The sequence below is a fragment of the Paralichthys olivaceus genome, chromosome 17 (genome assembly GCF_024713975.1).
Source record: "Paralichthys olivaceus isolate ysfri-2021 chromosome 17, ASM2471397v2, whole genome shotgun sequence".
Lineage (NCBI taxonomy): Eukaryota > Metazoa > Chordata > Actinopteri > Pleuronectiformes > Paralichthyidae > Paralichthys > Paralichthys olivaceus.
The window spans coordinates 7758043-8259062 of record NC_091109.1 but is presented as its reverse complement, the minus strand read 5'-3'; the positions used below and the strand labels follow the sequence as shown (position 1 = coordinate 8259062).

Here is a 501020-nt window from a genome sequence, read left to right as displayed (position 1 = left end):
AAAGTTGACATGAATGTGTAATGAAGGTCACATTAAAATACTTCCTCCTTGTTTCTAAAATGAATGGGCACCAACACTCTCCTGGAAAATTATGCATTATTGCAAGGACTGCATGAGTCGACATAGACTTGTACAAGTAAATAAATACACATTTCTCATTATTTTCATTTGTGTGAACTCAGACTAAAGACATGAAGGGAAGAGACAAAAAGACTCAATTGTACATATATATATATATACATATATTTACCACAATACTACTGTATATAATGCTGTATATTGTTGTAGGTGGTCTACACCAGACAGAAAATAAAAAAACGATATATGAAAGCAAGTGTGGGTTTCTTTGAAATCAACAGTATGTGGAACAAACTCCGCAGTCCCACATTTCTCTCATTTCTGCGGACAAGCACAACAATAAGAAAGCTGAGGAAAAAGGCATAAGTAGTTGTTTTCGTTATGGATATGTTTACATAAGAATGCACCATATAAAAGGGCTCTATTGCTCAAAGCGTATGGAGCTTTTTAAGCATCATTTTATGCAGATTTCAATGATGAACTGTGCTCATGCCCATGAACAGCATGTATTTGTATACAATATTTAATTTCAAAGACAAAATCAAGGGACAGAGAGGGTGGGGGGGCTTATTTCAACTCTAAATGACAGAGCAATTAAAATAGAGGGGGACTACTTCCAGACCAATCTGGTAAGAGGAGTTTTTGTAAATCTGTTTTTACATTCAACAAGCCCTACAGCAAGACATTCATTTATACCACTGAGATTAATGCTTATCTAATTGTAACTTATTTAAAAACCATTTTCTTTTCAACTGGGTACCAATCAGTTTTTTTCTGAATTTCACATACTGCGGCGTATGAGACTGGCAAATGCTGCATCAGTGGTGACTGCTGCTGTGTGCTGTGTTTTTCTTTTATGTTAGTTTTTGTCAAACGCTTCACACACCTTTCTCAGACAAATATTGTGTGGGTGTGTACAGTGAGCAAATTGGGAATCTCTCTGACACAATTACAGGGAAATTATTCAGGTCATTTTGCCAATAAAAAAAAAACTGAAAACAATCACCATTAGTTTTGTGTTGTACCAGGACACTGAAACAATATTGTGTTGTAAACTAAAGCAGTCATTTAAATTAGCTTCATGATATTTACATCCATTATATGGTATTGAATTTTTGATTGTTATTGGATCCTCAAAGTCATTTGTGAAACCCTATTTGAAATAATGTTCCTCGACAGTAAATCCTATTTTTTACTTGACACTTGAAAATTGTTCTACAGACACCATGAAAGTTATTGTCGGGGGTTGATCGTTTGTTTGCTATTGTAATTAATCATCAAATTAGAACGATGGAAAATAAAACTCTTTTATTTCTCAGATCACTGTGTTTGCCTTTAGGGCTAAAGACATTTTCAAACGACCAATGAAGAAATTCCATTAACTTTTATCTTAGGCTAAACAAATGTATTTTGTTTATCACCCACATTCCTGCACCGAATAATCCAGAATATCATCTTCTTTATATATAACTGCCTTTAATGCACACACATAATACAGACACCACCATATAACATCTGTCATAACATTGTAAGACCATTACTTGAATTAGTTTTTCTTAAAAATAGTATTTTTTTGTATATACTTTCTTCTCTTTTCTAACAGTGATCTTTTCTAGCGCTATGCAAAGTACATTAGCTCCATGTCCTGTAAATGTCAATAACCCCTCTGATTACTGTGAATGTATGATCGCGGTAAGTTCAGTGGAAAAAAACACTTAGTAAACACACCAGCGAAAGTACACATAAGGAGTACAGTACATACTCCCCAGGCCTAATGCTTTAGGTCATTGTCACAAAAAATCTACTCCACACACGGTCCCTTGTAAGCGTCTCTGTCTAGAGAAAGCTAAGAAAAATGCCTGGTTCTCATCTCGCTCCCTAGGCCCCACTGACATTGACAGCATGCTCTTTGTAATAAAAGGACTGTTGTTTAATGTGCCATAACTGGATGGAACAGCAGATGTTGCATTTCTGAAACGATAAACAACAATTCAATCCTGGGGGGAAAAGGTATCATAGAGGTTTCTGAAATAAAGTGGATCTTCTGATGTAGAAATTGCAATTTAATACCTTAGAAGTATGATATAGCAGAAATGTAAATGGACTTAGTGCAGGCTTAGATTGTCTTACAGTCTGCCTGTCCCATTGCACATGCATCTATTAAATACAAGGTGCTGCATCCAAGTCACATGCTTAGAAATGTGGCTACAGTATAACATAGCACGTACATATAAAAGTAACACAATGCAATAGCCTCTGTTTATTCTCCTGTCATCTATCAGTGTAAACCTTCACACTGCTCTCTTCATTTCACTGTGTAGCACACAATATGCCTACTTTGCAGTGAACATGAGAAAAAAAAATCATTTATAGCTGGTGACAAAAAAAAAAATCCATGACATTTTTTTGACTGTTGTCAAAAAGAATTGAACACAACAAACCCTTGTTCACTTCTTGCTGCATTCACAGGCATAGCTAGAAGGGCTTGGGGAAGACCGCTCGCTGCTAGGGGCTGGTGGGCACAGACAAGCTAGAAAGTGAATTTTGCATACTGTACGGATCATCGCCCAGTTCAGCCCAGTCACATTGAATCTGCCATCAACCAATTGTGCTTCATGAAACCGTCAACCCTCATTTACGTCTGCCTGTTTTCTTCCCCGCGCTGCTGTAAACAAGGCCCCGGCTTTGAGCTGTCGTCCTCTGTCCCTGTGCGCGCTGCTTGCCAGGGGAGTGCAGACAACCACGTCTTCACAGAGCTACTTGGAGCTACCATTTCTCGGAAAGCACCCGTGCGCGCAAGGCAAAGGATTCAAGGGCAAGAGTCTTTCTGGAAATGACAAGGGTCTTAAGAGCTTTACACAGACACAACTGCATATGCCTTGTGTCTTCCTTAAAATGTATGACATCATGTTATTCTGTTACTCTGCAATTTTGATCCTAATCATGGCAATGTGAACCATTGTAAACATATTGATACCCAGATTAAATAATTTCTTAATATAAATATGCTGTATGTGTAAATATGCTTTGTGTCTTCATGGGCTGTGATGAAATAATGACAGACAAGATAAAGATGGGACTGAATTAGGTAGACGTTGATTTTTTATCTTTTAACATAATTAAAAATGTCCATATCAATAAAATGTCACATGAACGTGAACAAAGAATCTTTATGTAGATAATGAGAGAGAAGGTTATCGCTTTGTTTCGGAGGCATGAAAAAAAAGTGAAACCATGTGAATTTATCGAGCCGCCTTACATATGCACAGTAATTCTGACCCACCAAACGGTTTCTTATTAAACAACAACAGCGTCAGTTGGTGTAGACAGAAAACATAATTAGTATTCAAGCTTAATTAATCTACGCTGGCCCCCTTTAAGTGAATTACTCAATTATGTATGCATGTGTGCTCCTTTGATGCTAACAGATTATGTATGTTACTGGGGAAAAACCTTGAAAAATGACTTTGAAAACTTTCCACCATAAAATGTCACTACAAGCTCCTGCACCAGCTCAGAAATGTCTGTGAAGACCATGAATGCTGAATAATTATGAAGAAAAAAACTAAACTGCCAAACTTCTACAAATTCTCATTAGTGCCAAACCACCATGCCAAATATGTTAGGGCCTGTAAAGTAAACCATTGCAATCCACCCTCCAAAAATCCAGTGCACAAGGCAAAATAAATCAGCCAAATATGTACTTTCTGTGTGCCCTAATGCGTGGAATGGAAATCCAACACAGGTCGGATCAAGGTCTTTCCTGGGATCATGGGAACTCTTTGGGATTTTCAAGAGCCTTTTTGTTTTTACCCTTGAGAACCAGGCTGTGGCCTCTGCACCCCTCAATCCCCCATTGAGAACCCAGAGGCAGCGCTGAGGAATGCTAAATGTCAATGGTCAGACTGCACCAGCACCTTCAGAGAGAGCGAGATGGAGGTGTAGCCTGTATGGCCTGATCTCTTTGTGTTCGGCTATATGCTGCTTAGGGGGGCCAGGAGTGAAATTGTACTCACGCTGCCAAAGGTGTCCATGTCCATAAACTGCAAAAGATCATCGCCGGGCGACTGCGATCTCCAATCAACGGCAAGGACTGAAGAACATAATGCACGAAAATATGATGAGAAATCTGGCAAACCAAGAAAAATGTCAGAATATAAATGCCACATTTAGACAAAATGTATATTAAGTAATTTTGAAAATGCATATAAATTGAAGTTTTGTTTGAGTTATTGAAGCTAAAATTTGCAGAAGAGGTCTAAAGCTTATTGCGCAGCGCAAAATCCCTCATTCCAAGCAGTGTTACATTATCTCTCTCCTGCTTGTGTGTTTAAAAGTGTTATCTCTGTAATGCATCTCTGAGAATAGGACAATAAACACTGTTTATTATCACTGACAAATTATTTGCCCTGATTATTCAAATAGCTTATTCATTTATATCTGATACAATAGCGTTTGGTTTTTTATCATCTTTTCCTATGGTAATTCACATGGCTTGCACAAGTTTCTGCTGAAATAGCAAAACAAACCCCAGGCAAAATGTGAAAGATTATCCCATACCATGCGAGCTAGGATGAAATGCTATACTTTTTCACACTGAACACTGCTCCACTGGGTGTGATTGAAAAACATGTAAAGCTATTGAATCTGTGGTTTGTCTATGTGAGGGAAAATGAGTGTTGTAACAAGTGGGCCAATGTTTTTGTAATTGTTTCAAATTACACCCGGTGTAATAACTCAGTGAAAGTAGAGCCAGTGTGCGGTCCGTACACATTAACTAGGCAAAGACCACAGGATATCCATGCACCTTATCGTGGCCCACGAAAAAACAAAAAAAAAAAAACGACTTGATTGTGTCAGTGAGGGGAATAAAACTCTGTGGCTATAGTTCCAGCTGTGTCTATTTGTGTCCAATGGCACTTATCAGCAACTGCACAACGGAAGGATAATATGTTTAGATAAAGAGGTGCTCTGCTGCATTTCCTCTACATTTGTTTTTTATTGATTTAAAGACACCCCAGCATTGCTGTTTTTAATTTGCTGAACTGTTTGTGTGAACTACTAATATGGGTGTGTGTGCGTGTCTGTATAAATGTTTTATACAGGCTGTAAAATTGTGATGTTGTGAGAAAAATACATCCATTAGTTGTTAAAACTGCAAGTCTCCTGCCAAATACTGGCTCCCTATCCAATGAGAGTGCCAACCCTATTGTTAACCACAGAAATTACTGATTCACTTTTCTACTTTGGGTTCAAGCTCTCTGTCAAAAGCCATATGTGAATATATTAGAGTAAGTGCAAGAAACCCCCTGAAGTCCTCTCAGTGTAAAGTACTCACAGGAGTTAGCAAATGTCCAAAAAGCTAGCCATGTTAGACTTCAGTGCTATATCAAATCATCTCATGTGCTTATTGGACAATACCACCATTCGAACAAGCACTACCAGCTCCTGCCAACAAATTATACATATACAGAGGTTTTTAATCCATATGCCACAACACTATTCCCTTGTTTAATCACAATAAGACAGGGATAAATCCAGGGGTGGGGCCAGGGGCATGCTGGAATCTGATTGGCCCTTAAGTGCCTCTGTCTTGTGAGTAGTCTTTTGAAAAATTGTCACTTACTAAAATACTAACAATAAATTAGAAAATCTCTTTAAACAAATTATCTAATCTTCTAATCTTTTTTTGAATTACACAGTGTATAACCAGGCAATTTCCAAAGGAATGACCTGCTAAATCAGAAATTTGCATGGATGTTGGACATATAATTGGCCCCTCGGTGTAAATTTTGGCCCCCGGTTTAGACAAATCCCATGAACCAAACACTGGCATATACTGCTTATACTACACAATAGTAATACCCAAAGTGAGTATGTACATTAACATCTGCTATGACCCGCTACTACATCCGACATGCGACCCATTTTTACCCCATCTCCCTCTCCTGCCCTGAGAGTGACCATCTCCTCTGTCATCTACTCAGCTAAACTCAATCAACTCCTAATCCACTATGACAGTGCAGTCTGTGTTGCACTAGAAAGGCACCTCCCCTTTTCAATGGCATGCGACCTGAAATCTTCGTTTGACATTCTTTTTTCCCCCATGAACACAGATAAGGATGTAATTCAATAGTCACTGAGGGACAGGGTACCATGCACCAAAGAATATTTTATTTGCTCGTGGACAGAGGCCTTTTCTTAGTGCTTAACAACAACCATGTCTCCCTCAAGACATAGAGTTAGCACAGCTGACAGTCGGGGTTGAAAAAGGGCAGTTTTTCTTCATCGCTGGCCAATGGAGACATTTTACATGCATATTTACTCTAAATGTACTCTTTGCACTTTAAACTCCACTCGCAAAAGCATATACATCTGCAGTGTATTGAGAAGTCCACAACAGCACATTGTTCGATTGTCTAGTGTATTTGAGTGAATTCATGCAAGTTTGGGCTACATGGGTTTTGTAAAAACTGCTCTGTCTTGGGTAAATTTCCATCAGGTAATACCATTGTAAGTACTTTTTCAACTAAAATATGTTATTTGATCCGAACGGATTATTCAGCAAATCTAATTCAAATAACTGCCACATTATAGGAGTAAACGTATTGTTATTGTTTAGGATTAAGAGGTATGTTACCTTGTGCAGCCCGAATTCTTCCTCTCCATGGTTAGCTACACTGCAGTCGTCAAGGTGATGATGACGCAGGCCCTGAAAACACACACACACACACATAATCTCAGGTAACCTACTCATGTTCACTTTCACTCACTGAAACAATAGGTTAAACAGAGAGTCTGGATTAGATTCTATTGGATGTATACAGTTCATTAATTAGATCTCACTAGAGACAGTTTACACTAATTGCATGTGCTGTGTATTATTAATTAAATTAAACTACATATGAATAGAAGTAGGAACTGTATATTATTTACCACCATAACATCTGAATCATACCAAGGCCAAAGCTTCCCATGGCTGTCAGGGTGTAACTTTAGTGAAACTGAGTTCTGTCAAGGTAAAGTTTCATCTTTGGGGCATTATTTACTATATGGCCTTATTGTTTGTGTTTTAAATGATGTTTTATTATTAATATTGAGCGTGGCATACAGTCAAGAACAGAGAAATTAGTGGTTAAACAGGCTGCTTTGTCACTTTTCAGTGCCAATAACAATAAAACTCCCTCAAACTAAAAGCTCATAGTGCTTTGTAAAAATCCATTATGTAGCATATGACAATTCCTACAAAAGTTCCCCTATGCATTATTTAGAGGGAACTCCAGACAAACGTGTTTCTAAGCCAAAGACAACCCAGAGAGCTTTAACGGCTGCTGTGAAGAATAGGTACACAGCGCCCTACGGACACGTTTGCTCACGTTTGGAATAAGGCATATTACCACTAATGTCCCCCTCAGAACAGATCATGAACTACAGCTAATGATTCCCTCGGAACCAACAGTCACACTGTGCTTTACTTATGACTGCAAAGCCATCAGGCCATTGGTGGCCTTTTCAACTGAGGAAGAGAGATTGCTCATACGTATCCGCAATGAACAGTCCTCATTTGTTTTGTCAATACGGAGCGGTGAATGTTGTGTGTTATCTAAAGTATATCTTGGCTGCGAGTGGACTCTCCTCAGTTCATCCATGTTGCAATCTCACCATGATTATCCCGCAATACTGCAAACAATCAGAAGTTAACTATGCACAATAATACACCATTAATACTCATTTTAATCAATGCAGCTCAAGCAAACCGGATTTTTGCAGCACCTACGTTAGAAACCACTGGGATCCTTTATGCTCATTAGGCTGGTTAAATTTGATCCAAATAAGATGCCCACTGATGTGGACCTCCTATTTCTTGTCTAAGCTGTCGTTGATCATTTATGCGATTAAATTTAGACCTAAATCTCCATCTTATCCAATTAATTCTCTGTGCAGGCATGAGAGTGGCTAATGATGTTATCTTACCTAATTAACCTGTATAGGGATTCAACTCCAGGACAGGGGATTGTTCATCCCTCATCCGAGCGTTCATTATTATCATTACAATCATTATCATAAAGGGGCTAACTTATGATGTTGGCCATTCCACCACCATTAATCTAGATTGAGTCCTCTTTTTTTCTTCTTTTAGGGGAGGGGAATCCTTGGGGTCATTTTTAATTATCACTAAAAGGATGGGAATCCTAGCAAAGCCCAATAAGTTCAGTTGTGGTCACAGCAATCACCGGAATCCCTTGAGAGCACATTACACGGATGTGATTTGACTGCTTATGACTGAGGGGACATTTCTGATTTTGCCGTATTCGAGGCCTTGCATTCAGTGACTGCTGTGAAACTATTCTTTCGGTGTTCTGTCAGCTTTCCCATTGAGTGATGGCTTCAACCTATTAACACAGCAGACTTGCAGCAGATCAATAGCCCTCATTGGGCCATGTGTCATTAGTTAATCGGATATTGATGAGGGTATTGACACGCACCTAATTAATCTCAGGCCCAGTGCCGGCTTTCATATGTATCCTTAATTATGCACTTCATCTTAGTTCCTACACATCAGCAGGCTGCCACTTCCTGTTTGACAGTGAGTAAAAGTTAGCTGTCTTGTCTCACTCTTTTTTATCCCTTTTCTTAGCTCTTTGTTTTCCAGCAGCAGCAGCGCAGCAAACATGCATGTTAAGCACCTTAAAGGCTCATTTATGCTCATCTATACTGAGACTTCAGTCCATACTCTATCCATATTTGTGCATGTCTTCAGATAGCTTACAGTTAAGGACAAGACAGACAAAATGGAGCAGTACCACTGGAAATAGTTGGGGGGCAGTGTTGCCAAAAGCTCAAGTAAGATGACCACAGGAGACAAAGATTACGATTCAACACTGGTGGAACATTTTAAGTAGAGACTTTACAAGTTGGTAAGTTGGACCCCCCCACTGTTTACAACGTGGCTGACTACATCATCACAACCTCCTCAACTGGCGCCATGTTTGTTGTTGTCAGGAACTCTTGATGCTGATGTTGGCGCCGCCCTCTGGGGGATGCATTGCTTAACATCCAAGCCAACAATGCGCAGAAGTATAGGCGGTAATCGTGACATCGTTCGAAACCGACATATCTGTTTTTGTACATAAAAGCCGCATAAATGAGCATTAATACACCTTATGTTAAATGTGTCCGTCCATAGAAATCTGCCGATAAAGAAAACCAGTAGCACAAAACATTAGATGTAGATTAGAGTAGTTAGAAAATCAGGCACAAACAATAAGATTACATACTTACATTTATTACCCAATATCAAAACAGACAACTCTCTATATATATTTATGTGTATTTCAATGTAAATGCATAAGTACACAATGTATATTATCTAGATCTATATTGAAATAAAAATGACAAAGATGTTTACTATGCGGCATTGGCCAAAGAGTCTCGCTAACTGTATGTGTAGGTGGCTACATCTAAATCTGCATACATGTAACCCCATGTCTAAGCATGAGCTTTGAGGTATTAAACTCATATCTGTCTCGTTTGCACATGCATGTGCGAGTGTGTGAGCGTGTGTGTGTGTGTGTGTGTGTTGACGTGCACAGGCTGATCAATAAGGCTGTGCATAAGCACATGAGTGCACAGATGAGAGAGCACCTGAAGGTGACCCTGACTACTGGCATCACCACAGGGCTCCAATAAGCTGCTCCTCAACCGCTGCTCTGCAAACCACAAATCTCTAACTTTTAGCCTTCTGCTGTTGGTTTGATTATTGTTTATAGATACAGCCGAGAATTAAAGTATGGCCCGCAGGCAGCATAATTATTTACAGCTGAAAACTCATATCATTACCAGCATGCTCCTAATTGCCAGAAGTAATATCAATGTTAGTTGATTAAGTGTATTTTTTTTCCGTCTTCAGTCTCCGTAATGTGCAGAGATTGTTTTCCCTCAGCATATGGGGTGACGGTTTATCTCAATACAGCTGTTCATCTGGCTTGACTTCTGTTTTTTTTTTTTTTCACTGTTAATTCCAAAACAGTGTTGTAGCATCTTCAGAAGGTTGCGATCAATTGCTCTCTTTTTTGTAGTTTGCTCACAAGGTCAAAGAAAACATAATTACCCTTCACTGCTCAAAAATAATTCATCTCTGTAAAGATTTTCCCTAAATAGATACAGATGTGACTTACAGGAGCAACAGTGGACCTTTTGACTTGAGATGATGTCAGAGCTACAGCGAGAGGCCAGTGTGCTGTAAAGCTATCTTTAATTCAAAATTATGATTAATTAAAACAAATGTTTATTTGGCCTGGACCTCCCTCCCTCCGTTATGAACACGTCAAAATATTTCATTCCGTATTTAAGGCAACAAGAAAGATGAGGCTATAAATAACGCTGCCTGTGAAGGGAAAATACATAAACCTTGAAGGCTGCTTTATTATTCACATATAGATTACTCAAACATGAACGTAGCACAGCAGCACAAGAAAGCTCTTTCTTAGAACTGTGAAATCTCCCATGGCAGAGTTCAGTGTTTTTTAATTTCAATTTTCAAAAGGGCAAAGGTCAAACTGTGCTTACAATGAAAAGTAATCAGATTTATATTAATATTCTTCATCTGTACATTTTTTTTTTTTGCTTTCTGAGACCACAATCAGCAGTTTACACATCATTAAAACTTTAAATGTGTTGTGTCTGTTTATACCAGCAACATCCTGAAATGAGAAACAGAGTGTTATTTACAGAGACTTGGAATCTTTTTTAGTTTCGGAAAATTGAGTTATTCCTTCTCATACTGCCTCATAAGATTAGGAGCAATTTTTTTTTTTATTATATACGAAACCTCAACTTTACTTCAATGATATTTGAGAACAAATTCTTTGAAAGTGAGCTCGCCTTGCATGATACAGCATAAGTAATACAGTACATAGAGGGAAGTCAAAGACGACAATACTTCTAAGTTTTTTATAACATTTCCTTTGAATGCATTCATGTCTGATGTGGCCCCGAAAGGCCGAGTCTATAAGGCGGTTAACAATGGCAGGGATCCATCTCATGCTTCTAGAGTTAAAATTGTGCAGAGGAGTGGAATAATTGTTTAAAGGGCAATGCAAATAGTGATTAAAAGTTGGCCTAGGGTCATCATTAGGGCATGATCTCAGAGAAATGGAGAGCAAAGGGGGGACTGTTTCAGAAACATCTTGCTGACCAACAAGGGTATCTTGCATGATACTTAGTCGCTATGACAAAGATGTATAATGCGACTTTTGACAGGCAGTGAATCTGCCCCGTTGATGAGCACACTGTGAGTTCACGCACAAAAACACTTGAGGGAATTAGACGAGCGCCGAAATGAAACTTTGTGCTACAAATAAATGGTTTCCTTTCTTTGTCATTCGTTCGGAGATGCGATGATGTCAATGAGCAGCAGAGGTCTTAAGCTCTCTTTAAAGGTCAAGAGGCCACAGGCGTTGGTGTGCCCGTGCCAGAAAAGCATATGATAGGAAATACAGTCTGAGTTGTATCTGGCTGGAGACATACGTTGATGACTCAAGATAATGAAGAGAAATATGTAAAACTGGGTGATACTGTTGAGGATATTGATTATTGGCAGATCTGGTTAATATGATATCTATAGGTAGTTATTATCTTATTTGGACCGCCAAAATAAAACTGAAGGAATAAAGACCTAATATGGATTTAACATATTAAGACGATTACAAGCATTTACCTTATGGAAAATCTGTACAATCTATAAAGCCATTTACAATTGTAAGTAGCCAGTTTACTTAATTCAATACGTTTGTGCTTTAACTTGACAATGTATTTCTAACTGTCACTTGTTGTAAAGCTAGTGTAGGCACCCCCAACTACATAAGAGTTGAATTCACTAAAGGGTGGTGTTATGACAATATAATATTGTTGCCGTGGCCCTAAAAACAGAATTTGGAGCGACCTGTTAATTCTTGCACATCAGAGTAAATGTAGTCATTGCCATAATAAACCTTGGAAGTTGTTAATAACTTCTCATTTTACACTTCTATACAAACAAGCTTGTGCCAAAGGACCAGATCTATCCAGAACTGTTCTTTCACTCTATCCTTTCAATCTGACCATTTCTGAATATATTTTTAACTAATCATTAACCTGTTTTTGCTTGCCAAAATAATGGTGTGCTTTTGCCAATGCACAGCCACTTGTAAACTAACTTCACTCCTCTTGTTCCTCTCAAAGTCCAAACTGTCAACCAAGCTGCAAACATTGTGATTAAAATTTGCTTTATGTCAATACATCTCGCCCTTGCACTTCACGTCACTCCATCCCTTCATTTTCTGGCTACAAAACATTTGACACTGCCAACAGCAAAGAACATGTCTTTACATCAATTATTGATAGGCTTATTTAGTTTACTTTTTTGAAAAACTCTTGTTCATTGCAGCAGGGGTGGAGCATCAGCAGCAGTGGTAAGATTTACAACTATTGTAAATTCTACTATTTTGTTCAACAAGATATTAAGTTTCAGCTCATGTAGAATAAAGGAAAAACAATCACAGAACAGCTTTATGAGCTCAAAATGTTCATTTGTTGGTGGCTCGTAAGGTTGTGAGCCAGTTTAAATAGAATACCAGGAACTAGTTTGTCTGTGTTAAACTCCTGCTGCAACAGCAGCTGCTCACCTGAAACGAGTCGACCCTGAGCTCCCAGGTCACTAAGCTAAGCCACGCATCTGTCTGAATATCTGTGAGAATGTTTGAAATGTAAATGCCTTCAGTGACCAACTGCACTCAGCTTGTCTTCAATGGACATGCATCACTGACCCTTAGGGCATTAGCAAGCTCATTGGACTATTCATAGACTGTGTCCTCTGCCTCCTGCCTTTCAAGTTTTTTAAAGGGTATAATGTTCACTCTGTGAGTTTAACCTGGATCTCTTTTTAACTTTTAATGATCTATTTCCTACAGTTAATGATTCAACACAAAGTTTACTACTGTGTGTGTGCACTGACATATTAATGCACAGGCGAAGCAAGGACACTTCTGGATGGAAAAGTTCAATGACGGAACACTATTTCTTACTGCTTGTCCCATTCTTGAACCCATTTGACTTTTTTGTATTCGCATTTGTGTCATGTAATTTAATTTTCAATAAGCACTACCACTGTATACAGGGCCAGCGTAGTGGGAGGAAAGGTGCGACTGACTATCCAAGGCCTCAAGGGAAGAGGCCCCGTGCATAGCCTGAAACAAAACCTGTTTATTTGCATTTTTCTTATTTCTTAGTAATTTATTATACTCCAAATAAAAATAACTGAATGAGTGAACTATGATGCTGATATTTAAGAAATCTGAGGCTCTTCCAACCCTTACAAAAGATGTCAAATGGTTTAATCTGATCAGCTACGCTAATCAAGTCACGTGACTCCTGATGTTGGAGCAGGAAGCTGCATCACCTGTTGTTAAGTCCAAATCCAGCTACAGGAACAGAAAACTGAGGGCAAACAGGTTTTGCTGAATTAATTTTAAAAGAAAGATGAACTGAACTAAAGCACAAAGTACTGAAAAGGAAAAGTAATTTAATAACTGCTCTGTAGTCATCTATTTATTTTGTTGGATGGTCAGCGAGGTTGGTGTTAAAAGTTAACTCTGATTCATCTTTTGTGACGCTATCTTATTTGAATCAAACCAGGTAATTCTCTGTAAATCCTGCTGACATGTTTTTTAATCCATTTACACAAAAATCATGATACATGATATGGCTGTTTAGTATCACGATACTAACCAAATTCCACAAGGACACGTTTTTTTAGCTCACACCTGTAACTCATACTTTTAGGGCCTTGTGAAGCCTGCTAATCCTCAGACTTTGTTTGTTTGCAGTGAGATGAATAGCATTAACCGTTCTGTGGAATTTGTTTAACTAGAGATGGAAAGTACATAAAAGGCAGGAGTCAATGGGGTTGATGCATGTTTGTCAGAGTAGCTCAGGATTGCTAATTCTTGAATTGCTTATGTCTTAGTCCACATTTCAGCTGCAAATCCTTCTGTTTAAATCTTTATCCAAGTCATTAAATAATTCATAAATATATAAAACACATTGTAGTGCCCCGTATTCCACTTTCATTTATCATTAACACGTTTTTTAAGATTAGGAAACATGAGGTGAATTCAAAGACAGGTTATTCAAGTGTCTCAGAGCACAAATAATGAAAAACTTGGGTTACAGACAGAGGATGTTGCACCTTTTAAGCCTGATGAGACAAATTATGATTTGTGAATATGGGCTATATAAATAAAATTGAATTGATTGATTGATAATTATTAGTTGAAATTAATTGACTCCTGTTTACCTATAGGTCATATCAACATAATAGCAACTCTCTGGATGTCAATAAAACCCACTTACAATGAAAGCATGGAGCTCCTTTGCAGCATTATCATTGCAGTGTTACTTCAGACTGATGACTGACTCTCCTTTGAGCACGTTCCCCTTTGTGTTTTTTTTTTGTCACATCTACCTCTCATTTCTCTATAGGACAAAAAAAATTGCAGCCAAAGTGGATGTCGTCAAAGCCGAGGGCAATCACAGCTCCATTTTCACATGAGCGAGTGTTAGATGTGAGTCTGCGTGGGGCAAGTCTGAGAGCTCAATATCTCCAGCACATGAAGTTATAAAGAAGACAGAAGCAAAGCATCCTCTGTTGAATAAAAGTCATACATCGCTCGCAGGCACCAAAACACGAAAGAAGTTGAGTCGTGAACGTATTATCAAACAAGATTGGAGAGTGGCAAATTGGTAATTAGCCCCTACGTTGCAAATGAGCATTACAGTCTTGCTTATGACTTTCCTCTCTGGTCCCCAAAGCCTCTTCTATTAATTTAGCTCTGAGCGGCCATCTATAAACAGGCTAAATAAGCTGTTAGCCTAAACGACGAGTGCAAATGAAGGGCTGGCTAAATATGCTGAAGGTAAGAGAGATAGCGAAACATCCAGCACTCAAATTACAGCAAGTAGACAGGGGGAGATGCTGGAATTATACACATTTTGTTATTGATTCCATGAAATGAAAAATGTATTTCAAATGAAATTTAGCTGTTTCAAATTCACTAATTCCTATTTTAGAAATTTTTGCTTTATTTATCCTGAAGGAAATTCTTGAGCCAGCTTGCTGCAAGATTACAGTATCACAATATATCATAGAGTACGGTGAATAAAACAATGGAGTAATAATAAAGTGTACAACATTTTAATGAAAATAAGAAACCAAAACATAAAGTGTACTATAAGTGAAGATATAAATTGTGCACAGATTAAATGCAGAACCAGTAACTAATAGAAATAACAATATAAACGAGGAAAATAAAGTTAAACTAATGCTAAACTTAAGTGGCCGTAAGTACTAATTATAGTAGAAGTAAGAATATGGAATACTGCACATGATATTGGTAAGTGAGTGAATCCTTACATGTATTTTCTAAATGTTTGATGAAAATCCCTTGTGTGCAACCAATGCAAAATAACTTATGTTCATTGCATGAAATATGATGAAATGTTAAAATATCCAACAGCATAAAACATGATCATTATGCAAATTATATGTTGAATGAAGTTGTTTATGATAGAGAGACAATAAACTTTTCTCTCCACATGTACCAGCCTGACTGAGCGGCTGCCATCGTTTGTCACAGATCATGTTCTGTTTCTCAACTTTAATGGAACTGCTCTGAACTCTTGAAAATCCTGCCTCCCTTTCTAGTCAGGTCAGTTCCCTGCTCCAGAATCCATTCAGCCCTCTGGTTGTCTTGCATAAGAACAAGCTCGGCCCATTACTGCAAAATGAAAAGGAAGCAAGGCAGAAAAACCTCCAAATTAATTTACAGTAGCACACACCTCACAGGTAACTGACTCGAGTTTGATGTAATTACTCCTGAAACCATAAATGGCTGTAATTGAGAAAAAGCCTACAGCATACAAGGATAACAAATGGCAAGATAATGGAAGCAGTGAACGTCTGAGGTGCTCAGATTGATGTGAGCGGGAGAAATATCTGGCTTCTTGCAATTCTTGCAAATACACCTCACCAACACTGGCAGCACTGCTGCCCTGCGCTTGCCCTCCTCTTCAGTATGCCGCTTATATTCAGATGAGCCAGCCATTAGCTCTAAGTGGTCTTTACCGCCAAATTTTGCCATTTCATAAATGAGTCAATTTTCGGCATTAGACATTAGCCTGTGGCGAGGGTCAAAAGGTCAGCTGTGGTAAATATGAGGTGCAAACCTGCAATTAAGGGGATTAATATGGGCTTGTTCTAAAGCTCTTAAACCGAGCATGTTTTACTGGCTATTCAGGATGAGTGACATGTCAGCTTACAAAATGTTTGGAATGTTTCACTGTGACTGAGTTATGCACTCCTCTGACCCCAGCTATGGATGTCACGTTTTAAAGCCATCTCTCTCCCCTTCTCTCCCTCTCTTTCTGCCATTCTGCCCACATTGTGTCCTAAATGGCCACTGCATGGTTTAATGCAATAGACAAAATGGCATTAAGCTTTTTCCTCTATGCCAGAGTGGGAAGAAAGGCTTGTCAGCAAAATAGACTGGAAACAGAGAGAGAGAGAGAGAAAGAAAAAAAGGGAGAGAGAGCACTCTCGCATCCCTGCCCTTCCACTCCATCAAGTATGCACCGGGGCAGACAGACATATGGGTGACGCTACATTCTTTAAAGAGAGGAAGCATGTTCCTGATGACCCCTCCCACTCCCGTCCCCTCTCTCTTGCCCCGTCACTCACAAATTGCCCAATCCGAATGTCAGCCCTTCTCTTTATCAAACAAGCCCATTGTCTGCCAATTCATGGGCACTGACGAGAAGCCGCTCGCAAACATTGGAGCATCTCGTCTGCGTACTAGTGTGTGTGTGTGTGTGTGTGTGTGTTTAGATATGCTGCCTAGCTGTTATTAGTAGTCAGCTTTGTTAAAATGGGGGCACACAATCAGACACACAGCCAAAAAATCAATACAGCTTTGCCCGTGCCTGACCCACATACAGGGAGGCCAGTCGAGGCGGTTACATTATTTTGAAAGCAAGTGTGCGTTTGGAGAAGGGTGGGCATGTGCATGTCTGTGTGCATGTGTGAATGTATGGACATGCATGTGAGCGATCATGTGCATATGGAAATGTGTGTGTGTGTTTGTTGGAAATGAACATAAACACATTCATTCAAGTGTGTGTGTGGTGAGTGGTTTTGTTTTACCATACTCGTGAGGGTTTAACAGCTTTGTGGGAACCAATATTCTGGATGCCATGAGTTTAAATGGGCTGTTTGTGGGTTAAGACTTGGTTTTAGGGTTATGAGAACTATAAGTTTTAGGCAGAGGTTGAGGTTATGCATTTAGTTGTGGAGGTTAAGGTTGGGGTAAGGGGCCAGGGAAGGAATTCTGTCAATGACGGGTCCCCATACTGATAGGTGTACAAGCATGTTTGTGTGTGTGTGTCTGTGTGTGTGTTGGGCCTGAGTGGGTGTTGAGTTCACACAAGCCCTTCCTGCTGCCTGACTTCACTGTCACTGATTGTAAGCGACGCAGAGCTAATAAAAGAGCAAAGCTGACTGTCAGCAGCGATTAGGCTGCCTACAAAGACAAGACAAAGAGAGGGGAGAGCACAGCGGCATTAGCTCTGGTCATTAAACAACTTGAGTCAAGGAGATTTTCAGACTAACCTGGTTTATTAAAGGGGAGGAGGAGGGCAGCTGCACGGACAGTTTGCTGTGAGTTTGACAGTGGTGATGACTTCGGTCGGAGATTCTATGATAGATTTTTGGGATTGATTTCTCAGCTAAGTAGATCCAATGTGCAGTACATAGAGTCGAGGGGTCGGAATCAGTATTGCAAAGGGAACACTTTCAAGCTTTCACCTTTAGGACGTCACATTCTCCTTGCAAAGAGATGAGAGGCGGCTTAGAGCATGTTGGACATGAACCCCTGCAGAAATGATCAGCAGGCCCCATTTTTTACTTGCCTGACCTCCACTCTGTTCCAAATTGTGTTTATTAAGTTTATTAAGGCAAATTCACTAATAGAATTTAACAAAATTAGTTGGAGCAAATATTTTGCTATATATACAAAGCCTTTAAAGATTCACATTCCTTTGTTCGCTTTATTTCAAAATCACAACTGTGCAATTTTATGTTAAAGAAAAAAGTTGGAACCTTTAATGATTTTAAATAATGTTTGCATTTATCTTTTTTATTACTATTAATATTACCATTTTATTATTTATTAACTGCGTCCTATCACACTGGTGCAGGATGTATAAAATATAGGATCTATATATCTTTTGGAATCCTTGTAGAGGTTTTTCATATATTAATCTCATTAATCTATATTAAATTCAGTCAGTGTGACGACCCGTCCAGACTAAACTCTCACTTCCTGTTGTTTTTCCCCCACTCCAGCTTCACTTCCTCAAACTGTTGCGTTTTGTGCCACTGCACTCCCCATACCTGCACCTCATCACCAGTCACTCACTCAGTATACATGCACCTGCTCACACAATCGTCTCTGCACGTTATGTTGATTTGAGGTTCGTGTTTAGCCTCATTCCTGCATGTGAGTCTGTGTTCTTGGTCCCGTCGTCACAATCAGGTAGACTTGCTTGATTTCAACTGATCAGATGCTCACAGTCTGTAACAGCTTCTTTGGAGCTCATTGTCACGGTGTAGCCATTTTCTGACAGTAAAGTACAGATGAGTCAGCATGACTCATGATTCAGTTTCTGTATAATTAAACTCCGTCTCTTTCACCTGTGGCACGTTTTAATCGTGGTTGCATTGGACAGTCTGCGACAAAACTGAAACGATAAACACAAACATTCAAACACGAGAAATCACAGAGTCGGTTCTGGATTTCTTCCAGTGGCTGACTACCTTAGCAGGTACCTGCAGCTCTCCTGACAGACGGAGGGAATTAGTCAATGGCTCTCTTCGCCTTTCAGCAATGTTCGCTCTATGGCTGGCTGGTTCACTGGCTCACTGGCTGGCAGCAAGGTACCTCCCCGTCTCTGGCTTTTTTGAAATCCCCCTTCACTTTAACATCATGCGTAATAATATTATCCATAGATATATCAAACCTGATCTCCTTGTTTAAGCTTAAGTATGCACAGTTTGTGTGCAAATGTGAACAAGAAAGTAGTGATGAGAGAACAGCTTTAGTCCAAACCGCACCAGACAGGCTCTCTGTTTTTTGAGTCCAAACTCAACACAAGCCTGACACAGTAAATGTAACCTGTCAAAGCTAATTTAATAGGTTCCTCTTGGACTGATCCTTGCATCAAGTTTCATAGAAAACCAATGTTTTTTGTTTAATCCTGCTGAAAATCAAAAAAAACAAACAGACAGGGGCAAAAACATTCAACAGCAGAAAAGGGATGCAATTGCAATTGTGACTCTTGCAAAAGCCTTACCTTTCTTGCTTTGGTTGAAGGAAAAGCAGGAGGAATGGACAGATGGAGGGAGGCAGGGAAGGATGGACTGAAGTAATTAAAGAAAGAGGTGACCTGAAAGCCCAGACAGGACGCAGTAAAAGCTGCAGTCAGGACAGCATGCGGGAGGTCTTAGGGCAACTTGTAAGTGACATGTAAACGGATATCTTGCTTTAGAGCTTCTTGTAAACTTTTCCTCAGAAAATACATCACGACCCTGATAAATTTAAAATGTGTTACCGGGGACACAGGTTGACTTATGCATCACTTTGTTATTTTGATATGCACCCTCTCAAATTCACAATACCTAAAAACTACTCGTATTCAAGGAAGAATCAGAATAGCTCCAATATGTAAATTTTCTGTACAATCCAAACGCAGTGAGAGATGAACTGTTACAGATTTCCTTTTTTTGCCCCTGAGGCAATTTAGCCCAAATAAAATGAAAGGAATGAGCACTCTTAAAGTTTTGATTCTGTCATTTATACATTCACATATAAATCTAAAATTTCTCTTTCACTTTGATTAAAAATGAAGTGGCAACAAAAAAAGTCGTGCATCAGAACATTCTGAAATCCTTTTGTTGCATGTTCGAAAAGTCAAGGGAGGGTTGATTAATTTTTCAGAAATCCTGCATATCAAGTTGTTTTTGGATCTTTTCTTCTTCTCCTTTTCCTCACATATGTGTTTTTTGTCATCGTCTCTATTTCTGTCTATTTAGAGATGTATTTTTGCTTCCGTCGACACATACGCATGAGAAGTTGGGCGTCCACATGCAGGCATGCACACATGCACACACACAAGTTACTGTATCACAGAAACAAAAGCCTGTATCAAATGCACATGCCTGAGATGCAGGCACACTCACAAAAATACACTTGCACTGGTATAAAAACATACGCAGGGTGAGTCATATACACACACACACACACAAACCCAAAGCTTGTTTTTCCAGCTTGTGTTAGAAATGACTGCCAAGAAGCAGGGGTATCCCACAAGCCCTGTAGCCAAGAGACCAAGGCTGATAACCAGATTGAAACTTTCTGTGTGTGTGTGTGTGTAAGTGAAAGGAAGAGGGCTTTTTTATTTTCATTTTGTTTTATTTATTTTTTGCGAATGTGAATGAAAGTGAGAATCCCACGTGTATCTGTGTTCAGGTGCACACAGTTTAACGTGTTCTGTTTGTTTCCCACATCTGGTTGTGCACTAAATGTATGTATTTGTGCTCAAAACGCAGCGAGTGCTCTGCTTGTTTTCATAAGCATGTGGGTTTGGCATTAATATACTGTAGACTCGGGTCGTCTTTCCTCCCTGGATCCCTCCAACTAACCAGCCTTTGAAGGCCTGGTCTTATTGCTCCCCTTTCCCTCCGCAGGTCGCCCTTGCTGCTAAGAGGCTGGCGGCCTGCCCCCTGAAGCCGGCCTCCCTGGGGGTCTCTTGCAACTGCACCCCAGGAAGTGTTTTGGACGGCTCTGTAACAATTATTCTGTTACCCATCTGTATGCTTTTGCTGGTGCAAATTGATGTTTGCAGAAATGTGGCAGTTGTTGGATGTAGCTGAATGTGCAATATTTTATGTAGACTTTCATCAGCAGCTTTAATGAAATATGGAATTTATTACAGATGGTGAGGTGGGAATGTAGCAACGATCACTCATTGCTATGAATCAGAAATTAGAAACGTTTTCAGGATTTATTTTATTGTCTGAGTACACTACATCACTGCCACATCTCAGAAACACAACACACACACACAACATAAGTCTGCCATTCCTGCTACAGTAAACAGTGCCTCCCAGGCAAAAGACAGACCGGGAGGGCAGAGAAGTTTTTCCACTGTTCACTTCTACTTTGTAAAAGTTGTCTCATAAGAAACATAAGAAAATGTAAAACAACCAGATTCATGTTCCGAGATACCAAGTTACTGAGTTTCACACACAATGGAAAGATGTAAATGAATAAAAAATAAAGTAAGAATATATCATTACAATACAGAACACTGAAAAGTGGGAGGCAAACTAACAAAACTAAAATCTGAAGATTCAGCAAATCATCATGTAAGTTCGGGGAAGATGATTCCACAGGGTTGGAGCTAAAACAGCAAAGGTGCAGTAAAACTTTGTTGAGCAGGGGATAAATAATGAAGATCAGAAATTTAACTTGGGGCAAAGTTGTTTAGTGCCTTGTTTGTAATCAACAGGAGCTTGTAGCGTATTCTTAATTTAATAGGATGCCAGTGGAGGGACGCAAGACAAGAGACCCACTGCCAGTTCTAGTTGATGTCCCTGTTTGTCAGATAACATTGAAACCACTTCGATTCTCCTTTTTTGAAACTAACCAAGGAAAATGGCATGACTTTAGGAAACAGTCAAAGTATTACTCACATTTATCCACATGCAAAATAATGTCATTGTCACTCTATGTGAGAAAAGCATAAATGAAAATTGATTTGAGGATTTTAATGCACTTCAGGAGTTGATCTAAGATGATTTATTTGATGGATTATAATTTTAAAAATTCCAAATTCAATTCAAAAATCAATAGAGCCATGTAGGACGCTAGATGCTAAGATGTGAGTTCAGTTAAGATATCTCAATTTGAGGTCCACTGCATATCTAACTCTCACCACTGAGTCTTATCAATATCTTATCTAAATTGCTTTTTATTATGTTTAAGATTAAGGCAGCAAATAAACCAATGACAATAGAGGCCCAGTGTCTTGGCCTTTCTATTGTAGGGGAAACCCTGAGGGACAGTTTGAAAGACACTGATACGCATTCAACTATCACTTTCTGTCACATTCACTGATGTTATGCAGTTACTCTATGCAGGTACAATAAAGACCCACCTTCAGAATAAGTCCAAAACTCAAAAGTGCATCTCTTGCTCTTTCACCTCAGTATTTAAACTTTAAAGCTTCCTCTAAAACTCAACTTTAAAAACCTAATGACCCATTTTGTATCTGCAGCCCAGCGCTGATGAGAACTTGGGCAATACTCTGAGTATACAAACTGTCACAATCCAGAAACACAAGCGAGCACAAGTACTCAAATGCCTACATCAAAATACATATTCTCAATATTAGAGCTCAGAAAAACATTATCAACAACACTTTTTTTAACTGCTCCACATGCTCAACAAATCAATACAATTATCTTTTGTTCTTGAGACGTCTTTTCTTTCCCAATAAAAATCGAAATGTATTTTTATATTCTGAACGCACAGCTGCAAAAATGTTCAATGACAACACAGCATCTGGGGAATGAGGTAAGTCTTTGTCCCGGCAAACAAATATGCGCATGCTATTTTCTGCTCCGCCAAGATCAGATATTTGGGGCAAGGTGTTCGCAGTTTCCTCGTGGGTCTCTCCTGGGAGTTGCGTTTGGTGCTTCGTCTTCGGTCTGAGATAAATCAAAAACCTTTTGACTTTCCCTCCAAGGAGAGAGTGCGAGCGGGGAGGAACTGTGAGCTACGCTGAGGAGAATGCACGATGCCTCCAACGTAGAGAAAAGGGGAGAAGAGGGGAAAACATAAATAAAGCGATTTCTTCTCATTATTATGCTGTTCGGCTTTCTATTTGTTGCAATGAGGAACCTGCATGTCACTTAAACTGGGACTGATTTGACACAGCAGCCCTCCTCAAAGTGGAATATTGTTGCATGTTTTTGTTATTACTCAATGTGACTTTATTGTGACATTCCATAATGTCTGTTTGCCTGGTGAAATAATCAGCAATTTCAGCGCAGTTTATTTTTTCTATATCAAGTCAGTTGCAGACTTAAAAATACCTGTTTTTATCCACATTATTAACTGCGCTCCTGTCAGGTTGCCAGAAATGTTTCCTGCATTGATACTGAAAGGGGATGGGGTAACAGGGAAGTGCTTCTTACATCTTTGCTATCTTGTCTTTTGTTCGATTTACCTTGAATGCCCATTAATCTAAGTGACATGCCATTAACTTGGCTGTGTTACGAAAAAGAATCAACTTCCTTTTCTCCGTCGTTCTTGATGGTGGTGCCACATCACTCTAATGGTCCCTTTTGTGAGTGAGGAAAGATATAAGTGAGGTTTGAGTACGCTGACAAGACGCCGGAGATGCAGGATAGTCAGACTTGGGTTTGCAACCCGGGGACCAAAGATTAACAATATGCGTTTGTCAAATATTGCCCAGCTGTATTTTCCAAACATTCCTTTTGTTTTACTGTGATTAAAAGAAATGGACACAACACTGCATCAGTAAATGTTACGAAGAACTTACGATCAGTCTCATAAAACCAGTGTCCATTTACAGAGATTTCAAAATAATCTGCTTTATCAGTGCGTAATCTGTGTGTGTCTGTGTGTGTGTGTGTCTGTGTGTGTGTGTGTGTGTGTGTGTGTGCACGCTTGTGCGTAGGTGTGGTGTGGAGGGTGAGAGGGGTGCAAGGCAGAGTCAAAAAAAGGTGTGGTGTTGTTAACCAGCTTGTTTCCACCTGCCAGAATCACAGATGGGTAGCGTTAGGCCATACCTGTTTTGTATTCTGACACTGAGAGTGAAATCAATGAAAAGACTGACAGTTGACCTTTAAATGAACAGTGGTGCATCTTTCCCACGGTGGAGGATGTACTTATATAGTCTCACAAACACACACATAAAACTTAAGCAAACTTGTCTCCACCTTTGATTTTATTTGCTCTCTCTCTCTCTCTCCCTCGCTCTCTCTCCCTCTCTCTGGGTTCCTCTAATTCCTCAGTAGGTATTGTAATATCAGACTAATCCTTTTTTTGGCTTTGGGTGAGCTGTAATTCATATTTTTCTGTACTATTAAGATCGTGTTTAGGTGCATTGTCCCCAGTTGTGTTGCAGTGCACCAGTACCACACGATACGGACATTGTGATAAGAAATCCAGAGCAGTGAGTCACCATTAGTTCAATGCTGAACTCAAAGTAATATCATTCTAATCTGTGTTGGATATTGCACATTGTTAAAATGCTATAAAAATGTGTGATGTGCAGTCAAATATGGGTTTGAACTTGGAAAAAAGTCAATATAATAGGTCTAGTTGTTTTTGATGAAGGCAAATAAACAAAAATTTTGCATTTATTTATTTTTCTGTTCATTTTTCTATCTAGACGACCATACAATGCAGATCCATGATTGTGGATGAAGACATCTCTCAACCGTGTGAAAGGTAAAAGACCGGCCATCTATTTTCTCCATTTCATAAAGACTGGGAAGAGAGAGAGCCAAGCAACCCCACCTCCATCATCTTCATCAAGATGTCCTTCACCACATGTTGAGAGGAGAGAAATCCTTTAAATTTGCTCAAGTGGAGGTGTACGTTCAACTTAAGGCAGGGCAAAAACAGCATTAAAAAAGCTCAATGTTCCCCTGTAATCCAATCGCATCACACCAGTCCCTAAATCTTTGTCAACAAAATGCAATTGTTTTAATGTGTTTATTGAAACTTGGGCAAGGTTTTATTTAATCATGCCGTGCTCTAACAGCACTGGTGGTAGATGAGAAAAACACACAATCTTTCATCACACCATCATCATTGCGAAATCCAATTTGTTGCTGTTGCTCTCACCCTGGTGCACGCCACACGTGTGATTGCTACGTGGTGCGGCTTAGAACATGGAGTGAACTCAATGTGTGTTCCGTGTATCTTTACTCCACTGTTTTGTTGCATTATGTGTCATGGCAGTTTCATTTTTCTGGTGATCATCAGAGTAATTGTGTTTGTTGGGGAAGGTAGGTTGCTGCTAAGTGTACGTGCATGGCTGTATGTCGGTGTGGAAACTAAATATGTTCTACTAACCTTCATGAAACCCCTTTCAAACAGTACAAATTCCTCCCACACATCCAGACTTGTTCAACTAATACTAATGAAATGAGAAATCTCTCTCTGACTTACTGTCTTGCAACTCAAGGGGTTTATCCCATTTGAATAAATAAATATTACAGAAATCTTTATCCCTCCATCATCTTAACAACGGACGTCAAACTTTGCGATGAATTAAATATGACCAAGCTGGATTTACGGTTCATATCCAGCTCCCAATGGTTTAGAGTTCAAAAATCATGAATCTGAAAATCATGGATGCTTAACAGTGCTGGGGGGGGGGCAGACTCAACAAAAGCAACACACGATATGCCAATTCTGTTGTGTTGCTCACAGGCAATTACAGTCTACCAGGTGATTGTGCCAGTAAACTATTCCTATCTAATCAAATTATGTTTAACATTTGTTGGAGGGGTGGCGCTCTGTATTAACAAGCTGCCACTGATGCTTATTAGTTGAGCCCGTCGGACATTTGATCTCAAACTGATATGAAGAAATGAGAGACTGTTGTCCAGGTCACCTCTGAACGTGGTCTGAGCGATCAGATCAAGATGAATCCTTCAAGCCTCATAGGTTCAGGCCAGGTATTATCAGGGCCTTAGCGTATTTGTTTTTTGTGTGCCCATGTGACATGGACAAGGACTGCTTAGTGAAGAGGTGGTGTAAACACATGATAATGCAGAAACAAACAAACAAATGCAAATCTTTATATTTGAAAACGAAACTTTTCTACACATGTACAAACTCTCATTTTCACAAACACAAATAATTTACAGGTTTACAAAGATGATGATTTACAACAACAAACTTTGGAATTGTATGTGAAAATCACTTTCGAGGCTCTGGGCACTGTTTTAGGCCATGGTCCCAAAACCTACATCATCACAGGCCCAGTATGGGTCCACAAGTCTAAAACCACTTTGTCTCTGTGTCCACACTGAACACGGAGCCACAGCAAAGCAAAGCATTGATATTTTACAGTTTTGTAGTGTGTGTTTGCACGTGTGTGAATACATTTTGATTGGGAAACAGTATTAGGTCAAGTGTGTAAGTTTGCTCAACTGCAAAAATACTGCATGCGCACTCTTGTATGTGTTTTAGTGTTTGGTGTGTGTGTGTGTGTGTGTGTGTGTGTGTGTGTGTGTGACATTAAGGTGCTTCAGATGTTCTGGAAGCTCAGCCCCTCTGGCTTCAGCCAGCTGGAGTTCTCCAAATTAGCCCGGCACTTCATTATGCATCTCCTCCGTCTCCTCCACCTCCCTGCTCTTCCTCGCCCCTACCCGACATCTATCCTTATCCTAACCTCGTTCCACTGAGCTCTCACCCCCCTGTCCTCTCTAATTGACACCCCCCCATTTCTCATTCGATTAATCCAGCACCCCGCATTTAATCGGTGAACTCCCCAAGTCACCCCTTGTCTATGATCTTTCCAAAAATGATTCCTTCTAAGCAAAGTTTAAACTCCAATTCAACTAAAAGCTTGAAAATGATGATGACAATATAGTCTACAAAACTTTAACATTTCCTATCCAGCCCCACAACGGTTGCGATTAACCACCTGCTTTCCCCTCTCTTCACCCTACTCCTCCCCTCTTGTCCTGCCGTCCCCCCCCCCCCATCCATCTCTCTCCCCGTCCCTCCTTCCTCTTCCACACCTCCCTCTCCTCTCTTTACTCCCCTTCGCTTTAGATATTTAGCTCCAGGTGAAACAGTGAGCCAACCCTTATGTTGCCTCTGTCTGTGAAGCTTTTGTCCTCCTCCTCATAATTGCACTGAGGCTCGATGCAGAGAGAGAGAGAGAGAGTGTGTGTGTGTGTGTGTGTGTGTGTGTGTGTGTGTGTGTGTGTGTGTGTGTGTACTGTACATGCATGTGTTAGACAGAAAGACAAGAATGAGGGGGTTTGGGGGTTGTTGGGGGTGTGCTGGCTTGTTTGTGTGTGTGTTCTTGGACTTCTATCTTTGTGTGTGAGTTATAGACCATATATATAATGAGGACATGTTGTGATCAGTCCTCACAACTTAGGTTAGGGTTAGAGTAAAGGGCTATGGAATGCATTATGTTAATTGTGTGTGTGTGTTGCTTTTCATCTGTTGCCTACAGTGCAAGCTACAACCCCACTCATTTCCCAGAACACACACACACACACACACGCACACACACTCACACACGTGCACTCATAGCCCTCCAGTGGCGTTCTTGGCAGGTGTGTTTAGTTTATGTTAGCATTAGCAGCGTTAGCTTAGCCGCCGTGCCCCCCCCCCCCCAGTGAGTCTCAATGGAAGCCAGGGATTTCTGGTGGTTTCAGGGCTGAGGGGAGGGCCTCGGTCGTGCATGCACACACACACACACAGACATATTCAGGGGCCTGAGGGAGGGCCAGTAACTGAGCCACCAGCCAAGGGAGCTGGACCAATTACATTGTTAGGATAAATGTAGCGCCGGCTATGCATGGATTGTGGTACTTAACAGCTGGCGCGAAAAAGAAAAACCCTCCCTTCCTCCCTTCCCGTGCCTTCTGCCGTTCGCCTGGGCATTTTTTAAATGGAGGGGAATTTAAAAACAGATTTATGGGTCAGTTAAATATAGTAGGCATAACTGATTCCCTTACCAACCGCCCCTCCTCCATAACCCCCTCCATCCATCCCTCCCTTGTTTCACCGCCACCCTTCCATCCCCCAGTTTTTGTCTCCTTTTTCCCTCCCTTTGGTCTTTTATAAAATGATATATCTCTTAAAAAGAACAGAACAGTTGTCCCAGTGGAACGCTCAAACACAAATTGACAATCCTGGCCTTGTGGTTTAATAGGCACCCTGTATCGGTGTCTTCAGCACTCCCCTCCTCTTTCTTTCTATCTTCGTCTCCCTCCCACCTCCCTCTCTCCCTCTCTCTTATTCTCCTGACCAACAAGGACTTATTAAATGAAGCCTTAACTAAATTTGAGTTAATGAATTATTCTAACACCTACAATGTGATTATTGTAATTAATGGGCCACCGACGTACTTACCTTCTCGCCAGGTTTTCCTAAATGAACATCTTGCACGGGTCTAATGTCTTTCTTTTTGACACAGATTTAAAGCTTCCTGCATGCCTTTCCCCCCTCCTTAACTAGCATTAACATCCCCCCAATGCATTGTGGGATAGAAATCTGGGTCTTATATTCATTTTTTTAATACACATGAGTATTTTTTAATATATTTTCATTTTTAATAAAATCGGAAGCACTTAAATTTGTGTTCAAGGGATTACCGTGATCTCAGTGAGAACATTTTTATGTCAGTGCTACTTTCTGTAAGCGAGTGTGACCTCACAAAATGTGTTTTCCTTTTTGTCAGCAGGCTTAAGTCCATGTGAATCAGGGAATGTTTGCATGTGGATGACAAGCATCGTTTGACAATTTGGCAACATTTTAGGGGCAAAGAGAATCCCTCCTCAGAAGCATCACTGTTTTGTTTATGTCTTTTTTTGTTGCATTTCCTTTAAAAAAATCTTCTCGGGGATGGGGGGGGCGTTTCACTAAAAATGTGTTTACCTCACTATGCTGAGACTTGTAAATGCAATGCTTAGCAGGTTTTCAGCAGTGTGCATGGAGGTGCGAATCTCCCTCCTCACCACACGCTAGCCTCCAGCACCAACACACAGACATGCACAAATACTTTTTTTTTCACACACACACACACACACATTGGCGGGTGCTGCCTTCTGCTAATCCACAGCACCAGCACAATCCACTTTCAGGGCTTTGCTGCTGCAACCCCGCCAAACAGGCCACAAGTTTGGTTCCTTCTCCAAGACACACAGTTCCAGGCCATGTTTGAGATTCTGTTTCAGCAGCAAACACACAGACCAACAATGTTCAAAGTTCCAGTAGTATAAAAAGCAGATAATGTAGACAAAAAAAAACCTTCCTGGTGTCACTGCTAGTTCACAAACTCGGCCAAGCCTTTCATCCCAAAGCCAATGTGTATGGGGCAAACATTCAGCTGTGTGCTTTGATTTTCTAACCACTTAAGAAGATTCGGTCATGCTTAATCCAGTTTCTCAGCCGAATTTCCCTCCGAGCTCCTAGTTATGGTTGAATCAAGTGTGTACTTGAGCTGTTGCTGTTGCTACTGTTGTTATAGACCCTGCATTGAGTGTTGTAACCTTCTAGTCAACCTATCCAACCTGGTCTTCTTCTAAGATTATTTACTCACACAGATACCGAGTGAGACCTGTATGGTCATGATATTTACATCATTGGATATGTAACAACACAAACCCATAGTTTTTATTTATTATTTATCTGTCTGCATTTGTTTGTTTGTTATTTAGAGGGATTACGCAAAAATTACTGGACAGATTGACACAAAACCTGGTGGGAGGATGAAGTATGGGTCAGGGAAGAACCTATTCAATTTTTGTTCGACATTAGATGCAGCTTGATTGAATTTAAGGGGACTGTTGGGCCTTGACAGAGATATTCGTTCTACTGAGTGCCATTCTAGTTTCTAGGTTTTTCTAGCCATGTGTTTATTATTGTAACCATGATGACGGTAAGGTCCTCTTACCTTCAGGAAGTACTCACTTTAACCCAAATGCCGATCCGCAACAATAAAAAACTTTTCATGCATTTGTATTTACAGGTTGTTTTCCTGTGTTCTAGGAACATGTTGAAGTTAAATCTAATAATTAGAATTTCAAGACATGCAAATGACTTTGCTTATTTATTTTTGTTATATATTTTATGTAACATCACACCAGTAAAGTTTCAAAAAAGCCTTTTATTGTATTTCTTTAGCTGAAGAAAGATTTACAAAATTTTGTTTGCATGGCCCTTGTCACTGTTTGAACGCTAATACATTACGACCAACGTTAGAGGGTTGTTCCATATTTTACATTGAAGCTCAGTGCATTTTCTATTTTTTGTCTTTCATATATCAGATCTGCAAAACCAGCCGTACACGCTGCATCTCCCATCTCCCAGGTATGCTCATTGTGTAGAGATGTGAGGGGTACAGAGTTGACCTATGCGGACCCTCAGCTGGTCTGTGTGCTGTGCGCCTGCAGCAAGAAGGCAGCCCGGCACTGATGAGAATCCCTATAATTGGCCCAACCTGCACACAGGGCCTCAAGGTCCAGCACTCCACATCACCAATGAGAGTGTGGAGCCAACAGATAGAAAAAGTATATAAGCAGAGAGAGAGAGGGAGAGCTGACCTGACTGAAGATGCAGCCACATATTCTGACTCTATCTGTGGAAAGATGAGGTTTGGCTCCACCACATTCTGACTGGAAATAGAGCATCTCTAAAATAGAATAATATTTTTGCAGAAGTCAGGTAGCCACCAAACATGATCCTCCATGATAACTCTCAAGTCAAAGATTTTTCTCTCTTCATTTTCATGTGTTGTTTTCTCTATACCTACACTGTATTCCTTTTTCTTAGCATATTTCTCCTTTCCGTTTCGATCCATGCTCCATCCCCTCATTTTCACCGTCTGTGCTTGTGTGCGTATGCTGGTGTGCATGGTGTAACGCTGCACGTGGGCCTGCTATCTCCTAGCCACACTTCTGGGGCTGGCAGTGGGACAGAACAACCGGAGGGCCCTAACTTTCCCCAGCTCCCCCAACCCCACTCCCTCCCTTCTCCCTCGCTCCCTGTCTGTTGGCCATCCAAGAATATGCCAGTCAGGTCCCGGGCAATCTGCATGCTGCCCTCCTGCCATCCTCCACCTCCTCTCTCATCCACTTTTTACTCCTCTGCTCTGTGTGCATCCATTCCCAGTATTTCTTTTCTATCTTTCCTCACCTTATCTTTGCATCTTTCTGTCCAATGTTTTCTCTCCCTGCTCTTGTCCTCACTGGTCTTTGGCAGACACTGTAAACCCGCTACATGCAGTGGTGTTTGTTCATAGCTCAGTGCAGTATGTGTGGTGACGCCCTCTGGACACGCTGGCACACTGGCAGACAGCTTGATTTGGATCCGCTGTAGCAGAGAGAAGCAGGACTAGCATTAGAAAGCATATAAATGTAAATATACACATCAGAGCGATATCAAAAGGGTTTTATATGTTTATCTTTGATGAATTGGGTGCAAACCAAATGTGATTATGTTCAATGAGATCCAATAATTTTGTGATTCGTGTTCTTCCATCTTGTGAGGGCCCACTCACTTGTCTCTTGAGTGCACAGGTTGAGTTGTGCCTTTTAGAACCATTTCATTTGTCCCTATGATTGTAATGAAATGTTATTATCAATAATTAAAAGTTATTAATTTTCTCTTTCTTATATTTGTCCCGATGTGGCATTGCTTCCTTCCTCTAGCAGCCATAACTTAATGTGTTATTTAATATAAAAATATGTACTTACATTTTACAGAGCAGTAAATAAACTAAGAAGCTATTTAGTGTTAGTTTTATATCCCTTCATTTGTACGATGTATGCTGTTTCTTTGCAAACTCCAGTGTTGTTGACTCTGGATCCTATCTTTCTGATCCAAATCTGATCCGTGATCAGTAACACTACCTCTGCTCTACCAACACTTATCTTACCAGCATCCGTCTCTATGGGAAACAGCACAAAAAAAATTCACGTTTGATGGAGAAAAAATATGTCACACAAGCCATTGTTGCAAGATTGAGAAGAAGAATTAAGAATTAGAATTTGCCACCGTCAGTGGGTGGGTTGAAAGAGTGGACAGACCAATGTCCTGCTGCTATTGAACGTTATTGACTGGCTGTGTAACCACACTGTATGAGGATTGATGTGACTTCACTGTGGGGCCACATCTGCATGGTAACAAATGAGAGGAAACACAACAGCTATACTGTAGCAAGACCTCCGTCGAAACAGGACTGATTAATGCAGACTCCTCCAGGGGTGAGGATGGAGGGACGGATGGATTGATGCTAAAGAGGAGAACCTGGCAGCTGGCTCCCAATGCTACGGGGAGAGTGACGAGAGGGAGGGAGGGAGAGAAGGAGAGAGAACGTCCGGGGGCAGGCATGCAGGAATGAATACACATAAACTACGCACACGTGGGGAGGATTTTGACTCTTTAATCTTGCCCTGTGTTGCTTTGATAAGGAGAGAAATCCCCCCCCCTTGCCACGAAGATAGAGCTGTTCTCCTTTTGTCTTAAAGTTACGGGCATATTTATGCATGAGCTGTTTATTTGTGTCAGGCTTACAAATTAATTTCTCAGTCCTACAAAAAAAATAAAGTGTTTTCCTAAGTTGAATGTGACTTTGCAGAGTTTTTGAGAGACATATCTCCGCAGTGATTGTACTGCATCCGCCGATAATAAATTGCCTCGTCAAGTATTTATTCAAACCCACAAGCGCACGAGTCACATTCCTTTTTGTCTTTCAATGAAGTTTCTCAAGAGCAAGTGCATTCTGAACCTGCAGTAGGTCACTGGATGTCAAGTGCACTGCAGCTCTCACCCGTCCTTGCTCTTAATTTTACTCCAAAATTAAGTGCGACAACTCTGACGAAGTGACTGCTCACATGAAGGAAAATACTCACCGCTTGATATTAATCTCAACAGTCTACATGTCCCTTTACATACAAGTCTGCTCCACTAACCACCCACTTACCACAACACGTGAGCATCAAAGTGTTTCTACTGTTGACCCATCAACATGAGGCAACAGTTCTTTTTGGCAGGCTTTCATTTGAACCCATTATTCAAAATTTCTCCCTCTCATAACTCAAACACACACACACAAATATTTTGTAGATGTCGGAGGTGTAGAGCTCTGTTTTGAACCCGCTTCCAGGCTTTGATGTCGTTGACCTTTTGGTTGAGCTCGTCACAGGCCGACGCAGAACCAGACTGTCAAGTTGCCATTGCTTTCTGCCACATTCCGCAGTGACTGCAACCAGGAAACCATTTTCAAAAAAATGATTTCTGTGTCACTGGTGTTGACGCCGTAGAACAGTCAGAAGTTGTGCACTGATTTAATTCAAAGATTTTATTGTAAATATACTCAGGTACAATGAAAGTGAAAGAGGCTTCTTTCCACATATGTGCATATAAAGATATATATAAGTGTGAAAATATGTAGAAATAAAGCATTGAAAACAACAATTATAGCAGCAGCAGCAAATAACAATGTATATATGATAGAATAAGCACAAGCATTTTGTATACAGGCCATAAACCAAATTCTGGGTGGTCTATTCTAACCACATTGACATAGTTTTGTTGTGCTGCGGAAACAATACCTTTAAACAAACCTTTATAAAGCTACTAATATTTTTTGCTGTGCAGTTATACACACATTTGATATAATTTGTATGCAAACATAGCCTATTGTAAGACTGTAAGTAAGTAGGTATGCTTATGTGTGTGAAGGGTACAATCATACATCTGTTCATGAGTGTGTCTGCTGGCAATTTTTGTTTCCCTCCTTATTCTAGACAGTTACTCATGCACCTAATTTATGGCACACCTGCAGTGTGCGTGTGTGTGTGTGTGCGTGTGTGTCCAACTGTGTGGTAACTCTCAGACTCACAGTGTTGATGAAGGAATGCTGCTCCCTCTGACTCACCTGATGATTTGTCTCTTACCTTGTGATCAGTACAGCGGGCAAATCCCACACAATAGGAAGGCGATGAGTAACGTTGTTGTTCTAGTCCGAGCTTTAGATGAAAAAAATGTTCCCTGAATAAACCTGGGCGAAGCACATGAAGTTTTCAGATATTAGCTACTGTTTATTGGCAGAAGTTTGACTGAAAATGAAACAAAACAGTATGTTGCATGTTAACCTCCTAAAATGTGGGATAAAACAAATGAGCCTGTCTCGCAGTTTTGACGAGTTACACCCATGTGAGGTGAACAGTGGCTCAAACATACAAACATGTCAGACAGCACTCCCACTCATACTAACCTATACATGTAGCGCATCACAGTCCCGAGGAAGAACCCGGCTCCTCGTGAGACGTGCCACAGAACGACGTTAGATACACACTCAGCCAGTATAATCACATAATCAATGACTAAAGAGTTCAGTCCGCTGCCCTTTGTGAAGACAGGCGCTGACAGACAGGCAATGGGAAGGAGCTGGGTGGGTGGTATTTAAAGTTCACATGTGTAAAAGCTTTGAGCGCAGCCTTGGATGGATGGACGCGCTCATTTACATTTCTGCTTCTTTACGCTCATGTCTGTCTTCTGAAGTGTGGTCTGCAGAAGATCACTGCAGCGTGCTGCCATCTCTCTCTCTCTCTCTTTCTCTCACACACACTTGCATTCCCTCTCTCTCTCTCTCTCTTTGTTTCTGTCTTGCAGCCTCTCTCTCTCCCTCAACTGTCAGATGTGTAAATACAAGCCATGCTTCCAGTAAAGCCTCTAGGCTAGCGAGAGTACAGCCTAATTATGTGCAGTATTATTTAGAGGACGCAGTTGTTAGAACGGTTACTGTTACTTGGCTGAGATAAGGAAGACAGATCTCCACAGGGACCACAATATCTAAGTGCATATATGTTAACTTCACAGGAGTGACATTCTCATTTTGAGTCTCCACCTATCAGTCTAAATCAACCTTTCAAGTTCAGATCAGACATCAAGGGCTTTAACCAGATTTTACAGCCAAAATGTGCCCTATTACAGATAATAGAATAAATAAGTACACATAATAAATTACGGAGAACTCTTTAAGGTAAAATTCTCTATGAAGCTGTGAAAAAAGAACCATAATGTTTTATTTATAGTATGTGGCCCAAAGTCAAAACTAACAAACATGTCTCATCAGTGCCAGTTTCACTACTTGTAGCCAGTGAGCGAGAGAGGTAGTTTAGACTATAGACTATATGGCAATAGGTGTTCACTGTAATTATTCAACCTCAGCTATGTCAATGTGTAAAGTTGGCATTATGGAACACCCATAAAATTCCTTTGGGGGTAATAAAAATGCCTGATACCTTGAGTCATGATTTACTCCAGCCAGACTGTTGACTGTTGTTCTGAGTTAAGATGTGGAGGGTAATTTAATGGAAAACTAGCTATGCGGGTAAAACCCTAACCCTAGATAGATACTGAAATATCACAATGACATAAGTGCTCAGATGTTTTGCTTAGTTTGCTTTGTGGAAGCACCGCAGTAATTACAGCCTTGAGACTTCGTGGGAGTGATGCAACAAGCGTGGCACACCTGGATTCTGGGGGTTTTCAGCCATTCTTCCCCACAGATCCTCTCAAGCTCTATCAGTGGACGGCCATTTTCAGGTCTCTCCAGAGATGTTCAACTAGACTGAACTCTTAACCTCTGAGATTACTATAGGTTTTTTTTTTTTTGCCCACTCCAAACAGGCTCTCATGTGTCTTTTCATTGAGGAGGAGGCTGCTCTGATGTCATGATTGGTTTTGGGCTGCGGTGCTGACTGTCCTCCTGCAAGGTAGTCCCATCTCCAAACAGGATCTCTGTGGCAACCTCTGTCACAGGCCACTGTGCTCTCAGTAACCTTCAATGCAGCGGAAACATTTTTTGTAGCCTTCCCCAGATCTGTGCCTCAACACAATCCTATCCTTGAGCCACGCAGGAAGTTCTTTTGACCTCCCAGCTTGGTTTTTAATCTGATTTGCAGCAGTGATGCCATCCATAGTCAAATGTTTTCCTTTTTAAATCATGTTCAATCACTTGAATTTCCACAGGTGGACTCTGTGGATGGATGCAAAAGGTCTGAAAAAGTTAGAGATATTTTTTCTTTTTTTCTAAAGGAAAGCTTTTCAAAAATTTAGTTTTTACTTGGTCATGATTGTGTATTAAAACTAAATTGATAAACAGATTGTTTTTAAAAAGCTGCAAAATGTGATAGATATATATATATACACACATATTTTGGTATTATATCACATTTGTCACACATATATATATATATATATATATATATATTTAGTATGTTGCAAAATGTCAGTTTTAGGTTACAAAATGTTATGAAATAATTCTAAACGTGAATGTTCAGAAGAAAAATCTACATTACGTAGATGTTTTTGTTTGCTGTAGTGACTGCTCGCCGTCTGCTGTCTGTGGAAATTAAACCATATGTTTGTGATAAGTAACAACACATGGCAGGAGTGTGGGATCCTGGGAAAGAACGGAGGAGAGATGAGGCCCATACATCCTGGGTCGGGAAGGAAACAGGAAAAAAAAATAGAGACGACAAAGCAGATCCCATCTTTATTAGCAGGACTCGGACAGCAGGGTTATTCATCCTTTTGGGCTCAGGTCATGGCATAGTAAAGGAATACATATTACACAGATTTCACTTTGCAGCATTGTTTAACCCATCTGTCTCATGAGGAGACGAGAACATTAAAAGTACCTGAAAGGGATCAGCGTTAAAAATGGCCGTCGGGTAGTGACAGTCAGGAGCAGCGGCGGTTGCGTTGCTGCTACTCCAGGCCCCTGCAGCCATGTGACAGTGATTTGGTCTAGTTCAAATAACAGCTGTTTGTGATTCCAGGGGAAATTAAGAGCAAGATTCCTCTTGAGATGACAGCCGCTCACTACTGCAGTTATCTAACCAAGGTGTCCTCGCATCTCAGGCTCGATCATCTTGTGGAAACAAACAAAACTTCATCTTAGTGGTTTCTGATGAGTGAGGCTGTTGACGTGACTTTATCTCTCCGACTCTTCTTTGTCTCCGGTGATCAAAACACAAACTGTGTCCTTTCAGGTTGCATGAGAATCACCTGTTGTCGTGCATGTGTGCATGTGGACTTCCTTATGTGCATGAAGCCATCCTCCTGCCTGCTTTGGAGCTGTACTGAAATGATTAGTGGGCCGTTTTTCATGATGCCTTCCTGCTTTCTGGGCACGTGAATACTTGCACGGGACTTACACCACGCTCTTCTCCATCCCCCAGCCTTACCCTCCAGCTATCCCTGCCCCGTCCCATAAAAATGATGCAGTAGAACTGAATTAAAGAGGCCAGCATCATCTATAAATGTAGCAGTATTATGCCCCCTTATAAATTCCTTTAAATTACAAAATATGTTTAATCCGATTCTGCTGTTTTGTGTCACATTTAACTCCTCTGAGAGTATTTTTATAGCACGAGGCTTTGTGATGCTTCACCACTGAAATGTATTCATGAACTTCTTAACACCATTATCAGTGAGGATATTGATTAAACATACACATCTTAGGTGAATGTCATATCTTACGGATGTTAACACCAGCAATTAAAGTAAAATCTATCCTGAAACAAATGTTGGCAATATATTTAACGATAGTTCAGTTTGGTGAACTTTGAAACTCATAGCACAACTGTAATAAAATCCTGGCTCTGACTATTTGATGGATTAGCATGTCATGTTGAGGCTTGATTCAATCAAAAATACATCATCTATGGTAATCGTCGATTAACATGAGAGGAAAATCCTTCATCTTCAGTACTAACCACTAACAAAAGCATGAATTCCATGGTGTTTGTCTTTAAAGACTTTTAAGCACACCATGTTCAAGAGGATTAAAAACCTGAATAAATGGCAACCCTTAATTCATTAAATTTGCTTCAAATTGCCATAGTGTAGGAAAACATTGGTAATTGTAAATTGGACCTGTATTAACCTTCAAGTCCTCTTACCACTCCAGCGTTCTCGGGAAACTCAGAATTCCAGCCAAGCCATGAAACACTAGCGCGATCTCAGCCTCCTTCTTCTCCCTCCGCACGTCTTTACCAGGTCGTATTGTTGCTGTTCTGTGTTAAGTGCTTGTACCAGCTGACGAATGGGTGTGTTTAATTAAAGTTATATGGCCACCATAAATGGAGTTGCCATTATGGATAAGGAACCTTTATGGGAACTTCAGCAGCTTCTTTGAAGTATGAACCACATCGTGGCTACAAATAATAAAAGTCGTGGAGTAAAATGCACTGAAATGATATTTCCTTTTTTACATAAAACACCTGGGTTTGATGTCAAACTTTATTGTCCTTGTTGAAGTATTAATTGGTTATTTTAAAAAGATTATATTGGCCAAGTTAAAGAGTTTTATAAACTGAAAGGCACATTGGCAGCATATGTGTCCTGATGTATGGGAATGGGACATGGTGCAACACACCGCTAAATGGAAACACAGCCTGAAACACTTTGGGCTAAGTCATCTGAGCTTGAGGGAAGATGCTATAAAAGCCAAACTTTGTGTCTGTCTACGTTTAACTATTTGTTTGAGGCCTGTGTGAACTCAGATTTTGTAACCTATTTACGAAATGTGAAAAGTTTCTCTTTATGCAGATGATGCTGTTGTGTTCAATCAACATTTAAGGTTTTTTTTGTTGCGATGTGCATGAATTGCATGGAAATATAACAATTAGACACTCACGGTCGGTTGCTGATTGGGTCTTTTCAGTCATGTCAAAGCCTTCGCTGATTCATCAGGCTCCTATCTCATGACCCCCCCCCCCCCTCCTGAAAAAAACAACTGGCATTAGCCTTGGCTACAGTGTAGAACTCAACATGGAGAATCAATAACGAGCGTTGCTGACCCTGTTGTTTTTGCTAACAGCTGTTGTGCAGTCAAATTCTGCATTTTAAAGTAATGCAACTGCTTTCATGCATAGGAGTTGAGCTATTATTTGAGCAATCTGTGCCTACCTGTTTACGCTGGCATGCTTATGTGTGATTTGCATTTTTATGCATTTTAGTATATGGACGGTAATTTGTTCGCCATTTCCAATCAAAAATGTAGAAGTATATGGATGTAGCCTTCAGAGAAAGTGTGGGAAAACAACATCTCTGCTAGCCATCCAGTGAACTGTGATTCTTGCAGCCTGCGCTCAAAGCTAAAGGCTTTGTTGTCAAGTTATAACCACAAAAATAACTTCTCGCACCAGACTGCACATTGGCCACCAGTACTCCCACAAATATGCACTCATTCATCAAATCAATGCATTCCCCTCCCATTCACAGAGATCTCCTCCAGCAGAGAACAGCACAGCCCGGCGCAGCAGCAAGCTAGACATGTCTGTTGGAGACTTCACAATGGTTCAGCAAGCAAACATACTTCCCTTAAGGCCCTTGGGACAAACACAGCATCAAGCAGAGGGACTCAAGGAGTGGTTGCTGCTGTTTTTTTTTTTTTGTTGCTTTTTTGTCTGTATGTGTATGTCTGTGGGTGTGTGTGTTATTCACTGTGTATTGTGCGTTACTACACTGTTGCATCTGTATGTTTCCCTATCAACAGATAGCACAATTTCCTCTGCAAGATTCCTCATCACTGTTATTAGCTTTGTGCAAAATAAAGAAAATATTTTTGTGGGATTCATTTATTTTCCATGTTTTGTCGACCTTGCGAATGTCACTTATGTAATGCACTACAGCCAAAACACAGGGGAAGCGCGAGGAGCACGCGCTACTTGTTTTGGAGAAAAGGCATCACCACAGGGTTGGCTGAATGACGAGATTTTACCCTCAGGCGGTCTTGCATGTATTAATGTGACTGTAGTGAAAAATGAAAAAGATGAAATAGAACAGATGAGATTCTTTTTTTTCTTTCTTTTTTACATTTTTGGAATTATTTTACTTTTTTATAGCCTTTGCTGATCTGTCTTCACTTAAACTACCAACTCCCGTGGGCATCAATTATCTTTTCCTGTTGATAACTAATCATTAATTATGTCATACAGTGTAGCCACAGCCTGTGGAAGGGAAGTCAGGCAGACTTCACTTTGGGCACAGTGATAGTCAGACATATTTTGCAATCAAAACTAAGTTCATTTAATGGGAAATCCTTTTGGCAGACCAACAATGTTTTTGGTCCTGAATCTAAAAGTGCGTTTGACACAAGCATCTATGGGTTGGCATGAATCTCTACGCAGTGGGGTGACATGTGGGGGGTCCACCCAGGTTGCCACTCCTCTACGCTGGATGTGTCAGGGAAAGCAGGAGGTGGGAGACATTCTTTAACATTCTGCAGAATGGCACCTTCCAAAGCAGATCCCCTGTCTGCCCGTTCCCAAAGCCCCAGATAAGAAGCTCATCCGTCATCTACTGGAGCCGCATTAAATTTTAACTCTGGTTACCAAGTGTGGCCATTCAAACTTTTATCTCAAACCTTCTTTATCTTCTTTTCATTAAGTTCTCAAGCACTAATAGCCCTGCGAGTCTCCGCCGGGGTAAGGATGATGTTCTGAATAATGAAAGCTCATTATTTCTCCACAGAATGCTTGTTAATTCAAATGATGATATTAAAACTATAGTAGCCCTCAGCAGTCGAGTGATTTCTAGCATACTTTATCATGTATCAATATATACTCTGTTTGTCAAAACTGCCCCGAGCCTGGGCTGACATTCTCCTCCCGTGGAGTGGAGTGCTTCAGCAGGGCCTGCAATACTCTAAGGTGACAACTGGCAGAGTTTGTGCCTTTAGGAAAGTGGGGAAGGGAGGAGGGATTAAGGCGGTGATGGAGAGAGGGATGAAACTCAAAGAGCCGTCATTGTGCTCCCATGTCTATTCAACGTTTTTCCATCATGCACACAAGAACCCCCCCCCCCCCCCGGACACACACTCACATCTGTCATCCTCATTTCTCTTGCAGACATTTGCATTTCATACTGTACATACACACATGCACATGAGCACCCATGGCCATTAACCTTATCTGTAAGATAACATAAGCCCAAGAATTTAGTATAATGGTTCAGAATTGATTTTGATAATATTCCGTTTTCTGTCCTTGTTTCATATTTTTTTATAATCCCCCCTTCTCATGCACAGTATCCAAATCCTGTAGGTTATTTGTTGATCTGTTTAACTGTTAGAACAGATTTCCAGGTCATGAAAATAGGATGTTGGATAGGTTATAGGGACTCGGCGTTGGATCATGTGATGTGTCACATGCTTAGATGCTGCACTTTAGAGTTCTCTAAACAAATCTCACAGTCACAAGTGTGAGTTTGACCTTTAGCCTTTAAAAAGAGCAAATTTGCTTTGCTCCACTTTCCCCAACTTTGTTTACCACACTTAAATTAGCCTGACACTTTGAAAATAGCCCGCTGTTTTCTGTGCAGGCGGCCTGTGTTTTTTTTTAAGGCCACCTAGAACAAAATACTCTAGGTGATAAAAGGAGGAAGGGAAAAAAATGAATGAGTCAAGTTTTGAAATCCCACCGAGGATCTCTCTGCACTAAATATATTTTGCTTATTTCATTACCTGAAGTGCAACATTTATGTTTTGGCATCTCATAAAAAATAATGGTTCTTTGCTTGAAATGCATATCTAGGGGGTGAACGTGATGACAATATGTTTCAAAAGAGTTTGGAGGGCATATTTATTCTGGATTCCTTGAGAGAACAAACCCAGTGGAAAACGAGAGGAGAGCGAAATGTTCAGAAAGGCCTTGGGTGTCATAGATGACACACTTTGATAAGTGCGCTGCTGGACATGCCTTGTTAACATTGGGTTCGCAAGCAAAATAACAAATCAACACGCTGCATGTGTGTACAGATACATTGCATTAAGCATGTGTGTGCAACCTTATCTGTGTGCATGTTCCTTTGAGACTGATGGGTGGCCATATGAGAGGGACAATTATTAGTCAAGAAACCACGCAACAAAACGTAACACAACATCAAGCCACACAGGCCTGACCGGTTAGTTCACCCCTCTGTAGCCTTCAATCCGGCCCCAGGCAAACCCAACACAACTATCTGTAAGCTTCAGCTGCAGGCGTCAGGTTTCAAAAGGGAGAGCCTCCGGCACAATGTCACTAAGCCACGGGCCCTGAATGGTATACACATCTGCACGACACACATACCCACATATTCATGTAAATGTGTGCATACATGTAGCCAACATCTCCTGGCAACATGGAGCAAAGTGATAGGTGAGTGAATGACTAAGGGGAAATTATTTTTGAAATAACTAGTGTGGTAGGATGGGAGGCGTGGGGGGGTTCCTACTGGTTTTATATGAGGGGATAAGCTTTTCTTGCATTTTATGACAGAGCTGTGGAGCACAGGATATACCCAGTAAGACTGAAGAAAAGGAGAGTAGTGGGGGCCACATATGAGAATAAAAATAAGTGAAAGAAGTTTGCATTTTGAGAGTAAAATTTAAATTCTAAGAGTTTTTAAAAAAAATTTAGAGTTTTTTTCCATTTGGAGATTAAAGTTAAAATGTCAATCATAAACTTGAAATACTATTTTGTGAATAAAGTTGAAATTTCGAGAATAAATCCAACTTGTCTGGTCCATCAAATCCAGTTGGTTAAGTGACAAACAATTCATATTTTTTTCATCCCATCCAAACATTTTGACTTTATTCTCAAGATTTTGAATTTATTGAAAAAAAATCTACTTGATGAACAAAATCTGACTTTCTTCTTAACATTTTGACTTTTTTCACCACATTTCAACTTTACTCTTGAAATACAAAGGGAAAGAAATTATTCCTCTCATTTTTTACTTACAGTCCTAATACTCTTAAGTACTAAATGGACAATATATGGAGTCAAAGCAATTTCCTGTTTGACCAGAGCTGTTACCAAGTAACTTTAATATTTTTGTCCCTAAAGTACAACATGATCTTATTCAATGAACCTGCCACATAATTTTAATTCATTCACATTTAAATTAATTCTGTCTGGTTGCCTCATACATGGTGCTGATAATCTATCTATTTCATATCTATATCGAAGACGACAGTTTTCTTGCATCTTCCTCTTTCCATTGTTTTATCTTTGCTTTATACCCCTCTACCTTTAAAGTAGCATCATGCAGTACTGAGAGAGTGGCAGGCAGCCAAGGAAAATGGACCTGGGGGGTAGATGGCATTATTCGGGAATTAGACACACTCGTGCTCAGACTAGAACACTGGCCGTCACTATTGCTTCAGTGGCCCCTTGGTTAGTCCACAGTGTGGCTGTTGTATGTGAGAGCTGTTGCCATTTGCCAGTTGTGTTTCTTGAGATTAGCAGGGGTCTGGCTCATCTGCCTGATACACACATACACCTGGACAGAATGGACTGACTTTAGAGCTATTTAGCAAGGAACTATTAGTACAATTTGCCTCGTTCTATTCTAATACAATGATTTAGACAAAGATCCCAAAAAGTTTGTGATAAAAAGTGTGAGATACCTTTCCAATTCGCTGGTTATTAAAATGCAAAAGAAGCAAATCCCTTAACATACCTTGCCTCGTCGAATGTTTTGTCTGCAAACATACACGTAATACTTCTGAGTAGCTCAGGTGTCAAAACAAATCTTGCACGCTGGAAGTAATTTGACCATATTCAACTTTTTGCGCTGACATATCCTGATGACTCTTAATTGGCCTGAAAATATTGTAAGAACACAGCTGAGATACAGATAAGGGAGAGATGTAATGGACGTTGTTTATTTGTGAACATTTCTGCTCTGTTTTCTTTATGCAGGATCACACTATTACACATAGTATATGGTGTAATATACTCCTTTTAAACTGCTGTTAGTCATGTTTAATTTATATTTCAATTGGCTTGTAATCTGGTTTAAAACCTACTGCAGATCCCCCCATCTCCTCCCTCTCTTTCCTCCGTGCAGTATACAGTACGAGGCAAACAGAGTGGAAACTGTTGTCCTACCTGATAATGGATTTGGTGGCCCCCCTGCAGGCATGCAGCATTGGCAGATACTGAATACCACTGTGAGATCAATGGGAGAACAGGAGGACAGGAAAGTAAGGAGTCGGAAAGGGAGGGAGAGAAAGAAGACGAAGAAGGGATGGGGTGGATAAAAACAGAAATCCCGAAGCCCCTCGTATTTGCGAGCAGGGTAGGGTAAAGCCGTCGTCGTAATCTGTTGTCAAGACACAAGGCCGCTGTAATGTCTTCCATCAGCAAGTGGATTATGTGCAGGGGAATTGTAATTTACACCAGCTTCACTTTTATGTGTCGCTCGGCTTAAAAGTTAATAGCATTTAGCTCAACAATGGCCCAGCCACATCAAACCCGGTCTGCAGCGTAGCAATCTACAAGTGAGGTGCCATTGAAGTGCAGTTGTACTGAATCCTGAACAATGGGGTGTTCCCACTGAGCTAATTAGCTGACGCCTGCCTATCTCCACACCACACATGTCCATTGTTGCTGTCGCTGCACGAATCTCTGTCCCACTGATCAGAACAGGCTATTGTCTGTTCAGGTTGTCTTCAATAATCCTATGTAACGCCTGCATGTTTTGTCTTTAGGTTGCTCGATCTAAGTCCTGACGTGACATGACCAGACATGCCTTTATAGACGATGCTTGATTTTCGTCTAAATTCCTCTGTTTTTGCCTTTTGTCTTGAAGGAATTATAAACCTTAAGAGGTAAAGCCTCATGTTCACAACTTCAAGTTATTGAAAATAACCTTCAAGGAAAATGCAGATATGTGATTTAAAATAAGTCTCCTTCGTATCTTAAAGCCACGCTCCCAAGATTATCTTAAAGCCACATTAGAAAACCCTGTTTAGAACAAAGCAATATATACATAAAAAGTGTTTTTATTTAACCCAGACAACATGTCAGCCTCTTTAAAAGATTAAAAAAAAATTGGGGGGCAAGTCTGTTATTTTGATCCATGACACCCAACACTTCATGTCAGACTATTGCCTGGGAAAATAAGTTATGAGATCATTAAAACACAGTATTTTCCAGCTCAGGGTTGACCCCTTACGAGTCACATTCCAAAAACTCATGCCGAGCTCCAGTGTAGCACACCATGGAGAGAAGGAGTCAAAAGGGAGAGAAAGTCAAGCCCGCCTCAGATATTTTCCCAAGCCGTGTTGCCCTTGGGGGAGACAGGTGTGATGTTGCGAAGTATCTTCTGTTCTCTGTGCGAGCAGGTGAGGTGTAGGGAATTAGGAATGGGATGGGTGGGAGGGGGTTGTTGGGTTGAGATATACAGATAATCAGGTAACCTGAGTAATGCGTTTGAGGAGAGTGCGGAAACCTTTGTGTTCTTTCCCTGTGAATCCTTATAAACCCTTATTGCGGCCTGTGGGTTTATTGCCAGGAACACTTCATATTGTGCAGCTAGAGAAACCCACAAACATGCAGTCCAGGTGTCTATCAATGGTGTGTCTAGGGTGTTTTAAACAGGATGCTCCTACTACAGGAACACGCACTATTGTATCTTGAAAAAGCAATTATAGAGAAAATTCTTAAGATATCACTATATATGATACAAAATGCACATAGATAAAGATGGACATCTAACCAAGAGTGAGGCCACCTGGTGGCTAGCTGCTGTATATATCATAAACCTTACCTCCTCCATGTTAGCAGATGGGACATGGATCGAACTAAAAAGACAAAGTACGTGTCAAATACATTATTCTCAGAGATGGGTTCTTTCATTTTAGGTTTTTCTTCTCACACTGGTGTTTCTTTAAATGCTTAATTTTCCCAGTAAGTTTAGTTTTAATTTGTTTTTTGAAAAACGGGATGATTGACAGGTGAGACTGCATCTCTCAATTCTAGAAATTTGTTTTTATAAAAAACTTTATGTATAAATGTATTTACCCAACTCCAATTTAGAAGGATATTATGTTTGCATTTCATTTACAAATTCAGAATTTCACTCAATGAAACAAGTGATTTAATTTTAGTAGTTAAGTGTTGTAACACACACACTTGTCTTTCTCTGGTTGTGAGGACACCCTAGTTGATCCTCAACTTAACCATCGCAATGACACCTTGATGCTTAACCTTATTCTCACCATAACCTTACGATCAGGTCTTAACTCTCAAAAAGCCCATGAAGTTGCGAGATCAGGCCAAAACGTCCTCATGACGATGGTTTTGAACCTACATGTCCTCACAACCATAGAAAGACATGTACCACCCATGCACACAGACAAACACACACACTCTTATGCTTCTATCTTTGTGAGAACACTTAATGACACAATGCATTCCTTTAACCTTATGAAGCAGCTGGATTTCTCGAAACTGAGAATTCATCTTGCCAAGCTCCAAGCTGTTCACTAGATGCCAAACCACAGAGGTTCTTGATTGTGAGAAAAGCAAGCAGCGACTGGTTATTAACAAAAATGGCAGCTGATGAAGAGGTTAACATACACGCTGCTATAATAAGCATCAGTTATATCTGAACTGGAGCGGATTTCTTCATTGAAAATGAAGTAAAGAGTGGCACTTTTTTTAGCTACTTTCCAACAAGACCTTCCAGGATGGTTCTGAGCATTAAACCATCCAGCACATGATGTTGGCCTTCACTTGCCCCTCACCCTATCTAAATGCCTACCCCCAACCCACATCCTAAACTTAAATCTAAAACCCGTTAACCAGTCGACCAAAAACACACCAGCACCCACTTACCTCTGACTTTTGACTGCAATTGGAATGAAAAGATTAAGCATTCACGACCGGGTCAAATGGTTGTTATAGGCTCCGGCTCCAATCAGCATGGATATAAACGAAACACAAAGTGAAAGCGTTAATGTGGCTAAACAGCATGTGATACCAACTACCTCAGTTTTCTGTTCAGTAGGTCAGTCCTCTTTTTTAATGGGTTTAACTTCATTTAAAACATCTGCATATTCCTGCGGACTTTGATTTGAAAGAAGCATAACCTGAACCTTAAAACAAGGCTTGACCTGAACGTTGTAACAACCAAAAAGTCCTTGCTTTCCAAAAATATGCTGACTCCATAACGTCTGTAACTCAAACTGGTCCTCAGAAAGATATAAGTACAACAGAGTGCACACACACACACACACACACACACACACACACATTCCGTGCCTGATATACTGTAAAGGTATATGAGGCAAATAAGTGTGGTCTTGAATAAGTAAAACTCCATTTCAGCAGTCTGCTCTATTATTAATACCGAGCAGGCTGATCTTTGATTAAGCTACTCAAGTGTTCTTCCTGTGTGGGATTTTGATTAAGACTGGGCTGTGTCTTGGAGGAGGAGAAAATGGCGACTCTTCCCTTTCTATCCTACTTGCTCTGTCTTTATGTCCGTCTTCCTTTGTCTGTGCTCGTCTCTGTGCATTAGCAATTCTCGTTTCCGAGAGATCACAAGCCATCCCGCTGCAGCGCTACATGAAGGAAGCCGATCGCATCCTCTGTATGTTGTGTAATGCACAACCATTTGTCCTCTGTCAAATAATCATCTGCGAGTTCTCTACCTGTTTTCAGCAGCAACACCACATAGAGCCTCTTCAGCATACCCATGAAATCAACTCTTTAAAATTCTCATTTGATTTTGAACATTTTGTATGTGCCGTCGCACTCATGGTCAGGCCCTGTCATCGTTTAGTTTGACTGCTTTTGTTTCAGAAATATTTCTCTTTGGTATGCAATTTAATTTTGAAGTGACAGGTTAATGGACACTGTTACATAAGCAAACTGGTGTGGCCTGTTTCACGTCTGTCATATGCAGACAGAAATGACCAGTGATGAGCTTGCTGCATGCCTTCCCTGAACTAAACTCACCTGTTTTGTCTCTATGATGTTTTGCTTCAAAGTCGAACCATGTTCACGTAACGATGCAACAGCAAACAATGCTTGACAGTTGTTTGACTGGACAACTGAAAATTGAAGACAAACATTTCTGTTTGCAATGAAAGGGCTGATGAAACTGTTGATCGTGTTCAAGATAAGTGTAACTCAAACAACATATATTTTGCCTGAGGCGGAACGGTACGTTACATCTACGTCTTATCAGTGATTATTTAGTGGGAAAGTTAAACCTCAAACATTGTGCTAGTTTACTTTGTGTCATGTTATATGCTTTTATCACAGTTGCAGGAGTGTGACGAGAAACCTGTTGGAATCTTTATTTTGCACAATTATGGATTGCGAGGAACTTACAGAATGATGCTCATCCTTTATATAATTCGCAACTAATCATGAGCAACGTTACAATAAAAGCCACTTCTATAAAAAGAGCTTATATGTTTGGTAAATCTGCCCTGGATCATTAAAAATAGAAACAGTTTTTATCGGAGCACGCAGCCTGAGGAGTAGCAGCACGCCCATCTTTAGATGATGCTACAGAGAAAGTGGAATACATACTGTGGCTTTGTATGTGCATTTCATATTTGTGCTTAGAAATCGAGCGTAACATTTCCCCTACGAGCACAGTTTTTCCTCTTCAGCTGGTTTGCCAAGGTCTCCTGATGTTCATCGTCACATCTGTCATTAATATGAACGGCATGTTTGTCACATTGAGCCACCAGATCAATCCCCTCTCATGCATTACATGTGCTACACACACATGTACACACACATGACATGGAGGCACAACTGGGGAGCGATGTCAGTTGGCTTCCAAAGTCTTTATTCTTTTCCTCAAGGTGTTTTGAACAACATCTCAGTGTGCTTCTGCAGCTCTCCGCTTCTATCCTCCTCATGCAAAGCTTCCCTCTCCACTTGGGGCTACTTCTGTTCCATTATGTATGGTGGTGGGATTAAAACTGTAGACGCGATGGCTTCCCCCCTTTTCGGTGTCACGTGCAGGAACCAGGCGGCAAATGGCGTGCGAGAGTGGCACACAACAGGGCACCCCGCTTGGCCACCCACACATCTAGAGGAGTGGGGAGTATGTGTGAGGAACACGGTATCAAACGGGGAACATCTGTGGCCACTGGGCTGTGGAGACCGGGGACAATGTTAGCCCCAGGGCAGCCGCAGAGCCCTGGCCCATGCCGCAAAGGCTAGACACAGGCTAGAGAGCCAACCGTACACACACACACCCATGAGCACACACACACACACATCCCATTTCAGAAGGAAACAAACCAGTCTGGTGCAAAGTAAATTCTGCAAAACACAGAAAAGGCCTTTAACATTTTCTTTCTTAATAATCTGCTGTTAAAGGAAAGATAATAATGAAGCTCTCTTTTTCAGAGCTAATCTTTGTGCAGAGTGAAGCTAAAATATATAACTTTAACAGATGATCACTCTTCAAGACTGTAGTTCAGGTCAGGTTTCTGCTGGTGTCATGTGGATTATTCACTCAGACGCTGGAGAATTAGGAAATACACACAGAACTCAAGGTTCAGGGTCAAAGGGAGAGTACGGTACAAATTTAAGAACAGGCATCAGCCACTCTTCACATCTTCTCCCTGTGCCTATACTCTCTGAGCAATAAATCCCTTGATTATTATTTTAAACAGCGATCTAAGTCTATTTATGGTTTCCTCTCCCACCCTGACACCACCGAGCAGTGAGATGCGCCGCCGCGCTACAGTAAATGCAGAGAGGTAAGTGATTCTCTATAAGATCCCCGCAGAGACACATCAACGCTGTTTATCCCTACAAGCAGAGACGATAACACACACATACACACACAAACGCCATGACACACAAACAGTCATATACCATTTGAATAACATATTCCGCAGCTGCTGCCGCTCTGTGACCTCCCATGTGGTTTTTGTGTGTGTTGACATGTGTGAAAAGTGTGGGCACGGAAACAGACACAGATGCACACGGACACGGACGCACACCCGCACATACATAACAGCTTATGCGCTGTTATGTCACCTTGTAGAAAAAAGCCCGCTCCACCTTGTCATGTTGTGATATCCCATGTCTGCAGTCAAATGCCCATTGACATGAAATGATGTGTGAGCAGTGTGTGTGTATGTGTGTGCCCAGGTGCATAGACCTCCCATTAGGGATCTGTGGACGGGTGGTGCTCCATCTTACTCTACCAGGTCCCCAGTGTGTATATGCACATGCACACACACACCTGCGTTGCACTCACAGGCGCTGGAGTTGTGCCATGAGTGACAGTGCGGTAAAGCTGTTTTTTTGTTATATGGAAATGTTAAAAACGTTCAATAGTTTGAGGGGGGGGGGTTCGATTGTCACCTTCAACAGTACATGTCTGATTCTTCAGAATTCACATTCAATGGTTAACAAAGGTTATTTAGAAATATTTCAAAAATCCAGATGCATGAAGGTGATCATCTCCAAGTCTATCATTCCATGGGAAATCCAGGATATGCAGAGTGTAAAATGATTATCTCTGAAAAATGTCAACTGAAGACATTTGTGCTATCAATCATTTTTGCGAGAGTAGATGTCAAGCTTTATCAGATGGTGAAGCTTTCCTGTGGAATCCACCGCTCCCTGAGATATCCCATTCCCCCGTCTGATTAACTTCACCTCCGTCTTCTCCTTTTTCTCACATTTAAACGAGCGACTCCTCTCATCACTCAGTTATTATTAGAAATACACCAGCAGTTTGACACAGTGATTCGTTTGAAGTGGAGACAACAACACCGTCATTTATTTGAGCATCCTGTTTGAGTTTTAGATTTCACGCCATCCTTTAATTACACGGACAAAATCAAACACAAGTAATCAGAGGTGCACAAACACGTTTTTTTCCATCCACACACACACACACACACACACACACACACCCTTTTCACACACAACAGAGTCATTCAGAGGGTTTCTGACAACGGATTTCTTCTTGTATCGACCTGCACCCAGATAAGACTAATCAGCAAGATAACTGTGGGAAGGAAACCTCAATGACAGATATGATGAGGCTTTCATTATGGGTAAAGAAAACATTATGTCCTTCAGGAGAGGTTAACCATCATATTCTACGTTGACTTAGGATATTTTGTCAGAATTAGCTTTTAATTTATGGATATAGGAATTTGCCAGAAAATGCCTTTCAACGTTCACATGAGTGACATGTTTGTTATTGTTTCATTGGAACCCACATCTCATTTTGTGTATTCCAGTCTATTGAATGGTAGTCTTGTCATTGTTGAATGCTCTCGGAGTTCAACCATAGCTCACCTGCCACCCTAATTGTAGTATAAAGCCGGGAGTAAAAAATATAGTAAAAAAAAAAAACTATATAAAGATGCACAGTTTTTACTATGTAGAAAAGCCATATAAATATGATTATAAAATCAAAATCATCCTTTGTGGATGGTCCCAGGAAGAGGGCACTTTGCCTCGAAAAGACATGTGGAAAAAGTTTTTAAAATCTGTTATAAGGTACATGATGGAATTAATGAAAGGTTGGTCTACCTATAATTTATCCAGTCACTCACATCAGAGAGGGAAACACGGAGCCCCGGAGGAAAAGCTCGCTGCTCTAAAGTAAATAACACAGTGTGAACGAGAAGTGCCATTTCATTTAACCAAGGCCTGCAACTGATTGACGTTTGACCAATGCCATGTCTCTTGCCTTCTCCCCACATTAATCCCACTTCCTTGAACAAAATGCAATTTTGATCTGTTGATTTATGCTGTCATACAGTGTGCAGCACCAATAGTTCATGGATTTGAAAAATAACAACAACAAAATGTCATTTTGCCTTTCTTTCTCTTGACATCTTATAATATGTGCCTCACCTGGAGAGTGACAGAGCGTGATGGATTGACTTACGTCCGCACACACATACAAACACGCAAACACACAGAGAGGGAGAACTTCGGCAGGGACAGGGAGAGAGGGCAGAGGGTGTAAATGGAAAGAGAAAGAGGAAGAATGGAGGAGGGGAAATGGAGGGATGGAAAGACGAGAGAGGTTTGAGTGAGAGGGGTTTGATATTTCTGTGGCCATACACTTGTAAGCTCAAGCAGTTTCTTCCCTCCGAGGGACAGGGTCCGTTAAGTAGCTCTCCAGTGCCTACAGTTTAGAAAAGGACCCAGGCAATACTGGACTAATTTAATCAAAGGTTACAGGCCCAGGATAGAAACACAATATTATGGCGATTGTACAGGAGGAGGAAGGTGGGGGGTGTCATTTCACCAGGCGAGGCTTAGGCCTGCTACTTTATCTCAACAGTGTAATGGCAAAGTACCTCAACAGTGTCCAACAGCTGGCACTAACACACATTTCCATTTTAGCTGGGGGGGCAGCTAAAGAGGCTGATATCTTATGACTGGCTGACTGACTGACTGCCATGGCTGTAAGAAAGAAGACTGAAAGATTGTTTCTCTTTTCAAACTGTGTAGAAGCTTCTCTTAGAAGTTTTGGAATTTAAATATTATTTCATTTCACTGTGGCCAGAAATGTTGAAAGCACTTTCACATAAGTCATTGCTTTCCGGCACCATTACCTCTTTGAGGAACTCTGTTTGGTTCTGAGATCTCCACTTCTGGAAACCAACCATGAACCCAACCGGCCAATGTTGGTGTTGTAACATTGTGGGGAATGGTTTCCTGTTATGGTAAATCCCCCAATCATCCATTGTTTGAATCCAGTTTGAGTATTGTTGCTGATAACGTCCATCACTATACGCCACAGTTTACTTAGCTCAGAGCATTAAGGAAATGAGGTTGACAACTTAAATACATCCCCAAATCACTCAGTATTTACACCCATTATATTGGAGAGAGTTTGGTATGAATTTTATTTGAACTGGAAAAGCAGTATGAAGTTTTCGGTGGATCTGCAGTTATATATTATTTACTTTTGGATTTCAGAGTAGGTCTCCAGCAGTTGTATGAATACTGGCAGCATTCAGACAGATTGTTATCTGTTTAGCTCACTGGCTGTGTCACTGTATAATAAACCGCCGTAAGTGTCAGCTCTCTTCACCCTTTAGGGACAAATGGAACAACACACTGTAACCAATACACAATGCACGATAGATACTGACAACAGGGGTGAACGAAATGATAGTTGATCATAAGTTACTTATCTATGGATCATGCATTTAAATACGATATCTACGGATTGAGAGTAACAATTTAACCAAAGCTCTGTTTACATTACATCCTAGGAGATAACAACAACATGTTGTGTTCCATTTACGTTCTCAGGGACAGCTGTCCTTGGTTCACTGGAGTTACCGGAGTCCTGTGTTACAGTCAGTGCTGCATCGCAGGCGGAATTGATAGGTTGGGCTATTACGAGATTATACGCCTGATGCACGCTCCGTCCCAGCACACACAACAAGCCATAAATACCTCTCGATTAAAACACAAAATGATGTGCTCCTAATCATTCTGCATGCAGGGAAATATAACTGAATGGTAAACAAATGAGGTATATTTAGACTGTGTTTCATCATTTTAGCCATGCACCGTGCGGCTTGGCTGCAGCCGGGAGAGACGAGGGTAGTGAAAGAGATTATCGTTTGTGTGTGTGTCTGTGTGCTGAAGAGAGTCCACACAAGATAGACAATAAATGGTACTTTCCATTTATGGATGTGAATGACGTCGATGCACTGTAGAAATATTACAACTCACTAATGAATAGTTGGCTGAGATGTGAACAACCAGTGCCGTGGCCTTGCCTTGACGGTGATATGGGTTTGAGTGGAGGTGGGGTGATGGAAGGTGGGGGGGTGTCGGTGTCAGGGCTTGAGCCTATCAAAAAGAAATCAGCTCGCCAGCTCTCTGGGTGCAGAAAGGCGCATCTCGTCGGCTTTCATGGCCCAAGATTGCTTTCACCTGCATTCCCCGAGGCGACGTGCAAAACACAGGCCTCAGCCGGCCTGCCAGTCACACACTCATGCACGGACACACACACATACATGCAGACACACACACGTGCACGTTCTCTCTATCTTTCATGCCTGACTACAATAGAATCATATTAACTCACTCCATGCATTCCCAAACATACAGCATTACGTGGGAACGTTGGCTGGTGCAGAAAATCACAATTATAAGCGCATACATTTAGAGCGCCTTTGTTCTGTTCCTGCTTGCACTTGTGATCGAGTGTGCTCGAGTGTTTTTCAGTGTAGCCGTGCTTGCTTGTGTCAATGTGCAGGAGCATGCATGGGCATTAGAGTGTGTGTGTGTGTTGCGTGAGTGAACGTGTCTGATAGCTAGGCTGAAATAGTCTGAAAGCTGTATTCAGTTGATTTTCCAGGAGGTGGAAAAATTATGTCAAAAAGGCAAATCTGTATTTACCGGCAGACAGGTATCCTTGACTCGACAGCTATACAGTCATTATCTGCCTGTCATGTGTCGCCCGGGGCCACCCTGCCTTCTCCCAAAGCCCTCGTTCCCATGCATCAGACACAGCCCTATTAGCTTACCTGTTTCCAATTCAAAGGCCATCGCCAACCAAAAAGACGCCAGAAGGACAAAACAAGGTGTCATATTTATGAATGTGTCAGCACGGGCTCTCCTGAAAACCCAGCGCGCACCTTGAGCGATGAGCCTGACAACTCAACAGGGGCCTTTTCCAGTCAAGAGAAATGATACCTACAAAAACCACTGGCGGGATGAAACCGGAATCTGTGCGGCAGCGGTAGCAACACGGGGGGAAAAAAGCACTCGTAAATCGCCTCGGTATTATTCAGCCCCAATTAGGAGAAACTCAACCTATTACGTCGAAGGAGAGTGAATATCAAATGCTGGATAATGACAGGGTGAGGTTTAAAAGTTGAACAGAAGACGAGAGGTGGTGTTGGGGGGAAGGGGGTGATGGTGATGATTACCTCAGCAGTGACTGCTCAGGTGTGTTTTCAGGTGTATGTGTGTGTTGAGAAGATGACATGCTCAACTCTTGAGTGTATCCAGGTGCAGGCCCTGTTCTCCACTCCTGCATCTGCATTGTCAGTGAATGGTTGGGTAATTGCTTTCAATTAACTTATCCGATTGCAGATAAAAGCCCCATGTTCTGCCAAGGAGTCATAATTAGACAATGTTATAGTGCGCCGCTTTAGCGGGTGATAGGTTCCCATTACCTGCTAATCCAAAAGTGCAACTCTACCAATACCGGCATATTGATGGGGGTGGAACACAAGTGTTGGCTGGTATTTTGAGTTTATAAAGGGAGTTTGTGGTTCACAGTAGACACAAATACTAAAATATTAACCAGACTGAATAGTCTGAATAAGACACTGCCATTTTCTGATTATCGTAAGCTGAATAATGTAATACTTGCAATAAGCAATAATCTAATCAAAACAAATCCAATATTCAGACCTTAGTCGCATTATGTAGACATTTTAATCACAGTATAACGTCCTGTTGGAGTTTTCAGCATCATCATATAGCAGTTCCAAATCGGCTGTTGTGTGACGACAAATTAGTCTCAACAACACATATTTTGAGGCTTACAGTGTAGATTCCATCTTCCGTTTGTCTTGTACAGTTTACGGTCTGAATGGATAGTTTCTCCGCACAAAACACAAATATTTTTGTAGCTGTTTAAGGATGCATTTTGATCATTGTGTTCCACACAGACTGTTAACCTGCCGGAAACCGAATGTGATTGGTCAAAGTAGACACAGAAACCAGAAATCTTGTTTGTCGTTCACAGATTCTTCATATTCACATACAGAATCTATTTATAGAGATGACCAACTGCTTGACGATGCATGATCTGGGTTCAAGTGTAAACAAGTCGAAGGACGTAATGTTGACATGAGTCATAAACAGACTATGCCCTGTAACCTGAGTATGAATGGAATATTCTGTTGGGAACTCATGTAAACATCATAGTAAAAATAATGTTTTATTCAGAATCACATTAATAGTCCATGGTTCATCCACATCAATACAAAAACTATGTGAAGCTTCTATGTGAAAATATGGATTTATGGTTACATTAAAGTAAACATAGATCACCTGACGATGGAAGGGACACATATTAAACAAAGGGAATAAATAAAATATAATTTGCATCAATACTGTGCATCTTAAACCTACCATTCAACTGCAGACATTTGTAGATGATATGACTCGCATTGACTGTAGGTGTGACTGGTGACCTGTGTGTACCATACCTCTACCCAATGTCAACTGGGATTTGCTCCAGTCCTCCCCAGATAGATAAGGGCTGTATATGGACAAATGGATGGATGGATAAAAGTAGTAAATGATTGTATACATAAGAAATGACACAACTAACGACCATTTCCATCTTCCTTTTTTTTAAGTTTGCAGGGGACCATCTCACTTAGAGACTATTTCTTTAACATTTCGCTAATATATAAGTCTGCAAGAAGTCACCAACTATCGTATCATTTCTGTCTTAAGAAAGGGTTAGACACCTCTTAAGCCTGTTACCTGCGGCCATGTATATTTGGCTTGAAGAATTCTTTATCAAAACTATTGATGAGTAGGCCAACAACATTAATCTTTATATTTTTGCCTCCTGTGCTAAGGTTCTGTGCTCCGTCTGCCATCCTGAGAGCCAAAAGCATTACAGCCGGATCAATACAAACTAGCAGCTAAGAATTTATATCATCAGCAGCGCCATTGATCTTTATCAGCAGTTAAAAGTTTCTGGGGCAAAAAATAGCACACAGCTATTTCTCGTTGCTTCTTCCATTTCTTTGAGTGAGGGATGCACATACATTTAGTGACCATGCAGAGGAGAAACTCTCGACACCACAGTGTTTTATTTAGAAACAAGATAGTATTTCATCTGCCTACATGTTGCTTTGGGTAAAAGAAGAACTTTACTTATGCTAAAAGACGTGAAGGTAATCTTCTTGTCTGAGTAGCAGCAGCATGAACATTCTGCTTATTCTGGTTGGACTATTATTCTGTACTGTCATCCTACATTAGACAGCCCAAAATACTAAAGACAATACATATATGACTAGATCAACGGAAGATACCTAAACTGTAACATTATCCAAAGTTCTTCACAGATACTGTCAAAATATCGGAATCTAGGAATCTATGTAAATTCCACTTTTTGCACTGTTTTTGCCAAAAAAAGCAATTCAAACTCAAATAGCGGGACTTTTAAAATGGTAATTGTAAGCAGATGCAGCTATGAATATTCACATTTCATTGTTTGATATCTGTGCTGCTGTGAGCTTTTGCTGTTTTAGGAAACAGTACAAAAAGTCTCTTACACATCACAAGACACAGCCTGGTTTTCTCTTTCTGGTGATCTACGTAACAAAAGACCACCGGCCCATGAGTACACGCGTTCACGTTTGTTCATAATCACACTAAATGTCTAGCACAGGTTTTCACTGCATATGTCCAAATGTACTTTTCACTGCACTTCTGTTCTTTATTGGCATGAAATTAAACACACTGGCTCACTCTCTCTCCCTCTTTATGTCTCCCTCTCTCAGTCGTGGGAGAATGACAGGTGTCCCCATCCAGTACGGTGGCCTCTCTGGAAGACAAAGCAGCTGGTTAGGACCTCAGGCAGTGCGTGTGTGTGTGTGTGAGAGAGAGAGAGAAATAGACAAAGACACAGAGAGACAGAGAGAGAGAGAGAGAGAGAGAGAGAGAGAGAGTTGACGCCTGCCACTCAGCTCTAGTAAGTCATGACTTTGTGACAGTGACAATAGCAGTACAGAAATCTGGGGGTGAGGATGGGGGTGGTCTGTTGATGGAAGATCCATTTATCCATCAGCGTATGGATCAGTGATCGGGTTGGATGGATATGGGTCTATGACAGGGGCTGGCTTCGATCAGAGGCCCAATGTGATTTGACTTCATTTTCCTTGGATTTGACTTCTTTATGCACTATACATCCTTTTATAATATTAAAACAATTTAATTTGATCATCCATCCATTTATAAAGATGATAGTCATTAATAATATACCTACTTTCTTGTGTACTAAGCTTGTAAAAGTGGAGTACCATTCGGATTTAAACACAAGGGAACACATATTGCGTAATTTTGTGCAACTTAGAACACATCCTCCGTCTGTGTTTGTTTGTTGTTTATTTTCATTGATTTCTCTGAGAATTATTCATGGTCCTTGATGGAAAATGAAAAGACATGTTTAGGGGAGCGATATTCATGTGTGTGCAATTTGGCGCTGATCCAAATAACAATCTGGATGTAGTGAATTTGAATGTGATTTCATAAGGGGACTGTTGTCACCAATTTAATTTTATCATGTATGTGTATGCATTAAAGGGGCAAAGGTTCCCTACAGTGTTGTTGCTCATTAAAAACCAAAGGGCATTTCCGCTATTTATTCCACTACTAACACAACAGATATACGAATGATAACAATATAATTCACTGTGACAAAGAACATTTAAATGAAAGAATTAGTGGAAAGATCTCCTCACACTGCATAACAGTGAAGTTGATTCTATACTTCTTAATGCTGTGACTTCTTTATTGATTCCCCCATAAAATCTTTCACATTAAGTAATTAGGACTGTTTAGTAATATATTTAATACTAACATGTATTCATTAATTTTATGTCTTTGTTCAAGCTCCATGACATCTTGAATTAAATGCATGTGTAATGTTTTGGTTTATGCCGCAATCGATATTCATAACGGTGGTAATCACACCGCATCAGCGCCGTGCAGACTTTCTGCTGAGATTTCCTGACATTGTTGAACTCTAAAGGTTGAGTTATGGAGGACGCTGCATACAGTGATATATGATGACTCAAACAAAACGCCTCTGAAGTTTGCAGATTCGTGCCTCCTGGTGAGTTTCCTGTGTGAGTAACTCCTCTGTCACCAGTGATGAAGGTTTGTGCTTTGGGCCGAGTCCTTTAGAACAAACAAATGTCAGTATCTACCTCACAGCTTCTCCGTCCATGTACTCATTGTCATTCTGCTGCTTTTATTCTCTTAACCTTATAGATAGACAGACAGACAGACAGACAGATAGATAGAAAGATAGATAGATAGATAGATAGATAGATAGACAGACAGATAGATAGATAGATAGATAGATAGATAGATAGATAGATAGATAGATAGATAGATAGATATCTGACACCACAGGGAGAAGAGAGACACTAGCCTGTCACTCTGACAGCTGAGATCTCCCCACAATCCCACTCAAGGAGCAGATGCAGACTTTCCCAGGCCCTGTTTCAATATAGGCAGATACACACACACACACACACACACACACACACACACACACACACACACACACACACACACACACACACACACACACACACACACACACACACACACCTGCCTCAGTGGGGATGGTGCTCAAGTGTTCTGGAACAGAGAACATCACACGCTCGCTGCTGTCATGGTACAGTCCCAACTGCAATTCCTCCCCAGACTTGTCAACCTGCCAGTCGGCTATACTGGCCCATCGACTACCTCCTGCTACCAGTGGTGGTGAGAGAGTAACGAACATCACAGGTTCCTGACCGCTCAACAACATTTCATACTTTGCATAACTAATGCAGCGCACAGTGTCATTAAAGCTGGAGTATGATGTTTGATTTGGTTATGATACCATGAAACTGTTGTGACACGATTTAGATGAAAACAGGGTCACCAATGGAAACAGCAAGTGCAGTTTAAGGCCTTGATTGAATTATTGTAAAAATTGTTTTGAATAGACATTTCCCCCTCCCTTTTTCAAGAAATCTCCATCCACACAACCTTGGTTTCATGTCCAGCACTTTGGAAGGTGTTTGTTACAATCTCTGTTTCAGACGCTTAAAACTTGTTTGTTGGGACCCAATGCAGAGGGAAATGTTTGTTTCGCAAAATAGCCACATTATTGTGGACAGGACATAAAATAAATGGGAGATTGTCAACCACATCCAAAAAAGTTCCAGTCAACGATTCACTTACTTAGGTTCTGAGCAATACATGAAGGCAATACACAGCAGTACAGTCTGAAGTCGATCAGTTGAGCTGTTGTCAAGATAATTAAAGTAAAAGGACAGACTGACTGACAGAGACAGACAGACTGACAGAGACAGACGGACAGACATCCCTCCATTCATAGTTAGATTGTTCATGGCCCCACGGGCTCAGAGTTCAGAGTTCCAGAGTCAATGGTTTGTGCTTATTTGAATGCAAATGTTCTGGTTAATATTCAACACTTACTCGCAACCTTAATGAAAATGCATAATTATTATGTGCTAGAAGTGTTGTGTGTAAAAGAAAATGTCATACTTCTCTTACCAAATAGTTTTCACCTAAATGCCAATAGCTTGAGATGAGATTAAGATTTTATAACATTATGCACAAAATTTACTGATAAGGAAAATGAAAGGCATATTGTGAGATGTAGATGCAACATGACGAACATAAATGAGACAACAATAATATTTAACAGTTGTTTTTCATGTATCATCTGCAACAAAGGAGAGAAGAAGAAAAAACTGCATCAGGGCAAATTTCCCAAAAGGGTTACAGAGAACAATATGCACTACAGCTTTATGGTGATGGGGGATTAGTGAATGTGGATGAAATCAATATGTTTAGTGCCGTTGTTTTTTGGGGGGAAACAAAAACACAAAAGAAAATCTATATTATTGGTCACAACTGTAGGTGATTCTGCCAAGCAAGAGAGCATGTGCAACATTTCCTGCACACACTCACTGCATTTTTTTTTTCAACTTAAAATCCTAATTTTTCTGTCATAATTTGGTCCAATTCTCCACAAATTGAACAAATACAAACTCAAAATTCAGCTTTTCAGAGGAATCAAGAGCTTATAACAGCTGTTGAAAAAATCATTTTAATTGAGTGTTTGTGTATGCATGTGACCGTGTTAGTGTGTGACTGTGTGTTTCCGTGGCCGTGTTGTATGCAGAGCTTGGCACCTGTTAACAGTGCCAAATAATGTGCTCTGTTGAAATTTTAATCACCTGCAAGTGCAAAACAAGAGCAATGCAATCAGGACCTAATTAGCACAGCAATTAACACCTCTCTCTCTCTCTCTCTCTCTCTCCCTCTCACTCACTCTTTATGTGTGCCAGGGCTCACACATTCAGCTCGTGTGATTGCAGGTTCTCTTTTCATTAGCATTTATGCTTTGATTGAATATGTTTTATTTATCAGCAAACATTTATTTGTTGTTGTTGTGGTGCCACTGCTCGCTCCCCAGGTCCTTGCTGCCTGGTGTTTTTTTAAATGAACTATTTGAGATTAATTCTTTATTATTTTTCAAACACTTGATACATGCTGGGTATTTTCAACTGTTTATTTTATATCTTTTATTTGTTGGACCATGTGCAGAATCAGTAAAACAAATGATTTATTAATAGTTTGTCATTTTCCACAAGTACAGGTATGAAATTACAACACAAAACAAGAGGAAAAACTTCACATCTGTTCTTGTATTTATTCAACAACACAGTCAAAATGTAGAGTAAGGGTAAACAGTGTATGTGAGGGACCAAAACAGTAATTTTGATTAAATAATATTTATAATAATAATAATTTTAAGATCGGTTTTCATTTGCCCCAAAATGTCAAAACAATATAAACCAAGAATTTAACAATTAGATCCATCTATCTGTCTGTCTGTCTTTAAGTCCTTCTGTCTTGCTCCCTGTCTAATCTCAAATCCCCCCATGATAGGGCAGTACATGGTTCAGCCCAGTCAGCTGGCTCCAGTATTTCAGTGTGCTCAGCCCTTAGCCACACCTTTTGCTGAACCAGGAAGAAACCTCCACATGTGATCACAGGTACTCAGACACAAACACCAAAGTTTAACATGTTAACACAAATAAAACTAGCAAAGAAATAAAGTGTAGTGTTAATTATTTGACTGTATATCACATGAACTTGTGAGACAAACTGAGTAAATGATTGAAAACAAACATGTGGGCAGCAAACTAGTGGTGAGGTGAGTCTGGTTTAGAGGCCTTCACTGAGGACGCAGTTTGAATCTGTTGTTAAAACAAAGTTAACTTCATGGAAATAAGATCAATCCTGCTCGAACAGTTGTTCAGTGTCGATGTTGATAATTAATTGTCTGGCATTCTGCTTTGTGTTTCGACCCTTTATCTGTTTTATATCTCATTTTCTCTGTGCTCGCATACAGATTATATTAATACAGTCAAATTAACCATAAAGCTGTTCTCAGTTTCATGTTGTTTTGTGTTGACAGACAATGGAACAATATGAAAGAAAGTGACTGAAATGTAGCAAATTAAGAGCCAACTTTAAAGTGTATATTTTTCTGGCTGTTTGGCCTTTATTTATTCAGACAGAGAGTAGCAGCAAAGGAAATGTCTCAAGATTTGTTCCCAGGTGCCGGGTCTGAAAAGCTGTTTATCTGAAACTCTGCCTGTACATGTGTCCCTAAAAATGTAAAAGAATCTGTCCACATTAATTAATTTTGAAAGAGTGACAGTCAATGGGGAAGCAGCAACACTCGGCCGGTCGACCAATGCTGTAACTGTATAGTCTGTCGCTCATTTAGCGACACACAGTTTTACAAAGCTAACTCTGCTGCTCCGGTCCACCCTAACATATTCTGTGCATGCTCGCCTGCCTCAGAAACCCAACCCATCTCTTGTTGACTGACTTGTTGGTGCTGTACCCACCAGACTACCCATGCAAACATTTTAGAAGGTATAATTAGATTTTGATCGGTGTGTGTGACAATTGATCAGCGACCCAGGAAAACAATTGATTCCTCTAATTTGACACCCTCATAGTTTTTCTGAAAAAAAAATGCATATTCAGCAATAATCTTGATGTGCACCCATAAGCGAACCTTTTTTCATTAAGATTTATGAATGAGGCACGTCAAAGCACATGTGCTACGCTTGTGTTTAGATTAGGTCATCTATGTAGTGTAAATAAAAAATAAAATGAGAACGTCATACCAAGCAGACATTGAAAGAAGTGCAGAAATGTGCAGTTTGTTGAATTTGTGTCTTACACTTGTGGTTTCAGTGATGGCCAAGTGGACAAGGTCAGTGATGACTATTGATCAGGCCGCTGCTCAGCCAGCCGGCCCCGTCTCTCATGTTGGGAATGGGGATAGATTTGTGTGTCACTGTCTGTCTGACTGTTGGCCTCCCGGGGAGCGGACGTGTGTGTGTTTTTTCATTTGTGCGCCGCTGTTTGCTTGTGTGTATGCAGTACACACTGGCCTCATTGGGTGATCCATTACAGCCTGTCCAGGAAACCAATAAGCTTCACTTCAGCTTGAGAAATATTAACTTTTCCCTGGATGGCAAGCTAATTATGGCTGTGGAGGCGAGCTCGCACCTACCTCGTCCAAGATGCACAGTGTCAGTCCTGTGAAATCAAGTCACAGTGACAACAAGTGATCGATACCTCAGCATATAAAGATGAAGGAGATTCTGTCTGGTGTCACTGGCTTTTTGTGGATTTGTTAAGTAGAACAAGACAAACTAGAATGGCACTTAGTAGAGCACATACTGTACCTCCACCAAGGCCCTGGCATAGTTCCCTAAATCTGCCAGATTTTAATTATTTTATTAAGATACATGAATTATTCCCCTGGGAATTCCATGAAAATGTCAGAAATAATCCGCCCCTTTTACCAGATTTGCACTGAAATGTTTCTTTTTTGTCCTGACCCATGTCCCAACCTTCCACTAAAGCTCCTCTCAGACATGCACAGAACTTCAGATATCCTCCTTTTATTATCTTATGGGGCTTTATGTGCAATTCTTTATATTAAAAGGCAAAGTCCAGAGGAAGCCCAGACCTCATTTTCCAAAGTTAAAGTGTGAAAGTTTCATGGAATCCAGCCACCGACCAAACAAGTGTGAAGTGGCGAGAACATAAGCAGATATAAATATCCGAGGCTGTATATCCGACTTTCTTTGGTCCTTGCAACATGTTTCAGATTTCACTGCCTTTATTGAGTTTGGATAATATGCAGAGAATGACAAAACTTAACATGGATTCCCTTCATTCATAGTCAATGCCACTTTCCCTTTCATGAACAGACGAGGAAACATGGGGAACAATTTCCCCAACAACTTTTTTCATTCATCTTTTGAGTGATGTCTTCATATCAATGGCATGTAGAGATTTTCAGACCCAGACAATGGTGAGGAAAAACGTCTGCCGCTCCATTCAGACAGTAAGTCTACTTGCTACAGCTCTCGCTCAATGTAAGAGACTGTGTTAGCGCTCCATTTGTCCACGCAGATGTCAAATGACGGCTGCGTCTTTGGTGGTATTTCCGGTGTGGGGTATTTCGGGTAATTGAATGTGCCAGGGCGCCATAGATCTAATTTGATTTGAACAGATACAGTTTTAGTAAGCAGCAGTGACATCACTTCCTTCTCAGATTGCATACTTTGGTAACTGTATCATCAGCCTTCTTTTGGGACATCAACAGATGACTTATTGTAGTGGGACTGTGTGCTTTAATCATAACTTCTGTTAATGTGCACTCCAGTATAGTGTTGACACAGGACAGAGACAGTAGTCATGAATGTTAGACATATAAAATTGAGGCCTCTTCTTCAGGGGGACATGGACACGCACACAAATGTGAAAACACGATTAAAAGCAAATAACCACAGGATGAGACGGAGTGCACTTTTGGTTCGAAAAAAAATCACATGTTAGAGCTTGAGAAAGGGGCCAACACACAAAGTACAAGAGCCAGTGAGATGTTTACTTCACCAATAGTCATCTGATCTGATGCCATTATGCAAGAGCCACACTTATTTTTAAAAAAGTAAGGGGGGGGTACAGAAAGACAGAGGCTTGCGTATGCCACCAAACTCCCTTGGGGCATCTGTGTTTTTCTGGTGTTCCAGTGCGATGCAGAGATCAGGCTGTGTGCACGACCATGACTCCTCAACACTGCCGCCCCTCCTCGGCAGCAGTTCAAGACCAGAGGTTGGGAAGCTCCCTGCGTCTTTTGACATGATTTTCTCAATTTTCTGCTCAGCTGTGGTGGGGTTGGGAAGTATGAAAGCAAGCTCTGTGCGTTTTCAAAGGTTTGGTCCATGGCTGAATCCCCCTCATCAATGGTCCTATGTAGAGTGACAACTGCAGCCCCTGACTCTCACGGACGGAGGATGCACTAGACAAAATGGCAGCAACGTTTGAACCAAGAGTCTGTCCTTCAGGCTACACCCAAACTAATACGTTGTCATTTAAAAACTTTTTTTTAGCTCCTCGTTCATAGTAACACATTTCAATATCATGTGACCATTCTCGTACACTGAGCATGTGCGTGCTAGTGTAAACAGGAAGCAGTAAGAGCAGGGATTTCTTTTCTTGGACTGACGACGACGTGCAACTGTTACTGACAGCTGTCACTGATAAGAATCAGGAAGCGAATGCCGGCATCATCATTTCTAAAAGTCTATTTTTGCCACTGACTGGACAACATGAAATTTTTTCCAAAATGCAAAGCCAAATCATCTTTAATGCCTCCTACATGTTTACAAATACTTTTTTCTCAAGCTGATTTCTGTCATTTTAGATCATTCTTATCATACTGGCGTGTGTTAAATTTTCTTAAAAATTTGGTTTGAATTTATTTGATGCTAAAAATAGAGTGAGACGTCATGATTGACTGCAAAGACTGAAAAATCTATGGTTATGCCCGTCCACTCAACAACTCCCTAAAATGGGACCAGCAGTTTACAAACTTCACTATTTCAGGTCAAATAACTAAAATGTTTTAATTTTTAATAAAGTAGTGTGGATGAAGCCTCCGTGTCTGCACTGCAAATTTTGCATGATGAAGTAAAAGTAATGTGTTTAAGTCCTACCTTTAATATTTGTACATCATATTTTAACATACAGTATTTAAGTCTTTTTAAGGCCTTACGTTCAGATTATTGAATTTTAGATATCTCTCAGACTAAAGAAACCCTTTCAGTCGTGGAAGTGACCTAACTCATCTGATAACAACCCTGTTTTTCTGGGTGTGTTGTGCCAGGTTTAATGTGCAGATCATATCCAGCACTGTGCACAGTTTTCAAATTGAAAAGCAAAAATGATCTTTCTATTTTGGCGTGACTGATGCTTTGCTGCCTTGAAGGTAAATTCCAACCTTAGATACTATAACATTCATGAATGAACAACATTCACCATCAAGTTTTTTTTTTAAACTCCTTTGATTTACCTCTTAATGTGAAACTCTACCACAGTTTGTGATTTCCAATCAAACAACCAAATGCAGAGTATACGTCAAACTTGAAAGATTTCTTATAAGATTTCAAATATGCTGAATAAAGGCCTTGATATCTGCACACTACTACATTCAAGCCCATATACTCCATCTAAAACCAAGACCTCCAGTATTTTTATAACCATTTAAAGGTCAATAGCCCTCATATCTTTAGTCAAGTACCAGGAGTAGACTGCTGAGTGTGGAAGGCTCATGCTAATGGGTTTTGGTGCTTGAGTTTCATTACTACACACCAGCTGTAATGCTACATTTACATGCTATTATTCTGACTTTCTATCCCCTCTCATTATTCTTACTCAGTTTATAATAACACTGAGTGGAAATGATGCAAAAAAATAGATAATTACAAGAGCGTTGTGCACAACCTTATTACAGCCTAAACTCTCTTAACTGAAATCAAAACAGTTTTAATCTTCTCAATGACAAATTCATTCATCCGACTTGCTTTCAGATTTAGAGCAAAGACACAGGGGACCTCTTTTAGTTGTTAATTTGGAGCATATTTGCACCGGGGAAATCATACTTCTTTATCTCTGCCTCACCAGAGACCTCAGTGCTCGTGTTAGTGAGTTTACCAACAGCTCGGTACAACGAGGCCTTCAAAGCCAGTCGCCTTATTTAGGAGGAAAATACAAAAAAAGAACTGATTGATGTGGAGCAGAGCAGATTATTTCATCATCATACACATATTTGTCCATTTGTGCGTTGGATGAGATGGCTGTAGTATTCTGGTGCACAAGAAACATCTGCAATTTGCACATCAAAGTGTGCATCAAGTGTTCTTTTAGTGGAAAAAGTTTAAATGCAAATGTTTCTTATTTTTAATTGCTCTTTCTTTTTCTTTTCCTGCTTCCCTTTTCTTTCACCCCCTACAGGCTTGAGTTTGGACAAAGATTTTGAAATGTTCAGGCCTAGAGTGGCCACACTGCTCGTTTCAAACCACAGGTTACTCGTTGAATATGTCACAAACATAAATATTTGCAAAACGTCTTGTGCTGTTTTGAAGTAAACGCACTAATTTTCTAGCATTTCCATTGACTTAATTAGGCTTAGGCTTTTACTGTGACATGTTTGCAGGACTGTAACATGCACGGCTTCATACCGTTGTGTCTTGGCATTTAGTTGAGTACATATGCCCACAATTCTATTATTTATGGCTATTTTTAAAGGCAATCCCTATGTTAAACATATTGCTGGCAGTAGCAGCGAGACACAGCAGATCAGTGAAGCAGCCGTCAGACACGGACATAACACAAACCCAACGCAGCTAACATTAACCGCATCGGCTCAAGTTCGGACAGAAAAAGCCCGAGCTGCAGTCTATTCTCCATCTATCCTACATCTAACCTCTCTTTCCTTATCAAAATAGTCAAGTCGACCAGCTTCTCTCACATTAATTCATGAACTCAACATGCAGCTTCTTTCCTGACCAACTGATTTCATATACTCTTTCACTATTTACCTTGACCTAAGCCAATGAAATGCTGGATCAGCTATTATGAAAGCTTGTTGAATTTGGAGTATTGCCCAGAGACAAATTTATCCTATATGGGGAGGAGGGGGATTTCTGCCAATGGAACTTGCGTGCGATCATCTTGGGTGCCTGAACATGCAATTTGCATTACCGCACTCATCATTAGCATATTCTTGATTTTCAAACATATACAGATCTGTTGGAAAATTAACACAAATGTGACTTTTACTCCTTAATATGAGCTGAAAATTAAACTTGTGTTTTCTTCTTTCAGTTTGCAAAGCAATATGGAGGAAAGGAATGTGTCAAGTTTATTTAGATGCCTCCCCCCTCCCATCTCCATCTCTCCCTCTCACCATTGGAGGTGTGTAATTAGGAGTGAGAGCATGGGGACGGCGGATTTGGGGGGAGGTAAGAGGCCCTATAATCTTTTGCTGAGAAAGCACCTTGTCCTCTCCCCTGTTTATAACATCATCAAAGTTGTGCCTCTGGGGGCCCCCAGCTTCGTTAATAATTTAGGTGTTCGTTGGCCTGGCTGACTGAGGCAGGAAGCCCTTACTTATTGAGTTTGTAAACCATGTGATGATTTACGAGAACATCTTTGCGTTTGTCACGCTCATTAAATGAAATACTCTGTTTCCTTTTCTTTCTCTGTGGCCTGTTTAATCAAAAACATGGAGGTAAACACCGCCTCGCTCCGTCATGTACAGTTGTGCTTTGCAGGATAACCAGGCAGGGAGATACACAGGGAGGAGGTGCAGACGGGTATAGAACAAAGGGTTGGAAAGTTCAAAATTGAATGGGCAAAATGACACGGCTACATCAAAACTTTAGAGATACATGAAATATGCTCTGAAATTTGATTTTGTTCCCACATTGCCACAGTCATTTATTGTTTCATCTCTATAAACAGGTTCAGCGTGTGAATATATTGAATCTTCAGGTGACGGGACAAGACTTTTGGGACGGAATCTCTCTGATGTCTGTTTCTAATTTGACCAATCACGTTCAAGCAGGCTTTGGTTTCCCAGTGTGCGAGGAGAGCAAAAAGAGACAGAACACATTGACACTAATGCATCAGCTAGCAGCTTTTTGATTTATCTGCATTCATAAGATAGCTGTCAATAGAGATCGTCTGGATCTGAAACACCTACAAAACTTGGTCTGTGAACAGCGAATGGAGTCTTGGCCCAGATATCGGTCTACATCGAAAGCCTCAAAATACTGTCCGTTCCCCAAGAGGCTAATGCATCATCAAATGATAGCCAAAAGGCTTTTTATTATATTCAACTTTGTCTTATTATAAATTATAAATTCTTTGTCCCGTATCTTAGTTTACCTTACCATTTAATAAATGGGGTGGGCCACCCTGGCTTAAGCAACTGCCAATCCATCTAAAATAATTTAATTAATCTGCTGAGGTATAATTTGCTTTCACTCTGATGAAAAAAAGATTCTTCTGGATATTTGGCATTTAAAAAATGGCAAATTCAAATGAACACAATATAAAAATCTCTCAGTATCTTTTGTACCTATACATGTGTTAAGTGAAATTTTGAGAGAGTTACAGTGTCAGTGCTGGGTGGTGGTAAATTATGGTTTACTTGGCTGCGAGCTTGGACATGGTGCGGAGGGTGAGTGCTTCGTGCTCAAATGGCCGTCAAAGTGGATGGTCTGACCTTCATACAGCACCTCACTCTCCAATTTAGCTTATGGAATTGATTATGATATGACACAGCAGAGCCAGGGGACAGTGCACAGCAAGGGGCCAAAGAAATGGAATATTTCTTCAACCAACGATTTATGGCTTTTAGAAAGTTGCTCACTGCATGTGGAGTGGATGATTGAACTGTGTGTGTGTGTGTGTGTGTGTGTGTGTGTGTGTGTGTGTGTGTGTGTGTGTGTGTGTGTGTGTGTGTGTGTGTGTGTGTGTGTGTGTGTGGTTAAGGTGAGGTCAGATGAATGTGATGGAGAAAAAAGGAGGATAAAGGGGTTTCCAAAGCTGCTGTCATACATGCACTGCAGTCTGTGTATTTTCCTAAAATAGTTTCTAATAGATGCACTTGCTCGTCCATGACCTCTGTAACCCATATATGTCTGTGACCTGAGGATAAACTAAAGTGTGGATGCAGCCACTGAGTGCATTAGCACAATTCATCCTCTTTTCCCACCTTTGGAAATGTTGTATAAACATATAAAATTTGCAACAGCTAATATTTGTGGGAAATGTAACTATGACCAGATAACATTTCAGATTCAGTTTCATAGTATCCACTTTAAGTGATTGCAACATTATTAAACTTTCTTATGGTTATGTTTAGGCATTGTCATGGGTTATACAGATTAAGATATGAGGTTGTGGTCTTGTTTTGTTCAGAAACTGTAAAGAGCGACTTCACACGCAAGGTGTTTATTTGGATTTGGAGCGTTTGTTGCCTAAACCAAACCGCAGACGGGATTCTGGCTGCAATCACTCGTCTCTGATGTGACAGTTGTGCACTTCCACCCAAAACGCCTCCCGCTGACTGTTGCTTTTAAGTTTAGTGCTTCATTCCTTCAAGAAGAAAACTTTCTGTTGATAGAATCCTGTCAGTGGTTATATTACATTGCCACGACAGTTTATTGTATATGTAGGTAATTTCTAGGAGACAGAGTTGTATGTACAGAAACTATTCAGTCATGTAAATGTTGTGAGATGACAAAGATAAAATGAATCATAGCGCGAGCCGTTGCTCAAAGCCCACGAATAGGATGCTGGCAAATATTTAGCGACCTTTGTTTGAGTTTGAATTATGTTTTGAATCTCCCTGAAGGCAAGGCAGCGGAGGGGGATTTGTTTGTTTTACTGGCTCGTCCGTTGTTTTAGAGTTAGTTTGGCCAAATTAACACCATTACGTCTCTTCTTTAAACACAGATTACGCTGTTTAAACCACCTATAGCATGTTTGCTTGGGAAGCGACCATCTATCTGGCCAATTACTCTGATTCTACTCCAGGAAATGTAAAGAGTAAACACACCACCCTCTCCTCCTCCTCCTCCAGCTGCCACGTTTATAAATCCACAGGCTTCTGTCGCAATTTAGAGGCCCACAAAGTTCACTTTTTTTTTCTTCTTTCTCCTGCTCTCTCTTCTTCTGGGAGGATTTAGATGGTGTCACTCTAATGGGTTTTACAGTTTTTAAAGAGATTATACTTTGGGATTACTACCTGAGCGGGAGGGGGCTCGGAAAAGTTCAGCAATGCTTTTGATGTCCGGAGTGTAAACACAACCTAAGGCTACCTCGCAAGGAGGCGGCCCTGTTTTGTTATTCAGAGCCATTGCCCTTAATTGTGGTGGTCAGGACAAAAGGGGTGTGGGGGGGAAAGGTAACATTTTTCTATAAAGCGACAGGGGAGGGGCGCGGCAAACAGTAAAGAGGATGTTTTTGCATAAATGTTAAGGAACAGTGATTCCACACTGAGGTCAATTAAGCACATCACAGGTCTTAGTTAAACTTGTGTTCATTTTAAAATATCCTGGGGACATTTTGTCTTAAAAGGTATAGGAGTCTATTGTCGACGAAAAAAACGACTAATGCAGACAGTTGGTATAGTGTTTAAATCATCCAAAACAAGCTATCGCTGGGACTCATTACTTGTTCAATGCTCTGCTTCTCTGGAATATTTAAACCTACGGCTCCACTGAGCCCAAGTGCAGAGATGGGGTTCTCAGTTGGTGTTATGGACATGCAAATAGGCCTTAATGTGTCCACAAGGCCCTCTAAAGGCAAATACCTCCACACTCACTCACGGAAAAGATGAGCTTCCTTCTGGTGCAGGCGGCACTGAGCTCTGCTCCACTTCAGAACCGCGTTAAGAATGAAAGTTAATGTCTGTTAACTTCGTTTTGGGTAGCATTTAATATTTATTGATTCATTCTGTTGCATTTGCATAGGATGGGTAGTAAAACACCCCAGAAAAAGTACCTTAGACACAGAGATGCCGTTTAACATGGGTACCAACACCTGACTGAAGGTTGTTTAAGCGGTCATTTCGTGTAATAAATGCCGTCTACTCTTGCACAAACTATGACACAAGATATTAAGCAATCTCCTAAATCTTGGGGCTGACATCCACTCGTCCCTCTTGTCAGAAATAAATGTGCTATTGAAAACATGTCACACCGCAGACGGAGCGAAGGTAGATACAGATGGAAGATGTGGAGAAGAGCGCAAGACGGAAGGGAGACAAGAAAAACGGCATGTCGTGACAGTTATAGTCCCCATTACCTGTGATTCTGAGTCACTATTCTGCCCTGTCACAAAAAAGCAAAGGCAAATCAATATTGTCATTCACAACTCCAGATTAAACTCCCCTCGCTTTTACTGCCTCCATGTTCTTTTGTGGGCCATTCAATGTGCCGTAACAGTGACAAACACATCTCAATCGATTGTTGGTGAGATCAGCGAATTAACAAGTGGAAATTTTTTTTTCGTCCTCCCTTTGTCTTTCTTTTTTTTCTCCTCCAAAATGGGCAAGGAGTGAAGCAATGGAGCAAAACACATAAAAAGACAGCAGTCATCAACAAACACAATAAAACCCTGATCTAGAAACTACTTTCCGAGGCGAGGGAGTATTGCTGTGCAAATGTTTTTGCAATTTAGAGTCAGTTGCCACAAACCACTAAATGCCCTTAAATAGTACTGTGCAGTTAAGGTTTTCAACAGAAAAGTAGTTCCAGTGCTTTATGTGGGGCCAGACGTGGGAGTCGTTAGAAAAAAAAAAGGATGTGGGGTAAAAAGCAAACACAAAGTAAGTATTGAAAATATCCTCCTAGATTCATGCCAGACATTCATATGTATTGACAATGTGGTTTTAATAGACCCTCATTGTTCCTCACGGCATCTGCGGAGATGTAAACAAAAGTCAGCGGTGTCTCTTTGCCACATGGACGATCCACATGTGTTTCCATAACAGATCAAGTGCACTGGCATCCCCGAGTTCTTTCCTAAATCCCCGGTAATGCCGATATGAAGACGCAGCTCGCAGACGGGATGGAGAGGCACACTTGGCACGCACATGATTTGGTCCAGAATGAGTTTTGGCGGGGGGCAGGTGTCTGATCAGGTTGCAGCTTTAAAGCTGTCAACTAAAAAAAAACAAAAAATGGCAAAATAGAGGATGGGGATTGGAGGACGGCTCAGGCCGGTACAGGAGACTTTGAAGGAAAGTCTCCACAGTTAACTGGGGCTACAGTCTTACACTTTTTTAGATGTTGCTCATAGCCTGGCTTTCATGTGTGAGAATGTGTGGTGGGACAGGCTCAACAAAAAAAAAAAAATGAGGAAGGAGGGTGCTTTTTGGGCGTGAGAGGTGCAGGTCGGGGTCACAGGTTCACATTCTCAGTGGATCAGTATCATTACGTGCTCAAGTGCTGCAGTAATGCTCGGGTCCCACCTGCCTTTGTCAGGTAGTGAGGAAAAAAGACAGAAACGCAGAGAGGCCCCTCCCACACAAATCCTCAGTCTTATCACTAACTCAGGGGCTCTATTTTCATCAGCGGCGCTCTACAATCTTAGTGCAGTTTGTGCATGCCCGCTCAGAGCACGTCAACGGCTCAGCGTGCTTTTGATTCATTGTATTTCGGTCACATTTTCCAAATCCAAGTTAGATGTGTTGTATATGTCCTCACTGTGCTCACACAATGCATAACTATTATATTGATTAATATATTCAACTTTTGTTGTTTTGTTATTAATGTAAATGATAATGCAGTAGTAATTGATATTGTTTTATTGCCCAGCCTTAAATTTTCTACAGTGGTTAATGTTTTGACACAAGAGGTCAGAACCAGGCAAAACTAGGAGTAAAAACTATGAGTAAAGACGGAGGTGATGCTAAATGACTAAAAGTCAAAGATGTTACTGTTATTTTTTTTTAATTAAAAGTTTTTCATTTCAATAATTTGATAGTGATTTGATCAGAGGTTACTCAACATGTCTGATGCCCTCATTTAGTTAATGTATGTATGATTTTGGCAAATAAGAAACAAAAGATCAATCTGTAAAGACTTTGGCAGAGCCGTGTGTACTTGTGTGCTTATTCACATAAGCATATGTTTGTATGTGTTTGCATAAGTGAACGTGTACAGTAAGTGAATGTATGCATGTATGTATGTACATGGATGCGTGTTTATACGTGTGCATGTCAGTCTGATGCACAGTAAGACTCTCTGAGCTCGTTTAGCCGTTAATTTCTCCTCCTCCAGTGAGAGGAGCAGGGGTCGCACATCAAAGCAGCCGCTGATGACTGAACGACAAAGGTCTGAGTCTTAAGAGCCTGCCCGAGCCTGCTCCCCTGGATTTACACACTTAGCAGGGGATAAACAAAAAGCACTGGAATTTATTTCTCGGACACACAATCAGACCCACACACACATTTATACACACACAGGGCATTTTTCAATATCTCTCTTGATTTCTCAGAGAATGATTAATGGATGTTGGTGAAAATAATCTGGCAAATTTTGGGGACTGATGAGTGTGCAATGTGTGCAAATGAATGTAGTTTAATTAGGGGACTGTTGGCAGATGGACGTGCTCACTGACTGCCATTCCAGTTATCTTCGTCTTTTTCTATCCCATGTTTGTATATGTGTGTTTCAGAAACAGGAATGGGTAATGTTTTATAAAGACTAGGCTTTAAACAGCAGCAGATGTGATTACACTGAGAACATGCAGCAGTTGCAGTGGAGTAAGAAACATTATCGTGACCAGAATTGAGGAATTATCGCTCTGCTGTAAATCTGCTTTCAGACAGGCACTGAACTCTGCTGTCCCTCTGTATTTTACGGAAGAGGTTCATGTATGAAACAGTCTCTGCAAACCTTCTCTGCCTGGCTCCCTAGTACGTCACTCCATGAAAGGCAAACTGAGTTAACGCCGTAGCCAATTGTCAGGGTTTTACCCGCAGGTCATGTCTGAAAACGGCTGATGAGTGCCACTTTTGACATTAACGACTGTAACTAATTACGTTTTTATATTAGGCAATGCAGTTGGACTAACTGGATTTTAGATAGATTTGTTATTTTGTCCAACAATGGCAAACGAGTTTAACCATCATCTGACTTTATAGTGACACAAATGACACAATTAGTCAATCAGTGTTTGCACCCACAATGGTGCTGTCTGAGTATTGCAAGCTTTTCATTTTCCCTCCTAGTGTTGAAGGACTAAATATTGAGTTGTGTTGTGTTGTTGTGCCAGTGTGAGGTATCCGAGAATAGTGGCCTAGATCTGATCTTCTGAGGAACCTAAATGTTAGAGTCTCAGACGTTACTTACTTAGCAAATAAACTAACTCATACAGTCGTGATTGTGGGAATAATAATGGATACAATTCAACATATGTCCCACACGGTCACAGACTCGTCAACATGAAATAAATGGGTGCTATGTGTGCATTAATGAGAGAAAGTAACTGTAGCTAAATACTATTTTTCAGGAACTGGTGCTGACAGAGGGATACTACACCATCATATGTGCAGGAGACGACTAACATCACCCAAAGAACGACAGTCACAGGATCAAGTTAAGTTTCTCACTCATACACACTGGCAACATACTCGTACCAATTTCAGTGCAAAGTAAAAATGACAGGGAATTGGACAGATTAACACACGTGCACAAACACGCGCACGCACACACACACACACACACACACACACACACACACACACACACACACACACACACACACACACACACACACACACACACAAGGTGCAACCTCTTTGCAGTGGTGTCAAAGTAGCCAGGTATTTATGCGCCTGCTTGGCTTATCAGATTTCAGTAGCTGCCCTAAGGGAACGCAAAAAGATAGATAGCCATCCAGGCATGACCTCACACACACACACACACACACACACACACACACACACACACACACACACACACAAAGATATAGTAGACAAATGACAATTCGGGCATGACATCAGGCACCATCAGAGATTACCCAGTCACAAAAGCCATAATTTAACAAAAGCTTCTGGTTTGAAGCGCTGAGTTTTAAAGCTGCTGACTTATTTTGTGTGTGTGTGGGGGGGTTGTGTGTTTGTGTGTGTGTGCGCGTGTGCATGTTGTTTAATGCAAGTGTGTTTTACATTTTAAATTGTAAAGTTTCTGTGTGTATCTGTAAACACTATAGATATATTGTATAAATGGCTCTCCGGTCTCCGTGGCTTTTGTCCTGTTGTTATCAGCGATCTTTAAAATCTCCAAACCAAACCAAGCTTGAGAAAAATAGACCTTTGCATCAGATTGATCGTTTTAATGTGTCCACACATTGTTCACAGTTATGACCCGGATGAAAAGTCGGTCAGATGAGGGGTTGATAGCGTCTTTATGTCAGCGTGTGTTGTTGGGTGGTTAGAATCTAAATTACAGGCGGTTATTTTTTCACACACCACTACGCTTCATGTCTCCTTTTTCTTTCTTTCTTTCTGAGGAGGTGAACTCTGTGCTGCCTCCTCGCATATTTTTTCCCACGCTTTCTGGGTTTCCCGGGTCCCTGCCACGCTTTTAAGAACAAATGTATGTAAATCGCAATAATTTAGCAGGGTGCATGGCAGTTATTCATGCTGCTGTTCTTCTTGTTGTTGTCGCAGAGCCAGGTGAGCCCAGCTTCACCTGGCTGATAGCATCTGATGTCACATCAGCTCTGTCTCCAGGCCCCGAGGCCCCACTACCGTTTATTTAACTGTAATCATTTTAAGGCATCTTCTCTTGACGATCACTAGAAGATAGATGGAAGGAGATTGAGGGAGAGGGAGGGAAAATAGAGCAAAAGAGAATGCCAGAGTGAGAGAGAGAGATGAGGCACACCTCCAAGTTGCAAATTCTCTCCTCTTCCTGTCCTCATGTGAGGGTAAATCCACACTAAAGCATTTCAGTCTTAGAAAAACATCACTGTTGCTACATTTACGTCCAGCGTCCACTACTCCAGAATTTTTCAAGCCCGTAAAATGGTGATTATTGGAAACAATAGTCTGTTTTATTTTTGAAAAGTGCAAAAATGGTTGCATGTAAAAACCAAGCCTGCGTATATGATATGACATGAGTGCACAGAACAGTATCCACAAGGGGAAAGGCATACTCCCCACAACCGCAGGTCAGCTGCTCAATGCTGCCTGACAGTTTTGAAACTTTTGGAGGCGGGGACAGTGGCTGATGCTCCCTCCCTTGATTGGTCACTTTAAACACTCCATTCCTCAGCGTATCTCTAATCCTCGCTGGTCAGCCTTATGTGCTGGCACATTTTTTCGTGCATGAATGAGACTGATTAAACGCCATAGGGGTGGCATTTTAGTCTGAGTGGGCGGAAACAGACGCCCATGCTCTCTTCCTGATTGGTCTTATCAGTTAGAACATATTCCTTTCCTGATGCGTCACATGACCCTTTTTCCAGGGTTAAATTATTACAAATGTAGAATTCAACATTAACAAGCTTTTCAGACATTGTCATCTTTGTTACACCACACACATGCCTAGTGTACATGAATGGTCATGGAATATTCATTTTCAGGCATATTAGTATGGACAGGACACGGAGCAAAAAAACTGTTTTCGTTTTAAAACATTTTCTTTCAATTTTTCCTTTTGATATATTTTCATTTTCTTAAGAAACTCCAATATTTCCCTTTTACCAGAAAGTTGTTCATACACATAACACACTGGGATAATAATATGATGACGGGCTCTGTGGGGGTGAAAGGTCAAATAATGTGGATGACAGGTTGGACTTTGAAGTTTCGCAGCAGGTAGTCCTCCACCTTCTACTCCTTCTCCTCCCATCCTTCCTCAGGCCCCCCCGTCTTTCTTTTTCTGACAGTCAACCTTTTTTACTTCTCTCCCTTTCTATCCCTTCCTGTCTGAATATCTGCTCATCCTCCTCGAGGACGTGTGTCGCTTTACTCTGACAGGTGAAAATGAGGCTCAGATATGTCCCACTTCAAAGCTTTTATTTATTTTTCAAATGAAACATCATTGTTCTTGCACCTCTGGCAACACGTAACATGTCGTTTTTTTTTTTTTTTTGCATTGCCAGTTTCTGTTTTTTGTTTTATTTGAACCCTATCCATCCATGACAGGGTTTGCTGAGCACATATGCTCCGCTGCAGCGCCACACGTTTCGACATTTCATTCACAAACTGCCGTCTTGTCAAGGTTTGCCGATGTAAGCATGTACCACACCCCGTCAGATTTTAGCAGCTGAAAACAACACTGTTTTGGGAGAGTTACAACTTAAGTGAGAAACGGATTGTTTAGTGAAAACACTGGAAGAACTTCTTTGCCTAAGGGCTGAATTTGAAGTGTGTGTGTATGGCCCCCCCACAGTCAGTCCAAGGCGCTCAGTAGCATGAACATGCACAAAGTCATTGCACATATTAATACATATGCACAAATGCCTAAATGCAAACATACAACAACATATTCCGAGACATCTGTCATATGCTTGAATGTACTGTACTTGCACAAATTTACACACTCTCTCAAAGTCTTAAACTCACAAACAGTTTTGTCAGATCTGCTCCTTTGCAGCAAATCTACAAAGTTCTCAGAGTGCCAGGGCTGCACCGCACAGTGTCATCCAAAGAGCCGAGATTTGTACCTGTTACTGCCTCTCTTTGATTAGAAGCTGTGATGCTACACACTCTAGTCGTTCCCTGTGTGTGTGTGTGTGAGAGAGAGAGAGGAAAAGGAGAGCTTTGCACAGAAGGGCCCTGAATAGAAAAGGGAAGGTTGAGAGACGAGTGCAGACACAGCGAGTCGGAGAAACAAGACAGAGAAAGGGGGTAAAAAAGAATGATAGACCAGTGAACAGGGTTTAAACTCAAATTTGCACTTTGTAATGGCACTGTAACAAAATGAAGTCAATGAAGGCATTTATTCCCGGCCTCATATAACCAACGTCTCCGTCACAGAAGACAAAGAATCACATGACTGGTGATAATTTCTCTCATTAGTGAGAGTTTTTGCGGTGAGAGATCTTTTACTTTAATCCTCCATTTAGTAACAGATGTAATTGACCTTCTGGGGAATTTTCGCAGTGGTCGTTTTGGGTTCAACACTGGAGGTAGACATGCATCTGCCACCAGGACGCTTTTGTGCTTAACGCTTGGGCTGAAAAAGTGTCATGGAGATGTGGTGTCCGTTTTTTACCTCCTCGAAGGTTTTTATGTTGTCACCCCTGTATGTTTGCTGGTTGGTTGGGTTGTATGTTTGTTTGTGACCAAGATTACCAGAAGACAACCAAAGGGATTTCCACAAAACCTGGTGGAACGATGCAGCATAGATCAGGGAAGAACCCATTCAATTTAGGTGCGGTTGAAATTTTCCCAGGGAATGGATCTTGATGAAATGGGAAGAGTTATAAAATTTGGTGCAGCATGATTTAATTAAAGGTGGAGGTTGGACAGCCTTTGTGGGGGGGGTGTGCTCTATTAAGTTACATCCTAGTTTATAGGTTTGTGTTGATAAAGAAGTCTTCTCAGTCAGAGCCACCAACAAGTGGAAAAGTTCATTTTAAATACAAATACTAAGTCAGGGCAAGAGCAAACTAAACTTGTGATCATAGTTATTCCACTTTATCTAATGTGATTTACTTTGCTTTGTATTTTATTGCATTCAATGTGTTAATCATGCTATTTACTATCAAGTTATTTGCTTGTTTTTATCAAGTGTATTATTTTAATTCTTGTACTGTTAGTGTCTATGGTATATTTAATAGACATGAATTATCCATCGATTTTTTTAAATTATATATATATATATATATTATATTTATTTATTTTTTCTATTTCAGGTTGCGCTGTAAGAACCACCTATAGGGACCACAGTGCAAATTACCTTATACAGCTAACTCTGACTTATTTACAGTATTGTGTTGATTAATGAGCACTGTCCTTATCAAATAAATTGACAAATTGTAATTTATGATAAATCAAAGATCAAGATGCCCAGATGAATTGTATAAATAGATATATATCTTTGAATTTTCATAGAAATGATGAATCACCATCACAGTAAAAAAACAAAATAAAAAAAAATCTCATTCCTCAACATTCCAACTTGTTTGACCCCACACTGAGGTGGATGCATCTTTCTCACGTTCATTTGTTTCAAGTTGCCCTCACATCGGACCCACTAATGGGTCCTATCTCTCTCTCTCTCTCTCCCCCTTCTCTTTCACCCTCTCTCCCTCCTCAAGCTGTGCTCCCACTAATGGACAGATGGCATCCCATTGTTTACTGAGCCAAGGTACAATGCCTTATCGGCCATAGCAGCGGAAACTGGGCTAGCATTTCTGCTTGACCCAGCTTAAATCTGCCACCAAAAAAAGGAGGAGGGGAAGGAGGGCAGGAAGAAAAAAAGGAGGAAGGGTAGAGAAGAGAGTTGCAATATGATTTCTGGCCCTCTGTTTTCACCTCTTTGACCCTGGATAGTGTGTGCATTTCTCTGTGTGTGTATGTGTGTGCGCGTGCATGTGTACGTGGTGTGCGCACGCGTACGTGTGTGTTGTAATGGTCAAACCATCCCCCCTCTATTCCCCTCCTCACCTCCCAGTAATCGAGTGAGCTGTGACAGCTCCCATCATATATACTCACACAAATAAAGACACACACACACACACACACACTAAGCCTTGAGGCGAGAGGTGATTTCTTGGCGATGGGATGCAATCAACTCAGAGCCAATCAGTAATGAGAGTTAATCAGTTGATCGATCAGAGGGGAGGGGCTCCGCAGCCACGGTCCTTGCCTCCCTGTGACTTCATTGTGCTAGTGTGACGGAGCAGGTAGAAGGAGTTGTGTATTGACATAATAATAATAAACATATCACAAAATTCTTGTATTTATTTGTCACTGCTCATTGAAAGCAAATGTTTTGTACTCCATACACTCTTAGGAATAAGAGTTCTTTGTTTTTTAAATAATTTCAGTCAAGGGTTCTTGGTAAGACTAAGGGTTTCATCAAGAACCTTTTTTATTCAAAGAACCCTTTTAGGAAGAACTGTTTCTTCAAGCATTATTAAAAGCATGTTCAACCTGAGAGGGTTCAAAGTCAAACTAAAAATCTCTACGGGGACGAACCCTGGTTCGAGCCAGCACTTTTTTTCTAGGAGTGTGATGTAAATCCTCATATTGTCCTTGCATGCTCAGGGTATTCATAACAGCAATTGCAAGAAAGAAAAGTTGTAAATAACCAATCTTTTTATTTAGCTGAGATTATTGTAAAAAATAAGAATTTTTAAGGCAAAATTCTTAAGTATTGCCTCAACTTCATGAAGTCAGATCAGATAGATCCTCCGTCCCCACAAAAGAGCAGTTTGTACATCACTAGCACTGAGGGCCACAGTTTTAGCCCCTCACACCCCCCAGTGTCTCTCCTCCTTTTAACCCCTGAGGGCCCAAGACCTGAGGAACTTTTAATTATCCACAGCCCCAGCTCGGCTCTTTTTTTTCTACTGGCCACTGAATGGTCAACAGGCTTTTTACTACTCACTGAGGCATCAGCGCCTGAATAATAATAGAAAACAATGTTGGCATGTAGGGAGAGGTGTGTGAGGGGAGCCTATGGGCTCAGGGAAAGAGATAGACAGAAAGAGAGAGATTGGGGTATCATTAGATAAGCCTGTCAGTTAATTAGCCCTGCTTCAGGAGGAGGGGACCCCCACGCCCCCCCTTGATGCCAAGAATGGCCATCCGGCATTATCCGGGGTCGCCTACTTTTTTATGGTCCTTTGCAGACTCCTCTGACGAGGTTGTTAAGCAGCATGGAGGGCATATGGTGCCAGGATGGACACACGCTGTCGTCAGTCCGTTGCACATTAACAGGAGGGAAAAAGAAAAGGTTTTTACATTGTTGCAGTGGTGGAGCCACATAGAAGCCATTTAGGTCCCCTTCAGTGATGGAGGCGTGTCGGCCATTCATCAGGTTAGTCGTTTGGGATGTCCTGTGAGCTGATGACAGTCTGTTCCGACCAGCGTCTGGATTTACGCTGGCCAGAGGTGCAAATCTTAAGACACAACAAATTACAAAACATAATGGCATTAACTAACGGAAAGGTGCTAACGAAACCTGGTATTTACATGGCTAATAGCTGATTGGTTGGACACACTGCATGTGTTTTATGATTTGTCGTTGTGTTTTGTGTATTATTGTTTTGAATTACACTTCAGGTTCACCGTAGAATTTCCAATATAGGAAACATTTTCCAAAGACAACTGCCAAAAACTGTGCTGGGGGAGATATTTGAAATGTTTTAGGGTTTATTTGGAAAAGATTTTCTCTACACCCCAAACAAATATTTTCCTACTTTTTCCAATGGTATCAAGACATCCAAAGTTTCAGTTTTATTTGGCAAGTTTTTTCTGATCTTCCCTGAGTGTTGGCTGAAACAATGGTTCTAACTGATCTGGCAATATTGTTTCTGGAAAGGGATGTTTCAAATTTCATTTTTGGACGCTGTAAGTCTCTAAAGGAAAATACCATTCATCTTCAATGTATTAAAGCAATAAGTCAAGGGGATCTCACAAACCTGCCAAATCAAAAACAATCCCCATGTCATCTGTATGGTACGACAGTATTAGGGCCACTTAAGGGAAAAAAGAGCAGAGATTTAGAGAATAAAGATGTAATTTTACAACAAAAAAAAGAATAATTTTACAAGAATAATGTAATTTTACAAATATAAAGTTAAATATTATGAGCAAAAAAGTTTTACAAAACTTTAGTATTCAATTTAAGAAGAATAAAAATACCAGAAAAAAGTCAAAATGTTACAAGACTAAATTCATTATTTGATTAGAATTCGGGGGGGTATCAGTCTGCATGAAAATGTGGAAAGTGGAGAATCTTGTTAAGTATAGGTTTCACAAATATTTAAGGAGTGGTACAACAGGTTTTCTTTCATTAAAATATGTTTTCTTTATTTTCCTGATAATACAACTTCATTCTAGAAGTTGATATATATCATATTTTCACCTCTCCCATAGAGGACTGGTTAGAGCCGTGCATAATGATGTATCAGATTAATGCATAGTAAGAACATTCGTTTATATGATTGTTTGCAACCACTTCACAATAGTCCACTTTGTTCCAGTAAACAAAAAGAATTTGTGTTTTGCCTGCAGCACATTCAGGGGGACACACAACCTATGCAAAAGCACACCACTTTCTCTCTCTCTCTCTCTTTCTTTCTTTCCCTCTCTCTCTATAGGCCAACAACCCCTATTACTTCTCTTTCTTTCTTTCCATCATCTTTCTCTACCCTTTCTATCACCCCTGTGCTTTTGCCCCTCTTTCACCTCTCTCTCTGTGAGCTTTACAGGTTTTGCCCCTGACCACCACCTTCTCCCTTCTTCACTCTCCTCCATTCTTCCCCGAACTCCTCTCTCCTCTCTCCTTTTTTTCTAATCACCTCTTCATCCCTCCTCCTCTTCCTCCCATCCTCCCCTCTTTCTCTCGCAGTAGTTGCTGGGCAGGCCGAGCCCCGGGGCAAGAGAAGCAGCGCCCAGATCTGTTCTGTGTCGTGTGACTAGTTATTTTTATCTCAAGTCACTCTCTAAGCCCAAACAGCTCACTCTCCATCCCTGTCTTGCCTCGCTCTCACTCGTTCTTAATTTTATTTCATTTTTATTTCAAAGTGTGTGTGTGCTTGTGCATGCGTGTGTATGTGTGTTAAGATTAACCAATTTACTCTTTTTATAAACACAAACCTGCTCTATACTATAGACGATCTAAATTTTGAAGTATCTTTTGTGTCTGTTCTTTTTTTAAACTACAAGTATAAAAACTATATCAGCAATGTCAGTCCAACTCACACATGATAACATCAGAGTTTGCCTTTTTAGAAAAACAGCTCAGAGACTTGTGCTGGAGCATTTTGGGTGGGAACAAAAAAAATGTTGTCGGGAAGGAGGACACACAAACTCACAAAAGCACACACACCCAGTGCATGTGTTCAGGAGGAAGCCCATTGTGCAGAGAGGAGATCGATGGAGGGGTCAGGTCATGGCAGGAGAGGTAAAGCAGAAACAAGCAGGAGATTGTTTTCTGCATCTCATCCTCCTCCGCTGTCTAGAGACCCCATTGGTCAGTGTTTTGCACCAGGGTACAACCTTTATCATCAGGGACCACACACTGTTCACTTCTTTCTGTGGAAAAGTATTGTAAGAATATAAAACCACATTTAAAAACCTTGGTGATGCCTTAACATAGAATATACTATACTGTGAATATACTAAGGACAGTACCATCGTAACAAATCTATTGCCTTATGTATGTTATATTTTATTGGATATATTGGAAAGAACCATTATTATTGCTTAAAAGGCTGCTGTTATAAAAACTACATATAACTTCTTCAATCGTGTCCTTGACCGATCTTAATTTTAAAATTGCACTTGCCTTTACCCTACAGTGGATGATAATAATTTGAAAAATAATCAATGGTAATCGTCTATCCCTTTAAGATCTGTTGAGTAGATAAAGTATACTTAGTTATTGATTAATCACATCGCTAAATGCCATATAATGATATTGATTACATTCTTATCCATAAAAATAAGCGACACTTCTTCAATACCAAATATGGGTGAGTAATAATAGGATTGAAACACAGACAACTGTAGTATCTTCTCTCTACCAAAACTGTGAATTCTTGCTGTTATGAGCAATCAGCTGTTATTTTCGGAGGCTGGCCCCTAACTAATAAGTGTGGGAAAGGAGCATGTGCTTCTCCACAGCAGTCCTCTAGCCTTTACCCACATTGATCTGCTTTGTCCACCTCGCATCGCCTCCTGCCCTTTCCTGGGCACTACATAGGGTTTGCATTGTGCTTAATAAAGTTTACAGTGGCCCTAGGACGTTTGACTTCCCTGGGTACCAAGAGTCCCACATTTGGGGGGTTTAATCAGCTGGGACAAAAGGCCTCAACTGCCACTTCTCTGCAGCCAGGCTTGAGCGCCACTCAGCAGGAATATGGCCAAAAACGGCTAGTGAGATCATAGCAAGCCATGAAATGCAATTATCAGCTAAAAACCTTGCTGCATGGTGAATTTCTGTATTAAAATTGGAGGAGATTCTGTCTGGAGGGCCCATCATTGACATAGCTAATGAATTAGATCTGACCAAACTAAAAGTTCTTGTGACCTTTAGGCCCTGAGGTGCTCTGTGTCTCATCTTTGTTTTTGGCTCCGGGGGTTGACAGGCTGCAGAAATGCTAACAGAGCTCCAGTTTGTAGGAGGCAGAGATATAACAAAGGGTTCAAATGCTAACAAGAACATAACATCACTAAATAAGCCACCAAGCGGTTGTTTCATTGCCGGTCTCAATATAGGACAGCGGAAGAAAGGGCAGTGAGGTGTGGAGCTTTGACAGTGATGGATGGGATGGGGGTTTATGGTTGGCAGATTGTTTCAAGACCAACCTGTGGCTCATATACCAACATTTTCTAAAGAAAGAAAAGTCTTTGGTTATCAGCCTTCCCTTTACACACAGACATCCTCAGTTTATTTCATCACATCTGTCATATTGCTATTTATCTGAATATGGAAATGTTTGAGGGAGATTTGGGTTGTGTGATAAGAAAGGACTGCTTGAACTGAATCACTGTAAAATGTAACAGTGATTAAGTTTACAGTATTTGCTGTCTAATTCACCAATCGCTGTTTGTGAACTCTTCAAGATTTGAGAGGCTCGCAGACACATCTCCTCCTCCAACTAAGTTTCGACAACTAAAGCCAATCGAAGCGCAGGGGGGTATGAACTTACATTGACTACAAGATTACAGATCACAGTCATGTAGTGTGAACTGCACAGCAACTTGGCATTTTAGAGCCCAGTGAGCTCCTCCAGATATAAAGTATAGATCACTAAGCCACTGATAGGCAGTTTATTTCTGTTTTATGACCAAACAAAGATAATATATGTGGCATTTTCTTTTGCAAGAAATTATCCATTGTAATGCTCAACTCCTGAAGAGCAAATGCTGTTTGCACCGTAGCTGCATCATGGGCTGAGCTGTGCTTGTTCTACAGCAACACAAATAAGCCAGAGCATTTCTTCCCCTATAGCAGAATGATGCTGTTGGTCTGCCTCAGTGAGATGACACAGTTATTGACTCCAGAATTTCCTTCAGAAACTATTGACTGTTTTCATTCTCTCTCAAGATGATTTGTAATGAAAACTCTGGTGAAGTATTCTTACATCTGAAGAGATAGTTTGATTTCTATAAAGATATTTTGCTCATGTCAGAGCCGGCACATGGGCAGCTCTTGACTGATGGCATGGCTCTCTTTCCCTCGAGCTGCTGGGTCCCCTGGCAGTCCCATTACCCCCCACCCCCTCCACACAGCTCCCTCAGGGTGTCACCACCAGAGTGTGTGTGCATGGATGTGTGTGTGTCCTGTATCACCACTGTGCAGGTAGCTAACTGTGACAGCTCACTCCACAGGTAAGTCAGGTGGGAGAAAGGAGGACTCCCTTGGGAAGATCCCAGTCGACCGGACCCCAAGGGACAGAGAATGAGGTTAAAAGATAAACTAGAAGAGGGAGGTGGAGAGGTCAACCAGCTAGGGAGGGTTCCCCTGTGACTTGCCCGTAACCATTCACACTTCCCTGCCCAGGCTCTGTCGTCACCGACAAACGAATGTGTGTGTGGATGTTAATGCCTCAGCTACAGTCTCTTATCTCTTAACTACTATATCTCATAGGACAATACAATCCCACAACTGCCATAGCAATTTAAATTGCCAGAATCACAACTGTATAATTGATTACAACGTTTTTTTTGTAAACAATATTTTCACTTTCTACACTATCTGCACATGGCACCATATGGAGTGGTTATAGGTCAGGAACTAAGGTCAAAGGCTTTATTACCGTGTGCAGAAATAACAAATTATCAATGCAAGTTAATTCTTACTTCCATATGTCTCTACCTCAAAAGATATCTAAATATAATAATATGGAAATAGACCATATTTAAGATGTATAAAAAAAAAATGCAGTATCATATCCACCCATCAAATATATCATACACATATATCCATACATACTGGATACATATTGTGATCTTACCACAGCTAACACAAAAAAAACAAAAATTGTAGGGAGACGGTAGTTGTGGCAAATAAAAAATGCGCTTCATGCCTATTTACCACCCGGACCGCTACACCTTTGATTTGTGCCATGCTACAGATGCTACAGGAACTACTTGCAATGACACTGAATTAAATCACGAGTTGCATTAAAACATCCAAAAGTTATATTTTCCCAAAGACAGAGGGATGTACAATGTATAAATATAAAGAGCACAGTGTATAGGCATAGAGATACTCAATTGGTCAGTGTAGGACACAGGATTCTTCATGACTTAGGGGCTTTTACCTAAAAATCAGTCATTTCATCCAAATCGTACTTCCTATTAACAGATATATACACTATTATTACACTCAGAGACATTCATGAAGTAAGACATTTCTTCCCTGATAGCCGACAGGTGGGGATTTGATAGCCGTACTCAAACTGCGGAGCATTATAGCAGGTGTTTGCAGGATTCTTAATAGCTCCCATGTGTCTGAACATGCCTTGGCCTATGCTGACAGTAAGTGTGCATTCAAAGGACGCGTCAAGGTGGATTTGCACACGTGTTCTTCAAAACTTTTTTATCTCTCCACACAAGAACTATTGTATTGTCTTTTTCCTCTAGCCAACCACACAGTTTGAGTCAGAGTTTGCTCGGTCATGGAAACATTCCGACTCATGTGTCATGAGATGCAAAGGCCTCCCCAAACTTGTGCCGCGTTACCAACGAACCCGTTTAAAAAAAACTCTCTGATGAGGCAACACAAACAAGCTTCTCTGCCTCTTGACTCTTCTTGTCAGAGCTGCCCTTTATCACCCTCTCTAGTTTTATGAAGGGAGGCCTATCTTTGGACTATCATTTGACATCATGTACACATTCCTCCTACCAGATGCTCCCTTGTGATATGCTGTGTGTGTTCCCCCCCTTGCTATGTGACTCAATGGGCTGCTTTCTTCCTCTGGAGCCTCCCCCCCTCCATCCACACAAACATATAGACCATGTCAGCCAAGTCCATTCAACTGATGGAGACTGCTGGCTGCGGGGGAAAAAGCCACCACATGATAGCGGGTCCGGCCCCTCACAGAAAACCACCTTTTCTATCTGAGTGGGGAAACAGACAATGCTTTGTAGACCGTATAGAGGGAGTCTACCCCTTCTATTAAAGGCACTGACGCCCAGCTGCTTAAGCACGTCGCCCAAACTATGGACCATTGTTACATGCATGCCTGCTTTAGTCACATCCCTTCCTCTATTGGCCCCCAGTGATGATCAATGGCCGAGCCCTGCCGGAGTGGCTGAAGGTCTGTGGCACCCCACAGGTCTCAGTACTGGGCCCACTCATCTTGTGACTGATCGCCTGTCACTCTCGACCCTCTCCACACCCGTGGCCAGGATGAGGCATTCGTCTTCGACTCCTCAATTAAACCCAAACAGCAGATCACAGACTCCTTTTTACGGCTTTCTAGCGTTATTTTGATATCTGACATGAGGTATATCGTTTGTACCGGCTGACTTTGCAGGAGATACTGTAGGTGCACCAGTCCTGTCTCATCCTGTCTCCATTTTACGACAGCCCTTTAAAAGCTAATGTCTGTGATCTCATCTGTTTGGTGCAATTAAATTCTTCTTTTAGTGGTATTGCGAGGAGGCCTCAGCGAACGCGTCCATCAGATCAGGGGCTTCATATAGGAGACATGCTCAGTTAGACGGGTTGGTCATAAAGGTTATATTAATGGTTTATGTACCCCCACTGCAGCATTGTTAATGGCAAATGGCATTTACTGTGTGCTGCAGAGGAAGGCCATTCAATCCACTGTATGGTTTATCTATCATGTCAAGCGCTCAATAAAAAGCCTTCACTAATATCAAAGGAGACTCAACACAAAGGCTCTACCCCTGGGCTAGGTTTAAACCTTCTCTTCTGTTTTATGTAACAAAATGAGTAGTTTATATTTTCAATTTTCAGAATCTCCTTCTGTTTTCTCATATGGGATCATTCGGACATTATCCAGAGTTTTTACTCTTGGGGGGGGGGGGGGGTTAGGAAGGAAAGACTTCGGAGCCTCTCATTCGAACATTTATCTTGTCACATAAACCTCCCTCGGATAATGTCAGGAGATTATATGGAGTTTAGTGCATGTATGAAAACAGCTAAAACAAGTCTCCCCACCCAACACACACAGAAACACATGCACCATAGCAGCACTTCATTGCTCTTACAGTGAAGCAATCCCCACTATGCAGGGCTGAATGCTGGAGAGGATAACGATAATGATGATGGAGGTTATCGTGGAGTAATTACTGTGCATGGAGGATTCCACGCAGTGCAGAATGAGTAAAACACCCAAGCGAGAGAGAGAGAGAGATCCAAGAGATTGAAAGAGGGAACGAGGAAGGGAACGCTGAACAGGGGGAGGCTGGGGAGGAGGGGTGGGGGGTTGCTTGTATCTCTAAATGTGTCACTTGATTGAAGCGCGCAAGGTTCCGAGCTAATTACATCCAGAACCGCAGCCCGGGAACAGATGCCATACTTGTGCATCAATAAATGCTTATAAGTAACTTATTTAGGGCTGCCTGCCATGCAAGGAAATGGCATGACTTAAAGCACAAACGCCCGAGGGGCTATTCCACAGCTCTTTGTCTTGTCATCCTGCATCTTTTAAATCTATTCACCGCTTCAAAACAACACAGACAGACAGCAGGGCAGGCAGGGGAGAAAGAGAAGAGAAGAGGAAGGGGGGGAAAAGAAGATACAAATATTCACACTTTGCAGTCAGTATCATGTTTGTCATTTGGGTTGTCTTGCCATCAAAGAAACGCTGTCTTCTCTTAGATTTGTGAGTGGTAAAAGAGTGGTGAGAGCGCCGCGTTTGAGGCCAAGCTCCCGTTTGATGAAATGCAGCTGTTCTTTAAAGTTTTAAGATAAATATGTTTTGACTCGAGCGCAGAGAGATACATTAGCTTGACAAGTCACTGCTATGTTTTATTTAGCTGTTAACTGTATCAGGCCTACGTGCCTGAAAGTTGTCAAAAAATTACAGGTACCTTTCTGCGTTGTGATTTTTGTTTGGTGCGAGCACAATACACGGTTTTTTTTGGGTGTTGTTTTTTCTGGTTGGAGCATATGTTGACGTGCCATTATTTGTACTGACTGCTGTGAGTGACAGACACAAACAGACAGCCTGACAATCCCACAGCGTTGCACACGTAGAACAGAATGTAATCAAAGCCAGACCTTAGCTTTCCGCAAAGATAACAGGCAATTAGTGTTGCCACGGCCATAGAGCTTCTCTATTCACTGCATGTGTTTGATTGACACAACTAATTTCAACATCATTTTTTGAATTGTTTGAAATTTAGCCTTAGAACATCATTCGGGTTATTAGTGCAGCTCTGAATGTAGCTCAGTGTTGTCTCTAGAATTTATCACAGCCCTGTCAGCTGTTTTACGTCCGCTCTCTTGTTCCTAAACATTTTTGGGCCGACACTTTATGCGAATCAGTTTGAAAACAAAACGTACGTGCAGTCTCATCATTTTTTTTGTGCATGAGTGCACACCCATGCTCATAAATGTGTGTGCCTATGTTGAGAGAAAGTATGCTGGTGATCTACAGCCCGTTCACAAAGCTATTTAAAGCGGCAAAGCTGGAAAATCAACTGTGTGTAGCATTAAGGGCCCCTGCACATTCCCCAGGATTAGCATACAGACAGAAAGAGCTTCTTCTCTCATTACCTTCTCTGCTATACATGATGTAAGAGGGCGAAAGTCCTTGGGAAGTCTGGTTGGTTTCGATCAGCCTGCGTGACTGACCAGTGCTGGAAACGTCTCGGTGCTTGACACAAAAATATGCTAATGCAGGAGAGCACAGAGCGTTTCCCCTCAACTATTTGTTCTGTCTTTGTGAATGCAAGAGGCGGTTTTTGCAATTGATGATTGTCCCACAGAATAATTCGACAGGTTTGCATTTTTCATGAGATTAATTTGTGGCTTTCTAATGTGCGTTTTGTAACCTCACACTGCATATAATCTGTGCCATATTACCATATCTGAAATATGTATGATATTTAAAAAGAATATGCCATATGTTAGACGCAGGCTCTGCACCATAGGTTTAATCAATGTGGAAGTGGAGTGGAAGTGGCCCACTCTGTTTTGTAATGATTTTTGTCATGAGCTTGGAAATTATTTTTGAATGGTATTCTCAGAGACGACTGTCCGTTCATGATAGGCAGTTTCACCCAGGGACAGATCCAGGGGTGGGGCCAGGGGGCCACTGGCGCCAGCTGAAATCTGATTGGCCCCTGAAGTGCCTCTGTCCTGTCGTTTTATTAAAATTTTTTAAACAATATAGTCAGTTACTAACAATACTCACAATAAATATGACAATCAAAAAAAGTATACAGCTTTTTTGAAGAACACAATATGTGTGATCAAGGAACAGATCCGCCAGTGGTTTTAACCTCTATGCATACTGTTTGCAATCAATAGGTGTAATTGCGAACTGCCATCTCCTGTGTGGACAAACCAGGAAGAAGAAGAGCATTTAAAGAGAGGAGGAGGAGGTGGTGGTGTTGGTGGTAGAAGCTCCTAAACATGGATAACTTTCCATGACATCACTCCCCTGGTATTAAGAGTGTTCACGCATCGTCCTTCTTATTCTCTCCTCTCTCTTGCCACCCAAAATGAAAGACAATATTACTGTAGCACGGAGACCAGACTCATGTTGCTGTTTAAATGGGTTCCAAGTGGCCCGCTGCCAGAACCTCTGCTTTGCATTTCCTCCCAGGGCTAATTTATCACATCCTTTTTCTCACTCAGTCTCCTCCAGGGGTGCGAGTTCTCTTGGGTTAGGCCGTTGCGTCCAGTGGGACACATCGCTGCAGTGTAGGCAGATTTCTTGAAATATGGATTGCTAGAAATGCTCCGATCAAACCTCTACATGGCCACAGAAAGGATTTAGAGAAGACGCTGGACTCTCATAGTTAAATCTGCAATATTTGGTTATGGGTCCTGATTTTTTTGTCGAATTAACTCCAAACATGTGTACGCAGGTTCTCTCCAGTGGTAAATAATAAATACAGGATGTAGTCTGGAGCTATAGCATCTGTATTTTCATTAACACTCTATTAAGTTGATCTATGAAATGTAACAACGGTGTACGCAGACGTTTAAACTGTCAGACTTGAGGCATCATTAGTACCAAAGCAGCTGGAACATACTTTCTCACAGTGTCGTATGAGTCTTTTAAAACCAAGCACAGTATGGGATGAATATGGAAAAAAGAAAAAACTGTAATCCAAGGTGTCTGATTTCACCTCCAGGGCAGGAGGTGGGGGGGCCAGCAGGTACTATATTTTAATGCCTTTAAGAATTACCGCTCACTATTTGTCGACTTGTTTGGGCATCGAACAAACACTCGTGGAATATATACCTCCAGAACCCCACCTCTCTCCTGCACCCACAGCTGCAACCGCCACCCCCGATCGTTTTGATCTAATTTCCTTTTTTTTTCTTCCTCCCTTCTTCCTTTACCTTTCCTGCTGAAATTGATTTCTGCTTGTTTGGTTTGGCAGTAATAAGATCAACAGTAGGATCATGTTTCAATGGCATACTACCTTGAACCCCAGGCAAATGATTTGTCCAAACTTAATAATGGAAATACTTAGGATGTACTGGGAGATGTAAACAGTAGTTGTAATAAAACAGCGCCGGGAGGTAAGGAGCTCCTTTAAGTTGCAAAGCCTTTCCACTTACTGTATGTTCGGCCGCACACACCTCAGGCTCTCCCCAAACGCAGCAAATAAAAATATATCCCCCCCCTGTTCAGCCTGTCGAAAAGTCACCCAATAAAAGCCTTTTAATTGGAGTGCGTTGACACGTCTGGCCCACGTTTGACCACCGGTGACAAAGCCGTCAGCAGAGGAGGCTAATGCATCACTACACAGACACTTGGTTTGGGCCAGTTACATATACATAAAGGTATTGGGTAATTCTGTTTCTCTACCACTAAGAGGAATGACCACAAAAAAGAGAATTTTCCAATTTGCTTTTGCTGATAACTAGAACATATGTTCTTCTGATCACAATCACACAGAAATGAAATAGTCTTTATTAACAGCACCGATTATAAATTATTGCTATGCAAACTTTGTTTTTTTGTAACTTCAGTGATACTCTTCCATCTTGTCTCAGCTGGCCAACAAGTCTCCATTTCAGTTCTCGGATTATATTTAGCTTTTGAAAAGATAGGCCTCTGTCAGTTTCTAATTAAACCTTTCAGGAGTTTTGTTTACAGGCCATCTCCTCACACCTTGTATGCATTGGCCCACTTACATTCCTCAAAGTGAATTAGATTAGTTTCACTCCACGGAGGATGGCAGAGTTCCTCCCTGTCTTCTGCCCTGACCTGAAAATGTATCCATTCAGGAAATGCTTCACATCCTCTCTCCCTCCTTTCCCACAGGTTTCTGCTCCATTTTGCAAAAATTGATACCTCGATAAATCCTCCTATGTTTAAAACCGCATGACCAGGTGACTCATTCTAATTATAGTCGGACTGAAATCGACAGTGATCCTGTGGGCCAGCGCTCAGTCACTAGAGTCACTAATGCGTAGCTGAGCGACTAAAACATGGATAAACACTGAATCTTGAAGTAAATCCTCAAATTGGTGCTTCTACCTTAAGCTGTGCAATGTAAGCAAATGGGATAGAGGAGGGTTCAGAGCCCAGAATTCTGACAGTCCCAAAATCAATAGATCCATGTTTCCCACATGGAGTCCTTGTGAACTTTTTCCCTTAGGGGGCTTTCACACCTGATTTAGCTGATCCCAGTTTTTGGACTTTTCAGTTAAAGTCCGAATCAAAATGAAATATGAAAGTCGGCTCAGACCAATGGACCAAAGTTTTGTATAACCAAAGGAGTTGTCAGTCCGGATCAAACTGAAGCATGGTTCAGATCATTTGCAGTTTAAACACTTTTTTCTGGGGTAGTTCTATCAAACCAAATTGCAGGATGTTGAGACCTTGAGAACCTTGGTTTGTACCACAGTCTGTTCTCTCAGGTGGGAAAAAGCCCTTAAATCCACAAATGCACTTTTAAAGACCTGAGCATATGTGTGTGACATAGACCTACAACAAATACATACATAAATCTATGCTCAAAAGTCAAACCGTCCCTCCGTCAAATAAGTAGAGACCATTAAACCTCTGGATAAAAGTCCAAATCCACTCCTTATGATGATTCCTTTATTTTCTGGGTTCTTGCCATGAGTGAATTGGTAAATTTAACACCAGTGATAACACAGGAGAGATAAAAAAGCAGCCAAGAACATCAGGTGGCTTTGTTGGTGGCATTACTGCTGTGATGGTGATTGTGAGCCTGACACGTTTATAATTAAAGCAATTTGTACTTGCAATTTAAGCAGTTTCCTGCCTTTTTTTACGATTGTCATGGACGCTGCATGTTCTTGCCACAGTAATTCTTTGACCTCTGTGGTATAGAACCAATAAAACAAGGCTTAGTCAGTGATTAGTCATAGCAAGGAAAATATTCATCATTCAACTACAGAGTGGCTGCTGTTTCTCCTCTAACTCAGGTAAACATGATAGAAAGAATTAACCCTGTCATGTAAACCTGTCATCCACCAAGCTGGTTTTTTTTGCCCTTGGTCGGGAATAGAAATGGAACCTCAGAAAGTTGCTGGAAATAAACAGCAGGACTTGTGTCAGCATGGGGGCGGACTCGTAAAACACCTGTTTGCAGTATGTGGGCCTGAAAGCTGGAGCTGTTAATAGCCGGCCATAAATCGCTCACTCCATTGTTCTGTCACCAGGTTGCAGGCCTGCATTTCTCTGTGGGATTCATGAGGTAAAACTTTGTTGAAAAGTATAAAACGCCCCACCGCCACCCCTCCTGTTCTCTGACATCTACCATTTTAAAAGCCCGCCTTCTCTTTGAGACCATAAAACACACTTCAGAGCAGCTGACCCCTACACACAAACACGCAAATCACCTTCACCTGAGTTTCGACGTCAGACTATTTGTTTCTGGCCTCATAATCTATATTAGAAAGTTTAGAAACTGAAAACATTCATGTCTTCTTTTGTGGCACAGAATTTGACAATGTAGATAGGTGACAGCAATTTTGGTGGAATGCTGATATTGGGATTAATGTTTGCACAGAAAAACGAGCGGATGCATCAGGATTTCGGCAACATCCACACAAATACGTCTTCATTAGAAAACAGCGTTTTTAGACTAAACTGTCTGTTCACTTCGACCACTTTGGCTCCATATCAGTTTTAAATCCTCGTCCTTACTAACCTGAAAACGCATATCACCTGACCTCTTGCATACGCTAGCCATGCATGTGCCAGTATGCACAGGATTTACTTGAATTATAGCTTGTCTCCTACGCACGAAAGTAGTTGTATCTTTGTAAAATGCAGAATTTAACTGCGAAAACGTGACATAAAAGACTCAATCAGCAAGTGAGTGTGTGTCAAAGTTATTGGTGACAAATATCTCAGTTTCTCCACGCAGTGGATGGGCCTATCCTTGGTAGAGTTGATGCTTTTTAAAATGAAAACGTAGTCGTGTTGAAATAACTTTAGCTGTTATTGACCTGTGAGGGTAAAGCCAGCTGTGGAGGGGTCTTTTACCTAACAAGACTTTTGACAACAAACACAGGCTGTTTGGGTAGAAAGCATTGACGGTGTGTGAGGAGCACATATCACCTGGACGGCCTGAGTAAAACTACCCCCGCACTCCTTTTTATTTTTCAAATAGACCTGTGGATGTCTATGGCGTCTCTCACTGATGCACCACAAACAAAGGGAGAAGGGAGAGAAACTGCGAGGAGGGGCTGGGGGAAAAAAGAGCAGTTGCTCCCGGACAAGCCCGGACGAGACAGGAAGGGAGACCTCTGGCCTTCCACCGCTCGTCCCTCAGAGTCTCCTCAGACGAGGGGGATCGGCCCACGCTAACTAGCTGCACAAAGGCAACGGGAGGAGCAGAGGGAGGAGAGTTGAACACCTGAGATCAGATCTGTTGATCACTTGCCTGGAGTAAAAGGTCGTCCTTGCATTCATTCATTCTCCTCTTCAAAGAGCTGTTCCAAGAAAAAAAAAACTTCAAGGGGTTACAGAAAAAAAGAGAAAGTGATGCATTGTGTCTCTCATTTTTGGCATGATCATTTTTTAATACCGCGATGTAGCTTATAAACTCGAAACATCAAAAATAGTTGATAGGTTGTTATTTCATGGCTGATTTTCATTTTTAAACAGACCCCAGTTCATTAAAATGTTAATTTTATGAATTATGAAGCAGATTTTTGAAGGGCTGAGAGTGAGGACTGTGAGTACACCATGTTAAATGAAGAATGCTAAGTATGGAGTACTGAGTGCTTTCCATCTTAAAAGACAGACGGAGTAAAACCGGAAAAAAAAGACGAGGGCCACACCAGCTTTTCCACATTCTCTGTCTAGTTAATGTTGGGAGGCTCTAATAAAAAGCCACCATGTGCCAATTGAGCGCCTACAATTAGCAGATTAGAGTGATAAAGAGGTTGCATGGCTGCAAGGCACGGGGCCGCCTCCCCGGGCCCTCAGGGCTCCGCGATGGGCAGGAGCAGGAGGAGGAGGAGGGTGGGTGTGGGCTGAACCGCTGATGAAGGGCCCAGATAATCTCTTCCTCCCTCCTCCTTCTCCCCCGTCTCTCTTTCCCCTTCTCCCACCACCCTCCCTTCTCCCCCACCCCACCCAATCCCTCACACTCCGTGCCCCGGAGCACCTTTTGCAAATACCTGCTCAATATTCCAGTTGGGGGTGCAACAGTGGCGGTGGTGGTGGTGGGACATGTGGTGTGTCTGCAGACGGGAGATACAACACACACAAAAAGCCGCTTGAAACAAAAAGCAGAACATCTGCTAAAGCGATTGCGGGGTAAATATGTTTGACAATTATTGTTTACAGTGACAGTGGTAACAGTTTCAACACCCAAATCAAAACCCCGCCATTTCTCTATTTGCAAGTGAAACAGATGGGCCTACAGCGATCCATTAGCAACCTGTCAAAAGCTTCGTTCCCAACTTACTTTTATGCCTTTGCTTCTTCTGCAGTGTGACAGAGGAGAGGCAGTATTTGGGCATAATGATTGTTATCTACTCGCCCAACATAAATCAGATACCGTGTACATTTTTTCTTTCTTTCTTTACTTTCTGCTGCCAGTTTCTGTTCAATGAGAGCCGCTTGAATCCACATTTGTTTCTCCCTCTTCACATATTATTATATTATTCATTGCGATGCATCCGACGTAGCACTTGGAAAAAAAAAGAGAAAAAAAAACAACCTGCGAAAGGGATAACGACTTTTCTACTGGTTGTTGTTTTTGTTTGTTTGCCTCCGCAATGAAATCTAATACATTTGGGGGCATTTGTTATGTGTGTGAGTGAGATTATTCAACAGTACAAATTATTAACAAGTTGCCTCCTTCATCACGCTCTCCGCGCTCTCACACGGCTGCGAGAGATCATCGCAGGCTGTTATGAGCTGCGTGCTTTGAATACGACGGTAATCAGATCAATTTTGAAAAGAGGGAAGTGTGGCAGGAGGCCTTTTCCTGCATTTATTTGATTGTTTTACATGCACCGTTTAGCCCACTCTGTATGTGACTGTCACTGTCTGCCCACTACGAGAGTACTACTCGGAGGCGTTATCTACCGTTAACCCTGTCACAGTTTCCCCCTTTTCACTGTACAGCTCTAAATACGCTCAATCAAATAATGTGTTAGGAATAATTAACCTCAGAGCACCCACTGGTTCTAATTGGCACCTATTAGAGGGCTGTATGATTCCTTGATAAACACTGAGAAGAGAGAGCAAGTGGCAGCAGTGGTGGGCCCAGGTTTGATTGGTAAGCAAAGTGCGGGAGCGATGCATACCGGGGGTAACCAACATTTAATTATCAATGAGGTTTTCGCAACACTTTAGAGAGGCCCCGGGCATCGTTTCCTTCAGTAGTAGTAATGGGCTCTTTTTAATGGAACTTGTGTTAAACATGGTGCTGCCACTGCAAAGCTTTGGCGTTCAGCCCTTAGTTGTGGCTGCTTTAATTTAGGTGACTACTGAAAGAAGACGGAGCTCATTTGGGGTACACACTTTGAAAGTGTGCGCCACGGCCATGGAAGGAGATAAAGAGGATGCACATACTGAATTCTCACATAGGCCGCATTTACATTTTCTCATTTGCATCTGCTTTGCAACTTCTTCCAGGACTTGGGTTCGGGAAATAATTCATTTATTCAAGTTGCATCTAAGATGTTGCAAAAGGTCTGTGAGGGAACTTGTATGAGAGATAATTACATATTCGTGTTTGCATGCAAAGTACTTTAATTTTTTTTTAACTTTTTCCAAATTATTAACTTTAAATGGCTTCACCCTATAGCTGTGCCCTATATTCAGAAGCTGCATTTGAAGAGGGATTGCGTCACAGTGGCGCAACCAGGCTGTCCCATTTCGAAGGCTCCTCCAAGTGTGGCCAACAAATGCGTCCTTTCGTACACAAGCAACAAAAGCTCCATTGGGTGGATCCTTATCGGGCCAACCTATCTCCTATCTGTCATTGCGATTCGGTGATGAACCATTTTTCAAAGAGATAATGGTGCAGGCAAGCGATGAGACATCCAATACTTATACTTTCAAATGTAGCTAAGGGTACACATTTTAAAAACCAAGGGACATTAAACATTACGGCAGTCATGTCCTACTGCCGTTCTGTTGCTCCAGAAAAAAATCCATAGGCTTGCTTTTCTTTATAATATGTATCTTACATATTACACAACAATTGTTAAGTTGTTATGATCAGATTTTGTAGCTCAGATCAAATTTACATCCTCTGTGACAATGTATTTATTTATCTAAAGATGCCCTGGTTAGCTTGAAGGAAAAGAGACACAATCAGGAACTTTATCGTAGGTTGGGACACCAGTTATTTAAACCAGAAAAGAAGGTTATTTAAGAAGGTTACACTGTGATTCTGATTTTAGAGACAGGTGTTGTGGTGTTTATCCTTCATCCTTCATCTGTTAAGCCCAAGATGTCATCCTCTTCTTCCAGTAAAACATGCACTAGAACCAACACTGGGCCATGGTGGGGGGGGTTAGGTGGCTTGAGGCAGAGCCGAGACCAAGTCTGACCCAGTTTCCAGGGGTTCCTAATAGCAAGCGTCTGGGAGTCGCAGGGTAACCCTCCATCATCACCAACTCCTGTAATGCGGCCTAGCATGTGCCAATCAAGCCGAACGCGATGACGAAGTCTGTCATGACATGGCCATCGTCCTCTCTCCACTTTTGCTGCCTGGACATCTCAAACGGAAGAAAACATCCCAGTGATTATGGCATTTCAGTGTCAACTGGCATGTTGAGTTTGGCCAGAACCTCGAGACTGACGATGGGGGAGACAACATGTTTGTGAGCGTTGCAGAGTTTGCTGAGAAAGGTCGGGGTCTGTGACACAAACGCGTTCAGTGATAGTAAATAAAAGTTGTTCAGGGAAGCCAACTATCAGACTACATTTATGTCCACATGCTTTTTCAGAGATGGTGAAAAACACCAACTTCAACTACATGTAGATTTAAATATTGGCAGAAAATGTGTTTCTTATGAAGGGGGCCCTCGTGAAAGTTCACACTCATTTTCCTCCATTTTGAAAATGGTCTTTTTCCATTTTCCAGCTGTCAGGAGGGAATCCTTTTTCTGGACACTTGCACTGGGAAAGAGAGAGAGGAAGAGAGAGGGAGATAGAGATACTAAGTAAGGGAGAGGAAGAGAGAGAGAGCAGCACATCTGACAATCCACTGGCATGAAAGTGAGCCCCTCAAGCTAACAAATTCAGAGAGAAAATTACAGTTTTGCGCATTTGTGTCAATATGCATGTCAAAAGGTAATTGGGAAATTGTTCTGCAACGTCAAGTCCTGTTGGCAATGTTTAGCCTGTGGTAAGATCAAAACCATTTCTTCACAGGCTCGCAGAGGCCAGACCAAGCTCTCGAGCTCTCTCAACCACACAGGTCTCCGCTTTAAGCTAATAATGTGGCTGTTTATCATAAAGTGAATATGTTATTATCAACTGGCCACAGAAACTACTGAGAATGACAGAAAAAACTGTCTGGACCTTCTGCCCTGTCACGAACGATTACAGTTTTTATACAAGTATATCATTTTTATTTTCATACAAGGGCAACTAACAGGTTGAAACGATCAATCAGAGCAAAATAATAGTTTTCTTTCATAGACGTTCATGTGGTCACCCATAGCATAAATCCATTAACATCATTTGAAGGGTATTATTAAGGCTTTTACGCATTTTAACTTGTGTATTGTACAAACCGTGACCAAATTTTTTAAACCCTAACCTCAGGCAAAGTAGATTTACCTCGTCTTTTTTGCCCAAAACAGTGGAACAAAACATAACCAAATATATATATCATGCCAATTTCTAAACATAAGAAATAATATTACAAAAAAAAAGAAATAACACAAATACAGCCTATAATTTGAAATTGAATGTTATCCTAACATTGTGTCCATTTTCGAAAAGCCGATTTGTTCTAAGTGAATAAGTGAAACAGAGGGTCTGCCTTGAGGTGTTGTTTATACTATACCATAAAGAGTTCCATTAGTTTTGGTGTCAGCAAAGACTTCTCCTCGAACAATAGTCTAAATGCTGTTTCGCAGGGTTTTCCACTCTGTTATCTGTAAAATTTGAGGCTAAACAATGAAATCTTTAGCATGACGGAGAGGAGAAATATACAGAGCGCTCGCTGAGGAAATACAACTCAGCAAAGTGAGGGAGATCAATGCATTCAATCTATTAAATGTTAAAAGTAATATCCTTTGTTTTTCAAGTGAAGGCCTTCACTGTTTACATGCTTTACAGCGCCTATATATATTTTTATTTGTATAGGGCTCACATGATTTGAGGCCCATTTCAGTCCTGACACCACTCCCCTCTTCAGACATGTAAAAATGATACAAAGAGCATGCGGCCTCCGTAACCTCCTGATGGCTCCATGTGGAGGATCAGACATGTGATCTCAGGAGTGCTGGCTCATGATCTTTTGGTCACATGTCACGGAGCCCTCTCTTTTCTCTCCCTCTCACTGTCAACTGTTACAAACTTTTGTCAATAATGTGAGAGGTGAAAATAAAATAAAAACTCAAAATGCAGTGAGAAAATAAATAAATATGTATTATTATATTGATCCTTAACTTATTTCTGTGAATATGATGATGATTCACTTTATTTTTTATTTAAGAATGATGATGGAAAATTAGTTTTGACACATTTGATTTTAAAAAAAGAAGCAGTTGCAAAAAAAAGCAAACAAAACATTTCTAAAATATAAATTGTGGCATTTGAGGAAGTTTCAGCTCTCAGAATGAATAAACTGCAGTCAAAGCACAAGTGTTTTCTCTCTCTCTCTCTGTCCCTGGCTGACCTGGAGGCAGAAGTAAACCCAAATGGACAGAATGGGCTCTCTCACCTGGCATTAGAGTTTTAGGTCCATTAAAATGCTTCAGGGGTAAAAGGTCAATATTGTCTGTCCCATTTCTTTGGAAATAAATTTCAGCTATAGTCTCCATTTGGGAAATAAAACCGACAGTTTTTGGGGGGGGGGGCAAAAAAAAAGAAAACATATTCAGGCTGCATATTCTTTATTTCAGATTAAGAGAACTGCGCAAAGTTCTTCCAGTGAAAATAAGCTTTATTATTGTTTTATTTGTTTAACTTACACAACTACTTTATTATGTTATAGCCGAAAGTTATTTTCCTCCTTTTGTTTTGAAAGGCTTCATGTGATATATATTGCGTCAGGTGTGCGTAAAACTACTGTTTCTGTTTTATTGTGCTTTTATATTATTATTATTATCATCGTTGTTCTTCTTATTATTGGAGATGTATTGTTTGACTTAATGATGAATAAATAAATATCCAACAACAGAATGTGCAGCGACGGAAAGAAGAGTAGAAAAAAGGGGAATAGAGAGGGATGGAGGAAGAGAGAGAAAGGTTGGGAGGGGGGGGTACCAGTCGAAATAGGCTCACGCCAGTGAGTTGATTAGGTTCGGGATAGAGAGAGAGAGAGAGGGAGAGAAGCTGCTGCTGCGGCTTTCTTTGCGCGCAGAGTCTAAGTCCTTTATCATGGGGAGGCACCGGCGTGGCCCCGAGCTATTGCTGGCCTGAAGCGAAGTACCAGGGAGAAGGGAGAGGGAGAAAAAGGGAGAGGGGAGGTCTATCATCAAACTTCATAATAACGCTTGGGGTTTACCACAGCTGCGCAGTGACCCTTTTATTTTCCTGTGATGGAACAGATAGCTCGCTATGAAATAGTGTGAAATTATCATGTCTATTAATTCAGGCAGACACATCCACGGCTCTGTCACCCCCCACCTCCTCTTCCTCTGTCTTACTCCATCCCTCATCCGTGGAAATATGTGATTTCTATAGCAAATTTCTCCATTTTACTGCGAGTGATTTTTCATTGTTGATGCACGGAAAATAAGGCGAGAGGTTGACATGGGGCGTTAAAGCACCGTGTGTGTTTGTGTGTATGAATGAGTGTGTGCAGGACATAACACTGCAGGCCTGTATGTGTGCGCCTTCATTCACTTTACGCGCTAGCATGAGAAACCGTGCGTCTTTGTAAATTCATTCTAAGAAAGCAGATCTTTTTATTCCCTTATTGAATCACTTTTAACTGGATTTAGGTCAGACTGCACAGTGGGTGTTTGTCCACCTGCTTTTATGTGCACCAACATTTCAACACCTAACCTTAAAATTCACAATATATCCCATAAGTCTGGAATGTATTCTTAACCAAATGAAATTTCCAAAAAGACTTAGGCCTGTATGTTTCATTATTTATATTATATTATTTTTACATTGGTTTTATGACCAGAATTTGTGTCATTAGTATCGCAGTATTATTATGTAATGTTAATTACTGAATAACAATTGCTTACATTTAAAAAGGCCCTCAGCCTTTTGGGCTCCCAAAACTGCTCTAATGCTTAAGCAACATCTGTGAAGCTCTGTAGACGATGTCCTTTTCCATTTGCGTTTTGTCATTTTTCAAAAGAAATTAACACATATTGCAGCCATTTCTCCCAGAACTCGTATCAGCCATGTCAGCTTTCTGCTCGGATGATCAGGCTGATTTTCCCTTCTTGACTGAATAATACTTGATGTTTGGAATCTGTGAAAAGAAAAGGCGCATGACCAAAAGTCACCAAATAAAAGAAAAAAGTCTGTTTCTTTTGCAGTAGTTGCTCGTGTGGAGATTTTCCCAGTAATGTGCCGCACAAATGATAAATAAGACGGTGCATCCAAATGGGATGACATGACAGAAACAACAACATGAGGGGGAAATAAATAAAAAGCGGGTTTTTTTAGGGATGTGGCTGTGTGCGTAAAGAGCGTGGGGGTCTGGTTTGATAAAAGGTCTGGGGGTTTGATACAGAGAGGGAGCTGATTGAAATGGCGTGTGCCTGGCTGAAGGGAGCCAGTGAGGGACAAAGCCCCTGCGAAGCCACGGCCACTCGAGCAATTATTCCTCCACGCTGCATTTGGATTAGTGCAATGGAAAGAAGCATATGTTTGGCCCGGGGCGACACACTCCCTCCCCCTGGCTGACTGCATGCAGAGGATGCAGGGTAGAGGCACAGAGAAAAGAGGCAGAGAGAGAGAATGACTAAAACTAGAATATAAACTGCATTAACCGAGTGGAGAAACATTAACACAATTTTAATCCGCTCTTTTTTCTCATATATTTGGGGAAACACAAGGCTGTGAAATCGTCAGACCTCAGAAACTGGAAGACAACAATATTATATATTTGTATGCAAAGTTATATAATGTAACTGTATACGCATGTCCTGTAAATTATACCCCAATAGTTCCCTTCATCATATCCAAACATGAATAAAACCACATCTACAAGATCAATCTCAAATGTGAATCAACTTGTAATAGGGCATCAAATACTGTGATCGCATGAAAGGGCTGGAAAATAAAACATCTATCCATATATAGGCCTCTATATTGTGTTTATGTGTGTGCGCGCCTGCAGATGTGCGTAAAGACGTGCGCATGGTCCTCCATGCAGATGGGAACTAAAGCCAAATCAAAACCTCTCGTTTTTTTGTGAATGAACCATATTGCGGTGGACTTATCGAGCACCACTTGTCTATCAGGAGAGCTTTTGTTTATTCAAAGTGACTTAATGTGTTCTAATCGATTAGCTAATGTCTCAAGTAATCAAGGACGATTTGGTGGGAGTCGTTGACCTCTCATGGCTTTTGCGCCCCGGCTCTATAAGTGGGCAAAGGGGGGTCAGCGCCAGGCGAGAATGCAAAGCCCCCCAAATGACGGCTGATGTCAAGAGTTGAGGACAATTAGCCATTTTTTGCGCCTCGTTGGGAGCTTTAGAGTCAAGTAATTGGATTGAGCCAATAGCCATATCGAATTTAATGGAAACCCATGCGGCCTGTCCGAGTCAATTATTATAGAGTTTAAAATAAGTTCAAAAAATGTGAAAGTGGCTCAAATTGACAGCAAAGATCTGTTGATTGAAGCGACCATCTGGTTTTTATCATTTAAGAGATATCTTCTCCCAGTTCTTCAAGAGCATCAACATGTTTAGTCCATCAGAACCTCTATCGAGACATGTCTCCTCCTTTAATAAGCAGAAAAGTTTCCAGCACTGTGTGGACACTGATCCTCTGCAAAGATTTTTTTTTTTTTGTGGAAGTGCAGCTCATCTTTAAACAAACACTCCAATCTCCATCCCATCCCTCTGTTTAAATGTCAGGGCTGGGCTTAAATCAAATTCCGATCATGCCAATATAACATTTGTCAGTACAGAGCAGAAAGAGAGAATCTGTGCCTCGTGGTTGCCCTATATCTTCTGCAGGCGAGCAGCTCCAAAGCATTGCCTCCAAGCGCTACAGTGCAGACTGTTGTAGTGGTGGTGCTACAGGGTAATTAGGCCGTGGCAGACACTCCTTCCACCGAGGAGCACTGATCTCAGCAGCATCAGCTAAACACTTTCTGACCACAAACATGGCTGCTAGCGCGTAAAAGTGGGATGGGGGGGGGGCACATTCGTAAAGAGGACTGATGAGCGCAGCAGTGACGTGCAGCTGGTTGCGGATGAGAAAAAAAAAAGTTGCGTTGCATGACCGACAGACAGTGTTGAGTAGAATGCGACCAGCGTGAACAATAAATAAATATGTTTGTGGGTACTGGCACGCGAACACCCATTTATCCTTTGAATGGATCCAGCAGGAACACACAGCATTTATTTAAATCGGGTTATTCGATGGTGCAGCTTTTGAGTTGGACCGACACACACACACAGACAGCTCTGTCTACCAGCAGACAAACATGGCATCGAATAAGCAGTATCATTAAAAAATAATAAAGTAGAAATAAAGATGTATCTCCACATAAACACACTTCATCCGTCACAATCATCACTTCCTTGCTTTTGACGCTTAATCACACATAAGCCTCATTTCAACCTCTCCAGGCCTGTATCTTTTATTTTCCACAACATTTGACAACAACAGGCCACACACTTGAAATAATTATTAGAAATTATAATACAGGGAAGCAACTGTAATTGCTTGAGTTGGAGACAAACAGGATTGAATTAACCAAATTCAGCTGACTGGCTCTTCTTATTTCAGACTTTTGTTCCAAATTACTTTTGCTGTGAGGCATCACGAGAAACCAGCTCTACCTGCTCCACATCACATTTTTCGTCATATATAGGAATGCTAATTATTTACCAGTATCGGTGTAAACAATAAAACAATCGCAAGACAAGGGGATTTGTAGTTTCTTTAACACTCCAGTGCCGTTACGCATGCAGAAAGACACAATTACAGGCCTTTTTACGCATCCGCCTCATCTCATACTGATAATACGCACAAATATGGCATAAACCATTGTTGCAGATAGCACTATTTCTAATGCGTAAAAACCTGTTTCCATTCAACCAAAGAAGAAGCTCTGATACATTTATTAAATAACATTAGCATTAATGACACTGCACGTGAGGGGCTTCCCTTCTCGCTAATACCAATGAATGCTGCTTTAATACGATTGTTTTCCCCTTTAAAGTGACTATTTATGCTTTTCTCTCCCCCCAACCTCCACCACCAACACGCATCCACCACAGCAGGAGCAGCCGGGGTATAGTCGTCTCTCTCTCTCTCTCCCCCTTTTCTTTATGAGTGAGCTATTGTGCCCGAGGACAGGATCCCACACACACAATCTGAGGCCCGAGCCAACAAAAACAGGGGCCCTGACAGACAATGCTGCGCTTCACCTGCTCCAGCACCGTGCATCGCAATTATGCCAAGGACATGTACAGTTAGGTTTCATTCACCCTGCTGCAAAACAAGCGCCTCAGAATTAAAACCAGGGGAGAGGAGAGAAGATGTGGGGGTGGGGGGAGGAATTGTGCAGATAACAAATATGGGTGAGGGAGATGAGGGAGGAGGGGTCGTCCAGCTCCATATCTCCCCAGTGTTACAGTATTTTTAAGCTGCATGGTTACCAGACAGTGAAATGGGAAAAAGAAAAACACCAACACACAAGATTCATCTCTGCACATCACTCGCCTGATTCATGCTCCAGACGACATTGATTCCGAGCTATATAGGTGCCACGCCATCGATACACAATCAAACTCAAATGTTATGCAACCAACGCTCGAGTCTCTGCAGCTCATGAAATAAAAAAGAAAAAAAACAGGAGAGACCAGCATCAGATTTTTTTTTTTTTGCCATTACAGCCACATTTATCGACTCACTCAGCCAAACACAGCGAAATTAAATCGCAGTTAGAGGAGGAGATTAGTTATGAAAGTATTATGATTATATCACCAAAACATATCTCCAGCACACTGATTGTTCATTGATTACACCGAGAGGCGAAACAACACAGCCTGACAAATATTTGATGCGCATCTTTGAATAAGACTCCAGCACAGAATAAACCGGTGGTGCCAAATATAGCCCTGCAACATCCAAACATTGCGCACCAGGCCTATATACATCTCAGAGGGTTTTAGCTGGAGGGGTGGTGCTGCACACTTCAAACGCGAATATATCCATTGTTGTGAGCCACTTGGCCTGCATGAGATCCTGTGCTCTGAACTAGGGAGTTTAAAGTAAGATTTTTTTTTTATTATACTTGAGGGAAACAATGAGTTCAGCTGCTTATTGCAAGGAGCAATTGTCAGGGGAGACTTAAGCTCAATTACTGTAGCCGTTCAGAATGGGGAGAAAAAAATTGCAAAGACCAAAAAAAGGAAGAAGAAAAAAAACACCCAGGCTATCAAGCAAGTGAATAAAAAATTTAGAGATATGAATAAAAATCGAGATGAAGCGTATCAAATATTTATTTTTTTCAGGGCAACAAAGGACTATAATACATTGACAGGCATGGGAACTATTGCCAGCACATGTCTATACAATACAGCTAAAACCGCCTCCAATTTTTGGACATTATCGGACATAACAGGATATCAGGTGGTCCCCAAAAAAAATTTTTTTTGAGTGTCTTCCAACAATTTTTTTATCTAAAAAGAGAGACAATATTCCATTTATTGCTTTTATGGTGCTTCAAGGAGAGAACAAGGGGTGAAACGTATTCTGATTGGCACAACACATAAAAGCTTGTATAAAAACGAAAATAGAAACACACACACACAGTCCACACACACACACACACTCACACACGAGAAAAGAAAACAGTTCTCCTCAGGGTCTCACTTATGCTCTGTCTCAAATTAAAAAACTGCAAAAAATAAGGATGATATATAGAGAGAGAAATGGAAGTTTATTTCTATTAAATTTGTTCACTTGCTTCAATGTCGCCTCAACATGCTACAAGAGGGCTGAATTGAAATATCCCAGAGAAATAAAATGAAAAAAAAATTCCCCCAAAACTTCTTGTTTTCTAAAAACCATAAAATCACATGAAGAACTAACCGAATATTCAAAAACCCACTAAAACAGGAGGCACCAGATAAATAAAAAAAAGAAGTTTAAACAGACGCACCATATTTACAATTCCCATTAAATTACACATAAATAAATATATACATACATGAACACTGATTCCCTTATATAACCGCGAATCGTGTTGAAATTCAAAAAAGTTCAAGTTGGTCGCTTGGAGAGAGTTAGAGAGAAGAGTGTGTGAGTCTACAACTGAAGTCATGACAGGGAGCTCTGTGGAATTTCTCGTGGTTTTTCAAGTTTATTATTCACAATACTGATAAGAATTCATCCTCTTTTAGCTTCGGTGTGTTTTTTTTTTCTCGTCACAATCGTAAAATGGAGATAGAGAGGGGTCGCTGGATTTCAGTCCATTCGCTGCAGCTCATAAAAAAAGGTGGAGGTGGAGGGAGTACATAAAAAGTCCTCTGGCTGAGGCTATGGGCCTACACCTTTTTTTCCTCCCTTTGCCCCGGAGCTCATCCTCTGCAGCCTCCTTTTTTTCTTTTCTTTTCCTTTCTTTTCTTGTTTTTTTAAATATCATTTCATGTGGTTCAGGTGTTGGAAGAAGAAGAAAATACTTGCGTCATTTCCTCGGTGGATCCAAAGTTGGGATGTAAAAACAAACAAAAAAAAACATGTAAAACCACGCAAGATCAGGAAGTGGCACAATTAACTTTTATCAATAGTATTTATAAGGTATTTATAATATTTATATTGGATGGGTGGGGGCCAGGCCGAGGCCGAGGCGGAGGGGTGAGGGCCGGTGTGGAATCAGGGGCCCTGGGGGTTTTGGCCCTCAAGTGGAGGCGGGATGCATGGAAACATCACTTTCTGTGTTTCTCGTCTTTGTCTCCGCCTTTAGTGCCGTTATCGTGACTGTTTGGGTTGTTGTTGAGGTACATTTTGTCCATGGCTTTGATAGCCTCGGTCAGATAGTTCTGTAGGGCCGTGATGGCCGCGCACAGCGCCGGGGTCCCAAAACCGTGCGAGATTAGACTGAAGTGGGTCAAGCAGCTCTGGATTCCCGGTTCGAGGATGGGCTGCGGCCGTGAGTTCCCCAGCGGCGAGCGGTCCTGGGACAGCAGGTCCGTGAACTCTTTGCAGACTTGCCTGTAACAGAGGGAGAGAGGGAGAGTGTCAGGCCTGTGAGCAAAACGCCCCTGGAACCACAACTCCAATGCACCCCAAACGTGTCCTGCAGAAGTGGCACGCAATTTACGCGCCACCCCATGATATCGCTTCACGCAAATCCCTGCTTGGCCTTTAATGTCCCGGTAAAAAAATGATAAAACATGAAAGGACACGCTGCGAACTGCACAGAATCTCAGTCGTGTCTGCAGGTGTTGTGCCTGGCTTCAAATCCTTAATGTACCTTCTTTCTTTTATTAAAATCAAATGAAAAGTGACAAGCAGCCCCCCCCCCCCCCCCCCCCCAAAAAAAAAAACAATTTAATAATATAATGAAATTATTGTTCTTATTCTACTTTGATTCTACAAACTAAAAATTGGAGAAAAATAAAAATGCCCTCAGCTCAGTGGCAGGAAATTTTACTTTGAATGTATATATATATATATATATATATATATATAGATATGTGTATCAATTCAGGGTAATGTATTATGGAGGCAAGCTAAATATTTGTTATAGTATAAAAATAAATATTATCAAAACAGCCAGAAAAAAGCCCATTAATTTATTCGTTCAAAGACATTTCTTTTCATGGAACTTATATTACTTAAATGTTTTCCCCTGTGAGTTCATGTAAAATAGATTCATGAGCTGGGCTGTTTCATGGGTATCCTAATAACGCTCTGTAATAAGCGGTTATAGCTGACAGCTGTTTGATTGTGGCGGCCCGTCATCAATATTAAACGCAGGCCTCTGTGCTTATCTGTGTCCTGCGTAAAGGACTTTCCCATGTTTCAAGTAAATGCGTGAAGGGGAAAAAAACATGTCCAATGGCAGCGCTGGATGAGGACCAGCGATCTGTCAGTGTCACTGAAATCACAGGGCAAACAACAACGCTGCGGTGCGCGTGGACGAGGGGGAGAGAAACCCCATTTGACGCGCGTGCACGCAGCGGGGCACATTCAAGTGCACTAATGTGTTTTGTAAATTTTCATTATCGTCATTAATTGATCATATTGTATCAATGAAATAAAAATACATTTGTAAAAAAGAACGTAATGGAATCCGTAATTAAGAGAGATGTCAAGTGTAGTGTGTGTGTGTGTGTGTAAGGTTCATAATCAAATTAATTGACAGGAGACACCATGTAGCATCAGAAAGTATGAACACATAAACTGTGTGTGTGTGCGTGTGTGTGTCTAAAACAAAGTATATTAATTAATATTAAGCTGATAAATAATTATGATCAACGTGCACATAGATAAATATAATAATGATTAAAATGTGTCATTTATATCAATATATAAATAAATGTCAAAAACAAACACATAAAGAGGGAAAAAACGTTTCAAAGAAACTTTTTTAAATAAAATAAATAAATAATCTGCAATATAATTAATGCTGCTCCACATTTAGACGAAGAGCTGTGTGTGTGTGTGTGCGCGCGCGCGCGCGTGCGTGTGTGTTTGCAAACTGTCAAGTAAACAAGACACACACACTGGGCATGCACAGACTTTTTTTGGGGGGGGGGGGGTGCATTTCGGTGTAACACAGAGTGAAATGTGATAATAGCACTTACTTCGTGGCCAATAGCATGTTTTTTCTTTGGACTTGTTCGTTTGGGTCGGAATGCTGACGGTTTACATATTCAGCTACTGCCTTGGATGGAAACTCGGTCTCGCATACATAACCAAAATCCCTGGCAAGATGCACCGCCTCGCCTGAGAAAGGGAAAAGGAAGAAGGGAAAAAAATTACATTGAATGTTTGTGCTTATTGAATATGGTCACATCAAATCCAGGGGCCAGTTCACACTCTTCGCACTAACACTTGATTAATCTGATGTGAGCAGAGCGTCCACTTGTGTTCACACGTGCAGACAGCGGGGTTGTGGCACCTGTGCCTCCATAACAACATTAATGATGATGAGAACAATAATAGCCCATAATAATAATACTAATACTAATAATAAAGCAGCCCCTGCGAGCTGTCAATACGCATCAAGCCCCCTCCTCCATACCGTGAGAACGCTTTAATGTGGAGGAGACACAATAAGTGGATATGAAATATAGACACAGGCATCATGCTTAACACCATGTCATTGATTACCAATGCCTTGCGCATTATTGGAAGTCCAGCAGATCACAGGGACATGCAATTTTAAAGGGCTATGTCTAAATCTCACTTTTCCTCCTGCACATACTTCAGCTATGAGAATCACTGCAGGTTTCAGTCTGAGCTCGGTGAATTTTTTTTTTCTTCTCCCCCCAAAGTCTTTGGTTTTAATTTCCTGAAGCAGTTGAGTTTGACTGCGGGGCTTCCTGTCCATAAGCCCCGTGCTCCGGAAGAACGCATGCGCCAATTAGCATCAAAAGCTCAAGTCCAGTAAACTCGTTTTCCATAAAATGGAGGGGACCATAAACAATGACAGCTTTCCAGAAAACACAGTGGATCTTCACTAAATGACCGACTGCCTTCAATACCCCCACCCCCACCACCCCCCTCCCCACCCTCACTCTCTCTATCTGCCACCAGCCGCTTATTACTCATAATCATACATTTCTCCAGGCTCATTACAAATACAGCACCAAATTTCTACGGCGCACAATGAATATTGCATCCGGGCCCTCGTCTGTAATAATGATTAACAGGGACCAATGAACCGTCTCGGGCTCTCACCTTTTGCAAACCCACAGCGCACCAAATACCACCGCACTGAATAATAAGGTTCAACTCTGCAAGCGAAATGGATTTATCCACACGCGTAAAAAGGCATCTCTTTACGCGCAACCAGAACGGACTCATTTATTCTTTAATAGGCCCCAAAACATATAGCTCCCAATAGGTCAGAGCCACTCCATTTGCATGCAACAAAAAATCTTCAGTGAAAAACCCAAAAGCGTGGAGGGGAGGGAAGCAGAAGCTATTAACGGAAGAATTAAGTCACCATTAAAAAACATCAGCCCCTGCGCGCAACTGCCGCCGTGGCCGGGGCTGTATTAATGTTTGAAACAATGCAGGGTTAATAAATCAATCGACTTCTTCATCCGTGAGGTGAAACAGCTCAGCGGTGCCCAATAAACAAGCAGCACTCAATAATTAACTGGACTTCAACACAAACTCATCCAGCGTGTAAACTAGGCCAGCCGTGGACCTGCAAGTGCGCTCCTGCAAGCGAGGGCCAAACGCTGCAGAGCCACAAGAATTACCAGCACCGTTCCCCCTCTCTCTCTCTCTCTCTCTCTCTTCTTGTCTCCCACTCTCTCTGTCCATACACACACTCTCTCTCTCACACAGACACACACACACACACATCCTTCATGGTTTATTACTTGCGAGGCAAAGTCGGTCCACATTACACGGATGAGCGCATATGCTGATTTAAAACACAGAGAAAGAACGAGAGGGAGAGAGGGAGCGAGAGAAAAAATCCCAGTTTGCAAGCACCTGGTATCGCGGGAGCAGCGAGAGTGGGAACGTGATTTACGGCAACACTCGACTTACCCTCGACTAGTGACGTCAGCAAGGTGACGTTGGCTGCCTTGCGTCTGCCCGCAGGTAGATTCAAGCCGATTTTATCCAGCTTCTCCCTTAAGGATCTTCCTCCGTTCTTAGACTTGGCCCTGTGACAGTGGAACAAAGCGGAAATTCATTGTAGTGGATGACTCTCTCTGAGTGGGCATTCATTTTGAGGATGGATATTTTCTTCTTTTTGCAAAGATGCATGCTGCTCTCCAAATAAATGGCTATATGCATGTTTGAAATGGCCTATATAAGATTGCAGTCTTGCATTTGTGAGCAGGCAAAATTGTGCACAAGCAAAAAGTCACTTTGGCATTGCCAGATGATGTCTAATGAGTACACTTTAATGCATTATGTGCATCATATGATACACACAGCTCTTTTTATTCACTAATTAAGAGTGACTGCATGGGCTAAGTTTAGCTGCATGGCATTATATACTCTCCTCCACATCCCTGATATACAAACTATAACTATATAACACTATAAAAGAGCCTTTTTTCAGCAGCAGACAAATACTGTACAAAATGAATAAATAAAACGCTACTTAATAGGCAGGGCTGCGTGTCTGCAGCACTTCACTCGACAGTTCACTAGAGACCAATGTTTTCATGCGTAATGCCTTCACTGGGCCTATAGAGCTGAGGTTGAAACAGACTAGGCCTACATTAATTTAGAGAGGGAGGGAGAGAGAGCGAGAGAGAGAGAGAGAGAGCATGGGGAAGTTAATAGGGAATTTAACAGACCCCTCCTGCTTTAAATGCAGGAGCTAGGTGTCATGGTTGGTCGATTTTAATTATTCTTGGTACAGAGGAGAGAGAGGCAGATGCATGCTCACAGAAAGAATGGATTGGCGTATAGAGTGAGAGAGCTCGAACGCACGCGCACGCACGCACACGCACGTACACACAGGCACAGGTAGAATTTTTTTTTTTTTTTTTGCAGCCCCCCACTTCACACTCACCTCCTCAGCACCCCGCCCAGCAGGGAGGCGTTGAGGCACTCGGGTGGCGAGAGGCGCCTCTGCACCTCGGCCACCGTGACCTTGTACTTCGACGTGGAGCTGAGCAGGGAGAGGCGGCCCGGTACCGAGCAGAACACCTCGTTTGGGTTCACCACGCCACCGAAGAGGCCGTCCTTGTTTACGGGGATGGAGGAGACGTTGTTGTGCTTGGATAAAGACACTGGACCTATGGAGAGCCAGGGGGAGAGTGAAAGAAAGGGAGGGGGGGGGGGGGGGGGGGGGGGGGGGGGGGGGGGGGGGGGGGGGGGGTAGTAAGAAAGGACAGGGATGGAGGGGGGAGAGAAAGAGAGAGAGCGTGCTCAGTGAATTTCATGCAATGCAGAACCTTAACTACATGAGATGGGGGGATTTAGGCCCTGGATTTTAGAGTTTAGCACAACATGTCTACACTTTCAGCAACAACATGTAATAATATTAATAATAATGAGAATAATAATAATAATCGGATGATATCATTTTGCCTAGAATCTTCACTAGTTGCCCCAATTGTCGTTCAACTAAACAAATGTCCAATTTTTCCACTCATGTTCTTGAACATTAAAAAAATACAGGCCAATGTTTTGCGCACAAATCTCAATCGTAAGGCCCCCAAGGCCTGTGCGCTCCCCCCAAACACCATATTTTAGAACATATAGGACAAGATGGAGAATATTATTAATATTATCATCAGAAGTATTAGCGTGCGTCACACCATGTCTTGACTCAACCGAGAGATCTGGCAAAACTGTGCCAATTCTGACACAGATCTTCGGTATCCAGCACAACACCAGGCATCGGCCCGTGTGTGATTTCATACACTGGGCATGGTTGGGTGGGTGGGTGGGTGTGGTGGTGGTGGTGGGGGCTCAGCACACTACTGGGCTTTCCACCGTTTTTTGGTGTTGCAGTAACAAAGGGGGGCCGACCGTGCGCCTTTTTGGATAGATCACTTGTGACATTAATGGCTCAGGGGAGCCTAATAGAGACAATAGGAGCTAAACGAACTCTTGAGATTACTAATATAAGAAGCCAATTATCACGTCGATGCGCAGATAGGCAGACTCCAAAAAGAATGAAGAATGGGGAGGGGGGGGGGGGGCTGACGGAAATAAAGACCAAAAAAAGAAAGAAAATTCAGCTCCATGTTTGATCTGGTGAGCTCTAATTTGACCTGACAATGCGCTTTTAAACTTGACCATGGAAACAGGCCTCCTCCTGGTACTGTACCATTAATATTTTGACAGCAAATAAGTAGAAATGAAGCAATATAATCCAGGAGGCTTTACCAGAGAGCTGTAAGTATGAAAATTACATTTGGAGACGTAGAAAACCATGTCAGAGGACGAATTTTTGAATTTCCTCTAAATGACAGCATAAGGCTCCATCCAGCGGCACCAACTTCCATTTTAGATTTGACCATGCAGTGATTTCCAGCTCTATATTGGCCTCCAAGTGCCAGGATCGTCTATATAGCTCCGTGCGTCTTTGACCATCAACACCACGGGCCCCCACAAAGCCCACCAGCTCTATACTCATCTCCACGCCTGCTCTGAAACGCTGACAGTAAATTCCATCAGCGAGAGGTGGTGGAAAGACGAAGAAGAAAAAAAATAGGTGCAGCCAGTTTGATGCACTTGGAAACCATGTAATGAAAAATAGGCTACTGCATATTAGGATCAGTCAGGCGTTACCGCATTGCATTGAGTCCTCTCAGGCAGAAATGGTGCATGGTGCGCGCGTGTGTGTGTGTGTATATGTGTGTGTATGCGCGCGCCCAGCCTACAACATGCATGCTATCTCGGAGGAAAGCGCTTACCTTTTTTAATTACAGTCTGGTCGGGGATGTGAATTCCTTGATCCTCAACAGGCTGCGACACAAATGCAAAAGAAGATGGACAATTTTAGCACAAAAGGAAAGAGGGCAATAAAAATCTGTGTGCATGCACGAACAAAAGCCACGGACACGATCAGCCAACATGGAGGCTCTGGAGGCCCATTCCTGTTATTATTGTCCAGGAGTGTTTTCTCTGGCTTTCTCTTTTTTTATTTTTCCACTGATGGACGCGTTTCCAACAGATCACAAACTGCAGACTTAAATAACGACGCCGTGTCGCCCCATAATCCTGACCTAATTTTGCCCTCATATTGGCTCCACTCACAGGGAAACTTCTAATCTAGATTGGATAGTAATTACGGCGGCGCAGCCTATTAAAGGCCTATGAACTAATTAGAGGATTATCAGTGTTTGTTTCTGATTAAAAAATCTGGAGGAATGATCCCAATAAGGATGAGAATTATTATTATTATTATTGACTGTGTTATCGTGCATCTTTTTGGTAATCGACCTAAACTCAATTCTGGTTGAGTGGTGCAGGCAGGACGGCCATCTCAGTATTACTGAAAACTGAGAAATGAAATCAAGTCAGAAGACACGAAGAAGCCCTTGTTAAAACACAGGCGTACAGTGTGTGTTGTTGTTTTTTTTATCCATTAAATTTAATTTGAGTGATTATACTGAACAGCACAACATTGGATCTGGCTATCACAGCATTTTAAAAATAATTGTTTTAAAAATATGATTACAGAGCTCTGAATATTTTTTTGTCATGCTGATTTTTCAGGCATTAAAAAATGGCCGCATTAAGAGATGCAATGAGCTCGAACCTGACTAATTAATACAAATAATTGAATGTATTTCTGTGAAGCAAGTAATAACAATAATAACTGTTTTATAAACGTTTTATAATCATTGTTAATATGAATCCCGATAACACATCAAATGTAGGCTGTTTCTGGGAATAGTAATAAGAATAAAAAGAGAATAACATCACCACCATTACTCGTATTAATTATAACAATATTGATCAAAAATTATAGTTGTGCTCAACTGTTCCGAATATTAACACCAACACCACGTTTAATTTTTAAGTCACCAGAAATTAGAGCCACCCAGCAAGGAAACGCTGTCTCACCTGTACGTCTTCTAAAGAGTGAGGTATTCCATGCATAGGGATAGAGTCCGACAGTCCCGTGTCGATGCCGTGGCCGGACGGCAGCAGCACTTCCCTGCGGTAGTCCCGGCACAGCTGGTGCGGCAGGCCGCGGTGCTGGTGCAGCAGGCCACTCTCCTGGGCCTGCCGCTGGCCCGGCCAGCCCGGGTGCTGCGGCTGCGGCTGGGCGTGCAGCGAGTTGAGGGAGTAAGGGTCGTTGACGTGCGAGTAAGGGTCCTGAGACTGCGGGTAGATGGGCTGGTAGGGCGGGGGGAAGTACGGGGGCTGGAAGTCCGAGTTCGGCGTGTGGGAGAGCGGCGGCGCGCTCGTGTAGGGACTCTGGCCCACGCCGCCCAGCTGAGGTAGCCTGGCTGTCCCATTGCTGGTGCCGTCGTGACGATCCTGGCAGAGAAGCACACGGAGAGGAAGGTGTATTTAAACGTGAACACATTGAAAACACAGAAAAGACTCATCGTAAACGTGCGTGTTTGTCCTCTTTGTTTTTACTGCATGTTCTGCGGGCTTGTTTCAGGACATTATCAAATATGGTCCGAGTTGGTGACAGTAATTAAACCAATTAACACATTTATCTCCAATTTTAAACAAAAACACATAACATGTCCACACAACCGCTAAAAGTTCACATAGTGGGTTTTTTCTGTGGATACAATGATTTGATAATACCTTTCAAAAAAGTTAAATGAAACAGAAATTCCGGAGATGAAATGCCTTCAAACAGATTTGCATTATTTCTCTTATTATTTTCAAATAAGTCCTACGGGTTTAACGCGTGCAAGCTTTGCAAAACATGAATCACCTGGAGGGGTAAAAAATATATGAATATTATTATTGTGCAACAAAAAATCTGATAGACTAGGCAAACAATACCCCCAAGTATGTGACGCGGAGAGACTCCAGCAACTTACCATCGCGGAAAAACTGTGCACCAACATCTGAAAGGATTTTAGTGCGAGTCAAGCAAAGAATAATGGGTTGAAAAAGACACTATTTGGAGTCGGGGCGAGCAAAGTGGAAAAACCAGCAAACCACGAAGAAAAATATCGATATTTTTGCCCCCGAAAAAGACTTCTTCTTCTTTCCTGCAAGACCACAATGGCCCCGGCGATCAGATATGTGCCACAGTAGCAGGACGATAATCCATCAGAAAGAAATGGTTAGATCCCCGCTGCCCTTCATTTGGAGCTATAAAAAAATGCTGGTATTCGGTGGCGTCTTTGTGGATTTTTAAGGTCGAAAAGTTTCTCTCGGTGAAAAAAAGAAACACCCCTCTTCTCCGCGTTGCTCTCCTGGTTTCTATCACACTGCTGCCGTCCACTCGCTTGCGCTCATATTAGCGAAAAGAGCCGCTTCTTCGTCTCCCCTTCTCGGACTCCTAATGGAACGCGCTCATGGCTATTAATATCACAGGAATACTTAATAATGATAACAACAACAGGGGAAAAGACCGTGTTGAGAATGGCTGAGGCGCAGGACGCAACTCGAGGCAGGAGTCTGAGCTTAAATGACGTCCATTGAAAGGAGGAATCAGTATATCTAATCAGAGATGGGGAGGGAGAGAGAGAAAGAGGGAGTGAGTGAGTGAGAGAGAGAGTGTGGAGGGAGTGAAGAGAGAGCGAGACAAAAAAGAGGGATATTCACTCTCGTCTGGCGAATCAGAGAGTGAGGAAGGAGGAGGAGGAAGAGGAGGGGGGCATTTTTAAAAAGGGGGTCCCAGGGCCAAAGCGCAAAAAAGTGAAATAAAGACAAGGGAATGAAGGGAGGTGGACGGCCAGCCAGGGGAAGGAGAAGGCAGGGGAAGGGAACAATTGTGCACCTCTGAACTGGGTGAAAATCCCGCAGACTCATGTACGGGCACAGCAGCCGGCTCGTTTCTACCGCTCATCCCTTTGTTTTCCACCTCAGACTCCGACAGCAAGCTGTCCTCCACGGGTCTCCTCTCTCCTCTGCCGAGTTAATCCACCGGTTTTCTTCGACTCCAAAAACTCAAAGAGGCTAAACTTTTTTACTTCGACCCGGACAGCCGGAGAAGAAAAAAATAAATTCCTAAAAGTCTGTCTGTCTTTAGGGCCGCTCGGATCCGATGTTTGAACCAACTTTTACGCACGACTGTAACAGCTCCAACTGCGCTTCCGGCTCAAATCACACATTCTAAAAATTACCAAACACCGGCTGCCGACCGGTTTCTATTGCAAATTGTTCTATATTTTTCTTTTGCGTTGACACAACGGGGAAAACACATTTGCATGCAAACTGACACAATCGCTGAGGCGCCGAGCTTTTTGTTTTCCTGCTCCCTCGGCCGTCTCTATACCTCCCAGGACTGAGTCGCGGCCGAAAACACGTCCGACTGGCTTCTCCACTTCCCAAACAAGTCCCCGATATTACTGCACAACTTTGCGCCCACAACAACAGCCTCTTAGTGTATGCACTCCACACACACACACACACACACACATGCACAGAAAGCTGCACGCAAAAAACCCAAGCAGCTCAAATTGCACGGATATTAAAAGTGAAGGGTAAATGCCCGTGCAATTTACGCACTAAATAAAGCAGACCGTGTTAGCGCTTAGTGCTGTCATTGAAATAAAAGAACAATATATATTTGTTTTAATTAAATACATGACAAGTAATGATTCCACGTGTCATTTAATATTTGGAAATATTTCTAATATCTATTTAAATAGAAAAAAATAATGCCACGAATTTATTCATGCAACTAAAATATTTGACAAATGTATTATTATTAATAATAATATTTTCAGACCACATACAAACAGGCTACACAAAAATAAAATCTTATCAAATTAATAAAATACATTGATTATTCCTCCTGAACACAATTATAGAAGTATCACATATTTGGACTAAAAACATAAAGACAGATCCATGAAATAATTAATCTTCGTAAAGCAAAGTTTAAAAAATAAATACTGTACATCAATGGACACAATTTTAAAAAATTTAAAAAAGCAGCCCCTTACCTCGCAATCTTCATATTTAATGTTATCAGTTAATTTCCAAAGCATTTTCATGGGTTGTAGAGGTGGCTGGTATTTTGAGTGTGTGGGTATATCGCCTTATATCGCCCTTGTTTTCAGTCAGTGAATTGTGCTTCCCCCGCTCAGAAAAAAACTACTTTTTATTGAAGCTGTGTGTTGCTCGCTGTCTGTCTTGCGCTCTGAGGTCTCCCTCTAATGGTGGAAGTACATGGGGCTGGAGCAGCTCTGTAATAATGCTGGCACAGGGCCTCATTAGCATATCAACAGCCGTTTGATTTTTCTCCCCCCCCCCCTCGTCTGCTCACACAACACCAATGGACACCGCACAGGTAAAAACCGAAGGAGCACATGCACTACTTGACATCATTTCTATACCGTTCATCGTGGTGTATGTCAGTGTTTGTTAAGGGGAGGGGTGCAGGGTATTGTCATGCAGGGGGACCTGCATGCACATGGGACGGTTTTCTGATCATTTTGCATGTCTTTCCAGGGGAATAGAAAATCACACAAGACAGTAGAAATTATATTTTAAGAGCATTTGTTTTTTAATATTTTTTTTAAAGGAGCCAATATCTGTCCTGTGAACTTTTGGCAACTGACTCGTTCCTTTTACGCACAACCCAGCGTCTTATTGATTAGTTCTCTTGATGTGAAAACACTGTACCTAAATGCAAATACTCCCCCTGCCACACACCAACCTGTACTTTTCTTTTCTTTTTCTTAAACTCCCAAACTGTTATTTTAATCCCATTGAGAGTGGAGACCTTGAGTGGCCATTCTTTCAATGTTATGTTAAAAAGGGGTGAACCATGCAATTCGGAGCGGCTCTACAGGTCCATTGACTACATGTAAGGGCGCATGGGTTTGGAGATAAGGTGGGGGGGACGTAAATAATTAACACAACAACATGGCCTTCTTTCACTTCAAATACCGGTTAGGTTAGAGGGGGGGACCTGTCTCTGCCACTGTCGCCGGCCGAGCCTTCACCTCAGCGGGTCGTGGGTCAGGAGACAGGTCGCCACATCTTTAAGGCGTTGGCCCCCGGATTACCATTTGTAGTAACACCCTATTTTTACGCGCAGTTGTCATTAATGATAATGGAGCGATGATACTGACAATGACAGCCATGCACGCTTCTAGAAACTGTGTCTGTGGTGGTCGTAGTGTTTTTAAAGGAGTGAAACTCGAGTGTTTTCAGCAAAAGTCGTCTCCTAACCCTACACCCCCCCACCACACACACACACACACACACACACACACACACACACACACACACACACACACACACACACACACACACCTCAGAAAGCAAGGCCAGGTTTGCAATTACGCACAGGCAACTTAATAAAGAATAAGACTTGATCCAAAGTTTGCGTAAGGATACGAGACATATAACAGCTGCATGCAAACGCTCATTTATGAAAAGTTACAGTGCACGTCGAGGTCTCAACGCAGTGTTTTGAATACGGTTTGAGTTTCAGTGAACGCTGCACAAACTGAGCCACTTCATGTCGTTTTTAACCATTTCTAGTTGATTTTAAAAACACACCCTTTACATTACAACCTGTCTGAAATACGCACGAAGACTTTACAAGCTACAACAACATGCGATCAACATCCACGGCAAAGCGAGGAGATGGATCATTTTTGGAGTTGGAAAAAACAACAAATATTTCAACATCAAACATATAAGCGTCTAGTCGCTGTACCAGCTCTCTTTACTAAAAAATCCACGGTGCCTCATCCTACAGCTACTCGACACTTTGACAGTTTTCTTGGATTTTTCTCAGGCGTGTCTTTGTCTTAAAGTAAGCAGCACATACCTGCCATTCCCCCATCTTGCCCATAATTGACATTCTTTGTCTTCTGCTGCCTTTTTCTCCTGGGTTTGTTTTTCTCCTCTTCTTTTTAGTCGATCCGCTGCTGTGTCTGTCTCATTGAGCCTTCGGTTCCAAACGTTTACACCCACTGTGTTCTCACCTGGACCGGATCGTCTCACCTGGCCATAAAAACGGTGTGAGGCCACCTGGTGACGCATGCGCACTGCGCCGGGTGTGGACGAGAATGGAGAAAACTATACCTGAGGAAGGAAAAAAAGTGAAATGGCCTATTTGTCTGTGTGTGTGCAAGTTGGGTTTGTTATTTAATTTGTACTAGACACGTGGTATTAGTGTTATCAAGCCAATGATAATAATATTACAATCCCCAAAAAATATGTTTTAAATATATGAGATTAATCCCACCGCTATGAATAAATGTTTCGATGGAATGTTTCAATTTCCACTTGTCCATATAAAAACCTGACAATCTATTTGCATGAAGTGAATTTAAGTCTGAGAAAAATGTTGTTTATGGAAAGTTTAAATGTGGGTTGCGCACATGAGAAGGCAGGGAACGTGTTCAGTTTCCAGTAAAAACAATATAATGAAATACCAAGAATGAAGATGAGTTTTTAGACAATATGGCTGCAAATTTAAGAGGATAAAATAAGGCTAAATATTGTCAATTATAAGCATATAAACATTATCCTACGGGTCTGTCTTCAACTAGTAGAGTAAAAAATGCCAGATCTCTTAAAGTTCTTTAAGTAAATTTGCCTATCCATCATTTTTTTTTCTTTTACCGTTTTGTCTTCGAATGAAAACATGAATTCTCGCCGCAAATGAAACTGTGTCAAGTTAAAAAACTTGAAGGTTAACTGCCAACATCATTACTTCTGCACAGAGAGCTCCCCTGCTTTTGTGAGGGTCATTATTTATTTATCCACTGTTTATTTCTAATACATACTTATGTAGACCCCTCGGGCCAAAAGCGAATGAGCTTTCCCTCCCTCTCTCTCTCACACACACGCACGCGCGCACGCACGCACACATACATAGAGCAACATATGCGCTCACATAGGTGATAATAGTCCAAGCTTTAGTCCAAAACCCATTTTTTTTCAGAGAAAACACACACGCACACACATGCAGTCTGCGGAGCCCGTCTCCAGCAGACAGCTGCACGGATGCTTCTCCACTTCAGACACTGACATGAAACACATTTCATGCATGATCAGAGAATGCTGGAGAAACTTCTCACAGGGAAAAAAAAAACTTTCTTTTTTTATTTTCCCCAATAAACCATTTATAGTTCATATTTTTCCCCAAATATATAATTCCACACATGCATCTATAGATTTTCTCTTCTGGTGTTAATGTTTAAAACAAAGCCTTCATGTCTGACTTCAAAAGGCGCACACATTTTAACTGCACAATAACTGAACGATACCTGCAGCTATATAGACCCAGACCTCTTTACCAGGCCTGGACAAAAGCAGAGGAGAGAGGGAGGTGGGAGGAGGATCAGAAATATTGTTTGGGGGGCTCTGCGCACTTTGGGGAGGAGTGGAGGTTTAACGCAGAGCTGTCGGAGAGTGGGGTTACTGTCTGACAAGAGCGAGGGTCCCTTTTGAATATCCAGCCGTGTTTGTCTAGGGCTTGGTTTCAACCACTTCCACCATGGCACGGGGCCTCCGGCAACGTTCAGCTTACTAAAACTGCGAGGCTCTGTTTAATAGTCAGTTGCACCTCAGGCACCTTGTACAGCCATTCATATTTAAATTAATGACACTGATGGGTGTATTATTATTATTATTATGATGTGTGGTGCGTTATTTCGTGCGTAATTAGCGCGTCATTTGAGGTGCCAAAAATGTTCAGAAACATCCCAGAAGGCTTTTCCCCCACCCCTTAATAGTTTCTGATCCTTCCCATATACTTTTAAAATAATGATCAGTGGTTGCACTAAATCCTTGACCCCAACTTTTACAGAAGTTGGACTTGGAATATCATCTGTAAGAAAAGACACACTGTTGGATTTGCAGATTTTTTGGCTGATGACACCAACAATCCTGTCTCAGCCAGTCCAGGTACAAAAGCCCCGTGTAGCCTCGTGCAACATGAGATTGGTGACAGCTGAGTGAGGTTTCAGGCCCCCCTGTTGTATGAAACGCTGGCCCTCGATGAGAAAAAGTTGTATTCTAGCGCCATCTTTCTGCAGGAGGAGCGCAGGGACACGCAATGTGGCAGGTAGCTGGAAACCGTGAGCACGTGTGCACAGTGAGTGAAAGTGCCGAAGTGAATCAAATGGGACATTTTCAAAATAAGAGAAATGAAAATATATTTGGAGAAATTCACCGAGGGGGAACAATCAAGTTCGTTTAGACCTTAGGGACGTCGTGGGGGGGGGGAGTTGTCCCAAAACACAATAAAACCTAATGTAATCCTGTGGCGCCATCTTGTGTTCGGGAAAAAGGACGCCAGCCTCCTTTGAGTGACTGAGGCCTCAACAGATTAACCCTATGGACAAGGTTCAGTCTCACACACTCCAGAAGATTAAGACGCTGGCCTGTGTGTGTGTGTGTGTGTGTGTGTGTGTGTGTGTGTGTGTGTGTGTGTGTGTGTGTGTGTGTGTGTGATTTAGCAGAAGAAGAAGAGATACTTTATTGATCCTTCAAGGGGGAAATTCTTTTTACACTAATTTTTATACATGCAGTTAGTAGTAGTAGTAGTTATTTTTATAGAAACCCTGTTTGAGAAAAACCAAACATTATTATTATTATTATTATTAACCTACTATCATCTTTATCTTTTAATTTTTAGTGGCAGTAGTAGAAGTGTTGTTGTAGAAACCATGGTGGAAACCTCTTTACAGTCTATGGTGGAAACCCAGCCTCTGAGCAACCGGCGCCTACATTTCCCACCATGCATCCCGCTGCATGGAACGTGTGCACCAATGATTAGTGCTCGACAGGGAACAGGCTGCAGCCGGTGGTCGTGACAGAGGAGAAGCAGAAGAACCCAAGGTTGTATGTGTTTATATGAACATTTATATTCCTGTTTGCTTATTGTTGAACATTCAGATCTCTGACCTCCGTATGTTCCTGCAGACTGTGGATCGGCTGTGTTGATGTCATGTGTTTGTGTAGCTAGTTGAAGCTAAGCTCGGTAGATTAGTCAGTTATTTTCTTATCTAACGAAGCCAGACATGCTCGCCCATGAGGCCACAGTTTAACGATTTAGTGAACACGCTCCTGTTGTGTGTGCGTGTGTGTGTGTGTGTGAACATGCGCTATAATGCTTCCATGTCTCCTGTTGGTTCAGCTCGTCCTCTCCAGCAGCTCCGGGTCGCAGCTCTCACTCGCTCCTGAAGAGTTTTCCTCTTGTGTAAGTCAACAACAGCAGGAAGTCACCTTGACCTGCAGTGTTAGTGTGCACTGTCTGAAGTGTGTGTGTGTGTGTGTGTGTCCTGACAGGTGTCCAACATGTCTGTGGACTGGGTCGGGTACGGGTACGCAGCGCTGATCGCATCAGGCGGAGTCATCGGTTACGTGAAAGCAGGTAGGCTGGGAACTAGTGTTTAGGATGTATTTGTCACGTGTAGGTTTGCCCGGGGTCAACAGTGCAATGGAAGGTGTTGGATGAGGAGAAACAGTTCAGCTCAGCAGTGAAGGAATTAAATTTAAATTAAAAAGTTCTTCAAACACTAGACAGACATCCTGATGTATGTCCTGAAACGGTATTTGCACAGTTTAAGCTGCTGAATCTTCAGTGAAACTCACCATGTTTGTCTCTCTTCATCAGTATTGAATGTACCCAGGGATTGTGTATTATTTGAACACCAGAACTCACACAAATCTAACTCGGTTCCAGTCACAATAACATTTATCCCCTGAGAAGACCTCAGTGTCCATGTTCATTAAATGTCTATACATATGCCTGGTGCGGGTGTTGACCTGAGGCCTGTTGTCTGTTCCAGGCAGCGTCCCCTCTTTGGCTGCAGGTGCTCTCTTCGGGAGCCTTGCAGGTTTTGGTGCCTACCAGATCTCCAATGACCCCAATAATGTTTGGGTGTCCCTTGGTTGGTACAATATTTTTTTCCTGTGTGTGTGTTGCATGTGGGCTAATAAGATTTACCTTTACTGTTTCTGTGTCGTCTGCATGCTTCCTGTATTTGTCAGCATTTACCAATATTTCACACCACATTCCAGCCACCTCAGGAGCTCTGACTGGCGTAATGGGGAAGAGGTTCTATGGATCCAGGAAGTTCATGCCAGCGGGCTTGATGGCTGCAGCAAGGTATCATTAATACGGTTATATGGATTTTGCATGCAGATCATACTGTGAAGTAGTAATGATCAATGCTGAGGACAGGGTGTGGTGTTTTGCTCTGTGGAAGCAATTCTGTATTTTCAATGTTCGGGTAATCTGCATAAAAGTTGTGTAACGGGTAGAAAATATATAACGTTTTTGCATTCTTAAAAATGAACCAAACACTGTGTCCCCCCGCCTACAGAAATCAGAAATTAAAATCATCTCACATCTGTATCAGCTAATATGAAGCCTAGTCAGCCAGAAGTATTTCTTTTATTGCAAAAGCCTAGGAAACCACCTCTGAAACTCATTGACAGCTGCAGGAGTGCAGGTGCTCTGAGAATTCACAGATACTTTTCCAAGAACACAACTCAACCACCAAAATGAGAGAACCAGGAGGCCATCACCCAGTTGATTTGAGCGACTGTGCATATAGCATGTGTATTAAATCACAGGCTTAGGGTTTGGTCGTGGGTCAAATGTTAGTGGCTCCTGATGGGTCCTGATGAGGAGATGGTAACGGGTCGGGTACGGAGCTTTGCAGGTGAGAGATGGCATAAATGGAGCAACGCAAGACTCTGGCACTTTGCTGTTAATCCCATATAGAAACTTGCTCAGAATGTGACATCTCCTTTAAAAACAACTAACATTTTCCCTTTTTTTGTGGTTGTACATATTCCATCACTCTGATATGACCTCTGTTATCTTCTTCCAGTCTAATGATGGTGGGGAAGCTTGGCATGGCATTGCTCCAGAAACCCCAGGAGTCCTGATGGAGTGTAGATTGTGACGTGTATCTCATCGTCTCCTTCAGGACCAATGTGTCTTTCGCTGTTTATCATGTTCATGTTTGAAATATAGTAATTTGTTTATATAAAAGAAATGTCTGTCGTGTCCTTTATTTTAAAAAAAAGTAAGAATGCTATGAACTTTCAAATATTTATTGTATAAAATGCTTACAAAATGGTCTGTTTATGCATTGCATAACACAAAGGTGTTTGAAGTCACTTCACAATATTTTAAATTGATGTTGGCCTTTTAGCCGTTACACTGAGAATCTATCGGCTACATTGGTGGATTAAAGCAGAGAGAATGCAGCATGTTGATAAAAGGCTGTTAACATTTTGTCCATGGGTAGTGAAACAATACTTGACAATTAAAAACTAGTTAAAAAAGCTATGCAACTTTTAAATCCTACTCAGAACATCCAACTGCTAACAGTAGAATTGGCTCACACTGAATCCTCCAAGGAAACAGAGGGATTGTCTTGCAGACAGTATCAGTCTTGGCTCATGGCAACCTTCATCTCCACAATATACAGACTGTGAGTATAAGTTAAGTTGATCTTGCATGATGGAAAATGTCTCATGATGGAAAAAAAGTATGTGGGATCTGTCATGCACACCTAGATGTGTTTTTTTTAGAGGAGCATAAAATTGTCATATTTTCTCCAGATTTGATCTTAAAAAAGGTCAAAACTCTGCTCATTTTCAGATTCACAGCCAAAGTTGTGTACCGTGGCACCACCGCCCAACAAGCAGAAATCGTTGCGTCTTTCTCCCCAGAACTACCGATTTCCGCCATACTTGGATGTCCAGTCCATTCTCCCGTGGACGGGCTGTACTGCAGGGGCTCTGGTCAGGAGATTCCCAGAGGTTTTCCCCAGAGCTGAGTAGGTGCTCCCCTTCACCTGTGGCCCGTCCGTCCTCTTCTTCCAGCCCTCGTAATCTGTAAGGAACATGCCACTTAATCAGTTTATACAACCTCTACTGCACGTACATTTTTATTAAGAGCGTCTCTATATTTAATGCAGTAGAAAAGAATAAAGGACAATTTTTGGGAATGGGAATTTGGCTTGTAGTGTATTTATTAAACCATTAGTTTATATCATATGTATATTATTTCTGTGGCAACAAGAAAATGACAATACCTTCATTGGTTTCACTCAAAAATGAGTTGGATGTGGGCTTGGGCTTTGCAGCTATAGCTTTGTCTTTTTTATTATCAGGAGAAGAAGAGACTGAAAGAGTGAAGAAAGAGCCGCAGGTTGTACCAGTGAGAGAAAAAAATAAGTGAGGAAGGGGAAACTGAATGCAGGAAACAAGGCATAATGGCCAAGCGCGGGCCGATAATGCAGCAAGTAAAAATGAGGAACGTAAGGGGGAAAAAGTCATGGATTGATCAAGAATGATCATGCTGGTTTGACATAGATGAAATGCGTCCTTACTTGTGTGCTGCCCAGCCAAAGGAGCAAGTTGGATTCTCTGCCCCACTGAGCCCACCTCTTTCTTTTGGAATGAAGGGATGTAACCGCTTGAGAGGTTGTACTTGGTGCTAACAAAGTTCCCTGTACAAGAGAAGAGAGACATAGTTAGTTTTTTTGTGTGTATTTTGTTGTTAAACCTATCAGGTACCCACCCAGCATGGACTTTAGGCTAACTTCCTTTGGGGCTATTGGCTACAGTCTTGCAATGAATTGGCCTGATAGGCAAATATTTTGGGGCTTCCGGTGTAGATATGAGGGCCAAGTCTCCGCCCTCCATTCACGTACACCATTAGCAGTGCATTCGACTGTGGACAGTGATTCTTTTTGTGGGTGTTTTAGTTCCAGATGACATTTTGGCCATCTCTGTTAGCAGCTGTCTGCATATGAATGCAGACAAATTAAAAAGCATATAGCACATAAGCACAGACTGTTTACCTTTGGGCAACCAAAGCCTGCTCAGTTGGATTGGTCAAACTAGAAATGGCACCAAAATCTTGTCCCTCACCTACAGATTCTGCATATTCACATGCAGACTATGTAGAGATAATATAACAAGTTAACAAGTTAACAATAACTACATTGAAGCTACAAAAATAAACATTCAAATTAAGAAAGCTAACATCTAGTAAATGCTCTTGTAAACTGTGTGTGAAGTATTGCTGCATATGCAAAAAGAAAAAAAACAAAAAAGACCAAAACAGATGAATAAGGTCGAGTGATTGAAGTCATTCAACTTCTGGAGTGACACCATCGATCTGCTTCACCAGCACTCACAGATGTTTATCAGTATAATTAGTCGAGAGCCCCATTGTTCCCACATGAGGCTGTTGTGGTTGTAGTGCAATTTACCATCTATTTAGCAACAGGAGTTCTTAGTTCCCAGGTTAAATTGTGTATTTATACCCTCGTCTCCTGCAGAGCTTTTAGCTGCTGGCTCTCTTTCTCATGTTAAGTCACTGGCTGAATACCTGAGGCTTGCTTATATCAGAGGCCATGCTGATTGTTAGTTTATCTAATTTTAATCTCGCTCCATTGAGCTCAACAGCGATGTTCCAGAAGTAAAACAAACATTCATTTTCTGTAGAGTATAGAATGTGATTATAAGCTGCAATATTTTAACCATCCAGCATAGATTTACAAGATTATGAAACAATGTTATATGCTCCTGTAGAAGCCACAACTCCGTATGGTATCAACTGTGTTGTGAGAAGTACTCCACTACCCATAATCCTCAGGTGTAACAGTGACATCTCTGATAGGTGGAGCTCACCGTAACTATATAAATGTTTACCACATCAGGTGGTTCAGCGTTACATTACGTTAAGCACAGGGAAACCATGATTTCCCTTTCTAACATGGTACAGTCTTTTTTAGAGATGAGAAAAAGATGGAAAGGGATCATTAGCATGGTTTATTTGTGCCTGAATACCCTTCACCCTCTCCTTCCAAACATGAAGGAGAACCTGTGGTAGCCTTCAGTTGTCATAAAAACTCAAAAGGTGTTTGTCTAGTTTGGTCTACTGTAAAAAAACATGGTGGCCTCCCTAGAGAGGACCTGCTCCCGATGTAATTAAAAAGCATCAAGAGGATTATTTTATATTCAATTTCTGCCAATAGATCCCTTTCACTAATCTTACACACTGGACCTTTTAAAACTCTTTTCAGAAGGATTTTCTGGAACGTCAATGGAAAAGATTAATTGGAAATGTACTTCTGTAACCAGAACCATTCTAAATGTGGCCACTGTGGCGCTCTACTCTAACTAGAGCTACACAGTTTGTACACTAAAGAGCTTTAGCGTGGCTAGCACCTTACAATCAACAGATATCTAACTTTATACGATTGCTTACAACGAGAAAATACAGCAAATAGTTCTCATGAAGTCATTTGCTTCAAGTACCTTTGGACAAATCAATTTTCTCCAGTATTCTTTCTTTAACAACCGTTTTCTCTTGTGGGCTATCCACAGACTTAGAGGAACTGTCTTCTGTTCTCACAGCGAAAAAAGGAGAGTTGGAGGGGAAGACATGCAATCAGAGAAAAAGAAGAAAATGAGATGAGAAAACAGAAATATCATGAACATGCTGGTGTGTGTGTTTAAATGCTGGGGAGGTGGGTCAAATGAGCAGGGGGTGCGAGGGCCGTTTAAACACTTGATCTTATACGGACAGTCTTAATCTCATGAATAAGCAATGGGGAAGGAGAGACGAAGCCAAAGAAAGAGACGGAGGAGAGGGAAGGAGGGAGCACAGCGGGGAGTCATATTGTGTGTCTGTCTGTCTACATGACAAATGATTTTTAGAGGGCTCCCATCTCTAAATTCGCAGACACTTAGGCTCACCCCTGACACGGCTTTGTCCGTGGCCCCGTAACTACTGATCAGGAGACATTAGCGGCGTCATTAGCATTTACGGCTTTAGTGTCACAGAGGATAGTCTCATATCGTGTAGCAGTGGATGACAGTGACAGTTGCCAGGTTTCCACTGCATGACGAAATGAGACGAGTCACAGCGTCATTTGTTTATGTTGCAGAAGACTTAACTTGATGTCATTAATGTAATATAGGAAACTTCAGAAACATTAATTTCTGTTATTATCACAAATTTGTTTATAGAAATATCCTGGAACACAGGTCATTATCTTCCTCTCTATATTATATGAGCTCTATAAGCTACTGAAGGGGTTTTAATTGATGTGATTCTTTTTAAATCAACGCTTCCTACTTCTACAAACTCTATCCACTTACCTGCATTGGTTCTGGTGACAGATAATCCTCCTCCAATGGGAGCCAGTGGTTTGCTCACAGTGTTAGAGGAGTTCTCCCACAGATCCCGAAGCGTCATGGCGCTCATCTCCCTGTCGCCCGCGGAAGTCGTCTGATTTTTGCCGATCAAACCTTAAAGCAGTTTAGAGGGCAACTTCAGTGAAAGAAAAATCTGAGTCCCAATGGAAACAGTACTTTTTTAATGCCTGTAATCCAAATACCAGAATTTTTTTTCTTTTACAAATGTATAGAATAATAATCTATATTGTATTTATGTATTATTATTGCATATAATATTTCTATTTTGATCTTATTGATTAATTAAATTGTTTATTCTTAATAGGTTTCCTATCTTATGGTGTACATGTCTTTTCTTATGACAAAGAAACCCAAAGAAAGTTACACAGTTGTTTGTATTACACCAAGTTATGTTGACCTCATTGCTGGGATTAGGCTGACTGACTGGCTGTTAACCGTGCTGTTTTACCAGGCAAGTAGCGTGACTGGCTGAGGTAGTGCTGCCGTGCAGCTGATCCTGGAAGACTGTAGTCCACCTGGCCAACCTTCACATTGTTGGGCAGCTTAGTAACTGTGCTGAAGGAATACAGAGGTTTCTGCTCCTTGGGCCTGAAAACAGAAACCAGACAGAATGTAATGCGTCACATTAAGAGCACTTTCAGTTGTTTGGTCCGGATCCTCTGACTTTTCAATGCTTAAATTTGTCAAATTGCCAATCCAGTTCTATGCAGACATTGCAGCACTTACTGTGAGTGGTGCTCCTTAGCGCTCCTCTCCTCTTCTGCGTTTCCCAGGCTCGGTTTCTTGGAATTGGAGGCTGTGTTTTCTAACTGGTCGGATTCCTCCCAGCTGTCCAAGGTCTTGGCCACCGTCTGTCCCCAGCGGCGACGACTGCTCTTCAGCGCACCCACCACACCACCCCCAGCACTGTTCTCACTGCCCAGCGATGCTTTCTGCAGAAGGGAGAGATAGTATCCACACAAACTGTCATGTTTGGACCAGATGCCCTGCAGACTGTTCTGTAACTACAGAACCCTGAGTTCTTTCATTTCAGAACAGAATGCTGCAAATAACATTCGTAACATCACAAAAATCACATCAATTAAAACCCCTTCAGTAGTTTATGGAGCTCCCATAATATAATCACACAGAAACACTCACTGGATGACTAACACCTCCTGGTTTACTCTCGGGTTGAGGCAGAGGGATCTGCTGAAGAGGTTGATGATGATGATGATGATGATGATGATGATGATGCTGATGCTGCTGCTGCTGTTGCTGCTGCTGTTGCTGATGATGATGATGATGATGATGATGATTTTTAAATGAAGATGTGGAGCCTTTGGACTCGGAGGAAGACTGCTGGTGATCAGTCTTGATCTCGGAGGGCTGCTTCTGGGCTGGTGGCCTGGCTTGGACTTTTTTGACCTCCTGGCTTTGAGGACGAGGCCCCAACACTTGGCCTACCTGGAAGTACGGGTAACGCAGGGCCTAGCAGAGAAAGATAGAAATACTTTGCTGTTCTGTTCAATAGCAAATAAACCCTTCAACTACTGGGACTTATTTAAAACCTGAACAAATAAACAACATATATAAAACCCATAGAGCAACCTGCATGCTCAGGCCTGCAGGGAGGTTTAATGCAGGCGCTTCCCAGTTGGGTCCAGTGGTTTCACTGGAAGTTTTACTTGGGCGGCCACTAAAGGTAGATAATTAATCCCATCAACACCTTATTTCACTCTTTTCAAACATACAGACTTTTGACCACATAACTGTCTTGGTTGCATGAGTGGCAATAATCCACTGTGGAAAATTGGTAAATATAGAGTCTTTACATGACTCTTGAGTATTGTGTAATTAGTCTCAAAATTCATAACAACCAGTCATGTGCATGTGATACGAATGCACAGAACCAGATCTGCGAGGGGAAAATAATCTTTATCGGGGTTTTTGATGAGATTACACCAGGGATCTTTGTAAGCAGAAACTGGAAAAGTGTTGTCACTCCCACTGGAAAGGTGTTTCCTATGAGTAATTCAGTTGTCTCCCTGGACTGTAAATCATTTTTAACAATGTCATCAAATGATGTGCATGTGACATGGAGCACACACGCTGGGGCTCAACATTTTGCAGTAGCACAGAATGTGGCTCCAGACCTACATGAAATGACTGAAGTTATGATGCTGATGTTAGAACTAATGATAATCTTCAGTGAATGGAATTCTTCACTTCACTGGAAAAGAAATTCCAAAGCATTCTTCATAATGCACAAGTTAAATAATAAATGATATTACAATGCTACACGTTATTTTTATTAGCTTGACATTCACAGTTACATGTTAAAGTGCCTAAAATATTGAATACCTTTTCTCCCAATAAATGGCACCTACACCGGACAAATGAAACCATGACTCTTGTGTCAGGACTGTGAGGCTCAGTCTTGCCTACCTGCACGGCAGTGGGTCTTTTTTTGGGGTCCCACTGCAGCAAGTCCCTCATCAGGGCGATGGCCTCATTGCTGGCATTCGGTATCAGGGTCTTTAGGTGGGTGGGCACACACTGGGGGAAGCGGAAGTTCATCGCAGAAGCTAGTTGGTAGCCCTCTGACCAATCCATCTATTGGAGAAAAATGGATGGTTACACATGACAAGATTCATTAGTAAGACTTAAATAGAGATTTTGTTTCACTAGTATTAATATTTGTGTGCATCAGCATGAGGTTTAATGTTTAATATTTCTAAGAATACATCCCAACAGTCACCTTATGAAGCCACCTTTAAATTCTCTAGATCCAAACTTTTATTTGGAGCTACACCAAATTACACAAACTCATAGATATATTTAAAGATATCCACCATCTTGTCCTATGCTCTAAAATGATAACTCCCCGAAACTTGCCTGATTTATTTTCATCAAGATCCATGAATAACATTAGAAATCAATGAAAATGTGGAAAAATGCCCCTGATCTGGATCCAGACCAAAATATACTAAGGTCTCTCCTGACCCATACCGCATTTTTCCACCAGGTTTTTGCATTCTCACTTCTCTCCATTCAGCTTCCTCTCACCTTTTTGACGGTGCCCAGGACTTGGCAGATCTTAAAGATTTCATCCACTTCACTGTTCCCGGGGAAAAGAGGTCTGAGTGTGTAGAGTTCTGCCATGATGCAGCCCACAGCCCACAGGTCAATAGGAGAGCTGTAGGTAGATGACCTGAGCAGGACCTCTGGAGCACGATACCTTCACAGAGAAAATACAAAACTTAATAGTGCTGAAATAAACAAACCATAAACAAATATTTAGGATGCAAATATAAGACCCTGTATATTTGAGTCTAAGTGTCCATCCCAAGCACACAGCGTGTGAATGCACTCAAATGTGTCCTTCATTCAGATGACGTTCTGAGGTGCTTTGAACGCAAATGCACCCTGGACCACATATGAACGGCCCCCTACTCAGCTGACGTCCTCTGACCCGCTACAGTTTCACAATGAGTCCAACTTATTCCTACGTTAATTGCTCTAACAAACTGTTCTGAATGTATGAACTTTTTTTTTTCCCTGATGGCTACTGATGTCTGGAAACTCCTCTCACCATCTGGTTGATACGTAGTCTGTGTAGGGAGGTTTGGAGCGGATCTCTCTGGCCAGTCCAAAATCTGCTATTTTGACCAGTTCTGGACCCATGCACAGCAGATTCTCCGGCTTCATGTCTCGATGGAAGAAGCCTGAACAACAGTTAACAACATGATTTTAGCCAACTGAAATTAATTACACATATACTCTGTAGAAGCATTTTATACTACACAACAGATTTTTGTACTTCAGTTTTTTGTATTTACAGTAACCAGGGCCAGATTGTTTCTCCTTAACCTTGACCCAGTGATTTTAGTTGTCAAACCTTAAATTTACAATACTTAAGATGTCATTGCATATGAATGTGAATCGTACATATGGCTGCAACATCATTTCTACCATCATTCTTAAAATTAAAAATGAAATGTCTCTCGATTGATCAAGTTGGCTAAACCTCGAGAAGTTACAATGTTTGATGTCACAAACAAATAAGTTTTGGCCCAGGTTCATACAGAATATATCCAAAGTCATGCATTAACCTACATTACCGCTTAGACACAATAAAACAATATGCAATATTATTAGGAGTCTGTCTGAGGATTCCTACACAGTATTAGGGACATATTGAAATAAATAAAATACATTTCAGAGATATTATGCATATATTATACATACATTGACTTTATTCTGGTAATGATTTTTTTTGCGCCCCTTTAATTGTCCCTAATACTCGTCGTAGAGGGTCACATTGACTTCTAACAATAACAAAACACAGCATCCCAACTACAAGTCAAGCTAAGAGTGAGAGAGTAAAGCCTCTTACCATGCTTATGCACAAATACCAGCCCAGAGAGCACTTGAAACATGATGTTCCTAATTTCATTCTCTGAGAACATCTTATTCTCTCTAGTTGCAGACCAAAGAAATAGAAGAGGAGAGGAAAGACAGATACATGAAAGAAAAGAAGTTAAAAAGGGAGGAAAAGCGCATGCATTTAAACCGGATGTGTGGAATCATGGGTTATGTGTGACACTTGCCAGATTTTCAAAACTTACTACCCAACAAATGAGTTTTCCACACATCCGTTAGTTAGAGAAATGAAGATCAGAGAGTCAGGATGAATGAGGCAGTTATGGAGGGTTCACAAACTCCAAGATTCTGATCAGCTAATCGCCAATTTGATGAGGCAGGCTGAAATATTCATAATTTATAGGGTCCTTGTTACTTTGACACTGTAGAACTCTTCATTGAATCTTGCAGTATATGCAGCCACTCCCATGCACATGCGAGGCAAGAGGAGAACACATACACCTACCATGTTTGTGAATAAATGACAGGCCTTGTAATATCTGAAAGCTTATGTTTCTTATCACTGACTCTGGGAACAATCTTTTTCTGGAAACATAAAATGGATATTATTCCAATTAACCCTCTAATGTAAGCACCATTGAATAAACATCACTCTGTTTGTTGTTGAAGAACTGGTCAAATGTGCTGAAAAACAAATCACAAAAAACACTTCATCTATCTAGCTGTAAAACCAGAACATACACAAACACACTTGGGTACATCCAAACATTAGAGCCCCTTGGTGGATAGAAATCAGCTCTTTGCCTATTTGAAAACGTGTATTTTACACAAAAAACATTGCACAGAAGAAGCACATTACATTTTACATTAAATCATATTTTTTTTACCTCAATTACATTTCTTTGTCATAAGGGTTTGATAATGTCATCTTGTAAAAACATATATACAGTATATATTTTTATATCTAGGTATAGATATAAATAAATATCAGCAATATATCAATATTGAATTTTTTCTTCCCCAAATAAATCAGCATTGAACCTCCAAAATAGATCTTGCCAATTTATATATTGTTCTACTTATAGATATACTGTAGGTGTGTGTATATATCGGTACATACTGTATGTCAATATCGTATAAATCACCATCAGCCCCCCACAATATAATAATTAATAAATTATATAATAATCGGACAGGCTGTTCCAAGTATATGAACATAAAGGGAGATGTCTTGCTTCTTACCTGTCCTTCATAAGCTGGTAGAGGTTTTCCTTCATGTACTCAAAGACAAAGTAGAGGTGATCGTTCTCTCTGATGACCTCCTTCAGTTTCACTACATTTGCATGGTTCAGCTTCTTCAGTGACTGCCATGACACACCATTGGAGAAGGAGAAGGAAAATATAAAGGATACATTTCACAGATTTGCTCTGCAACAGAGTTTTCGGCTAAATCGGAAATTAGCTGAGAGTCAGAACACTGTCTCGTGGTTCTGAGTTAAAAATATAACGTGCAACATGAATTAAATCTCATTGTTCACAAAATAGGCTTTTTAGACAAATGAATACACTTGAATGGATAAAATGAATGAACTGGCTCACTTGATTACATTGCCACTGTAATCATTATCAGTATCAACTAAATGAACATCCCCGTCATTCAAACATTACATCGTCGGACAGCAAGCTATCCAACGAGCAACTTCGTTTTCTTCTAATATTCTTTACAGCTTTCTAAACATTCCTGCGTTTGTTCTGAAAGTCTGAACTATCTTAACAAAAAAAATTATCCACACTGCAAACAATATATACCATGATGGTTAATTTGATCCTGAACAAAACCTCTATTGGTTGGACTAAATTTAGATTTATTCTGGAAAAAGCAAGGCAGGTGTGAAAGCCCCTTCAGTATCACTGCCCTTACCTTCACTTCTCTTAGGTTCATGCATTCCTCCCATGAATAAAACTTCCTCTTCATCCTATGAAAGACAAAACATAGATTGATGTATGTGTATATAAATATCAACATACATACACATGCATATGTGAGGAGTAAGAGATGATGTCAGAATTGCAGGCCGCATAAATTAATAACATATGGTAGTGTTACTGTCTTTGCAAAATTCTTTTGTATGGCTGCATTAATAATTCAGCTCTTTTGACACGTCTCTGACTTCAGCTCATTTCACGGGCAAACCTCTCACACCTCTGTATTTCAACATGAAATGAATTGATGTTTTTAGCCTAAGGGGCTTCACCGATTCATTTTTGACCCATTGACTCAAAGCACACAACCACTGGAATGTGGAGCATCTTTTATGATAGCTCCCATCCCTCTGGAATTATGTAAGAGGTGCAGAACTTACAGATATCTTTTTTCTACTCTCTGAGCACCTTCCTTCTACAATGTCAGCAACCTGACACACCCCCTTCTACTTTCACTCCCTTTCACCGTCACCACAAGTATTGTCTTGCATGGTAACCGAACGATCGACGTGTGGACACATCTCCCAGGTTTCTCATCTATTATTGAACCCTGGTGCCACGCTGCTGACACAAAGCCATGAAAGCCGTTTTGTTTGCCTTGGTGATGGCAGGAAACCATAAGCTTGCTTCTTGATTTAATTTTGTCCTCTTTGTGAAGCACTTTGCAACGGCAGATCATTTCTTTTAAAGACTCATTTTTGCTCCTGAGTGAAAGTTGTGGTTTCAAACTTTTCTTTCTGAGCACAGAATGACAAACCCTTAATAAACAGTAAAACAATTATGATGTAGATCAATTATGTGTTAAATCTCCTCTCTGATCGATATATTGATATATTAATTGGTTATATACTGAACATTTGTTACATTGTTATTGAAGAAAACTATATCCTGATGATTAGTGATATTGTTTTATCGCCCAGCCCTATTTTACCATATAAAAATAACCACCCCCACTTAAGCTATTTAGCTACTTTAGCCTGACCAATAATATTTTATCAACATATTGTCAGACTCTAACAAGGACAGACAACATTTATATCGAGTAAGAATTGAAATGGTCATCATCCTCACCTCTTGATAGCCACCAGTTCTCCTGACTCGTTGCTTCTCCCCATCAGCACACTGCCATAGGTGCCATCACCCAGCTGCCTCAGGGTGGTGTAGCGATTCATCATCTCTACAACAAATTTGTTTCAACAGCTTTTTAACTTTCCCATAATGCATGAATCAAGTTATGGAAACACACCACTGGCCCATTCATCAAGTCTTTTTTGTTCTATGAATTCAGCTGTAGAAATCCACCAGCCTCTTCTCAAGAGGTGCGACTTCTGTTTTGAGTGGTTCACATCCCAGGAACAGTGCTCACCTTTTCTTCACGTTCACAACTCATCTTCCAGAAACTGATCCATGGTTGGAAAATCCTGGTGTGGCTCAGTCAACACTGTGCCTTTGCAAGTCTTTGGTGGAAAAGGAAGAAACAGATATCGTCAGGAACAAACACAATACTTTTCATTAAAGAAAAAAAGGTTGTTTTACACCAGAAAATCCATCCCAAACTCTTTTTTAGTGCTCTGAGGACAAATTCAAAGCTAGGAGCATTTCTTGTTGTTTTGCTTTGTGAGGAGAAGCAGGTGTGTGTCATACTAGTATGAGGCACCAACATGACGACCCAAAGGAGATGACATAGGCAGCCCTGGGCAGATTAGGCCAACAGGGATGCAAATAGGATGTTACATCACTGTCACTACTTACCGGCATGCACTACCTTCCCCAAGCACTCTGCCCGGCAAGAGGATTTGACTGTTAGCTTGATTAATCGGCCAAATAAATCTTCCTCAGGACTTTTAAAAACATTCTATGGAAGCAAAAAACAAGCAAATGAGCCGACCGATATCCTCAAAGCAACAAGTTGCAAAAACTTAAATGGTAATGACAAAGCTGCACTGCTGCCCAATGTTCTGTTTAACTCTGCACCATGCTAGCCCGAAAATCCTGTTGCAGGGAAGATTGAAAAGTGATGAGTTGTCCAACACATGTTAGTTTCTGAAACAGAAGGCCCACAAAAAGAATGTCATAATATCCTAGCTAACCCTAACCCTGATGCTACTCAATGCTCATAGCTCATGCAAAATGTGTGTGTCACAATTTATAATATATATATATATATGCATTTAAAGAGTCCTCTGGGTATCAAAGGACATTGTCTGACGACCAGAGGCAACAATTGAGAGGCCGGGACCAATAAATTGATAGAAAACTTTTCCCTTATCTATAAATCCACTTTGAGTTTCTATGGAGAATAGCAGTTAAAAGGTGGAGCAGCGTATATCCACTGAGGAGATGTAGGAGAAAAGTGGGTATTTGTGAAAAATAAAAGGTCAATGGATTAAAAGATTAAATTAATTGGTTTCAAATAATAATGCATCATATGTCAAAAATAAGTATAATGATTTTGAAGATTAGGGTGTAGGGATTAGAGTTCCATCTGTTAGCTGTTTTCATGTAATTTAAGTAAGTGCAACCACTCGGCTGTGTTTTGGTTAAAGAAATCTAATTGCAGGTGGATCAGGGGCAGCGAAACAAAATAAGATCAATGTTCATTTCGTTTCAAAGAAGGAAGAGGCCAAGAGCTCCCATTAAAAGAGAATGTCCAAACTGAATGTAGCTCTTTGACTCTTGATGATGAACAAATCAGTTCAACAAACATGATGTGAATGTTTGAAATTCTTCAAATAAGAAATAATTTCTCAAAACAACACAATGCCCTGCTTGAAGTCTCACTGAGACAATGAGCGAGAAGACAGAAGTAGAGAGGCCGGCACGCTGCTGCTCAGCACTTAGCTTTCACATATGGCAATCTGTTGTGGAGGGATTTAAAGGGAATTAAGATGTATCCAGGCCACATGACATTAAGAAGCTACTCAAGGTCAATCATATTGAGAACAAGCGTAGACACTAACCTGTCACCAGGAAACTGTTCACTGTGATCTGAAACGCGATTATTCAAGCCCATCCGAAATGAGAAATTTCAGTTTCAAACATGTTACTTTTCTTAATAGAACTTTTATATATTTGGTTGTATTTAAGTATTTTTTTTAATAGTAATTAATAACAGCGTTTATGGTTAATATGTCCTCAATTTTGTCTGCTCCTCCCCCACAATTCACTGGCATCGCCCTTGAGGTATTAACATGTTTTCACTCACAAGTAACAAAACATATCGACGTCATCAATTAATTCATTATTACTCAATAAAGTTGTATATATTTAGTTGTATTTCCATTATCTATTTATTCAAACTCGTTAATAATAATGTTTATGGTAAACTGTAAAATCTCAAGCCTCAATTTTATATCTTACTCATAATGGTTTAATAACGGCATCTAAGGAATCATTGACAAATTATTTTATTAATAGTATTGGCCATTATATCTGAAATTAGTTTACTCCCTAATATCGATATGGATACCGGCCCCCAAAACATCCATATCTTTCAGACTCTCAGTGATTAGACCACTCGATAAAATAAATGTAGACTTTGCTTGTGGCAGAGTTAATCATAAAACTATAACTTTGTAGTTACGGATATTGTTTATATTGGATACAAAGCAATGTAAAGAAAACGTATTGACGGTTTAGTTCCTCTAGGCAACCAACAACAACAAGTATCCTCTCACAGGTTGTTTCCCTCCAGTCAGAACTGTTGTCCCATGGGTATTAGGGTTGGGGGCTAAGGGTGTTAGTGGAGGTTCAGGTACCTGGAAACATGTCGTCCAGGGGAACACAGCTTGACACACCACCTTCTCCTTCTCAGTTTTAAACTCACCATTTCAGGGTGCAGTTCCTCGGCTGATGCCTGCGTCCTCTGAAAGCACCGAGTGTCTTCAGGTCAAATACACACTGTTTAATCCCCACTCGCTGCGTGCGTGAGCGTGTGTGTGCGTGTGTCCGCTCCCTATGGAAACGTACACACAAACACGGGACGCTTCTTTAAGCTGCTAGGAGACCAACCGCGCGTGCGTGCGTACGGAGGCAAGGCTTTCTGGGACTTGTTGTCTTTGAGGGGTCGGTGATCGGTGGACTAAACTACGGAACTATAAAACTATAAATATAGTATATTTGTTAACCCTGTGACTCCGAAAATACTACCGATCAAATTGAGAAAACACAAACTCTGTCTATTAACCTTACGATAGAAGGTATATAAGTTTTTCATATACCACAAGTACTTGTACTATTCTATACTAAACATGCACATTAGTGTCCACTTGCATATTTCTTTCTATATAACATATATCAATCATACTATACCATGTGTATTTGTTTTATTGTGTAATTCCCATAGATGTACCATTGTTATATTCTATTAATATTGAATTCTACACTATATATATATATACCATATATTTCAGTATCTCCTTATACTAATATGGGCCTACAAATACAATATTCCTCCTCATGCAATCATCCTGTGTTTAATATATCTTATCTGTATTTGCATGTTTCACACCCACAGTAACAGAACTCAACAGTTTATTTTTCTAACTGAAAGATGTTGAATTGTATCATGTCTGAAAGTCTAAAACATAAAAGATCTATTTTTGGCTAATGTTTGGGAAAACTGAAATATAGTGGAGGAGCTTGATCCGCAATACAGTGGTAGTTAAAGTGCTGCGCCAGGAGATGGCGCTGCGGTGTTGTGGTTGTCCATCTCAGCCAATGAACAGACACGTTGTGATGTAGACTCACTGAATTTTGTTCAGCAGGTAAAGATCTTTATCTCTCTGAGTCTTTAGTCTTTAATATATATGTAAATAAATATAGGTTTAATTAAAGATAAGTTATTTAAACTCACCTTTGTGTGGCTCATCCTCTTCATTAATGCTCCCACCCATGGGGACAGGGGAATGTGCTCGTGTGCACAATCAAACGTCGACAAGCAGCACCGAGATAAGATTTATGTTTTCATAAAAAATATTTTTTAGAAACTATTTTCTGTTTTCTAGAGGAAGAGTCTTTGAGGATTGGTTGTTTAGTTCTGCTCATGCACGTCCTCTTAATCGTCCCACGCCAGTTAAAGAGCAACTCACCTTTTACCTGAGGGATTACTCAGACCTGTCTGTTTTGTGTTAGTGTGTCGGTGTGAACCCATGGAGGGTCTTCGCTCACACACACACGAGACAGGTTAAGACAAAAAGCAGGAGAAGGGGGGATAACAAGGGGGATTTTGCCATAAGAGGATTATCACGGTCGTTAACCACTCGCTGGTCCTGTCAACGTATGCCTGGTTTGCCGGTTGGAGCTTTACGCAGCGCAACAGCATGCTATAGCCTGACTAGAAACCGGGCGAGGAGAGGACCCCACCTGGATGTAAAACTATTTTGAATTAACATTGTAACGTTCCAAGATGCCCTCTGTGATTGTTTTTTATCTACTGGGAGCGCGTCCTTGCCGGAGAGCGGTTTCCTGAGGAGGGTACTGCTGACAGGCCGGTTCTGACATGAAGACGAGACCAGCCGGGATCGGCGATGTCAATGCCGACTGGATGGGTTCACTTCCCTCCAAGCTCAGTGCCATGCCCCTGAAACACCTCGCCGTGCCAGGTGAGCCTGGAGCGCGTAAAGATGTGCCCTTCTCTCCATCACTGTATGAATAAGGACAACATAAGAGAAGTGTTTGTGTGTTTAAGCTGGACCTTATGGATTGAGGACATTTTGCTTGTCCTCACCTTTTCAAAGGCCTGGGTAGGCATTTAGTTTGGATGGTTAAGGTTATAGGAGTAAGATGTGAACTGTGGTTAGTTTCAAATGAGGGTTATGCATGAATTAGTCATGGTTAAGGGGTTAGGGATAAGGTGTTGGTTGCTTGAGGTTAGGGTGTTTGTGTGTTATTCACAGTTTTTCCTTTGCATCATTACTTCAGTCTTTTTATTTTCTTGCATGTCTGTCCCATATGTTCTGTCACAGTTTTCCTTCCCAGTGCCCCCTTTCCTTCTCAGCATCTTGTTCTTTTCTTTTCCTATTGTATTTCCTTTACCATCCTCACATGTTTTCTAAATAGGATCCCATGATTCTTTCACCTTCTGGGTGGATGTGCATGCTCCCGTGGGCCCAGATCAGAAGGCTTACGTCAAATACTTGGCCACCATGTTCAGCGTCCTGGCCAAGAAAGTCATGGTGAAGTGGTCCATGACACAGGTACCGCTCACAAACCAGCAGGTTGCAGAAGATTTGTGAACTGACCTATTTGGGGCATATTTTAAATGTTGTGCATGTGTTTTACAGTCCAGCAGATGTGTTGTGTTGTCAGTTGTGCGCCTAACATGTGATGTGATGTGTATTCCTATAGAATCTGACTTTCAAGGAGCAACTGGACGCTGGAATTCGCTACTTTGATCTCAGGGTCTCCTCCAAACCAGGTGAGCCAGGAAACGAGATTTACTTCATCCACGGCCTCTTTGGACACAAGGTGAGCAGAGCACACGTTTGCTGACGTTGTCCCTGTTCAAGCGTCTCTCTTCTCTTTTATAAACTTTGATTTTGACTACATATCTGAATTGATCAAAATTACATTTCAATATAGCTTAAATAGGTGTTTTCTATTTTCTAATCAATGTTTTTGCTCCTGTTATACTCTTTGTTTGCAGCTGATTGTGTGGGATGGTGTTGGCCTTGACCAGGGATCGAATGTTGTTTATTTACTTTCAAACGTCCCTCCTCTGAAATTGGTCATACCGACATGTGCCTGACCCACACACTGTTTTGTTTCTACAATTATCAAGCCACTTCAGTTGATGCTTCATTACATCCGCCAATGTCCATGGTTTGTTGGTTGGTCTGTATGTTTGTAAGCAAGAACACACAAAAAGTACAAAGCAGATATCCACAAAACGTGGTGGAAGGATGTGGAATGGGTCAGGGAAAACCCAAGTTTTGATGCTGATACAAAGCAGAGATGGATCCGGTATTTATTTTTTCCTTGATATTGTGAAGTTGGGTATTTTTCAACCTTATCTCCATTTTCCCAGGGAATGATTCATGGAACTTGGTAGGGAAATAATGAGACATATTTAGGGAATGTGTGAGTGTTTTGTTGAATTTCTAAGAGCTGTCTGAGTACCCTTCTAGTTTTATAATGCAGTGGTCCTTTGCATTCCAGTATATAACATATGGTGCATTTTTTAAAAGCATACAGGGCTCTGAAATTGCCAGTAAACCAAAATTGTATTAAGCAGTCACATTTTTAAATGAGTAATTCTGAGCACACAAAGGATCCTCAACATCTTCTGTTCTCCCCAAAGGTCAGCGACGGTCTGCTGGAAATCAACTCCTTCTTAAGCAGACACAGGAAAGAGGTGGGAAGAACTTTTCAAATGTATGTATTTTTAAATGAAAAAAAACACAGATTTAAATATAATCATGACCAGTGTGAGTTTTGGAAGATTGACTGATTGAAGGTAAGGTTTGATGGGTTTTAGGTCGTGTTCCTGGACTTCAACCACTACTACGCGATGGGCGCAGAGCATCACGTGTACCTCATCAACATGCTCCGGGAAGTGTTTGGCAGCAAGCTTTGTAACAACTGTGTGGTGGAAAGTGTTACTCTGGATTACCTGTGGGAGAAAAAACATCAGGTGAGATCTGGGTTCATCAATGAAAGTGGTTACAACATTTCACTGTTTTGGAATTTGGAGAAATCACAATAAGCACATCATATAAAATGATGCTTTTAACCCTTGTGCTGCCTTTAACTCTCCTGGGCAGGAATTAGTAGCGAGCGTCATCCTATTAACACACATTCTTCCATCCATCGCACCTTCTCTCACCTCACTTCATCGTATTCAGCATTTCTTCAAGTCATTCCTCTATTGTTTTTTCCCTCTCTTTTCTTCCTCCACTTCTCACTCCTTCTCTCACGCCCCCGCTTAATATCCTTCCTGTGGGTGCTTGTGGTTACTGCTTTAGATGCAGATAGTGTCACGTTACACCTGCATTGTCGCATTCGTGTGTTTCCTGCAGATCGCCCGCTATCAGTTAAATCTGATCCTATGACCCTAATCTGTGATTGACTTAGTTGGCAAAGAAGAGAGAGTTGAAGAGGGCAGCCTTCACTTCCTGCTCTGTGTGTGACTGTTCTGACACGGGTGTCACGACCCGAATCTAGAGCCATGACAAAATATTAGGGAAAACACAGGATGAAGGAAGATAGTACATTGTTTATTTAGGAATAAAGTAAATAATTAACTTCAGAAAAGAGCCAAGTCAGTGGTTAGATTGTGCATGGCTGTGGTTTGTAGAATGAGATTGTTGTTGAATACATGAACACAGAATAATCCATTTCTCATTCTGTCAAGGCCAGGTGGCCAAGGGATTGTAACATGGATCAAATAGTTTTTCTTCTCACAGCAAGAAGGTTTGAATCCCAGCTGGACCGGGGCCTTTCTGTGTGGAGTTTATTTGTTCTCCCAGTGTCAGTGTGGGTTCAGTGTCAGTGTATTATTCAAAGACTTGGGTTAAGATCGATCGTTGATTCAAAACTGACTGTAGGTCTGAATTTGAGAGTGAATGGTCGTTTTTGACCTGTGATGCGCCGGCAACCTGCCTGTTCTCCTCATGACCCTCAAGGGATAATGGATGGATAGACATTATGCATTAGTGTGAAGGTGTGTGAGATCACTGAAAATAGAGGGTTATAGATTATCTTACAGTGAGATTGGATTCAAGGTTACAAACAGACACATAAGGGCTCCAGTGTGTGAAGATGCAATGAATAAGGGAATTAGAAACATTTTCATGACCTACATGCATCAGAAACTCAAGTCCTGCCTGTGCTGTCGTTAAGGGTCTTTCATTTTCTGCTCTCCTCAGGTAATAGTGTTCTACCATCATCCCTCTGGTCAGGGCAACCCCATCATGTGGCCCGGCAACAAGATCCCTGCTCCGTGGGCCAACACCACTGAACCCAACAAGCTCATACAGGTCAGAAAACTATAGCCAGATGTGCTAAATTCATAAAAAAAAAAATGTATATTAAAGCTGGCACATATCTGCAGTAAGGCCAAGGAGTTTTTCTGTCAAGATCCATTATTTATTACCTGTGAATTAAGTGAAAACTTAAAAAACATCCCATGTCACAATGGAACCACCCACTGATCTGGATCTGTGTATTAATTTTAATCATATACAATTATATACATTAAAGTCATGTTTAGATGAGATTTCTTCCATTTTACATTCTCATATCTGCAGTTCCTGCAAAGGACACTGAAGGAGAGAGCCAAACAGGGCTCCTTCCACGTGTCGCAGGCCATCCTCACGCCCAGGCCCAACACTGTGGCCAAGGGCCTGGTCTGGGGGCTGCGTAACTACCTGGTGGAGAGGTCAGTCACCTTAAGTCTGGTTTTATTTATTGGAAAATGTGACAGAGAGAGGAATGGTGGAAAATGTCACATGTGTTGAACTAGAAAAATGAGCATTGTTGGTTCTGATACATCAGTTTTACACATGTAATTATAAGCAGTGTTGATCTGGCTCTGCTGACCAAATCTGAAGTAAAAAAAACCTGGGTCTCATCCTGGACTCCTGGATTTTGCAAACCACATCAGCAGTGTGACAAAAATTCGCTTTTTTTAATCATTTAAACCACATTGCAAGAGGGAGACCATACTTTTACTCGAGGATTTATTTATTTTAAATTCACGCTATTAAACATGTTATTATTTTTATTACAAACCCTAACCTCACCTTATTACTGTTGGAAACTCCACTTTTTCTCCTTCATTTATTCACTGTCATCTATGGCCAGGAGGGGTCAGTATAGCAAATGCTGCAAATGCCTGCAAGGAATGAGAGGTTTGCCAGTTGTGTGCATGTCCTTGAAAAAAAGGTGGAACTTATTGATTTTGAAAAACACAATGTAAACAAAAACTTTCCAGGATTCTACTTCTTAGAACATATGTCAAGTAGTGTTGCAGTGACACCAGTGTGGGTGTGTGTTTGATATTAATATTTTGATATTGTAAAAATCCTATCCAAGCACATGTGTTTAGATTGTTTGTTACAATATTGTGTCTCCTTACTGTTTTATCCGATGGGAATAATCTATAGTCATCAAACCATAGGGGCTCAAACCATAGGCTAACCCATTTCATCTCTCAGAAGAGAAATCTTATTTCCTAGATAAGGTCTGAGTTATTTGCGCAAAAATTTCCACTCATCAAGACGTTGGAAATCCTGACTTGAGTCCATACCGACCATATCCACCGGTGGTGCTGGGTATATATGAAAGTCCTGACTGGACGCTGTGGCGAGACAGGAGGTGGCCTAATTTTGCCCTTCTGAGGAAATGGGATTGTTTATCGCTGCTGTGTAAACATTCTGACTTCCTGGTTTTGTTCTGCTGGCAGCTCAAACATAGCAGAGAATTCACAGGGTGTTGGAAGTGATACAGTTTCAGTCGTGGCATGTGTGTGTCTGTGCCTGTTTGTGTGTTTGTGTGTTTGTGTGTGTGTCTGTGTGTGCCAGGAACCAAAAACAGAAAGTGTCTCAGAGGCTTGATTTGGGAACAATAGTGGCACAGACGTCTCCCTCTGACAGACACAAACGTCGCTCTCTTTCCCCCACGTTGTAAGCCGTCAAAATATTTCAAAATCCTATCAACAGCTTAATCTGATGGTGGATTTCTGCTTTTACTCAGTTCCTCTAATGTAGAGCAATATACCTGAGAAACCAACAACTACAGAAACCTCTAAAATTCAAAATCAATCAAATCCACCAATAATCAACTCTCAAATCTAATCTCCATCCATCTCTCATTTTCCGTGGCTCTAGAAACCTGCCGACCATCATCTCATGGGTGGAGGCTCAGAGGCCGGGGAAGGACGGCGTTAACATCATCACCTCAGACTTTGTGGAGCTCACGGACTTTGCCAACATTGTCATCAAACTCAATAACCTGCTGTTGTCCGAGCAGCAGCGCAAAGCAAGATGACACATGTTTGAAGAGCGGGACGAGTGTGTGCCGCTGACCCAAAGTGTGTGTGAGTGCTGGAACACTGGGAGCAAGATTCTGTGAAGTTAGTTTTAATAATGATGTGTTTTCCTCCATCACTGATTCAAATGAGGATTTTTATCATCAGCTGACACGTTAAAGCAACGCTGTGTAACTTTTACTGAGCAACAGCGCCCTCTGCAGCCACTCATGGTGATGAATTCTGTCGGGGCTCCGTCATTCTCTCGAGCTCTAACTGAACTGAAACATAACTGAACAGCGGATGTTTCCCATGATCCCCGGCTTCCTGAACCAGAAGAGCTACTGTTCTGAACTACAGTGTGGCACTAGACTTGAACTAGACCTGATTCTGGGCAGTTTAAGCCACGATTACATATTGAAATACCAAAAGTAAATATTGTAGACGTCAGTGTCTTAGGAATTTGTACATTACATCCAAGTTTTTCATGTCTATGAGAGTGACGTGATCGTGATGCAATCTGTTTACCTTGTATTCCAAACACACCAATAAGGTGTTTTTCAAAAACTAAAATGACCACAAGACAAAATTAGAAGTTAACATTTTTCCTTTTTTTTGTTTCCTTGTTTAGTAAAGTGAATCCACTGTGGTTTGTTGATATAGTTTAACTAGAGATACAAACGCTGGCATCTTTTTATACGTTCCACAGAATTAAATAAATTACAGGATTACAGTGGGAAAGCCAAATATGTGTGGAACCAGTGCCACAATCCTCATAAAACATATGCAGCCATATGCACACAGCAATAAATGTTAATGTTTATAGTGTTTTTGCTATTTGCGGACATGGAGACACAGAAAAAGTCAGGATATGGCCGCGTCCAGCATATGTCAATGTGCAGCAGGCTCCATAAAACATTCATGCATCATATAGAAAGAGCTCTTTAAACAATAGGGAATGCAGACTGAATTGTTTTCTATCTCTCTTGGTGTGTGTTACTCTGTTTAGTGTGCGTTCATTATGGGCTCGGTGATTACTATGTGTGACATAGATAGGAGTGCTGTGGCAGTCAACCTTCATTCCTGTGGTCAGAGTCAACGGAAAGACGGAGAGGACAGAAAGAAGACAGCAGAAGATGAAAGTAACTCACAGACGTATGCCTTCATTCAGCCGAGATGAAAGGAAGAAAAATGACAGATCTCTGACGACTAGAAAGTGAGAGGGAAAGAATCCCCTCGAGTATCGATCAGTCGGAGGATGCAGAGAGGGTTCCTTCAGCAGTGGTATCATCTAACAGAGACATCTTTTTAATTTGCCTTCCATTATTTATCTCCCCGAGTAATTTCAGTTTGAGTGAATTAACTTGTTCTGTCAAGGCCATGTTGTTTGCACAGATGAGTGTGATCACCAAGCAAATCCAGTGCACACACACACACACACACACACACATCTAAATAGTGCACTAATTACACATACCATGGCAGGCAAGTGAGAAGCAGAGGAGTATGCAGCCCTCTCTCTCTCTCTCTCTCTCTCTCTCTCTCTCGCTCTCGCTCTCGCTCTTGCTCTCTATTCCTGAAGTAATAAAAATAAGTGAAATAAATGGTTCTAAAGTGGTTTCTGTTATTTTATGTACTTCAGGTATGTTCAAGTGTTAACTTTTCCTGTAAGTCAAGTTTTAATTAGTTAATTGATGATATAGAAACAGGGTGAAACATCTTGATTGACTGCTGAGACCGACTGGCGATTGGTTGAGCACGAGTATCGGCTTGACCTCGATACCGCTGCTCCATCGATCCACCGATCGCTACTGTGCAGATTCTGGATCTGAGTGATGTCATCGGCTCAAGATGGCAACGTTCGTATTCAGGATAGTTTGGCTTAATTTCTGGATAGAGCGAGGAAATGGAGACAACCAGGGGTCAGTCAGAGTCTTGCTCTCAGTTTGGATCAAAACCTCTTTGAAAAACAAATTCCCTTTACCCCTGTGGTCCGAGTCTAAGAAAAAACATTTTTATTAAGTGTAGATTGATGGGCAAAACAATGGCACTTTACTCATTCACATCAAATCCATAACACAATGGAGTGTGAAGAGTGTGAAGGCTTTCTGAAGCAACTGTACATCCACACAAGTGATGTCAGTGAGCGGAGCGAACCAGGCCATTAACATAAATCACACACAGATTAATTAGTGCTCTCATTTAGACCATGATGACTAAAGTATTGAAACAGCTGTAAAAACAAATGGTAATGCACAGTATCTTATGACTTGTATCTCAAACAGAGGGAAGAAACAGAAAGACCTCACTTCCTCCTAAGCCGCAAACAATGTCAATTTCATCCAATTATCTGTAATGGAGATGTTGTTAAAAACAAGCAGTTTGAATAGTTCCACCCACACAAATGCTCAAACCCTTCCACCAATGACGTAATAAAGGCTATAATTCAATAATAATTTGTTTTCAATAATTCAATTTGTACTGAAGCAAATTGATGTTAGGTGGTACAGCAACTGTTTCATGCACTGGAAAAATAGAATGGGATGTAGGCATCTAATTAATGGCTATTAAAAACCTGTTCACATCCTAATTTGGCTGAGTCTCCTAACGACGGGTAGAATCCTTTTCCAAACAGCTCCAGACTCGCTGCTCGGCCTCCTGGGATCACATGGGAGCTGGGGAATTGACTCGGGAATGCTGTCGAACCCATGGGCGATTGGGATGATGTCACTGGGAAAGCTCACCAGCTCTCACGTCAGCCAGCAAATAGCTTCTGGAAACACTTGACAAGAAAGAAATCAAAAGGAACTGAAAGAGTTTTATCCTGATAACATGAAGCTGTTTCCAATTTAAGACTTTGGGCTTCTGTCAACATTGAGTTAACGCCTAAAATGGGCAAAGAGCTGAGAAGTCAGTGAACAGAAGCAAATTTTAGAAGTTTCTACAGATGAGGACCTGTTGGACACACAGCTCAGCTCCATAGACTGTATGTAAAGACATAGCGCATTTCCACTTTCTCCAACCATCCTCACCAAACAGACTTTATGATGACATCAAGTCTCCCGATTTCCTTTTTTACTCCTGTCATAATGACTACAGCCACCAGAGGGTTCTGTCACTTGCACATAAGTGTTTTTTTTTGCGGAATCGGCTGAAAAGATTGATTCATAATCATAGACTGTATATAAAGATGGATGATTGTTCGCCACTTCCCCTCACTTTCCAGGAACAAAGCCAAAATAGTGCAGATATGAACGTCACCATCAGTTTTCTGTGTGGTTGGCGATTGGGGGATGGAGCTGGGGTAACGAAGTCCAGCTGATACGCACACTTGATAAATTACAATTCTGTCTCTGCTGTAAATTATTATATTTCAACTCGTTTTTATTACCAAATAACTAAAAAACAACTTCCCGGAAAAATGAAGGAGGCAGAGTGAGGAGGCTGGATTTATGACTTAAACTATTGTTACATGGACCAAATAAAAAAGTCAAAGGCAAATAAAAAAATTCTGTCATCAGAGTTTTTTGTATTTCTGAATTGCATTTTTTGTATTACTATATTTTCTTGGATCAATTTGTCTCACGGGCTGAATATGACTTGGGTATAGTTGTCCGTCATGTATGTTTCATGAAACCATTGAGAGTACATGAACCTCTGCTAAATGAAATGACCTACTACTGATACAGGCCTACTGGCAAACCTGCATGACCGTACATGAAGCAGAGATTTTACAGATAGTGCACATAACTTAAAAGGACCGCCTGCCTGCATATCCCCCTGCAGATTATGTGTGTGTGTGTGTGTAAAATACAAATGTTTTGTCAGGGAGGAAAAAAAACATTCTGCTGGTTAAACTAGGTTCATTTAATTTTATATTTCAACATTCTGATTCTCATCATCTATATAACTGCTATTTTGAGGAAAGCTAGTGAACCAGGCTTATGAACTCTAAGTCCTCCTGATAAATGTGCATTCTTGTCAGAGGAGTGGTTACGTTGGGTCTGTCTTGAGGTACGTTCTTGGATTCGATCATATATTTAACTGCCCCTGTTTCATTATGAAGGCTTTTGCACAGTGAAATTAAAAGCCACGTTAGTTTCTTTGCTGAAGAATATGAGCTCCCTCAAATGGATTCTCACTACAAACCCAATACTATTGTTATAAAGCATAGTCTTTGCCAATAGAAGATAAGGGGATTGACCATGTTTGCTATAAGATACTAATGTTTGTTTCAAGTGAGCATGTAAAGTGGATTTTGTTGAGACCATATACAGTCTATGGTTGTGACAGGAACTGGTTCTTCCCCAAAATATACGTGTCCCTGTCATGTTACTTTTGTCTGTTCTAATATTCTCACAGATGATTCTTTTCAATTGCTCTTTGGTAAGAACGAAGAAAATATTGACTTAAGCTCCTCATCCCATTGATGTCCAGTCCTTCAGTTGTTTAATGTCTATGTGATGCACTCATTGTCAGCAAGTGGTTGTGGTCACTGATATTGAGAATTAAATGTTGCTCAGGCTAGGCAGTAAACAGTGTTGCCTGGTTGCCTTGTGGTCATACTTGCTAATGCCAAGTTGACTCACTGGCGAGTGAGACTCATTACACAGTCTTTCACCAGAAGACCTCACCCACTACCTTGTTTTTCTATTTGACAGTGGCGGATCTAGGATTTTTTGAAATTGGAAGCCATATAGGGGCCACAATTTACACAGAGGGGGCCAGTTATGTGTCAACATCCATGCAGACTTCCTGATTCAGTGAGATGCACATTTAAGTAATTCCTTGCTTCCTGTTAGCTCTACAGCTTTGAGCAAAGCTGCACAGTATTGACCAAATTTAGAAAAATTCTTCCTTGTCGTGTAAAAAAAAAGCTCAGAAAACAACAAATTGTCACATGTATTAGCTAAAGAAACAGGAGGGGCACTTCTTTTATAATTCAGAAACTGGAGTTTTTAAAAATCTTTACTGTGAAAAGCATGAAAATCTCTATTTCAGTGACTTAAAACATTGTTTGCATGTAAAAGTTCATTTTATTGTGAAATATCTGCTTCAGTGTAGACAGGGTAAAGGTGACTGTACCAAAATGTAAGTATTAAGACTGGACTGTGTTGTGTGAAAAGCCGACTAGTCTGCATTCCTGTTGTAATATCATTAGCAAAACATGCGTCTTATCATGGTTTCTTATCATTGCTGCCAAGTAGTTCTGAAAGAATGCTCTCTCTCCCTCTCTCTCCCTTTCCTTCCCTCTCTCTCTTTCTTTCTTTCTCTCTCTTTCTTTGTCCCTCTTTCTTTTCTCCCCCCTTGTCTCCACCTCTGAAGGCTTCTCCCTTTGAAGCAATCAAAATGAGAGGTCAAGTGTAGGTGGTCTGTTAACACCTGCACCTTATTCTTTGTGTGTGTGTGTGTGTGTGTGTGTAAGAGAGAGAGAGAGAGAGAGAGAGGGAGAGAGAGGGAGACTCCCTCCCTCCCCTTGTTCCCTCTCCTGCTCAACTTTCCAGCTGTTGTTGCATTCCTCTACACGTCGCAATTGGCAGAGGCCGCTGGCTTTTTCACGTTTGTGTGTGCTATGTTTGAAGTGTGTGTTCATGTCAGTGTTGTCAGGGAGCTGCAGTCTTTCCCTATCGGCATCCAGAGGTGGCTCATTGGGAATGTGTGAGACCGTGATCACCAAAGGGGAGAAGTGAGGGAATATTTGTCTCTGGAGTTTTTGTCAGGCGACACAATCCTGGATCTGGGAGCTGCTGCGTAACCATGACAGAAGTTGCCAGTCCTGCTTCAATAATGGTGAGCTCATTTTCCACTGTGTATGACTCTCATTGGGCTAATGAGGTTAAATTTGATTTGCAGATTTTGTCCATAGAAATTTAAACACAGGAGATTTTTTTCTGATATTGGAATCACATTAATATTTTTTTTCAATATTGCCCTTGATTTCAATTGTTTGTGAATATAAATGGTTTACAGGATATTTTGTATTGGTGTGTGAATAAGAGAAATCCTTACTCCATATGCAAAAGCAATATTTGACAGATCAGCCACTCAGGCACAAGTTTAGGCTTATGATATAAACACAGTATCACAGATGAAGAATATGCATGATGTGTAATTGCATGTGGAGCAGAGTACCTGAGGTCTATCTGTGTATCTAAGGTATGGCTCTAGATGTAGTATCATTAGGCTAATTCCTCAGCTATGTTTAAAAAAAGTGTACAAATTCAGAATGTGGCTTTATAAAAGCAGCGCTCCATCAGAATACTCAGCAAATGTTGAACCTGTCAAGTTGGCGCTGACCATGATGAGGAAATCAGTTTGACATGACTTTTCCATCATGAGGAGTCAGGACATTATTAACTCCAGGCCTGATAAACATCTGGTATGTGGTATGTGTGCAAATATGCATGTACATATAAATCAATACAGATGCTCAAGCACTAAAATATACCTTTCAACCATGCAGCTATGATTGTATATTTCTATCCTTTTTATCCTCCATTTCACAAAAGCACATTATTTCCACAGCGAAACTTAAAACTAAACCAAATTAATTTGATAGTAGTAACATATTTTTTTATTCTAGATAAAATTTTGATGTATGAAAGTAAATTCTTGGTTTACTGTCATTTTTGTGGAAAAGGATCACACTTCCCTTCATTCCTGGATTCTTAACTCTCGGATTTCATTCATTTGTTTTGTGCACTAGTCTTCCTGTACACGCTCTGTTTGTCTCTTCTTATCTCACATTCCACCTTTCTGCCATAATCTTTCCTTTTCTATCTATCATTTCATTTCACCATGTCGGCCATGTGACTAATATGGGTTATGTGTCCCTCCACATGTGGACGTTTTCAAAGACACACACTCTCAGTACAACTTTGATTTAGATTTCCTCCTACTCTGAGTCATTTTCAAGAACAATGGACTTTGAGTCCTGTGAGAATCTTGCCTTTTGGTAAATGAAAGAAATGTGTCAGAGAGTTTGAATTGGTTTTAACAATGCTGATACGTATTTGTGTTTAGCAGGAGTTGAAGGTCGGGTTGTGTCAAGGTCAGTTCGCTGAGCTTACACCAAACATATACGCACACACATTGTATGTTTGGTGTCAAGAAAATAAGTATTCTGACCCTTTCACTTTTTTACATTCTGTTGTGCTTGTTTCAACTCATTGTATGCCCACATCCGTGCATGCATCACCCCATGACCGAGCTAAAGCTGTAATTTTAGACATTTTTTACAAATGTCTTTAACAGAAACTACAATTACCACCTCTGCCAACCATCGAGTTATGGCATGGAACAAGAAATGTATTTTTGCAGAACAAAAATAATGTCAGGGCAGCAAGGTGTTCTAGTGGTTAACATTTTTGCATCGGAGCAAGGTTCAAATCCCGGCCTGGCTTCATGTTCTCCCTGCGTGTGCGTCGGTTTTCTCCAACCACAACCCATAGACACTGGGTTAAAGTTAATTGAAGACTCTGGATTGTCCGTAGGTGTGAATGTGAGCGTGAATGGTTGTTTATCTCTGTATGTTGGCCCTTCATCTAGTGGTCGGGACCTCAGAGTGCGTCAAAGGTTCACCTTCCAACAGGACGCTGACCCTAAATACACAGCCATGACAACAGGAGCAGTTGAATGGCAGCTCTTTGAATGTCCTTGAGTTGCTGAGTCCGAGAGATGACTTGAAACCAATTAAACACCTCTGGTGAATTGCTCGAACTCCACTGATGGACAGCTCAAGAACATCTGCAAAGAAAATAATCTACAAATCCAGATGTGCAAAGCTTGTTGTCATACCCAGAAAGATTTGAGGCTGTAATTTCTGCAGACAGTGCTTCAACGACGTCCTGAGTAAAGGATCTGAGTACCTGTATCAAGTGATATTTCAGATGAACACATTTTCACTTTGCACTTATGGGGTATTGACCGTAGATTGACGAGGGGGAAATAATCTATTTAAACCATTTTAACATAAGGCAACATAAAATGTGAAAAAGTGAACGGGTCTGAATACTTACTATAATTAAATGCAAAAGTTTTTTATGGTATAAGGGACTGAGAAGTACAGTGTTATTATAGTCTGTGTGTTTGAAGGGCTTGTTATCTGTGTCGTGTGTGTCTGAATGACTCAGGCTCATATTAAACTAATTAAAGTCCTGTTGAAGCTGATTTAGCCCCGTGAGTTGTTCCATACAAGGTCGCCTGAGACGACTCCATATTAACCAGCATCTGTGATACAATACTGGCTTTGTCAGGTGGGAGGAGGAGAGGGTGACACTGGAATGTGAGGGGAGGGGATGTTGGTGAGGAACAGAGAGATGGAGAGAGGGGGAGATAAAAACAGAAAGAGAAGCCAGACAAAGAAACAAGCAAAACAGATTAAACAAAGGCAATACTCAAAAAAATATATGAGACTGGGAGTGAAAGAAGAAGCGGAGGACTGTTTTGGCTTTGTATCAAAAAAAATAAAGTGAGGAAGACAGAAGGAAGGAGGAGATCCTGTAATAACCAGGTGATGCCATCCACTCGTATTTTAAAGAGCAGCTGAAAACGTGTGGAAATAAAGGCATGCATGATTATACCACATGTATAACACCCAAGCATGTGCATAAGAACTACACAATACAGAGATATAATGCAGGCACATTATTTTCACTGTTACTATGCATAAACCTGATTTAGTGTCTGTAACTCATGTAGTGCTTTGTTTTCTTTGTAAATAATGTCTCTCGTCTATAATACCAGATACAGTTTATATGTTTAACTCCAATGTTTTTGCTAAGCCATCACACAAACCTGTTTTTTCACCAAAAAGACTTAATAATTGTTACATACCAGCGACTCCTGCTTTCCTCGTTTGCTCCTGTTATGGTGACTACAGACACTAGAGGGCTCCAGGAGTTGGAACCAAGGTAGCAAGGTCATGCTCGAACCAATCTCAGCTGTCACTCATTACATTTCACTTTGTTTTTACAGCTTTAAATAATTACCTAAGATGACAGAAACCATCTTTGAGAAAAATCTATTTAACATGTGCTTTGACTTTTTGGTTTGGTTCGAGTCCCATCCAGTAACATTGAGGAGGCAAGGCTTATGGCCGCCAGCCATTGGGTGGTGATCAAAACACTTTGGCTTCACATTTTAAGAGTAGTCGTTCCATCTTTATTTACCATCTATGATCACTAGTTTACATTACATCTCCTGATTTCCTCTTTTGCTCCTGTCACTGGCTTTGTCATTTGAACCTTAATGTCCTTTTATGGCATATTTTCCGGATCATGGCCATCATTTGAAGAGGCGCCTGCTTCAAAAGACCCTCCAGCCTCAGGCCACTGTGAGCCCCTTTAATAAGGCAGCCAGATGCAGTGAAGAAGCAGATGGCCAACATCAGATATCTGCCTTAAAAGTAGGGAAAAAGCAATTCTGATGACTTGCCTGTTGCATAATCTTCTGTGCTTTCTGCTTTTGAAATCGTTGATGTTTGTCCCCTTGTCTTGATCGCTCACAACGCCAAAATATTCAAAAGGCATTTTCATGCACAGACCAAAGATGCCAAAGTTCCTATTTTAAATCGCCCATACTGAAGATATTACTACAGCTACAGCAAAATAGCCATGGATGGATAAAAATAGACAATAGACTCTATCATGACAACTATGTGCTCATCATTCCAAATCAGTGACATTAACAATGGTGGTTGAAATGGCACTAAGATGTGGTCATGGGAGTGCAAACAGACAGCAGAAATAATGCCAAAGGAAAACAAAACAGGAGGAAAAGACAAAACAGATGGAGAGGAAATACAGAAGAAGTAGAGGTAGTAGACAGAGGGATATAGGCAGGGGATGAAGAAGTGGTAGCACAGGATTGCAGGGTCTTTCCCTTCTCGTTTCATGGATTCTCTCTCTGTCTTTCATCACTTTCCCCTTTTTTTTTCATTAGTTCATGTATCTCTCTGTCTCCAGATACAGGGTAAACTCAGCATTTTTGGGGGCGACTCAGCTGTTCCGCAGATGGGATCAAAGAGAGTTTGTGGCTGCAGATTTTCAAAAACATTTTGTATTTTCAAAGTTACTTCAGTCAGTCTTTCATTATTAAAAGTTCAGATGTACACCAGATTTAGGATTACAGGCATTCAAAGTATGAGGTCAGGGTTTAGGATTTTTCCATAAATGGAAAAACATACCGTTAAATATTGTTAAATGATTCACTTCAGTTAGTCTTTTTAATCTGTTGGGTTTTCTTCAGGCTGCCACATATCGTTTTTTATTGATTACATGTTTTGAAGCATGCTTATTTCTCCCAGATTGCATTGTGACAGAAAAATCTGTGGCACAAGAGCGTGAGAGAGTTTTAAACATCAAGTTAGAAGTTGAAGTAGAAATGTTTTCTGTGATGTTTTCATGTGGTCATTTTTACTTAGTTATTCGATGCTATAAAAATTAGGTAACATGTCATGATTGACGGCTGACACTGACTCCGGTTTGTTTGAGTGGACATATCTGCGGGACCATGATACTATTGCCATGATAGTATTGCCATCTTTGGCAAAAAATCATTTGATATTCACTTTGATATTTTAGTTTGGTCAGAACATGGAGAAGGCAGTGTTTACATAAAAGACACCAGTAGTGGGGAGCAGTCCTGTGTCCATCTAAGACAGTCCATCGTTAAGACTGAAACACAACATGTTGAACCATGTAAAACCCAAAACAATGAGCTGAAAGAAGCTAACAGGGTGTGTAGATCTCCAGGAACCAGCAGAGTTGACAGATAGCAGTCTGTGGGTTTACTCTTCTATTGTTATGTTAATCTTTTTTGTTATTTATTAGAGCAGCTTTAAATGACAGCAAAGGTCTACCAAAAGTACACCACATTATTTGTGTTTATAGCAGTTTTACTCTTTATGCCCACATTTACTCTAACCATCAAGTAGTTCAAAGGCCCTGATAGCATCAGATTTGTTTTTTGGATCTGAGAACCTGAGGAAAACTCGAGGATGCCGGAGCCAGCATCTGAAAATCGAGGAGGGGATGGGTTGACATACTTCACTGCTCTACTTTAACTAGAGCATGCAACAGGGCCAGGGAGACGTGTCCTGACCTGCCCAGACTGGAGCTCATCAAAGAAAGAAAGAGAACGACAGAGACACAAAGTTTGGGAACAATAGAGTAAGGAGAGGAGACAAGGGGGAGAGTCGAGGAGCCTGTCCGGAAAAGGACGTTCAGGAAGGAAAGAATTGGGAGGAGAGAAAGAGGAGGAAAGAGCTTTGTCACAGTTTTTCACAACAGTCTTCCTTGAACTTTGAGATTTGACTTTGTCCCCGATTTCTCATCTGGACTTCGTAACACTTGTCAAGCTTATGTTGCCATCATACGAAGTGTGTTTGCTTTGTCTACACCAAAGATGGGAAAAGAAAAAACTCAGTGGAATGTCGGGCCTCATATCTTCATGTGATAACAAAAAGAGCTGATGTGTGACCGTATTTGTGGATGTTTGTGAGTCAGCTTTTGTATGTGTGGGTATAAGAGCTACAAGGGTGGTGTGTGTGTGTGTGTGTGTGTGTGTATGTGTGTGAAGGCAATAAGGGTGTCAAGCCAGCAAAAGGAAGTGGACTCAGAAAGGAAGCTAGCACTGAATTAGAGGAAGTGCAACGGAGGCTGACTTTAATATGCACTTCCTCTGCTGGTGATTGGAGGAAAGAAAGGGAAGGAGGGGAGAGTGAGCGAGGATGGGGGCAAGGAGATAGAGAAAATTAAGAATACGAAAAAAACTGTCGAAGTAATAGAGGAGTAATTAAGCATCAGGAAGGAAAAGCAAATAAAAAACAAAAGGCGAATGGTAAGAAAGTGGTGGTGAGGAAAGAAAGGAAGAGATGACAGACAGTGCTAAAACAGATGTGGTGTGGGTGGTTTCCTATGAGCAGCAATCATCTGTGCTATGATGAGAAGCTTTTTACTCCAGCTGATACAAATAGAAACCTGACAGACTGTTTCTGTCTTCTTTGGACTCTATGGGCACGGCAGGTCTTGACATTGGATCTGAGTGTGTTTACAACTTACAGACACATTTTCTGAAGGCATTTTCACTTCGTTCTTTTTTATTTCTTTTAATGGTTTATCATTCTATTCCTTTTATGCATGTCTAATCTTGCCCAAGTTGAATATTCCCTGTTGACAAGCCTGTTTGAAAATAATATTGGATCTGCTCTCTAATTACTTGGTTCTTTCCTGATCCGTATTACATCCTAGCAAGTTTGTGGAAATCTCTTCACTTATGTTTGCATGATCTTACTTACAAACAAACAAACATACCAAACAAATGGACAGGGGTAATAACATATCTTCTTTGGCTGTGAAAATGCAGAGATAAAACAAAATTCATCTACTAACAGGTGAAATTTGTTGTTGATCTAGAATCTAGATAATGATCCCGATGTCTTATTTCAAAACTTCTAAATGCAATATGGTGATAAAGTGCCCAAATGGCCTTCGAGGAGGTGTGTGCTCGCAGAGTGACCATCTAATTCTTGCTGCCACAAGGTGGCGCTAAACATCTCGTGGGGGGGGCATTAAAATGTATATCCTCTGGGGAGCAGGAAAAACTCACTTAAATTAAATAGCGGTATAGTATGTAGTTGAAGATAACCTACAGATACATGTGCGTGTGACCAACAAGTCATGGGTACTGTGTTTTCGTGGAGCATTTATTCCCAATACAAGCCGGCATTCGTGTGTGTTTGTAATTTTACTCTCCAGTGGTTTTCTTCCCCTGGAAGACTTTCACACAGGGAGTTACTCTCATGTGGGAACTGAACATGCCACTCATAGTTTTTTGTGTGTGTTTATAAGTAAGTGTAGCTATATATGGGTATAAACATCTGTGCAGAAGTGTACAACTTATTCTTTACTTTGCTTTCACATCAATAATATTTGTGTCCTTACATGAGTGTCTAAACTTTCAACATGAAAACTTTACATGATTTGCTTTTTGCTGCAGGACTCTGAGAGGATGTTCCAACCAGAGTCAGATCAGATGTCTCCAGTTGAATCCAAGGTAAGACATTACACACACACACACACACACACACACACACTCACACAAATGCATTAGTTATGTCATTAATTCACAAATAATGGAATATTAGATACAAGGTTTCTGAATAAACCAAATTCACATTTCCTCTCTCACTTGTTCTTGCAGTCTCCAAACCTGGACCTGATCGACACAGGGAAGGGGCTGAAGGTCCAGACAGCGACGCCTCATCTAGTTAGCTTGGGCAGCGGGAGGCTGAGTGTGGCCATTACGCTGCTGCCGCTGAAAGAAGGTAAACAAACTCCTCGTGGTAGGATTACACTCTCACCTGCCAGATCCTCCTCCTTATCCCTCCCTTTTTGTTTTCTTTCCCTGTCTGTCCTTCTCTGCTTTCCCCTTTTTGGTTCACTGTCTCTCCCCACACATAGCTTCATTTCCATGGTTTCTGGAGACGTGTGCTGGGAGTGGCACACTAAGGGAAAGTGTTATTCTATCCTAAGTCATAATAAAGCCACACAGGAGGACTGAAACCCATACTTACGTACAAATTACTGCATAAACATCCCTGGTTATTTCTGTTTATTTTTAATGGGGAAAGAAAATTACCCCACTCTTGAGCTACTGCACACAGTTAACAATAAAAATGATGAAAACAACCCAAACAGTTGTAAATGACTCACATTGCACGGTTTCATGGCAGTGATTCGTACATCGAGTGAAATCCCCTACTTCCAATCAACGGAAGACCGACATCCAGTGTATTATGTTTCATCATTATGTTTTCAGGTTGTCCATCCACCCCATTTTTAAACACAATATCTCAAGAACACCTTGAGGGAATTTCTTCAAATTTTATATGAATGTTCTGTTGGATCTGAGGATGATCTGATTTGATTTTGGTGGTCAGAGGTCAAAGGTCAAGGTCACTCATGGCAAACTCAGCATTGTGACATTTAAATGTTTTACTTCTTTATTGTTTGTTGTATAAGCCTCGCAACAAACGTTCTCCCTTCTTGATGTGACCTTCCATTTCACTGAGGAATGCCAACAATGTGAACGAGCCGTTTGAGGACAACTGGGGGTCTATTTTCCTCCACAATGTGTCCACTGAAGAAGAAGAATAACCAGTTCTAATTCACAGTGCCACTAAATTAAAGGCTTTCAGACATTGGTTTAGTTTTTTCATTGCAATGATGCTGTCCATGAGTATTTGGTTCAGATGGTGTCTAGTGCACCATCAAGCCTGGTTTTATCTGTATAGTATACATCCTATATTTTTACTCAAATGATGATCACATGTATTTATTGATGTTCCAGGGGTGACTCGCATCGGTCGGGATGATGCTCCAATTCCTCAGGATATCACCATCCAGGGGGCGGGCATCGAGGCGGAGCACTGCCTCATCTTCAATGAAGGTTTGTCTCATTTCACTTTCTTTCAATTGAATTTGTAATACTGGTCGGCCTCGGACTCAAAATTCTTCTCATATCACACTGACTAGATTCGCTTAACCTAGCTTACATTTTTACATCGCTAAGTGTGGAAGGGCCATTGACTCCTAGGCAACTCTTACAAGTCTGTGCAATCTTATCTTATCTCATGTTAGTGATTAATTGCACTCTTAATTCAGTTGATATTTCTCTGTGGTACATTGTGTTTCAGATTAAAAAAGTTTTAATGAGTATGGTTTTGTGCAAGTGTACTATGATATAATTAAAAATTGATTGTGTGATCTTACACCTGCCCTTCAAATTTTGAAAGTGTGTTTAATGCTGAGCCTCTCCTCATATCCAATACCACAGGAGGGGTGGTCACCCTGGACCCCTGTGGTCACCTCTGCAGTTTGGATGGAGTCCAGATCACTGCACCTACGCCACTGACACAGGGTGAGAGCTTCTGTGTACAAGCTTTGAAATATTGCCACCTACTGGTAAATAATAGTAAAGAGGTGGACTGAAGTTGATTTGATTGCATCAGAAGTGTGCATCTGTGTGTGTGTGTGTGTGTGTGTGTGTGTGTGTGTGTGTGTGTGTGTGTGTGTGTGAGTGTGAGACAGAGTGGGGTTGGTTTGTGGTTTGGGTAACGTGCATTCCCTAAAGCCATGTATGTGCACAGTTGACATTACACTGACATTCTGCAACAACAAGTATATTTGTGCATGTGTGCGTGCGTGCACATAAATATATGGGCCCATGTGTGTGTTTCTTCCAAACCTATGTGTATGTGTGTTGCAGTGCATGTACGTGCACCACTGGTTTGGTTTAAATTTGGTCATGATTTAGAACAGTGCGCTGCTACAATGAGTCACAGCTTCCAGAAACTGCAGAGGATGCACTCTTCAACTGTACATTAGACTGCAGAAAACAACAGAGAGAGAGAGAGAGAGAGAGAGAGAGGGAGAGAGAGAGACAAGCCTCCCATATTTTCTTCTCCTATCTTTCTGCAGCCCTGCCCACATGCCTGTGTCTGATTATTCTCTGCCTGTATCTTGATTAGTTAATCAGTCTGTCCTCTCTCCTCTTCTCTCTTCCCCCAACGTCCCAGGATTTTTGCAGCTGCAGACCTCATTCACTTTCAGTGTTTTGCCGTCTGTTAAACTTTCCGCTCTGCTTCCCTTCATCTCACTTTCCCTTTTGTATTTAACAGACACATTTTTTGCATTACACCAACTTTTTGCTTCCCTGTGTGTCCATCCTTTCCTCTTTTCACTGTGCTCTGTGTGCCCTGCCCTGTTTGGAGTTAAATATTGACAGGCCTATTTATCCTCCCACCGTGCCTGGCCGATTCAAATATTGACATCATCTCGGTGTGTCCACACACAGAAGGCCGGGGTATTGTGAAGTAGCAGGAGTGGGGAGGGGATGGATTGAAATAGAAAGGATGAACAAAGGGAAGCAAGGGGTTAAAAAAGAGTCAAAAGGGCATGGTTTGGAAAATCATGCAGCAAGTGAGAGAGAGAGTGAAAGAGAGAGAGAGAGGGTGCACTCTAGGTTGAGTTACTCCAACCACACAAACACACACACACATTTACACAGAGTCTGGAGATGATTAGCTATGTTTAGGAAGTGATCTACTCTGTACTTGGGACTTGACCTGGAATCACATCAGCTTCACTCCTAACTCACTGGATCAGCTTGAGATCCCGACCTCACAGCAGGAACATTCCAGATTCGAATCCCAGTTAAGGTCACTCTGTGTATGTGTGGGTTTTCTCCAGTTACTCCGACTTTCTCCCACAGTCCTAAGACATGTAGATTGGAGCTTAGTTTGATTGGAGTGTGAACGTCTCTGTATGTTGGCCATGCAATACGCTTGTGACCTGTCCAGCGTGCACCCTGCCTTTCACCCAATGAGTGAGGATTAGTTCCCTCTCCCCCTGCAACCCTCAAAGCAATAGCAGCGTAGATATTGAATGGAGATAATGAACAGTCCAGTAGCCTTTATATCTACACAGTTTTTCCAATGGGGATACAGTTTTCCCAAGGAAGCAGACCTTTTAATATCTTTCTGTCAATATGTTAAACTCTGGAGTAAAAAAGAAGACTGTATACTTAGGATGTAAATACTTCAGGTAGGTTAATCTTAAATATTATAGATATTATTACTACATGATCAAATCACATATGAGAGAGGGTGCAATCATTCAACACTTAAAAATGCTTCATTTTGCTTCTATAATTCTCTGTTATTCCAAGAATATGGGGGGCCCGGGCCCGGACCCTAATCTCCCCCTGGTTAAATCTGCCCCTTGTACAAGCACATGTGTTCATACAACATGATAAACACAGAAAAGATGGCAATTAAAACCACTGTGGGCCAATAACTGCACTGACAAACAAGCAGTGCAACTAATACAGGCCTCATTAATTCTGCTTTTTTATTTCTGTGCACATGTCAGAGTTTTAGGAGCCTATAAAACTAAATCTCCCTGCAATCACACCAGTCTGGAGTGAATGCAAATCTAGCTGCTGAATAAAATGCAACTACTCTTAACAGCCACTCCGCCCCCCCCTCAGTCTCCACACACACATACACCGTCACACTGTCTGGGTTCATGTCTTGGTTGCAAATCACAAATTGTCTAAATGAAACACGAGTAGGACAGACCCCTGACTTGGGGCTATATAGGGGGCAAAGTTTTCCCAACAAAACCTTTGTTCTCTCAGTGGTGTCTCTTCCTTTCCTCCACTTTACCCAGTCAATTTGTCTGACCCTAAAATCTCAATCAACCCCTCATCTGTTGTTTTATCTAAGAGGCTGTTTTTGATCTTTGTTGTGGTACTCAGCAGATCTCAGCTCAGGCTTTTAACCAAAGTGAACAGGTTTGGACACATCACCCTGGTTTTCTCCTCTTTACTCTTTATTTTAAGGATCTTTTAATTTCTTACAGGGCACGTACTAGTCTGACTCCTCAGTATCTTGTGGATCTTTTATTTATCCTCACACAACCCTGCTTGCACCTTGAGATCCTCTGGCAAGGGCCTTTTAACTGTTCCAGATTCTTGGCCAAAGACTAAGGGGGACAGAGCTTTTGAAATAAGAGCCATGGGGCTCGGGATCACCCTGCCAGAGGAAATACAGCAGGCTGTGTGAGTAGCTTCCTTTGAATCAAAGCTTAAAATATACTTTTAACATAAACCATTCCATGATGTTATCTAGCTCCGGGCAAGGAGGTTATGTTTTCGTTCCTGTTTGTTTGTTTGTCACTAGGACTACGCAAAAAATATACCCAACTTATTTCCATGACATTTTGTGGAGAACAGGAAAATTACTCCAAGGAGAACCCGTGGATAAGCATTCACTTTCCTCAGCATTGCGTTTTTCAACATTTACGTTTAATTTCTCGGAAAATAAGTTAGGGGACTGATATTTATGAATGTGTGCAATATTGGGCAGTTCCAAATGAAAAATCTGGATCTAGTGCATTTAAATGTGGGACTGTTGGGCCTTGGCGGAGGTATGCCTGCATGTGTTCTAGTTTTTCCTCTTTTTATGGGTGGTCATACATAGACCTCTTTTATTCTTTAACGACTGTGGGGTTTTTTTTTTATTCTTGTGGCTTTTTTTAATTTGTGAAGCACTTTTTTCTTAGTTTTGAGAAGTGCTCTACAAATAAAGATATCACTGTGAATACAGAATTGAACAACAAGTTGTTTCCACAGTCAGACTGGTGTGAGGTTACACTGGTCCAAGGTACTTCACACAGAGAGAAAGAAAATAGGTAAGAAGACAAAGAGACGCTGAGGGGGCGTCAGACGAATACCTCACTGTCGAATGGGCTTTGAACCCCAACTACACATGGGGGTGCAGGAATATTACGCTACTGCTTTAAATGCAGTTTTCAACACTTACAATCGTGTTTTTCACTCCTTCACTAGTTTTATTTCTTGTTTAAGGAATGCACTATTATTACATCACAATTGCAGTTAAAGCTTTGTTCTCTTGAAAAACCCGAAGCCTCCTCCACCCCCTTCCCTTCCCAGATGTTGGTACAGTCCTAGAGTCTGGCTGGTGGATAGTAAATCTGTGAACTTTCCTCCTCACAGAGTCAACAGAGGCAGACATCATCACACACGCTCACACACACACACACACACACAGAGAGAGAGAGAGAGGTGAACAGCTTCATAATTCATTTATTCTTCCAGTAGTTTATCCACAGTGAAAAGGGAGAAGTTTGGCTTTTCTGTCGCGAGACGTGCGCACTGAATGGGAATCAAAAGGTGTGTAATGGATTTCTTTCGTTTCTCATGTTCATTCATTCACTTTCTAATTGAGGCATTTAGACTTCACTGTGTATTTGTACTTGTACCCTGCAGTGTTTGTAAATGAAATAGTTTGTTGTGATGGTTTGCGACGCTGCACGACTGAAGTCTGAAGTTGTACTTAATCAACTATTTAGCTTTATTTGTCATCATCGGTCACAACTCGCCTCTAGGCCCTTTGTTTGTGTGTGCAAAGGTGAAACTGTGTCTGATGGGTTTGTGTTCAGACTGTCCTTCACTGATTCGGATCGTGGCTGATGAGCCTTGACTACAGCAAATTGAAAAAGGTTCAATTTACTGCATTTATTGCTATTTGTGAGTAATTTCAAATGAAAAATGTATGTAAAAATATTTTCTATAAGCCAGATATAACCAAACATGTAACATGCGGTCAGAATCAATATTTTTCAGTGAGTTACCTTTCTTTTCCAATTTCTGATCAGTGTTTTCAAACTGTCCTCACAAATATACTTAGTTCAAGTCATTGTTTTAACACAATTGCATACTTTAATTTGAAAGAGGTTCATTAATTTGTGTGTTAGCGTATGAAGAATTTGTCACCTCTGTCATGGATGTGGCAGTTTCACTCCTGTCTGTTAGTTTGTTGATTGATTGGTTTGTTTGTCAGCAAGATTACATGAAAACTACATGACAGATTACCACACAACTCACTGGAAGGATCCATTATGGGTCAGGGAAGAACCCGTTTAATTGTGTGGTCACTTTCCTCAACATTGCAGGTTGGGTGTTTTTTTTCATGTTTGTTGATTCCTGTGTGTGTAAATCGGTGCTGATTCAAATCTGGATCTGGTGACTTTAAATGTCGTTTCATAAGGGGACTTTTGGGCCTTGGCAGAGGTATGCACTCAACTGAGTACCACTGTAAGTCTAATTTTCAGTATATCGTCTTTCCTTTTAAAAAAAAGCCAATTAGATTTACTTCTATGGAAGCTGCCAGAACTACAGTAAATTGCAAGTTCCATCTGTCACTATAGATCAGTGGCAATATGATTCTATAAAGCTGAGATCACTGAACCGATCATTTTTTAACTCAGTGATTTATTTTGCCTTATGCTTCACATGGCATGTTTCTTCAGCAGGAGTTAAGTTGTGAATCAGTGCAGCCGCTAAATCCAATCCAGCTCAAGCCAGTGTATGAATCCAAACTCGTTCCATCACATCCTGCTCTGTTGTGGTTCATCGCCTGCACCTTTTAATGGAAATAAGCTAGTTGCATAAGCCTTGGGGTAAAATAAATTAGCCGGCAGGATCACAGGGTGGTGTGAGTGCATGTGAGAGAGAGAACTTGCCTGAGGGCATGAAGAGAGTGTCCGTGGTCAGGATACCTGACACCTGAAAACAAAACCAGCTTCATTGTTCTGGGCGTATTGTTTTCATAAGTCTTTCTTCTGCCTGCCTCAAGCGTATTTTTTCCCTTTACGCTGTAAAGATAAATGAAAGATAGATCCTTTTGTTATCCGTTTGTGTTTACTTTCTGATAAATCAGAGGTTGCTGAAAGTTTATCCCTGTCGGTTGTGAAGTAGGGTGGGTCTTTGCGGATAAAGATTTGAAATGGAGCAGACAAAAGATGGCTTCTGAGCTAGCGCTCGGCCAGATATGCCTGTGAATGAGAGAGAGAGTGTGTGCAAGTGTGAATCAGTGACTGAAATAATCTTTAACTCCCTTGAGAAAGATCAGTCTGGTGTTTGTGATGATACTGCTAGACCCGTGTGCCCCAGAGAGGGTTAATTTGTGGTTTTGAGGCCAAGTCACACTCCCACTGGGACCTGTGTGTGTCTGCATCTTTGCATGCCTGAGTAAATTCCTTTTCAGCTAAGTACCATGCATGTCCCGTTTTTACGATCATCGCAACATTATGAGGACAGACAGTTTTTCAAACAATGCATACATTTTGATTTTAAAAAAGTGTGGGGGTGCAATTTCACAGGCTGAACTTTGAAAGTTTTAATTGTTATCACTTTTGACATCAAAACTGATCAATTAGCAGGTAACAGGATCCTTGTCTTTGGTTTATTTTTCATTCTAACCCAATGATCTCAATTTGCCAGTTCCTCCACTTATGTTAACCAAACAGAGAAACAGTTTTGAGTTTCCCCCTCCCATAACATTGCGGCAAGAGTTTAGTTTGTTCGGATCTACGTAGGAACAGAAATTGACTCCAGACGTGATACAGCTCCTACATCTGTGTCCTCAAAGACTCTGAGGTCTGACTTTGTAGATCCCAAACTCTCAATTATCCTATAAATGTATATACAGACTAATTTCAAGTTTTATTGTTATTGAAGAAGGTCTGTGCCTGTGTACTTGTTGGGGGGTGCTGGCAACTCATGCTTCCAAACTCAATTAGCTTGTAAATAAGAAAACACGGGGACAAGATTAAACACGTTTTGTTGTGGATGTGATACGTCTTTGTGTGCGGAGGGGAGCGTGTTTGTCCTGAATAACTTGCACAAAAAAGGGATTTCGGACGTCAGACTTAAATTTGATCTGTGTGGAAGCAGTTATGATTGTGCTGTTTGTTCCCTTGTTATTGTATAAGATGAACTTAAGGGAGTAAATCCTAAGACTAGGTTAGAACAGGTCGCCATATATCTGCTGAAAAGGCCTTCAATAGAGCGCGTGCCTCCGCCAAGGCCCCAACACGCTCAATCAAGCCGCACCACATTGCACACACTCAGATATCAGTCAACTCACTCATGGTGAATCCTGCGATGGTCTCCTGCTGTGCTCTCACAGCGGCTCCTCCACAGTTTCTGTGGACTTCAGACTTCAGATAGTCTGCAGAAACTCCAGAGCCTCTCACACGGACGTTTGTGCTCACACATGCACCTGATCTGAAGAATCTCCAGAGATCAGTACATGTCTCAAAGCAGCTCTAGTCAGCTGGAAATGCACTCAGTAGTTTTTGCCTAATCCTGCTGACTAGCAAACAAACAAGCAAGCGGACAATGGCTTAGCCCTAACCTTCTTGGTGGAGGTAATAATAACTCAAGCGTGTGTCCAAAAAAGAGAGAGGAAGTATAATGGATAAATTATATATTTGTTGTTTTCTCTTTCACATAGACACACATACAGCTGGTATTTGTTTATGCGGAGGGTGGGAAGGAGGAGAGCATTAGTTATTTGTTGGCTAAGGAAGAAGGAGGGGTGAAGGGTTGTGAACAAATGAGGGGCTGACACACTTTGCACATGGTGAGGCCATTGAAGATAGGAAATTAGATTTTTACAAGAGCTGGTTAAGTGTGTGTGTGTGTGTGCGCGCAGATGCCTGTGAGTTTGCTGCTTTGCAAAATACTGAGAGCTACTGCAAGTCATTAGGCACAAACTGAGACACATTCCCTGTGACACATGGTTGTATGAAGACATACACTCACATTACTCACGTCTGGTGATGAGAAAAAACATATTATTAGGTTAGGCTTGGTGTGTGTGCATGCGTGTGTGCATGTATGTGTTTGTTTATCTTTCTTTTCCTCGGAGAGATAGACATCTTTTTGATCTCCCGGCCGTGATGCCACTTCCTAACATTATCTGCCCAAACCTGCACGGCTGTGTTAACATGAGTATATTTGAAGAGGTTGAGAGTCCAGCTGTGTAGACTAAACATTTCTTACACTGTGTGTGTGTGTGTGTGTGTGTGTGTGTGTGTGTGTGTGTGTGTGTGTGTGTGTGTGTGTGTGTGTGTGTGTGTGTGTGTGTGTGTGTGTGTGTGTGTGTGTGTGTGTGTGTGTGTGTGTGTGTGTGTGTGTGTGTGTGTGTGTTAGCTCCACCTCAGCGCTGCACTCAGGTCTCCCCCTGTGCTGGGAAATTGCAGCTTTGAAGGCAAAAAAGAAAATCTGCACTCGAGGTGCTCTGAGGCAGTGTCGAGACAGGTATGACCTCTTGGAGCTAAACTATAATCTCACATTATGCAGCTTTTGAGTGGAGGTGTCCATGGAACTGTACGTTAAATTGGAGAACGAGGAAGAAAAGGAAAAGTAGAGATCAGAATGAGGGAAGTGGGAAGGAAAGAAAAAACGGATCCTGACATTTTTCCATTCTGTCTTTTTCCATTCACCCCTTTGCCATCCCCCCTCCTGCCTCAGTGGTTTTGTCTAGCTTCAGGTCCAAGGAATCTGATGTAACTGTAATGGAGCTATTAAGGAGACTTTGTGTTGTTTTAGCCTTTTACTCACATGCTAACATTGTGGGGGTTTACTGTAATGCTTGTGTGAATGGATGGAGGTCGGGGGAAGAAAGAGAGCAAAGATGATGCATTTATCTTTTTATATACAGGCTTGTGGTTTTCTATCTTTTATTTATTCAGTGACACATTTCTGTCGTAGCATCTCTCAACTTTAACTTAAGACTGTGTGTGTGTGATTGTGTCAGCACTGCCGTCTCTCTCCTTTCCCCTCTGAAGTATTTGGACAGCTGTGGCCGACTGTGTGTATTACAGAGGTTGTGACCCTGACATCTTGTTTAATACCTGGCCCTCTCAGTCTAATTGATGGCCAGGATAAACACTGTGGTCTGGAATTGCCGACCGTGTGCGAGGATGTGCAAGTGTCTGCGAAAAAATATTCCAGGCTCATACTAATTCTAAAGCTCTGACTCTTCATACAGTGTTCGGAACTGTTTTTAGACGTTCATTTTGGAAAAATGTCCAGCCCCTATGTCTAAACTCTGCCGGTCTCTTCTTGTAGCGTCTTCTCCAGTTGCTCCCTTCTATTTCCCCCTCCATCTTCTGCTTTGGCATTTCCATCTCTCCCTCGTGAAGAATAATCCAATCACACGACGCCGCCTGAGCAATTTCTGAAGAATTTTACCAGTTAAAGTTGTGTCTTTTGAGTCATTTTTAGACATGAACTCCAGCAAATGTGCAGACAATTGGATCCGCATATTCTCCGGCGTTATAGGTTTACATATGAAGAACGTGCTCGTCAGGCATGTTCTCAACCGGAAAATGTGCGGAACATTTACTGTCGTATCAGTCGAGCGTGCAGGAGGCAGGACACGATTTTTACAGCACATTGTCACGTCTGTCAGCCCTTATTTCCAAGTGGACATCTCCACTCAAATGTCAGTGTTGACATGTGCGGACTTCAGAGCAAATCTGAAAGCAGCTCTATCCACTTAAATGCCACAACTTGATTGTGCTTTCTGGGTTTTTACTCTTCCTCATCCTTTACTCAAGTAATATATATTCATTGTATCTTACCCATGTGTTTGTGTGTATTTTCTCTCCAGGTTATTCCCTGTGTCTGGGTAAATCCTACTTCTTCCGCTTCAACCATCCTGAGGAGGCAAGCAGAATGAAGAGCATGCTTCCACAGAAGAGTCCTGTGTCCGCTTTGGCCTACAACACAGGTACACACACACACACACACACACACACACACACACACACACACACACACACACACACACACACACACACACACACACACACAGAGTGGGCCTGGTAAAAACCCTTCCCTGACCCCTGAACTGCACTTAATCCCTGTCCTTTTTTACTTTGTTCCACCCCTCTGCCTTTGTTCTGCCACATCACCATCTTTTTTCCTCCACCTCCTCGGTTATCATCGTCACGCAGCTGCTTTTCACCTTTTATCCACCTTTAGAGCTTCCTGCAAAAAAGTTGCAGGAAGACACGACCCAGGCAGGTGTGTAAGATCAGTGTGTGTTAGCAGGAGGACAGATAGGGCGGGGGCAGCTAATTCTTTCAGCGCTCTCATATGTCTCTCCTAAACACGCTCGCACTGTCACACACATGCTAAAACTTAAATTCGAAAAAAAGGTGGAATGTTTTCGTCATCTGGTGCCCCTCCATCGCCGTGGTGCTTCAGCTGGACTCTGTTGTCTCCTTAGTGATTGATCGGCCTGTGTGGAAGGTGTGTGCGCCATAATCCCTGGAATCCTTTCTCCTTACACTCCGAGACACAAGGAATGCAATCCTGTCTCCCTCAGCCTTACCTCGCCGACTTACATCGCTCTCTCACACACACACATCTGTGTTATTACTGGCTGCCAACATCTATAATATACCCTTGAGATTGCCAGGACTCCCCCTCTCACATGTGCACCGAAAGTGAAGACTCACACAGAAGTAAGAGTGGCCAGGCATAGATGAGAATGGTCACAATAGAGAGTTGATGCACACCAGACCACCAGTATAAATCTGCCCATGTATGGACACAAATACCCTGAGAGTGTGTGCGTGTGCAGATCTTATGATGTCTTTGATTTTCTGCCCCATTTCTCTCCACATGGCCAATGACGTGCACTTACTTTCCCTTGTACAATACCACTCAACTAAGCGGTAGTAGCTGTTGAATACTCTACACTGTTTTCTGTACGATCTTGGCATATGGACATGCAGCATGCTCATTTATGCGTTTCTCTCAGGCGGAGCCGCAGCTTTTGTGTGTGGGTGTGTGAAGCAGTTAAACACTGGGTGGTCTGAGCTTAAACATTGTAATAGCTCCTTTTTTTCCACATAACGCCACACATGATAAAAAAAAAACTACATGGGTTTCTTACACATTGCTTTCCACTAGTGTTTCTACCTACAGTACCTTTTTGATGAGAATGTTTAGAGATCAGGCTTTTAGGAATTCTCTTAAACAAAATTGACTGAGAGCTATCTATTTAAATGAACTCCAGCTGATTTTGGAGATATTTCAAAGTGAAAATATAAATATATCATATTTCTGTCTGATATTTTTGGGTTAAATTTAGCAGAGAGGAAGTAAAAACGGGCTTGGTTGAGGTTTGGAAAATAGACCCTTCCACTACTGAAAACAGCTTTAAATAAAAGGCTGTAGAAAGGGCGGGGGGCCTCTTGAGGGTATTCCAGAATATTTTGCGGTCTTTTTCATTTCCCCAAAACCTATAGTGAGGAACTGAACTCCCGTTAGAGTTGAACTGTTTGTCTTGGATCAGATGGTTTTGTGCGAGTGTGTGTTTGCAGGCAGTGTGTGTTTGTGTTGATTCCTTTTCTGGGGGATCTCCTGCCATTTGTGAATTGTTTGGGTTTGTTCTGCCAAGGGCCCAGTTTATGAATAACTGCAGCTTCAGGTACATGCACACTTTCTTTTTCTCTTCTTCCTGCCACCCTTTATCGATCTTAACCCCTCGTTTTTTTTACCTCTGCCAAGGAGGTTATGTTTTCACCCCTGTCCATTTGTTTGTTTGTTTGAAAGCTAGATTACACAAAAACTACTTGATGGGTTACCACAAAACTTGGTAGATGGATATGAGTCACAAAAGAAACCATACAATTTTGATGTTGATCTGGATCTTGGGGCTAACTTTCTTTAACATTGCCTGTTATGGTTTTTTTACATGAATCTCGATAAAACAAATCGAGCATATGAAGGGGACTGATATTTAAGAGTGTATGGAATTAATGCAATACAACATCTATTTCTTTATACATCTTTATGGCTTATCCCTGCCAAACAGATGCTTTTGTTTTGTACCTGCCTTGTCATTTAATTTTACACACAATTGTTTCCTCATCCTATTTCTCCATGATTGTTCACCTGTATTTGTGTATCTTCACATTACTATGTTATCCATTTATTTTCTTGTCCATTCTGCCTCTGCCCTCCCTCCAGACTACCTGAAGTTTAGCAGTGACTATAGCTATGCGGTGGTCGGCGGCACCAGCAGTGCAAGGGGCATGCGGTCGGCCTCCGAGCTCCGGGACTTGATGGACACCCTGCAGCGCAAGAAGACTGCCCTGGAAAACAGCCTGAGAGCCAATGGGAACGCAAACCCCTCCTACTTCAGTGTGACACAGGTCAGCTCTATTTATTCAGGTTTATTAGTGGCACTCTGTTTAAGAGGTTTTCCAGTCTTTGCAGTTGACCTAGATGTTTGTCTTAACCAGGCTTCACCCATTATCCCTGGACTCATTCACTTCAATCTACTGAAGCTTCACCATTACATTCTGTGTATTAATGTGCATTACACATTACAATAAGGTGGCATTTTTTCAATATTTCTATTCCCTTTTCCTTTTCTCAGTCCCCCCCAACAACACCCATCACAAGTCCTGCCACATCCTCGTCAGCCTGTCAGGAACAGACAAGGCGATTCTATGGCTCAGATCGTCCACCCATGTCTTTGAAATCTGCTCCCCCTCTTTCCCCTGGACGTCGATCTGACCCTTCTTCCTATCTGGCCTCCCGCACCTCCCGCAACCAGGAGATCTTCAGTGTCGGTGACGGCCGCCGACTGCATAGCCAGAGCTCCTCTTCTTTACTGTCCGCGTGGAACGGTGGAGGCTCTTCAAGTTCGGTTGCTGGTATGGATGGCTCCCTCGTCTCTCTTCCTCCCTCCTCCTCATCGCGCACTCCATCGACAGGAGGCGCAGTCAGCATGCCCTCAAGCCCCCGCCTCGGACGTCGCAGCTGTGGGAACCAGGAGCCATCGCCCAGCAGTCGACCCAGGAAATACTCCGCGGGCTCGCTGAATGGGATGTTGGGAGGAGGGTATAGCCGCTCCCTGCCACGCCTCTGCCCCTCGTCATCTCCTCATGACAACGGAAGATTGCTGACCTTGTCAACGCTTCCTCCACGACGATCGGATATAGCTGGGAGTCACAGGTTTAGTAGAGACCATTACAGCAACATCAGCCAGGATGCGAACCACTATGGTGGTTCCAGCAGGAATCAAATTCCAACCACAAATCAGGGAGAAGGTGTTGTCTCTATCTCCCTCTCCTCCACCAAGAACTTGCCTTCTACCACCCCCTCCATCTTGACCACAACAGCCCCACCTGATGTGACCATCCCATCCAGAGCAGGGGGCTCCTCATCCCCTCGTGTGGCCAAAAAGCTCAGTCTTACTTCCTCTAGCTCAGTCGGCACCATGAGCTCCACAACCCCCAGCTCTCCAGACACAGAACAATTTGCCAGCCATGGAGTCGCCCAAGGAATGGAACAGACTTTTGCAGAAAAGGAGAGGCGAGGGGTCAGTCATGAACTCAATGGTGCCCTGGGGCTTGGTCATGGAGAGAGGAGGTCTTCGTTTGGAAAGGCGGGGCTGGAGCCTCGGATGGGGTTCGGCGATAGAAGGCCGTCATTTGGAAAGGCAGGAGTGCCTCCACAGGGGGGGTTCAGGGAAAGAAGGGGTAGTATCAGCTCACTAAGTGGGAAGGAGGAACTGACTGACTACCACCAGCGCCAAAAAGAGGAGAGACTACGTGAGCAGGAGGTGGAGAGACTGGTGAGTTGTTTGCAGATGTATAAAGAACACCATGGTTACTTCATTTCTTCCAGTATCTGTAAATTCACACTGTGGAAACATATTTTAATTTGATAGTTACAGTTAAGATTACTGAAGGTGGAAAGAAAAGGAATGCGTTTAGGAATGCCTCCCTCCATCACTGACCTTCTTGTCCTCTCAAACACACTCTCCCAGGGAGCTTAACACACAACTACACACACACACACACACACACACACACGCACACACGCACACAGTGAGGTTCACCACTTGCACAGATGCCTCTGGCAGTTAACCGTTTCATACAGAACTATTCTTAACCCCAGGGCTTGGATTGTGTGTGTCTGTGTGTCTGTGCGTGTGCGTGTAATGTGTGTTTATATCAGTCATCTGGAAAACCGCCCAGTGTGGTTCGGTCCACCGAAGAGCCACAGAGCACATCAGTCACTTCTCGGTCAGAGAAACGAACGTAGATTAGAGAGCAGAGTTATCGTGTAGCAGGTGGAAAAACATACAGATGCTCAACATTCTGTATAATGACAAGTGGATTCAAAATCCTTTCTCTCTTTGCGCTCAGAAAGAGAAGAACATAGATGAGTAAACTGGTTTCTTCTCTAACTGTGAGAAGTAGTTTTCTGGATGCCGTACAAACTGAACTGCTTTACAAACATCACTGTGGCTTTTGGCTAACCTCCACATGTTGTAGTTATGATATAAAGATGGAATGTCCTGCTCTGATCAGAAAGCCATTTTTGAACTTTTTAAGATGGAATATTTTATTTTTACCCCCGCAGTGCTGCGTTCCATTTGGTTTAGTCCTGTTATTTTTACTAGATGATATAAAAGACTGCAACCTCCTCTGTATGTAAATATGCATTGATTTGCATTTCTTTAATTAACTGTCAAAATGATTGTTACCTGAATGTTTGGAATAGCAGGTTCTAAGTAACTGATCACATCAGCTGGAATGTTAAAAGGAAGTCAGCAGCAGCATCAATGTCTAGTTCTCAAGCGGTGTCTGCCCTCTAGTGGTAGTACAGGAAACCTGCAAGGTATCACAAACTAGGTAGCTGATCACATTCCTAATTGTGCCATTTACAATGTGCAGCTTAGATGAATTTGGTGAGTTTTGGTGTGATATCAGTTCTGGCATTTCACCATCCAACATCTAAGGTTGCATTTTGTTCCCAGACATCAACAGCAGCTTGTGTTGATTGTGTTAATAGTTTTGAAACATGTGGTTGTTATTACCATGGGATCTGACAAGTAATGAAGAGAAACAAAGGATTGGGAGGAAGAATGATCAAGAGATAGAGTGAGATTGAAATAATACGATGGAATATAATGGCCACATTGAAGGAAAAAGAATCTGAGAGTTTGAGAATAATGTCATTATTTTTCAGAGTTGGTAATTTAATTTTAAAAAGTCACAAGATTGCAAGAATAAAGAAAAAAATGGAAATAGGAAATATGCAGCAAGAAGAACAAATGCTCTGTGAAGTTTCTTTCCTTCTGGATCTAAAATCTTGAAACAATCTCATTGTTTCTTGAGAGACTACGACACCCCTTTGAATATCATGCAGGTCTCTTACAGTCGAGCACCACCAAACATAATAGACATAATCCTCTGTGTAGTTCGTTCTTTGGAACAGACAGTTTCTTGCTCAATCTCTTCAAAGTCCTGATATTTGTAATAATGTGGTGCTGATGTGACAAAAGACATTTTTCATTGAAACAAGATGTTCTGCATTACTCAATTTAACGCTGAACTTCTGACCCCCCCAAAATGATTCCCAGTCTGACTTTGTGTTATATTACTAGAAATGACACATCAGGATTGAACATTTTACAGCCGGCATTTTCTCTTTGTGTCCACTGTGTGTCGGGCCAAAGAGCGAGCTCATGCTGCGTTTCCCAGCATGTTCCCCTCGTCTGTCTCCCCTCACATTTAGTTCTTCCATCCTTTTTTTATAGTGGTCACTCTCCCTGTTGTCGCTCTCCCGCTCCCATCTGTCCCTCAGTTGACAGCTGATTACTATAAGGGCTCCACAGAGGCTTGTGGCCATTAGAATAGAGCAAGGTGACAAACTGACACTAGCTTGTTTTTGTCTCAGCTCCTGGTTCATATTACACAGTACACTGTAAATGTCTGCTTGCGTGCATTAACACATAATGTACAACTGTAAAGTACATTGTCAAGCAATTTTATGTTGCAATTCATTATTTATATTATAGATTTCAGTTATTTTTTGCATTTAATTTCTAATATATCATGTTTAATAATAAATTTCATGCATGTGTATCGCGATGATACTTTTCCCTAGGACATATCTCTCCAGCCTTTCTAAACCAGCCGGTTACTGTTTCAAGATTTCACCTGGTTCCGATTTTTTTAAAGTACAATTCCCTGGAAAGTGTCTCGTTTCCTCGGAGGCAGCACACAGACACATTCCTATGTCTGGAGTCATGGCTTGTTCTCGCATACCCTTCCGATCATAGTTGACAGCTGTCCACTGCCCCATTAGCTCAAATACACACCCCGCCATCCCACGTTACATGTCTCCTGCCTCCATCTTTCCCTCTCTAATATTACTCACTCACACAGGCTCCTCGTGTAACTCCCTCCAGAGAAGCTACTGCTGAACCCTTAAGAGGATTTTTCCTCTCCCTGCAGCCTCTATAGATTCATTCGGGCTGGCTGAAGCGAGGGAGAAGAGAGAAGAACATAGACTTTGTAGTTGGGAAATGATTTACTAAGGTTGTGTGTGCAATGATATACAAGAATTGATAATGAGTATATTTTCAACAAAACAACAACAAACAAGACAGAGTGATTTCTGCGATGCTTCCGCAGGTAAACTGAGCACAGAATGCATGTTTATGAGGAAATGAAAATGGGCAAAATGTAGTGTTAACTGCTTTTAATAGAAAGGTTTGCGTACAGTTAGAAGTTGTTGCACTGTTTGACATCTGTTTGACATATCTCACCATGTAATATATTATAATTATTATTATTTGTGTGTTTTTATAATTTGGTGCTCACATGCAGCACCACTCCAGAGCTTTCTAAAAATATCTTTTTAATTATACTACATTTGCATACAATGTAACTAACGCTCGTGTTTATATGTGTGTGTTTGTCTCAGGAGCGACAGCGGCTAGAGACCATCTTGTCTCTCTGTTCGGAGCTGGGCCAGGCTGAGAGGGACTGCGGCGGCTCGACCTCAAGTCCCACCTCAGCTGTGGCAGATCTCCAAAAGATCAACCAGGAGCTCCAAAAGCTCCAACTGAACGATGACGACGACGATGACGCACCGTCTGTGTTTTCGGACTTCTCGGCTGTTATTGACACCCCGGGGAGCGGACGCGTGACCTCCCCTGGGTCAGAGAACGGTTTCTACGATGACGAGCTGCAGTGGCGAAGAAGCGGCCACCGAGACAATAGGGCAGAATCGCCCACAGTCAGTTTGCGAAGCTTTGCCCCCACACCTTCTCCACGTACACAGAGGACCAATGAGGTATAAGAAATAGGACATGTATTTGATTGTTTATTAGAATGCAGATGTCTGCTTTGTGTTTCAACAACATATACGGAAATCAATTGTTTTTGAGCTTTAGAGTCTCGTCTTCCCAAGTTGACATCTTTGTCAGCATCTTCAACGTGCATGGTACCTCTTTTTCTTCCAGATAAATTTTGATTTATTTATTTTACAGTCAGCTTCATGTGCCCACTCGTTCACTGTGAATTCTCCAGACTTGATCATGCTGTATTTCACCAGAGTTTTAACTCAGGGGCTTTAAGGAAAAACTCTGCAGCAAATGACTCGGACGTTTGCGTTTTCACATAAAACTCCTCTGGATAATTTCAGGAGATTATCTGGATCAGAGAGCAGCTGAAGTGATGGATGTAATTTGATACCACTGGAGATTATAACATGCCTATCCTATTCATTACAACAAATTACAAGTGAAGAGAAGAGTACTAGAACACTGGCAAGAGAGAGACACAAGGCTCGACAAGATGTTGAATAGAAGTGAAACTTTTTTGTTAGTATTTCTAGTTGTTTTGTGTCATTCTGTGGGGAAGCTGTAATGTGTTAATGGCACAGTTGCATTCAGTGCAAGACTGCGAGGGTTGCTCCTTTGACTTTGGTCAGCTTCTTAAAAGATTAATCAGGATTAATTGTGGGAAGTGTCGACGCACCGTGTTCTTTCTGAAAGACGAGGATCACTCCTCTTAATACGCGGCAAGTCTTGACACACATACTTCACATACGCAGATGTGAGATATTTACAGAGCGTTTATTAGATTAGAGCTGGTCGTGTGTGAGAACTTATAATGGAGAGCATGTATTGATGTGTATGAATACTGCCGGTGCTCCTTTTCCACTTTATGCCACTGATTTGTTACATTTGTGGAGTCATTGATTATTGTTACAGCTACCTATGAATGCATAAGACCTGTAACTCTGCTGATGATGTTTCCAGGCTCTGGAGGAAGCAGCTCGCCGCAGCAGACAGGACGTGAGACCTTCAGAGGAGGAAGTGAGGCAAGTGAAGGAGGAGAGGATCCAGGTTCTGAACAACATGGAGGAGCTGGAGAAAAAGATCAAGGAGCTGGACAACCAAATGGAGGAGTCTGCCCGAGAGGTAGAGCGAGGAGACAGCTGATGATATCTGTTGAAATAATTCATTTTGTTTGAAATGTATTCCTGAAGTCCTGGTTTTAAAGAGAAACATTTTCTCATGGTTTAGATCAGATTATGGTTTTTAGTCACAGATTGAAATATTTTTCTGATCAACAAAAAAATTGTTGAATATAACTTTAGTGTCGATTTATTAAAGACCTGAGAGAAAAACCTGAGAGGGAACTTTGCAGGATATACCAGGGGTTCAGTTTTTAAATAAGATTTTAATTCAAAATATTTAAAAATCACTTGACAGTTGGTAGCGCAATGTGAACAATGGAAATTTGTTGTTGTGACTTCTTGACTATGGTGGACCTTCATATTTAAATTAGTAGTTTCAGCTTAAGCTGTGTGCGTGCCAGTCAGTGTTCTCTCACACAGAGGACTTGTTTTTCACTCTAGTCTATAACTGTCACTCAGGCTTTGTTGCGTGCAAGAGCAGGTGCACCCACACCACTGCAACAGACTGAATCAATTAAAAGTAATACTGTATTTTACACTAAAATGCCAACTTTGAAATTAATCAACAGTACACATGCGTTCTGAATCTTGGGGGTCAATCTGAAGCTCACATTTTGAAGTGGGGCCATTACAGGTTTTAATAACATTAAGAATACACCAGGTCTTCATAACTCAGCTCTGGTGTTTGTATTTGTCTAAGGTGGAGGTTGAACGAGCGCTGGTGGAGGCTGAGCAGGAGTCAGAGGTGGCTGCTCTCCAGCAGGAAAAAGACGCTCTGGAAGCTCTTCACAACAAGATGGCTGACCTGGAGACCAAGTCCCAACAGGAAAAAGAAAAGGTACGCAGTGTACGCTATGTTGTTAAACAATGCAAGTAAGTAGGTACTTCTAAGAGACTCATAATGGACCACACAGAGACCAAGAGCCTGTTGAGAGGACACATGTAGAGAGGTTTAATCCACAGACTGATGCGTTTACTGATAAACACGTTTTTTAAAATTACTTTTGGGACAGACTGGTAACGAATAACGGGCAGAGGGCAAAACGTAAAAAAGTGTGTTTACAACCATAGACTGTATATAAAATGGAAGACGTGAAAGCTCCCCAACATTTAAGCCAAATCATCTCGATTGCCCCCTGGTGGCTGGCTACAGTATGGGTCATAAATCCCACCTCCCCTATGTTGGTTGATGGGAGATGGGTCAGACAAACATTTCTCAAAGGTGGATGGTTTCTGTCCTTTTAGGTAATTCTTATCACACTGGTGTACTTACATTTTCCTGTAACATTGGTGTGTGTATCACCTCAATAATGCAGCTCCAAGCCTTAGTATCCACCAAGATGGCACCTATATCAAAGATATATTGGCTTAATTTTTGTACAACAGGAGAAAGTGGAGTCACATCGTCCATCTCTATATATAATTTGTAGTTTAAATCAGCAGCCTGCATTTTGCTTCCCAAGGTGTGTGTATGTGTGTTTGATAGTGAAATTAATTAAATGTGCTACTCAGACTCTCAAACATTTTGGGGTCATGTGAATGACTGATAGGCGTTAATCCTTCTCATGCTCTCTCTGGTCCAAATATAAATCTGTTAATACTGCCCAGGGTATAGCGGTCACCAACGCTCCCATCTTAAACACACTGCTGTGAGGGACATACACACGTGTATGTGTCTGTCTTCATTTAATCTGGCTTTTCAGACCCCTCACTTTTTAAAAACTTGTAGTGTCTTAGGTTTCATTTCAAAAGGATAATATTGCAATTTTGATCACAAAAGTAGATGAACATCCTAACAAAAACATTTTCATGTAAATTAAGGGTCAGAAGAGAAAGAGATCCCAGTGTTCGATGTTAAGAAAAAATATTCTAAAAACCATGTCAGGTCATGAGTAATTGAGTAACCAATAATGGTAATTGGGTTGTAAGTGATGGTGTTTGTGCGTGTTTGCATAAATCAAAGATAGTACTTCTGAAATTTGCATCACAGCTTCAGCTTTATTTGCCAAATAGAATGCAACAATTCAGACAAGAAACACAAAGGATACATACATTTACTTTGTAGCATCACATTATATCCACAAAAGAGTGTCAATGGTCCTTCAACATACTTTTGAAGATGTTCCATATTTGGGAAACAGTTTCAGCCCAAACCTGAGAGAAAACTAACCGAGCCAGACAGGCATTTTGTTTTTTGTGTCCGAACCCAGCACTGCCCCTGATACACATGGTTATTGCTTGTTTTCCCTGGTCACGGATGTGTACGGTGGAAAAAATCTGTCCAGCCAACATGATCGACACAAACCTGAATATGTAAATAAGATGTAAATGATTTTGTTGAACCCGGCCTGGCCCAGGTGTCCACACTCCTGTGTGTATGTACGTGTCTGAACATGCTCTGGTTTGGCACTGTGAGCTTCTCCTCGGTTGGATTGAGTCTGACCCTGACTGTGAATATTCCATGCACCCCACATTACATAGAGGCACATAAAGTCTATGGTGTAACCTCATTGTGATGCTGAGTGAGTCAGAGGGAAAGAGATTTAACAGTTAAATGCTAAACTTGTGTTGAAGAGTAGTGAAGGTGAGTGCTTGTACAGGTTTTGGGTGTGTGCGTGTATGTGTGGTATTTATTGAATCAATCATTCATGTGTTAGTTAACCCTCTGCTGAAACATCCCATATTTCCCCTCCTTTCTCACCCATCAGTCATTTTCGTTAAACAATTAAAGGAAAAACTGCAGGAAACAGAACTAATGAAACTTTACATACCATCATCCCTCCTTCCTTTTTACTCCCCTCTCCATTTTAGCAGATCTTACTTCTCCAGCTTTCCCTCCCTCCCCTCCCTCTAGGCTAATATCGCTGACCCAGTGGCTGTAGTAATTAACTGTGGCTCCCCAGTCTAACTAACGCTGCCATCCTCTCTTTGTCCTGTGTGTGTGTGCGCGCGTGTTTGTGTGTCTTTGTAATTATGTGTACACGGCACATGTGTCCTTGTGTGGGCATGTGCGTGCCTTCATATGTGTGTTCACGTGTGTATGCGAAGGCGTGTGAGTTGCTGCAGGCAGAGAGAGGCAGAGTAGAGAGGTTGGCTCAGATTGTGTGTGAGCAGCGCTCCCAGCTGGACAGCTGCCCTGAGGCCACCAAGGAGCCCCTGCAGGAGCAGCTAGCCAGGGTCAGTACGCACTCAACACCTCACTCATGCATGCACAGGAAGATACAGCAGCGTCCAAAAATCTTTGACCACTTTCCCTTATTCAGAGAATGTGGAAAGTGAATCTCAGGCTTAATCTGTATGACTAAACAGTTTTAATCCCAGTCCATACAAACACGGCTGAAATCACCGGGCATGTCTGTGCCGGTGTAAACAGGAACATTTGGTTCTTAGTTGTAGATTGTTTAAATAGTAGCTCGTCTCAGTAAGCAGTTGTTTCATTATAAAATCTAGAATTTAACAACACAACATCTGTTAGCAAAGACAACATGGTCAGCAGCACTAAGTGTTGTGTTCTACACTGGTAGCCGAGGCTGATGCCGGTTGTTATCTTCCGGAAAGGGGTCATGTGATAGGAGCATAAGCAACGGCTACGTCTTGACCGAAAAGAGCCAATTAGCAAGTGGCTGTGAGTGTCTGCGTCACCTTTCCAAACATCTCCATTTCTGCCCGTCAGGACTAAAAACGTAGCCCCAGAGTTTTCTGTGGATGACAGACATATCAATAGCAGAGTTGATGCGTTTTCAAAACAAAGACCCATGGATCCATGAAACTATTTGTTGGCACGCTTACAAGCAAGAAGCAGCTGTGCTTTCACCCACTGGCAGCAGAAAACCAGAAACACCTGTAAAACACTGGTTATGCTTTGTAGTTGTCTGCATGACTGTTGAAATAAAACATTAGGTATCTGGTTTGTTTTGTCAGTGTATTAGCAAATGAGGAGGTGCTTGTTGGTACATGATTCCTTCTCTATTTCTGTTTTTCTCAAAGCAGTTGGAAAAAACGTTTTCAGGTAAAATAAAAACACACGACAAAGACTCGTGTATGACTATATTGCAGAATTATAATAATCACAACTTCTAAGCTGTCAATTTTCTAATAAAAAAAGAGTTTTCAGGGTTTTTTGTGTGCGTTTATTGAACATTTGCATAATCCTGTATACATGCATTCCTTTATCATGCCTGTTTGCCAATTCATTATTCTTGTGTGTCTGTGTGTGTGTGTGTTCAGGACTGTGAGGTGCTTGAGGCAGAGACCAAGCGTTTCGAGGACCTGGAGTTTCAGCAGCTTGAGAGAGAGAGCAGGCAGGACGAGGAGAAGGAAACACACACACAGCAACTTCTGCGAGAGATCGCAGATTACCAGCGCAGCTCAGTCACCCGCAAGGTGACAGCTGCCTCTTTGCAATTGACCCAACAACAATGTTATATTGTGATTTAAAATCGATATAGAAAACTCTTAACTTGGTATTTCAATGTATGTGGAAATCTATTTGAATGTAATGCAGCCTTTTTGAAATGTTTGTGAAGTAACAAACCATTGAACTGCACAATTTGGCTAGAAACATGTAACAAGCTTATTTTCCTTTTCAACTTCAGGAGCGACTGTTGACTCTGAAGAAGCAGGCCGCACAAATTACCCAGCAGGCTCAGCGGGAGAAGGAGAGCTTTTTGAAGGAGAGGAGCAACCTTGAATCAATGCTGCAAAGGGTACAAGGAAATCCATGTTTCCATGTGTATGCATGGGACTTTTCTTTGCTTCTGTGTATGATAAAAATATTCATAAAACCAACAACAGGTTTATTTGTTTTAATTCATTATTTTTATGTTTTGCATCCCCTTTGTTTCTGTTTCTTCTAGGAAAAAGAAAAACTTTCCACACTGGAAGGAAAACATGCCGACCTCACTGGAAGCAGGAGTTTCACACTAAGAGAGGTAGCTTTACTTCACAGCTGTCACAAAAGAAAATGAGAACGATGCCTCCTTTTGAACTATTTATAAAAAGGCAAGGGAGCCTCCTCTACTTTAATGGCTGAGTGTTTTCCTCTGTGCTTGCGAGGGTCCAGCCTCTATGGGTGATATGTGTGTCAGTCTTTTAATGACTGTTGCTGTGATGGCACCTCAGTTAGTTCCCCTCCAACAAACCTATAGACACGTTTCCATGGACACCGATGTTCTGATATTAACCCGATAGGCATAAGGTCAATAGCCTGAATATTACTGTCCATGGAAACATAGTCAGTGAGAGGGTGCAGTCAACAACTACACCCCTCCATCCCTCCTTTCCTCTTTTTCCTCTAGAATCCTCTGCAGCTTTTGTGTTGTTCTACTAATTTATCCCTCTACCCCCTGTTTCCTTCTTTGTCAGGATTGTCTGTTTAAACCCATGTCTTCCTTTCTTTGGGATGTTCCTGATCCCAAGCAAACTCCTTTCACATTGGATATCTGCCTTTAGAGTCTGCTGCCACACTTGCTAATTTATGTTAGTTAAATGTTGATTAAGAAACCTACTATGTGTATTTGATAGGAAATTGAAGTTGACACTTAATAATTCTATGCACATACTCACATATTAACCCTGAGGTAACCTTGTAAGAATGAGAATTGTCTTGTGTATTCCTTTCAATCATTGTTATCAGTGTAGCTTGTCTCTAATTGTCAATTGCCTGTTTTTTGCCTTGAAACTAAAAGTCTGCATCATTCTAACGACTACTTTGCCATAACATATTAATATGGCTATGCTATGCCTCACCCCTTCTCTCCTCCATTTCTCTATTGATGCTTTCCAGGGCTATGTCACAGTCAGTGAAATCAATGAGCTTTACTCACAACTTAGAGGAGACCCTAAACCCGCCCCCGCTCTGGCCAATGCCTCTCCTGACTCCGAGGCAAAGCCCTCTCCTGGCGAGGACACCCCCAAACCACTGGAGGATGAGGTGTGTGTAGCAGTGCAAAGGGCTTGCGTGTGTTGTTAGTTACACAGACGCAGATGATAAAAACGTGTGAAAGAATTCTTTTTCCTAATTTCCCTCCTCCTCCTTTGATGTTTTTCACTTTTCCTCTCTTTCCAAAGCTCTATTACTCTTCCTCACCTGCCGACTGTCACTCCTCTTCCTCCTCCTCCTCCTGCTCCCATCGAAATCCCCGCCCCTTCCCCAAAACCCCCTCTGTGCATTGGCCAGAGAACATGGTGTCTTATCGAGACCCCTCCCCTCTCCCTGACTCTCCCCCACCTCCTCTTCCTGTCAAAAAACAGCACCACCGCCTCAGCAAGGTAAAGTCCACTGTAGATATGGATAATTATTAATGTAGTTGTAGTGCACGATGGACATTTTTCACTGCAGCCATTTTTATATGAAATTGTAGGCAAACACAAAAACTAAATAAAAGTGCTGCTAAACAACTGCATTAACCTTTCTGTTGGTGTATAAGGTGCAGAGGCTAACTAGACCCCCAAATACAATCAAGCCGCACCAATTCCCCACCAATAGATGCATCGGTCCCCTTAATGCATCTTTTTTCATTGAGGTCCATCAACATTTTATGGATTTTTCTTGGCTCATGTTCCGTCCTTCCACCAGGTTTTGTGTAATTCTGCTCAAGAGCAAACAAACCAGCAGATAAGGGTAAAAATGTAACCCCCTTGGTTCAGATAGTAGCAGTTAAGTGAAAACGGTTGAGTAAGGTAATGCACCAAAGGTCAGTGTTGTGTGTTTTTGTCTGCCACATTGTCTTATCATCACCAAACTAAGAAACTTTACTAAAAGTGGGACCATGTTTAACTACCTAAAATGAACCAGGATCATAAAGATCATTGATTTTAATTGAGAAATTAATTTATAAAGATATAAATTAACAGTGTACATCTCTTCCCTCTGTTTTATTTTTTGTGTGTGTGTGTTTGACCAATCAGCATTTCCGTTTGCTGGAGGAGAGAAAGAGGTCTGAGAGAGATGGGTCCCATCTGAGCGACACACTACCCAGGAAGAAGGTCACTCCCAACATGAGCCGCCAGTTCACATGTGCAACACTCGGACGCAGCCTCCCCACGAAGGTACACACGCATATCATCATATTGTTATCCCCATATTATATGAAGTTCTACTGTCTATTGATTAACTAAAGGAGTAAGTAAAAAAAAACGTTTTGTCTCTTCTTGGTTCTTCATAGTCCCATCAGCCCCTGGTACAGAGCACAAGTTGTGGCAGCATTCTTCCAAGATTTCTCTCGCTGTCCAGCAAAGAAACTGATTCCCGGTGTTTGCATAAAGGTGCATGCTTTTACACACACACACACACACACACACACACACACACACACACACACACACACATCCACGAACACACTTGCTTGGAAACCTAAAATAGGTATAAAGAGAGAGCAGACAAGTGTTCATCTGTCAGTTGTTTCTCCACCTCTAGCGTAAACTCTGGGCTGTGACATGGAAATAAGCCTTATATGGTCACAATAACCCGGGTTTTGAGTGTGGGTGTGCACATCTTTGCGTTTTGTTTATCTATCAGTGAAGATCATGGAGGAATGCGAGTGACGGAGGGCCGTCCCGTCAAGTGTTACAGACCATTACACCAAGTGGACAATTTTCTTCCCGCTGCTTTTGAGTATGAACAATTAGACTTGTTGTGTCGACTCTTAGAGGTGTTTTATATGCATTTATTATTCATTGTTGCAAATAAGATTCTTTCAAGTCGTTTCACGTAAGCCTCCGACCGCAAAAGACAACAGCAATCTTTAAAAAAGCTTTTAACTCACCAGTATCATTATTTTCTTTCTGTTTGGACATTTGCTGACTTGTGGTTTTGAAACTAGATATTGCTGCTGTAAGGTTAGTTCAATGTGTAAATGGCCTTTAAAGAAAATGTATTTACTTATGTGCAGAATAACCCTCAACCACTTTTAATCTTTCATAGATAACTGTTCAGTTGCTATTTTTATGCCTGACACTGGGATCTGTATTTGGCCACTCAGTCCCTTTGGTCCCTAGATGTGGCTCATCAGTTGGGTGGGTCTGCTGCATGGAGCTGATAGTATCAGGATTTGTGTGTGTGTTTGTTTCTGTTTCCTGTACCCAAAGGCTGAGTTTGTCTCCCTTCAAAGTATCGTCTCTGTAATTTTGCTGTCATTCCTCGCTCTCGTCCTGAGGATGTCTCATTTTTCTCCCACACGTCTTTGGACTGTTGAAATTCAATTCAGGAGTCTTTTGTACGTTGTTAGTTCGACTATCTGGACACAGGAAGAGTTGCATTTTTCACTGAATGTTTAAAAGCGCGTTTCAACGTGGCGGGACATTGTGAGCCAAACTCGAACTTGCCGGAGCAAAGCATTGTGCCAGAGGATGTGACACAAATAGGTACAACATAGATGTGCAGGAGAACATTAGAATACCATTGATTGCTACTAAATGTGTTTTCTCTCTGTGTGTGTGTTTGTGTGTGTGTGTGTGTGTTTCCAGGTCAGCCTGGCTCTCGAGCCGCTTCCCAGACCAACGTCTACCTCGATGCCTTTGGGTACCGTGACAACCAGGCCTTTGACACGATGAGCGTGGATAGTACGGACTCCATTGAAACCAGCATCTCTGCTTGCTCTCCTGACAATGTCTCCAGGTGAATTCACACATGTTTTACTTTTGATACTAATAGAAGTTAAAGGAACAATTAAGCCTGTCTGTGCTGCTGAACGTTAAATCATCACTTTCCCAGACGGATAAGTGCTCTGAGAAAACTGACAGACCAAGAAACAACCACAAAAAAGGATGGAATAAAACAAGAGACAGACAGAAAACACAAAAATGTCCCATTGTGTTTTTAATACGAAACACTGATTCTAAGAAGTCGGAAACAAAGAACAGGAAAGAAAAAGTGAGTTAATGTAAAAAGTGTGTGGAGAGGTTTCCCGCCTTTCATGGTCCCTCGTAGGATTTGTAGAATTGTGTGTGTTATGAGTTAAGGGGAACTCTTGATTAGGGCTCTTGGGGGTCAGGTTACAGAGGAGAGAAAACATCGAAGTGTGTGTGTGTTCAGTCAAACCCCCTCAGGATCAGACGAACTGAGCGAACCAGTTTAAATATGGAGGTACATTTTGGGGGTCCGGTCCGTCTGGACTAAAACCATGTGTGCATGCTTTTTCCCCCTCTCACTTTTTTACAGTGGTTGCATCTGTCTTTTGTCACCCCTTCTCTTGTTGCTCCCAATGGTATGGTCTTGTTTCCCCAAACCACTTGCAGATTGATCTCCGTGCATTGTAAGTTTTCCTCTGCACGGCTCCAGTTTGAGTTGGGTTGCCCCATCTTACCCTGATTTCAGGATGCGTGTTGGTGAAACCTGGATTAATACTGGAGAAAAAAAATAGTTCAGGATAGTAAAGAAGTGGATTTTGTTTTGTCATCTCATCGGTGATGTACCATTTTGTGGAGATGCAAGTGCTGGAGCAAGATCATGTTGTTTTTAAGTAATCCAAATACTTGAAGGAATATATTTGCGCTGTGTTAGTCTACAATGACTATGAGTGTTATTCCCTCTCATCGACTGAGGTAAGAGAAAGGCAGGAACTGCAGGAAGAGGAAAGGATGGAGTTGAATGTGTAACAACAAGAAAACAGGATATGTCTAAATGAAAGAAAGTAAAACTAAAAAGTCTAGTAAGTCTATTATAAGATGAGCAATTTCAGTTTTAGAGTTGCAGATTTGCACAGATATGAATTTTATTTTTTACAGAATTAACAATGCAGAAAAGTTGTGCATTTATGTTTATATTGTATTTATATATTTTTTGTTGTATAGTTCCTCCCTCTCTCTGTCTGCCTAATTTAAAACATTTTTTGGGGATAATGTCAAATGTCTACCAATTATCTTAACTATGCTGTAATATCCTCAAATTTTCCTTTCTGCCATGGATAAGAATTAGTGTGTTTGCATGTCAGAGGAAGAGAGAGAACGATCGAGTGAGGAAGAGGAAAAATAAAGTACTGTTTCTGATCAAATGAATATGCACAGATCTCATTCCTGTGATAATTCATGTGTTGGTGACCTGAAGCTAGAGTGGACGTGATCGTCAATACTCCTTAGGTTCATTCAGCTCACACACAAGCATAACCAATGAATAAACCAGAGAATTCTCAGCAGACAGCAGAATTTGGGCGGGAACAGACATTGTATATGTTGTATGTATACACAGTAATGCAGTATTTTATAGAAGTTTATACACTCACATCCAGGGACTTTTTATTCATGCACAGAAACTCAAAACATTCTCAACCTCATCATATTCACTGCTGGTGCAGCAGGTTTAAATACCATTATGTGATGAAATTGAAGGTTCAACATCAAAAGATGGTTTGGTGTTTTTATTTCATTCAATAACTTGAAGTTTAAAATGAATGTGTGTTGTGTTTGTGTGCCGCAGTGCCAGCACGTCAAATGTGGCCAAGCTAGAGGAGATGGAGCGTCTGCTGAGAGAGGCTCAGGCGGAGAAGAACCGTCTTCTAGAGCACAAGGTCACTTAAGAGATTCATCAATCTTGATTTCAAATCTTTAACCTAAACACCAAGAGACACAACTTAAACTGGCACAACTGCTGAGCCGGCATCATGTGATTGAATTATTTCTTCAGGAGCAAGAGATGGAAATGCGAAAGCAGGCGCTGGATGAGGAAAAGAAAAGAAGGGAGGAATTGGAGAAGAGGCTACAGGAGGAGACGAGCAGACGGCAAAAACTCATCGACCGCGAGGTGAAACTGCGAGAGAAACAAAGGGCACAGGTGAGAAAGCTTCATCCATTAACTTTTGCCTTTTACCACTGACTGCTTAATGTTGTATACATCTCCATGGTTCATAATTAAACACAATAGAAACTAGAAACAAATCATTGTCATGACTTGAAACGATTCCCTCTCCTTTTCATTCATTCTTCCGTCCAGTCCCGTCCATTAACACGCTACTTGCCAGTGAGAAAGGACGACTTTGACCTGCGGGCTCACATCGAGTCGGCGGGCCACAGTGCAGACACGTGCTTCCACCTGTCCATCTCCGAAAAGACCTGTCGCGGTTACTTGGTCAAGATGGGAGGCAAAATCAAGACGTGGAAGAAACGCTGGTTTGTCTTCGACCGCAACCGACGCACACTCTCCTATTACGCAGGTAGGACAGAAGATGTACACACACATACTGCATTTTCCTATATTTTCACAACTGAATATTAAATTTCATATCCATCTCCTGCAGATAAACATGAAGTCAAGCTGAAAGGAGTCATCTACTTTCAAGCTATTGAGGAAGTGTATTATGATCACTTGAAGAATGCACATAAGGTACCCTGTTATGAAAAATATGATTTTATCTATTTTATAATATTCTTCTGTCTCCTTCCTGTCTTTCTTCATTTTCTACTTTTCCCTATGTGCCCACTTTTCTCTCATCCTCGTGTTCTTCTACTTTCAGAGTCCAAACCCCTCCCTGACCTTCAGTATTAAGACTCATGACCGGGTCTACTACATGGTCGCTCCCTCTCCGGAGGCGATGAGGATCTGGATGGATGTAATCGTCACAGGTGCTGAGGGATACACCCAGTTTATGGTTTAGTGAAGGAGTTATGGCGGCAGGATTCGCTGACATGTTACTGCTCTTTGTGGCTCCAAAGATTACATTTTGTATTTCTTTTTTTATCCTTCGACTTTTTTTAAGCGTCTGGATGGATATTGTTGGCATCTCTGCTGAAGAAGGGAAACCGTTTCTGTTGAGACAGCTGCCTTGAGTTTTCTAACTTTCAATATAGGCAGGGGTTTACAATTATATGTGGACCATTCATGTGAAATAGAATAGGCAGATGTATGGTAATAATTTTGACATAGGCAATCAGGTTCAGGCCAAAATGTGCTTTGGATCACTGCAGTGCCTTGCAGTGGGCTCAGGAGTATTTCAAGGATTTGCACACGCAGGTGACATTAGTATATATATATATTTTTTTTAATTAAGGTGCTGACTGTAACCCTTTTTTCAGCCAGCTAATTTGAGCTTTATTACGTCCATATCAACATCTTGTTACTAACATCTACAGGGAACATACATAAAAGTTGTGTCTAGAAATGCTAAGTGCCAAACAACCTTCAATAATTTTAATGAAACATGGAATAATTTTAAAAGGATTTATCAAATGTTGGATCATTTCAAGTGTGTTGTAATCATTTATTCCTTTTCATGTTTACACAATAAATAATGCATATAAAGTTAGCAAATGTAGCTGAGCAAATATATTTTCTATTTCAACTTTCTTATCTTGATTTTATTACATGCATCATATATATAAAGAAGAGAGTTCTTTCTGTGCATACTCAATGTAAATATCTGTTTTCTATAAGGTTCCTATGACACTCTAAGGTGGTATTCTCATATATATTCAGTGACACTAATAATCCATGTCACAGCACATTTACATTGGGGTGTACTTATACACTTAAAATAGTGATCAATCATGTAAGATGTATTATTTTTCTGGGTTTACAAGGGTGTCACCGTGGGCTCAGAAATGAAGATAAAACCACTGAGTTAAATCAGAAAGATTAATATTTTCTTTTAATAAGCCTCAGAGCTGTGATATTTGTACATATTGTTTTGAAATAGTTATCACGGTTTATGTGGCATTATCAACTTAAGACTCTTGTTTGTGCCTTTTTGTCTATATTTTTAAGATCTAAGTTAATCTAAACACTAAATGCTGAACTGTCTGTGGTGAGAAAATGTGCAAATGAAATAGAAATATGTTCCTGTGTGGTTTACTGAGAAAAAGAACTTGTCTTATAATTTGCCTGGCAGACAAAATCTATGGTACACAAGCTCAATTAATAGACATTGAGTCATAAAAACAGGCAGATAATTGTGCTGCTTTGGTCCTTCAGCTTTCAACACATTGCTTGGATTGCCGTCAATGTGATGTTTAAACTGATGATTCCGCATTGATTACTGAAACTACTTTTATCATACTGGACAATATATCTAATACTGTCCTCTGACTAGTATGTTCATGATATTGCCTCATGACATTTCTTATTGTTTTGTTTTATTGACCAAAGTACATGTCCATGAAGTGCAATATAGACAATACATACACAAAGTATCCCCTGTCCCTTTCTTAAGTTGCAGTTTTACTCTAAAGATGTTTAATTCATTTTTCCCCTGATCAATTTACCGATACCCTGTGACAGTACGTAAGCAGCCTTAAAAAATGCTAAATTCATAAAGGAAATACTTTTTTCACCTTATATTAATGTTGCTCCTACTATACTGTATTTATACCAATGCATGTATCTTTTGTATTTCCATATGAACAATAAAATACAATTTACTTTTCTTATTGTCCATTTTGTAATAAATCTGAGGCTGGGCTTTATTGGGAGGGGGAGGGGCTTAAATAGAGGCAAAGGTGTTTCAGACAATTTTACCCTTTCAAGTAATAACCCACATTAAAATGATGAACTGGAATATGGGCATGATGCATCTTTTCTAACTTGGATCCTTTCAGATGTTCATGCACTTTCATGTCCATGGGCAAAACACAAGTGCTCATATTAGGTGGAGGGTTGCAATCCACAAGTGGCAAGCCAGTAGTCATGGAGCTGGAGACACACAGCTATATTTTAGAGATAAAGGAAAGGTTAAACTGGAAGCAGAATAACTAAACCTAAAGAAGACTGTCAGTGGTCACTAACTATGTAATCCCAGGAGGATGAAACATAGATCTGACCATTCTGTCTTAACCAATCAATCAAATTTGATTAGTTTAGCCCATATTCATCAATCACGACAAGGCTCATTGGTTCATTGCACCTGTGAGACCTGACAAACCTACTTGTTGCAAAAGAAATAACATCTTTACAAGTTGAACTAAAGCCTGATACTAGAATGTCAACAGTGTAGTCAAGAAGCATCATGTGGTCTGCAACATATACATTTAAGACCAGCAGATGTTGAACACAGTGTGACTGTGCTTGTTGAAGTACCAAAGTTAATGTTTTCCATCGGATAGTTGAGGCCATGGCAGGAAGAGCTGAGATGGACTGTGTCAAATTACTTACAGAGTTCAGTCACAAAGGTCAGGTGGAGTCATGTGAATATATTTAGTGACACCTTCAAACCAGAAGTGTGCACAACAGCAAATCAGACCGCTGATGACGTCGGCCCAACCACATCACAGCTTTGCTCTTTTAGTAAATCAAAGATGTAATTTTATATACTGCACCCAATGATCATTTACTATGTCATCTTCCCTCTGGTAATGTTTCTGGGTGGACTCAGATAAGATAAGATATGATATGCATACCAGTATATGTATATAGGCAGGTAAAGTATACAATATGAAGTAGTCTAATACCCTTGCACAGTACATTTCCCAATGGGGCCATAAGCCATTCAGCAGTCCACAAACATTGCAGAACAATTTATTCCAAAAACAGACAGATGTTAAGGCCATCATCAGTTAAGAGGTAGATTCAAAAGCCTGAATAGAGTCATTGATATTAAGATCAGTTGGCCGAGGCTTCAGTTTGCTTTACTGGCTGATTTACCCTGGATCAGTTCAGTTCACCGAGCCTTGGCTATAAATAGACTGAGTGAGAGTTCTTGGGCAGACCACTGTGTGTGCGTGCATGTGTGTGAGTGTGTGTGAGAACTGTTCTGAGCCAAGAACCTCCTACAGATTGAGGACACTTGGGGAAAGTGAGGACATTTTGGCTGGGCATGTGCCACAAAGAGCACAGCCAATAGGGCCCGTGGTTATTTAAAAAATACTGATTGATTCAACAGTGAAAACTGGATAAGTAAGTTAATAATCCCATCACAAAAAGTAAGTTTTGAGCAATAAAGGTTAAGGTTAGGCTTTTAGTTTACCCCATCAAAGGGCTGTTTGAGGGTTAAGACTTACTTTTAGGGTTAGGATTAGAATAAGATTTTTGTTAGATCAGAGTTAAACATTGCACTTTTGAATTAAAATTAAAATTAAGAAACAGAAAAAAACAGAAAACGCCTCCATACTGCTCCTGTAGTGCCATCTGAGTGTCCATAAGCCCTGACATTCAAATTCAACTCAAAACAGTGTCATTTACACCATGTTTTTAGCCTAAATGTCCTGTTATCCTCCCCCAAGTTATTGCTATTATCTCTTTAATGAGTGCTACACAGGCAGATGGGGACCATTAAAAATACAGATTAATTCCTTAAAGGTTCAGTGTGTAGAATTTAGTGAAATCTAGTGGTGAAGTTGCATGTTGCAGCTGAATACCCCTCACCTCACCCTCCCCTTCCAAACATGAGAGAGAATCTGTGGTAACCTTCAGTTGTCCTAAAAAAACAAAAACATGGTGGCCTCCATAAAGAGAACTGGCTCCTGATGTAAATATAAAGTATATAAATGTAAAGGGCTCATTCTAGGGTAAAGAAAACAACAATCTGTAAAATTTAGACGAAACACACTCATGAAAACATCATCAGGATTATTTTATATTCAATAGTTCCCTTTCACCTAAATCTTACACACTGGACCTTTAAAACCAGAATCGATTTAATTAATAATCGCATCACAACTAGTGGAATAAAGATGAAGGTTAGGTATTTAGTTGTGACGGTTATACGGTCCAACTACCAGTTTATCGAAGGGTTGTTTGGGGGTAAGGTTAAATTGGGCAAAGGGTTTAGGCCACATGCCAAAGAGTGTGTGTCTTTAAGAATTCACTTGAAATGTGATCGCTGCGGGAAGTGTGTGTGTGTGTGTGTGTGTGACCTCACACACACACACACACACACACACACACACACACACACACACACACACACACACACCCCAACCCCCCACCCCCTCCTGTGCTGTCGCTTCAGTAATCGAGTGTCGAGCTTCACGATCCGCGCCTCTGCAGCCACCATGCACGGTCCCTGTTGTCACGCTGTGGGATTCTCGGTAAACATCGGGGAACGCACACGGAGCTGCAGCGGGAGGACAACCGCACACCCCGCAACTTGTTAGCGTGTGTGTGCGTGCGTGCGTGCGTGCGTGTGTCAGGAGGCGGGCTGTGTTTTCGACATGGATGTGTCTTCTTCTACTCAACACACACGACTCCGTTCTGCGCGTGACCCTGGGAACCACATAGCGCAGAGAGTGACGCGCTAATCATCTGGATGAAAGGCGAAAGGTACGTTGGTTTCCTCCACCTGCGCTGTTTTCATGTGTGAGGGCTGCTCCACACTAACACCACCAGGCCAGTGTTTGCTCCTCCTGCTGCTGTCCAGGCAATGCGGCGTGAATTGGCTTCGTGTGCGCGTGTTTGTTTGTGTGTGCATATACGTGCGCGCGCTTTGCTACATGGCTTTGAACCGTTTGAAGATAACGTGTCGTTCGGTGGAAATGGGATTCTAACCTGCGTCTTGTTTTTTCGTGACGCTACTGATATGCTTTCGTTTCCAACGGCCCACCCCGTTTTACGCAAGCGCATTGATCGTACGTGCCAGTCGTCATAGGAACATGAGTGAGGGGAAAACAACCTTTCAGGAAGTAACCTGTGTCATTCCTCTGCAAGGGGAATAGACGCTACCCTACCAGAGAAACTGATGCCAGGTCTGTTTTTGAGGCAGGCCCAGGCGTACCAGGCTTAATGGATGTGCTCATAACAAACTAGAAGAACACTTAGTATAGTACAAACCGTCCTTGGAAAAATGAGTCAACCTCTGTAACTATGTGGCCTTGGTAGCAGTGTACTGTTTGTGTGTACCTTAAACAGTCTGTGCTTTGGAAGCATGACAGAAGGCAGAGAAGAAGAATTGTTTTCATAGTTTCTGCAAGTGTCCCTTTAAGAACAATAAAAGTATTTCTGCCTTGCAGCATGATGCTATTTTAAAGTACTGGTACTCACTGACCACTATTGCATTATGTGCAGGCAAAAGGAGAGGGCTCTGTGGGAATGGCTCCAGTTCCCTGGTGGCTTTTTCTTGGTTACAGCGATTTCAGTGAGGCCCTCAAGCATTTCTTTGGTATAACACAGGAACAAAGGCAGGTAGAAAATCAAAGAGGCTAGAGCTCTAGGGAGTGAGGTGTGTGTGTGTTTTGTGTGCCTGACCTGGAAGATACTCAGTTCTATTGCTGGGGAGACCCACTGTAAATATGTCTTTTAGGTTAACAGACTTGGCCTCTTACCAAGGGCTGAGAGTCAAATTAACCAAAATGCAAATAGCTCAATGAACCACGCACCATAGTTCGGTGGTCTGGACTCAGAGTGGCTGCAGTGCATGGACCTCTGTCACTGACGTACATTCACTGGCTGCATGCCAGGTTGAAGAGTTGCTAATTTTGGATCTTGTTGACTTGCTTTTGATCCAAATATAGATTTTTAGGTTTAACAATGGCTTTAAGCCATAGAGCCGGGTTTTCCTGCACACCACAACAATTCAAGGCCTAGATTTTGTAGTAAGTTGCGTATGAGTAGGAACGAGCTAGATTTTGTTGAAACATTGCGTGCTGATAAGCATTTATAGCATGAACCCACTCTCATGTTCCACCACAGTGTTGACCCCTTAAAGTAAACTTGAAATACCAGTCCCACATAAATCCCCTAAAATAGACAAAATTGAGTTTAATAGCATTCATTACAATCCACTTTACATGTACATTAAATAGTTTTATGATATAAATATTATTTGGGGAGGAGATATGCACACAGGATTATTTGAAAATAGAGTCCTGTAATTTCACATGAAAGAGCACTACTCTTAACAACCCCAGTTCCAGGTATGTCCTCCATACAGAGACATACTGTATATGTGACACCGATAAACTAATGTGGATGCTGTGATTAATCTGAGTAAAGGTTGTGATTGGGCAGAACATAACAAACACTTGATAAACAACAAAACATTTCACAAGTAGAGGTCAAAAGTTATGTGCTTACACAATGCATTTTCTATATCGTATTATGGGATAATCATTGATATTGTTCTATTGCCCAGCCTCACTGACCTGAAAACTTACTTCACTATCTAGGTCAGCTTACTTTGGCCAAAGTCTACTCTCTAACATTTACCCTCTTGTGTCCTTCGTCCCACAGTGGGGTTGGATGGCCATGGACCCATTCAGCCAGCTTATCCTCACCATCTCAGTGACCAGTTTCCTCACTTTCCAGTGGCTCTTCCACAAAGTCAGCCCCTGGGTGTCCATACGAATCAGCCCTGGCTTCCTCAGCCTCAGTGACAAGCAGAAGGTGGAATGGAACTCGAGGTGAACTGAATGAACCGATTTTGATGAGTTATAATACACACATGCTATGTAAGGTAGGGAGTGTGCACTCAGCACGGTTGTTAGCCAGAAGGGATTTGTTTCAGCTGGGTCCGAAGATAAGCACTGGTCAACCCACATATCTCCTGTGACACAAGTTTCTGACTCACAGGTAGGATGCAATGTGTGTTTTGCTCTACATGGCACTGCTTCAAGGTTATAGCAGTGTGCTGGAAACCCAGTGCAATGATGTTTTTTCCTCAAACTGTCAAAACAACTTGCTCAAACAAGTCCTTCCTCACTTTCGATAATGTGAAGCATGGGCTGCAAGCACAGCAACTCTTCCTGGAATGAAAGTCTGCAGTAATCCTACACACAAAAATGGCTTGTTAGGCTGTATTTGTAATGTATGTTATTTATTCAAGATTTGCTTCATGAGAGTAATTGTCACAATGAGCATTGCTACCCATAGTGAGACATTGATTTGATTGTAATGGAAAAGAACTGTTAGACTGTCTCCCTGCTTGACTGGGACAATGTGCCATTCTGTCTAACCCTTCAGCAGTGTTTTATCTATTAGTCTAATTGGTCTGAATCTGTCTGCAGCCCTGACTGGGGATCAGTTGATTCACTGTGCTAAAAGCTCAGTGCCAAACCTTAAGACAAGGCACCTTTCATGAATAAAGATAAAAAATAAAGAAAAATCCTTTTGAGAAGCTTATTTAACATAAAATCTGACATTTCCCTCAGTTGTATGTTTTGGTGTTTCCATTATAGGACAGTTTCAACGTTTCACGCACTGTTGGTGGGAATCTTCTGTCTCTACATCTTGTTCTTCGATGATGCCGTCAACGAAGACCCAGTCTGGTGAGAGTTTTAGGCTGGTACAAATCTGTCAGAAATGAGAAACCGACCTGTGTTACTTGAGAAGTTATATCCCCATTGTTTCAAATATTACAAATAACTTTGAGTGTACCTCTTCCACCATCATCGTTGGAGTCTGCTTATTTGTTGTGCCATAATAGAAAGCTTGACAGCCATGGATGAGAGGTGGGACTTGGGGTGAAATTAGCTGATTTTTTCTTCTTTTTTTTTTTTTTTCACAACCGATCGTAATAGCCAAACATGAAACATGAAATGACCATGGCCAGAACATACTGAAAAAATGTCATCAAACAAACCCAGTCATACCAAATGTGTATTTTCAATAGGGGAGATCCTACACTGGTGAAGACTAATGTTGCCATCACAACAGGCTACCTCATATCTGGTAAGAGAAACATACTGTTTAATATTTGTAAAATATCAAAGGACGTGCACACAGTTTTGTAACCATAAATTGGATCCTTTGATAAGAACATTGAGTTTTAGCCACAGACTATTCTGAATAAAGTTTACAGTATCCTTTTTATCAGTTGTATGTACTCAAAATGTTTTGATCGCACCCATGACATGTCATCTCTCTGTCCTCTCTACTTCTGTTTTGCAGATCTGCTGCTAATAAATTACTATTGGAAGGCGATAGGCGACAAGTTTTTTGTAGTTCACCATCTGGCAGCGTTGTATGCTTACTACTATGTACTGGTGAGTGCCCTATTGTCCAATAGCAGAACGTGCAGGCAAGATGGGAAGGAGACAACCAAGGGTGAACAGCTGCGTCCTGCTGAGTTGGGTGTGAATTTAGTCGTTGGTCAGTGAGTGTCCATGATTGTCCACATGCAGCCATTCAGCTCATATAGGTTATCAATATGCACCAGTTAAGCATAGTGAGTATATGTGAAAAGAATGCACCCCAAACTGTACAAACATCAGAGAAGGAAATTGTATGTATGGACTAAGTCCAGAGTTTTGTGTGTGCAGCAGTGGCTAGAGTTTTGAAGTTATTTAGATGTTTTTATGTTTGTTGCTACTTCAGTGGTTCTGATTTGTTTTAGATTGTCTCAGAATGACCAATTGAACACAGTTTATACAGTGTCATGAGGTGTGTTGCATTAACATTAATATTCATAGGTGACGTGTTAGGCTACATCCGCACTAGTACGTATTCATTTGAAAATGCATCAACACCACTCGATTTCAGAATCGATCACAAAATAGCCTTCACCAAGTTGTTAGGCTCCTATCACATGACCACCTTCTGGAGGAAATGATCGATATCAGCCACATCAACTTGGATAATCAATTCAAAGCCTTGCTGACCCAGTTATCTTTGCTAACTGCTGCTGTGGACTTAAATTCTGCGTCTAAGAATGATACAACTGCTCACATGCATAGAAGACGAGATATTATTGGAGCAATTCTGGTTTACATTGGCAGGTACATGCCCATTTTACATGAATGGTCATTTGATATGCGTTTTGATACCCTCTCAAATGAAAATGTAGAAGTATGGATGTAGCCTTTGTTTGACATATTTCCTTGAGGTCCAGAAGTTTGAATTGTAAAGCCCCTGTTACCAAAAAACACAATGGCTGTTTTAATGTCATTCTGTGAGGTTTTTTTGTGACGTCAGTTGTGGGTATGGTTATTAGCCTGATCGTATTTCCTGCGCTGCTAGCATGCAGTTGGCTCCTATCTTGATGTTGAGAGTGCCGAGGGTACTCAGCAGTGCTGTTCACTCTTGGTTCAGTCTGAAACCCTCTAGGTCTCCAGGATCTGTCGCATAATATACTAAAGACATGAATGACTATGGTATTTTTTGCATGGAATGCTCAATAGTGGTACTGGCTGATGACCCCCCTCCCTTCCCCCCCTCACCTTGCCCTTCCGGTTTCTGTGCTCTCTGTATGTTTTTACTGATCCCCTTCAGTGTTGTTATGAGTCAAGCTGAGCTTTTCGGAGCTTAGCTCAGCTGAATCCTGAGCCGTAACCACTGTGTGCATGGCGGCAGCTTCAAACACAGACATGGTTCCTTTCTCTTTGCTGTGCATGCCAAACAAACAGTATTTTACTCTCTCAATAACATACCTGCCTATCTCCAGTACCTTCAGCCTGTCTTGTTTTTGTGCCAGAAGTCTGCCTCCTCTTTCTCTTCCTTCACACACCTCTCGATCCTCCACAATGAGGGAATACTGACAATACCGCTCCGATAATGGAATCCATTTGACCCCAGGTGGTTGAGTCTATCACCAAATAGCCAAGTCCTTTTTCTAATACTATGCTGGATGTATTCTGTCAGGTGTACTGAGTGGAATTACTGTTGTTGATTGCTCTTAAAACTCAGTCTTTTCCTTTATAGCCATTTGACTTGAAAACTTGCAGGGAATTCCGTCAGTTTCCAAACAATAAATGCTCTGTATAGGAAAACTCAAAAGGACATATAGCGTGCGTTGCTCTGCTTCTGAGTCCCTATATTTAAACTGTCCTTGGATTAAAAATAAACAACTAGATGCTTTACATTGCTTAGTTCTATACTTGTAGTTTTATGTTGCCAGTGCCAAGTTAAGGACAGCACTAAGGACGACTTGTGTCAATGCAGAAAGGCAGATTTACATTTTACCCTATTTAATATTCAAGCCCTTGGCTGGATTAACAGATTTCTTCTTAAATCTTCGTTTAAATCTTCGTTGCACTATTACTGAGGATTATTACTTCTACACACTTCTACATCTAAATTGAAACAGTGTCACATTGTCTTCACAGTGTTCTGATTGATTACTGACTGTAATCAATTCAGTTGGAGAAACAGAGCAAGCACTTGTGTCTAAAAACCATTAGGTCAATGAGATGAAGTAGGCCATACTGTTACTGGACACTCATGACTGTTTCCTCAGACTAGATCTGATGCTCATTTGGGATAACAGAATGAATGCTCCACCTCATTACTTTAGGCACTATTATATTTACAGCAAAATCTTCATAAAACTGCCTACCCCTTGATGTCATTTTTCATTTGATTTAGTTATGTAATCAAAGTTGTCATATTTTGTCTCATTAGTAGATGTGTTGAGTGTGTTTATGTGGAAGTGTACATGTCAAATACACAAAAACCCGGACCTATTCTATACAGCCTAATTAAGGCAATAAAATTAACTTGGATTTGGGAAACCTGTATTTATTATTATTTATCTTGGTATGATTTGGTTACTTAGTCTGCCCCTAATCTTGTGAGAGTGTTCAATGACTTTTAATGATCTGATAGCAGCATAATCAGACTTTTGTATAAGTCACAAACCGCTTAACCAAAAAGCAGAAAACATATGCTGTTCAAATATCAGATGCATGCATTCTTCTCAATGTTGTTAGTCTCGCTTCTTAGTTGCTTCCAACTGTGGCGGCATCTGTTTTTTTTCATTTCAATTTTTTTCTTCTTCTAATGTTTTTGTCCAGTCTGTCTGTCTCTGTCTCTTCTGCTGACTTTAACACAAATAGCCCCTCTTTAAACCCCACATGCAAAAACTACCAACAAACACTTTGAGGTGTGTCATCCCTGTTCATGCAAAAACTACCAAAAAGGGTTGTGTATCATTTAGAGACCCCAGAGCTGGATCTGGATCTAGATGGGGACTTCTATTCCTGTCTTGTCTGCTGTTATTGCTGTTGTGTTGCACTGAGCAGATATGATGCCCAGTCACAGTATGGACTTACCAGTTCCTAGAGGTACTAGCATTCTCATGCTAGTTGGAATGTTCAAATCACATGGTAGAAACACTGAAATGCAGATGCACCCTGTTTGTGTCACGTAGTAAGTATATGTCAATGGCCAGTTTTTGTTTCAGCCCTGACGGTAAGTCTTCTTTTACATGCTTTATAAATCAGGCCACAAGACAAGTAACCTTCAATCCATTTCCATGGATATTTTTTGTCCAATTGAATACTGTAATTTTTGATCCGAATCAAGAGTTTGATTTGTTTTGTATTGTCTGGAATGAGACACTAAATAACACCAAATAGCAGCTCTTGCTAAGTCAGAAATGCTCCCACTTCCAGTGTCAGTGAGCTTATCTCACATATCATTCTTGATATTACTAGTTTCATCAGGAATTGTCTCAAGCAGTCATAACTCAGCTCTGAGCTTGGATGCAAGGTGGATAAAAACTCACTGAAGATGATTACATACAAGATGGAGTGGAGTTCAGGACACGATCTCTTAAACAGTGACATGTTTGGCAGTGAAAACATTTTACTTTTTTTCTCTGCATGGCTTTTAATCGCTCCTCCAACCAGTGCCTGGCTGAATGAATGAATGAATGTATGTATGATTGTACAGTATGTGTATCAAAACCTGTGCTTTTGATATTTGCTCAAAACCGTTTTTTTTATTGTTGAGATATTATTCAGGGGAATTGTCTCTTGAAAGGTTATATATATACTGAGACAAGTGAAATCAATGAAAGTTATTGCCTAGATTGATATGAATTTGTACATTGCCAATTCTTTGTGCCCCTCCTGTAGGGCAGAATGAGTTCCTGCTCTCAATAAATAAAGAGAATTAATCAATCGGAAGTGAAACTGTAGATGACAGTCTAATTTTGGCCTGCAAATTCTGAAGGAATGATAATGTGCCTTGACAGAGGAGAGTCTTTTGTTAGATGTGTCAAATAGGTCTAAGTTTGGGGGGAACTTCATCTAATTTTAGAGTTTCCCCCTTCCTCGCAATTATTTCTCACATTGTTTTCTACTGCATGATAGAATACAAAATCTGATTAGTGAGGAGCAGATTGTACAGCAGCTTTATGCCTGCTGGTCCAAATGACTTAGTTGTCTGGTTTTTGTCCCTTTCATGTTTTGTGGTTTTCCTGTTCTTGCCTTGTTCTTTCAGGGCGAAGGAATGTTGCCTTATTTTGCTAACTTCCGTCTGCTCGCTGAGTTTTCTACACCATGTGTGAACCAGCGGTATGTATCTTCTTTGTGTTATTTAATTCAGGCTTTTTACTTTCTGGAGATGTGTCAGAACAGTTGTTTCGATTGTTAGGGATTGTAATAATATGTACAACTGGTCGCATGTCCTATTTTGGAACCATTTATCTTGATGAAGCTGAGGTCCTAACTGACATACATAAACTTTCATGCACTGTCAAGTTTCAAGTTATTCATGACTGAAAGTTTTTGATATTGTAATTTTTTTACTGCTAGATACTATATTATTCAATTTGTGTTGTGTTTCAGCTGGTTCTTTGAGGTACTAGGTTACCCCAAGTCCTCCCGGCCCAACATGGCAAATGGCGTTGCCATGGCAGTAGTCTTTTTCGCAGTCCGGATCGCTGTCATGCCAGTCTACTACAGTCGCATGTATGCAGTCTATGGCACCGAGGCCTTCTACCTTGTGCCGTGGGGTGGCCGCGTAGCTTGGATCTGCTCCAGCATCTGCTTGGATGTCATGAACATTATGTGGATGCATAAGATCGCCCGTGGCTGCTACAAGGTGTGGCGCTCGGCTCACCGGAGCAAAGCCGGCACGCCTCAGGAGAATGGGAAGACGGATTAAGGGAACAGGAAAGTCCGTGGCCACGATATGGACAAAAATGACGTCACTCTCAGTGCACTGGTGAGCAACAGGTCGGACCCTCATGTCGAGCTGCTTCAGCAGTAGCACATCTGGGATTTGTGACATTAAAAGGCTGAATGTAATGAGGGAAACTGAGATTCCTTTTGGAAAGTGGGTACAGTCACTGAGTTGTACCGATGGACCAATTAACTGGCCGTCCTTAAGCCATGAAATGACGTCTTAGCAATACTCTGCGTGCATGGCCACTTTTTCTCTTGAACAATTTTACGACTCCACAAAAGAGGGTGTGCGGGGACAGCGGACTGTTAGCCCAAACCACAAATTGTCAAAAAGTTTACCGTTCTTTACATATTTAATGCTCAACAAATTAATTTGAGTTTTTGTCAACAAAGAGGCAAACATTTGAGGGAACCGCAAAATAAATGTATTGGTCAGTGCCATGCAATCATTGGGAGAGGCCTCTTGAGGGAGAAGAGTCTAGCATCTCTTACCCGCCCCCCCCTTTCTTTTAGATGCAGGTACTTGATTGAGATGCATAATGGGTAATCAGAAGAAGTATGAATACATCACCTGGTCACTCATTTGTTTTCATTCACTTAAAAGTTTCATTTAAAAAAAAACAGCCTTTAAGAAATGTATGGCGACGTTGTGAGTGTCTTGGTGGCATTTGCATTCGAACAGTTAATTTAAATTATATAGGGGTGAAGGGCATCAGTGCCACATATGTAGTCGAACAGGACACTGATGTGTTCAGGGTACATCAGTGCAGAAGTGCTAAAAGGGAAACTGAATGTCAATACTGTGTTTTGTTTTTGTTTTTTTTTACTCTTGATATTGCAATGCAAGGACCGTAACCGTTATGACATAGAGGCCACAGTTACCATCCGATTTGTAAATACACATGAATCAATGTGACATGCCACATTAACACCAATATCTTGTCAACACTCTTCTCTGGAAGTCTGCTTTTTTAAATTTATTTCACGTTGTGCATTGTATGTGAAGGGGTGAAACTGACCTTTAGTGCGGATGTGGAATCTGTGTCATAGACAAACCTAATGTTCCATGAAGAGTTATGAGCTGTGTCTCAATTCAGGGGCTGCATTGGAGGACCGGTTTCGTCATGGTGGCAAGATTAGGCCGTTTAATTTCAAAGACCCCTTCAAACATGGACGACAAATGAGTCCTTTCATCCCCAAGAAACAACTTCAATGGGTGGAACTATCCCAATCTATCCCAGAATTCATTGTGTTTTACTGTTTTTCAAAGAGGTAATGCCTCCGGCATGTAATGAGACATCTGATGCTTAAGTATCACACTTCAAGTCAAACGAACAGCTAATGATGCGCATGTTAAAAAAAATCAAGGGGCATTCAAACTTTCTCGCTGTATCCAACTTCAGCTCTGTTGCTAAGTAACAGCAATAAGGGTGGGATGAGCTGGTGACACCGATCATGGAAATCCTCTATAGACAGGACCGTCTCATTGGGGTTCAGCCTTAGCGGTCTACCCAGCCTACCAAGACCACCTCCTCTATTGTCCGGGTAGACTGCGTCCTCTGAAGGAGGCGACCCGTGAATTGGGACACAGCTTTGGTTGGAGGTTTATATAATATTCACACTTCCTCTTAATTATTTCTTTATAGGCACAAACTGTTAATTTGACCCCTGGGCCACAATTGTCAACAAGCTGCATGCTGCTATGTGTTTTACAATTGAGGAGTAAGTTGTTTTCAGTGTCAAAAATCTGTGTTTCATACAGTTTAAAAGTTTGTGTCAGAAAATGTTTAATAATCAGAAAGAGCATTGTATTAATACCAGCCTCTGCCTCCTGTTATATATGATTTACAAGCTGGACACAAGGATGGTGTTTTAAGTTTTTTTTAAGTGTTTTCAGTGGGTCTAAGTTCTACTTGTTTTGTGACGCATCATTCTACTGACCACCATACAACACTGAACACACGGAACAACTCAGCTCAAAGGTATTAAAGGTATGTGTATCATCTGTTTAGAAATTAAAAGTTGCGATTCATCGGTGATCCATGATAACTACTTGAATTTTGAATTGTAAATGTGTCTTTTTATGAGCTGTACATCAAAAGCTGTCAAATGTGAAAGCGAAACAGGGATTGCTAATATGCCTTGCTTTGTGTTGAGAACTTTTATTTTGTGGCCTTTTTTTGTTGCAAATTATTGTTGCACGGTGAATATTTTGTTACACGACTCCTCACAACACTGTGATTTACTTGTGTTTTTTTCCCATGTCCAATGTGATTGTTAAGCCTTTTGTAATAGAGCAGTTTCAGATGTAAAAACCAAGAGGCTTCACGAGGCTGGTTGTTTTGACGCTTTTGCTTTTGTTACGGATTTTAAAATTGACAAACCAACAAAACAAACAAAAGACTTTACATTGATGTGCCAGTGCTTGATCCTTTTACAATTCCATGGTTAAAAAAATCTTTTGGTGTCGTCGTAGGATGATGCCGGTTTTGTTTTCCATGCAGCGGTGCCAACTCGCAACCACGAGTCAGTGGTTCTGATTAGTTCTGTTCACCATGCATGCTGTGGCTGGTCACAGCAGCAATGTTTAGGCTCGTTTTCGTTTGCCATCATAAGACATTTCAGTTGGCTCCATTAAACCAGTGTGTTTTTTGGATCAGGGTGGATTTATGTATGTATGTAAGGCATATGTCATCTACATCACAAGAGAATATCACTTATCTCACATCTTAAAGAGCATTGAGAATGTGGCGTCTTAATACGTCAGTGGGATTCCATAGAAAATCTTGCAAGGGTTTCAGGACGGCAGCAGACGGCCACTTCTGGTGGAAGTGTGCGGCTCTGAACAGGGTCATGCATGGTCAATGTCTTCATGCATTCTCTATTACTGCATGTAGTATTGCATGGGTATGCACTGTAAAACAAGCATATACACTTGTGACACTAATTCTGTTCTTTTTTTCTTAGTACATGTACATAATGTTTACTTAAGCTTTATTCTTGTACTGTGTCACACAATGTAATCCACAAATGACAATGATGATGGTGTGGGGGAAAAAATTTAAAAATTTCAGTCCAATATCCAGCACAGAGGTAAATCGTTAAGGGAATACTTGAATATAAATCAGCACAGTTTATAAGAACCTGGGCAGTGCAAATAAACCTGTATACTATGAGCATCTTGCAACATACGCGTACCATTGTCTTTAGTTTATTAATCTTAAGAGAACAAAACAAAGCAGACAATAATTATGGAAACAGAGCGTGGCGCCTTTGTCTGCTCTGAATGTACAGGAGAGATGTAGGTGGAGAGTTTGGTGACGTTCCATGAATGTGTTGGAGATGAGAAAATATTTGTCACTTGCAATTTTTTTTTCACTTATCCATTACAATAAATACCAAATTAACCCTCGGCCAAGAAAATAATGTTGTTTTTTAGTACTGAATCAATGAACCATTAATGTGTTGCATGGATTTCATTCTACTGCCAAGAACGTGACAGTCATTATTACTTGGTGGGACATCTGAGCATATAAGTTATTGTTGCCTTTGTTTATGTGACATTTTCTTTCAGGAAAAGCAACCTACAGAAACTGCCAATAAAGACTTAAAGTAAACTTTGCCATGTGGAATTTTATTGCTGAATTTTTCCTGGCAGCTATTACGGCAATTATTGAAGCATTTCCTTAATCGTATGTCATGGAAATTTAATTTATTTTGCCAAGGCACCTCGCAGTGTGCATATTTCTTTGCAAAATGTATGCATAATTTATTCTTTATTTGACAAAATGCTCCTTCAAATATTTCCAGAAAAGCCCAAACAGTCTTTCTCCTTTTATCAAATTACAAAACACAATGCACATCACTTCTGCCCCATGCTGGTAGAAGCAAGTTAAAATCTTGTCATACAATACAACATAAATCTTTATCTGCTCTAATATATGTCTTAATATTTTTGCCATACCAAGTGTATGGTAATGACTCACATGAGCCACAAGAGGGCGGTGTTGTCCTGTGTTTCTTTCCTTGTGCTATATTGTCATTATCAATAAAAGGGTGAACTAACTTATGTATTTACTCAATTTGAATTACTGCTGTCTTTTTGTCTGACCTACCATCGGACATACAAGTTAATGTGTCAGCCTGATACATCTGCTAAACCTCACACGTGACTTTATTGGACTAAAAGGGTAGATTCTGAATTTAAGCGTATTCTCTCAGCTACAGTAGAAGGGCATTGAACAAAGCAGTCACCTGGTTGGAGCCATGGTAATTAATCTATCAGCCTATCTGTTTTCTCTGTTTACCTGAAAATTACCATTCAAAGGGTAGAAAACAGAAAGACAAACATTCAAAAGAAGATTTAATCTTTTTTAACTTAATTCGGGGGGGGGGGGGGGCAGGAATGTCGAGTCCCACTGTTTCAAGAAGAGATGAGAGTATCTTCATAAACATGGTTACAAGATATAAACAAGATGGGCATGTAGCAGCGCAGAATGGATTTCAGAAAGGATTACAGACAATCAGATCAGAGATAAACACGCAAAACTAAGAGTCTGTCACATCTGTGTTTTACCCATTTGTTTTTGGGAAACGCTCCAACACACAATTCTTTGGTTGTAGCTGACTGGTGGGCATAGTTACATAGGTGAAAACCCACAGAGTATATATATATATATATATATGTATATATATATGCCTGGGACCCCCTGCTGGTCGGTTGGTTGCTGGGGAGGCCTCTTGGATGGGAGGTGGGGCACTTGTATAACTCCTGACGATACAGCGTTTCCTCAGTTCCAGTTTTTACTAAGTGATTTCAGAATCCGAATCAGAAGTACTTTATATTATATATTTATTTATTCGTCTTAGTGCCTTATTAAGCCCTAACACTGTACATGGTTGTGTCCAATGAGCAGCCGCTGCAGCTTTTCATGCCCAAAACATAAATCTTCAAATTCACATAAATGCTGAAAGTCTATGATCTCTCCTGAGTTTTCAGCGTTTTGCTGAGAGAGTATTTATTACATGTCTTAGACCTTCACTGGGGGATTGAGGTGAAGAGGTGGATGTTTCGTGACTTAAATGTGTGAACAGGTAGTTTCAGGTTGAAGGACATTTTTGTCTTCATAACCCCTGTGATCTTTCTGTTGACATCCTCCTTTAAAGACACACCACACATAAACATACATCACAAACCTCATGAGCAAGTATTCAAAGCATTGGTGAAATGTGACCATTCAAGTAGGCTGCTATATACTCACATGAACTTTACATGTGAATCTTACTTTCTGCTCCACTATATGTATTACCTCTGCCAAAGAAAGTTATGTTTCCATGAAAGTGGTGTGATAGAAATGAGAGTCTATATGGTGCTCAAAATGTTATTGGAATACTGTAAACATCCAATAGTGATTAAATGAGGACGAGGAGGGGGTTAGAGAACTGAGAATGAACGAGACCTAGAGAGAGTTTTCCTGATTCTTTAGTGACGAGACAATTTTCATATTATGATATCAAATGGAAACATCACCATCTTATAGAGTAGATTGAACTGATTGGTGCTTTGCAGAAGGAAACGACCAAACCTGTCAAAGAGTGTAAGTAAGGGGATGGACTCAGCTATTATGTGCCATAATAGCTGAGTCCATCCCCCCATGATGTCAAATTCATGCCGCACAATCTATGACACGGTTGAGATGTCACAGAGCCCTCCGTTAGCTGCGAGGTTGTGAAGGTTTTGTATGGAAGCGAAATTTCAGCGACTCCATTTTCACAAGAGTGGGGCATCCGATGACGAAGCTGACATGTGTTTTCAAAACACAGTATGTAAATTTTATTGTCAGTGATAAATTGCTGTACATTTAACTCCATTGGTCTTGGACTGGATCTTTACCCTTTGATCCCCCCTCTCAACTGCGAGACTGCACACCTAGTGTAGATACACACTGACACGTAGACAGTTTCAAGCAGATCTCCATGTCTCCATGTCCTGAGATAAGACAGGTTGTTTCTGCATTTTCCCTCAGAATGATACAAAGCTCATGCAAGTTCTCTATCATATTTATTTACATGTATTTATTATTTATTAAATAGACTAACCTAAATTTTAAAAAGTTGTCATTGGACATGACACACAACTTTAACTCAGCACTTAACTTTGCTGAAAAAAGTATTGAAAAAGTATTAATATGGCAGAACAAAATAACAGAACACATAAGAATGGGAGAAATTGTGTAACTAGTTGTTGGAAATGGAAGAAACTTGAGATATATGTCCTCTGTGTTTTTTAGTAACTGGGTAGTTTGTATCTGTGTCAGTGTTTAAAGAACAAGTGAGTTTCAATTACTAAAAAAAAAATAAGGTTACCACTGCAGAAGGAGAGGAGGGTTTGATAAGAAGATGGGTCACCTGCTCTACTGCTCTGCAGATCGGTCTGGCCATCTCAGATCAGGTTCATCATCAGCTGGTTAATCTGGGAAACACGCACATGGATGTCATAAAAGGATTAAGATGATATAATTCCAAGAATCTCCAGTTTATTTATAAGGCATATTTCATAAGACAACCATTGACTCATTGAGCTTCAAGATAAGAAGCAACACAACAAACACATGACATGACCAGGAAAATATAAAATGTCAGGACGTTGTATTGTCAAAATATGAACAAAACTATTAACTGCACATGAGCACACACAACAAACATGGGATAATAGGTCACAGTTCACAGTTTCTGACTTTCTTGCTTCACAAATTCTCAAGATAAATAAGATGCACGTGTACAGTGCAGTATGTGATAGTGACGGATATGCTATCCAGCGAGGTGAAGCCATAAAACAGCAGATAAAACAGATTACTTAAGATCATACCAACTTCTCAAGGGAATAACACAGAAATTGTTTGATAGTCTCAACAACAGGAGGATTTCTCCTCCTTTAGAAATAAAGTAGTGAGTTATTTATTTACGGGGCCTGGCTGATGAAACATCACCCTCAGAAAAGAGAAATATTGCCCAGAATGCATTGTTTTCAGGAGTACAGTACCATTTTAATGGCAAACAGTATGTTACTGTTAATGTCACAATTTGGATGTTTGTTTTTTTCATCAAGTGTGTGTGCATGCTTTATATATTATATGTATGTGTTCTTGTACTTATATCTTTGTGAGGATCACAAAGAACTTGTGGACCTTATGGACATTTTGACAATTGACGATGTTGTGGATACTGTTGGAGTTAGGTATTTAGGCGTTTAAGAGACTAGGGCATGCATTGTGTGTGTGTGTGTGTGTGTGTGTTTGAGCGCGCAGCACTGAACTCAACAAACTGAATCAAAATATAAGGAAAAACAAGTTGGTGGCTAATAAACTTGTATTGCACGTTATGCAATGCGTTTTCGCAGAATCCAAAGGTGCAGTAACAGGTGAGCACTTCAACTGCATCTGCAACTTATGTAAGGTCAAAATGGGCAAAATCTCATTTTGCAAGGGATGAAAACTGGATGAAAGAGAAGGAGTCCCTTCTTTTTCATCCAGTTTTCATCCCTTGCAAAATGAGATTTTGACTCTCCTTCTCTTTCATCCAGCAGGTGAGGAGTGACGGGTCAGTATGAGGCTGTTCGAGGTACAGCTCTCCACGGGAACGCGTTTCGCTGAATTGATCACTGCCATATTTCATTGGAATCTCCCCCTGGGGACAGCGTGGAGATAAGATAATCCGCCCTTTGCCAATTTCCCAACAAAGACAGCAGCTTTAAAGGGAGTGGTCTGTGCGCCTGTCGGACAGCAGTGTTTCCAGACACCTCCAAGACAACTCCAAGAGTCCTTCGTCTTTTTGTGCGCAAACATGGCCCCAGACTTTTCCAAGAACTCAGAGGAGAAGCCGGAGCCTCTCAAGGCAGAAGTAAAAGGTAAGTCGAGTTTTTTTATTTGTACTATAACGAAAAGGACTAACAGATGCACATATTTCTATTACAACACTGAAGGTTTGTTTGTTTCTTTTCGAATAGGAAGCATCCCCGATTGGTTACAAGGCACCCTGCTGCGTAATGGCCCCGGAATCTTTAGTGTGGGGGAAACCAGCTACGAGCACTGGTTCGATGGGATGGCCATCATGCACAGCTTCGCCTTTAAAGATGGTTGGTGTTGCAATTTCTTTTTTCTGTTATATTAAATAATGGAAAATCACATCAGAAACCTTGAAAGCTGTGTCTGCTTCACAGTTAATGAGCCGTGATTTTGATGTATTTTAGTGTGGAGAGAAGCCAGTTAATGCAAAAATAAGCTAAAAAGCACAAAAACAATCCTAACAATATGTTTTCTTACAGGTGAAATGACCCACAGAAGCAGATTCCTCAGAGGTGACACTTACAAAGCAAACATGGCTGCAAACAGGATAGTTGTGTCTGAAATGGGGACTATGGCCTATCCAGACCCCAGCAAGAACTTCATCTTCAAGTAAGAACACTCTCTCATTCATATCATAATCTTTATCATCTTGGTCAGATTTCATTTTCACAAACTAATATTTTTTAAGGTGTGGTGGAGCAAGCACTCACGCATTTTACTCAAGGGAAAGTACCTCAGAAACTTTTCTACTTGAGTAAAAATAATTATCAGTAATTAAGTGCTTTTCAATATATATTTAAACAGCTTAAAGTAAATGCACTTGTACTTGTACTAATGCAATGATATACTACATCATTAACTGTGCCTATTGTATATTTATTTTTAATACAAAAACATTACAGACAAGGTCGAATGTTACTTCCCCACAGTGATTGGATCAGTGGACCAGTTCCTCTCGCTTACTTTTAAAAAAGAGTGTGAATATGTAATGCAGTTCTTTGCAGAGTAAAAAATACTGATAATAGATGAAATATGTACCTGAAAATAAATCTACTTAAGTACAGTACAGATACACAAACATGTATTTAATTACAGTACTCTGTTGCATTGCCCCACTACTAGGATATACTATGTATGAGGATCGTCAGTGTCTGGTGTTGGAGAAGCCACCTGCTGTTAGCCTCCCTGTTGTGGAGCTATTTATTTATTTGTCATTGAAATGCAATTAACTCACACATTTCTGAAAGGCCCCACTGTAAAGAAATGAGGTCTTTTGTGTTGGATTCTCCCTGAATGTGGCACATTTCCTCCTTTACCTTTCAGGGCTATCACCTTCCTCAACCACACGGTGCCCGACTTCACGGACAATGGTGCAAGCAATTTCATCAAATATGGAAACGACTACTATGCCACCTCTGAAACAAACTACATTCTTAAGATCGATCCTGTGACCCTGGAGACTAAGGAAAAGGTTAAAAAAAATTGAAAAAGACCACTGTTATTGCACAATGGAGTAAAGAGCTGGTTTCAGAGCTCCTGTGTTTCTGATTCTCACAGGTGGACTACATGAAGTACCTGCCTGTAAACCTGGCTTCATCCCATCCACACTACGACAAGGAGGGCAACGCCTACAACATTGGAACTTCAATAGCGGAAAAGGGCAAGACGAAATACACTCTGTTCAAAGTCCCTGCAGTTTCAGAGAAAGGTATATAAACTTCATAACCCGCTCTACTTTGTCCTGTTCCATCTGTGCTCTCTCTTCCTATCAGCTGCACTTTGCAGAAGTAAAAAATGAAGTTTCTACTGTAAATGGTTCCTTTTTTTGAATTTGCTTGAAAAGCGAGGACTTTGGAAGATTCCTAGATGGAAATTTCTGCTCTCTATAAAGTGATGATATCAGTTTCTACATCAAAAGATATCAATCATGTCATAAACATTGTTATGATAGTTAGAACAACCCCTGTAACCCCATAGTGTGTCACATGTTTATTTACACTCAAGAACAACTGAGCGACTTTCATGAAACTTGGTAGAAGGACGCGTTGTGCATCAGGACAGAACCCATTCAGTTTCAGTGTGGATCAACATCAGGGGGTCGACGCAGGAATTTGTTTTCACTTTGTTTAAAATTGCATGTTTTCCAAACAAATATCTATGAGTTTGTGAAATTTGGTGCTTGATAGATGCATTCCATTAATTAATTTAGTTTCTTTGGTTTTTCAGACAAAGACAAGAATGCCCCTGCACTGAAGAACGTGGAAGTGGTCTGCACAGTCCCCTGCCGCTCCCTGCTTACACCGAGTTACTACCACAGCTTCGGCATGACGGAAAATTACTTCATCTTCATCGAGCAGCCATTCAAACTGGACATCCTCAAGATGGCCACGGCGTACATGAGGGGAGTCAGCTGGGCAAGCTGTCTGAAGTTCTGCCCTGAGGAAAATGTAAGGGAGCGTCGCTATCTGTTGTGTTTATTGCTAAATATGCATCATTCTTTATGGTCATACTGCTCAGTAGGGAAGCAGCTCTAGCTACCAGTGTTATGGACAAAAATAAAACCTTGGCAACATATAATTTCTTTCCAAATGATTGTTTCGTCCTCAGACTCTGATCCACCTGATAGACAGAAAGACCCGCAAAGTAGTTGAGACGAAGTACTACACTGGAGCAATGGTCGTCTACCATCACGTGAATGCTTTCGAGGATAACGGCCATGTTGTCTTTGATGTCATTGCCTACGATGATACCAGCCTTTATGACATGTTCTACCTGAGCAAGCTGAAGGAAAACGCTGGGTCACATGACGAGACCTATTCCAAACCAAGCTACAGGAGATTTGCACTTCCCATCCATTCAAACAAGGTGGGATTATAGTAATAAAAAATAAATAATAACAATAATACAGAAATTTTGCGATGATACATTTTATTTATCAACTGTTTTTTTTTTGCAGAGCATTGCAGTTGGAGAGAACATGGTGCAACTCAAATACACAACAGCCAGAGCTGTGAAGGAGAAAGAGGGCAAACTGATGTGCCAGCCAGAGGTGTTCTGTGAAGGTAAATCCAACGCCTCTCATACAGACACTTAAAGCTGTTTCTCTAACATTGTGTATATGTGACACTAATTGACTTTTCCCTAAGAATACGAAAACTCCATTTTATCTTCATCAGGTTTTGAATTACCCAGAATCAACTATGACATCAACGGACAGAGACAACGTTTTGTCTACGGCAACTGTGTGGAGGAATCTGCTCTGGCAAAAGAGGTAATGTCCCCAATCTTATCTATGAGACAATTCCAGCAATGTCTGTTGATAGAATAGACAGAGCGTCTATTTAAGTCCCAAGGAAATGCAGTGTCCAGTTTGGTGTGATTTGGACTCACGATACATTTGATATTATTAAACTTGGATAAACAGGTAACCAGCACTCTGTCGTAGCGGCGGCTGAGACTCATCAACACAAGTGAACGTCACGTTAACATTAACGTCGTTAATCTCTACCACAGCATATTCACTGTCCATTTCTGTCGAGCTTTACCGAACTTTGAATAAACAGACGAACAGCTCTTTGTGCAGCAGCGGTGGCACAGCTTCAGGGTCCTGTGGTCTGAGTCCTACAGCCAGTCTTTACTCGCCACAGATCACTTTCAGAGAGAAAGCTGCAACCAGCATCACAACAGGCCAAGTAAACAGACTGTTCCAAGTAGGCAGACATAAAACAGGCACTGCACAAATTGTTTTTAATGTGGCTATCGTAGAGCATGCCTGGTGGGAACATCCGTCTCGTGTGTTATTTGCCAAGAGAGACCAAAGTTAAAGACTCTTGAAGATCAGAGACTTAAGATTCAAGTCCTTTGTAAACAAAATGTTCTGGGCGGCATTGTTTTAGATTTAGGAAGCAAATTGCAGAACTGGGAATTAGCAGCTGGTACAACAGAAGATGGGAAACACTTTGTTCAATTGTGAATTACCTATTGTGCAATCAAAGACCAAACCCCTTCATGGCTGTGGCTGTTATACCCACATCCTTTCCATTGATCGTGATTTGACACAAATGCACCAGAAACAATGGAAAGAAGCGATAAACTTCAAAGGAAGAATTGTTTGGAAGAGAGACTCCCTCGTGTCTCAAGGTTTACTCACAGTCCACAGACGTAAGAGGAAGCTATGAAAGGAAACACACAGTTCAGACAATAAGATTCCTGCTCATTCCCACTTGACACGTGTATTGCGTAGATGGAATTGCCACCAGCGAGCACCAGGTTATAGCATAGAGATGAACTGGCATCCCTCTGACAAAAGAGATATCTGAGTCAGTGAAGTACTGAAATCATAAATCCACACAGAGACAGATTTAGTCTTAACATACATATACAACATCTACATAACACTTTTCATATGTTTTGCCCCTTATTTTGTACTGATGCCTTAAATTAACCAAACATATGGCACAAATATTTTATTATATATTATAAAATACAGATTAAATTCAGCAAAGATGGTTTTGCATAACAGTTTCTCTCTAGCTCTCACTGATGAAAAATGACCGGAATGATTAGTGCGTCCGTCACTAAAGTCTACCCACTAAATACCTGGAAAAGAGTTGATGCCAGTTCCTCAGTGTGCACAGCCAACTGACATAACTAACAATTTTATTGCACTTTTCTAAGAACAGAACTCGTAGTGGGGACAAAGTACCTCACGATCACGATGCTTATCGCAATAATATGACGGATAAGCTATTAATGTTCAGCTCAGAAAGAGAAGATTACTTTGGCCCACCTCAACCAGCCGATGAATCACACACACACACATACTTATGAAAGTGTGTCTTAATTTTTTTTTCCTCCTCCTAATCTGTTCATTTACTGCAGATCGCCAAGCTTGACACAGAAACCAAGAAAATGGTTTATTGGAAGGAAGAGAACTGCTGGCCATCAGAACCCGTGTTCATCCCCAAACCAGCCGGAGAGACAGAGGATGATGGTGAGAATGTGCGACATGTACATGTGTTACACATGCTTATACAAAGCATCAGCTGGAGTACAAATTGATTGGAACAATGGCCTAAAAACATAAGTCAATTTGATAACCTGTCCAATGTGACCCACTTTTCTTTCCATTTGCAGGTGTGGTCTTAACATCAGTTATCAACTCCAACCCAGGCCAGTCTGATTTCATCCTGATTCTAGACGGCAGGACATTCAAGGAAGTCGCTCGAGCATACGTGAGCACGGAGCTCCGCAAGGACATGCATGGATTTTTTATCCCGCAAGGAAATTAGTCATTTGGATATGGATATTTACACATAGGATGACACAGGAAAGGAACCGATTTTAATATTGAAAATATTGTGTTTTAGACAGAAGTGTGATGAGGATCACGTACTGTAGTTTCATGGATTGCCTCATCACTGTCAAATTAATTTTTTTTTATCACAGCCAAACAATTTTTTCATACTTATTCATATTTGTTGATTTTGTGTGGATCAATTTATAACATGTATATATCATTGTTTATTATGTAGCCTACATTATTCTCATTGTACTGCTATGACTGTCATTGTACAAAAACAAAACAAAAATGTGCCATGTTTTCCCAATCTTTGCCATATAAGAATAAATCAGATGTGGGGCTGTCACGGTGAGCAGTGGTGGTTATGTGTTGTTTTTACACAGCGTAGGACATTATGTCTTGTCTCAAAGCCCCCTCCATGTGATGAGGTCAGCTAACCTTAGTAATCTAAGATAGCTTAACTCACAAAAAAAGTCCATTCAGTCTGCTGCTGCTGGGTGGTTTTACATACATGACGGAGAAAGATAGCTTTTTTTTTTTTTGCAAGAAAGACAAGTTAAAGATGTGCTCAAGCTTCACTCGTGTATAGAAGCTGTGTCTTCATGAGCTTTGTAATGCGCGATTATATACTGTATTTTGGTGAAAGTAATATAAAGTACACACAAATAATTTTACAATATCAACTGCATCACAGATCCTTATTACTTACAAAGCAGATTTAACCAGTTAAGTATTTTCTATCACTTAACTTCTGACCACTAGAGGGAGGCAAAGACCAGCGTTTACTCTGTGTTAAATCAGTTTTGACACAATTATTTAATTGCACATAAAAAGTAAAAAAAAGTTGTAAATGCGCACGTTGTACAGTGAAGTCATTGACCACACAAAAACACGTCTCGCGAATGAAAATGTAACAACAATAGTAACATGACAACATGATTGTGGAGGTCACCACGACATTAACTGAACCTGACTCAATGCACAAATTATTCTTGACCTGTCAAGCACATTGTAATAAGGCATTTAAATTCATATTTAGTAATGAAATTGCAAATAAATAATGCTTCTTTAATATTACAAAATCAGATAATACCACTCGAATAACAAAATTAGAACCCATTCTTAGAGTGCATATCCACACATTTGTGAACCATCGTTACCAGAATATTATAGCATAGGTGCAACAAATAAAAAATGAATTGGCTGTTTGTACAATCCCAACAATTACAAACCCTTTAATCCAGTGGATATGACATGTAAATACACACATACAGATCTATAATAAACAGGAAGAATAATACAAAAAACACAGGTGTACTTCAGTGAAGTCAGTATTGCCATTTTTTTATATTTCCAGCAGCAAATAAATTGTCCTAACATCCATCATAACTCATCATATTAAAAAACCTCGCACACACACACATTTGGATGTGCTCAATAGATGACAGTGTATTTATATAATGTTGGTTTACCAGGACAAATCAGTATAATGATGACACATTTGTATAATAATAATAAAGATTCTGGATCCTTATAGCTTGTACTTAAGAAAATAATTACTGAGGAGATGCCATCATTCGCCAGGACACTGAGAGGGATGATTAAATATCTCTGGACATAGTCACAACCCCACATTATTCTAAAAAACACTATTCGCAACCATCTGAATAACTGATAATTAAAGAATTTTATGTTAACAGCTTACTTTATAGAAAATGTTCATAATGTGAATCATAGCAAAATGATCATTAGAAAATAATTTTCTGTTTATTTTAAAAGACCAAGAAAAAAACCTTTTCAAAATTTTTAATATATAAAAAAAATCTGAAGTGAAGTTTACTAGCCTTTGACAATGTCCCTTATAGAAGCAGACACTAGCTGTGTCCGTGAGGCCTGGTGGTGGATACAAGAAGGGATAGTTGAGATTGTGGGGTCAGTGTGTAAGAGTAGAGCAGTCAGCGGGTGAAACAGAGCACAACTTGATGAAACTTGACCACCACAACAGTGAAAGAGCAGGGAAATAATAACTCTCCTAACATGTCTTATAATCCTGTGTTTGGACCCTAGTAAGACTTGGCCCTGGTGGCTGCCCTGGGGTGCAACATAAACTCAGAAAACTTTCCCAAATTCAACAAATGGATGGAGTACGAACCCCAAAAATTATTGAGCATTGATGAGGAAAGTACGTGTGTGGGTGTGCTGATTCAATAAGGGCAGAGGATGAGAAGCTATCCCATCACTGTCCTGGGATCCCTGGAAGCGTTTTAGTCTCACTAATGCTGATTAGTGAGACTAAAAGTGTTGACTCAAAGCAAGACGAAACTCAAATTCATCAGAAACCTTTGATCCTGCGCCCAAATTCTTGAATGGCCCTTCTCTCCTTCCCCCTCCGAGCTTCTCTCAGATAAACATAGCTGCTTCTGGTTGTCCAAAATCATGATGTGTTCACCGTGCATCAGATTTGATCCTGTATCAACTACCTGAGAGCAGAGACAGTGTCAGTGAGGAAAGAATGCTTTTAAGGAAATGGGAACATCCTGGAGCGCAGGAAGGATACAGAATTGAGATTAGCACGGTGATGTCATCCTGATGGTGTGACGGTGCCAGCGGAGGATTTTGCGTTGTGTCTTTGTAGTCATGGTGCCAGTCAGAGGCCGAGCTTCCAGGGATCAGGCAGAGAACAGTGAGTGTGACTTTCCTGAGTCCATAAACGGCCATTCAGTCGCCCTCACCTTGACACTCCTCCTTCTTGGTGGGAGAGTCCTGGCTTTTCTCAGCGTCTTCTCCTTCTCCTGACCAACGGAGAGAAAGACAGACGGAGAGAATCAGACAGATGAGTGAGTTTCATGCATAAGTTAAGACTTTGGAGAGAGACAGTGACGTGAATGAGTCTTTTGATATTTGATAATATCGTGAATCTTCACGATATTATCAAATATCAAAAGACAGTATAAACAGGAAATGCTACATGTGTGAGAAGTCATGATAACATTTTGCTATTATGACCAGTGATGTTTCTCACCTGGTTTGTTGATGTTAAGCTGTGCTAGACTCTCTGACAGGCCGCTGGGTCCCTGCTCTCCAGGGCCTGCTGGGATTTCATGGATGGCGTTCCTGCGTCCGGACCGTCGAGAGGCAATGAAGTCCTCAAAGGTCGCCTCGACATCACTCATCGCTGAAAGACCTCACCATAGCAGGACCTGAAACACACAGTAGGACCAACTTGAGTAACACACAAACAAACATCCATCCATTACTGTACATGCTTATCCTGTGAAGGTCACAAGTCAGCTGGAGCCAATAAACACTGACCTTTACGTCTTTGGACTGTGCAGGGAAGCACCAGGCAACAGCGCGGACCACTGCACCTCTGTGACTCCCACAAAGGAGCGTTTGAAAACAAATGAGGGGGTCAGAGCTATTGAATCCTTTGAATCAAAGCCTAAACATACTGCATTCCCTGATTTTTATCAAATTCTAGTTTTTATGATTGATTGTTTTAGTGTTTTCTTACTTAAGAGTTAAAAAATTTTGAAGTGACGACTAACATAACTAATTTATGCATTTTGTCCTGCAAAAACTTGAACGCATTAGCAGTTTTTGCTGACACAGAGTAACAAAAAAGGATTCAAAAATAAATAAAGCTTATGTATTTTTAACATTAACAAATAATAAGCAAAATAATCAAGTGTGAACAACAAAATCGTGGTGACCCACTCACCCTCTCTCCGCACTAAGGTGAGCTGGTGCTTATGTTCACTATAGTCATCACGAGACCCAATGTTACCAATCAATGTAACAGTAATGATAAATCCAATATAAAAACCGTAACAAATAACAATACCAGACAATAAAAAAATCTAAAAACATTATATCACATTATTATTACAGTGTCACGGCAAGCCCGTGCTAGAATACAACTACTTCCGGGTGGGATTTCAAAATAAAACAACTATTTTTTTTAAAACGTGCCTTAAATGAACTCTTTACATATATTTTTTTTCCATCCATGCAATTTCAACTTCATATATGTGCAATACAGTTTGACTGTACATGTTCTGTTCATGTTGAACATATTACCTATTGATTACTTGTACTGAGTGTGTACTTTCACTATTCCCCCTTTGCTGCTGTAACATGGCAATTTTCAAAGGATTATCTTATGTATTAAAAATGCTGAACATCAACTAAAAGTGCACTCACAGGGATAATTGTGGCACAAAGGAGAACAGGACTGAAATCAAATGTCATCCCACTTGGACTAAGCCCTGAACATGGTGGGAGCTGTTGCCACACAGATTTAGGTTAAACCCCTCGGCTGCTGACATTCTAATGGTCTGGATCAATCTGCCCTTCAGCACTGAGTATGTCCCGGCCTCCCTGCCCCAATTCCACCACCTAAAATCTGTCATCTCTGAGATTTCCTTTTTCTTTTTATTAACTCTATCTATTCTTCTGAGAGTGTCGAGTCAGTGATCTCAGCCCCCACATCCATTTGTGGCTATTTCCAGAGTCGTGACTGACTGACCGAGGCTATTTTTAGACTTCGCTATTCCACTCAGCTGTCATCCTAAAAAATGGTGTCAAAAGGAGCGAGATCCGACAGATGTTGTCTCCGTACCATTGGCAACATCGGGGGGAGCACTCAGACGAGACGACAGAGAATTAGTGTGTCCTCTCAAACACTGATGCTGAGTCAGAAAATCCTGGATTTTGAAAAATGATATGAAGGTCTGCATTTAGTGCAGAGAAGTCAGTATAAGTAGTCCAGTTGAAGAAAGTACTGTACTCTGAGCACCAAATACATTCAGTTAACAGTTGTTTTGTGTATTTTTATTACAGTCAACTTATCAACACATGTATATCTAATAGTGACTGATTATTTACTATCATTATTCATTTTGTTCCTTTTCAAATGGAGGTAAACAAAGATATTTATTGAGACTGAAGATGGGTTTTTTATTTGTAGTTATAAGTGAGGTATTCGTGGGATTGTGCTTGCTTTGCTCGTATTCTGTGAAATATGAATCGACACTTTAAATTATTCGGCCACACTGTGGCACAGTAGAACATAGCAGTGTGTGTGTCTATGATTGTGTATAATGAATACAACAATATATCTAATATATCAAAGCACGTGAACAGTGCGTCCATCCAGTCAGCGACTGCTGATAGCACCTTTTCTATTAGTAATGAATGCAGCTTAGATTGTGTTTTGTGATTTGAACTTCAGGGCCACTGTAGTGCTCTGCCCTCTTTGTTACTGAGTAATAATGAAAGTAATCAAATCTTGGCTGCTCCTGCTCTGCAACCATTTGATTTGTCCTGCTGCCAAACACAAAGAGAGTATGGTAAGTGATGAGGGCAGTGCAGGAATAGTCAGGCGGCCTGGGCCTGATGCCCACATCTCTCAATCTGTCTATATCTGTCACACACACACACACACACACTGAATCACTATGCTCTCGCACTCCTCATGCTATTCATAATTAAAGTACCAGTACCTCAACAACTTGGGGTATTTCTACAACATCACATTAAATCTATTCAGTCTCATTAAATACCCTGAGCTGACTCCAGTCTCTAGAAAACCTTTGTTCAAATCTGAACTAAATAATTGACGTATTTCCAACACATTAAGAGGTTAAAGTGGAGGAGCAGCTGACCATCAGATACATTCGTGCGCGGCCATAAATCACTGACATTGTTGACACTGCAGAGATTTACCCAAACTGATGTTAATCCCAATATCTATCATTCTGTCACATCACAAAGACACAGAGTTCAGTGAACGCAGCCTGCACGCACACCAACGTCACACATGCAGTCATGCACGCGGGCAAACGCGCACTGTCCTCCTATAATTACTATAATTATTGTTGTTATTAGTATCAGTACCTGTTTGGAGTGGGGGGCGTCCCAATATGTGCAGGGGCTCGATCACATCAGCCTGTGCAGCTCTTCAGCCGACTCACATCAAGCCACTGCTAGAATACTTCAACTTCCGGATACGATTTCAAAATAAAACCTTTATAGACTATATTATATTATATTTTAATTTTATTATAATTTTGTTTTATCCATTCAATTTCAGTTACATTTATGTGCAATACAATTGTATACCGTACATACTACTTACTTATTGTTAACTTGTACTGAGTGTGTACTTTCTCTACCCCCCCTTTGCTGCTGTAATATGGCAAATGTAAAAGTATTATCTGATCTGAAAGTGGGTTGTGTATTATTGTGTATTATTATTCATCCAAATAATCACATAAGAGAAACACTGGCACTTCAATTTACAATAAAAGCTAAAAGGTCATCTGCCAGCACAAGACAGGACCCTTACTGTTCGGTGTGTTTGTGTGTGTGTGTTTGTGTGTGTGTGTGTGTGTGTGTGTGTGTGAGAGAGAGTGAGAGAGAGAACAGTGATCTCGTTGTCGGGAATGCACACAGGCCACAGAACCATCACATTTGCTGTGGTCTCATAGCATCTGGATGTGAATTGCTCCATTCAGTTGGCACATGTGCTCAATATGCTGAACTGGGAACTTCCCGAGTGGTTGAGCTCACAGAGGAAACAACGATACTACTTGATCGTGTGGAAAAAAAGCTTGTAAAGCTTTTTATATCATTATTAAAATAAATGAATTCATATTTTTTAATGTATATTTTCAATGTGATCTTCTTTCATTTCCCTGTAAATATCACCAGATATAACTTAATTATTTCTGGAGCAAAACTACAAATGATTAAACTAATCATCTTCATCACTTGAAAAAAGGCAAGATGCTTAAATGGGAATAATATTGAGAAATCCCCTCCCAGGCTCCACCTGCTGCTCAAACTACACACTGCATTAATACACACCAATCAAATCCTCGGATGTTGGGAGGTGAAGCTGCATTTCCAAGCAGGCGTTGCTCTTGGTTACCAAAGATGAGTGATGTCAAGATGGTTCATTTTCAGTCCTGGCCTTAGATGGTGCATTCATGTGCCCCATAGCTGTTCCAACTTTGTTGCGCTCATGTGGTTTGACGTGAACGTTGCCTTGAGTTGGAGCAACAACTTGGAAACTGTGAAATGAGTTACTGATGTCATGACTTATTCACCATTTAATATGATTTTACAATCAGCTCTAAACAGTAGCTGTTAATGTGAGCTGCAGACGTTACACTTTTGTCCAAACTTCATTTCCATCTCTCACGAGCAGTCGAGCACCCAAGAGCCCGGTCACACACGTTTCAGTGTTCATTTCCAATCAGTGTGAGGGAGGAGGCAAGTAAAACATTTACTTCCTGTGTCAAATCGCAGCATGGATTCGCATCGCACACTGTGGCTCTACGCCACTTTTTAATAATACAAACATTTTTATGATTGACAGTGATTAATGTGCATTTGTTTGAAATTAAATGAGCCTTTAACTCGTGATCCCTTTTCATTGTGTGGTGTCTGAAATGCCGTGTGTTGTGTTCTCTTTGAAGGAAGTTGATCTATGGGTCTGAAGCCCATAGGTCCTGAGGATTCGGAGGCCCATAAGTTTAGGCTTTCAGAGGAAAATCGAACGTATACGTTAGGGCATTAGATCACGGCTCTAACGGTCACTCTAAATTTGAGCTGGTACCTTTCCCTCCCTGTTACCTGACAGATCAGGAGGGCTGGAGGAAAGCCAGATGTGTTTTCTTTAGGTTTACGACGACAACTCTCCTATATAAACAGGCAGTTAAATCTGTTAGGCAGCAGAGATTCACATTGGCCCCGGATCTCTCTCTCCAGGCAGACTGCAGTGCTTGTATTGATGCTGAACTTTTTGTAATAAACCTTTTATACAATCAAGACGGTGTCATCGGAGATTTCTTCATCATCTTCACATCATCACTACCCCAATATACAACAATTGCTCTTCGTTATTATGCAAATATTAGAAAGAGGTGAGAACGTGATGTTTCAACACAATACATTTTGCTACGGCGTAGGTACGGCATCGACGTGACGCAGAAGCATAAACTAGGCTTAAGGGCGGCCATATTGTTTCCAGATTCCGATGTCAAACCGAAGTCTGAACTCTAACCTCACAATTCGGAAAATGGGACCTTCTGAGGAGCGTGTGAATATACAGAGCTACTGCTTGGAGTTGATTGAGAAATGATTGTTTGATACATAAGCGAGGACATCAGCAACTTGGCAACTCCGTGCCAATATTTTCTTTCCAAATTGTAGAGAAAACTTGAACTTGCACAGACATGAATTTTCCCTTTAGGAAATTAATTGCTGCATGAATGCAGCTAATGTTTAGAGCAACTTTTGGAGAGTTGCTGCTCTGGCTTGATGTTGCGTTCACGAGAATTTTCCCAGTCAGTGACTCAAATTTTCCGACACCATGGTTAAAACAAAAACATATGATTACACAACACCACGAATACACCATTACTTGAATCACTGACACAAAAAACCAGGCGACAAAAATAACCTTGTCTGTATTTCATGTAATCAGTGGACACAGATAAAGAGGTCACAACACGAGTTAGAGTGTGTGAGCGAACCAGGAAGTGCCTAGGAGGGAGTCCTCTTGCTCCTTCCTTCCGGTCCGTAACAACGGCAGAGAAAATAACAAAATGATGGAGGAGCAGGAAGGTGAGAGGAGGCGATGTTCTGGTTGATTTGAAGCTGTTTGGAGATAAACTCGTGGTTACAACCGCTCAGAATGCATCTCCTCAATAACAGCGACTTATAAATGCTATTTATATATATATATATATATATATTACACCTTAAATTGAACGGTAACCTCTGGAGCAGGGTTTAGCTGTTGTCATGCTAGGTATCGCCTCAGCTAACGGCTCTCTCTGTGTGTGGATGTGATCCTGATATTAGCCACAGTAGCTGCCCCCAGCGTTAGCATAACGCTAACCAATGAACTGTCAAATGAATGAAACCGGATGCTAATGTTGCTGAAGAGTGTGCCCCGTCATACTGACGGGCATTTATATCATTCTGTATACATGTGTGTATATACACTATGCTGAAGAATCGGTTACCATAGCTACAATCTGACTGTTGTGTTTGTTTTTAGCATTTGGACCTAGTTGGTGGAATCACACTTCAAATGTTGCTTGTGTCATCAGAAACTCAATGGTTTCCTGCACATTATCATTTCATGGGTGCACACATTTATTTATTCATTTATTTACTTGCAGACGTTGAAGTCCCCCAGGATCTGGCTGAGTGCAACACCTGCAAAAGATCATTCAACCCTAAAGTGCTGGTAAAAGAAACCAAAAGCCACAACAATCATCTCCCTGTCATCGTGTCTGCAGTGCAGGGTTTTTTGGAGAATAATAATGTGACATCGAAATAATGTTGTCTTCGATTCAAAATCTGTGATCGTGCTGAGGTGGCTGTGGTCACAGTGTTTTCCTCAGTGATCATCAGCCAACAGGATATGAGGTATTGGGAAAATACTGCCTCCTTGGCTACCACCCAAACAGCCTGCTGGGCCCAGCACAGAGCTCTTTGGGAGGTGGATGAAAGTGTTTACACTGCAGGGAAACTATTTGGTAAAAGCACATGTTTCATATTTTATTGAACATCGTTGGGGAAACACAGATAAGGACCTGCTATTGTGCAAAAACGTGTGTCTTTACTTAAAAAGTAAAAAAAAAGCCCAGCACAACTTGGACTTTTCCAACACCACCCCCTTAGAGTGGTATGTTCCCCCCCAACTAAATAAACCAGCATTGATCAGCATGGAAATAATCATAGTGTAGGCTGGTTAGTACTGGTTTAGCTGGTGGCCCATCATAGCTGTTTTGGTGTACTTGCTCATGAGGCTAGTCACCAGTATCCCAACACTAGAATGTCTTGGTGGTCACCAGGACCCATCAGCATGCCATGTTTACGTATTTATCACCTGTAAAGGTTCAGTGTGAAAACATGAAGGAGAAACTGTGATAGCCTTCAGTTGTCCTACAAACTCAAAAGGTGTTTATTTTGTCCTGTCTGGGCTACTGTAAAAAACATGGGGGCCTCCATAGAGAGGACACTCTACTTGTAAATATAAAGTATTTCAATATAAAGGGCCCATTCTTGGGTAAGGAAAACAACAATTACTACAATTCAGATAAAACACACTAGTGAAAACATAACTAGGATTATTTTATGTTTAATTTCTGCCTTTCACCTCAACCTTACACACTGGACCTTTAAAGACTGTTGTTGCTCCCTCTCATGCTGGTCACGCCCGGTCCTGCTAATTGGACTCAGTTCTGTGCCCATAGACTGATATTTGGTGTATTGACAGTCATTTGATTTGAGGCCTGTGCACTTAATCTGTCACATAATCTTCATTTTAAAGTCATCCTGTCAGTGTCTGCTGATAATCACACGTAGGTGATTTGCCTGCTCTATGTTGACAGTAATTCCATGTATTTAATATAACTTTAGTGTGGGCGTCATTGTGGTATAAAGGTTCCACCTTGTGGCAGTACTGTGCGTAGCTCTTGCTCAATCCAGGCACCAACTTCTCACTCAGCGTGGTTGAGTGTAAGGTTTTTAGAGTTTTCCTTACTTTGTTTTCATTCCTCCCCTTTCAGACCACAACCACCAATAACGACACTCATATAACTTATTATGAGTGATTATCTACTTGTTGAAGATGATGCATACATTATTATTCCCACCACTTAATTCCATTTTACCAAAACTTAACCACATTAATGTGACATTGATTTAACCACATCAGAGATACAATGATTATTATTATTATTACTTTTTCTCCCACCACAGGAGAAACATGCTAAAATCTGCCAAAAGTCAGCGGCCAAAAGAAGGAAGGTTTTTGACTCCAGTAGACAGAGAGCGGAAGGCACAGACATCCCGGTACTCAAACCTATCAAACCAAAGGTAAGGCTAACCTAAGATTGGAATCTAACTCCAACTCCAAGAGAGTTCAGTTTGATTCTCAATGGGAGAGCAAACATATATGGAGGTTACACACAGAAATTACACACAATATTTAGGGAGATGTGACCAGTCAAAGTCATAGAGTCCCCTCTGCCAAAAGGTTCAAAATCCATCAGCTCTTATCTCCCTTAATTAGGATCGGAGACATTTGGTTCCATAGATTTCTCATTTTCCATTAAGATCGTGATGATTTTACTTGGAATCACCCCATTGATCATCTCTCAAGATGTTCACACAATAATCTGGAAATAATCTGAAAGTTCGGTGAGTTAGATGTAAAATATCAGCATGCAACATTTCTAGGCCAGTAGATCAAATTCAAGCAAATTCTGCAGCTTCCACTTGAGACATTCAGTGTTTTGTGTTGGCAGATTATTTTCAAATGTAAACCACTTTCAATTGTATTTCAGTCACAAAGTACTTCTGCTACTGGGAAAGTAAGTTGATTTGCCTTTTTTTAATTGTCTATTCTTTCTGTATACATTGCAGCAACACAATTAATCAGGAGCCTCACCATATCTGGTTTTAGAAATAGTTTGCTTTTGTGGTGATAGTCATTTTACAAAGAAAAATCACTTTCCTAACTACATTATTTGACTTCCTGTAACGTTGTTTTATTTCTTTATTTCACTTTTCCTGCCTCAACTCTATCTGTGTTTAAACTTCACTGTTATAACTCTGAGTCATAGGCTCATGTTACTTTTTGACAACAGTATACTCACTCTTTTAGCTTGAATAACAGTTGTTCTCTGTCTTGTGGCATGACTAAAACACATACTTCTGTTTTTTGTATGAAAGTCCTCAACAAGGCGTGAAAATAACAAACGTGTTGATTCAGTCGTCAGGCTGTGAAATTAAAAACAAACGTGTCGCATCATGCTTGTCAGACAAGAAGAAATCATTCAACTATTAATAAAAATGGACATTTAAAGAAGGAAACAAAGTGAACTAATGCTAAGAGTAGTAGTCGGTTATTGAGAGCAGCTTTTGATAAACATGACTCACAAATAAGAGGAAATAGAAGGGTACTCAGATTTTACCGGAAAGCAATATTTCTTACTGCACAGTAACTAAATAAAGATCACCCCTAAATATATAAATGACAAAGTATTCTCAAACCTAAATCATAATCCAGATCCTCACCAAATTTCACCAGTTCATAGATATTAGCACTCTACACATGGCTGATGGTTCAAGTCATGACGTCAGAATGACAGGTCAGTTGTAAACATCATCTCTGTGTTACCTCCCACCAGGCAGAGCCCCCCAAGAAGCCGTCCAACTGGCGTAGGAAGCATGAGGACTTCATTGCTACTATTCGGGCCGCCAAGACGCTTACTCAGGTCATGAAGGACGGGGGGCCATTACCCCCACCTCCTCCTCCTACATATGACCCAGGTAACCTCTAACGTAGCTCTATGGTGAGAATTACGCTGAGTAATTTCTTTAATGATCATCTGTTAAGAACTACAAGTGTGATGATAACTTTGATTACAATCAGGAATCAGGAAATAATAATAATAAATAATGGTCACAGCAGTAGGAGGAAGATCTGTAATTCTTTAAAGATAATAATATTTAAAGAATTACAAATTGCCTGGAAATGAGGGAATTGTACCATTTTTAGAGTTTACACTTGCAAATGAAAACCAATTCATGTTTATAGCAGATGATTTATAGTAGGTGCTGTCACTGGTGTATTTTCTCACCTTCCACAGACTACGTTCAATGCCCTTACTGTCAGCGGAGGTTCAACGAGGGTGCGGCCGACAGACACATCAAGTTCTGCCAGGAAAAGGCCGCCTGTAATCCCAACAAGAGCAAGCTAGGAGAGGCCAAGAAGACTCCTGGCCGTACACAGGTAATCACACACGCAGCAGTGGCAGTTGTGTGTGCACACAGAAATACTGCCCATGTGTCTCTGCTGGTCCATCTCGATCTAATCCAACATTAGTGGCAGTTGTGTGAATTTTCCCATTTGAGAAGGAAATTCTTCAAATTTTCCTGCCACCACATGAGACCACTATTTATCCATAACAAGCCCTTGATACTTAGCAACTGTTATGATGCAGCACAGGCCGCCTATAAACAGCAGGGACCTAATGACTTTGGTCAAGACATCTGCTTTTCTCATTATCGTGAGTTGCTTAGACATTGAGCAGTCTGTCAGTTGCATTGTGCTGCTGTGGAATTATGTATTATGTATCTATGAAGTGTATTATTTCCGCGTCTTCAGGGAGTGTGACTACATTGATGCTTTGTATAGTGAACGTATTTATTCAGCGTTGCCTCTTCTGTCTTCAGTACAAGCCTCCAACTCCTGTAAAGAAGACCAACTCTACATCAACCATCCCCTCAGCCTCTACTCGTTTACCCCAGAGATCAGCTCTTGGACAGCCCACTGGTAAGAGTGGTCATGTTTTTTCATTAGCCAGACTCTGTATTACACTCTGGAGTTCTTCACGGGTCCAGAAATTGGTGCTTGAAACCAAAAAGCCCTGAAAATCTTGTACCCAAACCTGACCCGGACCCGTCTATCATTTGAAAGCTGGAACTCGGACACTGGACACACTGACCCGATTAGCAACTATTTCACATCCGATTGCTTTGATAGGTTGATGTTAATTCACAATGTGTTTTGCTCTGTCACTATTGTCTCCCACCTCCTCTGTAGGAATCCCTGCTGGTAAGGTCTCCTCTGCAGGTTTGGTGAAGACAAATCCCACTGGCATCACAAGCCCTCCATCAGGGTCAGTGTACATTTGTACCTGTGCTTACAACCTACATTATTTTTGTTGTGTGTCTTTCTTTAAATCACTGTAGCTCAGAAGTAAAAATACCTCATGATTTTAAAATAACATTGCATCCTTATGCTGTTTATTCTGTATTTTATATTAAATATGTTCACTTTTTTGTGTTGATATGAACTTTTCGTGATATTTACAATACATCATCCTGAAAGCTCTGTAAAATTTGACAACATCCTGCTTGGTTTGCATTTCAAACTTCCCTGCCTCTCTTCTCTTTTATTCTTATTCACGATTCCTCTGTTAGAGCGGGAACAAAGCAACGAGCAGCAAGTTCGTACGGCTCCGTGAGGAACATTCAGGCCAAAGTAGGACTCAACAAGAAGAAAGTAGACAACAATATATCCAGGTAAGAAAGAAAGAAAGAGAAACATCCATGCTGTCCTACTAATCTCTAATGGCCTCTTGTGGTTAAGGTGGTGTGTTGCATACAGCACGGGAGTCTAATCTGCTTCCAGTCAGTAACTTGGGTTATATAAACTCTCTACATAGATACATTAAGAATTGCAATTAAATAAAGTTGTACTGTCAACTGATTTTCATCTAGTTTTTAAGGTTTCTTTTGTGATGCATGTTCTGACAGAATAAACAAAGGAATCTTTACAGCCTGTAGTTAAAGTCTATAAATCTAAGCCACACAGCTCCAGGCTCTGATTTCCAAGGTAATGCTCATGTAATACAATTATACAAGTGATATTCGCCTATATATTGTTATTACAATAATAAAACATTTGTCTTATTCACTGAAAATTATTTAAAGCTTTATTTTTGTTTGTATGTTTTATTACCATCTTATTCACATTGAATCAAATATGGTCATAATAAATGTTGCAGTTGTTTTAGACTGTTGGAAAATCCCTACTTTATTAATATAATCTGTGAGCACTAACAACCATTATCTGCAGCTCTAAAAATATAACACTTATCAGTACATAGATTCTAACCCTGCTGCCTGGTTCCTCTTTGTCAGGAAAGATGTCGATGATGGGAACGAAGTTGACAACAGCGGACTCAAGAGCAAGTTCTGTCACGCTTGTGGGACCAAGTACCCTGTCGAATCTGCCAAATTCTGCTGCGAGTGTGGGATCAGGAGGATGTGTATTTAAACAGAGGGAAGAAAAGACACACACCTGTACTCAAGATGGTTTCGGAGAGTTTCATGAGTTGCACATCTGTCAGTTAGGCTGGAGATATACTTGCGGTTAAGACACACACTGTTAGCGATGACAACCAGCTGCTTCGTTAACGTAGTTGTTCACGTACTGTTGTGCTGTTGCCAGAGGGCCCATGATGGAGAAATCAGATGTTAATGTTAACATGCGTACAGGTTGCTTTAATTTCTGAGGACTTGCACAACCAACGCTCCAAATGGACGCAGGATCCACCAGGCAGCCATCATACACACACATACACGTAGTTAACAGCAAGTGTTTCTCCGGCCTTAGGTTTTGTTTCAAAGTAGTGAGGTTGCGCTGGGTTTTCTTTCTTTCTTTATTAAGAAGTAGGATCATTACTCGTACAGTACTGCTGAACAGTGCAAATTCTGCCATAAACATTTTCATAACTAAGCTGTTCAACTCTCTAGCTGATATTAGTGAAACAGGAACAACTCGCAGAGCTCATTGCTCGTAATGAGACATTTTCTTACTGCTGGATTCACCCACCATGACGCTGCTGTTCCCACCAGTTTATAAACTTAATTGGTGTGAAACTGGAGATGATGGAAGGATTAATAATTTGTAATAACAAGGAAAAAAAAATCCTCCATGATTGTTTTGGTCATGGGAAGTTATGTGAGTTATTTGAAACTCCTAATTTTATTGTCACCTGGACAGTAATTAGGAGGACCCTGTAGAGCTGAGTCAGGATCAGCAGTTAAGCCATGCATCCTAAGAGAAAGTAGAGGAGAGAAGAGTGAGAGTGTATCTACAAGCTGAGAGGTGGGTTGTAATATGTGAAAAAGAAGGCGGAGGGAAAAGTGCAGGACACATCGTTAGAGGTGGGTGTGATTGTATCCCCGTATCTGCAACCGTGATTTGAAAAAAATCCCCCATCTGCCTCTGCTCCCTTACAAACACTATGTTACTATTGACGTGCAATATGATTGACTACTGAAGAAAATGGCTTGTTTCTCTAAAGGAAAAGTTCTTGGAAAATTTGGGATATCGCAGTCCAAAAAAAACCCGTCAGCTTTACCAACACGTTCTAGACAAATGTAGCATTTCCCGCTCATTTCATACAATGAAATTAGCTATTTATTTTCACCAAATGAAAAGTGGCAGCATGTTTTGTTTATCTTCTGCAGAATTAAAATGTGGTTTTATTTGAATTTGTATGAAATCTAAATGCTCCTGGGTTTGTTGCAGTTTTTCTTTTTCCTCAAAACTGTCTTTAGTCAATCTTTAGTCAGCTCAAGTCGGACCAAGAGTACAGTAACATTTGAAATGCTCTGTGTGGATATGGTTGATCTCTCTGCTTGACAAAACCAACACTTTATGATCACACAGTTCTTTTAGTGGGACGAGAAAAGGTGCATATTTCATGATCATTAACCGCAAACTTCATATCAGTCGTAGTTCTAATAATCTGTAAAAAAAAAAAAAATTAAGGCATTTAATTCAACTTTCACAAAGAAAAAACACTACATTTATGGTACTTGACAGGAAATATTTAAACAGACTGGTCAGTTGTGTTTTCCTGTACTTATGACAGCACTTATTCGCCTGGATACAGTTGTGCACTTAATGCCATGTACTGTATGTTCACCATTAATAAACATCAATGAAGACGTCTCTGACCGAGTTGTGAGAGTGTTTGTTGAAGGGAGAGGAAGCAGAAAACATTTTGGTGCTGTAAATAACATAGATCAGGGTTTTTGGATGGAAGTGAAACAAATATTACATCAGTTATCAAAAGGAGATCACACAGACCAGCTTCAATGTGTGTGAGTTGCAAAGAGAGATATGGTAGTTTTGGATAATTTTCCCAGGGTCAGAAATAATAATGAATAAAAAGTGACACAGGAAACTTGAAATGGTGGTTTCGCTATCCATTGAAAAAATGTCCACAAATATGTTTTCAATCATTCAGGGTGAGTTGAACTTTGTGATTTCCACATCGCATTACTGACACGGCCGAGTTTGATGATTTGCCCAGCAACCCAAGGCTTTCAAAAATGCCTTCCAGCAGCATAATAATAATCTTTACAAAGACAATAGGTCTCTAGCAACATCACTGCTTTATTTAGTGTAATGTAAGTGTTATGTCTTACAGCAATATTACACCATCTTTGCTTAATTATTGGTTGTCTATTAGATCAAATAACAAACGGTCGCACAATCATCTGAAAATAAACAAGAACTAATACTAAAGTGGAGAAAGGCGGGACTCTTAATTCCAAACCTTTGTCAGAGGAGTGGCTTCCAGTCTCAGACTTAGTGACCAATATATGTTGAGCATTTTAAGTGCGACACGTGAGCCTTTGCATTGTTTTAGATATAAATATATTTGGAATGTATCATATATCTTATTATTTGCTGTATGTGCTGAAAAAACAAACCTTTTACAAACAGATATTAGCTAAATGATAATGCGTTATGCATGATCCCTGACAGGAAGTGGAAATATTGACAAAGGCTGTATGCAGATATTTTTACACACACAAACAAATATATATGTACACATGTAACACAAAATATGTGGCAGTTGAGCATTTTGGCGACTGCAGTACATTCATGGTAAATGTTTATGTACTTAGGCACCATGTATCGAAACACTGACCCAATAACAGTCAGGCTGTGAACTGAACTGATACATCTGTTGCGGAATGTGTTAAATCAACACAATGATATCCGAGTAGAGAGCATCAATGAAGCAGCCTTGAACAACTCCTGTGTCCACAAAACAGAGCATACAGAGATTTAGATAAAAGAGATATCAAAAGATGTGCCAGGGCAAGTTACTCTAATCCTAAGTGAAAGCAAAACTGTATTCAAGCACCTTAATGGTCCCTGGTCACACTTGGGCGGCAATGAGAGTAAATGTCGTAGCATATTCTTTACAATCTTAAGTGCTAAAAAACATTGTAGCTATAACTTAATCTCTTGTGATATTTTTTTGAATCTAATAATTGCTTCCTGTGTGCACCGTTTATGGAGTGTGATAGTCGAGTATGTTGGATGACCTTGGAACTCTCCACTTTGCTTCATGGCTGGTTCCTGTGGAGCTTGGATACGCATCTGAAGAGTCAGTTGTCCTTCAGCAGCGGCAAGAAAGATAAACTTGTTCTTGATGGGGTAGCTTAAATGAAGTGGTATAATCAAATCAAGGGCTTCTGGAAACCGTCTTTAGCGTTGTGAGCATCTCGTAGCATTCAGTGATGGCAGACAGGATCAAATTGGCTTTGCAAAGTTTTTTTGTTCCCTTGCTTCTGTTGTGCTCGTTCCTCCTTCGTCTCGTCACTGTCCTCATCTTTGTGTGGGGCTCTTTAGTCTAGTCGGAGAAAGTCAAACCAGTTTTTTTTTTATCGTGTTGAGCCCTTTTAATTGTGACTTTAGTTGTAGATGTATTATTAGTCCAAGTGGCATTACTGCTTCCTCTAGTGATTAACAGCCAATCAGAGTGCTTGACACAGACGAGAGGAAAAGTTGATTGATTTTGTAGTTTTTCAAGAAATGATGATAAAGGGGCGGATTTGTTCTTATTTGGTCTGTCTGCAAGGTCTGTACTTATATAGTGCTTTTCTAGTCTTGACAACCACTCAAAGCACTTTACAGTCATTAAAACATTCAACACAAATTCATACAGGGCATCTATGGGCAGCACTTTTTTTATGTATGAGGGGCCATTCAGGGTTCAGTATCTTGCCCAAGGACAATCCAATTTGAATTGATTCAAAACATCAGTTACATATAATGATAAATTATAATGTGCATTAGTCAAATATATATATATATATATATATTTATATATTCATAAAATTTGGCAATAGCTCCTTATGTTGTTATCCAACCCTTAAGATAAGAAATGTAATTGTGGCTTGACATTTTACAGTTTAACCATAAACTTTCTAATAGATAACTATAAAAAACACATATACAATCACATATATAAAAAACTTGAATTAAGAAAATAAATATTTTACTTACCTAAAATATATATATACAAAATATAATTATGTCAGAAATTCACACCTTGTCTGAATTGTTTTCATATCAATGTATAAAGGCCAACATTAGTGCTGATACCAATATGTCCATGAAAGGCTCATATCTGGCAATTTATATCAGTAAACAATACATCTGATGGGAGCCATTACAGTGAGAGTGAGTCTTTGAAACCTGCACTTGTCTGGTTAGGCCCAAGGCTCATTCTGATCTCATTTACTTTGTTGTGTGAGTCAGACTTTAACTTTAACTTTAGCCTGAATCCTGAATTTGGATTCTGACCTTACGCTGATCAAAATGGAGGACAGTTGAACAGCAAAGTTGACATTAGGCTTGGTGGCAACCAGAGTAACCCAAAACACGAAATTTCTTGTTCGTTCCTTGTATTTCGAGGTCTTTTCTACTGTAGTTTGACTCTGGCACAAATTGTATAAGTTTCACAACTGAATCAACCCATGGTTGGTTACACTCCCACAACTAATCAGCTTTGTTAGGAGTCTGTGAGTCACCACCTCAAGGCAAAAGGAAACATTGGAGCTTGCCAACATTCCGCCATCGCCATCACCTCAAGAATACGATTCTCACACAGAGAAACTGAAAGAATGAGTGTCCAGAGTGTGACACCTTGTGGCTCTCCCTTTTCAAAGTAGAAAAAAAACAACATCTCTATTTGAACCAAATTGTTCCTGTGGCTATAGACTTACCGGTTTCTCAAGACAAGGGCATTGTATTGAGTTGAGGACACTGCTGGTCAGTGTGTCTGTGTGGGAAAGCCTTAAATTCTTCATTTTGCAGGTTAGGGTGTGCAGGTCGCTGACAATGATCTGCAGAATAAAGGTATGTGAGTGCTTTGAAAAACTTGAATTATATAATGGACACCCTCAGTGACCACAAGAACCGAAACCCATGCACATACCATCACTTGTGGCATGGGGCTTGATGGCTTAATTTGTTCACATGTAAAGGATATTTCATAGTTTGCTGTGGTCCTCGCGAAATAATCATCATTATTCATTCATGTCCGCTCAGGGACACACAGACCCGTCTGCCTGCTGCCCAAACCTCAGGTACAATGTCCACCTACTTGAATTGAGTGGATTGTGGGATCAGTAATGCATGCTTGGAATGCCCTTTCATTATGACTGGAACTGTGGACATGTAACGAGTATTGTTGCAGTAGATACACATCAAGCAGGGGTAGGGTCTTTGTTTTCATGGTCACTGAAGTATTTTTGATATTTTCAGAAACTGTACAATCACAATTTTAGCTAATGACAACTGAAACAGCACTCACCGAGCAGTTTGGCGTGCAGTTATGTAGCTTATGTCTTAGTTCTGGGCAGGACAAGTTGTCCAGCGAGTCTCTTATGCTTTGTCTCTTGAATGGATGAGAACATAGCAACAGTCAATAATAGTGATATAAGTTTGATCTTACCACACTGAAGATTGTTTTGGAAATATTATCAGCTTTCAAATCACCGAGGACATCTTATCTGGCCCTGTCTTTGCAAAGGGGAAAGCCTGTTGGCAGTCATTATGCAGAAGTAAAACATCGGGTTTCATCACATTCTCTGCTTAGTCATAGCAGTTGGTCAATCTTGGTCAGGGGATAGTAGAGGAATACGTATGGGCAAATAGGATCTTAACATTTCCAGTAAAGGTTCCATGTGGGACAGTAAATAGGAGCAACGTCTTACTGTTTTGTTGAGATGAATTTTCACGATGAAGTAATTCTCTTGAACTTCGGGAAGCCTTATGCTGTCACAGGACAGAGACAGAGGTAGAAGCAGAAGAGCAAGAAGACTGATGCAAAGAAGAGGCTGAGAGTTAATGGAGAGAGACGGAGAGAGAGAAGAGGTCATTCATCTAATCAAAGACAATTTTTTTTAAGATACAACTCTGCAAATATTCATTTTCTATTATACAGCCTTGTTTCTGAGCCCTGCGGAGAAACAACAGCTCAAGGCCATCCTCTGCTGCAGCAGTTATCTGTAAGAATGTTGACTTAAATGAGTTTTTTTTATTTTCACTTTCACAGATGTTTTTACACATTTACAAATCTGAATGCACATGTTCAGATTTCTGTACTCAAATCTCACAACACATTTGCAGATTATTTTGCACATCTGATAAAGCACACAGACCCACACCTTACTGTATATCACTGTTGTGTATGCAGTCAGATTTGTAAACCTATGTCCAGACATTCTAGAGAGTCATATCTCTCATCTCAGGTAGGTTTTTATGCTGCTAATTATTCAGTAAGTGGTCATTAAAAATACATTTGATTGTCGAGGAAATGCTCCTAATTTAATTTTATTATATTAAATATTTATTTGTTTGAACCTGATTTCATTTGACGCATTGATTTGGGTGTGTGTGTGTGTGTGTGTGTGTGTGTGTGTGTGTGTGTGTTTTGACTTTGACTTTTGGACCCCACTGTATAACAAACACACACACATACAAACAACTAATGCCTCTTCTAATATTAGCCCCATATCAACATGTAACCTGTTGTTTGACTGCAGTAGAATTTAAAGCTGCCCTTCATCATCATCATCATCATCATCATCATTATTATTGTTACGTCTCTATCGGTTCTTGTAAACCACCAGTCAATTCCCGTAAATTCTGAATCCCATTCAGTTTCATTCTGAGAGACGACAGGGAAATTATTGTCACGGAATTCCCCCTTTGCTTGGATAAAACCCATTAAACCAACTGGGAGTAGCTCCGCCGCCAGTCATTCAGTCAGTGTCCGGTGGAGACAGCAGAAGGACGGATGCACTCGACTCCTGGTAAGTTCTCGAATACACACATTCTACACTTTAAATCACTGCTGCACACTTTTGCGTATTTTGCCCATTTGGTCCCTCGAGTTTGTTAGCTTTATGTCTCTGTAATCCAGTGCGTCACTTCTGCAGTACTGCTGTTTTTACTCACCATTGGTCATTCTTCATTCATATTCACCGCTTGCCACAGCTGGAAACCACTGCTCAAACCACAGCTCTCATTCTCCGTGCGACCTCGCCTCTGCACGCGATTATCTGGTGCGCTCCAGGGAATACTCGGTCTTCTCCCCCGCGTCCTGAGTAACTCTCTTCTTCCACACACGCAGCATGTGATTTTACTTCCGTCCTGCACCACGCCGAGGTTTCACTTTACTCCCATATAAAGGCGTCTAACGCACAGGTCTGAACCTTCTCGGGTTCCATCGGACAGGTCTGAGCAGTGGCGGTTCCAGCTTTGTGTAAAGTAAACCAAGATTATGTTGGCTGCAATTTGTCCCACATGCAACATGCAGAAATTTGACCTCTGTATTTAACCCATCCGTGTGGGTTGAATACACAGGGGAGCAATTGGGGGGTTCGGTGCCTTGCTCCTTGCTCAAGGGCACCTGGGCAGTGCCCAGGAGGTGAACTGGCACCTCTCCAACTTCCCCGGCCACCCTCCGGTTCCCAATCCAAGTCTCTATGGACTGAGCTACTGCCTCCCCCCTTACAAACAGCAAAATGAAAAATTACGAATAAAAACAATTCTAGTATGTAGATAGAAATAAAATACAGAATACAATTTGTCTGGAATTATACAGTGCGAGTTCTAAACTTGCCTGTTTGTTTGCTCTGGATGATAGTTTAGAATTATTCCTTGTCATTATTGATTCCTCCTCCAACAGTTCTACAATATGCTGTCACTGGTAATTGCCTGCTGGGCGTTGTGTGCAGAGCTTCTTATAGTCTGCAGTGCAGAGTGAAGTTTTTTTTATGTTCATTGTACCTGGTCTATGTGCAATGGTGATTTTACAGTCAATGTTTTTCATCGAAGGATTTGCTTTTTTGTGGTTCATGTGCGTTGCTTATATCTTATCTTAAATTATTTATTTAGCTGCTGTCATTTTTTTTCATACATTGCATGTCAGACATATTCAAGCAAGTGACAAAATCTTCCGACCTAAGTTTGTAGCCCTTTCAAAAGGAAAGCTCTGTAATTTGTCTTGATATAAAGCATTGCAGCAACAAAACAAATGTGCTTTTACTTGAATTACCAAACAAACAAGAATCAATTCTATAATTGTTGTTAACATTTGAATGTCTGTGTCAGTTCGATATGATGAAACGAAAAAAAATAATCTATTCATCAAAATGATTTGGCTACAGCTGCTGTTCTTTAGCTGAGGTCGTAGAGGAAGATGTGTCAGTCAGTCCTTATATGGACTACTACCACTCTGACACACACCCCCACTGAGTGCTACAGAGTGCAATGTCCAAATTCAACACTGCTAACCGGGCCATTAATGACAGACATTGCAAGGTAGAGACAGATAAGTTGAACAATTTGGAAGATATGCATTCCACATTCTGACAAAAAGACAGATGATTGTTGAATGAGAAAGTTAAATGATTGTTTCTGTTATTGCTGTAGTTGGTGAAGGTGCTGCAACATGTGACCTATAATAAATGTTAGATGAGACATGGGAACATTACAAAACACTCATTTGTAAATTTAAATTGTTTACGGAGAAGAGATCAGAGTATCATTTTGTGTCTGTGCACATAAATAAAAGAATTATTAAAGTGTGTGTGTGTGTGTGTGTGTGTGTGTCTGTGTGTGTGTGTGTGTTACAGTCTTGGAATCTGCAGTAATGGAAGACATCCATCTGATTTTGACAGTGGTCCCAGGGAAGCATTGCATCATGGGACTCGGAACGTGATCAGGTTAAACATGACAATAGCAATCAAACAGATTATGATTTACAGCACGATCAGTCTTGCTTTCTACTATGCTTTGATTCATTTCTAAACTATGTGTGATATGCACTGATAACCGCAGTGGTGTTTATGTTGATATTGTTTCTATGACTATGACCAACTGTGCTATTTGTGGGTGGATGCAAACTTTCAAAATAAAAATTTGCTCTGTATTTCCGAATAAACAAGATTTACACCTTGAAAAATTCGGAGATGATAATCTTATTTATTCAGAAAAAAAGTGAATGCAGCAGCTTCTGTAACAGTGCAATTTCAGCCAATATTATTTGGGGTAACGGGATCTGGTTGTGTTAGTGAAGGAGCTTTCAAAAGGCTGTGCAGGAATTGTTTGAGGGAAAGTTGCAGGATTTTATCCATGAAGAATAGGCCAGATCACATTTCATATATTCAGAAAACAGTTTTTGTTGTCTTGTTGGACAGCTCTGTATTTATGGGCTTTAGATGATTTTGAAATTATCTCACCAGTGTTTTGGGTTATAGTTTTATCTCATTTTCTGCAGAGCTTATTTACTGTACTTACTGTAAAATGCTGACCACCATAAATGTGGGAAGGCAGTCACTGGTTTAAATTAATTTCATTAAAATATGAAACTTACCTTGTTTTGGTCAAAACTGCTTCTTTCTGTGGTAATTGTATATTAATTTAAAGATAACCTCAAACAATATCTAATTAATTATTAATTATTGAGCCTGAAGTGATTGTCTGACTGTAACAATCTCATTGCATTTATTGTTAACATTGTCTTTAATAAAGAAACGGTGGTTATCGCCAACTGTGTCACTCCCTTTGGTTAACCAGCAAATTACTCATATCACACACCTCATGATTTAATGAATAATAATGCTACATGTTAGGTAGAAAATAATTTATATTTAATAGCTGTCAATAACAACATGTAACTGGATGTGACGCATGATGCTTTTCAGTATTTAGTATATGCAGCACAAATAAACGCAAAGGGTGGTCTCTTGTTAGAAGCATGTTTAGTTTTGCTGTCAGAATCCGTGTTGGGCACAAGTACACATACTGAAAGCAGTTTTCCTCAGAAACAGACATGAGGGCGTGACATCTTACAACAGATTCTTGCTTAATAAACTCAAGTAAAAACTACATTTCCTGTTAACTGTGTTGCAACATTTTATGAATGGGAAGGTTTTTACCAAATGTTTTTGGAATGAAAAATGGCAAAAGCTTATTTTAACTGGTAATATACATTCACTGGAATTGTGGCATTGGCTGGAAATATACGCAATCCTCTTTCACAATTAAACTCACCTTTGCACATCAACTATAATTTTACAAACTAGTTTTTCTTGCAGTATAAGTTTGAAATTTGTCAAAAACATTAATTTTGATTCAAAGAAAAATAAACTTAATGTAGATGGCCTTGAAACTGGATGGTTTTGTTTTATAAACTGATTTAGGTAAGAAGTCATATCTCAGCTTATTGGCCCCATCTAGTGGTTACTTGTCTGACATGCATCTGCACTCACACCCTTGCTTGGACTCACTAAGCATTTTAATCAGCTTCGACCAATTTGTTTGCAATATGATAACGATTTTAGGGTTTAGCTTTCAAATGCCCATTTGTTTGTAATGATATTGCGAATACAGGATAATAGAAGACTAAGGTGAAATATGTCAGAATTTGTTCATGTATTTATAAAACAATATAAATCAGAATCAGATTATTAACTATATAAAGGCAGTGAATGCAGAACTGTAAAACCTGATGCTGTAAATGAATAGAATTGGAACACACATTAATCATGATTTTAAATGAATTATGATTAAAATATTAGACTCGTGATTACTGGACACTGTCCAGCAATAGTGTTTACTGTGGCAATAGATAATAGAGATTATAGATCCAAAACCAACAGACTCATAAACCTCAGCTGCTGCTGCTGACATGAGTAAAGTGAGTGGAATTGGATGATAATTACATCAGAAAATGTAGTGATATAGATTTTTCTTTATCACTGACAGCAATACAGTCTTCTCCAGGAACATATTTCCATACTCAGGGGCATGGCAACAGTGCCAACCACAATTCCTGAGTTGTTCTGAACTTGTTCTAGCTTGCTCAAATCTTCCTCATCACAATCTCTCCAACGTTGCCATCCTGACCTCTGACTGACTGATATTCACTCTAAAACAGATCAGCAAGGAGTTCCTTTCCCCTATTTACATTTTCCACCCACTCTGCTCTCAGCGATACAAGCCACTGACCAACTTTATCCACAATAGTCAAACTGGGCATCTCAGACCAAACCATCCAGGTCCTTGAAGGCTGATGAGCTCAAGCACATCACTCCTACATCCAGAACCATCTTAATGGCCTAAATGAAAACCATACTTGAGTGGACTCACTTTAAATGTGACCTTTATTTTGATGGGCCTGTATTTAGATGGGGTGGAATCACACATGAGATGGAACCGCCACTTTGAGTCTCCCTCCCACTGGACTTCTGGTGCGTCCTCCCAAAGTATCCATCTTCCCATCTCCCCTCAACATCTATTCATCTGTCCTCAACATCCAATACCTCAACGTCCATTAAAGCCTTTAAATGACATGTGGTCCTTGCTCGTGAAATGTACATTAAATATCCAGGTTTTGCACAATTTCTTCAGCCACTATAACAGCACAAAAAATTACTTAGGCAGTAACATATGCAATCCCTGCTGTACAGATTTTAATATCAACTGTTTTGAGAATCGACCTCAGTGGCAATTATTTAATAGAAAGATGTTTTGCTCAAGAGAAGGATGAAGAAAACAAACATATTCCCACGTATTACATGTACGTTTGGAACTGATAAATAAAAAGTGATTACTTGGATTACCTATTGATGGTGCTATGGTTGTACAGGTAGGCGACACAATATCAATGCCACGTTAATTGTGAAATACCAATATAAATATTATAAGAGAACGAGCAGTGACGAACAAAGACAAAGTCACTTGATGTAGAACTGAACATGCAGAGCAAATGATATAGACACATTTTATTTGAGATGCTCAGCAAGTCTTGACCTTGGGAAACCAGGTATGTGTGTGTGTGTGTGTGTGTGTGTGTGTATGTGTGTATTTGTGTGTGTGTACTTGTACAGATATCTTTGTGAGGACCATTTGGAGCCTACAACCTACAGTGTGAGGACATTTTGGCCCATCCTCACTTTCTGACCCACTTTTAATGGGCTGTTACTGGGGTAAGACTTGGTTTTAGTGTTAGGGTTAGAATTAGGTTAGGGTTTGGATAAGGGTCTAGGGAATCCATTATGCCAATGATTGTCCTCACTAAGATGGGTGTACAAACAAACATGTGTGTGTGTATGTGTGAGTGCAAAGGGAGAAAGAGAGGGATGAGGGGCAATAGAGAGATGACGGAGTACAGGTCATGTGATATTATCATCATCATAACCCCATAGGGATCTGGTTGCCATGGAGTGTGTTTTTATGTAGAATGGGGGTGGGGGTGGTGATACTGTGGAGAGAAATACTCTGGCCGATGTCAAATTACAGGGGCTCGTCTTGGTTTTTAGATAAGGGGTTACGGTTAGAGTTAGGATAAGAGTTCAGGTTTGGCATTAGTAGTGTTTTTAATAACAACTTTATTTGGTAAAAGTACCTATTGAGGGATGATTATGGTCATATTCAAGATATAAGGAATAAATGAAAGCTTCAGGAGTCACACCCATTCGATGTCTGAGGGCAACACCCAACCTCTCCCTACCAGGTACCGCCTGAAGATGGCGCTGCATATCTTTGTACGATGGTGATGCCACAGAGGGCTGCGCGCGTGCACGAGCGTGTGCATGTAGAAGGGGGGAGACAGAGCCACTCGTCTGCCTCCTCTCCGATGGTGCTGCCTCTCGGCCGTCGCAGTGCTTTCGCCGCTCTCCTCCTCTCTCTGCCTTCCTTTCTCTCTCGCTTTCGTGCCCAGCGCCTCGCCTCGCCGCACCTCGCCTCTTCCTCCTCCACCTGCTCCTCTTCCTCACCCCCTTCCATCTCTCTTCCACTCCCCTCTCGCATGCCCCAGCCTCGCACCCCCGTCCAAGCATCCCGGCAAATGGTCGCTCCATCCCCGGCAACTCCGGACGCAGGACACCGCGGAAAGGCGCACGGCTCCGTTGCCTTCTGATCCGAGCACACTGCGGACTGGACTCGGAAGGAGAGGCGGACCACGCACGGGGAAGAGACACAAGGACAGTGGTCAGGATCTAATATAGGTAAGTCGTTGTTTATTTAAACACAACAATGTTACAGAGCAGGTGAAGGTGACAGCCTCGTCTTCACCTGAAACTGACTCTTTGGAGATGCATGTGCAACGTGACCTCTGGATCCTGCTTTAAATTGATGCCCCAGCTGTTGGTAACAAGCGTGCGGCGCAGCTGTGCTCGGATTGCCCAGCACACAACATACATTTGGCTCCAGCTGACTGCTGACCCAAATCCACCACTGGTTGTGCGTAAAAGTGCTCGAAGGGTGCGAAAAAGGCACCATATAAACACAAGGGCTGTGGTGACTCTGCCTCTCAAGAAGACCAATTATTTTGTTTGGACAACTCCTTCCTTACTAGAGTGGTTGTTGTTATATACTTAAAACATCTGGCTTTAAGGCTGTGGTGTGGCACATGAATTATTTGTATTCCAAATTCTGTGCCTCAGGTTCCACAGTTCTGCACATTGCTCCTGAATCTCATTGTCTGCTGATGCCCATTACGTTTTATGGAATTTCCTTTTGTCTGCATGGCTGTGGTGTATGGGAGGTGATACAAGGATAAGAGTATGGGTGAGACTCCATACCTTTTCCCACAGCCATACTCCCGCTTTGATCAATAGACATTGCAGGAGGGGGGTTGTGCTCTGGCAGTTTGTCAAGGGCGTGCAATATATCCAGCAGATGATTTTGAGGAGAAGAGGAGGAGGAGGAGGAGGAGGAGGGCCAGGCTGCTGTGAGGCATGCTGTGGGTTCATGTTCAACTGCATGTCAGCACTTGGGCCAGTTCATGATGGACAGCAGAGGCACAGATGTACAGTACAGAGGGGGGAAAGGGTACTGGTACATGCTCAGGTGTAGAAGGCATTATCTTTAGGCGTGTGACACTTGGAAAATCTAAAAATTGGGTTTTTAGGTTGGGCAGCTCGTGTAGCCAGGTAAGCAGCCGTGTAACAAGGAGAAGACAATCCCCTCTAATTCCCCTTAAACTGACCTCTGGTGCAGGAACATAGGGATAAAGATTTTTTTCTCTCCCTCCCGTGTCTTCCACAGATAACCAGCGCTCAGTCTGTTTAATCCAACATATTATACATTTTTCCAGTACTAAAAAGTGATGGCAGTACAACACTCTCCTTGCTCACAAGTCGCACATCTTCAAAAACTTTATAGATTTTTTTTTTGTTGTTGAAGGATAAGCAGCATTACAAAGGACCTATCAATGTGGGAACTGTCTGGCGTCCCTCACACACTCTCACACTCCTCTCTCGCTCTATATTTCCTAAAGATTAGCTTCTTTTATGTCCTGTGAGTGTCTCCAGTGTTCATGAAATGCCTTGTCCTTCATCAGGGACACAGATTAAGCTAATTCACACAGCAGCACAGGCCTAAGGCCTAATCACTATGCTGTGCCGGCAGAACAGAACGGTCTTTATAGTGTGGTAGCCGAGAGGGAGAAAAAGACAGGGGGAGAGAGAGCAAAGGAGGGGAAGGCTAGCCGCCGGTGCTTATTGATCGGATGGAGGGGCTGCTGGCAGGCGTCCACAGGATGGAGTGCTGACGACAGTCCAAAGAGTTGCCGGGATGTGCTGGGCCGGTGGTTGCCTCACAGAGTGGTGCTGATGAGAGGGGACGACTTTGAGTTATAGTTATCCTCCCAGTAACAGAGCAGGGGCAGAGAGGATTTGAAAACACTGTAAGTGTTCTGAATTAGATCTGGGTGTGGTTTAGTGCAGATAGTGTGAAACATGTTGGACTGGAACAAATACAATTTGTCATTCATGTAGTGCATATACTGAGACATATTGAGAGGATATGTTGTAGGTGTGTTTTAGTGTAAGGACTGTGAGCATTGTGAAGTTTTGATGTCAGCATTGAAGGTTAATCTCATAATTTAGTTTTATATATTTAACAACAGGCAGACACTTTTAAATGGGATGAGACTGTTCTCCTTTCCCTTGTTCGAGGATTTTTTCATAATTCATGTAACAGCAGTAGCACACGGAGCACCTGAGTTTGAAAAAGACTATGAGTTTCCACTATGTTCAAAGATGCTCTTTTATACTTGACCTTTGCCCCCCCTCTGTGTCACACTGTACATTTAATATTCCAGCACAAGATACACCCGGAATTCAACTTGATTCATATATGTTCCTGAAAGAAGTGGGTGTGTCCATCTCCTCTCCTCAACAGTGTTGGCATTTTAATAAACAACTCAAATATTATATGGATTAGATGAAGGCATAAATGGCTTTCCTCTAGAGAAGCAATGGGTCCCAGTGGCAGCTCTTTGAGGTGGGACACTAGCCCAGCAGCTTGTGCTGCTCAAAAGCTATTGTTGCAGTTATTTGTATTGCTGCCAAAATAGACTGTCTTGTATTAGCAGTCAAATTTTTGTTGATTCAACAATAAACCCAATTTATAAACTATTCCCCTTGAACCAATATCTTTTACTTCTACATGACGAAAAGAAATAAAAAAAACAGAAATTACAGCTGTAGAACATGAAGCACCTTCAAGGTGAAAAAGAGTCTGAAAAGCAGATGCTTTGATTTCACACGTTTGTGTCCTTGAGCTCTGTTACCTGCGATATGTTGTTTAGGTTTTCCTCCATATATCCACTGAACTGCAATTTGAGTTAGCCTTGGGCAACTGGCTGACATCTGATCCATTCTTGCTGATTGCATTAACTGCATATTCACGGACATAGGGGATGTGCTAATTGACAGCCTCGCCGTACTCATCAATCAGATGTCTTGATGCTTGTGTCAGTGACTAGATGCGTATGTGCTCGTTTAATGATAAAAAACAGTGATGTGTCACTGCTAATGGACAATTTTACAATATCCCCCATTACAGTGGAATTGTTACAAGATTGCAGACATGTTACACGCCATTAAACCTCTAATATCACTCTTCTTTTCCCTCAAGGGCGCCATGTAGTGCACCCAACATGGCTATGTATCCCTATGTATCGGCATATGTCCAACTAATATCCTAGATGTAGAAAGTTTGTCCTTTTACAGTCAGTCTTGAGCTAGTTTAATCACAAGTGATTTCATTATTAATCAGAGTTGGAATGGAATGCATTAGTATCAGGGATATATTTCTATATAGAAATAGAGATAGAGTTTTTTATGTTATGTGCAGAAGCATTTTGGGGAATATACTGGATTGGCAGCATATTTATAAGGAAGGAAATTCATTTGATTTAAGTTATGAGAACTTTAAAGTAATTTTGCGTAGACACCACAAATCATGCAGCATGCCACATTGCATGAGTCAGTGCTACTGCAGTGTTCGCTAAGTTACTTGGAAAATGTAATCATGATTTACTTATGGACAAACTCAAACAGGATTAAAGTTATTTGACTAATTCAAAAGTAATTGCCAGCTGCAAGGTGTGCATTATGCAAATGTAGGGCATTGTGATGTCAAGTGATGCCATGATTCCCCAGAAGTATTGGCCTTGTTCCTGATGTGGTTTTCCAGGAGCTTCAGGAGCAATGTTTTCTGTGGCAAGAAGAGCTCCCTTTATCTCAGGGCTTTGGTCTTTAGAACATGGCAAACCTTTTTACGTTTATAATCCTGCAACACACTAGAAGCTGAAAAAGCATTTCTCCTTTAAAAACTCCATGATGTGGTTAATTACCAGCTCAGATGTGCATGTAACACTCCACAAACCCTCAAAGTAGATGTGTGGGTTTCCCAATACCTTCAGCTCTGAACATTTACACTTACCTGTATTTTTGGCTAGCATCCGCTCAGCCAGCTATAAGAAGGCAACATGTAAGTCAGATCGGAAAGACGGCATAGTATTCAAACACACTGCATAATGAGTTGAACAGATGTATGCAGCTGTGCAAAGTGTGGTTAGGAGAGCCCATTTGCCAGAAGATCTGGATTTGAGCAGGACACAAAATCCCTCACAGCTTACAGGACGTTGGGGGATCTCTTACCCTCATGACGGGGGAATCAGGATGACTGATTTTTCGCTTTAGGGGTGTGAACATGGCAGCAATTCTCAGAACACCAACAAGGAATTGTTCATGACTTATTAGATGCTTCTGCTGATGTGACTTTGCCACCTTTCATTCATGCTTCCAAGCACCGAAACTGTATCCTCTTGCCATCTGCTGACCTTCACGTGAAAGAGAGAGGAAATTATCGGCAGCTTTGAGGTCAAAGAAGTAGACAGTGTCACCACATTACTGCAGCTGAGACTGCAACTGCTTAGATTACCTGTTTGAATTTAAGCTCGGCCTCTTTGCGTTTCAGTGGCTCCAAATGGCACTTGAGCTGAGTTTTGAAGAATACGTTGGCGAACAAATCATCTATTGGGCATTATTTTCAAATGTGGGGTCAATCACAGACAGCAGGTGGCGTAGGTAGTCAGCCTTCAGAAGTGTTGCTGAGCATTTCATCTTCCTACTCACTAATATCTCACACACTTCTTTCACTTGCGTTAAAAGACAAGAGAAGAAGAGGAGCTGTCCAAGTTAAACAATGCTTTAGATTTATGGCTTGGTTTCCACTGATGCCACACGTAGTAAAAATATATTGCCTCGTTGTACTGGAAGGTAGTAAAAGGTAAAACCATTCTCCAATTGCTGTGTATTGTGTATTGTGGTGATTAATGAGAGCAGGACGTTGAGGAATGCAGCAGGAAGAGGAGACGGACAGAGAAAGAGGGGAGCTAGCGATGTGTCCATGTTGAAACAAGTCCAAAAAGGTAGCGATATGTGTGTATGAGTGAGAGGGAGGCAGACAGTCAGAACCAGAGAGGGGTGTCTGCGTGGATGCCTTGAGTGTTTCTGCTGCCAATTCTCCTCCCATCGTCTAATGAGCTCGCTGCAGATGGAACTCCCTCTGTCAGCCCTCTGCTCTCCTCCTCCTCCTCCTCCACTCCATTATCCTCCCTTCTTCCCTTCAGTCTTTAGCGCAAGGCAGGGGAAACAAAGAAAAGAAGAATTAGAAAAGAAATAAAGGAAGGGGGGGGGGGTGAAGCCAAAATATGTTATGATACAAAAAAGCATAAGGAGAGAGAGATGGGGACTGAGGCTGCAGGTGAGAGGAGGATGGATTAACGATAAGGGGTAAATTGTGAAAAAGACGAGGGGGAGATGGGCTGTAAAGTGAGAGGTGGAAATTCAAGAGCTATCGACAGAGCTTGCTGGGGAGTGGCGGTCAGAAGAGGAGGCAGCAGAGATGTTGAGTGAGAGGGTGTCATGATCTGACCCTTAATGAGGAGCAGTAGAGCGACTCTTTGGACTCTCTGGACGATTTTAACTCCCTGTTTTATTTTGATATGACCTGTTTCTGTTATACTCCCTGTCATTGTCTAGTTTTCCCGCCTCTGCGATTTTCTGCCCCTCACTGATGTGTGTCTTTGTGCTCCCAGTCCCTGTTGCTTTTTTCACCCCCCATGGTGTTTCTTCATGCTCCATGTCATTTTGCCATCCGACCAGAGGCTCACGCCCTGTTCACACCAATGGAGATATTTTGCAGAACAAACATTTTTCTCCCGCGTTCCTGTCATCCACACGCCAACTTTTTAAAACTGAGATTTTTACAAAGACCTCCCACAGATTTCCGTGTGTCTGTTTGTTCATGTAAAATGGAGCATTTGGGAAACGGTGACGTCACAGCTTAATGGTATTTGCTCAGTGTTCAGTTGGACCACAGTGTTTGCTAATGTGGATTTCATCGCCACCTACTGGCTCTGCATGTATGTTTGAGCATTTGTAGTCATTTTTTGTGCTCTCTGGAAAGAGATATTTTATAGAAGTTGTGTAGGCAGAGATCTTATTTGAAACCGAGGGGGAAATATCTGTCCAAAAAAATATCCACAGTAGGTTAGACTCATTAAACCTGTCACATCTTCAATGCACCTACCTGCCTTCATCTGCAAAAGTCAAGTCACCTACCTGCCTCTTCAACAGACACCAGGAGTCATTAAATGCAAGAAGTGACAGAAAGGTTTAAAGAAACAAACAATAGAGAGCGTGATTAGATGCAACCACAGCCCTTCACCACTGACGAGTCAGAAACTTAAAAAGCTGCATATTAAAACCTAATGGTCTTTGCTTAGGGAGGGGCCAGCAGTGGGAGCTATATGTCTGCTGTTGCCTCGCCATGACATCATGTCTGCACCTGCCACACTGTACTTGTGAAGCTGAATTAATAATTGGATCAGCTAGCCAGGTCTGTCAAAACTAATTGAGCATCAAAGACAAGCCATAGCTGGAGCAGAGATCATCTTGATGTCCCTGGGCGAAAATGTGCCTGGAGCTTGTATGACCTGTGTGACTAAGTGCGGAGGTGTGCATGTTTGTTCATCTGCTGAAACGTCATCATGACCTTTGTGGTATGTATGTGCGCTCTTCATCAGAATTCCAATACATCCACAGGTTGGGGAGTCTGTGCAACTGTATGGGTGGTATGAATGTGTAAGAGTGTGTGTGGGTAAATTTAATACAATGCAGCAAGATGTTTCCCGCTAATGTTGTGTTAATGGTGTTGTTTGCATTTCTATTTCATATCTACTCATTTCTGTTGGACTGTTATTGACCAAAACAATGAATCTAGTGCTGGAAAAAACATTGCAGCTCTCAAGTGTGAGCGTTTTTTTTTTCCCCTTTCAAATAGATGTGGCATGATGACACATTATGCGGTAGGAAGCGGGGAGGTGTATTGCTGTTGGCTTCATGTATTGTCTCTTTGCACAGAAACATAGCATTATCCACCTGGCTGGTCAAGTGGGAAATAATGTGTTTGTAGGGATATGAACACCTGCGCCTCGGTGTGAGCGAGTGTGTGTTTGTGTGTTGTCTCTTCTTTTAAAGCGCACGTCATTGCTTTTCTCCGTCTACAAAAGGAGACACTGTCGTTGATGTGAAGCACTTGAAATCCAGTCGAGCCATTATTATCCAGTTGCAGCAAGCAGTTTTTACACCTGCTGCTCTGACCCATAGACTGAATATAAAAATCGACATGTCCTCTTTACTCCAATCATCTAGAAATGGAGCCAAAATATCCTGGATACAAATGCTTCCATCTTTCGCTAATGGCATCTGTAAAGTAGTGATCAGGGGATGAAGCTGCGGTATCGAGGTCCTGCTAATACATGCTGCCTGCCAACATGTCAAACATGATGATTCTCACCAGTTTAACATTAAATAACTAACAGGACAAATTAACACTTGAACAAACACCAATGTGATAAGAACTCCGTGAGATGACAGACATATTTGAGAAAAAATTTATTTAACATGCAATTTGACTTTGGTCCATGTCCCATCCACTAACATGTAAGAGGCAGAGTTTATGCACAACTGAGATACTTAGGGAGCTTTGGGAGCAGTCATTCTTTATATACAGTCTATGCCAGTGGTCACCAACCTTTTCAAGCTCGAGATCACTTTTTAATTCGATCACAATTCAAGATCTACCACCCTGATATCTTCCAAAAAACCCTCTTAGGAAGGTAATTTATTATTTTTGCAATTTTCTGTTAAAGGCTCAATGTACGAGCATAAATATACACAAAGAAAAGTAGTTATGTAACTTTATCTATTCAATGCACAATATTTAGTTTCTCAGTTCAACAATATGTTCTGCAGAGGATCTATTTAGAAACACATAAAGTAAGTTTTGCAACCATTATGTTCGTGTTCGTTCGTAACCACAATGTCTGATTTGTCACAAACATATATTTCTAACGCTTCACGATCAACAGGTTGGTGAGTCTATGCTCTGGACCTGCAGCTCCAGCTAGGTTACGCCACCTACAGGCCAGTATTGTAATGGCTGATGTAGTTCTGAACTTCTGAAGCTTGCAGGCGCTGAGAAATAAACCGAAATATCATTCAGATTATTGTTTCAAAAACGTTGGGAAAGGAAAGCACAGGGAGATTCCTAATGTCTGAGTCAAGCCGACAAAGTTTTACTGCCCATAGAATTTAATTTGTTTTAGAATTTAATTTAATTTTAATTGTGAATTATATTTGTATGTTGTTGGCGTAATGGGGCAGCAAAGTTGACTGAACCAAAATGAACTAAAATTTAATTTGCTGTCATTAACCTTAATGTAGCATACTTCACCATTCTCTCTCGTCATAGTAATAGTTTGACATCAACAGAATGGGAGAGAACAGGACAGATGAGGCAATATATCCATCCTCAGTAAGTGAAAATGTCTCAAAACAAAGGAGATGAACAACAAATCACTGGTGGTAATTGAGAGTACATGCTATGAACCTGGTTTGTTGTCTTAAAGTCTCTCACTCTGAAGAATCACTAATCAAAGGGGTGTGTTTCTAAAGATTCTGCCCTTTGAGAGTAAAACATGACAGAAAACAATCCTCCAGGTTGAGAATACACATTTGCAGAAGATGGGTTAAAATGAAAGTGTATAAGTGAAAATCCCAATGTTCTGAAAATTAAAACTCCCTCTAGCTGTGTCTGATAATGAACATGAAAGGTTTGGTGCTGAACTTCAGCTCATCTTTGCCAAAACAAACAAGTGGATGAGTCAAGATATTTGCTTTCTGCCTCCACCCCATAGTGAAGCAGTGATGATTTACTGAACTTCATTTCAAGTGCGACAAACAACTTGTGCAATATGTGTGCAACATTGCTGTGAAATCCTGCAATGGATTTATCTTCACTTTCACTGTCTCATCTATTAACTGTAACATGTGCAAACCTGAATGTAGGAAATATCCTTGCCTTTATTTGCCTTTCTCATTCAACAGATCTTGGGTAATCCCAGATCCCCAACTGACACAGACACACACACACACACATGCCAATTTTATTTGTGAGGACAAGCCAAAATGTCCTCACAATGATGGTATAGAACCAAAATTGCCCCTCACAACTATTGATAGAAATGCCCACACACACACTCTCTCTCTGAGGTGTTTCTATCTTAAAAACTTGGAGCCAGACAAGTATTATAAATGCTGTATGCGATGCCTGTTGTTGGGTCATCTGACGGCCCATCAGCAGCACCCAGTGATCATTAACAGCCATGTATTGCTGTGGCTACTTCCACCTGTCAATCAATCTCTCGCACATATCCACAGATGTGGGAAAATGATGGGAGAGACAGAGACAAAAATAGATGGGGATCAGACCAATATGACCCATTAATGGATCGAGCCATCTCCCCTGATTGTCCTGGTGTGAAGGGGTTTGAGTGCGTAGATTTGTGTCCACCTCAATCGATGGAGGCAGAAGTATGGAGGGAAGGAGATGGTGGAATTGGGATCAGAAGTAGCAAAAGAAAGAGGCTGAGATGGAAGACGAGGCAAAAGAGGAAAGATGCTTTTAGAAAAAAATGACACGCTCACTTTGAACCACCTGTAGGATGCAGAAGACATGGTATAATTTGTAAGGAAGGAGCTGAGTGAGGATTTTAGCGGCGAATGTTTTCAACACATCTTAAAGAACAGCAGCTGAAATAATGTTTTGACCGTGGGGCATTTTATTAGGTTGTTTATTGATGTGTGTTGACACTGGAGAGCTACATCCAGTCGCGCCTCAGCTCCCGCTGTCCACATTATTCGATTTCATTTCACAGTCTCTGGGCTAACAAAGACAGATTTTCTGTCCAGCTCCGCATTGTGCTTGTTCCGAGTAAAGCTCATGTCAGTACAAACTATGTGCTCTTTCCTGATATTCAGCATTTTTATTCATGCCCACTTTCTCCTGAGGCATCCTTTGTTGCACGGCACACCTGACAACAAAATGCTGTCTTTTAACTTGACAGTACACAGAGCACGTTACTTCGAGTGATGTTTTCAGATTAAAATGGAAGTGAATCAGCCATGGGCTGCAGAGAGCCACACAACATCAAGTTATTATGGTACAAAGAAAGATGGATATGCATGTTTTGTTTTGTTGCTTGTGGTGGGCCATGAATTATATATCACAGACATCAGGAAGAGGAATGCTTTATGTTTAAGACTGTGTTTAAGTAAGCATGCAGTGGATGCTGCTGGTACTTGGCAGTTTGATACAGTTCGACAAGCTGGCTGTTGGGAAATAAAGCATTTAACTATGCCCACAAAATGTTGTTTTGCCATACTCTCTGATAAGACCATTGACTGTATTAAAAGATGCATGACGTGTCTATTTCCTGCCACTATCCAGAAACTAAGCCAAAATATCCCACATACAAACATCTTGCAACTTTGCAGCCAGAGTCTGTGCAGTAGCGTTCGTGGGGTAGAGTGGTCCAATCATGACATTTCACCCCATTTTTATAGCATCAAATAACTAATTGAATAATTGTTCCGAACATTATTAACACTTTTCCCCAAAGTTCCCTAAAAATAAAACATTTGTTTTGTCTATGGGGTCAGATTTTTTACAGGATTGTTTATTAGAGCCTGGAAACCTTTTTTTCGAGAAATGTTAACCTAAACTAATTTCTCCTTCAAAATGACTTTAAATTACTTTTGAAAGTTTAAAAAAAAATCTCTTAATGGTTTAAAAAAGATGGATGTTTACGTTTGCGTCATTTGGTTGTCACAGACCTATGCGTAGGTAAATTGGTCTGACACACAGAACTGGAAACCAACTCATGATACAGTATGTGTTGTATTTTTAAGAAATATGGATTTATGGACATGTTTTCAAGATCAAAACTTGACTGTCATTGGAGGGGGTCTTTAAATGTTTCATAAAAGGAGGACGCTGTTCCTTAGCCAACCACGTCTCCCATTTTTGTACTTCTCCTGAAGGCTGGGATTTGGTGTCTTGCGTAAAGATGATTTTTCATACTCCCTACACCAGACTCCAGACAAATTCGCTGTCAAACCCTGTTTTTACTCACTTTTCTTCAAAATGTATAGTGTTTAAGAGGGATGTGCATAATTTCGGGAACTTTGTTTGCTAAGGGAGTGCTCTGGTTACTCATTTGACATCAAATTGCCTCATAAATAACATTTGATGTTTCTTCATTCTCTGTGATATCTCTAACATGGGCATAACCGTACAGATCCCAGCTGCGGCCAGGCTGTGGAAGTGCACATTAATTTCACTCATCTGTCTTCTGTGGGTTGCATCTGCAATGCATAATTCATCAAGTAACTCTCTGTTGATATCTGCATATAAATGAACTTAGATATTGTGCAGCTCATGAATTTCGACTGGCGTACGTAAACAGTGGCACCAGAGTAGTAAAGCAGCGCCGTTGTCTCTTGCTTGTGAAAAAGTTAGTTGAAAAACACTGTATATTATATGTTTTTCTTTTTATAGTCTCAATTATGGCTGCATTCTGTTTGTTATGTTGGAGCTTTGTAGGGTACTGCATCTTAAAGTGTGTTCAGACCTGCACTGAACTCCGGATAAACCCCTGAAATGATTAGTAGCGCAGTTTGTCCTGCCAGCCCCCTGGTAAAATATCTGGAGAATTTCCAGGTTAGCCCATGTGGGAATAGAGTAGGATAGTGTGTGAAAGATTCACGGGCGTGTTGATGATGTTTTTAACACGCGACAAACTGAAAGAGAAATAACATTTATTCAAATATATCAGGATGAAAAAGAGGTGTTGTACACGTAAAAGACACAAAGAAGATGTAAACTTGGAAAGACATGAGATTCAGGAGCCATTAGGGTCAAAGCAAGTGATCTCTGCAGTGGAATTCCCTGCCTCCTACATGCTCTGCCTATGTGAAAGACAAACCCAGACCAATTTGTCTGGACTTCATCCACAGTTAATGACTAAAAATGATCCGAAATGTGAAAGAACTACATGTTTCACACTCACACTATGATGGCGACTTGGCATTTTCAAACGCCATCTGTTCTTTAACTTTGTCTCTCCTTGATCTTAAAAGTTCAGTTAATTTATTTTGACATATACAGCATGTGCCTTGTCTGCATGATACCAATTTTGCTGTTCAATTGTATTTTGGGGGAAGGTTCTTAGTTTTAAACAAACCAAACAAATGCTCCTCACACATTCTTTACAATATGCCGCAGTGATTTGTGGAGATAAAATACCCCTTGCTGTTGTTTAGGCCAATTAGGCTTGAAATCTGCTGGCTTTGGGCTTGTGCCAGAGATTTGGAGCGAAAGTCTTTGTGTCAGGGAGAGGCTTTTCAAAGGGATTAAGGAGAAAAAGCTTCCCAGAAATGCATAGAAACTGCACAATTCAATACACACATACCATTTCTGTCACCCTCATATCTCTTTTCTCGCCTTTGCTCTCTGTGGGCGGCAGATAGAATAGACGACACAAGACTGGAGGTTGAATGAGTAACTCCCTGCAGCACTGCTATCAGTTTGCATATGTGATATAAATTGAACTAATTTGACCTGCACTGCATACATGGAATGATGAAAGATGTTTTGTCAGTGTGTGTCTGCAAAGGACCCATTCAGGCTGTAATGAGCCACACAGGCCTCACCAATAGATACACTATTGATTGCACAGACCCACTTAGGGATTACATTTATTGCAAGTAGTTTACGTTCTCTTGATCCTTACTCTTTAAAGATGGTCAGTGTCATTTTGAATGACATAGTGGTGAATTTGATTATTTCTGAATGGAAAACGCCCATTAAGTTGTAGGTGTGGATCACAGACTGATGAAATGACTGCTCCCTAAAAGTGAAGCCAAAGCTCTTTGATTCCCCACCTGGTAGCTGGCTGCTATTAAAGTCCTGCCAACAGGACCTAGCGATCGTGGTTTCATTGTCGGATGGTTACTGGGCAGACTCTGGCTCCAAACCGGGAAGATGGTAGTGTGTGTGTCTGGCTTCTCTTCTGGATAGTGGGAGGAAGTGGACACGCTTCATCAGTCTGGTGTGGATTTTTAGGTTTTTTCACCTGCGGCCATTTGTATTTTTCTTTTTTTATGCCGTCATCTTCCCATCTGTATGTGTAAAGGAAAATGTGTGTGTTAAAGGTTAACTAGTTTTAATCTGCCTGAGTTAAATAGAAACGGAACACTGATTTCAAACCTGTTTCTCTCTGATGCGTGACAAGTTTGTTGAAGAATCTCGGATCACAAGATCTAATGAAACCGAAGGCACAGTGAGGTGTCTTGGCTTTGATCATTTTCGGAGGTTCTCAGCCCGCCAGCGCGCAAAGTCTTATGTCGGTAAGGCTGAGCCAGGAGCAGAAGTTTTTAGATCTCGTCAAGTGTTTCAAAGCATTACATCATTTGCATGTCTTCCACCAGAAAGTACTGCAGCAAACCTTGTTTTAGAGAGTCGGTTCCTTTTTTTCCCCCCATGTGGTGTGATTTTAATGGGTCAGTGAAATAAATTTAGTAAATGAAACACAAGTATGGCACATACATTCAGGATGCAACCACACATATAGACCTTCAGAAGTTGTGAAATTGAACAACAGTGCACATAGGCAACTGGACATCAATTAGTCCTGTTGCCTATGTACACTTCTGAAGATACCATGACCTGGGTGACGGAGAATCTTCACGCACAAAAGAAACTCACACTAGGATGTTCTGCAGTCATAGTGTACAGTGAACTGAATTCCAGTTCTCTGATGGTCAGTCAGGCAATGTTATTCTTTCTCCTATTATAGCACATTCACTAAGGCGGTGGGGGGCCGAAGCGAGTACAGAGGCCTCCACTGTCTCTCCAGCAGTGGCTCACCACCCTCAGCTTCATGCCCAGCGGTGCACTCTCTTTGTTAGCTGACTGGTGGGGGCTGAGTGGAGGTGGCTCCATGCTGTGACTGGCTCACGCACATACTACACTGTGGATGTACATGTGATGAACACAGGCACAGCGAATGCATCCCGGTGCAGGTACTTTAATCAGCTAAGAAAACATACTCCTGCTGTCTTGTGTCCTTGTCACTTGCACCGCAGGGTAAATAGAAGGTCAGCAGGTTACCGGCAACAGTGGTAATTATTCACTGGGCTGCTCTGGTTGCTATGACAGCAAAGCTCATCAGCCCACTGTGGAGATGGAGTGATATAATGGGTCATTACAAGGATTAGATTTGTGAGGTGTAAATCAAAGTATAGAAAGAAGAAGTGAGTCTGTTTTATCTATAATGTTGACTGTAAATACTGTAGCTGTGCAGGTGTGGTGAAATGCATTTCAGATCAGACCATGCTCTCTGACAGTATTATAAATTTATCATTATTATCATTTTTGAGAAATGTATTTATCTTTTATCATTTCTTTTAATCTGTCTATACTGTATTGCTTGGCCGGTATTTTTCACATTCAGTCATATACATTTTTGTACATGCATTCATTCACGTGATAGAGGCGGTTGTAGGAATACCTAAACAGACAAGGTCTCATTAACTGTGGCCTTGCTAGCAGGGAACTGATCTGTCATTAAAGCGCCTGTAACAGGAATTTGAAATTCAAATTTTCCCAGTAGCAGCCTTTCATGCATACTGGTGATGAGATGACAGAGGTCTGACATATAACAGCATGACCTGTGCTTATTATTTTTTATCTCTGAGGAAAGCTTATGGTCAAAGCAAACTAAATATTAACAAATTATCATAAAATGACAGGGTATCAGTGTTGTGGGTTAATATGAGGTTAATTGGATGAATCTGACACTCAAGTGCTTCCATAGTTATTGTGTGTTGCTATTAAAAATAAGGCAGAGAAAAAAATATTTCCTTCTTGGTGTAAATCTTGCATATATATATAAACAATGACGGCCTCCAGCTGATCACAATCCAGATCACAGTGAATAATAATCGATCACTGCAAAAATGAAATTGCAATGAGTTTATGGTAAAGTCTTTTTATGTGTACATTCATTTGAATGTGGAAAGATAATATCATATTCAAACTGTAATGAAATGTTTGATTTCAAACGATACAGCGCATCAGACAAAGTTGTTTGTCTTGTAATCCAGCAGAGAGCGCTCACCATCACCTTGGCCTATTGCATGCCCTCTTGACCTGCCAGTATTGTTACGTTGTATTGCTATAAAAATAGAGGACACTCGCAAGAAAAGTCGACGCTACAGCATCCTCGAAATGTTTTGTGTTCTACACCGTGGATGGCAAATTTGCATTCGACTACATTTGAATGAATTGCATGTCATGTCATGTCATCCATCATCTTCACCTCTTATCCTCTTGAGGGTTGCGGGGGGAGCTGGAGCCAATCCCAGCTGACTTGAGAGGCGGGCTGCACCCTGAACAGGTCACCATCATGTCACAGGGCCAACACACATCGAGAAGCATCCAATCAAACCTGTTACTGTCTATTCAGTGTCTTCAGTTAACCCTAACCGCAATCTGCTTGTCTTTGGATCATGGGAGGATGCTGGAGTATTCAGAGAAAACCTACAGAGACACAGGGAGAGCATGTAATCAAACGAGCAGCTTTCTGATAGTAGCTATTCAGTTGTCACCCTCTCAGTCTAATTCAGGTGTTCAGGCGACAGACGGACTTGCTGTTGGTTGTAGGGGTTTGCAAACGCATACCAAGACAACAAAACAATACATGTATCCCCACACTAAAATATATATATTAATATATACTAATAGTCTTGTTAATTTTATTTTGACATCCCCTTAATGATCACATACCTATAAAGCCCCATTTTACATTTTAGGATCAAACCCCACTTTCAGCAAGGCAATGTAATATATTTATAACTTAAATTATATGATTATTATTATTGTTATTATCATATGTCTATTATCTAGCTTATTTAACGTACTGTTATTTTTGGTAATGCATTAGTTCCTGTTTTTTGACTGTTTCCGTGGCAACCATTGTTCCTCAAAAGTTCTCGACTCACTGTGCTCATAATCAACAGTCTATAGAGGCCATCAGCATGTTTTTGTGTTTAACTCCCGATGCTGTCCCTCTTTCAAAAGCACTTGAAAGGACTCAATGTATTAGACTTAACCCCCTAAAATAACCTTGATAGCTTTGGTTCTCTTGTTTAGGTGGGAGTCCAAGCAGTGGAAGAGCTTCTAGGAAAATTGCTTTTGTGAACCTGCCGCTGCCTCTCAAAATCAAGCAGTGTTTCTCTTTGTCCGTCTCTGTCCATCCGTCACCCACACACACGCTGGTGGAGGGCAGGACATTCAGAGTGGTGAGATTCACTGGGACATTGGCATAAAAGTTTATGACAAATGACCCGAAAATATGTCCACTGAATACAATATGTGGTGAAATCGGGATTCTGGTTAACCCTCTGAAAACTGAATTTCAGCAGACGGGAGAAATCACATAACAGTAAGAAAACCAATGTAGGAACTGGTGGACCATTTTTATTACATATAGTTTTCAATACGATTTACTTATTAATATAATTATTAGCACAGAATAAAAAAGAGGCTTTGCTGCTGTAAAGTATAGAAACAACACCACTGCTCTCTGCACAGCACTAAGTTGGCCGAACTGTTGAAGGTGTACTGCTGGGGGTAGTTAAGGCACGTTGCTCAATGCTGTATTGTTCATGGTGATCGTCCGAAAATCATAGTGTGTGATTATTAGAGTGTAATTGTGGACAGAGTTGAGGAAAGAAGGAGTGGTTCAAGGCGATGTCCAGGCCTGGTGTCGTTGTTAGCTACAGAGCTCGATCACACCTCTGAGGAAAGAAAGAGGAAGAATATCCTTAATGCTTTTTAATGATTGTGTGGAGTAGCAGGGATTGGATTTAACACAGCATCTCAGTAAATCACACTGCGAACAATATGATGTGATCATCTTCTCTGTTTCAACACAGTGCACTGGATTTATAAGGAATTCAATGTTCTGCCCCATCTATGTTTGTGCCTCTTTTTTGTTTCAGTGGAAATTTGTTTAGAAAGCATGACCGAGGATTCGGGCAGAACTATCTCCTAACCTCACTCGTTTTTCTCAGATCAGACGGAGCACTCTGTTTGGCTTTCAATTTTCAGGCATATATTTGAATGCACACACACACACACACACACACACACACACACACACACACACACACACACACACACACACACACACACACTTGCACACTTACAGAGTCAAACAGACAGACTAACCAGCTGCCCAGAGGCCTTTTGGCTTGTGAAAAGGGACAGAGAGCTCTATTGTTTTGTCTGTGATTCAGTTATTACACAGAGATTAACACAGTAGAACTCTTCTGTGACACCGAAGGGCTTAGGACCCAGAGAGAGAGAGAGACAGAGAGGGAACAAGCACTGAATGCCTTTAACTTCCTCATTCTTTCAACCTCTCTCCCTCGCCCTATCTCTTGTTATTTCACTGTCTCTGTCTCTCTGACAGATACACACATACTTCCAAATTATGTTATGCATTTATTCAGGCAGTGCCAAACAAACAGTCGCAATCATGGCTAAACTTGGCGTGTTCACACACACACACACACACACACACACACACACACACACACACACACACACACAGAGCACACATGTATTTATCTGGAGGAATGTGTTTAGTGGCTGATAAGGAGAATAGGACAATAACATTGAAACAGAAATGCCAGCACTGCAAAAAAAATTCCCACAGATCTGCCCCACACATTTCAACACAGAAAACGTACACGCACACACACACACACACACACACACACACACACACACACACACACACACACACACACACACACAGACACAGACACCTATTCACCTATACACCTGTCAGGCATATAGATTCCAGATATGTTACTTCTAATATTCGGGCAGATTCTGCATGAATGGTGCAGCAGCTAATAAAAGGATGTGGCAGAGCTACAAAGTAAATTCTAACTTTGATGCCCAATTATTTAAATTCCAATACAGGAGTTTGAATACCGCATTTGCCGCAGAACAGTCTTCTATACACAGAAGAGGATTGTCTGCGAATACAACAAATGACAACCCCATATGAAAGAATTAAACAATGAGAGGAGAGAAGAAAGGCAGAGGATTGGTGCAGGCTGGTGAATGCAAAGAGAAAAAAGAATGAGAGAGTGTGAGGATGACATCATGCTGATAGGACTGAGGCAGCAGTGTCCCAGAGGGATCTCCCTTCCTCTGACAGAATGTATGGCATCTCAGTGGGATCAAACGCAACCAGCAGGAAGACCTTCAGCTTCCAGCAGCTGGAAGAGCATGGATATAACATCCAAGCCTTTTGTGCGCGCCTTCTCTTGCATGCGTGTGCATGGGTGTCAGCTTCACTTGTATGTGTCACATGTGAGAAAGTAGCACTACTTTTTAATACCCTGCAACTTAATGTTTTTTTAAGCTGGAGACTGTGGTGGTCTTCCATCATTTGAAGCTACTTTTTTTCTGTTCTTGTAGAGTTTTCATTCATTAACTTGCTGTTGCATGCATTTTCTCAGCATGTTTGAAATACAGTACTGCTTTCTGCAGGGTAGTATTGCACAAACAATAATTCCGATGGTGCAGCAGCACAGACTGTGTCAAGACTGCCTTTGTTCAGACATCTGTAGGACAACATCAAAGGTTTTTACTGGATATTTCAATAAAAGCTATAATGGTGTTCTCCAACTTTGTACTCTAAGGCCCAAAATAATCACTGAAAATAACCAAGCCATAAACTCAAAGGGTTAGGGTTAGGGTCTCTGTCCCTGAAGACCTCAGCCATAAAATTGTTGTTGAGCATAGATTATAGAGTATACATCAATTTCTAAAGCATTTAGTGTTCCCAGGAGAACAGTGGCCTCAGTGATTGTGAAATATAAAGGCTGTTTTTATAGACCACCCAGCCAAACTGATTAATGAAGCGAAAAGGTCCTTGGTCATGGAGGTGACCAATAACCCAAAGGTCACTCTAACAGCTTGAGAAGTCCTCAACATAGATGGCAGAAGGACAATCATCTCAGCAGCACCCCATCAGTCAGATTAGTAAAAGGTATTGACAGATTGCTTGGAATTTGACATGTGGCATGTTCAGGAGAGCATGAACAAAAATATTATCTGGTCTGGTGAAACCAAAGAATCAACACATTGCAAAACACTTTGCTATTGCTAAGCAGGGTGTCGTAGTGGTGCTTCTAAGATGGAGAGACAAGGAGGCTAGTCAGAACTAAGGGAAGGAAGAATGCAGCCAAATACTTAGACTGAATGTCAATGTCCCCCCTAAGGACTCAAGCCGTGAACTCTCACAGACTTAATTGACATCAAATGGTAAGTGATTGAGTGTAAGAGGCAGCAAGGATTTAAAAGTGTTTAAATAGAAATGGGACACCATCTTGCACCATGTTACTTTACTCTGACGAAACAGAAACCTGTGGCTGTCACTTTACGCAGTTTACTTTCTTCTTCTGTCTTACAGAGTGACTGAGAGGTAATTTTTAAATAATTAATTTACTTTTTTACGAAAAGTGGCATTATTATGCAACAAAATTAATAGGACAAGCAAATGAACAAACTCTTGCTGTTAATTAGCACGGAGCTACATGTATGTGCATTTAGATACATGAAACTGTTTGGGGTTTGATCTGTTGTTCCATCCATGTGTGATTGTTTATTGATAGGTTGCATATTGGTTTGTTTACCCGTGTGACAATGCTATGAAATGTGCCTCATAGGCTGAGTACTTGAGGGTGGATATCGGGACTTGAAGAAAACCTGCATGTGAAAACCTGCATGTGACCTGAGGCTGAGGTGATGATTCATCTCACAAGTGGCCCATGCTCAGATTTAAACCCCATAGACACCTGAGGATGGCAATTCACAGGCGCTTCCCCTCCAATCTGATTGAGTTTGGGAGGATCTGCCAGAAATAATTGAATAAACTGCTGATGATTATTCTTTACTTTCAGGTTGTTTCATAGCGCTTATATGTAAATGCAAAATAGTTTCTGCAACATGCAGTGATGACGGCAATATGTGTGTGTGCACGTTAGTGCAGGATTACTGTTTACTCATGTAAATTATATATGTATTAAATGTCAAAGGTGTAAGGGATAGGATGAGTGTTGATATAGCCATGTTTCCGACAGAGAGCAGCTTCTATTATCCAACTCTCAGGGGTACATTATTCCTCTGAAGCCACAGCAAAGGCTCTATACTGCGGCTTTCTGGGTTTCATACTGTGGTGAGCTCTGCTGCCAACAAAAGCGTTTGCTATGGATGCAAATAATAAAACGTGACATTGTGGTGAGTTGCATTATGAAGAGGAAGTTGCTGCTGTGGATGGAGTTGAGTAGCAATCTTCTCCAGAGTCACTTATGTAAAGAGTTTAATGTGTTGTTGTAGCTTAACATAGATAAAAAAAATTTTTTAATACATCTCACTTTCCCTTTTGCTCCCATCAATGAGGAATGCTGTCTTTCATTAGATCAGACTCAGGCCTGCTCTGTCAGAGATAACACCCAGTTAAATGTTGGCCTCTATTCCCTTTGAATGTCGATCATATCTTCATGTTTAAGACAGCACGCAATGACAGTCATGGTCAAGGTTATAAACTGAAACCACTACGCCCATTGCTGTCTGTCAGTCTAACATCTTTTTTCTAATTCACACACTCTCTGGCTTTTCCTCTGTGTCTTTTTTCCAGTAAATGCATATATTTTAGTCAGTAATGGATTCATATTTTTAACATGGGGTATGAGTGTATTAGAAATTGTTTAATAGCTATAATTTCATAATTTCTCTGAAAACCTACTTGCAGCAGCTCTTTTCACCCTCTGTGTTCAAGGTTTTAGCTCTTGACCCACCTCCCAAATAGCCAGGTCTGCTCAGCTGGCTAACTCTGTTTTGATTGGTCAACTGTTCAAAGAGTGTGTCAGGTGTGTAACGTCATTTACCCAGCGGCTTCCCAAACAGCTTTTAATGCTCCTGTAGCCACAGTAACAATGGTGTCCATTCCACCTTACATATATGAGCCAAACTAGCCAGTAGACTGGCAGGTTAAATGGAAAAAATGCAGTAATGCAAACAAGGCCTTACAGGCACTTCAAAAGCAGCCTTGTACGAGATAGAGAAGAAAATTATTACATGGACTTTCGTCTTTGATATTCAGTAGACCTTTTTGCACACATGAAAAGCCTACATGACATGCCAAAGGAAGGAAAAAGTCCAGAAAACACAACCTGAGCACTTAAATATTGGATATGGAGGCGCTGCTCTAAAAGCACATCTTTTAGTCCAAACACACCATTTCACCACCTGTCAAAATTGCTCGGAATACGTCATCTCCGGCATTAACAGATTGATGCTCTACAAAAGCCAGTGGCTCCGATGATGGCTTGTGACGCATGTTGACATTTTCCTAGCGTTTCAAGCACTTAAGAGCGATGACATGCTCGTTCAGTGTGCATGTATTTGAATACAGACGCTTTTGTGTCAAATGGAAATGAAATCGTAAAGCTTTGAATTGGGAGAGATCGAGGAAACTGTGGACAGATTATTTCACTTTTGTAAGTTAATAGAAATAACAGACCTGCTGCTCTGTGTTGTGTTTATGTATGCATGTATGCAGGAGTTTTTTTATTTGCAAAGGCTAAAGCTCCTTTTAACTCTTACCACTCTGAGCATATTGGGGTATAGTTGGGTCTTTCAATACCACATAGCTTCAGGATGTGCCTGCATAGCAAATAGCTGGTATCCTATTTGGAGCTTTATGTTCAGAATTGACTATCACCAGACTGATTTCCACTACAGGCTCTCAAATGGCCAACCAAAGCTTGTTCATTTTTAATATCAGTCAATTTTCCAAATTGTAAAATTACCAAGGTTCATATTGAAACTACAGTTGCCCACAGCAGTCAAACCGAACCTTCCTTTCAATCATTAATTAATTAATGAATAGTTTTGAACTGCTCAAGATGGGCTGAGTCTGAACCAGCTGTGCTTTCAGGCAAGGGAGTAATGATGCTTCATTTTCCCCAGCAGGGCCAGCTGGATGGTGCTGGATCTGTGGCTGAGTAAAACACCATTACATTACTCAGATCTCATCGTCTCTTATCCTAAAGAGAACCAGGAAGGTGAAGTTTGTTGCACTGGAAATGTACTCTGGCTACATGGCTTCCTAACAGCTTGTATGTGCAATTTATGAGAAACATTTTTACATCACCATGGTGGGACAAGGAATAACATTTACTTTGATGGCAGATTTTAAGATGGAGGAATGGAAATATTTATAATAGGTGATACACTGACGCGCCCCAGGAGCTAAATGACTACCCCTCATTGTTTTCTTGCAAATGGCCCAAAGTCATCCATTAAAAGCAGCTACATAATATTCTGTACTTGGGTAAATGTGTCAAAGTTTGAAAACACTCCGAAATCCTTATTGCCTTGTGTTTCCTGCAGTCACAGGATTTTTGTCGAGGACAAAGCTTCTGAGACATAAAGGATTTTTTAGTGATTGCAAAGAAACTGTGAGAGCCACAAATAGCCTTCCCTTAGGCAACTGCTAGCTGTTAGCCTTTATCACCGTTATTCTCACAAAGACAGCGGACAGTATATTTTCACTGCCGTAAATGGATTTGGGAATATTGCACATTATCACATGGATGCCTTTGTGTGCTTCAGAGAATGCATATGGCTTTTCTCGCCATATGAAATGGGTTTTTGCTCATGCAATATATCATTGAAAATGCTGTGTCTCCTGTAAAGCTCACATGACCTATAAAACAGTGGGAATTCTCCACACAAACACACTGTGTACAATAGGTCTGGATTCCAAATATTACGTTCAGAGAATGAGTGGAATGGGGGGTTTACTCAACAGTAGTGGGCACAAAAGAGGAGTCATGATAAATGATGATTATTTTGACATTTTTGCTTCATCACTTGCTTCTCCTCTGAAATCTGTCGGCTTAATATCAGACTGTAAAGGAAGGAGTATGTGTTTGCATCCTGTGTGTATAGTTGTCGTTATGTCGATTATGAGAAGATTATCAGGTGTTTATTGTTCTGACAAGTGTGAAGGAAGCCAGAGGCAGATGTGAGACAAAATAGAAAATCTAGATTCAGACGAGGAAATGCCTGGTTTCTTCCTCTCCTACCCTCTCGTTTTACTTTGTCTCTCATCTTTTATAACATCTTTTTATTCCTTAAACCTTTTACTGCTTATCTTCTTGATTACTTGGCGTCTTTTGCTCATACGCTATTATCTCTGAATTGCGATAGTCTCCATCTTTGCTGCAGTGAGGTCTGACTTGCTGTTACTTCCTGTCTGTCTCGTGTCAGGGGTGTCTGGTTTCTTAGGTGACAGTGGAATCTGTGGCACGCTGCCTTCTTGCTGACAGCTCTGGCTTTGGAAGGTGACAGTATTATTTCAAACGTGTTAATGAGCCACAGTATCCATTAGTCTGCCAGTCAAGGTGATAAAACCTGCTTATGAGCAGTCATTGTTTTCAGGTACTTGGCACAATCTTGCATTTGTAATCTGAAAGTCTGATGACCATATTTTTCTTTCACCAGAGAAGAAATTCTCCCTCGTGAGTTGTATTCTTACAAATACTGGTCTATGCATTCGTATCGATAGGCAGGCGTGGTTTTTGCGTTTGACAATTTTAAGACTCAATAAACGCCATACTTCAGGGCTGCGCTGCAGCATGGACAGGCTGAAAATGAGACGTTCGGAAACAATGACAGCCACTCACACTTGCTTCCTGATTGGTTCTTATAAGTCATCACACATCAACACTTACCTTCAGTTACAGTTTTGATGCATCGTTGAAACAAGAAAAGAAGTACCTGTCCTAACTTTTTACCATTGCTAGTATATCCTGCAACTAGTAGACAATCTGCTTGCTATTTCCACTGGATCACACGCCTAGTGAATACAGCTTATATCATTTTCAGGTGTGTTAAAATGGATGAAGATTATTACTGATGCAGAGCTTGTGTTAAAACAAAAAAAAGTATTAATAATGATGGAGCCAAAGTATTTATAAAGGTTTGGATCCAAATAATTTACATGTCAAGGGAATTTTGTTATTATTTTGGTCAATATTTCTACATCAGATACAAATGTGATGAAGACTGAGAGATGTGCTCAAGAAATGTTGGAATTTACTGAGAAATACGTGCTTCTCAGTTTGGCATTAAAAGCAAATCCCAGATCTAATGACATATTTTTGTAACATCAATTTAATTAGTATCTTTTTTTTTCTTTCTGAAAATGATTTTTGTTCTGCTTGTCTATAAACTAACTCTTTGCTTATACAACCTAAAACTAATAAGTTGTACTCTTGTACATTTAGAGATTATAGAGTGAGTCTAGAATCAAATGTCACCAAGTAGGGCTCCTCTGTCTGTGTACATTTCTGCTTCCTGTCTCTTGTCTGCCATCCTCATGTCAAAATAAGGAAAAACAGACCACAGGGAGAAATCTGCATTCTGCATAGCAGGAAGACAGTTAGCATTATTTCTTCCCGTCTTCCCTGGTTTCCCTGACTGCTGGGGTAGAGATCTCTAACTTTGTATGCAGATGGCTTCTCCTGCATGTCTTCAAACCCGGCACCCAATCTAGGTCACCCATCTCACTGCCTCCCAGCTGCCTGACTGAGCTGTGAGCGTATATGGTGGCGTGCGTCTGTGTGCTTGTTTGTACGTGTGTGCTGCACTTCAGCGCTACAGGCAAAACAACAACAACGACAGATAATATATTTGCTTTTGCTCCTTTAAGAGAAACCTGTGAAGTATAACTTTTTGCAATAAAGCACTAAATAATTGGTTTACTTTGAGTAGCAGGGTAGAGTTTGTCATAGAAATGCTACAGTTGCAGTAGCTGCGAGTATTGACTGAAATAATCAATGATGCTGTCTCTGTTGACTGCTTGCACTGGTGCTTTTGATTGTGAGTAAAACAGGCCTCAGGCATCAGATCCCAGATGCCTGTGACCAGCCTCTCGAATCACTGAGGCCGCAGGCGAGCCACACCCGCCTCTCGCCTCACACGCCTCTCGCCTCACACGGTGGTCTTGTATGGCTTCCTCTAGGGTCACCTGAGCTTGTTCATATCTCAGTTTGACAGACACTCATTTTCTAAATTTGCATATGGATGTTCACACTTTTATTCCCTTTTACACATGATGACTTTTTATTACACTGGACAAGAAAGGAACCAAATGCTTCAAAAGCACCAAATGTGCAGACTTGCACTCCTTCATAAGTGTATGTATTAATGATCTACATTCGTTGTGATTGTTTAAAGATGGACAAAGTCCCTCCACTTCCTCCCATCGTACAAAAATGAGGCTAAAATATCCTGGATAAAGGTGCCACCATTTTGCATTTTTGACGTTATTTTGACATTGTTCACAAATTGCAGATCAGCTGTCAATCACCACATTTTTAACTCTTGAGCATGCATCCATGTGATAAGAATTAAAAGGACAGAAACCATCTTTAAGAAAAAATTATTTGACTCACATTTTGCCTTCTGCCTATTATTATCTGAGGTCTTATTATTCTGTATGAAACTGAAAAGTGTTGTAAATAGTATATGATTAAATAGCTGCCAAACATAAAATTAAAGTTGTTATATCCCACAGTTTTTTGCCTATTTTGGTTCTTTTGATTTCATAAAAATATTCCATAAGGGAACGCTATCGGTTTATAGTTGTGTCTGCATAATTTAAAAATGTTTACTCTCTGCTTGACTCACAGGTGTATATTTTTAGTTGGCATGTGGTGTGCATGTCAGTGTGTGTGCATTTGTCTACACGCATGTACCGTGCACTCTCTCCATGAATTATGCATGATTCTGAGTTTAATATTAGATATTACATGGAGGTAAAATGAAACTATCAATCATCCAAGAAATCATGATAATAATCATGGAAATTATGATGAAAATTCTCTTCCTTTCTCACAGCTCTGCCTCTGTTCTGTGGGAGATGATTGTTCAAGCTCTTGTGGATGCTTGTGAAGTGTTCACAGCTTATGAGTAACAAGATATTTCAAACGTTCAAATTGTCTGTCTATTTTATGAACGATTGTATATAGACCTCATTTTAAGAAATACATTTATCAGAACGGAAATAAACAGGTTTGATACGAATCTGATTGTATTTAAAATTGAAATGAAATAAAAAGGCTGATGTGAGTCAGTTTTAATAAAGGCTGCATATGCACAGCAATAGATAGACTGTACTTAACAGCTGTGTGTGTGTGTGTGTGTGTGTGTGTCTGAATGAGTTTTTAAAGTAGTTTAATGTGCATGACTAGTCTTTTAACACTGAAGCATTTTAAAAATGTTTGTCTTTGAAACATTAGACCAGTGTGTTCTGTGGTCACAAAAAGGTCTTGCGGATTGTTCCTTTCTCAGTTGTTTGTATGGTACGTCTGTAGTAAGAGTGGTTTAAGTGAAAAAGTCCTCACACTATATACATATGCCATGAGTCTCAGTTTGCTTTGCACAAATACAGCTGAGAGAAATGGTCTTCAGAGAAGTACGTTTTACTTGTATACTTTTACTTGACTAAAGAGGAGGCTGAATTAGTACTTTTACTTGATTCGTTTTTAACACAACCGGCTCTGCTTGAGTACAGAATTTGTGTATTTTTGCCACCTCTGTGTACTTGGCACTGTGTGCATGCAGGTGGGAGACTAGTTTCTGTGAAGTCAGGAGTTTTTGACATTTAAGAGCAGGTAAACTCAGGTGTTAGTGATGAGACGCCGCAGAGCCTTAGTTAATGTGATCAGTAACACCTGTGGTTAGTTCATTTCAAAATGGCTGCTGTGAAAACCGTCTGTTGGGTGCTCTTGAGTCCCATCTTCTTCACCAGGTAAGGATCACCACGTTGCCACAACCAGTAATATTTCATGTAAATGTATATTGGTTAAATTTTGACGTGTCGTATGTTTACATTATTTAGGAATTAAAAGAGTATTTACTCCTCCCTGATCAATTGTGTTGGCCAGCCTGTGTATTTTATGCTGCCAGCCCATATATATATTCTTGATGTGAAGAAAGTGTAATGCCTGCTGCACCCCAGAGGGTTTTCAAAGCTTAACTGGTTTTAAAAACATGCAGACCACAGACATAAAAGCAGATGTAATCATGACTTTAATCATGAGAACACATAAACTAGGCGATCCAGGACCACACACACTGGGTGTTTAAACATTTTCAGAGTGGCAATCCCAGACACATGGGAACTGCATAATCCAACGTGGCGTTAATAGTTATTTTACATTAAAATGATGGCACATGTGGACATTGACAAGTTACATTGTGTTTGCAAGGGCCATTTTGTATACTTGTTAAGCTAGGCAGATATCAAGATGTATCATTATGATCGTCTTGCAATATATCAATTATCACAGAATCGCTGCATCGTGATATTATAAAGTGATACAGATTCCTGGGAGGTTATGAAAGTTTGTAGGATACATCAACTAGTATGCAGATGAATTCTTCTCCTCTGGTTTTCATCGCCTCTGTCCAGCACCTCGTGGTTTTGAGCACTTTCTGAGAATAAGGAATTAACATGTTTACACGTTTTGTAGCATATAAGTGCAACAAGGCAGCTATGTTTTGGTTCCAAACAGAAATACGCAACATCCGGCAGGTGAGGTTTCCTGGTCAGCCCCCTCTCATTGGCTGTTTGCAGCTTTCTGCTCTCAATTTTGAAACATAAATATCAAACAAATCTGTGAGTTTCCCATTCCAGTTGGTGACATTAAGATTAAGTCTGTAAACTCACGTTACAGGATTGTTTGGCCGACATAACACAGTTCTCACACAGATATTTTGACTTGTAGGGAAAACCACAGGTATTAATTAGCTCAGGCTCTACACTCAATGTGACAGTGTGTCAGCACTAAAATTAAAACCCTGAAACTGAAACAGCAAAATGGAATTATTAATTTTATTACTGCACTTCTCCTACTGTGTCAAAATGTCTTCCATGATAAAAAACACTTGTGTGTTAAGGTAGATCAGCAAAAGAACCTCCTTCTCTTAACTCTCAACTTAGGCTGCATGTCAAGGCTTTTTAAATATTTCATCAATGTCATTTCATGTGAAGGGGAAAAGGCACGCTTTTGATAGTGTTCCTTAGAAGAGGAGCCACCCACTCAAACAGACTGAAGAAAGTGGCCTCTTCAACACGCAATACCTGGGACCTGGCATAGGAGAAATAAGAATATTCAACCACTCGCCTGACATTTTGAAGTGGTCACTACATTTTTCAGCAGACACTTAAGATTTTAGCATTTGTTCTGTAGTTTTCTGTGAAATAGTACATCATCATTAAGTGGTTGCTGCAAACTGCTGGCCAGGCAGTCAAACAGATTAGATACGGAAAAGGAAAGTTCTTCTCTCAAATGTCCAAGCAAGGTGTGTTCAGCCTGAATAGAGCAGGTGTGAAGGCCTGTCAGGTCACGGTGTGAGCATGGGTCAGAGGTGTCCATCCGGCTAAATCCCACTCATGGTGTGAGAAACCCCTGAGGTTGTACATGCACGAATGTGTGGAGCAAAAGTAGATTTTTCAGTTGTCAGCCGAGAGGGACAACTAAGCAGACCAGATGCCTTAATTTAATATAAACAAATATTTAACTTAATGGATTGGATTAATTAATTGGGTGAAGTGATTTCTGCCCTTTAAGTTTTTAAGCTTACTTGCATTGCTGTTTGTATCTCTAACCCCCTTGACCAACATCCCTGCGTTTAACAAAATCAATAGACTTATTAGATTGTGCATTTGTTTAACTAAAATTAAATTCACAAACAAATATTCAACATATCTTTTTAGGATCTCAGTCTGACCATTAGTCTGAAGATGAAAACCAGAGGAAATGCTTAATGTGACCCCCAAACCTGTGAGATGAACCGGTGTTCTCTAGCCAAAGGAATGTCAGAAAGCTGGAATACATGTTCCACCCGGAGATCTGCAGTTAAGACGACAAAAAGCACAGCTATGGGAAATTGATCTGTGGTGATATAATGACAGAGTTACCTTGGGATGGAGGGAAGTCTGTAAAATACAAGGCGATCTTCGACTCATATTGGGAATGAGTAGGGATCGTAATATACCAGTCGCAAGCTTTCCCTCGGGCACAGGCTGAGCAGGCTGCCACCAATGCTCAAGTGTCGCTCTCCCACAAAAACTCTTCTGAAGCAGGGAGAGAGTGGGATTGTTTCCAGGGTTATAAAGAAAACAGTTATTGACCCACATCCAGGACCTGTGAGCTAACAGCACCTGGGACAAAAAGACAGTTACAACTGTACATCTGTATCCAGCTTAGATCTCCCAGATCTCTTCCACTACCAGACAGGAAGAAGGTGTCCTGGGCTTGTTTTATTGTACCGCTGAGCTCTCTTGGCTCTCTTGGCTCTCATGGCTCGTTACAACATGAAACAAGAATTAAGGTGCAAAACAAACCAAACAACCTTCAAGATCGGTCAAAAACATCAACATCCCAGCGATGATGAAAATTGATTAAAAGTATTCAATATCGTTTTAAAAATTTTGTTCAATATTCGGGTCTTATTTTTCACTGTGAGGTTAGAAATATAAGTAAGGGGCTGTGCAATAAACCATCAGATTTTAAAAAGTAGGGGTTCATAAGATCAGGCCCTTTCTGGTATCAAGAGCTTTTAATGGTTTATTTACTTTCTGTATGGTAAAAGGCAAAAAGCTGAATTGGGGACCATCATGCATGGAAACCTCAGGGTAGGAAGTCACAGGTGCAGGGCAAGAGGGGTCACTTGAAGAGCCACAAGTGCTTGTTGAAACAATTCAGTCTAGGCTATCCGTTTTTTGTCATGAATGTCAACAGAATCCTTGATAATACGTGTGGGTAAGGTTTAAGAGATATTACTCACAGAAAGTGAGTGAGTTTAGGTAATTTAAACTGTCTATAATAGTTGTTGAATTTCCTAAACAAATTAAGGTTGAGCCTAAATAGCAGACATCTTTGAAAGAATAAGTTCTCTGCCATGCTGTCAAAAACAGCAGTTTGAAATCTTCATTTCTCCCCCAGGCCTGAGCCAAGTGAAATGACAGGCCATCATACCTTCTCAGTTCAAGAGGAAGCCTGACTACAGAATGTGCTACAATTAAATGGGTCCCCCGAGCTACAAAAGCCACCTCTAAGCTGAGGATCCCATTACATTGTACCCTGCTGCACATAACACGTCTTTTCAATAGCAGCTCAACTGGGCCTGCTGACAATAGCCTTAGAGGAATATTGGGGTGGTGGAGGATTGTGACATTTGATTGCCAATGTTTTGGTATGAGGATTATCTCTGCAGCAGCCAATGTACAGTGAGCCAACTTTGCAGTTTTCTGAACACAGCACCTGCCTGGATACTAATCACAAAGGGTTTGCACTCTCTACAATCTCTGGCTTCCTCAGAAAACAAACGGTGCACCATCGTTTTACGCAGAGGCTCAAAATCACATTTTTGCTGGATAAACATTAAGTTTTCCTTTTACTAATGCAGATGATTGCGTCTTATCAGAAACATTCAATTTAGTTTCATATGCTGAATGCAGTCGTATTTGTTTTGTTTTATATGTCAGTTCATTAAGTATTGTGTCAGACAGCTCGGTTCCTCAATATCAGTAAATGCAAAACAGCAATTTGGATTGCCATAATGGATATTTTGTCCATATATTAATAATTCAGACTTGAGCAAAGACGTACCTCCTAACTTGACTTGTTTCATTGAAGAGAAATGCAACAGTCAGGCCAGATGGTGCAATATGGTTTTTGTTGGAGTTGCTCAGGAGCTAAACTCTGGTGACTCATCTCCACTCAGGAGGGGATTTGAGCCAGACACAGAAGTGGTGTTTGTCAGTGAGAGTGAAATAACAGTATGCAGGCCATCTTGCGAGCATCTTTTATTTACCAACACCACCCTGTCTTGCCTGCAGTCTGTCTGCTGGTTAGCTGATTGACTGATAGACTTTACTGGATGTTAGATTTGCAGGCTGTCTGCATCCTTACTGGCCTGTCTATGTGGGAGCTGGAAGGCTCGCATGATGCTAATGGTTCAGTTGCCATCACTGTCTGATTAGCTCTCTCAATGACATTAACATAAAAACTGCTTGAATCTGTAAAACACTCAAGACAGTAAGTGCACATACACCAGTGAGTGTATAGATAGTGGGAGATTTGGATCTTTTATCAAATGTTAAAGTAAAGAGCTCAGATCAGATCACGTAAGAGACTTCAGTATGAAATCTCACTTTCAATCAGTTCATTATTTTGTCTTTTGCTGAAGTCGGGGTTGTTGTATTGACACAATCCTGTCCCTATGTCTGTGATTTATCTCTCTCCCTGTTTGTTCTGAGAAAGGAAAGATACACATGATTTAAAACTATTCCAATAAATGTTACAGAAGTAGTCCTATGTCACCCACTTTTTTATATTGCAACTTTTTTGCTCAGAATGTGCAGTAAGAGTAAAACGATGCAAGGGAAGAAAACGCATGGTGTCTGTCTCAACCTTCAATTACCACAGAACTATGGCTTCAAATTCAAAACTATTTTTAACTAACCTGAGTGTGAAGTTGTGTTTCAGAGCAACAGAGCTTCCCCTCTTCCTCCAAATTAGATTCACTCTTGAACTACGAACAATGACTTTAAAGGCTAATTAGTTTAATGAGGTTTCTAGAACTGTTGTGACCTCAGACCTGCAGCGTCTCTGTCATAATCTACAGGCAGTCAAGAGAGTGGAAGCGTGAGTTCATCCCCATAATAAACTTTAGAAGCACCCATTTAAATGTCTCACAGGTTCCAACAGTGCCTGGAGCTCAGTGGCGGGCTCCAGCAACTAGTTTTATTTTAGTTTGCTGTGTTATTTTGTGGTGCTTCTGGTTGTTTGATTGTCATTGGGCTGTGCAACACCAGACATGTGGTCAACAAAGCCTTTGTTTTGGTTTGAGGTGTTGGTGGTTGGTGTAAAGGTGTCACAGTGAATATCCAGTATATAACCGTGAAAACATCAGTGCCTACAGTGCTTCATATTCACCAAACAGAAAAGGCCGATCAATCCATGCAGGACTGATTCGATTTTTTTATAGTTGATGAGGTGGTTGATGATGTAGGTGGAGACATTACAGAATTATTGTGACTAATCTCTTTGAAATGACCTGAGTTAGAGACACGCACCTAGAGTCATTAAAATCTTCACAAGTGGGGCATCACATTTTTATATAGGGTCCGTATTTGTGAGGTGACATACTGGCTGTGACAGAGGTGTGATTGTGCTTGCGTGTGTTTAAAGTGTCGACATAGGGTACATGTATAAAGCTTTGGTTTCATAATTGTCTACTCTCTATTCAGTCAGAATAAAAGAGGTGATTTTCCTTGTTTTCTGTCATTTAGAAAACAGCAATGTGAGGAAATAGCTCCTGCATCAGACTGCTTTGGTTTGTTTATTTATGTAGAAATGACAATGTATGGTCATCTGCTCCACTCACAGCTCATTCTCTGCAATGCTTGAATAATCTCATTGCCATTATATGTACACTTACCAACGGGAAAGGTTTAGTATGGACTTGTGTGCCAGGTTGAGTCTGCGGCTTGACTGAGGGGCTGCATAACAGGCTGTTTGAGATAAGTATTGTCAATATAATACATTTTTGTGGAGTGTGAATCATGCAAAGCTATTCTAGTGGATTCCCAGAATAAAAATATAGAGCTCCAGATGAGTAAGTTAGTCTAAAGAAGAAAGTATTACACTGTTGGCCTCCTCTCAGACAAAATAGCACCCTCCCTTCACCTTTATGCATTGAATGTCAAATGATCAGTTCCTATTTACAATGTAGCCATGATGTAGAGGCAATTTTCATTCCTTTGATATTGAAGAAAACATGAACAAACTCAAAGCTGTGTAATTGTAAGGAACAATATATTTCCTACAGTTTCTAATCATCGTTTTTGACATTTCTTTGCAATTCACACCAGAGATGATAATTGAAGTGTTATTCACACAGAATAACACTTCACACACACAAAATAATGAAAACTGATACCTGTCCGTTTTCAAGTTTACAGATTCTTTTGAGTAACGACTGCAAAGGAAAAGAAAAACCAGATGCCTGATGAATTTAAAGTACCTTAATTTCCTCCACGTCAGCCGTTTGACTGTGTTGATGTCTGCACCAAATCAGCAGGAAAAACAATATGTCACACAGCACAAACTAACGCGCTGTCACAGTTTGGAGTCACCAGGTCATTGCATGTGTCTGTTAGTCTTATTAGTTGTATTTACAGTTTGGAAAACTGATTTTAAGGGTTTCAAGTTTCAAATTCAGTTCCAATGAGAAATGTGTTTTGAAAACTAAGAGAGTTGAACATTTGTATTCCATTTTTCGTTCGCAACTTCAGTGCTAACTTAGATTGACCTTAGCAGTTGCTTTAAGAATGTGATGATCTTCTAACACAAGTAATACTATATGTAAGAAATAGACCATATAAGAGATGCAGTCTTTAAAGAAGTCCTGCTTCTTCAAATCCAAGTGTAATTGATTACATTACATTACATAATCTGACGTAGATGCCAGATGGCAGCACAGGTCTCATCCCTTCTAGAGTAAATATTTTGAGATAACTATACAGCTTCACAAGTGGATCGACATTTATTGACCCATTTTTACCATGCTCTTTTTTCTGCGTAATTGTTGTTTTAAAACTACTGGCTAGACAATAAGTTTCCCTCTTTGTGTGTGTTAAATTAGCAATGCCGGTGCCAGACCAGCCTGCAGAGCAGGAGAAGGGGGCCATGGTTCCCCCTGTGATGCCAGCGTCCAACGGCGACAGATCTGAGCCGGAGACGACCTCTTCCATCCTCGCCTCTGTCAAAGAGCAGGTAAGAACTCTCCCATGTACACATGTCAACCCTGTGTGGTGTTTACTTTGACGAGAAAGGCACATTCTTGCTCTTGGTTGCTTCTCTCTCTCTCCTGCTCTTCTCATCTTCTCCCCTCTAATAGCACTTGAACAGCTTTGCTGCGAGGGGGATCAGGAGGTTGTCACTGTTGTTCAGGGAAAGAGCTGCTGCGCTGTTTTAAAGTGTTTAAAAGAAACCAAAGATTGATTGGTGCCAAGGGAATGCAAGAGTGTAATGGTTGGAAATGATGGAGATTACAGGGTGAGAGCTGTAGCCAAGAAGGCATAATTGAAACAGTCATTAAAATCAAGGCAATTACTTGATGGGGAGTGTGGGAAGGTAGCTGCAGCCGTGCAGGAGGACAAACTGCGGGACCTGACGCTGCCTCGTTTCATGGTTAGCATGAAGAAAGGGAAAGAGGGTGTGGTGATGGAAGGGGCAAACGTGATGATGCAAGTCAGGGGCGGGTGAGGAGGAAGATGGATGAAGGGCAATAATAACTTTCATGTTTTTGTCCATTCAGTCCAACAAGTATACAGTAAAATAATGACTCCAGAGTCAAATGTTCAGTTCTCTGTCCTCCTGAAAAACTCTAATTACATTTGGTGATTTGTGTTTCGCCTTGGACTTGGACCTTTTATGTAACGCAGGGCAATGCAATTTAGCTCATCAGCAAAAGCAATACAGAAAAAGGTTAATCAAGTTTGCCTATTTACATTGATGCTGAAGCTCTTTATCATTTAATACTGTGACATATTTCATTTAACCTTATTGAATGAAGGACAAGCGCTGATGGCAATTTTAGCTTTAGCCCTTGTAAATTTAGCCCTTGGGTTTTTTTATTCTTTCCACTAGAGAACCGCTCAGTGCTCTCACGTTACTGAACCAGTGAAGCAAACTGGGTTTAGTCAGGTCTGAGCACTGGAGCACATTTGTACGGTGGCTGAGATGTCTCACGTAAGCGCATTTACAGAAAACACAAATGCAAAAACCACAACACGAATGCAAAAATGACAACGCAACTACACATGCACCACAACGGAAACACAATCAAAACGGAAGTGTTGACAATGAAACAAGCCGAGTTACTTAGTGCAAGTCAGTGAATCATCATCTGTGAAAACCTCATCAAAATAGCCGCAACTTAAAATTTGATGCAAACAAACAACTCCATTTTGTTTTGTTTCCCCTTGTGAGGTTTTTGATGTTGTGTTTTCGTTAATGCAATTGTGTTAAACATATAGATTTGAACCCACAGCTCCATCCTCATGTTGGGGGAGCAAAAACATGTACAGTACATAAATTACCCAGAAGGAAATAAATCATAGACTGCAGCCATTGTTTAAGTCTTCTGCAGAGATCAGCTCTAAAAATCTCCTGAGGAAAAAGATATTTGAAATTTTTCAATAATTCACTTGCTCGGTCGTAAACAGGTAACAGGAATCCATTTGCAGTCAGACTTTAAACTCATGGGTTTTATGATACAATAACCTCAATCAGGGATGACTGCGAGAATGTATTTTTCCCCATCAGAAAAAACCCAGAACTGATGTAGTCAAATCCATGCAGCTTTACTGATGTAACATTAATTCAACATGGTAGGTTTTAAAATAACAACCACCACTGTTTACATTACTCTTTTGCTGTGGGTGTTTTCATCCTTCTCCTTCAGCCTTCAACATTTTTGCATACTGTTTAAAGAAATGTACTAGGCAGTCTGTTCTCCTTCTTTTTCTCTGAGGCACATTAGGTATCAAGAGGAATAAACCTGAATCTGCTGTTACAGAGCACCTCCATATCTGGAACTGGAGAAATAAATAAGATGTATTCTTGAGCACAGGATTTGTCCTCCAGGTGCTCCATTGCAGCTTATCTGTAGCAGAAGACAGAAGCTGCACTGGATACTCTGCAGTATTCACATGCTACTGTATCAGAAACACTAATTTGAAATTGACCGGATCAGATTAGACGGTCAGACAAGCTGCAATTTCTCCACAAAGAGTATTTGTACCAAAATACGTTTATCACATTGATTTTGTTTCCGAACTTTACTCTAAAATCAATAGTTGCAAAGATGAATGCACTTGATGTAATCATTCGTCTGTTTGTGGTCCTACAACTGGAGTTGTAGCTCAGGTTGTGTGTTTGTGATATACTTACCTACAGTAGGTCAGTTTGCACAACACCATCATATTTCATAACATTTATACACCAGACGCCCATTGATGTCTGCAGATAACGGATGGTGTGGTTTTATGTGATAGCTGAAGTCCACTGTCAGACCTGGCGATCGTTTCCAGAACGAAACACAATTACAAAAAGGAAGTAGTCTTTAATGTCACTCAGGTTTATTACGCAGTGTTTTAAGATTTTGAGATCACTTTTTGAATTATCGGGTATATTGAACGAGAACATAAAGCAAGAGTGGCCATGTGCTAAGTAAGCTGTGACGACATTGTTTCCCAAATGCTTCGTTTTAAGAGAAAACACAGATACGCAGTTTTTGAAAATCTGAACTAAAAATGTCAGTCTTAGTGACTTAAAACGTTTTGCAAATTTTCCACATGAGCCTGAACAGGGTTTAAAAAGCTTTAAAAGTGTTGTGTTAGATTAACCGTGCAGCAGTGTCTGAAAGCTGGTGTAACATGTTCAGCTGCCACAGAAGAAATGAATTAACGATGAGAGAAAACCAATTTGATTCATATTTTTAACTACAGGAATAAACCAGGGGGGGAAACATCTGTCAAACATCGAACAATTACAGTTGTCACAGATGATGAGCAAAAACGACAGCCTTAAAATTGTCAACTGTCAGAAAAAATGATTCAGAGCGAGGAATCGATTCGCTACCGCAACTCAGTCTGCTGACTAGTGGCCACTGGGAAAGTGAGCTGTCTGCACACGTCCGACGGAACAAAGATCTTGGTGAGCCGCCAGAGGTTGTTACATGCTGTGGGAGGATTAGAGGATTTCAGTTCAACTCCATTCACCTGTTTCCTCAACGTTATTCTGTCTGGTTATAAATATTTAAATGATAATGATCCATATCCGGCTCTTTCATGTGTAAGAAATATTAAGTATACCTAATATATTCGCGTGTTTGCTTCACATCAGAGTTTGAATTGATTAAAGCTTCAAAATTCCTGTTTGCATTGTGATGAGTCATTCTCTACGTGCGTAAGTGTCTGGCTCCTTTTTAGCCGATTAGAAGATTAGAACTCATTGTCATCACCAGCTGTTTCAGGGTCACTGTCAGAGAGGTAGTTGTGGCCATCGCTGATGTCGTGCTGCTGAATTACACCACGTTCATCCCACTTTGAGTTTGTTGTATGCAAGTGTAAAGTGTCCATAAACCACTTGAGTTATCAAGGGTTCACAACTATTGGCGGCTTTCAGAATTGCATATTTGAAAGGAACAAGGTCTCTCTCAGAGCTGAGAAGATAATGTATTTATCCTCCAAACTGCCAGTCGTTCTCTAGGCTTCTTTTCTTTGCTGGAGTTACAAGTTCACTTCATTGCCTTTCAAGTGAGGTGAAAACTTTCCTGCTGCTGAGATGCTCGACTACCACTCTGATTATTGACTGGCCTATTCCTGACACTTTTATACTCTTCCACAAGTTTCTTTTTGCGTTGTTATGTGTAGGTGTCTGTGTGTTGATCACAACTTAATCCAAGAGTAAGTGTGTGTGTCGGCTGTGTTTGTGTGTATCCCAGAAGGCTTCTCTGCCTAACTGTTCGTCTCTGCCTCTCCGATTATCTCCCCTCTATCGATACCCTGTCTGCTGCTGGGGTTGACAGCTGTGTTTTGGAGCAGGTATGAATTAATTCTGTCTCAGAGGCAGGAGGATAGTGGAGAAATGATGCCTCTCATACACCTATGAATATAAAAAAAGCCTCCTAAGGACATTTTCTGGTTTTTAATACAGGTTTGAAATTTTGTTATAAGTTTGTGTGAACCTTAACACACACACTTTATAAAATAAAGTCCATATAAACATTGACTTTATTTTATAATCATAGGGTTTCCCTATCACAATATTGAGTAAACCCTGCTTTTGGCACGCATGGTGCATACTTCTTTGGGCTGTGACAGTGTTGAAATGAAACTGTCATACCACCTTGAAGTTAGAACTTTGACGGCACTGTGGATGTGCTGGTTTAAAGAAAACAGAAAAGGCTGGTTCTTGGCTGAGAATTTACTTTGGTGCATGTGTGTGTGTTCTCAGTGTCCTGAGTGTCCTGTCTCTTTGACTGTGCCAGTGTGAGAACAGATTATTTAGCTTGGGGCCATACATGTCCTGTGTGTGTGTTTGTGTAACTGGACCAATTGCACATACTGTACGGTCATGTGTGCATTTAGTATGGCTGTGTATGGGCTTGTTTTTTTAGATCAAAAGAAATCACTCAGCAGCTCTGAGCAAATCGCTTAACTCCGCCAGGAAAGAATGGGAAACATGGAAGCTTTTTACACCCACTAGCAGACACACACACACACACACACACATAGAGATATCTGATTACGCTGTCATGCCAAACCTGTCGTACTGCAGTGAAGCAGCTGCCTTTTCAGTCATTCATTCAGTAGAGCACCGTGTTGTATGTGCTATCTAGTCTGACAGTGCAATTCTGCAGCCCTCAAAACACAAGTCACTCAAAAATGAGAGGTGTAGTTTTAATGTAAGCTGCCAAGGTGATGATTTGAGTCAGAGGTGTGTCCCAACAGCAGTATCCCCTTGCCATTTACTCTGTGAGAGAGCGTCTGAGGGACACCAGGGCAGAGAAGGGTGTTGCTCAGCTGCCTCACCCCGGCTCAGAAGTGTTCTGGCAAGGGAAAAGTCCTTAGTCGGTCCCACGTGTGTGCGTGTGCGCGTGTGCTGGAGTTTGTGTCTGCCAGTGGTGCTACCGTGTTCCATTTAGTCAACATCACCCAGCCAGCACCCCCACTGCACTGTCACCATCATCATAACTGGCAGCTGGCAGGCTACATGCTACTGCAGCTGTCATCCTTTGGGCCAAAGAGAGAGAAAACAAGAAGAGGGCGAGAGAAGGGATTCAAAATAAAAATGTGTGAGAAACAGAGAAAGACAGGGGGTATTGTGCAAAGGGCACAGGTAGAAGGTGCTGGAATTTGTAGTTCTGTATTGCTCAGTAGATAAATTAAATGAGAAAGAAGGGAATTAAAACGAGTAAGAGCGCATGAAGAGAGGGAAAATAGAAACAGAGCTTTCTTTCCAGTGGCAACCATCCAGCACTCTGAGACAACTACCGAACCAGACTCGCCAATTACTGGTTGAAGGTCAATCAGTGAAAGTGGAATCACAGAACAATGCTGTTTGTACACTCTCTGCGGCAGAGATAAATAATCAAGTACAAACGCTCTCAAACTGCTGAAAAGCTCATGAAAAAAAGAGGATAAGCAACCACAAAACAGAAACTTTTCCCTCACAGCTGATAAAGAATACGGTTGTACTTGGCTTAGAGCCCTGTGTGATGCACCATGGGAATTACGCCGCCATCAGAGCCTCCTTTCTCAGCCCACATTGGAATCATAGACTGCATATAAAGATGGATTAAGTGTCTCCACCTGCTCCAGAAATGAAACCGAAACATTCTGGATATGAAGGCTGCCCTCTTGTGCAGATGATGTAATTTGTAGCCACAGTGTGCAGTAGCATTCAGGTGCTGATACATGTGCTCAACCAATTGTCTGTCACCATCTTTATGTCACGAAATAACACATTAAAACCAAATTTACCAGAAGTGCTGTATCTTTGGATTTCATTTATTTGATGTTTAGTTTGACTTTTTACTTTGACTGATGCCGCTAACATGGAATAGACAGGGTTTATGACCTTATCTGCAGCCAACCACCAGGGGGTGATTAAGATGCTTAAGCTTCACTTTCAGGGAACCATGTCATCAATCTTTATATGCAGTCTGTGGTTGGTGGTCCTTCCCCTTCCGCTACAAAGCTCAGGGGAGAACTGTCCATTGGTTCACAGTCCTTGACGTTGCACCATCTGCTTACTTATAGTGCATTAAATGTTGCCATAATTGTCTATGTGAACACATTTATGCACTTAAAAAGGCGTTTAAATATGGAAATATGCGACTTGAGACAGCATATGTTCGGCCTGGAGCCGTAGCAGTACGTCGATAGCAACTGCAATAAACTGGGTCAAAAGTCTGCAGCCTGCCAAGGTTTCACCCATCATTCTCCAACAAGGCCAGCCTCGCTATTAATGTGTTCATTTGTTATGTGTCCACCTTCCCCGCCCAGAATTATATCTGGTCATTTCTGAACGATGCAGAATCCTGTAGAACCAGGAAGAACAATGATATTGTTAGACAGGAAGTCTAATGAGGCATGAAATCAATATGTACAATCCTGCCTCACCCGGAGCATGCTGGGTAATGGAGTGTCAGGAGTGCTTTGGAGCTGTTTTAATCACAAGGACCTTGGAATATCCACTCGTAAACAAGCTGGGTACTGCCAAAATACTGCAACCCCCCGAGATGCGTGTGTGTTTGTGTGTTTCTGTGATTACCTTTCACATAATTAGAGTAAAGTGTGTCCATGCGGCCGTACCTGCATGAAATAAAAACAGAGCAATGTGAATTAATGCATGAATTGAGTGTAAGTTGGACTGTGAGACCCACATCATGAGTGTGTGATCATGGCACCGCTGGAAGGATCACAATGAACTCCTTTGTGCTCCTTCATCCCCTCTGCTTATTCCTTCTCTTCCACCTGCTCTCCGTTTCATTAGCCTTTAACACGGCGACAGAGCCCCATACTGATCCTGCATGTGAAGTAAGAGCTCTTCCTGCTAATCACTTAGCCTACACCCTCTTCCATCCCCAACACAGGCCCACTTCCATCTGCATGCTAATGCTGCCTGAGCCCCGAATACAGCCCCGACTCACACTAACCCGCATGCTGATGAACTTGTTAGCAAAATCTTGAATGCTAATATTGCAACAGCCCGAGGGCTAATGTGTATCCTGAATGCTAATAATGTATTGAATTGGAATAGCAGCAGGTAGCACTGTAACTTTAATGTTAATGGCAACATTTTACAGATAGCCTTTCTCAACTCCCATTCCTTGAGTAATTATGATCTGTTGGATACCTGCCAGCAGGAGGACATAACTTTTCTCAGGTTGACTAGTGAATAGTAAGATGGACTTAAATTTTGTTTTACTGTTACAAAAAAAGGACAAATTTTCTGCTAGTATCACGTTACCTTTTCTACCTGAGTAAAAGTAAGTAAGCTGGTTTTAAATATTTAAAGTATTATAGGAATTTCTAGGGTGTTGTCTATTCTACAATATTAACTGTGCCTACTGTATATTTTATTTAATACAAGATTAATACAGACAGTCACATTAAAGAAGAATGCTGCAGATGATGCTACTGAAAACATTAACATGTTAAGAATCCATTTTAGGGGTTTCTGTGGTGAAAGTATTACCCACTCTGGTAGGATCAATAGCCCAATTCCCCTCTCGTTATTGACTACTTTAAAACTATGAAAGCAATGTGGAGATGTAGCACAATGCCTTGTAAAAATATAAAGTAGAAATGACAGGTATTTGCTGTGATGTAAAAGAGAAAATGGGCCCCCCTAAAATCTACTTGAGTCAATTACAGATACATGGAAAATGCACTCAACTACAGCTACAAAGTAAAAGTACTTTGTTACATCCCACCACCGACACTCATGATAATGTTGAGTTGAGTTAGTAACCCAGGGCTACCAACAAGAAAAAACTACATGGTGAGAGAATAGCATTGATTAATTGAACGCATCTGTCAGGGCCCTTTCTTCACAGGCAGAGCTAAGCGTTTGGGTCAGGCACCTGGGGAGATATTCCTGTTGGAGAGAAGTGGAGAAACGTTGTTGCTAAATCCAACAGTTGCTCCATCATCCTCAGTCCCTCGTGACACAAAACCACCGCAGACACGGAGGATGCTGTTGAGTGGGTGTTTGAAGGGTACCTTTTCCCACACAAACTCCACACTGCTTCCACTTTTCCAGCCCCATTGTTTTCATCCATTTGTGTGGGTTACTACTTCAATGGCTGTCTCTCTCGCTCTGCTTTTAAAATTGCACTGTATGATGTTATTTATATCCACTGAACAATATGGCTTCTTTTTTACAACAGCCAGGAATCATCATAACTTTAGTGTGTGTACTTTAATTCAAAGGTTGACTTTTTCTTTACACTCTGTGCCTCTTCATCTGGTCCTGCAGTCTTGCTGACATGATTAGAAAACATGAGATGTCCCAGTGTGGTTAAGCTTTATCCCTGTTTGAGAGGAAATAGACCTTTCATTCTCCTTGAGTCTCTATTGATCTGAAAATGAGAAAATGGAAAGATTACTCTGTGATGGAAAGAGCCATTTAAGAGCTGGGGAGTCAAAGAGCTCTGAAAATGCCCAAGTATTTATCAGTTCACGGACATTTTTAATCTTATTTATCCAGGGGAATGCTCGCTGATTGTGCAAGCACTTTTGAATGGTGAGCCACTGGATAGTTACTCTTTTCCAAAGTAGGAACTGGATCATTCAAAGCCGGCAGTTAAAACTGAGAAGTTTGCAAATGCTGCTCCCCCAATTTTAGTTTGACAACTCTGGGGCTGTGTTTTAGTCTTGATGGGCAGAAACGGAGATGTTTGGAAACGATGACGCAGACACTTACAGCCGCTTGCTGACTGGGTCTTTTCGGTCACAACATAGCTTTCACTGATTCGCCAGGCTCCCATCACATGACCCTCTTCCAGAAGAAAACAGACACAACATGGGTAATCAATAACATTGTGTTGACCCTGTTGTCCAACATCTGTTCGGCAGTTAATTTCTGCATTTTACAATGATACAACTTCTTACATGCATACTCGAACAATCTGTTTACAGCGGCATGCACATGCCAAGTGCCAAGTGTTGAAGTGTGTTTTCAGGTGTGTTAGTATGGATGGGGATTCAAACTTTGTGTTGACAGAGATTTTTGTAGTGTGAAAACACTGTTTTCAAATGAAAACATAGTAGTATAGATGTAACCTGTATTTTATAATCCACTTCGCATTAGTCAATTGCCATCTCGTATAGTTAGGGAAACGGCAGGACTGTGTCATTTTTGCAGTCAGATTGTTCTCACAGTTACCACAGTAACTGGTGAACAAGGAATGGAAGTTACATAATATCCACAATTACCTTCAACCTTGCTATTTGTCACAATATGTCTAGATGGAACAGTGTAGCTTATATTGTAATCAGGTGTATTATTGTTTTTGCCCCACTTTCCAAGTAGTATTTACACTTGTATGTCCATGTATAGTTATTATCACTACATAGAATGTGAAATGCTGGACTTGACAAGAGGGCAAGAGGTGCCTGGATGCACCTTTTGGTTTATTGTCCATATCAAGTAGAAACCATCTTATTAGGTAAGCAGCCATTCAGGCTGTTGTTTAGGTCTAATGAAGGACCTGGTTTGTGGGTCATGTCCTTCAGTGAAATCCAGCCAATGAATTAGGACACACTCACTCGTGGGAACTCTAAAGCACAAATAGTCCACTGTTGGACACTGAGCAGCTCCACTGGGTTAGATGGAGATCAAGTGTGTTGCTTCAGGCCATTTCTGTGATAATTGTTAAGGGAGCATATAGAGTGTTACTCATTTGCTTTCCCCCATCAAACATTGTTTTTCTAACCCTTCGATGACTACTGTGCTGCTGTCAGACTGACTGCATTTACTCGATCATACCCCCCTTTGTCTTTGGAGGCAATCTCTGTTTATTCTGACAAAATCATCTATGACTTACAAACATGACAACATAACGTACAGAATGCAAACTTTACACATCGATAATAGTGGCAAACATTAGCTGTCCATTCTTTATTGGGAGGTTTCACCAGTGTGATTTCTGAGGACTCTTAAAATTTTGGACCTTCCAAGAAAGTTTAACGTTATATTTCGAACACTCATTCTTACTTTTAAAAAGGCAGACATTTGAAGAGGGTGGTATTGACTATAGTTTTGAGTGTATCTCTCGCAGTAGCAGATCTGTATTATAGGCATGCCCATAATTCTAGCTTTATGTCCCCAACATAGGATCTATGGCTTTGTGCTTATATGCAACATTACATCTCCATATCCTGCTCCTACGAAGTTTATTTTTGACTTTAGTTATCTCCATCGTCACATTCAGTGCAATATGTCACAGCCCCTATACTGCACAGCGCAGCACGAATGCTCAGCTCACAGCTTCGTGCGGCTCCATAGCCTTTTCCCCTAGGCATTCAAAATAGATAAATTATGATCACACTCCTCTGCAGTTGTCTGGCCGCCAGGGTTGACATATACACTGTAAAGAGACTGGCTAATGAAGAATGGCTCTGTCATTGGAGTTGTCTTGGAAATAAGGGGGATTGCTCCATCTCTCTTTCTCCCTCCCTCACTCCCTTTGCTGTTGTTGTCACACTCTTTCTTCCTTTTAGCCCCTTATTGCTCCATCGCCCCTCCACTCATCATTCATTCCCTGCGTTTCACTCTGTCACTGGATTCTGTCTGCATGGAATAAATGAGATTTTGGTGTTGCAAATGCATCACACCCCCATTCGCCCACCCCACCGCTCCACCCATAGTGCTTTGCGGCAGCTGGAGATGTGCATCTAACCATCTCTAATGAGTTTGCTCGTGTTCGACGCTGTTGTTTTTGCTGTTTACGGTGAAGTGATTCGCGGTTGCCATAGAGATTGTCTCTGCTAAATGTGCCCGTCATTAGTTTGTGCTTAAAACTATCAGAGCCGGTGGCTTGGAGGCGGGCAGGCAAATGAAATGTGATTAATATCATTTGATATCAATTCTCCATTATCATCAGCAGAAACTCAGCTTGTCTGTTAGTATACAGATAGTTTTTTTATTTTTGAAGTACATTCAATGTCTAATATTTTTGTATTCCTCTCCTCTGTGAGTAATCAACTGAGTTTTGACAAGCCGTTTCATCATGATGGAATTTCCTTTAAAACTGTTTTTCTGGACCTTAAATATTTTAGTGGTGGTGGGGGGTAAAAACTCATTTGCTATTTTTCCCACCACTTTGGGGTAGAAATGTCATATTGTCAGTGGGATATGCCCATGGTAGCAGCAGTGTGGCCTACATATAAATGTCAGTAGAGATGTTCTAAAAAAGATTGTGCTTTACTGTCTCTTTCACTCATTTTCTGTCTTCTTCCCTTCTTCTTTCTCTTCGCCTCATCTCTCCATCCCGACTCTCTTCTTTCCACAACCCCTCACTATCTCTATTTGTTTCTTCTCCTTATCTCTCTCCTGTTGTCCACCCTCTATTTTTCCTCACACATTCTATTTCATCCAGTATTCTTTCACTTTCCTTTTCTCTCAATTATCGTCCTATTTTCCCTGATTATTCCCCCTCTAGCTGATCCTCACCATTGTATACCCATCTTTCAATTTTAAGCCTCTCTACTTTAATCTCTTGTTCCATTATCTATTTCTGTCTCTGTCTCTCAATACTCTTCCCTTGTTGCGTCCATCTCCCTTAAGTCTCTGTCATACAACTCTCCGTGTCACTAACTTGTCTGTCATCTCTCCTTCTTTTAGCCTTTTCTCTAAATTTAATCTCATTTCAATTTCATTAGCTTTACATGCTTAACTATTCCCCATTATCTGATGTATTTCTAAAAAATGTCTTGACTTGCTATCACGCAAGCTTGTACACACTCACACACACACACACACACACACACACACTTCTATCCTCTTCTTTCCCACTTAATTCCTTCTTCCTATTCTTCCTTCATCTGTCTCCATAAACAATCATCAGTCTCTTTCTCTGTTGTTATCTGTCTCCCAGTCTCTCCACGTACCACAGTGCTGTCATTTTATATCTTCCCATGTTGCTGTGCAATCCCTCCCTCGGGCGGCCCAGCTCAGATCAACTTTGCCCTTTCACCTCCGTTACGATATGGGGTGCAGAGGCTAACCCAACCTTTCTGTCAGGGCAGATTGATTCCTTCACCTTTTGCAGCTCTTGATCAGGGTCTGTGTGCATCTGTAATCTGCTTCTGAAAGGTGAGGCATTCACGCCGCACCAGCCTGCCTCGGCCCTCCCAGATAGATGGCTTGGGACCGGGTCTGTCAACGTGGCATTAAACATTTAAAAACTCAGTCTGAATATTACTTGAAGCACAGCAATGGAGCCAGCAGTCTGGAAGTCTGGAAATCCACAGAGGGAAGTAGACGAGAACAAGAGAGAGATACCGTCAGAAGACTGATAAAGAGAGAGAAAGAAGGGAAATCTCTTCTTGTCATTTTCTGGTAGGCCACCCACACATTCCAAACAGGTGGGACCCCATATTGCGGTAATACTTTCATTTCTGTTTCAATAACTTCAGAAGAAAAGAGTGAAATGTGTCAGTAACAAAATACTTCCAGGTGGTACTTGTTGCTTTAATGTCCCCTGCGTTTTCATGGATAAAGACCAAAATCTGTCCTTAAATGAATAGTGTGCAGTGTAATAATCTTACTTTAATCTAATTGGCCAATAGGCTCAATCCAGTTGACAGAAATGTGCCAATGTGCAGCTTTGCCAATGCTGAGGCAGAGACGCTTGATAACTCTGCCAGAGTCGATCACAGCACAGCTACGTTGGAAAGAAATTAGTCATGTGGAGTAAAAAGAGATCTGCTCAACCAAGTCACACTGGGACTGTTAATGTCTGTGGCAGTCATTGGTCGTGATGATTTCTTCTTTGCTAAGGGGGCTTTCACTTTTACTTTGTTTGATCCAAACCTTCTGACTTTATAGTTTGAACCAAAATAACAGGTGTGAAAGGTGCCTCAGACGGACTAAAAGATGTGGTCTCTGTCCGCATCAAACTGAACCAAAGCGCACAGTTTTCTCCTCAGATGATATAATGTCCCAATGAATCGGATGTACGTGTGTCATGCAAAATTCTTAAGCGCGCTCTTTGAGTTCCAACATGTAACCTAAACTAACAGGATCACATGTAAACAATGTAACAAAGACATGAACCTTGGTTTGGATCATGGTTTCGACTTTAAGGTGTGAAAACGTAGAACAGAAGTTTGTCCTCAACTAGTTGGCTTTCAACATGTGTCCACAGCTGTGATATCCATATAACTGCTCCTTGAGGACGAGTAGCTTTTGAATTTGTTAATCTGCCGTCACTGCTGCACAGGACTGCTGATTACAACAAGCTGTTAGAACTACAGCTGTACTATCACGCAGCTGTCTCTCAGGTCAAACATTTTCAAGCATTTTCTCACATTTTGTCACCACTCTGCAAATGAGTTTTTTCCCTTTTTAGTCGGATCGCATATTTTGCTGATGAACCAGTTGCAATTAGAGGTCTGTCACCAATCAGTGCATGATAATTAACTGCAACCTAGACATTTGTGCATTGAAACACTCAATTAGGCCTCCATCAGAGGGTGGAGAAATCAAAGGCTGACGCGCCCCCTGACCACACCGTGTGTGCCGTATGCACATAACTACGAGATGAAAAAAAGTGTAAGACTTGAGTTGGACTTACAGGACTGTACCACCTGAGCTCAGAGTCCCCCCCCCCCACGACAAGGCCATACTGTCATCGCCAAAAATAAAGACATGGTCTTACGGCGTTTATTTTGCAAATTACAGACAGTGAATGCTGGAGGAGCAATTAAAGGTGCTCAGCCGCAGATACAAAAGTGAAGGCCCTTATGAGAATAAAAGCAGGAGATAACAAAATAAGTTTGAAGAAAACTATAGAGAGGAATAGAATGTAGGAGGCCATGAGAGAGTTGAGAGAGGGACATGGTAGAGCATGTTGTGATAACTCTGATGTAAGGAGAGATGGCAGGGTGAGGTAGATTGGATAAAGAAGGAGAGAATGAACAGCTGAGGAGGGGGAAACAGGAGAAGAATGACAGCGTGTGACTCAGAGACAGAAACAGAGATGGGGCTGAGGTGCAGACTGAGTGTTTGCCCCGTGGGCCCGGCTGGCCAAAGGTAAAGCCAGCACATAGCGTGTCACTCTACATTTTATCAACAACATACCAAGTTATTTCTGGAGGACGGGAGCTTCAACTCCAGTGACCTGGGCCAAGGTTGTTTTTTTTTATTTCTGTAGCATGTACGTGTGTGTAAGTCAAGTGTGAATGATGCACTCAGCTACCAACAGTATTCTGCTAAAACACATATGTGCCTCCCTGATGGCCTTTTGACATTTCCTTCAGTCCACAGTGGCGGGGATTTTCCATGAGCATTCCATATGTGTATTTTATACTGTCGTCTTTATGTGTCTGTGTGAGAGATAAAGAAAGTATGCTGTGTGTCATCTTCTTCTTTTTCCCTTGCTGTTGCACCCTAATGAAGCCTTTTACATTTCGTGCACTCTCCTGGGAGTCTGGACTAATGCCCAGGCCACACTGGATGTGCGAGTGGTGTGTGTGTGTAACGGAACGTCTTGCTTTTCATTTCGGCACCGATGTTATCAGGTGAGAGCGGCCCCACGGCCCGCGTGGGCCGCTTTCCTTATTCTCATCTCATCTATATTCTCTCCATACCGTGTGTGGTTCACAGCAAAATAGAGGATGAGAATGATTTTTCACCACAGTTTCAATGTCTACATCTGTCGTATATGTCACAAACATTTAAGCACTCCAGCATTTCTGTTGACTGAGTCATTTCATTTTAACAAGGTGTTCATTGTGAAATGTTTGCAGGACCAGAAGATGCACTGCTTCATAGCTCATCCTGGCATTTAATCAGGCCTGCGTTTATTAGAGGAAATACAGCAGACATCCTAGAAAGGTCAATCAATCAATCAATCAATCAAATTGTATTTGTATAGCCCATATTCATTAAATCACAATTTGTCTCACAGGGCATCCTCTGCTCTTTACCCTCAACAAAACTACCCAAAAAACACTACAGAGACCTCAGAGAGAGCCACATGTGAGGGATCGCTCTCCCAGGATGGACAGAAGTAAAATAGATACTGTGCGTAACTGAGAACATCAACAAAATAACAGTATTTACAATGTGGATTAGAGGAAACAGTTTGTAACATAGTAGATAAGTGTGTCAATGTTTAAAGTATTTATACATAGGGAAATGTTTGATAGAAATGAAGGGAATAGGAATGACAAATGAATTGAGGAGTTATTGAGTATGTGAGTAAAGTAGCAGCTCCACAGCAGATCAGCGACGCAGCCATCTTCACTGCACCTGCACCCAGTGTGGCCCAGGAATAATGAGGCCTCCTACTTTTATGGCTCGTGCACACTCCTGAGAGTCCTGGCCAACATGCCAGTTTACAACAAATTACACAGGAATAGATGCCCACACGTTTCACTCTGTCTCTCCCTCAAAATCAAATTGAGTTTAGTGAAATACAGCATTGTCACAGCAAACTGCCCTGAAGCAGTATCAACAGGGAAAAAAGTACCTTCTAAAGTATTCAAAACAAAAATTGTAAAAACCACAGTACAACAATATCCAAAAGCAAATGTCTGTTCATTGTGTAAAAGCTGCCATGGCTGGAGGCTTTATGTGTTTCGCTTGTCCGCCCACCCATCCTCATGCTTGTGAATGCGATATCTCAGCAACTCCCTGGGGAAGTTTTTTCAAATATGGCAGAAATATTCACTTGGACTTGAGGATGAACTCATTATATTTTGGTGGTCAAAGTTCAAGGTCATTTTGACCTTACATTATATCTGTTTGGCCATGTGCACACACTATGCCAGGAAAGTCTGTAGGAAATTTCATCACATTTGTTTTTTTAATATCTCATACATGTGTGCTTTGCAGCTCCACTGTGGCAACTAGGTCGTCCATATCAAAACTTGCCAGTGCAACACAGTCACTGTCGGAAGGTGGTCTTATTAAAGCTGCTTGTTGGAATGCCAAACTCAACAGAAGAGCATTAGCTTTGTCCAATTGCATTTGTCCTTGCAGCTCGCCTTGTGCCATCTTTTTCATCAACAAAAACGAATCACATTTCTCATGTCCATTTCTTTTTTGGAAGCACAACATTCTGCATCTGTTTTTCTTGACAGTGGCCATGATGCATTTCAGCAATGGCAGCAGCAGCTACACCCTTGTCTGCGTTTACCCGGACAGGGACACAGCCAGAATGGATCACCCTGAAAAACTATTTTATGTTGTTTTCTTTCGTAACATTTTTGGAGGTGATTAGTTTATCTTTCATTTATCCTTAGACTAACCTTTACCTTAACCTCTGACCAAATTAAGCTTTTTTGCTGTTGGGGACATAGCTTTTGTCTCTCCTGAAATGTATGGTCTTAGGCTGCAATTTGGGACAGAAACACACACACACACAGACACATACACACTGTCTACAAGGCTTAGGCCCATTGTTTACATATGGATAATCCCCAACACAGACTCTAGGAGGAACTGTAGCTCCTCTACTGCGCCAAAGCTACATCTGGAATCAAACATACTTACCTTCGCCAAGGAGGTTATGTTTTTTGGTTTTTTTTAACACCCGTCTGCCTGCCTGATTTGTCAGCGGGATTAGGAAAAAATAAACAATGTGATGCCAGGGTTGTTAAATGTGTGGATCCAGTTAAAGGGGTATTTCAAGAGTTTTTCATCATCATCGTTTTCCTTATGAAAGTGAACTTGACAACAATTTCAAGTTCTTAGGAGATAATCTATGAATAGTTTTGTCATTAAGTCATACATATATGTGTTGTTGACTTTTTACAATTCCTTACTTAATTTAATTGACATATTATAAGTGAGGATTGTTTGGATTGTTATTGTTAAACCCAGTAAACAGTGGTAGCTTAGAATTGAAAATACAACAGGGGAACAGTTGGGTGGGATTTTCCGGTGACGAGGGAGAAGGACACAGGTTGAAATGAAGATTGAATGTGTGAAACAGTTTCATGATCCTCTTCCTTCTATCATGGATGGAAGGAAATGAGGGTAGTCAGAAGGAAAGGTGGCAGGAAGGAACTCAAGACTTAGGTGTGACTAAAGTGGAAGGGGTAAACGGTGAATGACAGGAAAGGATGGAAGAAAAGTAAAGGTGGGAAAAATTCAGAACACACAGAGAAAAGTTTGGAGCTACTGTATAAATCGTGAAAGACAAATACTTTGGTTGGAATTACAGTTTTTGTTTTGGTTGCATTTATCATAGAAATGTACATTTTGCATCTGCACATTTCACATTGCACTTTGCAAGACAAATTTAGCTTCTGTCAAATGGTGACAATCAGTATTATGAAGAAATATTAATGGCAAATAGAATATGACACTTTGAGGCAGAATAAATACAAGGACAAACTGCAGGCCGTGGCACCAGGTGGAAACTTGCCATAAATCAGAGTTGGTGAGGGTGTCTGACAGATCAGTGCTCATGTGTGACATACATTTGCATGGCGACGCAGATGGATGCTTTGGAGGATTGGGGGGGGGGGTGTCAGAGAATGAATGGATAAGAGACGAAAACAAGTAAGGAATCGAAGGAATTAGGACAAACAGAAAATACACACTTACAGCATGTCAAAGGATTGTAAATGAATTTCACCTGGCCAATTACTCCTCTGTATAACCTGCAAACACACACACACACACACGTACATGCTTGCACTCGCGTATGTCTCCAGCCATAATCGTCTTCTCTCATGTCGTCTCCCATTAGGAAGCTAATGCTACATACTAAAGTGAGTTTGGGGGTAATCACATCATCCAGCTCCTTAAACACTTGCTCTCTGTATAAGTTATATATATTATATAACACACACACATATATATATATATATATATATCTTGGCATGTGTATTGTAAAAAGCCTAAGCAAATGCAGTGTTGAATTTGATGTTTTTTTGGACGCGCCATACGGTCAATATTAATATACTTTGAATAAACAGGCCACCAGCGCTCTGTAGCAGCAGCAGCTGGGACTCATTAGCTGTGTCTAGATTCAGGGGCTGCATCCTTCAGGGGACGGCATCTACACGGCATGAAGGAGGCGATCGTAGACGGCGAAGGCTGAAACGAAATGAGACAATCTACAGAGTTTCCGTGATCTGCGTCACCAGCTTGTCCTGCCCTTATTGCTGTCGCCAAGCAACAGAGCTGCAGATGGACACGCCAAGATAGTTGTAATTCCCATTGGTCGAGATGAAGCATGACAACGTAAAACATCGGGCGTCTCGTTACTTGGTGGCGCCATTACCTCTTTGAAAAACGATTTGTCACTGAAGTGCAATAAATTCTGGGGTCCGCCCAAGAAAGATCAACCGGTTGCAACATTGTGTTGCAGACAAGAGGGACATTCACAAACAACGGCAATGCCAACTGATTCCCCAGTTTACTGAGTCGAGCTTCACCGAACATTGAACAAACGGCTGAACAGCTCTTTGTTCAGCAGCGGTGGCGCAGCTTCAGGTTTCTACAGACTGAGTCGTTGAGCGTTCGGTCTGTACTCGCCGCAGCTCAATCACTGCAGGTCACTTTTACATTTTCAGAAAGAAAGCTGTAACCAGCATCTCACCACAGGTCAAGTCAGCAGCCCATTACAGCCCAGCACAGTACCTCTTTTTTTTAGAGTGGTGTAGACTGAACCTGCTCATACTGATGAGTGTCAAAGTGCTGCAGAGGAATAATTGCGTGGCGCTGTTATTTAAGCCAACAGCTTAAATAGTGTTTTGCTTTTCTCACATTTACTGCACTGCCATCACTGTGTGCATCTGAATGTTCCCAAACAAGACAGTAAATGTAACTTTTTAATCACTTAAGTAAACAAAACCACAGGCGAGAGACGGTAATAATGGAAACACTTTCTTGTTTAGCGAGTTATTATAATTGTAGCCTAGAAGAACAGACAGTTTTGTCTTCTAAAATAACTTGTACACAGCAAGCGGGAGTTATAATGTCTCCTCGAATGTGGAATTATTTCAAGAAGGGACATTAGTTGCTCATTCAGCACAGTCACAGATCAGGGTACAAGTCTCCGTGATTCACAAACTTCCGCTATGTTTTATTCTTTTCAGTCCAATTAACCCATCACTCCGTTTGGGTAATCTGCGTTTATTTGCAAAGCAATAACCGGAACTGAGCAAAACCGTATTATTTCATTGCCGTTTGTTTACTTTATTTGTTTATTCTGTTGCAGCTGCAGCATTCAGTAAGGTCATTTACTGGCTCTTGAATGTTAGATTGCATTTATAATGCTTTAGAAAAAAGATGTTTGAAAAGAAGAGTAAGAAATGAAGGGAAAAATATCCTTAGAGCCTCACACCTACAGTGTCCATCTATCGACACTTTACATACCCTATGTGTGTATTCATGCAGGCATTGTCCCTAATTTCTAGGTATGAATCCTTGAATATAAGTTTAAGTATGCATATTTCATATGCTTTTGCATTGTATTAATTGTCATGTGTGTAGGAGTGTATTTCTATGTGTGCACTGTTTGCTTTTAGGCTACTCAGTGTGTAAAAAGGGACTGTGTCTCAATTTTGCAATATTATTTACATTTCCAGAGCCCACTTCTGCCTCTGATCACAGCAGGATTAACTTGCTTCCGTCAATATACCTACGCCTTCACGTTTTAATTTCCAGAGGATTTATGAAATCATATTTCTTCTCCTCACAGGCTGAACTGTTTGAACAAACTAGATTGCAAAGGGACCGCTGCAGAAATCCACAGTGTGGGTTTTGCGGCTCACCTTCCCACAAGGGCCTGGCGGCTGAGTAAATGTTCAAACTGTAATTTTCCCGTAGCCTTCAGACAGCTTTGATCAATAATGCCATAATCACTAACAGCCAGTCACAAGACATATGAGAAGTCATAAAACACAGTGATTAGATGACAGTTTGTTCAGACACTGATACTGTTCCTCTCTGCTCGTCGGATCTCTTTGAGGAGCAAACCTGTCACAGAGAAATGTTTATTCGACCAAATTGCAACAGCAAATGTGTTTTCTTGGAAACATCATCACACTGCTGGTCATTGTTTCTTGATGAATGGAAATGCTACAGTTATTAGCTTTGCAGAGCCACCAGGTGAAATCAAAATCAAAAACACACAATCTTGAATTCCCTCCATCCATTTGTGATGCTTTTATTAGAACCCCTCTATTTCACTTATTAAACAGATGTCAGAGAGGACGATTCCGTCATGTACCTGATCTTTATAGCTCCATTCCAGACTTACTCTGAACTCTGGATAATCTCATGAAATTTTCCCGTGCTTGACCAACGACAACATCGCAACCTCATCCTGGGAGTGTTCATTTTACTTGAATGTTCTGTGATCACCCACCAGCATGGATGGTATCAGTAAAGTCCTATTTGCAGCATGGGAAAACATCTGTGATAATATGATCTGAGTGCAGACAAATAGTAGAAGCTATTCAAGAGAGAGGAAGGGCAGAGTTTTGATGGACAGCAATACAAAATGCACATGAAATGAAGAAATGGCCCAAAAATTTTAAGAAAGTCCATAACTTTCCTACACCCGCCTAAACACGCCAGGGGGCCTGGCTAGAATCATGTTCTTTGATTCCTCCAACGCCTTTAACACCATTCATCCTGCCCTGCTGGGGAAGAAGATGACTGCCGTGCAGGTTCCCTCTGGTGTCCTGGATCACAGACTATCTTACCTGCGGTGCTTAGCATGTGTGCCCTCAGAGCTATGCGTCTGATACAGCGGTGGGCATCACTGAAATCACTCCTGTCCCCTTATCTCTTTATCTCCTGTACGCCTCAGACTTTAGGTGCAAGGTGTGCAGACCTGCCCCCTGCAGAAGTTCTCCAAAGACTCTCCAGTTGTTGGATGCATCAGGAGGGAGGATTGGTCCGAGCACCAGAGGGTGGTGGGCAGTTAGTGGAATGGTGTGAGCTCAGTCACCTGCAGCTCGACATCAGCAGAACAAAGGAGCTGGTGGTGAACTTCAGGAGATCCAGAACTCCTGCTACTCAACCTCCAACAGGGCGAGGAAAAATACCTGGGTGACCACTTAGAAATCAAATTGAGCTGGATCAGGAACTCTGTGGTTCCCTACAGGAAGTTCCAGAGTCTGCACTTTTCCTGCAGGGTGCTCCGTTCCTTCAACGTCTTTGGCACCATGCTGCAGATGTTTTTCTGAGGGTGGAGGCCTGAGACTATCTGACACCAACAGACTCAACAGAGTGATTCAGAGGGCTGGCTCGGTCGTGGGGGTGGTGCTGGACCCACTGGATGTAGTCGGGGAGTGGAGGATGTTGTCAAACCTCCTCTCCGTCATGGACAATGTCTCCCACCCTCCACACAGTGTTGTGGTTAGTCAGAGGAGCAGGTTCAGCCAGAGACTCAGAGAATGACTAAGGGCTCCACGCTACAGGAGGTCATTCCTTCCTGTGACCATCCAGAAACACAATTCATCCCCTTTCTGCTCATCTCCTTTAGTGCTCTGCTGTTAAACTACTGTTAATTTACTCTTGACCCACATTAGCCTTTTCATTAATTTACCTTTGCAGATTGCAACTACTTTACTGCTAAATTGCTGCTAATCTTCTTTTTTGCACTCTTCTTTTGCACTCTTGCACTTTTTACTTTTACTTTTTTATCTATTTACTGTCTGTTTATTAAGTTTTTACTTATTTATTTGAGCAACTGTATTAAAGCAATTTCCCCGTGGGGAATCAGTAGAGCTTTTATGATTTCTGAAGAAGAAAGTATGGCAAAGACACAGTGATGCAGGAACCCCCCCCCCCCCCCACCTCTCCAGGGAAAGCACACACATTCTCTCTCCACTAAAAGTGCTGAGTGTGAGGGATAGTGTCCGATGACAAATCTAAGGGACAAACTGCATTTAAAGCAGACATTCTTTATAGTGCCCCCCCCCCATCTTACCGTAATTCTTTGTGCACAGTGTGGAGTGAAATGTAGAGCGATTTTATAGCACTACTCTGTTCTCTTCAGTCGTCTCCTCTTGTATATCAATCTCTTAACTTTATTTTCCATAGACAAAAGCAATGTGAAGCTATGTGCATCAAAGAGATGGCAGTGAATCATCAACACTCTCTCCCATAGTATTTGTGTGACTTAGAATAGAATGAAAAAATTCCCTCGGAGCAATAATATGCTCAGACATACTCTAATAAGTACTCTGGCAAAACATTTGCTCCGTCTGCTTATTCAGTTGTTTCAACCTGAAAAGTGCATGTCAGCTCGAGCAAACTATTTATTTGGAAATCAGCGTTTGGATATCAGATAAGTCAAATTCATATAAAGAATAAGATGTTGGAAAAATACAAAAAATGAAGCGATCTAATTCATCAGTTTCCTTTCTCTCCACTTCTTTTTCTTCTGTCACTCCATTGTCCTTTTTCTCTGGATCCCTGACAAATTCACTATTGTTTTTTATCTTGCTTTCTTGTACACGACCCCCTGCTGTCTTCCACTGCTGTTTTTCACAGATTTGTCAGATGTAGACAACAATATAATGCAGTCATGCTCTGCTTGGTGATGCAGCAAAGTCGTGTATCAGGCTGCAAATTCCCCCCATTCTACCAAGGGTGTTCTTTTGGATTCCGATGAGGTAATGGGGAGACTGTTGATGTTGAAGAACGTAAATTGTGGCCATGAAGGAATGCACATGGCCAACAACGATAGGCTGTGGCATTTGCACAATGATTAAATGATAACGAGAGGCCCAAAGTGTGCCAAGAAAACATTCTCAACAGCAGCCGCTCTGACTTTACTCAAGGCATGTTGGATTCATATGTTGATGCCATAGTCTGACCCGACCATCTGCAGCCTCAGCAGAAGTCATGATTTTGCAGACCAGGCTTCGTTGTTCAAGTCTTTAACTGTCCAGCTTTGATGAGCCTGCGCACACTGCTGCCTCAGATTTATGTTCTTGGCTGACAGCAGTGGAACCTCATGCTTCCTGTGCTTTTGAAGCCCAAACACCTTAATTTTGGACATATTGTGCACTTTGATGCTTCTCTGCTCACCACAGTTGTAAAGACTGGGTATCTTAACTATTGTACAGCCTTTTTATCGTAGATCGATGTCTCTACCACAATCCCTCCACTGCATATCCTGATTCATTTGGCTTGGGCCGTCTCATAAGATACCTGTTGTTATTATTAGCAAAAGAATTGCCAGGAAAACACCATGGTTCAGAAATAGCTTGTCTTTACTGAGCCTTTTGTAGATCAACATGCTCACACTTCTGATCATCCACGAGATTGTCCAAAGCAGGATTACTGAATGCAATTTTTATTTTATATCTTTGACTGAGACCTAGTTGTCCCCTGCTTACACCGCCAGTCTTATTGAAGCTTCCCCTGTGATTTTAGTTATTTTCATTCCCCAAGGTCAGGTAAGCGAGGGGGTGGTGTTTGGCTCCTATGCTTTTTTTTCCAATGGCCATTTTCCTTTTTTTGAATATGTATTTGCATAACTCTGAAGGCCAAATACTCCACAACTTCCTGTGACGATCTGTCACCCTCTCGTACGCAATGGAAACATCCAAACTGGATTTTCAGAACTTGTAGGTATAAGCATTGCCAATGTCGTCATAACTGAATGTAGTGTAGCTCAAATTGCTGGCAGATGATTCTAATTGTGAACTACATGCAACATAAAATAATATATATTTTGTGTGTCTCCACAAACTGGAATTCTGTGGGTTCATTTGTGTTAAGACCAACTTGCAGGTGCAGAAATAATCAGAGATGATATTCAATTATCAGTTTTGTTATTTAACCTAATGTGAGGTGGGATCTTAAATTTTTTGATGACAAAAGCAGTCTTCTCTGTGGTGAAGTAAACAACCTGTTGTAGTATAGTTCAGGCAGCATGGTAGAAAAAGAACACTTGCCAGTCGTGGCTGTTATATGCTGTTATATGTTTCATACTTTGATTGACTCATGCAAATGCACTCGTTGATTTACACACTAATTATCATTTTATATGCTCGGCTTTGATGCATATATGTGCACATATTTACACACGTGGGATTGTTTGTTTGCTGTTCATTTGCATGCAGATTTTCCCAGCTTTTATTTTAGCTTAACCCCCCCCCCCCCTCTCATTTCTCACACTATCCCTCTCCCTCCTCTGGCACAACACTTCTTTTCTCAGTTTTCTCTCTATCCATCTCTCTCTCCCTCTCTTTCTATTGAGATGACATGGCTCCAGTGCTTCTTGTGACGAGATGGTCTTCTTACGCTCAGTGACTGCCTCTCTGTTGCCAATTAGTGGTGGAGTTGCCAGCTCTCAGTTTGCCTTCAGAGATTACATCTCTGTCTGTTTACAACCCACAAATGAGACGATCCACTCAAAGCTGGAAATGTTAGGTGATGCGTGTGTGTGCACACGTGTGTTTGCACATGTATATGTGCTATACAGAGTTATATAAGACTTGAGTATATCATACATATACATGTATAGGTGTGTATTTCTATGCATTAAATACTTTATAGACACTCCATGCATGATTTCTATATTTATATGTTAATATACACCTGAAGACTTCCTGTGGTTTTGTTTTTGTGTAGATCGATGCGTGGTTGTGTGTGAATCCCATTTTTTTTTATTGTGTGTACTGTCATCCACATTGATAGTAATGTTTACACCAAAAGAGGAGAAAAATGGGACAGAAATAAACAGAAATACAGAAGTCCTAAAACTGAAAATGCTTTATGACATTCAGCATTCAAACTGTCTTGCTGAGAATTGTGTGGTGGTTTGATTGGAGCACACCTTTCCATTTCTGTGATCACGCTCATTAGAGTAGTCGAGCGCCTCTGACAGGGACACGTCGTACTGTATGTTTGCACATCTGAGGGTAGAGATGGGACAACACTGCATTTGATACACTCAGCAATGTGTTAAAAGTGTGTTAACACAAACACCCGGACGGTCAGGTCTTGTGAGGAGTGATCCTGATGTACCATTTTAATCTAATAATATTCCTCTAATGCAGCTGTAAAGTACTTGCCCCACTGCAGTGCAGTACAAAGCTTTATAAACGGCCTCAGACCCATGATGAATTGGAGTTAAATTACACAGGGCTCACATGTGCATAAAAGACAGAAAATTGCACTCAACTTAAAATCAGAGGTAATTTACATTCGTCAGACACACTATGCATTTGCGACTTTTGCTCTGATTGAACAGTCAGGGGGTAAATTTTATTCAACGTAACTCAAGTAGTAAAAGTACTACAGCGTCAGAGATGACCATGATGAAGTGGCGTTCAGAAAGAGGAACACAAGGAGAAACTGAATTCACCGCTTCCTTATACTTGTGCATTCCAAGCAGTTCCGAGGATCAGCACCACGGACAGCGGCAGTGACCCGTTTTGGTTCATATTTTAATGATCCATCTCAGCCCAGTGGGAAACATGGAGAGATTTGTAGACTGCAGATTCACTCTGAGGATAAAGGTTCATGATATTGTTGATATCAGACAAAGCATTTTGTGCAGGATAACCTTAAGACTCATGTTACAGTGAAATATGTAAGTGATATATGTATTGATATGTAGATGATGCACCAAGACATGCAAATTATTTCACTATATTTCCATATTAACTCACTTGGTGCATGTCAGTGTTGTAGCAAAGGGGTTCCATGGCTACCTGACAGAGGGGGGTCTGTAAACAGTTTCCACATTCATCCATTTAATGCGTGTTCATATGTCAGTGTCTTTCTAAGACATTTCTTTTGTGTTGTTCTTTCACATAACTAAGTATAGAAAAATAGTTCATGTCAAATTAGAGATACATGAGGGAATATTTTCTACACTGAAAAATATATTGTAGTTGCGATAATTGTGACACTTACAACTTATGAATTATTATTATTCAATCCTAAAATTAATAGGTTAATTGCTTTGGAAAATTGTTTGTGTTTCTTTATAATAAGGACAATTGTGATAGATATTTACGTCTTATCCCTTAATGTGTACAATATTATCCATAAGCATGCCTGTTTTAAACAGAGAACAGTATCAGCATCAGAATAAATAGTCAGGCAGTAGCACCCTTTTGTCCTCACACCCACCACCATACTCGGGGCAACACGAGGCCCCAAACACGCCCGTCACCGCCTGCTCATAAGCTCATCTGAGTTTTTTTAAAAACAACAATAAATCTCCTGATATATTTAATTTGTTTGATTTAGGGACGTGTTAAGGCAGCAGCAGCCAGTTAGAAATTTATGAGAGCCCGCTCACGTGCTGGCAAATGGCAATCTGTTCAGCGCTGTGTCCCAGCAGAAAAATAACGCCTCTCATTGCAGTGAATCATCACACCTTCCGATTCACTGAAAACAAGCAGTTAATCTGATTCCTTGCTCAGTTTTTATAAAATTTCATGGTAGCACAGATATTGTGAAGGCGCCAGGCGAAAACTGTGAGGTTATTCTGTACTTCTTATTCAAAACTAAGACACATACGCTATTTGAGCAAGAATATGAATGATTGAAACGCCTGAAGAAACTTCCCAGGTTATTTAAGGCTAAATGAGTATTTACACATGATAATGCAAATGTGTGATACATACATATTATAGTTATAGAGTTGTTGAAGTCCAGCTCATGAGATAAGCGGTGAAACCTCAGGAGGATGACACTGTGATATAAGTGACATTTTTGTTGATAGTGAAGCGGCTGCTGTTACCTCCAAATGAATGTGAGCACTTGACATTTCGCTGTGACGATCAGCAACACTTGTAGTCATTGTGTTATCTGCACACCAAGTGGGGAGGTTTTTGGGGGGGGGCAGTGAGGGATTTATCGGAAGTACCACAACAGCCCAGTTTCCAGCATCTGCTCGCTGTGTATCTCTTACACACAATCGCATGCACAACTCGGTGTACATGGATACACAGGCTGTCTGTGTTTGCACGCGGGATTGTGTTTGTGTCGATTCACTTCACGTTAAATTGGCCACACACTTCCGCTTTGTTGGAATTGTGAATGATTTATTTTAATGGCATAAATGTTCTCCAAAGAAAGGAGCTGGCAGCGAAGCTTGTTAAGCCCTTTACCCATCATGGAGAAACAGTGCTGAAGGGCCTGTCTATGATTTTATCATTGTCATGCTTGTCGCTCTGGTTTAGGCTTAGGGACTGTGTCTCTCTCACACACACACACACACTCACACACACACACACAGGCTCCAATGCGCACATGTACCTGCTTCTACACATGTTCCTACATGCTCATGCACATTGCAGATATGCAGACAATTTGGCCAGATAAAGGAAACTGAACATGCGCACTCACACACATATTACAGCTACAGACACACTTGCACTCGCTGCCTCTAGCCATTGTTTACTGGCTAGTGACCTGCTTCCCGTTCTCTCTTTTCCAGTGCCAATGACACTACAGTAGTTGAGGATAGAGCAGCTGTTCTTACACTCATTTACTGTGTGTTACATGTTTCTTTGTTCAATTTATGTGCTGATTAAAAATCTTATATTGAACGTTGTTTCTCCCTTTCATGTCTTCAAATCCATTAAATAGAAAAGTGTTCACCTGCCGTCGTTTATACGAGAGAGCAGTGAATATGTAAGGTTTCAACTTCATGATGTGGAGCTGCACTGTTGTCCACACTATTGCCAGGGGTGGATGTGGTTCAGGAGGAAGTGTGGGATGTCTAATAAAGGTTTACGGTTCGATCCTATGCTTCTGCAGTCTGCAGGTCGAAATATGCAAGATACCGACTTTGTGTATTGTTGCAGCAATCCCTTGCGTCTGTGTCTGCATGTGTTATCCTCGGTCTGTGGGAGCATGCAAAGGTTTGCGAGCGCTTGCACGGGCTAATCTATCAAAACAAGTGTTTGTGATAACCAGTGGATGGATGACCTTTGGAGTCTCTGTGGAGTCCCCTGTCACATTGTGTGGTGGAGACAGAGGACAGGGGAGGAAAGAGCTGACAAAGAAGGTAGAAAAGACACTTCCTTAGTGAATAAGTGCATTTTTTTTTCACATTAACTCTTCATGCTATGGTTTTGCTGACCATATATATATGTATTTCAGCATCCCCCTGTTTCATATTCATGCACTTGCACTACAGTCTCAACTGGCAGCTGCCCAGTACAGCCACGGTTTACGGCTATACTTTATATCACTGAGCTGCTCCACTGGAGCCAAAACCGAGAGCGACTTCCCTGCTCAAGGGCAAACTGCCAGCAAATGTTGAGCGAAGGCACAGTGTTTACACATTCACTTTACTCACTCAGAATTTCCCAGGTGGTCTGAGAAAATTAAAAAGGTCAACTTTCAGGTGATTTCTCTAATCTGAATCTAAATAACATTTCTGTTTAATATTATATGGAATATATAAACTCAAACACTCCTAGAATGTCTTTCTGATTTATTTTTAAGATCATTCCATACTTACATTGACTTATTTACCTTTTTTTCTAATGAAACGTTTCATACAGTGTTTGATGTAACTATAATCTCTTAGGCAAGCAAGCACTTTAAAAAGTCTTAACCCTAAAAATGAATGATTTACCTCATGGCGACATTCTTTTTTTGTCCCCATAAGGAAGTTATCATGTTGTGACTGTGTAAACAAAGGGACACACACAGGCGCGCACAGACACACACACACACAAACAAACAAACACACACACACACAGAGATGTGATGGCATTTAAGCAGTGACATTTTCCAAGTGACATTTTGTCTATGGCCGAACCCATAGTAGCTGAGTGCGAATCCAATCATGCTTTCTGCTACACTGTCATGGAGCAACCCTTTACGCATGGATGTGACCTGGCACCGAAATGCCGTACACACACACACACACACACACACACACACACACACAGGAAATAGATGTCATGGACTTTGAAAGATTCCAGGTGGAGAATTTAAACTCTCCAACCTCTTTTAATATTAATGTTTCCTTTATTTAACCAAAGATCTAATTGTCAATAGTGATTTGAACAATAGTCTCCTGATTCTCCTCCAAACTGTCTATAGATGTGGAGGCTAAGCAATGAAAAAATAAATCTGGCACTGGTGGTCGAATTGTCTTTTAAATCTATGTATTTTACCGTCAATCCTGGCACCAGCAGAAATGAGGTTTTGTCATTAAAATAGTTCAATACATGTCAATATGTTGCTAGACAACCAATCTCAATTGCAAATGTAATTTTTTGCATTTAAGTGTTGTGTAGAGACCAAATGGTGTTTGCTTCCTTCTTCCATCATTCTGTTGGATATCATGTATTTGTGTATACCAACTGCATGTGCATATACAGCATCAAGGGACTAGAATATGTTTGTCTGTGGTTGCTTGCCTGTGTGGTTGTTATTGAATTGGCCAGCACACAGAGAGTCAGGAGAAGAGAGAAGAGCGATAATAGTGGTGGATAGCCCTCCTTATATAATGCCCTCTAATTAGACAATTTATCACAAGTTAAATACAGTAGAACTTTTAGCGCAGTATTCAAAGAGGGGCAGAGTTACAGATTAGTTTGCGTTACTCATACGCAAACTAAACAGTCTGCCGCACCGCACAGTTCATCACACACACGTTAATCAATGCTGCACTTCACCAACAAGTTCACACCCATTCAATCAAACACACACAGACGTTAAAAAAAAACCCGAATGACATTAACAAATGCTGCCCCCCCCCGTGATGTTTTTTTCTCTGTGTGCAGCACTATCTGCTGCATGTTTGCTTACACGCTAACACTATTGTCCATAAAGTTATTACTGTCCAAGCAGACAGTCCGACTTATAGTTAAGGGCTGCAGTTGTGCACATACCCACAAGTGGCATGGAACCATTTCTTGCTTTTACAAGAAAACTTGGGGAAGCAAAACCAAATTCCTGGATTGATTTTGTCAATAGCCGTCCAGCAGTTTTTGCGTAATCCCTGACAGACAAACAAAGCAGACACATAACCTCCACACATGCAAACTGCCACTTTTAACATTTAACATTTGACAATTATATAATGAGAAAGGCAAGGGTAACTTAAACAAGGACATACTAACAAAGTAAGGTATTGAGATTCCGCTGAGGAGCTGATGTTTTCATCCCTGGATATTTGGTTGTTATTTGGTTGTTTTAAGCAAGATGACACAAAAACATCTTAATGGATCATCATGAAACGTGGTACAAGGATGCGGTATGCAAATCCAGATTAGGGAGCAGATCCAGGAATTTCTTTTTAACTTTTTTGATCTTGATGAAACTAAATTCAGGCACATTTAGCTGATATCTGTGTGCATTCCAGTTTAGTTATACTTTTCTGGCATTTATATAAAAAGCAAACAAAGAATGCTCTTCAATCCATCAATTTCCAAACCTAGTCTGATTCCCTCATCAATATGTCATTTTATTTCATTCTGAACTTTGACAGACCAAAGCAATGCTAATATGTACCCATAATTTCATGTGTGCCTGCATGTATGTTTAACCAGGCTTACATCCCACATACCCATGGCACTACCCACAGCTGCTCAGGTTTTTGTATTTGCAGCTCATGAGCCCCAGCTGACAGAGATGGTGAAACAGAAAGAGATGTCCTGAAACAAGGAGCAGAGAAAGTGACAGTGTGACAGAGTGAGCACGGGAGTGAGATCGGAGACTGGGAGATGATTTCTTTTGCCCACTGAGCCCTTAAATAATTTAATGAGGGAAAGATCTGTATTGCTGTGTTTGTGTGTTGAATATTTATAATGCATATAAAACTGGTAAGGACCAGCTGTTGGCAGTACTGTGGCTCAGGCTTCTGCAGTTTTTTTTAAAGGGAACCAAATATCAAACACAAATGGTTTCTGGTGCATCACTACTGGTTTTATCGGTTTGTCAGTACGACTAGGTTTCTGAAATTCACCTTAAGAATTGACTGTGAATATTTTCAGTGTTGATAAAAAACCATTAGCCTGGACGCAGCCTCATCTCGTCTCCATCTGTAATGATGTGGCTCTTTGATTTGGCTGTCTTTGAAGCTGTTTTCCTGAATTCCTCTTTGCTAAATTACACTGAATCTCTCCTCAGACTCAAAGTGAGAGTTTGAGTTGAACTAAAAATAGTTCAAATCCAGAGCAGAGCATATGTAGTAACAAAACATCCCCAGAATGGGTTTGTCCTGTAACCTCTTTTTTTGTTTCACCAGTTTGTCAGACTAAGACATGCAGAAATGAATCCAAGGAGCATTCAGGTTCACTGCTTACAATGTCTTGCAAAATAATCATAATAAGAAAACCAAATACAGGAGCATAAAAAAAGAGTATGACTCTAACTAACTGTTTTAGAACAGTTTCCGTTCATCTGCTTTTGACAGTGAAGCTGAGGACAATGACAGTATCTTCTGTCACCCGCCTTCCCTCTCACACGCCACCAGACTTAAAGATCACCTGCACTCACCACCTGGAGGGTGCATGCTTACAAGCACAAAAACCAAAAAGAAATAATATAAATAAAACTTAATGGGACTCCTACACCATGTACTGTATATGTTAAATGAACAAATGGAGCATTAATTAACAAAATCCCCCTCTCGTCCACAATGTGAAAGTAAAATAACTCGAGAAATCTGATTCAAATGTCAAATGTGACAGTTTCTGTTACAGCTTTGGTGTCTTTACTGTCACTGACTTGGCTGAAAAAACCGATGAAGGAGACTTTATTCGCAGAGAATCACCAAATATTCATAGAAATGGCTTTAAGTTGTGGTCTTTAGTCTGATTTTGCATTTCGATGTTTGACATTATTTGCCAAATAGTTAGTCGCTAAACAGGAACACTCTCATGTGCTTCGTATCATTTTGAAACGAAAAGGCAAATATTACCTGTTCTGATGAATCATTAGGGTTCTTTAATTATTGATGGATTTTCAGTGTGAATTTCTGTTTTTATTTCCTGGCTCATCCTCTTCCCTTTTGTTTACTTTGAACCAAGTTCACAGGAGGCATCACTGGAAATATATCAGTGTCATCTCCGAGAGCAGTGTCCTAATGATTGCCTGTAGTCGCTGATTGATCGAGTTATCAATGAGATCAATGACATAATAAGATTTGGACCTTTTCCAATCAGGAAGCTTTGAGTATTTGTTGTTTTCCCCCATTTATTATTATTACTATTATTGGCAGTATTATTGTAATTTATTGTGTGTATTTAATGGGTTATAAATCCCTCAAGGCAAGTGCTCACGCTATGATCAGTACCGATGTGCTGTCCATTGCATTACTGTACCCGTGATTATCACATTAGAGAACTCCCCTCAGGTATTGCTGCTAATGTAAATTATAATTTGTTAGACCCAGGCTGGTGCAATAAGTGCCAGTCATCCCTTTAATAGGAAAAACAAGCATCCCTGGTATACAACAATATTAAAACATGTCTAAAAATATGTTATTAAACAAACAGACAGACTTAACCCTGAATCAAGCTGAGAAATATTTCTTGTGCTACTCATGTTCGCCAGATGGCAGGGGCATCGATTCCTAACTCTAACTGGACCTTCATCCAGCCATTATCTATACGGCTTATCCTTTGGGGACAGGAGCCAATCCCAGCTGACATTGGGCCAGAAGCGCAGTGCACCCTGCACATGTTCCCAACAGATCACAGCGCCGACTTTTACAAACAAACAATCACTCACACTGACATTCACTGAGTTTCAAATTAACCATACCCAGAGAAAACCCATGCAGTCACATGAAAACATGAAATGCCCCTGGGTTTTTAACTTGGGAGGTCTGAACGCAGAACCTCTTTGCTTGAGGTGACTATGCTTACCACTGCATTAAGGTATCATCTCCCCCTGGTCGTTATTGTAACAATAATAATCAAATAATAAATCTTATAGTTTAGTTTATGCATAAAAAATATTTCCTAAGGTTAGAGGATCATTGTGTTCTGATAAACAGCTGCTGAACAGTCATGGCTAAAAGTGTAGACTGCTTGTGAAGATGTATTTAAGGATGGACGACATGACTCCCCAAAATAGAGCCAAAGTCTATCGCTCCCTGGTGGTTGCAGTAAGGGTCATGAACCCTGCCTCCTCCATGTCAGTGAGTGGGATATGGGCCAAACTAAAATACAAGAACAGTGGCCTCCCATGTCAACAACCTCCTCCTATTTACATTTTGTTGCTTTAACACTAAACCCATGCTTAGACTCATCATGATTAGGTCAATATGGTCATCTGTCGTCCTTTCTTTCTATTGTTCTTGTTCTCTCTTTCTTGCAAACACGCAGTGGCAGTAGATCAGGTCTCCCTCCCTCTGCCATCGTCTCATATGACTTTCATCAATGGAGTCATCAAAGTCTCATCTGTCTCTTCTGTCCTCCAGTCTTTGTTCCCCTCCTCCTCCCCTATACTACTTTCCTCTTGACTCATGGTTGACTTTTCACACTCATTAAAGTGACAGACAAGTAGCAGGGGGAGAACGTTGAACCACACAGAGACTACACACAAACGCACAGCTATGATTTTAGAACGGAGGAATGGGGGGTTGTTGCTGTTGGAAAGTTTAATATCCAAAGGAGTGACATAGGAGAGTGACCTTTTAACCAGCGGCCATTTGCACTTCTCTTTCCCACTCATCTCATTCAGTGTTTTTCTTTCCTTTGAGCTGATTGAGGAAGGCGAGAGAATGAAAGACAGAGAGAGAGAGAGACAGTTACTTCCCAACTAGAGGGCCATAGCTCTTTTTGATAGCCTTTTGTTTCTCATCCAAAACCAGCAGTGTTAATAGCTGCCCATAGGCCACTTTATAATGATTGGACTTTATCTCTAGAAACACACAGACAGCACACACTGCTTTATGGTAATAATACAAGAAACTTAGCTTAAATAGAAAAAGAACTATACTGATGCTGGTTCTTACACTAACACTGGTGAAACAATATGAGGCCATGGCGGCTATTTATCCCATAAAAGCTCTGACACACAGACCACAGCTACATTATCCTGCATTCTGTCCCAATGTGTTAGTCCCATTTTTATTGCTTTAAAAAGCTGTCTGTGTTTTTCTTCTTTTGTCTTTGGGCAAACCCCCCAAACACTTTATAATGAGAATAAACTCTTTGTCAAGCTGTGAAGTTCATACTGTACATTATAAAGAAACACGCACATGCACACACACTCCCGCAGACTCACACAAATACAAATATAAATCCCTAGGAGCACTGCACAAGGCTGGATCCTGGAAATCCACCTGGTTTACAATTGGTCCATTATTTTCTGTCTTGCAGGAGCCATTTTTTTTTACAGAGTCACATTATGAAAAGCTGCAAATGGCAATTTCAGTACATGGTTGTAAAAGAATTCACTTTTTATTTTATGGTGTTTTTATTAACCCGGTCATGTTTCTATTCTAAAGAGAGCTGTCTCAGTGGGTTTTCCATCGTATAATGTAATGCTGTCTGAATCCCTGTAGCACTGTCTCCTTTTCGCTTGCCCTCCCCCGCAGGGAGGTCAGACATCATCCTTGTATTGTGCCTTCACTGCTTCACTGAAGGCCCAAAGTGAAGGATTTCATGTCAACATATGTCTGTGTATACACAGGTGCTAGTTCACATCTGTATGGGCTAGAATTTACATATGACATTTGCCATTGGGATTAACTCAGCAAGCCACTGTATGTCTATATTGCACCCTGCTGCTGTTTCCTATAGAAACAATGCTGCAGTTGGACATGATTTAACGTTTGAATCCCCCTTTGTTTGGTTGAGTTGAATGTGATACTGACATTTTAAAGTGTAAGTATCGGACGTCTTGTTTCTTGCCGGCGCCAGTATCACCAAAGTGCAATGAATCCTGGGAAAGGCACAATAATGATCCGCCTTTCGGAGACTTAGTTTCTCTGGGTTGAAAGGTCACATTTGTCGTAGCTTTTGAAATGGGACAGTCTTGTCACACCACTGTGACGCAATTAGCCTCCAAATGTCGATTACCCCTTAATTGGGAGTCAACTCATAGTCCATGTACATGCGTTCACTGTAAAAGCTCTGGTGATCAGTAAAAACAATAGAATTTGTAAACTTGTATGGAGAGCCAGAGGAGATGGCGAGGCATGCTCTATTTGCCTTGATTCGATTGGCGGTGTGCAGTGTGAATGATAGAGGACCAGAGAGGAGCAGTAAATAACTGACAGAGCCAGTAAAAACTTATTTTTTAGGGTCCCAACATGTAAGAAAAGAGCCCAAATGAAACCTGTAAGTGGACTCACCAACCCTGCACATAGTGGGACACCAGATGTCAGTTTATCACTTGCTTTTTTAACACGCTCTCTCACAAAAGCTCATGGGTAAAGGCAAACTCCCTCAGGCAGATCCCAACAACAAACCAGAGCCCCAGAAGAACCCAACTCTTCCGTCACAACTCCCTTGGCTCAACCAACCAGCAGCATGCATACTGACTACCTAACATGAACCCTCCTGATTGGCTGAGAGCAACAGAAGCTGCTACGCTGACTGAACAGGGTCACCCCAACACAGACTTGACGTAACAGATCAGGCATTTACCGTGGTACCGTAGAAGGGTGTTATACTTTACTGTTGAGGTATTATATATACCTCTAATTAGCATAATGCTACTTTAGGTGCAGGGATTTACATTTTTACACCTTAAGGATTTAATATAGTTGCAGCTGGGGCAAGGTGACAAAGCAGCCTGCAGTGGGGGAGCGGAGCAGGGCTTTGAGAGGAGGCAACTCACTGTAAAAACAAAGCGGTAATTTAAAATTATGGGTCCACAGAGTTTAGTAGACCCCGCTCACATTCCCAGCGTCACCTCGCTTTGTTAATCAAAGGGTGGCTGAACCAGCTAGTTTGTTATTTACATATACGAGTCACTGACAGGAGGTATCGAACAATGAATAGAGGAAAGCAGGAGGGGAGTCGTGCCTGGCAAGTTTTTCTTATTGACCATTTCTATGTGAGCTTGCAGCATATGAGAGCACAGTATGTGGTGAATGGTTCAGTGGCATTCACTGACATTTTGAGGGGTTGTTTTCTAACCTGAAAAAAGGGCAGTCATGTAAAGTATGGTAACATTATCTTTATGTGTATTTGTATATATTCATATATGTTCTCTTTTTTCACTTTGTCTCATATTATCTGCATGCGTGCTACATAGCTTAGATCTTTTCTCTTTTGGACCAAATAGAGGAGTTTGCCTTTCAATTTTTCCCGCGGATGCAAGTGTTGCATCTCTCAACGATACAATGGAAACATTCTTGTGGCAGGTTGTTCCCAGGGTAAAGAAAGAACTCACTACACAACGATCGTCGCTGTTTTTGGGGAAGTTCAATGCCAATCATTATATTGCACCGAAAAAATGCAGAGTTGACATTATAATGCTAAAATGACGAAGAAATTAGCACATTGACCCGATTAAAAACCTGTGTGTACTGTCATTTGACCTGGCGTGAATGCTGATGGTATCCATTCCCATTGCAGACAAAAGCCAGATGTTACTGGATGTGAGCGTGATTTTTGACCAGTGGAAAAACTGCTATATTTTACCTTTTAAGAACACAGTGACATTGTCCGCAGCATCAGTGATTCTCTTTAGCTCACGCTCTCATATGTACCTGTCTCCTTCACTCCCTGGTCTGGAGCCTTGTGGTGGCACCTCATCTCAAATTAAATTATTAGAATCAGAAATAAGAATACCATTGTCTGCAGCATTCTCTATTCGAAACTGCTCGGCCGTGAAAGAGCTACTATTTTAAAATAGCAAGTACATCATATACACTTTACCGGTTCAACAATTCCAATGATTTCAACTGTGAATGTCTGACTGAATCATCAACTTTCATCTTTATTTTCATAAATATGCACCAAGACAAATGAACATTGTTGTGTAGTCAGCGGAATTTTCACGGATGTGATGCCGACAGTGGCTCGACTCGATGATTCCTTGTGAATTCCAGAAAGCAGAGTGTAGAGATTTATATAGAGAAAGAATAACAAGAATAAATAATAAATTTAATATATTTTCTGACCTTATCATTCAATTTTCCTTGATTGGAATGTGATAATTTGGGGTTTCACCTCTGACAGAAAAGCTAATTATTATATTACATTATATTGCATTATATTATATATTTTTTAATATTTTGTAGAAAATGAAACTCAGTCACAATCCTTTGCATAACTGTGCTTTGTATTTAGCATTGATTGAAATTCAAATTTAGTTTATGCACATTGTGGTAATACTTCTATTTCCCACAGTCAGACAAAAGATCTACTTCCACTTGTACTACATATGTACTGTATATGTCAGGGGTTTACTTTTGTGTCTGTGTGTGTTTGTGTGTGTGTGTGTGAGGGAGAGAGAGTGTGTAAAGTTGTGAGTAAATTGCTGAAAGCATGTGTGAAAAGGGGGGAGATGAATTGCATTGTGCTCTGTAGTGTTTTGGGAGGAGAGGGGATTGAAGTGGGAGACTTGACATAGACTGGGGATCAACTCATTCAGAGCTTCAAATGGCTTTGAGAAAACCAATCAAACCAGCGCACCCTCTCCCTACTTATTCGCTCACACACACTCTTGGTCCCACATACACACGCGCTCGGTCGCACGTCCTCAGTGGGCTTGAATTCGCTGCACTATTGATATGCTTCCATGTGGTAACATGCAAAAGCACAGTGCTGCTTCCCACAAGAATTCCAGCATTTTCACTCGCTCTGTCTCACACACGCTTTGTTCCTCTTTATCTCTTCAGGAGCTTCAGTTTGAGCGGCTGACCAGGGAACTTGAGGCTGAGCGTCAGATCGTTGCGACCCAGCTGGAGAGATGCAAACTTGGATCAGAGGCGGGCAGCATGAGCAGCATCAGGTAACATGCAACCCCCTCCTCTTTTTTTATTCATGTCTGTGTGTGTGTGTGTGTGTGTGTGTGTGTGAACAGCGGTACTCGTGCTGTGTGCTGCATTCATCAGCTGGATGGATTTTGATGACACTGGGGTTAAAGACAAAATTGAACACACACACTCAGACACACACAAATGTTTTAAAATAACAGCAAATTTACAGGGAGTATAAAATGCATAATGTAATACAAACGCAGGACTTAATGTTGTGAGTATGATGACACACTTCACAAACACACAAATATACCCATGTCCGAGGACCAGACATCACAAATGCATCACAACCATTGGCAGTGCTATAGAGGGTGTGCTAACAAAAACACAACGACTTTGCTTTGCAACAGAAACTCGGGTCAAGCCATAGTGTCACTGTTCCTGGAACCCCCCCTCCTCATATGGCAGCAATAATTAGCATATCAGCCCCGTGACCCTTGAAAATATTTCATTATGTTTCCCAATTAAGTCTGAGCTTTCTGCTGCTAAAACTGTTTTCAGTGGACAGTCGAGATGGAGGAGTTAGGAGAGAGAGTATGTGAGAATGCGAATTTAAAATTTTCTGCTCAAACAGCTCAAACCTTTAGCATATTATCCTCCCCTTTCGTACTAAATGACTCTTCTCTCATATTGTATTTCATAGAGGCTTTGCCTTCCTCGAGTAAAAAAACTTCCCAAATAAAGTCAAAAATCGTGGTTATAAATTATTTACTTTGTGACATTTTGTTTCGTGTGTGTGTGTGTGTGTGTGTGTGTCTACATTTGTGTCTATGTTTTTGTGTTCGTATTAATTTTTTCTGTCATGTCAAAGAGTGAAGTTCATATAAATTCAGTGTGCCTCTGGCTCCCTGAGGCAGCTTATTGCGTAAGTACACAACCCTGGGGCAGCGAAACACAGCACACTGAGAAAAAAAAGACACTTGTGAACTTTCCCAATTCATTCTGTTTGCTGCAGCCACGTCTTAGAAGAGATGTTTGGAGGCTTCCTTCCACGTTTGTCGGAGTTCTGTAATTTGTTAATGAACCTGGGTCATCATACAAAAGTAACCACAGTACCACTGTCAAAAACACAGTAATTGTGTTTTTGATATTATATTATTTACCATGGTACGTGTGTTGTAAACAATCCATGCATTGACTCCACTCTGAAACCTGGCTTCCCACCCAAACACTCTGATTTCCCACCTAAAGACATATTCGGTAATTTTCAAATAAACACAGTTTGTTCAGAAAAACTATCCAGGGCCCTTTACTTTCTGCACAGTTTTTAAAAAAAAAATTTGTAAATGTATTACAAAAGTTAGACTGAAACATCACTTTGATGAAAACCTTAAGATCCTTTAAGCCCTTTGTTGAGGCCCCTTTAGTAGTTTTCTTGGTTATGACTCAACAAGCCTTGCACTACCATTCGTCTCTAGAGATCCTCTCACGTTCTGCCAGCTTGGATGGACACTGTTGGTGCAATGGACACTTTCAGCTCTCTCCAGAGATGTTTGATTGGGGTCAGGTCAGGACACTCAAGGACATTTACAAAGCTGTCCCCAAGTCACGGTGTGGTCAGGGTCATTGTTGGAAGGTCAACTTGATAGGCCCAGTTTGAGCTCTCTGGTTTTCATTAAAGTTATGTCTGTACTCTGACCAGTCTCTCTGTCCCTGCCGCTAAAAAAGACCCCCTCAGCATGAAGCTGTGGGACTAGAATTGTATTCGGCCTGTGATGAGGGGCGCCTGGTTTTCATCCAGACATGACGTGTAGAATTGAGGCCAAACAATTCAATTTCTGTTTCACCAGAACAGACATGCTCTAGGGAACCTTTAGTTCAGCAGAATTTATTTATTTTTAGCCTTTCCCTAAAACTATCTCAGAACAGTTTGAGTTTTAATCTAAAAAGGTATTATCCTCAGTAAGACCTTATACAAGTGACCAATCAAATACATTTACAGCAGGTAGATTCCAAACAAGGTGTGGAAACATCTCAAAGATGATCAAGAGAAATGCAGGATACCAGAGCTGAATTTAGCTGGTTGAATTGTTAAGTGATATAACAAAGACTTATATATATTAATGCCATTTGTCAGTGTTTCCTGAATAATGTCACACATAATGTCACATGTGTGACATTCTGTGGGTTTATCTCAACTTGTGCATGTGATTGAGTTAATGTCCTCGGCACAAAAGCGTCCTCAGCGTATTTTTAATTTTTTGTGGCATTCTCAGTAAAAACATTTTAACTTTTGGAACTCTTCCCTCCATGACCAATTAAAATCGATAAGAGGGTGGGAATTCCAATATCAACAATTCAGGACGTAATATTGAAGAAAACTGAAGTGCTAGAAGATTTTTTTGTAACCCAGCAACAATACATGCTTGAGAGAACCGCTCTGAAAATCAGGTCATGGATACAGTCCTTTATGTGTCTGTGCCAACCATTGTGTGTCTGCTGTCTCACATTTGCATCATTTCATGATTATCACGTCAGATATGGAGGACTGACTTAGCTAATCTTTTGTCTGCTGACAGAGTCCACATCCATCCGTATGTGTGCTCAAATTTGTCACTGCATTCTAACTCAAATGTGTGATGTACATTTATCTTTAATTTATGTTTATGCATACACATGATATGACACATGTGACAACCCTACTCTTTCCATGTTGATGCTGAAATCTTTGATGCAAATTCTAACTGTGATTTTCAAACCTAAGTATAGATATTAGAGTCTGCAGTATAACTGTAAATGATCAGAGAGTGTCTGATTCTATTCAAAGAGACAGCTCTAACCTTTCCCATGGTCTCCTGCATCACTACTCATTTTCATCTCCTTCATCAGGGCTTCAGTGACAGGCAGCAGCTAAATATAGAGAGCAGTGGCTGGATCTGAGTGAAAAGGTGTTATAATAGAGCAAAGGGTAAAAATGAAGGGAAGCAGATGAGAGACTTTGCCGGGGAAGACTGACGCAATAATTCATCCTAGAAATTTGACTCCTTTAAAGGCCACTCTATTCATCGGAGTGCTTATATTGTAGGCCAACTATTTAAGTAAGAGATTATATATTAAAATGGCCACAATGTTTATCAAGGAGAAGAGACATCCAGATTACAAAATAAAAAAATGTGACTATAAATGACTATAGTAGTATTACTATACTATATGTATATTTGTATGTATGTACTATTAGCGAGTCCTGCCTTCCTGCCAAGGACAGTAACGGATGTTTTAACAGGCATGGATGCAGGTAGGATTTCTCTTGGTGCAATCTGACTATGACAGGAAGTGATAGAGGGAATGTTTTCTAAGCCATTTGGTTTTAACTCTTAAAAATAAACTGCAGATCCCGCAATTTAATTTGCAGATTTAACTGTAGGATACTCACCTGCACACACAATTTCCCTGTCTGCACACAGAGCACTTTCCCTCGGAGGGGATGGGGCGATGACACAGAGGAGATGGCTTTCAAGGGTGATGGATTTTAGATAATTTTGGTTTAAAGGGGATGGCACCCCCCTCTTCACCCTACAAATTGCTTACTGATTCTCTCAGATTAGGTTTTTTGTGGCCTTAAAGCTGCAGCTTCTATATACACTCAGCAGTGCCTCCATCACTCTGTTAGAAGCCTATCAAGTTAATTGTGCCTCCTGTTAACCTGTAGTCTGTGTGGTATCATTCCGAATGTGTGGTTTGTTGTATCGTATTGTTTATGGGTTTGTATTTCACATGCTTTGAGCGAATGCTGTGTTTGTGTTTGCGTGTCTGTGTGTGCTCTTTGGCAGCCGCTGCGCGTCCTTAGTTGAGTTCCGAAAAAGCAATTCAGGCATCTCCACTGACTCCTTCTCAGAGCTGAGGACCCTGGACAAAAAAAATGCCTGACTGTGGTGCAGAAACCCAGGGCATTACTGACTAACATCTGTTCACACTGTGAGCTGTTGGCATGCGACACAACACTTTGCAAGAAGAAAACACACACTGGCACACATATACACCCACACACAAACACGTCGACTCCAAACACCATGCCGAGACTAATTCATCATTTTTCTAACATTAGTGGTAAGTGGCAGCCAGTGGGAAACGTTGGCTCCTGCTGTCTCCTCTGCCCGACTGGCTGTGCAGTGAAAGCGTTCAGTGCTCTGCTAAAGGGGAAGTTAAGGTTGATGTATTTCAATTTGATTAATCGTTTTGCACCATCATGAGGAAGCCAGAAAGAAATAGTGTAAAGATACAATTTGCGAAACACCTTGATTCAATAATTTGCTAATTTTACCACCTCGCTAAGTGTGCAGAATAACGCAATTTCAATATGCATGAAGAGTTTAAGACTGGGGGGAAGGCAACACGTGGAGACACCCAAAGATTTAAAATGTTGTAAATGTGATGATAAAACTTTCAATCATTAATATCAACAATGCCGGTTTACCAAGGTTTGAAATGCCTTAAGTTCCTGGATGCTCCAGTTTTAGAGTTGGGAAGTATTTGATCATTTTTAATTCTTATTATTCTTATTATTTTATAAAATTGTACACCTTGCCTAGTAACATTTAACTTTAACTTTTGTCATCAGTAATTACTTAAATGGTCAATACATGTAAGTGATATTTTTTTAATATATATTAATTTACAGTATTTGTCAACAATTAAAAATATTCCCATAATGATTAAGATGATTATAGCTGCTTTTTAAAACTAGATTGTCATTTGTAGACACATTGGTATTCACTCTACTGAGTGCAATTGTAGTTTATTGGATGGTTTGTTACAAAACTTGTTAGAAGGAAAGAGACACTGGCCAAGGACGAAACCATAAAATGTTGGATCTGGATGAAGGGGCTGATCCAGGAATTTGTATTCACTTTTAAAATTGGGAGTACTGGGCATTTTTCCCAATTTTTTGTGATTTCCTCAATGAATAAAGGTTTTGATGAAAGAAATCAGGCATAATTCGGTGGAAAGATATGTGTGTGCATTCTGTTGCAGCTTGATTGAATTTGAGGGCACTGTTGTTGCCTTGGCGGAAGTACGCGCCATGCCAATCTAGTTTGTACATTTAACTGTTGGGAAAATAAACAACTAGCTACTAAGCGAACCGTGACTTGGGGTAGGAGATTATCAAGGCCATATATAAGGTGTTGCGTAGGTTAGGGAGTCCCTGTATTCTACTGGCTACAAGCATGCATAGTACCATCTCGATGCATTGTGGGTAGTTTTAGAAGTATTTATATGCCATATGATAGATGATGGAATCTGGATATTCAGCAATCAATTATGCTTTAGAAAAAATAATCCACCGTGAGAACAAGACAGAATAATGGTGTTGTAAAGCCGTGCCATTAATTAAAAAGGACATAGCACATGAAAGTCTATTATAATTTGCCAATTATTTTAAGGCAGAAAGGTCACATCAGATAACAGGAAGCCCAGCCAGAGGAAGGTAGCCCATCAGTTGGTGTAGAGCTGACACTGGAAGCTGAGCGAAACAAATGTGGCCTCTAAGTGACTGTTTTGTTGTGCTTCATGGAATTATTAGCGTTTAGTGGAGAGAGATGAGACTATCATTGCTGGGGGTGAAGGGGGAAAGTAATGCAGAAAGAGAGAGGGAAGGAGAGAGGAAGAAAGAGACAGAGAAAGAGAGAGATGGCAAATAAATAGCTTTCATTACCCCATGGCAGCCACAGAATAGGTTCATTGATTTATTATCTTCCATTTTTTTCCGTTCCCTTGCTCTCCGTCTTTTGCTCGTTCTCATTGTCTTATTGTCTCTCACATTTGTCATTGTCTTGCTGTACACATCCATCTCTCTATCCTCTCTCATTTTCATCTGTATGTATTACAGATGTTATTTTTGCTTTCCTGTATTATTACTGTGCAGACGAACTGAATCGATTCTCCACGTGTTCTCTCAACTTATTATACAGCATGCTGTGGATACCAAGTACAGGAAGCCCGTGTGTTTGTGTGTTAATGGCTTTGTGCTTTTCTGAAGAGATCTGTCGACCCTATATTCTATTTAAGGGTCAGTGTTAGAATCCGACGATTCATCTCCCGTAATCCAGAAATAAACCTAAAATATACTGTGGTGGAAATTTGCATTTAATCCCTAGTGAGGAAATAAACAACTGAACTGAATAATTGTAATCAAAGCATTTAATACTGATCAAAGCAGAATTACACAGTACATTGAACACAAACAAAGTTACAGTATTACTATTTGGCCAAATAAGGACAGAGTTCTCAAAGCCACTGCAGGCTCAAGAATCTGACAAATGTTTCTTCTGATGAGTTAGCTTTTATACACAAAGCTAGGAACACACAGCTGTCCTCAGGTCACGTCACCATCGATCCATGATCACGCATCCTGCAACCTGCTGCATGGTGTAGTAGTTGGACATTGATTCCTCTTTCCTAAATGTACAAACTCTGCATATTTGATCAACAATTCACTGGTTTATCCAACTCACAGATCATAAACATTCCCCGGTATTACACCCAAGCAATCATTCCTTGTAGAGCTTAATGCTGATTCAGGCCACTTGAACTGAGCTCACTGAGAGGATTCAGGTCAAACAGTTAGATCGAAACATTTCCATTACATATACCAGATACTTACGCTGCCATCTTGCCTATTAGGAGCCAGACTTGTATTAGCAGTTGTGATCAGGGGTGGAGCTGCGGTAGCCATGTCACATCCATGCATGTACTTGACCAATCATGAGTCTCAGCTGTCAAACATGACATTTCATTATCTGAAACCTGTGGATTATGGCTTCAGGCGTGATTCTGTTTTGTGCTGCTAATAGCAATATGGTCATATATGGGTGGATGCATGTGATATACTTTTAGACAGTGACAAGGACGCTGGTCAGAAACTCTAATCCCTGATATATTAAACTTGGCAGCACATGCATAGATACATAAGTGTGCATCGATATGTGTGTGAAGGAGAGTGTAAGGAGAGGAAGTGTGAGGTGTAAAGTTCATGTCCTGAGGCAGTAACAGCTTTCTGATTATGCTGTTCGAGCTCACACATCTGCCCAAAGACCCCTCGGGGAGGTCGGAGAAAGGTAAAGCCCAGGTATCCGAGAAAGGTGTGTGTGTGTGTGTGTGTGTGTGTGCCTGTGTGAGTGTGTGTTTTTGTGGGGGGCGGATGCAGACAATCATTTCACCACACACAAACACTTCCCCAGCTGTTTGCGAGTGCCCAGTCTTAGAGCTACCATCCGACTACTTATTCTAATCAATCTGTGACATTTAGTTCCACACCAGCAGCGGCCAGCTCCACTCTTTGTGCCCCACACATGCACACACACATGCATGCGCACACATGTCCTCACCGTGTGCCCAAAACTTTTCTCAGGGGCAAACAGACCTACTAGACTATAAAGTTGGCCCACCCTGAGGAGCAGACATTCACACCACTGGTATGGGCTTAGTCTTCACACACTTGATCACAACAACTAATAGACCCCAGGCACACAGAGAGTGCCAGAAACATTCAGAGAGAGCCCCCCGCTTGTATGTCATTCAGTCAACATTTTGTCCAGCTGGCTGCAGCTTATTTTCTGTTTACTCTTGTGTTCTCTTCTCTTCTGGTATTAACATCCGTCCTGAGAGATTCGATCACAAATGGACAGTTATAAGTTCGTCTGTTCACGCCCTGCATTAAAATGCGTACTGAATGTGTCTTCTTGTTATCAGATCTCACTTTCTTGCTCGATATGTAAATAATCACAACTGTCCTTTGTTTGTGAAGACAAAATGATGTGGTACAGATGTGATTAATGACAGTGTTTGTGCGGAGGGGCTAAATGAATAAATGTGCAAAAATGTAATTTTAAGAATAGGATTGGTCATTATGAGGTGCTCAGTGCTGATACATAAATAAATCAACGCATATGTTGAGCTGCAGGAGGTCAAAGGACAACATTTGAGTAGGTGGTCGTTAATATTTCGTCAGATTTGTTACAATTCATCCTGTGGGGAGCACGAATGGCTGCAGCACATTTCCCAGAACTCCATTTATTTCACAGTCTGTAATGTCAGACAGTCACTGAGATATTGAAGTCTGGAGGAATGTGGTGGACCAAGCGACCAAATGGAATTCACAGCACTCTACTACACAGCTGTCAAAATGAATAGAAAAGTATAAAGTATAAAAAAAATTATTTGTTTTCATCTACCAATATAAAGTTGTCTTGTTCTTTGTATCGCCTTCTCTCCATACAATCAGACTGTGGTTCTAATCAATCAATGAACCATGCTAGACAGTATGAAACCTGAATATTCTAATCACTGCACTTGAATCTGAAATGGCTTCACACACACTGCACACAGAGGTGATCAGGTCAGGTTTATCACTTTGGAACAGCTCCTGACTTCCCCTTGCACATATGGCTTTTTACTTGTTCTCTTCCTGTTCACCTTCCTGTTTTCACCACAACTAAAATACTGCCCAATTACTTCCCTTTATCTGACTCTACCCCACTCTCGTCCCCTGCGTCGGGTGATAATAGAGGGATCCATCACACCATTAGCTGCAGGCGTTTTTACAAGCTCAGCAAAATGCTGCATAGAGAGAACTCAAATTATAGGCCTCTGCATTATATACCTTAAAATACACCTCACATTTGTGTGCGTGTGTGTGTGTGTGTGTGTGTATCCATGTGAGTGATGATGATACCACGAGTCATGCTTCCGCCTAATGACTGATGATGCATTTCTAAGAGGAGTTGAGAATAATGGTGGCTGGTGGTAACATCCCTCACAATGCTTATGTTCCCACTGTGTATCTTTCTGTCTGCCTTTGTGTTGTTTCATCTCTCCTTCACATCTATGTGTCTCTGCTCTTTATACTTCTTTGCATTTCAGTGAGTGCATCTTTTACATTTCACTGTGTATGAAGAAACCCTTCATTTCACTTTGTACTTCCTAAAAAGGGCCGATAGCACTGCTAACAGCCAGGTTAACTCTTATTTTAATAAAAACCTGTCCGTTCATACTCAATGCAACTGAACAGCTCTTTCCTGATTATTTGCCTTAAACCTTATTGCCTTCAGGATTATTAGTGTTGTCTTATATTGTATATCTGTCTCTTTTTAAAGGACTTATTTTAAATTTCAGCAAACTTGCCATGCAGCCACTACAAATCATTTTACATAGTGTATTGCCAAAGTGTTTATAAAATATAAAAGTAAGTGTTTATTTATATATTTAATTATATATTTAAACAGTTTCCACAAATGCAAGCAATCACAGGAAAGCTTAGTGTTCTCTATTCAAGAATTCTGCTAATTTATGATTTATTTTCTCCGCATAGAAATTTAATTATTTTGTCTTACAGTCTCTGAGATTGTGTACATCAGGGTATATTTCCTTTATTTGGTCAAATTGTGTTCAATAGATTTCTGTATTTTGCTCAGAGATGGCAAGATTGTTTGAGTACTTCGAATAATGTTTCTGCCACTGTCAAGGATTATGTTGCATCTTTGTCAAAAAGTGTACAGCCACTCTATTAAAGATAAAATAACCTTGATCAACTTATATCATTTTGTTGGTTTTTCTTTTGAAATAATTTAGTTTTGTCAAATACTGTCCACTGCCTGTTGTTCCGGCTGTCAACATGAAGGCAAGTAGGTCGGCCATGTTTATTCCTGTAGGAGTCAGCAGCTGGTGACTCCGTGTCAGTTGCAAGGATACAGAAGCCTGCAGGGTCAGCAATAGCAACGTGTATGTATGTGTGTGTGTGTGTCTGTGTGGGTGTGTTGCTTTCATAGCCCATCAGGGACATCAACCTTAATGCAAACTGAAAACTTGAGGTCCCAACAGGTAGATGCTTTTATAGACTTGTTATTAGGGTTAGAGTTAGATTTTGGTTCGACTTAAAAAGATTGTTAATGATAGACATCAAGGTTGGTAAATGACTAGTGAATGCATTATATCAATGAGTGTCCCCCACGGGAATAGTGAAACTGTGTGTGTGTGTGTCTGTGTTTGTGTGTTTGTGTGTGTGTGTCTTTGCTTGTGTGTGTGTGTGTGTGTGTGTGTGTGTGTGTGTGTGTGTGTGTGTGTGTTCTCTGAGGGGAATCAGGGGTGTTTGGTTCATTAAACATGCAAATGCATGCTTATCTTCCCTCAGCACTAGATAGTGGGGGGAATAGATAAGAACCAGTGAAACCATGCCAGAGTGGTAGACAGGGGGAGAAAAACTGAGTGTGTGACAGAAATAAACGGAGAGAAACTGAGACAAATATGAAGAGATGAAAAAAAAGGATAGAGCAATAAAAAGGCCGAAAATCAAGGTGAGGAGTTCGAACAGATTTGAGCATGAGTAAGTGTTTTGTTTGTTTTGACATAAAAACTTAATGTATTGGATATTAATCAGTTTATTAAGGTTGATTTAACTTATTTGCTATGTTCAACTTTAACAATTTTCAACAATTTAATAGTTGGTCAAAGCTGGCCTAACAGAATGGCTGAAGGAAAGCCACTCAATCACATGGATTTACCATCCAGCCAATGCTCGTCATTCCTGTCCTTGCCCACGGCGTTGTTTCAGCTGGTCGCACACCTCCCAACTTTTTTCACTCGCAGCATTTGTAGCACAGCATGGATTGAGCCAGAGGCAAGAGTCTGCAAACGGGTCCATCTCCACAGACTTTTCTATACTGATTAATGTCATTAATGAGGAAGCATATCCCTGAGGGAGATCGCAGAGACTGTTGGTAAAGACAAGGCATTCTGTAGGAAACTGTGGATAAACCTCTGCGAGTGGTTTGTCATGGTTAAGAAGTGTGCACATGTCTCCGGGAGGAAACAAGTCGGTGCCAAAACTGTTCTGTTGCGAGTCCTCTTTTTCTTCTTTGCCTTTTTCCTGTGTGGTTGTATTTTTTGCCTGCGGTGTCACTATTGTTTTGGAAAAGACTGAAAGAAATGGAAAGGCATCCTGTTGATGGCAAAGTCGGCACATGGAATGACCAATCCGTCAAGCATAGCTGCAGTGTAATACTTTCAAATTCAAAGTTTTTGAGTGGAAAACAGTAACGATTCAGTAACATGTTACCTTTACAGTACAGTTATACTATTGTCAACATTTCTGTAACCCTTAAAAATCTGAGCTGTAATTATTAGTTGATAACTCAATTAAATGACAAAGTATTTCTGATGAGTCAAGCATTGGGAGTGAGTTTTAAGCTAATGTTCTTTGGTTTCTTAAATTAACATATTATCTGGTTTCTTCAGTCCTCTATGATGACAAAAAAACATTCTCTAGGTTGTGGATAGTCGGCCGGGAGATTGAGGTAGGAGATAAGAAAAGAGTTGATGTGCTCCAGAGATTCTCTTAAAGAGCAACTTGGGTACATGACATGCTAAAAGAAAAATGCTGCAGCAGGAATGAAGACATTTGTCCCACTGAATACGCATATGTCCAATGTGATGTGAGACTCAGAAACATGGTTTTTTGTCCCCCTAAGGTTGGTGCTAGAAGTCCTCAGAAAGCTCTTAACTGCATACGAGTATTTCAGAAAAGTATGAGAGAGCAGAGAGTGAGTGAGGTTTTAATCCTCAGGAACAACAACCTGAGGCCAAAGGAATCAATGCCTGGAGCACTTTGATGAAAGGTTTTTCACTCGTGGAGTTGAGGTCATGTGGGCGATAGGTTGTGTGTCTATTCCATCGACAGGTTGTTTTTGTGTCTATCTGTGTGCACACAATGGAGCCTGGCCTCGACATAAACTCAAGTTCTTCCACTTTATCTTTGCCAACACTTTGTCATTAATACGTAACGACAATGTAAAGGGGACAACAATCGACAAAAAGGACAAAGTGTCTGTTTAGACTCCGAGCCTTTATTCAGCCTCGTTACCTCTGCTGCCTGCATGAATACGAAAGCCTTCAGCAGTTTGATACCAAACAAAAAGACGAGACAAATGATTGATTTGATTCATTAACTGAAGCATAAAGCAGTGCATGCTTTATACTGTGCTGTGCTGAACAAAGCATCATATTCCCTCAAAGACTTCACAGAGGATTTAGATCACGAGAAGCAAGTGAGTTTTATTTCCTCCGGGCCAGGGGTTGGATGTGGGGGCAGAATCCTCCCAAGAGCCATAACTGGATTCTTTGATTACTCTTTTCATTGTGACTTTTATCACCTGCTCTGGATGCTTCTAAATCGATTTTTGTTTTTACATCGTAACCCAGTGACTCACACGGCATCCTCGACGGTGAGAGTCAGACAATGATTCAAACCTGACATAATCTAGATCACATTTTGTCGAGAGTCATAGTTTTCAGGTCACTGCTAGTCCTTAAAAATGTTTCGGAATTCAGTTTTACAAATAAAAGGCCATATAAAGTATTGAATCTTCTGTTCAGATTGGATAGGTCTTATTTTTTTAAACACATCATCACCTTAGTACTCTACAAAGATTTCTTCGCTCTGCAACACTCATGAAGAAGAAACGTTAGTTCCAATATGTGTCTCTGAGTAAGTTTATGGGTTCAACTAATGCCTTTGTAGCCAGCCTGCTTGCTAGTATAAGAACATGGTGTGTGTCGAAAGTCTTTTAAACTAGGAAAAACAGGGATAAAGGCGGTGGAATCGAAGAGAGATTGGTCATGAATTTGATTTCAAGTGATGGTCTTAAAAAGTCTCAAACTTTAACTGTTTATAGTTGTAGACTCCCTAATACTTTTGCGCTGCCTGATACTTTACTTTGTACCAATTTCATTTGTTTTTGTTTTCTTCGTGGCCCTTTCTCATTTTTCTGGTCTATATTTCCAGTCCCATATAAAGCTAGTGGCATTATAAACTCAGACTTGCAATGATGTTAAACATAGGCGTGTTGAAGCCAACTGTCTTAATGCGCTAAGGTTGACATCTGGTCTTATGTTCTAGTCCTCAGGTCGCTCTCCTGGCTATTTTCCACACAAAATAAGTCTGATGACATGAAACGAGCAAAAGAAAGTGACTGTAGTACTAAATGATGAAGTACATTTTATAGAGGATGGAGTAAGGACCAAATTCCAGGTCTAGAGGATTTGTTGTTTTATTTCATAATGCAGGAATTTCCAAATATATAAGTAAATAATTATATTGAACATGGTGGTGTTTCAATGAAGGCCTATCCTCTTGGCATATAAGTTCCCTGAGTAAGGTTAGCACCTGACCTGAATGGCTGAAATATGGACAGTTGAACAGGTGGCTGTCCCAGGGTCAGGGCTGTGGTTCTCTGCCTCTCTCTGGTGTTCAGGGCTTCCTCTTGAACAGTGGTCTAGATCCACTCAGGGTGGCAGGACAGCCGAAGTAGCAATGGCTGCCGCTGGGCTGTCCGCCTCTCACTCCTCTCACTCTATATAGGATCATCGTTGTCATCATGCTCTTGAGATGATGGATTTTTTTTGATGTCCATCATATACACAAATATCCACCGTCACTGTCATCATCTGACTCATCATCATCATTGTGATACAGATGCAGCCAGCACACCAGTCTCAGTGTTTTTCTTATTGTTTCATATATCAATACACACACACACTCTCTTCTCTCTCTCTGTCTTTTTAAGTACACTTACAGTGTGGAAAGTGAGGAACAACATAATTCACACAGTCCTCCACTACTACTGTCATTACTACATTGTTTCGTACTACTGTTATTCCCATTTTCTCAATCTCAGTAATTTGCAATGACAAAGAATACATCTGTGCGTGATTCAAAATAAGAGGAAATAACACCAGGAGGTTTTTCGCATTTCAAAAGGTTTTAGAGGCACATCAATTTGTTTGCTGTTGTCACCATGAAAGTGGGACGTGGACTGAATCTAGATCCTCATTCTCTAGGCAACATCATAATCACTGATGTTTCTGCAATCAATATACTGATTGCAAGCTGCAGGCCTGTAATTCACCTGTAGTTGTTATGTTCCTCTTCATTCCTTCATGCAGAAATTAAATCATCAATCATCAAAGGGATTCAAGTAAAATCAATGCCAGGGCGTCTGTTGGATGAAGATGAACAAACACACAGGAAATAAAAAATACAAAAACCTGCATGTTTCATATTTTTACCCATAAAGCATCTAAATTACATCTTGTCATCTTTTTTGTGTCTCTGTTTTCAAAATGTTGTCCATTGTTGACTCCTACACATTTGGTGCCAGTTAATGACAGCCTGTAAAACGATGAGAATTAACAACTTTGCAATGCTAACAGGCACAGAGAGAGACCAGTTAGCTGCACCCCGCTGTAGCCAGATGGCTTTGTGTGTGTGTGTGTGTGTGTGTGTGTGTGTGTGTGTGTGTGTGTGTGTGTGTGTGTGTGTGTGTGTGTGCTGTAGGAGTCACTGCAGACCAGACATGGTGATATATTGTCATAGCCAGACCAACCAGCTCCTCTCATACCACTTAATTAATACCTCAGCCCCATGGGCCCCTAGTTCATGTCACATTACATCATTCATCAATCAATCACACAAACTGTATGCAATGCACAAATTCCCACACACCATATACAAATGCATCCACCTAAGCTATGTGAACGACCTCATCATCATTTACACCCACACACACCTACACCATGTTATTTGTTTATTAAATCATGAATATTCACTTTAAAGATACTATGTCACCATTTAGTGGATTAGTCATTGTATAGCATTAATCACAGCGGAGGAGTGAGTGATAGGTCCAGCAAGGCATTACTACACTGTAATATAGATGCCCACATTATTGTTTGCAGACACATCTTTTCTGACTATGAGGAAATGTGGTAAATGAGATAAAAAAAGATTATAGCTCTCGCAGGAGTTTGCTGCACTGAGTGAAATGAGTTCAATTACATAGTTTTTTAATTCCACAAATGTCTGTCTGTCTGTCTGTATAGACATATATATATATTTATATATATATATTTATATATATATATCAAGAACATCTACTTTACACTTGGTGAAGTGCAGTGTTGGATGTGGTGGGATTTGGGTACGCACTATGTTTCATTCTGTGGACTGAGTTAAAGTCTTCTTGAATGACCTCAGATGAACTACAGCATTGGACTGCAGCTGGATGCCTGCTGCCAATAATATCTGTCATGCCGTCCAATATTCCACGATATCAGACTGAAACAGACTTTCACGGCTCTCGCAGGTGCTGATCTCCATCGTGGCAACAACATATATAGAATCACTTCCTCTTTCGCAAATTGTTTTCAAACTAAAAGCGCAGCGTTTGTTTTGTTGTTGCAATGCTTTATATTGAGCTGAATTACAGAGTTGTGTATAAAAGTTGTGAACATGAGTTTGAAGATTTTGTCGGTTGCTCAACAAAAATAATAATAATAACAGCAGTAAACAATTCAAACTTACATGTAAGCCAAACACAGAACTGTAATAAAGCAAATTCAATTTTATATCATTAAAAAAAACATTCACTCTGCACCATAGACTTTAAAAAAGCTGTGCACACAATGTTCAGCACACATAAAATACAAATTGACAGAATATTGTAGAACTGTTTGAGGACTCACTAAATGACAAGAGAGAATTCTGAAGGAGCTCTGAACCATCAACACAGGACAAGAAATCAGCACATTCCAAACAGGCAGGTTTGAAACGGGCACTGCACTAGTTCAAACAAATGACCTACAGAGTAAGTGAATCAGCCTGAGGTGTTTGTTCCTGAGCAAAAATGAATTGCTGACCATTCAAAGGAGGAGGGTTGACAGCTCCCTGTACTGTGAGACAAGATTACTGTCCATTATAATGTAAATAACTAGACAAGAAGCGATCCAAAGCTCTCTATTCTATTTGCTCACACAGAATTAGTGTCATCAAACACTTTCTCAACTATCATTTGTTGAACGTTGTGCAAATCTGAGTTAAGCATTGGTAATTTCATTTTGGCCTGTGTTTTTTTACAGTAGTAAGTATTCCACACTTAAAGCTGTCTCGCCTGAATCATGAATATTGACAGTATAAGAGTCATGTTGAGCCATTATACTGATAAAACTGTCAAGTAGCAGCCTTTCCTATGTGGTGTAAGATTACATGACCGTGTGTGTGTAACCACTGGGTATTGGTAATCGGTCTCATGGGGGCCTCAAAGAGAGAGAGACGTGTAAGGCGGATAGCCTCTCTCCCCTTGCATGATCTCACACACACACACACACACACATTTACACATTTGTCTTTCAAAAGTTGTGAGGACACTCAATGACCTAATGCATATCTCCTCTACCTAATATTATTCAACACATCCTAATCCTAACCCTACAACCTAAATCTACCCTAAAGCTATGTGTCAACATACAAACAGCCGTGTCAAGTTGTAAGGACCCATCAAAATGTCCTCGCTACAATGGTTTTAACTAAAATGTGTCTGCACCACCATAAAAAGACACACACACTATATTATATCCCTCCACTGGAGTTGAAGCCGCTGAGAGTGACTCTGTGACTGATCTATATCGTCGATTGCTTCGACCCTTGAAGCTTTGAGGTGCCCTCTTTCCGCCCATGAAATTACACTAGTGCCCTTGTATGTGATTCTGTCTGTGTCATTTTCATGTGTGCTTATGGGTTTTACAGGGTACAGGAGATTTCTTTTTCAGCAGATAGGATATGGACTGTTGTCCGCTCAGAGAACAAGATACACCTCCTTTGGTTAATCTGAAGGATTTGTTTTTTGGTAAATGTAAATGGGAGTGGATGCCATAAGAACATAAAAAGCTGTGAGAGTGTTGGACAGACGATTGAACAGGGACATTCCTGTAGGCTATTCCCAATGAAGACGATATGCCAAAGCAGAAGTAGCCAACATGTGGTTTGCTTCATCCAAATCAGCATTTCTTTTGTTTATCACAACAAGGCAGTCCCCTTCTCTAAAGTCACAACTAGTTTTAAAAATGTTTCCAGTTAGTTCAACATGTGGAATACTCTTACTGGATGAAGTGAAACTGTTTCTGACTGCGAGCCAGCAACGCAGTTGACAATCTGGCCAAGTGTTTTCACGATGGTCTCTGTAATCTCTGTTAATCCCTTGCTGTTGTGCCAGTGATTTCCTCTCTCAGTAACACAGTGGTGTGTGAACATACTTATTAGGGTCAACATCACATTGCATTTTAGCAGTTTGTCTTTCATCCACTCAGCTCCAGCTGGAAACATTTGAAAATGTCCTTTTCTATGGACATGTCATTGCACCACTGAAACCTCAATAGACCACGTTTGAACCTGTGATTTGTGTTACATCTGCTGTGCTATAGAAACACTGCTGATTTGTTCTCTGGGAGCCAACTGTTTTCCAAATTTCACTGCATTTTGTGGGCCAGCGCTGTGCTGATACATCATCATCTTTTGACTTTTATTTGCTGCTGTACTTAGCCATCTGTGGTATTATTATTGTATGTGTAAAAATATATTGTTATGATAATATTATTGCTGCTGTGTCACATGCTATATGATTCAGTCAAGAAGGCCTTAAATGGAGCCAACACATTTGGCCAATTAATATCGCTGATGCTTGTTTTTATGTTCCCTTATTAAACTTTTTTGTTATGTCTTTCTGTGACTATTGCAAAATATACCATAATACTTCCACAACAGCTGTCAGCAAAGACAACAAGCAAGCAATGCTTGTAATTGATTATCCATGTTGCGTTCTACACTGGTAGCTGAGGCTAATGCCGGTTGTTCACTTCCGGAAAGGCGTCATGTGATAAGAGCCTGACGAATAGGTGATGGCTTTGTCGTGACCGAAAAGACCCAAGTCTCCATTATCGTTTCCAAACAAATCTCTGTTTCTGCTCGTCCAGACAAAAACTCAGTCCGGAGCAGTCAAATTAAAACAGCGGCAGCAGTTTTTCCAAACATTTGCGTTTTTGCGGCTATAAATGTTGAGAGTATTGTGGACACCAGGCGAAACCGTACCAGAGTTGATGTGTTTTAATACAAAAACCTTGTAGCATGGATGTAGCCTCCGACAGTCACCAGTCTATTCCTGAATGCATAGTAGCAGCCTCCAGCTAGTAAATTACTAGTACATTACTTACTCCGTTGTTGCATGGTCGACATTTTATAAGGCTCCTATGTCCCTGCATGATCATTATGATCTGTAAGTGCTTCAGTGAACGTGTATCAAAACATTATGCACAAACAAATCCATAAACCAGCCCTTTTGTTCTCTATACATCATGAGGGAAAAAAGATTTAATATAAATGCTCAGGTTTTATGATCAAGCAAAACTTAATATTTATAATTGATTCATATGTAAAGATTAACTCAATCTGTAGCTCAAGCACAAGATCACACTTAAAATCTTTATTGTAGCTTTCAATAATCCAGCATTAGTGAAACTTTTATTATAACATTTCACATTGTGAGCAGCAGAGCTTTTAATCTCTAGTTCAATAACGTGTCGTAACACTGCTGCCGCAGTGAGACTCGTTAGAAGAGTAGAATGCTCACGGTCCCCGTGTGTGTGTGCAGCACAATAATGCGGGGCACACCTGGTGTCAGGCCACCCGTCCCTGGTGAATTATGCATAGGGGTATTCTGTCATTATCTATGCTGGTGCAAAACAGCGATAGCCCACCTATCATAATAGCTATAATAGCTCAGTGATTTAGACACACACAGCAGATGTACCATGAAGCTGGAATAGTGCAACCAGCAGGAGTTGCTCACAGTGTTTCCCCACAATTGTGAATGTGTATGCACACAAAAGTAATCAAATTTATGTGCGTGAGAGTATACACACACACGCGCACACACACACACACACACACACACACACACACACACACACACACATTATGTATATACATGGGACTCAATCCAACCATGGAGTAACCAAGCAACTAGAAAGGCTTAAGTGAATGACACATGAGATACTGCACACTAAAATATATCTTTAGAAAACTAGTAGTCTTAATTATATGAATGCTTTTGAAAGAAAAATACATGAATGCTGTTTTTAAAATCACATTTATTACAAAAGGTCTCAGACCTTTCAGGGACAATGCTTACGTTAACTGTTTGGGACATCACAACATTTCTTTAAAATGATTAACTCTGTCTAATCGTCGGTGGAAATCTGGAAGCCTGTGCTCATTTTCAAATTTATGCTGAAAAAGGAACTTGATGTGCTCTGTGTGTTTGGGTTAGTGTGTGTGTGTTGGGGGTGGGGGGGTTAGTAGGCGTGTCTCAGCCCGTCCAAGCTGTGCGTTCTAAGGGCTTTTTTTTTTTATTTCCAGGTTGATGCATTTCACCCAAAAGTTAGGGGTGAAATTACACTTGAATATTTAAATTACCCAAACCCATGTTTTGTTTAATAAACATGTTTAGAAACAGTTAAGCCCCCTACAGAGGAAATTATACAGACATGCATGTGTGTGTATATGCATATAGATGCTCTGATGACTGAGAGCATCCAAAGATGTGTGATTGCATGTGTTATTTATGTTGACCATTTTATTTATTAATCTTTTATTTCTACAGACATAATTACAATCAATGTTTTGTTTCTGCTTATGTATAACATGTGTTGATGTGTGTAAGGCTGCATGATCGACTTCTGCTGTGCATGGTCTTACATGCATAAATGCACAATGTTAGACTAAACATATGCATGCATGTGCAGGGCCCGACTGAGGATGAGTAGGAGATGAGAAATCTGTAGATAGTTGAAATATTCCTATTGTTTTTTTTTTCTGTAGGAATATTGTTTTTTTGTTGCAGCTGTCAGGAAATAGAAGTCATTTCAAAGAACTCTTTGACGAGTCAGTACTCCTCCAGCGCCACTGTCTTTCAGCTGTCATAACCACAAAAGTTTGTCCTCAGCCTTGTTATGAGAACAATAAACTGCTTTTTGTATAGAGTATCACACACAAGTGTACACACACACAAGTGTACACACACACACACAGAATAGACAAAGTACACATCCCTTACAATCATCTACATAAACAAAAACACATTTTGCTTTTCAGCCTTAATGTTTTGGCATATTTTTGTGTTAGTGTGAGTTTGACATGTCATAAAGTTTCTGGTTGATTTTGATCCTTTTTTCCACATTGTCATTTTGGGCATTATCAACACAAATGTAATTTTGAACCTCTCCTCAGAGCATATTTTGAAACAAAGAACTCCCTGATCACGCATCCTGCAGGCAGCTGTCAGGTCACTCAATTGGTCTAAGGGCATTCATATATATGTATAGTAAAATGATAACTAATGCCTCAACTTTTATTTCTACAAATGCATGTCAATTATATAAGAGACCTGAATGGCTGTGAATATAGTGCATACCCCCATGAAGGCCATCTGACAGAATACATCCAACTGTACAAACTCATAGATCTCACCACTACGACTATGTCTGACTTGTGATATTGGTCCATCAATTACCATTGATCCATCCATTCAACTGAGTCACACATTTGTGGTCAGACAGATCAAAAAGATCCACTGGTTAATGTGTAGATCATTCAGTGTTGAAGTGAAAGTGTGACAGCAGCTTATTCAACAAAGCAGTTTTTAAGGGTTTCAATGATTCTGGGAATTATTTAAATCCAACAAGATGAAATTGTCTGTTGGTGCTGATTGTAATGAAAGCAACATTTGATTATTTTCTCCAGCAACCATCATTCCATTTTTCTCCATATAACTTTGACTTAAATGGCCACATGGTTATATATATACTCTATTTTAGGAGGAGATGAATTCATGGAAACGTAATTTGCCATGTGTGTATAACTAGCTCACTTAGTTATTTTTCCATCCCTTTTATACATGTAATTATATACTTTTATATACTTTGGCCCACAATATTTACATTAAGTCATTTGTTTATGGATATTTAAGGCATTAGTATACATCACACAATGTATTATGGTCTATCAGGCTCCTGTTTTAATACCAGCAGTAATGAAATAGCCGGACTACACATCAAGCCAACCATTTATTGCTTGTTTTTGTGTGTGAATTTGACACTCTTTCTAAGTGTAGGTTTTTTAAATCTGTGTGTTGTGTATAATTATTTTTGCTCTGTGCAGTCTGTGTATGTTTGTTTGCATATTCTGTTTCATGTGAGAGCAAACTGTGGATGTGTGCACGTGTGTTGTTTGCTCGCAGACACACACACTCACGCTGACAGCCTTATCAGGACAGGGAGTGTTACTATCTGTGAAAGGAGGCAGCTGGAGCATTTGAGCAGAACCTTGTGTGACAGTATGTAACTCTCTCAGAGTAATGTCTTCCAAGCTGAGACCTAATAACTCATGAAGGATGTGGCTTCTGGGATTACCGTTGAGATGGCGTTATACTTTATTAAGCATAAACACATTGTCAGGATGTTTACCTGTTATCTTTCTTTTATCTGTATGTTAAACTCAAAACTGATCTTTACCAGAACAAGACAGCACCTACATGTCTATCACAGCCACATGTATCTAACAAGGACATGACATGCAACAAATTACAAACTTTTTTCCCCTATAATTTTTGATCAATGTATATTATGTTATTTCAATGTCAATACATCAAATGATAATTAATATCTGCATTTTCAAAGCTGTCCCCAGAACACATTGCTCATTCCGGCCTTTCTTTTGAATATGTTAGTTATACGTTTAGTACCTTAGCCTTTATGTTACCAGTGGACTTTACACGCCCATGCGCAAAGTAGGATTACAGGAGCAAACTGTGTTTTACATGTGTGTGAATGCTAAGTAGGGTACATGCATATGAGTGCGTCTGGATTTCATTGAGGACAGTAGAGGACACTGTCTGTTAAGAGTGGAGAAGTGAAGGCAGAATGTCTCTGGAATACAGGCTCACTGTTAAAAGAGACACTGCCTGGCTGGATGTAGTGTTGAGGCATCGCAGGCGAGAGTGTGCAACGTTGTGGAATAATGCTTATTAAATCTCTCTGCCCTGTCGATCAGCTCTCTCAGTGTCTCATGCAAAGTCTCTCTCGGTCTTGCCCTTCTCTCTCTTGCTAACTACAGTTTAACACAGTGACACTACTGTTACCCTGTTGGAATTCCTTCAGGCACAGTTCCCCATCGCCTGGTTTTCATTCTCATTAAGTGCCGCACTATTTCTCTGAATAAGCCAAATTTAGATTTTACCAATGTAATGCAATCGCTCCACCTATAGTTAGAGTGAGTACGTTTTCACTAAGGTTGAGATGTTGCTTGGGTGGTGGTGTGTCCCATGTGCATCAGAAGGCACTCACTAGGCGACTGCACAGTGACGCCTCAATGAATCCTTATATTTGCTGATGCAGTGAAAACCCTATCAGAAATACTAACGTATATATTGCTGACATTATTTTTCAGCACCAAATACATCCACAGTAGAATTGTTAATGTAACTTGCATTTTAGAACATTGGGCAAACTGTAAAGAAAGCAAGATAATGACACTTATTGGTGAAAAAATTATAACTGTCCATATTCCTGGTATATTTGCTGAATAAATTGCTTTTGAAATTTAAAGCTATAAGTTAACAAAGCATTTTCTAGTGTTGATAGATTATAATGCATCTTTATTCTGGATAAAGAGTCAACAAAATAAACAATCAAATTTAATGGTGTTTACCCAATCCTTACTTAAATTCAGATATTTAGGTGAAAGATGGGATTTGACCAAATGTCATAAATTTAATGTGCAAACACATATATTGTGTCTGCTGTATCTAATTACATTTCCAAACGAACAACTTTAGTCTCTTTGAGGTAACCTACTATCCTCAAGCAGAGAAGCAGTGGTTAGCACTATGATTATTTATTTTAACCGTTTAAAGATTTTCCCAACTTATCTTAATTCAGACAGTTATGATAACTCACAAAAGGAATTTTTAATTTAGGATTGAAAATGTTTCCTCTGGTCCAATCGAAAGATCCTTTGATCACTGTCCCACATTACTGACCTTCAGGCTGGTGCTGCCTCATAATGATGGTGTTTCATTAGCCTTGCAAGCATTTCGTTTAGCTTCCAATGACCTTTACTTATATCATTCACTACTAGCTGGAGAGTAACTATTGAGTCTTAAAGTGTCCATTTCACTTGGACAAATCTGCAAATTTTCCCTCTGAGCTTTATTGCACAAATGGATGCTCATTCCTTCTTTAGTGCGGTTACGTAACTGAAGAAATGCAGGACAGGCTGCATCCTCAGGGGCAAGATAAATTGGAATCATGCAGATGATGTCAAAAATATCATAACACATAAGAAGCAAGTGTATACTGATTCTTCCTTCCTTCCTTCCTTCAACCAGTACAGCAATGTTCAGTTGTGAAAGGGCAAACTGTTCTCTCACACTCTGACTGTTCATATAATATAAACAGTTGCTGTTATTGTGTATTGGGCGGAACATAAATGTAATTGCCTTGTAAGTGCTTTTAAGAACAATGAGCTATATCACTCTGCATGCTCTGTAATAGCCTCAACACGTTTCACCAATCAAGCAGGTACATTTAGGATACAGATGGCTATGGTTTGGTTTCAGCTATGGTTTTAGCGTGCCATTATCTGCATGCTAACTCATGTGAAACGTCAGCAGAGCACACACAGACGACGCGTCTCCACTCTCTCCAACTATCCAGAAATGAAGCTAAAATATCCCAGATCTGAACGCTGCCATCTTGGATCATTTACAGTCAAAAGGCAACACAGTAGTGATCGGCTATAATGCGGAATTTCGGCTGTCAATCAGCTTCACTCTGTTTTTGTAGCATCAAATAACACTTTTTTTATTCGAACATCAGCGTGATAAGAATTAAAATGACACACACCGTCTTTGAGAAAAAGTTATTGGAGTTGCATTTTGAATTTTTAGTTTGGCCCTTGTCCTATTCACTTGGAGAAGGTGGGGTTTATGACCTATACTGCAGCCAGACACCAGGGGGATCAAGACTTTTAAGGCTTTACTTTTCAGGATCTATTATATCCATCTTTACATACAGCATTCATGATGACCTAAATTGCTAGGCTGTTTATGCTGACTTCAGTATATTGCCACACATGATTCCCTGAGTATGACTTTTCAGAAATAGTCTGTTGCGTCTAAAATCAAAACTACTTCAACCATTTAGAAGATGCCCCATCATTGGAAACCAATACCACCTCAGGTATAATCATCACCGTCATGTCAAATAGACAAATAAACACATACAAACATATTCTATCATTCTCATAGACCTCAAATTTGTTCACACACGAGAGCTTACTGGCGCTTTTAGACACAAATTGTGCAATAACCCTCAAATCACACAAGCACACACACTGACAGACATTCAATTAGAAAGAAGTCTGGGCATGTGGAATACCAAACAGTCTTAATGGGACAGGCACAGAAACCAGCCAGACAGCCAGACTAATGGTGTAGATGAAGTCAGATGAAAGAGTCTATATGTATCATTTAGTGTGTCTGTGTCTGTATTGATCCCACAGCTGGTGGCTCAATACTCGTCTTCAACTTTCTTTTTCTTCCTCTTTTTTCCGTCTACCTGACTTCGTCTTTTTCTCTGCTCAACCCCTCTTCCCATCAATCACAGATCAATTGACAGTGATCAAGAGAATGGAAAACAAGTCTTGGTTGTGTGCGCGTCCCTGAGCTTGAATGTGTGCTTTGTAGTTGTGTACACGTCCACAACACCTTCCATTCGAGAACAGAAAAATATCTACAGTAATTGGCCGGGGCCTGACTAAAAGCTGAAATGACATTTGAGTTTTGTTCCCATTATTTCGTTTGTAATTTGTGTTTCAGACTTCTGCAGAATAAAACACATGTAGCTCATTGGCAGGTGCTTTCAGTCCAGTAAATTATTTTATTGTCTTAATTCTCTGATCATTCTTATTATTGACCACCTTCTTCTTCTTGCAGTTCGACGGATGAGCAATTTCGCTGGAACGCTCAAGGTAAAGTTCACCATTCGTACAAACACTTTGCACTTGCTGCTCAGCCATGCATGCAAAGGTATTGTTGCATGAAGTGACTGCTCAAACCTGTCTTTTTAAAGATTTCATACTGACTTAACTACACACAAATTCCCACATTTACTTACACACATTTATCATTCAATCCACTACACTTTTCCAACAACTTCATTTACACAGGCAGCTCCCAGGGAAGACTTATCAGGGTCCAGCATTTAATCAAAATGTCCTACAGCTCATAACCAAGACATAATGTTCGGAGTTTTATGGACTGTGAGAGTAGAGAATTCAAGTTACAGTGCAGGGAGATCTCTTTCATCTCTCACCCTCTCCTTCCCTCATTTCCTGTCCTCCATCTCTCACATCCTGTTTTGCGTCTTTCACAGCGGATGGACAGAAGGATATCGAGGATGAGTTGACCACTGGTTTGGAGTTGGTGGATTCCTGCATTCGCTCCCTTCAGGAATCAGGGATACTGGACAGCGGAGAACGTAAGTTGGCTTACCAACATCAATGTGCTTATGTCTGGGGTGGGCAATAACCTGAAGTGTCCAATTAAAAATATTGAATTCCATTTTGTGCTTTTGTTAACCAAACAAAATGCATTTCAGGCAAAAACCAAATGTGATTTTTATTTAGTTTATTCCCATTTACTGTTGAAAATGTGCAGACAGGATATGAACACAATCTGCTTAAGGTCAGCTTAGCAAATGTAATGATACATTTTGCTCCCTCAAAACATATATCTATATTTTCTCTATCTTTTTTATTTTCATGTTACTCTTGGCAAAGAATAAAAAGAGTGACTAAGCATATCCAGACATTTTTTAATAAAAACATAATATCTATGGTTGATTTAAATACAAGGTGGGTGTGTAATGTTTAATTATGTTGTTCTGCTCAAAGCAAAGGAGAAAATGTTCTCTTATTAGTCCCATAGGCCATTAGATATCTGGCCTAAGTGCAGCAATTCCCTGTGTTAATATTGAGCTCTCACTCAGATTTCATTTCTTCTTACAGTAAGCGAGTTGAGTCAAGGGAGGATTTTGTTCCAGACCAGACAGAATCTAAAAAGTTAGATTAAGTAGAATATAAAATGTGAAAATGTCCCTTACACACAAAATGAAAACTTGTGCTGTAGTTTGGTACTGAAAGTCAGAGTTGCAAGCCCTATTACAAACTAGATAAAATGTCATTGCTCTTTTGAAGTGTAGATGGACAGAGAAACGACACACAAACACACCATGTCCCTCTTTGTACCAATAACTGCCCAGTGTCCTGCAGCTTTTCCACCATGTGAGCTGTGGATTCTGATGAACAAATTCAGTCTGTGATTGAGAGGCCGGCTGCATAAGAGGTCTCTAAATGCGCTTGGCATTTTCTTTGCAGCTCATTGGTTGTGGAACACTGCGTTCCTATTTTACTTAGTGTCTGCTGACCTTTTAGATATTGGTTGATATTACTGTAATGGATGGCATTTTAAGAGCATGCACGTATGTGGGGTTCAGCACATTCATACTCATAGTTTAGCATAAGCTTCACCGTGTGTAATTTTGGTTAGCCATATAGTGGAGCACCTATAGCATTAAACACAACTGTATAGAATGCTTCAAAGTCTGGAGTTGTGTAGGACGACACATACAATTGTTATGTGTGCTTGAAACTGCAGCTTTCTTCAATGCAAAGCAGCTACAGCAGAGTGGAAAACATGTCAAATAGTTAGACTCGTATTTGTCGGAAGTCCATGAGTTCAAATTTCAAAGGTCGGATAGACGGCACTTTTCATTGTGAGCACTCTTATTATAGCTGCTCCGTACCCAGCTATTTTATTCACCTTCGGAAATATTACTCTGCCAAAAGCGTCACTAGACAAATTCAGCCCAGCTTCAGTGTGTGTGTTTCCCACATAAGCGAAGACTGCAAATAGCTAAATGTTAAATACACCAAATTATGACATGTCGCTGTCTTCAGTGAAAGGCTGCACATAGCAAACTTGTTTTTTAACTTGCAGCTGACACTGTAGTTGCTTGTGGGCCACATGACAGTAGCTGTACATACATTTAGTTTATAGCGACACACATAGTCCTAGATCAAATTCTGTTCACTAAGGGATTACATGCTGACTTTTTTTCCTTATGGGGACAGAAAACAAATAATTACATTTTAATGTTAGGTTCAGGTTATTGTCAGGTTAAGGTTGGGTTATGATACGGGTTGGGGTTAGGCATTTAGTTGTGATGTTGAAGGTTAGGGTAAGGGGCTAGAGAATGCATTATGTCAATGAGTGTCCCCACATCTATACAGAGACGCGCATGTGTGTGAGTGAGAGATAAAGAGAGAGAGACTTTCATAATTATACTGAGCTGTTGAAAAATTCATGTTTCATTTGAAAATGGAGACTGAGACTCAACACAGACACAAAAGGACGTAAAGCCCTCCTGACGACAGTGTTTTTACATTTCATCCTCTCACACAAACAGCGAACACCCTTACATCACATTACTTACAACACCTACATGGTGAAGTATCACACGTGCACAAACATCCATTTGAACAAACTTAAAGATTTCATCTGACCATCCATCACAAAAACAAACTTTCCATCCCACGTTTGAACACGGAGGCAAACACACAGTTTCTGTCACACGACACACACAATGTAACAAACACCAAAGCTGAGTGATGATAACTTTGGGAGCTCCCACTCAGACCGTGTAACACAAAGTGCTGTTCAATAATTCATAAAAAGCTGGGAATGAATTGAGATTAGAAAAGACAAGTCTTTTATGAAGAGGAGAAGCAGCAGAGTTGGTCTTGGTTAACATCGCACAGAGTCATGGGGAGAAGAAGGGATTCTGGGGGAAGAGAGAGACAGAGGGAGAGAGAAGGAGAGCAGGCAAATAGAAGAACAATAATAAGGCTCTTTGTTATTTTGGGGATGAAGCCGACATGCCAGCGAGCTCTGGGGAAGACACTTGTAGACTCTGTGAGGATATATTCATGATATTCAAACATTTGAAATCTCAAAAGTAAGGAAAGGAGAATGATCCTAGTTTGGCTTCCTTATGCTACAAACTATAATTACATACATTTCGTGCACTGGAATTTTGTATTCAGAGTGGGGGTAGAATAAGAATAGAAACATAATGAAATATGTATAGACTGCCGAATGAACAGGTCACAGACCCAACTGCTCTTGAGTGAATCAAAACCAAACACACACACACACAAACACAAACAGATAATGTATGCAACCACATACACCACTGACAACTGAGTGGTTTGTAACATTTCCCTCCAGCCGACCTCATCACCCCATACGCAGTTTAGAAGATAGTCCATCTTCAAAACTGCCTCATGATGTTCTTCGTCCCAATCAATATGAGCTTTATGAGCCCGGCAGGGGACTCAGAGTGAGGGGATTATTAATCGGTGCCACAGTAGTGACTCTGTCAGGTGGTGGCAGTGATGTTGCTCCTAAACTGGGGGGGGATAGGGCCGTGAGATTGTTATCTGTCTGTGCGAGACGTGCATTCTCATGACTGATGCTGATGTAGTATGCATCTTGATGACTATCCAGTACATGAAAGATACATATAAAGCCAGTATGTTACACCCCCGACTAGATTTACAATTCAATTCGATCCAATGAGATGCTAAAAAAGAATATGACGCAATTCAATACAGTACAATCTTCATCTTATTTTTCTGGTTCTAGTTCAGCAGCTTTTGTTTTGTTACTTCAACTCCAAAAAGAGTCTTAAAAAAATAAAAACCCGTCTGGACCTTTCTGTGTCTTTATTGTTTTATAACCACACACTTTTAAAAGTTAAAGAACAGGATGATGCTCATGATTTGCAAAGAAAAATTCGGCTATATATATGTATCTCTATATATATAGATATGACATAACTACAATTCTAATTATGTGCCGTAACTACGACCAGTAGAACACCTTCAACAACTCTTAGCAGAAATCAGTGGTTATTGTTTCTATACCTATACAATTTATTTCTTATCCTCTAAATATAATGATTAGACAAAGCCTTCATAAATAATTATATATAAATAAAGCTGATTTTACCTGCAAAGATGTTGGATGCCTCCTAAAATGTATCCACTGCACACATAAATCTGGGGAATTGTATCATGAAATTTTATGCTGTTGAACCAATTTGAATTAATGAATCTTACCTTACTTATCTTTCTCAGTGTGTGCGCTGTGTGTTATTACAGCCATACCTCACCTTTCACCAAATCCTTTCATTCAGTACACTCCCTGCAGCGGTAGCTCAGACTGTTAACGTTTTTGGAAGGAGACTCGAGTTTGCCTCAGAAATCAGGGCGTATGAAGCCACATTGCAACATCCCGCGATGCAGCAAAGCAGAAATTAACATGTTTAGGATAAAGTTTCGAGTTGTTAGGTGTTCCATCTATTACAACTTTCTTATTTTCAGCCCTCCTCCTCCCATCCTCTCCATCTCCCTGCTCCTCCTCCTCCCATTCTCTCTGCTCCTCTGTTTCTCTTCCCCTCTGCTAATAAATTATGTATGCCATCGCCAACTCACGGAGTGCTGCACTGCTGCACTATCTGCTCTAAATTGCTGCTCTCTCTCTCTTCCCCATTTCACTCTTCACCTCTCAATCTCTCCTTCATGCCCCCTCTCTTTCTCACTCTTAATCTCTCTCTCTCTTCTGCCTCCCTCTTCTGCCCCCTTCTCTCTCTCTCTCTCTCTCTCTCTCTCTCTCTCTCTCTCTCTTGCTCTCTCCAATGCACACACACAAACCACAAACTCAACTCAACCCCCTTCTTCCCACCCAACCACACACACCACTCCCGTCTCTATCGGTAGGACCGGCTCTCCTTTCCCAGAGTTCCTTGCAGCTCAACTCCACCCCGGAGGCTTCGCTCCAGTACTCTGCCAGCTACCATAGCAACCAGACCCTCGCCCTTAGCGACAGCATCTCCGCAGCAACTCCTCAGCGCAGCGGGCAGGTTGGAGGAGCTGTGCACAGCTACAACCAGGTAAGAAAAGCTGCTGCACACACGGTAATGCAGATGCTGCTGTTGATGATGATGATGATGAAATGCACAGTCGGACAAGAATCTGTAAACTTTTGCTCAGAAGTCTTTGGCTTTCAGTCTCCATACTAGGCTGACCACCAGAGTATCTAAGTAATTGACATGATTTTGACTGTGAAAGTAACTCACCTGAAGTGACTTTTTGCAATAAATGAAGCCATCCAGTCCTTTGAGGACCAGCACAGTGTTTGGTTATAATGTGCACGCTAGTTCTAGATCCCTTGCTTCTTTGATTCCTCTTCAGAGACCTTTTTTTTTCCTTTAACCCTTTTTTTCATGCACTGACATCATCAGCTGAGTCTAACTCTGACTCGAATTACCCTCACAGAATGTGGATTTGTTTTTGCACATATATACACAGAATCCCTTTTCATTAGCCTTAATGAAGTCCTCTTCAAGCAGGCCAGAGCACTCTTTCTGCTTCTTGGAGGAAGTAAAAGGCTCAGGAGGAATTCCTCAATGCTATTTAGAAAGAGGAAGGTAATCAGATACTCAGTGACCAAAAAGAGGAGACAATTAATTACACACAGAGATGTGTCAATGAAATCTCGTTTTTTACAGGAAGAGAAAAGTCACATGTTAACCAAAGTAGTTTGAAGATGAAGAGAGAAACACCATAACATTGCTGTCTCGCTTACAGGATCAATAGGACTGTGTGAAACACACACATTTTTGTAAATACCTGCACAAGTTGTCAGTGAGCTCTGAAGTAAATGGTGTTTGTTTTGTGTTGTGTTTATTTTTTTGTATCGTGTGTGTGTGTGTGTGCAAACCGGTGTGTATAAGCTTGTGTTTCTTTGCACATAGTGACAAGGTCTGTCTTTGTAAACACGTTTATTAATCCCTCCCCCACTACAGTCACACCAAGCTCATTTCAGCTCATTTCATTTCTGGTTTCAGAGAAAGCGCTCAGTCGTTCCCTTGATGAATAATACATAAAGTGGGAAAAGACAGGATAGAAAAACAAATAGACAGACATAAAGATGGAGGGACAGATGAGGCAAAAGGAATTCTCATTTGTTCTTTCTAGAGTCAGAATTATATATTTCTTGTCCTTGTATTGCAGTGTTCCTGTCCTCTTTTCCCTTCTCCTCTGCCTTGCTTTTCTCTCTGCTCACCATCTCTCTGTGTGTGTGTGTGTGTGTGTGTGTGTGTGTGTGTGTGTGTGTTTGTGTGTGTGCGTGTGTGTATTCCTCTCTCTGATGTCTTTGGCTTGTCAGAGTAATGGGGCCAGTGTTGTCAGCAGGGCTTGTTGCCCATGAATAGCTTTACCCATGCCAGTGCTGCTGGATGGGCAGATGCAGCTTGCATGGAGCTGCCATTCTAGCAGCACTAGCATGTATATACATGCAGTTTTGTCAGTGTGTTTACAGACAGACTTGTGCAGCTGGAGGTGCATGTGTGTATATGCACATGGGATTGTTTTGCATGCACGCCTTCCACCATGTGTGCATTTTTTTTAGCAAGTTTTCACAAGTGACTGTTACAGGGAGAGAGAAAATGAAAGTCTGGCATGTTGCTGCTCCTCTGTAGGGTATTTATAACCCTGAGAGGCCCAGCTTTAATAATGCATGGATACATGGCACCTCAAACATCCCAGTGTTTTACTGGCGGGGAAAATAAGCAGCACTGCGAGATGACACAGAGCGAGTTTGAGAAAGTGCTCTCCCTCACACGGTGTGTCACAGCGTTACTTCAACGAGGGAATTCAGCCAACAATTCATCTATACTCATAATTTATTTACTCTGCCAATCTGCTATCCATATCCATCTATCCATCTATCCATTCACCTATTCATTCCACAACATCCACGCACCTCTTCATCAGTCCAAAGTCCATTTCAGTCTCGCTTTAAATCTTGATGAGTGAGGCAGAGCTGCAGCGTCGAGTACAATCATGCGACACAAACCATTAACTCAGTTGTGCTGGTTGTATCTCATCATCCTCTGCTCTCTCACTTGGCTTCATAACCTACTAAACTAACACAGGGAACTTTTATGGTGGACAGAGTTTTCAAATTGGCTCATACATATTCAAGAGTCCCTCTCTCTGGCTATTCCTTTTTACTAATATCCTGTCCATGTGCACTTAAACAAACCGATCAAGTTACACAGTATATGTAAAGCATTTAAACCTAAAACTATTAACATCTTAAATACTCAAATAGCTTTCTTTTTAAAGACTGAAAGTGTTCAGCAGTAGTTCACATTTAGCTGAAGTTCAAGTCAGAGGACCTGTGAAATCATTATAAAGATAAGCACTTACAGCTAAGGTTGGTAATCATGGAAAAGCTGAGCTAGGCTTTTTTGAAGAGCAGGCTACACTTTGAAAATATGCAAGTGATAAATCCCACCACCTTGACCTTCTCGTGGCCCAAACAAAATGGATGTGAGTCTAAATTAAATTAACAAACGTGGCCCACATATCCCAAAACAAATCTGGGCATTTTTTAGCAAACGTGGTGCTCTAGGCAAAGTGTAATCTGGAGAGAAACCTAAAGAGGCCCTTACAGTAAATGGCGAATTTACCACAAGGGCACAACAAATTTGGTCCACCCTTGGTTGACATGTGGTATTGTTATGGCTCACTTGTGGCCCATGTCAAAGGTGTGGACCACCCATGTTCCATCATTTTACGCAGCATGTGGGACCACTGAAAGTGTGACAGTGTGTTGTGTGCCAGCTCTGGGGCAAAAGCATTTTGCTATGTGTGAAGGCAGAAATGTAGCTTGTTTGAAGGACAAGCTCATAAAGCTATTACTCACCCAATTCTAAATACAACCTACACTGAAATATTAAAAGCAGTTTGTCTTAATATTGTAATTTTTCCTCTCTGATATCATTGGTAAGAATTTGCCACATATACACAATAGCATGTTGTTGTGCCATAACATGTCAGATAACAAATGAAAGCACACCAGCTTACTGTACAGTACATTATGCATTATCAGACCTTTTTAGAGTCTCCCCTGTCTCTGCTTCTCCTCCTGTCCGCCATCATAAACCCTAAGATTTTTTTTTTTTAAGAAGGAGACTTCTAATCCACTCAACCGGTGATAAGACACTTTCCATGACCCCCTGTGCAAACACAGCAGTGCTAAACCAAAGGCCTGTTGTCTTTGGCTCGTCACAAAGCAGGAAAATACAACCAGAGACTGTCATTGAGAACATAAGAGGATATCGTGTGCTATATTTAGGTTTGCCAACTCCCGCACAATCATACAGTTGCGAATACTCACATATTTGTAACTGACCAACTAAAACATAACTCCAGATTGTTTGTGTGTGTGTGTGTGTGTTTTATTGGATGATGAGATGTCTACATTATACATTACAAGGCAAGTGTGTGTTTGTATAAATGTGCGCACATGTTTCGACCATAATATACTGTACAGACATATGAATAGCAGACATGGATGCATGTGTCATGTCACACAATGTAAATGTATAAAATCTGACAATGTATATTCTTGTTACTTGTACGAAACAGAAGGTTTGAATCCAATTACCGTACATTCAGTGATGACAGTGCGCCAAGGTGACTCAGTGACTGTGTGCTTGCATAATGTAGCCTCTTACAACTGCAGCCACGTCACTCTTGTAATAATGTATTTGAATCACCTTTACAGCGTTTAACATCAACATAAGCCTATGAGGCTCAGTGAAGCACTGGCATATGTTCCCCACGCTCCCGGGAGGCTAGAGTTTATATATTTGAATAGTTTTGCATGTGACGTTTGGTAAAAAGCAATTCTCAGATTTTTTCTCATAGACTGATACTTGACTTTGAAGAAAATAAGAAATGTTGATGATTTCATCACATACTGTTTTCAAAGCTATTACACCCTCAGTTAGTAATAATCAATATTGGCTCTGTTGCAATTGAAATGGTCTTTTGTTGATATGCTTTATACATTATTTGTACAGTCTTTAATTCAACTAAATCATAAGCGTATAAGATATATGACTTAATAAAAAGTGGACTTATGTTATTTTCCCCACAGCTCCACACAATAACTTATGTATGGAACAATGAGGGAACAGTATAATAAATGTTATATTTCTGGATTCAGGATGTCCTTGGTTTTATGTGATATTGCAATACTTTGTTTAGAGATTATTTATGTGTGATTTCCAAATTAATTTATGATCAATAATCACACCCAGGAATTTATTTCCATACACTCTTTGTATTTCAACATCATTGACACGATTTTTGATTTGCCTATCACCAAATATTATACTTAATAATTACTTAAATCCAGTGATAACTTGTTAGTGTCAAACCATTTCTTTATACTTTTCAGATGTTTACACTATATGTCTATATATTCCTGAACTTATTGTCGATGGCTTTTTTTAAATCTACAGACACCCCAACAGTATATTCCTTATTGCCAATTTTAGTGGATGCCCTGCCATTTCCATCACTGGCACATGGAGAACAGTCATGACTCCACACAAAGAATAATAGATAATAACGAAGTCAACGATTTTAGATAAATTGAGAATCATGCGACGAAAGATGAGAAATATTAAGATGAGAATATGTATATTGTGTAATTCTTTCATGGATTCCGAGTAGCGTGGTGCAGCGAGGCTGTAGGAGGAGGGATATCAGTCAGTGGAGCTCCGTGGACTACACGGTCTTCCTCTGTGAGTCTGTTTGAATCACCCCTCTGTTCTCTGTGGGGACTTCATTACTAGCTGCTCTAGGTTCATTTGGGATCCTCAAAGGCTCGACTGAACTCATTGTGCATAAAAGTTTTTGATGGCTACTGTTCTTTATTCTCTTTTATTTTTCCTTAACTCAGTCTCCCTTTCTCCCACGTCACAACTCCTCCCTCCCCCACCAATCACTCCCTCCATTTGTCCCTTTCTTCGCTGTCACACCTCTTCCTCCCTAACTTGTCCGTGTCGCCTTTCTGCCCCTCAGGTGACATCGAGCCGTGCGGCCCAGCAACAGCAATCACAAAGCGGGGCGGGATCAGGTATAGTCCCCTCTCCCCATCTCTCTCCCCTTGTGGAAATGCATTTTCTGTATTATAAATTAAACTGACGTGGCATGAAGCACTGTGGATACTCAGAGATGACATTTGGAGACAGTGACGGACATGCATGAGAATTGGACTAAAAACGTTGCTAGTAGAACAGTGTTTTCAGAGCCTGTAGTATGTACAGTATATTGTCTCATGTCTGTAGATTAATATTCTTCCATTCACCGAAAAAGAAAATTGTTTAACCAACTTAAAAAAATAACAAAACAAATTAAGTCTTTCAAATTAAAGTTAGCGATTGTGTTAGAATTACCTCTTAAATTAAATCAAATCAAACAAACTTAATTCTTTTGTGTGTTTAAGTTAGTTTTTAAGTGGTTTCAACAATTTTCTTTTTTCAATGTAATTTATAAACAAGTGATATTAACACTGGAGACTCATGATTTTATGCTTTTATTTTCTTCTCCCTGATATCACCCCACTATTAAATATCAGGCATTTGCTCCATGTACTCCAAATGATCAATATCAGCTGAACCTTATTACCACACGTTCTTTTAATTCCCATGTTTATTAATTATATGACACAGGAAACAACCAAATCAATATTGTTTTGGATCTGCATCAGGGACCGGATACAGGGAGTTTTTTAAAACATTTTTGTTGATTTCTCAGAGAATGAGCTGGCATGTTTTGGGATATCTGATGTAATTTGGTGTGGATCCAAATAAAAATCTTGGTGCAGAGAATTAAAATTGGTTTCATAAGGGGTTTGGCTTGACGGAGGTATGCGCTTCACTGAGTCTCTCCATTCTCTTGCTCTCCAGGTATCTACTACTCCAGCTCCACCTTGCCCGCCCAGCGTGTCAGTTCTCCTCTGTCTGGAGGAAGAGGAGGCTCAGGGTCCGGTTCTCCCAGCAAGCTTCAGCGCCTGGGATCAGCCTCTGATGCGCCTGGGTACGCCACCACTGAACGTCTGCCTTCCTCCTCCTCTCCCAACAAACAATCTCCTGGTAATCGACTGGCCAAGTCTTACAGGTACAGAGCCGCAGTGGCTGTGACACTGATATTGATTTTGACGTATCGCTGTTACTACTGATGTATAATAAAGTCTGAGGTCTTTGACGGTGGATAAAGGGGGTGGCAGATGAAGGAATTACTGTATTTACACATCAGTCAGGCTTGAGAGAAAAGTAAATACATGATGATGGGATACAACAGAATCGAATAGGAAATTCTACCTTTGAAGTTCATTGTCCTCCAAGCTTTGCCAGCGTGCAGGGAGCACACTCCACATTTCTCACATGTCACTCTCTGTGTGCAGTGGAATTAATCATTCAGAGTCATTATTTCTCCGACAAATTATGTTACTATTCGCTATTTGTCTTCCAGCACCACTGTTGCCGTGACAACAGCAGGAGGGGTCGGGTCTCCCCTGAGGGTGGCATCTCCACCCAACTCCACAGCAGCGGGGGGAGGGGCCAGCTCATCATCATCACCTCTTCACCAGGTAGAGAACGCTTTACAGTCGCAGAACCTTTAAAACATTAACAAAGTATTAAATATGGATGTTTTTTAAGTGTTCCTCAAAGTGGTGAAATCCATAAAGAAATTGACAAATAATGTCACACACACTTGTGCACGGAAATATGTTTGATTCGCAAATTTCTGAGAACATTTAACTCGTGTGCACACAGAACCTTCTCCCTTCGTCCATGAGATAAATTATGATATCAAAATATTTCCTCTTGTCATCTGTCTTAGTTAAATATTTTTCTGGTTCTGGTTTGATAATTATTTGAATTTGTCAGATTGTTTTGAAAAATTAATTGACTTTAGCTATTAACTGCATGATTTGCATTCAAGAGCGAATTATTCTACTGACTGTTCTGAGGATTTAGAAAGTGATCTGAGTCACACAAAGATTACTGAAAGAACAACATGCATACTGCAATGTCCACTGTTTCTCCAACAAAGCTGTCATTTACCTTCTATTTAATTATGATATCACAAAGTCAGACTTCTGATTGATGCCATGTGGTCGAGTGTTATGATCACTTCATTATATCTTTAATTATGACAAAGAACTGGATGTTGCAGCCAGAGATTTGATCTGATTGCAGATTCAGTCATATCCTCCAACAAAAAACAAATCAGTTTTAATCCTTTGAATGGATAATCATTTCAAATATCAATATAACATGATTTTAAAAGATCCTTGTATATATCGGTTATGCTTCGTGTATATCTAAACCCTGTAGGTGTTCAAAGACTTAAATTACATTCCTAACTACAAGTGGTTTGCACATACAACTTTTTTTATCTGAACCACACAAATGAAAATACAACAATCATGTCATAACATTGCAGTGTAACCAGTAATTGCTCTAGTATATAAACACCACCCTGTACATTCCCTGAGCCCCTTGATAACATTTGAAAGAAAAAAACAACTCCTTGTCTTTTCAGATGAGTTCAGGCATAGGGAGCTATGCGACTCTGTCTCCCAAAAGACTGGCATCTCACCACGCCTCCGACCAGTACAAGATCTCCCATGAGCTCTACGCTACCGCTACGCTACAGAGACCTGGCAGTCTAGCAGGTGGGAGTTCACACACTTGTGGAGGTTCACTTGCATATGCACATGCACATAAACCTCATAAACCACAAGCACCTGCACTATGGGATGTGAGGAAATCTCTCTTTGAGTATGTTTTGTGGCTGTTGTTGATCCAACATCTAGTGTCAGTGTCACCCCTGTTTTCTATTACGTTGCATCATACTTTGAGTCCAAGAAATGTCAAGTGCTGCATTCACGTCTTTTGAATTAGCCGGTCTATATGAGCATATCAGTGTGTTATGTTTGGTCTCTCAAGGTCTACTCTGTATCACAGCAGCTGTACATCGAGGGAGATGTCAGAGCATATTTCCTCCTGCTGTTGCATTGACTTGTTATTGGCTTTCTTTCTTGACTCTACATAATTGAGTTGGCTAAATGGCAAGCCCAAAATGAACTTGTGTTGGTGCATCGTAGGTTGGTGTAAATGCTGTCGATAGCCCAATGTTTCAAGGAATTTACTATTTAGACTAAATGCAAATTTAAGCTGACTTTATGGACAAAAAGAGATATGTCCATTCCAAACAATGTAACCGTCAATCCCCACATACTCCCATACTTACAGATTGTTAAGTAATACATCCACTAGAAGGCAGCACAGAGTTGAGCGTTTCTGACAACAACAAACATGACGACAGTGGAGGAGATTGCGATAATGTGCCTGGATAAAGTAACATCATATCGATGCTTTGAGTTTCGTCAAAAAGTTTGTCCTCGTGTCTCACAGTTGTTTCTCGTTAACTATTGGCTACTCTGCTCCCCTATGATTTCCAGTGCTTCGTCATTAGTAAGCTCTCAGATGACATGCACAAATACTAATAAAATTAAAGCAGAGTGCGGACAGTGGGCTCCGTCCATTTCCCTATATGTATTCCATGTTTTGCTAACCACCCGTAAGGTACTTTGAATTCATTTATTTGGTTTGAAAGGGACTATCTAAAGGACAGTCTTTCCTGCTCAATGTAAAATAAATAATGATTATCATTTAGTTTTGCATGGACCAAATGCAATGTTGTCCTTAACCAGTGGGAGACAGCAGCACTTCCTGTGTCCAGTCTGTCGGAAATTAAAACAAGAAAACAAATCAAATTGGTACATTACAGGTCTATTCCTTGGTGTGTTCCAGGCAAACCCAAACACCCCAGATGTTTGATGCTCCTGTAATATAGCAATATGCTTTTTTAATTTTTAAGATGTTGTGGACAAAGCCCGACTACACATATTGAGAACTTTCTTCCTCTTGCACACTGTTGACAGACTGTCACTCAGTGTGACCCAGGACAGATTTGTGAAAAGAAAGTAGTCACATGTCGTCCACATCTCGTCCAAATAAGGTGTGAATGATCTGATCTCAATGCATTTTGTACTCTGACCTCACCCAAGAGACATTATGCCAGATCCTGTATGTTCAGGGCAGCAATGTTGAAGCAGTGCCTGGACTTTTATCTTTCTTGAAGACTTATATTGAATGACTGAGCAGGATTGATTCTTTTCTGGGTGAAAATAGATCTCAGACTTTAACTATAATGAGCAGACCTGGGTCAAATGATCATCAGAATTTACTCTGATGAGCTTGGACCGCCAAGCTGGGGACAACTAATCAATCCTGTAAATTTGCTTTCAAATACTTGATTGAATGTAATTATTTTACTCACCATGTTTCCAAAACTGGACAAACAAAGAAATATTTGTAGACACTGTTAGTTTGAGGTTGAGGTTCTTTTATTCCCAGTAGGTAACATCCTCCTGGGGAAAAAAAGCCCAGTAAATTTAATCTGAGTAGCCTGTTTGAAGTGGTACTCAGCATCTCTACAGCACCTACTCTGCAGTGAAGCCGTGCTGTGTGAAACAGAAGTCAACTAAAAAAAGACATTTCCCCTTCGCTTTCTGCATGAAGGCCCCGAGCGATACAAACCATTGTGTATAAATATTGTCACAGCCGAGGAAAACAAATGACTGAGTCTCTTTTAGCAAACAGATATGATAAAAAGTTATTAGTGAATAAAACTTAGATATTGTTTGATAGGCCGTGATTGAGCAGCATTGACTGGTGGTTGACAATGGAGCTTCGATTACAGCAGAGATCACTTGGATATTTGAATATATTAGTACGGTGCCTGTTTCAAACCTGCCTGTTTGGAGTAGACTGTTTTGTTCTGCGTTGATGCTACTTTACAATTATTCGTTGTCATTAGTGAGTCCTCAACAAACAGTTTTACAATATACTCTCACTTTATTATTGTTTACATGCTGGACATTGTGAGCAGGGCTTTTTATAAATGGTTTATGGTGCAGAGTGAAATTCGAAAACTTTGTGTTCACCCTACCTTGTCTGAAAAGAATGTTATTCGTAAAATGAAACAGACTTTGCTTCACTGTTGTTCACGTGTGTGGTTTATATATTCATTTGAATGATTTACTTGACTGCTGATATGGGGAAAAAAAATCAGATTTCAACCTGCTATTGTACATACAGACAGACAGACATTTGTGGAGTTTGTAGGTAGAGGATTGTTTTATTGTATTAAATTGACTTGCTGGTCAGATAGATGTTTTAACACAGTGTAAGGAGAATTGAAACAGGATGCCAGTTGGGTTTTTATTTAGATATTGAATGTAGGCAATTTTCTATTTTCTTTTTATTACGAAAACCACAGGACTGTATACTATCAAGGGACCATAGTGGGTTTTTTTTCCTTTTACATTTTGTTATCTTGTTTAAATATTTTATTGAATGAAACATCACATAGGACATATTTATTTTTTTCCTTCTCTGCATCATTCTGCCTTCCCTTCTTAAAGTTCCCTCTTCCTTTGAAAGAAAGAGGTCAGCACTTCGATGAGTGGGCCCTAGTGACTCAAAAAATAACTGAATAAAGAAATAAATCTGAATCACCACGACTTCAAAGACAAAGGGAATGGGAGGAGGAGGGAGAGTTGGGATGAGTCATGCTGTTAATGGGTGTGTCCATGAGTCTAATTAGCAGTCCTTCATGCATATTCTGACCATCGCTGTCTTTCTCTTGCTTCTTTTTTCCCCCCTGTGTGTAGCTCTCTTGAAATTAACCTCATTTCAAATAAGCTCAATAGGTGCATTAATGTCCAAAGTTTAAGCTCCCTCCCTTCATTTTTGTCATTTTGTCATCACAGGATGAATGCACGATGATGTATACTATATGTGCATTATGTATGAGGTACTGAAATAGACATATACCTATATGCATTTATAGACTGTCAGAAGTATAGAGGAAGGTATGGTATACAATGTGAATATATTTAGTCTATACAATCTTATGTGATATATGTACATAAATGGGCATAAATGTAACTGAATTGAATACTAAATTGCAGTATACTATATACAAGATAAGGGTGTATATATTTATATATATAAATAGGCATTCAAAATAGTGCTCAATATGAACATACAAATAGTTTGTATACATACATGTATATATATATATATATATATATATATATATAAAATAATATGACCCTTTTTTTGGATGTTTGGGTAAGTTAACGGGCCGGTCATATAAACACGCCGTGAAAAAAAGGATGACGCAGTTGCAGGAAACGCAGTCACCACTGTCATGATCAAGTCAGGCAAACCAGAGTCTTATCACAAGCCGCGCTAGAGTACTCCAAGTGCGGCCAGGCTCTTGTTCTTACCCCAGGCTGCTTGCATCACCCTACCTCAAAGACTATCCTACAAAGACGTTTTAGGATAATAGATCCCTACTGCATATTTCTGTGTGAGTACTCACTCTGATTCATCTTTAAAACAATCTCTTGGCCTTGTCAGTTTTGTTGGACAGCCAGGACGAGAAATAGACACCAGTACTAAGCTGCAACAAAAAGTTACAGCACGGCTGAGTGCCACTCATGCATTGATTTCTGATATGATCTGAAAGGTCGAGGGGCTTCGACTGTGTTAACTTGATGGTGGATACACAAGGAGGTTTGAATCCGAGACTGAGCACTACACTTTTCCCCTCATCCACTGGAAAATCCTTGGCACGCAACTAATGCGATATGATGAGGCATTAGCTCCACTGGACCTGCTCTTTGTCTCTTCATCACTCATTGCTATCTAAGTCTGCATATACGACTGTGTGCACGTCTTTTCACTTTATCTCCCTGTTGTGCCACCAATGCACCGCTGACTCCCCTTCTTCATACCCTGAATCTCCACCTCCTTCTGTTCTTTCTCTCTCCTAATTTTAATTTTCATACAGAGGCCCCTGCCTTACATTTGTTCTGCTGTGTAATGAACAAATGCCTGCCGTCAATGACTTCCCTGGCCCGTGTCTGTGGGATTCCTGCGAAACGCAGAGCAAGAGGGGGGACACTGCATCTCATTATTTTATAGCTGACAACCAGCAATGTGTTCCATGGAGATTATAAAAATGAAATACAGAGGCTCTCCTCTTTTTTCCCCTCATCTACCTCGATCTCTGTCTATTTTCTGCTATCTCATGTGTCACTATGTATGTCTCTTTTTATTTGTCTGTCATTTTTTTTGTTGAGCTCTGATTTGGTGCATCTTGAAACTCGTCAATTCCATACACTCACACAGACATACATTCCTGAACTTCTGTCGTAGTGACGACACTGACACATTGCATTCCCTAGTCTGTTATCCTAATCATCCATCCATCAAACCATCCATCCATCCAAGGAGATAGCTAGCCAACTAGGGTATCCCAGACACATCTCTCCCTAGCTATGCTTTCCAGCTCTTCCTGGGGAATGGCATGGTGTTCCCAGGCCAGATGGGATATAGATAATCCCTCCAGCGAGTTTTGGGTCTACACCAGGCATAGCCTACTGGGTGAGAGACCATTAGGGCGATGCCCAGGAGCCATCCTGTCTCAACCACCATTGTCCCCTTTCGACACGCAGGAGCAACGGTTCTACTCCGAGCTCCTTGCGGATGTCTGAGCTCCTCACCCTATCTCTAAGGCTGAGCCCAGCCACCAGCTAACTTTAACCATCACAACTAAATGCCGAACCCTGACACTAGACTCAACCACATTGTCTTCCTTGTCCCAAAATGTTCCCACTTATTCTGTAACATATATAACTCAAACTGAAAGTGTTGTTTTTCTCCTTCTCTCTTTTATCCAGGCTCTCGTGGCTCCTACAGTAGTCAGCATAGTCAGGAGCCACTTCGGCCTTTGGGGTCCCCAGAACATCACATAGATCCCATCTATGAAGAACGTGTCTATCACAACAAGGGCCCCATGAGGAGCCTCAGCCAGAGCCAGGGGCCGGACACAGGCCCCTATCGCAACAACACCGGTAAGGTCCTTGCTGTGTTCTACCGCTATGCTGTTTCATTCTAGTGTTTTTATTCACTTTGACATCCTGTTTGCTTTGAATTTTACAATGTTTTACACCAATGAAAAGAAAATGGTCTTATTTATATCTTAATGTTGTTCTTTAACCCAAAATGTATCACATTTTAAAGACTTTGGCACTTGTGTCCTTGTCCTGTGACACTGCATGAAAGCAACATAGATTATAATATTATGGACAAAATCTGCCTTTATACAAACCTAGAGCTGAGACAAACTTGTATGTGGAAGCAAAATATGGTTCATTAGCAGCCTTACTTTACAGTGTCAGCCAAACAGCATGTGTTCAGCTCATGTTAATTTCCTCACTTACCCAGTGTCAGGTTTACTTGATATATAGATGCAACAACACTAATGAGAACAATTTATTACCACGTGAGGTCTGATTATGGTGTTCTCTAGAGATGTTGTGTTTTGTTAGTTTTGAATAGCAAGGATGTAATTTATCTGGTTTGGTTAAGGCTTCTTTATGCTGGGTAGCAAGTCCTGCAAACTTTCACCAACCAATCCAGCCCCTGGACAATTTAGTCCTACTGAGGGTCAAGGGGGGAGCTGGAGCCAATCCCAGCTCACATTATGCGAGAGGCGGGGTCAACTCTGCACACGTCGCCAACATATAGAGACAAAGAACCATTCACACTAACATAACTTGGTAAAATACATAATAGAATGTAAAGAATTTGTATTGCTGATTTTTTTAAGTTGTTACTATCATTTAAAATGATGAATTAATATAAATTAATGTTGTACTAAAAAAAAGTTTAACACACCTGAATAAGTAAGCTAATGTTACTTGCTGTTAGTAATGTGGTCTGGGTGTGACGCTACTTTAACTTTGACGTAAGATGCAAGTATCCATTTTGTTTATTCCTCTTTAATTATTTTTTGTAATACTGCAGCATAAAAAAAAGAAAATGAACGACACCTGTGTGCCACATCATTCACTACCCAACATAAGAGTAAAGTCAAGACCTTCACCGACTCATTTTGTTTTTCCAGTTGAGAATGAATTCCAGGTCATTTTTGATCAGAAGTACTCAGAGAGACACCCGCTCCCTTCATAGCTCCATTGTTGCAAGCTGTGTATTTTTAATAGAGCCTCATTGAGCTTATCTCAATGTGGGTTTAGGTACGCCATGTTAATCCCATTACCGTATCTTACCCACGCGAAAACACCCAAGTCGGTCACACCACATTCCCAGCTCCCTCGATGTCATTAAACAGCCTAGCCTTAATAGCTATCATTAACATTTGGGTCAGAATCACAGCAGTAAATATCCAGACCAGTGTTTGACTTGAATGAGAATCGCCTTAAAACATGGCATAGCTTTTGAAGCATTCTTCAGAGTCAAAGGTCCATTGGGTTTGCTTCTATCATTGTGAGTTATTGCTTTTATTAGTGTCTGGAAACTTCTAACCAGTGTATATAGAAAGGGAAGGATTGTCTTCTTGCAAGCAGGGATTAATAAAATGGGTGTTCTTCAAAGGTGTGCAGAGAGGATCCAGTGTTATCTATAATTTACTTTGCCGGTATTTGTATTTTCAACAGAAGGGTATAGAAAAACTCACAAAGGAAATTTGCACAGCAGCTAGACAAATCAATACACTGTGGATTGGACTTGTACATCTAATTGCAACACATGAGGTTACCAGTATTGTTCTGCTGCTATGATACAGTATTTTCATAGATAGTCTCATTTTGTTTGTGGTAAATCGTGTACCAGCGTGAGCCTTTTTCACCAACCACACACCCCGCTGTGCTCGGTCCGTATAACTGCAGCGGTAAATCAACACACGCTGAAGACAAACAGCACCTTAGAGCCACTGGGCTGTTGAATTGAGGCCTCGCCACAGCGCAGCATGTTCTAAAAGTCATGTGAATAGCATGTACTGTGACCAGGAGAGGGTGTAATCAGGATTCATAATGCAGAGAGTGGTGGCACATAATGAACTGATAAGAGCTCTGCTGACACAGTTAGTGATAAGTCATTAATTATATCATAGTGCCTTTTCTTGGCGATGGCAGCCTCACATTATTGGTTCATTAAGCTGGCATGGATCAATGTAATTAGTGCCATAAGTCATTTGGTTGGAAAGAGAAGGAAGATGTTTGGTATTTCACTTAAAAGTTTGCAAGGTTGTATTCAGTTGGTCTGTGTACGATGCAGTGTCAGGCTAATTTCACCTCATTTAAATAAGAAACTTGCCGTTCAATGAGTGCACATTATCTAACTGGAGATGTAATTCTCAGTAGGTGGCAGCATGGTAGAACACAAGCAATTCAATTGATTAGAATTCATTAGAATTGTTCATGCACTAGTTTTTATTAAAGCTGTTGACAGTAGTGATGTGGAGAGATGTTTGAGAGAGAGAAAGGACATTTTATGGTCGGTGATATGATGATATTAATTATACGATTGTGGTCGGTCTTCACGGTCCACTTGTTGGTGCTTCTCCTCGCTAACTTTGCTACTGCTAGTGTTGGCCGATGTCGTGCAGGCATCGTTGTTGAGGATCTAAATATGGTCACACGGCCTTGTTTGTTTCCGGCTGTTGCTCTTGCTGCATGTCAATAACAATACCAACCCCTGCTGCATAATGTAGATGCGACTGCTTCAATATTGCACCGAGCTTAACCCACAGATGAAAGATGTCGACCAGAAGTTTTGATAGTCGACTAGTCGAGTAGTCTTTGAAAGCCCAGCAAACATGTAACGCAGACCCTTTGGTGGGTCAACACTATACTCCACATTGAATGGAATTTGGTCTGTTTACAACCAGAATAACCGATCATTTACTCTGTCTCCTTTTGGTTGTATTAACAGCGGCACTTTTAGTTACTTTATATTCTTCAGGGACTTGTGATTTCTGTCAACTCTCGGCTGCAGCTCTCTCTGCCTCTTCCATCGAGTCATAGCAGCAGTACACAAACAGACGTGTAGTCTTCGGAAGCAGACAGCAGTTTGACAACAAGCTCGACAATTCGGTCAGGTCCAGTTTAGAACACTGTCAATTGGTTAACTTGTCTGTCTGCTTCGTTTCCAATGCCTGCAACTCTATCCATCCATCCATCCTTCCATTTCCTTAGTTTGTACATTAGTTTGATAGTTTGTTTCTTCCTTTCCTTCTTCCTTTATGTTCAGCACAATTTTACTGCAATTATGATTGTGTGTGTGTGTGTGTATTTGCACTTTGCATGTGTGCAGGCAGTGACATGCACTGTTTCATTGGTGGATAAACCAGGCCAGTGCCCCAGAGGACTGCAGGTTAATGTGGCCTATTTGGAGCGATAATTCCTGCATGGTCACAGTGTCTCCAGAGCACACATGCATTCTGCTACAAAGACGAATCGCAGCAAAGAAAGAAAAAAAAAACTGCCTCGGGATATGGTTCACACATTTGTTTATTCTTCAAATGTGACACTGTGTGTGGTTTTAAAATCAACCTACACTTCACACTCAATTCACTGAAGGATTTCTCTCTCCCCCTGCTTCTTTCTGATTCTCTGTCTTCTTTCATATGCTATAACTGTATTGTTTTCTTTCACTGATGTTATTCCCTTTATCTCATCTGTCATCATCGCCACTAATTCAATGGAATGTGCACGTCACTGAAATCTTTTGCTTTCCTTCGATGTCTCTCCCTCCCTCCACCCCAGCCTTTGTGCTTACATTTTCCCTTTGTATCTACTGTCCTTACAGTGTATGTCATGGAGAGCTACTGTATCTTGGCCTATATTAATGACTCTGACCACTGGGAATAACAGTGACTCTAAATGGATGTGGCACTATTTCTCTTTAATAGCTTAGCATCAGGCCTGTACATAGCTCAGGTGGTGACAGTGCGAATGGGTAGATTCACTGCCGTGGCTATTTGTCAACTGCATCTAGTAGCCAGGTTGAGCTATTGCTACTGATAAGGGGATGTTATGTAGTTTACCATCGCTCCCTGCAGTATCTTTGAAGGAGACGGACACAAATTCTTCAACAATCAGTAATCGCTACAAGCTGTGGTGAAACAAGGTTGTATTTTCTCAACATTTAACAGAGGCAGATACTGATGTGCATGTAAAAAAAAAGGTGGGCATTTGCTTTTTGTACGATTTATTGCACACATTTTACAACATCACGACAGAGACAGTACTTAAGTGTTTATGCCTTATCACCTGCCAGACAGGCAGCACCACGCACAGCGCTTCAGTTTGCATCCGCTCTAAAAGCTTAGCTCGTCTTGGACATTGTTAAACTTTACTTCAGCCTTTTCTATATATATGGAATAATAATAATGATGATAGTATTTTCAGGATATATATTCACACATGCAGGAATAATTTGTTCTGAAAAAGCAAAATGTACATTTTATTTTGAATTGAAGTTTAATGCTTTTAAGACGTAAGGCACTGCATAGAATTAAAGCTAGAGCTGACAGAATTGCTAACATTTTCAAAAACTTCAATTTCTCAGCTGCTGAAGAAGATAGAGACATCAAAAACTTTTGATAGCTTAGACATTTGTCTTTCATTGTGAAACCATTGCTTTCTCCCCCTTCAGTACATTTAAAAAAAAAAAATAGAACAATAAACATATTAATTCAACTCCTCAAACATGTTTCTTATCATCTGGTTATCGATCTTCTTGTTATATTCATCGTAGCTTTCTTATATGAAACTGCTGTATTCTGCTTCAATATTGGTTCCCTTGCTTAGATCTTCAACCATTGTGTGAAACGCTACTTGAAAAAGAAATCGCAGGCAAAGAGCACTAACAAACTACATTTCCTATAATGCATTTTGCCTTTCCCTCAAGTATTTTAGCGAATCACAAAGTATTTCATTGTTCTCATGTCTTTAAAGCAATGACATCATATAAAACACACACGTGGCTCCAACACGCAAACGTAGCACCTTGATGTGTTTTCCATGTTGTCAGTATAAATGCCCAGCGTGCTCTGAGGTTTGCAGATATTTTTTTGTCCTTTGTACTGCAGCTTCTGCCATGGTCTCAATTTCCTTGTTCTGTCTTCTGACTTCTGTCCAGATTCTTCCAGATGAATAATGATGTTTTTTTCACATGGTGTGTTTTTGTCCTCTCAGTTTTTTTTGGATAAAGACAGCGAGCCTGCATGGCTGCAAGAATCACAGGACATTTAAACACACTTTTATACACACACTTCCTTGCTATGTTTCTGCAATTAAATGTATGCAGTTGGCAGGACAAGGGAGCAAGTCTGTTACATAAGCGCAACAAAGCTGGTGTGTGTGTGTGTGTGTGTGTGTGTGTGTGTGTGTGTGTGTGTGAGTGATTGTGAATTATGTTGTTTCTCGAAAGCAAAGCAGGATTGTTTTTGTTTGAAGTTGCTGCTCTGTCACACAGGTCTTTTTTGCCAGTGTGAATGCACAAACACACACACACACACACACACACACACACAGTAAAAAGGAGAGAAAGAAATATGAGGAAGGCTCTGCATCAAACCATTAAACCGATCTGCTTTCTCTTTTAAATGTGCTGCTCCCTCTCTAATGAGATCTGTTTTCCTAATGAAGGCGACAGAACAGAGCGGGTGATGGAGGAGAGCAGGGCTGTGCAGAGACCTTTAGAAGGGAATGTGCTCAAAGTTAAAAAGGAGCTGCGAAATGACCCTTCCACCAAATCAATACAAAAAGTACACTGAAGAAGGAAATCTATACATATAGAATATATACATTAAAATGTGAACAAGTGTGTTTCTTTTGTGTTGTGCTCTTAGTAACCCAACAGGATCCACTGGCTTTAGCTTCAGCTGCTTTATTTTTTAAATTTTCATTATGCTGCACTCTCAACAAACGAGGAGTGAATTTTGGCCGCGGGATCATTTGTGTTTACTCACACGATTAATGCAATTAAAAGAGGAGAAGAGGTCTACTGCTGACTTGACCACAATTGCTGCTTTTTACCTCTTTTGAAAACGCTAGAGAAGCCAGAGCTGATGTGTGTAGATCCACAAGACCATTCGGAGGCGCAGGCAGCTTGGGGGGATTTCACTGTGCTTTCCAGGAGTCGCATCTTGATGACTGCCAATTCCTGCGCTTCCTTAGGTTGACTGGTGGCAGGTTTGATGCTCTGCTCGCTTGAAAAAGTGCCAGGAGCTTTCTTCCATGAGTTTCTTTCGCAACACTGTTTGGTTTTCTCGGCATCGTGTCAGGTGCATTTTTCACTCAAGTTCAAATATTTCAACTTGAGCGGGTGAAGCGAATGAGTAAACGACACAAATGAGAGCACGGTCACACCTACCCGACGAGTATCGCGGGTCAAAGTTCTCCAAGTTGAGCTCTTTGCAAAGCCAAGCAAATGGCAAAGGTTTGCCACTGCTATGTTCATGTATGTGTGACCGTTCCCCAACACTTGACAATGACTGACAATTTCAAGTCCTTTCACGTCAGGCGAAATGGATGACAATAATTTGCATCTATTCACACCTTTGCATTGACTTTATACGTCATCTCATCGCTTCGTGTTGTGAACGCAGTATTATTAACACAAAAATGTAGTTTACATCACTTCAAATTTGAATTCTCGCATTAGCTAAAGAACACTGCATGCCTTTTTGATTCAAGCCAGGTTTTTCTCATATGTTCCAATGATGTGTTGCTTTGTGACGGGAACAACTTAAATCTGCACCTTACTAAAACAGGATTTCTTTATGGATGTTGGTCACATAATTGGCCCCTCTCTGGCCCCCAGTTTAGAAAATCTACGCCCCTGTTTCAAACAGACAAACTGACCTTTGACATGAAATGATCTCTGGCACCCTCTAGTTTAATGGACAACTCAGTTCTAAAGTTGAATCCATGTGGCTTAACTTGCACAGTATTTACAGTAAGTTTCTGCTGATGCCTCTTAAAGCTTTAATTACCAGCTCAACGCATCTGACTAACTCTACAGATCAGCACAATTTCTCTCCCTTGCGGAAACATATGGCGCTTAAATGTAGGTTTTATGTTAAAGTGGTGTCAGTTACTGGACGCCATCCTCTCATAAACTGTGCGCATAAGCAAAAAGTGTGCAGTCATAAACACACACACACACACACACACACACACATTAGTTTCCACAAAAACTGTTCATACCCATTATTTAAGGATCCCCATTAAAAAACATGAATGTGCTTCTAGTCTTCCTGGGGTCCTGTACATAAAAATACATTCATACATACATTCCATATAGAAAGTAAAAAGTAAATAGCAAATAAATATAGAACATTAAAGAATAATAAGGCAACCTGAACAGGTGACAAACATATGCACATGGACTTTCACAGAAACACGCACACATTCACATATCCTTGTTATGTCCCACGCTGTCTCAGATTACATGATTAGCATATTCTCTGTTTCATCAGCGATAATGAATTCATAACTGCAGAGAGGAAACATTGATTTGTTTTTGTCCTCGGAGAGCACACAGATACATTTAATGTCAGCACAAAAAACAGCGTCTGACAACAACTGTCTTCATCAAAAGGAAACAGCAGCTATCATCTACTGTTTAAATCTGATTTATTCATTCATTGATTCACAGTTTATCACTGTAAACATTTTTATTATCTCTTCGTAAATGACCTGTGAAGTCATGATCAACACAAGTATGAAAGCCATCTATTTTCTGCCGAGTTTATTTCAGCGTACAGTTGGGGAGCGGCAGAGAACACAGGGGAAAGGAAATTCACATTGCACCATGCAGGGTGATAAACACTGTCACATCCAACTCACCTGCATGAATGAAAAAGGACCTGGAGGAAACCTCAGTGAAAACAAGGATAAAGCAAAGGGTGTGCAGAAAGATTTAAATTCTTGTGAAGCCACAGTCACAGCCACCATGTTTCCCACAAGTCTAATATACTTTGTCTATTACTTTGTAGATTATTAGATTTTTGTCCATAATAAATCACAGAGATATGTAATAATCCATAGAGTTTTTATGTCTCTTCATGATACAAATACAGATACTTTTACTTTAGTCCTGCAGACAGTGAACATTGAGCAGCAGCCACTGGCCTGGAGCTACTACTGTGTCTAAGGGACATGGAGTGGTCAGTGTGTGTGTGTGTGTGTGTATGTGTGTGTGTGTGTGTGTGTGTGTGTGTGTGGACAAGGTTTTAGTTAGACTGACCAAAAGGAATGAAAGTCAATGCAAAGTCGTAAGAAGTACAGCTAAACAAACCTGTGTGTGTGTGTGTGTGTGTGTGTGTGTGTTTGAGCGTGTTCTCGAGAGCTTCCAGCTCAGGAACATCAAGAGCTGTGTGCTGGCCAGAAGGCTCTCCCAGGGATAAACAGGGGGAGAAACTAATCCTTACTCCTCTCCACATCCAGGCAGAGACTGTGTATGTGTGTGTGTTGCTGTCGGCAAGGTTGTGTGTGCATGCTGTTGACCTCAAAGCATTAGAAAAAGATGTGTTACAGGAATGCATGTTTAGTCCATGTCAATCACTCGCAGATATGCATGTTTGTGTCCTGGTGCACGTCTGTGCGAGTGTGTGTGTGTGTATTTGCAGGGAGATTGAGAGACTGTACTGAAGGGTTTTGTGTAATCGTGCTGCGCGCCGAAGCGTGTCGAGAGAAAGGACATGTCCTCAGCTCTGATCACATAGTCTACTACAACCACAATAGAGGGAGAGGGGGATTGAAGTGGTGTTAGAAGAAGAAAGGGAGAGAAAAACCACGAAATGAATGGATGTTGAAGACAGGATGACAGACACAAAAAAAAAACCGACGGAGTGAACGACAGCGAGAGAGAGGAGTGCAGGACAAAGATTTCAAGAGGAATGGGTTGAGAGAGAAAGATGGATGGGGCATGGGTAGAGAGAGACACATCTTGATCGAGACAGAAAGAAGTAAAGGGCAAAGAGAAGGGTGAGGGAGTGATGGAGTAAAGTGAGAGATAGACGGAGAGGGATTGAAAGAAATGGAGGCAGAGATGCAAGAATGGGAAGGGAGGATGCTGTTTTCCTACATATCTCATACATTCAGCGGCGGCTGCCTCCTCTCAGCACTGCAAAGAAAAAAGTAAGCCCTGCTGTAAAGTAGCTGGCCCCTCGGCCTCGCCCGGCTAATTGCTGGGTATCACTGTGTCAAATGACTAATAGAGTTTCCCTTCCCGTCACTAATCCGCCAGCAGGAGCGCAGCCACGATTTGTTTACTCTGCGTCGTAGCAGAGCAACACGAAGACACACCCGCCCCTTTTTTATTTCCTCTACAACACAATTTCACACGGCAGAGTGCCAGGTGTGAGGTGTGTTAGTGGTGCACACACTTGTACACACGTTTCATGATGTGTTCTATTCTTTATGACACAGTGCTGGGAGTTTGTCTCATGCTGGGAATGACAAACCTGTGCATGTGTTCGTTTGTTTCACTATACCTGTGAGGGCCTTTCATTTCCAGGTTATTCTGTAACACAATATAATGCGTCTTAATAAGAAACTGCACACTTAAATATGTTTTTTGAGCTGTAAAGTGAATGATATGATTTAATTTTTTACCAAATTTATAAAAAAAAACAATATCTACATTTATGGGTTGAACATGGCTCATAACGCCAACCAGAGTTTCAAACCATCTTAGACCTTAGTCCTCACATGGTGACAACCATTTAGATCGTCTCTAACTCACCTTTAATGTGAAAACGTTAACACCCTCTAATCGAAGGTTTGCAGCCTCCGGCCGCCAGCAACCTCTCTTGAGTGGAAAGCTGCGCTTAGTTTTAATTTATGATGAAACTAGACCCCAACACATCGTAGATGTGAGACGTTTCCTATCCTCTCCTGCCCCTCAACTGTCTGTCACACATATAATTTGTTCAAATGGCACAGAACAAAACACTGTAGACGAGAAGCCTCTACTTCATACAGATTTCTGTCCACAAGTGTGTGTGCTGTTGCTGGAGTCGTTGCTTATAGCGAGACAACCTAGACTTAGCTGGGCAAGCTAATTGGTATGTGTGAGGGGGGGTCGGCATGCGTTTGCCCCACCCCCCCAGCACTGCAAGGAGAGACACTTCAGCTAAATCTCAACTTTCAATTCCATGCTTAACTTAAACCCTGAAACTAACACCAATCTTTAACCAAAGCCTTGACTGACACAACTACTTTAAAAGTTGAACAAAAGTCTCAAAACTTATCTCCAGGAAAGGAATATGATAATACACCTACACACAGAAAGAGAATAAAGAGAATACACAGAGAATTACTTGCACATATACATGCATGCAAGTTGATTTTTTTTTCTCCCTCAGGCTATATTTGCTCCGACGGTCAAGCCAACAGTCAGAGTCCACCATTGCCAGAGCCTATGATAAATTCAGCAGCTCTTCATTTACTTAACGTAGGAGAAGAAGATGAAGAAAGAAACTGTTGTGCAAACAAAAGGATGGATTTACAGAGTAATTTGGCAGGACACTTTTTCGGGTACCTCCTCTACCATCTCTCTCTGTTTGTGATTCCTTCCCCCAGCCTCTCCTCAAGGACATCCCTATTCAGTGGTCACAGCACGGGCTATAAAAATAATTTGACAGGCCATTTTCTGTGTGTGTCTTCCCTCTCTCCTCTTTTCACTTCTCCCCCACCACCTCTTTAGCTCTGAGGTTCGTCATCCTTGGGTGTCGAGTCTCTCTCTGTGAGTGCTGATACCGATACTGGTGGCGTGCACTACTAGCCCGAAGCCTCGGCCACTAATGAGACGTTCAGAAAGGCAGAAACGCCACAGACACCGTTTAAAGAGCACAGAAAAAGACTGGGGATCTCTTCTGATGAGAATAACTCTGCTTCATTACCTTCCCTTTAAGCTTGGCTTTCTATGCAGCTCTTCTGTCTCTCCTCCGTCGCCTCTTGTTTCCTCCCTATCCCCTCTGGTATTTCTCTTCTTTAAACTGCAGCCCCATACTTCATCCCTCAGCTGGTTCTCTCTGTTTCCCAAGCTCGCTCACTCTTCCACTTCTCTTTCTCTGCCTATGATTCTTTGGATCTTTGTCAAATTTGGGGCATCAGTGGAAGAGCTCACACAGCCCTTCGCCTCGTGGGCATTGCATTGCACAATCTAAATCTTGGATTTTTCACTGTCTGGCTGCAAAAGGGATTTTTGCTAACCTGATTATAGAGTTTTGAAATGAAAATATGCCAATTTGTTACATCATCCAGAAGGTTCCTCGTGCTTGTGGTGGGTCAAATAATGGTGTTTACCAGACTTGGTGTAAAGAATCTAAAACAGGAGGTTTGGAAATTGTTTTAGAACAATTGTTTTGATCTGCCATTACATCTGGGTGTGTGTGTATGTGAGTTTTTGTTACCGCTTGAGAACCTTTTTCAGCATAAACACTCATCTTGTCAAGACCAGTAGGCACTGGTCTGTCGGGTTAGTCTTTAGTCCAGCCTTTAGCCAGGCCCACTCCCCCCCCTTCTGTATCCTCTCGCAACGTAAATCATTGAACTGACTTTCTCCCTGATTGTCTGATTTGCTGTTGCAGGTCATAAAGAGGCAGCAATATTAAATTAAGACCATTTCATAACCAATTAAAAACTCCTTGTACGGGTTTTAAGATTAGGGATAAGGTTGTCCACAATCAATGGAAGTCAATGCAAAGTCCTTAAACGTGTCGCTGTGCAAACCTCTGTGTGTGTGTGTGTGTGTGTGTGTGTGTGCACGCATGCATGTGAAAAGAAAGAGAAAAGTGGGTTGTAAAGGTCAAGTAAATGCCACCACTCAAGACGACATTTAAGAGCAAAGTTTGTTGGCGACATAACGATGATGGACTCGACACACACACTTATTCACACAGCCTTCATTAGTTCAGTGCAGGGGCTGATACAATGTGTAAATGTGTGCGTTTATATGAGGCCCCTCTTGTACTTGTGTACGAGTTGCATGGGAGTGCTTGCGTCCAAGCCCAGAGTGTAAGCAGAGTGTGTGTTGTAGTTGGTGCACGTGTTCCCATCCAGACGTGGTTTTTAAAGGCTAATTCCCTTTGTAAGAGGATGTTTTAAAGCCCTCGTCAATCACGTGGCCACATATCGATTGAGAGGCTTCTTGATTTAGTACACGCTTGTTTAAAGAACACATTTACAGTGTTTTTTGTTCTTTTTTGCATGTGTGTACATGTCTGTTTCCGTGTACATGTAACTTGGCTGTAATGACGGATGGGATGGAAACCCCCCTCACCACCCGCCACCCCCACCCTCAGCCGCCACATCATCTGTCTATGTGTTTTTATAGCAGGAGAAACGAGGCTCCCAGACTCACATTAACACCTTGATATATCGCTGATCTGCCACTCCCGACGCGACGGGAACGGAGAGGCGACAGCTTCTGTGCCCCTGCAGGGTCGCTCACATCCCCTGAGCAAATCCCTATCCAATTTCCATCTCACTCTAAAGAGAGCTAGCTTGGTGTGTTATTTATCTATTTTATATTTTATGTATTTTTTGTCCTTGTTGCTCACCAGGCGGGAAAAGGAAAAACGGTTTCTGCAATGGTCCTGTAGCTCTGTTACAAGCAAAGTCTCCACGTTTCATTGCAGGAGAATAACGGGCTAACACTGTTAACAAATGGTCAGTGTTGTGGAAGGTGGTGTTCAAGGGGAAGAGATTTTTTTTTATATGAGGCAACTATACTTCATTTTTTTAAAAACTATAGCTAAGTGAGGAACTTATAATAAATAAAGGCACTGTTTTATTTGTCTATTCTATGGTTTGTCATGGAAAAGAAAATCACAAGCCTTCAACAATAATAAGATGTTTATCGATGTATTACGCTAAAGAATAGTTTTGTATTGTCAGTGCTTTGGAAATGCCAGTGTGGTTCGCAGTGCATAATTCTATGTATTTTCATATTTTCTCCTCAGCAGTCGTTTAAATGATCTCAGACTTAAATCTTCTCAACATTTGTCAATATTTCTCTCTTTTCCCTCTTTTGAACATTGTTCCTTGTTGTTAATCCTGGGCATGCGGCCAATATTTATCCATCCGTATGGAGACACACTCGTCTTTTTCCAACAACCTGTTTGTCTTTCTTTCTGCCTTTTCCTCATTTCCTTGGGTCTCCTCTCCTCTCCTTTATCCCACTGTCCGCCCTGCAGACCTCTCCCAGCGTGTCCATGACCAGGTCCTAAGTTATGTCCTCTGTCCCTACTTTCCTATCCTAGCTCCCTCCTCCCCTGGTGTCGACTCCGCCCCTTTGCAGCGCACAGCCAGTCACAGCACTGGGACAGGAAACTACAGCCGAGGCGGGACCAACAACTATGCCACAGTGGGGCCGGGCTACACCTCAAGCGGCGGCAGCGACGTGTACGGCTCGGACCCCTACGTGGCCGACCCCTACCGCACCCTGCAGTACTGCCCCTCGGTGGTGGAATCACCCTACAGCAAGTCTGGACCAGCCCTACCGCCTGAAGGCAGCCTGCAGCGCTCACCTTCCATCGACTCTATTCAGAAAGACCCAAGGTAGGATGGAAGGTGTTTGGGGGCTGTGTGTTGTTGTGGGTTGTTTGAGTATGTGTTAGGTGTGAAGGATTCTGGTGAAGGATAGGAAAATATATGACTACCTATCGAAGAGTGCAAATACACACTTGTTACATTGATTTGTTTTTGAGGGTGTTGCATTGGATAACATTCATCCTAACTTACAGGTTCTTGCCACTCATATGAACAGTTTTTCCCCCTGAAATCTTCAATACATCACACACACAAATACACACTGACATCCATACACACATGCATGTTCTGTCATGGTCATAGTAAAGCCATCCAGGGGAATTCTACTCTTTCTTTACGTATGCCCTTTGGTTTCAAACACATCTCCAACTAAACATATTTTTTTGTACATAGTATATTTTGCAAACCTCAGTCTGTAGTTGGTCACCCATCATCCAACATCATCATGCTTCATAGTTCAGGGGTCACATGGCATGCATGTCCAAGCTTAGTTAGACATGCTTAAGTTTCTCTTTTACACAGTGCTACTGTTGTTCATTACACCTTATTAACATCAGGACTAGTTCTAGGCAGAGGTAACACAAATGCATAAAGACAAAAAAACAACTAATGAAAGACAGTGTCACTGACACACCACTAGCTCAGAAGCTCTATTTCACCTCCCTCAGTGTCAAGCTGTGTGTAGAAGATTCCTACTGGGCTGTGATCACTTCCACCCTCTTGTCTCTGCAATTAAGCAAAGCTCATTCTCCCTCTTTATTTATATATATTTCACAGGACTCTTGATGTATAATTCCTTTAATTACAGAGCGGGAGGGACTGCGACTTCTGTAGATCAAGTCCCAGCAGCAGCTGTCAGTCACGGGAGAAAGGGACACGGAGAGAGTGAGCAAGAGAGAAAGACGAGATAAAAGAATAGAAGAGGCTGGAGGAAAATAATTAAAACAATGGCAAAGAAAGAAATACGTGAATAATCGTCCTCAAGAGTGTCTCTATTTGAAACTCATGTATCTTTTTTCTGAGTAGTACACATAGGTAATCACTTGATTTGCAGTAACCAGAGAAACAAATTGTTTCTCCCGCTTTTACACTTAATATAAGACAGCAGAAAGATTAAAACCCAGTCTCTTAGGCCATGATTAAGGAAATCTGACCATCTTGTACACGGTTTGAATATTTTGTGAGCTCTTTTGTGAGTTTAACGCCCCCATGCAGAGTTCAATAAAACCTTATTTAATTAGAAGTTACCAAGTTATCAAGGACTACTTTAAAATTCAGACTGTTGGCGTCAAACTGCTTTCGACTCAGTGTGTTGTTTACTTTTAATTTAGGGCAGCGGTGAGCCCCAATTCATTACGAACCACAGGTGGCCAAAGTGCACAAAATCTGAAAAGAGAACCTTGCAATTAACAGACATCCATACATTTCACTGTAAGTATGCACACAGTGTTGGTTATTATGCTGAGAACTGACATCACTGGTCATGTTTTTGCTGACAGTACCTTTTCTGATTTTTTGGAGGGACGTAAGATGAATTTTATAAACCTTCCATCCATCATCGATTTCACTTTGAGGGTCTTGTGGTTGCTGGAGCTAATCCCAGCTGATATTGTGTTAGAGGCAGGGTACACACTGGACAGGTCATCAGTCTATCAGAGGGCTGACATACAAAGACAAACAACCGTTCACACTCACATTCAAACCTAGAGTCATCAAGTCTTTGGACTGTGGGCAGAACCTGGAGAAAACTTCATCATGTATATTTCTACCCCTTTGATTTCCTATATTCAACAATACTGTCATGTAATTTTAAACACTTCATTGTTCTGGATTACTCATCTAAATTCTGGTCCTTTTTCTTTCATTTTGGATGTATAAGTGTAGCCACTTTGATTTGCCCCCTTTCAGTTCCCTTCAACTTTAGCTATTGTTGCTGTTGTTAGACTGTAAAAGCCCTGTAAAGACAAAAAGTCCACTGACGCATTTATTTTGAAACGGTTACATAAAGTGTTGAGTAAATCACGAATAACCTTTGCACTAAAACAATGAGCAACTAGAATGGCACTCAGTAGAGGGCATCGCTCCACCAAGGCCCAGCAGCCTCCTTAAATTCAATGTAGCTGCACCAAATTGCACAGAATCAAAGATATCAGTTCCCTAGTTGTGCCTGATTTATCAGGATCCATGAATTTTTCTCTGTGAAAATGTTTCAAAACTTGCAATGGACACATGGATCAAACCCAATATTTACCAGGGTCTTCTCTGATCCATACCACATCCCTCCACATCCTGCTCAGAAACAAAGCAAGTAACAAACCAACAGACAGAGGTGAAAACATAACCTCCTTAGTGATGGTAACCAGCCTATCAATTTAATCAGAGGGCCAGTTGCCTCCTGAAGCTGAGGTACATAAAGGGTCACATCCACTATTGAGGAAATATATTATGAACAAACAAATACTTAGCGTTAATTGTTGCTCTAATTTTGTAATTGGTAGTCACAGGCATAGTTCAGGAATCCATTCCGGTTTATGTTCCTGTCGCTTTCTGTTATTCTGTCCATTTTATACACAAACGTAACCTTGATTCAGGAAAACACTTAATCTAATTTAGTTTCGTCTTTTTTTAAAGTAAATTAAATTAAACCTCTTAGAGCTGATTTCTTAAAACCTTGCATGATCCCTCCTGATATTGTTGAATTTGAGCTTTGTGTTACAATTCTCTCTGCCATGAGGTCAAATAGCCTCCTACTCACACTCTCTCTCATGCTGTAATTGGATCTAGCTGAGCTAACATGAAGTGCTAAATGAGTTAGCAGCTATTAGAGACGAGGAACACTGAGCGTGGGGCAGAGGTTATGTCTGTGTTAATGTGTGTCTGTGGGAGAATGCAGTGTGTGTTTGAGAGAAGACTATATTTCTATGTATATTCTATGACTTGTGTACATTGCTGAAGAGCATGTGTGTGTGTGTGTGTTCGTGTCAGCCGGTTACACAGTTAGGGGCCATTACAGTCGCAGAAGAGTGAGCGCGATAGAGCAGAGGTGAGGACAGCGACACAAAAGAGAAAACTCAATAACCGCTAATGGATCGCAGTGAAGAGAGAGGGGCAGAAAGAGAGAGAGGGAGATGAGATAGCATGGAGGAAGAGTGGAAGGAGGGTCTGCTGGAGATGAAGTTAAAGGGAAGATGAACACAGCCGAGGAAAGGGGGGAGGGAAGACAGGAGACACATGATGATAAGAAGGTGGGGAATACATGAAAATGGAGGTGAGGGTTTTGAAAGAAAGAGGAAAAATGGAGGGTGGTAGATGAAGATCAAGATGGAAGGAGGTAAATGTTGGGATGGGATAAAAGACTGCTGTCTCTTTGAAAAAGGATTAACACTCAACTGAATGTCGTGCTTCAACTGAATATTAACATAGGGGAGTATGGTGTCAAGGAAATAGTCTTATAGCATTTAATTTATTAATAACTAATTGTACATTTAAGATAGTCAGTGATACATGTTTACAAATGTGTTACTTAATATACAGTATAAATCGACTAAATCCCACAAATTGAATATTAATCATCTATTATCAGGTTATACAAAGCATAAATGCAACATAAAGAGCATAATTTTCAAAATGTATTAATGAAATTCACAAATTGCATTATAAATACAGATTTTAATCAATAACCACTGCTATGTATTTTCATATCATTTAGCATCTGTGTTTAGCCCCTACAGTTCTCATTGGTAAAACGAGGTAAAACAATGTAAAATAGCCACTGAGTATAACACACTCTCTTACTGATTGGTGAGAAAACCACACCCCATATACCAGAGGTTGTTCCATCCCTTCAAAAAAGAGGCTAAATGAGTGAGCAAATTTAATGGATAATAGGTAAATGATAACCAGTGCAGAAATAAAAAATGATAAGATAAATGCCATTTTAAAAAGAGGATTCAAATCGGTTGTCTTCATTAAATTTATGAATCCATTTTCTTTTATTTCTTTTAATCTGCATTTTCATAAATTGCATTCCATTATGTATTTATGAAGTCATTAATGTTAATTCATTTTTAAATTATGTTCCTTCAGACCATTTTATGTTGTTTTTATAAATCCCTTTTTAACTTCAACTACCTATTGATGGGTTTGTAAATGTCTTTTTTTATCATCCCTTAAAATATTGTCATCTAGCCTAACTATTTAGATTAATCACAAATACCTTTATTTATTGACAGTATTTAACAAATGCTTTATTAAGGTTTCTTTGACACTTGCAATCCTCTATAGGGAGCAAGATGTAGAGCAAAGTGTCGCGAGTGCAGCTACAGAACTAATAAAGAAAGGCCTCGTAAGAAAAGAAGAACAATGATGGAGGAAATGAAAAAAAGTAACGGAGGATTTTAGGTACAGGGGTAGAAAGTGCACAGAGAAGTTTTTGAAGGGAATAAGGAAGATGTCCCTTTGGGGACTGAAGACAGAGGAGAAAAAAAGAAAGAAAAAGAAAGAAAGGGAGGAGTGATGGTAGACACAGTGCAGGTTTGTGAGTACGGACTCAGAGAGAGAGTGATGAACATTTGCTCGGGGAGGATGGGATTTGGGGACCAAGGAGATGCGGGCCAATGGTTATTGTTACAAAGCTTGTCGAGGGCAGAAAACATCATACAAGTGGAGTTCCAGTGGAGGGGGAGAATTCACAGTGCGGTAGAGATGAGGATTGACGTGAAGAAGAAAGAAGACGGGGTGTAATATTGTGATCAAAAAACCAGACTGCAGAAGAGTGTGCTTGTCTTATCTCATCATTCAGCCTTAAACGGAGACACAGCACTTAGCTCGGGGGTAAGATAAATCAAACTCCCCATGTTGACAATTTGTTCACCACTCCAACATTTGTTAATGCAACAATAGCAGCTGTAGAGTTGTTTGATGTTTAAATGAATTTGTTCCACTTAACATTTTGCATTTAGCTGATTCTTTTACCAGTGAACCGTAATTTGCAATCGCTGGTTTAAAGCCACTTCTCTGCAAAAATAGATGGAAATCACATATTGTGTTGGTATGTAAAAGAATCCCCCCCACTTCCGTCCTTTGCTCTCTTAAGACAAAACAGCTGCTGACATGAAATAGATGTAGTAGCTTCATATGACGTGATCCGATATGACGTGTCATTGTCAACACTCGCTATTTATTGTCAGCGTTTGTTGGCTCACAGGCCGAACACATCGCTCTATTTATGGAAACTGTAATGGTCAGCTGTGACTGTGCATGGTTGTGTGTATGTGTGGGTCTGTGTATTTCAGTGTGTGTGTTGGGTGGGTGGGGGGGGGCTGTATGTGTGTGTATTTGCACTTATTTTTGTGTTTGACATTTATTGTATGTGATAGCATAAGGCTGAGGCAATGACTCCTACGTGTCACACAGTGGACGGAACAATGACATGGAATCCTGTGTGTGTGTGTGTGTGTGTGTGTGTGTGTGTGTGTGTGTGTGTGTGTGTGTGTGTGTGTGTGTGTGTCTGTGTGTTACTGACAGAAGGTCAGTACTGCCTATGTTTATTTATGTGCATGTGTGTGAAAGAGTGCTTGTGTTCCTTTTTTTGGTGACCACTGTCTGTGCAAGTGCAGTGTGTGTTTCACTCATGGTTTATGGAGACACAGAGGCTGGTTTGGTTTGAGAGTTTCAGCACCATGGACAGAGACACAAAGCTGCGCATGGGTTCTGAGTTTCAGCACCTTGGAGAGAGCTAAGAGTTGGAGCTCATTACTGCTGTAACTTTTGCTACAGGGTGAACCACCTGATCTACATGTGAAGATTTCTGAAATAAATACATGTATAGCATATACATCTGATATATATATATATATATATATATATATATAATATCTGCTAAATAACACAGACTTGGGGGCGGGACTGAGAGGGAAAAGTTAGTACCTTATTTTGTCCTTTGTTATTCATCAGGGCTCTACTTCAGACGTAGGAGGAAAAAAGCAAGAAGAATAGAAATGAAAAAAAAAGAATTGGCAATGAGAGAAAGATGATAAGGAAGATAAATGGATATGTTAGTGACTGGGTGACTCAGGGAGACGGAGCCGGAGACGGAGGACACTAAGGGTGTGATAGGCACAGTCATGGGGTGAGCCAGGGATTTAAAAAAAGAGAAAAGGAGGGAAGAGAGATAGAGGAGAGAGGACACACTCTATTGGCTCTCAGCACGGCCCAGGGGTAATTTCCTCTCCGCATGAGAAATGCATGCTGGGATATGGAATCACCTCCAAGGGAGGGTAATGATGCATTGCCAGAGCCTTGGCCCTGGGGCACAGCTGTGTGTGCTCGCGTGCATGCGTGCTTGTCAGCGTGTGTGTGTGTGTGTGTGTGTGTGCACGTGCATGCGCATCCTGGCCATCATCCCTGTCTGTTCTGGGTAAATTGCCCATTGTAGTTATTTTCCTTTTCTGAGGTAGCCTATCTGTTTGAGCACGTGTGTGTGTGTGTGTGTGTGTGTGACCTTGGGATGATAAAAACGTTCATCTGCCTTCTCTATGATGAGCTTCACCCTCAATCCAGGGCCTGAGAGATAAAAGTACATGTGACCCGGGTGGTTCTTTTGTTGTCGTATACAGACGCACTTACACCCACTTAACATTCAAGCATTTAGATTCAAGGGGAAAAGAGGCTGAGGGTAACAACTACATGATATTTGGCTGCAAAGCAGATAAAGGAATCCAAATTTAAAGCATGGACATTGTTGCTGTGTTCACTGTTTCAGATGTAGAATGGTGGCGCCAATATAAAAGCAATATTATTGTGTGTGTGTGTGTGTGTAGAGTCGTGTCACTGCTTCTCAATCTGTCTGTCCATAATCAGTAATCATTTGTAAATGTGTAAACTAATCTGACATGAATCTGCAGATGTTTATTCAGAATCTCTGTGTGTGTGTTCAGCCGCTGTGTGTTAAAAATCTGTAAATGTGTGATGACTTTTGAAAGTGTATGGAGATTTGTACATGTCTGAACAAACAAACGTGTGGATGCATCTTTAAATGTGTACATAGATGTTAATTGCTGAAAAGGCTTGGTGCTTTTTCTGAATATACATTTGCAGAATCTTTAATACATTTAGAAATCTGATTAGGTACACAAGGATTGAGATGCAGTTACACAACTATCCACACATAAATCTTGCTAATGTATTGGCCACCAATTCTTTAATCGTGTGTGTGTGTGTGTGTGTGTGTGTGTTTGTGTGTGTGTGCGTGTTGGCAAGCTGTGATGATGTGTGCAGTCAGTAATGAACCTGTCATGTCCTTTTTGATCCAATCATTTCATTATTGTTTTTTACGATAATTACTGCCACTAACGTTCCCTTCGATTAACATCCATCAAACCTTCTACACAAAGGAACAGACACACACATCATGCAAATGCCCCTATTCAGCGCGACAAACTGATATATTAGTTATAGGGGTGAAAAAAAAAGGTTCTGCTTCATACTTAACAAAAGTACGGCAATAGATGCTCTCCCTCTCTCTTCCTCCCGCCTCCTCTCTGCCTCTACATCTCCTGACACTGGCGGCATTTCAGAGGGATTATGGGAAAATGTCACACCAGCACAATTACTGTATATCTTCTTTCCTTCCCCAAGCTTTACTTCACCTCTCCTCTCCTGAAGCTCGTACTTGACTGCACGGCCATACCATAGTCCATCAGCAGACGTAAGCACATAGAGGGTAACGTTGAAAATGGGTAACGTTGAAAATGTTGAACAAATTTAAAATACTTCATATCATCAATATTGTGTTTTTACATTATGTGATACTATTTGCAATTAAGTACTTTTACATTCTTGCAAGGTTTTGTGGGTTTTTTTGCAGTTAGACCAAATATTTTCATCAGAGCTCCATGTGTATGTTATGATGAGTCTATATTCCAGTTGAGACATATTTTCTCAGAGCAGATCTGTGGGAACTGCTCATTGTGACCATAAAGTACATCTCACTTGAATGCAGGCAGAATTCAGTTACATGTGTAGCACACTGCTATCAATATAAGTACCCTCATGGGAGGGTGCTACTAAGATGAATTTTTCCCTTGGACTTCAGTGCAGTCTTGCATGAACTCAGCGCTATCGACTTAACTCTCAGATAAATGTATCTCTTCTTTAATTACCGTTTTTATTAACATTCACCGCAGACATGAATTTCAAGCAGCTGCACGTCTCTCCCGTCGCGAACGTTGTACGAGGCACAATCTTCTGTGGGGTTGCAGACGTTAAGGTCAGCGAGATGTACTGTTCTCGTGCAGCAGAGGGATCTTGACCTTTCAGATGAGGAGCTTGCAGGAAACCATGCGTCAAGTACTTGTTATTGGACCCAGCAGGATCCAGTAATGACCACACTAAGATAAAGTGTAAACTGGGAGTTGGCAGGAGGTAATAATTTGAAAGCAGATGAGAGAAACTATTTTATTAAATAAACAGTGAGCGTGTCCGTCTTGCTGATTTGAAATCATAATTACAACAATTTCTTGTAATAGGTGATCACATTTAGCCACGCTGCCTTTTCTGCCAGCTGGTACAACAGCAAATCATCTCATATATGATATTATTTTATTATATCTAATGAATAAAACCCACTCACACACACAAACACTTATGCACAAAGAACCTCAAACCAATATTGTTCGTAATCTAAATTACCCTTTGGCATTAAAAGAAATTGACACTGATGCACAAAAACAAATACGCTGTGGATAGATAAGCAAAAGACGATTTTAAAGAAACCTTTTAATAAATGTGTTGATATTTACAGTAGGCTTACAGTAGATTATATTATGGAGTTAACCTTTTTGCCTCATTTGTCTGCTCTTGTGCCTTCATGAGATTCAACTTGGCTGAACTTGAGTAGCGAGGGAGAACAACAAACTCAATAAACTGTATTCAAACTTACCTGCAACCACAATCCTGGATCTGCAACGATAAAGTACAAGGACTTTGTTCCATAAACCTCCCTCCTTACCACCCATCACTGAAGTGCCCTTGAGCAAGGCCCTTGACCCTTAAACTGTTCCAGTGGAGCTGCTCAGACACTGTCAGATTAGATTGTGTGCATAGCTGCATGGTCATCGAATCTGTTTGAATGAAAAAAACATTGATTGCATAGTGCTGATGGTAGCGGTTGTCAGTGGAGCCCAGCTATAATTGTTTCCTGTGTGGAACAACACTACTGTGTAAAAATAGGTGCTTGGCTGCATCATTATTTATTTCATTTTTTATTTTTGTCGCAGGAAACTCTCCAGGTTTGATCATAGACCCGTCCCCCCCCATCCCCTTCCCGCGCTTGTGATCTCCAGAGCCTTTCCAGTTTTTTCCACTGACTCATGATAAAATAACTCTGATGCATTCTGGGGGTGCTGACTCAATTTAGATGACTGGATCGCTCCATCTCTCCCTCTCCATCTCTACAGCACACTTCTGCAGGTAGAGGCGGCTTGACAGTGATGATGGGTTGTTAGGTGCAGGCATTCATCCAGCACCTCAAGTGTTTAAACCCTCACTCAGTCTAAACACAACAGTTCCTTTTCTATGCGTCTGCTAAAGCAACCTGTCCATCCCTCTCTATTTTAATCCCTTCCACTCGTTCCATCACTTTTCCTCTCTCGCTCCAGCTCTCTCCCTCTCCTCCCTATAGTGTTTCTCTCCCGTTTCTCTACTCTATGTTAACAGTAGTCCTGTGTGTATGTTTGCATCTGTCCACATCTGTGTGTTAGCACGGCTGCTTTCACCTCATAATATGAATAAAGGCCGTCCACACAGCCAGTCTGACTTTTCATTCTGACCAAGACGCAAGTCAAACACAAATCTTGGTAGAATGATGGTCAGAATAGAAAGAGTGATGCAGATAGAGGGCAGGCTGTCGTATGAGTCACTGGACAAGGTTGTTGGTGTTGTCTTACCTGTGTGTGTGTGTGTGTGTGTGTGTGTGTGTGTGTGTGTGTGTGTGTGTGTGTGTGTGTGTGTGTGTCGGCACCCACTGCAGTTAGTAACGTCTGCATTCATGCGTGATCCTGTTTGCTTTCACCCCTGTGAACATTTTGTACTTTTTGTATTGTTGAAGTTCAATTTTCCACTGGTGAAGCATAAATCTTGTGAAAGACCTTTTATTAACATCAGGATGGATCAATATTAAGTGCACAGTTTTATGTCAGTTTGGTTCTGTGTTGCATTCAGTAGTGTCAGAATGAACTGCTGCTCTGAGGTATAGACAGGAGATTTACGGTAATCTGGGCAATTTAAACCACATTCCTTTGCTTCATACTTTTTCTTCACTCACTGCAAAACACCTACAAATGATGTTTCTATGCAACTAAACTGTCAGCAAGTACATTTTGTAAGAGACGATCTTCATCTTGATCAGATTAACCATTTGTTAAAATTTACCATTGACTGTTTAGGGCATACAATTACAATGTATGCATTTAGGATTTTTTATTTGGACTCTCACAGCTCTTATGTTTCACAAAGGATCGGGGTGTGCATGACTACAATCGGCCTCAACCACTCCCTGCCGACTGCACTGAAGTAATTAAATATAATGCTTATTCATTCAAAAGAAACATTTCCTCCAGCCGCTGATTGTTTCCTACAACTTGCTGTTGCCGTTGAGTTGTACAAAAACATGATTTCTTGGAGACAGGGTTGGTCACAGAGCTGGCAAACAAGTATTGCTCAAACTAGGTAATAATTTAACTTCTATTCCATCATGGAGCTTACTCTCATGCCGGCAATCATTTTCCAAGGATGGGTGAACACGGAAAATACAAGTTTTTTACCAAATTATACGACTGTAGAGAATGCAGTCATCTGTGTCATTGAATTGTTGCTTAGTGAATATCAGGCAGAAAATAAACCTCAGATCAAATCTCATGGCTGACACCTAGATTTCCTTAATGAATGAGCTGGTGTTTCAATACCGGTTTACCTATTCTGCTGTAGCGTTGTATGACTCCAGCCACAGTGAAACTCCAGCACGTGATGTTTATATTGCAAAAGTCTAGTTGTCATTCTTCTCTTGCTATTTAAAAAAGATAACAACATCAATATCATCCTTATTATTATCATTTTTGTTATTATCATTACCTCAGGAACCGTTTGTCTTAGCAGCTTAACACTGGCATGTGTAATTTTAAGGACATGCAGTGTCAATTGTGGTGCGATTTGGACATGTGATACATTCACCATTATCAAACTTTGAAGGACAAAGACTCATCAACACAAGTTAGAGACAGCAGAGAACTAACTCCCCAGTTCAGGTTCTGTGTCAAGCTTAACTTTGAGTAAATAGGGTAACAGCTCTTTGTGGAGCAGCGATGCCATGGCTTTAGTTTTCTGTGGACCGAGTCGTGCAGCCCGTCTTTACTCGCTGCGTGGCCCAATTACTGCAGGAAACATTTACAGTTTCAGAAAGAAAGATGCAGCCAGCTTCACCACAGGCCCATTGCAAACAGGCACATTTTGAACGGCACTTAGTTGATCTTATCCCTCCATCTTCTTTTGCCCTTCCATCCTCATCTGCTTTAACACACTGATGTCTGCAAATAGAGGGAAGTTGTGAACAATAAAGTAGAAAATAGCCCTCAATTATCTTAATTATTCATTTGATATCATGTTTTGTTATTTTATTCATATAATCACTGCCGTCATCTTGCTCTTTATGTCATCATCTCCATAGAAAGCATCGTTATCAGCATATTCTTTATAATGTCTTGAACAGCCTTTAGCAGATACTGTACTCCCTCCATTTCTCTGTATTGTATTATTGCCCCAGTGTGAACTAATGAGAATAGCAGGTGCATAAGCTAATCACTGGATTATTACTTTTTCTTCCCTCTTGCGTCACCTCGCTGATTGCACTCTCTCTCTCTCACACACACAAACAGGATGTACACAAGGCGATACTGAAACATAAATATACCCAGTGCCCAGGGAGAGTTTAGTCACCTGAATGTGAACTATAAGCTAAGTTCAGAATCACAGTGGAATGCCTAGACAGAGGCAAATTAGAATGCATGATGGATCCAGTTTCCGTTAGCTGCACAGGTAGGTCAATGCAGGTTTGGAGTTTTCTAAAAGCAGACCTTGATATTGTGAGTTTGGCAATTCAAGTTTATCATTGTTATTTCCAACTATTTATATCTCATGGACTAGGATTCATAGGGGCCTCTAAACCAGAGCCGCTGTGTGAAGCTACTGTGTTTAATTTGTACATATGTTCTAATGGGTCCCATTAGAGTGTTTGTGGATGACACATTTCTTGGTGACAGTGGGGGGATTTTTAGGCATCTGTGCCCAGTGACTATTTGTTTTATGGTCCACTTACAATCACAGACAAATGCACTGTCACACACTGTGCTGGTTGTGTTTTATTTCTGTTTGTAATGGAAGCTGTCACTGACTTTTCAAGGGAATAATGCTGTGTTACTCTGCGTCAGTAAAATGCAAGCTTGAACTCCTCATACATATTTATTTTACATTTAAAAAAATGTTAATTTACATTTACAAACTTTAAAATCATTTTGTGAACTTCACTTTATGCAAGAAGTATTTTAAGACCCCAGCTTGACCCCACATCCTTTCTGGTTCCACCTTTTTTATTCATCCTTTTATTTATAGCAGTGCAACTTGTCACCATGGCCTCCACTTACCCTTTTCTCTCTGGTGTTTGCTCGGGAAAAAAGAAACAAAAAAGGAGGTGAGAAAAAAAAGACAAAATTGCAGAGTACAGGGAGAGGGAAGGAAATAAAAACAAGGTGAGTGAGGTAAATGTTTCTTTAAGTGGGGTATAGCTGAAGTGAAGTTACAGGTGTGTGTGTATGTAAACTGTGTGTGTGCTTGTGTTCACTTTTGTGTGAGACAAAATAGGGTGAAGGCAGAGGAAGAAATCTACGTGCATGTGTTTTTGCGTGTCCGCACAGTGTGCATGTGTCATTTTGTGTCAGGGCAGGTCTCTGACCACTACAGTAAATGTCTGGCTCTGAATACATTACACACACACGTGCATGTTCACACACACACAGACGGTGCTAATATGCAGCGTGACCCTATCAGTGTGAGATTCTCATGGCGGAATAATTCAGGATAATTTGTGGTTACCTGACGCACATACGCAAACTGTCTTCATTGGGGATGAGACAGGATGGTGAATTCATTGGTTGTGTCATGTGAACACACACACACACACGTAAATGTGAGCATCATCATTAGCATCATCAGGGTAAAAATAGCTCACCTTCTCCTGTTTGTCATTCAGAGGCCGGAGCCGACTCATTGACATGATTGCATCTCAGCTTGCAAATCAAGAGACAATGCGGCAGTAATTTTTCGGCAATCTCTCCTCCATCCACTGACATAATCATCAGCCTGTGCTTTGATTGACAGAGTGTAGCGGGGGAGGGGGGGCTTTGATTGGTCAATTTGTTCCCTTGTGTTGTAACGTGGCTGAAGTTAGAGTGGTTTCCTCGTTGTGGGCGTTCTGCTGATGGAGGTTCGCTAAAGTTGTGTCCATGTGTCAAGAGTGGAGCATACACAAGAGCATCCTGTTGAGGTCCTCTTATCTTCTGCCTTCAAACAAAAAGGGAAATTATGAAAACCATTCTAGTCATATTTATTTATTTTATTAATGTTACTGTGATTTTTGCATGCTTGTCTCTTTTGTCGTCGCTTGTATTTCAGCTTTTGTTCTTTGCTCTTTGTGAAATGTCCTTGACATTCTATTGTGATACAATAATCTCTCACATTGGGATCAATAAAGTACTTATATCTGTCTAATCAGTCCTCTTCGCTCCTGTGAACTCACCCCCTTGTAGTGATTTACACAATATTATCAAACTTGGATTCAACTAAACTAAACTTCAGTTGAATGGACCAGTGAAGTGTACGTGCTAAACCTGCCTGTTTGGAATGGGCTGTTTGTTTGTCCTGTGTTAATGCTCCGGAGTCTCCTTCAGAATTATTCCTTGTCATTGGAGAGTCCTCCTCAAACAGTTATATAATACACTGTCACTTTTTTTATTGTTTGTGTGCAGAGCTTTTTATAAAGAGCTGAATTGAATTTAGCAAACTTTGCGTTCATACTTCCTGGTTTTTCTGCAGTGAAGATGTTATAATCAATGTTTTTCATAAAATGAAACTGAATTAGTTGTATTACTGTTCTTCGTTTTATTGCTGTGGCTTTTATATAAGAATGAATGATTTACTGCTGTTATTTTGTCATACAGTGCATGTCAGCTATTACAGCTATTTTGTCATGATGGAGATCAGCACACGTGACACTGGTGATCTGATTTGGTACAAAAGAAGATATTATCAAAATGATCTCTCAGCTATTCTGACTTGCAGTTTGACCCAGTCACTGATCACTGTAGTTTATTAGAGGACGTAGAAGAAGACATGTTCAGCTCTGTCTACGGACTGAATGCACACTGCCCCGCCTCCACTGATGGTTTCAGAGCGCTGTTGGCCTGTTCATTCAATTTGTATCAATATTGAATTTATGGCACATCCAAACTGGGCCTTTCAGAGTACAAGCGAAGCCGACAGACGTTTGTGGAATTTGCTTTTGTGAGAATAACAGATTATACCTTTGTCCTTCCTTTGCTACAGAAGAGTATATGGCTCAATGTTAATGAGGGTGGTGTGTGATACATTGTCATGGTCTTGGTCACTTCAGCCTTTATTGGCCCCTCTAATGAATGCTGCATTCAACCAAATGTATAGTAGGTTTCAGTGGCCTATTGTTCGGCTGTGTAAACATCCAGTAATTTCACTGTAATGGGGCAATAATGCCATTGGGCTGAAAATTACTAATCAGCAAATGTGGGATAATAGCTGTGTGTAGATGTGAAAGTGTATTTGTTTGTAATGAACATACAATATACAAGCGTGTGCACTTGCCTGGGTATGAATGTGTGACTGCTTTATTGCATGTTTGTGACCAGGTGTGATCATGCGTACCTTTGCTCCACTGCAATGTGTGTGTTTGTGTTAAATATGCTGTGTATCTGCACGCCCTCCGCTGTTTGTGTGTGTATATTAATGAACACCTGTCTGTCAACTTAATGCCGTATTCAATTAGGTCTCCAATTGTGTGTGTTCAGCTAATTGCAAGAACTAGTGCCGGTGTTTTGTGTTTTCCCTACCTTGGCAAAAATCGCTGCATGGCCCTGCACACTAATGCCCCCCTTTGCTAGCCCCACCCATGCCAGCCACACACACACACACAAACACACACACACCTGAGACTGTTAAATGACATTTTCTACATTTTAATTTCTGACTAGATACACTTATCCACAGCAAATTATCAAAAGGGCAAAGAATCAAAGCGGAAAAGATCAACACTTACAAACTCCAATAATTTGATGAAGTGTTTGGGCGGTAGAGCAGTTCAGTGAAAAAAATAGCAGCCCGTTATAAACCTTCAAAGCTCCACATCCCCTTCTACTTTCCTTTGGATTTGACATGTTTTACATAATCATGAACTAACTCAGGACTCAGACTTAAAATAGGAGATGACGCACACTTTTCTTGGAAAGTGACAAGTAATTTAACCTCTTAAATGAAACAGACAAGCTTATTTTGTATATTACAGTACACTTTAATGATGTTGGACCCCACTTAATCCACATGATAACTTGATAATTGATCAAGCTCCCTTCAAGGTTGCATGACATACAATATCACCAGCACTTTTTTTCCCCACCACCACCTGTCTCTCTGTCCCATTCAGTGTTTGTCAGTCTCATTCAACACCTCTCATTCCTCTCACTCAGTCCTTTGTTCGCTTTTCATTCAACCTCCTGAGCCTCCTATTCCCAGCTGGAGGACGCCACGGAGAAAGACTATTGATTTTTCTCTTAGCCTGTGTGGTTGTTGCCTGAGCTCTCGATGGAAAAACTCATCCAAAAAGAGAGAGAGAGAGCGACAAGGGAGGGAATGAAATACAGAGGTGGTGGGATACGCCAATGAAAGGAGGAAATGAAGAGAAAGAATTTCACATGTGGCCTCATATATCTCTTTTACACCAAAATAAGCAGGTATATGCAGGTTGTTTTAAAGGCAGATAAACCCTCCAAAAAAAAGGCGATTCACGGTGGAGGAATTTACCTTGCCCATCTGTTTTCCCTCTGGTGAATCTTGTTCGATGTCTCACCGCGTTGTTTTGCCAGCGTTACAAAGAAACAAGCCTATAATATACCGTCACTTTTTTTCTTCAGGGGGGAAGTTAGAGGAATTGGTTTCACCCTACCTGGTTTATCTGCAACAGAGATTTTACAGTCAATGTTTTTCATAAATGGAAACTGAATTTGCTTTATTACTGTTCACAATGTGCAAATCTCTGTTGAACACATGCTCGTCTTTTTATCGACGCCCAAGAGTGAATGACGTTTGTATTAATTCTCATTGCAGATGAAAGCCAGATGTTAGTGGCTGTTGGTGGATTTTGTGACCAGTGGAAAAGAAGCTATAGTGAAGGAGTGATCTAAATCGTCCACATATTGCTCAAATCTTTTTCCTAATTTCTATATTCATGCTTGCACCGAACACACCACAGCAGAGTCCTTGTATGTGTACACCTACTTGGCAATTGATTCTGATTCTGAAGAGAGGTGATATTCTCTCCCTCCTGTTGCTCTTAGTCATTACCTCTGGTTCCCCCCCCCCCCCCCTACTTTTCTTCTCTATCTTTCTCTGTGGTAATAATACTTCCTGCTCACTTTTCTATTTGCATAGAGAGAGGTGATCTGTGATTACCAGTCATTTCCATTTGGTCATTTGCAAGTGGGTATGAGGGGGAGGAGAATGATGACAGAACATCAGGTGTTTTCATTGCAGCTGACTCGATGCAGTTTTTTTTTTCACGCCCACCATCTATTTCTGGATGGTTTTCATCCCAGCTCCATCCAACCATCTCTATCTCTCCATTTGTCTGCGGCCAAGCAAGCATCACCCTCTCACTTCCCCCACCTTGCATTGATCCCCTTTATTGTGACTGGGATTTGTGTTCTTTCAGCCATGACAAAGCTCTACACGGAGGAAATTTTACCAGGAGGGGAGAGCATGTGCAAAACATGCAATATTGCTTAAGGTGTTCGGGACCAGCGCAACACAGTAAATCCAGTGTGGTAGAACATGCATCAACTCCTTCAGTTGTGAGTGCATGTTTTTATGCTTATTGTCAAATGTCTTGTTGTAATACAACGGTTACTATGTTTTGGAAGAAACAATGCTGCAGAAATATTTATGATGAACAAATGAATAATAATATATCTATGGTCATATTTAAACATTGGTCAAATTCAATTGTGACTTGAGATTGGACACTATTGGAGAAAGTCATCTTCCTTATGCCCAGGCTTCTCCCTGCAGCTTTATATGGAATCTGTCTCATCATATATAATCTGGCTAATATTGTGTTTCCACCATAATGTTATTAACCAATTCTAATTAGTTTGAATTTGAGACCAGATGTGGAATTCCTCATGTGGTGGTTTAATGAATAGTCTGCTGACACAGATTCAGTTTATATAAATCGTCCCACATGGAACTATACAAGATGGGGAATATATTATCACAAATATCAGACAAGTTAAATTTAATCTACATTTTTATTTTCCATCCTTAAGAGGAGAAAGATTCAGGTGAAATTCTTGTCCATGTCTCTCAGTAGTAATCTGAAGAGGGCTGTGTGCCAGAGAGAGAACTTTCTTTCAAGCATTTGTCGTATAGGGCACATTTATAGTCTTAGCTAGTTTCCTGGATAGCATCTTAATTAAGTTGCACTTTTAATTAGAGAGACCTTGCACTGAATTTAAAGTCAATGTTGGTGCATCTCCACCTGCATCTTATTTTGGCTGTCGTTTATTGGAGGAATTGCTGAAGTCTCTTGTTTGTATTGACTTTAGTTTGATTAATGCACTCAGGTTGCATAGAGGGGCATTCACACAAATGCACACATACACATGGGAACTCATGCACAGAGGAACTGGCGTGTGGAATCAGAAGTACACCCAACCTACATGATTCTGTGTAATCAAGGAGCAGATGTACTCCCATCCACACCAATCTTATGCATACTATAAACTCAATAATGTATTTATTGTGTATTTGTACCACCCCCTTATTTTATCGATGATAGCGCCAAAACATTAAAAGATCAGCAAAGGAAAAAAACAACATATGGTAGATTTATATCAGATAGAGGATGCACATTCTTAGGAATAAAGAGTTAAGTTAGTGTGGACTGCTAAAGTTATGAAATAGCTAGTGGTGACATGGTAACACTCATACGCCCTGTTCCTTACCATCAGCAGGCATATAGCATAGCTTTGGTCATCAATTTATAACGCCCCCTTCTATCTCTCCGTCCGCCCTTCGTCCCAACACACTGATGAAGATTGATGTTCAGGTCCTAATTAGCATCTGCTTTTGTATGCACACTGCCAGTCTGTCCATTCTGGACCCTCTGATCAGTTAACAGACATGACAGGCCTTGTCCAATCACATTAAGGCCATTGGGACAAGCTTCCTGTTTGGAGCAAGGAGATCTAACAAGTCCAAATTCCTATATTCTCAAGGTTTTTTTTATTTTGTCAACAGTCGTGCAGTTTGTGAGGTTTTGAGGATGGGAGGTGATATAAGAACTGGCCTGATCATGCTAAAGTTAATATTATTACAGCTCATGGGTCGATTTATATCACAGCCAACACAAGTTGTTTTTAGAAAGACTAAAGAAAACAGTCTGCATTTTATTCTGACGCAGTGATTCTGATCAAAGATGACACCAAACTAGTTTTCACGGACAAAGAGTAACAAACCCCGAAGCTAAATCTGTGTTAATCCTCGCTATGAGATACAGGTACAGGCAGAAATATCACCTGGCATCAAACACGAGCCAAGACAAGACGGCAAGGTTGGTCCCTTGCTTCAGAGTTGTTGATGCCAAACAGCTGTTCATATGGCCGATAACATGGTGTGTGTTTTGTTCTATAAATTACTGTCATGTATTTTATGTCCGGTGACAGGTGTAAATTCCTCATGACTATGCCCAAGGCCCCTCGGCGTCTCTGTTCCTTTAGCTAGACTCTTCATAAACCTCTTAACCCAGTTTTTATTAGCTTTGCTGTTATTTATCACATCCTCTGTTACATAATTCACCCGTTCACACTTTGCCGCTGCAGTTCTAGCCATTTGAGTTCAAGGGTACAGGGAACATGACAATGAGCGATGCAACATGTATCGCTGTCGCTCATGTCTCTCCCCACACCTTCAACCTGCCTCGACCAGGCTGAGGAATCATTCACAGCAACAATCGATCTGTGCAGAAATCTTGATTGTTTAAAACCAGAGCATCACGTGTGGTGTTGTGTTTTAAAGATCGGACACAGCTTTATTTTCTCTATGCGTGTGTGTGTGCATAGATGTATCCATGTGGGTGCACTGTATATCAATGGTCATGTTGGGATTTCAGATAGAAGTTCAGATGTCTCATGGGACCCAGAGATGAAAAGAGAAGGAGATGAAGAGAAGTCTTATGAAATGAAAGAAATCCTTTGATAATCCTTGTATTTTCTTGTGTTGTACTCTTCTATCACATTTAGCCTCCCTTCTGTATGTGTGTGTGTGTGTGTCTGCATCAAAGCCCTACCATCACACAGCAGTCTTTTCCTCTGTCATCCTCCACCATCTCCCCCGCCACCTGCCTTTATTCTCAGTATGTCAGACTGCCATACCTAGTGTTTCCTCAGCTTTAAAAAAGAAAGTCTAACTAATAGTGAGTGTAACTATTCTGAAAGTGAGACTCTAATATACGCTTCAAATGTCACAATCTAATATCACGAAACACAACAACAGAACTGCAATTACCCGTCTCATTCCACTGCTGCTGTAGTAGGTGCAGCCTGTCATTTCACAATAAACATGATAAAATATGTAAATCATGAACTTGTATTATGAGAAGTTTAGTTTAGTTCATTTCTGTGTTATCCAAAAACAAGCAACTCAACACACCAATACACATTACAATAGGTAAAAAAAGGAGCATGAAGAAGAAACAAGCAAATCAGTTATTCATAAATCTATGTTCATGCTCTTTCATTAGTTTTTTATTCTTTTTCTTAAATTGAACATTTTAAGTCCTTGTCCAGAGAATTGCATAATTTCGCTCCATAAACAGAGAAACACATCTACTTTAAAGTAGTGCGTGCATATGGACAATTGAAATTACTCTTCTTTCTATGATACATGCAAAATTTTTACTCGCTTTCCTCTCTGTACATTCCATATTCCAAGTTATTCATCTTTTATAACACCCAAAAAAAATGCAACAATCAAGTGGTCAGTCTGTGGAAAAAGTTAGTCCATGAGAGAGGACAGGAGAGAGTGCGGATGACAGAACCAGCCTCCACAGAGGCAGTCGGACTGCACCTGCAGAAACTATAACGGAAATCGTGGATGCCCCGTCACAGTACTGCAACTCCACCACAGACTAATCCTTGGCGCATACCCCTTTGTCTTCCAGCCTCCTTCGGTCTTCCTGGTAAGGTCTTGTCATCATCCAGGACTTTTATTTTGAAAATCCAGCATCTTTTAGGCTTCCTGGAAACATTCTGTAACTATTTGGGCTTCGCCCCATGCAATGCAAGGCACCCATAACTAGCCCAAGATGTATAATTACCCTAAGACAGCAGATAACCCTGAGACTGCAGACTCCCCCTGGTCAAAAAGCTGTGTGGGTATTTAGTGTGAACCCCACAGTTTTTTTTTGGGCACTGCCTCTTTGATCAGATTCTCTTTTATGGGATATATTCCTCTGTTTGCATCCCACTGTTTCACATCGTTGGCTTGTCGCCTGGCAGTGCATCTGCCAGGGCTGTAGCTCTCATTAGTACCTGTGTTGACATGACTGGCATCTCATCCGTGAATTTTTCCTCTTCCTCATACCCCCTTTTATATTTCTACATCTACCAGCTTTCTCTTGCCCGGTGTATCCACAGTTTCCTTCGAATGCTCTGATTATTTCCTCATTGTCATTCTCTCTCTGCCTCGCTCTCTTTCTCTCCCCTGCTCTGTTTCTCTCACTCTCTCTCTCTCTCTACCAGGGGGTTTTAATTAATGGCGAGCCGTGATGCTTATCTTATCAGCAGATCACTCTGCTATCTATTAACGACACTGGCAGAGCTGGGAGGCTGCAGGGGATTGATGGCACACAGGCACAAGCGTTCACTTGCTCTGAAATACACACATACACAAGAATTCAAATCATTTAGATACATACATACTATAAGGTAGATTTCTTCTCGTGTCCAAAAGTTTATGCACAATTTCAAACCAGAGTCTTGCAGAACTGAGAAAGGCCTGACCAGAATCTAATAATCGCACTGTACACACGACACATGACTCCTTTAAAATCAGAGTTGTTGCTTCGAGCATAATAAAGAGAAATTCTACTTCTGCCCCGAACATTTGCTGGTTCGCGCTAAGGTTAGCAATACTCATTTGCTGTCACTCTCTGCTTTCTGAAAGTCTAATCTTGGCTCCTTTCACCTCCTGAGGAGCGACATTCACTGCTGGAGCACGCTCAGGTTATTTGGTATTACCATGTGGCCACAGATGCAGTTTCCTGTTTGCTCGCAGGAGCATCTTGTGGTTTTCACATTACTAGTGCAGCGCCCATTTCAAACATGTCTGTTTGACCTGTGGTTATTCTGGTTGCTCCTACTGAAACTGTAAAAAAAGTTGTTCACCTGTTCATTAAAAGTTTGGTGAAGCCAGACTCAGTAAGCAATGAGAATTTGTTTGTCGTTACCGTTGTCATGAATGTGCTTTTTGAAAATGTCACTTATGTGGATGAGTCCCTAACACTGCTGCTACAGAATGCTGGTCGTGTATTAATATAGAATGTATATAGTACGTATCACAGGGCTAATTCAACACTGCTTGTCCTCGGGCTCTTAACAATACACAAGCCAAGTGTAAAGCCTAATAAGTTGAACGGTTTATCGAGATATGCGAGTCACAGGCTGACATCGATTTTCCTGGGCCACACTTTTTACATAAGATCGCAATCGGGTCTCAGGCCCCGGGGTTTGGATAGACACGCTGACAGACACACTGACACAAACTCACACACAAGCAAGCAGGCAACCGAGGCCACTGTGTCCACACGCATCACACATCATGATCCTATCTTAATCTTGCCACACACACACTTAAAAAACAAACAAATGCCCTGATGGTATCTTGCTGTGTGACTTGAGGAGCGTCGTTTGAGGGTCTCTCCTCTTAAATCCGCTGAATGCCTTGGGAATTCCTCCCTCTTCCTCCCTCCCTCTATCGCTCCTCTATCGCTCCTTTGCCCCCTACTTCAGTCTTGCTTTCTGGCTGAATGAACACTTATCATTCGGACGATAAATAGTGGTCCACGCCTGAGCTTTCTTTATCTTTAAGAGCCATGTTTACTCCCTGTGAATGCACTGCTATTCACAGATGTTTTGTAGAAGGCATTTACTCGACCTCACAGAGATGAGAGCGCGGTGTCGGGGCGTCATTTTCTGCTGCGAAAAGCTCACACAAACACACAGGTCAATTGTCCCATACTTACCATATTTTCATGTTTGGTCCAGTTGAACTGGGAAGCAAAATGAATCACAGTTTTTTACAATGGCTTGATGGGAAAAAAAGCAATCTGCATTTAGGCACGCAGCAGTGAGCATGATGGCAGAGACAACAAAATCAATCTTCAAATACCACAATTGATGAAAGACGCAAATTCTTTTCAGATCACACAGAGTTGATAGTTTTCCAAAAGCACCGAGAGGAGGCATGAGAAATACAGAAAACTGCTTATAACGTGGTTATTGGAGAAAATTGCAGTAGACTTTAGAGAAAGAGACACACACAGTCACCCACACTTTTTCACACTCATGATTTGGAGGATGGTGGAGAGCAATTATCAGTGGGGGATAATACAATAAAGGAGACCAGTTCCCAGGTATTACCAAGGGATCAAACATTTATTTCACTTTGTCCAGTGTGCTCATATGAGTGTAAACCCCCGTGAGTGGAAGGAATAGAACATAACTCACACCACTCAAACTGCTGACAGCGTGCAGTCATAATGCTGTGTTGTGCAATTCCTCAAACTTTTAACCCCATTTACTAAGCTTACTCTGAAGTATTTCTGGCTTGTGTTTATTCACGGTTGTGCTGAAATAACACTCATCCTACATTTCGCACTACATCAAGATAACTCAGAAATGCCCTTTACATGGTATTCTCTGGGATCCTCAAATTTTCCAGCCACTTTATTTTTGCATTGCACTTTGCATTTCAGATAAAATCAAATGCCACTCAAACTGTTGAGAGAAAAAAGAGTTTGATCTGTTTTTCTTTGGATCTCCTTGGAGCTTTTGCAAGTGACACTTTTGTCTTTGTCTGGGGTGGTGTCATCCTCAGAAACACAGACTTACCATTTTTATAAATTCACTCTGGCTATAAAGAGCTCGAAGAATCACTGTGTTCTTCAAGGAAAAGCAAACTGGTCTTTAGTCATTTTCTAATTTGAGCCAAATGTTTCCCCATCACTTATAGAAATGAACACAGTTGCCATCTGCTTAACCTGCTGGCTTCTTCTTCACTTACTCAAATTTCCGTTGTGCCTGTGATAGCTGACAACGACGATGTTTTGTCAAACTGGGCTTTCAGTGAGTGATTTGCATGATTTCTTTTCCACTGTGTTGCTTAGCCTGTAAAGTTATCTCCTATTAAAAGACAACTCTTTGGTTGAAAACAGAACAAAGTGGCTTTTGACATTTAAATCTCTCTTTCATTCATGCTGTCACCCTGTCTTTCTTTGTCTGTGCTGTGTAGCCATGGAAGCGAATGCATATCTGTACTTCTGGGTATGTTGTGAAGAGAGACTGTGATTTTATCAGACTACTTTCAGGTCATCTCCCATGGTTTCAGTGTGAAGTGGTGGAGGAATAAGTGTCTCTGTCTGTCTCTCTGCAGAGAATTCGGGTGGAGAGATCCGGAGCTGCCAGAGGTGATCCAGATGTTACAGCACCAGTTCCCATCGGTGCAGTCCAATGCAGCAGCCTACCTACAGCACCTCTGCTTCGGAGACAACAAGATCAAAGCTGAGGTTTGTGTGTGTGTGTGTGTGTGCGCGGACATGGTTGTGGTTGCGCAGTGCACACGTGCAACCGAGTGACAGGTACACAAAGAGGGCAGGTGTTAGGTCAAGGTCTGTCTGCCTGCTGAGAACTGCACGCCCATTGCAGGTTGTGCAAACCACATGTGACATGACGAGATCTTTCTGCCAACAGAGGACTGTAAAAAAAAAGTAACTTTATGGATGTTTTGACAGTCAACTGACACTGTGGGATTTCTCTGGGCGCTGCCGATGTCCAGTTTGATTATGACAGACGGGGCAATGTGTTTGGGAGAGAGAGAGCGACATCAGGGCAAAAAGTGCAGCACAATCAAACAGTGGAAAAAAGTTATATTTTTTAATGTTGTTATGAGAAGTTTAAAAAAGATTCTGGTTCATTATTAAACCGTGGCTGGCTGCCACACAAATGGGAAACACTGGCTGTAGCCTCAGCATGAGGAAGCTTGCAGTGATCTCCATCTATAAGCTTCGATATTAAGTTGAGTCTGGCAATAAAGTTCAATTAGTCCTAACGTCATGAGATTGTCTCTCAAAAGCTTTGACTAGAAGCCCCCTTGGAACTCTGTAATACAGCCTTTAACAATGCTAATGTCAGTGGCACATGTAGAGGCAGTCTATCCCAAACCCCCAGATATACACAGTCTTTTATTGCTGCTTACGCCCACATCACAGTTTATCACAAAGGGTAACCAGGCTTTCTCTTTTGGAACTCCCACACTGTGGAACTCTCTTCCTAGTCTTTGGCATCTTTCAAATTTGTTTCTGAGACTTTTCTCTTTGCATTTGTCAATGTTTGACTCAGTTTTTTATTTTTGTTGTTGATTTGATCATATTTATTTCATTGTTTTTCTTTCTCTGTGCTTGTGTTCTTTTTGTTTGGATTCACTGTCTGTTTTTTTTTATTATCTGTCTGTGAACCATTTATACGTATTACATTTTTCTTTTTTCTCAAATGTACACACCCCTCCCGATATATTATCCCTGAATTGAATTACTTGTACATGCAGGTACAAATATTTATAAATATAAAATTAATTTCAGTTGATTCGGTTGATGGCTGCTACTAGTGTCGCCATACTGCTAAAGTATTCATATTCACAAATACAAAGAAACACACACCAGCATAATGTGCACACAAATGCATATACAATCCTAAAAGCTCAATATGCAACAAAAATAATATCAATTGTCTTCTAATGCAACCAATTACACATGAAGACACTGCTAATTCTCTCTCACAATGACCCACTTAAGCACCCACACAAACACACATAAATACAAAAACACAATCCCTCTTGCGAACAAAAACATCAAACTTCATTCCCCTCCCACTCCCTCGTCCACGCAGCTCTGAAAGAACCCTCAGTGTTTATGTCTTTTGTAACGGGTGTAATTATTGCATGAATGGACGTGTCCAACAATAGAAAAAAATACTGTGTATTGACAGTAGATGCTTTTGGCTTGCCTTCATCAGTCTGTTTGATTGTCTCGCTGAGGGCCCTGTAAACACTATTTACATAAATTAGATCGGGAAGAGATTTCAACCAGCCAAAACTTGACGCTTCACATCACATCAAATAAAACCAGGCTTCCACATGCATAAATCTGCATGCACACACTGCCACATGTGCACGCAAAGGCTAAATCCAGTGTTATGATGCAATGAGACACAAACAAATGTGGCCTCAACCAGTTTTCTTAAATCATTTTTCATGAAAAATAAACAAGACAAATGATCACTGAGCCAGATACAGGATATTAGTTGAGAGTCTTTAGTTAGAATGAAGTAACATAATGGGAAATCATATTGGGACTAATTAAGTTTTTGTTTTGTTCAATCAGAATATCTATTTTCAATCCTGTCCCCCTTTGGAACAAAGCACTCACCTGCTAACTGTTATAATGTTAAGGTTTTAATTTTATTGATTTAATTTATAGTGGTGATTATCTTAATAGTTAATCGTTTGTCTTTAGAGACAGGTGAATGGAAAAGATTCACCTGAGAATGAAAACAATGCTTGTGCGCATTTCCCTTTCGTTTTTTTGTTTTTGTGTTAGATCATCCTGCAAGTTCATAGTTTTTCTATGTACTGTAGAGTCAACATTTGTCTTTATCGCTGTCAGTATTCATAAAATATCAATCAAAGCAAATTTAAATAATTCAGTCATTGACTTTTGTTTGTTTTCCTATTATGTGCTATTTCATTTATTTCAAGATATTGAATAGTCTAATGTTCAAATATGATATCTTAAGCAATCAGCTATGTTTTCCCATGATAACAAAGCTATCTGTACTCAAAACTTTTTTTGTTTTCTAAAGAAATGATAAATCAAAGCTTAAAGTTGCTCAGTGATTTCATTAAATGATAATTTCCAAGTAAAAGGCCTGTGTCAAAAATATATTTTCCTAATTATCAGTGAAAAATGACTTAAACCAGCACTTAGTTTTTAAATTGGCATGAAATCAATCAAAGATGTAACATAGCCTGTATGTGAGATTTTAAAATGTTAAAATTTAAGAATGTTAAAGATTTTCCAATGTTAAAATCTTAACATTTGTTATGAATGTAGATGGCAAATCTTATCTAAGGTCTCTGCTTTTATTCAGTCAGACCGACAGACAAAGATGGCGGGGAGGAGACACACTGTGCAGCAAAGCACAGCCACAACATGGCTTCCAATTGTTGCTTAAGAGATATTCAGCAGGTGCGGACGGAGGGGGAGATAGAAACAGAGACAGATGAGACGAAGAGAACGAGGCATAGACCGGCTGAAATGAGAGACTATTGCCTTATGCCGGGGGGCGGAAACAATAATTTGAAAGCATTATTTGATTTCATCCCTCACGCAAACATCATGCTGCTAATTTTGTGCAAACATTTGTGACTGACCAACCACTGTGAGAAATACATCAAATTATACATATTACAGGATAAGTGGAGGCTACAGGTGTAGGCTACTATCTAGTTAGAGCAGAAATCAAATGATGCCATGATTATTTCAGTATTAATTGAAGGGAGTTTCTCAAAAAAAGAGTTAACAAAAGTGGTGTGACTGCTTACTGGTGACAACTCTTCATTTACCAACCAACTCATAAACAATGGATGACTCTTACCACTGATGGTCATTATCCAAAGCAAACTCAGAGTAGAAATATATTACTGACACCAGCAGTGCTTAGCATGAACAGTGTCGACACACACATGCCTGTGAGACGCAGCAGAAAAGTGAGGTATAGCTGTCCTGAGGTAAGAGTTGCTCCTGATGCAAGAGGTCCATCAACTCATTCCTTTAAAAAATGCATAAACTTTTATCAACAGACGACCCGTGCCCTTAAGGAGCTGCGGCAGGGACTCATGGAAATGTCATTTTCACAACAACGACTTCGACAACTGATTCTCCAACTTTCAACAGGCAAACAGCTCTTTGTGCAGCAGCGGCTTCATGGTTCTGCAGATTGAGTCCCGCAGCCAGTCTGTCTGTCGTACCAGCACAAAATCACACCCACATCAATGTCAGACTCAAGTTCAGTCACATCAGTAATGCATTTCGGGTAGCTGGCTTGTCGATATCCATTTATCCAACAGACCAGTTAAAGGAAAATGTCCCGAGAGGAGAGGAAAGGAACACGCTCTCTGACTCTGTGTCAGTCCTCTCCCCTTCTTCCTCACTTCATTTATTACTAAAAGCCTCTTTGACTTCTTTTTGGTACCAATTAACTTCACTCTTTTTGTATAGTTTTCTTTTTTTCGTCTCACCACAGATCTGCTTAATTATACAGCGCAGAGTAAATACAGAGATCTTGTGGGTACTGGAGGCTGGATCATATTCTGTTGTGGTCATAATTCAAGTATATTCTCACTGTGCTGCAGACAGCCAATGAGCTTAAGTCAATAGAATGAAAACTGTGGTTTTAAATCGTTAGACAGTGAACTGTGCAAACTGCAATCTGGGAAAATCTGTTCAACATACATCAGCATGAAAGATAAAAGAGACATAGACAATTATAGCAAATACTGCACTTGAACATTTTATGGTCTATGGTTTTTACACTGTACCATATGCACAATATTCCAATCCGATTAATGTGTAACATTTTCCATTAGTGTTTAGCCAATAGCATTTTTTTAAATCCTAGTGTCAGTTAGGTAAGTGCATATGCTCTGTAGTTCACCAGTGTTATTGACTACAATTGCCATTGGCTTGAGGCATTATGTTTTCAGGTTGCCCATCCTCCCCTCCCATTCTTGTGAACACATCTCAAGAATGCATCGAGGGAATTTATTCAAATTTCATTCAACATTCACTTGAAGTCAAAGATGACCTGATTAGAATTTTCGGATCAAAGGTTAAGGTCACTGTTATTTCACAAAACCCTTTTTTGTCACTTAAACTCATTATCTTAAGCATTCATCAAGAGAAGCCTTTCAAATGTGGCACAAATATTAACTGATTAGATTTGAGTCAAAGGTCACAGTGGCCTCACAAAACAAAGACGATATCTCATGTTGCCTTTGGGGAGATTTGAATCACTTGGAATAAAAAGAGTAACTGATTCGATTTCAGGGGTCACAGCAGGTCACGGTGACCTCATATGAATCTGAGATATACAACCACAATTCTAGTTTATTTTCTGACACAATTATTCATATTGAAAGAGGAAACGCTCTTTCATCACTGATATCTTTTTTAAACACTTAAACAAAACACCTTGTGGTTTTTCTCCCGGTAAGCTACAGAACGTGCCTGATTGGTTCTCGTTGTTTCCGTGGATTGAAATGAGTGATCAAAGTTTATGTGTACTTTGTAAATCAACCTTTATGGAACATTTCCCATCACCCCTCACAATCTGGTGTCAATCTGCTAAATTACTCAAAATGGGTCCATCAGTAGTCATTTGTTGGGATCGCACTCCTGGGGACAACACACTCAACAACACATATGGTAAATGGTTTGTATTTATATAGTGCTTTTCTAGTCTTGATGACCACTCAAAGCACTTGTATAGACTTGTAAACTCTCACATTAAGTATTTTCCTGATCCCCTGCTCTGAACAGTAGTGGCTTGTGTTTTTTTCTCTTGCGCTTACTCTTCAAACAACAGATTAAAGCCCCTGGTGTATTTGTCATGGTGGATTCTCACCAGCTGGGAATGTTACAGTTGATACCTCTGTGAAATTAGCTGTGGTGCTGCCTCAGAAAGCCATAGGTTAATCTCATGTGTGGCCAATTAAAGAATACACCAAAGGGAAATGTCAGCAGTGAGCGCATTTTGCCAAACGTAAAATTGTGTAAAGAGCTATGAGCGCTAATCTAATTGATAGGTTAAAAGCACATGCTTTAAAATCTGAAATGTGTGACACAGCTTAGCTCCATCTCCTCGCTCACATTCAGGCAATTAACTGTGTTCAGTGTCTTGCTGATCACTGTCGACGTTCCATATGCAGTGACTCAAAAACACTTGTTAGGCTTAACATGGTACCATCCAAGGAACGTGTCACCCGGGCATCCCGCTGCCAGCCTTCACACCGACAGCACCTCTGATTCCCACAATCCCAGCTGTCACCACTGCTAACTGTTACCACGGCAATGCTGTCGCTATGGGTTACCAATAGCCGTGGCCATTGCGGAGCAGCGGAAGACAAAGACAAATCAATCTGCGCCTCTAATCTTCTTTACATGGAATAGAGGGATAGGCGCAGAGGTATTGGCAAGCCTTGTAGGTAGCTCAGAGGCAATACAAAGTAATAGCACCGTGGCTTGTATAGAATAACAGATTAACTGTGACATGAGCATAAAGAGGGATTGGCAAGGGTGAAGGGAAGAGGAAGGAGCAGAGGAGCACAGATTAGGTCTGGAGGGCATGAGAGGGACAGCCAATCCGGTTGAGCAAATTGTTGGCCAGTGGTTGGTTTGCCACTCATTGCACGCCCTAATCTGTTTTCATTGAATAAATAAGCAAAGTCATTTTGCTTGATAAGCTCACTGTGTCATCACACACCTTCATTCAGTCCCTTCCTGCCCTCCATCACTTTCTTAAAGTTTCCTTTCCTCGTTTGTCTCTTTACCGTCGTGCTCTGTCCACCTGCCTCACATCTGTATTTACTCGTAGGGTCCTCATAATGAAAAGGTGTGAGTGTGTGTTCTGTTTCAACAGGAGAAAAGCAATGAGTATAGGGAATTTTGATAACTCAAAACATTTCTATCAACATTCCTACACAGTCTGTGATCTGTTAACAAGTTTGTTATAAATGTCTCATAGTATAATAATGAACACCTTCATGAGGCTACTTCCTACTCTTGTATATATAAGCACATAATCATTTTAATGAGCAAGCTTTTAATTATTTATGAAGACCATTTTGCAGATTAACTGACACAAAGGGATATAATAATGAGTAATAATAAAGTATTTATATAAAGCCTTACCAGATTACTTCCCGGTACTCACGCCCTGTACACACGAATATGAATATTCTGCAAAACAAATGTTGTCCTCCACATGCAACCAGTGCTTTAGGTCACTGAAACCGAGATTTTTACAAACTCAGTCAGTTGCAGCTTAATCTCTGTGTTTGATTAGCACTGCTAGGTCGAATTACAGGTCTGCAGGTTTATTATATATTAATAGTATTATATTATTATATATTAATAAATATTATATTATTATATATTAATACATATTATATTTTAAGTTTGTCCTTGATGTAGATTTTATCACCACCTACTTGCATGCTTGAGCTTTTGTATTTTAAAAATAAAGGTTGTGTGGACATAAATTTCACACAAGCACATAATTTCTTCCCATAAAAAGGGAAAATATACACAGTAGTATGGATTTGGCCTTAATGTCCCATGTGTGGAGGAGAGGAGAACCCACAGATAAATAAAAGAGGCTTTGAAGAAACTTGATTATTCAGTTAACTGTGAAAACCTTTTTTCAAGTTATCTGCCTGAGTGACTCTGCCTGTTGCAGCACTCCAGAGAGTAAATAAAAATGGGAGCATGAAGACAGGCTTTCTCTGTAACACGCACACACAATCACACTCATTGCTCTAGCCACATTCCCACTAGTGTGCTAGTGATCACAGCAGCTTGTTTCTGGTGATTAGTACTACACCCCTGTCGACTGGACTAAACACAGGCTGCTTTAAGCTCTTTGGCTCCCTGAGGCTGATGAAGATCCCTGCAGTGGAGAAGCAACCTGGGAGGGTTTAAAAAGCAATATGTGCGGCACCGTGAGGGGAACGCAATATGTCGCATGCTAAAGGGGAAAGGCAGAATCTGTAACACCAGAATGCCCTCGTTGTAAACCCTTAACATTCCCGACTGCCATGTTTTCTCATAAAATCAGGATATAATCAAGATGTCGGAGTTAACCATTTATTTGCTTGTCTTTTTTGTGTTCAAATATAACAACACATATATTACAGAGGTGGCATGGTTTAGACTTTTTGTTTTATAACCTTTAAACTAAAATAGTTTAGAGGTTAGAGCAAAACCTCCTATCACTTTATTCTTTCATTTAATTCTCCCATCCCTGCTCCGTGTTGACATGCACACAGGTTTAAAACAAGCCTAATGGAAAGATATTATGAAGGAAAGGGTAGAATGTAGCTGCAGACAAAAAAGACAAAAATAACCTTTTTGCCGGCTGACATGGTGACACCTTTGACAGTCACATTGAATTTTCTGGGGAGTCATATCAGCCGGGGGCTTCTCTCTGCTGTATTTTAAAGGAGGAGAAAGGTAACAGAGAATGAAGTGTGGTCTTTTGTCGTTTAACCTGCAAAGTAAAATTTCAAGCCTGATAATCATGCAGCTCCATTTCCAACGATTTCATTTATATTTGACTTAACAGATCTGACGTGTAGTTGGTGATTCACAGATCCGGAAACTGACTTCTGAGATTCTATCCTGTACTAATGTAAACCACAGTCCACAGAGTGTCATTATACTTTATTATACTTTGGGTTAAAACTGTCTGGTAAAATGTTTTCAGCATTTCACCTGCTGGAAGATATATGGATCTGTTTTTAGCGTGAAGCTACAAAATACACTATATATATATATATATATATGTATTGATATTTGTCTTTCAATTAGTTTATATTAATCTATTCATGCCATACAAATGTATATTCCAACAACCTGCACTCGACATTGGTTGTTTTGTTGCAACACCTTGGAATGTGTACTGAAATAGCGCACACAGAGCGACGGCGGTACCAGACCTTTGTCACAATGCTTTTAATAATAATTACAATGAGGTACCAATGAACTTTTGTTGACATTTCAGTTGCTAAGCTCATGAAGCAGTTATTATTTTATTAGGAGGATATGTTAGTCGCTCTTTATACTTCGTCACATGACTTTTTCTTTTGCTCCCGTCATAACTACTATGGTCACAAGAGGTCAGCAAACAGTAAAATGCAAGTGTGAGTTTTAATAAGCTTCTTGCACACATGAGCTACGAATGTGACTCTTATATTTACAGTTAGTGCTGGTTTGAAATTAATGTCTTGACACACTGCTCTAAAACTGAAATTGAACATGTGACTAAAAGAGCATGGAAAAGTGCATTGATTTAAAATATGCTAAAATCAATGTGTGCATCAAATGTTTTGTTTTTGTAATTTTATACATTGAAATTCTATCATGCTGAAATCTAGATCATATAACATTTCCTAGGGAATGGACCCCAAATGCCTATATGTTTAAAAATTAATAATGGGAATAATTATTATCATTTTATGCAGAAATACAAAAAGGCCATAACAAAAGAAATAAATAAAGGGAGAAACATAAAATAGGAAATATTGAGAAGCAGGGTTAGAGACAGTGCAGTTGACAGACAGATAATGAACAGAGCTGGTGTCACTGCTCTTTTCCTTCCCTCATGAGTGTAATTAAGTGTCAGTTTGTGAAAGCACAGTCATTAGCTGAGCTGTAGTACATTTAATTAGTACACATCTGGCTGGTAATCTGACTGGTAGGACACACACACACACACACACACACACACACAGGACAAAGAAACTACCTGCATTGACAAAAAAAACCATTGACCAGCTGTGTTTTTCTGTCTGCAGACATTAGTGCACAGTCCAACTTTTAGAATCCATTGCATCACACGTTGTTTTTGTTGATTCGTCTCCTCCTCAGATCCGTAGACAGGGAGGCATTCAGCTGCTGGTCGACCTCCTAGACCACAGGATGAGCGAGGTGCACCGCAGCGCCTGCGGAGCCCTGAGGAACCTGGTGTACGGCAAAGCCAACGACGAGAACAAAGTAGCTCTGAAGAACTGCGGGGGCATTCCTGCACTGGTCCGCCTGCTGAGGAAGACTGGAGACGTGGAGATCAGAGAGCTGGTCACAGGTAAACAATTTAAGACACTTCCCCCAAATGCTGCATGACTACGTTCTAACAATAGACTCATTTATGTGTTACATTAATTGCTGACAGCGGGTGTGCCTTACACTTGGTGCAGGCGCAATCATCACAACAACAATCACAGTTTCACACAACATAGCTGGGTTTCATGCTCACGTCTCATGCCAGCAATCGGTCCAGTGCTAAAAAGAAATAAAATCCACAACCAGATGAACACACACTAGTTTTCACCAGCTGCCTCTGGCTCCTCTTTTGCATTTATTTGGTTGGCTAGTGCCAGTGCTTGAGTGTTTGTTTAACCACAATTTGATTGGTTGGTGCCACCATTCATGCATGAAAAGTTGACAATGCAATGGAGCCTTAAGTACACACACACACACACACACACATTACATGAGCTGATACATTTTGAATTTTCCTGAAACATATTTCTAATATGCTTCCATCTAATATTCGACTGGAGGCCCTTTGGTGTTGAAGGAATTACAAACACATGCACTGTGTCTTTTTCTAACTTACACAAACAAATAAATGCACACACACACACACACACACCTCAAGCTTATACTGTATGTAATATCAATGTGTAGCTAGTTATTTTCCAACATTGGTTCTACAGCCTCAGGACAAGTAATAGTGATAAACCATGTGTGTGCATGCGTGCGTGCGTGAGAGAGAGAGACAGAGGATATGCTAATAGTCAGTGTCTTACACACAGAGTAGACAACCTTAAGTATCATAGAGGTAAATAGGTTTTTATGAAGTGTGTGACCTGTGATAAGTGGGGATCTGGATGGTAGCAGTTAAGCAGATGTCCCAAAGAGCAGTTACATTAAGAAGGTATGGAATTACTCCCATAACAAAACATGAGAGCCAATCATCTACTTCCCTGCTCCTTTTGGCTTCTCATTTCTCCCACTTTCCTTCTGTCTCACATCTATGTTCTCATGCCAGTTTCTCTCCTCCTCACAAAAATCCTTCTCATCCATTTACTGTACGTTTTATTTGGTTCAGTATCTTCTATTACGCTGTGCAGCTGTATCTGCACCTGGATCACCATTGTTTTCTCTCTCCTTGCTCAGATATATCAGCATTGTTTTGTTGCACCAAGTTACTCCTGAGAAGAGAACGATATGTGCAAGCTCATACAAGAGGATTTGACACCTACGACCATAAAATGCAAGCCCACTCATTCAGCCATACATGCAAAGACATAAATCGTTGTCAGACTTGAACTCTGGAAATTGTCGGCACATTGGTGTTTACGGAAGGGTGGCCATTTGGCAGCGTATAGAATCTCTTCTGAGATATTTGGGGGGGGGTTGTTGTTTTTATCAGTTCATAATAGAAATTGTGATCGTGAAATATTTACTGTTTCACATGAGCTTTTTCTTTGGGCTGGAGGGAGAAACTCTGGACCCTATCTGCAGCAACAGACCTGTGCATTTGCCTTCTCATACTCAGCCTGTCCGGTAACATTTTTTTGCATGTCTGAAAGCAAATATAGATTCTGATTAGAAACATGAATCCACACACGTATGCAAGTATTTGGATAAAGTTGGAAGAGCTGCCTCACGCACAGTGATCTCTGTCCATTGTTCCTCAGCAAACATGTTCATGTTCTCTAAGTGCATCCCTATAGGTCACCCATTCTTTGAGTTAACCTGGGGATCACAACAATGATAGCCAGGAAGTCAATAAAGAGTTTTGTCACTCCCTTTATAGACCCCCTGGATTACTAATAAAATCAAGAATGGAAGAAGTGTTATATTTTCTAGATTTTTTTCACTGTTATCGACGCAACAATAACTGCAAGAAATACAGCTTGAAAAAGGGATAGACAATTAGAGACATGTGGGTGGATGGGGAAGAAAGGACTGTTGAGCAGAAACGGGAAAGATGGATGCAAGCAAGCTGTTACTTTCCTGCGAAAAGCTTTTGATATCGCAGATAATGAAATACAATTGGAAGATAGGAAATGGGGAAAGGGGGTGAGAATGAACAGCAAACGAGAGAATGTGTCTAATTAGTGGGAACGGTGGGAGGGTGGATAATAAGGAAGGAAGGAGAAATCCAATGGATGTTATTTTATCGAATCATTCTTGCGCTACGCTCAGTGTACAGACTCCTGCAGACACAGAGGAAATCAACATTCACAGAAAGAGCATTTGTTGTTGAAGCTACACGTCAGCAATGACATTCACCACAGTCACTGCGCGCCTATAGGGACAGCCTGGCACCTTCAAGTATATTACTACAGTGCTGGAGAGAATAAAAGATTAAAACCCCGGAGATGGAGTGTGTGTGTTTGTTCAGTAAGCAGATTAACAAATGAATTAAATGCACCGCGAGTCATATTTTTTTGCTGCGTCATATTATGGGGTCTTACTTTTGTTAGGTTTAGTCATCTTTACAAAAAAGCATTTTTTTGCTCTTCTCTGTCTGGCTCTCCCCTGCTGCTGGCAGAGTGAATCAGTGTTACGCATGACTGTGCCCTGTTGTCTGTTTACCCTGGTCCTTAGCATCCAGCTCTACATTTCAATTGCTTTCATGTCAGTACAACGGAATTCTGAAGTCTATCCTCATTTGCCTCGTGGCAAACGAATTACAACACTGCTGGTGTTGGAGTTCACTGCTTGGAACTGCTGCATAAATATGAGGTCGCTTAATTAGGCATGTGCTTCCGATGGCAAATGAAATATAGAAGAGAGACGAAGTACAGTGAGCGGACATGTGTCTAAATTTAGGGGCTTTCTACTTCACTTGCTACTGTTTAGCATCTGTGTGCATTGATGCATTGATTGTGAGGTCAGATTTATTACCTCCGCCAAGGAAGCTGGTTTTTCAGCCATGTCTGTTGGTTGGTTGGTTTGTTTGTTTGTGAGCAAGATTGCATAAAAACAAAAGGACAATTTAGTATGAAACTCAGAGGAAAGATGCTGGAAAGACCCTTTTAAACTTTGTTGCTGGAGGCATTTCCAGGATTTTTTTTTCACTTTTCTTGAACATTGTGGGCATTTTTCAAACATTTTCATAGGAATTATTCAGGGATTGTGATGAAAGAATCAGGCACATGTTGGGAACTGATATCTATGAATTAATGTTGTCTTTGAGTAGGTATGTGCTCTACTGACAGTCATTCTAGTTTCTATTGTTTTGGCATCGGCACCAAGATTTTAGATGTAGGTCGAGCTGCAAAACAGACACAACACAGAATAACAACAAGTCACCATTGATTTTGATCATTAATCATTACATGATCACACCAAGCTTGCAACAAAATGGATGAAATGTTAAGAGAGAAAAATACAGATTTGAACTACAGATGAAAAACCTTTGGCTTTAAATGACAAAGCAATAAAAATGATGAGGTAACTATCTCCCTCCTTCTGTAGCTATTAGAGTATATGTGTAGCTTTTGTGAATTCCTTCTTTACCATCAACTAGTGTCTTTAAATGTGTTCACCAGTACTTAAGGAATTGGTTTTATTTCTCTCCCAAAGAACATTCTTCTCAGAGCTTGACCTTCATTACTAATTGGTGGATAAATGATTTGAAAGCAAGCAAGTAGCAGTTCCTGACCACCAGAGATTATCAGGGGCAGTGCTGCATGCTCAAATGACTTGAAGAGAAACAATTCTCAACTGCTTGACATAACCAAAAGCTGCTGTGCTGGAGTCCTAATTAATCACCCTCCTCATTATCACCTCTTTGTTGTCAGCTTAAAGTAGTTTAGTATTTTTTGTGATTAAAAATCTGTTTAGGCCTTGTAATGATTTTGTCTTTTGGTGACCGGTAAAATCTTCTATGAACAATTTCTCTCTGTGTCAGTAAATTTAGACAAGTGTTATTAGCTTCCTGGGTCTCAGAGTGAGTTAGATAGGGAGAAGTCAAAGCCTGCGGGGCCTGTCAGTCAAAGTCCAGTCGATGCAGAGGCTTTGGGTGTCAATAGGAGATGCTATCCTTTCTCATGGGCTCACCTTGAGGCAGTGGACCATGGCGAACCCGACTGCAGCTGCTGATGCTGCCGTCTCTCAACTGAGAACTGCTGAGGAAAGTCATGCGTTGAAAATATGGATGAAGTTGTTGTGCTCTGCTGGTCTTTAACTTTTTGAACGTCTGTGGCTAAAAAACTGTCTGATGTTTTTTGGTTGTTGGAAATGAATCGAGAGTCAAACAATACTGCTGCCATCTTTTACTGGAAAACTCCACCACTGTGACAGTACTGTCCAAAGCCACTTTGATGTAAATCAAAGTTCATAACATCCTCTCTCAAGTGACAGAGGACAGGGCTTCATTTGAGTCATTAAGTGAATCCAGCTGGCAAACAAAGCACTGCACCTTTGCCAGGATGATTTTTATTTCTGCTGCTTCCATGTTGTAAAATTGTTAGTGTCCTGCAGTAATTTCACCGCAGCATTTTCCCTGTGGGGAGCCCTGGTGGGAATGAAGCCCCCAGCACAGGCAGTGACACTCTACCCTCAGTACATGACTTTACCTGCTGCTGAGAAAATGTTTTCCACAAACCCGTTGCGGGAGTAAAAGTTGATTGACCCCGGGCTCAATTCAGAAATTGTTACCCAATGTCTCCTAAAATGTCGTCCGAAATCAGTGTTTCTTTTTGTGATTTCTCATTCACAGATTTGCGTAGACACACACGCATGGCTGTGTAATCTGTCGTCTCTGGCCTTACTCATCACCAAGTTTTGACCCCGCGGCTTAACTAATTTAAATCGTGCCACCCAGATGAAAGCTGTTTAATAAAACATCGCCACTTGAGGCCTAACAGGCCTCACTCTCCCCTTACAAGTCATATAGTCTCATTTATTCATGAATTCATGCAATCATCTCCCCAATTCTCCAAACCGCACAGCTCCTAGGAAACTGTCTGTCAAGCATCTTAGGGGAACTAGTCCGAGGAGATGGAGAGAGAGACGAAGACAGAGAGGAAAATACACACACACAAAGGATTGAGTATGATGTCATTGTCTGATGGCCACCTGATTTTATACCCATAAGGACACTGGACTTACCGAAGCGTTACAGATCTATGTTTCTAGAGCAGGTGGGTGTGTGTGAACAAGTGGAAGCCACTATATCTTCACCACAGAAAAAAAAGGAAGAGTCTCTTGTTTGTTCTTCCTTCTGCTCAATCTTTGTCTCTTTCTCTGGCTGCGAAACATCCACATCATCCTCTCACATCTTCAGTTTGTTGTTTTATTTGTTTGGAGGCCCACAGACAGATTGTTGTCGCCTCATCAGAGACGGCACTGTTCTGACATCATGGCAATCACACGCTGACGCCACTCGAGAAGCAGACCAACACAGGAAGAGAGGGAGAAATGGAGAGAACGAAAGAGGTGTCTTAATGCACTGAGGTCCACGAGTGAAGCCGGGTTTTTTCCAGTGATTTCTTTGTCTGTGTTTTGTTTATCGATGTTTGAGCCTTTACCTTGAAACGAGCCCATGAGAGGAGAGAGACTGAAAGAGAGAAAAGAGAAAGTCAGGAGTTACACAACAAGATACTGATTAGTGAAAGTAAAGACAAATGTTTCCCACACACACACACACACACACACACACACACACAGCCTGAGTGTGCTGCCAAACAGCATCCAAGGTCATTGCCTTATTATCACCCTCCTCTTCTTGTGCACACACACACACACACACACACACACACACACACACACACACACATACACACACACACACACTCCTCTTTCACTCCTTCTTTGCTTCTTTTTCTCCTTCCAACATTTCTCTCACATTTTTTTCCCTGCATTTCACTTCTATATAGTATACTATATATCTGCCTCCTTGACTCCATTTAACATCATTTCACCCCGAATGCATATTTTACTTTTTTTCCCCCCACAATTAAATTTAGTTTGTTGTTTAAGCATAAGATTTTCCCTTAAAAAACAGTAGTATCCTGGAGGTATGGATATTTAGAAAATCGATTTAAAAAAAACAACTTTAATTAGGCGTTAACCTTTCAGCTAAATGTTTTTCTTTTTTCTATCAATGTCTTACATTTCCCGTCTTGTTTCATAACCTTTTTCTTTTCCTCCTACTCTCACTCTTGCAGTTCTTTCATGTCATTCTCCTTCACTGCCTTGGCCTGGTTTCCCTCCCTCATTCTTTTGTCTGTCATTTTTGGATTGTCAGTATGACTGACATGATAAGGCATCAAGGCCGGCGTTGCTGTTGGTGACGCAAAACTGGCTACCATTCAACGCCCGGTGCCTCCACGGCAGTTTGCATACAGCGCATCAGTGGAAGTTAAGATTGTGAGGCTTAATCGTATCCATTATTAGTGACACAGCTTTCCACAGCCCCTTCCTCCCTCTCCATCTTTTTAACACAATACGTATTGTAGCGGTTCACTCAGCAGATTTACCTACGGAGCAGCCCCACAGAGTTTTCAGGAACTCAATGTCTTGCTCAGCTTGAATACCGCTGTCATTTCAGATGACAGTATCTTTAATCACTGGTGTGCACCTCCCCGGCGCCCTTATTTTTCATTTTACAGTCACATCTAACAACTCCTGAGCAGAAATTGGAATGTGCATAATGCATTGTGTAATGAATGTGACATATTTCAGCAGGCTGTCAGCCCCTATGAACACAGGCCATTGCGTACGCAGCACAGTGTGTCCTCAGTCGTGCCTGTGTTTTATTTGTGTGGTAATATCTGTCATCGGGACCAAAGACATCTGGAGTCTGACACTACATATGTGAAAGATGGTGACCTTCCACACCACAGCTTTTTATAGTTTGTCATATTAAAACATGTTGCTCCTCTGTTGTCTCAATATGTTCCCGTCTTCCTAAGCTATCACTCTGCTGCTGCAGCTCTCTTCCCCTCTGATTAGTTTTCTATTTTTGTGTCTCGCATCTCTGTCCTCCTCCGTTTCACACATATGTGTCCTATATTGTCACTATGTCAGTTATTGTGCATCTTGCTCTGTCTGTAGGGATGACCCGAACAAGCAGCAAGGACTAGTTAACATATTTGTGTGTGTGTGTACATACAGTATGTAATAGCCTGTGTGTATAGTATGTGTGCTGTTGCAGGTCATTGAATTTCCGCGTATTAATACAAACTTTCTGCCAACTCAAGTATTTGTGCATGCAGTTGTGTACTTCTACTTTCTCTGTACATGGTTGGAGTGTATTTGTTTATAAACTGTGTGTGTTTGTGTGTGTGTATTTGAGACAGTTTGCTTTTCTCATGGACTAACAAACTGTTTCATTTCTTTTGACATCACAAATAAGTGAAAAATACAATTCAATAACCCGAGCAGGTTCCAGTTGAGCTGTTTTACCCAGGATTGTTTGAATAGATAATGTTCGGGTCTTTTCTGGATCCACTTGAGCATGATGCATTTCTTTTCCATGTACGACATTACACCAATGCAGTTTGTAGATGTAGGGTCTAGTGTTCGGTACCAGAGAGGCACCATATTCATACAATGTCTGAAGCCATTCGTGATTTTAACAGTTATGTTTTACACCTCCCTCCAGAAGCTTTTTTAGTTTTCTGCCTTCCCAAAACATGTGGATAATTGACCCTGTGGGGAGTCCTTTTCAACCTGCACTGTCTGTCCTGAAGTAGTGATGTGCCAGTGCAGTAGTAAGTACTAGCAGAGCTGTGGCTGAACTGACGTGTGAGGTGAAGAAAACATACCCTTCAAATAATCAGAGATATTGTTCACATTCTATCATAGGGTGGCCCTTTCAAGATAAGCGTTATAGATAATGGGTAGATGGACATTCTCTCATTTATGGATACCTCTGAAATAAAGCAGCATTGTCATTTAAACTGTAGTACCCATTATCATTAGTGTAGTTACCAGGATCTTTACTGCTTCATAATGACGTTAGCAGAAATACAATCAGATTTGTTATAATCACATAATTATGTGGTTTATTCTTCAGTATTCTTTAAAATAATGCAAATCAAAACCACTGTTCTGAATCGTGTTTGTTTGTTTTTGCAGGTGTTCTATGGAACCTCTCGTCATGTGATGCTCTGAAGATGCCAATCATTCAGGACGCCCTGGCTGTTCTGACCAACAGCGTCATCATACCGCACTCTAACTGGGACTCTTCCCCCAATCACCATGATGACCGCAAGCTCCACCTCCACACCTCGCAGGTGCTGCGCAATGCTACCGGCTGCCTCAGGTAAAAGCAGCACACATGCATGAGCCCAATGTGATGGGAAGTCAACGTGAACACGTACTGTGTTTTCTTCCTCCTCTATCTCTTTATGTATCTTTTTCTCACACATCAGAACTACAGTAAATACACTCAATCAAATGATCATGTCCTTGATCTAATGAAAAGAGCCAGATAGGCAGGTGCAGCAGAAAGGAAGCTACAGATTTCACTCAAACACCCGGTGACCACGGCAAGTTTCCCAAAACTAACCACAACCAACCTGTCATGTGTCTTGACCAACAGTTGAATTCTGAGTCTGGCTGAAAGATAAAATACTGACAGTGCACGCTTCATCTGTGAGTGAGGTGAGCACCACCTTTCTGCTGCTTTGGGTGGTCCCTGTAGAGACTGCAGAGCTTCGGTGTTTGGAAACAACAAGCGCAGTCAAACAGAGTCTGAGTGACGTTGTGGAGCAAAGATTCACATTCAGACGTGTAGAAGTGTAGGCAACAAACAGAGTGCTGCAAGAATAAGTCTTTCTGTTTAGTTTTTTGTACTTTTGCTCCTCTCAACCCTGATTAAATGGGTTTTAAGTTAGATGTCTGAAATAAGGTAAGACATTCCAATATCTTATACTGCAACATAAGAAACACCAGTAAATACCCAAAACTCTACATGCGTATTTTTATTCATGAACAGTTTAGTGACTGTTTCTATATTGTCATTGCTGTCTTAAATATGACTTGTGTATCATTTTCGGCCTTTTGTACGATACGTCAACATATATTATAAAATCAACTATTTCTTGGGGCTGGCAACATAGTGCCTTGTTTGTCAGCTGCAGCCATCATGGAGTCTTATTTGGAGTCTGTATAAAAAGTGACAAACTATTTGATTCATGTAGTTTAATATTGCTACACTAAGACAATGGACATCTGCTGCAGTGTCCATGGATGTGTTTTTACCAATTATCAATTTTCATATGTATGAACAGGTGGCAAAGTACTTGACTTGAATTGATTGGTTCCTCTCAATGCAGTTCTCACCTGGAACAGCATGTATTGAAATACCAATGCATATAAGTCTGGTAGCCTAAAGAGTTCTTCAGTTCATATTCTAATTATTTCTACCCTGTAGTGCAGTAACATTCACTCTCAGTACTTTTCAACTGACTGACTTTCTTTGTACTATTATTTGAGTCAATCTTTTCTCTTCATTTTAGTTCAACTGCAATTTTTCAATAGTCTGTCCACCTCTGCATAATTCACCAAGGTCTAATTAAACTCTTATTAAACTGTGTGTGTGTGTGTGTGTGTATATTGTTCATATATTATCTTTTGCACTTGATATTTAATTATATCTGTTGAATCTTCACCTTTGTGTGACTACAGATGCACATATTCACCAACTATAACCAATATTCTCTGCACAGTTGTTTCTCTTCCTCCCCTCTCTCTCTCATTCAGTGCGCTCTTGCTCTCTCGCTCTCTCACTAACTTTTGCTGGTAACCATAGCAACAACTCCCCCACTTTTTTTCCCAGTACATTGTGTGTCAAGACTTTCTTTTTGGTTCATTGTGCCGATAAAATATGTTCCTCAGTTGTTACAGCTTGGAATAATGAAGGAGGAACTCACAGCTTTGTAATGCATAGCGTTTATTCGATACACTGCAAAAGTAAATTAGGTGAATCGCATCAAAATGTTGCTTTGCCTAAACAGAACAAACTTTATTCAGTGTCTTTGTTTAGGCGATCCGGCACTAACAATACAAATACTTCTAATGCCATGCCAATACATAAAATAAAGGCATTAATACAAACTGTAATAGCTCCCAGTAATTTTAATCAGGGAACCGTAATGTTGTAACTGATACATCCCACCCCCTCCCGTCTGCTCGCTCATCAAAGCTCGATATGACTTTTTTCATCAGTGGCTAAAGGGACTTCAAGAGGATCTTCAAATTTATGACATCCCTACCTTTAAGTAATTACAATTCTGATTACATTTGCTGGCATCTAGTGTGTGGATCCTTGGTCAGATTATTGCCTTGAGTTGGATTTTTGATCCATGACCTGTGAATGTTTTTTGGGGGGAAGTGTGTGCATCCTGTTTACAATACATTCCAAAAAGTAATTTCAAAATAAAGATTATAGTTCTTGTGTGCATACGAAGCAATGAATATGTGTGCATGTGTCCGTGAATTCAGGAAGGTGCACGTCGGTAAATATGATATTCAGAGTATCAGACAATCAAACCAGTTGCTTTGTGACACGCTGCATTTTCATCCTTGCAGAGGACGTGGCACATGTTCAGCAGCAATACTCAAGTTGTGGCATTCAAACAATGATTGATTGTTATGAAGGGATAAGAAAACATCCCCCACATCATCACACCTCCACCAGCAGCCCGGACTGTTGACACAAGGCAGGTTGGCTGCATGGATTCATGCTGTTGATGCCAGATTCCTTAACCCTGCCATCTGCAGATTCATCACATGAGGATTTGGTTGTCCGGCCTTCAACTGTCTGGTTATGGTGAAGCCTCAGATTGATGTTCTCGGCTGACAGGAGTGGAACTTGATGTTCTACCGTTGTAGCACATCCTCCGTGGTTTGACGTGTTGCACGTTCTGAGAGGCTTCTCTGCTCAGCACAGTTGTAAAGACTGGTTGTCTGACTTACTACAGTCTTTCTGTCAGCTCAAACCATGTCAGGCCACGAGGCATATCCACCCTCAGAGAAAGAGTTACTTGGATTTTTTTTTTTACTATTCTGAGTAAACTCTAGAGACTGAACTCCTCAAACCAGCCTGTCTGACACCAAAACTTACACCACTGACATCCCCTTCCGACCCCTTACTCATGTTTGATGTGAACATTAACTGAAGCTCCTGATTGTTTGTACTACACGCATCACTCAGTGAGTACACAAACACAAACTTGTCATAGTACGCTCACAAGAAAACCTACTTGCATTCTGCAAGCTGATATATCTTAGAAACACCTGTCAGTTTAGCAATATTAGTAAACAGCACTTCAAACTACAGCCTATCGTACAGTAGAATTAATTAACCTTTCCTTCGGTGTAGTTTATTGCCACTCTCACACTGCTTTTACATCCATTTATATAAATCACTGTAACAGTCACTGCTCAGATATTTCCATGTGTCCTTTATGGTTATGGTACATCCAGACATCAAACAAGTCGACGGTGATGGAGGTTGTGATTATGTACCTCTTCATAAAATAAGGGGCAAAAGCAGCAGTTTGTCCCTGTGGTCGGGCAAAGAACCATCATATAGACGCCTGTAGCTTCTTTCCAACTCGCTCAGTTGAAGTGCTTTGCTCAATTAGGCCTTAAAAGTAAAGTATCTTTATTTAACACGTTTACATAGGGTTGATAAATAGTCACAATAATTGTCAGCAAATGTAACACAACATATTCTTTCAGTTATCCTGCCGATGCAGTGAACCTGACAGTTTTAATGGAATGCATGTTTGATAATGAGAAAGCTGGCCATGAAGCATATGTTATTTTTTTCTTGTCTTGTTTTATGTATCCAAAAACCTGAGCCTACCAGAGCATGAGCTCAAATGTAGAATTTAATTTCAAAAGTAAAACTGAGATGGCAGAAATATGATTAATGTAAAAATTGTACATTCATAGATCATTGAGCTATGCTGTTATGTCACTTGTGAAAAAGTACGTGTCCCGCCAAAAAAAAAGGATTTGCAAAAGAATTCCCATGTGATTTGAACCCAATATAATTTAGCTGGATTCATTTCGTTTTGGATACTTTGCCTGTGATAATTTGCCATGTTTTTCATTTACATATTGAAATTCCCTTCACACGCCCACCACTGTACATTTTTTAATTCAGGCAGTGTGTAGTTAACTTATCTTAGTTCACTCTGAAGAGTAACTCTGATCTTTACTCCCCAAAACAGCTTTTGTTCATAAACCACCGAGGCCCAAGACAGGGGAGAAAAAACTCAGCGTCCACTCCACCATCTGTCTTTGAGCTTTGTCCTCGATCATCCACCAGCAGCATGTGCATGAAACCTCATCACTCGCTCTGCACGGCTCCTCTCAGAATGTTTCTAATGGTTACATCCAGCTATTCAATGTCTCTCTAAGGCATTCCAGAGACATCACAAGCAGGCTTTTCCACATATTCATATAATTTTGTGTGCAAGGTGTTGAATTGTGTGTAAGTGCATGTTCGTATGCAATTAACATACCAAAGCAAGGGCTCCAGTCCCTCTAGTCTTTGCAGCATTGTGATCAATGAATCATATGAATACCAGCTTGGGTAATTGTGGTTTTTAAAAATCTCTTCAAAACACGTAAACATTGAATTTCTGGATATTTACATAATTCTTGTTATGAATGTTTTTCTGTCAAACGTCAGCAGGAAGACGCCAATCCAAAACTGCCACTGCTGTTTTTTAAACGCATTCCTCTTGCTATTTAATTTCACAATAAAAAAAAGCCCACCATAGCTCTTATGCACTGTTGTACTCCACCTCAGAGGCTTGGCCGTATAGTGAAGTACCACCTTTGAGTTCTATTTTAAAATGTAAGTACAGCTGGCAGGAGCAGGCTTGTAGCTCGGGTGCATTTAGAGACAGGGCAGCATAAATAAGCATTCAGAAGGTAAAATTCAGCGTGGTGTTTTTTTGTTGTAAACCTCTGTGGCTTTGGTTGTCTGCGTTCTTAATGGAACAGTGCAGGAACTGCCATGGGGGGGTCGGAGGTAGTGTACATGATGATTATACACAATAACTCAATTTCACAAACACCTGTACCAGTGCAGCTCACTAATACCTTTACATTTGCAATAAATATCACACTGGGGGATTTTGCAGGGTTTATTTTGTTTCTAGGTTTAATCAGAGCTGTGCAAATTTTACTCCAGTATTTTTTGTGACTGATTTCCATTATCGAACTTGCATTTGGATTACATTTTATTATTAGCTTGAACAAATGCATCCACCTAAGTGTGGACCAGCATTTGTTATTTCTCCTGGAAAAAAAAAATCCAGTATATGGAAATTATAACTTCCTGTGATGAGTAACGAGGGTACTCACTTATACTGCCAACATATTCCAAAAGTCCCTGTCTGTCTGTCTGTGGCTTGATTAGATCAAGAACTGTTAATCTTAGCAGCTTAACAATCGGCACATGTATTGATTAACAAACGACCGACACTCAGTTGTGCAGCAGTTGTGGCACAGCTTCAGGGTTCTGCAGACTGAGTGCAGTCTTCACCTGCTGCAGCTCCGTTACTGCAGGTGACTTTTACATTTTCAGAAGGAAAACTGCAACCGGCATCACTGCAGGCAGAGCAAACAGGGAGGTTTACAACGGCCCCTGCACTAGCCATGTATAAATCATGACTGAAGAAAAGAGGAGGTGAAACTAAAGCCGTGGTTAATCCAAATTTTAATTCAAAGCTAAATTATATATTACCCCCTCTTGGTATCTGTTGATGCTGACTGGAAAATGTGCCCTTGCATAGATATTCACTAATATTCACTCACCTTCTCTGTACTGAAGTGGTGACAGGAGGATGATGCTTGGAGATTTCTGTCACAAATGAATCATTATTTGCGGTTGTTCTTTAAGGAATGTGTTTATCCCAAAATAAGATGCATCACCTTAAACCTTCAAGACCAAGTTCTCCATTTTTTCCTGTGACGTCTGTAGACTTTTGACTTATCTGTCAAGTTTATTATTTCCTCACTCACTAAGGTGTTTTGTATGAGTGTGTGTGTGTGTGTGTGTGTGTTTGTGTGCGTGTGCGTGTGCGTGCGTGTGTGAACCTCCACATTTGCAGGGGAAGACAAATGATGCTGTCAGCGCTCTGCTCCACACTGTGAAGTTAGAGATCAAATTGTAAAAGCTGCTAAAGGAAAAGGAAAGAACGCAGAGCGGAGGAAAAGATGGCTAAAAGTTGGAAAGATGAGAACAGAGAGAATTCGGTAGTGAGGAACAATGAGACGTAGAGACTCGGAGAAGGGAGCTGAGAGTAATGAAGGTGTTTCTGCTGCTCTCCAGGGTTGTTTTCTATCTCAACGTCTCTTCTGGGAGGTTAAAATGACACAAGGCCACATTGTTCAGTTCCCTGTGTTTCTCAGCTCCATTTCAGAACTCTCACCTCTCTCATTACCCTTCACTGTGTGCGCCTGCGTGTCTGTGTAACACATGAACATGTCACATACCTTTGGGTCAGTGTGTACCAGAGTGTTCATTAGTTAAGTATTATTTCAGACCCGTAGGTCCATATGAAAAATACAAAATCACAACAATAATGACAATAATCACACAAAGTGGGATACCCACAAATTAAAAACACAAAACCTGAGATATTTTAATTGGTTCTGTTTTGTTTTTTTTATTTTGTGTCTGTCGCATGTCAGAACAACACCCACTGGCTCGTGGTGAATCCTGCGGAGGATCTCCTGCTGTGTCCTCACATCGACATCATACGACACACTCCAGAGATTTAAGTGTTCAGGTCATGTCTTAATGCAGATTTAGAGTTATCCATGACTATAGCTGCACGAGAAATCTAAAAAGTGCTTTTTTAACAATAAAGAGAAACATTGTGTGGCAACATGTTGTGCAAACAGTTCACAGCACTGACGCTGCACATCATTATCATCGCATAAATCAATCCGAATGCTGTGATCTCACCTTGTGTGCAACATGTAGAACTTGGCCTGCCATAAAGAACATGTTGTGTGCGTACATATGTGTATCTACATATGTGTATCTACATATGTGTATCTACATATGTGAGCACACACTCACACATTTGTGGCCACTGAAAGGCACATATGAAAGTGAATCACAGCCAGCCTGGGGAGTTGTGTCTATGATAATGGGACTGAACTGGTGTCAGGGCATCAGGGGTTTGGATAACGGGTGTGTGCTAGTGTGTCTGAATGTGTGTAGTTCTGTGTGTGTGAGCCAAGCAGCCAATGATCCTGATGGACGCATATGTTGTCTATTCAAACGTGTGCATGCCCACACATACACACACCGTGTTATCAGGCCAGACACAGGGTCTCCTGCAGACGGGTTCCCATAGCCTCCATTCAGGGGATGTTTACCTCCCCGCAGGTTGTTGGTTTCTTGCCAAGCCAGAAAGAAAAAGCTGCCGCCTCCACTCCACAGACTGTTTGTTACGTGTGTGTTTCTGTGCTCATCAGGATCACACCTTCGGGAAACACTTTCAGTTTGTTTCCTTTCAGACACCCACAGATGTGGAGGAGAAATTGGATCCATTATTAGATGAATCGATAATACTGAGTCTGTGTCAGAATGGAATTTGTTTCCATATATTTATTCCATTCATATTAATTGGTGTGTGTGTGCATTTGTGCCATCTGGAGATGACCCTCTGCTGCCTGCGCCGTCACACGCACGCACGCACACGCGCCCCAGCTGTTGGAGACAAAGTCACTCAGTGGTCATTAGTTCCTTAGGCAACATTAGTGAGCCAACTGTCTGAGACACACTCATGTTCACATCTTTCGTGTCCATGTTGCATGAATCTTCAAACAACTAAAACAACTGACAGTGACAAATCAAAAATGATTTGTTTAGTGACTCAAAATCAAACAGTTGCACAGTGGAAACCAGAACTAATGCCAGATAAAAAACATAATAACCCTCCTGGTGTGAGTGGTGGACAATGTGTTCACTGATTATCTCTGAAGATGAGGACTTGTTATCGTCTGCGTGTGTTTGTTTTTAGCAGGATGACACTAAAACTAATTGATTTCCCTGAAATGTTGTGGAGAGATGCTTTGTGAGATAGGGTGGTTTTCAACATTTTCATTGATTCCTTTGAGAATAATTCATGGATCTTGATGAAAAACATCAGGCATATGTTCAAGTACATAACTTTATTTCAGTAAGGCAATGACCAAAAGAAGAAGGTGATGGAAGGCTGTACTTCATCCTGGCAGCTTTCATGTATATTTGTGTATATATGTATGACACCACTATAGAAATGTTTTGGGTGTATTCCATGCCTGTTGAACAGTAGGGAAGAAATGAGGGAGAGAGAAATGTAACAAAGATCTCCAGCCAGAGTTTAAAACCAGACATGTTGTGGTTCATGGTTGGCATCTTTCCCCAAGCCACAGAGGTGCTGCTGAGAAAAAGAGAATATCCTACTGTAACGATATAAATGTTCCCTGTTCTTAAAGTCCTTATGTGACACCCAGCTTCTAAGTTAACTGCGGCTGCCTGGGACGACATGTTTTATCATCCTCAGCTCTGCTTTAAATTAAATTTGTTTCAATTTAACTGCAGACTGCCTTTTTTTCATTTCCTGGTGTTTTTGTTTTCATTCATTCCATCTTTTCTGTATTTTGTATTTTAATGTTGCTGGCCCGTGCAACAGCACTGCAATAAATATTTTAATTTGGGGTTTTTTCCGGAAAGAGGGTGCATGCCACGATTCTCTATGTGTTTACTGCCAAAATTCCTCACGAGAGTAGGCCAAATGTTTATTACATTTCAGAAATGCAGTAATTACTAAATATTACCATTTGATGGCAAATTGTATCATTACACAGCTAGTACACATTGCATTTTTCCAAATATCCTGAGTCAGGAAATGGCTTTATCTTTCGGACTGGCACTAATGGTACTTTCCTGTTTCTTCAAACAAACTGTTGAATTCAATTGGGATGTTCAATCAGAGTCTTTGTCTTGTTGGAGGTAATTATTTAACAACACAGGATAATGGGTTGGACTGAAGGAATGACAGCAGATGAAGTTTAAGGCTGTGTCCCAATTCCTCTTCCTTGGCCCTACCCCTAAATATGAAATGCCCATAGTGACACTTCTGACAACTGGAGGACAGACGGGACAGATTGATCTATTGATCAATACACAGTCAGTCAGCTTGTTTATATCTGTTTTTTCAATGTTTGTCCTGTCCATAGATATTTCTGCTTCGCACTGAAAACATTATAACAATAGCGGGAACGTTTTTCTCAGTCTTCATATACGGGACATGTGAGTAACGAACTCAAACTGTTTCCAGTCTTTAATGTTTAACGCCGGGAATGGTGATTTTCCTTGTCACACCAATGCAACTACATTTTATTTGCTCTTGGATTCAAATAATAAAAAAAGATGTTCTGCTGGATAAAAAATGAACTACATACTTACATTTATGAGCATTTTACCCTCTGAAATGAGACACAGCTATTGTCTTTAGAATATGATTTGGGAAAGAAATAGTACTTGCAGAGTTCTGCGTCTTCAGGAGGATCAAAACCGATTTCAGCCGTTGTTCGTAGTCTTGGAAACAGTGAGCGTGCTAGAAAAGATCTGGCTGTGACACTAAACTTTTTAGTAAGGTCTTAAACTACTGCAGGGTGTAATCAGTAGCCCCAGAAGAAGAAAGCAGTGATGTAATGCAAACTTATACAAAAGGCGCTGTCTGTGCTCAGGTGTTGAGTTCTGCTGCGTAAGAGCCTTGAACATTATTTGTTTTTCTACCTATCTTTGAGTTAAGAACTTTAAATTTTTGGTCCACAGCAGAATCAAGGACATGTTCACTCACATTCTTGACTGTGTGTTTAATGCCTGTGAAAGATATTTCACTTTGGCTTCCACCCCATTATAAGACATCAGATATAAGATGTATAAAAAAAATCTCAGTAGAGGTATTCAAGGCTGAGTGTTCAAGCAACAAATAATCCAGCCTCTCTCTCACCAACCCACCTCCTGTCTTTGGTGAGTAAACATTTGTCAAGGTGAAGCATTTTCACTGCTTTGTTGTTTTATGTCGGCTTGACAGAGAATCGTGTCTCTGCTAAGTGGGTTTTCCATTGTGCGCTTGTTTGCCCATTGGCATTCAAAGTGGGTAAAAATGATTTGACCTTCTCTTTGAAGCAGGCAGCCGTGGACGTGAAGTTTTAATTGAGTTCTCGTGTCCTCGCCTTTCTCTTTCCAATCAGTACAATAACTGATTGACCTCATCTCACATGGACTTGTGGAACAGCTGTGATCTCTTCAGTGTGCCGACGTGATGGATGAACTTTCATGACATCACAGTCTCCTCGTTCATGTAACTTCTGTGTGTCTCATCGGTTTTGTTTTGACATTCAACCATTTAAAAAAAGATGTTTCAACTTATGTTACCAACCTTCAATAAATGTTCTGTGGTTTCAATTGATTTCTTTCCAGATAATTATAAAGAGACATTTAAAAAACACACCATGTGGATATATGGTTTGTTTTTTTTGAAGGCTGTGATAGAACAGTGTGATGACACTGACATATTTGGAAACCTTGTGTTTTTGCCTTGTCACTATTCAACTGAACTGAGAGTCATTGATTCTGCCGATTGTGACTGTGCAGAGGAATTATATTGAGTGGTTGTAACAATGAGTTCTTCAGATTGCATGTGTGCACGCTTGGGTGTTCAGACACACACATTACTACTAAATGCTTGTTATGGCATTGATTTCTTAAAATGGGTGTCAAACACATGAAGCGTACACTGACACTCAGTACTACAAATCATTTCTTGCTTTTATATTTCACAGATTATTATTTATTTTTATTTTTTTAAAGTTTGACTGAAGGAATTTCAGAATCAGTGTCTTTAGTTTAAACCTGCTTGTTATTGTATCTTTAAAAGAAAGTCACTTTTGTAAAGTGAACTGTTATTCATTGAGCATTTATACATTTATTTGCTTTGTGCTCCAACAGGTGTTTTACATGGGGAATAACATTATCTATCCGAGAGTCCGATGAATGAATCAGTGTCCTTCACTGTGCGTGTGTGTGTCACACACAGCTCCGTGCTGAAACCCAAAGAAAACACCCCACCCACCTGTATCTCCCAGTTTAAATTAAAATTCATTGTTTCCGTGCATCACATTGGCAAAGCTGCTAATAAATGCAACAATATTGTCAAATTATCAAAGCAACCCTGGTGTGTGTGTTGGCTGTGAAGTTCAGGCAGCGACTGCTTTACTAAAGCAGCTTTTTTTCCTCCCCTCCTTTTCCCTTCTCTCTTTTTTTTTTGGAGTCAAGTCAAGTGCTTTAAATTGAAGCGAGCCTTCGGGGCATAGATTGAGATGTATCCAGAATTTTAATGCTCCCTTTTCAATTGTTTAGTTTAGGGAGAGCTGCCAGCTCCCCAGTATCTGTCTCTCTTCCCCTCTCTCTCGCTCTCACTCTCTCTCCTCCTCTCTGCCTGTCTCACTACATCTTGCGTCATATGGGCTTTCCTGCTTTTTTCTGTCTTACTGTCTTATCTTACCTCCTCACCAACTCTTTGTTTCTCCGTTCACTATTTGGCAAACTAACACACACACTTACTGACCTGTAGTCTCTGTGTGTGTGTTGCAGGAATGTAAGCTCTGCAGGTGAGGAGGCAAGACGAAGGATGAGGGAGTGTGACGGCCTGACAGACGCTCTGCTCTACGTCATTCAGATCTCACTGGGCAGCGGCGAGATCGACAGCAAGGTGTGTGTGTGTTTAGGATTTGTTGCATAACCGTGCCTGCATAAATTCATTCATGCTGTTTTTTCTGATTCAGTCTTCATCCACTGAGCTTTACATTCAAATCATGCCAGCAGGGGCGGATCCAGGGGCGGACAGGGGGGGCTCTTGACTCAGCTGAAATCTGTGCCCCTTTCACGTCAGAAGTATTTGTTTGAATTTTTTAAGAAAGCTATAGAGCCTACAGGAAATTAATGAAATGTACACCTTACTGAATGAGGAAATTTGCATGGCTGATGGACAAATAATTGTCTCCACTGTATAAATTGTGGCCCCTTTATGGCACCTGATCCTAGATCTGCCACTGTACACCAGGTAAACTAATCATACAGTTGTGTGTGTCAGGCGGCAGGAGAGAATATTAGCTCCTGACATCTCTTTTAGACTCAGACGACAAAGTCAAACTTTTTTCAGGGGATAAGAAACCTGACTCTGCTTTCACTGCCAACTGCAGCCATGAGAAAATATGTTTTTGAGAAGTATTCAATTCAGTTGAGCTCATGTTTTATTTAGGGAAAATTAAACTCTTAATTTAAAGAGTAGCAAAACATCTTGCTGCCAATTTAGCTCTGCTAGTAGTTAAAGCTGAGTGGGTTTATGTTCATTTTGCATTTTTCTATTTCTATTGACGTTGGCGTAGTGTACAGTATAATGCATGTGTGCTCATGACTCAGTGTGTGTGGGCCAGTCAATGCTATACAAATAGTGTTGTGGATGGCCGACTTCTCAAGGTCTCCCCAGCCTTTCTAAATGGCCATCTTTAATCACTGTTTAAACGTCCACCCCTCTCCTCCCTCTGACTGAAGTCATCAGACCAGCGCTCGTAACTAAGACTGATTGGCAGCTGTAGCAGCAAGTGGTCACAGTCACAGCATTGATGCACATTAGCCACATGTTGTTTACCTTTTTGCATCGCTGGAGACATTATGTTTTTGGGTTGTCCGTCCATCCGTCCATCCATCTGTCCCATACTTGTAAACACAATATGTAAATGGTAAATGGTCTGAATTTATATGGCGCTTTTCTAGTCTTTATGACCACTTACAGCTCTTTACATTACGATTCACCCATTCACACACATTAATACAGTGCATGTATGCGGAGGACACACATCACTCATAGACTGTCGGCACAGCTGTCAGGGGCAATTTGGGGTTTAGTGTCTGGCACACTTTCCGCCCAATATCTCCAGACTGCCTCAGGGGATTTTTAAAAAATTTCTTACAAATGTTCCCTTGACTTGTGGAGGAACTGATAGAATGTGGTGGTCAAAGGTCGAGATCACAATGGCCTCACAAAACATGTTTTTGGCCTCTTGAACATCACATCTCAAGTCTACAGGGAATTTCTTCACCTTTTGATCAGTTGTCACTTAAAGTTAAAATTATAAAATTTCACTGGTCGAAGGTCGAAGGTCACAGTGACCTCAGATGAATCTGGAAAAAAATGTATGTAGACTGAAACTGCACTGGTTAGTGGAGGCATAGAACTGCAGGGCAGTATTTTAAGTTTGTTTCTGGTGCGAGGGAAAGAGCTGAAGCTGGAGCGTAAGAAATTCAAGTACAAGCTGGGGCTCTTTGAGTGCAAGCGCAGTGTTCTGAAATCAATAAGTCCTGCTCTCGAAGCTTCATAAGGGAATACAGGCAAAACTTTTCAGTAACCTTTCTTAGACTGTTTTTTTTTTAAAGACTGTTGCACAGTTTTAAGAGTGTATATTATTTGCGTTCTTGAGAGGGACCCAGTGTTTGGTGTTCTCTCACTGACACATGCCCCTGACTTTCCTGTACCTTGTAATCATTTTGAAGCCTTTAGTTTTCATTCCATAAACCATGCAACCAGAAAGAATAGCTATCAGAATTAATGTGAAATAACAGATCGAAATACGAAATGTCACAGTAAATTGAAAATAAAACACAACTCCTCCTGCATCATTCTATAATGGCATGTGATTGGAGTTTCAGACATGACTGCAGCTCGCTGGAGTGAGACGTTATGGTTTTTTTGTTGCATCTTTTGAGGCTTTTCAGTTACACTACTTGGTTGTTTTTGTGTAAACGGGCGGTCAGACAGCAAGAAGATGGATGATTTGCCTTTGTCTATTTCCACTCTGTTGACTCGATGACTCCCCTTTTTACACACACACGCATATCCAAGAACACACACACTCACGATGACAAGAATCGAATACATGCACTGTATGACACACACACTCTTGTGTTCCCAGGCTGGCAGCATCACCTCTACACCTGGTGTTTAATGGGGTGTGACGCGATATATTGGACTTGTAATTTCTCCTCATTTACCTGAGTTTCTTTTGATCTAATCACAAAGTTGGAGCAAACAAAATAAAGAAGAAAAAAATCTCTCTCTCTCACTTTCTCTGTCTGTCTCGTGGGTGGGGGTGGAAGGCCGGTAGTGTGAAAGTGCCAGAGTGGGTGTTCTTTTATAATCATGCTTTGACTGTGAGTTTGTGCTGTGTTACCTGGCAAGATGTTTCATCAGACGACATCAAACACAAATCTCCCGCCTCAGCTTTCACACTTCATTCATTTAAATCTCTCTGTTCTATACTCTCACATTTTTTATATTACTCCCTCGTCGCCTCATGTCTCTCCTCTCCCATCTCGTACTTCGTCTCCAGACCGTCGAGAACTGCGTTTGCATCCTGAGGAACCTGTCGTACCGCTTGGCTGCCGAGACTTCCCACGGCCAGCAGGGGGGGCTGGAGGAGCTGGACAGCCTGCTCTGGGACGCCAGCGGTCGCGACGGAGAGAGCTCAGGATGCTGGGGCAAGAAGAAGAAGAAAAAGAAGGGGGTTGACCAGGTGAGGAAGGAGATGATGGAGGAAATAGTGGGGATGTCTGAAGTCTGTGGTACGCTACTGGATGGATGAACACCATTCTCCAGAAAGATGGTCCCTCATTGGTGTTTGTGTGGCTGGTTGAGACAACTAATACAAAACCGCTCTTGATATTTGGAAGGCGAGAGCATACGATATAATATCACACCCAAACCATTCACTGATTCTTCACACTCCTTATGTGCTGTCATTATGTTTCTCTGCTCATTTATTCAGATTTTGATTTTCCACCGTCTGTAAATATACACATGATTTCAAGAGTAAATAGGGCAGCTTTCATGATGAAGCAGGAATCCGTGGTTCTTGCTGCCTTGCTGAGCAGGGACGCGTGGTAAATAATGGAAAACAGGGATGAAAATAAAATTTGACAGCTTCTTCCATTATATATTGACTAATGAGTCACTTTTTTTGTGTGTCTGTGTGTTGCATTCTTAAAAGTGACAACCCAGCTGGACCAAACTGATAAATGTGAAAATCAAATCTGTGTTTTTACCGGATTCATGCGACACATTCTCTTTACAGCTTCCCACTAGGCGTTTTGTATTGAGAGAGAAAGACAGGAGGAGGAATTTTCTTTTAAATTACATTTGGAGATAATTAAAGCTGTCATCGGTTCAATCAGAAAAATGCTGGTGAATGAAGGAAGGGTGAAGTTACACTTAAAATCTAAATTTCTTTTGAAACTGGAACATTTTTACATTGTTCACCGATGGCTACTATGAAGATGACAACATATTTACTGTTGTAAAGACGTTGGTATCCCATTATATGCACTATATGCTTGACTGGTATTGGCAAACAGGACAGGATATGTTTCTACATAGCAGAAAATGTAGAGCTTAAAATCCCAGAACATCTAGCAACTTTAGTATTTTCTGAGTCTTACCCAAACATAATTGACCATGTTAAATCTACTTAGAGAATTTTAGATACACAAATGAACATTCAACCTATGTTTATGTCCCTAGGCAATAGAAAGTACTCTCATGTCAAAGAGTCGATTCCCCATGTTGTAGTTTCTCCACAGACTTCAAACTATGAAAAGGCTTTGATTTCATGATCAGAGAATCTATGTATAGATGAAAAAAACACAGCACCTCTCCAAAGACACACTCTAGCCTAGTTTACCTTGAGACAAGGTGATGGGGGGAGAGCAGTGGAGCGAAACCGAGAAGGTTGATGGGTTAGAGGAAAAAATGAAGAGTGGAGAGAGGAGGATGGAGAAAGAAAAAAAACAGGGAGGAGAAGGAGATAAATCAGGACAGAAAGAATCAACAGGAAAGAAAGAAAGATAAGAGAAAAGGGAGGAGATAAACAGGAATAAAAGAGGAGAAAGAGGCTCCCAGTAACAAGGTGTGGAAGATTGAAGAGGATGGAGGTATAGGTTGAGAGTGGAGACTTGAGGTTTATACCTCAAAGTGAAGGCAGAAGTAAAATATTTTGTCTTAGTGTCTCTTTTCATCTCTCTTCTGTCTAATCTTTGCCCTTTGTCGTATCTCCTCTCCATCTCCATCACAACGGTTTGACAGGGAGTGATTTACAGGCTCTTGGAATTTCTTATATGTTTGAAGCAGGGATGCTGGAAGTAGGGTTGTGAAGGGGCTGCGGAATCTCTGGCAAGCGGCTGTAACTGCAAAACAAAAAGGTTTACTCAACAGATTAATGAAAAAAATGTATTAGCATGTAGTCAATTAATCATGTTTATTTATAAAATGGTTAAATGTTGTAAAACCAATAGAAACTTATAATATATAAATCTAATATATAATCTAAATAAATACAAAAATCATGCATGTGTCACCTCTTATCTCTGACTGACCAGCAACCAAAGACTTAGACACAGGACAACATGTGCTCATTGACAGATCTTTCTTTCTTATAATGCAGATATGGATATAAAATGATATGGAGAACAGAGATAAACTAAATGGAAAGAGTAAGGATATCCACTCCTTTCCAAATTCCCTGCTAAGGTTTATTAAGAGTAACAACACACACCCTTCTTTGACCTCCAGTATTTTTGACTTTTCACCTGTCCTTAGTCCAAATGTCCTTGTTCGTACAGCTCTTCATGAATGAAAGTCCCATTCTGTGTCATCTCTCTGCAGTGGGATGGCGTGGGCCCATTTCCAGACACGGCGGAGCCTCCAAAAGGGGTTCAGATGCTGTGGCACCCGACCATTGTCAAGCCCTACCTCACCCTGCTGTCTGAATGCTCAAATCCCGACACATTGGAGGGAGCAGCCGGGGCTCTGCAGAACCTGGCTGCAGGCAGTTGGAAGGTAAAATTCTAAGTTAAGAATATTTCAGCTATTTCATGTTTTTTTACTTTGCTTTTCCCAAGGTTATTTATTGAAGGTCAGTTGGGAACAGAACAAATAAAGATCTTGCAGAAATTACATTCAATTTTTCCTCTTATCCTACCATAGTCATCCCACCCATATTTCATATAGTGTGATGGTGATAGTAAGGAACAGTTACTCAGAGATTATTGGCTGAGAACAATCATTGATAAAAAGGTTTCCAACACATTTCAAGCCCTTTTCATACAGACACTGGAATCAGCCCTCAAGAGTATATGGAGCATTAAAAATGGGCGGCTGCATTAAAAATGTGTCTGAGTTGAAATATGGGGAAGAATATTCTCATCATAAACAATAAATAGGACAATGCATTAAGAACTTTTATTTTCCAAGCTTTTTTGAAGTACACAATGTGCATGAAAAAGGAGCCATTTTAAAAATGTGTGGCTTTGCTCAAAGCTAAAGAGCTCCCAGTAAACAAGGAACGAACAACATGTGCACCTTACTTAATCAGGACTTGTGGATGGAAGTTGAACATATAATTGGCCCCTCTGTGTAAATTGTTGCCCCTTTATGGCCCCAGAGTTAGAAAAAATGCTAGATGTGGTGTGAGGGAGGTGTGTGTATTTTTAATTTGCTAAGGGCCACTATTTTTAGATGAGTAGAGACAGAAAAAAATGATTGGGGGGCAGGTGGCCTTCAGGAAATCACATTTTCTATTTTTAGCCTCCCTGCATGTGTGTGTACATGTGTGTGCTTTGTTGTGTCTGCTCCAAGCAAGCTCCCACTCCCATCTAGGAGAATTCCACTGTTGTACAGTATCCAGAGAAAAAGCCGTGTGGTGGTGCACTGCTGGCAGACACGCAATCTGCTCACTAAGCTCTTGGCAAAAACATATTATAGATAATTTCCCTCCGAGTGTGAATTATTTCCTGAAGTGATTATATGAACCAGAGTTTGCCCAATTCTGTGTTTTAACCATAACATGTCCAGCAAGGTAAATTATTCTTTTGACAGAAGCTGATATCCAATCTTGGGTGTTGTTTAACGCCTCCCCAGTCTGCTGCTGTTGACCCACAAGGCGGCACCTCTTGAGCTGTTTAATGTCGAGTGGATCCATTTAAGTGTACTTTGATGGTTATTGAGGGAGAATAGAGTGGTCTCTGAGCTCAAAACCTTTCTGGTTCCTCTTGGAGTATATCACTTGCGAGTCAGTGCCTCCGCCACTCTCATATTGCCCCTGAATATAACTTCTCCCACACGACCTTGCTCATTCTGCTTCATCCGTCACTTTTCCCATTTCCTACCACAACCATTTAAAATCACAGCCTCCAGTTAAAAACAAAGAAAGAAACACATTGATTGAAAACCAGGTTCGACCATATTTTAGGTGAGCCAAAGAAGCATGGTTCCATTAGCAAGAAGGTGGTAGTGTTTTAATTCTTGGAGCTCTGTGGACACAAATATCCATGATCTTTTTCAAGCACTAAGTTGCAAACACATAAATATCAGTCCCTTAAACATGCTTGGTTATTTTCATCCAGACCCATGAATTATTCTTTGAGAAATCAGCCAAAATGTTGAAAAATGTTCAAAGTTCAAATCCTGGATGGGTCCTTCATACGGATATGCACAAAGGTTTTTTTTCTCTCATCTGTATATCCGATAGTTTTTCTATAGTTTGTGAACTAACAGTCAAAAACGCAGATGAAAACATAACATCCCTTGCGGGCGTAAATATATCCCATTCCTGCAGTGGCCAGATTTTGCCATTTAACCCATTCCTGGTTTCTCCCTCAGTGGTCGGTGTACATCCGGGCTGCTGTGCGTAAAGAGAAAGGCCTTCCCATCCTGGTGGAGTTACTGAGGATAGACAATGACAAAGTGGTGTGTGCCGTGGCCACCGCACTCAGAAATATGGCCCTGGACATAAGGAACAAGGAGCTCATTGGTGAGTACTAACAAAGACTTTTCCTAGAGCCGATATTAGGAGGTGAATCATCCCCCTACCTGTGAGATGAAATCACTGCATTCAAGCTATATGCATTTATACACCCTGCACTGTTATGCTCAGTTGCCATATTTGTCATTTGAGCCCATTGATTAGATTCCTTCAGAGCCGTTCTTTTGTGGTTTGTTGCTCTCAGGTTGTTTTTCATTCAAGTATTCAAGTCAAGACGTTGTGTTAAAGTGATGCAACACCAGGGTAAAGAGCCTGTAGCATCAATTAGAAGTAATTGAACACAAATAATAACCTGCAGTAGTAATAATGACAATATAATAAAAGTAATAATAAAAGCCTCTGCCTGTTAGCAGTAATATAGTGTAATGGCTAACCTGGCTCAACCATGGAGAACTAAACATGCATGATTTACACCTTTTATATATTGCATTTGATTGAGAAATAAGTGGTAATGATAAACTAGGATCAATTCCATATAATGGCCTTTAAATATAGCTTCACATGCTGTCATATGTTTGATTTTACATAAAAACTTCTTTAACTAAGGTCAAGCTGTGTTCATTGGTGCGTGAGAGAATTTGCCTCTTTAGGAAAGACTGGGCAAGTCGTGTGTCAGGGAATTAAACTGGTAGTTGATGTGCATTTGAGATGAGAAGACGATGGAGGTGGTGTACCAGAGCAGAGCATCACTTCAAAGGTTTAGCATGAGGCTTTGAAAACAGCAGCGCACGACGGTAATGAGTGACCCTCCTTCAGGCTTTCTGATTGGAAGCCACAGCTAAGGGATCACTAATTAACCTGATATATCTTTGCTGTGTGTGTGTGGGGGGGGGTATCTGTTTCACACACACACTGATGCCATTTCTTTGTGTGTGTCCTGCATGTGACATCACCCCCATGTCTCTGGTATCTGGTTATCTCAGCTTCCTGGTGGGCTCAGCTGGTTTCTATAGCAACCCTCAGTCATGTAGGGGGCCTCTGGAGCCGCTCTGGGTTTTTACCAGAGTGTTGTAGGAGCAACAAGGAATGCCATCGGCAAAGCTCAGCACGCACATACAGCAATGGTCCGGCTGGTGCATGGCAACGGATTATGGGATGATTGAAACACTTTGTTCGTGTGTATTTTTGTGTATGTTTCAATAAACCAGCAGATGAATCAGCAACTCAGTTAGGCCTTAATAATAAGTTAGGCAGTGTAGAAATGAACAGTTACTTTAAGTTGTGCTTTTTACCCATTAAAAGATTAGCAAAGATGTTTTGATGTCATCCTTTTCCCAATATCTCCTGTGTCTCTCCACAGTGAGTTTTCCAGTCATTACAGTTAGTACTATTAAAGACTTCTAGTCATGAGAAAGGAGTTATCAGAAAGCAAAATGCAAATAAAAGCAGCAAGGTCCAAATTATATACATTCATCGATATCAGTTTTCTAAATATGGCTCATATTTTCAGAAAATGTTAAAATGTTAACAAATGTGATAAAACCTCCTGGATCTGTCTCAGACACTTGGTTTTTAAGGCCCCTGTCTCTTTCTTTACTTCCTGATAAACCCCAGTCTGCTCTGATTGGCCATCTTGCCCTCTCTGTTGTGATTGGTCAACCGCTTCTACTACGTGTAGGAAATGTCGGCCTCCACTCTCGCTTTACCTGGTTTTGTAAGGGGGCGTACCAGATTAGGCGAATGTGGGTCACCTGACATCACATTGAGGAATTATTGATGAGTACTTTCAGGAACTTCAGGTGCAGAGTATTTTTAGAGGAAGACCTTTTACACACACATGAAAGATGTATAAAACACCAAAGGGAAAATATTATATTGCGACCAGGATTAAATTCTAGTAAGGTCAACATGGCCATTACGTCCCAATGTGTGCTTAATTAAGAATGTCAATATTTAATGGCATTTCAAAGTTTCGAGGTTTTTTTTCACCTTTTTTCAGTTAATTTTCTCTGTATCTTATTGTCTTAAAGTGTTTATTATGAACTAACTTTGTGTTTTTTACATCAGGCAAACAAAAATAATGAGCTAAAAGCAGCTAGAATCTGTACGGAGCTGCAGGGTGTCCTGCCGATTCTCACAGGGATTGTCTTCACCAGCAACCTTCTCAGGGTTTCATTTGTTCAATATAAAAATTACTAATTGCTCTGTGAGCCTAATGAGACTGCAATGATAACACTGGCTCTGTTTAGCAAGCTAACAGGGGAATAAACGATCAGCTTCCATTTACAAATCAGATCAGTCAGCTTCTCTACACGGTCAAATGGTAAATGAGAGATAAAGTGACAGGGTCAGTCACACGCAGAAGGACAGAAATTGTCAGAGACGCAGAAAGAAAAAGGAAAGAGAAAATTGAGAGGGTGTAGAGGGTTGAACCTTTGCTTTAGGCAAAAGTGCCAGATGATGGTGTAAACGTTCACGAGCTCTGTTCGCCGTTGTGACTCTAACCTCTGTGCACACTGACTCCTTTTCTTTAAACAGTGCACGTCTGCAAAACAACAGTTTAACCCACATCAGCAAAACAATTTCACAGGGCTTTTGTGTGTCTTTGTAAGATCAAGGTTCCTACCTAATTATAACATTGCTTTAAGAAGACTGTATCTTTCTGAAAGGAAAAAAACAAATCTTCATCTGTTAAAACTCGCACATAGCACGTCACAAGCTGTTAGTGCCGGTAAGTTTGGCAGCGTCACCACAGGGGGAATGCTAGTTTGCAAGAGACCTCAGCAGAGCGAGCCGAGACGAGAATCTCACAATAACGTCACAGTGTCAAACCCTGAGAAGAGAGGCACGAGGCTGGAGAGAGAGAGAGGGGGGGGGGGGGGGAGCTGAGAAGCCAAGTAAGGCTAAAGAGAGTGAATAGAGAGGGGTGGAAGATGAAACGGAGGAGGAAAAGAGGAGCGAGCAGTGATAGTGATAACCGCATATGTATGCTTATATTCCCATCCCTCTGTAATGTGATTTAGTGCCATATTGATGTCGCCGGGAATCAGTCTTTTCATCTGTCAATGTTTTTTGTCTCCCTCCTGATTTCATCTCCTTCATAGTTTTTGATTTGCATAATGTACTGTACGGCTGTGTAGCAGTAAATGAGTCCCATTCACTGATACACCGTCTGTCAGCACAATTCTCCCCCATTTACTTACAGATGGTAATTTGACACACATGAATTGGGAACAGCACTCAAATGCCAAAAACATTTATATATATTTTTTTTTTACCAAATACAGCAGCCATTTACAAAAGATTCCTATAAACACATGCGGCGCTTGCCACCAACTGAAGTTAATGTTTAATGAAAGAGTGCTTAATGCAAAAACCCATATTAATTTAAGATATTTAATAATTAAATTGAATGTTTTATGTACCAAGTCATTCGCTCTAGCTGTTAAATCTAATTGAATTTGGGGTTTCTGCAGTTAATTTAGGAGTCGCAGGTGGAAATTACATTAAATATGCTATGTATAGCAACACAGTTGGATGTAAAACTGTTTAGTTATTTTACACATCTCAAACAAACGAGGCATTCTTCATTAAAAACTATTAATTGATTGATTCAAGTTATTTTTAAATGGCTCAAAGTTTTGAATCCTTACAGCTACTGTCACTTAAAGACAAAGCTAACTGTAAAGTCACAATATTACAAGGATCAAGTTGTAATATGATAAAGATATAAAGTTGTGCATTTAGTTAAAAAGTCATAATATTACAAGAACATTGTTTTACTGCTTATTGTTTTCTGCTTATCCCCCCCCCCCCCCCCCCCCCCAAAAAAAAAAACAGTTTTATTTATTCTCAATATATTAGGATTTTTATGATCTGTGTTGAATTATGACTTCATTGTAATATTACGACTCTGTACTCAATTATGACATTGTCACTCACAATATTATAACATTGGTCTGGAAATGTTAGAGTTCTTTTTCTTTGTATCTCAATCTAAAAATAATAGAATAGTAATATTCATGATGTGCAGGAGAATCACAAAAAAGACAATATAAAGGCATGGAGGAGATCTAACCAATCAGCTTCTAAATACCTGATGTTCCTGTGTGTGGACTCTACTATCAAAAAAGAATCATGTGGAAAATCAAAAGCAGAATGTGAAACCTCAAAGAGCCGTGATATGAATAAAAGCAACACTAACAACATTGGAGAAGTGCGTCAACTGTATGTGACACTGACTTAATGAAGAAAGTAAAGTCAAGAAATCCACTTCCTAAGCTTTCTCCTTCCTCTTTTACCTTCTCCTCCCTTTGCTTTGTCTTTCTTTCCCATGTCTCATCACATTCCTTCTTGATTTAAGCCTCCCCTCCCACTCTCCTCCCCTCATTCTCACTGTACAATGTTGCTCTCACCTTCCTGTCGACAACATGATTATCACACCGCTTTCATCCAACTAACTCTGCTTCTCTTCCTCCCTCCCTCTCCTCCCCTCATCCATTTATCCCACACCCACAACTCGCTCTCTGTCTCCTGCCCGTGTCGTTTCAGACATGAGCTCATAACGTCTCACTGCCCCGTCTCTCACTCTCTCTCTTTGTGTCTCGCGTTGATGACATCAGTGCCGGGGATTGTTACTGTGGAAACGAAAGTCGTACACCGCCTGGATGTCGCTCAGTGCAGGATTGTAGATGTCACGCTGTGTGTTTTATATTAGACCAGTTGATTTACAGTAATTCATATGTAGATAACACACACACACACTCTATACTGCTAGGGTTAGAGTGTGTAACAGTATCCATTGACTTGAAGCCTTTCATTGTAATGTTCGGTGAAACAAAAGTCTGGACTCGATGTACCTGACTGTACATGACCATGTATGTGAGAAGGGAATGTATTTACAGCAGTCATAAGTAAAACTAGAACTATGCAGAAACATCCAGGGGTGAAAGTTAGTCTGAGAACAGGAGAGTACAGCTACACTGCCAACGTGACGTCAACACAAACATCAGTTCACATTTTTATAAATCCCTTCTAAACAGGGTTAGGGTTATTTTTTATTTCATTTTTAAGAAATAAGTTTTGATGTTTCTTGAATCTTAGTTTTATTCCAATATGAATAGCAAACAAGATAGGCAACTTTCAGGCCACCATTGTTGTTGTGTCTTGCTCATGCTCATAACACAAAGCAATAGTGGGCATGTGCGAAGTGAACTTTGCATTGTTTGCCAAATGCTCCATTTTACATGTTTTGAAAACTTAAAATGCCAAAGCGCAGGAAAACGTGGTCAGGTCATCAGTCTTACTTTCCCTCTGCCTATAGATCCCTACTCCCCCTTGATGTTACTTCAAGCAACACAACAAAGAATCCCAACACTTCTCCTAACCTACACCTAATTCTAGCAATAGAAAGTCTTAACTCTGCTTCAGAAGTTGTGAGAACTGGCAACATATCAACAATGATGGTTTTTAATCAAATTGGTCCTCACAACCATAGAAATAAATGTCTGACACACTCACATTGTATAATTCTGCAAAAATTGCACTAAGCAATAAAATTACATTTCATGTTTACCCCAGGCTGTGGATTCACGGCCAAACCAAATATTTTTAGATCAGCAGAGTGTGTTCATTTTGTGTTTCCCTCATCTGCAACCAACTTCTTACATATTTTGTCGTCCCTGCTGTCAACAGACTTCCCTCTCTGTGGTAACAACAAACAACTTTGGAAGGGTAGATAGTGTGAGCATGTCCATCGCCTTACACAAAGCTGACACACACACACACACACACACACACGTACGTCTCTCCCTGTTGCAGAAGTAATTTATGAAATTTCTGTGTCGCCTTCAGGATGAATCCCGTGTGTATGAGGGTCTGACATGTCTTTTATCAGCACAATATGTTCTCTCTGGCATTCTTCGTCCTCTGCTCCACTGTGCCAGACTGGGAACACATCAGACAGAAAAACAGAGATATAGAGCAATAAAGAGACAGAGAGAGGGAGAATAAAAGGGCAGTCATATGATGATGTGTTTTTTTTAGGAGGGGGGCGTATAGCTCTCTGTCCAGGATCACACTCATGATACTGGGTGGCAACAGATACAGGAAACTCCTGTCCTCATGATTCTATTCAAGCACATGTGTCCTCCTGGGAGATACATGATCGAGAGGCTGCACAGCATAACTTTATGAAATGAGAATCCTCTATCTCTTTTTATTCTACAGTACCAGGGCCATAAAGAAACAAATCTGAGATTTCAAAGAATATAACTGTAACATTATGAGAATAGAGATGTAGTATTAGGAGAGGAAAGTCGTAATTGAGAAGAATCGTACAACTTTATTCTCGTACTATTAAGAGAGAAAAGTCGTAATAATTTAAGAGTTGTAATATTAAGAGTCGTAATAACTGAAATTCACAAGAATACAGTCATAGTTTTACGAAAATAACGGGAGAAAATTTGCAGTGGAAATAAACAGTGCAAAGAACATGAGCTCGCCGGAGTGTCACTCTTTCTGGATCCAAAATCTTAAACCAATTTCATTGTGAAGCTATGAATCCTCTTTTTTCATAATGCAAACAATCCTGCACAATTTTGTCAAACTCCTGATACTCGATGATAAATAATATTAAGTATTACATTAACATTAAGTATAACTCAACAAGATGCCTCACATTCCTCATATTAATGCAGGCGACAGGCTGATCTTATATTACCTTATAAACTGACACATAGCCTTTTTACTTGGCCCTAATTCTCTGTATGTCACTGGGAGTGTGTGGAAAACTACATTGTGTGTGTTTGTGTTTGTGTGTGCATACATTTTCTCCATCACGCATCATCTTCATGTCAGTAGAATGTATTTAATGAAGCCACAGGTTCCTCACAGGGGGAAAAAAACCTCCCTGCCTCTCCTCCCTCGCTCCCTCGCTATGCGTCTCTCTCTCTCTCTCTCCTGTGCAGTTTACGCTGTAAACCTGTCAGCCGCTCACATCAAAGAGAGACACAGAGGGCGAGATGTAGCTGATGTGAAGAGCACCAAATACAGAGGGACAGAATATTTTACAACGGGGAAGCGACAGCATGGCACTTTCCAATTTATCTCAATTTTTTAAGCTCTTGAAACCTGCTGCGTAAACCTACTTAGGGCCGGGGGTATACAGAGATGAAAATCAAATAAGCAGACATTTAAAAAGGGTAAAATACTGGGATCAACATTGGGATGACATTATTTCTGTTTCTTTATTTTCACATATATATTTTTTTTTTCTTGGTTGAAAGGAATACAGCTCATTTTACAGTAAAGAATCAGGAGGATGCTGATAATTGGCGACTGCAGTGTGTGTGCGTGTGCGTTTACACGATGTGACTTCTTTTCCAATTGAGTTTCCAATTGAGTCCATAACACAGAATGCATTAGAATGCTGAAATGTTCTATGCTACGGTATATGGTGGAGGAAAAATAAGTAAAATTGGAGTCAATAAAATTCTTTCTCTCCCCTTCCTCATTGACAATATTGTTTTTTCTCCAGGGTGTGTGTGTTGGGGTAATTTCGTTTTATAGTCTCATATTCAGTCTGAAATCTCGGAGGCTGACACCCAAAGACTGTAAACACATCACTTTAATGTTTTCAATAAAGGAATAATCCCACAGAATAGAAGGAGGAAACCTCACCGTGTTCCTTTGAATCTGGCGCCCCCTGTTGATGATGGGAGGATTCAATCACACAGAGGGACAGACAACAATATAAAGCCTCATACATTTCAATCTTAGCCGTGATTTTACTGGCTGATGTCAAATCAGGAGGTTTCAAATTGGAGGTTTGAATGTGATTGTAACAATCACATTCAAACCTCCAATTGTGGTAATGATCCTGCAGTGTGTTTGCATCGGGCCTTTAAGACAACAGTTATCACAAACTTTTGTCTTTTCTTAAAATTTCAAATAGATCCCTGAGCTGCAGGCTAAACCACCTAATGCGTGTCTATCATTAAGGTAGTAAACTTTCATTGTGTTTTTATTCAGCCCACCACACACTCACAGAACACAGCAGCAAAGCTTTAGAGACATAATGCATCCAGAAGCTTTTGATACCAGTCAGCACACAGCAGCCCACCTCAGAGACCCCAACCCAGTCACAGATAACTGTGTATAAACCATCTTATTCTCAGACCGCTTGACGCCACAGCCAATCAAGCAATGTCATCTTTCCCCACATCTCCCTGAGACAATTACCTCCACTTTTGCTTGAATAACACTCTCCCTTCTCCATCAGTAAACAATCAAATCACTCCATTGTTGAGGGGTAATTGGATCTCTTTTAAATCAAATCAGCCATTATGGCCCAGATGAAGCAGGCCCTGCTCCCCGGGAGCCGGCGACACATAAGGGAATGCGGCGCAGGAATACATTACCGGCTCTGCCTCCCAGGTGAAGACGGGTATATTGGAGGAGCTGTGTAATACAGGTTTATTAGACTGTGCGGTGATCAGTGCAGGGCGTGTTGCTCTCCTCGAGGACATGTTCCAGGTTTAGCTTGCATTTCAGTGACAGAGCAAGTAGATGTAAGAGGAGAGCGCAGATTGAACCCCAGTATGAAGAGCTGTCTGTGTCACAGTAGGACTTAAAAGAACAGGGAGTCACCACCCACTCTTTGGCTTTTTTTTCCACTTCTGTGTGGAAAACCGCGACATCACTGTGACAGCAATAACTGTTTCATGACTGCAGCTCGGCATCTGGGTGCATATATATTATAATATTGGAATTAATCACAGTTTTTACTTTGTGACACATACATACGTCATTTGTTGCCAAATGACCTCAGTATTTTAACCTTTAAACTTGATTTTAACACACGAGGTCTTCATCAGGGTGATGAGCACATCAAAAATTTAGCTTGAATTTAGCAAGTTGAATTTTGCACTGACGCTAGGAAAGTGCAACTAATCTATAATTCATCAATACGCTACTTACTCATAGTATCTGGTCATAGAAAAGAGGCTAAAATGGTGTCTGAGCACTAGGAGTTTAGGATTGACTGTTTATATATCTATCTATATATATATCTATAAACATCAATATTTGTTGTTTAATTCCTCATAAGCGGATCAATTATAAAAAGAAAACACCCAAGAGACAAAACAATGCTGTGTTGAGATTGCTAAGATATATATCCTATATAAACCTCTTGCATCGAAACAAATAACATAGGAGAAACATCCCAAAAACAAAATATAAACTATGGCACTCAGTCGAACACTTATACACCCACCAAGGCCCATCAGTCTGCTTATGAAGCCATATTTACATTTACTAGATCCATTTTTTATTTGGATCTGCACCAAATTGCACACACTCATATATACATATCAGATTTCTGTCATCAAGATCCATTTGTCAGTCTCTAAGAACTCAAATAAATTTTACAGATTTAATATCTCGTATGCAGATTCCAACCATAATTGACTGGTTTCTTTCCTTACCCACGCTGCATCCTCGTCCCAAGTTTTGCAATGTGTATATTCATATGAGATGTGTACTGATTGGGAATGTGTATAGAGTGTGGTTACCCAACAACAGGTCCCAATGGGTCCGGATTGACCTTGCAAGGTTCGGACAAACATTTTACAAAATTGTATTTAGATTAGGCTCACGTTTGCTGGGCTAACCTACTTGATTGTTTTACCTCTGACATGTCTGTAATCAGGGAAACTGCATCAGGCTCAGGTTTGATGTACGTGTGTGTATTGTCAAGGTTGTTTTTTTGAGAGGGTTTGAGTAATTCATCTCACTGCTCAGTAACTTTCTTTATAAGCTGCATTTTTTCTAAAAGTTTTTAAAGTATCAAAGGACAAGTGTGTGTGTGTGTGTGTGTGTGTGTGTGTGTGTGTGTGTGTGTGTGTGTGTGTGTGTAACTTTCTGGTTCTTCCCTCAGTTTCTTATCCCTTCCCATCTTCCCGTTCCTCTTCTTTTTTAAATATATATGATGTATATGATGTGACTGCTGTGTTGTCTCCAACTTCCACTCTTCGTATCTCTAAAGTCCATATCATCTTCCTCGCTCTAAAGGTAATGTGGATGAATGTGATGATGTTGCAGAGACTGATAGGGATATGCATGCAGACACCTGTGTAAACACACACACACAGAAATAGAAATGCAAGGGATATGCTGATGGCTCTTTATCAGACCATCTGTCTCTTAGCCAAAAATACACACATACACAGTTCCCTGTGTCTTTTCTCTGTACTCCACACTCTCCCTTTGTTATTACTGGATCCCCTACATTCAGTCAGTTGATAAATTAGTCACTCACTCAATCAGTCAGTCAGTCAATCAATAAATTGTCAGTCATTCAGGCAGTAAATTATCTGGCAGTCAGACAGTAAATTAGCCAGTCAGTAAATTAGTCATGCAGTCAGTCAGTGAATAATTCATTCGCTCACGCAGAAATTAGTCACATCATTAAATAAAAAGCAAGATGTCAGCTAACGATTCAGTCAGTCATCGGCTGGTAAATTAGTCAAATAATGACTATTATTCTTAGGATGTTGCTTAACTTTGTCCTCGCAGACAGAAGACAATGAGTCTTTAACCTCTGCTCAGCCTGCGATAACCACGGAAACACTCTAAGCCTCATGTGCATTTGGGGATTCAATGTGTTTGTTGTACAAGGACGTATATAATCTTCAGTGTGAGAGTGTACGTTTTATTGTGAAGGTTGATGGTGTCGTCAGATTGTCCAGACGTTTTGTTCTCAGCCACTTTTAACTCACATACTCTTACATTAGGTAAAATGTCAGCGAGGGATTCACCACCAGGCTGAAGGTCTCAGTGGATAAATGAAATAAGAAAAAAAAAACAGCAGAATGCAAAGGTGGGGAATTTCTGAGATACAATGAGAAAAGAGTAAATAAAGAATGGAGGAGAGGAATGGTGAATTTTAAGATCAGATGCAGACTGCATTCTGAAATGTTATTCTCATAATATTGTATTATATAGTATTATAATAATAATATAAATAATATTTATTATATCCATCTCAGAAAACATAGCAAAGGTTTAGCCTGAAGACAGACCTGAGAAGCTGAGTCATGCCTTCATTTCTAGCCGACTGGATTACTGCACTTTTTACAGGCCTCCCAAAGAAAACAATAGACTGCTGCTGCTCGGCTGTTCACCAGAACCAAGTCCAGTTCTGCTCTGCACTGGTTACCTGTAATATGCAGCATCGACTTTAAAGTTCTCCTCCGTACATACAAGGGTCAGGGTGTGCAAGGACCAAGTTCCATAACTGACTCTCTAGTGCTGTTCCCTCCAGAACACTGAGATCATCTGCAGCAAGTCTATTAGAGGTTCCCAACAACAGCCCAAAGAAAATCCAAGATGCAGCTTTTGTAAGTTACGCTCCATGTTATGGAACAGACTGCCGCTAGATATCAGAGAAGCAAGCTCAGTAAACATACTTAAAAGAGAACTTAAAACATTCCTCTGCACTTCAGCCTTTAACTAGATCTTGCACCAGCCCACACATTTTATATTTTTTTCTTACTTTTCTTTTCTGTTTTTATGCATTTTCTTTTTTATTATTTTATTTTAAATGTCACTTTTACATGTTTTTTCAAATGGTACGTTTTGTTATTCCCAGCAACACATGTCATAGAGATTCATTCTTAAAGAGACACTCGATTGACTCAAGTGTTGCTATTAGTGAGAATCGTGTTAAAGTGGTTCAGCTGTGTAGATTTAGTTCAAACATAAAAGCGTTTCAAGCACATAATTTTTCTGTATCCAAATTAATGCTTCATGAAACATGACTTGAGGGTTTTGTCCTGTGATATTCAAAGCCTTTCTTACTCGTTGACGCCTGCTCACTACCTCAGTCAGCACAAACACCTTTTTCTGAGCATCTCTCATTTCCTCTCTTGCCCTCCATTCTTCTGCTCATATCCGCTGTTCCTGTAAACTCCGCTGAGAGTTTCTGAGGAGTTGACTTCAAAATGCTGCAGGGAATAACAACCAGTTGTTTCCTTATTACAACCCATGGGAAATGATGTTCAGTAGCCTCTAAATCAGTCCCCTCCATTGTTCACATAATCCATCCCAGGGCAGTTTATTGAACAATCTTTCAAAGTGTTTTCAACAAAATTGGCTATTTACAGGAGGATGTGCAGGGAACTAAATCTGACCAATATTTCTGTCCCTCTCCTTTGCACCAGGTAAATATGCCATGAGAGATCTGATCCATCGGTTACCAGGCAGTAGCAGTAGCAGCAACAATAACGCCACCAGCAGTGGGACCTCTGGAACCACAGGCCCTCCCAGCAAGGCCATGTCGGACGACACGGTAACTGCCATATGCTGCGCGCTGCATGAAGTCATCACCAAGAACATGGAGAACGCCAAAGCTCTGCGCGATGCGGGCGGCATCGAAAAACTCATCGGCATCGCCCGCAGCAAAGGAGACAAGTGAGTGGGACCATGGTTTTGACTGAATAGTATAAAATGACACGGTTCAGGTTATTTTCTGTGAAAGTGAAATTGATGATTTGTTTGAAAATAAAGCTGCAAAAGCAACAACACATTTGCAAAATCCACACACCATTCTTCTTTTGGATGCTCCAAGCACTTATGTCATAACACCTCAAATAGACAAGCATCAAATTGTAAGAAGCAGAGTGCTTGAAAACAGAAAGTATTTTGCTTGTCAATATCTGTTATTGCTCACTTCCATTGTGATTGTGTTTCTGTTGTGTAGCTTTTGCATTTGTGTTTTCCATTACTGTTCTTATGTGGGATGTCTCAGCCACTGCATCAAGTTGAACTTAGTGAACCTTACGTCCTTATGTCTAAGTAGCCTTAAAGTCACCGTAAACTTTTCTCAAGACTTGAGTTACCCCTGTTTCTTTTTCTGCATCGTTACTGTCAATGGGAAATGGGAAATTTCTCGACGTGTAGTGCATCATTGCAGTTGACATTTCTCCAAAGGACAGCGTGACATACCCTACTTAGTATTTTAGGAAACCCTTCAGAACCATTGTAGGGTCTTGCAAAGTTTAAGAGTTGTGTTCAAGGACAACCTGATTAGACACTTCACTGCTGAAGAAGTGACACAAGTGACTTTGCAGTTGTGGGATTGTCTTCGCCCAAAGAAACAAAGTAAAAAAAAAAAGCAGCATCCTCTGAACCATATTGCTGCACAGTTTTCTGTTTAACATTATACCACAACATTTCACCCTACTGTATTCAGGAATAGGGTGATTCATTGTACTACTGATCATCACCACGATGCCACTTAGAGATTGTTTACACTTCTTTTTGCACTGCTTTAATATTTCGTGATTCGTGTCCAATAATTCCTATTCTGTTATTTTACTGTTATTACTAGTATTTATTCTTTACTTGGGTCAAATATCCCCAAAGGTATCTATAAAGAATTATCTTCATCTTAATATCAGAAAATGTTTCCGTCATCATCGTGAGCTCATGGGTGTGTTGATGACGTTCTAACGTTTCTAATGGGATGGACGCAAAACTGAAAAAGAATACAAATATCCCATGAAAAAGCAGAGCCACACACATGGAAGATGCCACCAAAGATGTCAAGAGAGCTTATGTTGATAAGGTGCAATGTTAATGTCAATGTGCTATATAAAGACCTGTGATCTCTGCAGTGGAATTAATTAGTTTCATCCTGCCTCTACCTGTCGCACCACCCTCACCCAAACGCTCCAGAGATGTATTTGTTGTTTAGAAAGCGTCTGATCTTGTGCTTCATTGTTCATGTGTGAAAGGCAAACTCCGGAGAAAGTCCAGACCCAATTGTGCGGAGAGCCTACGGAGTTCATGTCTGAAAACGTCTTTGAAACATGTTACACTACTGAATATATTGATATATTAGAACAGTCTTTGAAAAAGTATTCCATATATGCATTTATTTCTGACCCCAGAACCAATTTCCTTACACTGCTGCTTAAGTGGTTATTAGATCACATTGACATCCTTCCAGATGTACGTAGTGGTCATTTTCTGCCTCTAAACTATGAAGGGTATATACACATATATCGATTCCCAAATATCCCTCGGGATCAGTGAAGTATCTAGTAGTATTTGCTTCAGAAAGAAAATATATATTATGTTATGTTGCCTGATAAACAAGCAAACTAAATAATGACACTCCCCAGGACATCCAGCTTTAAATAAAAAGTATTTCAAATACTAAAATGTATATGATTTGAACACTAATGCATTGTGTAATACCTGTCATGGTATTTGGCAGCACTCTCCACACAGTCAGAAATGACCAGTGCCTTAATGCAGCCACACATCCATCATTCATAACAGCGTCCGCCTTCCCCTGTGACCAGTCATCCATGAAACACTGCTGGAGAACAACAAGTAAGATGCATCAAGGAATATACTGTAACTCTTGTCGTCATGGGAGACTGAACTGGGTGTTCTGCCCAGCTGCTATGGCAACCGGTGGGTCAGGAGTTGCCATGACACCAGAGTGTTATCTGATGGAGGTCAAATGTTGATTTATTGTTATGGAGAGAGGCTCCGGTCTATTTAGGGAACTGTGCTCAAGGGCGCCATTACACAGAGAGACGAGGTGCAAGAAAACCTCCATAAGTGCAAATTTCACACTGAGTGTAGCTCACTGCTAATAGCCCACACATCTTCATTTTCTCAGGAATAGGTACACTGAGGATAAATGCTCCTTATCTGTGGTGCCTGCTGCATTTATGCAATTACACTCTTTCAAACTGGGAAAAGGCCCATTACAGTGTAACCACAGATAGCCACTATATCCCAACTTTCCTGAAGCAGTATAAGCCCTGAAAAATAAATACATCCATTATCTATACCACTTATCCTTTGAGGGTCGTGGGGTGAGCTGGAGCCGGTACCAGCTTACAACTGAGAGCAAGAGGCAGGGTACACCCCAGGCAGTTCACCAACACACACAGACACACAAACATTCACACACTTATGGTCAATTTAGAGTCTCTGGAACCTTCTTGCTGAAAGACAACAGCTAACCACTGCACCATATACAGCAAAATGAAAATAGAATAATATTAACATTGGCTTCTAACTTATACCTTTGTTTCATAATCACACCTTTATTATACAAAAAGAAACAGGTTTACAAAGTTACAAAGCTTAAGTGTTTTTTTGTGTGTAACCGTGGTGATTAGCCTGTTATTGACAAGTTTCTTTTTTCAAATCAAACTTTTCTGCACACAGAACACAAACAGTGATACTTTCTGTAGGTGTGTTAGGTTCAGATGACATTTAAGCAAATCTCTGTTAACAGCTATTATGAATACAGATAAATCAAAAAGCTCATAGCTGATGCAATAAGGTCAATGTGGTCAAATGGAAACCAGAAGACTTCCTTCCCCAAAATCTAGTTCCTCGCCTCCACATTCTGCATATTCTGATGCAGAGTCTGTTGAGAGATTAATTCATGTGTAACGATGATACATTCCAATGCATTGTGGTTTTTATTGATTGCAATCTTCCAAACACTTTCTGTGCTTTCACTGGGCAGGAATACAATCTGAGAATTTGTGAAATCTGCTTTCAGGAGGGTTTTTGTGAACTTTTGCAGACAAATGCAAAAACGAGCATCCATGTTGCTTCCCTCTGTAGCCACGAGAAGGGCAGGGCTTATGAAATGACTCCTAGTAGAGTCATTTTTCAACTAAGTGGCACTGATGGGACCATTAGCATTGCAAAAAGGGTCATTTTAGACTCATCTAGAAACTCTCAGTTTTGTGCAAGGGAAATCATTCTCTGCTGAAAAGAGCAATGGCCCTCTTACTTTTGAAGCCACCTCAAGTGCCACTGCCCTCCGCACACCCAGTGCAGCTAAGAAGATGGAGAGAATAACAACATTGTCCATATTATCCAAATGGATGTGGTTCCAGGAGAAATCATTTTCAATCCTTCTCTGTCTCTGCAGACACTCAGCGAAGGTGGTGAAGGCAGCCTCTCAGGTCCTCAGCAGTATGTGGCAGTACAGAGACCTACGCTCCCTCTACAAGAAGGTAGGATGGAGTACATGCACCATTTAGGTTTCAAATAATCCTGCAGTATTTCTGAAGAAAGAATGAAAAATACAAGCTGAAAAAATCCCTGCAAGAGTCTGCAAAGAATCATTTGCTCCTCTTTGGAAAAAGCGTTTTTCTACAACAAAAAACAATCTGCAGTTTTGTCCCAACCAGAGGTCTTTACTTTTAATCTCCTCTAGTGTGTTCTGTGGGTTTTTTTTGTGAATGTAAAAGTTCTGCAAAGTTAAAAAGCCCAAAGTATTTGGGAAAAGGGAGCTCCTCTCCACCTTTAAAAGATGGGATGCATAGTTCCTTCATAAAATGTGCAATCTTGTACCTTTGCCTTTTCTTGTGTTTTCCAATATGATTTTGCTCCAATCAAATGTTGCTCACAATTGATCTTGTTGGTCTCTTCTTATACGTATATATTCTGAAATATCAATTGGGAAAATTAATGGGACATTTATTACTGGAGGCAGAGCCTTTCTAGAAGTGGGCAGTCACTGTTACGCTTGACTGTGAACTGTACCATTGCCCTACATTTTCATATTTATTTATTCTTTGGAGCACGCCATGTGAAATTATCCAATACCCTGTTGTGAAGCCCTGCTGTGCAACTGCAGAGCTGAGCAGATATCTTGTGTTATTCACTGTTTATTCCGTTTATTAACACTAAAGTGTGAAGGTGTCTGTATTTGTGGGTATTCCCCACTGTTTGTTTCCACAGTTGTGAGTCACTAATTAATTCCTATAAGGACTTTGGTTCAGTTTTTCATTTCCTATCCTAAAAGATTCTTTAAAATAAATAACTGGATAATATATTTATAAAATCCATTTTTATCTCAGAGGTTGGGAGGAACTCAAACTTATGTTTTAGTTCCTGAGACAAAAGGATGGCGTTGAGCCCTGGTTTCGGGATTGGCCATTGTAGTCTGTGTGGTTTATAGCATTACTGTGTGTGTGTGTGTGTGTGTGTGTGTGTGTGTGTGTCCCTTTGCCTCGAGGTGAGTCATAACTACCTCCAAACAAAAGAATAATGGACGTCTGCCGGGCACCTTCTCAAGTGAGCAACAGTGTTTACAGAGAAAGGTTGTTGTTTTTTTCCAAAGATAAAAAAAAGGCTATAAACACAAACACTCACACTCTTGACATGATGCATTCCTGAGCCATTTGCGTGTGTGTGAAGCCCGGCCCGAATGTCCTCACTGCCGTTCACAAATTAGTTTATACAACTACAGAAAGACACACACACAAAGATAGAGAGTCAAGGAAGTTAACACGAGTGCTAATGGTTGCTCTTTTGTAGACTGAATGGGTTTTTCAGGATACTGAAGCTCATTACAACAGTGGCTCACTCACAGATGATGGCAAAAAGCAAAATGTGAGGAAATCATAAGGTCAATAGAAATGATTGGTTTGTGTGCTACTCTTAATCAGAAACACACATTTATCTCTTTCTCTCTCTCTCAACACTCAACACAAACACACAGACACACACCAGACACACACTTTCCAGCTCCTCTTTTATTTCTTTTTCAAATCACAAACACCTTCGCACACTTGCAACCTGATTAAAAGTAATGAAAGATGTTCTGCTCCTTTCACTTGTCAGTAATGAATGTTGTTGAGTGAATATCTGCCACCAAGGTTATCAGGCATTTATGGCCACAGAAACTTTCACAGGCGTAATGAATGAGTCACTGAGTTATTTAGAAATACTCAGTAAGACACTTCAGGAATGTGTCCTTGGCTTTGAAAAAAACAAGAATGACGTTTGTGTAACGAGCACATGGAGATATTTTGTAAAACAAAGGTCATGTGGACAATTTTCTTTTAAAAACGGAGCTGTTTAGGGGGAAAACATATTAATATTATTCAGTACTGTCACATATTGAGACTCAAATGTAAAATCTTTAAAGAGATGTAGCAGAATATCAAAAGAGACTATTTGAGCACTGCACAACAATCCACATCCTGTGTTATTTATCTCTGATGATAAACCGCAGGATTTCAAGTAGCAACACTTCACTTTTCAAAGATGCTGTCCACCGTCCAAAAAAACATCCTGAAAAACAAGATTGAGCTGTCGTTCTTTGACGTAGCGAAACAAAATCGTTCACCCAAACTATTAAATGTTTCCCCAACTGTTTTGTGAAGGGAAACAAGAAGCACTCAACTTGGCGTCTCACCCGATGACTTACTCGCATGTTGATTTTGTCGTTTGAGACCGTTTGAAGCAGTCACTCGAGGACAGAGCCACCCCGAGGCATCAGTGTGTCCTCGCCACATCCTGACAACTGTGCCACTCTCTTCATTCGTCACCCTCTCATCTCCAAGTATTGCTCAGGACAGAATCCCCATGCGGCCCCTTGAAGCCTCATCTGCTTCACACTTCTCTAATCATTGCCACTGGATAGCGTTACACTTGACTGGATTGCACACCAATAATCAGACATGAGGGACATTGGCTTTACATGACAGACTAGTTTTTTTCTTTTTCAGCCAATTATCAACTCCACCAAGGATGTTATGTTCTTGTCTGTTTGTTTGTTTGTCTGATAGTAAGCAGGATTACACAAAACAACTGTACAGTTTACCATAAAACTTGATGGAAGGACGAGATATGAATAAGAAAAGAATCCATTATATTTTGGTTCAGGTCTACATGGAGTGAAAATATCTGATAACAGGAGAGATTTGGTGTGGATCTGGATAATTATTCAGATTTTGTAAATGAAAATTAATATTTTTAAGGGCGTGATTCAGTTAACATGGAAACAAATATTACTTTCAACTATATCAGAGAATGGATGCATTACCTGTGTATAATGTAAACAGCATGCAGACGATTTCTGCGCAGAAAGTTTATGTATCTAATGCAATACAGGGATAAATTGGTCCATGGCGGTCGTATGCGCTCTCCAAGTGCCCTTCTAGTTTGTTTGTTTGTTTGTTTGTTAGCAGTATAATGTAAATCTTAATCAACTGATTTCTGTGAAAATTAGCGGAGGGGTCGGCATGTTCCAAGGGAAACCCATTCAAATTTTCCACTTTCTTTTAACTTTGTGAGACAGGGCGTTTCTCAATATATTCATGTGAGTCCTTTGAGAGGAATGCATGGACTTTGATGTAAATGTTTAGGGGACTGATATTAATGAGTGTGTGTGATTTGGTGCAGATCCCCAAATAAATTACATATCTATTGAGTATAAATGTGGTTGCATGAGAGGAATGTTGAGCTTCAGACGACTGCAGATAAAGGGAAGAGAACAACGGTCTTAAGATTGATGGCTGCACATTTTGAAACAAGAGTGAAATGTCTCATTGGATCCAATACAATGTAAACATTAATCAAATAAGACAAAAAAGAAAAACAACTTGTTCAACATCAACAGCAGCAACAAACCTCCTCCATCATTCCTATTGAAACAAGATACCATCTGCAGTTTCTCTAGAAACATCAGTTTTGTGCCAATTCATCCACCTCTGCTTCATCTCAGTGTTTCAGTGATCAACATCTCATAATGCATTTTTAATTATCCAGGCCAAATTTCATTTATGCAGCACGTTCAAAGCAGTTAAAGGGATAGTTCACTGAAAAGAGAAAATTCTCTCATTATTGACTCACCACGATGCTAATGGAGGGGTGGGTGAAGTGTTTGAGTCCACAAACTGGAGTCTGGAGTCTCAGGGGTAAACAGTGTTGGAGCCTAATCCAATACAATTGGAGTACACTGTGACCTCTTCTTCAGACGTTACAAAACAAGATAAAAAACACAACATACTGCTCATGTGATGTCCCCAAGCCCCTAAATGTCCCCTTATATGTTGTGAATGACTTTGTTTACCCCTGAAACCCCTACAATGTTTTGTGGAGTCAAAAACCTCACCGACCCCATCGGCATGGTGGTGAGTAGATAATGAGGGAATTTTCTTTTTTTGGTGAACTATCCCTTTAAGCCCCTGCTTTATGCTATATACACTCACTCTAAAAATAGGTTTTATAGGCTGATAGACAGAATGCATTGCTGTTTACTTCCTTAACTGCATGCAGACAACCTGGTTGCAACCTAATTTCATAAGTGCAAATTGTTGCTTTAGAGGATCCATACTTTGACTTTATCGCCCAATTCCAGAGCTTGAAGTGAGTGACTTTACTCTCAGTATCCCTGCGTGACGTATTAGGTCATGGGTGTTAGGTGCAGCAAAAATCCTGTTAGCCTCCAATCCAAACATGGATTAGCATACAATTTAGTCGCGAGTGAAGTCGGGTGTCTCTGCAAAACGTTTTAGAGCAAAAGGCAAAAAGGGGAAAGAAAGAGACGGCTGCAAAAAGGGGAGAAACAGAGAGGAGAAGTGAGGGAAGAGAGTGAGATTAATTCCCGAATTCTCAGAGTTACAGAATAAGCATGCTCGGGTGTGTCTGTATGTGTGTGTGTCTGTACGTGTGGAAAAGTAGGGAAGAGTGTTGGGTCAATAATGAGTCAGTTTGAGCTGTGGCAAAGAGTTGTTTGCTTTGAAGTCTCGAAGTAACGAGAGCTTTTTGAAACACACTTTCATTGCATTGACGTTATGAGCATTAGTGTGTGTGTGTGTGTTTTTGCATGTGTTTTTGAAAATGCGTGCGTTTGTCAAGAAGAGTTAATCACTTCCTACAGCGGTGCCATGGGAGCGGTCCACGCTGAGAGAGAGAGGGAGAATGAGAAAGAGAGCTGCAAACGATCTTTGCTGCCCGGCACCTTTTTGATGCCCCAGCACACAAAAGTTGTGGGCCCATGAATAAACCGGCAAGGCATCTGAGGTGATTTGAAAGAGCAGACTTGCAGCGGTCATTAATAATCGAAAGCCAAAAATCTGTTTCCACCAACACTCGCACTAACTTGAGGATAAATCCCACACAATTGTCTAAACTTGCCTGTTTGCTCGGCCTGTGTTAATGCTCCGGAGCTGCTTCAGAATTATTTCTTGTCATTAGTGAGTCCTCCTGACACAATTATTCATAAATGTTGTGTGTAGAGCTTTTTAAAAACTGTCTATGATGTTAGCTTTGTGTTCATCCTACCTGGTTTATCTGAAGTGAGGATTTTATGAATGTATATGAAACCGAATTGGTTTTATTACTGTTCACATGTGTGGCTTTTATATACTGTAAGTTTGAATGATTTACTTGACTGGTGTTCTTGTTTCTTGTTGCTGCATGTTGGCTATTTTGAGGCTCCCGTGAACATCTGTGTCAGTGCAATATGGTGTAATAAAGATAATCAGATTATCAAAATGATCAGAGGGAGTTTTTGCAGTTTCACTCAGCTCACAATCCCATGGTGGGACGTCTCAGGTAATCTTTGAAGTAAAGAGCAAATGTAGCGAACAGGTCGACAGGAGAACTTAACATGAATAAACATGAGAAATAAAGCTATTCTTCATGAACCAAATTCTCTGTCTCACTCACAGAAACTCCCCTGCACATTCTGCGCTCAAGCCAAGCAGCAAATTTTGTACTGTACATTCACAATATTACACTTTGTCCTGTCCCTGCTCAGCGCATAATTGCTGTCTGCTTACTGTGCCTAATTTGTTGATAAATCACCAAGCTTGGGCACTTAATCACACACTCTCTCTAACACACACACACAGATATATATGCACACATGTCATACTCATGTCACCCATATAAATCACAAACTCCACAAATCTCAAAAAGCAGATACACACACGTATGACAGATGGGGTTCAGTGTCAGAGAGACGCTGTGTTTGTCACTCGTGTGACAGATTTACAATATGGTCCAGGGATGTGTAATTCAGGATGTGGGTGTGTTTGTGTGGTATGAGCGTGTGTGTGAAGTCATTTATTGCACAACCTTGTCCTTCAGAGGATCATTGCAAATGTAATGAATACATTTGAACAAAAAGTGCCTGGAAGATTTAGGCCACAAATCAGATTGCAATGATACGATAGTTGCGTGTAATTTCCAATTTTTGGTGTTTACATTTACATTATTACATTTGACATTTATGGCAGCAATAAATGAGATGCTCCTCTCGGAGAAACCTGTAAAAATTCATCCATCATCCATTCTCATTCAGCGTAAACAGGAAGAGACAGCGAGATGGAGATGAGCGTTTGAAAAAGTTCAGTCGACATCAAACCGATATCAGGCGTGTGAGGCTTCCTTGATGTTTCGCCCGGATTCCCTCTGAAGCTCACCTGTTTTCAGACAGGGAGAGATGGAGGTGCACTGAGATGGCCTGTCTCAGTGCAAAGGGCGAACAACAGTATTTTAATGAGACAGAGAGGTATTAGCTGCAGCTCGCTCTTACAGTTCTCTGCACCATTTGCAATAAATGTCGCAGAATAAAGGTCAGTTCCTAAATAACCAGAACCACAGGCGGTGAAGATAAAGAACACCGGAGTGAGAGGCGAATTATCCCTGTAAGCATAGATACATCATGTGTGACTAGAGTGTGAAATCAGAGAGAGAGAAAAGGATTGACAATGTTTAGTTGCGTCGTGCCATGCTCCGCGGGCCACCCACCTCTCAGCATGAGCAACCTTTTACAATTTTTCCCATAATTGCTGTCTGGCATCCGTGCCCTAAAACACACACACACACAAAAACACATACACCTCATTTGTTGTGGCGGTAAATGCTTGTCACCTCAGAGTCCCTTGACCTTCAACTAACCATCCAGTGATGGTGAGAGCAACAGGCAAAATAGTTCCCTAGCAACCTGTTTCTTGGGGTTGTGTTAGAGTTTGAGTGTGACAGAGAAAGAGGAGGTGGGTGTAAAGAGAAGGAAGGAAGTAACAGACGAACCAGCGGGAACTTATCATTAGGTTAAAGTTCTAAATACTTTATATTAATCTGGACGACATAGGTGGATGCAGTTGAGGTTGTAAACCCTGCTTCCTCTTTTGTGAGTGGATGGGACGTGGACACTAAAAAGCCAAAGTACACGTCAAATATAGTTTGAGTCATTTTAGGTAGTCCTGATCACAGTCCAGATGTTTTTTTTACAGAACCTGGTTTGAATTACTATTTGACGCTACAGAAATGGGGTGGAATGTTGTAATTGACAGCTGTGTGCATGTTTCTGCAGCACCTCGTTACCACTCCGTCCTCGGCTCCATCCCCTAATCGCTACTGTGCAGACTCTGGCTCCAAATAACGTCTTTGCTGCAAGATGGGAGGAGCTTGAGATGCATAGTCCATCTTTATACACAGGCCCTGAGGATTTGGTGCAAACTACTCCAAAGACTTCAGGCCTCGAACCTGTGTCTGATCTTGTGTTGATGTGCCATTTATTTAACCCATTTAACCTGACTGATTGTCTGGGTGAGCAGAAAAAAACTAACAAATGCTGGATTTCCAAAAGTTTCTAAGGATACCAAGTTTGTCAGGCTGAAATTCGAGCAATCAAAATCATAAGATGTATGAAGAGCTGGACCACACTGATGTTCAGGTCATGATACTGTCATATCGTGCGTAAGGAAGGAAAAAAGGGAAATTCTTTGTTGAGGCATTAAGATACTTTATGTAAAGAGACAATAAGTGTGAAATCTATGGCTGTGACTGGCTTTTTAATAGATTTAGATGTATTCTATATGCTGTTCTCTCTAAGTCACATTATTCAAGGGGCTTTAGGACAGGATATATCACACAGAATGCATCAACGATTCAGTGATCAGTGACAATGCTCATTTATGTGTGTGTGTGTGTGTGTGTGTCTGTGTGCGTGTGTCCGGGATAAATAGATTAAGTGGAAAAGAGAGAGGGTGGGATGGCGGAGACTAGAAGGCATCTACCTTGAACGGCTGTGAGTCAGACAATCCAGCTTTCTATTAGACCTCTGTGTCGTGCCAGGATACAGGAGTCAGGGGAGGACACGGGACTGTGCCCAGTTCAGCCAACCTCTCTCCCTCCACCTCTCCATCTGTCTCCCCCTTTGTTGCCTCTCTCCTCCTTCTAGCTATTGTTACTTTCCTGTCATCACACTCTCTTTCTCCTCTTTGCTGCTCTCATTCCTTTTCTGTCTTCCTGAGCTTGCATCTGTTTCACCCTCCTCTCTTTCTCTCTCATCCCCTCCATTCCTCAGTCTCTCCCCCTCCTCCTCTGCAGTCTAATTCTGCTGAAGCAATTCACAATTTCTCCCATGTGCTCACACTCACCGCAGTCCGACCGGTTTCCCACGGCTTAGCTGTGGACCCCAGACGGTAAAGCTATGATAGGACATGTCTCCATTATCTTCTATCATCTCATGCACTTTGCTTTCAGAGGTTGCCAATTATCGTAATGCTAAATTGAATTTTGGTTCCAGCTCTGTGGTTGTTGTTTACTCTCACGATGCATTTCTATGAAAAGGGCTTTGCTCAAATCACTGCTAAACTAATACAGATACAAAGTCACCGGCTTGACAGTAATTATGCTTGTGTGTTTGTTAGTTGTATTAATTAGCTTTTTCTGCAAGGACAGTGGGATATTCACTAAGCTGAGACTCAATGCAAGCGCAGTGCTTCATGGCGTGTGCGGAGTGCTGTATGTGTCTGTGTGGGCACTGAGTATTTGTCAGTGTCCTTCAGTGTCCACGAGACATTTTTAACTTCCCACATGCTTGTAAACTCAAGGAAACCAACTCTGAAATGTAGTTTCTCTGACAAATGTTTCATTTTTCAGTGAGTCAGTCATGAGGCAGAAGGCATGAGGCAAAGTGGGTTGTCCATTTAGCAGAGGGTCATTCTTTGATCCACGTGCAGTGTGTGAATGCGTGATGGAAATAAAAGCACAGTATATTTCAGCACTGTATGAATGTGTGTGTGAATGGGTGACTGTGGCTTCTATTGAGTGGTCGATAAGAAAAGAGAAGTGCTGTATAATTACAGTCAATTGACCAAAGAAGCCACCAAAGAGGTTTACACACAACTATAATCTCATCTCTCTTATTGAATCAATTATCCAGATCTCCATTTGTCTTTGCTGTCAGCTACAAAGACTATTGTTTTCCCAGTAGAACATTTCACATACACTGTGACCCTTGTGTGTTTCACATCCCCCGGATTCCAAATATTGCTTTCATCCGTTGCAAAAATTTTCACCAAGCAGGCTCTGGACTGTGTTGTGGCCTCTATTAAACTGAAGCAAAATGTGATGGTCAACAGTAAATATTAGAGCCCTAGGTTTCTAACCCACCAAAATGTTTATAAGAGAAACCACACTCCTATACCCCTTTGCCTGAAAGTTATAATAAAACAACTATCTGCAGCCTAAATAAACAATAAAAAAAAAACTGGCTCAATATTAACTTTGGCTCCTTCACTTTTGAAGGAGTAAATACAGCGACATGAGGAACATGGAGGGTTTTATCTCCAAACCTCAACAGTTGCTGTTCTGTGATTTATCAATATTGAATCAGTGAAAAACCACCTGTCGGTGCATGAAACGGCTGCTGTTGTACTGGAGATTCTTTTAAAATATTTACTCCTCTTTCAATTCTTTTCAGCTGAAAGTTTCAAAGGTGAACCTTGGTGGATGATGAGTTTTGTGTGTTTGTTTTGCAGGATGGATACTCCCAGTATCACTTCGTAGGCTCTGCCTCAACGATAGAGCGAGACAGACAGAGGCCCTACTCCTCCTCTCGAACTCCATCCGTCTCCCCCGTCAGGACGTCCCCAAATAACCGCTCTGGTGAGGAACACATGACACTTTTCATGTCATGTGTTGTTGTATGTGTGTGTTTTCCTTCTATTACCTCTCTTTACAAACTGCTAGAATATAAAGCTCCAGTTTGCAGGAATATTTAGCAGTGACATTGCATATTGACAAAAAAAAAAAAAAAAAAACACCCCCTCACATCATGCTTCCCTTCCAAACCTCTGGGTGAACATGAAAGCAAAAAACAGTAAAGGCCTTCTACAGATCCAGTGTTTGGTTTGTCCTTTCTGGGGTACTGTATAAACATGATAGTGCAACATGTCAGACCTCTGTGGACAAGGAACTGCTCCCGATGTAGATATAAGGTAACAAAAACATATACAGTCAGCCATTTTCAAACAGGAGCTGAAAGTGTTTTCCAGAGTTTGTCTTTCACATATGAAAAACGCAGCAGGAGCTTTCCAGGGTCAGACACGTGCACAACAATGATTCGGGTGAGGGGTGGTGCCAGGGTAGAGAGATGCAGGACGTGGGACATGATGTAGAAATTCCAACCAATTCTCTCACCGTCCCTGTGACAATTTTTGCATCTTATTGCCAAAACCTCTCGAATCTCGTTGTCTCTCTGAGTCAAGACGGCACCTCTTTTCAATCCTGAAATCTTGCAGGTTAGAAACGTCATCAACACGCACACTGGTCACTGTGACATTTTTATGGAAAATGTCCAGAGCAATTGAATTATGTATGACATGTTGGTATCGATGAATATGAGCAACTTTCGTGGGGATCCAAATAAAAATCTGGACTTACCAACACCCCTAAGTTTACATGTTCTCCCCACACGTGTTTTCTCAAGCGTCCTCCTAAGCTCCAAAGACATGCAGCTGAGGTTAACTGAAGACTCAATTGTCCTTAGATGAAAATTCAAGCATGATTGCCTCTGAATGTCGTCCCTGCTGTGGACCTCTCACCCTATGTCATTTGGAATTGGCTACAGCCCAGAGAATATTCTCTTTATCTAATGAATGGATGGATAACAAGCTCTCAAATTGTAGCATTCCATTCAAAAATTGGTTTGGCAGATTATTAATGACAAAAGTCCTGCTTGTTTGAGGATGACTTTAGGTCAGCAATAGGCCATAGGTGCATGTCCCTCTAGACAGACAGACTCAATAGCATCACGAATTTGCAGGAACAATAATTAGGGCATTGGCCTAGTAGCTTCAACTTTTGCCAATCGATCAGACTTTTCATTGAGGCTCCGAAGCTATTAACATCAGCGTTCGCCATCTGCAGCCTCTCATGCAACTAAAGTGTGATTATCATTAGCCTGTAGCTCGAGCCCGCCGGCCTTCATGCTTCGTAAAGGGTGCATTAGCATTAGCTGTTAGCATCAGTGGTAGGAGATGCCTTGAGCTGTGATTTCTCCACACCAGGCTTAGCAAGCTGATGAGGCAGAAAAGTACTTTTCCTTCCTCCCAGCTTAGAGAGGTCTTCAAGGAGAGAGACAGAGAGAGAGAGAGGGAGGACAAAATGTATTTGTGTGTGTGTGTGTACACGGAGACAGTAAAAGAGGGAGGGATGAGATAAACAGAGAGGGAGATAAAGAGAAAAAGCAAGGAGGCAAGAAGAATTAGGGATTGAGGGATGGTTAATGCCGAGACGAGCAAGTAAAGGATGAGGATTTGACTTTGGCCAGTGACATTGAAAATTAAAGCATTAAGCTGAGAGAGGCCATGGTTAACAGTGAGTTTAGAACAGCTATGGTGCACTCTTCGCTAAGGGGCGTTTTTAGGCATGACGTGCTGAAAACCCCCCGAGCTGTTCTAAATTCACTGCAAAACATGGCCTGAAGGGGTTTTCTGCTTTTATAAAATGGTTACTGCATATTCATGGTGAAGTTGCATAAATGTACAGATGTATTGATAACAAATAATTATTCTTCCACAAAGCAATGAAGTCCTCCAGCAACGCAATGATAACCAACGCAACACAGAGACACAGAGAACGCTTAAAGATTAAAATGATCACGTTGCCAGTAATTGTGCAACTGTTAAAGGGGTGTTGTCTTCACTCCTTTATGCCGGTTTACGTTTGACTCTGAGTAGGTGCGTATTTTAATTACGCTGTGATATTGCTCCAGCATCTTGGGAGCTGCTTTCCGACATGCACTGAACTCTAGATAATCTCTGGACGTCATCTGGAGCAGCTGCATGTGAGAACGCAAACGTCCAAATGCAAGAGGCTCAGGGCTTTCTCCGGAGTTTCTCCTGCCAGTCCCTTAGTAATAACTCTGGAAAAGGTTTTAATGAGCTGATGTGAGGAAACAGCAGGAGATCCTTCCCAGGGTTCACCGCAGGCCACTGGGCGTGAAACTTTGTAGATACTTGTGGGCGACAAAATATTTGTCCAACAAAACAACAGGATGCAGCAGGTTCCCTGACTGCCCCAACATAAATCCTAACAGGCTCGTCTTGTTTCTCTCATTGTACGTTCACTGAATAAATAAATTACTGCTGCAGTAATACTAATGCATTGACTCAAAGGTGTGTTTTAGTTTATGTATCAAGTATTTTACAGTTGCTTTGAACAAAGCACAGTCAATCGTAATCAGGAACTGGAATTATTCATTTTATAAAAGGAGTGCACAGAGAAATGTGCAGTTTGGGGTAAAATGGCTGGAAATGACTCCCATGCCTCCCCCCCCATTGCCTTTCCACTCATCTAGCCCACGTTCACCCGTTTCATACTTCTCCTCCTCCTCCTCCTCTTTGCAGTAATCCTACTTTCTTCTCACCTCTCCCTCTGATCTCTCACTCTTTGCAGACTGCCTCAATGTGCACACACACATTCACACACTCACTCAAATATACACAAACCCTCATGCATCCATATCTCCTCTCTGCATACGCTCCAGACTGCAATCCAGCCCCTTAGAGACGGATCAAAGCAGGAGGAGTAATGATGGTGTGCAGGCACAGTAAAAGAGGGGGAGTGAAAGAGTTAGTGTGAGAAAAGAGTGATAGAACAGATAGAGAGAGACGAAGGGGGGGTTGCAGGCTGCTTGGATGGCAGAGAGACACATGGAGATGCAGAAGGAGAGCGAGACCTTTGCATCCATCATTACCCCCGCAGGGTCCTGCTGTGTTTTGCGCTGATAAAACAAGTCTCCCAAGCTCTCATACCCAGCGGTTTCAAGGCAGGTCCCCACGGTAACCGTAACCACTGGTGATGACTCCGTCTCTGGGGCAGTCCGTGTGTGTGTGTGACAGCTTTGAGCATCCACCTAAATGGAATTGCGCCACGAAAGGTGTCAAATGAGAATAATTAAATATCAGAGGTGTCAAAAACAATCTCTCTTCCTGTTTCTTTTGTTGCACTAAACGTTTTGCAATTTCATTCACTGTGACCAAACAGTCCGGAAACGAGTGTATAAGCCTTTGTAACGAATGTTTGTGTGTGTGTCCTGCTACAATGCAGAGAAAGCTGGGGGTGGGGGTAAGAGGTTACAATTCTTCTTTGCTTTCTGATGTTGAGCATTAAAAATATGGTTCTTTAATATTCATATACATAAAGTGAGCTTTCTAGACATGCTTTCTTCTATGGGCTTGTCTTATGGGAGCTGCTATTATATCGGGGTGTAGGAGAAATCGAACAGAAACGTGAGAAAGATTTATGATTCTGCAATTGAGAGCAGTGTTCTCCATATGTGTGCATGTGTTCGGACAAATAGACACAAATTCAGTATTGATGCATGTGTTTCTCTCCTGCGGCTACAGTTCCACAAACGTCCACAGTTCTCAAAGTCAGGTTGAATGGGTCCAAAGACGAATATCCTTCATTTCTGAGTGTAAAAGTTATATATAATGTTAAACAATATACAGTGCATAGTTGCAGGAATGTTTAGCTAAGCAAACTGAAGGGGCTGATTACACAGGTAGGCAGGATTCTGGCAATTCACTGTGTCAAGATAAGAGCCACTGAGTAAGCATTTTTAGTTTGCCATGAGGGGATAACATTGTGACATGCTGGGTGTGTGTGGAAAAGAGAGAGAGGGAGATTGAATGCACAGCATGTGTGTATGCATGTTTATGTATGAGAGCTCACATGTGCAGTGATCCCTCCAGTTCGGAAAAAAACATTTGATCTAAAAGCTTGAGACAGTGACAGGAAGAGAAAAAAAGGGGGTTCGAAGAGGTAAAATACATTTGCAATTCAAATGGCAATATATAATTACTAATGTTAAATAATAGTAGATAATAACTAGGATGGCACTACGTAGAGCACAGGCGCAGAACTATTACTGTATTTCCAAGCAGTAATTTGTCCATTCTGACAAAACATCAGTCTGGTTAACAGCTTCAATCTTTTAGAAACAGATTCCATTAACATGGCATTGAAACTACAGCATTACAGAATCATTTTTCTAGCTGCTAATGTCTAGTTTACTACTTTCAGGCCTGGATGTTCCTCAGCTTTCAACACAGAAAGTAAAAATGTATGCTTTGCCTGAATTGAGAAAATTTCATAATAATTTGTCTAAAATCTGATGTATATGCATGTGTGTGTGTGTGTGTGTGTGTGTGTGTGTGTGTGTGTGTGTGTGTGTGTGTGTGTGTGTGTGTGTGTGTGAATTCCCAGAAGTCCTTTAACAAACTGAAGGTGACCCTTAATGCTGACGAGCTAAATGATGAATAATGACTGTGCACTTTGAAAGACCAAGACACACACACATGCACATGCACACACACATACACATAATAAGTAATAAACCCAGCGGCCCAGAAGTATGTGCCCTTATGTGTATTCTTATACGTGTGTGTGTGTGTGTGTGTGCACGTTTAGCGAGCGCACCAGCCTCCCCCAGAGAGATGATGTGTCTGAAGGAACGTAAGATGGACTACGATTCCACGGCAACCAACGCTGGTTTCCATAGCAACAAAGGAGAGCACACATCCCGGAAAGACGGCATGTCAGGTGTGTGTGTGTGTGTGAGTGTGTGAGACGGAGAGACAAAGAAGAATTAAATTATTCCATTTTATCCCTCTCTTTATCTTTCTTTCTCTTCTATTTTCATTCCCTGTTTCTCCTGTGACTCTTATCTGTCTCTTTTTCAACCTCAAACTATTTTTCTTCTCCTACTCACAGACTTTTTTTTGGTGTCTTTCTTCCTCTCTTCCATTGTTCAGTATACATCTAATGTTCTCTTTTCTATCCTTTCATTATCTTTCTCCTAATATTCTCATGAGGTCACTGTTGACAAAGTAATGCCAGAACTCTAATTAGTTGATTTCTGACCAAACCAACTGTGGAGTTTTCCACATTTTAGTTGTTCTTTGAATTATTATCAACAGTAGTGGTGAAACTAGATCTTTAATCTTTCGTTCAGATAAAAGTTTGTGTTTCTCTTTTTTTTTCTTATCTTTCGTAAATCCAGTTCAAGTATCATGTGGGACGTCTACATTGTTCCGAAACTCTTACCTGACTGCCAGTGATGATATCAAGCAAAACCAGGTGAGTTAACACTCCAATATGCAGCCTTACACCTTTATATGTAGACACAACAGCATAGCAGGTTTTAGCAGTGTGTGTCTGTCGTGTGTGTCATCAGGGTTGGCATAAATTAGAACATGATGTCATGACAAGGTGGTTAATATCAGCAGACATAGCAACGGGATGGATGAGGCACATAAAAGTGTCTCGTAATGATAATAATTGCTGACTGAGTGTTTTCAGTCACAATGCAGCATTCGCTGATTCGTCAGGCTCCGATCACATGAGCCCTTTCTGCAAGAACATAACAGGCATCAGCCTCAGTTACCAATGTATAACGTGGATAATGAATTAAAAGCATCACTGACCCTGTTGTCTTTGCTGTTGTGCCGTTATATTCAGCATTTTACAATGGTACAACTCGCTCACGTTTGTGCATGCAAGTTTTCAGACAGTTTAGTATGAACAGGGATTAATCCTCATATGAATCCAAATGTTGGTGTGAACAGAGACGTTTGAGTCTGAAAACAACGCTTTCAAACAAACAATTGTAGTAGGATGTAGCCTGAAACTTCAACCGGCTGTAAGCAAAAAAAAAACAAACATACACAAAACAAACAACTGGCCTCTGAAAGGAACAGTGTTCAAGATAAATTGCCCCCTTCAATACCTGCATGTAATAGAGAATTCACAGCATGAGTCCCTTCCCACTTGATGCCTATCTGAGCCGTTTTACCTTTACTGCCTGCCTCTTATGCCGTTCTCCCCCATGTGCATTCTCCTCACCTGTCCTCTCCATCTCTCACCTTTTTCCCCTTCCCTCTTTCACTTTGCTCCCTGCACACTCATTTCTACCACTCTCTGTTCTTGCCTGCTGCACCTCACCCTCACCTCACCGCCTTTCTCCTTCCCCACGCACTCTACTATCACCACCGGCCCCTCACCAGACTCCAGCCCAGCCCTGCGTTGTGCCCCCCCAGCCCCAGCAGGACAGCCCGTCAGCAGCTGTGCTAAAAGACTACGACCCCTACCCCGCCCCTCCTTCCTTCCCGCAGCCTCCGCAGCCTCCACCTCACAGCCAGAGCCGCAGCTTCGACGAGGCCTACTACGAGGACCAGGGGCCGCCGCCTCCTCCGTCCCAGCCACAGCCGCAGATACAAGTGCAGGTGCAGGCTCAGCCTCAGGCCCAACCCCAGCAGCCTCCGAGCTCAACCGGGCCGCCCCGGGACCCGCGGGAAGACCTGCGCATGCATCTGGGCCTCAAATCCACCGGTAACTACGTGGACTTCTACTCAGCCTCTCGGCCGTACAGCGAACTGAACTATGAGACCAGCCACTACCCAGCCTCGCCTGACTCCTGGGTCTAGCCAGATCAGATAGGGGAGGGGGGCAAGAGAGAGTCTGTGTATGCTCGTGTGAAAGGGATTATTTTTTACAAGCGATCAACAGCAGATGAACCGAAGGTGACAGCGTATTGAAAAGGTATCTTGTAGCCAATGGCAGGAAATTAGTGCTCCTTTAAAATAGGGTTAAAGACTGATTTGGAAGTCAGGTGGAGTGACAATGAGAGTCTGTGCATGTGCATGCCAACATTTTCCTTTTCTTTTTAAGACCACTTTATTTCTTCAAACTCAGCTCCATTGTAACGTCAAGTGGATAAGGAGCAAGTGGGAGTAGATATGAAGTGTGAGAGACAAGTGGGCCGTGGAAAACAGAGAGATAACGACCAGGCACAGAGAGTACACGAGGCCTGGAGAGGAGGACAGCGATGGGATGGAGAAATAATGGGAAGCAGATGACTATAGAAATGAGAAGACCATTTTGATAAAGATAGAGGGAGGCAGAGAGGAGAGGCAAAGATGGCATCAGGGTTCTCGAGGAGGTCTGGAAGAATAAAAGCACAGAGGAAGATGAAAGCACATCAGACATAAGACAAGTCATGGATGTTTACCATTTCACCCGAGTGACAAAACGTAGCACTGCTTTTATCCCCCGTCGTTTTGTTCCGATGGCCTTGCTGCCTACAGAGACTTCTGAATTTGTTTTCAAGGAATGTCATCCTCAAGAGACTTCTTTTATCTCATCATTCTTTTACATGTTTTTTTTTATTTGTACTTTTTCTAAATTTTCACTTAAAAAAAAAAAAAAGCCTTTTTATTTCCTGACTTAAATTCAAAGGTGATATAGTGTGTATATTACACGTTTTTGATGGGGCCACTTGTGAAAATATGATTTTTTTTCCATGGCTGAAACAACAAAAAGCAACAAAAATAGAGTCAAATCCAAAAGTAGAAAACACAGAAGTTGTCAGGATGGATCGCCAGTGGATACCTTTGCTTTTTGCCCTTTCCGAGCCCGAGAGGAAGCCCTGCAATGCTCGTGTTTCTCTCTCCACCAAGTTCATTTTGATTGTTGTGGACATGCTCAAAACGTCAAAAGCAGTTCTAGGCTGCCAGAGCACCAGAGTGGCACAGCAGCGCCGCTCCCAAGCTCCCCTTCAACACGAGTTCTTTTTCACTGCCTCAAGAATATACGTGTGTCCAGAGCACTTTGGAAAGGGTTGTCTTTTCCTTTTTTTGGGGAGCAAATTTATTGGACCGTGTTGTTTTTCTGCGGTTTCTCATCATCGGTAAAAAAAACATAAGAACTGATCCGTCCAACAAGAGCCACCATAAATATTGTACATGTCTGTGTACAGTAGAGAAAGACTGAGAGAGACGTGACATTGTGCCAAACTTTGACACCTCCTGTGCACCCGTCCTGTGGGAATTTAAAGGGACATTCAGTCGAAGGTTACAGACAACAACCGGATGACTCCCTCTGCTGTTTGTAACTTTTATTTTCTTGTGTTTTGATCAGGTGACAACATAACTTATTGCTGGGGATCATGGGTAACATCTCTCTCCCATAGATGTACAGACCTGCCTCTCTGTGTTTGCTGAGCATGTGTGGGCGCGTGGACACGTGTGTGTATGTGTGTGTGTGTGACTGAATGTGTGGCCCATGTGTGTACACGTAAACTTGAGCGAGCGTATCTATGCATGCATGTGTGTAGTAGTGTGTGTATGCCTCCGTTGTGTGTATGTGCGTTCCTGTACAAATCAGTGTCCGAACAAGGCATTCCTACCGACAGTTTGTCCAGTTTTACAACCATGAAAAACCAAGGTAAAAATCACTAGAATGAAATGTTGATATAGAATGACAAATGTATAAATCTATGAATATAAATATAAATATATATATAATTTTTATGTGCAGATGTCATTGTCACTAAATGCAAGAAAAAAAAAAGATTATGTGGTGTACAACAGGTTCACTTTGACCTAAACGTCGAAACTGCTGATTCCCCCCCACCCCCAACCCCCACCCCTCAATTGAGACAAAAGACAAATCCCACCTGAGGACGCTCAGGCTCTGGTGTGAGTTGTGTGTTGTTGTGTGTCCATGCTTCTTAGATGACCGTGCTGAGAGAGGACCGTACTTGAACACAAGGATAAATAAAGACTCTTTGCAATCAAACACCATGGCCTTAATGTTAATGAACTCCCAGGCTGCATCCACACGCACGCTCGCTCAAAGATGTTTTTTGTCATTTATGTTGTTCTCATCACACAGATCACGACTGCGCAAACTCTCGGTCCAGCTGAGCAAGATGGCTTGTTGGTAACTGGGATATTTTGGTTTTATCTCTGGATAGTGGGAGGAAATCGTACAAAGTATATTCTATGGTTCAAACACCCTGCATCACCTTACCACCCAAATAATAATTTATTTAATAATCAAATCAAATAATTACATTTTAACCAATGTTGGTAGAGAGTACCTAGCCATAATATGCGCGGTAAAATTTAACTCCAGTCTATGAATAAAATAAAAAATAAAAAAGCACAGCGCTGCGTACTTTAAATGGTGCACTCGGATTGTTAAAATGGAGTCGATTGTCATTCTTTTGCTCAGTAATTAGTATAAAGTGGCAGTTTGGACATTTCTCCTGAATATAATTTCTTGCTGTGACTGAAAATGACGCTAACGAGAGCAGCGAGAGTCAACCACAGCATCATCATTATGGGCTGTACATCCAAACCAATATCTTCACAACACGTCATGGAGCTGACAACTTTAACATTCACTGTTTCAAGTCATTTTTACGGTAGAAGAATGGGAAAGTCGGCTCGATTTTTAAAATGGAATTCAAAACGTATTAAATATTATTTGAAGAAAATCCTGAACAGGTGACACGGATATTTCACCTCATTCTTGTTCATGGTGACCCCCACTGTCTGCTTGTCAAGCTTTAGAAGATTTTACTGTAGAAATATTGAAATAATTAAAGGGAAACTCATCTTAATTTTCATTATGGCTCTCATAACTTGCTCCTATCAAGCCAGAAGATACATCGTCAGCCTATACTTTGCACAAGCCCACAGCCCTACTACAATGATGCAGCACATTCTGAATTTCAGTGAATGTTTCAGCGCCGTATATACCTCTAGTGCTGCAGTGAGATGTCTTTATGTACATCAGACATATCCCCAAGCAAACAATCAATTATAAGTTCAGATTGCTTTCACACTAACAATTTACCACTGTTGTCTCCCCCTGGCTGACAAGCAACACTGTCCTGATAGCATCATCTTTTCACACACACATTCACTGGGGACTCTACACTGACAGGCATGTGGGAACATGGTCCATAATAATGCTCTGGGTATCACCCCCTATTCATACACACCCCCTCTCCCATATTGTTAATGTGCTTGCATTGCGTAGCAGTGACAGGCGTGTTTAAGCACGACAGGGGTCTTAATATTTCTCTGTAATGTTGCCCCAGAGTGACAGCGGTGGGATGTGGTTAGAGTGTTCATCATCATAGAGATGTGAAGAGCCATCGCCAGTGCTCCTTACGCCCACCAGCCTCAATTGTCACATTAACGACAGTGGACAGACATCAAAGATGTAAAGTTCCACTTTGTATATTTCCGGTCGTTCTTGTTCCCTTTTTTTTTCTACAGTGTTCCCATATGACTTTGATCCCATTAATGCAGAAATCCATTGAACTGAATTTGAGGCAAATTAAATGAATGATGCTGAGCTGGAGGAAGCCGTATTTGTTACAGTCCATTGGAATTCATGTCTCCGCTCTCCGTGCTCCCCCCTCTTTTTTTCCCTGTCCCATCTTTGCCGTCTAGGTTAGGTCTGTGAAATGCTGTGTTGAGTAATAACTCCATTGCGTTGATTATTAACCTTCACAATAGAGGCAGGCCTCCTGTGTCTGAGCACAGTTCCATAGTGGAAGGCTGGTATAACTTAATGTGGCATGAAAATAGCTCTTCAATTTTCCTACTCACAGCCTTTCTAGTGACGGCCCTGTTCCACCCTGCAGGTGCCTCAGGCCTTCACTGTTTCGCTCCCTCTCCCTGACTTTCTCTCCCTCTAACTATCGTAGCTTACCATCGCATTCAGCCTGTACACCTCAGGAAAGATTCAAAGGTGGATGTACAGTATGTGCATGTACATATGTATGTGTGTGCACATATGTTGCAGTTGTTTGCACTGTCACAAGTTTTTTCTGCGTTCCACTCTGGCTTCCTCCCACATGCGGTCGAAGAAGTGGTTAAGGTACTGAAAGATCTAAATTGTCAGACGTTGAGAATGTGAGTGTAAATGGGTTTTTGTCTCTGTATGTTCACCTTGTGATACACTGGCAACCTCTCCAGGGCGTGTCCCACCTCTCGCCCAACGTCAAGGGGTATAGATAATGGAATTGATAATGTATGGATGCACATGCATATGCAGTAAATAACAGAATTGAGTAGGAGGGGGACAAAGTGAGATGCAAGGGGAGAAGGAGACAGGAATGCATTGGGGAGCAGGTGGAGGGTCTGTGATTTATCCTCAGACGATTTGACTGTGAAATCAATTTGTGTTTAAAGAGACGTGAGGTGCCGTGAAGCCGCTGTGAGCCACAAATAGACCCAGAGAAATTAATGCTCTCGTCTAAAAGTGAAGGGGAAGGAAGGTTAGTGCCTCAAGGGGAAAGGAGGTGTTAGGTTGGACAAGGAAGAGGAAGATGGAGAGGCAGGCAAAGACTTGTAAATAAGAAATAGGGAAGGACAAGAAGATTTTGGAAATGTAATTACAGGCATAACAGCAGCTACAATGTGAGGAGCAGCAGTAGAATTTAAAGGTCCCTGAAACAATGTCTTGGAAAAAACCAGAAAACTTCAAATTCGTTTTTTGGCTCATGAAAAAATAATGAAAATAGGAAAATCTATTTTCTATTTGAGCAGTTTGTCAACTGTGGCTGCAACAGCTGGCAGCTGAAATCAGGTACCCTGTTCAGGGACAAGGTTTGAGTCACAGGTGTTTTTTTTAAAGTTCTGAAAACCTTAAAAAGTTTCTGTAATTTGCATATACCTGGAGACACCGGCTGATAAATATGTGCAAATCAAAGACATCCTGAGTTAAAGTCAGAGAAACTGAGAAAAAAAACTGACTGGAGTGCTGACACGATCTAATCTTTCAGGCTGTAGAACGCAGATAAAGATGAACGATGCGGTTCCACTTCGTCCTTCTATCCAGAAATGAAGCCAGAATATCCCGGACACAAACGCTGCCATCGTGCACATTTGGAGCCAGGTCAGTAGTGATCAGGGGATTGAACCACAGCAGTGAGGTACACAAAATACAATTTTTTTTCACTTTTGGGGTTTGCAGTGATGTCATCCATCTTCCAGTCACAATAGAAACACTGATTAACAGGTTATTTGTGTATTTATTCATTATATTTTCAATAATAATAACTAACATTGCTTGTAAAACCAAAAAGACACGTCAGGAAGCGTCCCCACAGCCAGATGTTCAATACTGGTTGACATGTGTGTTATCATGGGTCATTTACACCTGCAGGAAGTGACAGTTTCCATTTGATTGTTGCCAAGAATTTAGTCACAGGGCTCCGAGACGTAACAGTGTTGATTGCTACAGCTGAGGATAGTCACAGCAAATCAGGAGTGAGTGAAAACCTTTATGAAAAGCAGAGCACAGATTTATTCTAAATAAAGCATTGTTGCTACAATAACATAAACTGCACTTCACACCAATTAAAGAGGTTAGATGTTTAATACAGGGTTGTGTTGCCTGGTGACTATTCCATGTTATTTATTTATTTTTACAGTATCTCAGATGATTCACTTCTGGAGCTGATCGGTCGAAGGTTAAGCTCAGTAGTGAACATCATTGTGACATCATGAGGAAGTCACAATGAGAAAAACAAGTATCTCTGCATCCTGTAGAACGTCCTGTGGCATAAATGACTTTTATGTGTGTAACTAGAAACTGGGCCCAGTTTGCAGAAGTAGAAGCAGTTCATAAAATAGCAATTACGTTTATTAAAACACCAATGGGTTCTAAGAGCAGCAGACAGATCATTTTTCATTGAGCTGAACTGGGAAAAGATCAGAGCTGGGCAGGTGACAGGAATCATAATGATGTCTTTATGAAACTGCAGTATTACTATATATTTATTGTTTATCATTTACAGCGGAACCTTGTTTTATAATTCACAGGTAATTTGAATTAGTATTTATTTCCTGAATATCTATCCTAATTATACACCACATACAGTAACCCTCATTTAAGCAGCAGGTTGACGAGTGAGTATGTTGCAGTTAAATTTGTGTCTGTGGAGCCATATAATGGTGAGGTCGTGTGCAGTCAGTTTTGAGTTTTCGAGGCACCTGGAAAACTGCCCTCGCTGTAACTATCTAACTTTTCTAAGTGCCAGAGAGGAAAATACCAGTTTCCTGACTGAACTTGACCTCAGCCCTGTGGTGGAGGAGAAATAGAGCAAAGAGAGTAAGGTCTATAAGAAGCATTGCTAATCAATCTTCTAGTTGCACTGCTTCTTCTCTCCTTTCTGTATCCTGCATCCCCTCCACTCTATTTCAGTCTGACTGTGACGGACATGACACAGGCAAATATGTTGCATTATGGATGTTACACACAAACAGACGCACACATGCACAGACATTAACAGCTACACACACACACACACACACACACACACACACACACACACACCATAAGGCTCCCTGTCAGGTATTGAATAGTCAGTGCTGCAGAGCAGAGCAGACGCCTTGGTTACTCATGTGTGATAGTGGTGCTGCTGCAGTGGCTCACAGAGCAACAACAGGGTGTGCGTGTGTGTGTGTGTGTGTGAGTGAGAGAGAGAGAGAGAAATGGAGAGAATGTATGTGTCAGAGGTATGATTGAATGTGTGTTTGTGTGTGTGTGTGTGTGTGTGTGTGTGTGTGTGTGTGTGTGCGCATGCACCTGTGTTCACCTGTCAGTCTGAGCAAATTCACTCACCTGTGACGTCCTCATTCTGTCTCTCTGTAAGCCATCACTGAGAGTGCTCCTCTCAAAGGCCCAGGCAACGCACACGTGCACAGAGTGGTATCAGCCATGGGCAGGTGCTGAGATCACTGACTTCTGAAGAGGATTTCTCCTATGGCAGTTTGAACGTGTGCCATATATTTTCACACTAAGTAATGAATGCTCCCTCATCTCTCTGTGTTATTACCTGTGTGTTATGTTTGTCAAAGAGGGAGAAAGGGGCGTAATGAACAGAATGAAGGGTGGAGGGAGAGGAAATGGGAAAGGAGCTGAAAGTGGAGCTCGGTATTTGTCTTTTGCTTCCAAGTTGTGCGTTTTCTCTCAGCGTCTCGTCATCCCTCAGTGTTTCTGGGACATCACAGAGTTTTGTTGGAGTGACATCGATGATGAATCCTGCAGGACACAAACTCCCACACAACTGGAGACATGTCTGTCATGCAGGGAAGCTGCATTCTTCCATCTAGTGGCCACGTACGTATGTGCACACTGTGTGTGTGTGTGCATGGATGTAGGCACTGATAAGCAGAGCAGGGTTGGGCTCAGTAATATGGTTGAAATCAATATCATGTCAAGTGAATATTTTAACATTTTGTTGATTTTTATAGTATTTTGTTAATGGTAAAAAGTTATTTCACAGAAAATGATTATATTTTTTAGGTTTCTTTTCCAAATTTAGTGTAAATGACATGAAAATACAGTAAAATGCTTTTATCAAAAATATTAACCACTAAAAAAAGTTTTTATCTGTAGAATAATTAAAAACTAAATAAACTTTACTGTAATTTCCCAGTGAGTGTTAAAACATTTGTTTTGGTAAAGGATACAATTTATAAAATTGCTTTATCTCAATCAGAAGCTTTCTAATGTTGGAAGAGATATGTCATAGTGATGTCATCAGCATAACCTTAGTTTGGGATTGAAAAAAATATATTTACAGAATCTACAGAGCTACAAACTGAAGGCTCTGATTTTGAAAGTCATCAGAGTAGACATTTGATTGATCGTTGTTTCCGTGTTATCTAATTGATCCTGAAGCATTCCAAAGTCCATACATATTTCCTCATGCAAAAAATGATTTATAACAAACAAGTAAAAAAACTGCTAAATTCATTATTTTCATCTTTGAAATCCTGTCTCATGAGGCTGAGGACTGTTTATTAGCGTCCAGTGCCAGTCAGGGCCTGAGCTGTTGTTGGCAGTTAGGAGTGACATCTTAATCAATATGTCTTGATAAATAAGAGTTAACAAAGTCCAAACATTTGAATTAAACATCTTGATTCATCATTTTATCAGCAGGTTGGATCCTGACCCACTGGTGAACTCCCGGCCTTTTGATTGGTTGTCAACAACCTCCTCTGGGGACACTAATGCCCTGGCAACAGATTCTTGCACCATTGCTCAGCAGTGTGTGTGTGTGTGTGTGTGTGTGTGTGTGTGTGTGTGTGTGTGTGTGTGTGTGTGTGTGTGTGTGTGCGTCCAGGCCGATAGTCAACTCTATAATGGTGTGCAGTGTTAAGAGACAGCTGCGTTCCTCACTTCAGAAACTCAGGAGAAATTATGGTATTCTGATTTAGTACATTGTAATTTTTTAATAGCTATAAATATTGTGTTTATGTAACAATTAATGTCACTGCCACATCCTGAACTTTTACTACACACACACTCTCTTACTTCACATTCACCAGTACGTAGATATATCACAAGTATTAATGCACAGCTGTTCTACCAACACCCTTGACAGATACCTATAGATGCCATATGTTTGCAGAACTCTATATGCTATATCAGTCGTCTGATGGACGAACAGAACAAATTAAATATTATCCATACTGTCATTAGTTTCCCTTCTGTCCTCTCGGTTACTTACAACACCTCCAGGCCTCCCCTGCATATCTCAGATTCGCCCAAGGACACTGTCATGTCAACCAATTAATGAGCCACTGTGGACAGTGGGTGGTCACTGAGGTCACACTGTCACACAATTAGTTTCTCTTTCTGTCTGTTTGAATGTTGCATTTTCATGTTCCTCCTGTTTCTGCTGCTGTTATGGCTCCATACAGCAGGTGACGGGTGGAAACAGGCTTCTTCATCAGAAGAAGTCTCCGCTTGATAAATGGTTCCGTTGGACAGCCACTTGAAATTTTATGGAATGGATGACACCTTACATACTATTTTAGTTTGACATTTTAGCATTAGCACTGTTACATCTTTAAAGTCTTCTTTTTCTGTCACAAAACACTTGAGGTGATGCATTGATACTTAATTTATGCATCGCTGCAGCTCCTTTGGGGACACAGTCACATTTCTACAGCCAGTCATTCCACTGTTGTACCTGGAAGGGACTTTTTTTTGGCCCACACTTGCATTCATGATTTGGAGTAAAGTAATTTCAATGGACAAAAATCAGACAAGAATAGCATTAAAAATACTGTCATAAATATTGATAATACACTCAATAATAATTGAATTTCAGATTTATTTCTTAGAAACTGTGTATGCTGCTGTATTTTTATGTACCCCTTTATGATTTGAATATGTGTGTGTGTGTGTGTGTGTGTGTATTGTATTTGCCTTTTACTTTGCTGTCAAAGCACTTTGTAAACTCTGTCTTTAAAGGTGCTATATACAGTTTGTGTGTGTGTGTAGATGAGCACCTGCATATACAGGTAATATTCACAAGTAAAAATACATTATACTGTCATAAAAGAACAAAAACACTAATATCCAAGCAAAACCACTCTTTTACAATAATAAAAGTGTAATTTGGTAAAAACAAGGAAGGCAATACATTTAAAGCTTTGATTCATTCTGCTGTATTTCCTCAGTGCTCTTATTTCAAAAGCTTTGTCCAAATACACATTATGTATATATTTAAATAACAGTTCGTAATATGTATATATATATATATATATATATAAATTATAGCAATTCCCTTATTCTGACATCACCTTGGACATGACTCGTGCGACTGACGTCAGCGCGCTCCTTGCGTCCACTCGCCGCCTTGAAAGCTGGCGCATGACGTCACCACGCACCGTTTCCAAACAATAATCGAGGAAAAGCCACGTTGACGTTCCAGACTCAAGTGAGCTCCAGAATCAAGCTGAAAGATTTCAGTCGCGTCCCGACGCTCCGGCTCCCTCACCTCACCTCGCCTCAGAGTCCCGCTCGGAGCTGACATGTCGTCACCGCCGAAGGAGAAGGTGGAAACCAAAGGAGGACACCCCCCTGCAGGTAAAGATCCACGGACTGTCCGTGCTGCTGCTCAGAGCTTCACACTAACTCGAAGGCCTTTGTGTTCTGCAGGATGTCATTGTCTTAGCTAAAAATCAAAAATCACATGACGGTGACTAACAGACTGCACAGAGGCTGAAGCAGCTGCTGACAACGTGGCTCCGTGGAATCTGCTCCATTCGTACATTTCCTCACTTCCTGATCCAAGAGAGATCTCTGCAGCCCCAGTAGAACATGGACATCCTGTGCTCTTATATGAGGGTTTCATGTGTTTTATATGTGTCCCTGCGTGTCGATGACGTGGAGGTCACGGAGAGAGAGAAAACTAAGGTGTACGTGGACATGAGCAGTGGGCCACCGCGGCTGCAGGCCTGATAGTGAGATAACGAGTGGGACCTCGCTCCCAACCTGTGATTAGAGAGGAGGCCCAGGGAAGCAGTTTAAGCAGGCCTGCAGGTGTGTTGCTGTGGGTGTGTGAGCCCTGACATTATCATTATTCTTATCTGTAGAGAGGTCAGAAGTCACAACAACTGTCCTGCAGCCGCTCAGAGTCTCTTGCTCAAGGGCACAAGTCTTTTAGTTGAGGGATAATCAAACTAGCTATGCCTCCCAGCTGTTTATTCACCAATTAATGAATCAAATTGTTTCTCGATAATACTTATTAACTGTTTAAGTTTGCCAGTGCCGTCATCAAACCATCATCACACTTTTAGGCCGTTCTATCACAGATGGAACCTATCGAATCAAGTGTTACGTGTCTTGGTATCTTCCTTATCTTCCTTGATAGAGGTCACAGAAATGCAGTGAAAGAACTTTAAAACGATATGAGAACCATTTCTCTGTGACCTACATTAAGAGAGATATGAGAAGTCAAAGTCTCCTCCAGAAACTTTGTTTTTTTCCATTGATCGGGATCAGTGACACATGACATGTTGTTTCTCTTGTGACCAAATCAACACGTCTAATATCATTAAGATCCACATGTTTGTTAAATATCTATCTATGTATTTCCTAATTCTTCTACATTTAAAATGAATTACACTTATGAGCTCTTGAGGTAATGTCCTTCCCAGATTGTTTTTTTAATTTCCCTCCTTTGTTGGTGTGTTGCAGTGAAGGCAGGAGGGATGAGGATAGTGCAGAAGCACCAGGTAGCTGCCGTCCCAGAACCACTGCCGAAAGAAGATGACGACGAGGAGTACGTCAGCAGCAGGTAACAAACCAACGCAGTCCTGCAGAGTGAACACAGAACAAAAAAACAAACACAAAATTAACCACAAAGAGATAAAATCACTGCAGAGATGTCAAACGACGAGAGGAGAAACTCGAAACGGCCATAAAGATTTGGAATAATTGCAAAGAGGGAAATGACCACAGATAGACTCAAAATAACCAGAGAGGGATGTAAAACAATATGACTTACCACTAAGAGTTAAATCAATAGCAAAGAGAGACAGAACAGCTGCGAAATGGTTCGAAATGACCACAAATAGACTCAGAGTGACTACAAGAGAAAGATATTAGAGATGCACAATAACTGAAGAAACAACTGCAGAAAAATGCTTAATGACCACATGACTGCCATGTCATCTTCAAGTTTGAGTGTCTTGATCTCAGGGGAGGGGAGGAGCTCACTGTGAATCAGTCTGTGCTCATGCAGCTCACACATGCAAGCGTTTACTAAAGTAAATCTGAGAGACCGTCGAGTGCGAGACTGTGCGACTCCATGGCTTGTTAGTAAGATATAGCTCCCACACAAATAATAAACAATGCACCACGCCTGCTCTCACTTTTCTGTAGGGCTGCACTGTATGACATTTTGCTGCAGACCCCTTGTGTGCTGTTGCCACAGCATAGATGACTAATTAGAGAAAACAACATAATTGCTGCATAATTACAGCATTAGTATCAACAACCCATTTAGCTGTTTTCCGTATAAGCATGTTAGCTTGAATCCATTGTTTGTCCCTCTGTAGATCCATTGTGTGAATTGGGTGGCGCATGTTCATGCTTATTTTCAGTGTGTGTGTGTTTGTGTGTGATATTAAGAGTAAAAGACAATTGTTTTTTTTTAAATGAACGTTTTTTTGTTTTATTCAATAAATAATATCCGAGGAGAGAAATGGAGGGGAAAAAAATGTTAATGCCGACGTCTGCCTGTCTGTTGAGTAGAAACTACTGGACATTGCAATGACTTTAATTTTCAAATTACTGGTAATTCAATTCATTGCCTTCATTGTCATTGCACAGTGAATAATGAAATGATGTGATGGTACAGATGGCTACATAACTCACACACAAAGTTGTAGTCCAACAATTAACAGTATAAAAACTTCTATAACAAACACATAGTAAACAGAAATCCACTTAATGGAGAGCAAAGCTGCTGCATCTGTTCATGCCATTTAATTTTTTTATATAACTATGAAGTACTTTTCAATTTTTATATTTATATGTCTGGAGTTTATGGTTTGAGGCTTTATTATGATCCAAGCACACAGTCTTAATAACATGGAGCATTTAGGACGTGTGCAAATCCACTTTTGCTACTTTAACCGTGGAAAAGTCTTTTGACTCTAAAAAAGAAAAACACCATTTATGTCAGTTTAATTTTTGCAATTTAAAATGAAAATCAAATAACCAATGTTGTGTTTTTTTTAAATAGTGATTACGCCCACATACGTCCACTCAATATTCATGAAGGCCTGTCGGCTGTGTGCTTATTGGTACAGGTGGCATGTTCACACCACATATCAGTTGGTGTGTGTATTAATGAGAGGTGATAAATGGGAACTGACATGCAGTGCAGTGCAGCAACAGAGTTCAAGTACTTTGCCAACTGTCAAGAATTTTCCCGTGCATGTACTTCATGCGTGCAGCCTCACACAATTTATCGTATGTTATGCTCCTCTTCTCTTTGCCCCAAGATGATTGACACACATAGAAATAGCATTTACAAAACCAGTTGAAAGTTTTGAAAGGAAATTGTCCAAAACCCAAATATTTTAAGTTTACAGTGATATAAAGCAGTGCAAGGCAGAAAAAACTTCCATCAAAGAAGCTGGAATCAGGCAATTTGTGGTATTTTTGCTTTTCATGAATCAGAATTCAGATTTCAAAGAAATGGCTCCCTACTGTTTTTATGATTATACTATCTCCTTTATTACTTGCTTTGCTTCTCACTTAAAGATGCAGCCAGCGAAATGCCTGAAGTACAAATTTTAAAAAAAATGGTTCTGTAAACTGGCTAGAGAGCCATACAGCGTTTAATAGCAGCCTGAATATTTATTCTGCGAAATATTTCCTCTTTATACGTTGCAGTCAAGGAAGAGGAAATATGACTGGGGCAGTGAAAATAAATTATATAAATAGTGCATTTTAATCACGGAGGAACCCCATTTTAAATCGGCCTTCAACTTGATTAACTCCCTTTGGCCCGGCTAGTTTACCTTTTTCTCGTGAAACGATCATCTTGAACTAAAAATTATGTGTCAGCCCATCCAAAATAATATGCAGAGCACCTGCACTGCATCGATAAATACAGTTGGTGAAACTCTCACACACACTCTGTCCCTCTCTGTGTCACGGTGATGGACGTCTAGCAGGTGGCTGCTGGGTAAATTTCACATTAGTAGCAGCCAGTCAAGCGTTGTAGTCAGGGGAAAACCTGCCGCACCCAATCTAGCTGAGATGGACAGATGGGGCAAAGAGGGAGAGATAGGTGGCTGGGTATGGCGAGGAGGAGAGGGAAGGATTATTTTGGTATGGCGGCCGGAGGATGCCGTGGCGATAAGAAGGGGCATTACTCAGTAAGAGAGGGGGTAATAGAAGAAGGGAAAGGTTGGAGCAGAGGGCGTGAGATACGGGCAAAAAGCATAAATGAAATGGAGTGCTCCAGCAGAGGCTTCCTGCTCACCAGAGCCCATTTTCCACTGGTCAAAAAAACACTAACACACACTAACAATGAAAATGGATCAGGGTCACATGACAGGTGTTAAAAGGCTCCGGTTCTGATCTGCACTGATGGCAACAAGACACCCGGGTGAACATGACATCGAAAATTACACATCAGGGAAAAAAAGTGAAACTCTTCTACAGGCAATGGGAAAGGAGACAATTGTCTTTTTTAGGGGTTTTACCTGCGTTTAAAAAAGATTGGTGTAAAAGAGGTGTAACTGCCTGATGGATGCATTTCTCAAAAGCACCAGGAACAAATCTACTAACTGTTGATGTAAAAATTGCGATGGTGCTGTGAGAGATTGAGAATCAGAGGGAAGAGGTGGTGAAAGAGCAAAATGGATGAAATGATTTTTTTTCACTCAGTGCTCGCACATTTTTTGTTTTTTTGATGAGACTATCTGTGAAAATGTGTAAAGACAACATGATCATGGGCCACATGTCTGTTTGCGCTGTCACCTCCCCTACATGTTTGGTCGGGAGGTGGATGTGTTCCTGACGCTCAGATAAAGATGAGCTGGTGCTGTATGTGTAGGCTTTGCACATGTAGCAACTGTAGTCGACTGTGCAGAAAGCAGACAGCCCATGGTTAAAAAAGAAAGTTGAGAGGAGACAGGCAACAGGCATAAGTTTCTATAGCAACCACCACCTCGCCCACAATAGAAAGATTCCTGCTCTGCTGAAGCGAGAGAGAGATGGGTGGGGCAGTGGTGGTGGTGGTGAAGCTAAATATAGAGATGGCGAAACCTGGAAAAAGCATTCATGTACATTTGACTCTTTTTCAGTTATTTGTTCAGATTTGCATTCTGTACTGTATCTGCCTCCCTCTTTTTTCCTTCTCGTCCTCCCCCTCTCCTCCAACACTTCGCCTCCTTTGGCACGAAACAAACTCCTCCCCAGGATTCCCCACAGCTCTCTACTGCCCCCCGCAGGCTCCCTCTGTCTCCTGACGCAGCCACACAACCACAGCAGAGATCCGTCACTTTTGCTTTGCCTCGTGTGCCCTTTTCCAAGTTCAGCTTTCCATTTCACCACGGAGGTAGAGAGCCATTGGTCGCATATTTCTTATTTCTCATGCTCTCGTGTTGTGTCTAGATTCAGGTATGGCGGCGCATCGTGCCGTTTTCTGAATCCTTGATTAAAAAAGTCTTCACACTGATCATCTGCCGTCTGTTTAATAACCATCACTAAAATATGTCATGTGTCTTTATAGTATCTATATTTTCTGTCTGTCTGACTTTAAATGAAAGGTTTCATACTTGTGACGGAGTCTCTGACAGGCTGACACATCACTCGTGTTATGTCTGTCTAGACACATCTGCAGACTGCCTTTTGTTGGAGGGATTTTAAGGCCAGAGAGATGGAGCAAAGTTTGACACTAACAACATTCAAATGCAGTAGTTTTACACCTCCCCTTCGTCTGCAGTCAGTAAATCAGGATTTATCCTCGGATTGATCATGGAGGCAGATGCATGTAACAGTCCTGCATAGGGTGGATACAACCCATGTGAATGTCATAACTCACTTTAGCTACTGTTACATATGTACTCCTCAATGTATAATGTTTTTGTCATTCATCAAATAACAGCTGACTGGGCTGTTTTCATCATTGTAGGAGCTGACTGTTTATAAATCTAGTTTACTGCTAGAAGGGCTTGTTGGATTGAATGAGGAAGTCTGGGATCTCGTAATGCCAGCATTCTATTTTTCTCTTAACTACCATGGGTGTAATAAAAGCAGATACTCCTATGAAGCATGGTCCTCCTAAGATGACATTTGTACATAAACATATGCGATGAATCTGTTTTCTTCATCTGACACATGCAGACCAATTCTCCAGTTCTGTCGCTCATATATTGTTCAATTATTTAAGATTCCACTTTGAAGCCGAATGTTAGCTCGAAGCTTGCAAAACCACTTCAGAATTAAGTTGAATGAGGAGCACTTGTTAATAGTATATGCTCTGGTTTAGTTAATTGAATTGCCAATAGGAGGAAACCATAGCGATAGACACAGCACTTCACAAGTTTCAGTCAGACAACTCACGTTCAAATGTTTATTGCAGCAGCAGTAGAACAGTTTGTGTTTGGCATCTAGGCTCCGACTTAATCACTCCCCCTGATATGATTACACAGATATGATGGAAGTGACGAGCAAATACTTTCGGATACCGTCGGAGCCTAAAGGTGGATGCTGGGGTGGTGGAGGGGCTGAAGCAACTGGTAGCAATACTGCAGCAGCATTGCGAGCAAAGGGGTTGATGGGAAATTTCTCTCTGCTTCAATAGGCAGCCTAATAAGGTGGGCGTGTATAATAGATGATTGTGGAGAATGAGGTCTGTCACATGATTGGAGCAGCGCAGCTGGAGTTGGCTGCCTGAACTAGCTCGAAGGGTTCGCTCCATTCACGGTGTGAACATTTGACAGGTCTTCTTTGACGTGCTGTCATTGGATCCCAGAATAAGAGCATGTTTTGAATTTACAACTTGTTAAAAATCGCATTTACTCCAATGGTTTTAAAATGACTATACTTAAAACATTAAAAAGAGAGCCTTAAAATGAATCTCAAGGCTAACAGCTCCATTGACTTCAGGGTGAGGGGCCAATGTGCTGATTCACCATTAGATTAGGTTGGTGACGTGGCATTTTGATTGTGAGTAGATCGTCCAAAGGTAGCGCTCTGGATTTGTTCGCCCAACTTAAAAGTTGTATACAACTGTGTTTGTGTGTGTGTGTGTCGAGATTGATATCTTGCACTCAATTTGATAAGATGTGCTGTGTATATTTCCCTAAAACCTCAACCCCACATTTAACAAGTGGTTATTGAGGAATTCAACATATCCAAGCTTTAATCTAACAGCAAGGTAAATATTCTGATTGAGATAAGCAGCAGAAGGCAACTCACTGCCAAGATGTTGATTGCAGAGATCCTTAACCATTTCTAAGTAATGTCCAGATGTTGTGGAATTCGAAGCAGCGTGGGTGCTGGCGGTTGAGGTTGCACTTTGTCGTCCGTGTCCGAAACTTTTAATCTTTTCAACATATTTAGGTTGTTAATGGGGTAAGCTCGGAGCTGGACACGCTCGCTGTTATAACTAACGTCATTGACTGGAGTTTTGAAGGTGGCTACCACAACCGTACTCTTTTGCCCAGGGGGGGTGACAATGTCATAAATTTCAACGCCGCTCATTTGTCAAGTCAAGGTCGATACTTACCTCGGGTTCCACATTTCTCCTCCTCGACTTTTCCCTGCCTCCATCCCTTCCTCTACGTCTGAGTGAGCGCTCGCCTCCCTCTCTCCCCTATTGTTTCCCCCAATCCTCTAACAGTCCGTTATTATATTGGCTTTTTTGCTCCTGTGTTTCTGTGCCCTCTCATCTCTCCTTGCCACTTTCCACCCTCCTCTGTCTGCCCTGACCTGCCTTTAGCCCTGATCTCCCTTCCTCTACTTTTCCCTTCTCCTTACCAAATCCTGTCTTTGTCATCATCTCCCTCCTTTCCAACTTTCTCCTTCCCTCTCTCCCCTCCTCTCCTCCTGTCATGCTTTCATCCAGAGGCAGTGAGCCCTGGTGTTTGGCCAGGATGAATTGGAGCTATTTAAGCTACTGGCAGGTCGTGTGTGTGTTGGTGTGTGTGTGTGGGTGTTATGTGTGAGGACAGGTGAGGATGTTCGTGTTTTGGTGTTCTGTGACTTCGTGTGGGGGCTTGACATGGCCAGATGGGTAACCTTTCATAAACGTTGCCATTCTGTAAGCCTGTGCAGTGTATGATTAAATCACACACACAATCACCAGAGAGAAAAGCCCAAGATACACACTCTGCTCAATGTCAGCTATGTTTTTATACTGAAATGTAATTTTCATTCTTTCTCTTTATCTCTCTTTCTTCTTTAGTCCACCAAAGGCTCCTGTGATCGTGTCTGGAGTGGTTACAAAGGTAAGACACACACACACACACACACACACACACACACACACACAACCAGTAATGTTGAAGTAAGCACTATGAGCTGGTCTATATCTGGGGCATGAGCTCAACAGGGAGAGGTTGAGGCTCAGTGCTGTGATAAAATGAGAGAACAGTATAAAAAAAAAATTTTTTTAAAGAGACTTTTCTCTCTCCACTGTTGCCAAGTGCTTGATCGCTGTGGGAGAACTGTTTGGTTTCTCTCTGTAATATTCTCAAAATAATAATAGCTATTTTATTTTATGTAGTAATAGCTGCTGTAGTCTGTATTATGTGTAGTCTCTTAAGACTTACCAGTATGTTGAACCACCGTACAAAATAACCACCACCACATTTTGCAACTTAATTTAACCCACAGCTAGACACAGCTTCAACAATATATATGTTCCAGTGGTACAGCTGTTCCTCCGACTGTGGGTTTTAGCAGCCTTGACCTGCCACTTTAAAAAAGGGTTGAAGTCTGTTAATAGCTTCAGCCATTTTGTCGCATATTGACAGTTTGTCGTCCTTATCGGGGCAGAAAGCTGTGAATCAATACGTGCATAGTTGAAGACATGTTTTAAGATCATGTCGGGCGTAAAAGGAGTGATACAAGGGACCATGACTGTTAAAAATCACCTCATTAAAACCATAAGTGATTGGTTAGAATCCCACAATAGAACGAATAAATAATTAAGAGGTCTTAAAGACCACAGACACAGGTGGGTCTGAAGAAATACAAGTTATGTTATAATGACAATTTGTGATAAATAGTAACACTATAGCCATAATGGGAGAGGTATATTGATATCAAACTGATTTAGATTTACCAATTTTTGTGCATGTGGGGTAATCAATTTGTTAAATTATCTTAAATTACCAACATTTGATAGTTCATTTAGAATTCATTCCAGTTAAAATTGTACAATGTTTTAAAATGGAGGGATGGGCAATTAGTATTCAGGGTTAAAGTAGAGCAAGGAAATCAAGGTAACGACAATGTAGTGTCATCTTTCCTCTGAAGTCATGGAGACGTGTGTGTGGTTAAAAAAGTGTCCTTGACTGGCTGAAAGGCTCTGTATCCTGCTGTGTGTCTGTGTTTGTGTGTGCCTGTGTGTGTGCTTGCAAAAGATAGCGTTGATATCAGCAAGGTGGCAGGCATCCCATTTATCCCCCTGATCCTCCTCTAGCCTTCCCATTTGCCCCCCTATCACTGCCATCAAACCCAGAGGCAGGCACTGCACAAAGCCTCAGAAAAGCCTCACAGGAGCTAAGTGAAACACTTGTGTGTGTGTTTCTGTGTGCGCAGATTGTGTGGTCCCCTGGGAAAAAAATAAAAAAAAATAAAAAATTTCCTGGCTATGTATTTTCTGCTTTTCTCTGGAATGGTAGAGCGGGACACTAGAACTCTGTTGTATAATAAATGTTATGTGATGATTAAACCAAGATCATGTTCACATCAGTCAATAAACGTCAAGATAATTGTCATTTCTTTTGATTTTAAAGACTAATTTTTGCTCTTGAGTGAAAGTTGTGGTTTTCAAACACTTAATAAACAGCAAAGCATTTTACAAAAAGGTCATCAACTTACTTTTTTACCTCCTCACTGTGCTTACACAATGCATCATCAATATATCGATGTATAATGACTATTTGTTATATTGCAATCGATGAAAATTATATTGCAATAATAATTAATTATATTTTGTTATTGCCCAGCCCTAGAAGATGTATGCTCATTTATTTTTTCCTGTAGCCGGGATCAGACTGACTAGAAATTCTTATCCTGTGCTGCCAAAGAATAAAATTTTCCTCTAGAGATCACAAAGGAAGATGTGTTCATAAAATCCAGATCCAAAAGAAGTATTTTCATACTTTTATTTTACAAGATTTGTTCCCATTTAAAGATTTGAATTTATTTTAAGAAAATTGATTGTATAATAAATAGCAAATATGCTATAACTTCTCCAGATAGATTGATATAGTTATACATAAACTAAAGTAGGACACCAGGAATAACAGTTTGCTGCAGTAATAGAGTTAATTTGTTGAATTCCCTCCTGTACGTCTGCATCAGTGGGATGGAGATAAAGAGGTTCGAGCTTCAGAAGAGAAGAGAGGAGAGGGCCTAATGGAGGTCAGATCCATCCTCTTCCCAATACAGTTAGCAATGGAATTGGCTCTAAATCAAAGGAACACACACGTGCACGCTGAAAATGTTTTGTGCCCACCTACATACAATGTGCAGACATGCAGGGGAAAAAAATAAGCACATACAGAACACGGCCAACACACCCATGCAGAGGGAGGATTAGGGTCACCACCAAGCAAGGATGGGGTGGGCGAGTAAAGTTCAGCGAAAGGCTTAGAGACGCAGTCGCTGTGTGTCTGTATGTGTAGAGCATGGATTTAAATTGGCTGTATCACTTTATCCATGTGGAAATCCGAAGAATTACGAATATCAAGTGACTTTCACATACGCCAACATCTGGACAGATAATCAGCAAAACACCAGTATAACTAAGTACTATAGTCCAGTATTATAAATTATAGAATTAAAACCGTCAATAATAAACCTCTCATTTATGTATGCAGCAAAGTAATGTGTGTTTATTGACATGTGAGTATGCAGTGCCACAGCTCATCATTTATCCACACAAACTTTCTGTTTTCGCATAAATGGAGTTGAGGAAAGGAGAAAGGAGCAGGTGTAAGAAAAGGAAAAACCCAAAGAAAGCTGCTATGTAGAGATAAAAAAAAAAAGAAGTAAGGATAACCTAGAAACAAGAGGAACTGAGTCATACTCGTTGAAAGTCTGACTGGTTTGGAAGATTCGTAGCAGAAAAGTTGCAGTGAAGCTTGTGACTGGTGTCAAGTGACAAATGTACAATGACAAGAATCTAAAATATGAAGCTCTTCATGTGCAGTTAGTTCTATGGGAACATCAGCTGTCGTTTCTTTAGGCTTCATGTGATGGGAAACTGCTTCAAAACTGCAAAATTCTGGTCTTCATGAGTAAAGAAGCCCATCTGACTGGAGCAATGTTGTAGTCCCTTATTTTGGGAGCAATTTCCTCTTGTTTAGTGCACACAATATGCTTGAACTAATTATAAGGTTATAGGGCCTGTAAGGATGAGCTTCTTAGCCTTTTATACCGTGGCACTGAGAGTTCAGATAGACGGAACGCATTCACATGGAGAAAACATCTTGAGTGCTTTGAGCTCTCAGGGCCACCGTACATTTGTGTTGAAATTTAAAGCTTTAAATACAGGTCACTCATCTCTAATGTCCTGATCACTGACTTTGTTCTGTCCAGGGTGATAAGGACTTCACCCCAGTTGCTGCCCAGGTGGCCCACCAGAAGCCCCAGCCTTGTGTTCCCAAGCTGTCCTCTGTCCAGCAAATCAACCAGCACATCCACCAGCCCCGCAAGTGAGCCAGGCACCAGACTAGAATGGCTCCGCTAACTCCACCAGCCGGCCTTCCCAACGAAACACAGAGGATGAAGAGGTTTCCCCACTCGGCACAGATCTCCCCCAAAATAATTGAAGTAATTTTTGTGACCCTGATGCTAAAATGGCCATTGTAGGAGGCCCACTCTTTACACCCTTGCTGCAGTGGTGCAACTAAGTGCTGCAATTTTGGATCCATTCCTTAAGAGAGGTTGTAATAACAGTTGTACAGTCTTAATATGGTATAAATGGGCTGAGGGTTTTCTTAAATGGCTATTTTAATTGGATTTAATTGCTGAGAAACTGGTCTTAGATCTGAGTCTCTGGGGGGAACTCTTACTCCACCGATGTGCTGACCGATACCACGTCACTGCAACCAGCCAATTACGACATATCTGTCAATCAGGCCCACTAGCCAACCAATCACCTCCCAGTGATGAGCCCAGGCTCCAGCCTTCTACCAACGAGCTTCACAGACCAAAAGAACCAATCGACTAATCCAAGAGGTGGACAAAGGTCTTACACGATCGCCACAAACCAAAACCACAGAGAGCACCTATCTAAATTGCAAGAATCAGTTCGATGCAAGTGTATCACTGAGACCGTTGCCAAAGTGCATGTGCACAGCCTGGACCAGAGGAAGTAAAAGTAGAGTGTTACATGAGAGCACTAACCCGTCATTAGCCCAAATACTGAGGTTACCATCGACTGACAAGCATTCCTTATGATGCCTTCCCCCATATCCCCAGAAGAAATATCCATCAAAATTAGATATGACTCATCAGAGTTTTGAAATATATCCACACTAGAGAAGAAACAGATTTTACAGATGTCAAGTAATAACAAATGAGATGACCCATTTTTCTGTAATGATGGCCATCATTACCCAGGATGTTACCTGATGCATGTCCTTAATGTTGTGACTCAATATGGCTACTTAGAATTATAGCAGAAGTAAACGATGCTGCTTCCCTCTTGCTACAGTGTCCCCCCCGTCCTTACCTTTAAAAGAGAAGAGCCTCTCTCTCCTCTCATCCACTCTCCTAGCAATGTCGACAAATTTTAATGCAAACCTGCTTCGTCGCAAAAAATGTCCCCCACTGTGCAGCACACGCAAGCAGCGCACACAAACGTGCACCTACCTTTTTCCTTAATCACCAATCCCCTTACACTCAAGTGTCATTTGTTGCAACAACAGCAATGTTCAGGTTTCCAGGAAGGAAAGAAAGAAAATAAATTTACCTTACCAAGAATGAATGATCTCATATGTTAATTTAATTAAGTTTAAGAGTTTTATTTTTGTTTTGTTTTTCTGTTCTTTTTTTATCATGAGTAAATTGTTCAAATTGTACAAATCTTTAGTCGATGAGTGGACTTGGGTAGTAGGTGTGGTTGTCATAGTAAATAAAGATATTGACTATCTTGACATATGTCTTTTTAAGCTTGTCTTTGGGTGAGAGGGGCGATGACTGGACAAAAATATTGTGTTGTTTTAGCTCACTACTACATAAGAGGAATGACAGATTTGTGACATTTTATACATTTTAAATGAGTAAATAGTTTTTAGGAAGTTCACCCGTCCTCTTGAGAATTTGAGCGTCCTGTGGTGAATTAGCACCTTGCTCCAAGGGATGAGGGCTCAGCTGGTGTTTTCAAATGAAACAGAAGCATCTCTCCGAGAGCTGTGTTTTTCCCTTCAAAACACACACACACACACACACACACACACACACACACACACACACACACACACACACACACACACACACACACACACACACACACACTGTGCACCAGGTGTTAGTGCATGTAATCCATTTTTACGCAAGCATCTGTACCAAGGCATTCTGTCAGCTTATGTTAGCCCAATAAACCAGCCAGTGCTGGCTTAGTTGGTAGGAGTCTGTGGCGGCAAGCTGAAACACCCCATTATAGCAGACACAATGTCCTTGACTCTCCGTGTTTGTATGTAGTTCTCTCAACATGGCAGACCTCTCATCCCCTGCCGTGTCCTATTAGACAGACTAGAGGAACACAAAGAGAGTATTACTGCTAGAATATGTCATAGAGACCCTGCGCAGGAGCCTCTGGTTGTATGAGTCTGAATTGCACAACAAAGACGGTAAATTGGATCCACACGTCTTCTAAAATACTTTCATAGCTTGTCTACTCCATAACACTGACAATTAGGATCCCCCTTAATTTCAGTACCAGCAACAACAAAAATCTGCCCATGAGCAAGGCACTGCCATGTGATGTAGGTATAATTAGGCACGTTTACTAAAAAAAAAAACAGTAACCATGACTCTGCAGGCAAAATAGATTTTCTGTCTGTGTCGATCTGACTCCAAAACACGGTTGTTGTTTTTTTAGCTAGTCTTCCACCACCATAAAAACAATCAAGGTTATGGCACTTCACCCTCAGCACTGAGCCATTCTCATTTAGCGGCACTTTATTACATTAGCTTTGAGTACACACCACTAGTTGCCGCCGGCCATGTGGACCTCAGGAACATTAAAACTGGCTTCAACTAGCTGGGACGGAAAATCGTCCATCCATGCCTCTGTTTGCTCAGGCAACAGCAGGAGGAGGAGGAAATGTTGGTCAGGTCAGGAACACGTGAGATGTGCACATAGTCGTGTTGATAAGGCAGCCGGGCTTAATTCACAAAGTTACTGTGACATTTTGGCTCCAGTGTTACAAAAAACGAGACAGATTTCTCCTCCTACTTCTGCTTTTTTTTTTTTTAAATCAATATTCCAACTATCACAGGAAACACTCATCAAGCAGCATATATTATGTCAAACTAACCCATTTACTGTCATGTTACTGTTGATAGAGATGGTAGAGTACAGTACTTCTTTTTTTACAAAGTTTGTTGTTATCAAACCCCCTGAGAGATGTTTTTTAATGTGTTTGCATAAGAAAGCTATTCTCTGCCAAGTTTTCCCCCACTTTTAATCAATAAGGGCACCACCACTCAGAATTCATTTTTAGTTTGTACATTGTAAATAATTTTGGTGCTGATTTACATTCAGGATGTGATCATTTATTCATACTTTCCAGCCTTTTCACAAATGGAATTCATTACCAAGGACCTACTTTATCCGTGATTGCATCAGAGTATAATTTCAAAACCAAGAGGGGGAAAAAACTAATTATATTGCACCCATATTCTGAGGGATTGTACAGATTACATTTGAGGTTTGATAAATCCGATATACAGAGAAACTCATTGTGACCATACGAATAAGAAGTCTGGCTATGAAAATATGGCTCAGGTCATTTATCCTGCTTTCAACACGTCAACTATTGTACATCTCAAATATATATTGGACCTTGATATGCACTGTTTGTTACGATCACGTTATATGTTTCACATATGGTCACAATATTTTGGTTCATTGGTGTAAGAGATCACATTAGAATGGAAATCTTACTGTCGCCCTCATGTTTTTCAGGATCTATTCTCCTGCTCATTCATGCAATATACCAATCACAGGGCAGCAGTGTGGTGCAAATACCTGTGCAGACACAGGTTAGGAGCTTGAAGTAATGATATGTGTGTTGTGATTGTCTGCACCAGACAGGTTGTTCTGAGTATCTGAAACTGCTGATGTTGATGTGAGACTAGTCTAGAAGAAGAAGCTGCAGTGACACATAACACATAACCACTCTTTACAACAGTGGGTGGGCAGAACAGCCTCTCAAGAATGCGCTACACGTCCAACCTTGGGGCAGATGGGCCACAACAGCAACAGAGGTGCTGGGTTCCACTTGGCTGTCAGCCAAGAACATATGTCTGTGGCAGCCGTGTGGCCCTGGCTCGCCGACATGTACTGGACACTTTAAGACGTTTAGCCTGGTCTGCTGAGTCTTGATTCCTGCTGATGCACACAGATGGTTGGGTGGGAATGTGGTGTCGACAGCATGAAGCAATAAACCAAACCTGCCTTGCATCTTAACAGTTAGCTTTATACTTATTTTTTGGACCTACGTTTCAGCTGTTTTGTTGATATAGTGCACATATTTCTCCATACCAAATATATCTTAATACCTTTTATCAAGAGGATAGTAAATGCTACCATGAGATGGATGAGGTATGGTTCAGGAAAGAATGCATTCATTTTCGGGCTTGATATCTGAGTGTGCGCAATTTTTGAAAATTTAAATGTGGTGTCATAAGGGGACATTTGGGCCGTGGCAGAGGTTTGAACTCTTCTGAGTGTCATTTGAGCTAATATTTTGTATTTCCATTTAGATCTGAATATATTTCTATTCTCGATTGGAGCTGTACTGTAACGAAACCCAATTTCTCCTGAGGATCGATAAAGTATTTCTGGTCTTGATTCTGTGAGTGGTGTAATGGTGTGGGAAATGTTTTCTTGTCACACTTTAGGTGATTAATACCAATCAATTATGGGTTGAATGCCACAGCCACATAGATGTTGGAATCGATGCCACAAAGAATGGAAGCTGCTTTAAGAGTAAATGGAGGCCCTACCAAGCGTTAGTGTGGTGTTCCTAATAATTGCTCAAAGCTGTGGAGGAAACCGTAAACAAGGAATGACTTAAATGTGCACCTTTCTGAATCAGTTGTACAAAGGATGTTGGACATATAATTGGCCCCTTTGTGTATATTGTGTCCCCTGATTTAGAACCCCCCCCCCCAGAGATACGCCACTGTGCACAGTATTTCAGGCTTCAGCTCATTAACTAACTCAGGAAGTCTTATCTCGTCGAGGATTATCGTCAGTGCTTACATGTACTGTATGTAACATGCAGAATTTCTCATATGTAGTTCCAAAGCCAAACCAGCAGGGGGCCCTTGCCAAGGATTTCCCCTCTCCAGGTTTGACAAAGGCATTCAGTGCTGATATATAGATTCAGGTCATCCGGTGTAAACATCACCCAGCATCACAGCACGATGACATAACAGCAGTCATTGTGTCAGTGAGTGGCGCCCCGCTCTTTTGGCCACTTCTGAATTTCCTGTGAGGGTGATTTGGGTCAGGGTGGAGGCGGAGGAGAGGAGGGTGGGAACTGGGGGAATTGCTGAGCAAGCCTGTAGCGCTTCATAATCTCAGGTTACAATCTAAGCCAACAGCTGTTTGAGCTACAACGATGACCTCAATATCATCCAATGCATACAGGGGTAATAGCTTTTGTCCCCCCCCCCCACACACACACACACAACCACTCATGATGCGGTTCATGCATTCGCACGATGCATGAACTTGGTCTAAATGAACATATTACGCACAAATAACATGATTCTAATAACTTCCCATAAATAAAAGCATGGAATCTTTCTTCAGGTGGTGCTTCAATTGCTTTCTGAACTTTCACCTGTTTCAACAGAAATACAGTGATAAATACATTGCAAATAACTAGAGCCCTCATTCATGGTGAGAAAACCTATGTGCGTCAGCATTGAATATGGTAATCCCGCAACCACGTGTTAAGTGTAGGACTTCAGCAAATCGTCTTTTGTCGTGATCAAATGACTTCCTTTTAGCAGATTGCCACTTTGAAGTCAATGAAGTTTATTTGAGGAAACAATTTTGGCGACACTATTGCCCTTAAAACCCTTAAGCAGCTCATCACCATTTATATTAGACGCACACTCTTGGATGGTACTTAAAGTGCAATCACCACAAGGAGTCAGGACCGTGAAATTGTGCTCTCGAAAAATCCAGACAATCACAGTCACATCATCTCCTTTTCCCCTTTCTGGTTCTGTGTGTTTAAACTTACAGCTGCATTATTTTCACTCTTCTAATGTTAAAACAGAGAGATGAGCTGTTTTTATTAAAGGGTCTGTGGTTATTTCTTCAGCTCTACTTGTCACACTGACTCTGGTTCAGCAGTTTCTCAAACTCTAACAGGACTCTTCTCTTTAGTGAGTAAATGCTGACACAGCGGTCACACAATGGTTTTCCTCTTTCTTTATTATTCTGCAGTTTTTGGGGCTTTGGTCGCCAGGGAGGGCTGCATGCTTCACCTGGTTTCAACCATCGTCTCAATATAGAGATGGATGACACGACTCCACTGTCCAGAAATGAGGCCAAAGCACCCTGGAAATAAACACCACCTTTACACATTTGGAGCCAGAGGCTGCACAGAAGCGATTCTGGGTAGAGCCTCGATAGATGGGTCACAATCAGCCAATCAGGAGTCAGTCTCAGCTGTCAATCATGATATTTCACAAACTACCTTGAATGAAAGAAATCATCTTTGAGAAAAATGTATTCGACAAACACTTTGACTTTTAAGTTTGGTAGATGTCCCATCCATTAATATGGAGGAGGTGGGATTTCTAACCTATACTGCAGCCAGCCACCAGATTGATGTCGTCCATCTTTATATAGTGTCTATGATTCAGGCATCAAACCTTTGATCACCGACACCTCACTCAAACTTCAGCCGGTTTCAACCATTTAAAACATCTCAGCTTATTTAGGACATGAGTTTTTGCATTTTCCTTTTTTCAACTTTTCTTGGATTTAATTTTTTTTAATGGGAGTCTGCTAGAGTGGGGGGATTAAGCACCTGGTGACATCATCACAGGCCTTCATGTCACTTCATTTATTTTAACCTTGATTCAAGCAAAGTATTTCTGTAACTCAGCATCCACACGCACATTTTCAGCTGGATGAACATCATCTACATTTGACGTAGTTTCCATGATTTTCTGAGGCCTCTGAAATCATGATCATATTACAACACATGCAAAGCAGAAGTCAGCAGAAGTGTTTATTTCGTTCACCTCATCATCTTTACACCACATGCACACATCTTAGAGTCATCATTGCATGACACTCTAATAGTCACTGATATAACCAGTGTTAATGTGGTTTTTTGCAATGTAAACAATTCTTGGGAGAGAATTTTTCTTCCCACCTGGTGAGATTCAACATCACAGCAGTGCTCTACATTTCTGTCTCGGGTCTCGAACATTAAGACTAGAAAACGCAACTCTTTACACGTCAGTAGGTGAAAAAGTTCATGTTGAATAAAAAATAGTTTGTCTTCAAAAAGCATTAAAATATCTAATATAAAATATCTATCATAAGTATAATGTTTTGTAAAGCTAAACTAGAAATATCAACAAATATTGCTGTCCAATGACATTAGATTCTATAAAAGCTTAAGTTTAGCATTCTCAGCCAATATGGAATGTCCATATCAGTATTCCTCACTGAATATTTTAAAGACATTAATCCTCACCATCTTCAATGAATTGCTTCCATTCGCTTAAGAAGAAAGATGAACACATTCCCGCTGTGGTTACAGTCTGAGTGAGTGTGTGTGTATTAATCTTCTGCTTAACAAAAACACTGGTGTATCAAGCATCCAAAGAGTAACAAAATATAGATTTGACCTTCGATTACAAAGCAATAAATATGAAAAATAAGTTACCTAAAACATTTCAAGTATCAAATCCCCTGGGTATCAACTGTTGGACATCATGAAGGACACTGAGTTTCACTTAGAATCTATTGTAAACCCCCTTTTTAAGAGGCCATCGCTGCATCCTTGTTCTGATCATTAAACCTTCAGTTCAACCTCCACGCTACTGTCCTCTTTTAGGAACACTGCTGGTAATTCTAGGCTCGCCCTGTGCGTGAAAGATTGTCGCAAAAACCTTGAGACCAAATAGTTTAATTTTATGGCTTCTCCTCCGTAAAACTCTATTGAGTTTAGGTTTAATGAACATCATCACATCCTTTGAGGCAATGATATTATTTCCTTTTCCCGGCAGCGAGGTGTCTCTTGGTCACGGCCTCTAGCCTCCTCCTCTCTGCCTCCTCTGCTTTCCTCCTCTCTTCTTTCAGCTCCTTGTACCGCCACTTAGGGATCTGCAGCAGGTGCCCCCCTCCATCTTTGGCGCTGCTCTTCCTCCGGACCTTTTCTGGTTCGTAAGTGGGTGCGGGGGCCTTAGAGACCCTCAGTTTGGGGATGCTGAAGCCCGGCCTGACGCTGCTCCTCCTTAGCACCATGTGCACGGGCAGGAGGCTGGTTCTCCGCAGCTCCAGAGTTTCATTGTAAGCTACCACTCCCAGACTGGAGCTCCTGTGTCGGGGCACCAGGCTCTGGGCCTGGAGGCTGGCTCTGCGGTCTGCAGAGTTCTTGGCCACGAGCGTGACCCGGGAGTTCTGGAAGAGTTTGAGGTGTCCATCTACCCTGTCGGGGTTGATGGAGCGGAGCTCTTTGGCGCGTTGCTGGCGAATGATCTCAGGAACTGCATAGTGCCGTTTTCCCACACTTGGGGGACTGTCAGGACAAACCTGAAATAAAAATCAGCATCTCAGTGGTTTTACTTGTTATAATCTGGTTGTATTATATCAGTTGCACTGCAGTAGCAATACCAGAATTATTTTTTCATTAATGGAAAAACAAAAACAGAGATAATCTTGCATAAATAACCTGCTTATCAGAAAAGACTGCTGTTTATTATATCCTTTAATTATTATGAGCTAATCCTGCGAAAAAGCAGATTTTTTAAATTATACAACATATTAATTAATATCATTATTACCACAATATTATAATCGGTTACTTTGCACATCCGTTCTATGACACAGCCGTGACAGACCCACATTATCCTACATTTTCACACAAATGCTAAACACACAAATATCAAGTCTGTGAAAGCTTATTTGGCTGCATTAAGGAAATGAGCAGATGCCACAAGGAATAATTCAGATCCCACACAGTAGTGTTACTCATAGGTTCTCTTTATCTCAGCCTTTGTTTCAAAAGTGCTTGTTGTGTTGCGTTTATGCTGATTAATGAAAACGACCCTGTGAAAATGATCCGGCATCACTCACTGTATGGCACGCCACAGCAATGAAGGGGCTCCTCATTGCCGTTGTGATAGAAACCATGTGGTGGATGACGCCCTCCTCTTCAGGGTTGGTGACATTCGCGATGCTGAAGACGTTCCGTATTGTGTCGGACAAGCGCCTCATACAGCCACGGGGCTCCTGGGATTTGGCCACCAGTGACGTCAGTGGGGCCCACTCTAGACTGAGGGGGAGCAAGTTTGACATGAATCTGCTGCACAGAGACACTGAAGGTAAGATGTTACCTCACATGTTTAGTTTATTCTGTCTTGCTCATTGTTGAATAACCCTTTTACCTGTATGATTCACAGTACTGCTGGGGAAAAGGCCGCTCCATCAGACGTGTCATCACCCAGGCGGTTTCATAACGGCCCGTAAATAAGGCCCAGTCCCTGGCCGTCAAGTGGCGGCCAAAGTCTTTGGCATTCAGGGCGGCCCCTGGTGGACGGAACAAATACAGTTCAAAATGTCAAGGAGCGAGCATGGCAGAGGGTGGATACACAAATATACAGGTACCAAGGCAGACGTTGTGTTGGCTGATGACGAGGGGAAGAGGAAGGATTGAAGATTCAAAAGTTTGTGTCTGATTATTCAGGTGAACTTGCACACACCATCCTCATGCAAATATCACAGGGCCAAAATACCCAAATGCCAAAATATTAGTTTAACTTCATGTCAACCTGTGTTTTACTATATCTGCTCATGATCTACCACCATAATAAAGAGACGACCAAGCAGTCTCGGGTTAGGCCGTAGACTATAGACTGAAAAGGAGCATGTATCAGTGAATCCTTGAAGCTGCAGCTCCATTCCCTGATCATTACTGCGCAAACTCTACACTACAAATGCTCTAAGAACTGAAATCCTGTCAATTAAAAACCCCAGCCCCTATGATTCCATTGGTTCCAAAGGAAAGTACTCATCTTATAACTGCCAAAACATTTTCAGATTTTCCATCTGTTCAGGAAACTTTTGAAAATCTTTTTGCTGAGCTGCTGAGATGATAGAGCAAGTACTTTGTGGTTGCATTCTCAAAAGCTCTGGCCAGAGAATCTAGGTGATGTGTAAAATGTAGAATCTGACAGTGCAACATATTAGATTCATGTTTTTGTGTTTTTGTGTGTATGAAATCCGACAGTTACAGTTTTGCACATTTGCCTCACCTGCCAACATGATCGAGCGCACACATTCCACTCTGCCCTGCATGGCAGCTTTCATCAGAGCGGTGAAGCCGTGGCAGTTCCTCCTCTCTATGTCCAACCCAGAGTAGTAGTTCAGCAAATAGTTGGTGATGGTTATGTGGCCTTGAAGAAGAAGACAACAGAGGGAGCTATTAATTCCAACATTGTCAACCATATTTTAGACAACATCCACAGCAGTACGCCTGCTCCTTGTTCGCTTTTACAGACCTTGGGTACACCTCGTGCAGACGTGTTGTTTATGCTCGTCGGTGTGTATTCAACTGTGTCAGCATTAGTCAGCATGCGGTGTGTATTTGTATCTGCGTGTGCATGTCTTCACGTGGTACTGTAAATGCCTGTGTAAATGTGTATCTAAGCCTGATATATTACTGTGTCCGCCTGTGTGCGTACGCGTGGAACTTACCTGCTTGAGCAGCAGTAATGAGAGCCGTGTTGCCCTCGCTGTCCTGCCAGTTGACATCCAGATACGGACACTGGGACAGCGCTATGACAACATCGACGTAACCTTGGTAGCATGCAACCAATAGCCCTGTCTGATAAATAGAAAAGTGACAGGACACAAAATAGAGATGGAGGAGTTAAAAATGCAAAGGAAAGGGCAAAAGGCTTATGTTAAGATTCAGCAAAATTGTTCCGGTTAAAAAAACTCAAACTTGCCATTGGAGATAAAGCCAAGCTGCAGTAAAATGCTGACATGTAGGAAGTAATATGAAATAAAATGTGATCATAGTGGTGCATCTTTTAAAAGTACGACATCTGTTTTTTCTCTGAGAACCTGAACCACCCTGAACTTGGTGGAAAAAAAAAAGCTGTCTCTCCTTCTGTTGCTGTACTTTTAGTGAGCGTATGCGTTTGTTTACCTGTGCATGTGAGTATGTTCATTCCAGAATAGGTACCCTTTAATGTGTTGTGTGTGGCAGGAAGTGTAAATGTTAGTCTGTGAATGTGAGTTTATGCCAGCTTGGAGGGTGTTTGAGTCCTGGAAAACTTGTGTAAAAGTTGAGTACCTTCCAGAGGGTGCACACAGTTTCATTGGCCAAAACAAACAAGTTTACCACCAGAGAGAGAAGAGAGATGGGGGAGAAGCTGCATGTAGGATTTTGGAATGCAGAGTTCTCAATAGATATATCATACAAATTGTATTTCTATATACACAGAAACAAATTTCTTTCATTATAGATGGGTCATAGCATCAGTTTAATCTGGAATACATGTTTTCATACTATCTCACATGTGAAATGTTTCCTGACATTTGAGTTGATGCAGAAATATGGAGGTGGAAAGGAGAGTGATAATTTAAAAGAAAGTTGAAGAGAGGAGTTTGTATTTTATTGAGAGAAACTTTTTCTGATGTGGACTATGTCAGAATCTCATGCAATGTTGCCAGACTGTTAGCAAAGACCCAGGCTAGCAATTTAAGTCTTGTATTTGTGAATACATTCCTAATTGCCCCATAAGATTATAGCTACTGTCTCACATGCACGCAGACATTCCAAAAGTCCTATGAGTGCCAATGAATTTGCACACCCACATTTATAAACATAGGGCCAAGGTTAAAAAGTATGAGAATTCCCCTTTAAGAGGTAGCAGGTATACAGAAGCCTGCAGCCCTGCTCACTTATGTGTAAAACTCACCACAAGCCACTGCAGTCGAGCACTGAACATGTTTGTGTACGTTTAACACAATGTGAATGTGTGTGAAAATTGTTTCACATTTAATGCCTCTTCAGCAGACTTGATTTGTGAACCTGCTCCAGTCACATGATGTTCTCTTCATAAATGTATTTAATGTAACTCCTGACAAGAATTTTTAGCGGTTTCTAAGCAGCACACTATTTTTTTCCACTGAATTATTTTTCTAAATTCCTGGTATGAATGTGATGAAACGTTCTGTCTCACTCAGAAGAATAAAAATTAACAGGA

The 501020-nt window shown here is 40.9% G+C and overlaps 12 protein-coding genes across 30 annotated transcripts in view; 8 read left to right on the top strand and 4 right to left on the bottom strand.

Moving 5' to 3' along the window:
* Positions 1-107141: 107141 nt before the first annotated feature.
* tfap2a (transcription factor AP-2 alpha) lies at positions 107142-121519 on the bottom strand. 3 transcript variants are annotated; one of them, XM_020087765.2, is made up of 7 exons: positions 121253-121519; positions 116389-116808; positions 115233-115284; positions 113378-113603; positions 112396-112514; positions 110472-110613; positions 107142-108873 (listed from the first exon to the last, which is right to left on the bottom strand). In XM_020087765.2, the coding sequence occupies exons 1-7, from the start codon at positions 121283-121285 to the stop codon at positions 108588-108590; spliced, it is 1278 nt and encodes a 425-aa protein (XP_019943324.2). In that variant the 5' UTR covers positions 121286-121519; the 3' UTR covers positions 107142-108587. The 3 variants fall into 3 exon arrangements, with proteins under 3 accessions (XP_019943324.2, XP_019943323.2, XP_019943325.2); XM_020087764.2 differs by lacking the exon at positions 121253-121519 and adding an exon at positions 119412-119617; XM_020087766.2 differs by lacking the exon at positions 121253-121519 and adding an exon at positions 117333-118032.
* A 2608-nt stretch (positions 121520-124127) lies between these two features.
* Positions 124128-126446, top strand: tmem14ca (transmembrane protein 14Ca). Its single transcript, XM_069512767.1, has 6 exons — positions 124128-124275; positions 124574-124636; positions 124726-124810; positions 125229-125330; positions 125461-125548; positions 126279-126446. Exons 3-6 carry the CDS (start codon positions 124735-124737, stop codon positions 126334-126336), a joined length of 324 nt encoding a protein of 107 aa, XP_069368868.1. The 5' UTR covers positions 124128-124275; positions 124574-124636; positions 124726-124734; the 3' UTR covers positions 126337-126446.
* Positions 126447-126488: 42 nt separating this feature from the next.
* On the bottom strand, positions 126489-140961 carry mak (male germ cell-associated kinase). Of its 5 annotated transcripts, none has more exons than XM_069512765.1 (17): positions 140807-140961; positions 138347-138437; positions 138052-138157; positions 136919-136973; positions 136240-136361; positions 135503-135582; positions 134207-134339; positions 133681-133852; positions 133060-133227; positions 131773-132102; positions 131359-131564; positions 131081-131220; positions 130576-130725; positions 129730-129816; positions 127791-127910; positions 127494-127583; positions 126489-127291 (listed from the first exon to the last, which is right to left on the bottom strand). In XM_069512765.1, exons 3-17 carry the CDS (start codon positions 138153-138155, stop codon positions 127131-127133), a joined length of 2118 nt encoding a protein of 705 aa, XP_069368866.1. In that variant the 5' UTR covers positions 138156-138157; positions 138347-138437; positions 140807-140961; the 3' UTR covers positions 126489-127130. The 5 variants fall into 5 exon arrangements, with proteins under 5 accessions (XP_069368866.1, XP_069368863.1, XP_069368864.1 ...); XM_069512762.1 differs by lacking the exon at positions 135503-135582 and adding an exon at positions 135011-135093; XM_069512763.1 differs by lacking the exon at positions 135503-135582 and adding an exon at positions 135011-135093 and having other exon boundaries at positions 140739-140848.
* Positions 140962-141827: 866 nt separating this feature from the next.
* plcxd2 (phosphatidylinositol-specific phospholipase C, X domain containing 2) lies at positions 141828-149393 on the top strand. Its single transcript, XM_020087407.2, has 8 exons — positions 141828-142583; positions 143041-143177; positions 143329-143448; positions 144281-144334; positions 144458-144613; positions 145848-145958; positions 146229-146359; positions 147810-149393. Exons 1-8 carry the CDS (start codon positions 142481-142483, stop codon positions 147967-147969), a joined length of 972 nt encoding a protein of 323 aa, XP_019942966.2. The 5' UTR covers positions 141828-142480; the 3' UTR covers positions 147970-149393.
* Positions 149394-153471: 4078 nt separating this feature from the next.
* phldb2b (pleckstrin homology-like domain, family B, member 2b) lies at positions 153472-193989 on the top strand. Of its 8 annotated transcripts, XM_020087422.2 has the most exons (24): positions 153564-153739; positions 160949-161005; positions 161153-161276; positions 162302-162400; positions 162788-162871; positions 172002-172121; positions 174374-174558; positions 174786-175988; positions 179135-179506; positions 180477-180638; positions 181338-181475; positions 183686-183814; positions 184865-185020; positions 185233-185343; positions 185494-185568; positions 186423-186569; positions 187547-187687; positions 187804-187903; positions 189104-189254; positions 191052-191142; positions 191259-191405; positions 191565-191784; positions 191869-191954; positions 192085-193989. In XM_020087422.2, the coding sequence occupies exons 1-24, from the start codon at positions 153707-153709 to the stop codon at positions 192223-192225; spliced, it is 4272 nt and encodes a 1423-aa protein (XP_019942981.2). In that variant the 5' UTR covers positions 153564-153706; the 3' UTR covers positions 192226-193989. The 8 variants fall into 8 exon arrangements, with proteins under 8 accessions (XP_019942983.2, XP_069368934.1, XP_019942981.2 ...); XM_020087424.2 differs by lacking the exon at positions 186423-186569 and having other exon boundaries at positions 153472-153739; XM_020087423.2 differs by lacking the exon at positions 183686-183814.
* ctnnd2a (catenin (cadherin-associated protein), delta 2a) lies at positions 187039-469242 on the top strand. 2 transcript variants are annotated; one of them, XM_069512837.1, is made up of 28 exons: positions 187039-187065; positions 240151-240217; positions 242045-244529; positions 244853-246421; positions 279996-280126; positions 317874-317986; positions 342887-342921; positions 343326-343430; positions 347794-347966; positions 352960-353014; positions 353847-354057; positions 354412-354529; positions 355489-355621; positions 360767-360940; positions 374104-374467; positions 398519-398651; positions 407847-408060; positions 416082-416268; positions 427636-427753; positions 430431-430613; positions 432758-432931; positions 434753-434903; positions 447080-447329; positions 450832-450916; positions 460475-460601; positions 465414-465545; positions 466006-466082; positions 467009-469242. In XM_069512837.1, the coding sequence occupies exons 5-28, from the start codon at positions 279998-280000 to the stop codon at positions 467426-467428; spliced, it is 3861 nt and encodes a 1286-aa protein (XP_069368938.1). In that variant the 5' UTR covers positions 187039-187065; positions 240151-240217; positions 242045-244529; positions 244853-246421; positions 279996-279997; the 3' UTR covers positions 467429-469242. The 2 variants fall into 2 exon arrangements, with proteins under 2 accessions (XP_069368938.1, XP_019943404.2); XM_020087845.2 differs by lacking the exons at positions 187039-187065; positions 242045-244529 and having other exon boundaries at positions 240150-240217; positions 246232-246421; positions 374170-374467.
* On the top strand, positions 196500-208956 carry tlcd4a (TLC domain containing 4a). The gene is made up of 7 exons (XM_020087427.2): positions 196500-196820; positions 198726-198895; positions 199670-199759; positions 200104-200162; positions 200382-200476; positions 204654-204727; positions 205001-208956. Exons 2-7 carry the CDS (start codon positions 198735-198737, stop codon positions 205317-205319), a joined length of 798 nt encoding a protein of 265 aa, XP_019942986.1. The 5' UTR covers positions 196500-196820; positions 198726-198734; the 3' UTR covers positions 205320-208956.
* Positions 212682-218840, top strand: bco1 (beta-carotene oxygenase 1). 2 transcript variants are annotated; one of them, XM_020087426.2, is made up of 12 exons: positions 212682-212759; positions 212925-213245; positions 213345-213473; positions 213663-213792; positions 214507-214654; positions 214741-214891; positions 215410-215630; positions 215791-216048; positions 216140-216245; positions 216360-216454; positions 218065-218176; positions 218320-218840. In XM_020087426.2, the coding sequence occupies exons 2-12, from the start codon at positions 213182-213184 to the stop codon at positions 218472-218474; spliced, it is 1569 nt and encodes a 522-aa protein (XP_019942985.1). In that variant the 5' UTR covers positions 212682-212759; positions 212925-213181; the 3' UTR covers positions 218475-218840. The 2 variants fall into 2 exon arrangements, with proteins under 2 accessions (XP_019942985.1, XP_069368943.1); XM_069512842.1 differs by lacking the exon at positions 212682-212759 and adding an exon at positions 212766-212789.
* pkia (cAMP-dependent protein kinase inhibitor alpha) lies at positions 220856-224484 on the bottom strand. Of its 2 annotated transcripts, XM_069512850.1 has the most exons (4): positions 224384-224437; positions 221798-221855; positions 221508-221685; positions 221066-221277 (listed from the first exon to the last, which is right to left on the bottom strand). In XM_069512850.1, exons 3-4 carry the CDS (start codon positions 221656-221658, stop codon positions 221204-221206), a joined length of 225 nt encoding a protein of 74 aa, XP_069368951.1. In that variant the 5' UTR covers positions 221659-221685; positions 221798-221855; positions 224384-224437; the 3' UTR covers positions 221066-221203. The 2 variants fall into 2 exon arrangements, with proteins under 2 accessions (XP_019942987.1, XP_069368951.1); XM_020087428.2 differs by lacking the exon at positions 221798-221855 and having other exon boundaries at positions 220856-221277; positions 224384-224484.
* On the top strand, positions 227023-235046 carry zc2hc1a (zinc finger, C2HC-type containing 1A). 3 transcript variants are annotated; one of them, XM_069512845.1, is made up of 10 exons: positions 227023-227119; positions 227683-227750; positions 229271-229387; positions 229858-229884; positions 230704-230845; positions 231166-231308; positions 231752-231851; positions 232122-232197; positions 232502-232603; positions 233230-235046. In XM_069512845.1, the coding sequence occupies exons 1-10, from the start codon at positions 227101-227103 to the stop codon at positions 233237-233239; spliced, it is 804 nt and encodes a 267-aa protein (XP_069368946.1). In that variant the 5' UTR covers positions 227023-227100; the 3' UTR covers positions 233240-235046. The 3 variants fall into 3 exon arrangements, with proteins under 3 accessions (XP_069368946.1, XP_069368945.1, XP_069368944.1); XM_069512843.1 differs by having other exon boundaries at positions 227026-227119; positions 233225-235046; XM_069512844.1 differs by lacking the exon at positions 229858-229884 and having other exon boundaries at positions 227024-227119; positions 233225-235046.
* An 8171-nt stretch (positions 469243-477413) lies between the features above and the next one.
* dap (death-associated protein) lies at positions 477414-490471 on the top strand. The gene is made up of 4 exons (XM_020087790.2): positions 477414-477692; positions 478806-478905; positions 485542-485584; positions 488910-490471. The coding sequence occupies exons 1-4, from the start codon at positions 477638-477640 to the stop codon at positions 489027-489029; spliced, it is 318 nt and encodes a 105-aa protein (XP_019943349.1). The 5' UTR covers positions 477414-477637; the 3' UTR covers positions 489030-490471.
* Positions 490472-495789: 5318 nt separating this feature from the next.
* ankrd33ba (ankyrin repeat domain 33ba) overlaps positions 495790-501020 on the bottom strand; it is a 13418-nt gene continuing 8187 nt past the window's right edge. Inside the window, exons 2-6 of the mRNA XM_020087396.2 lie at positions 499501-499630; positions 499059-499199; positions 498192-498333; positions 497881-498079; positions 495790-497337 (exon numbers count right to left, since the gene is read on the bottom strand). Coding sequence (XP_019942955.2) covers positions 496792-497337; positions 497881-498079; positions 498192-498333; positions 499059-499199; positions 499501-499630 — 1158 coding nt within the window. The 3' untranslated portion in view covers positions 495790-496791. The remainder of the gene's footprint in view (positions 497338-497880; positions 498080-498191; positions 498334-499058; positions 499200-499500; positions 499631-501020) is intronic.

What these genes read in the sequence shown, in the direction of transcription:
- dap (XM_020087790.2), top strand. Translation starts at nt 477,638, where the DNA reads ATGTCGTCACCGCCGAAGGAGAAGGTGGAAACCAAAGGAGGACACCCC. An exon ending in AGGAGGACACCCCCCTGCAG is followed by an intron (nt 477,693 to 478,805) that starts GTAAAGATCCAC and finishes GGTGTGTTGCAG; the next exon opens with TGAAGGCAGGAGGGATGAGG. An exon ending in TGTCTGGAGTGGTTACAAAG is followed by an intron (nt 485,585 to 488,909) that starts GTAAGACACACA and finishes TGTTCTGTCCAG; the next exon opens with GGTGATAAGGACTTCACCCC.
- bco1 (XM_020087426.2), top strand. Translation starts at nt 213,182, where the DNA reads ATGGCCCCAGACTTTTCCAAGAACTCAGAGGAGAAGCCGGAGCCTCTC. An exon ending in CCCTGCAGTTTCAGAGAAAG is followed by an intron (nt 214,892 to 215,409) that starts GTATATAAACTT and finishes TTGGTTTTTCAG; the next exon opens with ACAAAGACAAGAATGCCCCT. An exon ending in AATCTGCTCTGGCAAAAGAG is followed by an intron (nt 216,455 to 218,064) that starts GTAATGTCCCCA and finishes CATTTACTGCAG; the next exon opens with ATCGCCAAGCTTGACACAGA.
- phldb2b (XM_020087422.2), top strand. Translation starts at nt 153,707, where the DNA reads ATGACAGAAGTTGCCAGTCCTGCTTCAATAATG. An exon ending in ACCTACGCCACTGACACAGG is followed by an intron (nt 162,872 to 172,001) that starts GTGAGAGCTTCT and finishes TTTTCTCTCCAG; the next exon opens with GTTATTCCCTGTGTCTGGGT. An exon ending in CCTACTTCAGTGTGACACAG is followed by an intron (nt 174,559 to 174,785) that starts GTCAGCTCTATT and finishes TCCTTTTCTCAG; the next exon opens with TCCCCCCCAACAACACCCAT.
- pkia (XM_020087428.2), bottom strand. Translation starts at nt 221,658, where the DNA reads ATGAGTGATGTCGAGGCGACCTTTGAGGACTTCATTGCCTCTCGACGG. An exon ending in GCTTAACATCAACAAACCAG is followed by an intron (nt 221,278 to 221,507) that starts GTGAGAAACATC and finishes TCCGTTGGTCAG; the next exon opens with GAGAAGGAGAAGACGCTGAG.
- ctnnd2a (XM_069512837.1), top strand. Translation starts at nt 279,998, where the DNA reads ATGCCGGTGCCAGACCAGCCTGCAGAGCAGGAGAAGGGGGCCATGGTT. An exon ending in CGACTGGCCAAGTCTTACAG is followed by an intron (nt 354,058 to 354,411) that starts GTACAGAGCCGC and finishes TTTGTCTTCCAG; the next exon opens with CACCACTGTTGCCGTGACAA. An exon ending in TCTATTCAGAAAGACCCAAG is followed by an intron (nt 374,468 to 398,518) that starts GTAGGATGGAAG and finishes GTCTCTCTGCAG; the next exon opens with AGAATTCGGGTGGAGAGATC.
- zc2hc1a (XM_069512843.1), top strand. An exon ending in TCAAACCTATCAAACCAAAG is followed by an intron (nt 229,388 to 229,857) that starts GTAAGGCTAACC and finishes ATTGTATTTCAG; the next exon opens with TCACAAAGTACTTCTGCTAC. An exon ending in TCCTCCTACATATGACCCAG is followed by an intron (nt 230,846 to 231,165) that starts GTAACCTCTAAC and finishes CACCTTCCACAG; the next exon opens with ACTACGTTCAATGCCCTTAC.
- mak (XM_069512762.1), bottom strand. Translation starts at nt 138,155, where the DNA reads ATGATGAATCGCTACACCACCCTGAGGCAGCTGGGTGATGGCACCTAT. An exon ending in CAGGAGGTGTTAGTCATCCA is followed by an intron (nt 131,565 to 131,772) that starts GTGAGTGTTTCT and finishes TCCCTTCTGCAG; the next exon opens with AAAGCATCGCTGGGCAGTGA. An exon ending in GCTAAGGAGCACCACTCACA is followed by an intron (nt 131,221 to 131,358) that starts GTAAGTGCTGCA and finishes TTCTGTTTTCAG; the next exon opens with GCCCAAGGAGCAGAAACCTC.
- tlcd4a (XM_020087427.2), top strand. Translation starts at nt 198,735, where the DNA reads ATGGCCATGGACCCATTCAGCCAGCTTATCCTCACCATCTCAGTGACC. An exon ending in AAGGTGGAATGGAACTCGAG is followed by an intron (nt 198,896 to 199,669) that starts GTGAACTGAATG and finishes TTTCCATTATAG; the next exon opens with GACAGTTTCAACGTTTCACG. An exon ending in ATGCTTACTACTATGTACTG is followed by an intron (nt 200,477 to 204,653) that starts GTGAGTGCCCTA and finishes TTGTTCTTTCAG; the next exon opens with GGCGAAGGAATGTTGCCTTA.
- tfap2a (XM_020087764.2), bottom strand. Translation starts at nt 119,462, where the DNA reads ATGAAAATGCTTTGGAAATTAACTGATAACATTAAATATGAAGATTGC. An exon ending in TTAAATATGAAGATTGCGAG is followed by an intron (nt 116,809 to 119,411) that starts GTAAGGGGCTGC and finishes CTTCTCTGCCAG; the next exon opens with GATCGTCACGACGGCACCAG. An exon ending in GCTGACGTCACTAGTCGAGG is followed by an intron (nt 110,614 to 112,395) that starts GTAAGTCGAGTG and finishes TCCCTTTCTCAG; the next exon opens with GCGAGGCGGTGCATCTTGCC.
- tmem14ca (XM_069512767.1), top strand. Translation starts at nt 124,735, where the DNA reads ATGTCTGTGGACTGGGTCGGGTACGGGTACGCAGCGCTGATCGCATCA. An exon ending in CATCGGTTACGTGAAAGCAG is followed by an intron (nt 124,811 to 125,228) that starts GTAGGCTGGGAA and finishes TGTCTGTTCCAG; the next exon opens with GCAGCGTCCCCTCTTTGGCT. An exon ending in GGCTTGATGGCTGCAGCAAG is followed by an intron (nt 125,549 to 126,278) that starts GTATCATTAATA and finishes ATCTTCTTCCAG; the next exon opens with TCTAATGATGGTGGGGAAGC.
- plcxd2 (XM_020087407.2), top strand. Translation starts at nt 142,481, where the DNA reads ATGAAGACGAGACCAGCCGGGATCGGCGATGTCAATGCCGACTGGATG. An exon ending in TGAAGTGGTCCATGACACAG is followed by an intron (nt 143,178 to 143,328) that starts GTACCGCTCACA and finishes GTATTCCTATAG; the next exon opens with AATCTGACTTTCAAGGAGCA. An exon ending in TGTGGGAGAAAAAACATCAG is followed by an intron (nt 144,614 to 145,847) that starts GTGAGATCTGGG and finishes TGCTCTCCTCAG; the next exon opens with GTAATAGTGTTCTACCATCA.